Here is a 431351-nt window from a genome sequence, read left to right as displayed (position 1 = left end):
TTATTATATAAATTAAAAAAGTACCAAATCAATAAGAAAAATTGTGAACAATATAAACTAAACTAAACCTAAAAAAATTTTTAAAAAATTTCAAAAAAAACAAACAGCAAAAAAGAAAATCTGGGCTAAAATTTCTCAGTAGAAACAGAGCAATATTATGTCGTCAACTCCGTTCCTCCAAGTTGGAAAGTTATTGAAAGGGGATCTACATCATGTGAAAATATTGAATAACATCTTTGCTTCTCAATCCACAGAAGCTGCTGGATCTGCAGTGTTTCTGTTCATGATTTTGGATTCATAGCTTTTGTTTAAGTTTCTCTGTGTGATTCTGTGCACTCACTGATGTTAGTTCTGTGCAGTGGGTTCCTGAGACAGCATCTCAGCCAAAATACAGCACCTCCAAATATGCAGCTCTCCCTCAGACGTGTATGAGGGTATCACCCTGAATCTGTGTGTTCAAATCTCTCTGGTAAGACTTAAATCTGACTCAGGGATGAACCACAGCTGTTACGAGGCATGCGGATAATACAGAAGCAAACATGTAGCCAGGTACAGAATTAGGAGCTTTGTTCAAAGGAACCATTCCTAATAGGGACAACATTTTATAGGACTGTGAGAAAAAAAGAGTAAGAGTATAGTTAATTGGATAGTTCTGTCAATGACATAGCACAGGCACATTGGACTGAATGGCCTCGTTCAGCGCTATACTTTTCTATGATAAACAATTACTTAAAATTGTCCATGGATCCAAACACATGGTAACTGTGGAAAGATTCAACATTCAGTCTGCTTATGATATGAGTTTTATATGAATTTTGTATCTTGATGAAAACAGTGTTGGGAAAACACAGCAGCAGACACTGTCTTCAAGCCTTTCATCTTCATTCCTGCAATAAATCATGGAATTCATGAAATTAGGACCTCGGCTGATCAAATTGTTTTTCAAAAAATAATTTGTATCTGATGTTCAATGATTGAAGCTGGAAATAGATAAAAGTGAGATAATGAAAAAGTATGGATTATATCACCTTTCACAACGATGTATTGCTACAGCACATTTCAATAGTAAAAGCAATGTTATAAATATATTTTACTGACATGGAACCAGTGCAATTTTATTTTAATGTTTCTCAGATTGGAATAGAGTGTTAGCCATTGCAATTTCTGAATTTGGTAAGTGCTTTGAATCAGTTTAATACCTGTATTTCTGTGTCATGATTTTGTATATGTGATTAATACATGTTTGTTTTTCAAAGGTTCCAGTTAAGAACTCTGCCTATAAATAGCTACAAAGCTTCAAAAATGTAACTAAATGATCATTTATTGATTTTCCAATATTTCCTGCACAGATTTGGAGAAAAATCACAGGGCTCCAGCATAGACAAATGGCCATGATTTATGCAATAAAATTCCATGACATATGATTTGCAATAAAATTCCATGACATATGATTCTAAATAGCACTGCCATATAAGAAGTAAATACCCTGATGCAGTCATATGAAGTTCTACTGTCCTGCTTAATAGCTGCAAATAGGTTCACACCTTTGTCTCTGTAGCTTTTCCTTTCCCAATATCACAGTTCCTGTGATTTGTGTACTGACATCAAGGTGAAAGGAAATGGCCATGAAAGAAGTTGGATTGGTGTAAAAAAGGCAAATGACCAATTAATGTTCTTCTGTAGAACGTCTGATCTCCATATGGCTTCAGTTTCCACACCTGGCTCCCAGTTTATCAACATCTTAATTAAAAAATTGTCATATTTGTTTTCAAGATCCTGCCCCTCCTTGTCTCTGTAACCTCCAGTCCTACAACTTTCCAAGGTCTCTACATTCCTCCTATTTGGATTCCTGCACATTCCCTATTTTAATGATTTCACCGCTGGCAGATCCTTCTTCAGCTCTGGAATTTCCTGCCTAACCCTTTCCACCTCTCTCTCCTCCAATGATCTTTTTGACCAAGTTGTCTTAATATACTCTGACTTTGTTTATTTGGATTTTGTTTGATAAAACTCCTGTCAAATGCCTGGAGATGCAGGTTGTTAGTGGTGCTAGGGAAGATGTGAACTTGGTTATCATAATATTTTGGGTTTTTTTTTTGGGGCTTCCACAGAGACACTGGTTTCAAGAATCCCATTACAAAACTACAGCATCTGTTTCCTTTAGGAGCCTCTGTGATGGCAGTCATCAGATAATAAGAAAAACAAGGAAAGTAACTGGGGATCTCATTCATGGTAGTGTAGCGGTTACCATAATGCTATTACAGTGCCAAGGACCCGGGTTCATTTCCGGCCACTGTCTGTAAGGAGTTTGTACGTTCTCCCTGTGTCTGCATGGGTTTCTTCCAGGTGCTCCGGTTTCCTCCTACATTCCAAAGGGTTAGGAAGTTGTGGGCATGCTATGTTGGCACCAGAAGCATGGCGACACTTGCGGGCTGCCCCCAGAGCACTCTATGCAAAGGATGTACTTCACTGTGAGTTTTGATGCACATGTGACTAATAAAGATATCTTATCCTTTCTCCTTTGCCCCCACCATAAGTAGCAATGGTGATTCAAATTCCCAGTATCATCCACCTAGGCAAATTCAGACATGGAACTATGCAGCCAGAGAACTAATGTTCTAGGCCGCTCTACATTATTCATCTGCTGAACCTTCCCTGGCATTGTAATGAATTGAAATCAGTTCATTTCCAGTCTTGTTGTGACTGTGAGAATCTGGTTTGTCCAATTCAGTTAGTTTGATCTGAATGAAGTAGGTTATCACTGTAGAATGATGACCTTGGCATTTCAAGAATAAATTTGACCGAACTGGGAGTTCTTTGCAGTGTACTCATTCAGAAGCAGACACTATTGTGTACTCACAAATTTTAAAAGTTTCCACTTCCAGCCACATTTAATCCTTCAATTAACATCACCAATAATCGATTATCTGATGATTTATGTCTTGTTGGTTGAGTTTGCCTCATGCACTTTCGCTGCCGTGTTTCCCCTCCTGATCACAGCAGTCTTAATAAGCAATACCACATCTGGCAGGAGGTACATGAAACAGATGTTACGCCCAATCCAGTGGAAAACTAGGGACACCAGTTCTTCAAGTTATTTAATTCTGACAGCTCCTAAACTTAACCAACCCCTAAGGGCTATGGGACATAGGCACCAAAACATGATCCACCCTGAATCCCAAACTCTTGTTTCCTGCTGTACTTTAACAGATATTTATTATTTCTCTCCCTTCTCATTGTTTCCAGTAGTCTCACTAAGTTTTGCTACAATGAAACAACTGTGTTAGCTAAACTTTAGGAAACATTATTGGGTTTTGATATGGTGAGTCTGGTGGCTTTGATCAATTGATCCAAAGACACGAATTCAAATCCCAGCACTGCAGCTGAGCAATTTAATTTCAATTAATTAAATAACTTTGGAATAAAAATCTTATAATAATGATTATGAAACTTAGTAATTATGACTATGAAAGTAGTTTAAAGTCATAATTATGTCATAAAACACATCTAATTTGCTAATATCCTGCAAGGAAGGAAATCAGCCATTATTATTTAGTCTGACCTTTCCATGACTACAGACCCACAAAAAAATAATTGAGTCTTAACTGCTCTTGGAATGGAGAGTAAGACATTGTGTTATATCAAAATCAGTAAGTTCTTCACACAGAATACAACTGTACATGGGGAATGGGCAATAAAAAAAGTTTGGCCTCCCTGTAAATACATTACTAATAAACAATCAGCTGGAGGAACTCAGCTGGTCCAGCAGTATCTGTGGGAAAAAGGAATTGTCAACATTTCAGGTGGAAACCCTGCCTCAGGACATCACCAATATTAAGTTTATACTCCCTTTCATTTACACTTTGCCAACAGAATCAGTCCCAGTCCCTCTCAATTTCTGTCTGACACTTTGAGGAAATGGGTTTGCCAGAAACACCCACATCTGTGAATGAATGAATGAATAAAAAGAAACACTTCACTGGTGATAAAGAACTTTCAGACAATCTGAAGTCATGAAAGGTACTATATAAACCCAAGCCAATTCTCCCTTCATTGCTTTTCACCCTAATGTTTTGTTGTGGAAATTCAACCATACCTGTGTATAATTTAATAGGCTGGAAATTGTGGCACATTTCCCGGCTCCTGCACTGAAATTGCCGGTTTACTATCCTGGAAGGAAATCTGTCAAGGTTTAGCATAAACTTTGCCAAATCTCCCAGTCCAGCAGCAGCAACAGCTCACACTAGTTGGAAATGAGAATAGTCCATAGCACAGTGAGTGCATTAAAGCTGTTCTCCTGTGCCAAGATGCTTTAAGATTTAATATCATGCCAAATCCTTTTAGCCCCAGAGCCTTGGTGCTTTAATCACCTAACTGCAATCCAATTAAATTGTTCAAAATATTCTCTTTCTGCCACTTTGGTTTGCTTCCAGAAGAGGTTTTGAGCACTAACACTTTTCTTCACTCCCACACATACATTAACAGGCAAGCCTATTTTTCTCTGAACAAGCAGCCTTATTTTTTTTAAATCTCCCTTGGAACAGGAAAATCTCATTACCATGGAACATGTATAGGATAACACATAGTGGATTAATCACATTTTCTTTCCCTTCTAAATTGTCTGGCAATCTCCCTTAGCTTAATTAACTGAATTTCAGTCATGATCTCCTTCAATGCTGGAACAGGCTCAAGTGTCTGCATGGTCTCCTGTTCCTATATTCTTATGAAGCCCCCTCCTGTTCTTATGTCTCAAGTGTTGGGGACATTCTCCTGTTGTTATGTCTTGGGACTAGGGACCTCCTCCTGTTCTTATGTCCCAGAACGTAGGACCTCCTCCTGTTCTTAGAAACATAGAAACGTAGAAAAACTACAGCACAATTCAGGCCCTTCAGCCCACAAAGCTGTGCCGAACATGTCCCTACCCTAGAAATTACTAGGCTTACCCAGAGCCCTCTATCTTACTCAGCTCCATATACCTATCTAACAGTCTCTTGAAAGACCCTGTCATATCCACCTCCACCACTGTTTCTGGCAGCCCATTCCACGCACTCACCACTCTCTGAGTAAAAAACTTACCCCTGACATCTCCTTTATATCTACTCCCCAGCACCTTAAACCTATGTCCTCTTGTGGCCACCATTTCAGCCCTGGGGAAAAGCCTCTGACTATCTACCCTATCAATACCGCTCATCATCTTATACACCTCTATCAGGTCCCCCCTCATCCTCTGTCTCTCCAAGGAGAAAAGACCAAGTTCCCTCAACCTGCTTTCATAAGGCATGCTCCACATCCTTGTAAATCTCCTCTGCACCCTCTCTATGGCTTCCACATCTTTCCTGTAGTGAGGCGACCAGAACTGAACACAATACTCCAAGTGGGGTCTGACCACGGACCTATATAGCTGCAACAATACCTCTCGGCTCCTAAATTCAATTCCCTGATTGATGAAGGACAATACACCATATGCCTTCTTAACCACAGAGTCAACCTGGGTGGCTGCTTTGAGTGTCCTATGGACTTGGACCCCAAGATCCCTCTGATCCTCCACACTGCCAAGAGTCCTACCATTAAGACTCTATTCCGCCAACATATTTGACCTACCAAAATGAACCACTTCGCATTTATCTGGGTTGAACTGCATCTGCCACTTCTCAGCCCAACTCTGCATCCTATCTATGTCCCTCTGTAACCTCTGACAGCCCTCCAAACTATACACAACACCCCCAACCTTTGTGTCATCCACAAACTTACTAACCCACCCCTCCACTTCCTCATCCAGGTCGTTTATAAAAATCACAAAGAGTAAGGGTCCCAGTACAGATCCCTGAGGTACACCACTGGTCACTGACCTCCACTCAGAATACAACCTTTCAACAACCACTCTTTGCCTTCTGTGGGCCAGCCAGTTCTGGATCCACACTGCAATGTCCCCTTGGATCCCATGTCTCCTCACCTTCTCCATAAGCCTCGCATGGGGTACCTTATCAAATGCCTTGCTGAAATCCATATACACTACATCTACTGCTCTCCCTTCATTGATGTGCTTAGCCACATCCTCAAAAAATTCAATCAGGCTCGTAAGACAGGACCTGCCCTTGACAAAGCCATGCTGACTATTCCTGATCATATTATACCTCTCCAAATGTTCATAAATCCTGCCTCTCAGGATCTTCTCCATCAGCTTACCAAACACTGAGGTAAGACTCACTGGTCTATAAATTTCCTGGGCTATCCCTACTCCCCTTCTTGAATAAGGGAACAACATCTGCAACCCTCCAATCTTCCGGAACCTCTCCCATCTCCATTGACGACGCAAAGATCATCATCAGAGGCACCACAGTCTCCTCCCTTGCCTCCCACAGCAACCTGGGGTACATCTCATCCGGTCCCAACGACTTATCTAACTTGATGCTTTCCAAAAGTTTCAGCACCACCTCTTTTCTAATATCTACATACTCAAGCTTTTCAGGCCGCTGCATGTCCCCACTACAATCCCCCAGATCTTTCTCCATGGTGAATACTGACATAAAGTATTCATTAAGTACCTCCGCTATTTGTTCCGGATCCATACACACTTTCCCACTGCTGCACTTGATAGGCCCTATCCTTTCGCATCTCACCCTCTTACTCTTCATATACTTGTAGAACACCTTGGGGTTTTCCTTAATCCTGCCCGCCAAGGCCTTCTCATGTCCCCTTCCGGCTCTCCTAATCTCTTTCTTAAGTTCCTTCCTTTTAGCCTCGTACTCATCCAGATCTCTAACATTACCTAGCGCTCTGTACCTTTTGTATGCTTTTCTTTTCCTTTTGACTTATTTGATTTATTGTAGCCTTCGTACACCACAGTTCCTGTATCCTCTTGTGACTCCCCTATCTCATCGGAACATGTCTATGCGGAGCTCCACACAAATACCCCCTGAACATTTGCCACATATCTTCCGTACTTTTCCCAGAGAACATCTGTTCCCAATTTAATCTTCCAATTTCCTGCCTGAGAGCCTCATAATTCCCTTTACTCCAAGTAAACATCTCTCTAGCCTGTCTGTTCCTATCCCTCTCCAGTGCTAACGTAAAGGAGATAGAATTATGATAACTATCACCAAAATGTTCACCCACTGAGAGATCTGACACCTGACCAGGTTCATTTCCCAATATCAAATCAAGCACAGCCTCTCCTCTTGTAGGTCTATCTACATACTGTGTCAAGAACCCTTCCTGAACACACCTAACAAACCCCACCCCATCTAAACTCCTCACTGTCTGGAGATGCCAATTGATGTTTGGGAAATTAAAATCCCCCATCACAACAACTCTGTTATTCTCACACCTTTATAAGATCTGCTTCCCTATCTGCTCCTCAATAACCCTGTCACTATTGGGCGGCCTATAAAAAACACCCAGCACAGTTATTGGCCCCTTCCTGTTCCTAACCTCCACCCACAGAGACTCCGTAGACAATCCCTTCACAAAGTCCACCTTTTCCGCAGCTGTGACACTATCTCTGATGAACAGTGCCACTCCCCCACCTCTCTTGCCTCCCTCCCTGTCCTTCCTGAAACATCTAAAACCCGGCACTTGAATCAACCATTCCAGCCCTGGAGCCATCCAAGTCTCCGTAATGGCCACCACATCATAGCTCCAAGTATCGATCCAAGCTCTAAGCTTATCCACCTTGTTCACAATACTCCTTGCGTTAAAATAGACACATCTCAAGCCTGTCTGAACACTTCCCTTCTCTATCACCTGCCTATGGTACATACTCCTAGCTTCCTCTATTTGAGAACCAAACACCTCTTCCCCAGTCTCTCCAGTACGGATCCCACCCCCCAACAATTCTAGTTTAAACTTTCCCCAATAGCCTTAGCAAACCTCCCCGCCAGTATATTGGTCCCCCTGGGATTCAAGTGCAACCCGTCCTCTTTGAACAGGTCATACCTGCCCCAAAAGAGGCCCCAGAACTTACGTCCCAGAACTTGGGACCTCCTCCTGTTCTTATGTCCCAGAACTTAGGACTTCCTCTTGTTCTTATGTCCCAGAACTTGGGACGTCCTCTTGTTCTTATGTCCCAGAACTTGGGACCTCCTCCTGTTCTTATGGCCCAGGACTAGGGACCTCCTCATGTCCCTACATTATTAGGAGCTGAGGAGTGTTCTACAATTTCTACGTTCATAGGAGCTGAAGGGTTTCCTACTGTTCCTATGGTCCCAGAAGCTAACTCACTTCATACTGTTCCTATAAGCTCTTTCATCTATAACCTGGTCCTCTGGTGGAGTTCCTGCCTGTATTGGTTGTATTCTTCTTCACTGCTCCATGGCCTCAATATTGTACTCAACTCCAAGCTTTACCTACTAACTTATATACTGTATTCAATCCATCTGAATATACTGCAAAGATCTGGAGGTTCCCCAGTATTGTAACTGTCTCACTGTACTCATGGATATAATGGTTCAAATGCCCTCTTTGATTCTATGCTCCCCTCTACAATACAACAGGGACCACAATTCAGAATTCCTTCACTAGCTGTTAGGTCATGAAGGGTATCATAGAAATCTAACCACTATAACAACAACTTGAAAGATATAGCATCTTTAAAGTTGCAAGATACTCCAATGTAATTCCCAGTTATCAAGGATCTAACAATCCAACAATCACACAAAAAAAAATCACAATAACTCTACATGGTAGTGAGTGTTCCCTGGAAGTTAACAATATAACTTTAGGTCTGTTTTACTGGCCAACTAAGTAATATAAAAATAATTAATTTTGTTTTACATATGCACCTCTACATATAGAAATTAGGATTTACATTGAAAACTAGATTACAGATGGGCCAATGGTGTGATACAAGGCACGAAGAGAAGTTCAGAAGCTACAAACACATTGCTTACAATGTTAGTTGAAAATCTTGATGAATTTCATTTAGATTACATTCTTTAATGTAAATTTGCTGAGCGCAAGTCCGGCCAGATATGCAGCATGTATCAGTAAACAACCGATGTAATATTCCACTGAACACAGCAAAAGATATTAATCCTCCCAAGGCCAAGGCTAGTTTTGTCTTCCTTTCGATCTTAATTATTAAAAACATGCACTGTAATGATAATGCATGGAAACCAACACCAATTTGGTGATTTTTTTTGTGTGTGTTAGTGTAAGGCTGCATGTGAATAACTACTGCATAGGGTAGGCTTTCTGAATGTTTGTACAAGTTAGTCATGTGGAACTCTAGGAATGTGTGAAGGTAATTCAAATTTCTTACCTGTAGGGTCATATCACTATCATTGCCAATTTAACCATTTGTACTAATTGTGTTGGCCACTTTCTTATCAGTAAACCATACCTGCCCATACAGGTGACTTTCACCTCTGATAAACATTAATCTGGATTTTCTAAAGAAATAATTTGCAACTGGTACTCCTGCTGGAAGTAGTGAATGAAACATTACAGTCATTGAGTATCCAGCAATTCCCACAAACATTATTTTCATCTGCCTTTCAAAAGGTTGACTGACAGATAAAATTGACCAGGACGCAAGAATAACTTGTGCATCTTTTCTTTGAAATAGTTCCATGGGGTCCTTTACTTCTATTCAGAGAAAAATCTGAGGTTCATTTTAACATTTCAACTAAAAGGCAACATCTGCACTGCACTGCATTGAAAAGTTAACATGGATTTTTGTAGGACAGTGAGATTAACCAACCTAAGCTTCTTGTCATTTTATTTTTGTATGTTGAACAAGAAATATATACTGGTCTTGACACTGGGGAAAACTTTACTCTTCTTGAAAACAATACCATGGAATATTGCTCATGAATCTGAGAGGGCAAACACAATCTCAGATTGGTGTTTAAACTGGCATCATGTCCAAAGTGCCTGTCCCTGTTCTGTACTGTTCTATGTTCTATCCAAAGGACAGATATACCACCAATGCTGCATTCCCTCAGCACTGCACTGAAAATATTCTGTTTGGCTCTTGAGTAGTAGGACCTTCAGACTCAGAGGGATTGCTATGAATTCAGCCATGCCTGAAAATGATATAATTGTGGGCCAATAGGATCATAATGTTGGAAATTTTCTCCAAGCAATTGGAATTGCATGTAATCTCGACTTCACACCATGTCCAGCTGAAGTCGGGGATGGGCTGTAAAGTATTGATAAAGGTGTAAAATCAACAATTCATCCAATCCTGTGAGGTTCCTTTGAATTAAATTAACATCTCCCTGAACACTGGTCCCCTGTTCCTCCCTAGAAAGAAGATCATGCCTCTAACCAATCTTTCCTTCACCACTGCAGGTCACAGCATCTCACAAAGGCTTGGGAATGTAAAACAATCCACACACAGAACTTGAGAAGAGAAGGGAGCATTAAGGGAATGGATGATAGTCTCCTTGGAAAAAGTTCCTCCCTGTGCTGAGAATCTTTTGAGCCACAATTGTAGTTTGGCAAGATCCATGTAAATCTGTCCAGTGCTTTTGAAAATTCATTATTAGTTCTAATTCATCAGCCTTAGTATAACAGAAGATGTGGACCTCATAGGTAACCGAATGCAACTTTTCAGTCGTGCGCAGAAGACTGCATTCTCATGGTGAAGGAAACACATAAACGTGTCAGAATCTTTATTAAAATAAAATCATTATTTTTGCTAGTTAGACATTGAGTTGTCATGTGTTTTTCTGCTAAAGCTTTCTTCATCCCCGCTGATTTTATTGAACTGTGCACAATTTGACGTCTAAAATGTGACCTATTTGAAAATGATTATTTGCTCCCCTGAATGAGAGTCAGGCATTCTGTTGGGACCTGTATTCAATACCTTGGCCTTTCCCCTTGGCCTAGACCTCTGCTGTTTTCTGGATCTGCCAGCCTGTACCAGATGAGTTAGTCATCTTTCAAGCTGTTCCTGTAAATCATTAATCAGAATTTACTACATCTCCAACCTCTCCTCCAGATTTGAGAGTCCTCAGAAAAGAGATCATGAATTTTAAAAGAGTTAGCATATTGCATCAATAAAAAATAATGTACAACCTATGAAAATGACAATTTGAGAACACTTTATTTATATTGTTTTTATAAATATGATAGATGCTATCTGCCTGCCTAATTTTATTAAACAAAATAATCTAAATGTGTGATAAAAAGATTAATTATTGACTCTCCTCATGGCTCAAGCCATAAAATTATTTTTGTTCATCACAGCCTAACCAACTCAAAGTTTCCCCAGAGGCGAAAGAGGTAGAGTCATTAAGCCAGAAGGAGGCCAACAGTTTACGCAAAGCTTATCCTTCTCTCCCATAGTTTCAACTATTTTTTTTGCCAACTCTGTGAATCTTTGCTTCAATTGCAGTAACTATACTGGAACAAACCTTTCTTTACTTTGTGGGGAAATTTAAAATGAACTCCACAGCTGGAGTTGGGAGAGAACATACACTGACAGGCATCCAGGTGTCTGCAGCCAGGCTTCTTGAAGTCTGATGCCAATTAGATTTCCACAGGGTGAAACTTTCATTTGCAGAGTCAATGGTCACTATTGCTGCCATTATAATGAGCAGTTTTAATACCCTGTCAGACATATTCATTCAGTAGTGAGCCCAAGCTGTCAGTTCATATATAGGCTATTCACTACAATAGTTTATGCAGAAGTGAAGTTTACCTATCTGGCATAAATTACTGCACATTGCTGACTGCTTCCCTAAATTTAGTGCCGAACTTTCCGATTGTTTTTCTGGGAAAACTATCAGAGCCCTGTCACAGAGTTATCCAAGCTGAGCAATGCCTTCCTTGTACCTTTGTCAGAATCCATCCATTGTTTGGGATTCTCTATTGTAGTGAGTTGGATGAGAGGATCATCAGGCCCTATTAGATTGTCAGAGAGGTGCACTGCTCCTCTTGTCTGATCTTGTAATGGTAATGCACAGGTAATGTACTCATCATGTACATGGAGTGTGTGCTAATATACAATTAATGCAAAGGTAACATATAGCGTTAGTAATTGCTCAGCAGCACTTTCACCTATGGGTTACCTTGTTTGAGTTTCCAAAAACTTGAGATACATGGGAATATACAAACATGTGAGTTAGCAGCAAGAGTAGCTCACTCTGCCCCTCAAACCTGCTTAGCATTTAATGTCACGTCTGAATCTGATTGTAACTTCAACTCTTCATTCCAATCTACCCATGATGACCTTTCACCTCCTTATCAAGCATTACTCTACTTCTACTGTAAAAATAGTCAAGGACTCTGCTTCCATTGTCTTTTAAGGGAGAGAGTTCCAAAGACTCTCTACCTCTGAGAGAGAAAATTTTCATTTATCTCTGTTTTAAATAGCAGTCCCTAATTCTTAAACAGTAACCCTAGTTCCATAAAAGGAAACAGCCTTTTCCCATGCACCCTGTCAAGATCCCAATCTGAAACATTACAATCAAATCACTTCTCATTCTTTTAAGCTCCTAGGCTGATACTCCAGTGCAAAACTGAAAATATGGCATACTGTGAGAGGAGTTAAACCAAATCCCTTTCAAATAAATGTGAAATATTCTATGGCCTCACTTTGATGAGGAGCTGAGGAGTTCTCCCAGGACAATATTTATCTTGCATGTAAGATATTGAGGAGGGGAAGAGAAACAGGATTTTGGCCCTAAACACATCACTGTTAGCAAGAATTCACAGTGTGTTAATTGGCTGTTTTCCTACATCAAAATCAAATCACAAGCTTTTCATTGGCTTTAAAATGCTGAGTCCAAACTGAGGGGTGATAAAGTGATATATAAATGCATCTACTGATATTCACAAACAATTACTAATTGCCAACACCATTTCAACAAATGAATGGAAGATGAGGTGGGGCATGTCACTCACAGCAAATAGTCAATGGTAGAGCAATCAAACTCAGTTTACTCAGTAATTAAAGAGCAGGGGAATTAAACAACAGTAAACTCTCCCTGTAAAAGCAGAGTAATTTCTTCAGAAATTTGTAGTGAGTTTAAGGTAGTTACATATTAATTCTGTGCATAAAGGCAAGTTCAGTCACTTACAATAAACTTAATTGACAGAGGAGTTAACCAATCATCCTCATACTGTGGCAATGGCATTGTCGCCACATGGAGTTGAACACAAATGGCTTTGCATCTTATTGGAAATTACTTTAAAATGCTGCTGAATTTATGGGACCTTTGCTTAAGGTGAGTGTTAGAGAAAATTTGCCAGTTTTCATGGAATGATTGGGTGTTGGCTAATGCTTGCTAGGTTTTGTCTTCACTGAATTCTTGATTGCTTTTAACCCTTTGGGGGAATGCCAATTAAAGCCAAATACTTAGCTACTACTGAATTGCATCACAAACTGTTTATAGCAAAGGCAGGTGTTTGACCTGCTAAGTTTATATTGGCTCTAGGTAGGAGCAAACTTGCTGGTCCAATGCTCCTATCTTCTTTCCAAAGCCCTGCAAATTCTCTGCTTTCAATAGTTATCTGACTCCTTTAGAATGCTCCAATTGAATCTACCTCCATTACTGTTTCTGGAAGTGTATTCCAGATCCAAACAACTTGCTGTGTTTTATGTTATTAAAAACATTCTTGTGTTACTTCATCTTGCATCCCTCAAAACTGTTGAGTAGTGCAACTAACAGAGCTACAGCTCCTGTAACCAGTGTTCAATTCTGACTTCTAGTACTGTCTGTGTGGAGTTTTCTCTTTCTCCATGTGACTGTGTGGGTTTTCTCAAGTTTCTCCGCATTCCTCCCCAGTCCAAAAGACTTGTGGGCTAGTAGGTTAATTGTCTCAGTGAGTAAGATGTGGGGAGAATAAAATGGTGGCTATCTGATAGTCAGTATGGAATCAGTGGACAGGTGCTCACTGGAACTTGATTATCCACTTCTCTAGTGTGGACAGGAATACTAATGAAACCAAACAAAATCAAAACAGGAAGTAGTTTTTCTTTAAAAGAAAAGCTCGTTTCTACAATGCAAGGTGAGTGGTTTCATGTGATTAAACTGAGATTTGCCTCATTTCTGGATGTTAAACCTGTTTGGACTGAATGGTCTATTTCTATATTATCTCAAGGAATAGGTTCTTAAGAATAAATAAGAAACAAAAGAATTTGCAACTTTTAATCTGTACAATTTGTAGACTATGGACAGTTAAATAAAAATAATGTTTGATTTTAATTGGTATTTGTTGATTTTTACATTTTGATTACCTGATACAAAAGAATGCTGCTTTCCATTTATCTTATTATCAACATGATTAGTTGTCTGAACTACAAGATGTCAACAATGACAGGGTCTTGTGTACATTTTAACAGGCAAAGTGGATGTTGATTTTGTTTCCAGTAACAAATCATAAGTTGCTTATAGCAGCCTTTTGACATACAGTTAAAGCTTATCAAACCAGTTGCTGCTATGATTAAAGTTTAAAGGAATGTGGCCATTTAAGGGCAAAGGGTTCAGGTGAAAATGGCTCAAGTTAACTTTGCAAATTAATTTGACCCTACAGTTCTATTTGTGAAGATGTGATACATTGCTCTGTTAGCATAGATTGGAGCTACAAATTACATTTGACACCCTTGGCAACGTCATTATCACTAGGGAGTTTCTACCTTAACAATAATGCTGAAAATGCCCACTAAGTAGGGCAGCTTGACTTCAGAGTCAACATTTTGGGTTGAATCTTTTTTGAAAATGGTTAAAGATGAAACCAAGACAGAGACATAAGATTCTGGAATCTGGAGCAATACACAGTGCTGGAGGAACTCAGCAGGTCAGGCAGCATCTATGGAGGGAAATTAAACAGTCAACATTTCGGGCCAAGACCCTTTATCAGGACTAGAAAGGAAGAGGACAGAAGCCAGAATAAGAAGGTTCGGGGAGGGAGAGAGCACACACAGGCAGGGGATAGGTGAGTTCAAGATGAAACAAGGTTGTAAAAAGAGATGGAGGGAAGGAATAGGTCAGTGAAAGGGTATTGGGAAGAGATTTAAATGACAAAAAGGATGATAGTACAATATAGGGGTGGTAATGGTAGTAGGTAGAGAAACAAGGCATGGTTCAACAGGAATTGTAAGTGGGTGAAGCAGAGTTAATACCTGAAATCGTTGAACAGACTTGAGTCATGAAGGCCTGTTGCTCCAGTTTAGCTTGATCTTCATTGGAGGAGGCCGAGAACTAAGGGGGAATGGGAACGTCAGTCATTGCCAAGCTTTATCATCTGGGCCTCTGCCTGGAACCTTTTGATATTATTGTTGTTGTTGTACACTGCTGACCACTTTTGTGATCCATCCACAATTATTCAAATTGAAAGGGAGAACTACATATATATAGTGCATTTTGCTTCCATTTCAGGTTATCCCAAGAAGATCGCAATGCTTTTCAAAAGTATTCACTATTGTGGCCAATTTGTGCAAAACATGACTGTGACAGTTATTTCGGTCATTATCACATTCCTGTTCGTTAGAGTTTGTTGTGCACAAGTGGACTGCTCTACTTCCTATGCAACAGCAGTTACCACATCTCAAAAATACTTAATTGACTGTAGATTAGTTTGGGATATCCTGAATGGAATATGAAAGGTGTTGTAGAAGTGAAAGTCTTTTTCTTTCATGTTTGTTCTACTTAGTGACACTGATTCAACTCTTAAGTTACAAATACACCAGGTTTTTTTTTTGCACTATTGTGGTTTAGATCAATTCAGATGGAGCTTTAATTGACATTGTGGTCATGGGATCAATGCTTCCTTGAAATAAAGTTGATAAATTCTGTTGTCAGGATTTAATGAATGTCCTCAAATGTTGTATATCAGTAGTTGTAAACATCCTTTACGATTGTGCTGGTACTTTGTAATCCATCAATCAGGATTAGGAGAACTATACAAAGCACTTATCAAATAAATGAATTTTCAATGGATAACTTCATTAGCTCCATGTTTCTGGTGTAGAATTGTTGGATAAAAGGATCATTAATCATTATCTGACTGTCTATTAAACCTTGTCTGTAACAAAATGAAAGAAGAAAGGAAATTACTTTTATCTTGTAGTTGCCGCCAAATATGAATGACTAAACATACTGAAGGGGTTATCCTCTCTGCTTTAAATGACCAACAAAATAGAGCACTTGGAAACAGAACAAATCACACTTGGACATTAATCAAAATGTCAATGAAACTTTCAAAAATTTTGTCCAACTAGTGAGATGTTTTACCTACTCTTTGGCTTTCATATTTCTTTGCATCTGAGTGGAGTAGCAGCAGAAAACTGTTTTTTAAAAAAATTATTAATCCCACTATCTTTATGAAGAAAAGGTTATTCTAATGCTCTGGTGCAGTGCTGGAAGTGTCACTTTCAAATGTGACATTGTATCAAAGCCCAAACTGTTTTCTACAGAGGGCATAAAACAAGCTGTGTCACTGCTTCTAGAAGGCAATGGGAGTTGTCCCCTGTGATCAAAATTTATCCTTCAGTCTTTTGTCTGTCTCTGTGTCTCTGTCGGTCTCTCTCTCTCTCTCTCTCTCTCAGAAGAAAATGATCTGGAAATTAGTACAATATTTCCTGCATGACACTTTAAAAAGCATAATTAGCTGCAAAACACTTTGGAATATTGAGTTTGTGAAATGTACCATATAAAGCAAGTTTTATTTCTTTGATGTAAGGTTTCGCTCTTTGCTTGATATTTCTCCGTATCTAGTTTTGGTTGGTGCGGTTCATGTAATTGTTTAGTAATCTGGTAAAAATAGAGCAACAAAACAAATCCTTATTATCAAATCTTCAGCATCCATTCTCTCTATTCGAGCATGATTTTAAATCTGGCGACCTACAGAACTGATGTCACCAGGTGGGTGGATCTGACAACCTGAATGAATAACTCATTTTAATAATTTTCCTGTAAATACCAGAAGAGTTAAGGTAGAAGCCAAAAGGTTGTAAACTTTAAGGAACTTCTAAATGTTAATTACTTTCAATTTTTAAAATTATTCTGAGGGTAGGAGACCCCTCGCTTTGAAATAAGCTATTCAGAACTAGAGAGATTACTTGATAGGTCATTAGAAACTCAATTAAATCTCATTCAGTGAGGGTTAAATTTTGTTTCATGTTTTTAACAGTGGGAATTGAAGTTAACATCATGATTCTGTGATGAACACACCTGCTAAAGGTTGCAATAATGCATTGTGGGATGTAGCAGGATATCCCCAGTAGCAATGTCCAGATTTCAATACTTAATTACCCATATGTGGATGCCAAAAGTTATTGTCTGTTTTATGCAGTAAAGACATGAGAATATAAAGGCATGGAGAAGGGCAGCAGGAAGCCAGATGCCACCTCAAAGCTCCCCCCACCCTTCAGTGAGATTGTGACAGATCTCATCATTGACCTTGCCCCCATTTTCCTGGCTAATTTCCATAACATTTGACTTCTCTAATGTCAAAAATGTATCTATCATTAGCATTGATTATATTTAATGACCCAGTATCTGTAGCTTTCTGGGCAGAACATCTTGAAGAATTGCATCCCTCTGAGAGGAGAAATTCCTCTCCCTGTCTGTGTTTAAATTGGTGACCATTTACCCAAGACCACACTCCCTAGTTTGAGATCCCCGTAGCAGGGGAAACATCCACTTAGTATGTACATTAAGTTCACCAGCAGGTCTTAAATGTTTCTGATGGGATTGCCTCTCAGTTCAAACTGTAGAAACTCTGGGCCCAACTTATTCAGTCTTTCCTCGTATGACAACTCCAAAATATCTGCTGAACCTTTTCTGCTCAGCACATAATGGTGAACATTGACAGCTTCTGTCATTGGATCCTCAAATACCAAGCCAATATAAATGAACAAAGTGTGTGAAAGCTTTGTATCAAAAGTTGTTAGAAGGAATTAACCTGTAAACTGATACCCTTTTAAAGTTAAGGAAACAATAATAGAGCTACCATTGGGTCCCTACTGAGACCTGGTGTTTGGACCATTCCTGCCCATGGAACTAACCATGTCGCACCTCTTCGGCCACATTGTGTTTTCAGCAATCAGAGCCAAGAACTGAATCAGTGCAAACTGCCCAAATCGATTAATTATCCAAGAATTATAAATGTCAAGGAAGTCTTGTGCCAGAATAAAAGTCAAAACTGCTTTAATGTACATTACAAATGTCACACCACCAACCTGCATTTATTGAGTCATACATACAGCATGAAGTGTCCTTTTGGCCCACTGTGTTCACACCAACCATCAGCCACCCATTGACACTAATCCTCCATTAATCCTTCTTTTTAAATGTATAATTCCCCACCCCCCCACCCCCCATATTCTCAACAACTCTTCCTTCCTCACCCACCCAGATTCTATCACTTACCTACACTGCAGGGGCAATTTACAGTGGCTAATGAACCTACCAATGTGTGTGTCATTGGAATGTGCAGGGAAACCAGGGCACTTGGAGGAAACCTACACTGTCATCGGGAGAACATGCAAACTCCACACGGAGTGCATCCAATGTTAGGATTGACCTCTAGTTTCTAGCACAATGAAACAGTGGCTCTACCAGCTCTGGCTCTGAGCAGCCCAAAATTGAATGTCTTTAACATAGCAAAACGCTCCAAAGGTTTGCTTTTGGTCAAAATTTTACATCAAACATCATAAATGTTAGAACAAATGGATAAAAGCTTGGTCTGAAATGCAAGTTTTATTACTGTGTGACCTTAAAAAGAAGGTCAAGAGGGAGAGATGGATAGGTTTAGGGAGGGAATTGCATAAAGTCCTTGGCAGATTTTAATTATAGGGATGATCAAGTGGCCAAAATCAGATATCTCAGCTGATTGAAAGGCCAGAGGAGGTTATGGTGATAGGACGTGGAAATATGACTGAGGTTTAAAATCAAAATATTACTTGGTTTTATAAAAGGTAAAATATAAAAGCAAGGAAACTACTGAAAATTCACACTGTCAGCTTTCCCATTATCTATATACCCTACTTATTCAATAAATTAAGTTAGTCAGGTATTACCTTGTCTTTTCCAAATCTTTTGTGCTGAATATTTCAGAGCTGCTGATGACATTTATTTATTGTGTCTCCCATTGAGCCTTCCTTTATAGTTTGCTTCCAATAGTTTGTAAACAACTGATTCTGTCTAGGTGTTGCCAAATCTCGTCAGGTGATCCATGATTTGATTCCCCTGACATCCAAAATAATTCAGTTACCATCCACATCTGTTGAATCCACATCTCAATCTGTTCAGGTTCTGTCATATTTGCTATTTGTAATCAAGTCAGATATTAACTTCCCATGGAGGATAATTCCTCACCAACTCCACTCAATCGTCTTTTTACCTACTTTTGTCACCAAATAATTTTTGGTGATGTGGTCAATGGAGCAAAAAGAGCTGCTGCTTCAAGAGAAGCAAAAATACAAGCTACAACAAACATTCACCAAAGATGTTTTAAGTACTAATAAATCAAATCCCATATGTAAATTTTAATGGTAGGGCCAACTTGCATCTCAATATCATTAATGAGGATGTGCTTGGTTACCTTTCCTCAATGTAATTGATAAGATAAGATTTCTATTAGTCGTATTTACATTGAAACACAGTGAAATGCATCTTTTGCGTAGAGTTTTCTGGGGGCAGCCCTCAAGTGTCGCCACCCACAACTTCCTAACCCGTACGTCTTTGGAATGTGGGAGGAAACCAGAGCACCTGGAGGAAATCCACGCAGTCACGTGGAGAACGTACAAGCTCCTTACAGACAGCGGCCAGAATTGAACCCGGGTTGCTGACGCTGTAATAGTGTTATGCTAACTGCCGCATTACCGTGCCTGCCCTCGCACTACCGTGCCTAGGTATGGAATTTGATTTATTGGTGCTTAAAATGTCTTTGGTGAACGTTTGTTGTAGCTTGTATTTTTGCTTCTCTTGAAGAAGCAGCTCTTTTTGGTCCATTGACCACATCACCAGAATCATCAAAAATTAGTTGGTGACAAAATGCTGGAGGAACTCAGCAGGTCAGGCACTATCTAGGGGGAGAAATGGACAGTCGATGTTATGGGCAGAGACCCTTCATCAGGACTGGAAAGGAAGAGGGCTGAAGCCAGAATAAAAGGGTGGGGGGGGGGAAGGGAGAGGGGCGCGAGCTGGCAGGTGATGGGTGAATCCAGCTGAGGCAGGGAGTGGGACGGGTGGAAAGTGGGAATGATGTGAGAAGCTGGGGGGTGTCGGATGGAAGAGGCAAAGGGGTTAAGAAGATGGAATCTGATAGGAGAGGACAGGATCCTCACTGCAGATACATTGTGTGATTGGCTATGAGAGAAGGAATTGATAACCCTGCAGCCCTTCCTGTGACATATATTAGTGAAGGTGGACTATGGAAATCTACACAGAAAGCTGCATACGTGGTCTTGCCAATGAAACATAAAGGATTGGAAAGTAAAGACTTGCCATTATATTATCCATTTTCATGATGACCGAAAGCATTTTGCACCATTAGCATACTTTTGAAGTATAGCCACTGTTGTAATGAGCAAAGACAGCAATAACTTTGTAAAGGGCACACAAACAACAATATGATAATGTCAGATTTGACAGTTTGATATTGACCAGGAAATTAGGGGCCTTTTCCCTTCAAGAAGACACCATGAGATCTTCTGCATCACTTGTGGGAGGGCATACAGGGCCTTAGTTTAAGGTCTTTTCTGAAGGACCGTATCTCCAAGGGCACTGATCTCCCTTAGTGTTGCATGGACATGTCAGCCTAGATCTTTGTACCCAGCATCTGAGGATTGTCTAATGGCAATCAAAAACCTATATAGTGCACCCATTCCCTGACTAACATTAGTGATACCACTCTGATGTACTCTGAGACAAGTATCACACCCATTCTTCATTTTCAATGGTGAAAATGCTGGAACATGTGTATTGCCTGCACACATCTTGTACTTCCTGTATATTTGTACATTTATCCACATTAAATTCTTTCTGAAACTACGGGACAAATTTTAGATTGCCTTTAATGCTGTAAACCTCCCATATAACATCTTCTCATAATTTGTACTTTTGATAGATGTTGGTTTTCATTTGCTATTTCAATTTCTCCTGTATTCAATGTTCATAATGATTCCACTAATTTAAATAGCTGAGATTGAGTTAATGTTCATTAAAATAGCACTGAAATAATAGATTATATTGAGCAACGCCCATCATTTAATTTAATTATACTGCAGAATAACTACAGTTAGACATTGTTAATCGCATTATGTTGTCATTAAATAGCCATTAAGAACAGACATGGAGCATTACTCATTTAAAGAATTCTTCTAGTGGTAAACAAGTAATTGTTCAGGAATTAATTAACAAATTTTTTCAAGAAATGCGTGGCTGTGGATGTAATGAGATCAATAATCTGGAAGAGCTGGTGCTAAAGCATTTCTCTTTAACGTACCACTATGTTTCTTAAAAAAAAGACAGATGGTATTCTTGCATTATAAATAGAGTCACAGAGAACACAGGAAATTATGCTAAACCTTTATAAATCACAAATCGTGCCTCAGCTTGCTCTTAAACCACAGTTTAAGAAGGGTGCCAAGGCCTTGAAAAGGATGCATGGGGCATTTTGTTTTAACTAGAAAAGAGCCAGGTAAACAGTGCTTCACTTCTGTGGAGACACTGGTGAACCAAAGGTTGTTCTCATAGACAAGGAGGTTAAAAGGAGACAATAGGAGTATTCAAAACTTATAAGGGGCTTTGAGATGATCAATGAGTCAATGGGGAGACTGTGTTTCCATTCACCAAAGTTATTAAGCAAAAGATAGATTTTAAATTAACTGGTGAAGGAGCTGGTTAGGTAGGAAAGTGTGGGGCTGGGGGAGAGAGGGTTGTGAGGAAAAAAATATTACAGAGCAAGTTGTGTTGATCTGGATTTCTAGTGCATGAGTGAATGTTGAAAGAGGATTTGATATTACCTTTCTGAAGGGAAATGAAAAATTAAATTGGAAAGGGAAAAAGATGAAAAACTCTAGGGAAAGAGAATGGGAACCAGAGTAGTTGAATATTTTTTTAAAAGAGCTGATCTAGTCTTAATGACTTCCTCCTATTCCAAAATATCCAGGTGAAAATTCCCACAATAGTAATCATAATGCAGGTGTACTTGTTACTAGTTTGGATAAGTGCTTGCTGAATATTTTAAATATCTTTCCTGTGTAATTAGATATCTTCACTAATTATTATTCATCCAAATTATGCATTGGGGAAACCTGGGGAAAAACATCAACCAAATTAAAATGAGACTTGGTATTTATAACAGCCCAGGGAACTGACTTCTCATCAATGCTTCTATCTCCCACTTGCACCTTCTATCAACGAGTCTAAAGTTAAAACTTTTTCTGAAGCATTTTGACAGACACCTGGACAGGCAGGGAATGAAGGAACATAGTCCATGTGCAGGCAGATGAAATTAGTTTAAATTGGCATTGTAGTTGGCACGGGCATTGTGAACCAAAGGGCTTGTTCCTGTGCTGTAAAGTTCCATGTTTTATATGCTTATGTTTACTTACTCTCAATATCTATTGAGTATTTGCAGTATCTTTTATTTCATATTTCCAGCACCTGTATTATTTGGCCTTTTGTGTCAAATGATTATGTATTCAACCTTGCTAGTGTATGATCATCATTTATTATCATTGCAATCCAGAGACTTGAACATAAAATCCTACACTGATGCTTGCGTACAGTCCTGCACTGTTGGTGAGGTTCCCTTTTACATCAGATACCTGCTCCCAAATGGCGGGGGTGGGGGGGGGTGGTTTAAAGATCCCATCACATTATTTAAATGAATAGCATGGAAGTTATCTTGATCAATCTTTATCAATCAATTAACATCACAAAAGCAGATAATCTGGTCATGCTCTAATTGTTGTGAATTCTTCTTCTGTACAAACTGGCTGCCATGTTTCCTCAGCAGAATAGTGAAGACTTCATTAAAGCATTTAATTGATTATAACGTGTTTTGTGATGTCCAACAGAAATACAAGTCTTTGTTTTTATTGCTTTTGGACAGGAGGGCTAAACTGAGAGCAGCTACTTCATCACTTTCATCTAAATGAACAATAAGTCCAAAACAAAACATGCTGTACATGCTGTATGGGCTGCAAGAAATGGTGGTGGAGGCGGATATGATAGGGTCTTTCAGGAGACTGTTAGACAGGTACATGGAGCTGAGTAAAATAGAGGGCTATGGATAAGCCTAGTAATTTCTAAGGTAGGGACATGTTCGGCACAGCTTTGCGGGCCGAAGGGCCTGAATTGTGCTGTAGTTTTTCTATGTTTCTATGTATTTGTACCTATACTCTCAATACACTGCCATGCTTCTCTGAAGTTTTGTGTACATTTTTATTCAGTGTGGGGATAATTGGTATGATCTCATTTAAATGAGCTGCTGGTGTTTGTAATATGGTGCATTGAACTATCAGTAGTGTTGTTAAACACTATCATTCAGATAAGGAAGCAGGTCTGTAATTAAAGGAATAAGAAACAAAAGAATAAAGCACTGGGTACTGCCCCCTTCGAGCACTCACCTGTGTTATTACTTGCTGTGCTAAGTATAATTATATTCAAGTTCATATACTTCCTGGTGAATTCCCTGCTAATTTACTGTGCAACACAATGTGATTATAGGCTTTCATGTCTCATGTGACAATGCTGGGGCTACAATGTTGAAGGAGATGATTATTACCCTCTGATTCCATCAGTTGCCGTAAATTCTAACTAGTGTCAGTGTAATTAACCAGATGTCAAACTCTGGAAACCATCACGCATTTTCGGTGCAGTGTGTAATAAAACCAAATATTGGTTCAATTTGTTTAATTCATTGATTTTCGTCACCTACCTCTCCTTTAATACTGGAAGTCAAAAAATACTACATTGTTTGTTCACCATATCGATAAAGGAGTGGAGTCCCTCATCATGCCTAGAGCAAAGATTAGGGTATTTGTATAAGCTAATTGGTTGTCCCCATTGTAGCCATAATTGAGCCAATTACCATAATAGGTCTGGAACGTGCTGGTGCCAGAATCACCACTCTCTGGCCTCCAAGGTCCTGGCCTTACTTCCTGTTGCTCTCGGCCTGGCTGTGATTTATAGGCAAGTTAATCCAAGTGATGTAACTTTTCACTGCTCTCTCTAATGGCAATGCAAGTTGTTCATTCCAATGACATTTTCTTTCCTGGAATGAGTCCCTCACAATTTCAAGATCTCTGACCCTGATCACACAATGTCAAATCCTCCACTAATAGCACCTACTAGTGTGACTACTCAACCCTGCATTGCATGAGAGTTTAGGCCGTTAAATGCAGTATAAGTCGCTCACTGATGGGCTTTAGATGATATTAGAGCAGCTGAACCTGGCTTTTCAAAGTGGCTAGTCAGATGTCAGTGGTGTGCCCTTGAATCACATAAGGAACTGCAATGTGCTCGAATGATGCCTGTGATGAACATTGTTTGCTGCGCAAGGCCAATTTCATGATTGCAGAGTATTCACATTAATGGCCACTATCTGTTATGATGGGAACTGACATGGTAATGGATGGCCATTCAATGTGGGTCAGAAGGTTCCTACATGCCCATCAATGATGCTGATGTTCCCAGAGGGTCTTCAGAAATACTTCTTTCTTATCTAGACCTCTCTAAAGAACAATATATTTGCAGATTTTCAGATTTTGAAAGGCAATCACTGATGTGTGACCTACTCAGAGAGGATCTCACATCTAGGTCTCCTCTCTCTTTGAAGATCAAGATCACTTTGATTGTCAATTTCCTTGCAATAGGATCGTTCCAATCTGCTGCACAAGACACTTGACACCTCTCGCTATTTGCTGCTCCCTACAGCGTCAGAGGAATGATACGGGCACTTTACCCTTGTGGAGAGGGAACTTTGCCTACTTCAATTTCAGTGAGAAACGGGTCACATTTCAGGCAAGAGGATTTTCAAGTTCCTGGCTTCCTACAAGAGCAGTAAGCTGATGACTGCACTCACTACCATTAGATCTCCACACAAGAACCCAACCTTTCCATCAATAGATAGAGATTCCACTTTGTTAACATACAGATTGTGGCGGATCATCAGAAGTTGTTCCTCATAGTTATTGCAGTGTTTCCTGGATGCATCCATCTTTGGGGAGGGGACCAAACGGCCTGATATTTTCAGAGGCTGCCGTTGCTTAGAAAGATGAACCCTAGGGGTACAAGAGCTATCTTCTTCTCCTCTAGTTCCACAATGATTGCCTCTCACTGCTGCACAGCATTGTTATGATGAAAGCTACGGGAATACAGAGGCACTGTGGAGAAGGCTGTGGGCATCCTCAAGGTGTGATTCGGGTGTCTCCATCACTCTGGGGTGCCCTCCTGTATGATCCCAGCAAGTGCACAGATTTCATCATAGTCTGCTGCATGGTCTAATGTTACAAGGTAGCAGTGTGTCCCAGAGGAAGAGCCCTGGAGCCTGAAGACCCACTGGGAGAGGAGTTGGAGGAAAAGGTAGGCACAAGAGAAGGAAACCTCGGATAGAGACCTGCTCCATCATCTACCAGCAGTAGAAAGGAAGGAGGCATCGCAGCAGGAGAGAAGGGACTCTCTTCTTGTAATGTCTGCATAGTCTCAAATCCAGACCCTGTGACCCACCACACAAAGCAGCACCTCAACCATTTGTACTTCTCCAGCACATGGCTGGCAACTCGTAGAATATGAATGTTCTCTCTCTTCCTTTTTCCCTGGTGTGCATCCACAGCTTGGTGGACATTGAGGCAGGGATGTACTTCTCTTGTCATGATGGCCTTGTGTTGATTTTGTGTTGGCCACAGAATGGAATCCATTAAATTATAGTTTCCACCAGGTACACTTTTCTTTTACCTCTGTTCCATGCCGAAGGTGTAATCATTGTCTCATCTTTTGAGCCCTTTGAGCTACTGATCAACAGGCGTATCTAGTAAAAGGCAGATTTGCCAGAACAGCTGACAGTTTTGTATCTAACAATAGTGTAATCAGATTGGCATTCACTGGTAATGGAAATCCTTAAAGTGGTTAAAATTTCCAGCCACTGACTTCTCACCGACATAAGAACATGGAGTAGGTGGGGGCCATCTGGTTCTCTGAGCCTGCTCCACCATTCATCAAGTTCATTATTGACCTTCCACCTTGGCTCCATCTCCCTGCACTATCCCCATATCCTTTGTTAGATCTATGGATATTAAGGGAACCAATCCTTCCTGCAGAGTTTCCACAGCCCTCTGAGTTAGAAAATTCCAAAGATTCATTGCACACAGCATCTTGGAATTTCTTATTCCAAGACTGTGACCCTTGGTTCTAGACTGCTCAGCCAGAGGAAACATCCTCATTGCAACCACTCTGTCAAACCCCTTAACATTTTCTAAGTTTAATGTAGATCACCTGTAATTCTTCTAAGATCCAGAGAAAATGGATCCAGACTACTCGATCTCTCTTCACGTGGAAAACCAGCCATCCCTGGAACCAGTCTGGTTAAAATTCCTTGAACTCCCTCCATGGTCTGTAGGCAAAGATAGCAAAACTATACACAATATACCAGATGTGCTCTCGCTACAGCCCTATACAATTGGTCTAAGGTCTCTTGCCTCAACCTATTGTAATAAAGGCCAATGTATCATTTTCCTTCCTAATTGCTCTCAATCAAGAGGAAAGCTGCCATTTGGCTATAAACCAAAGCGAAAAGGCATCTTGGAATGAGGCATAGACTGGAGAACCATTGCATGGCACCCATCCACAGCCAATTGAGGGAGCAGTGTGGGATTGCTGGCCATTGGCATGGACAACTGTGCTGCCTGAGAGGTAGTGACGGGTAACTTTGTGCCCATGTGGAGGGGTGACTATCAGTACCCTGAACCTACATACCAGGTGCCTTGGGGACTGAATAGATCACAGTAGAACTGTCGGTTGTCCAAAAATCCATTCCACTACATCATCAATGTTCAGGTCCTTTGCTGAGCCTGAAGTTAGACCCCAAGCACAGATATTTAGTCCCTCTCCTCTTCACTCTTCTTGGAGACGGCAGCAACTCTGCTCACACTAAAGAGATTTGTGAGTGGATGTTTCTGCTCCTCCATCTGTGATATCTGTTCTCTTGCAGGAAAGGTGATATGCTCACACATGGCTTTCCTTTTGCTCATGCAGCAGAGCAATGTGCTGACCTCCAGCATCTCTCTGTTTGCGCAGAAGCCTGATCTGCTTGTGTGCAACATCCCTTTGCTCTGGGACCTCAGCGAGTTGCTCATGAGTAACATATGACAGGGGGGAAAGTAGCAATCGGTTCTCGAATGGCGTCTCATTGTTCTATGACACAACAATCTACTGACACATTTTCTCTCTCTCTGCCACAAGGACATCAAGCTATTCCTTGTAAAAACAACCCAAGTCTTGTTTCACTGAATATTTCTGGGGAGGGTGGGAAGAATCCTCAAACACTTTTTTTTTAAAAAAAGAGATGTTTTCTGCAAAATTCAAGTTTTTTTTTTGCTGCAAGTATTTATGGGTGTCAGTGCTATATGTAGCACCCATTTAGTAATTTAGTGCATCAAATTGCCTAAAGTTGTGGGCATCATTCTTAAAGGAAGACTTCAAATTTTTCATTAAAAATAAATTCAAGATAGAATGTGAGCGTAGATTAGGAAGAAACAAAAAAGGCCAAGAATAACAAGGACAAATGTGCCTCCCTTACAGACATGGATGGGAAAATTTATAATGAAGAATAAAGAGACGGCAAAGGATTTAAACAAGTGCCTTTTGTCTTTCATGGAATAAGGCACAAAAAAATCCTCCTAGAAATAAGAGAACCAGGTGTCTAGTGAGAATGAACTGAAGGAATAATTACTAGCCAAAGAAACAGGACTGCAGAAAGTTGGTGAGCTTGAAAGCTGATGAATCCCAAGAGGTGGCTGGAGCCTGGTTATCATCTGCCAGGTTTTTATCATTTCTGGAATTCTTCCTGTAGATCAGGGGGTAGCAAATGTGGCCCCACTATTTAAGAAAGGAGGGAAAGAGAAAACTAAGTACTAACACCCTGTTGACCTAATGTCAGTTGTGGGGAAATTCCTGGAATCTATAATGAAGGATATAGTAACAGAACACCTTAAAGGATAGTGGGATTGAGCAGAATCGGCATAGATTTATGAATGGAAAATAGATTTGTGTGCCCAAGGTCATTTTTATTTTTGATTTAATCTGCCGACATCCTGAGAGGATGTGTGCATTAGAATAGATAAGGGGAGACGAATAGATATGATGAATTTGGATTTTCAGAAGGCTTTGCACACAGGTCAACAAGGTTAGAGTGTAGAAAACTGGGACTGATATGGATTGAGAATTGATTATTGAACAGAAAGCAAAAATGGGAATAAAATGATCCTTGTGGGATTATGATTAACAAGGTGCTGTAGGGAACAATGTTTTGGTCCCAGCCATTCACAGTCTAAGTCAGCATTGTGGTAGACGGAACCAAATGCCAATATTTCCAAATTTGTTGACAATACTAGACAGGGTTGTCAGTATGGAGGAGGATATAAAGAGGCTTTGGGGGAGGTGAATGAATGAACAAGAAGACAGCAAATGTGGAATAATGTGGTGGATGGATCACAGGGAAAAATGTGAGGTTATCGACTTTGATGCGCAAGGCATAAAGACAGTGTTTATTTTTAATGGTGGGACATTGGGGTATTTGTATACAGGTCACTGAAAACCAATATGCCAATACAACCGACACTTAGAAAGGCAGATGGTATGTTAGCCTTAATTATGAGAAGATGTAAATCCAGGAATAAGTGAATCTCACTGCAAATGTAGAGGGCCTTGGTGCACCTGGAGAATTGTGTACAGTTTTGGTCTCCCTGCTGAAGAAGTAGTACTTGTAATAGAGGGAGTGCAGCAAAGATACTCTAGTTCAAAGGGTTGCCTTGCAAGGTTTCAAAAAAAAGTAAGAGCATGCGTAGGATACTTGGCACCTCCAAGCCTGCCATCCTATTCAATATGATCATTGATAATGTGCCCAGGCCGCCTAGCTTTTTCTTTGCCAGCCCTCAATTTCCTAAACCTTCAAAATTTATCTGCTACCTCTTTAAATAGCCCCAGTGAGGTAGCCTCCACAATCCCCTTGGGTGGAGAATTCCAGAGATCCTGAACCCTCTGAGGAGGGGGAAAGTTCCCATCACCTCACTTTTAAGAGACTACACCCTGATCTTGTAGACATCTCGCCTCGTTCAAAATTCCACCAGTGGAAACATCTTGACATCTATCCTGCCATGCTCGCTCAGGATCTTAAATTTGAATGCAATCACCCTTCATTCTTTTAAATGGCAAAGAATAAAGATCTGATTTCTTTGGCCTTTTTGTAATAAGAAAATGAGGAGAGATTATATTCTCTAGATTAGACCTTACTGAAACTTGCAACATTATTACAGGGCTTGACAAACCAGTTGCATGGAGGATGTTTCCCCTGGCTGTTAGCAAGGCCTTTGACGAGGGTCCTGCATGGTAGGCTGGTGTGGAAGGTTAGGTCCCATGGAATCCAGGGAGAGCTAGTTAGGTAGATTCAAAATTGGCTCAGAGGTAGGAAGCAGAGGGTGGTGGTTGAAGGTTCTTTCTCAAAATGGAGGTTGGTGACTAGTGGTGTGCCGCAGGGGTCAGTGTTGGGACCCTTGTTATTTATACAAATGATTTGGATGTGAATACACAAGGCTCTATCACTAAGTTTGAGAATTACATGAAATTAGAGGTGTTGATAGTGAAGAAGATTATCGTAGATTACAGGGGGATCTTGATCAGCTGGGGAAGTGGGCTGGGGAGTAGCAAATGGATTGCAATATAGAAATGTGTGGTAATGCATTTTGGAAAGTCAAACCAGCATAGAGTTTATACTATGAATGATAGGGCACTAGGGAGTGTAATGGAACAGAGGGACCTAGGGGTCCAAGTTCATGGTTTGTTGAAAGCAGTGTCACAGGTAGACTGGATGGTGAAAAAGGCATTTAGCACACTGGCCTTCATCAGTCAGGGCATTGGGACATTATGTTGCAGTTGCATAAGTTGTTGGTGAGGCCACACTCTGAGTACTGTGTACAGTTTTGGTCACCCTGTTATAGGAAGGACGTGGTTAAACTGGAAAGGGTGCAGAAAATATTTAGGAGGATATTTCCAGATTAGAGGGCCTGAGTTATTAGGAGAGGTTGGCCAGGCTAGGTCTTTATTCTTTGGAATGTAGGATAATGAGGGGTGACCTTATAGAAGTGTTCAAAATTATGAAGAATAGATAAGATGGATGGTAACAGCCTTTTCCCCAGGGTAGGGGAGTCCAAAACTAGGGGGCATAGATTTAGGGTCAGAGGGGAAAGATTTAAAGGGGACCTGACAGGCAACTTTTTCATGCAGAGCGTAGTTAGTGTATGGAATGAGCTTCCAGAGGAAGTGGTTGAGGTAGGTACAATAGTATCACTTAAGTACTTGGATAGGTGCATGGAGGGAAAGTGTGAGTCTTGGAGGGATATAGGCTGAACACAGGAAGTTGGGACTAGCTGAGTGGGCACCGTGGTCGGCATGAACTTGTTGGGCCAAAGGGCCTGTATACATGCTGTGTTGCTCTATGACTATGGGTGGGGAGTCTAGGAGCGGGGGCACTGTTTGAGTATAAGAGGTAGGCTGTTTAGGACTGAGATAAGGAGAGGTTTCTTCACTGGGTAGTGAATCTTCAGAATTCTCTGCCACAGAAGGCTGTGGAGATTCGGTTTTTGAGTTTACTCAAAACAGATTGGTAGATTTCTGGATATTGGAGCAATCAAGGGATATACATGTAGTGCAGGAAAATGGAACTGTGGAAGAAGGTCAGCCATGATCTTGATGAGTGGTAGAGCAGGATCAAAGGGTCTGCATGGCCAATCCTGCTCCTATTTCCTTCCCTAGTGAATTGCTGATGCACAGTCAGTGAATATATTGAAGTCTGGGATCAATCCAATTTGTAGTCTCTATAGGAGTCAAACGATGTGGAGATTAGACAGGAAAACCATGCAGAATGAGCCATGATACTGGATGATGGAGGAAATGAGGGGTTTTATGGCCTTGTCCCCTCACTTTAATTATTTTCCATCCAAACAGTGCTGCATATTTTAGTAGTCAAAGTTCCATATTCTAATAAAAATAGTTTATACTTTAGGGGAGGGAGAACATTTTAATTTATAATTTTACAATGAGCTTGGGAGAAATGTTTAAACAGTCCAGTGAGGAATCAAAACATTCAGGAAGCCCAGCTGCAGAATGATGGATTACGAAGATCTGAGCAAGTCTGAAAAATGTCCTGTGGTTTAATTGATCTTTGATGTGATCACCCAAAGTGTCATTGCCTTGAAGAAATTCCATTAAACTGAAGAAACAGCTGGTTGACAGCTTGTGCCAAAGCACCAGAAATTCAAATGAATATATTAGTACAGTATGTGGATATTGGAAATTGTTGCAAAATAAAATGTAAATATTTAACTTCTGGTTGCTTCAACTGATTAATTTTCTACTCACTAATAATTTTTGCATTTATATGACACCTTTCATGATCTCAGGAATGTCAAAACAGTTTACAGCCAGTGTTGTGTAATCTCAGTAAAGTTACTTATTATTTATTCATTAATTGGGGATCTGGGCATTTATTGCCCATTTCTAATTTCTCTTGAACTCAGTGGTATTTCTGAAGACATTTAAAAGTCAACCGCGTTGGTGGGTCTGTTGTCATAAATTACAGATTACAGATTACAGATTTCATTGCCTGAAAGATTTCAGAGAACCATATGGGTTTTTGCAACATTTCTAGTTGTTTTGTGGGCATCAATGACCTTTTCTTTTCTGGGGGGGGGGGGGGGGGGAAATAGAAGAATTCCAGATTACTGACTGACTTTAAATTACACTGCTGCTGTAGGGTGATTTGAACTCTGGCTTTAAAGGACCCCACCTCACTATTTTGAAGCAGGGAAATTATCCCTGGTGTCCTGGCCAAAGTTTATCCCTCGATTGATGTCACTAAAACAGATTATCTATTAATGACTATGATATCATTTTTGGGATGCCAAGTGAAATGGTTGAGAGGTGGTTTGTGTCGCTCAAGCCTCCTCAGCAAATAACCTGAGCAAATAACATTCGTTTTAATTCCATGTAAAGAACATTTACAACAGTCAACAAAAAAAGTGGCATTTATCAACATTTCTGTTTTCCAGAGGCAAGGTTTAGCTTTTAAGCGATGCTTGAAGAAATAAAGTATTGATGCAAGTTGGCATTTTCTCAACTAAATTTGTACAGAAGCAAGGCCAGTCAGCTTGCTATGCAGTCTATAAACCATTTCATTCTGTCACCAGATTAATGCCTTGTTATCATTTCTAGGTGTTAGTTATTCTGCACATAAATCATCCAATGTCCTTGATTAGATTACTTCTTCCAATCAACTCCCACATATCCTTCATTGTCTAAATAACCCAGATGAACCATTCAACTAAAAAGATGGCAATGCTCAGTGTGCCTTGTGTAAACCATATGAATAACTTGATTGGATTGCTGCCTTTCAATTATTTCAAGCATTTAGAAATCATTATTCTTTAAGTACTCATAGACAGCCTTTATTCTATATATAAAACACCTGAGCCCTTGCAACACTGTAATTATTTCCAGATATCCATCATTCTTCACACATTAAGCATTACTGAGTAAAATGCACACATTTGTGTTTAGCTAACGGTAAAGAATGCAAATATCTTGTTAAAGGTGTAGAATTTGAATCACATTACACGTTCTTTTAATATGCACTTTGGGACTGGATTGAAAGGCGAAATTGATTGCTAAACTCAATTAGTACTTCCTATGTTTCCATGCTCATGTGACCTACTTGCACACAGACACTGCCAAGCGCACATTGGTAATGTTAATTGTCATTCATTGTTGCTGTAGCAATGTCAAAGGTGTTTTGGAGTTTGAACACGTGCATCAAGCCACTGTGGGTCTCCTTCAGCAAAGAAGTCCCCAACTGTAGATAGAAACTCTACTCAAGGGCCCTTGAAAGGGGCACAGCTCATTTTAACTGTTGTTGGGAGATTCGGTCAGATGAAACAATGGTGGATTCTCTTCCAATGTACCAAATATGTCAGTGTTTTGTAGTTGAAACTTTCTTAGGTGGGAGTGGGAGGACGTGAGAAGGTAGGAAACCAACTGTTTTGATTTCTTTCCCTGGATGTCCATCTTCCCCACAACATTCAATCAAGCATTAGAGAAAATGGATACTTTCTCCCAAGTCCATCCACCAGGCTTGTCATTAGCTGGCCCGGCGACACCCCAGACTCCAGTAGTGGTTTCCATTGACAACCACTTTAAGAGCGCCTAGTATGAAAGCGCACATCAAAGGTGTGTGTCTTTTGCACAACCCATTAAGGTAAACACATTTACAGCACATAGCCATGCTAAAGGCCCAGACGTAATGCTGCTTACATGCATGATATGTGTGCTTGAAAACTGCTTCCCCACAGACTTGGATGAAATTGACATATTTTTATGGATTTCTTTGTGCAATACATTTTTTAGATTCGAGAATTCTTGAATTTTCCACAGGCAAGGAACAAGATCCAAACCTGGAATTACTGATAGAAAAATCTATTTCCACCATTTTTTTCAATTTTATAATTGAACAGTAATGTGATTAATGTTTCATAAATCATAGGGCTAAATTATTCTCATCTCCACATACCAGTAAGACTAAACGAGATAAAAACCTAACCTTGAAATGAAAGCCATGAGTGAAGACCAAGTGTGAACAATATTGCTTAGGCACAGAAGTCAGGAACCTATTTCCTCAAGGGTTCCAATGGGCTTACATGAGGGATTTGAAATTATTGTGTCTTGGGTTGTCAAAGGAGTTTTAAGATTGTGTAATGAGTATGTTCCAGGAAAGGCCATCATGTTAATATAATTTTGCTGACTGTGAGGCCAGTGCTCATTACCCATTCTTAATTGCCCTTGAGAAAGTGAAGGGGAACAAATGTCTTCAACTGTTGCTGTCTGTGGGGTGAAGGTACTCCCACAGTATTCACACAAGAAAGCACAGTGTAAGGCCACCTGCTTAATAATTCATTCAACTTCATTGGAGAAGACAAGACTGAATATTCTGTAAATCTTACGACTTTGAAATTCTCCATAGCAACAAGAATATTAAATCCGCCTTTGGCATTTCAGATAATTGCATAAATGACAATGACTTCTATTTACATAGCACCTTTAACATGACAAAAATATTCAAAGGGGCTTCAGAGGAATTTTAACCAATAGAAATTGTTGCAGAGACTTGTAACACTTTTCATCACATGCCATTGTGCTCTGCAGTTATTTGTAATGTTAAATTTAATGTAAGAAACAGCAGTCAGTTCATACAGAGCAAATTCCCTCAAACAGAACTATGAAGAAGGCCAGATAAACAATTTTAATGATATTAATTGAGAGAGATGTGTTAATTTAGGCAAGAGGAGGAGTTTCCTTGCTCTTCAAAATAACAGTGCAGGATATTATATATCTTAAGACAGTTGTTTATCATTTCATCTGAAAGATAGCACATTTGATAGGACGACATACATTTCATCTAAATTTTTGTGTTTGAGTTTCTGAAGCAGGGCTTGAACCAGCGACCTTATCTTTCATTTGAAAGAATACTAACAATTGAGGCACAGTTAATTCCTGAGAAATGGACTGCAGATGCTGACATCTAGATGAAAAATCAACAAGATTCTGGAGGAACTCAGCAGGACAGGTGGTATCCGTGGAGAAAAGCAGATGGTCAACATTTTGGGTCAGGACCCTTCTTCAGGACTGAAGATAGGAAAAAGGGAAGCCCAATATATAGGGGGAGCTCTGTTTTTCACCCCCCCCCCCCACTATATATTGGGCTTCCCCTTTTCCTGTTTTCAATCCTGAAGAAGGATCCTGACCCAAAACATTGACCGTCTGCTTTTCTCCACAGATGCTGCCTGGCCTGCTGAGTTCCTCCATCATCTTGATAGTTAATTCCTGAAATAGCTCTTCTGGTGAAACATTTACATGACCAGAGAAAGGGCTCACTTCTATATCAGAATTTTCATAAGCAGTGAAAATTCACAGTACTTGTTAACCATACAGTTATTGTGATCGCATATGATTAAAAGAAAAAATAAGCATGCAGAGCCAGAAGGAGAGCAATATCATTGTCAGATACACTTCACATCTGGACTTGGCAATCAGACAATATCATGGCCAGTCACTTGAGCTTCTGATTTGGTACAAGTATGATCCATTTTGTGGAATATTATGGAAGAAAAAGTACTCCAACTGATTCTTTCAGATTAGATGGGCACCGTTATCTGAAGGAATTCCACATTTGAGCCATAGAACCATAGAACAGTACAGCACAATAAGGCCCTTCAGCCCACCATGTTGTGCTGACCTTTAAACCATGCCTAAGACTATCTAACCCCTTCATGAAAAGTAGAGGTCCCAGAACCAATCCTTTACTCTCGTCATCCTTCTGCTCTTCACATAAGTGAAAAAAGCCTTGGGATTTTCCAAGGATAATCTCAGAGACTTTGATTGGAAGAGATGACATTTGTATGTCTTTTGTTGAGCTGAACTGTTCTAGCTGCTGAGAAAATGGTGGCATTATTGTTTAATAAAACTGTTGGATCACAAACACCAAGAAAATGCCTGAGGTCACTCACATTTCTGCTACACATGTCCTAATTCACACCAAGAACTGTTCATCATCAGCCCATGGTTGTTGATTTACATTGGTTCCTTGTCCAACAAAATCATTGATTTTTTTTTTGTTTTAATTTTCATCCTCCTGTTCAAATTTCTCCACAGACTCGCTGCCTTTCTCTGTAATCTAACTCAGAGCCACATGCCCCCAAGAATGTATGGTCCTCCATCGCTGGCCTCTTATGGATCCTGGGTCTCTTTGTGCTGATTTAACAACCATGCCTCCAGCAGTTAAGGCCCAAAACCCTTGAATTCCCTTCTGAAACCTCTCCACCTCTCACCTGATTTAAGATGTTCCTTAAAATCTACAAATAGAAGTATCTGTTCATCTACAATTAGAAATGGGAGTTGGAAATTTGCTATCTGAACTGTCTTGGTTCGCTAGCTTGACACTAACAATAGAGATTGTACGTGTTACTCACCAGGGACCAGCATTTAACCGTGATCTCGGTGATGTTTTGTGTGGAGTTTGCAAATGCCCCCCATTTCCATGTGGGTACACTATATTCTGAATTTTGTTATTGCTTTTCTGCTGTACTTCCTCAATATACTGATTTGATGAAATGATCTGTATGGATGGCATACAAACAATTTTTTTCCCCTGTAACTAGGTACATGTGACAATAATAAACCAATTACCAGTTTTTCCTGTGTCCTCCCATGTTCCAAAGACGTGCTGATTGGTGGGTTAATTGGCTGCTGTAATTACCCCTGATGTACCTGGCTGGTGGGAGAATCAGAGAGAAGTGCAAGGGCATGTGAGAGCGGTTGTGGGGAATGGGACTGATGGGGTTCCTCTGACAGCTGGCATGGGCTTGATGGGTCGAAAAGCCCTTTGTTACGTCATCAGGAAATCCAGGATCAGCCATGATCTTTCAGAATGACAGAGCAGGTTCAAGGGGCCAATTGCCCTCCTGCTACTGTTTTTTGTATTCAGTGAATTAAACTGAAATTAGACAACATTGGGAAACCAGCATTTGCTCTAAATGCAACTGTAAAATTTATTATCTGTTATATTGTCCAAAGAGTCTCTATTTCCATTGGAGTTTTTTTCCAGTGAAGTGAATTTTTTTTATTTTATTTATTTATTAGTCACATGTACATTGAAACACACAGTGAAATACGTCTTTACAAAATTTCATGAATGCATACGTTACTCAGGTTTGTGTTTTTCCTGGTATCCTTTCCTTTCAGTTCTTGTCACTCAAAGAAATCATTAGTCAGGGAGCAGTGTGTGGGGTTAGGCCACAGGCATTCTTCCATGCATAATCAGCACTTCTGGCATTCGACATACATAATTAAACACAAGAATCAGGAATTTGTTGTCTGAACTACTCAAAAGGAGTCGTTTTAGGATTTCTCTCAAGAAGCACACAGAGGCACAGACCATCACCTCTGTGGAAGAGGTTCTGTGGTCAGTCACTTCCAACTGAGAGAACTGTGTGTTGCTAAAGGGCACACAACAAGACCCAGGTTACAAGTTGCTGGGCACACTCAAGTGCAGTGCGACCTATGGAAAGGTCCTTAAACAATTCTAGTTTTGTTCAAACTGCGTATCCGTGTATGTTTATTGGGATATACAGCGGATGTTGGTGTGGCACTGAGGTGGTTAAAATAACCAGAATGTTTTCCTTAGATTAGAGTTTGGGGATCCAAACCTTTGTTTTAATACTTCAGTATTTTGCCTGGATTGTTCCAGTGTAATCTGTGTAGAGTGGTGGGAACCCAGTAGGGACTCCAGTAATCACTGTTATTATGCTCTAACTGAAGAACTCATTACAAAAGGCAAGCAACTAATATGCATTTGTGCATAACAAAGCAATGCCATGTATAGCAATGTCTCATTATTTTCACTTTAGTCATTTTAGACTCCTCAAATTCAATTTGAAAAGAATTGAAAGAAGCATCTGACAATAGATTTTAGAGATGTCTAAGGCTTTCACTGGACTTCTATTGTGCACTTATCTTTGAACTAAATATTTGAACAGCCTATTTAACAAAATAGCTCCCAGTATTTCAGCAAATTTATTAAAATGAGCTTGCAAAATTTGTTCATAAAAGAACACATACTAAGTAAAAAGCTGTTATTGGTAAGGCTATTAAACAGCTAATTATCCAAACATCACATTAACGCTACTGAGCACATTGCTTGTGATTTTTCTGATGCACGCTGTTTGGAATAAGGTTTCCCAGTACTCGTGTCAATTCACAAGCCTACCCAGTCTGACCATGTTGTCTGCAGAAAAGCAGACCTTTATCTGACGGTCAAAGACTCTCTATATGTAATGTATTCAGAAATACATTAAGGCAATGTATATCAAATAGGAAGTGGTTGATTTACAAAGCAGAACACTTTAATCAATATAATATTACATATATAATGTCTTCAAACAGACTGAGTGTATAAATCCATTGTCATAGTTACAAAGCAGGCACACCATATAACTCTCCTGTTGAACAGGATCACTGTATGTCCAGACATATTGATGCACAACACAGTTTGTCCATACATAAAGAAAGACTACACTGTTCCTGTTTTTTGTTAAAAGAAAGTTTAAAAAGTAATGGGAGTCTAGATGAATATAATCGTCAGATACCTTATCAATGTACAAATTTCACATGATAACTGATTTTTTTTTAAAGTGAACAATGACTCTAAATCTAGTCTAGTAACCGATTTCCTGATCTCCTTACAGATTTTGGACTTTGGATTTGAACTCAAGGAGTTCTGTTTCTTTGTCAGACTTGCTGGGATTTGGTTCTTCTCTACTTCTTGTCTGCACTGGATCCAGCTTGGACTCCATTTCCTCGTCAAGTGGTTCAACATCTGGACCTAATTCATCTCCAGCAGAGAACATTTAATCTACATGAACACTATGGATGTTGCCACCATGTCACCTCCACATCTCTTGGTTTTACAGACCTGTAGTTTTCACCTTCCACTTCTGAGCTTGACTTGCTTGAAGAGGTAAGAACGTGACCAGGCTTGTTTTGCTTGAAAGTCTGTTCCTTTTGCTTGGTGCCATAGTTTGGTTGAACTTATTCTCCATTTTCTCTTCATCAAGAGGTCCGTATGCTCCATTGTAGTGTGCAGAGATATTCTGTGCTTCAGCAAGAAATTGGTTAAGCAATATTTCCTGCCGAGTCTTGACTACTCCTGCATCACTTGCTTCTTGACAGCATCCTTAATTATTCAGACTGACCTCTTGGCTGCTTCATTTGGAGTTAAATGATAAGAAGGAACAAGCGTATGTTAAATACCATGTTTGGTCAAAAGACTAGATCATAACCAAGGACCACTGCCAGATGCAAGCTGATCAGGTAAGCAATGATGTGCCCTTATAGACCTTAACCTGTCTACTATATGCTTGGTGGCACTAGGTGAACCTACATATTCTACTTCAATCTATGTGACCGGCTATTGATCGGTATGGGATGAACGTCATGTCCTTTTACACAAAATTTTATGTGTACGTTTTGAAAAGATTTAGTTGCCCATAACAATGACTGTAAAGGAACTTTTACTGGCTTGTTCCTACAGCTTTGGTACATACTGCATCTGTATACCAATGATCCAATGCCACTGTACCATCAACGCTTTTACAAAAAAAAAGCTTCCTGCAATTTCGTTCAAACTGACTAATGCTGTGTGTTCGGTATAGTGTTTGGCCAAAATGTTTTCCTTTAAATTGGTTACCACACTGTAACTGCACTTGATGTACCTCTGCCCACATGACAACTCAAATGTTTTCTTCTAAATTGGTTACCACACTGTAACTGCACTTGATGTACCTCTGCCCACATAACAACTCATTGCATAGTTTGTGGAATAGTTTTCAGTTTCTCATGTGTAGACTGGTTAAAATCTTGTCCTTACTTTCAATGTCATTTTCCAACACAGGGTCTTTCTGGGATTTGTCTGTAATTTTGGTCACAGTTTATGGGAAAGTTCTCATCCATCACATTTAATGTAGATTTTTATGATTACCTTTTGTTCTTGCTAGCTCTACATTCAAATCTTGTGAAATGGGTCAAGGACATTGTTCATCATCTATACCTTGACAAGTATGACTCCATGCATTGCACCATTTTGTCTGCTGCTCTCTGATCAATTTTCTGAAGCACACCATTTTGTTCTAGCCTATTCATTTCCTTAACTTGATTGCTTAGAACACGGCACTGTTTTCAGCTTCCTTTATTCTGGCTTTGCATCTGCTTTGATTATGAAAGGAAGCATTGTATCCTGTTATGCCAGTGAACATATTGGCATATCTTTCAACAATGTGCCAAGATGCAACTTTGGAGTATTGGTGCTGAAAACATTCTCCAGTATCCAGTTTGAGTTCTCGGTCATTCTTGTCTGTGTGTCCTAGTTAACTACAATGATGGGTTGCTTTACTTGATGCCCATGGTGATGCATTATGTGCTCCACTTTCCCTGATGTCTGTAAGACCTCACAGAGGGCTTTCAGTTTGGTGCTTTCCAGCAATGATACCTATTGGAACTTGCCAAAATGAGTGTCATAAAGAGGAGGTGGGGTAGTGCTGTTAATGAAGGATGACATAAATACAGCAATTAGAAAGGATATTGTCTTGGTAGATCATGGTATGCAATTAGAACCAGTTTGGGTAGGGCTAAGAAGCAGCAGGGGATGGAAAACATTGATAGGAGTTTTTTAAAGGTTTCCTAATGGTTATTGTGATATAGGACATGTCAAATTGGGAAACTGGAAGTGTTTGTAACAGGAGAAATATAGGGGACTTTTATCCACCCCACGTGGGGGACTTTTATCCACATCTAGACTGGGCACTTAACTATCACTAATAATATAGAGGATTCATTCCAGGAATGTATACGAGAGAGATTTCTGGATCAGCATGTTGAGAAATGAACAGTTTTTTTTGATATGGTACTTTGCAACAAAAAAGAATCAATCCAGTTATAAAGAGGTCCCTTAGGAAAAAGTTACCATTATATGACCAGATTTCACACTGCATTCTGAAGTAATGTAGTTCAATCTGAAACCAAAATTTTCTACCTAAACAAAGGAAACTATAAGGTACGAGGGCATATTGTCTGTAGTAGACTGGGGAAGCAACACTAAATGGTAAGACAGGGAATAGGTATTTTACATTATCAGCAACCAGGCACAAAACACAACAACAAAATGGTCTAACTATTTATCACAGGAGAAATTAAAGATAATATTAAATCCTAAGGAAAAGGCATTGGAGTTCTTAGAAACAGGAGCATCCTGAGGATTGGCAACATTAAAGTCTGGTCATACTTTGCTAAACTCAGTCTGTACAAAAACGGTCTGTAAGATCTTGTAGAAGTATGTGAAAAGGGAAAAAAACAAGCAATGGCAAATGTGGGCCTCTTACAGACAAAGGTAATAATTGGTGATATGAAATAAGGAAATGGCAGAGGAGCTAAACAGATACCTTCTATTTGTCCCCATGGAAGAAGACACAAAAAAAACCGAGAACCAAGGATTCAGTGCAAGTGTGAAAATGAAAGTAATTCGTCTTAGTGAAAAAAATCACATAGAACATAAAAAACCTACAGCACAATTCAGGCCCTTCGGCCCACAAAGCTGTGCGGAACATGTCCCTACCTTAGAAATTACTAGGCTTACCCATAGCCCTCTATTTTTCTAAGCTCCATGTACCCATCCCAAAGTCTCTTAAAAGACCCTATTGTATCCACTTTCACCACTGTTGCCGGCAGCCCACTCCATGCACTCACCACTCTCTGAGTAAAAAAAACTTACCCCTGACATCTCCTCTATACCTACTCCCCAGCACCTTAAATCTACGTCCTCTTGTGGCAACCATTTCAGCCCTGGGGAAAAGCCTCTGACTATCCACACGATCAATGCCTCTCATGATCTTGTACACCTTTATCAGGTCCCCCCTCATCCTCTGTTGCCCCAAGGAGAAAAGGCTGAGTTCCCTCAACCTTTTTTTATAAGGCATGCTCCCCGATCCAGACAGCATCCTTGTAAATCTCCTCTGCACCCTTTCTATGTCTTCCACATCCAATTCCACATCCAATACAATTGAAGTTGGAGCCTAAAAATCCCAAGAACCTGATGATCCACATGTCAGAGTTTTGAAAAAGATGCCCCTACAGATAATGGATACTCTGGTCATCGTTACTAGAGTTCTATAGATTCTGGAATACTTCCTGCACGTTGGAGGGTTGTAGTTTTAATAAAGGAGGAACAGACCTCTCCACCAACATTGGTAGCTGGAAAAATGCTGAAATTTTTCTATAATGACAGAAAGCCACTTAATATTATTGAGCAGAGTTAACATGGATTTACAAAAAGGGAAAATCATGTTTGATTAATCTATTGAAATTCTTCTGAGGTTTTGTAAATTCATTTTCAGAATCCTTGTGGTCAAGGCCAATATTTATTGCTTATGCCTAATTGTCTTGAGAAGGTGGTAGAGAGCTGCTGCCTTGAACCACTGTAGTCCTACTGGTGAAGGTGCTTCCACAGTGCTACTAGAGAAGAAACTTCATGATCTAGACCCAGTAATGATGAAGGACTGGCAATATTTCTGAGTCAATTTGGCATGAGATTTGGGTAACTGCAGATGGTGGTATTTCGCAGACTCCCCTTGTCCGTCTTGGTATGGAGGTTGCAGGTTTAGGAGATGCTGTCAGAGTAGCCTGGGTTAGTAACTGCAGTGCATTGTGTAGATGGTACACACTGCAGCCACTGTGCGCCAGCTGTGGAGAGACTGAATGTTTCAGGTGATGGATGGGGTGCCAATCAAGTGGACTGCTAGGTTCTGAATGGTGACGAGCTTGAGAGCTGAGGGCACTTCACGTCCAAGCAAGTGAAAACTATTTATGCATTGTAGATGGTGGAAAAGTCAAGGCGAGTCACTCACTGCAGAATACCCAGCCTCAAACCTACTATTGCGACTGGTCCAGTTGCGTTCCTGGGCAATGCTATCCTGAAGGTTTGTGATGGATAGGGCTCAGAGATGGAAATGTCATTGGCTGTCAAGGGTAGGTAGTTAGACTCTCTCTTGTTGCACGTGGTCATTGCCTGACACTTTAAGAATGTATCGGGAAGAGTAAGGAAGGGGAGGGAAATTGGTGGATTTTGAGAAGCCTTTTGATGAAGTCCCACACAGGAGATTGGTGAATAAGATTAGGGCACATAAAATTGGTAAAATGCTAATGTGGATTTGGATTGGTTAACAAATAAAAACAAAAGTTGAATAAATAATACCCTGTGATTAGCAGGGTACCACAGGGATCAGTGTTTGGACTCCACCTATTCACAATTGGCACATGTACTCCAAGATTGTAGGAGTTGAGCAATATAAAAATTTTTTCGGACTGTATAATTACATGTTGTGTGTATTTTGTGCAACAATTCTCATTATCTTGGCTTTTCCTTTCCAAATAAGAGGAAGGGTTTTCATTTGTACTGTTTTGTAGATCTTCAGCGTATTCTAAGTTTACATCGCTATGGTTGAAATGATATTCCACAAAACAAATACCCGGATTTCAAGGATTTAACTTTAATTTAAAGCCCTGTTTATATTGTGTATTGCCAGCTTCAAAGTCTGGAGGGACTTGACTCCTGTCTCCTTCCATTTAATGGAGCAATTGCAGAAAGAAAGCTTCATTTGCGCATTTGTCACAGAGCTACATCCCACTGTATGGAATATTGCACACACAGAATGATACCATTTTTAACACTGACCATTTTTCTTCCATCGATGTACAGGCCATGTTTTAAACAAGATCTGGAATCTAAACCTTTTACAACTTGGTTACAGTTTTGATCAGAACAAGATGATTGTGGTGCCAATCCAAACTAATGAAATACTGTGAGAAAACCTGCTGTTTATCTATGGCTTTCCTGCTAAGCAATGTAATAACAAACCTGGTGGTTGAAATATTTGACATCATTTCATCCATTCGAGGTGTCCTTTACAAACGTGCATTGTCCTTGATATATACTCTCTCTCTGTCTTCATTTCATTCAGTTGATCACAACTGATTGATTGTTGTGCCCTAGAATTGAGGGCCCCACCCCATTATCTCTCCCCATCTCTCTGGGAATGAGTTTGTATCTCCCATTTACCAGCCTCTGTTAACTTCCTTCAACAGAACTATTCTTCGTTTTTATTTCTAAATTGAGATTGTCAGAACAGTCTTCACTTTAAACATTTGCCATCCACTGCTCACTCTTTACATGTCCAGCAGTAAACCAAGATTTAATCAACCATCCAGATACATTATCTGCTTGTGATTATCTCACTTGCTAAATCAATTATTCAATTTGTTTATATGTATGTGGGAAATGAGAAATAGGTAGAGGCAGGCATGAAATGAGAATGGACAAAGGCAGATATAAAGTTGAGATAATGATAAATGGGCTTCAGCTCCAAAGATTTTTTATTTTTCTGGTACCCAGTCTGAATTTTGCAGAAACACAGTTTGTGTTTCCTTTAAAGTACTATATATTGAGAGAAGGTGCATGTGCAGTTGGAGTACTGAGGCTCAGATGTTTGGGGGTGGCACCGATTTGAGAGGATGAGAAATGGTGGTGGTTGCAAGATGTGATAAACCTAAGCTGTTCAAATGGTGTTAGCAGCACCTGAAATTTGTGTTTGCTGCTCTTTTAGAATGGCTTCTCCAGCCAATGCTAACCACATTTTTACCTGCCTTATCACATCACAGTGGATCCAACTTTGTAACGTGCTGTTAATAATTAAAGTCATCCTGTACGTCTTAAAGGGGCAGGAGTGTTCTGGCTGTAGCAGGTCATGGGAGGTATTGCAGGAGTGATTGTGACTTCTTGGGGAAACTCGTGACACAAGACAGGGAAGAGTGGGTGCCATTAATTTTTGAATGCTGCAATGATGGTCATTGTAGAAAGGCGGATAGTGGGAGTGATGTCCTATATTGACAGAGAATAGGAGAGTCTCTAAATTTGTACTGAAAAGGCAGTGGAAAGAGGTCTGCTGTGGAGGTCAGTTACAGGATTTGGACCCTAAAGATTGGGACACAGTGCCATAAGAAGTTCAGTGACCTCACACGAATAAACAAGTGAAAGCATCTTCAAATGCTACATCCTACCAACTCGTGTCTTAAATACTTCTTACTGTACTACATCCCCACCATTCACACATCAACAATCTCTACTATTTGGGACTTGGATCTAACTGCGTGGATGCTTCACATCCATATTTTAGTGTTTCCAAACACTGAACAGAATCCCATGATCAGCACATCATCCAAGCACGGTACACTGCTTGAGTCAACCAACCTTGGCCTGATTTGCTCTTCAGTGTGGACCTTGGATACAACAGAGACAATAAAATTTGCACAATGTAAGTACCAGAGAATAGCAATCTTCAACTAAAGGGAGTCTATCCACAAAATTAATAAATACATAGATTTTCATCTTGAGTATTTTAAGGGATTCCTAACTCAAACTAAACAAAATGTTATTCATGTTCCCATGTCTGTCAAAACACTAATCCCATGATTAAAAGCTGAATCATTATTTGTCAATATTTTGCCTTGTACTTGATGAGGATAGACTGTTAGATGAAGAGGGTAGGGGAGAAAGCTCTTCTGAAGCAGAATTGCCAGTATGGACCAATTGAGCTTAATGGTCTGTTGTGTCGTTTTTCAATTCCCCATCTGTTAATCGCCCAGTGAAGTAACATGCACTGGAGGTCATCCTTTTATGAAATTTGGTTCTAGATCTATTTCATCAACTAAAATTCAGAAAAGGTGTATAATAAAAACCACCACTATATTATGCATTTAGCATCAGCAATTGTGGCTGAGTTTCTACAATTGGTGTGGCGCTACAGGAGAAATAACTTAATAATTGCAGGAACAGGGCTGGAAACATAAGCAGCCTACGCTGTAAATATTCTGGGCACTGATGTTGCATGGGAACCAATGAGATCCATTAACAATAATTCTGAAGCACTTCACTAAAAGGGATTTGGCCACAGCTGATAAAATTGTTTGTAGAGGCAAACTACAATAGTCTGGACTTTCTCTGGGGACCATTTCTGATCCAATGCTGTAATGTCTGTAGATGGTTGGCAGAGATGTTAAGAATAAAACATCTGAAATTGTTGGACATGGGAGTTATATCCAGAAGGCTGTGATGTCCAATCTGTCACACTGTTCTTCAAGTTTGCATTCAGCCTTAGCAGTTCATTCCATCTTGTGACACCAGCCTCATATATTCTGCTGCTGAACTTCTCTCTGTCCTGGTGCTGCAGCCACCACACAATGAATATAGCCATACAGCTGACCACTGCCATTCCAGTGGTGACAGGGATCCTGAAGTCCACTCCAACTGAGTAGCTATCAAAGTCTGGTTTATTGTCATGTGCACAAGTACAGGTGTAGTGAAAAACTTGCTTGCAGCAGCATCACACGCACATAGCATCATGTAAGCAGTATTTGCAAGAACAAGCATAAATTAAACACAATTCTTACGAGAAAGAACATAATTAGAAGAAAAAAACACAATTGGTTTTAGTGCAAAGTGATCAATGTGGTCATAGTGTTACTAAACTGTAGTGATGAGGGTTGTGCCAGTTGCTTCAAGAACTGAATGGTTGAAGGGAAGTAGCTGTTCCTGAACCTGGTGGTGTGGGACTTCAGGCTTCTGTACCTCCTGCCCGATGGTAGCTGCGAGAAGATCACATAGCCCGCATGGTGGAGATCTTTGGATGTTGCCTTCTTGAGGCAGCGCCTCCTGTAGATACTAGTGGTGGGGAGGGATGTGCCAGTGATGTATTGGGTAGAATCCACTATTCTTTGCAGCTTCTTGCATTCGTGAGCATTCAAATTGCCATACCAGACCATGATGAAACCAGTCAGGATACTTTCAACAGTACATCTATAGAAGTTTTAGAGTATTCAGTGACAAGCTTAACCTCCTTAACCTCCCAAGAAAGTAGAGACTCTGGAGTGCTTTCCTTATGACTGCATCTATGTGCTTGGCCCAGGACAGGTCATCCGATATGTTAACACCCAGGAATTTGAAGTTCACTGCCAATTTGCCCCCAGTGTAGACTGGTGCATGTTCGCCCTCCTTCCCCTTCCTGTAGTCAACAATCAGCTCTTTAGTTTTGCTGACTGAGCAAGTTGTTGTTGTTGTTGTTGTGTCACCACTCAACCAGGCATCCTATCTTGCTCCAGTAAGCTGACTCATCGCCACCTGTAATTCGTCCAACAACAGTGGTGTTGTCAGCGAATTTGAAGATGGCTTTGGACCTGTGCTTAGCCACACAGTCATGTGTGTATGGGGAGTAGAGCAGGGGTCTAAGCACACAGCCTTGAGGTGCACCTGTGTTGATGATCAGCAAGGAGGAGATGTTGTTACAGGTCCCCACTGACTGAGGTCTACCAATGAGGAAGTCGAGTATCCAGTCACAGAGGGAGGTACAGAGGCTCAGGTCTTGGAGCTTGATGGTGAGTTTGGATAGGACGATTGGGTTGAATGCTAAGCCTGCAGTTAATGAACAGCAGCCTGACGTATGTGTTCCTATTGTCCAGGTGGTCCAAAGTAGAGTGAAGAGCCAGAGAAACTGCATCTTCTGTTGTCTATCTATAGGTGCTGGCCTACATTGTACCATCTGCTATTTGCCACACTTACCAAAACCATGCCAACCTTTCTGAGAATACCTGTCCCTCCGGCATAAACCCATTATCCAGATGGAAGAAGCGTGAGATGTGTGGGGAAACAAATATTGAAGTCTTTGGCTTTAGCCTTGTGTGAAGTTAGTGGGGAGTCCTGAAAAGAATCCACACAGGCCATGGGCGATGTGGCTACCTTCTCCACAAATGGAAGAGGTCAGATTACCGATGGTAGCGATGAATCCCACACCAGGGCCACATCATAGTAACCTATTCGTTAAAACCTACTGCAGGAGTTACCTCATTTCTCCACTTGACACCTTGGGTGACCATTGAGTGGATTGATTGACAGGACATTTGGAATACTGTACAAAACAGAGGTTGGAGTGGAAAGAAATTAAAGTGAACCTGAAGAATATTCCTGTCAGATATATTGCAGCTGCTTTGACATGGCATATTACCATCCATCACAGAAACCTGAAATCTAAAAGCAGCATATGCGGTAATTGTTCCCAGTGGTGTAATGTGTGTCAAAGGTCAAACGTGTTCTCTACTCTGGTTCCTGGAGAGTTGAGGTGGAAAGGAAATCAAAATGTACAATTCCAATCAGCTCATTGCTGTGAAGCATTCCTCTCTTTCCAGTTCGGCAATTTTACATTACATTAGCTCCACCAGCCTTAAGTATAAAGGTAGTTGCCCTTCCATGTTCCGTAATCTCAAAGATGAAGGTTATACAGCTCAACAATAAATAAACCATCCTCAGGCTGACCCAGATGTTCAATTTCTTTTTCATTTGGCTTTATTCCACCTGGATTTCTGGTAGAAACATGCATCAGGCCAACACCAATAGAAAAGAAAAAAGGGCCTTGCATTCCTATTTCTTTACAGAACACCCCAAGGTGCAGTGCAGACAGTGAAGCTCTGATAAAAATAAAATCTGTGATATAATATGCACTTAAGAAGGGAAGTAGGAGGGCAAAAAGGGGATGTGAGGTATCCCTGGCAGATACGATAAAAGAGAATCTAAGAAGATTCTATACGAAGAGCAAAAGGATAACTAGGGAGAGTGTAGGTCCCCTTCAGTATCAACGTGGTAATATGTGTGTAGCCACAGGAGATGGATGAGGAGTTAAATGAATCCATCTCATCTGTATTTACTGTGGAGGAGGACATGGAAGTTGATGAGTTCAGGGAAGAGAACAGTGATATCCTGAAGCATATCGACGTTATGAAGGAGGAGGTGTTGGCAGTCTTGAAGTACATAAAGTTGGATAAATCCCTGGGGCCTGACCAGGTATATCTTAGGATGTTGTGGGAAGCAAGGAAGAAGATTGCTGGGGCCCTATCAGAGATTTTTGTATATTGCTTAGCCATGAGTGAGGTACCGGAGGATAAGATATGGGTGATAAGATATCTTTATTGGTCACATGTACATTGAAACACACAGTGAAATGCACCTTTTGCATATTGTGTTCTGGGGACAGCCCGCAAGCGTCGCCATGCTTCCGGCGTCAACATAGCATGCCCACAACTTCCTAACCCGTATGTCTTTGGAATGTGGGAGGAAACTGGAGCACCCGGAGGAAACCCACACAGACACGGAGAACGTACAAGCTCCTTACAGACAGCGGCCGGAATTGAACCCGGGTCACTGTAATAGCGTTACACTAACCGCTACACTACTGTGCCTGTTAACGTTGTGCCTTTATTTACGAAAGGCTGTAAGGACAGGCCAGTGAGCCTAACATTAATAGTGGGGAAAGTTAGTGGAAGGGATTCTGAAGGACAGGATTTATTTACATTTGGCATGGCGTGGACTGATTAGGAACAGTCTGCATAGCTTTGTTCATGTCTCACAAATTTGATTGAGGTTTTTTTTTGAGGAGGTGACCAAGAGGATTGATGACAGCAGGGCAGTGGACATTGTCTGCATGGACTTCAGCAAGGCCTTTGACAAGGTCCTGTGTGGTAGGTTGGTCTGGAAGTTTAGATCACATGGGATCCAGTGTGAGTTATCAAATTGGAGACAAAATTGGCAGTGGTAGGAGGTAGAGGGTGGTAGTGGTGGGTTGTTTATCCACATTGGAGGCCTGTGACCAGTGGTATGCAGTGAGAATCAGTACTGGGTCCCTTGTTTTTTTATATATTAATGATTTGGATAAGAACGTAGGTGTCATAATCAGTAAGTTTGTAATTGGCACCAAAATTGGTGGTGTTGTGGACAGTCAAGGAGCTTGGCCACATCACTGTTCTCTTCCCTGAACTCACCAACTTCCATGTCCTTCTCCACAGTAAATACAGATGAGATGTATTCACTTAAGTCCTCGTCCATCTCCTGTGGCATCTTGGTTAGCATCAATGAGTTGGACCGAAGGGTCTGCTTCTGTGCTGTATAACTCTATGAATCTAAGTACAGCAGCTGATTTGCATGCAGCAAACTTCTTCAATGTGTTAATGACCAGATGATCAGTTTTAGTTTTGTTTATTAAGGAATAAATGTTGGCCAGGATACTGGGGATGGGTTCTCCCCTCTTCAAAACAGAGTTTTGGATCTTTCATGCCAATGTTTTAGTATTTCATCCAAGATCCAAACTTCAGTAGTGCTGCACTTCTTCAGTTCAATGTAGATTTTTGTGCTGATGTTCCTGGAGTATATATGGATGGAACTAAATTTTGTCAGCTTTTTGAGGAACATGTGTTCACATTCTTCATGCTTTAGTGTGAAGTTTTAGATAAATATTGAGGAAGGGATTCTTTCCCCTTCTACCTTGTGCCTATGGGACTTGAACCCACAGTGATCTGACTGAGAGATGAGTACAACAACAGCTAAGTCAAAACAAAAAAAAAATCTTTGAAAAAGATATAAGGAAGTCACAAACATAACACTTTAACTTTTTTCACTGTACTGTTACTTAATTCCTCAGGTAGAGTGAATGAATCCTGTTCACTGCAACATTTAAAAGTACAAAGCTTCCATTCAAGGCCTGTTGTGTTTATTTGGGAGCCTTGTTGGCTAATTTCCAATGAGAATCTCAAGCAAAGTGAGCACTTCTTGCCCGCCTCTAACTGCCCCCTGACAAGGTGGTGATCAGCCAACTCTTGAATTGCTACAGTCTTTACAGGAAAGATACTGGCCCACTTGGGTGTGACATCCTGCAATTTGACCAAGCCAAGCATGAGGTAACCGTGATATGTGTCCATGTTGGATAGTGTGTGGCTTCCAGGAAAATCTGAAGATGTTGGTGTTCCCATATGTCTGCTGCCATTGCCACAAGGTAGAGGGGCAGGAGAGGGGCTGTCTTAGAAACATTGCTGAGTTGGTGTTGTGCTTTCTGTGCTTGTTGCCCCTGTACACTAATGGTGTAGGGATCAGATATTTAAGGTAATGATGTCAGACCCAATGATGGGAAAAATTCTGGCAAGGATTTGTTTTTAACATCTTCATTGTCGAATACACAATTATCTTCACTTAAAATTATACAGAGCTCCAAAACATAATTAAAGAGTAATAAATTGAAGTTTTTGTTTTATTTATCCAAAATAACACTAATTGTAAGGGCACTGAAAAATCACTGAAAGTTACATACTATAAATTCTGGAGAAACTACCCTCATTTGTCTGCTGATAAATAGCAACGTTTGTCTTTGTTCACTTCTGAAGTGCAGAAAAGCAATCCTTTAACTAACTGCTTTTTGTAATTTCCTCAAAATATGCATAAATTTTAAAAGTTCAGTCAGGAATCTTTTCAGTAAAGTTTCTCATTATAAAACAACCTGGTCCATTCAAGTTGGGATTAAGTTGCATATAAATTACTTTGCTTCTGTTACTGGGGCACCAGAGTATTAAGTGAATTGATTACTGTGAATGCCGGAAATCCAAAATAGAAAATGCTGTAAAAACTCTGCAGATCAGGCAACACCTATGAAGAGAGAAACAGTTAATGTTTTGGATCTAATAACTTTCATCAGTCCTGAAAACCTTAACTCTGTCTTTCTCTCACGGATGCTGTCTGACTTGCGACCATTCAGTGTTTTTCACTTCTATTACAGCATGAACTGATGTTCCCTAATAGCCGGTGTTGAGGAGGAGATCCCCGACTGCATTAATCATTGGCCAGAATCATTAGTGCTGAGTTACTGCTGAAGATGCCTGTAGTTGCTCCTCGAAGTACAGAAGCTGATCAACTTCAAAGCAGTTGCTTGGTTTGGCACCCAACCTTTCCAGGTTCTCCATGACTTCTGTGTCCTTGGTGTCTTCTCTCCGTGCCTTCTTCAGATAGTCATAAATTCTCTGGAACACATCTGCTTCCAGTTTTTGAATGGCTGCCCTAAGATGCAAATACATATAAAAACACATGAATATATTGCACCTTGGATAAGTGTTTGTAGCATTAATATCATATGGACTGCTGTAAATCTCTAGGGGAAAAGAACTTTACTTTATAAATGTAATAATATCATAGAGTCGTATGGCACAGAATCTTCAGCCAACCGAGTTCATGCCCATTTGTTTTGCCCATTGACATTAATCCCATTTACCCACATTAGGTCTGTATCCTTCTATTGCCTTGCCTGTTCAAGTGCCTTCTAAATGCCTCTTGAACATTGTATTTGATTCCACCACTCCTTCTGCCTGTGCATTCCAGATATCAACCACTCTGTGTGTGGTGGGACTTCACCCTCAGATCCTCTTTGAAACTCCTTCCTCTCACCTTTAAACCCATGCCCTCTCGTTTTTGATATGCCTAACATGGGAAAAAGATTCTGACTTTCTACCTATCTGTGTCTCTTCAATCCAGGGAATGTCCTGGTGAATCTCCTTCACACCGTCTCTGGCACAATAACATCCATCCCATAGTGGGCCAACTAGAACAGCACACACGACTCCAAGTGTGGCTTAACCATGTTTTGTTAACTTGCAATTTAACATCCCAACTTTTATATTCTGTGCCTCGATCTATGAAGGCAAGCATGCCTTATACCACCTTCACCGCCTTATGTACCTGTGTGGCTATTTTCAGAGAACAATGGATTTGTACCCCAAGGTGTCTCTGTTCATCAGCATTCCTTGGCACTCTATCATTCACTGTATATGTCCTACACCTTATTTGAATTCCCAGAATTGATCACCTCACATTATTCCACCTGCCGACTTTTCATCTGATCTACAGCCTGCTGTAGCCTTAGACAACCTTCCTCACTAACCACAAAACCAGCAATTTCTGTGTCATCTGCAAGCTTACTAATCATACCTCCTACATTCCAAAGTTGTTAATATATACCATAAACAACAAAGGCCCAGCACTGATCTTTGGTTGGTTTCTTAACACCTGAATCTATTTTGGAATTTAATTTGGATTAATTAGGAATACTTTAACAGATGGGAATTAGAGAAAATGTAGAACAAATTTTAATCATCCAGATGGTGATGCATTGACTTCAAACAAAATCCAGTTTGAATTCAGTTAAATGTACTATATACTGGATCCAAATTGGCATTTGAATGAGCTGCAACATCAAACCACCCAGAATAAGTTCTACTTGTCTAACTATTTGATTTATTCATCTAATGATCACTGTTGTTACATACACAAGTACAAGATACTAGTGCAGTCCAAAATGAATAACTGCATTTAATATATTGTAACAGGCCATTCAGTCCAATGTACTTGTGCTGGATATGAATTTTTTCCCCATCCTTCCTCATCTAACACTAACTTGTATATCTTATTCCCATCTCTCCCATGTGCTTATCCAGTTTCTCCCCACCCCCACCTTTTGAAGGATTGAGGAAGAACAGGAAAGGCCATTCAGCTCCTCAAGCCTGTTCTGCAGCTCAATAGGATCATGGCTGACCTTTCCTCCCCTTTTCCCAAAATCCTTGATTCCCTTTCTTGATTAAAGTCTATCTACCTCAGCCTTAAATATACCCAAGGACTCTGCCCTCACACCTCTTTGTAGAAAGGAATTCCAAAGAAGAGGAGAAATTCATCTTAAATGGTTGCCCCCATGTTGGGAGATATATCATTGGGTTCTGGGTTCTACCATGAGAGGAACTATCCTCTCGGCAAGTACCCAATCTATCACCCTAAGAATTTTGTATATTTCAATGAGATCACCTCTCATGCTTCTAACCTCCAATAGTAGAGTCCCAACCTGTTTAACCTTTCTTCTTGGGACAATCCTTCCACGCTGGGATCATCGTAGTAAACCTTCTCTTTCCATATCTTCCCTTCAGGGGAACCAAAAATTGTTTACTGTACTTTAAATGTGGTCTCACTTGTGCCTTGTGTAGTTGCAATAAGACCTCCATATTTTTATACTATGACCCCTTGAAATAATGGTCAACATCCCATTATCCTACCCTATTACTTTTACACTTATGTGCTAGCTTTCTGTTTCATGCATAACAGCCTCCAATCCTCTTGTGCTACAGCATATTGCAATTTCTTTCCATTTAAGCAATACATTTGTTCTTCCTTCCAAAATGAACAACTTCACATTTTCCCATATTATACTCCATTTGCCAACTGTTTGCCCACTCACCTAACCTATCAATATCCCTCTCATCTGTGTGCATCCTCCTCACAACCAGCCTTTCTGTCCATTTTTTGTATTACCCAGAACTCTAGCTTCCTCCCTCCAAGTCATTAACATGTATTATAAACAGCTGCAGTCCTAGCATTGATCTCTGTGGTATCCTTCTGGTCACAGGTTGCCTCCCTCAAAATGACCCCCTTATTCCCTATTCAATGCTTCCTGCCTCTATTCATACCAATACAACAGGCTATTATCTTGTGCAGTTGCAATAGGACTTCCATAATTTTATACTAAGACCCCTTGAAATAATGGTCAACATCCCATTATCCTTCCCTATTACCTTTTACACAGGTGTGCTACCTTTTCTGAAACACCCAGATGAACACATTCTGGATGTCCAAATATAATAACCTCCTTATTTCTCCTCTATTCACCCTGATTGAAATTTGCTGAGGAAAAAATGCTCTAATGAATTTGTCAGACACATGCTGACTCTCTTTCAGATTATGATTTTCCAAATGTACTGCCAGTACTTCCTTTGTAGTTCTAACATTTTTCCATCAATAGACCTTAGGCTAATTCGTCTATTGTTGCCCACTTATTTTGTCTCCCTTCCTTTTTAAATAGAGTTGTCACACTGGCAGCTTTCCAATCCTCTGGCATTTCTCCAGAATTTAAGGATTTCCAGAAGATTATAACTAATGTACTATCTTTTCAGCCACTTCCTTCAGGACCTTGAAATGCAAGCTATCCAGGCTAGGGACTTATTAACCTTTAGCCTTGTTAGTTTGCCTAATATTGGTTAGAGAATACCAGTATAATCATTCAGTATTAATGGTCTGCTCAAATTTGCCTCTACTATAAAGACTCCAAAATATCTGTTTCACCTCTCTGCCAATTTCCTTTCATTGTCTACTTCTCCAGCCTCATTCTCTAGGGGAGGGGGAGACATTATTCACTTCTGTTCCTTTTTAAATCTTTAAGAAACCCTTAATGTTTCTTATTCCCTTCTCACTGCTTCCTGCCTCTAGTTACAGGTGATTGTCTTGTGTAGTTACAATAAGATTTCCATATTTTTATACTATGACCCCTTGAAATAATGGTCAACATCCCATTCTCCTTCCCTATTACCTTTACACTTGTGTGTACCTTTTCTGAGACACATAGTTTGTCCTTTATAGTTTATTGTTTTCTCTATATTTTTTCTTCATCTTTTGGATCCTGAATTTAACACAGTGCACCGCTAACTTTCACCTCCTTTGTTTCCTCTTTCAAATTAATGCGCTTCTTAACTTCCTTGGTCGTCCATGATTCTTCATCCCTCACTTGAAATCTTTCCTCCTTACTGGGATACAGTTTTGCTGAGTGTCATGAGTTAGCCCTTTAAATGTCTGCCACTGTTTGCCGACTATCTTTCCTGCTAATCTATTGGCCCTGTCCACTAATAAACACTCAATTCGCATTCCAATATAATTCCCTTTATTTAAGTTAATTGTTTCTCACTAATGCTTCGCCCTCTCAAACTGAATGCAAAATCTTATCATATTACGATCACTACATCTTGAGGAATCCTTTACCCTGATGTCATTTATAAAACCTGCCTTATTACCCATGAACAGATTCAAGACATCCAGTTTTCTGGTTGTCTCCATAATGTGTTACTGCATCCCAAATGTACTATGAATTCATTTTCATAACTACTCTTTCTTCATTATTGCATTTCTCTTTTTAGACACCTCCCCAACCCTTCTCAAAGCACTTCTCTATGCAACTGGAGTAGATCCAACAACTGCACCTTTTACTTCCTCCCCTTCCCAGTGACCCAAACAACCCATCCAGGTGAAATGACAATTCATTCACACTTCCAGTTTAATGTATTGCATTTGGTGCTCACTATGTGGCCTCTGCATTGGAGACTACTTTGCAGAACACTTGGTTTGTCTCCCTGAGTTTCCAGTGACATTCTGACCTCTTGTCTTCAAACCCATCTATTGTTCCAACAAAGCGTGGCAAAACCTGGAGGAACAGCACCTTATCTTCTGACTCGGCATATTGCAGCCCTCTAGCCTTAATGTTTGTCTTAATGATTTCAGGAAATCCCCATTTTTTTTTTCCCACAGATGTGACTGTATTTTCAATGTGTTATCTTTTAAATTGCCTGTCTCATTTTTGTTTCAGCTGTTGTTTCTTTTAAAGTGATTACTACCTTGACAACTTTGGTCTGTGCCCTATCATGCGTATTGCCTCTGTTTTCTCTGCAACATAAAAGACACTTCTCACTTCTGATGAAGAGTCCTTGACCCGAAACATCAACCCTGTTTCTCTCATCAGCAACACTGTCTGACCTGCTTGAGCACTTTCCAGAATTCTGTTTTTGTTTTGAGTTCCCAGTGTCTGCAGCTTTGTTTTACTCCAAGAACTGTGGGAGTAACTCCTCCAGAAGGATTAACGTTATTCAAAAAGGTGGTTCATCACCAAATTCTCAAAGACAATTAGGGAAGGCCAATAAATGCTGGTCTTCATTCTTTGTGATTTTATTTCAGCTACCTTGCTGCAAGCAATTTCCCACTCGAGCTTTTTCTTTCTCCAAACACACACAATGATATGCTAATAGATAATTTGTAGGTTTGCTAAGAAACTATAAATTACTTTGTGACTAAGGTGTTAAAAATTCAAAGATTTTAAAATGCAATTGTGCAACTGGGGAATATAGGCTCCAAGAATAAAATATGAATTGACAATTATATTCAAGCACTTCCTTCCTGCAATTAGGCAAAGTAAGATCATGAAGATAAGATATCTTTATTAGTCACATACACAGTGAAACACACAGTGAAATGCATCTTTTGTGTAAAGTGTTCTGGGGGCAACCTGCAAGTGTCGCCGTGCTTCCGGTGCCAACATAGCATGCCCACAACTTCCTAACCCCTACGTCTTTGGAATATGGCAGGGAAACCCATGCAGTCATGGGGAGACTGTACAAGCTCCATTTGCACTGAGCAGTAACCTTCTCTCCAGAGCATCTTTGCAGAAAGCAATGCTGTGTAGTTCCCCACAATGCAGACGAGTAGTAAAGAGGCTCTAGCATAATATTTTCACAGAGGATTTGCAAAGTGCTTGCTGATCAAGAATCACATGAGGCCAGAATTTTTGTAATTGGAGCTGGAAGCACTCAGCAGGTACAGAAATATCAGCGGGGAGAGAAACTGATGAAACATTTTGGGTCAAAGATCTTTCATCAGAAATGGAAAAGTAAGAAAACAAGCATGTTTTGAGGTGGAGAGGAGGAAGAACATGGGGAGGACAGAGGGAATGTCTGTGATGGCACGCAGATCAATTGTCAAGGTAACAATTATTTTAAAATAAAAACAACAGTAACAGATGGAAAAGATAAGAGAAAATGAAACACAAAAGTACAGCCACATCTGCAGAAAGAGGGGGGAAAATGTTTGGTCTGTATCCCATCAGAAATGTTCCCCCCACCCCTTTCTCTCTTGGCAACTTAACACAATTGTTTTCTAATATTTCCAGTTCTGACAAGATGACCTTGACCCGAAGTATTGACTGTTTCTCTCCCACTGATGCTGCCCAACCTGCCAAACACTTCCAACTTTTATGTCAAAACGGTAACTGTTGAAGTGAAATCTCCAAAGATCTGGACTTGTGAAGATGACCTGCATGATGCAATGGGGCAATTCCTCACAAGCTCAGATTCGGGGAGCTTTATTTTGATTGGAAGTTTTTATCCAGTCCTAAAAACAGAACTAAAAGTTAACAATAGAATGTTAGCTTGAAGTGGGATACAGCAAGTCAATTACCACTTGAGAGAACAAAAGGCTCCTCCTTCTAGTGGGTGAGTGCAAGTCAAATCTAATCCATAATGTAACTTTACACATTGACTTGATTTATATTATCAAAAGAATATTCAATTATAGTTACTAAAGTTTGGTCTCTGTACTTAAACCAATTCCAATATTTCATTATTATTGTCATGTACTGAGGTACAGTGAAAAAAGTGTCTTGCATACCGTTCATACAGATCAATTCATTACACAGTACATTGAGGGAGCACAAGGTAAAACAGTAACAGAATGCAGAGTCACAGCTACAGAGAAGTGTCACAGCTCGCTATGGGACAGTATCAATCCACAAGCTTGACTCCTGAGATAAGGGGGTTGTCTCATGACTTGTTAGAGTTTGGAAGAATGAAAAGTGATCTCACTGAGACATAGAAGCATCTTGGGGGGGGGGGGGGGGGGGGGCGCGGGGTGTGGAATTGACAAAGAGCATGTAGAACAGGTTGTTACTTCTGGTCAGTGTTCTAAAACTAAGGGCCATGGGCTTAGGATAACAGGTTGTTCATTTAAGGGTGAAATAAAGCAATAAGTTCTTCACTCAGAACCTTTTGACTTGGCATCAGAACCTATGAAATAGGAGCAAGAGAAGGCCATTTGGCCCTTCATCCCTGCTACCATTTATCAAGACCATGGCTGATCTTGTACCTCAATGGCATTTTACTGCACTGTCATAATATTCTTTGTTTTCCCTTAATATCCATAAACCTATTGATTTCTGTTTCAAATTAACTTCGTGACTAAACCTCAACAGCTCCCTGAGATAGAGAATTCCAAAGATTCTCGCACTCTGAGGAAATTTCTTCTTGGCCTATCCCTTATGCTCAAACTGTACCCCCCTAGTTCTAATCTCCACAGTCAGAAGAAACATTCTTCCTGTATCCAACCCAGTCAACAATGTTTTAGGAAGTAAGTTTGACTGGGATATCCTCTCATACTTCTAACAACAGAGAGTACAGCCCTCGTCCACTCAATCTGTCCTCGGGTGGCAAACTCACTATCCCTAGAACCTGTCTAATGAACCTTCACTCCACTTTTTCTACAGCAACTATATCCTTTGTTTTATTAAGGAGACCAAAATTGTACATAATACTCCAGGTGTGGTAAATTGCAGTAAGATGTCTGTACCCAAATCCTCTTGTAACAAAGGCCAACATATCAGTTGCATTCCCTGTTGCTTGTTACACCTCCATGTTGGCTTTGAGTGACTTGTATAAAAGGACATCAATTCTATGCAACCTCTTCTCACTTAAAAACTATGCTGCCTTATGCACACCGAACTGGATGACCTCACATCTTTCTGCAATATACAGCATCTGTCATACTCTTGTCCACTCACTCAACTTATCAATACCTTCACCGCACCCCCCCCCCCACCTCCCAAAAGCCTCTTTACATCCTCCTCAGTACACGTAATCCCATCTAATTTCGTTATATTTCTTCTCTACCCCAGAAGCCTATGGGTACTTGGCTGTTGAGTATATTCAAGGCTGCAACTGATTGATTTTCTGACACTGAGTAAATCAAAGGATTTGGGAATCGGCCAGGAAAATGGATTTGAGATACTGGATCAGCAATAATCTTATTGAAGAGCAGGGAAGGCTTAAGATTTACATGGCCTATTCTTGCTTCAATTTTTCATGTAAAGACTTTGAATATCTCTGTAACTGTAGCAATGTACAAGACTGCACAATTAAAACTTAATGATTGTAGCATTAATCAAAACTGGACATATAACAAAAGAAGAAGCTAAAAACATTTCTTTCTAAAGTCACTAATACTTAAAAGAATGGTTTATGAAGAGTCTGAAGACAAATTAAACTGGGCTTAATTTTCCACACATCAGAGTATATTAGATATTAAGAGGAACTTGTAGGGTGGGTTGAGAGAGACTCTTTCTATTGGGGAATCTAGAATAAAGGGACACAGTCTTAAAAATTAGAGCCAAACCTTTTCTGGAGTGAAATTAGGACAATCTCCACACAGAAAAAGTAGCGAGTTTGGAACTTTCTTTTGTATCAGCAATTGATGCTCAGTCAATTGTTAATTTGAAATCTGATATCAATAGACTTGATAACCAAAATATTGAGGGTTTTGGAGAAAAGGTGGATATATGGAATTAAATCAGAGATCAGCTCTCATCTTACTGCTCATGTCTGCTTGGGATGCCCAATCCCCCCTCTTTCATTGTTACAACCCAACAACATTCACTAAGGGTTTCATATCATATCTACCCAAAGAATGCGCATGACTATTCAAGATACTTGGGATGATGGAGAAGAAATATGGTGCAAAAAAGGAAACAATGAGATACCTTGAAGATGAAATGAAATAGTTGTAGCACAGCAAATATATCCAAAAGGTACTTCTCAAGAATGTTAATAAATAAAAGGGGATGTCATGCCAGATTACCCCAGATTAAGCCAACTACCGAGATTTGACACCTGTGGTGCCACCCACCCACACTTGCCTTATCTGGGTGCAGAGGGCCACCTGAACTGACCATCTGCACCCAAGAGGTGTACTGCAGGTAGACCATAGGCAGTGCAATACTTGAGACCCCAGTTGGAGAAAGAGGTAGGTTTTGAAGAGGCAAGAGAGGCAAGTTTCCTGCCATCAAACTTCTTATCTAACACCTCATCTTGTGTAAGATGCAATTTCCTCCAGTTAAGGATGTCTGTAATTAAGCAAGCCCCTATTCTAGAATTCCTTCCTTTAATCTCCCTGCAATCATTCTTAAAGTACACTTCTCAAGTTATCTTCTGTGCTCTGAGTCCATTCTTTAACTGATTACACAATGGAAAATGCTTTAGGACATTTTTGACATTACCAGTAATTTGTTTATGCAGACAGTGGTCTTGATAATTTGATGGATGAATCAGAGTCTTCTATAAAGAATGGGGGAGTGGAAACTGGGAAAATTGAATTCTTGAGTCCCTGTCTAGGAATGCAGTAGTCTCTTCAATAAAGATCAATTTTAAATATTTGAAGATCTGGCACTTTGACCATTTGTGTATGTTTCTTTAAAACATACTTGCTACATAATTAATTTTAATAGAAGGTTGCCAAAGCCTGATTTGTATTCTGCAATTAATCAGGACTCATCTCATCTGAAATGTGTTAACTTTAGAAATGTCAAGAAAAAAATATTGTCTAGTGATTGCTATAGATACTTGCCACATAAGTCATCTCTCCAAACATTGAGCGTAGAAATTTGCCTCATTAAAACATACACAGCAATTGAAGCTTCCTTCCAGTGACTATTGAGTTACTAAATTTAAACAAAAGATCATCAAGAGCCTTACTGCAACTGTAGAGCATAGAAGCAATAGCTTTGTGCTTTCACTGTTTATTGATAGCCCTTTCTCACTGTCAGAAGGCTATGGGATCAAATGCTACTCCAAAGAGTTATGTATATTTTAGTCTAGGACCCCAGTGCAGTACTGAGGGACTGCAGCATTGTTGGAGGTATAGTCATTTGGATGAGACATAAAATCAAGACCTGTCCATTCTTTCAGACAGGTGCAAAAGTTTTATTTTGAAGAGGTGATGGATATTCACTATTCAGGGTCAGGAGGCTTTTTGCTAAACTCAGCTTTTTAGCACAGCAGAAGAAATTGTCTAAGGTTCAAGATGTTTATTGTTAATCTTTAACTAGTACTCTTTACCCATCCTCTTGAGAAACACTGTCCAGGCTCCAGGAACCTATTGTCAACATAACTGAGACTGCAACCTAATCAGAAGAAACAACATTGTCTTTGTTAACTTAAGGTTCCTCCCATCTGACCCGATCAATGCAGTTGTGAAAACATCACATGCAGATGAGGTCATCACTAGATAACTAGCAAAAAACAAAACAGATATAAATATTAGAAGGCAGTAAGGGTGGGGAGGAGTTAGAGATGAAGACAGAGTCCACTCCTCAGCCTCAACCTGAGAAGGATCTCTTTCCAAAGCCACTTTTCTACGATGGACCACTTGTTCACCTGCAGCTCATTGATATGGTTTTCTAGTTTGTAAGAATTGTACTTGTGTTTGGAAATCCTTTGTAGAATTATAATTTCTGTTAGAATTACTCCTCAAAATAAATGTGCTTTAAAATAAAATAACTGTTTAATCTGTTTCGTCAGCTGGAAGCATCTCCTTCTTGGTTGGGAGGACCCACTGCTTGAAATAGTGATTATTGACAGCTAAACCCCTTCAGAAAAGAGACTAAAGTAGTTAAGTAAATTAGTCTTTACATTATAGTTGATAATGTATAATCTCCCTAAAGTGGGGATACTGGTGGACACTGATAAGATGTAAGGTCTTGGCTTAATTTTAGGACTCTAGAACAGGTACACTCAATATTGTCACAAAGAGTAGGGAGATTATCTCCCAATGTCCTGATTAACACGCATCCTTCATTTGGCAACTCAAAAACAACTGGTTATTTTAATGCTGATGCTGTGAGAGCTTGTTAAACCCATATTAGTTGCTATATTTTTTACAACAGTAACCCCACTTCCACAAAGTACTCCATTGGCTGTGAGGAACTATGAGGCTTCTTAAAAGGCACATAAAAGATGTTATATAAATGCAGTTCTGCTCTTGACGTGGAGCTGCAAGTCATGTGTGTGGTTGACACACAAAGGGAAATCTGATATATGTATGAGGGGGGAAGTAATAAAGGGATTTGGGACCAGAAATTTAAGTGGTAGGGAGTGGGAAAAGCATGAGTGTGGTCACACTGCCCTTGGAGTGAATGGCCTGTTTCTGGGCTGTAGATTCTATGTAATGCCAAACAATCCCACTGCAATTTCTGGGATCTTCTGTGTGCACACAGTCTGCCACTTTGTCAAAAGGGCTAAATTGGTGGTGGAGCCAAAGGGCACAAAGGTAATTTTGCCAGTTCTCATTCGGACATGCAAATTAATTGGGGATCAAATTCAATTAATGTCTCATTAATTGGGGGTCAAATCTAATTTGTATCTCTCAAAATGGGATATCTGCAAATTCTCTATCATTTCAAAGAAGATGTAGGGAAATGGGATGGGTAGAAAAGTCCTTTCAATTTTCTCTTCTTTAAGATAAATCTTGTACCTCTGTCAGGGATGGCTCAAACAGTAACACTCCTGCTCTTGAATCACATTTGTGGATTCAAACTCCATTCCAAAGACTTGAGCACATAAATCTGCTGCTGGAGATGTTGTCTTTCAGATGACAAAGGCCAAGAGCAAGCCCATGGAATGGTTTCAACAAATGGATATGAATTTTAATTTTGGTGGCTGTGTGCTACTGTGATCATTCTGAATAAATTGTGTCAATATTTGAAATGAGTAGAATCAAATGGAATAAAACCTCTAATATGATTAAGGCAGGTGGATTATACTGGAGCATCCCTGGCCACACATAACATCCTGAATTTTATTATCATCCTGTTGTATTACTATTTATCCAAATGTAGCACATTTAGTATCACACAGTCACCTTAACAGTGTTGCTCATCCTTTATGAAAAACACTATGATGCTGGAGGAATTCAGCAAGCCAGGCAGCATCCGTGGAGAAAAGCAGGCGGTCAACATTTTGGGTCAGGGCGACATTCTACATATTTAGAGCAATTCCTCATTGATAACACAGCAAAATCACAAAACTCTTCTTTTTTGAGGTCCTACATCCTGTCTTAAAAAGCACTAAGATTTGTGACTATATAGCACATTTTGCATTTTTTTTGGGGACACTTCAAAGCACTTTATAGCAGATGAAAGACTGTTGCGATATAGAAAATACAGTAGCTTCCCAGATCGAAATTTTCTGGGTGTGAGGGCCAGGCAAACTGACCCACTGTACCTGACTGGTGTCCTGTGAGGCAGAGGGACTCCAACCAGTGATTAGGCCTTGGGCAGTCATTGACACAGTGAGTTCTTTAACTGTTTTTAAATGTCTTTGGTAATTTAACAAATTTAAATAAAACTATTTAAATCGATTTAAACAATTAAAAAAAAATAAAATTGAGAACATTAAAAAATATTAAGACATTAACAAATAATTGAAAACAGTAACTGCAATGTTCTGTATCTCATAGTTCCAGCACTGTTTTTTCCTTTCTATACTTACTTTGCTTCCAGGCAGATTGGCTGCAATTAACAAACCTTCGTAAACCTCTGAGCTGCTGCCACCACCTTGTGTATCTTTCAGTCACTTCTCTCCGCCCTCTCACAAACATTGCTTTTATTCTCTCCTCACTCTTCCTTCTAACTTCTACTTGTGAAATGTTTACTTTCTTTCTCTGTTGCATATCCCAGCACTTTCAGTTAATTTATAACGTTGCTGCATGCACTCAAGCCTAGGTTAGTTATGAGAATTGAGAAGTCCACTGGTGCTTTAAACTACAGCCCAGTCTGAAATATATTCATTCATCTATCACCAAGTCCTGCTTCCAGCTTCTGAGAAAATCCTGCATTTATACTATCCCCCTGAACTTCTGGGCTTCCATCTGAAGCAAAAAACAAACTGCTGGAAGAACTCAGCTGGTTGAGCAGCATCTGTAGGGAGGTGAGGAATTGTAAGTGTTTGGGGTCAAGACCCTGCATCAGGACTGAGAGGGAAGATAGCTTGTATAAGGAGGTGCTGCTTCCTTCTCCACTCGTAGTCAAGCAGTTTGTTTTTGCTCCTGATTCCAGGACCTGCAGTCTCCTGGGCTTCTGTCAGAAGTTGTTCTTCCCAGTTTTACCTCTCTAGACAGATGCAACAAGGATCAATGTCTACTTCTATAATCGTTTCATAGCTTTGAGCAACAGCACTGCTTCTTACTGTCTGACAAACTAAAATTTGATGTTTGTTAGTTTACTCATCTAAATCCACATCTAAAATGAATTATCATAACTGCCACTTTATCACCATTCCAATCTGTCAGTAAATTTCCTTAAGTTCTGCTTTTGAAACTTGTTCCACAAGGCAAATAGTTCACATTCTCAAACAATAATAACAATCACAAAGGCAGAAGAGATTACAATAGTCATTCAGGTTTTATGATGCAAGATAAATTAATTTTGTTTCTACTCTTGAAATATAAATTAGACATGATTATGAGTCACAGGTCTAGAGACTGCACAGTGGGAAGCTGTCCCACACACTTCTTAGGAAATAAATGAAGATAATGAGGAAATGTTCTTGAGGCTAAATTTACACATCTCTAATTATGTAATTAGCATTTGATATAAATTTGGTGTTAATCAAAATGGGCTTCAATTTGTGGGGCATTGGTAACAGTCCCAGGGAAAGAGGGAGCTATTCCATTGGGGAAAGTTTCACTTGAACAGAGCTAGAACCAGTCTTTCAGTGAACTTGAATGAGTGGGGCTGTGGAGAGTAGAGCAGAACATGGTGCAGGGTAGAAAAAGGTTATTGAGAGGGATAGGAAGTCGGGTAAAACATAAAATTGATGACACTTTATCTGAATTCATGCAGTAATTTTTTTTACACAAAATAGATGAGTTAATGTTATAAATGGAAATAAATGTGTACAATATCACAATCATTTCAGAATGTTTTGAAAAGTGATTTAAGGCTGGGAATTAAACATGTGAAATATTTAGCTTCAGGAGGTGACAGGCAAAATAGGAAAGAAGAGGGTAACTCTTCTAATAAAGGATGGGATGGATGAAGGCAGTAGAGAGAAAAGATCTTTACTCAGAAAGTCAAGCAGCATCAGTTTGGATACAGCTAAAAAGCAAAGGGGCAGAAAATATTGGTGGGGATCGTCTATAGGCCTCCAAACAGTGTGGTAAACAAGTGTATAGTATAAATCGGGTGCAATGACACCAGGACAATGCACCCATCTACATATAGGCAGGGCAAATCAAATTGGCAGTGATAGTTTGGGAGATGAATTCATGGGGTACGTAAGAGATGGTTTTCTAGATCAGTATATTGAGGAACCAATGAAATAAAAAGCAATTTTAGATCCAGTATTATGCATGAAGAAGGAATTGATTAATTCTCTGATGGTTGAGAGACCTTTAAAGGAAAAGTTATCAATTATCGTATACTTATGACACAAAAGTGGGCCATTTGGCCCATCCAGGCTCCTGGGGGGCAATACCCCCTTCCCTCCTGCATTCCTGTACTCCTGCGACTTTTCCCTCTCACATATGCCCGTTAACTCTCTTTTCGCTCTTGCCATCAACCAACCATAACGGGTAATTTATGAACACATCTTTGGGACATGGGAGGAAAAGGGAATACTGAGAGGAAACTCACATGGTCACAGAGTATGTACAAACTCCAATAAAGCATCCAAGGTCCGGATCGAATCGGAGCCCCTGGAGCTATGAGGCAGAAGCACTAACTGCTGTGCCAGTGTGCTGCCTGTTCTGAAACCATGGTCTTAAATATAAACAATGCAAACTATCAAGGTGTGAGGCATGAGTTGGCTCGAGCAGACTGAGAAACTATATTAAAAGCTTTGACAGTAAACAAACAACAGCCAATGTTTAAATAATCAATACATAGTCCTTTGCAAATATATATCCCCTAAAGGCACAAAAACCAACAGGAAAAGTGGTCCCACAGTATTGACGGGAAATCAGAGGTGGTATTAGATCAAAGAAAAAGAGTTTAACAAGTTACCTGAGAATTCAGAATATTTCAAAATAGAACAAAGGGGGACCAAGAAATGATAAGGGAAGAGAAAGCAGAATATGAGGGTAATCTAGTGAGGAGTATTAACATTTACCGTAGAAGCTTCTACAAATATGTTAATAGGACATCATTAGCAAAGATAAATGTGGGTTTCTTATAGACTGAGCTGAGAGAAAATGTATTGGGAAATAAGGAAATGGCAAAGAAATTAAATATGTCTCTTTTTCTAGAAAGAGACACAGTCGTCCTCCAGAAACATTGGAGAACATTGGGTCTAGAGTGACTGAGAAGTTGTAAGAAAAGTACTGGCGAAAGTAGTGAGATTGAAAGCCATTAAATCCCCAGGCTCTGATGGCCTGTACACCAAGGTTTTGAAAGAGGTCTCTGTGGAGATGGTGGATGTACTGGTTGTCACCTTCCAAAATTCCTAGAATGGTTACCACATTTAGAAGGTAACAAATGTCACCCACCTAGTTAAGAAAATGGGAGAGATAAAATAGAAAATCCACATAGCAGCTGATCTGATATCAGTAGCAGGGAAAATGCTAGAATCTATAATTAAGGAAGTTGTAGTAAGAAATTTAGAAAATGCGAGTAGAACTGGGCAGAGTCAACGTGGATTTATGAAGAGGAAATCAAATTGCCAAATCGGTTTTTGTTTGAGGTTGTACCCAGCAGATTGACAAAGGGGTTTATTCTAGAAGGTGAGATTACTACAGAGTTTAGAAAGATGGGAAGTGATCTCATTAAAACATAACACTTTCATGGGGCTTGAGAGAATAGATGCAGGGATGATGCTTCCCTAGGCTGAGGTGTCCAGAATCAGCAATCACCGTCTCAAAATAAGGAACCAGCCATTCCAGATTGGGAGGAGAAGAAATGCCTTGACTGAAATGGATAGTCAATCATTGGAGCTCTCTACCCAAGAGAGCTGTGGAGACTCTGTCACTGAGTATATTCAAGACAAAGGGTGATAGATTTTTGGATATTAAGGGAATCAGGGATGTAGGTTTAGTGCAGGTTCCCTCCCTTCACTCTCCTTTCTTCTCTTATCCCTCTGCTCCCTCCCCCCTCCCCCTCTGGGTCCATTAGCTGCAGCAGGAGTCATTGGAGGTGGGGATAGATGTCTGGCCATGGGAGTTGGTGGAAGAGATGGGGGTGAGGTGGAGAGCAACTTCCAATGCAGTCTGCTAGGCCCTGCGCAAATTGAGGAAGGTTCTGAATGAGATGTTATTTTGAAAGCATCAGTGCATTTTTCCCATTAGTTTATGATTACAGGTTAAAAGGATGAACACATGTACTTGCAATTACCTTAATGGTCATTAATTGGGAGCCCTTGGTCTTGCAGCATTCCAGTAGTTACACAGTGCCCATCACTGATAATAGATTTATTTAACTAACAGAATTTAAACTCAAGATTCTGGATCATTATTCCAGTCTTCTGGACTACTTGTCCAATAATATAACCACTACGATATCCTACTGTTTCTTCTGAAGAAGAGTTAATCAAAATGTTTAGCCAGTATGGGAGAGTTTCCTAGTTGATAAAACAGACACCTCAAAGTACTTACTCCCTCATGCGGTTTATCTTGGCCCGTGCCATGGCACAGTTGATGGTTGTCGGTCCCTGGTACACAGTTGAAGTCACGGTGCCACTGTCTGTAATCAATGCAGAGACACGTTGTTGATGCCCATCTTTCTCAATTTGGGTTCTGTTTAATTGAAGGGCAGCTTTTCATGTGACGCGGGCTGCTCACCTTTCCGACAAGGTCAATAATTGTAGGCATTACTTAGAGATGAGTTAAGGGCATGGACAGAAGATGTTTCCCCTTGGGTGGGTATCCGAGACTGAGAGTAGAATAAAGGGTCAAGAATGTCGTGAACCTTTGGAATTCTTTTTCCCAAAAAATGGTGGATGCTGAATCTATGAATATGTTCATGGCTGAGATAAATACATTTTTGGTCAACATGGAGCAAAGATTATAGGTGACACATAGGAACATAGAACCAAGGACCAGATCAGCGGCACAGTAGCATAGTGGTTAGCGTAACACTATTACAAGCGCCAGTGACCTGGGTTCAATTCCCGCTGCTGCCTGTAACGAGTTTGTACGTTCTCCCCGCGTGGGTTTTCTCTGGGTGCTCTGGTTTCCTCCCACATTCCAAAGACGTACAGGTTAGGAGCTGTGGGCATGCTATGTTGGCGCCGGAAGAGTGGCGACACTTGCGGGTTGCCCCCAGCACATCCTTAGCAATGCAAAAAGATGTATTTCACTGTGTGTTTCGATGTACATGAGACTAATAAATAAATATCTTATCTTGTATTATTGCATGAACAAAATCTCATTTAGCCTTTCCTGATCCTATTCCTTATGTTCTGATGAACCCATGCAAAATGTGCATTTCATTCTATTATTTCTAGTTACAAGAAAAAACAATTGGAGAATAATTATTTGTAAAATAATTGTCTTCCCAATGTCACACTCAATTATCTAGCCAAGAGGATGATTGGAGCTTGCTCACTGGCCTCTGCCAACACTCATCTATAAATAAAATCTTTGAATAGTCTGTTCCAAGAAGGGCAGGATAAGTAAAATCAACGATTGGATGATTTCATCCGAGGAGCGCAGGCACAATGAAGGATGGTTGATGCAGCATCTATAATGCCCCGATGCTTTTAACAGTCTAGGCAATGAGTTGATGACTTAACAAAGTTATAGAAGTTTTATTGGAATGCCATCGATTAGAATTTGACACCGAGCCACATAAGCCATTGTTATTTCATGTTAAATGGAACGTGGTGCAATAATGTCTTTAAGATTTTCTTTAAAAGATATAAGGTGGGGAGTGTATTTCAAAACTTAGGACTGGGAATTGAGGGCACAGATATTAATGGTGCGGCACAAGAAGCAAGAAGCACACAAGGAAGGAATTGGAAGAATGTAGGGATATTGAGGGCTAGTATGCCTGGACAAAACTCGCTATGGATAGATGTCTGTGATCTCTGAGTTCCTCCAATCCTGGCCTTTTGCTCATCCCTGTATGAATTGCTCTACTATTCGCTGCCTTCCCTTCAGCTGCCAAAACATTAAGCTCTGGAACTAACTCCCAAACTTTTCCAGAACTCTGCCCCCTCTCCTCTAAAATGCTAGTTACAACCTTCCTCACTGGCCAAACTTTCATTCATCTGCCCTAATATCAGCCAATGTGGCTTGGTGTCAAAACTTGTTTGTGAAGTTCCTTGGGAAGGGTCTATTTCATTAAAGGAGCTGTAAATAATTGTTGATTTGTGATTGAAAATGAACCAGGCAACAAAGTCAGCTTTACAACAACAAAGAAAACAACAAAAGGACAGCAAAGTGGTACAAACATTAGTGCTGCTGCCTTGAGTTTCAGGGAGTCAGGGTCAACCGTAATCTTAGGTGCTGCCTGTGTGGTATTTGCAAGTTCTCCCTGTGACAGCATCCATTTCTCCTGAATAATCCAAGAAGAAATGAAGGCTTGATGAGCATGTGAGAGAGAACAAGCTGAAGGGCTACAGGGCAAAGGGAAATGGGACTGATGGGAATGTATGGCTGAGAGCCAGCATTGGTTGAAGAATGTCCCTTGTGCCATCAAATGGGAAGAAAAAAATCTAGCTCTCTTTTACACTGACAGAAGTTATCCCTCAAAGTTCCAAAAGGCATAAAAATGAATGAATCCAGTTGTGAGATTTTCCTCCACCCCAAAGGCTGAAGCCTTCAGCTTTTGAAGCTGCAGAAATAGGATCAATTATTTGTAATGGAGGAAGGCTTCAAATATCAAAAAAAGATCTTAAGGAGGCAGAGCAAAGAAATCTAAAGCAGAGACGTGGCAGTACGTACTAGAGGCCCAGACTCTTTGCAAGTAACTTGAGTTTGAAAATTATGGGGTAGAAGTTAACTTTCAGTTGCCTGTGCTAAATGGTGGATATGTTGCTTCTGAAGTTTGGTTCTCTGAATTCAATGGAACCGAATATCAGAAGCGAAGTACAACACACATGCGCTACTCTACCATGTGTTTAGTGCAAGTGATAAGGAGGAATTTCATCCCAATTAGCTCCTTTTGATTTTTGATGACTGGGAAAGGGTGAAAGCCAAACACAGTATGTTACAAAAGACAAAATATTGCACCTGCAAGAAATCAGAAATATTAACAGAAAACAGCAGGCAACTGTGGAGAGAGGTCTGTGATCTTTCATCAGAGCAGCAACATTGCCACAGAAGGAACAATATTTTAGCAATTACAGAGGCAGGGGAAGGTTGGTGGAGGTGGGTGGTGAGGAAACAGGGTGGAACAGTGAGGAGAAAACAAAGAGGACTGTATGTGATGGGTGAAATGTAGAAATGATTCAATGGACAGTGGGACAATTTCTTACAACATAGAGTAAGGCCATACAGCCCATTGAATCTATTCTGGCTCTCAGAGCAATCCAATTAATCCTATTTCTGGAATTATTTCCCCGTAACCTATTGTCATTCACATGCCCATCAGCTTCCCCCAGTAGCCACATACACTAGGGGTAATTACAGTAGCCAATTAACCTACTAACCTGTACGTCTTTAGGATATGAGAGGAAATAGGAATGTCTAGGGTAAATCCACACAGTCAGAGGGAGAATGTGCGAACTCCACACAGTCAGCACTGAGCTCATCAGAGTTGTGTGGCAGCAGTTCTATCTGCTGCACTATTGTGCTACTGTTGACATGGACTGAGTCTGTGGTAGAAATATTGTTCAAGATTGCTGTGCAGTTTTTGGGCTTATCACCACCATCTCGTGATCACTCTAGCTGAAATTATAGTACAATCTGCTCTGGTCCTGGCTAATGGGAGTGAAGTATTCCTTGGCTACTGCAAGGAACATAAGAAATAGAAGTGGAGCAACAATCTGCTGGAGGAGCTCAATGGGTCAAGCAGCACCTGTGGGAGGAAAGGAATTGTCAATGTTTCAGGTTAAAACCCTGCATCAGGACTGGGAGTGGAGAGGGAAGGTGGCCAGTATAAAGAGAAGGGGAGTGCTGAGAAAGGAGTCGGAGGCGATTGGTGGACTGAGGAGGGGTGTAAGATGACAGGCAGGTAGTGCCAGATAAGGGAGGGGAATAGGGGTGGAGTTGGGAGACGGTGGCAGATAAATGATGGAGGCAGACAATGAGTAAAGTGAGAGGCACGTGGAACAAGGTGTGGGGAGGGGAGTGTGAAGGTTGTAGATGGCTGCTGGAGGGAGATAAGCAGGAACACAAAGGGCTATCAGTGCTGGACTCTAAGGAGGTGATAATGGGAACCATTAGGGGAGAGGTGAACAGTTGGGTGGGGGGTGTGTAGTGGGTGGATAGAACCAGGAGATGGAGGGGGCGAAGATGGGTGTTTGGGTGGGGGGCGGTGTTGCTGAGGGTAAGGGGACAAAAATGGGACTGGATGGAGAGAGGGGGGAAAAGTGGGAGGAAAGGGGAAAACAACCGACCAGAGGAGAAGACCTAAAACTGGAAAACTCAATATTCATGCCATTGGGTTGTAGGCTGCCCAGGCAGAATGAGGTGTTGTTCCTCCAGTCTGCGTTTGGGCCTTGCCCTCCCTGGCAGTAGAGGATACACGTGGATAGGTCAGTGTGGGTACCTGAAGGGGACTTGAATGCAACCGAGAGCTTGGGATGGCCATTGAGGAACGAGCGTAGGTGCTTTGCAAGGTGGTCACCTAGTCTACGACAAATGCAGTAGACGAGATTGCAGGAGGTACAGGTGAATCTTTGCTTCATCTGGAAGCGCTACATCAGGAGCACCTCAACAGCCCTTCCAGGTGAGACAAAGATTCACACGCATCTCCTCCAATCTCGTCTACTGAATCCGGTGCTCCCAGTGTGGCCTCCTCTACGCTGGTGAGACCAAGTGCAGAATGGGCGACTGTTTTGCAGAACACCTCCGGTCATTCCGCAGTGGCCGTCCCAAGCTCCCAGTTGCATGCCATCTCAAGTCCCTTTCACATTCCCGCGCCGACCTGTCCATCATCCACCATCTCTATTGCCAGGGTGAGGCCCAATGTAAACTGGAGGAACAACACCTCCATATTCCCCCTGGGTAGTCCACAACCCAATGACGTGAACTTTTGAGTTTTCCAGTTTTAGGTAACCATCTCCAGTGGTTTGTTTTCCCCTACCTCTTTTCCCCTACCTCACCCCCCCACCTCCCCACCTCTCTTGTCTCCTTCTGGTCCTCCCATTTTTGGCCACTTTCCCTCACTGCCCACTCTGCTCCCCCTCCTGGTTCCACCCACCCACTACACACACAGTTCAGCGCCACCCCCATCCCCCCTTCCCCATCTGGTTCTGGTTCCATCTGCCATTCCCCTCTCTCCTGATGGTTCCCATTATCACCTCTTTTACTTATCAGATTCCAGCACTGGGGGCCCTTTTGTGTTCCTGCCTATCTCCCTCCAGCAGCCATCTCCAACCCTCACACACCCATCCCCCCCCTCCCCCCAACTTGCTCCATCTGCCTCTCAATTTGTCATTCATTCACCTGCCACCATCTTCCAACACTACCCCGACTCCCCTCCCCTACCTGGCACAACCTGCCTGTCATCTTACACCTCTCCTCAGTCCACCAATCACCTCAGACTCCTTTCTCACCACTCCCCTTTTCCTCTCCATACTGGCCATCTCACCTCTCCACTCTCAATCCTGATACAGGGTTTCAACCTGAAATGTCGACTATTCCTTTCCTCCCACAGATGCTACTCGACCCTCTGAGTTCCCCTAGCAGATTGTTGCTCCAGATTCCAGCATCTGCAGTCTCTTGTGTCTCCAGGAATAGAAGTGGGATTAGATTACTTCTCCCTCTTGCCTGCTCTGCCATTCAATGAATATCACAGCCGATCTTTAGCTCAATGCCACTTATCTGCAATAACCCTGGGAGAATCTACTATTCCATCCATCCAGACATAACTCGGTGCACAGAGAGTTTATCTTGCAATCTGTCCAATTACATTGAGACTTTAATATTTAAAGATTAAGTTCATACATTTAAGATTACCAGAAAGTAAAATGAAGGATCCAAACCCCCTTGGAATAAACTTGCTTTTGGTTTCTCTTGGTTATTTTCCCCCCTCCCAAACTATGGTGATCACGCAGTCTTGACAGGATAGAAGCTGAGAAGTTGTTTCCTGGGGATAGGCAGTCTACTACAGGGGACATAGTTGTAAGAAAGTGCGGGCTACCATTTAAGACTGAGAGAGCAAAGGTTTCCCCATGCAGATGGCTGTGAACCCTCTGAAATTCACGAACCCAAGAGGTGGTGGATGCTCAGTCAATGAACACATTCAACTATTAGATTGATAGAGCTTTGGTATTCAGGAGTATGGTGAGAGAATGCAAATGTAGACTTGGGGTATCAGCCCTAATTGTAATAAATAGAAGGGTAGACTTGAGGGTCATCCCACAAAGAGCTTTACAACCAATGTGGTACTTTATTTGAACTGTGGTCATTGTTATTTGTTATAACATGAAAGGAGGCTTTTCAGCCCATTGGCAGCTGAGCAGAGCCTTGCTAATCCCCTCTTTACCTCTCGTTGTCTTGGTGAAGCAGCCAGTGTAATCAAAGACCCCACCCACCCGGGTCATTCTCTCTTCTCTCCTCTCCCATCAGGCAGAAGATACAGGTGCCTGTGGGCACATACCACCAGGTTCAAGGACAGCTTCTATCCCACTGCAATAAGACTATTGAACGGTTCCCTTATGCGATGAGATGGACTCTTGACGTCACAATCTACCTTGTTGTGACCTTGCACCTTATTGTCTACCTGCACTGCACTTCCTCTAGCTGTGATACTTTACTCTGTACTGTTATTGTTTTTACCTATACTACCTCAATGCACTCTGTACTACTTCAATGTAACTGCACTGTGTAATGAATTGGCCTGTATGATCGGTATGCAAGACAAGTTTTTCACTGCACCTTGGTACAAGTGACAATAATAAACCAATACCAGTAAGTAATCCTTACATGCCCTTCAGCTCTCTTTTTATTTGTTATGCCATGTACCTAAAGTAACTGGTAATTTACAGCAGTCAATTAACCTACCAGCATGTCTTTGGGATGTGGAATAAACTAGAGTACCTGAAGTAACTTCGTGCAGTCACTGGGCATGTGCAAACTCCACATGGATGGTGCCTGAAGTCGGGATCGAGCCTGGGTCTTGAGCTGTGAGGCAGCAGTGCTAACGACTGTGCCACCATGCAGCCCCTGCTGCAATATCAGGAACACAGCAGCCTATTTCCAAATAGCCACCCCTACAAACAACAATCCGGATAATCTGTTTATTAGTGGTGATGGGAGAGGTTTTGGCCTGGAAAACATGGTTACCAGACTGTTCTTCTGCAAGAGAGCACCTTTGATCTTGTACCTCAGAGAGCATAGAGGACCTCAGTTAATATTTCTTCTGAAACGTGGCATCACCAGTGGTGCAGCACTCCCCCAGTATTGCACTGAAGCATTCTACTCTGCATTTGGTGGTGAATTTTGAAATGGGATTTCAACCCGCAGCATTCCGACAGAGAAAAGGGTGCTGTCCACAGAACCACAACCTGTTCTTCATTTCATTGGAATTGTCAGTGAGAGAAACTTAATTTAAGACAGTAATATTTTGTGTCAATTTGTTTTAAAAATTACAAATGCTCAACCACTGATATTTACTGTAGGGGAGAAAACACAAACTCCTTTCTTAAATTTGGAAGTCCAGCTAAAAGCCTGAAGCCTGCATTACACACCCAGTGTAAGCCTAAGAACGAGCATGCAAGCAACAAGACAAAGGGTAGTGGTTTTAAGTCAAGCAAGGCTGTGTTTCGTTGAAATGATTTCACAGCCAGCAGCTCTCAATTGAGAGCACTGCTCCCACGAAAGTCTATTCAAGAAATCACTCACCCACAGTGTCCTCTTCCCTCTGAGATCCATATGTCTCAATCAGTGCCCCTTGTAAGTGGCTGATGTGGAATACTTTTAAAAAGCCACAAACTGTAGATTCCAAGGAAGAGTGGTGCCTCAATTTTAAACACTGCATGCCCTGATCCTGTTCTTATTGATTTTTTTTTCCCCAGCCAAGGCCATTAAGGGATGTGGAGATGATAGATGGAATTAGGTACAAATCACTCTTGATTTCACTGACTGGAAAATAAGCTTAAGGGAATGAATACCTAATGCTCCTGTGTTCTTATATATATTTGCTAGATGCTGGAAAGGGTGAGATCCATCCCCAGACTCGCTGGCTGTCTAAACTATTACTGTCACAGATAGCACATAAAAATGGCTCAGCCACCACACTCACTAATCATTTAGTTCTTAATGGTGTGAATTATTATTGGCAAAGAAGTGGTTTCTGTACTTAAAGTGGCTCTTCTGTATCACTGAATTGGATATTTAGTTCTCTATAAATAGATTCGCCCATCATCTGGGTGATGGTGGCAGTAGGGCTGAGTAAAGGGCTCACCTAATGTTCTACTGTCCAGAACATCCTCCATGCACCTTACCAGGGCTTCAACATCAGTGTCCTGTAAGATTGAGAACATAAGAAGATGGAGTTATGCACATTACGACGGACAGATAACAAATGATCCATTGATTACCAGAATGCTCTTAAGTTATTTTGCTTAACAATGGTCTTTTGCCAAAAATCATTAGATTCTCAAAGTTTGGAGACATCTGTTAATCTATGAACTATTGCAAGCCTCAGCATTTTAATATACTGTATATTATCAAAGCAATATGCTGTCTTTTGTTACGTGGAAGATCTGCCCAATGTTTTTGAAAAATGAGCCAAAAAATATCCATCTCATCCACTGTATCTTAGAGAATTGTCACCTAATTATTTTTTCACCTTTTAATAACTTGAAATAATTAAGAATCTGGACATTACTTTATATTTGTCTGCCCATGGGAGAAACCTACGAGCAAAAATCATACCATTCTGTGGGTTTCATTCAGCTGACCTTTGAACAAAATTACATTAAATTTAAGCCTAATATACATGTCCAGTCTTACTGGGAATCCAAATTTGAGTTTTGTTAATAGAATCCCAATGTAATTGCCAATTACCTTGGAACATAATTACAGATTATAATTACCTGTAAAAGATTCAGTAAATAGACAACACAAAGGGATTTTAAAAAGAATAAATCTGTAATGTTTCATTTAAACCTGGTGAATAGGAAATGTAACTCACAAGTAGAGTGGGTATGGACTCTGAATCCATTGGAATAATGTTCTGGGAATCTCGCCCTCTTAATTTCTACTGCTTTTCCAACTAGTTAGATCCCAACCACCAGAACGGTACTTGGACTTTGTGTGTTTCCTCCTTGTAATTTAACAGTTCCCTGGAAATTAGAAGGCTATGGGGTGACTGGCTTTCAAGAAAATAAAGGAAACTGAAATGGTAACTAGAAAGGGACTACTTCAGCTGACTGGGGAGTCTAGCAGCAGAGGGCCTGTTTCTTAAAAAAAAGAGGATTTGCTGGATTTGATACTGACCTGGAGAACTACCTACCTGTTCATAAGTTTTGGAAGTAGTACATTCACTTTCTTCATTAGATTCTTCAGTCTCTAGGTTTTCATCAGAACAAGATTCAAAAGCATCTTCATGATAAAACTCTTCCGCTACTTCTGGATCTTCGGGGATCGCTGAAATGAACAATTATAGCAGTTATTGAGCTTTTGCATATGTATTTCCCAACTCCCACTGAATAAAATGTAAACTTATTAGATAACCCAAAAGTCTGTGATCTCTTCCAGCCATTCTACAGATTTGTGCTCCACCAATCACAACTGCTTCATCTTCCCAATAAACAGAGAGCACAGCATATTCTATCCTTGGGTACAAATAGCTAAGAATGTATTTTAATTAACTTATGGAAAGATTGTGAAGCTGAACTGAGCTGATAGGAATTTAATTGCATCCACTGTTGATCTCAAAGTCTGGAATTCCCTCTCCAAAACTCTCTGCCTCTTCATCTTCCTTTCTTCATTTAAGACACCCCTTGAAACCCACCTCCTTAACTAAGCCAATGAATTGCAGATGCTAGAAATTTGAAATAAAAACAAAATGCTGGAAACACTCAGCAAGTCAAGCAGCATCTGTGGAAAGAGAAAGTTAATGTTGTAGGTCCAGGACCCTTTGTCAGAAAGAAGAGAAGCAAATTAGTTTTGGGTAGCAGAAAAAGTGGGAAGGAATCAGTAGAACAAAGGGAATATCTCTGATAGGGCGAGACCTAGTAGGTTAATGTGACAGAGTAACAGTTAAAATCAGATTAGGCTTCTTTGTTTGGATAATGTATCACTAATAGAAAGCTGTGAGTTGCACACAGTAGGACAAATTGTACAAAGACAAATGAAAAACTGAGCTAAAATGAAGACAGGCAGAAATGGCCAATTCTGACGCAGAACGCCAGAGCGAGTTACCTCATCTGGTCTTAACTGCCACATGAAGTCATCTTGTTCTACTCATCCGTCCATTGCCTTCTCTGCTACTGAAAACTAACTTGCTTTTCTCTTTCCTAGTACTGATGAAGGGTCCTGGGCCTGAAACATTAACTGATTCTCTTCCTACAGATGCTGCCTAACCTGCATTGTCAGCGTTTCTGTTTTTATCTTTAACTAAGCTTTTGGCCATTAGCCCTGAAATTTCCCTAGGACTGTTTTACTCTGTTGTTCATTGAGAGTTGTCTAAAAACATGCAATGTTACCATAGCGATTGTAAGCCTTGATCTAAGAAATCTGATTGATAGACTTTTATTTAGAATTATGTAGCCACATGATTATGTACTCATGATCTAGCTGAAAGGTGGAGTGAATTAAAGGATCTACAGTTCCTATGATAAGCAGCACAACATGTTCTACACTTGCATGTCTAAGAATGTATTTTAATCAACTGAAGGAAAGGTTGTTATGCTAAACTGAACTGGTAGGAATGCTTCCCCACTGTATAAATTCTTAATAATGAATTTTATAGTTAAATTTATTTCAAGAACACTCTATGGAATGTAATTTCTTATTCTAGAAGCTGTTTTTACAAATTACTCTTATCTTCATTAGAAATATCCTGATAGGGAACCCAGCAGGGAAATGATTAAATAGCTGTAAGATGCTTTTTAAAAAAAATAAAGGCACAAAGTTATATTCTGGTTGGAATGTAATGCAATTCTCCTAAGTCTATTCCTTTTTTAATTATTGCCACATATGGTACAATCTGGCTTAATTTACTGGGTGCAAAATTGCATAGCTTCCCTTTGTGCAGTAACAGTGATTTATATATATATATATATATGTAGATGTACATTGTGACAATGCTCTGTAGCCAGGAGATAAACAAGAAATATCCTTGTCAAGCTTAGCAACCACACTTCTGTAAGTGACAGATTGATTTTATTCATATAATTTGTATGTAACTATCCCCCACACACTTGCAGTTTTCTGGCAAAACTGCTCTACTTTTGTTAGGAGAACTTGTTGCGGCTCTTTCAAATGCACTCTGATTTCTAAGTAAATTGACTTTGTTTGGTGTGCAAACAGAAGGATATACGTTGTGATTTGTACAGCTGTATGACATCTTGGGTCAATGACCTTTCATCAGATGAAAGTAAGTTGACTGTGGTCAATCACATCTGATGAAAACTCTCTTTCTCTCTCCACAGAAGCAGCCTGACCCACTGGGTATTTCTATCACCCCCTGTTTTCATTTCAGATATCCATTAGTTGCAATTTTTTTTAATATTTATTTTATGATTTGAATTTTAACAGGCTACTTCTCAACATTCAAGACTGTTGTAACTAGTAAATTTACAGTGAATCAGGAAGAATTTGGTATTGGAATGTTCTCTTCCCTATCTTAGTTGCTGTATATTGTTCTATTTTTAAGGTCCTATTTTCTTTTCTTATCTTCCTGAGCTCTAAAATCATCCCCCACCACCCCATCTCACTAGGCAGATTTCTGAAGTGCTATCAAAGTAACTTGGGCAAGTAACTGCTTTTTGTGGATTGCAGACACTGTAACCTCTGTATGCTTGTGGTACAGGGAATGAATGTTTAGGGTGGTGGATGGGATGACATTCAAGCATGCTGTTTTATTCTTGATGGTGTCTAGTCTTTTGAAGCTTGTCACACTCCCTCAAGTGCTGCCTTAATGTCAAGGGCAGTCACTCTTGCCTCACCTCTGGAATTCAGCTCTTGGTACATGTTTAGACCAAGGCTGTGGTGCGGTTTGGATCCAGACGGTCAAGGTGAAACCCAAACTGCGCATCAGTAATTATTAACAAGGTGGTAGAAGGTGTATTTGACAATACTATTAGTGAGAGGGTGCTGGTTTATAGTACTGTCAACCACACCTTCCACCACCTTGTTGATAATTAAATGTAGGCTGATTTGGCAATAATTAACCTGACAGAATTTCCCAATAATTTGTCCTAACATACCAAGGCAACTTTCCACATTATTAAGTTGATGCCATTGTTCGTATTGGAACAGTTTGACTCAAGGTATAGTTTTGTACAGCATTTTTTTCAGCACTACAGCTGAAATATTGCCTGGTCCTATAGCCTTTGCTGCATACTGTGCTCTCAGCTATTTTGTAATATCACATTGAACTGGTTAAAGTCTGGTGGGGATCTCCACTGGAGTTTGAAATGGGTCATGTACTCAGCACTTCTGGCTGTACATGGTTGTGAATGCTTCAACCTTGGGGATAAGGATGTTCATGAATAAACTAAATGACAATAAAGTTACTTCACTTTCATGCCATTATAAGTTTCTATCAGCAAAGGGAGAAGAATAATTATACCCAGCAAATATGATCTAGTGCATTAGAAATATACCAAAAGAATATGGTGGAGAGGTAGGCTAGATGGGCTGATACTTCTTCTCTTGTCTGTAATTGTTACTACTTATGCTATACTTGAGGAAAAAGTCCTCTCAAATTTATGGGATCATAGAATCGTACAGCATAGAAATGGGCCCTCTCGCCCCATCTCGTCCATGCCGACCATGATGCCTATCAGTGCTAATCCCATTTGTCTACATTAGGCTCGGATCTCTCTCTGCTGTTCTGAACTAAATAGCTGTCAAAATGACTTTTAAACTTTGAAATTGTACCTGCCTGTACAACCTCTTCTGGTAGCTCATTCCAGATAACCACCATCCTCTAAGTGGAAAACTATATCCTTCAGATGTCCTTTAAATTTCTCCCCTCTCACCATAAACCTGTGCCCTCTAGTTCTAGAGTTCTTTGCCCTGGAGAAAAAGACCCTATCAATGCCCCTCATAATTTTACAAACCTGTTTAAGGTCACCCCTCAGCTTACTACATTCCAATGAGAATAAACCAATCCTATCCAATTGTTCCTCTTAACTAAGCCCTCCATTCCAGGCAACATCCTGGTGAATTAAGGAATCCATGTGTGGCGACTACTCACTGCTAAAGAGCTATGCATTACATTCACTTTGCCAGTGGCCTATATGCACTAATGCAAGTGATCCTGATGTACATGCTGGTCTCAGTACAGTTATCCAGTAAAAATTTATCTTCCAAAACAGTCTCATGAAACATAATCTGTGCAGTGATAAATTAACTTGGCTTGTTTGTCAAACTGATCTTTAGCATTTTGTTCCTTTTGTTGGTCAATAAAATGAAAACGATTCTATATGAATGATGGTGTGGCAGTAAATGGGGCATGTCATATGACCGGAACTAAATAACATTAGAACAAGTTATATTCATTTGTTCTTATGATTAATCTTTTAGAAAAAAGCTGTAAAAAGATGCATCCAGATAAAGAATATCATTCAGCCTATCTAATTCATTTCACAGAAAGTGGTGAGATCTCTGGAATCCTCTACCCAGAGGTTCATGGAGGATAGATCACTGGAAGTATTTAAAGTGGAGGAGCATTATGATTTGCTCATTAGTGCAAGAATGATTAGGCCATTCAATTCCCTTGGACTGTTTTACTATCAAGGTTGATATTTACCTGAATTTTATTTCCACATCTTTGCTCCTTATCTCTTGAACTCATACGTACAGACATCTATTGATCAAACTCTTGAAAATGTTCACAGTCTTTCTGGGGACGGAGTTCCAAACTTCCCTTAGCCTTTGTGCAAAAAATGATGAGGGAATTTTGGAACTCTTTTCCTCATAACTAAGCCCTCCATTCCAGGCAACATACTGGTGAATTAAGGAATCCATGCGTGCCGACTACTCACTGCCGACTATTCACTTTGCCAAAAAGGCAAAAATATGTTCTTTGATTTCCTTCCGACATACCCTAGAGGAAATAGTTTCCTGATATATATCTTTATTTGCTTTAGCAAATTAAAGATTCAATTAGATTTCACAAGAAAATAGGAGTAAGCCATGTGACCGCTCAAGCCTGCCTCACCATTCAATATGATCATGGCTGATCTACTCCAAGTCTCAACTCCTCTTCTGTACCAGTTCTGCATCGCCCTCAATTTCAAAAAATTATCTAACTCCAGTGATCCAGCTTCCACAAACCTCCCAGGGTAGATAATTCCAGAGGTCTCACCACAGTATATAAAAAGAAATTCCTACATTCCTTGGTTTTAAATGGCTGCCCCAAATCTTGTAACTATGGCTCCTTGTTTGAGATTCTCCCACCAGTGGAACCATCTCAACAGCTACACCCTTAGGATCTTGTACATTTCAGAAAGGTCGCATCTCATTCTTCTAAATTCCAAAGAGTTCTCAGACCTCTGAACTGAAAGAATATTTACCACATTTCGACAACTGTCTCTTGGCATCTTGCCAGATTGGCACAGTTTGACACTCAAGGTCTCTAAAGCCATAATCTTTTGATTCAGAGGTAATAGTGCTACCCACCAGACCACAGCTGAACTAAATTACCACTGCACTAGTGAAAAGAAATAATAAAAAAGTAAACCCCATTGTTCATTATAGTACACTATCATGAACTTTATAGCACTTCTGTAGTCTATAGATAACCTAATTCATTCTCTATATTAACAGAATGAAATCATTGGATCTATTGGAAAATTTACAAAGTGACATTGCTTTTAAAAGCAAAATCACATAACGTGAATTGAAATTGAATTAGAAGAAATATACTGCATTGATAAACAGGTCGACCGAAAACAGGAACATAGTTTCTCTGTGCTCTGTTATTTTAATGCATAGTGAATTCTCCACTGAATTGGTTCACATTATCAAGCAGCTCACTGTTTCACACTCTGATTCCTTCCCTGCACCTACCCCAGGTTAAGTCCCATGATGTAACTTGTCAAGGCTGTTTTTCAAGGTATAAAGCTTGAAATAAGATAAATGTTAGAAAGGACACAAAGATCCACCTGCTCTTCAAATATTTTGTAAAACACCTATACCATGAGAGATTTATTTCACAGACATGAAAACCAATGATATAAACTGTCTGGGGACACATTACTCCATTCCTTTTAATGTTATATCATTGTTACGACAAATTGTTTATGGCTTTACATTTTAAAGATAAAAGGATTGTTTTTTAAAAAATTCCAGTAAAGGGAACAATTGCTGAAATGGTATTCTAGCCGATAATTATTCCTCAGGAAATATTCTAAAACAAATTATCCAGTTGTTAATGCTTGCTGTGCACAAATTGGTTGCTACTTTTAGGTAAAAGCTTTAAAAATATAAATGCAGAACAGGTACATCATTCAATCAATCTAACTGAATCTTCCAAAGAAATGTGTGATTTGGGGATCCAAAGTGTAGTCACATTACCACAGAGATGATACTTCAAGTCCTGAGTAAAGTGCTTTATGGCACAAAAGGTGCTAGATAAATACATGTATTTTTAAGAAATGGCAGGAAGTACAAGAACCATTTTCTTTTCAGTTCACTGTACATTGGCAGTGTCAAAGAGAAATGGGTTCACCAGTTTGTAGTCAGTCAATGTCAGATCAGAAAATAATTGAATCCTTCTGGAACATTGTTAGATTACATGCAACACAATTAATTAATTGTGTTATCTATAGACTACACAGGTGTTATTAAAGTTCATGATAGTGTACGATAACGGACATTGGTGAACTTCAGCAGTTTAGCCTTTACCAGAAGCACAGCTCCACCTACAGCTGTTTGTACTAAAGAGAGATTTGACATGCAATTATAGGACAGCAGAAAACTTTAATAATGTGCACTACTCAATCTCTCAACAAGTTTCAGCATCTGTTCCTCACTTACTCTGTCATGCACTGTTCTACCTTTGCTTTGCAGTTTATGTTAATAACTGCTCTACCTGATCTTAATACCTTCCTTTTGGTCACAGAGGTTTCATTGCTTTCCCTCATCTTCCCTCTTCTGCAGAATTCATTTCATCTGGTTAAGATTTGCCTCCAGCTTTAGAGACTGAATAGGAATTTGGAGAAAACAGCATTTGCATCAGACAAAGAAATGTATAATCCTAGAATAGGAATCATTTTGGCCAAGAGTACTCGTGTGACTGAGTTGAAATGACCTTGGTTCAAGTCCTACTCTGGGACCTGAACAGCAAAATCTAGGCATCAGTGAAGGGGTGCTGCTGCCTTTTAGATTTGATGTTAAACTGAGACCCTATCTGTTCTCCTGCAAGACATCTGATGGCTCTACTTTGAAGAAAAGAGGGGAGGCGGGTGGGGGGGGGGGGTCGTGGTAGGGGGAGAGTTCTACTGTCCTGATCAATACTTGCCCTCATCCAAAATAAAACTAGCTGTTTTGTTTCCTCTCTTGCAACAGTGACAATTTTAAAAGTACTTCATTAAACCTGAAGAACTTTGGGATGATGCAAAATGACAAAGTAAGTGCAGGTCTTCATCTCCCTTAGACTGCTGTCACCACCCAAATTAAACACAATGCATCTGGGAGGAAACTAAAGCACTTTGAGGGTGAAAATTTGGATATACCACTTTTCAATTAAAATTCAAACACCCAACTGCTTAAATATAGTACATTAGTGCATCATAATGAGTTAATTTGCTTTTTTTGTATAATTGGCAGTTGATATCATGCATTTATGATTGACAGTTTTTGCCCATTTTAAACAAACTGTCACATTGCAACCACAGGTATTAATTTTCTTCCATTACAATCCTTTGCGTATAAACTTGTCATCTAACAGGAATAATTTGACAAAGCACAGCACAATAAGCAATAAGGCCACTAATAATAGCAATGCTGCAATTTTTCACGTACTGTTCTGATTTCATCTAATTAAAAACAATTTAAACTGTTAAATGAACTAAAATAGCTCCAGTAATGAACCAAAATGATTATACATTCATTCCTAAAAGCTTGGTTCCTTTTATTTTAAAATAAAACCTGATATAAACACTGCTGATAAAACCTTACGAAAGGAATAAAAACTGAAAATGCTCTGTAGGTCACACAGCATCCACGGAAAGAGAAACAAGAGTTAACATTTTAGGTCAAGGACCATTCATCAGAACTGGGAAAGTGAAAAAACAAGTAAGTTGCAGAGAGGGTGGGAGGGGGATGAATGGGAGAAAAGGAATGTCTCCTGATCGGCTGAGGGTAGGGGGGGAAGAAAGAGAAACTGAATTAATATTAGAGATGGATAATGTTGGAGCAGAAATGGCCAGTTCTGATACAAACACAAAATGTGAATTACCTGAAATTGTTAACTTTGATTCAAAAAGGTTGCAATGTGAGCCTTTGGGACTTGATGTGGCTAGTTCTGCTGTAAGTAATACAGTTGGTGGCAGTGGTAATCAAGAAGGTGGGTCATAAACATATGATAGAGGCTGAGTCCAGAGCTATCCAGCTCATTGTGTACGACTGGAAATGAATAGCTGATGGTAGCAAGGTTGCACTGTACAGATGCAATCAACAGTAATAATGTCTACATAGTTCAGCATAGTGGCAAACTGAAATAACTCAATATTCTTTTCCCTTTACGGTACTCTATAGGGTCACCTCCTTAAATTAAAACAAATGTTTGACTTCATATTCTGAGCATCTTCTTTGTGAAGATCTTTATTGTGTGACAGAAGACTATAAAAATAACATTGAAGATTTCGACGGTAATTTGCTCAAAGAGGTGTGTGTGTGTATAATGTAATGCCAATGGAGAATGGAAATTAAATGTTCTGTCCCCTCCATCCCACTTTTGGGCAGCCTTTGAAGGGACTTGACAATGATGCAGGATTTTGCATATTCTGCTTCAGATCAGCGATAATCATTAGTATTGTGAGTAATGAGCTAGACTTGATTAGTATTTGACAATGCAGGAGATAATCATCCTCAATCTTGCTGTGCTCTCAGCGGCAAGGTGAACTCGGAGAGTGAATTAGAAATAGGATCTACAGTTCAATGATTTTCTGATTCTCAGTCCTTATGAGCACCAGTCTCCTGGGACCTTGGCAATGAACTTGTCCCATCATTTTAATGTTCCTGGGATCAAAATGAAGAGTTAAGTTACACTATTAGGAAGATTCCCTTTGATTGTATGGAGACAGATTTAAAGTGTTCAGTTTTTCAGACACAGGATCTCTGGAATTCTCTGCCTCTGAGGGTGGTGAAGACCAGGTCACTTGATATAAGGTGGAAATAGATAAATATTTGAAAGATCAAAGAATTGAGGGCTATGGGGGAAGTGGCAAAGAAGAGGCTAGCATGGATCAACCATGATCGTATTGACTGGCCAGGCAGACTTGAGGGTCTGGTGGCCTACTGCTGCTCCTATTTACTTGTGTTCTTATGACAAATAATCTTAAGTACTTCACATGTGAGTGCTGTTACAAAGGGGAGGGAGAAGGAGCAAAAGATAGGAAGACGGGCAAAGAGATTGAAGGAAAGGAAGTGAGTTTGAGGCATCTCAGAGTTATACAGCATGGAAACAGACTCTGGCCCAATTCAACCATGCCAGCCAAGGTGCCTTCCTGAGCTAGTCCCATTTGACTGTGTTTGGCCTCTATCCCTCTAAACCTTTCCCATCCATGTACCTGTCTAAATGTCTTCTAAACATTGTAATTGTATCAGCCTCTACCACTTCCTCTGGCAGCTTGTTCCATATACTCACCACCCTCTGTTTGGAAAAATTTGCCCCTCTAAATCATTCCCCTCTCACCTTCTCACCAATAATGCCCTCTTATTTTAGACTCTCCTACCCTGGGAAAAAGACTATGATCCATCCACCTTATCTGTGTCTCTAATGTTTTTATTACCTTCTATAAGGTTACCCCTCGACTTCCTTTGCTCCAGGGAAAGCAGCCTCAGCCTATCCAGTCCCTCCTTGTAACCCAAGCCCTCCGTTCCAGGCAATGTCTTTTCTGCACCCTCTCTAGCTTACTTGCATCTTTCCTGTAATATGGTAACCAGAACTGAAGGAAGTTTATAAAATTGAGAGGGATAGATGGGGTAGATAGTCAGAGCCTTTTTCCCAGGATAGAAATGTCAAATATTAGAGGACATGCACTTAAGGTGAGAAGGGGAAACATTACCGGAGATGTGTGGGACAACTTTTTTTTATTACAGAGTAGTAGATGCCTGGAAAGGGTTGCCAGGGGCAGTGGTGGAAGCAGATATGATAGTGGTGTTTAAGAGGCTTTTAGACAGACACATGAATATGCAGTGAACGGAAGGATATGGATCATGTGCAGGCAGAACAGATTTAGTTTAATTTGGCATCATGTTCAGCACAGAAATCGTGAGCCAAAGGGCCTGTTCGTGCACTGCACTATGTTCTATGTTCTAGGACTGCAAACAATATTCCAGGTGCATACTCACCAGTGTTTTGTACATGACATCCCAACCCTTGTACTCAATACCCTGTCCTGTCATGTACTGTGTATGTCCTGCCCTGGTTTACTTTCCAAAATACATCATTTGCACTTGCCCAAGTTAAAATCCATCTGCCATTCCTTGGCCCACTTTCCCAGTTGATCTAGATCTTATTGTGACCTTGGACAAATTTCTCCACTGTCCTCCACACCACCAATTTTGCTGTCATCTGTAAATTCACTAATCTTTTCCTTGCCTTGATGCTCCATGTTTGTGACTTTGGGATAAGGAAATCGGTGTGACGACCCAGGATTTAAGCTTCATGTTAAAGACTCAGGAATGTCATCATTATGTAAATGGCATAGTTTTCATGGATTTCAATTTAGTGTCTACCATAGAGGAACATTACCCAGGAATAGTAGACCATATTCTACAATGTTAACCTGTTTCTCTCTCTATGGATATTGCCTGGTTTGCTCTGTCCTTCCAAAATGTTCTGTTTTAATGTTGAAATCCTTGGTATTGCTCGCCAGGTACATCCAATTAGATGATCAGGGATGTCTATCAATCACTTCAGGTCTGTCACACAGCACTTTTAAATTTATGTAGGCCAGGAAAAAGAAATAAGTCTCTTTGCTTCCGTTTTGAGTTTTGATGTATTCGTAATGTGGGTGTGATCCAAAACTGATGCTGCTTGCTAAATATGGAAGATCAGTCATTTACCCACTGGTTGACATCTCTCACCTTGAAGTGTATGAATAAAACATATACATCTTGTTCAAGAGGAACTTCATGGGCATTCAAGATGTGACTGATACAAACTCATCCATTTCCACTGAGATCACAAATAACAGTCTGAAAGACTGCACTGATTCAAATACAAGTCACAAGAAATCCAAAAGAGAATTTAAAAGAAACTTTTCTTGAAGTTCTGAATACAAGAGTAGGGATGTCTTACTCCATCTATACGGGACACTAGTGGGACCACATCTGGATTATTGTTCACAGATCTGATCTCCCTACCCCATAACGGGCACAGTTGTGATTAGGGAATGCAGCAAATATTCATAAGACTTAGAAGACCACTCTCTTTCCCCTCCTGATAACCCCCTCCCCCTCCGCTGCTCATCCCAGAAGCAAGAAGAGAGATCAAGAAGGCTGGGTTGATATTCCCTTGAATTCAGAAGAATGAGGGGTGATTTTGGTGAAATGTACAAAATTCTTAGAGAAGGTTTCTCTGGATTGAAGTGTCTGGAACCACAAGTCACAGTCTCAAAATAAGATGTAAACTATTCAGGACAGGAATTCCTTCATCCAAAGGCTAGTGCATCTTTGTAATTCTCTACCAAAGAGGGCTGTGGAGACTCAATCCCTTGATTATATTTCAGGAAAGGGTTTAATGGAATTTTGAGTATTGACGGAATTGAGAGATTGAGGTTAGTGCAGGAAAGTGGTACTAAGATAAAAGATCAGTCCAGACTTTGTTGAATGATGGAACAGGCATAAAGGACTGAAAGGCCCACTCCTGCTTCCATTATTTTTACTTTCTATGCACTGAGTGTTGATAACATGGAACAGTTGAAGTGACCAATACAGATGCATTTCAGGGGAAGCTGGCTAAAACCAGGAGGAAGAAGGGAATAGAGGGTCATTCTGTTAGAGTTAGGAGGATGAAAGGAGCTTTAAGTGGAGCATAAGTCTGGCATGGAACAGATGAGGTGGATTGCCATATACCGGAGCCATATATTCTCTACTTTTATTCCAGTGCCCAGTTCCATCTGCGGCAACAAGGAGGTTAGAATGGTAGGCAGATCCAAGTGCCTCTCCATCACCGGATTTTACAGGGTACTTGGAAATGAGCATATTATAAAATTAGAACATATTAGAAGGCAGGAAAATGAGAATATGAACATCAGGGGAAATAAAATAAGGTCAGGCTGGCAACGATTTACTTCAGATATGTGAATTTTTCAAATTAACCTTAGTTAAGTGATGTTCAACAGTAATTAGTTCATTGGGGAGTTTGCTTCAGTCCATAAAAATGAGTTGCAGTGTTGATTTAGTACCAGAGAGAGACAATGGTTACAAAGGAAACAGTCTCTAGCGAACATTGCAAAGAGAACACATGGCAGTAAGAACAGCCCAGGGTGTAAAAATTTCTCTTAAAGAGGAAAAGGTAAATGTTTACATTCAACTATAAGAAGGGAGTGGAGGACTTTGAAGAATTCAGGATAGGAAGTTATTATCTCAGAAGTAGAGCCAGGTTGAATGGGAGTGATATCAAAAAACCATTACATTCACATAGTATGGTGGTGATCAGGACCACTATAACTTTGTAAAACATCCTAAGGTGTTTCACAGGAGCAATTAGCAAACAAATTTAACAAACATACTTAACCAGGCAGCCAAAAGTTGGAAAGAAGTAGGCTTTAAGGAGAAGCAAAAAGTAAAAGGATTTGGAGAAAGAATTCCAGAGTGTTGGACCCTGGCAGTTGAAGACATGGCAGCCAACTCTGGAGGAATGGATGTCAGGTATATGCAAGAGCAGAGTTCAAGGATTACAGAATTCTCAGTGGGTTACAGGATTGGAGAAGATTCCAGAGTTTGTGCAGGGAGAAGCCATGGATAAATCTGAAGACAAAATCAGGAGTTGCTAGGCTGGGAGGCACTGCAGGTCAGCAAGCACAGGGAAGCTGAGTGAATCATGCTGAGAGTGAGTTAGGGCAGGTAGCAGAGTTTTGGAAGTGCTGATATTTACAGAGGGAGCCATCAGAGAGTCAGGGGTTGGGGATCAAAGGGGTCTTGGAAAGTTGAAGATACTAAGGAATTGGGGTGTTGGGGGTGATTGGAGAAGGTGGGAGGCTGACAAGTGGAATAGTAGAGTTTAGAGCAAGCCTTGGTGCTGAGTTAAGATGGGTGCAGAGATTACAGCAATTCAAATAGGTATTTCCTGACATGACTGATGTTTACACAATTGATGCTTTCTCCATGCCAGTTATATGTGGGATGGCATCACTGTCCATACAAATCACACTAGGTTGTCCTGTGGGTGTACAATGTTGGGAACACCCTGAACATCTACACTTTACCACCACAGCAACAAATTGGAACCCCTGTAACTCCCCTAGCTTTTATTTTCCTGCTCCCCCTTACCCAAATGGCACTAATCCTGACCCACTAATCTCACCCTTTGACACACCAACCCTCGGATCTAATGATTGTCCTAGCCCAATCACCCAACACTCTGACACTCAAATCACCAGCCCTTTTGAGATCACTCGAACCTTGCAATCCCCTACCCTCTAAGGATGCCTGATGCCCCAATGCCCCTTCTCACCCCCCTGTCCCCAACACTAAGATTTTCTGATGTCCCAATGCCACACCACCCCATCTGCTAACCATTCTTTCATCCAGCTCAGAGATCCCGACGGAAGCCCTAATCTCCAAACCACTTGCCCCTTTACCCTCTCGTGTTTGTTCACTGCCCCTAACTGCAAACCCTGATCCTCATTGAAGATCCCTGTCACACTCCTTGTCCCAATTCCTAATCACTGGTGAATATCCCCCTCTCAGATCATGTCCCTAAGCCCCAAACCTTAGTGGAGGTGCCTCTTTCAGAAGCTAACTCTGTCCACTCCTGAAAACCTATTTCAACCAATTGCCTTCCTTGCTGCTCTAGTCCTGGTGCACCTGCAGACAGCCCTCTCATCCAATGCCCCATTCTGGCCTTGGTCCCAAGGCATCTTCGTCTATAGTAAACTGTAGCACCTAGCTACCGAAATCCACAACATGGTGTGGGGTTGGAAGGAGGGTGGTGGGGCTCACAACTGAAATGATCATTAGCACTCTGCTGCAATGTCAGCTTTGAGCATGCACATGTGTGAATATAATTTCTAGGCCATTCAGTACAGTTGTATTTTCAGATAGTACTTAATATCCACATCAGATACATGAGTACTATTGGTGGAACAAATAATAACAACTTGCCCTCAAAAGATTAATTTAGTTTCAAGGACCACAGGGAGTGAAATAATAACCACAACCACCTCACAGAAAACATGACAAATATCCTGCAGTTGATTTGAGAGTGATGTGCAATTACATTGCCAAGGAATGTGATACTTCCTCCAAACTGCTGAACCTTGTAATGTAGCCAGTATCTTTATGCAGAGATGCAGTCAAAACAAAAGCAAGAAAATAACATTTAACCAAACATGAATTTTGCATGAAAAGGATTAGCTTTCTGAGTGAAATCGGGCAATGCGATAAACACTTAAAAGATAAGTAGTTCATCCAATGTGAGATTAACATTTTGTTGTCTGGCTTACTACAAAAGTCACGAAGACACGTTAGTTGAGGCTGTGCTCCATTGTGCAGACTCTCACTTGATAATGCAGACCAACAGAAGGCAGTCAACCTGATTTGTACTTTTCTGGTGACCTCTGTTAAGAACAGGAAACTGGTAATTCAGCAAAGAAAGGAAAGAAATCTTTGCATTTTGTATTGCCTTTCGCAATCTTGAGATTTAGTTACTTTTGAAGTACATCCATTGTTGTAATACAGAAAATCAGGTGATTTATGTTCTATGCTTAATTCTCTAAACTCTGCCTCTGTTGAGGAAAGCTCCAAATCTGATTCAGAATCCCAGAACTAACACCTCCTTGGTTTTTAGATCCACATGATCCGCTTGGATAAATATCCCAGTTCTGCCTGCTGGTTATCTCAATATCTCCCTCACTGACACTTGATGATACTCAGAATAATCACTAATTTCTTGGGTATTCCCTAGAGGTTGAGGATAGTTTGTTTTCACGCCATATTTGAGGGTTCTGAGGTGGCTGATGAAGCCAATGTGGGACCTGCACACACTGCCACAGAGCAGACATTACTTGGTGAGATGGTTGGATAAGTAGCTAGGGAGATGGTGCAGTCTTCCCATTGATAATATTCAACACCTGTGTGCTCCTGAAATATGGACTCGAGGTTTGCAGTCCCAACCTGAGTGCTCTTCTGTTTTCAGCAGACGTGAACTACAGATACCCAGGAGTCAATGGTGTTGTTGCAATTCTTCAATGGGACCTGACCACCTTCTTGAACCTTTTTTTCTGTCCACCTTTGTCAGGGAGGACAGAGTTCAGAATAGAGTGCCTGTATCAGGAGTCCAGTTCAGACATGCGAATGATGCCTATTGAAACCAACTGAGTGGGATTAGGACTTCAGTGCTGGCAATGTTGGTTTGAGAGGGAACGCTGACATTGCTTTGCTTATCTTGCCATTGAATTTGGAGGATTTTGCAGAAATAGCATTGGAAGTATCTGTCAGTGCTTTGAGGTTGTTAGATTAGGGTCTAAATTGCTATTTAAGTTATTTTTCTTGTAGTTTAACTTTCTTTATGCTTACTTATGTTTGTATAATCACCCATTTGTCTGTAAATGTTTAGTAGATTTTTAAGTTTCTTTGTCTGTAAGCCTGAGAAGTCATGGCAATGTAAGTGAAGACTGTCCTTGTGATTCAAGACTGTTCCTATCAGAGAAGACTCCCATATCTAACCAGCTTAAACTAGTTTGCAGTATAAAGGGAGAACACGAGGTCTCCAGTCTTTTGTTACTTGCTTTACTTGCCTACTTTTACTTCGTGTTACTTGCTGTTTCAAGCTGACACTGCTTGACCTGTACTTTGACGAACATTTAATAAAACAGCTGTAACCATAAGATTTGCGCCTCACTGGACAATATCATCTCCAGATCCAACAAGGTGCTTGCTGTAGGTATTCCAAGTCTCAGAACCATATAGAAAGGCAGAAATCACTGCTTTGTGCCAGGGTTGAGGATTTGATCTCAGTTGGCCAAAAGCTTCACTGGCACACTGGAAGCAATGGTGAATTTCATCACTGATGTCTACCTTCTTCAAGAAGTGACACCTGAGTTCTGGGAAGTAAACCACTTTTTCCAGGTTCTCATTGTGGATCTTTATTGTTGGAGAGAAAGTTGTACAGTAGGGGTTATGTTTCTGTTTGTGGATGTTCAGTGCGAGGACCATCCCCTCGGTGAACAAACTGAAGATAAATTGGAGCTCAGCCACAAGCAAGCATCATCTGCATTCTGCATCTTGATTACTAAGGTTGGGGGTGACCTTCATTCTGGAGTGGAGATGACGTCTTTTGATGTACTCCCATTAGTTATTATGGGAGTCAGTACATTAAACTATCAACAGAGGTACTTTATTCATGAAACAGCTTACATAGCCAGCTTCCTTATAGTGACTTTCTTCCAAACAGCCTCCTCCTGGAACTTTTTTCACCAAATTTTGTTGCAAAATTGGAAGCAGTTAGACCAATAAAATAATCATTAAAGAGATTACAGCATTAAAGGATCAATAGTTAGCCATGGATCAATATCATTTATTACATCCCTCCTTTAATAATGAAGTAAAGGGGGGAAAAAACACAAAATCCAAATAACTGTCAAGTTTCTCTGTGCTTTTACTTTAACACAAGGTTCTTGAGATACTTGAGTAGACAGGCCATTGTTTGCGGTTTTGGTCTGATATAGTTTATGGTTCTCTGGAAGACCGCTGTTGAGCGTAGATGTTTTTGCTCTGCAGAGTGAGTGGTGCACCCTCTGTAAGCTCCATATTGGCTTCAGTCAAAGAAACATCTATGATGTCACCAATTCATCCGATATGTGACACCACCCTCCATTGTGACCTCGTGTGATCTCTGTCGTGCTATGTGCTTGATCACCACATCAGGTGTCAGTCTGCTGTAGGTTTCATCCTCACTGTCTCTGACTATCAGCAGTGGCAGGTCTTTGTAGTGATGTCCTTGGCTTCCTTTGGTCGCCTTCCTGCACCTTGTGGTTCAAGCAGCCTTTTTGTTGTTCGAGTGGATTTCCAGCTCACCTACTTGTAAGCCTCCAGACAGGGCCATTTATCATCCTCGGGTAGGGTCGGGGAAGGTGTGGATGCTCAAAAAAAAGGGCCTGAGACTGTCTTTTTCAGCAGCTCCTCGGCCACCTTCAGCATTCTCTGCCTTTCTATTACACTATGGGAAGGGAGGTGATGCTGATAGGTGACCAAACTGCCAGTCTTTGAGGCCTCTCAAAGTTGTCTGCCCATTACCAGCACCATGGGAATACCATATATGGCAGACTGTCCTTGAAGGTTGTGAATGATCATCAATGAGCAAGTGTTTTCTCGGAGGTTTGTCTCCTACTGATTTGTAAAATAATTATTTGTCAGCAGCTCCAATTTCCCATTAGGACAAAACAGATTGGATCCTTTTTTTTATCTTGTAACTGGTAATGTGCTTCACATCATTGTGTTGTACAGACACATCACAATGTTTGAGAAATAAGAATTTAAAAAATGTAGGTCTGAACTGGTTACAGTGAAAGCTGATAAACCAGAGTAGATGAAAGATATTATTAGTTACAAGGGGAGAGAATTGTACAATTGCATATTGCCCTTGAATGAACCCTTGGAGAATGTATTTGATGTAATCAAATTCATTGCAATCCATCTAGAAATGTAACAATTGTCCAGAATTAGTTCTTTATGTGCAACCAAGAGCAGGATGAATACTCTGATATGTTCTTAACAGATCTGTTAGTGGATAACTGCCCAGCTTCATGTGCCTCTCACTTTAGTTTACCGTCTTACTCCCAACTCTAACTTCTGATTTTGGTCTCTTGCACTATTTCTAACAAAGCCCAATTTCATCTTCAGCCTAAGCATGTTGCAACCTTCAGGACTTGTAACTGAACTCAACAATCTCAGATCATCATCAACTCAGATGTAGCGCTGTCATTGTAGGTCTACTTGTGCTAGGATGCTGGGGGAGGCTTTAGGACAGCAGCAGTGGTCCTCGTCCTCCATCCACCACAGCATTGTAAAGGCAGTTGCATGTGGAACGCAGCCAACCATGCCTCACTACAGCTGCCACGTCCCTGATACCTAGAGTGCCTGACCCAGCAGAAGCTAAACATAAAACCGATGGTAAATTTGAAGCAAGCAGCCTCTTTCTTAAAATAAAAACATAATAGTAGGCCCCACCTCCAGAAGCCTGTTCCCTTCCTGCTAAAAACCTGAAGAGGATGGATTGAAGGTACTTTGTATCTACTCTTCACTCTGCTTCTACGACACAGTGGGTGTCACTCTCACCTCTGTGTCAGATGGTTCAAGGTTCAATTTCTACAGACTAAACTCCACAGTGACTCTCCACTGCAGTAGTGAGGGAGCACTAAAGTATCAAAGGTGCCATTCTTTTCAGCTGAAACACTAAGCAAAGGCCCTGTTTGGCCTCTCAGCTGACTGAAAAACATTTTACTGCATCATTTAAAGAAGAGCAGGGGTTATTCCTGAGTATCCTGGTCAATATATCCTTTAACCCAAAACACTAAAGCAGATTATGTGATATAAAACAAAGTACTGGAAATGCAGGTAGCACATGTGGAGACAGAAACAAAGTCAATGTTTCAGGCCGATGACCTGTCTTCAGAACTGGAAAAAAATAGAAAATCCGCACATATAAACTTTCAGAAATGTGAGAGGGATGGAGAGAACAAAGATAATGCAATATGTTAAATCCATTTCCCAGTCTCCGTGGATGCTGCCTGATATGCAGAGCATTCTATGTTTTTATTTCAGATTTCCACTTAAAGACATAAAGTCATGCAGCATGGAAACGGGCCCTTCAGCCCAACTTGTCCATGCCGGGAAGATGCCCATCTAAGCTGGTCCCACTCGTCCATGTTTGGCCCATATCCATTTACCTTTCCAAATGTCTTTTACATGTTGTTATTGATCCATATACCTGCCACACTCTGCATGAAGAAGTTACCCTTCGGATCCCTTTTCAAATCTTTCCCCTCTCACCTTAAACCTATGCCTTCTAGTTTTTGATTGCCCTTCCCTGGGTAAAAGACTGTGTGTGCATTCACCCTATCTATGCCCCTCATGATTTTATACACCTCCTATAAGGTCACCCCTCAGTCTCCTACGCTCCAATGAATAAAGTCCCAGCCTGCCCAACCTCTCCCTATAACACAAGGCCCTCGAGTCCTGGCAACGTTCCTGTAAATCTTCTTTGCACTCTTTCCAGCTTAATGATGCCTTTCCTATAACAGGATGACCCAAAATGTACATAATTCTCCAGGTGCGACCTCAACAACATCTTGCACATCAGCGACGTAATGTCCCAACTCCTATATTCAATGTCCTGACTGAAGGCCAGTGTGCCACTTTTCTCCAAAAGCAGTTTATGTTTGTCCTTACTACATCATTTTTTTGTGGAATCTTGTTCTGCAAATTGGTCACGGATTACTACATTACAGTAATTGTGATTAAAACTTCCAACCAAAGAATTTAATTTACAGAAGAATTTGGCTACCTTTGTTAACAAACCTTTTACATTGAGGAAAAGAAAATTTGGTATTGAAGTTTTATAGATTGTAAATAGACAACTGAATTTTTAGGGCTGCTATTTTTATATATTAGTATTATGATTGGGAATGAGCCAATATACTTGAAAAGGAAGATCCCCAAACCACAAATTCCTTCTCTGAACAAGAATGAATCCTATATTCCATTCACATTATTGAACAAATGGAAATTTTGACCCTGTCCACCTTGCCTGACATCAGGGTCTGCAGGCCACCGATGTAAATGATGGCACATGAAAACAAATGGAAAATTATTCCTCCCAAAAAGAGCTTTCTGTAACTGCAACAAATTTCAATGTTTCTGGTATGCATTTGCCTAAGTAATGCATCTATTAGCCATATTGGAGTAAGAAAGATTTACATTACTATACATACAGCACCAGAACACAAACTTAACAGACAATTAAATAGTTCTCATGTGTATGAGAACACTACTGTAGTTATAGTTTGCCTGCAAGTTACAAGATGGATGCAATGATTCTCAACCTATTTCTTGCTAAGCAATAAGAATATAAATTCGGGAAAGTCAAGTGTTGTACAGTATGACTGGAGAATCAGTCAGTATTGCTTTGCAAGTCACAAAACCAACACCTGGGAATCAAGACTCGGCCTCTTTAAAGTCAGAGCACACTCTCATGGCAAAAGGCTGTGATTTGTATGCAAGAGTTTTTCTTCTTTTGCATTCGGATCTAATGCACGTACTTTGGCTATTTGTGTATGTGAGGAAAGTCTTCTAATGGCTTCTGATATTGTAATTGGTCATTTTTTAGCAGTTAGCTCCTTGAGGAGTCTGGCGTACCTTCACAGAGGGTTGTGAATAACACTCCTGGGAAGCACCCTGGGACTTGCTACTATGTGAAACCTGCTATATAAATGCATGCTGTTGTAATGTTTACTGAAAGATTTGGTTATTCCTTTGAAGAATTTAATTGGCCTATGCTTTGGCTGATTTGGGAATGATTGATGTTGACGGTGGATTTAAATACTAGTTAATTAAATAGGCTCGGGTAAAGTAGTTGACCATTTAGAACAGAGATAAAAATTGATTTCCTCTCTTTGATGCTGTGGATCTTTAGAATTCTCTACTGTTGAGGGTACTGGATGCTCAGTCATTGAGTAAAATCAAGCCTGAGATTGATGGAATCTTGGATGGTAAGGAGAGCGAGAGACACGGGGGATATGGTGAAGTAAACGTGATACAAAATGATGGAGCAGGTTCAGGAGGCATTTAGCTTGCTCTTGCCTCCATTCCATGTTTTTTGTGCATCCTGCAGACAGTATATTGTCAGTTTTAAATTATAGTTAAAACAAACTGCACTGGTAATGTCTAAACTATCAGTTCCTCATTTTCTCCTCTATTGTCTTGCAACACTCAAAAAAAGCTTTTGGAAAACCACATCATTCAAACTGTATTTGATATCCTCAATGACTGTGAATTAATAGTCCTAATAATATTCTACAGTTAGAACAAACATTCTTTTTATTGTGAATAGCATTATGTCTGCCTCACCATGCTACAGGACACTAAGTATCAATCAAAAGGCCAAGGCAACTAAATATTAATGTGCCTATCATGTGTTTAGACTTGGAGAGATAATTTTGCCTTAACTACCAATTTGCAGAATTCAATAACAAAACATTGGTAAAAATCTCAGAATATCACTTGCTAAAATTGGAGCTATTAAGTCACTGTCACTTAGTGATACTGATGCTATATCCAAAACCAGCAGTTCCCATTAATGTACCACTTTTAGCACAATGAAACACCCCAAGACACTTCTCTAGATGATACGACACTTCTCTGGATGATAATCAGACAAAACTTAACTTTGAGCCACACAAGCATATCAGGGATCACCAAAACGTTGGGTGTGGCAATAGAGCAATAATAGGTAGAAGCCCCAATATCTGGGCTGGGTGTTGATGGAGCCATCGGGGGGGTTTGATGGTGGTGGTCTGGATGGATGCGTTCGATGATTGATGCAGATGGTAGCTGAAAGATGCATCAGGCAGATCAGAAGAATGGTTATGGTTTATTGGGCAGCTTGTTAGCCTTGAAAGAAACTCTCCTGCTCACAAGTAGTGTCAAACCTTTTCCCTGCATCTGGATCTTTCTCTCAAAGAAAACCAGCATCACTTGGTACAAGATATCAACTCTACTATCTGCATTAAAGGCAATATTGATCTTTCACTGGTATATCCATGCAGTTGACCATCCACAGCATCACTCCAATTTTGATGAAAGTTCATTGACCTGACTTTGTTTCTGTATCCGCAGATGCTACCTGATCTGCTGCTTATTTCTAGCTTTTTCTGTTTTTTATTTCAGATTTCCAGCAACTGCACTTTTTTTTGCTTTTAACTTACCTCATTTGGATTGCAAATCCATGTAGTTATCTTATTGCTTATCCTAAAATCTGAGTTAAGGAGTCGAGGCTAGAAATTCACCTTGACTCTCTTGTTACGTACACACAGTGCAGCAGTGGCACAGTCATAGAATCGTAGAGTTACACAGCATGGAAACATGCTTCAGCCCACCAAATCTCCATTGACCATCAATAACCCATTTGCACTAATGCCAGTTATATTTCCCCACATTCCCATCAACTTCCCCTTGATTCTACCACACACCTACAAAGTAGGGACAACTAACTTATCAATCCAGAATTCTTTGAGACATGGGGGCATCGGTTTCCTCCCTCAGAGATCCACGCAGTCTCAGGAAGAATGTATAAACTGCATCCCGGACAGCATCTGAGGTCAGGATTGAACCTGAGCCACTAAAGTCACTGTGCTCCGATTGCAAAAATTGATTCAGTGAAGCTGTTACTATTTTGCATGTTTAGCTATCAAGGATGAATATCTACCCCAGGATACTTGAGTTAATCAAACATTCTGCTGTTGTAGCAGGCTCTGAGTTACCAAAATTTGTATTAAATCATTGATGATGCTTAAGTCTGAAATGCGATAATGGCTGGAAATTAATAATTTACTTCTCCTGACTGCAGCAAATCCTAAACAGCAGGTTACATTAAAGAGACTTTTGCTTTTGACATAAAAAGAGATGCCAGAGTGAATTTGCATAAAAATATTCACCAAAACGGCAGACAGATGGAATATAATAACAAGTAAAACAACAACTTGTATTTATATAGCACTTTTTAATGTGGCCAAATGGCCCCAGGCACTTCATTGAAACATTATCAGAAAAATTTTGAATGAGCTGCATCAGAGGAACTCCGAGCAACTGACAAGGGGTGGATTTTATAGAGAAGTAGGTAAGGTGAAAGGTTTAAGGAGGAAATAGCAAAGTGCATTCTCAAGTTGTGTAGTGATTAAAATCAAGGGTACGTAAGGGGTCAGAGTCAGAGCAGAAATGTTGGACTGATGTGAAGTACAGAAACTGGGAGGGGTAATCCATAGACCATCTGAAGACAAGGACGACAATATTAAAATCAAAAGCACTGGTTAATTGGGAAACTAATGTTAGTGAGCGAGGAAAGGTTGATGGGGAAATGGCAGCTGGTGTCTGAGAAAATCTGGGCAGCAGTATTGTGCAAGCAATTCCCATCATTGGGTCTTTGACCTGGCTTAACTGGTGGTTCTCTTGCCAGAAGTAATTGGCAGTGAATATATGCTTTATGCTTTCAAATAACTTTTTAAATTCTAATGGACTTTGAATCATATTATCAGCATGATTTCAGATCTACCCAACTTCTTTCTCTTTTCTGCTCTTTTACCATAGCTCTCCAAGTCTCCAAGTATTTTGTCCAATTCCCTTCTCAAAGTTATTATTAATCTCTTCCACCACTTTTTCTGGTAGTGAATCTTGTTTGGAATAATAATTTTATCCATTGTTTCCGTTCTTTTTAATCTTAGTATGCTTCAAGATAAAATGGGTTGAATTTATAATGTCTGGCAGTGTTACTGCCTAATGAAGAGATTGTGCAGACAACTTTAAAAAGCTCTAGCAAAGTAACTTAACAAAAGGATATTTGTAATGTGTAACAAACTATTGGACTGCACTCCTTTTCTGATTCATGCTGTTAAACAGCAGATTGTGCACACATACAGCTGTAACAATGGATGATCTGGGCTATATTGAGCCAGCAATGAGAGCTACTATACAGAATTTCACCAAGCTCCAATAACATTTGTACCTTTTTTGATTACTGCATTCCTTACATATTAACAGTAAATCACAGTGAAACCAAAATAAATAGAAGCAGCAGCAAAAAATCAAAGATGAATTCCGTGAAATGTATCAATTCATACTGATCACTTTTAATAATTTGATTGCTATGGTTATTGCATCCTGATCATTTACTGCCTTCATAACTTACAAATTAATATAACAATTGGTTATATTGCCCTTCAAACTTTTCCAACAATTTCCTTGAGGAAATGTATTTGCTTATTTTAACTCCGTGTCTGCTGGTTTCATGGGCCGTCTGTCTCGACTTTGAACTACTTGGGCAAGGTGGGATTTCTTTCCCATCCAGTCATTATTCTCATTCACATTCTAGTACACACAAAGCTCAAAGTTTGCAACAAAGGAGTAAATGTTCCTGCATTTTGTTGCAAATGTGGGGAGAAAAGATAAAGCCCAGAATGTAACTGTTACCTTTGACACCTTGTTACTGGCTTGATAAAGACATTAAGAGCAGATTCTATTTGGGGCATTTTTATTCCATTATGAAGTGGTCAGCAAATACTTTCATGAAAACAAATTAAAAAAAAGTTTCCACAGGCCATTTGAATTTAGCCTCGCGGTAATAGCAACCACAAAGTAAAAAGATAAAAGCCTCCCTTCATCAGTTTCAAAGTATTTCTTAAGACGATTCATACCCTGTTTTTTGATTTGTAATGAGTGACTCATGAATATTAAACATGCATATACAAAATGAGCTATCACCTAGAAAGGCAATGCTTTCTTCATGTAGAACTTCAGCAGAAAAATTATCTTAAAAATGTACATCTAGATAGCATTTAAATCATCTAAATCATCGTCTAGCCAAAACAGTGCTGTCGAACTGCTATAATATTATATACTAATTCCCAGGTAAGGACAGGATTAAACAATGTTAAGTGTTTATCAACAATAGCCGAGTGGAACGTTTGATAAAGTTTCTGTAAATAGAGAGCCACAAATTTTGTGTTGCGAGATAAAATATCAGACAATCATTCTGGAGTGATGAGTACCCTGGAAATATTGACCTAAAAATTGTAAAGCACACCAAAATATAAAACGGGTGCTCCAAAAAACCTTGCAACTGTGGACCTTGAATTAGTTTCTTGTGGGGCTGCAAGAGAACTCTAACTTGTGCATCAAAGGTATCATGTGCATAAATGCGGCAAATACCAGGCCTTAAGCACAGTTGCACAAAATGACTATCATTACTTCAATAGACATGCAGGAACTGTAAACTTAAATATGACATCCTGTAAGTATAGCAGAGTGGTTTGGAGCTGGAAACAGGCGTAGGAACCGCATATCTTAGTCAGAAGGTGGGACATTGTGGACATTGGGTGTCCATTAGAAACTGGAACCCCTAATGGTATGAACATTGAAATTTCCAAGTTCAGGTAACTCTTAACTCTTGTTTCTTTTTTCCCTCACTCACCTTTTCTTGTGATCTAGCCCTGCTCCCTCCATCTACCACCCACACACTGTAGCCACCAAATCCCCTACCTCCAACTGGTTCCATCTGCCCTTCACAAAAAGTGCTGGAGGAACTCAGCAGGTCAGGCAGCATCCATGGAGAGAAATAAACAGTCGACGTTTTGGGCCGAGACCCTTCATCAGAGTCCATCTGCCCTTCTCTCCCTTCCATGGTTCCCATTTATTACCTTCCTGATCAGATTCCAGCACTTGTAGCCTTTGTGTCCCTGCTCATCACTCTCCATCGTCTGTCTCCACCTTCACCTCTCCCCACCTGGCTCCATCTGTCCACCTGTTTCCTGTTTCTTCCCTTGTCTGCTTCCACCTGTCACCCTCCTGCCTCTGTCTTCCAACTACGCCCCTCCCCGTTGCTCCATTTGCCCATCACCCCTCCTCGGTCCACCGATCACCTTCCGGCCCTGTCTCACCACTCCACCTCTCCTCTGTGCCAGCTAACCTTCCTCCTTCGCTCTCCGTCCTGATGCAGTGTCTTGACCCGAAACATTGACAATTCCTTTCCCTCCTGCTGAGTTCCTCAAGCAGTTTGTTTTTGTTTTGTTCCAGATTACAGCATGTGCAGCCTCGTGTCTCCAGGAAACTGCACCTGTCCACTGAACCTCAGTGACTCACCCAGCATGAACATGGACAAAACACTGAGAGATTTCTCCATAACATGCCCTGGGCGACACGGTAGCGTAGCGGTTAGCGCGACGCTATTACAGCGCCAGCGATTGGGGTTCAATTCCCGTCGCTGTCTGTAAGGAGTTTGTACATTCTCCAGTGTCTGCATGGGTTTCCTCCGGGTGCTCCGGTTTCCGCCCACATTCCAAAGATGCATGGGTAGGTTAATTTGGGTTTAAAATGGGCGGCGCAGACTCATTGGGCCAGAAGGGCCTGTTACCACGCTGTAAATAAAATTTTAAAAAATTTAAAATTTAAATTCAGCATTGATGTTTGGTGCAGATGTAAAGGTGACACAATGGAATAGCATGGGATGGAACACTGATGGTGTGGGAGGGAAGGAATGAGCTCGAAGAGGTGTAAGATGATAAGATAAGATCTTTATTAGTCACACGTACATCGAAACACAGTGAAATGCACCTTTTGCATAGTGTTCTGGGGACAACCCGCAAGTGTCGCCACGCTTCCGGCGCCAACATAGCATGCCCACAACTTCCTAACCTGTACGTCTTTTGGAATGTGGGAGGAAACCGGAGCACCCAGAGGAAACCCACGCAGACACGGGAAGAACGTACAAACTCCTTACAGACAGTGGCTGGAATTGAACCTGGGTCGCTGGCGCTGTAAAGCATTATGCTAACCGCAACACTACAGTGCGTAGGTGGGAGGGAGAGAAGAGGTGTGGGAGGCAAGGCATGGATATGGGGTCAGAGGCTGGCAGAGAGAGGGAATGTGGTTGGGGGGGGGTGCTTGAAGGTGGGAGGGTCTGGGATTGGTGCACTTTTTGAAATATAGTTGGGGGCTGACATATCTCAAAGTGCAATAAAAACAGAAAAATCTGTAAATGTTCAGCTGGTCAGGCAGCATCTTTGAATGTGAAGGTTAATTCAGTTTCTCTTTCCACAGATGCAGCCTGACCTGCTGCATGTTTCTGTTTTGATTTCAGATTTCCAGCATCTGTGGTGTTATTTGATTTTCATTTCAAAATGTGAGCTGTTTTATTACGTCTGAATCAGAACGTGTGCGTAACCATCTAAAAATGTCCTTTACAAAAATATATGCACACCTAAATTCTAGTTATTGATTTATTGCGGACAACTCCTTCATAAAATTTTAATTCATCGACAGCATTTAAAATGCACCCAATTGTGCCCTTGCACCTGGAAGAGCCATCTTAAATTTAAAGGCTCCATAAATGAGTGTCAGTTGTGAATCAATGGGGAACACCTTCATCTCTGATTCTGCAGGTTGTGTGTTCAAGTTTCAATCCAGAGACTTGAACTCAATAGTCCAGGCTGATGCTTCTCCTATAGCACTGAGAGGATGGTGCTGTCTATCAGCTGCAAAGCTAATCACAGACCCTGTCTGAATTCTTGTGTAGATATAATAGGTCCCATGGCATTATCTTGAAAAATAGCAGGTGAATTATCCCCAGTGTCCGAACCAATATTTATCTGTCAATCAACATTTTAAAAGAAAAGGTTAAGCTGGCCATTATTATGTTACTGCAGCTGTTGAGAGCTTGTTGGTTGAAAATGATGTGTTTCCTTTACTAAAAACAATGACTACACTGCAAAAGTACAATAAAGCACCATGAGGGATGCTACATAAAAGAAAGTCTCTCTTGCATTTGAATTGCACCCATTTTGAACATAAGGAAATGTTGGTGCTGTCTTAATTTAAATTTTAATTGTTTTATTGTAGCCAGACGCGGCGCGTTTCCAAAGAAAAACTCAGACGAGTAGGTTGAATTCAAAACACACTTTTTTACTCAGACAAAACGCGCGCGCACCAAAGTACCAGAGAGCCTCTCCGGGCCCATGTGGGGCGGACATGACGTAAGGTTCCCGCCAGAAGGCTCGCCCCGTGGTTCGTTCATGACGTGCTCCTGCGCGCCGCCGATGGCAGTTCGAGTCTTGTGTGTACAGGCTGCTACACCCCACACCCCCCCCCCCAGTACCACGGGCCGGGGTTTGCCGGTAGACGTGTCGCACAGGAGCCGAGCCGAGCCGCTGTCGGGCCGACAGGGACGTCCTCCAACTGGAGTCCTGAAACAGCAGTGCGGTAAGCTGGGATCTCGGTGTCCGCCTGTTGCGCCTCCGCCAGCGCCGTGTAGTCGACCCCTGGGGATGAGATGGTCGCTGAGTGAATGTGGGGGCGGGACAGCACATCGGCGACCACGTTGTTCTTCCCTGCGATGTGGCGGACGTCTGTGGTGAACTCCAAAATAAAGGAGAGGTGCCTCTGCTGCCGAGCCAACCATGGGTCTGATACCTTTCCAAGGGTGAAGGTGAGGAGCTTGTGGGCTGTATACACGGTGAAGTCCCTTCCTTCGAGGAAATACGGGATAGTCAGGTAGAGCGCTAACAACTCCCTGTCGAAAGCGCTGTACTTAACCTCTGGCGGTCACAGGTGTCAGCTGAAAAAGGCGAGCAGTCACCACTGGCCCTCGATGAGCTGCTCCAGGACTCCGCCGACCGCCGTGTCAGAAGCATCGACTGTGAACGCCATGGATACATCGACTCTTGGGTGTACCAGGAGGGTCGCCTTCGCCAATGCCTTTTTGGCCCGCTCGAAAGCCTCCATGGACTCTGCGTCCCATGCCACCTCTTTGGCCTTGCCACCCATTAGACCGAACAAGGGCCCCATGATGCGTGCTGCTGCTGGCACGAAACGATGGTAGAAGTTTACCATCCCCACGAATTCCTGCAGGCCCTTGACCGTGCTGGGTTTGGGAAACTGGCAGATGGCCTGGACCTTGTCCATTAGAGGGGCAGCGCCATGCCGATTGACTCTGTGGCCCAATAAGTCGATCTCCGTCCACCCGAACTAGTACTTCGCTGGGTTGACTGCCAGTCCGTGGTTGCTCAGGGATTGGCAGAGTTGGCGCAAATGTGCCACGTGCTCTTGGTGTGACTTACTGGCCACCAGGATATCGGCTAAGTAGATGAAGACGAAATCCCGGCCTCGCCCCACCAAGTCCATGAGCCTCTGGAAAGTCTGGGCGGCATTCTTGAGGCCGAAAGGCATTCTCAGGAATTCGAACAACCCGAAAGGGGTGATGAGGGCTGTCTTGGGCACATCATCTGGGTGCACGGGAATCTGATGGTACCCCCAGACCAGATCGATTTTTGAAAAGATGGTCACCACGTGTAGGTTCGCTGTGAAATCCTGGATGTGAGGCACTGGGTATCGGTCGGCGGTCGTGGCGTCATTGTTACTTCTGTAGTCCCTGCAGGGCCTCCAACCTCCTGCAGACTTGGGCACCATGTGCAGCAGGGATGCCCACGGGCTGTCCGAGCGACGGATAGTCCCCATCTCCTCCATCTTCCTTGGCGAGGTGGAGCTTGTCGGATGGGAGCCTATGGGCTCGGGCGTGCAGCGGTGGTCCTTGTGTGGGAATGTGGTGCTGCAGACCGTGCTTGGGATTGGTTGTGGAGAACTGCAGGGTGATGATGGAGGGGAAATCTGCCAGCACCCTGGTGAACTCATCACCCGAGAGTGTGACGGAGTCCAGGTGGAGGGCCGGTAGCTGGGCTTGCCCGAGCTGGGAGGTCTGGAACGTCTCGGCGTGGACCAAACGCCGGCCCTTCAGGTCGACCAGAAGACGGTTGGCCCGTAGGAAATCCGCCCCCGATACCGCTGCCACCATGAAGGTCCAAGTGAAATGGCTGGGCCCGAAACACAGCGGGATGGTTCGTGAGCCGTATGTTCAGATAGTGGTGCCGTTTCCAGCAGTGAGATCGGGACCTGGGGTGGCGTTATGGGTGTCCATGTTGGAGGGGGAAGAACGCTGATTTCGGCCCCAGTGTCTACCAGGAAACGTCGCCCGGAGTGTCGGTCCCAGAGGAATAGGAGGCTGTCGTGATGGCCAGCTGTTGAAGACACTAGCGACAGCCAGCCCCGGCGTTTCCCGGGAAGACACATGGTGGCAGAAGCGGAGCGCGTTTGAACCCCATCTCTGGTGATAAAAACACCAGTGGTCCGAACCCTCGTCCTTGTCCCCCGTGGGTCTCAGTGGCTTCGGTTCTGGGGTCTTGGCCTTGGGCTGTGCGATCCTGATTTGGCAGATGGAGGCCGCTCCCCGCTGTTTACTCTGCCACAGAATATCCGCCCTGGCCGCGAGCCTGCGTGGGTCGCTGAAATCTTCAGCCACGAGGAGGAGGCGAATGTCCTCTGGCAGTTGCTCGAGGAACAACTGTTCGAATAGAAGTCACGGCTGATGGCTGTCCATGAGTGCCAGCATACCGTCCATGTGCAGGAGCCGCGCGGCTCGCTCGTGGTGGGAGAGTACGAAAGTATGGATGAGGAGTGCCTTGATCTTAGCGTATCTGTCCTCCGTTGGTGGCTGGGGCAGTAAATCGATAATCCGGCCTGCCGTATCCTGGTCGAGCGCGCTGACCACGTAGTAGTACCGCATGGCGTCGGCTGTAATGCCTCTGAGACTGAACTGGGCCTCAGTCTGCTCGACCCAAACTTGGGGCTGAGCGGCCCAGAAAGTCGGGAGCTTGAGTGAGACTGCGTTGTGCAAGTTGTTGGAATGCATGTCGCAGGTTCCAGATGCCGTCTAGAAGCGCGTCTGCCTGCAGCCGATGGCAGTTCGAGTCCCGTGTGTACGGGCCGCTACATTATCAATTTTTTTTGAAAAAGTGCATGAAATGACAGCACCACATTGGGGTAATTCTGCTGCCACTCAAGACTAGTGACAACTGTGAGTGAAGACTTTACACACACAACTTGTACGCAACAAGCCTCTACTCGTTGCATGTTTCTGGAGCTATAACCTGGATTGTAATGGGAGAAGTTACAATACTTCCATTCACAACTTCTATATTCTCTGTTCTTCCTACAGACTGACTTTCTGAGTAAATTGATTTTGTTTGCAGTACAATCAACAGTTTATTGTGCCTCCAACTCGCTGGCTATCACAACCTCATCAATATCAAAAGAAATTCTGTTTTAAAAAATAACAAAGTGCTAGACAGAGCACACAGATAACCATAATCTGCATTATTAATGGAGTGCATTGGGAACAAAACCAAAATAACTTGGTACTGATAACTTTGACCAGAAATGTTAATTTTGCTTCTCTTTCCACAGATGTTGCTTTATTGTTGTAGTTTCCCAGTTGCTATGTTCTTGGAACTGTCTACAAACCTTAACATATGGTACTGAAGTAGGCAGCTCAGCATTATCACTTTCAGGGTAATGAAGGGTGGGAAGTAGATGTCACCGACAGTCAAGGAAAGCATCAATAATAATTTGAACAAACAGGGCAGGACACTCCTCACCATGTAACATAAAGGTACATGTGATCACCCATCCTTACAAAGTACTGTCAAATATGGACATCCAGAAATGCATCTTACCATGATCAGGTGGCTCAGACATGCACAGTCGATCTGAAATCCTCTTTCCTTTGAGCTCTGCATGTTCAAACAACTGGAAGTCATGAGCTGTCACTGGTTGTGTCTGGTTGACATGTGATGTTTTGCACTCATTAGATTCCTAATTTAAAGCAGACAAAAGTACAAATGGAAAATAAGTGTATATTTAAAGTTAGGCATGTACCTTTTAATCTGAGAACTAAAATTCATACATTTTCCCAAAACTAAAATTCAGTATACTTATACAAACTTCCAATACAGAGCAATATCCATTATGATTTTTCATCTCAGAACCTCACATGTCAGCACATCACAACACTTATCAAGACACAATGTCAACATTCCTTTGCCAAAATTTGAAAAATCACTCAAGATTCTATCTGAAACTATCTGTATCTGCTATTTTTCTCTCAGTATGCACACATGGAAGCTCTGTGAAAGGAATCAAATTGATGTTGCTCACACAGATTTTTAGAAAGCATTTGAAGTCCAGCATAAAGAGCAAGTAAGCAAAATTGAGGCTCTTGGAATTAAAGGGTCAGTAGCAGAATGAATTTGAAAGCGACCCACCAGTCAAATGCAGAGAGCAGACTAGAGGATGATCAACAGTGAAATTCCTGCAGTCAGTTTGGCACCACAATATTTGATAAAACATAGTGATCAAGTATATACAACAGGCATGTAGGGTAAAGTTTCCATTTTTTTTCCAGATGACAAAAATCATAAGATCACCACTGAAGGCCACTGTATTCAAGCCAATCAAAAATGGACATTTTGAATTCCAGCTCTTAGCCCATTGCCTGGAAACCTATGGCTCTTAAATTTTTGTTCAGGACTACGAGGAGAGAGGGAGGGAATGGAACTCATTAAATCATTTTGTTAGGCACCAGTACACATTGAATGGCCAGTTCTTCCACTGTATTGACAATGTCTAGCTGGTTCCTTTTCAAAATGATTTGAACAAATATTTTTCTATAAAAGGGTAAAAGTTTAAACATTTATTCAGTAAGATTTACTTACCATGTTGGAAGACACTAAAACATAGAGCATACATTCCAGTCTGTTAGCAGTTCAATCCTGTTCTGCTGTTCACTGCGTGATCCAAGACCTAACTCCATTGCACGCTTTCCTGACTTCTCTAAAATCCATCAACTTCAGACTAACATCCATTGCCATTTGCAGAAGAGCATTTCAAACTTCCACCACCCTCAGTATAGGATTATTCCTCAAATATAACAAACCATAGATGTCTGTTATGTTTCTTTTGATCTTCAGTGCTTGGTACTCGAATGTATGTTCTTTGCCCATCGTGCTAAACATAGCTTCGCCAATAACTACAATCAGGCCCCAGCACTGTCAGAGTTCTAAACCATCTCAAGTGAAGTAAAACTAAATTCTCTCTGCAGTTTTGCTCAATTTATTGCATGCCATTAAACATCTTGGCCTTGAAATTGGATTAAACAAAGTCCACTTGCACTCTTTTTTTTAAATGTACATAACGTTGAGTTTTTCTGCAGTGTTTGCACATTTTCGATTCATCAAAAAGTCAGACCAGGCATGATCCTTCCTAATACCAATGTCTTTCCTGTGTCATATTTTGCATACACTACAATATGATCAACATGCACAACATATTATTTACTCAACAGCAGAAATTGCATCAAGGAATTCAGAAGAGTAAGAGGGAATTTGATTAAATGTACAAAATCCTGAAGAGTCTGAAGAGTGGATGTAGAGAAGATGTTTCCTCTTATTGGTGGAAAATAGAACTAGGTCATCATTTAAAAGTAAAGGGATGAGGGTATTTTTTCCCCCACTCTAAAAGTCTTATCTTTGTAACTCTCTTCCACAAAGTCAGTGGAAGCAGAGTCTTTAAATAATTTTAAAGCAGAAGTAGCTAGGTACTTGATAACCAAGGGGTGAAATGTTACCAGGGTAGACACTGGAAAAGTGTTGAGCTTACAATCAACTATGATCTTATTTAATAGTATAGCAGATTTGAGGGGCTGAGTGGCCTACTCCTGCTCCTAATTCCTGTTCATAATTTACAATCTGAAAAATACACTGTTCAACATGCAGTATGTTATACTGAAAGTACAGAAACCTGCTTGGTTTAAAAGAGTCCTCATTATTTTTATGTTGAAAAGCACCCCTCTTTAATTTTTATTTCTATAAAACTTTGCTGCTAAGCAGTGGTACAGTTTGTGCCTCCTGCAAACTGCTAATTGCAATGAACTAAACCCTCAGGTTATGCCCAATGCCTCTACAGATTACAAGAGTTTACCATCACCTGCAAATTTGGGGTGATTCAATACAGATTGGGGAGGGGAGGCATGGGTGGGATGTGCTCTTCTGAATGATCCATGCACCAGGATTTAGCTTTTGTTCTCTTACTCCCTGCCACTACAACCTCTTTTCATGATCCTACACTCCATCCCTGAATAATATCATCTCCATGGCAGCCTGAATCTGCTATGGAGATCATTTGAACAACGTCGATCCACTTCCAATGGGTCAGTGTGTAAAAGACTTTTTGTTGTTCTCTTAAGGCAAGGGTCTTCAACTTCACTTTTTTTTTAAAATGTATAGATTTTCAATTTGGTATAAGTTCAACTTTCAGAATCAGATTTATTCTAACTGTCTTATATGAGGTGAAATTTGGTGTTTTGCGGCGGCAGTACAGTGCAAAGACAAAATTACTAGAAATTACAAAATAAATAGTGCAAAGAAAGGAATAATGAGCTAGTGTTCATGGACTGTTCAGAAACCTGATGGCAGAGGGAAAGCAGCAGTTTCTGAATCGTTGAGTGTGAGTCTTCAAGCCCCTGTATTTACTCCCTGATGGTAGTAATGAGAAAAGGGCATGTCCCTTTAGACATATTTAGGGCATTGAAAATGGATCCAATCCAATTTCTAGGCACTTGTATCTGACCCTCTCAAATTCCTCTTGTTGCATCTCAGTGGCCAACATGTCTTTATAATAGGTTTTGCTTTTGTGAACTTGGCCCAATGATTGATTGCGCAGTGGGAGGCTTTCTGCGCCACCTCAACTGCCCTTGCCTGCTCTCATCGTGCAAGTTTTGCATTCAATTTTTTAAAACCCTTTTTTCCCAACTTTACCATTAAATACAGTTTCTAAATCCCCTGCTGCCTTTCAACCTCCCATTTATGCTCAAAATTTGCATACAGCTTCATTTTCCAGCCTGCTTGCTGAGTCTTTGTCACTTACATGTGTGCCTCTGGGAACTGCTATGTGCTGATTGCCTTTTATGAGCTTTAATGTTTTAGCATCTCTACACAATCACTCTTGGTCACATTGTATTTTTATTTATAATTTCAATAAGTCTTCAGAACACTCATGCCAACCTCCCACGGTCTCCAAAAGGACCCGAATTCTCCAACGAGCACTAAGTACATGTGTGCCTTCAGCTGCAGGACTCTAAAGTCTAAAATTTATTTCCTAAACCTCATTCTCTCCACATCGCTCTCCTCCTCAAAGCTATTCCCTAAAGCTCATTTGTAGGATCAGTCTTTCTTTTGGTTATTAGCCCTATTACTTCCTACTGCAACTTGGTGTCAATTTTTGTTTGATGACATTCTTGTGACAGGCCTTGGATCTTGAAAAATTAAAGGTGCTATATAAATGGAAGCAGTTGCTACAACACCAGTGTGCATATCACGTCCTACATATGCACACCTGTACATATTCCATCTCACACCTATATGCACACACTTGTGCCTACAAGCACATGCATGAAAACTGCCATTCAGATAATGGACAGACTCGAGGGATTCAATAAAAATCCTAGATTACCAGTCAATGAAAACAATTTGACTTATTTATCCATGGGAAACAATCTGTCCCATTACTTTTTTCATATTTAGACCAAGGAAATGGTTATGACATTTAGCTGTAATAAGAACAGAAAATGCTGGAAAGACTCAGCAGGTCAGGCAACATTGGTGAAAAGGGAAACAGAGTCAATATTTCAGGTCTTTCATCAAAATGACCACCAACCTAAAACATTATTACACTCGCTCTGCTGCCTGACTTGCTGTTTCTCAAATTCCCTGTTTTTACTTCAGATATCTAGCACCTGCAATTTTTTTCTCTTCTGTTTAGTTGTAGTTGTTGTAATGGGCCAAGGTGGCTTGAAGAGCCACCTCTGGAGGAAGGAGGAAGAATAATAATGTTTGCTTCTTTTTAAAAAGAGGTTACAGCACCATCATGTGGAAGAACAGAAGAGGTTACCATTAACTTTGCAATTCTACATCCTTACTCAGGTCCACGCTGCCTAATTTGTATCATGAGGTACCTGCCAATAACAGCAATAATAACAAAACTGGAACTGTGTGAAACACAAACAGAAAGTGCTTGCAAGACTTTGCAGGTCAGGAGGCATCTGTGGAAAGAGAAACAGGCAATATTACAGACCCGAAACGTTGGCTGCTTCTCTTTCCACAGATGCTGCCTGGCCTGTGTTTTTCTACATTTTCTATTTTTTGCTTCAGATATCCAGTATCTGCATTTTTTGGGGATTTTCATTTACTGGTAAGATGTCTCAAGGCACCAAATCATTTAAGTGTACTAAAAAATTAATCCTGTTATTAATGGTTGGAAATGAAATGTACCTGTGTGTCCCTGCACTAAACAAGTTGGCTACATTGAGGTACATTGAGTTACCCACCCAGTAATAGGTGGCAGCAAGCCTGTGTCAATGTTTATTTTTAACATGGCCCTCCTCTCACCATACATCCTCTCATGCTACTGTTATATCCTTCTAGTCCTTTCTCTTTCACCTGCCCCTCCAGCTTCCTATTAAATGCATCCAGGCTTTTCAGCAATCACAATAGATAGCTGTACATATACTAAATGTCCAGGTCTGTAAATGCCATTCCTAAGAACACAAGCAGTAGTAGCAGGAAGAAAACCACACAGCCCCTACATTCTGCTGGCCTCCACTGCTGATTCCTTTAACCTCTCAGTGCCTAAAAACCTACAAATCTTGCCCATAGTACATACAGTGACTGAGGATCCATCTCCCTATGTGGTAAAGAATTCCAATGATTTACAACCAGCTGAATTTCTGTTCACATCAGACTCATGGCAGTTTGCTTCTCACAAGACTTTGACACCCATTTCCAGACTCTCCAAACTTGAGAAATGGCCTTTTGACATCTACCCTGTAAGTTCCTTTTAGAATCTTGCACGGTTCAATGAGATCACTACTTTCTCTTCTCAACTTCAGTGAGTATGGGACCAATCGGAAACCATGGATGAACCGGGAGATCCGCTCCCTACTGAAGTCTAGGACTGAAATATTCAAATCAGGTGACCCTAACCTATACAGGAAATCGAGATACGATGTCTGTAAAACTATCAGAGATGCCAAGAGACAAGACCAGTCCAAAATAGAGTCCCAGACCAGTCATCATTTGTGGCAGGGTTTACATGCTACAACAGGCTGCAAAACAAAGTTGGGCAGCATCACTGACAACAGTGCATCCCTTCCCAATGAGCTTAACACATTCTATGGATGTTTTGAACAGAAGGGGATTGGAATGTCACCACCACCCCAACAGCCTCCAATGCACCTGAACCCACAGTCACCATTGTGGATGTAAGATCAGTCTTCCAGAGAGTGAATCCGCGGAAAGCATCTGGCCCAGACGGTGTCCCTGGACGTGTCCTTAGATCCTGTGTAGATAAGCTGGCGAGGGTACTTGCAGGCATTTTTAACCTCTCCCTGCTTCAATCTGAGGTTCCCACCTGCTTTAAGAAGACCACTATCATCCCGGTACCCAAGAAAAATAAGGCAATGTGTCTCAATGACTATCACCTGGTGGCTCTGACATCCACTGTCATGAAGTGCTTCGAGAGGCCGGTGATGGCACACGTTAACCCCACCCTCCCAGACAAAGAGCTATCTGCAATACCCTTTCCCTGTCGCTGTTACACTTTATTCTGCATTCTGTTACTGTTTTACCTTGTACTACCTCAATGCACTGTGTAATGAGTTGATCTGTATGAACGGTATGCAAGACAAGCTTTTCACTGTACCTTGGTACATGTGACAATAATAAATCAATTCCAACTGTGTTTTTCAATAACATAAGAAATAGAAGGAATACAATCTGACATCTTGTGCCTGCTCCACCATTCAATGAGATCAGGCACAAGATGATCTCGTACCACTTTCCTGAATGAACCCCTTTATTCCTCTAATTTCTAAAATGTATTGATCTTTATCTTGAATATACTGGGTGACTAAATCTCCACAGATCTCTTAGTAGAGAATTCCAAACATTCACAGCACCCTGGTGAAGAAATGTCTTCTCATCTCAGTCTTGAATGGTAACTCTCCTATTTTGAGAGTATGACCTCTAGTTCTAAGTCACTACCCCAGCCTGGGGAAACACCATCCCAGCACCTTGCCTGTCAAGTCCCTTAAGGATTTAGTACACTTCAATTAGATCACCTCTCATTCTTCTAAATTCAAGAGATTTCTGGCCTAGGCTGCTTAGTCACTCCTCATATGACATATCTGCCATTCCAGGGATCAATCTGATGAATCTTCACTGTACTTTCAGCATCACGTGTCTCTTTCTTTAGGTAGGGGGATAAGACCAGTACACAACTTTCCTGACAGTCCTACCAGTGCCCTATATAATTGGGGAAAGGCGTCTCCACTCTTGTACTGAAATCCTCTTGCAATAAAGACAAAGTACAGTTTGCCAGCCTAATTATTTGCTATGCCTGTGTGTTTGCTTTCAGTGTACAAGGATGTACAGGGCTCTCTAAACACCAAATAAAAATTAAAAACTACAGTTGCTGGAAATCTGGAAACCCTCAGTGGGTCATACTGTCTGACTCCCTGAACATCAACACTTGTTGTTAAAAATCTCCTCTATGGTGTGAGAAAGGACCAAGGACAGCAGAGTATACAAGAAATATTATAGTGTTGGGGATATTACAGCACATTCTTGCTTCCATGGTATCAGAGCACATCTGCTGATGAAAGGGGGATGTTTTGAAGTTCAGCTATTTAAGGAAGAGAAGATGAATGATGATATTGAATGAGTATAGAAAAGAAATGGATTTATATATTATGTTTCACAACCTCAGATTATCCCAAAACATTTTACCCAACTAATTAAGTACTCTTGAAGTGCTGTTGTAATTTAGGAAATGCTGGAGCCAAATTGTGCATAGCAAGCTCTCCAAAACACAATTGTAACAATGACCTGATAATCCATTTTGATGATGTTAGTTGAGAAATATAAATCAGGACACAAGTTATAACTTCATTGCTCTCCCTTGTAATTGCATCATGCAGAACAGACAGAGGCTTGGTTTCATCTATATTATAGCATCACAGAGAGGAGCATGAACTCTGTGTGTCAGGCAGATGTTTTGGGCTCAAGGTTCTGGTCCTAATGAAACGGGTAGCAGATTGAAAAGCTATCTTCCTTGTTCTAAAAGGAGAATTCAAACTGGCAAATGCCTTGTCCTAAAAGAACTTTATCCACATTGCTGTTGGCCGGGGTTTGCTATCAGAAAGTAGCTGTCACATTTTGCAGTGAAAGTGATCACTGGCAGGGAGGATGCCACCTGTGGGCATGGTTACAAATACATATCCATCTGCCAAGGTCTATAATTAATGGGAGCCTCAAGTCCAGAGCCAGCAAATATTAAAACATCAGTTGTGGGTCAACAGATAGCTCTCTCCCCTCTTGAGTCTTAATGAGCTCAAGTTCCAGTATGGAACTTTGACCAAAGCAATTCTAGCCGATGTTCTAGGGAAGCACTGGAGAAGTGCTGTACTGTCAAAGGTCCCACTGTTTAAATATATTAGAACAAGAGCCCTATTGCTCTTTCCAGTTGGATATAAGGAACCTCATGAAAATATCTTGAAGCACAGGGGAGCTCTCTTTTCTATTTGCGAGTGCTTGTCATGCACTGATTACCTATTGTATTCTTTGCATTACAACTGTGATTACATTGCAAATATCAATTACCTAGCACCATTCATGGTCTCTGGTCAAATTTCTTTATTTTTTGAAACATGAACACTATCGTGGGAAACATGGCAGCCAATTATTCACAGCAAGCTCTCACTAATTGCAGCAGGTCAGCGACCGCATACCTCATTGGCAATACAGTGCTTTGGGATGACTCGAGATGGAAAAGCTGCTTCATAAATGCAAGACTTTCTTTATCTGTCACATTCAGAAAGACATTGGAGAGTAAATAAATAATTTCAACATTATTTTTCTGAATAATACAGCAAACAGCACTGTCCCTTTCTTGTCCCCCAACGAAGCTGAATAAATTAGCAAGGTTTGAAAAAGTGAAAACAGCATTCCCAAACAGAAAAGGGATGACTGGGTAATTCTCCCATCAATCAAATCTGGTGTCTGAACTGATGTAAGTACTGAGATTGAGTTTATTTGCAGAATTTGTTTTGCTCCTGTATTTTTCTGGAGAAATTGCCTTGCTTTTATTGGGAGAAGTAGTTGCTGTATTTCTGCTTATATTTTTTAAGTAGGTTCTATTTCATGAATAAATTGACTTTTTTGCTGTATAATCAACTGCTTCTTGTGAGCTGAATCAGGCATTCCAGCTCACCTCCAATTCCATGGCTCAAAGTCTTGTCAATGAACACCCAGTGGACATTAGGGTCCTCGAAGGGAGGGAGGTAGGAGATCCTACTGCCTCTTGAAATTCCCAACAGACCAAATGCAAATCTCCTTCTTCCTTTAGAACTAGAGTCAATATAGATTGCTTGCATAATACTTTGAAACATGCATTGCTTTACAATGCTATGAACATTAACTGATTATCTTATTCTACTAACCTGAGAAACTACTGAGGAAGAGAAGAGCACCTACTCGTGAACAAATAAGACAAATTAGCACCAGGCTACCCATCTAATTTTGCTTCAAGCTCAGTAAGTAAACCTTCATGACTATGTTACTGCTTTATTGATAACTCAACTAGTTTTAAAATCTATTTTATTGCAATAGACTCAAGATTTTAAGTGTTCTGCAGAGCACATAATGAACTACACCATTTTTTCCCCCTCACATGAAAACCACAAACTAGCAGACTTATTTACTAGCTTGGCTCACCAGATAAGAAGATCATGGGTCATTCCAGATAGATGAATGCATAATCGTGGTTGATATTCCAGTAAAAGACTGAGGGAGCACCATGCAAGAGAGACTGAGGGAGCACAGCGTTGTTGGAGCTGGTGTTGTTCAGCTGAGACATTAAACTGACCTCTGAGGTGGATATAAAAGACCCATAATGCCATTTTTAAGGAAAGAAACAGAGCTTTGAAAAATTCTATTTGGTACCTTTGTACTCGGCTAACCAGTCCATTGACTAATCACCTCCCACAGCCAAGAATTTTCTTCTTCACCATCAATTTAAATATCATTCATAAACTTCTTAATCTTAAACAATCAATCAAGTCCAAATCATTAATACATACCACGAATAGCAAGAGCCCTACCACTTAGCTCTGCGAAACCCCACTACACACAAGCCTTCAGTTGCTAAACGGTTAACCAATAGCTTTCAGAAAGACTAGGTAGGCTTAAGAAGCTCAAACTATTTATTTATTCCCATTTAAGAGAGAGACATTATACAATATTTATTAAATGTTAACAGTTATTATGAGAATCATCAAGTAGCAGCAAGGAACCAATGAATTGGACATAACCTAATCCCATTTCCATGTTCAAATAATATGGTCAATCTAATCCGAATCCATTATTTGGCCCATGCTGATGTAAAATCAATTGAAGTTACAGCCCTATTGGTCTTAATGCCAAAACCAGCAGAGGTAATCTAATCACTGGTCAGGAACAAGCTTGAACATATTTGTATGAAAATCACTCAATAAGTGGCACTTGCCATGGATTCAGATGGGACTAATATCATTGACTTTGTTTGAGGGTGTGATTGTCCATGCAATAAATCTGATGATGCTATTGAACTCATGAGAAACCCTTTATAAGAAAGATTGATACAAAGCTTAGCACAAGAACAATTCAAAGCATAGCTTCGAAATGGATACGGAACTGAATTAAACTCAGAAGCAGCAGGTACTCGAGAGTTCTGTTGAGCAGGAATGACAGAAGCATTGCCTCACCATCAATGCAGAGAGTATTGCCACTTCTAATCTGATCGATGATGGCCTAAATGTAAACTGATCAAGTTTGCATTATGATTATATTAATAGTAACTTCTATTTACACAGCATCTTTGGTGTAATACAATATAGTAGAATTACTTCTGGAGTGAGGAAGTTTTATTGTAATGGTTTTGTGTGAAGTAGGGGCTGTTCTCCTTTGAACAGAGAAGGCTGAGAGGGGATTTGATAAAGATATTTAAAATCATTAAAAGTCTATACAGGAAACAGTTCCCATTGGCCCAAGGATCAATAACCAGAGGACAGAGAATGAATGTGACTGTCAAAGGAACCATAACTGACTTCAGGAAAAGCTTTTACAGTAAGCATGGAGTTAGGATCTGGAACTTACTGGCAGTAGGTGATGGAGGCAGATTCAATCATGGCAATGAAAAGGGACTGGATAAGTCCTTGAAAGGGTAAAAAAAACTGCAGGAATCTGAGAGAGGGCAGGAGATAGGACCAGCTGGATTGCTCTTGCAAAGAACCAGCATAGATTTGATGGGTTCAATGGCCTCCTTCCATGCTGTAATCATTCTGTGATTCTTATGCAGAAGCCTAATTGTTGAAACAAAATTGGTGCCAAGCCACATAAGGAGATAATAGAAATAAAAACAGACAACGTTGGAAATACTCTGCAGGTCAGGCTGTTCTTTTTGGATGGAAAATCAAAACTAAGACCTTGTGTCAATTAACTTTCATAATTTTCATATTAGAGTTCATAGCCAAAGATTGAATCAAATAGGTAAGTTTTAAGAAGCATCTTAAAGGACAGGGAATCAGTGGGGCTTAGTAAAGAGCTTGGGAATTTTGCCAAAGGAACAAGTAATTAATGACTTTGGTTTGGCAAGGGAGAGGTAGTGAGTGGAGTTGAGGGTAGCAGCCAATGACTTATAGAAGGACCTGGATAAAATGTGCAGATCAACATGACAGAACACACTGCTATGTATTGATCTACACACTCTGTAAATGGAGAGGAATTAACCAAAAGTGGAACAGATCTGCAGATGTTAGTAGACTTGGCATTTAATCTGTATAGTCAGGTGTGGAGCCGGAGTTAAAAAGTATTTAATTATACTTCCAAAGCAATAAAAAAGAAGTAGCCATGCTAAAACTGTAAGGAAATCTAGTAGATGTAAGATCAGTTTCCAGAGGTCTGTTTGTATCAATCCTTTTGAGAGTAGACATTTAAAGATCTGCTTTTAGCAGGCACAGGAGACTGCAAATGTTGTAATCTGCAGCAAAAAACAAACTGTCAGGAGGAACTCAGAGGGTCAGACAGCATCTGTGGAGGCAGAAGGCTGATGCAGGGCCTTGACCTGAAACATCGACCTTCCCTCTGCCTCCACAGATACTGCCTGACCTGCCGAGTTTCTCAGCAGTTTGCTTTTTGAACTATTGGCACAATGAACTCTACACTCAAAATCTGATTTCAATCATGTGCGATCGAAGGTACAGTTCAAGTCACTATGTATCATGTATCAAGTCACTATGGAGCGGCAATTACACAAGCAAATTGAATGCTGTATTTTCCTCTGCTTTTACTGCTGATTATATTATCAAAAGAAACTTTTATTTCCAAAATGCCTTTTAAGTCTCTTACAATAAGACCCAAAGTGCTTCACGCCACATAAGTACTGTTGACATGCAGTCACTATTGTAATTTAAGAAATGCAGCAACCAATTTACATACAACAAACTATCTTGAACAGCAATAAAAAAAAGATAATCTATTTTTATGATTTTAGCTGAAGGTTTCACATTGAACCAGGATACCTTCCCTGCTCTTCAAAATAGTTTCACTGAATCTTTAGCATCCACCAAGAGAGAAGGGTTCTCAGTTTAATATCTCATCTGAACGATGCTGTCTGTAACAGCACATTAACTGTGAACCTGAGCTTTAATGCTCAGTCTCTGGAGTGGGATTTGAACGCACAACCTCTCGGAGATGAGTGGGCTGACATGAAGCCAAATCAATAAATCAATCTATTGCAGCTTTACATGTGAGAAGTCAAGAGTAAGTATTGTATTGAGGGTTTTTCTGGAGGAAGTTCAGAGGAATAATCTAACAGATTCTCTATTGACAACTCTGTTAGCTGATAGATTGGATACAGGCTGAGGGATATGTCTGGGCTCATGGCAAGCTGTCAATTATATAGAACAGTACAGCACAGGAACAGGCTTTATGGCCCACAATGTCTTTGTCAACCATGATGCCAGTTTAAACTAATCCCATCTGCCTGCACATAGTCTATACCCCTCCATTCCCTACCTGTTTCTGTACGAGTCAAAATGTCTCTTAAACGTTGCTTCCACCACTTCCCCGGCAGTGCGTTCCAGGCACCTACTACACTGTGTAAAAAAAACTTGTCTCAAATCTCCTTTAAACTTTCCCCCACTCACCTTAAAGCTATGCCGTCTCGTATTTGACATTTCCACCCTGGGAAAAAGACTTCTGGCCATCAATGCCTCTCATAATATCATAAACTTCTATCAGGTCACCTCTCAACCTCTGACACGCCAAACTGTACAGTTAACAGCATCAGCTTACTCAGAAAACTGCGATAACTCATTCAAATTCTGAAAGCTAGTTCAACCACTTAAACTTCTCAGATCTCAAATGATGCAGACACTGTTCTGGTTCAGGAAATGTGGCAGCAAATTCTGGCAGTTCTCAACAATACCATTTTGATGATGAACAGCTTATCTTTATTGATGTTGACTAAGAGAGATGAATATCGGTCAGAAATTTAAATTATACTAGGAAAGTTGGATAATTAAATGAGGGAGAAGGGAATAAATGTTTATGTTGATTGGATGAGATGAAGTAAGATGGGAGGTGGTTTGGGAAGAGCATTAACACTGGCAACAGATATCAGGCTTGTTCATGTTCTGTGAAATGGTTTGTAATTTTATGATTACTGGTTCAGGATTAACAGGCAAAAATGTGGGTGCAGTATGCAATGTAATGATGCTGATTTGTACTGCAATTACCAGAAATGATGGGTTGCCAATCACAGCAATAATTTCAGGGAAAGGCAGCTGTTTTTCCACATGAAACAAGTAATGGACAAGCTGTTCCATACATTCTGTCCCACAGCCAAATCATGATCAGTATTATTGCCTTGCACTGTGCTGCATGACATGTGGAGGCTTGGAGATTAACGAGGAGCTTTAGCCCTTGCTCACCCTCCGCCTCTTCTGATTACAGTATGACTTTTTAACAATTTATAAAAGAAACTTCTCATTTTCTGGGATATTTTCCAGGAAGTGCAATAGATGTTGAGCAGGAATGAGGTTCCAAATTGACTTCTCACCTTTCTAGCCCAGGAGTGCTCAGAGCATTAAAAACCATCCTAGTGCCCACATCTTCCTTCTCATCTCTACTTTGTGTTGGCTACACTATGAAGGCCAGGGCAGTTAATGAGTTAAAACAGTATATAGATAACCATGCAATTGTTAACTGTGCATTATGTTGGGAAGTCCAAAGTAAATTTATTTCCATGGGGTTATGGGATGTATAAAACAATTAAGAGGTTAACAAGGCAATAAAGATTCAAGGAAGGGCAGTAGTTGTAGTAATAAAGTGAGTAAAAATGATTAGGACGATTGTGGTGAATTTTATTGAGTTTATACTTGTTAAGCTGTTGATATTTCTACATATTTTTGTTTCACAATATTTTACCTTAATATACAGGGAATATAGTGACTAAGAGGGACTTTTGAGGGAGCCTGCTGGACAAGCCACCAACATTCTTCACTGGAACTCAGGACAGTTATCCTGAGTGTCAAGAAACAGTTCTTGCTAACATTGCTTAGTAGAGTGCTCAATAACATCTTTCCTCTGAAGTTCATGCGCCCAAGTGATTGACCATAGAAATGTAAGCATTCTCTGTCCTGATCCATGCTAGTTGTCTCCCACTGACTCTGCCAACTAAAGCACGAGTCTAATGATCAAAGGTAAACAGCCAGGATGGCTATGTAAGCATTTTCAGGCCAACATCATTAGACCTATATGGGCTCAATATCATGCTAATAGGTACATTTGCCAGATGACCATTGGCAAAACCATGAAATCTTTGCATTTTTTTTGTTTTTGCTGTTTTCTGAGGCAGATCCTTGAGGTCCAGGACAACTTGCTTCCATTCTAGTTCTATAAGCCCTGAAGTGACTGATGGGGTCAAAGTGGGAACTGCAAACTTGCTAAAGTGCTTGATAAAGTGGAAGGCTGGGTTGTGCGATCAACCATACACATACAAATATTCAAACTTCCGTTGCCCTTCAGACACAACAAAGCTAGTAACATTAAAGAGGTTCCCATTTCATCCAAGAAGCTTGAGCACAACATTTTAGCTGATATTCCAATCCAACACTGAGGAAGTGATGCACCATCAAGGCTGCCATCTCAGGTGGATGTAAAACATACCATAAACACTATTTTGAAGACCAGTGCCCTCAACCAACATCACTAAAAAAAAATAAACCTTATCAATTCATTGAAATATTGTTGCCTGTGAGAGGTTGCTAATAGTAGAATTGGCTGCTGCAGTTCCCAGTTTTCATAATGGATTGAACATCAAAGCTTTTCATAATGGATTGAACTTCAAAGCTGCTCCATTGACCATAAAACTGTTCAGGACCCTGAGGTTATGGAAGGTAATACATAAACTTTTCAGAAGTTTCATAACTCACATAAAACTTCAGATTGATCCAGTCCACTCAGAATATAACTGAATATGTTAATCTTCCAATTTGTTCTGCAGGGATACCCTACAGTGAATGTAATTTCACTGGTGAAAACAATAATGTACATACAAAAATCAACATTGGAGAAATCTATTTATGTTAAAGAGATTTTAAAGGAATTTAGGCAAATTAAAAGGAACTGAGTAACTCACAGTCACAGCATGTTTTTTTCAATATACATTTCCAAAGTAGCTACTGCAAATTACTTGTAGGGTGCATCCACAAGCCAGGTGTGTGATGGAATATTCTCTACTTGCCTGAAAAAGTGCAGTTCAAATGATGTGAGAGATTTAGCCATCCTAATAACTAAGTTGCAAGAAAGTTTAGATAAATTGAAGTAACAAGCCCTTGTGTATCATATAGGGCACTTAATAAGAATGAGCAATGTTACACTTTTAGATCTAAGAAATATATTTTCCTTAGAACAGAAATCAATAACTATGGGGTATAGATTTAAAGTAATTGATGGAATAATAAGAAAGATGAGGCGGTGGAGGCTAGGAATCACCATTTGAAATGGCGTGGTGGCAAAACCCCTTAAAAATCATGGACTTAATGTGCTATAACCAACAAGGCTATGAACCTAGAGCTGGGACTTGGAATTAGAGCAGATAAACCATTTTGTATAGGAAAAGACAAGATGGGTCATATAGTGACCTTCCATGCCATAAATGCTGATGATTCCATAATCCATAAAAATCTATGAAACTCTCAGACTATATATAAATAATAAAAACATGTCTGGTTAAGGGCAAGGAAGAGTAAAGGTACCCTAGGCTCACATTTGATAAACCATAAAAGACCCACAATCTGGAAATTCAGATGACATTTTAAATCGTACTGGTAGAATAATGGTAATAGTGGCATTTAAATCATGACTTTAATGAAGTAGAGTGCCCCAGAGATTTTAGCGGATTGAAGTCAGTCAAAGCTCAACAGCCAGATATACGAGAAGATATTAGGAAAATCCTATTAAAAGAGGTAGTTTTTAAATAGTGCTTTAAAGAATGCAAGAGGTTGGAAGTCCAAATAAAACCATATCCTAAAGTAGAGTCATAGAGCACTGCAGCACAGAAACATGCCCCTCAGCTTAGCTAGTCCATGGCTGCCTGGTTTTCTGCCTAGTCCCATCTACCTACACCCGGACCATAGCCCTCCATACCTCTCTCATTCATGCACCTATCCAAACCTCTCTTAAATGTTACAATTGAACCTGCATCCACCACTTCCGCTGGCAGCTTGTTGCACACTCGCACCACCCTCTGGTGGAAATAGTTCCCTCTCAGATTCCCCTTAAATATTTCACCCCCTAGTAATGGGAACAATTGTCATCACAAATCATATCACAATTACATGCAACTCATAACAGCTAATCAGTGCCCGCCCCCGACAATGATGCCTGCTCTGGTAGTCCACATTTCCCATCCTTCCTCCATAGGATCAACCCCTTGCTAAATTAGCTGGAAACGAACGCCCCATCTTCACTACTGCAGAAATCCTGACAACATTTGTTGGAACAAACTCACATCTGCAGAATTAGGACAGAGAGACAAAACACAAAATATCCCAGAATGCTGATGGTACATCACAACGTGCAATCAACCTAGAATTCTTGAGTACAGAAATGCTTCACAAAAAAGAGAGCACATTTCTTCTGCAGAATATCTCCATGTGAATACAGAAGTTCTAACACTGCTTCATCAACATACAAATTTAGATACTTTTAAAGTTTAGAACTTTTGCAGCTGAAGAAATGACCAATAATGACAGCAATTGAAATACAAAAGAAAGAACAGTACACCGACTGGTATACAAAAGGTGCATTTGAATTAGACTGCCTAGTTTTGTCTTCATTGCTGCTTGTCAAAATCAGCAGAGGACAAAGAATTGGGAAGGACATTACAATGAGATTTATTTTTCCAGGGTCTTCATTATCAAGAAATTGTGGCTATTTTTTAACTAAAAGATTCTAGGCTTAGAGGAAATTGAGCTTTACAAAATTACAACTACTTTGTGTTCCATCCAATTGGATAGATTGTTGAAAGGGACATAGATATAAAAGACAACAGAAAGCTGAATCAAACATTGGGAAAATCTTTTCAAAGTCTCTGATTTTCTTCGGCAAATGTAAAGTGAAGAATTCCCTAAAGTGCATCACAAGGAAGTTGCACAAATTCCTTGGAGGGAAGAAAGTTTTATCAGTGAAGGGCGAATAATAGAGCAGCAGGAATGGAAGGTTTAATCAATAACTATCTGGAGGTTTTGCTATATTGCCTTAGATGAATGGAAGATAACAGTTCAGCTTTTCTCAACTGACTTCTTGTTTTCTTGCCTTTCCCAAGAGTTTGCTTTGCTTCTTGGATTTGTAGACAGTATATCTAATTCTACCATAACTCAATGGACCAGGTTTGATGGAAGCACAATTTTTTCCTCATTGTTTTGTAGATTTCCAAGAATATTCAAATTTTGGAAACTTTGGAAGTGAAAATAATCGAAGATAATTTGCATGGATCAGCAAGTAAGCTTATTTTTCATGAGCTAAAATATCTTTCTGTAAAATGGAAAAGTAACTAGACTCTGGCAATGCAATATCTGAAGTTGCTTTTGAAACCAAGGCATTTATTACATGTAAGAATAAATTAATTTAAACACAAATACTAAACAGGGGCATCTGAATATATTTTTACTGTGATTTCCTTTATAATATTATAAAACCCTGCATCATTCTGCCCATTTCAAGTCATTTCCACTTCTTAACTCTTGATACAGAACTGAAAAGGCTATAGAACACTGAACCATCTCATACCAATAGGCAATTTCCTACAATAAACATGACTGCTACAATCTCAGACAGTGGGTTCCAAAACCCCACTATCCACTGACTGAAAAACAATTTCCCTTAATTTTCCACCAATCCCTACTACTTATTGCCATTAATCACCAAGTAATTAAATAAATGATCAAATTAACATCTTCTTTCATCATTCAAAATTTGCTAGATTCAGTTAAAACTGAATTAAATTGAGGTAGCATCAGTTTTTCTATTTCTGCCATATTTTTATATGGCTCTTAATCAGACTGCCACAGTTAATTGTTGTTCAGTTAGTTTTAAATACATGTATTGAAATTTTAATGATCACCAAAATATTTTTGATAACGTACCGCCACCCCTGTATTTACAAACCCTATAAGGAGGATGGCAGATATTGTACTAGGTGTGTTACATCCCCACCAATCACAGACTGACTTACATGCAGAACATCCACGCTGACTTGCTGAAAGTTGCGATTCCTCAGTTGTTGCATGCGCTGATGATTTTCCTGATACTTCTCCTCAGCCAGTTGCCTATGGATAAGAAATGGAGAAAGTTAGTTCTTTACACCACACAGTGCAATCAGTGAAAAAGCAACTATATGTGCTAATCAACTGAACCTAGCAATTACAGATATTCTGCTAATAAAATTAATACTTTCTCTGAACAAAATAAAGAACAAAATACAGAAGGAAGAACACCTCAGGCTAGCAGTCCAGAAAGCTGTTGCTCTTATAATTCTCAATACATACATTGAAATATAATGATCAATAAATTTAATCACACTGACAAATTCTTGACTGCAACACCACTTATACTCTACTTACAACCCTCTAAGGAGCAGATTGTGTATACGGTAAATATTCTGGCAATATAACTGATGAAAAAGAAATGATGGATTCATACATTCATGTTATCAGCTTAACAATATACCATAAAAATAATAGTACACCCAAATCAGCTGCCGCAGAGAGGTACTTACAATTGTCCCAGTCGACGGTCACCCTTGGGTTCAAATGACCATGTGATGTTAATTTTGAGGACCAAAATATGTTGCCCAATGGCACGTTTCGATGCCAGGATCAGGGGTAGGGTACTATAGGTCCAATTGGGCCTCTGTGGTCAGGGGTTGGGAGGTGAAACAGTCAATAAGAGCTTTGTAGCGGGGTTTCAACCCGACAATTCCTTTCCTCCCACAGGTGCTGCTCGACCCACTGAATTCCTCCGGCACATTGTTTGTTGCTCCAGATTCCAGCAGCTGCAGTCTCCTGTCTCTCTAATAATAGCTTTGTACTATGGGAAGAGTGGATGGGAAAGGAAACAGAAGCCAGTGTCTCAATGAAAAAAAAATCTCTGGGCATGAGGATGATTCAGGCCTGGAAATATCCAGTAGAATTTCCAGAGTGAAGTAAAACAAGCGGCAATGGTCATTACTGCATTTAATTCCAGAATAATAATAGATTTTCAACTCTATAGCACTACAGAAAAAAAGTGCTATTGAATTTCTACGTAATAATATTTGCTTTTTTTCCATTTAAACCTATTCTAAACAAAATATTTTTTTTAAATGTATGATATAATTTATAAGGAAAACATTCCAACAATTCCCAGTGGCCAGCTGACTGGTTGTGTTGTACAATAATACGTTGGCTAAAAGGATGACAAGGGAACCCTTTTAAAATATTGAGATGTGCCAAGAAGAATGAAAACGTAACTAGAAAGGTGTGGAAAAATTAAATATCTTTAAAGATATATATTTCTAATTTTTAAATAAACAATAACCCAATATTAACTTTCAAGTTATGGGGGGTGAGTGTGGGGGAAACCCTGTACAGTGTCTCTCCAGATTACAAATGACCTGACTACGGAAATCCAACTTTATGCAAATTCTCCTATATATTTTTAAAGCATTTTTCAAGCTAGTAATAATAATAAAACATTTCATGGTATACAGTATATATTCTATTAGTTTAATTATGGGTAATGTTAAAGTTGATATTGAATGAAATGAAATTATAGTAAGTGCATGCTTAGTGATCCACTATGGGTTACGATAGAAAACAGACTTATGGAGAAATCAGCTTATATACAGTTCCCAGGAATGGAATCCTTACATAACCTGAAGACTGCCTGTACTCTACAGTACTTTTCATGACCTTAAGGTGTTCCAAAGACTTCATAACCAATTAAGTGTTTTTTTAAAAGCATAGACACTGTTGCAGTGTCATAACCATGGAAGCCTATTTGGACACAGCAAGCTCCATTAAACAGCAGTGTGTTCATGCACAAGTAATATTTTTAGTGATGTTGATTGAGAAAGAAACATTGGCTCCAGGCCAGAAAATGTGCTCACTTCAAAGGAGCCATAGGATATATTTTTAAACATCCAGTTGTCAGGTTCGAGAAGGTTTCAGCTTAACAACTCATCAGCACAACCTTAGTCCTTTAAAGGAATGTCAGTCTAGACTTTCGAGCTCAACCCTCTTGAGTACACTTCAGTGGAAAACCTTGTGACTCAGGAGAAGAGCATAACCCACTGAACCACAATCATTGCCTAGAAGGCTAAAGAATTTGGATTTATTCTTATTTGAATAAAGTTACCTTTGTAGTGTTTTATCAGAGTTTGCAAACATGGGGCGGGGAGTTGGATAAATTATCAAGGCAAAATCATCTAACCTCAAAGTTAAACACCATGGTATATATTTTTTTAATGGAGTAAACAGAAATTCCAACCTAAATTTCATACATCAGAGAAAAAAAATGAAGCATTCTCATCATGAGTTACTTGAGCAAATCTGGTTAAAAGCTATTATTTTTGATATAATAAGTTTTTTTAAATATAAGAGAAAAAGAACGAACAAGAAATATTTGGAGAACAATCGTTTTCCTGATTCATTTCACATATGATGGTGAAAGCTGGTTATTAGTCATATTTCGTGATGATAGTCAATTGCATGGCAGTGAGCCACTGCAGAAGATAAACCTATGGGGAGAAATATGTTTTCAGTGACACATCCAAGAGCATTGGCTACCAGTTATACTCACATCCCGACATCTTGTTCTTTTGACTTCAAAGAAGCTGAATATGCAGGTGATGAGCATAACTAGTGGCTAACACTTGCCCATGCACTGATGCTAGTGGCCAAAGTTGAATACTCCCCCCTCTGTGGGAAGTTACCATTCAAGCTTTAAGAAATATTGGCTGATCGAATAGTCATATTTGAATGAAATGTAAAGAAGATTCATGTGCTGAGGTCTGTTATTGTTGATCCAGGTCACACTTAACGTTCATTTCCCTTTATGTGGAAAGAATTAACTACGATACATAACAAATAGTTAACATTTCTGAGCACTGAGTGTATCTCCTCCTCACATGAAATGAATGCTGCACTTTTGCACATACTTCAATTTCTTAGCTTTTTCATCTGCACTCTGCAATTTCCGGAGTCTCATCCTCTCTCGTGGAGTCATTTTCTGGACTTCAGACTGCTCACGTAGTGTTTGCAGATGAACTTTCTTCTGACTAAAAGGAAAACATGGAATAAAACAATAAAATTTGCATTTCTATGTACAATTTTACAACTCCAGAAACTCCCAAAGTACTTTACAGTGTAGCCACTTTTGTAATGTAGGAGAAACATTTGCCAATTTGTAAACAGCAAGCTCCCACTGACAATGTGATAATACCAGATAATTTGATATTTGTGGGACATATATTGGCCAAGACACCATGATAACTCCCCTGCTTGTCTTAAAAATAGTGGTGCAATACTTTTTATACCCATTCGAGAGAGCAGACGAAGCCCATGACTCGGATTCAAGAGTTCTACCAACAGAGCCATAGATGGCACCTATGGTAAAATAGCTTGGCCAAACCAAATTCCCAAAGTTCACACACAATAAGTAACAGGGCAGTCCATTTAAAAACAGTGAAACAAGAATAGAACCAAGCTACATTGAATAAGGCAATACAACTATCACTGCTGTAACTGTAGGTTGCTGTGAAATCAACAAAAATGAGATTTAAAAAAAGGAGGAATGGAACAACAAAATCTCAACTACTTTTTGGAACACCTCAATTCAATTTGCGAACAGAACATTGAGTTTCCAGTTGCCTGTCATCTTAATTCCTTGATCTACTCTCACTCTGACATTGACCACTAAACTGTTCCAGTGCCAGTCAAAGCAAACCTGAGGAACAGTACCTAAGCTTTTGACTGGGCTCTTTAGAGACTTACAGACTCAATTTTGAGATCAACGCTTGCAAATAATGTTTCTATTTCTCCCAATTCATCTCCCTAAAACAGTTCTTTTGTTTCTCTACCTGATCCATTACTATTTCCTTTTGCTTTGTACACTTTTGTCATTTACTCTCTCCTGCCTTGCACCTACCATTCTATTCTAAAATCCCCTCTAACTCTTACATAGCTTAAAAATTGCTTTTAAGCATGAACTTTTTCAAGTTCTACTGAAAGTTCAACAACTTCAAATGTTTCTCAGTTTCTCCCTCCACAAATGTTGCCCGACCTATTATTTCCAGCATCCTCAGTATTTTGCCTTTGTGTAAGCAAAATCTTTGAAATGCATCTCCAGGAGTCAGCAAATAAATTAAACAAAATATGTGGTCCTGCTATCCTGAGATGATAATCAGATTGTGTGGTTGCTAAATCTATGTTGCTGAGCCTAACCCTAACTAAGAACAAATATTTCACCATTGCTTCCTGCATTAATCATCTTCTCTATCTCACAACAAACCTACGTTAAGAGTTATGATTACCAATTCCTATATACATGGCTTTTACTTCCGGGAATTTGCTAACCATCAGTTCAAATGTACAAAATCGGACAAGACAACACAGTATTATACATCCTTATAGACCACCATGTACAAAAACGTTGTATAGTTTCATTATTCATGTGTGGGTGTCAGAGATGGACATCTACTAATTTGACTTTTTTGTTGTTTTTGTAGCAGAGTCAGGTTTTAAGTAAAATAAAATTCCCAAAGGATTTTAGTTCAAGAAATGATAATTAAGCTAGAGCAAAATGTGGGACTCAGAAAGAAAAGGATGTGTACTCAAATCTGACAGGGTTAATTGTTCTTTTCTCGTGTCTCTCATTGACAACTAGTTACCTAAAGGGAGTTTACTTCACTTGGAATTAATGAGGTTGTTCTGTTTCAGCTGGCTTTTGCAGACAGAAGACATGTTAATACAGCAGTTCTGTCAACCGTATTGCCAATTAAAAATACATCATTTGCAAGCAATCTTTTGCTTTTATTTCCCCTCCACAAGCAGGGTGAATAAGATGACAGCAGCATGTTCCCAGTAACTCGAGAGGCATTTATGTCTTTATTTTATACAGTCTGTAAATGGTTGTAGTTATGTTGAAATTACTTTTCTTTCCTCAACTACAGAATAAAGGCTGAGAAATAAGGGGATGGAAATTTGTTCTCTACTACATTGTGCAATTAGCACATTCAACAGTGTTCACACATTGAACTCCATTTCCAAAATTTGCTTCAACGGAACTGAACTTCAGAAGCAGAGTATAATGTGCATATTCTACTACATCCCATGTTTAGTGCATGTTACTGGGGAGAATTTCAACCCAACATTCTCTCTAGAAATTATTCAAGCTAATGAAATAATAGTACATGATCAGAACCAATGTCCTAATCTCTTCCCTCATCATTGCAGGGTATGTCCTGCCACACCAGAGATATGGCAAGCGGCACACAGAGAGGAGGGAGTGATTTAAGATTGTGAAGTCTCAAGGCATGAGGACAGACATGGGCAAGGAAAGCTCCTGCTGATCATTAACTGAAAAATCAGCATCAGATTATAAACAGATGAAAGCACAGAACAACTGGGACACAGGAAGTATTGTGGTTGGGGGGACTTCAATGTTCATCTGAAACATGGTTCAGTAATACCAACTTGGACTGGGCTGATGGACTTCATTGCCAGATTAGGTCTACAGCAGATTGTAAGGGAGGCAGCATGAAACATAAACCTAACTGACCTGTTGCAGATGCATCTGTCTATGACAGCAATGGAGAAGTCCTTATAATGACAAAGTGTCATCTTTCACATTGAGAACACTCTCCATTAGGTTGCCTGATCCTTCCATGACAATAGATGGAAAGATTCAGAACAGATCCAGCAGCTTCAAACTTGGTAGCTATGACGTTCTATGAACCATCAGTAACAGCAACAGAACTATATTATTCCCCAATCTGTGGCTTTATGTCCTGGCACATCCTTCACTCTCCCATTAATATCTAGCCAGGGTACCAACCCTGATTCAGTGAATACAGAAAGGCATACTAGGAGCAACAGCATGTATACAGATGCCGACCTAGTGAACTATAAATACAGATTTATATGCTTGGTAAACAATGAAAGCAGCACGCAACAGACGTAGCTAAAAATTGCCCAGTTATGACATGTGCAAAAAAAAGAACTAATATAATCTGAATAATTGCTACCTCACCAATCTGCTCTCAACCATCTTCAAAATGATGGAATGTGTTATCAGTGCTACCCTTGATTCACCAATAATGTAACTTGGGTTCCACCAGTACCACTTGGCTCTAGACCTTGATTGAAACATGTTCAAAAGGGTATGAATGCAGAGGTGAGGGAGAGTGACTATCTTTGAAACCAAAGCAGCATCTGAGTGTGGCTGGCATCAAAGTGAAACTGAAATCAAGGAAACTGAAATCATATCTCAGAAAAAGATTAGTTGTGGTTGACGAAAGCCCTCGACTGGATTACTGGTGCAGTAGCGCGGAGCAGTGAGGACGGCAGAGGATTGTACAGGTTCCCAGCTGAGCACATCTCTCTCTACATACAATGCTAATGTGACCCCTTTCAGTGCTGATTCCATTTGCACTCTCATTCCTGGGAACACCTCATGATTGCCAAGCAAGGTATCAGTGTATCACATGGAGTGAACCGAATTGAGCTGAAGACCAGCTTCAGTGATGACGGGGATCTCGGGAGGAATCATCACTGAGCATGGGAATGCTAGCTGCTTCATTGCCCACCACCATTCACAATTACATATCACAGGACTGGAGAGCTTTGACCCAATCCATTTGATTATAAGATTCTTAGCTCTGTGATTATATTCAAAGATAATCAAATGTCCCAAATTCAAGCAGCATAGAATACAGGAAGAGGTTACTGAGATAGGGAGGGGTGAGACCATGGAGGGATTTGAAAATGAGCATAAGGATTTTAAAAATGAGGTATTATGTATACAGAAGCCTATTTAGGTCAGAAGTCACAGCAGTCTATTATAAAGAAGTCCACTGCTTGTACTGTGCATGGTGTCTAGCACTGAAGCACGAACTTACTGGAATTACTCAGTATTTAGTCTGAGAAAAATGCTTGTGGACCCTTTGCCAGATTTGCAGTCATTTTTATAATTACTTAAAAGTATTTAAGTGAAATCCTTTTTCACCATCTTTAATACTTTTTCAATATTTTTAATAGATTTTACAACGGTTCTGAACAGCACACACAGAAATGCAGGTAGCAGAGCTTGGGCTACATACGGAAAATGCATTTTGCCACCAGTTTTGTGTTCAACTACAAATGCAGTTCTTGATTACAAAATTCTAGAGCGACGCTTCAACGCCAAACTGAGAAGTTAAATTGAGACCTGGCCTCTCTCAGGTAGATGTAAACGATCCGATTACAACATAGAACAGGAGGTCAAATGCTTCACTGAAGTCATCAAGGACCCTCACCAGCCAGGACATGCCTTCTTCACGTTACTACCATCGGGGAAGAGGTACAAGAGCCTGAAGACCCACACTCAATGTTTCAGGAACAGCTTCTTCCCCTCCACCATCAGATTTCTGAATGGTCCATGAACCCATCCCTCTTTCCTTTCCGTTATTCCTTTTTTTGCACTATTTACTTACTTTTGTAACTTACAGTAATGTTTATGTCTTATATCTTGCACTGTACTGCTGTCACAAACAAATTTCATGACATGTCACTGATAATAAACCTGATTCTGATTCATGTAGACAACATCCATTGCCCTACCCTCACCAATCAGCTTCAACACTTCCTCAAAAGAACTCAGGCAAATTTGTGAGACAGGACTTCCCCTGCACAAAGCCTTGCCGACCATCTCTAATAAGTCCATGCTTTTCCAAATTCTGTACCGAAAGAATCTTCTCCAATCATTTCCCTACCACTGGTTTATGATTTCCTGGTTTGTCCCAACAGTTTGAAGAAGAGCAAAGAATCTCTCCCCAGTATAGGCATGGTAGTGTAGCAGTTAACGTAATGCTATTACAGCACCAGCTACCCAGGTTCGATTCATGCCGCCGTCTGTAAGGAGTTTGTACGTTCTCCCCGTGTCTGCGTGGGTTTCCTCTGGGCGCTCTGGTTTCCTCCCACATTCCAAAGACATATGGGTTAGGAAGTTGTGGGCATGCTATGTTGGCGCCGGAAGCGTGGCGACACTTGCGGGCTGCACCCAGAACACTTTACACAAAAGATGCATTTCACTGTGTGTTTCGATGTACATGTAACTAATAAAGATATAACATCAGCATCATCTTGTGTATCTGATCATTATCAGATTACTGATTGTGGAGATTTGCTATCTGCAATTTTTTTGCTGCATTCCCTACAAAGGCAACTACACTTCATAAGTGATTCATCCGCACTTTGGCACATTCCACAGGAGATGCGAAAGCTGCTATAGAAATGTAAATTTTCCTTTCTTTACCAGCAGTAAAAAAAGGCGGGGATTCCCACATTAACAGCAAAGAATGCTTGAATCGCTACTCTAAGACAAATATCCAAGGCACTCAGTTTTTTTAAACCCAATACTCATAGCTCTTTAATCAAAAACAACTGACATTTATCACTCAGTCTATACCCGAGAAAACAATACATTATTTAAGCTTGCTAAACTGTCTTAGATCTGATATTCTACATTAATTTATAACTTCTTTATCCAGCCTCTCATTAGGATGCCGAAAGCTACAGAGGGAATAAATAAACCTTTCAAATTTTTCAACGACAAACCTATATGATAAAAATCACAACCTAACATTTCTTTATTAACTTTATGGTTATGATTACCATCTTTAAAATTTAGGCCCATGAGCAGGCAATTGTTTAGTAGGCATGGTTACAGATGGAACAAATTAAAAGCCAGTTCCATTGCAGAACAATAGGTCACCTATGAACAAACCAAGAAGCCCCATGTACTTGCTGTTGTAATTATCTCTAAAGGTTAAAAACAATCACCATGGCCACATGCAATAAACACGGAAAATATTCTGAAATTCACCTATTATGTCACCCTTCTTTTACTCTCTCTTCCTTTTGGACACTAATTAAAACTTACTTCTTTGATCAAGTTTTTGATCTCTTTCCTAGTGGTGGTGGAAATACAAATATCAGAGCAATAATACAAAATTGGTGGAAATGTATTTTTGCTCTGATATTTCACTACATTCACATACATGTTGTTTTTGGTTTTCTTTGGGGTCTTGGCCCCTAACAGTGCCTGCCCAAATGTTATTTGGCATATTCCACTTCCAGGAATCTGTAATCCAATGATTGAAAGCAAAAAAATAATTATTTTGTTGTACAAAGTGAACCTCTTTAAGGCCATATAGATTGGATTCAGTTAAAAAGGATAGGATTGCTTGGCCAACCATTAAATACAAGAAACACACTTCTCATAATTCACTCATGACTCAGACATTCCCCTCTGATTCACTTTGTAATTTTACTTGGCATATTTTCACACTTGCTGATAAATATTGTATATTCATCATTGGCAGAGGCTGAGGGGAGACCTGATAGAAGTTTATAAGATTATGAGAGGACTAGACAGCTGGCATCTTTCTCCCAGGGTTGAAATGTCTAATACTGCAGGTCATGCATTTAAGGTGAGAGGGGGTAAGTTCAAAGGTGCAGAACATATTCTGGAGGGATATGGACATTGTGTAGGCAGAAAGGGGTTGTTTAGTTAAGCGTTTAATTAGTTAGGCACAACATTGTGGACCAAAGGGCCTGTTCCTGTGCTGTACTGTTCCATGTTCTATTCCAGTTAGAACAACCCCTACACATATACTGATGGCAAAGGCTGTGTCTACTTCATAGGTGTCAATAAACTGATGACAGTGAATTTCTGAGAAATCTCTAGAGCTTTGTTCTCATGGTTTATAAAATATTTGAAAACAACCCAATTAAATTACTGCCAGTCATTTGTGATCTCTTTTTCCAACAATTGAACTCCAATCTTTGTGACTAAGACTCTCTCAATGTTGTGCAGAGCTTTGTGACTTTCCGGATGGCCAGCAGCACAACTTTCTCAAACAGCGCCAAGTTCAGAGGGGAGCAATATAGATGGTGGTGAATTCATATGGTTAAACAGCATTTGAAGTCTAATTCAGGATCTTACTCATCCATGGGAAATGGGCATTGCTGGCAAAAGCATCATTTATTGCCTATTCTTAATTGCTCTTGAATTAATAAGGTGCAGCATAGTTTACAAGTCCAACTTGTTACACCTAATTTGGGGTATTTACGGTATGATGGGCCATTTCAGACAGCAGTTAAAAATCAACACCATTTCTTTCCAAAGAGGCATTAATGAGTGAGATAAGTTTTTCCAAAGATCAATGGTTTCATCAACATGATTACCATTACGAGCTTTTTAATTCCATATTTATGTAATTAATTGAATTTCAACTCCCCAGCTGTCATGGTGCAACTTGAACTCACATCTCTAGATCATTGGTGCAGGATTTTGAAATAGCAGTCCAGTAACAAGGCAACCCTTCCCCCACCCCCTTCCCCTGATTATGCCTGCGTGTTTATGCAGTAAATCAAAGATATTTATCAAAAAAAGGCATGTGATGCGAAAAAGCTAAATAAAACACAGGCTGATAACGGTGAATTGATTGGAACAAAGTGGCAGGGAACAAAGACAAATTAATTTATGCTCGGGAATTCTCAGTTGATCAATGTATATATTTTGGAATATGACTTCAAACCATTTGTAGTCAAGTGTGTGATTTATGTGGTAATTATTTATGCAAATTCAATTCAACAGCTTGTGATTATAATATGCATTCCCTCCAATTAACATGTTGCCAATTCTCCTTCTAATTGCCCAGCCAGATAACACCCACGGTTTGCTACTTATTCCTTCATAATTGTAAATTTCATGAAAATCATATTCCAGTTTGTAATTACTATCTGCTTTCTAAATGTCGACATGTCTTGCTCTGACTACATTTGTTTTAAATTATTTTAATATGATTTATATTTACAGATTCATGACATCATTTTTGCAATATGATGCTTTCACTCCAATTAGCAGCCAAGTGCTGGAATGAAGCTCATACAAAGATTTGGGATGTGACTATTTGTGAATCCTAGGGAGTATTTTATTCCACTTAGATATTACTTATGAGTATTCCCAAAAAGGTTCAGTTCATTTCAAGAGCTTTACTTAATTGGTTTACACATGTACAGATTTAAGGGTCAATGGCTACTCTGTTTAACCAGCAATAAAAATTTGATCAAAAAGCATTTGGCCCACCTGGTCCATGTTTCTGCTCTGCCAGAGCTTCCTCCCTATTAAGCTTGTGCTTACTGCACAGCTATCTATTCTCTGTTACGCGCCTACTTAGCTTCTCCTCAAATGCATCAATGCTAGTCATCTCAGGTGATAGTGATTTCCTCATTCCTACCTATCTCTCAGGGAAGTAATTCCTCATGGAACTCCAATTAGATTTATTGATTTATAATATCTAATTTTGGTCTCTCCAAAGATGGAAGTATCTTAAGGGAGGAGAAATTCTTCTTTGGTTGCAGGTCTAAGCACATGCAAGAATATCAGCCACCGGATGCACTCATTTCCTAACAATCACATGCATTGACGTCCATGGGGCCAAATGTGCAGAAATGAGTACATTCAGCACCATGGTTAGCAATAGCAACCAATGACAACATTCTTACCCTATATAAACCAACCTAATCAAACTCTCAATTTTTGGGTCACCCTTCAGTCTTCTCTTTTCTAAAGCATAGGGTCCAATCTGTACAACTTTCTCTCATAACTATAACCTCTTACTTCTGATCTCATCCACCTACATGTTTTGTTGCACCTCTTTGCCCAGTGCACTAGTTGCTGGTGTTCCAACCAGGCCCATCATTTTCCCTTTACAACCATTATGCAAGTCCAGGTGTTGAATTTATTATTATAACACAGACAGAAGTCCACATTAGCACCTAACAGAGCAATGCCATTCCCTCTCTTCTTATTTCTCTGTAGTCCTACTAGTTATTCTCTCTCTCACATGCCCATCCAGTTTCTTTGGCCAATCACCCAAATTAAGAGGCAACTTCCAGTAGCACATACCACATCCTTGGGATATAGGAGGAAAGCAATGTTGCCAAGGGTGGTACGTGCAAACTCCACACTGACAGTAGTGGTCAGAGGTCAAAATCAAATCTGGATCCCTAGAGACGCGAGACCACTGGGTCACCATGCCACCTGGAACATTGTCAGACTAGTTGATGTGGGCAGGATTGATCATTCTCTGTGCACACAGGGATGGTTTTCAGACCATGTGTTCAGCACTGTCTTCTAATTATTAACAGATCCCTAGAAAACCATACAAATATTCATGTTCCCAATTCAAAAACATCTTAATTTAATCTCCAAACAATTGTATCAGTGACCACCCCCCCTCACCCCAAAGTACTTCCATTAAAATAGAATAGCATAAAGTTAATGACAGAGTACAAACACTGGTGAACCATGGAACTACATATAACACCCCACATACATCTAGGATTTGAATTCACATGAAGTACCTGTGGCATGTATATCACGAATTACTGGACAATGTTCCCCATTGTTCAGAGATACCAAGATCAGTGGAAGGCCTTTTATTGGTCAGATTCTGACACTTCACTGATTTGGCTAAGGGGACCAAATGTAATATTTTCAAGTTTGTTGATGACATGAAACTAAGTGGGAATGTGCGTAGTGATAAAGATATAAAGAAGCTTCAAAGAGATGTAGACAACCTAAGTAAATTGGCAACAATGTGGTAGATGGAAAAAAAACAGAAAATGTTGAGAAATTGGAAAATGTTGATGTTTGACTGGAGCTGGGGTGTCCTTGCACACAAGTCTCTAAGCTAGCATGCAGATGCAACTGGCAATTAGGAAGGCAAAAAGATATGTTGGCATTTATTACAAGGAGGTTTGAATACAAGGGTGAAGATGGCTTAGCATAATTCTACAGGGCCTTAGTGTGACCACACCTTAAGGTACTTTTGTTCACTTTCCCAATTAATGATTTCTCATCTAACTTCTTCTAAGTGTAGCATGTTCTAGAATATATGAATGCTGATTCATTGCCTGCACAACAACAATGGCCATTAGACTGCAACACACTGCACAAGCTTCAAGAGACTAAAACTATGACACTTTAAAGGCTGCATTACAGAATTCTTGAGAATTACATCTTTCCTCACAAGTTGCAATGATTCCGTCAAACAAGAAGTTATTTTTAAGAAGATGCTCCAAATTTATATCTACAATACATTCTTTACTTGTCCATTAGTAAAGGAATAAGACTAAGGAACATCAATTACTTTTGTGCAAAATTCAAACAAACATAATTAAATTAGTAAAGGAGATGATCCATTTACCACACATTCCTCAGAACTGCAGGAAATCAGCTGACCACTACCTTCACCTGCCTCAACCCTTCCAAAGCACTTGACAACCATCGAAGTACTTCTGAAATGTAGTAGCTGAGTGAGGTAGGAAATGCAGCAGCCAATTTGTACACAGCAAATTCCCAGGCACCATAGTAATAATGGCCAGCTTTTATTTTGGTTTAGTGACGTTGAGTGAGGAATGAATATTGGCCAGAATACTAGAGTGAACTTCTTTGAAATTGTGCCATTGGACCTTTTGTATCCCACTGAGAGAGCTGATGTAGTTTGAATTTAACATCCCATCCAAGGACAACACCTTTAACAAAGCAGCACGTCCACACTTTCTGCTCTCCAGTCTCTGGAGTGGGACTTGAATCCACAATCTTCTAATTTGGAAGCAAGAGGGTTACCAAACTAGCCACAGTGAGAAGTAAAGATTATAGTTTTTGTCAAACAGCACCGATTCTATCAGTCACAGTATGTCAGCCCTAGGGTACGAGCCTCTGGCTCAGAGGAACTCTCACTGTTGTAACAATCTTTAGTACCACTCACATGCTGAACGATGGACTGATATTGTAACCTATATTATTTCCCACACATTAACTATAGTAATTAGAAGCAGGCAATTCAGTAAGTCACAAGAATTAGCAGGATAAATTAGAAGTGCTAAAGGATAACAGGTGTAAAGATTGTGTCCGTGAAACATACAGACAAGGAACAACATCAGACAGAGCTTGACTGTTAATCTGCATCAAGATAGCTGAGCTGAACCTTAATCAGTGACTAGCAGCTATGCACTCCCTGACAGCTATTGAAATGCCTGAACCCTTTCTGTAATCACTCCCAGATATTCAATATTCTGTAATGGGGCATTTAAATCTCTCAGTTTAGTTATGGTCATGTTTTACATATAAACACTTTCAAGACCTTGATCATATCTCAGTTTGTAGTTGCTCCCATTTATTTTATCCATTTCAATGTGTCAATTTGATCACTGGCTTATAATTAGAAGGAAATTTTAAACTCTTAGGAACGGTGAGTTTGGATTGAGTCCTGAAACCCAAACCTCAACTGTCCTTTCCAGTTTCAAAGGATGTAAATGAGGTCTGAGAGGTTAATCCACTCCAGCAAGCAGAGTGGTCATTTGAATATTATAATGAAGCTTCAGTTTTATTCTCCACACTAAATCTTGCACTGGCCACTTAAGACTTTGAAAATCTGGAGGCTAAATGGAGATGGATAAAATGCCTTTCTGGTGTCTTTCCTATGATGTCAAATCCAGCTTTCCTGTTTTACTTCACCTTTTCTCACAACAACCACCATAAATTCCCAAACTTCCATCTCCCCCACTCCCATCTTAGGCTTTTCCACCAGCTTCCTTGTATTAGGAGGTCAAATGTAAGATGAAAGTACACAATAAATGGCAGGACCCTTAGAAGCATTGATGTACAGAGGGACCTCGGGGTGCAAGACAATAGCTCCCTGAAAGTGGACAAGTAGATAGGGTAGTAAGGAAGGCGTACAGCATACTTGCCTTCATCGGTCAGGGTCTTGAGTTGGGAAGTCGTGTATAACACTTTAGTTAGACCATATTTAGAACATTGTGTGCAGTTCTGGTTGCCACATTACAGGAAAGATGTGGAGGCTTTGGAAGATGCTCACCTCATTGTTGCCTGGATTAGAGAGTATTAGCTATAAGGAGAGGTTGGACAAATTTGGATTGTTTTCTCTGGTGCATTGGAGGGTGAGGAGCATAGATAGGCGAGTCTTTTTCCCAGGGTGGAAATGTCAAATATTAGAGAGCATAGCTTTAAGGTGCGGGGGGTAAGTTTAAAGAAGATTTGTGAGGCAAGTTTTTTTATTTACAGAGTGGTAGGTGCTTGGAAAGTGGTGCCAGGGGAAGTACTGAAAGCAGATACAATAGCAAAGTTTAAGAGGCATATACGCAGACACATGAATAGGCAGGGAATGGTAGGATGCGGGCCATCTGCAGGCAGATGTGTTTAAATTGGCATCATGGTCGATACAGACATTGTGAGCCAAAGGGCCTGTTCCTGTGCTGTACCGCTCTATGTTCTTTGTTCTACTGCACCCACCCCTCCTCCACCCAAGGTCATAGAGTCGTACAGAATGGAAAAAGGCCATTAGACCCGAGTCCATGCCAATCGCCAAACACTCGTTTATACTAATCCCATTTTATTATCTCCACAGACCCAATAACTACCTCCCACACATCTTCGGGATGTCAGAGGATATGGGAGCATGCAGGGAAAACCCACAAAATAACAGGGAGAAAATGCAAATCCCATATAGACACTACGATTGAACTGCGTTACTGGAACTGTAAGGCAGCAATTCAATGAACTGTGCCAATGTGTCGCCCAATGTATCCAATCTTAGATCTTTACCCTTACACTCCATCTCCTCTGATTCCTCAGTCTCCACCTCCAACAACATTAGGAGGACTTCAAAGTCTACAAGCCCCTGATGCCTCCATCCACCACACCCCAATGGATCCATTGTCCCTCTAAGCTTCCAGTCTATCTGCTGTGATTAGAACATGCTCCCACCCCCTCCATTGTCTTCATTCCCACTTCCATGATGTGCTTCCATTGCCCTAGTGCCTCCAATCCTCCCACCCCATAATGAATCTCCAGGCTTCAGTATTAGATCAATGAAGACTACCATCGAGATCAAATGTATGTGGTCTTACTTACAAGGCTTTCTTTATTTGCAGAGCTTCTTTTTGGGAGCTTGTCGTCTTGTTGTTCATGCTTATGTTCGAGAACTTGCATTTTATATTCTGTAATTTGCAACAGAGCAAAAACAGTGACTAAAACATGGTATGAAAGGTACTTTGAACATTCACACAATGTGAAGGGAAGTGCACCAGAAATCCAACAACAGACTAGGAAATGTCTGTAAATAATCAAAAGCTGGGAATTCAAGAATCTTCAACCTGAAACAATCACACTGTTTCTCTTCCTGCCGATGCTGCCTAACCTGTATGTTTCCAGCATTTTTTCTTCTCATTTCAGATTTCCAGCATCCACAATTTTTTTTGATTTCCAGACAGATTACTAAAATGTTAAACTGTTGAAAAAAGGTTCACCCTTTGAAGCATTCACTCCCTTCATCATGAGTGCACGAGATGCACTGCAGTATCTCACCAAGGCTTCTTCAGCATCATCCCCCAAAGCAGTGACTTCTACCAGTCAAAGGGAAGCAGGCACATAGAATCCCCACAGCCCACAAGATTTCCTCCAAATCTCAACTCATCCCCTGACTTGGAACTACGCCATCATTCCTTCATCATCACCAAGGAAAGGTCAAAACATAGGAACTATCTACCCAAGGCACAAGAGTGAACCACATTAAATGCAGCAGTTCAGCAAGGCAGATCACTGCGCTTATAATGGCAATTAAGTATGGGCAATAAATTCAAGTGTTAACAGCACCAACCACATCCCACAACTCATTAAATAAAAGAAATGTCTATATGAAAAGCTGTTGTTCCCTACTGGCACCTTAAGTATGATGTATGTACTCTCTAACAATGGGTTCCCACTTACAATTGACAGAGTGTACATTATTCTACTGTATTATACAAAAAAATCCAGTGTCACTTTAATACAAATTCTGAGTTCCAATCACCTATCTGTCACAGTCTGCCAAGACAGCTCCTGTCAGTAAATCCCAAGGTCGATGACCCTTCTGTCACCATTTGACATGACAGGTCCTGTCAGTAACGGGAAAAGCTGACAAAACTGAATGCATTTTAAAGATTTGTTTGGCAGTATCAATGACACCAGTCAAGTTTTTATTCTTGTGGTTTCCCAGTCTCTTTAACTGCTAGTAAATGAATGAGCATCTTATAACACTACCCAGCCTATAGATAAAAAGATCCAAAGCTGTCTTTTCACATGGTGTTAATTATAGTGTTCTGCATAATGAGAATGAGAACTACAGAATTGCCAAAAGCAGTTTCATTATTCCCATATTCTGAATTAAATCATAGAACGGCAGCATCTCAGAAATTTATAGCAGAGATCATTTCACCCTGTTAGTCTATGCTGGTCAATAAAGAACTAATGAGACTAATCCCACTCTGCAGCCTTCATCTCTTACCCTTCTGGATAACAGCTTAGAACAAGGACTTTATAAATTTGTTTTGGGATTCAGCTTTCCAGATGGTAAATTCCAGACCTCTCCCACTCTTTGGGTGAAGTTCTAATTCCTCAAAGGCCTCTCTAAATCTTTGAATCAATGACCTGAAATCTCTGTTGCAAGATTGACACCTCTATGAAGGGGATATTGACAGAGGAAGTTAAAAATAAAAACCGTGCAGATAAAAAGCTCTCAATGCCAACAGTGGGATTGTGCGGCAGATACGGGGAATTCACCTCCCAGAGATGGGCAAAGAAGTGGTTGGTAATGCCAGGCCTTTACTTAACCCTGAGCTGCAGACTGGTTGTCTGTTCAGGGAGCAAACATTTTGCTGAGCCACAGGAAGAAAATTGAAAAGGAATGCAGAGGAGACAATCAAACACTATGTCCTTCAATTGACAGGGCCAAAAATCAGAAGGACCACCTTTTAATGGTGTGATTTTAAAATACAACACTTTTGCAAAAGTAGGGGGACTTTGCAGAATTTTGTATGGGATTAGGCCATTCACTCCAACTTGTCCGTACACGTGTTTATGCTCCACTAGAGCCTCCTCCTGCACTTCCTCTTTCACAATAACCTTCTGCCCCCTTCTCCCTCATCGAGCCTCTCCTCAAATGCATCTGTACTATTCACCACAGCACATCCTGTGGGAAGAGGTTCCACATCCTCATTTTTTTCTGCATAAAGAAGTTTCTCCTAAGTTGCCTATTGGATTTATCTGTGGCTATCTCATATTTACAGTTTCCAGTTGGAGCCTCACTGCTATTGGAAACATCTCCACGTGTACCCCATCAATCTGTTTCACAATCTCACCAACTTCTATCAGTCATGCCTCAGTTTTCTCTTTTCTAAAGAGCTGCAGGTTGTTCAATCTTTCCCGATGACGAGAGCTTCTCAGTTCTAGTATTGTTCCAATGAACATCACAAATGCTCCTGATTGTTGCCTCTGTATTTTGGAGCTCTGCTACATACCCAGAGGCCCTCCCCGAAATCATGTCCTTACTGGCTATTTGACAAATCCCTCACTCCTTCACATACTCCTTCAGGTATTTCTCAGATTTGATGAGGATTTCTTTATCCAGCACCTTTTGAGCATCAAGTTACAGACCCCCACTACCATTTGGTTGAACATGTTTCTTTACTTCTCCTCTCATCCTGCTACCAATGAACAAACCTATATTCCCACCACAACAGAGCCTCTCATGATTTTATTCACTTCCTCGGCCTTCACTGCTCCAGCCTAGCCTATGTCTCCTCATATCTTACATTCTCTTTCCTCATCTAATTCCATCACATATCCTTCTATTTCTTATCTACCTATCTCAAGTACCTATCCAGCTACTCCTTAAATACACCCATTGTCTCTGCAATTGCAATTGATAGAAGACCTGGATGGCCAGTATTCTGGGGAGAACTGATGAGTGTTATTTTCAATACCTGGAGCTGTTGGTCGATATATGGAATTTTCAGAATTTCTGCAGCTGTTGGTCGATGTGATGGATTCTTTTGCAACATGCTATAAAACAAAAGGACCATACATTAGCGGAGAATATGCAGTTGCACAGTAAAGCTGACAGGGCACTGGCTTGCATTTTGTTGTTGTAATGAAGGCAAGGCTGTCACTGTTTACCATCATTACTCCATGAAATTGGCAGCAATTTTGGGATGTCCAGCAGTTTAACATGGAAATCCTGAAGTTGCTGGCAGTGATTTCGCCCTCCTCTGCACAGTCTGCCATCAAGGAAAATCAATGAATTGACAAAAACTGCAGGTACTTAACGAACCATGTAAACTTTCCTGAAAATCTTACACATTGTTTCATGAGATATGGGTTTTGAATCAAGTACTAAGTTATAATCACTAGTTATAAAACTCACTAGACCAAAAAAAAAACTAATTTAATGTCTATCATTTAATGTCCCCTTTGAACTGATACTGACACCAAGAGATAGCAAAAAAGGACATCTTGCTGTTTCTTGCCAAAATATTGCAAAATCTTTGAGTTTTAAAGAGATACATCATGCAAACAGGCCCTTTGGCCCACAAAGTCCATGCCAACTATCAATCACCCATTTTTACACTAATCCTACCTGACCCAATTTAATTCCCTCACATTTCCATCAAGTTCCCCCTCTTGCAAACCCCCCCCCCCTCCAGATTCTACCACTCAACTACACACAAGGGGCAAGTGCCCAATTAACCTGCACATTTTTAGGATGTGGGATGAAACCAGAGCACTCAGAGGAAACCCATGTGATCACAGGGAGAATGTGCAAACTTCACGCAGACAGCACCCGAGGTCAGGATTGAACCCTGGTTGCTGGAGCCATGAGACAACAGCTCTACCAGCTGCACCACTGTGCTACCCCAAAGATATCGAGGGAAGCCTTCTTTAATGGTCAAAGGTATCGTCCTGCTGTTATAAGAATCTATAACAGACCTCTTGCATGATAAAGAACTCCTGACCTCATAATCTACTTCATCATGGCCCTTGCAACTTATTTGACTAACTGCATTGCACTTTCTCTGTAACTGTAACACTATATTCTGCACTCTGTTATTATTTTTCCTTTTGTACTGCCTCAATGTACTTATGTATGGAAAGATCTGTCTGGATGGCATGTAAACAAAACTTTAACCTCTCCCTACTTCAATCTGAGGTTCCCACCTGCTTTAAGAAGACATTATCAACCAGATATCTAAGAAAAATAAGGTAATATGCCTTAATGACTACCACATGGGGCTCTGACATCCACCATCATGAAGTACTTCAAGATGCTGGTCATGGCACTCATCAACTCCAGCCTCCCAGACAACCTCGACCCACTGCAATTCACCTACTGCCAAAACAGGTCTACAGCAGACACCATCTCCCTGGCCCTACACTGAGATCTGAAGCATCTGGACAGAAAAGATACCCATGTTAGACTATTGTTTATTGACTAAAGCTCTGCTTTCGATACTGTAATTCTAAGCAAACTCATCTCCAAACTCCTAGACCTGGGACTCAACAGCTCCCTTTGCAACTGGATCCTTGACTTGCTGACCAACAGACTGCAATCAATGAAGATAGGCAGCAACACATCCAGCACGATTATTCTCAACACTGGTGCCCCACAAGGCTGCATCCTCAGCCCTCTATTCTACTCCTATACACTCACGACTCTGTGGCCAGATTCTGCTCTAACTCCAACTACAACTTTGTAGCTGACACCTCCATAATGGGCCAAATCTCAAATAATGATGAGTTGGAGTACAGGAAGGAGACAGAAAGCCTCGTGACATGGTGTCATGAAAACAACCTTTCCCTCAATGTCAGCAAAACAAAACAGCTGGTCAATGACTTCAGGAAGGGGGACGGTGCACATGCTCCTGTTTACATCATCGGTGCTGAGGTCGAGAGGGTTGAGAGCTCCAAGTTCCTAGGAGTGAACATCAGCAATAGCCTGTCCTGGTCCAACCACGTAGACACCATGGCCAAGAAAGTTCACCAGCACCTCTACTTCCTCAGGAGGCTACAGAAATTTGGCATGCCCCCTTTGACCCTCACCAATTTTTAATGATGCACCACAGAATACATCCTACCTGGATGCATCATGGCTTGGTTCGGCAACTGCTCTGCCCGGGACTGCGAGAAACTGCAGAGAGTTGTGGACACAGTTCAGCACATCACAGAAACCAGTCTCCCCTCCATGGACTCTGTCTACACTTCTTGCTGCCTCTGTAAAGCAGCCAACATAGTCAAAGACCCCACCTACCCCAGACATTCTCTCTTCTCCCCCATCCCATTGGGCAGAAGATACAAAACCCTGAAAGCACGTACCACCAGGCTCAAGGACAGCTTCTATCCCGCTCTTATGAGACTACTGAACGGTCCCATAGTACGATAAAATGGACTCTTGACCTCACAATCTACCTCATTATGGCCTTGGACCTTATTGTCTGCCTGTGCTGCACTTGCTCTGTAACTGTAACAATTTTTATTCTGCATACTATCATCGTTTTCTCTTGTACTACCTCAATGCACTGTTGTGATGCAATGATCTGTATGGATGGCATGCAAAACAAAGATGTTCACTCCATCTTGGTACATGTGACAATAATAAACCAATTTACCAATTTTCACTGTATCTCAGTGACAATAATAAACTAGTTACTAGCTGGACACACACTTACCTTGTCATGATTGAATTGAGATTTCTGGAGAAATGATCTGGCAGTGACGGAGTCTCACCTTCCACAATCTTCAAAACAATTGACATGAAGTTATGACCAGTGAATGCGTGATGCAAGCAGCACATTTCATACAAAATGCACCCCAGTGACCTACACGTTTAGAAGAAGAGAAACATGTCTTAATGTCCATATGGTATATCAGAAGGGAGAAACTAAAAGAAAGAATTGCATTTCTATTGGTGTCTTTCACAATCTCAGGTTGTCCCTAAGCACCTTGAAGGCAATGAAGTACCTCCTGAAATGCCATCACTATTTCAACATAGGAAACATGACAGCCAATTCAAACATAGCCACTGCCTACAAACAGCAGTGTATAAATTACTATTGCGTCTGGTTTAGATTTTGGTGGGAGATAAATGTCAGTCAGGACACTATGGATAATTCTCCATCTTTCTTCAAAATGGTGCCAAAGGATTTTTACATCCATCCCAGGGAAAAAACTGGCCCTCAGTTTAACATCTGATCCAAAAAGAAAACATATTCAAATGTATGTCACTCTCTGAACACAGCACAGAAGTGTCTGGCTAGATTTTGTGCTCAGGTTTCCTGAATGGGATCTAAATCCACAATCTCCTGACAATGAGTTCTAAGATTATGATATTCAGTTAAAAATAGCACATTGATGGTTTACCCACACACTCTTCCCCAACCCCTCCCCCCGGGTTCTCCTCTCGACCTCCCTCCCTTTATTCCATGGTCTACTCTCCTCTCCTATCAGATTCCATCTTCTTCAGCCCTTTGTCACTTCCACCTATCACCTCCCAGCTTCTTACATCATTCCCACTCTCCCCCATCTGCCCATCAACCCCCTCACCTGGATCCACCAATCATCTGCCAGCTCTTGCTCCACCCCTCCCCCACCCATATCTCCCCTCTTTCTTTCCAGTCCTGATGAAGGGTCTCTACCCGAAATGTCGACTGTCCATTTCCCTCCATAGATGCTGCCTGACTCACTGAGTTCCTCCAGCTCCTTTGTGTGTTACTGCACATTGATGGTTCAGACTACATTTGGGAATTTTCTCAAAAGGATAAATGATAGAAGACCAGAATAATTTTTCAATTATTCTTCCTTCCATTCGATTTTGTGCTGGAGGAAGTGAAATGTCCTCAGTGGTGGGTTGCACTATTGATGCCACTATCTCCTGTTAAAATATCAGAGAATGCAAACTATCAGCCATTTCCGAAAACAACATATTTTGCATCAAATACAAGAATGTTGCAAAAATGATGCACTTTGACAATTTATCTTGAAGTTAAGTTTGGAAAGAGGTAATTTTGTTTTGTATTAAGTGAACATATATTATGAAAGGGAATAGGTTTGAGGCAGTTGGGGAAGTAGGCATGAGGGTACAACAAATCAGTATAATACCGTTCTATATTTACTCTCCTTCCTGTCAGTCAAACTCTCCCAAATGGGCACTGTTAATGATATTGCGGCAATTATCTCAAGCTCAATAGCAATCTTTCACACAGTAGTGCTTTCCCATTTTGCCATACATGTACATTACAAGGATCTACTGGTGTTCTCCCTCGGCAAGGTCAATGATACAAATAAAAATACATATGCTTAATGTGGGAAGGTTTGTTGGTTTGGTGGAATATTGAGAGCAGTTCTGGGAACAAAGGTTAATAAGGATAGAGTGGAGGGATTGCAATGTAGATTTACTAGTATGATACCAAGACTCCAAGGATAAGAGAAATTACATATACCAAGGCGATAGTCTCTGGAATGTAGAAGAACAAGGAGTGAATTGATCAAAGTTTTCAAGATACTAATGGAAATTAATAATAGATGGGGTGGGACTATTTCTGCTGGTTGTGGCATCTAGGATTAGGCAGCATCGTTTCAAATTTAGAGCCAGCTGCTTCTGGCATGAAGTCAGAAAAAACTTCCACACAGAGAGAAAGGAAGACGTTTCTAAGCCTTTTCTCCAAACAGTAATTGATTGTAGGTCAATTGTTAATTTTAAACATGAGATTAACATATTTATGTTAACCAAAGGTATTGAGGGAAAAATTTGGGGAAAAAGGCATAAACGGAATTAGGTCACAGGTCTATCACAATCTCATTGAAAAGCTGAACAGACTCAAGATGCGAAATAATTTCTACCTGTTCCTACGTAAGGAAGTATCAAGGAGGTGTGGATCAAAACCATAGGACAAATAAGGCCAGAAAACCAAAGTTAATGGCTTTATCTCAAGAGGACTAGACAAATAACAAATCTACACAAAACCTTAGTAAGGCATAACTGGAAATTTTCCAAAATGCTGTCAAGGAAATTAATTGTAAACTTGGGGCAATCTTCTTTAGCACAATGGGATGATTTGATAACTATTTTTGAAACAGATGGAAATTTCAAACAAGCGAGACGTTTTGGACAAGGGGCCACAACATAACGTTAAACAGAAAAGATTCAAAGCAGAAAGTAGTTGGATTGCAGATTGAAATGCAGATTAAAGCAGACACTGTCAATACTTAAGAACAGTTCAGGCAAATGGTTGACAGAAAGAAAAATAACAGGGTAAGAATGAGGGGTTATGGCACTGCTCATGTGGAGAATAAATATCAGCAGAGATCGGTTATGATGAATTGCCTAACACGGTGTTGCAATTTCCATAGAGCCATAATTGTACAACATAGAAAGAGGCCCTTCAGACCACCGAGTCTTCGCCAGCCATCGTGAATATCTGTACTAATACCATTTGCCTGCTTTAACTCCATATGTGTCTAAGCTCTGCTCATTCAAGTACCTGTCCAGATGCCTCTTGAATATTGGCACTGTTCCTGCCTCCACCACCTCCTCTGGCAGCTCATTCCAGATACCCACTGCTCTGTGTGTGAAAGATTTACCTCTCAGATCCCCTTTAAACCTCCTCCCTTCCATCCACGTTGTGCACACATGCATGGTCTAATTTAAAGTTTTCCAATTTTTATAGTTTGAATTGTCAGTCAGAAGGGTATGGGTTCCGAGACCCATCCAGAGACTTGAGAACTATAAGATATAGGTCCTCTACCACCTTGTACCCCACTCACCACGCTGCCTTCCAACAGCAAAAGTTCACCTGGCAAACATGGACACTTCCCACGTCTCAGGATCCAGCCTTCAGCGAAGGCAGATATCAATGATATCATTCACAACTACCTTCAAGGTGCCAGCAAAGCTATTGATTAATCAAGGAATAGTGTATTTGAAGATAAATCACTCATTCACTTCACTGCCCTTCTACATACTTATGAGACTGGGACTGCCTTCAATATACACCTCAAGGCACTGGAAAAATACCAGCAACGTTGCCTCTGCAAAACCCTCCAAATTCACTGAAAGGATATGTGAATCAATGTCAGTGCCATCCCCTATGCCAATATCCCCAGCAATGAGACCTTATAGAACATAGAACATTACAGCACAGCACAGGCCCTTCGGCCCACAATGTTGTGCCAACATTTTATCCCGCTCTAAGATCTATCTAACCCTTCCCTCCCACATAGCACCCCATTTCTCTATCATGGCCTATCTTTAGCATTGCCTGCTCAATGTAGTTGACCGAATTAAATTTGCATACCCATGGCCGGCCTCCCACAACAGACGTTATTCAGAGCTCTGTCACAGGAAGAGATTACAAGGCAGACAGAGGAAAAGGTTCAAACCCTCCTTGGAGAAATGCAACATCCCCACTGATTCCTGGGAACCTCAGGCCCATGACTGTTCAAAATGAAGAAAGAGCATTCAGGATGGTGTAATGGACCACAAGCCTGCAGCACACAGAAGCCCCAGTGTAAACTGTGAAGGAACACACCATCTGACAAACTACCCAATCAGTGACCCATCTCGACAGGCAGTTCCTGCCCCGTCTATGGAAGAGCCTGTGTTCCCATATTGACATCATTAGCCATCCCAGAGCCCGCAGAACAGGGGAGGCAAGTCATCCTCAGTCCTAAGTAGTTTCCAAAGAAGAAGAGAATTTAGCTTTAAATCCAGTGCAAATGCTAAGAGAGCACAGTGCAGTTGGAGGTGCTGCTTTTCAGATGAGATGTTCAACCAAAGTCCTGTCTACTCACTCAGGTGGGTGCACTAAGTCAGAGGAGAGAAGGAGTTATCCATCGGGCCAATATTTATCTCTCAGTCATTATCATTAAAAAAGAGAATGATCTGGTCCATGTCACTTTCTGCTGGTGGGATCAGGCTGTGCATAAACCTGTGGCCATGTTTCACATATTGCAACTATGGGTCCTTGTCACGGTTCATCCCCAGCAGCTGCGTAACAGAGGATTCTCTGATCTACAGGCTGTTCCCGGGGACACACATGGAGACGAACATCAACTGCTGCTGGCAGGTCATCAACTCAGTGAAAGACGCCCTTTGGTCTGCCCGAAACTTGTTGGTCTTCCAGCACTGTGAGATGTCCATAGGGGAATGCTGCTGACTGGCACATTCCAGGCTGCAGGAGTACGTGTTGAGGGACGCACTGAAGCTGGATGCAGCCAACACAAGGGCTCAGTGGGGAAGGACTACAGTTTAGCGTTCTTCTGCCACTGGAGAGGGAGGGGCGGGGTCAGGCAAGGAAGCCCTTTAAACATGGTAAATATGGGATTGATGTAGCACCCCAGGGAGCCACACGAGTGGCATTGGTGCTGTGTTTTGTTTTATAAAAGGGTAACACTAATGATTGATCCGTTCACAAATGTAAAGGTTTGCACTGTTTTATTGTTGTATATAGTTTTTTATGATGAATAAAGTTTATTTTGGAATAATAAAAAAAACTATGACACCACCTGAAAACTACTGCATTGGCTGCAGTGTTTGGGGAAGTCCTGAAGCTGTGAAAGGCAAAAAATGCAAGTCATCTTCTTCTAAATGACATGACCGACTCTCCTGTGACACATCAGGCAGTGCAGGTGCAGTAGCTATTTTTATGCTCAGTATTTTACATATTTCTTAAAACACTAGGACACCCGAGCTCAACAGATCAATGATTGCTAATTAGTTGAGCATGTTTTTACGCAGACGTTAATTCTTTGGTTGTTTTTCTTATGGATTGATATTTATTTGGTGTCTGAGAATGACAGTGCCACCCCCTCATTAAAATTTCAGTGCCACTATCCCAACCACTAGGGCCAGTGACCCTCGAGTTCTCTGAGCTAATTGAACCCAAGGGATCCAGGGCAAACAAATGAGTTCAATCCTTAGACCCACAGCACTAGCAGAACAAACATAATGATGCTAAGTGACAGAAACTTAACTAGACCAGCCACAACTTGTTGCTGACAACTCTTCTATTCTATCCCTCTTGAGATAAAGCCCAACATTTCATTCTCTTTTCCATGGCCTTTGAACCACTCCCCTTCAAATCGTCCCAACAAAATCTTACAGGTGAAGGCTATTTATCCCCTTGAATCTGTTCTGCTTTTCACTAAGATTCAGTGAGAAATGAATTACCTCCCGTGAGCCCAAAGCATTTCCATCGTCCACAACACACAAGTCAGGGGTTTGATGGAACAGACTCCACATGCTTGGATGTGTGCCACTCCATCAACAATCAATGAAGCCGAACACTATCTAGGACAGAGCAGCCTATTTGATTGGCATCCTCAACATTAGAGATACAACAGTGTAGTGGGTAATTTATTGGAAAGAGTTCTGGATCATTGATCCAGAGACGCGAGTCCCGTCATGGCAGCTGGGAATTTAAATTCATGTTTTTAAATAAAGTTGGAAGTTAAAAGAAAAGGCAGTCTCAATAATAGTCACCACGAAGCCACCAGATTGTCATAGCAATCCATCAGGTGCACTATGTCCTTTGGGGGGGGGGGGGGGGCAGGGGATTCCTACCCTGTCTGGCCAACCTGGCATTCCAACCTCTCTAATGTGATTGACTATTAACTGCCTCCTCAGTTCAGAGCCAATTAGAGAATGACAAACAATACTGGCATTGTCAGAGACGTTCACATCCTGTGAATAAATAAATAAAAATGTCTTCTGCATCAGTGCATCATAGCCATTATGTAAACAATCTGAAAAATGTACTGCAGCAACATGCCAAGGTTTCTTCAACAGCACTTCTCAAACACTCAACCACCTTCCACCCAGTTCAAAGGCAGCAGCAGTAATGGAGAAACATCTTCTCCTGGTTCTCATTCAACTCATACACCATCCTGACTTGGAAATATACTGCCAATTCCTCATTGCCACTTGATTAAAATCCTGGAATTCCCAAGCCAACAGGGGCTAGAGTCAGAATCATTCCTAATCGGCATCTCTACCCGGTACAACTGGAGCCCAAGCCCCACCAACCCAGTCCCAGCTTCAATTGCAGTCCTAGTCACAGGGTGGCCTAGCCCAACCAGGGCTCTGGTGGAGATGAAATTACCGAGATTGAGTTATGATAATGCAGGGACGTTGGGAGGAATGAAGGAAAACCTCAGTGAGAGAAGCTACAGGAATGAGGGTTGCAGGCAAGTTAATAGCTACTCTTTTAGTAAGGGATCACAGTACGCAAGCAAGAGCTGCCTACTTGCCGTGTAGAAACCACATTCCTGGAATTACAAAGTTGCTGCGAATTATTAAATTCACACCTGAATACATTGATGTCACACTCTGATAAGACATGCCCTCTCCATCTGCCAGTGCAGGAAGATCACTGCTGACAAGAGCTAACTATGGCCGATTGATCTCATTTGAAAAATGCTGCAAAAGGACTAACACTGCCAGTTCTATGAGTAGCATTTCTGACCAATCCATCTCAAAACAAAGTGCAGTTCAATGAATTCTGGAAGGTGCAAAGAAAGATTGAAGTTGCTGACGAATCACATAACAGAAACAAAAATTGCTGCTTACATGAAAATATATTCAGGGTTGATTGATTAGGCAACTTTTAAGACGCAGTCTGTGAAGCAACAGTTAGTACAGCAAAGTCTTCACGTTCAAACAAAATGCAGGCACTTTACTGCTTTTGGCTATCCCTTATCAAGAAAGAAACATCAGTATAAACCAATCAAAAATATTGGAATCTTCTACCAATTTAATTAGGATGAAAGAGTTTAAGTGTTATCTGTGGTTCAGTGGCTAGGGCTCTCCCTCACCAAATCAGAGAGTTTCAAGGTCAAGTTTCACTTCAGAAACTTGAACACTAAAATCTACACTGTAACACAAGTGCAGCATTGGGAGAGTGCTTTCATCTTTTATTGTCAGATGCGTTGTCGTTTGGAGGAGATGCTAAACTGAAGCCTTATCTAACCTGTCACACTATTAGTTACAATGATTTGAACATAAAGATGCATTGTCAAACAGTATGTCAATATAAATAAACCAGTTTTCAGCCAGTGTCTTTAACCTGAAAACATATTCTCCAACTGTCTCAAAAAAACAATCTGCTGGAGGAATTCACCAGGTCAGGCAGCATCCGTGGAGGAAAAGGAACAGTCGACGTTTTGGGTCGAGACCCTGCATCAGGACAGAGGTAGTCAGGGAAAAGAGGTGAGGAGGAGGGGTGAGGCAGGAGCTGGCAAGTGATAGGTGGATCGAAGTGAGGAAGCAGTGACGGGCAGATGGAGGCTTCCTTATCAACTCAATACACTACAATCAGCATTGACTGCTGCAAGCCAGTCGGTTATAGTGGATAATGCGCACCAAAAATATCTCAAGCACTCTTTCACTGAAACAGGATGAGTTGATCTTAGGACCAATGCAGGAGAAACTCTCCAACCTACGGGAGAGATACACCGTTAGGTTCCCAGTGGAGACGATGGGTCCTTCAAATATAGTACAGGCAACAGGTGAAAATGTTTCTGGGAGAAAATAACATTATCGAGCTCCTGGGGAATGCCAAAGAACAGAGCACAAATTGGCTTGGTAATAGGAGACAGAGGGTGCTGGTGGAGGGTTGCTTTAGTGATCAGAAGTGTGTGACCAGTGGCATAGCACAGGCTTGGTGCTCAAACCATTGCTGTTTATTATGCACATCAGCAACTTAGATGGGAACGTAGAAGGTATGATTAGCAAGTTCGCATATAACACGAAAATCGGTGGTGTTATTGATTGTGAGAAGGATAGTCTTAGAGTACAGAATGAATCGATCAGCTGCCAAGTTGGCAGAAAGAGTTTAATCCTTGTAAGTGTGAGAGGATGGATTTCAAGAGTCTAATAAGTGTAGGACATACACAATGAATGGTAGGGGCCGAGGAAGTACTGAGGAATGAAGGGAACTTGGTGTACAGAGGAACATAGGGTGGTGAAAAAGCCATCCAGGATCCTTGCTTTCATAGGTCAGGGTATAGAATACAAGAGCAGAGAGATCTTGATACAACTTTACAAAATATCACTTAGGCCACTGATGGAATATTGTGTCAAGTTCTAGTCACTGCACTATAGGAATGATGTGAATGCACTGGAGAGGGTACAGAGGAGATTTATCTGGGATAGAATGTTTCAGTTATAAAGAGAGACTGGATCGGCTGGGTTTGTTGGAGCAGAGGAGGCTGAGGGGGAACTCGCAGAAGTAAGTAAAATTATGAGATGTGTAAATAGGGTGAATAGTAAAAAAACTTTTACTCATGGCAGAGGTGTCAAAGACCAGAGGGCAAAAGTTTAGGGTGAAGAGCAAGAAGTTTTGAGGAGATCTGGAAAAGAACTTCTTTCATCCAGAGGGTGGTTGAAATTTGGAACACGCTGCCTGATGTGGTGGTGGAGGCAGGTAGTCTCACCGTATATTAAGCATCTGGGCAAGCACGTGAATCACCAAGGGCCACGGGCCGTGTGTAAGTAAATGGGATTAGTATAGATAGATTCTAGATGGTCAGCATAGAAATTGTGGGCCAAAGGGCCTGTTTCTGTGCTGAATGACTCCACGACAGCTCACAGCTGTGTAACTGCGATCATGAGCATCAATTGGATAGGATCTCTAGAGCTGAGGGACTGTGTGGAAACAGGATTCTGGAGCTCCTCAAGCTGTGGGATTTATACCAATCCTCCCCCATCTCCAAGATCACGATTAGGCAAGCCTCAAGAAATGGAGGACTTACAATAAGTATGTATACACAGAGGATATGCATATACCTTTAAGAACTGTGCGTACCATGTGGTATGACTTCTGATATGTCATTGTATCAGTCACTACTGTTAGTTGCCTGTTGATCACCTTCAATAAAAGATGTTTGTTACTTGCCTTCCTTTACAGCAGTATAGAAGAACCCATGGATGGCTCAGAAACCGCTACTTTTTTCTATTACAGGGAAGTCAGGAATAGTCTTGCAAAATGCCACAAGATCGGAGTTAAAATCTCAACATCACAGGAGGCAAAGGAGAGACTGGGGGCTTCCCAAGGAAAACAAAATCTCAAGATAATCTTGTACACTTCCAATGTACAATATCAGCTAGGACATAAAATTCATTATTCTTTTTAATAGGGGAGTTTGAAGGAACATTTAGTCTGTGTTAATATTATAAAAGGCCTGAAATAGGGTGAACAGGAAAGACACATTTCCCTTAGCAGAGAGAATTAGTAACTGGACAGGCTGATGACACAATGGCTGAATTACCAGACTAGTAAATGTGGATGTGGGTGTACGGCAACTGATAGGTAGCTGAAAAATAAAAGAGGGTGGTTCAGATCTGAAATTTACCACCTGAAAGTGTCGTGAAGGCAGAACTACTTGCCACAATTAAAAAGTGCCTGAATGAGCACATACAAGATAACAGTTCAAGAACTGGAAAGTGAGATTACCCTAAATTGCTCTTTTTTGGTTGACATGGGCACTACGTGCAGTACATTTGGATGATTCATCCTATGGATGAACTCCCTGTAAATCAGGATTAGTCTTTAAACATGTTAGCAAACTAAACAATACCTCCACAGTCAGGTTAATCTTATTGAAATTATTAGCTAAATGAAAGTAGATCTGAAAGAGCTGCAGATGTGAATTTGTCATAAACAGCCAGACTTGGAAATAATTCATCAGGACTTATCGACAACCCACTTACCATATGTCAGACTTGGAATCATATCCATGGTGGCTGAGTACCTCTGGACTCATATAGTAGGGTGTCCCAGTAAATGTAGTTGCCAGGTCACACGAACCCATCAGAAGACGAGATACCCCAAAGTCTCCTTAAAAGAAAGCAAAACTTTTGGTTTAGAACATAGAACAGCGCAGCACAGGAACAGGCCCTTCGGCCCACAATGTTTAAGAAAGCAAACTCTAGATTCAAGATTCCATGGTTGAATGTAAACTTTGTATAACTTAAAGACAAAATTTGCCTTCCATGTTCCTCACAGGTCTTTCAGATGCTGATTTTTTTTTTGCTGGGCTCATGTACCAGATCAGCAAATAATTAGACAGCAAAATGACTTTTGACTTCAGATTTGAGAAGAGGCTGTTTTCCTCTTGCTAGAAAACAGCGATGGAACCAGAGACCAAAAAGGAAACCTAGCCATGGTGCCAGAGGACATGGCTGAGATATTAGAAGAACGCTACACATCAGTCTTCACCGAGGAAGAAGCTGGATTTTCAGCAAAGTTTTAGTCAAGATTCTAAACGGGTCAAAAATTGTTAAAGAGGTATGAGACAGGATAACTGTAATTAAAGTGAAAAAAAAATCACCTGGTCCAGATGGGATACATTCTAGCATTTCTCAACATTAACTTTTAACTGCCACCTGTCCACCCATTCCATCAGTATGTTCATATCTCTTTGAAGTCAGTTTGCTATTCCTCCAAGTTTTACTTCATCTGCATATTTGCAAAGTGAGCCCTGTATACCCAAGTCCAATAATTTGCAGAGATAATAAGAAAATCAATGGTCCTCGCATGAAACCTTGGGAAACTCAGTTGTGCACTTCCTCTGATTTGAAAAAAAATCCTTAAAGGGTGCAATTCTAAAAGGAGTAGAAGAACAGAGAAATCTGGTGATAATGTTGAAAGTAGCATGGCAAGTTAAGAATTTGTTTAGAAAACCATAATGGGATCCTTGGTTTTAAAACAGTGGCAGTAAATATAAGAGTAAGGAAATCATGATGATTCTTCATGAAAGACTGGAGCATTATGTCCAATTCTGGGTGCCACACTTTTGGAAAGATGGAAAAACTTTGGTAAAGGTGCGGAAGAGACGGACCAGTATAATTCCACTGATGAGGGATGTCGGTTGTGCAGCTAGAGTGGAGAAGTTGTTCTTCTCAGTAAAGAGGAGATTGCAAAGAGGGTCGGACAGAGGCATTTTAAATCATGAACAGTATAGACAGAGTAGATAGAGAGAAACTATGGAGTCCTAAGGAAGAGCAGAGGGAGCAAGAACCAGGGTCATCAAATGAAGGCGATTGGCAAAAGAACCAAAAATGTTAAGGAGGAAAGACTTTGTTTTTACATGCATTAGTGATTAGGTCTGAAAAGTTCTACTGGATAGTGGTGGAGGCAGATTCAACTGTAACATTCAAAAGGAAGTTGGATGAGAATCTGAAAGAAGAGTTTGCAGGGCTATGGGGAAAGAGCCAGGAATGGGGCTGACTAGATTGCTCAATGTAGGCTGATTTAAAGAGAAATAACTTTACTTAGATAGTTGTCAATCTGTCCCAATATGTAGGGGATAAGATAAGATACAGTATCTTTATTAGTCAAAACACACAGTGAAATGCATCTTTGCCTAGAGTGTTCTGGGGGCAGCCTGAAAGTGCCTCCACACTTCCAGTGCCAACATAGCATGCCCACAATTTCCTAACCCATACGTCTTTGGAATGTGGGAGGAAACCAGAGCACCTAGAGAAAACCCACGCAGACACGGGGAGAACATACAGACTCCTTACAGACAGCGGCCGGAATTGAACCCGGGTTGCTGGCACTGTCATAGCGATGCAGAATTGAGTATATTCAAGGCTAAGTTTGATAGACTTTTGGAATTAGGGGGCATCAGAAGAGTAGGTCATAGAAAATAAGAGCAGAATAGGACATCTGGCTCCATGAGTGTCCTGACCAGCTGCATCTTTGCCTGTAAGTCTTTGCAGAGAATTGCGAGTACAACTGGAAAGATCATTGGAGTACCTCTTCCCTCCATGGATATCTACAACACACGATGCACACGCAAGGTCTTCAGAATCATAGATGACCCTTCTCATCCCTCCCACAACCTATCTGTCCCACTGCCGTCTGGCAAGTGGTACCGGAGCATCCAGGCCAGAACTACTAGACTGTAAAACAGCTTTCTCCCCCAGGCTGTCAGGCTCCTGAATACCCTGGAGACAGTTTCAGACAAATGCTGTGTCAAAAGCCCTGGTTTGCACAACTGCTTATAAGAACTTTGGCTGCTGCTAAACATGTTTATACAATTAGTGTAACACACTGAGTTTTGTATTTTCTTTGTCTAACTCGGCTCTGCACTAACTCTGCACTAATTGTATTCTGTATATACCATTTTTTGCACTATTTGTACATGCACAATTTGTTTGTTTACATTTATTGTATGTCTTCTGTTTTATGTTTGTCCTCTGTTGTGAGAGTCTGGGGGAAACGACATTTCGTTCCTCCATGTGTTTTTATAGCATATAGGTGAATGACAATAAAGTAACTTGAACCTTGAACTCTGTCATTCAGTCTTCATGGCCAATCCCAGACCTCATCGACTTTCCACTCGATCGCAATATCTCTTGATTCTTGTAAGTGTCAGAGAACTAATCAGGAAGATAGCTGCCCTCTTATCCAGAGACCATGATCACATGTTCAAAACTCTCCAGCAGTGGAAAATCTACCTCTGAACAGTTTCTGGATATCAGTGCAGGTTTACGCAAGTAATCAGAAAGACAACAGTCCATCCAATTATTTGCTATTCTAGTGCAAGAGTCCAGCAGAGGAGCCATCAGCTGAAAGATCTGTCAGAAGCCCAGGAAATTGGTCTGAATTATGCCATTACTTTGATCAAATTCACACAACAGCAATAAAATTAACAAGGTATCTAAAAGCAGACAGTGACAAAGACAAGCACAAATGATTTGACCATCTAGATTATCAACAATCCACCCACATTTGTAATTACCTCTTGAATGGCTCCAGAGGTTTTGCAGAGACAAAAAAAATCACATAAACAAGCAATACTTAGTGGAAATGCAAATCACTGTGGTCACTTTAATGCTGGCTTATCAGCAGAAAATGCTGGAAATACTCAGCAGCTCAAGCAGAAGGAGAATCAGAGCTAATCAATATGAAACTCAATGGACAGCAAAAAGAATGATAAGATAACTGTACTGCCTGGTTATTTCAGTTCCAGCCAGCACTACTCTTGTTGTTGACTGGCCGGATAGATAGCAGAGGATTAATAGCAAGAGCGAGCCACTTAAAGCCAGCATGCTCTGCTTAAATCCAAGTCACATTATTTTTAAAGGGGATGTGGATTGCAGCTGGAGCAGGGGCTGGCAATGGCAAATGGCTCTACAAGTGATTCTGACCTGGAGAGCAATGGAGAATGGTACAGGCTCAATGGTTCTCAGATGCTACGCTGGAGACATCCTTTCTCTGGAGGGGATTTGGAGACCCTCCATACACACTCAGAAGGCAGTGAAAGCAAGTAGTATGGAGGTCAGGGTCAGGAGTGTGGTGCTGCAAGATGTTCAACGACCTCACACACGTGATCAAGGTCAGTGAAAGCATTTTCAAATCCCATCAACTCACCACTATTCTCCTTCATTGCTGATCAATTCACCACACCCTTACCACTCATGATTCAGACCAAACACTTGCAAGCTTCACTTCATCCTCACATACTTACCACTGCATCAAGTCTCACACCCACATCTAACAGCTTGCATTCACTGCCTGCCAGCTATTCTACCATGACAGTTGCATCACCCAAACAGATTGCATGACACTTGCTGATACATTTCCTCTCTCTTGCAGGACAAAGCTGCCTGAAGGCAGAACTATGCAACAAGAAGGAACGTGTGCCTACATGTCTTAACTCTCATGGATGAGTAATACTGGCCGGTTTTGAGACGCCTGATTCTGAGTTCATGGCCAGCACAGGCTAGAATCATAGAAAATAGTGGTACCTTCGTACCTGTTCGTCCTCCACTCATCCCACCACCCTCCCAACCTACACTCTCTGTTGACTTGGAAGCTGTGAAGGTTCTAGCACACATCTCTTACATCCCTATCACCCTGGCCAAACCATCACAATATAAACTTTCAGATACCCCAAAGCTACAACCTGGCCAATAAATGGGGATCATAAACCACATGGTGACTCGATTTCACACTTGCAGACACCGGCAGGTGCTGCAGGTAATTTAGAATTCAGTATGAAGGCAGGTTCAGCACATGGTTAGAAACTGGGCACAAGTGGAGTCCAGCCATGACAAGCAGCAAGGCAAATGCAGGGGGCAAGGTTCATGGCAGTTTTGTTGAACAGGTTACAGATAAGTTCTTTGAGGAGACAGATCACTGAAGAGGACAATCTGCCTGTGTCATATATTTTTTGTATTCTTGTGCGCAGATATCCCAAAGATCACGTGCTCACTGCAGATGTTGTTTTGGAGTTCCAAGGGAAGTGGAAGACCAGCAATATACAGATGTGACCAATCCCAATTTCTCACAGAATTAGAATCAGGTTTATTATCACTGTCTTATATGACGTGAAATTTGCTGTTTTGCGGCAGCAGTACAGTGCAAGGCACAAAATTACTATAAATTACAAAATAAACAAATAGTGCAAAAACAAAGGAATAACAAGGTAGTGTTCTTGGACCGTTCAGAAATCTGATGGCGGAGGGGAAGAAGCTGTTCCTGAATCATTGAGGCTCCTGTACCTCCTCCCTGATGGTAGTAATGAGAAGAGGGCATGTCCCGTGTGGTGAAGGTCCTGTCGCTGGCAGTGTGTTTTTGTGCAAGAGAGTGAGAGAGATCTATATTGGCTTGATTTTATTTGTGTTTAACATAAACAGTAATTTTTTTTCAGTGGAAAAATCATAGCATTTCTCTGTCCTTAACAACAACTTATATTTACTTAGTAATACATCCCAAGGTACTTCAGTGATGCATTAGCAAACAAAACCTCCAACAGTGAACCATGCAAGGAGATATTACATCTGATGAACCAAATCTTAGTCATGGGCTTAGACTTTAAAGAGCATCTTAAGGGAGGAGGTAGAGAAGTTCAGGGAAGAAATTCAGGCAGCTGTAGCCGTCACCGTTGCAGAAATTTAATTTGAGGATGAACAAGAAGCCAGAATTAGATGTGTATAAAAGATATAATTAAAGGATTTAGGAGTGTTGGAGGTAGTCCAAAGGAGGTTCACCAGGTTAATTCCTGGGGTGAGAGGGTTGTTCTATCAAGAGAGGTGAGACAGTTTGGGTCTGTATTCCTTGGAGTTTCAAAGAACGAGGGGTGACCTTATTCAGACATACAAGATCCTTGACAGGGTAGACGTTGAGATGTTTTCACAAGCTGGAGAGTCATGAACAAGGGGACGTAACTATAAAATTAGGGGTCAGTCATTTAAAACTGTGTAGAAATGTCTTCTCTCAGAGGCTAGTGAATCTCTGGAATTCTCTGCCCAGAGGATGGTGGAGGCCAGATCATTAGGTATATCTTAAGTTGAACTAGATAAGTACTTGAAAGATTGAGGAATTTAGTGTTATGGGGAACTGTCACAGAAGAGGAGTTAAGGCCAACACAGGTCAGCCATGATCATATTGAATGGCGGGGCAGGCGGAAGAGGCCTGGTTGCCCACTCCTGGTCCTATTTTTTTCATATTCTTGTGTGCAGATATCCCAAAGATCTCTGTGGCAGGAGGAGATCACAGGGAGTACAGCTGTACCCAGGGGTTTTCTCAGTGTTACACTCATCTCCACACGTGATGTCTTGAATCACTGTGCAGGAGGAATGTGCAGTAGATCCTGTTTGCCCAACACAAGCCCAATGGAATCTGACTATACATGTTGGTTTAAGTTGGCTGGGTTTATTTTCTGATTAAATATTCAGGTTTGCATCAAGTCAGACTGTGCCATGCTGGTCCAGCTCATAGTTGACTGGCATGTGAATAGGTAATTATATTTATGCCAATGGGCAGGTTGAGTCAAGTCAGGTCGGGTCTGGAAAAAGTTGTAGGTACTCAACCTCAGAAAAGTGATGGGCAGGTTGGGATAGGGTTGCGTTTTAATTCCAAACATCACAATTTCTATAAATGTGTGGGAGGAAAGTACAAGCAGCAGAGGGCAAAGGCAAGTTTCTCACCTAATGTATATAAATCATAGAAGTACAAGACTCTCAGCAAAATCCTTGCAGAAAAAAGTAGGACAAGTTGTGTCAGTGATGAAAGGAGTACTACTCCACGGAAGGAGCCCTGGCTGGGAATGAAACAGTTCTCATTTAATTGGCATGTCAAACAAATACATTACCCATTCAAATGCAATGCATCTCTTGCACAAAAGCAGATGCGCTGCGGTCACTCCTTCGGTTATAGGCAGAACAGTCAGTAAATCAATGTCAGAGAAAGTGATAAATGCAACCAGGACAAGGCACGGTAATGGTAATTCTTACCTATTTTTACAATGTTGTTTTTTAAGAAGATGTTGTTGCTTTTTAAATCTCTATGGAGTATTCTTCTGTAAAGGTTAATTTAGAAGAAGAATTAGTTGCATCACAGTTTTAACAGAAAACACATAGTGTTTCTTGTAGCCTAAAGGCAAAGGTGTTCAAAAAATAAAATGGATCTAAGTAAATGCTTCAGCTAAAGCTTCAAGCTGGTTTATTTGATGATTATAACAATGACTGCATAAGCTGCAATGAACAAATGTTCATTTAAATTAAATGTCTTCATCTGCTCATTTGAAACAGCAATCTACAAGCCCTCCAGTAGATATGATAGGATAATTGCTCAAATCAAAGCCACATTCAGCTGCCCCACCAAGAGCTTTTTTTAATCAAAGGAAAGACATTTAGACAGCAGTCCAAAGTAAAGTTTTCATTCTTCTTTCTCTGCCCATGCAGGCAAAATGTTCAGTGGCTGCATGCCATTCTCTCATTGTGTGGCAATATGGTTCTCAGGAGCAATAATCAGGCAGAGATTTTTTTAAAACATAAAGAAAACCAATAATGCTTTATGATATATCCAGTAATGACTTTCTTTGACAGGACCTTCCTTGACTAAAATCTTTTAGAAGTACAAGGACAGCAGACAGATGAAAACACCGCCACCTGCAAGTTCCTTATCAAACCTCACACTATTTAGGCTGAAACATATTTTGTTGTTCCTTCACTGTCGTTGATCTTGCAGAGGTTTATGAAATCATGAGGGGCATAGATAAGGTGAATGGTCACAGTCTTGTTCCCAGAGTAAGGGAGTGTAAAACTGGGGCCTAGGTTTAAGGTGAGGGGGAAGGGAAGATTTTAAAAGGGATCTGAGGGGCAAGTTTTTCACACAGAGGATGGTGGGTATGTGGAACAAACTGCCAGAGGAAGGGTTAGAGGTGGGTATAATTACAACATTTAAAAGACACTTAGGTACATGGATAGGAAAGGTTTAGAGGGATATGGGCCAAACATGGGGAAATGGGACTAACTCAAATAGATGACCTGGTCAGCATGCATAAATTGGGCCAAAGAGCCTGTTTCCATGCTGTATAACTCTATGAGACTAAGACATGATGAATTCCCTACTGTGGGAGTAACTTCACTAGAAGGACTGCGGTGGTTCAAGAAAGCACCTTCCAGCCATCCTCCTAGGGGCCAGTGACTGCCACATCCCATGACAGAAAATGAGTGTGGTTTATTCCACATTAGGCAAACATTGTGACACAATAACACAAATTATATAAAGAATGGAAAAATACAAAAATATTTTCTGTAAAGTACAGCAAAAAGAATCATAAAATTATTTAGCCAGGTTAAGCTGTAATAAGCATGTGTTCTGGAGATGACTCTACATTCCTCACACTAACCAACAAACAGGTCATTTCCATTCTGCTTATTAACTATGAAGAATGGTGTGCAGTTCTGGTTGTCATATTACAGGAAGGATATGATAGCACAGGAGATGTGGTGGGGAGATTCACAATGATGTTGCAAGGACTGGCGAATGTTAGCTATGAGCAGTGACTGGGTGGGCTAATGTTATTTACTTTGGAACAGAGGACACTTAGGGGAGATTGAATTGATGTGTACAAAATCAGGACCAGCCTAAAAGGGTGGATAGGAAGGAGCAGACTGATCATTAAGTTAATTGGAAGCAGGATTGGTAAGGAGATGACAAGAAAAAGTTCACCAGAGATGCTGGGGGTACAGAACTGACTGCTTTAAAGGTTGGTAGAGAGAGAAACCCTTGCAGCATTTAAAAAATATTTGGATGAGCACATGGTGTGCCGTAGCCTACAAGGCTAAGAGCTGAAAAGAGAGACTAGATTGGATAGTTCTTTTACAACCGGCAGAGACATGAATGGGATCAATGGCCTCCTCCTGTGCTGCAAATTTCTACAATTCTATGAAGTGTACAGTTGGACAACATTTTCACTGAAGATAGCACGCAATGGAAATACATTATTTACGATGAAAGTCACATTTTGTTAATAGCTGCACAGTTGCTTCAGATGAAAAACAGATGGAAGTTGTACCTCTCATGCATGTACTGGGCTCCCAGTAGTAACTGTATAAACCATTCGATGATCTGGCTTTCAGGGAACATCAAACCAGCTTGCTTATACTCCTCAATTTTACATTGTAGATCTCTACCCTGAAACCAAAATTTTAAAAAACAAAGAGAATCACACCACAAGCTTGCATAACCAGGTAAATAGTACTAGTGTGCTATTGAAATTGATAATTCCACAATAACTTACAATGTGCCAAAATAGGGCAGTCTTCACAATATGTAAATACAGATCGTCAATGCTATTCTGATATCCAAGTAACTTTAATTATTAAGCTTATATAAGGCATTTAAATCCATTACCATTTATTTACATAAATAATTGCACGAATACATTTTCCAAACTTTTTAGAAATCAAAAATAAGGGTGTCTTGCAGCAAAGTACCATTTTGTGATATTTTTATAGCAGAGTTGTTTATACAGTGGGTGGGAGGAAAGATTAACAGTGCTGTTCTCAATGTGGAGTGTGTGCAGTGTTTTACAGAGCCTGCAATAGGTCTCTGTATGCAAGACCTGTGGGTAACGTGGTCTGGGGTAGGGGAGGGACAGTGGGAGTCACCTGATGCAGAGTCCCATTGGGGATGACAGAAGACAGATATCCATAACATTTCAGTGGAAACCTGACGTGAGGAAGGAGCAACTGGTGCAGTTCAGAAATTGGAGAACTCTCTCAACCATTATGTTTGCTGATGAAGGACATTTCTTTCATTTAACCATTGCCTATGCCCCAACAATAGCATAGTGGCTATTTAAACCTCACTATCAAATCTCCTCTCATATTCACTGCTGTAAAGAAAAACAATCTCAGTCTCCACAATCTTTCTGAATAACTGAAAATCCCTGGAACCATTCTAGTGGAAATCTTCTGAACCAATGCTTCCCATCCCTGCCCGCCCCGCCCCCAATCTAACCCCCTGCAAGCTCACATCTACCCCAAACCCCACCACACAAGCTAGTTTTGTAGCACAGTTCACCCTGGAAAATAGAGAAGTGGTCATCTTTTTGAAGACCTTGAGATTCACACTGAAAATGTACTCATGTATTCAGCTATCCGCCCTAAGCTCTGGAACTTCATCACTGAACCTCCCCAAGTTCTTTTTCCTCTAAAGCAATCCTTAATACCTACATGACAAGTTTTTGGTCATCTGTCCTTGTATCCACCAACGTGGTTTAGTGTCAAATTTTATTTTACAATGTACCAGTAAAGTACCCTGCAAATGGGAGAGGGATTAAGAGCTGCTGCAAAGAGGCCTTCAGTCACACATGGGCTTCTCAGAGGTCCACTTGTACATTCTCCACCTAAATGTGAACAAGTTGGACTATATGGCCTGCTTCCATACTATACGATGCTATGATTCTAAGAGAGCAAGAGCACCATCCCACCATAGAAAGCATCCTATCTGGATGCATCATGGCTTGGTATGGCAAATGCTCTGCCCAGGACCACAAGAAACTGCAGAGAGTTGTGGACACAGCCCAGCACATCACAGAAACCAGCCTCCCCTCCATGGACTCTGTCTATACCTCTCGCTGCCTTGGTGAAGCAGCCAGCATAATCAAAGACCCCACCCACCCAGGTCATTCTCTCTTCTCTCCTCTTCCATCAGGCAGAAGATACAGGAGCCTGAAGGCACATACCACCAGGCTTAAGGACAGCTTCTATCCCACTGTGATAAGACTATTGAACGGTTCCCATATACGACGAGATGGACTCTGACCTCACAATCTACCTTGTTGTGACCTTGTACGTTATTGTCTACCTACACTTTCTCTATAGCTGTGACACTTTACTCTGTACTGTTATTGTTTTACCTGCACTACATCAATGCACTCTGTACTAACTCAATGTAACTGCACTGTGTAATGAATTGACCTGTACGATCGGTAAGCAAGACAAGTTTTTCACTGTACCTCGGTACAAGTGACAATAATAATCCAATACCAATACCATCAAATTAAACTTCCAGCCAATCTCCATGATAATTCCACACTGTCAGTAATAACCTACCTACTTATCACTCAGCTGCCCTCAAGACACTCTTTCCAATTTTTTAACTTAATGGTAAGAAGAATAGTCAGCATCAGTCACCATTTCTCCCTGATCCTACTGCCAGTAAACCAGAAGGGTGCTCTGGTTTCCTTTCATATTTTAAAGACATACGGGTTGGTAGATTAATTGGCCACTGTCAACTGCCCCTAGTGTGTGAGTGAGTGGAACAATCTGGATGGAGCTGATGAGAATAGGGAAGAATAAAACTGGGATTAATGTTGGATAAGTGTAAATGGATGGTTCATGGTCAGCATGGACAGAGGTGAGCTGAAGGGCCTGTTTCTGTGCTGCATCACCCTGTGACTCCAAGCACACACAATGCATGGTACGCTTTGGGTTTAATTCTGCCTTCATATTCATTTATATATTTGATTGTCCCCTTAATGCAATTATAATCCATCATAAAGAAATGTCTCTGGTTAAAATTCTTAATGATCTCAGGATATCTAACTGTGAGAACCATTGACGATAAAACGAATGAGGGATTTTTAATACTAAAAGCAGTTCTCCTGTCAGCCTACAGTAATGTAGAAATGCATTTTGTTGCACCTGTTCTTACAACATTTCTGAACAGATCTTCATGAAATATCAGATGCCACTAACACCCACCACTGTACAAGCTGGACACGGAAAGCAAACAACTAAGTATAGCAGATGGATTTGCAACTAACATGTAACATTTGCAAACAGCCTAACACTGACATTTCTTGTTCAATCACTAGAGGGTAGCAATTTGAATGATGGACTATAAAATGCTTCAGTGCTTTCACGCATTTCACAATGTGCATCCAAAACCATCTCTCTCTATTAGCAACAATATTTACTTTCCCTTTTTGAAGGAGGCTTTATTGAGATCTACTGGTGTACTCAATCACCATTTGATCAAATACACACATAATCGCCATCATGGCATGATGGGCAGGAGAGCCACAGGAGTAAATCTTATTACCTATGGCCTGAAATTCTGAAGGGAACTGCCAGCATTTTGCCCTTTGTATGGAAGCAAGTCCTAAGTTTATGTGAGCTTGTTGTTAGTCCTGAACTTAGAGCAAAAGATCCCAAAGCAAATGATAATCTGTTCAGCGGCTGGACTTCACATGCAATCACCTCTCCAATCCATTGTCAGGTCAGACCAGGCATAGGAGGGTTGACCCCATTCATTCAATGGGGATCCTTGGCCTACAGAATGGGGAAGTAAATTCTTTTATTTAAAATTATTTTATTTTGGTTTAAATGTTTTGAATGATTTCCAAATGAAAAAGAAACAAGAAAAAAAGATGCATCTTTCATTTTTTAAAAAAAGATTTTTTAATGATTTTTATTTATTCAAAAGTTATTCACATCAATCCTGATAGTTTTTAAAATGTGTCTGGATGTCTGAGACATTGAAAAGTGTTCAAAATCCTCACAATGCTCTCTCTCCGGCTCTGCCTCCTTCCAAAGGTTGTCAGGTCATTCCAGCCTGGGCCTCAGTGACAGGAGCTCACTGCCCAAACCCCAGGTGCTGAGGGCCAGCAAGACCAGTCTCAGTGTCCAGGCCAGGTGAGTGTGAGTGTGACTGGGGGGGGGGGGCGGAGTCGCAGGTGGCGAGTCGGATCCAGGAAATTCCAGCTCATAAAGTAAATGAGAGAAGACGTTGCATAATTAAAGCCTTAGCTGGAGACCCTTCTTTGAAGCAGGGAGAGGCTGGTGATTTGAAACACTAAACAGAAACAGACAAACAAGAAGATTCCTGTATCCTATCTTGCAAGGCCCTTTTCACTCTTCAGTCCCGTATTTGCTGAATTACATTATCCTCTGATTAGGCTGCATCTTAATTTTAAGTCCTCATCCTTGATTTCAAATTCTTCCATGGTCTCTGCCTTCACCCTCTCTGCAATGCACATCACCCTATAAAGCCTCAGATTTATGCTTGGCCAGTTCTGGCCTCTTGCTCATTTAAATTTAATCGCTCCATTACTGACAGCCGTGCCATCAACCCCTGCTCTCTGAAAGTCCCTCTCAAACTTACCCATATATCTCTGTCTCCTTCTTTAAGTTGCTCCTCAAAACTTACCATTTTAATTGACATTTTTTGGTTCAGTCACACACACATAGGATTCCTGAGAATGGGTTTAGGAAGTTTTCATTGTCATTTTATTTCATTTAGTGTTGATGATCTTGGCATTGAACTCCCGCCACCTCAAGTGACAAGCCTTAAAGCCATTAGGTAGCATTACAAATGGACACATTGATAATGTGGGCCATGGTTCAAAATTGTCCACAAGAGTATTTTACTGTCATTGCAAAGACCCTGTTGATGTCAGTTTAGAGTTAAGAAACAGTTGAGAAGAGCCCAGTAACAGTTAAAATCCAGGTTTGCTGGCAGTAGGATCAGGGAGATATGGTGATTGATGCCGACCTTTCTTCTTACCGTTAAGTAAAGGATTTGGAAAGAGTGAGCCATACAGGATGCCTTGCAGGCAGCTGAGCTCTTGGTGGGTAGATGGTACTGGCAGTGTGAATTTATCATGGAGATTGGCAAGAAGTTTAATTTAGCAGTTGTCCAGGGAGACTAGGAAGAGAAATGTTACTGCCATTTTAATAGCCATGAGAGTGGATTGGCAGCAATGTGCCTGACTTGATGAAAGCTGTTATACAAATTGTAGTGGCAGCTTCCTGTTGCTATTGGAGTAATGGTCTTGCAGTGCACATAAGTACAATTGAGTTTGATGATTTCACACAGCACATAGTTGTCAAACGAGCTTTGCTCTCTCCAAATTAGTTGTTTGCCTTCCTTGGCTTGACTTGTGGTTGATGAGACATACACAGTATCAGTTCACAGGATTCAAAATTGCAGAAATATTTGGAATGATCATCTCCAGACCAGAATGATGCATCAATAAAGATCAACAATTTGCATTTATATTGTACTCTTAAAGGAGGAAAACTAGGTTGACAAAACTGACCTGGGTACTTTACAGGGAACTTCTTTGTTGTGCAAGTCTTTTGCTGGTCATCTATTGACCTTTCTGCCTCAATCTCCTCTCTTCCACACTTTACATTCCTCTGACTCTAATAGAGCATGGATTGTAGTCTTAATTACATCAAAGAGGTAATATGATCACTGGTGTCAGCCCAGGATTTTGAAAGCTTGTCCAGATACTAACCACCATGCCATCATTCCTACAGTGGAATGATAATAGGACTAGGGAGCACAGTTGGAGTAGAAGGAATAGGACTGTTTAGATAAGGAAATATTTCTTCATGAGGATAATGAACCTTTGCAATTCTCTGAGCCGCAGGGCAAGTCACTGAGTTTATTCAAAGCACATACAGATAGGTAGATTTCTGGATATTAAGGGAATTAAGTGATATGGAGATAGTGCTGGAAAATGGTAATGAGGTAGATCAGCCATAATCTGGATCAATGGCAGAGCAGGCTCAAAGGGTCAGATGGTCTACTCCTCCTAATTCTTATGTTCTGCTGTGGCGACCCACCTTCCACGCAGGTGAACCGGCTCCGAAAACGGCATGCGCGTCAGCAGAGAAGCCGGCCACAAAACAGCGCTGGGCCTTCTTCTCCACCAGCGAGGGGAGAAAGCCCACGCACAGGAAGAGGTTCTGGTGGCACACCTCTGACGTCATCGCCGCCCGGAGAGGGCGGGAACTTAACTGTTTAAAAGCCAGCGCGGCGAGGTTCGTAATAAACCAGTCTCAAGTGCAACCTACCGACTGCGTGTCGTTACTTCTAACTCAGTGCGTAGCCCATCGCTACATTGGTGACCCCGACAGTCCAAATGGGATTTGGACCAAAGATGATCAACTCTTCATCCGTTCACGCAGTTTCGCTAAAACTGCCACCCTTCTGGACACTGCAACCACGCTTGTGGTTTGACCAAGCAGAGGCCCAGTTCCAGATTTGGCAGATATCTTCTGACTCCACGCGTTACTATTACGTGGTGAGCTCCCTTGACCAGGAGACAGCCGCCCAGGTTGAGGATTTCATACAGTTGCCCCCGGAGGAAGGCAAATATGCAGCATTCAAAGCGCTGCTCATAAGGACCTTTGGCCTCTCACAGCAGGACCGAGGTGCCCGCTTGCTGCACCTCAATGGTTTGGGAGACAGGCTGCCATCAGCATTAATGAACGAGATGCTGGCCCTGGCTGGCGGACACAAGACCTGCCTCATGTTCAAGCAGGCGTTCCTAGAGCAACCGCCCGAGGACATACATCTGCTACTGGCCGACGCAGATTTCAGTGACCCCCGGAAGGTGGCGGCCCGGACAGATGTGCTGTGGAAAGCCAAGAAGGAAAGCGGGGCGTCCGTCGGACAGATTACCAAGCCACGTGCCCAACGGCAGGATAGACCAGGCCCGGCAACGGAGCGCACACAACCCAGAGGCAGGAGTGAGGAGGCCAATGCACAGTGGTGTTTCTACCACCAGCGGTGGGGCACAGAAGCCCACCCGTGTCGCCCGTCCTGGGAAACGCCAAGGCCAGCTGCCGCTAATGTCTACGGTGGCTGGCCACCAGGACAGCCTCTTGTACACCTGGGACAAACAGTCGGGACGCCATTTCTTGGTCGACACCGGAGCAGAAATCAGCGTCTTACCCCCAACGGGGTACGACACCTGCAACAGGGAGCCATGACCCACCCTGAAGGCCTCAAACAGTAGCATGATACAAACCTACGGCATCTGCACAGTGCAGTTGCAGTTCAGCGCCAGCCGGTTCACGTGGGACTTCACACTGGCCACCGTGGCCCAACCACTCCTGGGGGCAGACTTCTTGCGAGCTCACAGCCTACTGGTTGACTTGCACAGGAAAAGGCCGGTCCATGCCAAGACTTTCCAGACGTTCTCCTTGGGCGAAGCCAAGTTGCCGGTCCCACACCTGGACTCCATCACGCTGTCGGACAACGAATTCACCAGAATCCTGGCAGACTTCCCATTGGTTCTGGCACCGCAGTTCACGGCAGCCGTCCCCAGACATGGGATACAGCACCACATTCCGACTAAGGGACCACCATTCCATGCCCATGCATGACGGCCTCCCAAGCTCCGCCTGGCAAAGAAGGAGTTCAAGAGGATGGAGGAATTGGGGATCATACAGAGGTCAGACAGCCCATGGGCCTCCCCCCTGCACATGGTGCCCAAAGCAGCCGGGGGCTGGAGACCATGCGGTGACTACCATCGTCTGAACGAGGCTACAACCCCAGACCGCTACCCCGTGCCACACATACACGACTTTGCACGGGGCAAGCGTCTTTTCCAAAGTGGACCTCGTCCGGAGATACCATCAAATTCCGGTACACCCTGAAGACCTCCCCAAGGCAGCACTCATTACCCTGTTCAGCCTGTTCGAGTTCCTCCGAATGCCGTTCGGCCTGAAGAATGCTGCACAGACGTTCCAGCAGCTAATGGATGCGGTGGGACGTGACCTGGACTTTGCGTTCATCTATTTGGACGACATCCTCATAGCCAGCAGAAATCGTCAGGTGCATCCGTCCCACCTCCACCAGCTCTGCTCTCGCCCGAGCGATTTTGGCCTCACGATCAACCCGGCCAAATGCCAGTTCGGACTCGACACCATCGACCTCCTGGGACACAGGATTACCAAAGACGGGGCAACACCCCTGCCCGCTAAGGTAGACGCGATCCGCCACTTCGCCAGGCCCAACAGGGTCAAAGGCTTGCAGGAGTTCGTGGGTATGGTCAACCTCTACCGCTGTTCCCTCCCCTCAGCAGCCCATGTCATGCGCCCTTTGTTCACCCTGATGTCGGGTAAAGGCAAGGACATTACTTGGGACGAAGACGCTGAAGCCACTTTCGTTCAAGCCAAGGAAGCCTTGGCAGACGCTGCGATGCTGGTGCACCCCAGAACGGACATTCCAACCGCCCTTACAGTGGACGCATCAAACACGGCAGTCAGTGGGGTGCTGGAGCAACTCATCGAGGGGCGCTGGCAACCCCTGGCGTTCTTCAGCAGGTACCTGCGGCAACCTGAACTCAAGTACAGCGTCTTCAACTGGGAGCTGTTGGCACTATATCTGGCAATCCGACATTTCAGGTACTTCTTAGAGGGCAGGCCTTTCACCTCGTTCACGGACCACAAACAGTTGACCTTCGCATTCACGAAGGTGTCTGATCCCTGGTTGGCCCGCCAGCAGCGACATCTGTCCTACATCTCTGAGTACACGACAGACATCCAGCATGTCTCGGGAAAGGACAACATCGTAGTGGACACACTCTCCAGGCCAGCTATCCAGGCCCTGTCCCAGGGGTGGACTATGTAGCACTGGCGGAGGCACAGCAGGCAAACGACGAGTTGCCCAGCTATAGGACCGCAGTCTCGGGTTTGCAGCTGCAAGACTTCCTGGTAGGCCCAGGTGGGAGGACCCTCCTGTGCGCTGTGGCTACCAGCCAACCTTGCCCCATCGTCCCGGCAGCCTGGTGGTGGCGAGTTTTCAACTCCATACACGGCTTGGCGCACCCATCTATCAGGACAACCATCTGGATGGTCTCCAGCAGGTTCGTGTGGCATGGCCTTCGCAGACAGGTCAGTGAATGGGCCAAAACGTGCGCGCAGTGTCAAGTGGCCAAGGTGCAGCGGCACACCAAATTCCCGCCGCAGTTGATCCCACCCGCCGGAGGTTCGACCACATTCATGTGGATATCATGGGGCCCCTGCCAGTGTCAAGGGGAGCGCGGTACCTCCTAACCATGGTAGACCGCTTCACGAGATGGCCGGAGGCGACCCCGCTCACTGACACCACTGCCGATTCCTGCGCCCGAGCGCTGATTGCAACCTGGGTAGCACGCTTCGGGGTACCGGCCCACATTATCTCCGACAGGGGCGCCCAGTTCACCTCCAGCCTGTGGTCGGCTGTGGCCAGCCTGTTGGGAGCACGGTTACACCACACAACTGCCTACCACCCACAGTTGAGTGGACTAGTGGAACGTTTCCACCGTCACTTGAAGTTAGCTCTCATGGCCCACCTGAAAGGGCCTGACTGGGTGGACGAGCTTCCCTGGGTCCTGCTTGGAATCCGCACAGCACCCAAAGAGGATCTGCACACCTCGTCGGCCGAGCTGGTGTACGGCGCACCCCTGGTCGTCCCAGGGGAGTTCATACCGGCCCCAAGGGGGCAAGAGGAAGAACCCGCGGCAGTCCTGGACAGACTACGCGAGAGGCTCAGCAACCTGGCCCCCGTACCGACTTCACGGCACGGACAGATCCCGACCTGCGTACCCAAAGACCTGCAGAACTGTAAGTTTGTATTTGTACAGAGGGGCGCACACCGGACACCGCTACAGCGGCCACACGAGGGGCCGTTCAAGGTGCTCAGGAACAACAGGTCCACGTTCGTTCTAGACATTGGGGGGAAAGAGGAGGTTTTCATGGTGGACCGGCTCAAACCTGCCCGTGTGGACTTGGCGCAGCCGGTTCAGGCCCCGCGGCGCAGAGGCAGACCAGTCTGTGGACTTCAGGGGGGTGTATTGTCGGTTTTGGGGGGGGGGGTTATATAGCGACCCACCTTCCACGCAGGCGAACCAGCTCCGAAAATGGCACGCGCATCAGCAGAGAGGCCAGCCACAAAATGGCGCTGGGCTGCCTTCTCCACCAGCGAGGGGAGAAAGCCCACGCACGGGAAGAGGTTCTGGTGGAGCACCTCTGACATCATCACCACCCAGAGAGGGCAGGAACTTAACTGTTTAAAAGCCAGCGCGGTGACGTTCGTAATAAACCAGTCTCGAGTGCAATCTACCGACTGCGAGTCGTTATTTCTAGCTCAGTGCGTAGCCCATGGCTACACTACTCGATTAAAACCTCATTTTGTTCTCTAATGTCCTTTCGGGAAAGAAACCTGCTCTTCTACCCAGTTTGGATTTTAAATAACTGCATATGGTTGACTTTGAATTGCTGTCATTGAAAAAAACTCTTAGCTACCAGTACTATGGCTATTTGACTATTGTAAGGAATCATCAACACACAGCCTGTAGAGGTTCAGTTGACTTCTTTCACCAATGCAAAAGGTTTTACGTTCAAAATATTAGACTTGAAAAATGATCACTTTTTTTCTGGATTTCAAAATGTTCCTACACCAAATACCATTTGAAAAGCAGCAGCAAATTCAGGTCAGAACAGATAAAAGAACACTGTAACTACCAGATTTTGAACACTCTCCATCAAAAGTGTAACATTTTCTTCTCAACAGTACCTACAAATCACTATGGAATAAAAACCATATTTCTTTTAATAAAGATATTTTTACTCCTTATTCATTTCAGTCTAACATATCTGCAAGGTTTGTTTGGTGGAGCATTATCCAGGCAATGGAAGGCAAATCAGGAAGAAACCCTAATGCTGAGGTCCACATTGGTTCGGGAGTGGGTGCTGAGGTGCTGAATGGGGAGACAATAAAATATGGAGAAACTGACTACTCACCAAGAAGCCAACTCAAACCCACCTAGTTCTTAGTTCAGCTGGGGTGGAACAGTGGCCAGGCAGGAGGTTGACATTTCAATTAAGGCACTAAAGCTGGAAGTCTCCAATAATATAATCCACTTTTACAGATTTTACAGTGGGCTTCCCAATTCAAGGGAGCTGTTGGTGCTCAGTGACTGCGTACAATTAAGACAGGAATCAACACATTCCCAGACACTATGGGAATTCATGTTTGCAGGAATTGTAGAGGTTTGGCCACGACTGTATTCAATGGTGTAACAGGCTGGGGGCACTATGGCCTGCTCCCATTTCCTTTGCTCTAATGACGAGGCTTGCAGGATTAATGCACAGTGGCAGGATAACATTCCACTCTAATCTTCATGTTATTGAGCTTCCACCAACAATTATTAACATTTTCTATTTCAAATTGTTGCTTTCATTGTATGCGATGTTTCATAAATGTATCACCCTGCAGTGAAATATTGATGTACTTCTGCTCAAACACTGCAGATGACAGATTCATGAATATTCTTAGTTATACTTTTCTAGTGATGATAATTTTAGTGCCATAAGGCAGCTTGATAAATGTTTCTGCTGCTACTTCAAAGATAAGGGCATAAGATCAAAAGAAATAGGAGCAGAAGGAGACCATCTGGCCCCTCAAACATTCTCCATCATTAAATTAAATCACTCACATACAACAAAACAGAAAGAGGCCACCCGGTCCATTGGGTCCATGCTGGGTCACAGGAGAGTAATCCCACCACGCTCCTTTGTCTGCTACTTATACATGCCCCATCAACTTCCCTTTGATTCTTTCGCCACCAACCTGGAAATTACCATTAATTTTCATTAAGCTGGAAAGAGTGCAGAGGAGATTTACAAGGATGTTGCCGGGACTCGAAGGATTGAGTTATGGAGAGAGGTTGAGCAGGTTGGGACTTTTTTCATTGAAGCTTAGGAGAATGAGGGGTGATCTTATAGAGGGTGTATAAAATTATGAGAGGCATAGATAGGGTGAATGCACACAGTCTTTCTCCCAGAATTGGGGAAATCAAGAAATAGAGGGCATAGGTCTAAGGTGAGCGGAGAGAGATTTAATAGGAACCTGAGGGGCAACTTTTTCCATCCAGGGAGTGGTCAGTATATGGAATGAGCTGTCAGAGGAAGTGGTTGAGGCAGGTACATTAACAACATTTAAACGGTACTTGGACAGGTACGTGGATAAGAAAGGTTTAGTATGGGCCAAACATGGGCAAATGGGACTAGTTTAGATGGGCATCTTGGTTGGCATGGACCAGTTGGGCCGAAGGGCCTGTTTCTGTACTGTACGACTCTGTGACTCTAATCTAAACTAAGGGGCAATTTACTGCCAGTTAACCTAGCAGCACATCATTGGGGCATGGGAGGAAACTAGAGCACCCAGCAGAAACCCATGCAGTCATAGGGAGAATGTGCAAGTTCCACACAGATAGCAGACAAGGTCAGGATCGAACCCAGGTTCTTGACAGACAGCAACACCAACTGTTCGTCCACTGTACTGCTCAGAAATGAAGTTACACATCAACTCCACTTTTTCCACCCTATCTCCATATCCCTTGACATCAGATTTGAACATGCTCAATGACTGATCATTCTCAGCTCCCCTGAAGAAGATTCAAAGCACTCAGAGGGATGAAAGTTCTCCTCAGTTCAATCGGTAATGGCTAACCTTTTATCCCACAACTTCTTGCTCTAGACTGATCAGCTAGGAGAAGTGACCTTCAGTCTCCAATCTGAACAGCAGCCTAAGTTTTGGTGTTATATTTTCCTGGAGTTGAACCCACAATCCTCCGACTTATAAGCACGAGCGCTATCAACTGAGCATGGTTTTAGAATGGGCAGGTCTGTGTTAACTGTGGAAATCCAGAAGTTAGTGTCTGTGATTAATTGCTCCTCCACAAGGTGCAGTTTTGCAGCATCAATGGGGAGAGAAAAACAGAGTTTTGGCTAAAGGACTTTGTTTCTCTGCCCACTGATGCTGCTTCCAGCATTCTGTTATTGTTTTGGATTTCCTGCACCTCCAGTTCTGTGTTCCAAGTGTATTTCTGAAGTCACTGCAGCTAGAAATCATTTTGGAATCACTGAACTGCAGTCAGGATCAAGTTTTTACATGGTATTCTTGCTATAAAAGCTTCAAGTAAGTTAAACCTTGTTGAATGACGTTTAATTGAGATTGTAACAGCATACTAAGACATAAACATTGCTGAACATGTTCTTTGACCTTGAAAATATAAGAGTGGATTTACTGAAAATCCAATTTTGCCAATTCAACTTTTGTGATATTTCAACTCCACCCTAATGCACATGCCCTGATCTTTATTTCACTTTCTCTATAATTATACAAAAGTGAATCATAGAACCTACATTTGCCCGTCAAGATTCTTCAATGTGACCAGTGTGGTGGCTCTGGCTGCTTGATGACATCATTGTTGTTGAAGGTCAGAGATTCCCCACAGCTGACTAAGAATGAAATCAATATCAGGAAAGAGGAAACGTGCACACAGAGAGCACTGGATTATTGTGCGCACTTCAAGGTCATAGAGTCATACAGCATGTGAACAGACCTTTCTGCCCATCTTGTCCATGCTGACCAAGATGCCCTTTTGCCCACATTTGGGCCATATCCTTCTAAACTTTTCCTATCCATCTACCTCTTCAAATGTCTTTTCCCATGTTGTTATTGTACCTGCCTCACCTACTTCCTCTAATCATCACATTGTTCCTGATCTCAACTCCAAGCCAATTTTATCAGACTCTCCTCAGCTGGTAACTTCTTCAAAAATTTGATCAAATTTCCGAAAATTATCAAGGTCCCTTATAGCATATTCTCTGTCTAAATATTTGTAAAGGGAAACTCTAATGGTATTTTCAAGCATCTTTGTGAGAAACAGCTAAGGTTCAGTGCCTTATAGTCAAAAGATTATCAGTTCTAATTCCACTCCAGAAACACAAGCACAAAAAATTAAGCTGATATCTCAGTGTATTGCTGAGAGAAGGATCTCAAGAGTGATGTTCAGTCTTTGCATGTTTGCCAAACCACAACAGCATCAACTTCTCAGAAGTTTGATGACAATTTTGGGATTCAATATGAAATTCATCAATTTCAGGTACCAGCCTTTATGTGTGTGTCAGAACCGGCAGCTTTGAGTGAGCATTTTCTGTCTTTACTTCAGATTTCCAACATTTGATTTTTGACCAGTAGGCTGCAGTTTGGCAGGAGACAGAGTCAAATGCAGGGCTTGACAGCAGGGGTGCTAGGCACCTGCACTACCCTATGGGAGTCGGGCAACAGCCACAACTGGGGTGTCTTCTTGACCCAGCTGATGAGGATGCCCACAGAATTGGTGGGTGCACTGCCAGACCTACTGCAGGAGATGATGAAGAGCAGGAGGAGTCCATCTCTTTACTCTCACAGCAGGGTACGTGGAACCAGGAAGCCGTGAGCATCTCTCTGGGGCCCAGCAGCATTTTCTGGCAAGGGCTTGGAGTCATGCAGTGCTTAACTGAAGCAGGTGTCAGCTGCAACAGAGGACAGACAAAGTCCGAATGCACCCACGCAGTCCTGATCTGACCCAGCTGGGCAAGCGATCTCTGCCACACAAGTGCGTCATCATGCTCTAACCGAACAGCGACAAGGAACAGAGAGATGCCACTTGCCAACAGGTCACTGTTCACATACAGAAATGAGATGTTATTCGAGAGCAGACGGTGGGTTTCACTAGGCAGAGGGGTGTTAGCCGTTAGCAGCCCTTCCATTTTCCAGGAGCAACAGGACACTGCACATGAGCAGTCTGGGGTTCTGCTCAAACTGAGTGATGCTGGGGCTCAGCAGACTGCTCTGCTGCATGGAGAGAGGAAAGCCACGCGTGTGCGGATCTCTCTCTACAGGAGAACAGGTATGACATTTGTGGGATCCTCCTCAGATGCAGAAGTCAACACCACGCACCCTCCACCTCTTTATTGTGAGCAGAATCACCATCTCACTGCACAGAATGGTGGCCTCCAAAAAGAGAAATGAAGATAGCAAGCAGCCGCTCCCCATTTTGGGTGCCTGGATTTAAATTTTGATTTCCAACAATATGTTTGGAGGTGGATGCAGTGGTGGGGTGGTGCAGTAGTTCATTAGTCAGATGATGTTATCTATCCAGTCACCAGAGAGGTCAGTAGGTGCTCATTCAGTTGGCTGTAGGCAGAGATCTGAAGCCAACCCCTCCAGCACAAGAGCTTCTCAAGGAACTGCAAGGCCATCTGTTCACAGACCAATTGATTGGAAACAGCCCTCCAGAGGCCAAATGTGGCCACACATGGGACCCTGTAACATGATGATAAGAACTATAAATCCACGGATAAAAGAAAAGGGGCACTCAGATGTGTTTTATGATAAACACCTATTTTCTTTTTTCAATTCATTGACTTTGTTATAAATTTCTGTTAAAACACAGCCATATACAAACAGCACAGTTTTTTTTTGTTTCATCCGGGTATAACAGACAACGTCAGGACTTGTGCTGGTAGAGTCACACTAGCTGCTGCAACTCAACTAGTAAGTTTGTGAAATGGGTGTGTGCCACATGAAGGCACCAAACTATTCCTCATCTGTATGATGCCTTCCCACTGAGGATTAAAGATGAATGGCAGTGGTTCTCCTCACTGTGAAACTTGTCTACACTTTCTGGTCTGCTAGTGATTGCATCTGACCTCCAAATGACAGGTTATGTCCCTCTTCATGACGTTCCTTCCCTGTTTCTACTGCACTCATTCGCGTTTTCATAGCCACTTCTGGGTCAGGAACTCTCATCAGAAAGTGAGAGGCTGCCAACAGAATCCCAATTTCTTCTTCAAAGTGCCTCTTCTGCTCTGGACTCTGGCCTTGGGGTTGGAGTGGGGAATTGAAAGGACACGTTGAAGTGAGAGAGAAGCAGTGTTAAGTGGTGGAGTGTGCGGGAAGAGGCACAGTACATTCATCAGATAATTTTGCTGTATGAGACAGAGATTCAAGTAGAATCAGCAATTGTACACATTTACTGTGAGGTTATCTATTTATGTTGTATATCAAGGTGACCCTCAACTGGAATGCCATAAAATTGTTATTGAAGGGAGACTTGAGTGGCTGGAAAGGACTAAGAATCTCCATAACCTTCGAATGCCAATCAGATTACATTGTTGTTGCGTACAATGCTCTCAATTATGTTGACCAGCAGTTTAAAGGGATCAAAACTTGAAACCGTGATTTTACCTGCACAGAGAAAGAGACAAGGAGAGCACCTTTGCCTCTGAAAGGCATTACTCTATTTCATAGATTCCAGCTTGTAGTTAACTCACAATCAGCAGGAGACCATCATGACGACGGGTACTACATCCATATCTTGATGTCAACTGAGCAGTGGATGCACACCAGGAAGAAAGTGAGGAGGTGAACGTTCATATTCTAGGAGTTATCAGCTCTGCATTGGACATTGTTTGTGGTACTGCTTTGTGCGGTCTGTTACCTGGTCTGAGAAGGGAGTCCCTCCTCTGCTGCGATGCCTCCTTCCTTTCTACCGCTGGTAGATGATGGAGCAGGTCTCTATCCGAGGATTCCTTCTCCTGTGCCTACTTTTCCTCCAACTCCTCTCCCAGTGGGTCTTCAGGCTCCAGGGCTCTTCCTCTGGAACACGTTGCTACCTTGTAACATTAGACCATGCAGCAGATTATGATGAAATCTGTGCACTTGCTGGGACCATATAGGAGGACACCCCAGAGTGATGGAGACCATCTGAATCACACCTTGAGGATGCCTACAGCCTTCTCCAGTGCCTCCGTACTTGCATGGCTTTCATTGCAACAGTGCTCTGCAGCAGTGAGAGGGAATCACCATGGGGTGATGGAAGGAGAGGGTAATCCTTGTTCTTGTTCCCTCAGTCCATCCCTCCAAGCAGCAGCAACCTCCGAGGTCGGCAGACAGCTTGCATTGCAATGATGGCGAGGAACAGATTCTGATGATACACTACAAACCGTATGTTGATTGGATGGGAGCCCTATCTATTGATGGAAAGGTTGGGTTCTTGTGTGGAGCTCTAATGGTAAAAAGTGTAATCATCAGCTGCCAGATGTTAGGGGAAGACAGGAATTTTTTTTGCAAATCCCACTGCCTGAAATGTGGCCTTTTCCTTGCTGAAAGCAAAGTTAATAACTTCCTTCTCCCCAGGGGTAAAATGCCCATGTGACCTTCCTGATGCAGCAGTGAGCAACAACATGGAGACATGGCAAAGGTCAGCTGCACCCACTTGATATGATGCTGTGACAAGGAAATTGACAGTCAAGGTGACCTTGACATTGATGGAGAAAGCAGTTCGGGCACCAGGTCCTTACTGAGGAGGTCACATTTCCCCATGATAACTTGTTTGAAAACCCAAGCCTGCGAAGATATAGGGTATTGTTTCATGGGCATGGGCACACCTGGGGCAAACACACTGACCCATCTCGTGTGGCCTGTCTTCACCATTTTGATTCCTCCAGTAATAGATAGCACTTACTGGTGTGAATTCTGAAACCCCAACTAATGCATATTTCAACTGATGTACAACAAACATCACTCACTGTGGGTTTCAGCAGGGTCAAGGGCTTTAGATGGTGTTAGAGTAACCTCACCTGATTTCTGAAGTTAATTGATCAATGTGTCTTAAAATAATGAAAGAAGATGTGCTCACAGTTAAACTGTGAATGAATCATTAATTGGGTTTTTGGGGTGCAACTTATGACATGAACAGGGAAAAACATTGATGGCTCATTAGCTGTGCAGTCATGACCAGAAATTATTTTCTGCACAAGGATGAACAGTGCCTGGAATTACTGGGGCTGATTTCATTACAGGTGTACCTTCAAAAGATATTTTACACTATCCTATAAAAGGGCATGAAAGGCATGAATTCATGCATTGTGTGTACATACAAAGAGTGACAATATGATCAATTTCTTGGCATTAGTCTCAATATTTCCAGTTCAATATTTAATTGCCTTCACCCTCAGATCGATAGTGCTAGACATGAAATCTATAACTTCTGCACCTTTCACACTTCTGAAGTTCACCTCAACTAACATCAATTACTTGAGTATTAGGCACAGTCAATGCTATATTGTTTAGCATTACTAATCCAAGGACAAATTCCTTGGCCACTTGTTTCTCATCTAGATTTAAGGCCATTTGCCTTGTCCGTTTAAGTGGTCTAAATTAATTTCTGGCATCATCAGATTCCAGAAATGTGTAAGGTCCGAGGTGACTGGAGTGGTTGTTGGAATGGAGAAAGTATAGCAGAAGAACTACTTGTGTCGTGATGGGGGAAAGGAACTGGAATGTTTTGAACTTAATCTCATGTACTTCACCACCCAATTTAAGATCTATGGCCTGGAAGTATATTTTACTGTATATTGTTGCAATATTTTGGTATTCATAGAATATTGTTCACTAATAATTCAAAGAAATTTGGCATAGCCAGTAGAAATGTAAAACTTTGAGTAATTTGTTTTTAAATAACTTATTCCCATTCAAGAGCATTAAGTTATTCTGTTTCAGAATCCAGCGTATCAACGCTTATGCAAAATTCAAGTTGGTAAGCTTGACTATTAGATTTGCCTTCAACTCAGACAAGTTTTTTTTTAAATCCTTGGTACAGACTCTCACTGTGCAATAGCAGCCACACCGAATACACAATAGATAAGAGATCTTTATTAGTCACATGTACATTGAAACACACAGTTAAATGCATCTTTTGCATAGAGTGTTCTGGGGGGCAGCCCGCAAAGTGTCACCACGCTTCCAGCGCCAACATGTCTTTGGAATGTGGGAGGAAACTGGAGCACTCTGAGGAAACCCACGCAGACACGAGGAAAACGTACAAACTCCTTACAGACAGCGGCTGGAATTGAACCCAGGTCACTGGCGCTGTAATAGCGTTACGCTAACCGCTACACTATCGTGCAGTTTACTGCAGAAATATATTTCAAAGTACAATTAGACTGACAGCATTACACCAACACGTGCTACCAGATGTCTGGATAGTTCAAATGCCAGCCATCTGTATGACTAATAACTGCCTGACTCACATGAATGAGGCACTTCACTGTTATAATTATGAGCTAAAATGAAAGGATAACATGCCAAATAATGGCAGTTTGCTCTGTGAAAGAAACCTCACAGGACACAGAAGCACTTCTGTCTTTACAAGTACTCATAGTCAAATGTGAAAAATGTGTAGTGTAGTTAAAGAAAGAACTGTAAAGATAATGTGGGATGAATTTCATTAAATTTAACTTCTAACCAGGACAGGGTGGTTGTGGAGACAAGAATCACCAATGATCAATGTCTTGTGACCAAGTGGAGGAGCCACTGTGACAGACAGAAGGTGGTAGATAAATAGGCTTCTGAAATGAAGCACATCCACATCATGCATCTTTACCACCAAATAAAAATAGTAACTGATAAACGTTAGCACTTCTGGCATAAATCCTCATCAGAACTGCTGACCGCTCAAAACGCAAGTTCATCTTTTCTCTTTCAGATCTTCACTAACTTATTGGTTTAAGAATCCTTTTCCAGATTCCCAGAATTGAATGATTTCAATCAAACATGTGCTTCACCACAAGTCACAAAGAACAGGGGAGTTCTCCCAGATATCCTGGGACTACTGTCCTTCAAACAAATTTAGTAAAGTAAGATCATTTGGATAACCTCATGCTACTGTTCTTAAGTTTACTGTGTTCAACTTGGCTGCTGTACTTCTAACATTCCAAAAAAGGTAACAAAACAAAAAGATGCGGGAAAAATTCAGCAGGTCAAGCAGCATCTGTGGAAAGGGAAACAGAGTTAATGTTACAGGTCAAAGGCCCTTTGTCAGAACTGGGAAAGAGAAAATAAGTTAGTTTTAAGTTGCCGAGAGGGACAGATATACTAATGAGGATAGTCAGACAGAAAAACAAAAAGGGATGTCAAAAAGCTGTGAAGCGTAGGTCAGAGCAATAGGAAACACCCAGCAGAACAAACAGTGTCAGTGGAGAGAGGCAAACTGAGTTAGTATTACAGATAGATAACCAACAGCAAAACTGGTTAGTTCTGATACAAACAGAGAAAGCAAGTTACTTGCAGTTGTTCAATTTGAAATTAAACCTGGAAGACCAGAGGAAACACATGGTGCTGATCTTTTAAGTTTACTTTGGGTCTCAGAACAGTGTAGGAACCCACAGATAGGTCAGAGTGGGATGAAGAGTTAAAGTGACACCGTGGTTTAGAACAGTAACTACATTTCAAAAAGTGTTTGGCTCTAAAATATTACAGGACATACTGAAATTAAAATCCACGGCTTTCTTTTTTCTCACTTGGAAATCCCATCCCAGTAAATACCAGAGTTTAAATAATTTAACAGATATCTGCTGCACGAAGAGAATCAGCTCATATTCCTGAAATGTAGGTTATTTCTGACTAGTCTGACTGAATTATCTGAAGTGTCCACTAGGCACAAAGCTGACGTCTGACAAGATTTCTCACAAGAGATCAATAGCAAATCTCAGATCGTAGGATTGGAGAGAACCTGTAGCAGGGGTCAGTAACAGGTTGGCAGGGAGGAGATGGGGAGCAGAGGTAATGAGTTCATCTTCAGATTTGCAGAATGTGGCAGATGACATTTCCCCAGCTTCTCACCATACACAGTTGCAGAAACAGAGAATTCAATATCCAGGTCTGCAGATGCCTCTCAGTGTGATGGATGGCTGAAGCTACAAATGAGCACTTAGAAGGCTGTGCGGATTTACAAATATTGTACTTGGACTCCAAGAGTTAAGTTACAAGGAGAGATCTTCCAAAGCACACTCTAAAAATAAGACCCAGCCATTTCAGGATTGTAATATGAAACATTTTCACATGCAGTGGTAGTATATGTTTGAAAATCTCTTCCACAAACAACAATCTAGGTTGCGTCAATTGTTAATTTTAAATTGGAAGTTAATAGACCTTTATGAACCAAAAGGGTATTAATGAGTACAAGAGCAAAAGTGGGTATATCTAGTCACGTTGCAGATATTCCCTGATCTCACTGTTAGTACAATAGGCTCTAGAGGATAAATGCTCTTGTTACCGCACAACATATTGAGTGACAAAACTCTGGCAGGGGAAGCGAGAAAGGCAAGCACGGTAGCGTAGTGGTTAGCATAACACTATTACAGCACCAGCGACCCGGGTTCAATTCCAGCCATCATCTGTAAGGAGTTTGTACATTCTCCGTGTCTGTGTGGGTTTCCTCCGGGTGCTCCAGTTTCCTTCCACATTCCAAAGACATACAGGTTAGGAAGTTGTGGGCGTGCTATGTTGGCGCCGGAAGTGTGGCGACACTTGCGGGCTGCCCCCAGAACACTCTATGCAAAAGATGCATTTCACTGTGTGTTTTGATGTACATGTGACTAATAAAGGTATTTTATCTCATCTTATCACGTAGGAAAGTATGGGAAATACTGATCAGGATATTTCCTAATCAGAATAGCAAGAAACTCAGAACCATACAGGACCAAAGAGATTCAGGGGTTCATGCAAACAAATCACAAAGCTGGTGCACAGGTTTGAAATGTAATCAAAAAAGCAAATGGAAAGTTGTCTGCTATCATAAGGGAGTTGTAATTCAAAAGTAAAAAAGCCATCTTTCAGTTGCATGGAGCCTTAGTCAGAACCCATCTGGAGTACTGATTCAGTTTTGGTGGAGATCTATTCTTCTTGGAAAAGGTAGGAGGAGGGAAACCGGGGAGCAATTTCTCATGGAAGATTGACAGATTTTTGATAATGTAATAAAAAGTTAAAAGTAGTCACCATTCGGCGAAGGTGGGAGCTGACATTCCAATGGGAGCTGTGCAGCTGCCACTGTGGTTATCTTTACATAAAAAGTAGTTTGGATTCGGGGATTAGAAGTTCAAAATCAGAACTTGGATAGGTTATCAAATTGTAGGCATACAGCTGAAAAGTGGAAAACTATGAAGTGCAAAACTTCAAAATATAGGTAAGCATTTCAATACAAGGAATAAGGATGTAATTTTCTCCCTAGAATACAAAAGTTTTGCATAACTTTGTATTTTCATGTGTCAAGGGATTAGGGATTGAATGCAGGCTAACTGATAAAAGCAATTTGCATTTATGGAGCACTTTTCACAGAGGAAAACATTTCAAGGTGTTTCACAAGGTCTCGCAAGATCCAAATGAATGTTGGAAGATGTTCAAGGGATTAAATGAGTACCCTCCTATTCCACTTCTCCAAGGATTAGATAAATAAATAAATGCATTGTTAAGACTGGTTCAGTGGAAACCAATCCTAAATCAGAAAGTTGTGGCTGTACTGCAAAGACCAAAGCACAATTGAAACAGCACTGCACAGTCAGTGATGCTGCCTTTTAGATTAAAAATTGGATCCCATCTGCATTGGAAGTTGGAAGCATTGCTTCAAAGAAGAGATGAGGAATGACAGCCAGTGTTAGTCAATATTTATCCCTCAATCAAAAGGAAATTGACCATCTGGTTTATCATGTTGCAACTGTGGGAGCCTGCTGTGATCAAATTGGTTGGCATGTTTCTTCCATGACAACAGTGACAAAAATAATTGGCTGTAAAGTACCTTGTGCTGCCTTGAACCACTGAAAAGTTCTGCATAAAAGCATTCATTTCTTAAATAATATAAAAAAAATATCAAATTTTGGGTCCTTTTTTTTTGCAGTGTTACATTTCAGGTTCCTTGCCTTAGTTCAAAGAGGTTCAATTCCAATTATCTCCAGTGTTTTTCCAGTGCAGCTTTTATCAAATTAAACAGTCATTATAAAGTGATATGAATATATTAAGCCTATTCACATTAGAATTTCTTCTTCACTGCACAACCTCCACAAAATAGCAAAACCCAATACACAATAGATAATCTTTAACGATGAGTTACACACAATAAATAACAACCTTCACCCATATAAAAAATTCATTTCTATATATAGATTCACCCAGTGAACAACACCTTTAACAGCAAAGCAAATGTTAACACCCCATGAAACCTGGATCTTTCCGATTAACTTCAATGAAAAAGGCCTGAGAAGTTCATTATAAATATTTGGCCTAATGATTATATTATTGGATAATAACCAGGTGACACAAGTTCAAATCCCAAAACAGCAGCTGGTGAGTTTATATTCAGTTAATTAAATAAATCTGGATCATTTTTAATTTATTAGAACATCATTACTGGTGACCATGGAAATGTCATAACACTCGATCTAGTTCATTAATTTTTTTTTAGCAAAAGGAATCTTACACCCCTAACCAGGCTGGCCACACTTCAAGGACAATTCAAAATGGGCAATAAATGCCAAACTTGCCAAGGACATTCATGTCCCACAAAAGGATAGAAATTTGGAAATGAGAAAAGTACAAGATTCAAAGAACTAATTTGAACTGCTGACCCCAACAATAATAGCATTGTTGGTTCCAATACCATAAATAAAGTCCATTTTAAAACAAGTTAAAATGGGATTGACTCAGGGCCATGTGGAGGAGTTGAATCAGACTTCAGCACATCTGGTAGGAATGATAACTGAGTGTGTAGGTGTAAATGACATATGGTTCAGCACGAGAAAAGATGAAAATATATTTCATTGTTGGCATTGAATGACCTGCAGGTCTTCCAATCCCAACTTCACAGCTCCTAATTATTGGCAAATCATTGAAGCCTATTCATAAAAAATATTGTAGCTTCTGACCATCACGGCAACGTGCTACAAGTTTGGCCATAGTCAGAAACTATTAACAGGGACTCTCTACAGTGCCATGATGAGATTCCTGATGGAGATCAATTCTGACATACCAGCAATACTTTTTCATTACATGGTGGGAAAATAGCTTTCCCTGACTCTTTGCATTATTTTCACTTTGAATAAAATAGATACTGCTGCATTCACACTTTCTCCATTTATTTACTATGAGAATTGCGTATTTTTCTGTAGTAATTGAAAACTGCAGAGGTAGTGCAAAAAGCAAAACTATTTTCAATTCAAAAGAAAGTTTACCCTATTGTATAGAAGTACAATAAGTCATAAGAATACAAAGAGAATCAAAGCAGAAAATTCAGCAGATGTTACTCATCCCGAAGCATAACATTTTTGCTGGATGTCCGCAAATGAATTTTAACCTTCTCCAAGAGTATAAGAAATAGAAGCAGGCATGGACCATTCAGCCCTCTGAGCCTGATCCTCAATTCAAAGGATAAAGGCTTATCCTATAACTTAATTCCTGTGCTTTGTCTGTTTTATATCAATTAGGTAAGTATTTCTTGCTTTTCTCCCCCCACAGCTCAATCCTGAATATGTGAGCATTCACAGCTTCTGGGGGTTGAAAATTCCAAGGATTTACAACCTCAAAGAGAAGAAATTGCTTCTCACTTTGAAAAGACTAGTCACTTAACTTGCATCGAAGTAACCAATGTCAGTTAAAAAAAATCTTTATGCCCCCTTGTCAGCACCAGATCAAATCATGGCACTTGTCAAATGAGAACCATTCTTTCCATTAAAAAGTAATTGAATCCAACACTAATATGACTTCTTTTTAAAAAAAAGAATACATATTGGAGTACAATAAAGACCACAATCAATTGCCATTTGTTAAGGTAGGGAAAAAGAACCAAATGTGGTTGGTGCAGATGCAAATTAATTCCTTTTGAATCATATTTTGTTAATAGATTTTTAGAAGAAACTTCTGTCACACATCTTTAGAAGTGTACAAGCCCAAAATGGTCAAATGATTGGGGAGCTAGCAACCACAGACCTGGGAAGTATAAATATAGTGACGGGATCATCTCCAGTAAGGGGCAAACCTTAAAAATTAAGAGCTACGGCCTTAAATCCAACAGGTAAAAATGGTTTCCGAGACAGAGGAGGCATAAATTTCTGTGCAAAAAAACATGCAATGGGCCCTTTACATAATTGCACTTAAACACCTAGAATGACTTAAATGCAAGGAATCAGTTTCCAGTAGTCTGGATCAAACAGTAACCCCTACCCCCGATGCTGCATCATTGTAAAATGCATTTTAAAATAAGAATGACCTTCCACAGTATCATATCCCACAACCAAAGTAGATGTGATACACTGAAATATAAATGAAATATCCAACGTCATTGAGCGGAGAGGGGTAAGACAGCCTCGATTGGTTGCCAAAAATAAACATTTTCTTCCTATATTCTCAACAAATTTCATAAGTTCCTAAATTCTACGTTTTTCTTAGGACTAGGCTAGATGTTCTATGCATTGTACATCAGCTGAACACCAAAGACTATGGTGCATCCATTTACTGGAATCCAAAATATCATAGAAAACTTTAGATCCAGTCCAAACACTGTAATATTTAAGACAACAACATGTAACCACACAAACTAACACTGAAAAAGTGCCACTTTAAATGAACCAGTTTTATTTTTCCCACAACATAAACCTAAATAAATTGGAAACATTGTAATGCTTCTCTCTGCTGGTTCAATAATTGCTCACCTCACAGTATTCTGTAATGATGCAGAAACTAAATTGCTCTACAAAACTGGAGTAGAATTTAACAATCGCTGGATGGTCAAGCTTCGAGAGCAACTGTGCTTCCAAATTAGCCTGTACAGTCTCATTTGGCTCCAGATCTCCAACCGATATCTCCTTTAAGACTTTCCTACAAATAAGGAATGAAAGAGAGGAACACAAATTATTTTTGGCAAAGACAAGTGCTGGTTGAAATAGGTCAACATGAATATGGGGAAATTGATCAACGGTGTTCAGGTATTAAGAGGTTTTTAATGAATTAGCTGGTGCATAAGATGGCAATTTGCCACTGCCAAGCTGTACCCCAAAGTAATGCAACAGCAAAATTGTCAATGAGAAAGTAATCAATGATATACCAGAGCAATTAGAGCATTTTCAGAAAGCTCCAGGGGAGAGGGATTCAACTGCGAGTTAAATGGCCAAGTTATCAGTTTTAGTGATGTTGATTGAGGGCAAAATATTAGGCAGTACACCAGGGATAACTTCTCTGTTCTTTTCAAAATTACACCATGGGATTTTTAACAACCACAGAAGCAGGTAGACAAGGCCTCTTCTAAAGGACAACATCTTCACCAGTGCAGCACTCTCTCAGCTCTGCACCACTTTGACACTCTGTGTTCCATGAGTTCAACTGCAATTCTAACCTGCTGGCTCAGAGGTACATGTGCTACCAACTTGTAAGAGATAGTAGCACTTGTACCTCATAGGGCAAAGATTTCCCCAATCGGCCCCTCAAATTAATCATTTTGTCAATAATTTTCATTTAACTTACACATTTGAAAAGAGCAGAGGATGTATTAGAGCTTAGAATTACGGGACAAAGGGAACTCAGAAAGTTGTCATCCATGATTTCATTGAATATGTTACGGTTAGTGAGGGGAGAGGGGAAGAAGGGATATAAACATGAGGCTAAGAAATTTGAATCAGGACAGTGAGGCCGAGTACCACTGCAGATCAGCAGGAACAGTGATGACTACTGAGCAGGACTTGGCACTGGATAGGATACCAACAATAAAGATTTGGATGAGCTCAGGGTGGGTGAGAATGGGAGGATGGACAGAAGACTATGAGTTAGTGAACCTAGAGGTGACAAAGGCACAGACCAGGGTTCCAGCAATGTTCTGAGGCAGAGCAAAGGATATTCATGGATGTTACAGAGGAAATGTCAGGCACTTCTCCAACAGGGCAAGGAGGTAACCAACAGTCTGCTGGAGGAATTCAGCAGGTCGAGCAGCATCTTTGGGGTGGGAAGGAATTGCTGACATTTTCAAGTTGAAAACCTGCATCAGAACAGAGAACACGGCCATTTAAGCTAATACTGTTCTCCCCCAAAACTATCTAGACTGTACAGGGCACCAAACAATTTCAGTAATTCTATACAGAAGTCATAATAAGAAACACACTGTTGCCCGTTAGTATGAAAAGAAACTGCAAGGGAATTGAGTGACGTGGCGGTCGCGCAAGTAAGTAGTATTGAAGTCAAGGGTTAACCATAATCTCAATGAACTGAGGAGTATCAATCTTATCAGTTTATAAAACAAAATGTATAACCCCTACATGAAAATGAAACCAGCAGCAGATATCAAAGGATGATCTGAAACTGCAATCCACCGTTCAGGTTTAGATAATGGATCTAAATCAATTGCTGTTTACCCTGGTATCTTTGACATAATCAGAACTCACAAATATGTTTTACAATTACTTTCCTTGATCATTAGGACTCTGTATCTACCCCGTGTCTCTTTTTCCAATCGTGAATTTCTTTCAAACTGAAAACAACAGTAATTCATAAGCATCCTAGAAAATTCATCTTCATTATAGTCAAAAAGAAACACTGTTGATCTCAACTATCAGAGGTGTTGGATACAACATGCATGATAACAAATTATTTTCAATAAATCAGTAATATCATAATTTTGGACCTCTAGAGAGCCCTTGAAGAACTGACGTTTCACAACTAATGAGGTATGTAGTGATCTATTTCTTACTTTGCAAGTGTAACCAGGCAAAAAAAAACTTACTTCATTGTCAATAAAGTGCTTTGGGATATCCTGAAAGGCACTCAAAAGCTACTGTGGAAATGGCAGCTTTTCTTGTTCCATATCTAATGAAGGAAAAACTATGTTTTTTATCTAAGAAACAGCAAGAGGCAGAAAACATTGGTGGGAGCTGTCTTTTGGATTCCAATCAGTAGTCATAATGTAGGATGCAGTATAAATCAGGAAATTAGAGCATGTTACAAGGGTGATACAATAATCATGGGAGCTTCAATCTGCATGTAGGCTGGGCAAACCAAATTAGCAAAATAGTGAGAATAACTTCATGAAATGCATAAGAAATGATATTCTAGATCAGGAACGAATGTGGGAAAAAGCTGCTTTAGTTCTAATATTACACAATGAAAAAAGGTCAACTTTGTGGGCCGAAGGGACTGAATTGTGCTGTAGTTTTTCTATGTTCTACTAAGGAGCCTTTAGGGAAGGGACATCATGATTGATAACATTTTGTATAAAGATTAAAATTGGTTTAATTCAAACTGAAACTGGGGTCTTTAATGAGAAATGGCTAACATTTAAAGATTTAATACATAGCTGACAGCAAATAAAGCACAAAAACCTAACCAGTAAAATGATCAAGCTGTGGCTATCAAGTGAAAGAGTCCAGTAGACCAAAGGAAATGGTTTATAGTGTCACCAAACAGATCAACAAGTCTGAGGACTGAGAAAATAACAGAATTCTGCAAAGGAGGACTAGCGTATTGATTAAGGGAAAATAGAATACAAGCGTAATCCAGCAAGCAACATAAAAATAGGCTGTTATAGCTTCTATAGATATGTAAAATGGAAAAAAAATTACCAAAAGTTAATGCTAATGCAAGTCCCTTACAAACGTAACCAGGAGAAATTACACTGAAGAATCACAAAACAGCAGCAAAATTTTGTATCAGTATTCACAGAAGGAAACATGGAAAACCACCTAGAAATAGTGAAGAGCTAAAGGTATGCAGTAAATGAACAGGCAGGGAATGGAGAGATATAGATCATGTGCAGACAGATGGGATTAGTTTAAGTTGGCATCACGGTCAGCACAGACATCATGGGCTGAAGGGCCTGTTCCTGGGCTGTGCTGTTCTGCATTCTGTGAATGTTCTGAGTCAAAAGAAATTAGTATTAATAATAAATAGTATTGGAAAAAGTAATAGGATTGAAAGCCAATAAATCCTTAGGATCTGATAACCTTTTTTGCCAAAACTTGAAAAGAGATGGCAACAGAGATAATACTGGTTGTCATCTTTCAGAACTCCACAGATCCAGAAAGATTCCCACAGTTTGGAAAACAGAAAATGTAAATCACACTATTTAAGAAAGGAAGGAGAGAGAGAACCAGGATCTCTAGACGAGGTAGCCTGATGTCAGTAACAGAGAAATGTTAAAATCTATTATTAAGGAAGTGGTAGCAGGGCACTTATAAAGTAACAATAGGATTGGCTAGATTCCACATAGATTTATGATGTGGAAATCATGTTTGACAATTCTGTTGGAGCTTTTCTAGATTGTAACTGGCAGAAGTGGGGAACATGGAAATGATTTATCAACGGCCTCCTGAAAATTAAAATAAAGTACTGTACAAGTATTATTAAACAAAATTAGAGCACATGAGATTGCAGTTATGCTGGTGAACACTGAGGATTGGTTAATACATAAAACAATATAGTACTGGACAGGCCGGTCAGCTCATGATGTTATGTTGACCTTGATGCCAATTTATACTAAATGTCCTCCTCCTGTGCATCATCTATATCCCTCCATATTATCTTACCTTATATTCATGTGTCCATCTAAAAGCCTCAAACTCCACTAAACTGCCTGCTTCCACCTTTACCCCTGGTAACCTACTCCAGGCACCTACCACTCTGCGTAAAAAAACACCCCTCACGTCACCTTTAAACTCCACCCTCACCCCCCCCCCCCCCCCACCTTAAAAGCAAGTCCTCTGGTGTTTGAGATTTCTACCCTGGGGAAAAGATCCTGACCATCTACCCTATCTATGCTTCTCATAATTTAAAAAACCTCTATCAGGTCTCCCCTCAGCCTCCAACACTCTAGGGGGAAACAACCCAAGTTTGTTCAATGTTTCATTATAGTTCATACCCTCTAATCCAGGCAGCTTCCTGGTAAACCTCTTCTGCACCCTTTCCACACTCTCCACATTCTTCCTATAATGGGGTGACCAGAACTGCACACAATACTCCAAGTGTGGTCTGACTAAAGTTTTATGTAGCTGCAGCATGACTTCCTTACCCTAATACTCAACACCCCTACCAGTGAAGGCAAGCATGCCATACGCCTTCTTTACTACCATATCCACTTTCATTGAACTATGGACCTGGACCCCAAGATCCCTCTGTACCTCAATGCTATTAAGGGGTTTACCATTAACTGTATACTTCCTCCTTTCCTCTGACCTCCGAAAGTGCAACACCTCACACTTGCCCAGATTAAACTCTATCTGCCACTTCTCTGCCCATATCGGTAACTGATCTATATCCTGCTGTGTTTTTTAATAGCCCTTTACACTGTCCACAACTCCACCAACCTTGGTGTGATTTGCAAACTTGCTAATCTACCCATCCACATCACAAACAACAGAGGTCCCAGCACCGATCCTCGTGGAACACCACTGGTCGTGGACCTCCAGCCAGAATAACACTCTTCCACCCCTACTGTCTTCTATGGGCAAGCCTGTTCTGAATCCAAACTTGCAATTCACTCTGGATCTCATACATCTTTATCTTCTGAATCAACCTACCATGAAGGACCTTATCAAATGCCTTACTAAAGTCCATGTCAATAACATTTACTGCTTTACCTTCATCAAGCTCCTTTGTCACCTTCTCAAAAAATTCAGTCAAGTTTGTAAGGCATGACCTGCCCTGCACAAAGTCATGCTGACTGTCCCTAAGCAGGCCATGCCTTTCCAAATGTGTGCAAATCCCATCATTGCAAACAAATCAGAAAGTTAATGTGCAGGTACAGCAAGCAACTAACAAGGCAAAGGGTATGTTGGTCTTTCTTGCAAGGCTACTGAAGTACCAGACTAAAGAAGTCTTACTGAAATTATATAGAACCTAGGTGAGACCAAACCTGGAATATTGCATCTAGGTCCAGTGTCCCAACCTAAAGGAGGATATGTTTGTAATACTGGGAATGCAACAAAAGTCCACCGGATTGATTCCTTGGATGGGAAGAGATTAATCAGGCTGGGTCTACTCTGATGAACATAGAACACTACAGCACAGTACAGGCCCTTCAGCCCACAATGTTGTGCCGACATTTTATCCTACTCTAAGATCTATCTAACCCTTCCCTCCCACATAGCTCCCCATTTCTCTATCATTCATGTGTCTATCTAAGAGTCTCTTAAATGTCCCTAATGCATCTGCCCCCACCACCTCTGCCGGCAGTGCGTTCCACGCACCCACCACTCTGCAAAAAAACTTACCCCTGACATCCCCTTATACCTTCCTCCAATCACCTTAAAATTATGTCCCCTCATGTTAGCCATTGTCGCCCTGTGAGAAAGTCTCTGACTGTCCACTCAATCTATGCCTCTTATCATCTTGTACACCTCTATCAAGTCACCCTTATCACCTCTATCAAGTTGAGTTTAAAAGAACGACAGGTTATCTCACTGAAAAGCTGAAATCCTTATTGGGCTTGACAGAAAAGATCAGTGATGATGTTTCCTAGGCAGGACTGATTAGAACCCAGGATCATAGACTCAAAATAACAGCTCAGCCATACAGGGACAAGATGAAAGCAAAAAGGTTCTTCATCTAGACGTGAGTGAATCTTGTAATTCTCTCACCAAAGAGGGCTGTGGAAGCTCAGTCACTGAGAATATTCATTACAGAGATCAATCTGGGCATCAAGGGATATTGGTTTAGTGCAGGAAAGTGGCAATAAGGTAAAAGATCAGTCAAACGGCATCCAATCCTTCCACTATTTTTTAAGCTTTCCTAATTTAATCACCCCTTTGAAAAGCAAAACAAAATGCAGATGCTGGAAACTAATTATAAAAACAGAAAAAGCTCAAGATTCTTAGCAGATTATACTATACCTGTGGAGAGAGAAACAGAGTTAATATTTCAAGTCAAAGACCTTTAAACCTTTTATGTATTTCTGCTTCAAAAGGTCTTTATATAGTTGCATCAGATGAGACTTTCAGCAATTGTTTTAATTGATTAATCACTGCTGATGCTTATTTTTGTTGGGAAATAGATTGTCTATCCCTCTTTTCACAATCTCCTGATATTATCTCGTGTTAGCAAAGCGAAGGTTAATAGTAATGTTGCTATGGTAACGTGTCCAGCAAGTCATTGACCTGGTTGCATTGAGAAGATTTAGAGACCAAGTCAGAGATGCTAGGCAACACTGTGATTATGAAAGTTTATTCTCTTTATGGCGAGAAGATCTTCCCCCGCCCCAAAGTAAAACATGCATTACAGGAATTGCAATCATGTCAAGAAAGGCTTGTAATTATAGACTTTTTTTTAATACTTGTTTATTCATGGGATATGTGTGCCACTGACAAGACCAACACTTATTCAATATCTGTAAATGCACCATGAATAGAAAGTACACAGCAATAAGATATTTCCCATTTTCTGGGCTAAAAACACTAGGACCAGGCCAAGATAAGAATAGCAGATTTTCCTCTCCAAAGGGAAGGCATCAGTGAACCGAATGGGTTTTTAACAACAACCCAATAGGTTCACATTCACCCACTACTGCCATTTCAGAATTACTTAAATTACTTGAATTTAAATCCCCCAGCAGGATTCAAATTTGTGTCACTGGATTGGTGCACCTGACCTCCAAATTCCAGCCCAGTAATTTTCACCACCTGCTCCATCAAACATGATGCATGGTGCACCACACACAATGAATTACTTAAAGTTTGCTAATTTTTCCCATGCAGATAACATTTTATGTACAAGCAACTATGGGGGGGGGGGGGGGGGGGGGTGGAGGTGTGGAAGGGGCAGGGGATGGAAATCACCAGTTTGTTCTGTGAAGCTAAGAATACCTAGAGTAGAAATGGCTTGCATTGATTGCACATATAGTGGCAATTTGGGAAGCAGAGTATATGTTTTGTACTCTGCTTCTCAAACTGGCTTGCACCAAAGAGAGAATAGCAAATAGCTGCTACTACATTGCAAGCAACTAAAGGCAAATTGCAGTGAGTCCTTGAAGTATACCTGAAGTACTAAAAACAAGCAACCAGGAAGTTTATTAAGTGATAAATGAGGCATAGATTTGGACAGATATCATTGGCTTTAACATTTTTTTACAATGGATGGAAAAGGTGATTAAAAGATGATTTTTTAATTGAATAGTAATTCCCATTAGAACACTATTAATATAGCATTGACAGAGAAACAGAAGATTCATTAGCCTGTAAAATATACAAATCCTGTGACCCCAAGCATACACTTGCTAACTACATGAAGGTACTGTTGGTTTACTACCAATTACCTAGGCTTACAAATCACAGCATGTCCATATATGGCATTGTTTAATGATTCTGACCAAAATGGAACAGTCACATTGTGCACTGGGCTGACAGCTGAGCCGTTCTACTTCAATTCCTATGTGCAATGATAAAACAATTTTGTTTTTGAAAGCCCATAAATCAGAGTTGGAACACATTAATTGGTTGGATTTATATAGCAAGCAGAATGCCCAACAGTAATGTGGGATAAAACTCCCCAAACATGGCAAAATTATATTGCCTAAGAGTGATCTATTTAAAAGGAGCAAATTATTGTTCCAATTGTTAAAAACAAAATCTTCAGCATGCAGTACGTTTTTAAACTAATTCTTCAACTAAAGTGGCTAAATAAATGCTCTTCTCCGTCCCAAGAAGGTCCAAATTTCCAAAACATGATGGAAAAAAAAATTAATCTTTGGTCACTATATTAAGTCATGTGCCAGGATATCTGGCATCAGTTGTTTTCACCTCTGCACATTCAATTCCCTCGATTTCAATGGAACACGTAGTCAGGAGCTAACCACATCTGCTGGGCAATGACTTTGTATTATGGCGGTGAAGCAATAAAATTTGAGAATGATTAAGAGGCCCGAAATGGAAGATGGATGTAGGGCTGGAGGAGATCACAAGCACCTGAATCTGTCATTCAGAAGGGCTAATTATTATAAATCAAAGCTTTGTTGAGTAGTTTTGAATCAATATAGGTTATATTTTCCTTTCAAAACCATCAATGCTGAAGAGAACCAATTAGCAGAGCCACTAGCTTATACAAGAATGTTCTGGACTAATGGCTTTATCTTTTGTAGCAAGAAATAGTTTCCCTTTCTTTTGAAGACATCCTGAAACTTGGCTAATAATTCCTGCTCTATAGATTTGATAACATTTAGATGTCATAAAGCTCAGAAAGTTGTGGTTCCTATTCAAGATATGAACACAAAAGTCTAGGCTGACACTTGAGTTCAGTAATAAGGGAATGTGCTGCTGACAATGGTGCACACTTTGTTAATTTGAGGCCCAATTCTGAGAGATCACAAAAGACAATGAGGTACCCTTCTGAGGAAAAGCAGAAGAGTTATCCCTTCTGTTCTGATCAATACCATACAATTATCATTATCACATTATTGTCTAGAAGAGCGTGCATTAGAACAGTGAGTACTCTGCAAGAGCACATCATTACAAAGTGCTTTGGGGGTGACTTGGAGTGGTGAAAAGTACTGTGGAAAAGCAAGCATCTCCATTACAGCTTACTGTGACTGGTTGCACATCTTGAATCAATCCAATACCTTGCATAGGAACTGATAAAGCTGATTTCAATTTCTTTTTCTAAGAATTGTTATTGGGGCCAACAAGGTTGGTGGAATTTCATCACGTAATATTTTTAAAATATTACACAGGCCTGGATTCCACAAATATAACCTTAAATAAAGGATCTTTTCAAATGAGAGGCAAGAGAGGATAGGCAAGGATAGCGAGTTGCTGGAGAATTAGCAGAAATCAATAGTGCAGAGAGGTAGCAATGTTCACAAAAAAAGATTATAAAGGAGAGGGGAAACAAAGCCATTCTTGGTATTTACATTCAAATTAACATGATCTCTGGGTAGCATTTTGTAATCTTGACTTTACGATGAAATTATTAAATATCTAGATGAACTGTAAATAAATAGAAACAGCTTGTAATGATGTCAGAAGATAAAAGTAATGCTTGAAAGCACTATTTATTTAACGTGATGTATGAAAAACGTGCAGTGGATGTGGGCTGAGTGGACATCCAGAATATCTTGGGTCAAAGTACAACACAGGAAAATACCAGAGCAGATGAAGAGGCATGGAATTAGAATTATGTTAGCAGAATGGATTCAAAATTGGTCAGAAAGATGGAAACAGAGAGAAAGAGTTAAGGAAAGATTTGCAGTGTGATTGGGGGTAGGTAGTGGTGGGTTCTTCAGTGGAAATGCTTCCTATTTTGTGAACTTCAATGATCTGGAGACCAGGTTAGGAATAGTGATATAAAACTTGCAATAAATAGTAAAATAGGAAGCTTAGGACATTAAATTGAGGACTAAAAGGTGGCTATATTGCCAAGGTGCAAGAGCTGGCACACAAAATTCTATGTCAGTAAGCGTAGAGTAGTACATTAAAAAGCTATTAGTTTTCAGTGAGACAAAACTAGGATTTTAGAAATGGGGCACTGGAAAGCTGAGGTGCAGAAGGTACGGAAAGCAACACCTCAAAAGGATAAGGACATAAGTAAAGCTAATGAAATATGGGATATTGTGGAAGGACTTGCAGCTTATAAGAGTCATAATTTAATGGTAAAAGTTGTTACAATCTGTCCAATCCCAACTAGAGAATGGTGTGGTTGGCTATAGGAAATAAGTATTTTGCAATGGACAGGATTCACTATAATGCTGATTGGAATAAGGAACTGGAAATACTGGAAAAATTTAAAATCAAGAAGATTATGAAGGAATTTGGCTGAAGCAATTTGAAACTGGGAAAACATAGGACAAAGTGTTTCCATTGACTGAGGTCTACAACATTGATAGAAATTAAGTGCATCAGGTTTATGACAGGAAGTAAAATAAGCCAATTATTAGGGAGGATTATGAGGCCATGGAATGGACTGCTGGAGTTGGATTGAAGCAACAAATAAATGTATATTTAATAATAGATAAAATGATTGCAATATAGGGAATAAATAGACATGGAAATAATGCAATTACCATGTGAAGGATTATTATCAAGACAAATGGATTATGTCAATCAGCCTGTCTCCCTCCAATTTTAATATATTTTCATATAACAAATTGCTCTTTTCTGCTCAACCTAATGATATGCAGCATTAGATTAGATTACTCTAATAGTCATTTCCAAGTGAAACAGCACCTACCAGGAAACTGGACTGGGCACTTCCCGGTCCTATTCACATTAGCGCTCAACTTTCTCCCCTACTGTCAAAATACACCTATTGACATCACTTTTCATGCAATACTGATTTCTGCCCCTACCAACATAAAATGGAGCTTTCATGTACAAATGATGATCTTTGCTGAACAGACAGTACAATAAGAGGGAAGAGTGGGCGGTTGGACTGAATTCCTCCCCCTTCCTCATGTTTACTGTGAGTTGCTGCTGCTGTCTTGTTGCTCTGGGAAATGTGCTCTTAAGAGCTGAGTGATGTGCATTAAAGTATCAGCAGCCCTGTTCAGTTGAGCCTGGTCCTGTGGAGAACCATGCAGTTCCCACTTTGCCAGCTTTGAGTCTTAACCACATTAACGGTTTCAAATGCATTTTTGGCCAATTTCATGGCATTTCCCCTCCCCTCCTCTCCAACCCTCCCCCCCCCCCCCCCCCCCCCCCCCCCCCCCCCCCCCGGGTATCTGATTGGGCATAAGCACGAAACACCGCATGCTAGAGTGAGATACAAATGTTTTTAAATTATTAATCCTGGGTTTAAGTGAGATAATTTGTCAACAGAGCTCAACATTGTAAAGTTTATTTTCACTGTTTCAAAACATATATTTCACCACTGCTAAGGCCTGCATTTATTGGCCATCCCCAACTATCAAGTTGCCTTGCAGTCCATGGGGCAGAGATATCCCACACTGCTGTTCAACTGGAATTTCCAGGATATAGACCTGGTGATGATCAAAGAATGGCAACACATTTCCAAATCAGGATAGCATGCAACATGGTGGGGAACCTGCAAGTGGCAGTGTCCGAATTTGCCTCCTGTCCTTGCTGTTCTCAGCGAGAGTGGCTACAGGCTTGGGATGGGTTTTCAAATAAATCATAAATGTAAGAAATAAAAGGGGTAGGCCATCGGCAAATTCCAAGTTCCCTCCACACATTGGCTGCAGTACCTTGTAGAAGGTACTGCAGCCAATGTGTGCAGGGAACAGAGGGAGTGTGTATGTACAAGTTGGTGAAGTACCACCAATGGGATGGCATAGCCCTGTATGGTACCTATTACTACTGCAGCACCCATCCAGGCAAAATGGAAATTAAAAAGATTTGACTCCTGATATTGCAATAATTGAGCTTGATATTCTTTTGTATGTTTTCAATCTTTTGGCATTTCAAAAATAAAATGAAATCACCTTAAAATAGCAAGTGAACAAGACAAAAACTAACCAATTACAAATTCTTTTATAGTGTATAGAACTAGTTGTTGCTTTCTGCCTTGACCGCTTCAAGAAATCCTGGTACTTTACAGAGAACCAACATGGCTATTACTTTCAAATAAAAGGCCATAATTACCCTCTGATTTCAAAACTTTGTACTTCATACACCTTTTTTGAATGGATCAAAATGGCAGTGTACTTTTTTTTAATAAGTGGAGAACTTGTCATCCAAAAGCTGCAACCATATAAAATATCAGAATCTCTGTGGACAACACCATGTCAGCCAACAGGCTGAACTCAAAACAGCAGACAGAATTCAACTTACTCAGAAAACAAAGGTTTACTTAAGAAGTCAACAAAACAGAAACTTATCTCAATAGAAGCAGGATCATTGCTCTAAAGAAATTCAGTGAGCGACAGATATGTGCATAAAATTAATCTCAGCCATTTACAGCAAAGTGGTTACAAAGCTTTGGGAATGACCCAAATGTCTCCACTCTAGGAATAGCTGTGTCACTCAATTTAGACATAATTTAAATAAACACATAGAACTAATCCCTATATCTTGATCAATCTGCCTGATTGGCAACAAAAAGCACTTTCCAGTGATGTCAATTCAAAATTAAACTAACAAAGGCAGACTTAATTTTAAATAGCAGTTACAGGACTAAACAAGATCAAGAAATATCTCTAAAGTTTTGCAAGAGCAGAATCAGTCACACAGATGACATTATTTGCATGTTGTGTTTATAGTCACCTTTCAAAATAACGCCCAATGATCTTTCACCATCAGCAATGGACAGTTACTCTAAAAAGACATTTACATCCTTGACTGTGAATCCTTTCCAAGCAGAGCAGTTCAACCTCAATTAATTATTCTGAGCCTTTTTTTTAGTTCTGTTATCACTTCATTTTGGCTCGCACCATCATCCCTTTGCTCATTGAATTTCTCCTGCCTTTCATTCTATCATGCATCATTTTCTTCTTTTCTCCTCTCACCATCTTCTCTGCCTCTCCACTTGCTTAAAACCTTCAATATCTAATATTTCCCAAATTTAGTGACAGACGGCCAGCCTGAAAATTTAACTCTCCATAGACACTGTTCGGTGTCTATTTCCAGTGTTTTTTTTATTTGGATTTCCAAATATTAGCCATTTTGCTTTATTATTGTCTTTCTCTTAGTCCTCTTGCTCACTTCATTCTTCCAAATTTGAGTTCGATCACTTGGAAGCAAAAAAAAAACAGACTTGAATGTAAAAATGTTCACAGCTGAGATGTGTGATTATATTATGTTGCCTTAATACACAAATCTCTTGGCATGTTAGCTCACTGCTAAACTTACAGATTATATCAAATTGAGAGAGATAATCAATACCAAGGGGAACTGCAACAAAGTACATGAGAACACTAATAAACTCATAGAATGAGCAATTAATTGGAAAATCAGGTTCTACACAGATATATGCAGGGCACAAAGAATAGGAAGGTCACTTTTAAATTGGAAAGTGCAAGTCCAGATGGGATAGAGGGACAAGTGTCCACTAAAAGTTGCATCACACGTTACCAAGACCAAGAAAGCAAACCAAATTTATTTTATTCATGGAGTAACAGAATTGTAAAGTAGAAACGATATGCTACACTTGGAGTGCTGAGTGCAGTTCTGGTTGCCACGTTTATAAAACAAAACAGAGCTCAACAGTAAATTTAGAAGGAAGGATGATTCCAAAAGTATAACCACATATAAAAAGGAAAAATAAAGTGGAAAGGATCAACAAATTGGGTCTCTTTTTTCAGCAAACAATCTGCTGGAGGAACTTAGCGGGTCAGGCAGCATCTGTGGGAAGAAAGAAATTCTTGACGTTTCAGGTCAAAACCATGCATCAGGACCAGAAACATCAAAATTCTCTTTCCTCCCACAGATGCTGCTCGACCTGCTGAGTTCCTCCAGCAGATTGTTTGTTGCTCCAGATTCCAGCATCTGCAGTCTCTTGTATCTCCATGGATCTCTTTTTTTTCTTTTTACAATCTGAAGAGATTTTCTTGGAATGAATAAAGAGAGAATGTTTTCACTTGCTGGGTAGAACATAACCAGATGCCATCATCATAAGACAGTCCAAGAAGTTCAATCGGAAATAACTTCTTACCTAAAAAGGTAGCGAGTTCCACATACTCACCATCACAGGCAGTGATTGAAGCAAACAGTATTTAAGAACAGTATTTAAGCATATCAGGAAGTAGGCAATGTACAAGGAAAGGGGAGAAGGCTCAAACAAAGCATAAATGCCAGCATGGAGTGGTTGGGCTGAATCGTCTGCTTCTGTTCCACATGTCCTGTGTAATCATAAATAATCTTCAGGGGGCTGGAATATGAAGGGGATGAGGTTGTGCTTCAATTGCACAAAGAATTTAGAACAAGCTCAAAGCATAAAGCTACTGTAAGGCTATTCAGGGTAAAACCAGGAAGCATTTTATTCACACGAGCAGGAAATGTGGAATTCTCTTTATCCACTTGTGGTGCCAAACTTGATTGCATGGGTTGGAGGAAGGGAGGGGGTTTGATTGTTTTCAGGGAAGACCCAATTAGGAGGGTAGCAGTCCAATAGTAATTAGGGGGAGGATAGTATCTGGGAGGAGTTCGATGGCGGTCAGAAAGGGTGATCCATGGCAGTAGGGGTGAAGGAGTAAATGGCGACGCTATGAGTAGGACCAGTGATGGGATGCAGGGGACAAGATGCTAGTCAGGATGAAGAGACAAATGGCATGGTGGCAGGAAAGATGTGCTTGATCTGGAGGAAGAAATTCTGCTCTTTTTGGCACAGAAGATATTTTAGTTAAGACTCGCCTCATGGATTTATAGGAATACAAGAAAAAGTAGGTCACAGACCCACTTGGGCCTGCTCTACCATTCCACAAGATCGTGGCTAAGCTTCTACCTCAACACAATTTTCTTTGATTCCTCTAACATCCAAAAATCTATTGATCTCTGCTTTTAATGAACTCAGTACTCGAGTCTTCACAGCCTCTGGAAGAGAGGATTCCAAAGATTCTCCATCCTTTGGGTGAAGCAACTTCTCCCCACTTCAGTCCTAAATGACCTCCTTATTTTGAGACTGTGACCACTAATTCCGGATTTCTTAAATCAGGCAAAACATCATCTCTGCATCAACTCTGTCAAGCCCTCTAAGAACTTAGAACATTTAAATGAGATCACATTTCATTCTTCTAAGCTCAAAAGAAATTATGCCTGGCCTATTCAATATCTCCTCATATAGCAGACCTGCCAAACCAAGATTCAAACCTCCTTCCCTTTCTTTAACTGCCAAAAGTGTACTAAGCACTGGAAAAGTCTCATCACAGGAGATGGAAACAAATAAGCTTCCTAACTCCTGAAAATAAGTCTTTCCAGTCCAAGATCAAAGCATCTGTCTGCCTAATGGATTTACAGATAATAACACTGCACTAACACTACACTGATGGTGTGCAGCATTGGAATAAGTTCAAATCATCCTGTGCAAAAAAAAAAATCAGCTGACAACAAGTCAAAGAAGATATTAAGGCTTGGTAGAGTACTTTATCTGAACAATTCCCTGGGTCTGAAGCACCGTATTAACAATTTGGTGATCAATACAAATACAGTACAAATTGAGATGGAGCAGCCGAATGCATTTTTTTGGGACTGAAAATAAGCAAGAACTCTCAGAGTACAAGGCTTATTTTCTGTATCATAACCCTTTGAGACCAGCAATTTGCGTCCACAATGAATGAACATAATGATCCCTGTAAACTGGAACAAGCCATTCAAATCCACTCGCCTGTTGCAACTAATCTGGCCAGCAATCAGCAACTTTGACAAACAGAAAATAAGCAACCATATTGTCAGGTTAATGTGAATGTGTTTCTCCCATTTCCAGTACTTCTTTTCCGTTTTTCTTTTCTTGTCTGAAAGTGAACCGTAAATAGCCCTTTTCATTCCCCACAAACAGGGTGTTTATTTCTTTAAATCACGAGTACATTTTTTTTCCATATTTGTATATAAAAAAATCAATAAAAGTCAATTGCCTAGAAATTGGATTTGACCCATTTTTTGATGCAATGAATGTGTTCAACTTTTAGCTCTAACCCCGCTTCAGAGAGCCACAAAAAAATTGCTACATTGGTAAAAGTTAACTTGAAATCAAGATCACCAAGGCATTTTCACCCACCCTCCACCTATTTTAGACATTGCCCCATTGCTGCTAAGGGTCACGAGAAGCATTTCAGAGACTTAAAAAATACTCTATATGTCAGTCAGGAAGCTATACAAAAGGCAGCAAAAGAGAGAAATAAAACTGCACAGCAGTTACAGGGAGATGGAAGAGTCAGGTGTCTACACAGTGTCCACAGAGTGTCCGGTCACACCCACTGTCCACATCTGTGGTCACACCCCTACACCAATTCCTGTGCTCCAAATGGTGTAAGCCACTCTGAGGCATGATCAATGCGCAGTCACAGATCAGGGCAGTGTTCTCTGCAGAGAAAAGCTACAGCAAGCACAAGGAACTTAACAAACAGATCAGTGATCAGTCAGACAGGCACAATGAGGGAACAGGCCAAGTACCAGGAGGACCACAATGATCCATGCATATTTGGAAACGTTCTCCATGCAAAAAGGAGAAAACACAGGTCATGGGCTGCATATTTTGCAATCATTAACGAAGAAATGATCGGCATGCACATTGATGACATCACCACATACGTGAATGATGCCAGGAGAGTGAGGTGAATCACACCTGGAAGTGCCTGATCCAATTGCCTGATGGGCAAGACTTCAACTGGAAATGGACACATCGCATCAAAACATGCACAAAATGATATTGCACGCACTTTTGGCTCCAAAGACAGGCACAAATTGGTCTGAGACACAGATTATCAAAATTTGGTTCCTGGCAATTTACCTCACATAACCGAACCCTATCAAACAAAAACAAGACAATACAGCTGGTGCAAGGCAGAAGGATGTGGAAATGATAATTGCTTGCAGCAATGCTGCTGACCCACTGGTCTGTGCTATTACTTCAAATAAAAACAGTTTGGAAGGCAAGATTAGTCCTTTAGTTTTCTATTTTTAATCCCCTTCATCAGCCTGATGTCACACCGTATACTGTAGATATACCAGATTCATTACTGGGAAGAGGGACTTGTCCTAATGAGGAGAGAGTAAATAATTTGTCAGCAATTTGTACCTGAAGCCAGGAATCCCCAGGCTCCCCAGTTTACTGCCTGATCTCCAAGGCCATACCCGTAAGGTTCCTGTCCAAAGCCCAGCCTGGGCACCAGAGACTTGCTTGGGAGGAAATTTGTCCAGGTTCCTGACTTATGGAAGTGGAGAACATTTACCCTCCAAAATTAAAGTCCGAACAACTCACATTTTGAAGATTACACTTGGCTTTTATATATTTTTCCCATATGTATTGCCCTCACAGCTCATGGTCAGATTTAAGAAATGGCACCCAACAAATTCTGTACTGTATTTTCTTTTTCTTCTTTCATTTGTTTTATGTAATACTGGCAACACCAACACACACACACACACTCATTCATATGCATACAGGTACCCCCACACACCTGTCAACATATTATTTCACAAAGCATGTCTGTCATCACATTCAGTTATTGAAAGGGGTCACATGCACATGGCTCTTAAGATATTGCATTTACCAAATTTGAAACAATGCCTATTATTTTGTCAACCATAGAATATTTATAAGCAAAAAAAAAATAGACACAACAGCAGCAGTATACCATCTGGCTCTTCGAGTCTGCTCCACAAATCGTCAAGATCATGACTGATCTTTTACCTCAATGCTGTCTTCCAGAACCAACACCATATTCCCTTAATATGCAGAAAACTATCAATCTTGTTTTGAATGAACGCAGCAACTGAGCCTCCACAGACCTCCAGGAAGAGAATTCTGAAAGTTCACCACCATCTGTGTGAAGAATTTTTCTCTTCAGAAACAAGTGGTCCATGCTTTATTCTCAAACTGTGCATGCTGGCCCCAGACCCTTTATTCAGGGGAAACACCCTCCTTGTACCTAGCTTGTTAAACCCTTTAGTAATTTTCTATATTTCAACGTGATCTCCTCTTCTTCCAACCCAATCTCTCTGTAGACAGCAAAACCCACCATCCCTGGAACCAATCTCGTGAACCTTCACTCTACAACAAATACATCCTTTATTAGGCAAGACCACCAATACTGTACACAATAAACCAGGTGCAGTCTCACAAATGCCAATATAATTGCAATAAGGCTTCCCAACTCTTGCAATCAAATGTTCTCATTACAAAGGTTAAAGTAAAATATGCCTTCTTTAATTGCCTGCTACACCTGCATGTTGGCCTTCAATGACTTGTCCTTTCAGATATTAACACTCAACAACTAACAAATACACTACTTTTCTCTAGTGTTCACCAAAGCAAATAGACTTCACTATTTTCAAATTACCAAGTTCTCGTCCACTCACTCAGCTGTCCATAGAACAATACAGCACAATACAGGCCCTTCGGCCCACCGTGTTGTGCCGACCTTTAAACCACCCCTAAGACTAACTAACCCCTTCCTCCCACATACCCCCCTATTTAAAATTCCTTCATATGCTTATCTAACAATCTCTTGAACTTGACCAACGTATCTGCCTCCACCACCACCACCCCAGGCAGCGCATTCCATGCACCAACCACTCTCTGGGTAAAAAACCTCCCTCTGACATCTCCCTTGAACTTCCCACCCATTACTTTAAAGCCATGCCCTCTTGTATTGAGCATTGGTGCCCTGGGAAAGAGGCACTGGCTGTCTACTCTATCTATTCCCCTTAATATTTTGTATACCTCTATCATGTCTCTCTTCATCCTCCTCCTCTCCAAAGAGTAAAGCCCTAGCTCCCTTAGTCTCTCCTCATAATCCATACTCTCCAATCCAAGCAGCATCCTGGTATATCTCCTCTGCACCCTTTCCAACACTTCCACATCCTTCCTATAATGAGGCAACCAGAACTGGACACAGTACTCTAAGTGTGGTCTAACCAGAGTTTTGTAGAGCTGCATCATTAACTCACAGCTCTTAAACTCAATCCCACGACTTATGAAAGCTAAAAACCCTATCCACCTGTGAAGCAACTTTCAGTGATCTGTGGATATGAACCTCCAGATCCCTCTGCTCCTCCACACTACCCAGAATCCTGCCATTAATTTTGTACTCTGCCTTGGAGTTTGTCCTTCCAAAGTGTACCACCTCACACTTCTCTAGATTGAACGCCATCTGCCACTTCTCAGCCCAGCTCTGCATCCTATCAATATCCCTCGGCAAACTTTGACAGTCCTCCACACTATCCACAGCACCACCGACCTTTCTGTCATCTGGAAACTTGCTAGCCCACCCTTCTACCCCCTCATCCAAGTCATTAATAAATATCACGAAAAGTAGAGGTCCCAGAACCGATCCTTGTGGGACACCACTAGTCACAGCCCTCCAATCTGAATGCACTCCCTCCACCACAACCCTCTGCTTTCTACAGGCAAGCCAGTTCTGAATCCACACGGCCCAGCTTCCCTGGATCCCTTGCCCTCCTCCATTCTCACAATCCAAACTGGTTTAGTATCATTACTGGAGTTCAAAGGAATTAGAGGTGATACCATTGAAATATACAGGTTTCTGTGACAGAGAAAGGCTGAGAAGCCATTTCTACTGGCTGGAGAGTCCATAACAAAATGGCTGAGAAGATCAGGAATTTCTACTCTCAGAGTTTTGGATCTGAAATCCCAGCATTAAGTATACCCAAGACAGAGATTGGCAGAATATGGGGAAATCAAGAGATATGGGGTTCAGGCATAAGATTGGGCATCTTGGTAAGTAGCAGAATTGATTTGAGTGGCTGAATGGCTACTCCTGCTTTTATTTCATCTGTTTATTCCAGTTACACCTTCTCTATCCCTGCCATTTGGTGTCTTTGCTTGTAGCACAGCCATACACTTATGCCTTGCACTATCATCCCTTTTCTCTTACCCTCTCTCTAGCCATCTGCCCAAGCACAAACTTTCCTCCTTCCCCTTCCATGCTTTGGATCTTAAAATGTTTTCTCTCTAATCTTATCCAGTTTCGAATGACCTGTCATTAACTCTGTTTCTCTCTCCACTGACATTGCATGACTTGCCTGCCACTTCCAACGTTTTCTGTTTTTATTTTAAATTCTCTGGGCCGAGCTGCTGGTAAGGTTGGTTGAATGCCTAGTTAAGACTTGACCCTCCAATTTTTTTTCCTCAGCCATGCCCCTTCTTCACACCCTTTCTTTCTTCATAATACTACTATATCCCTACCCAGTTCTTTCCCTTCCCACCATTGTTAAAGAACCTAAATGCTGTCTACAACCTTCTCAATTAAGCTAGCTCAAATCAGAGAATATGGAACACAGAAATATAAGCTTCCATTTATCAATTGTAAATGTCTTGCCAAAATATCTAAAAGGGGGAAGCAAAATGAATTACCACGCAAGACAATGATGTAACTGCAAAAAAATGTTAATTAAAATGTTCTGCTGTCAAGCACAGCGGTTCCTACGTGCCGAAAGCATTTAGCTCGGCAAGATTTCTTTAAAAAAATGTTTTATCTGTCAATTACTGTGCAACAAAGCATGAATTTGAATAGCAATGCGAATCCACCATCTGGCATCCCAAATAGCGTAACAGCAAGCCTATTTACTTGTTTAACACTGAAGAGGTGCAATGTTTTCTCTCCCCTTTCACACCATGCATTTACATTATTTCATTTATTTTCAGCCCCCTTTGTGCTACATACAAAAAAAAGACATACATTTATAGAGAGCCTATCTCATGCATTTCAGGACATTGCAAATTTCTTTATAATGAACGATGTAAACTTGAAGTTTTGTCATTGTTGTAGGAAATGGAGCAGCCAAGTTACCCAAATCAATCTCCCTTAAACAACAATGCAATAGTGATCATAAAAATGTTATTTTATTTATTTTTATATAAACACCAGTGTTGCTGGCCGAAGGGAAAGTATTGGCCAGGATATTGGAAGAACTTATCAGATCTTCTGGGAATTAGTGCCGTGTGATATTCTGTGCCTACCTGAGAGGACGGAGGAAGGTTAATGCTTCCCACAAAAGCATTTGGTGCCCATGCCCTATCAATCACCAAGTGCAAGGAGTAATTTACTAAAATTAAATCTCAAGCACGTCTCTTTGTCTCTGAAAAATTATTCACTGATGCTCTAATGCAGGATCTCCAATTTTGACAACTGTCAGCACCAATCATAACACAAAAATCATCCTCAGTACCATCACCGACCAGGATGTGGCAGAGTGACCAAAAAAAACCTTGATCAAAAGTGGACAGTTTCCGCAGAGGAGGTGGAGTGAGTTCAGGATGAAATAATAATTAGTTTTTCATCATCACAAAACAACGTGGTTTTTAAATTCATTCAAAGGTTGTGGCTACCACTGGCAAGACTGGCACATTGCCCGCCTCTAGTTGCCCCTGAAAAAGGGTGGTGATGAGCTACCTTCTTTAACCACAGTGGTCCAGGTGGTGAGGGTGCTTTTGAGGGCAACTTGAACAACCCAGGCATGCACTGTCATTGTCTCCCTACGTGGTGGTGATCACAGGTATGAGAAGTGCTACAGGAGAAGCATAGTTCCTGTAGTAAACATCTGCTAGCTATCACTAAGCAGTTCATCTCTCCTCAAATAACAGCGGAAATTTAATCAGCGTAAAAAACACCCACTTTTTTTTGTATATCAGAGGCTATTTTTTTTGGGAAGATCTGTCCCTTTATGTCCAGACCACCGCGATGACCACATTCTCTAATTTCTTCTGTAGGTAATTTAGTGCTAAAAACACTAAGCAAAACCTACCACAATGAGCATTTTGCTGCTTTCCACCCACACAGATACTAGTTTGTTTACAATTTGGGATTGACTTCATCATCACTTTCATGATTTCCAGTACCTGCAGCTTTTTGTTTCTGAACTTAGTCTTTGATCTCCCAAAGTCCTCCACACCTTTTGAAGTAACTGTTGTGACTTAAAAAACCAAGGCAGTTAATTTGTACACAGGAAAGTCCCAAAAAGAGCAATGTGTTTTTTTTTAAAAACATCTTTGAAGTATTGCCGTGGAATTCTTTACGTTCAGCTGGAAGACACAGAACTTGATTTAATGTCCTCTCTGAAATTCGTACCTCTGACAGTTCAACACTCTTTTAGTACAGCACTAGAGAGTCACTCTCAATCTGCTGATCCAGAGAGAAATTGAGGAAATTGTAAATGCATCAAATTTTATGGAAAAAAAATTAAAATCAAAGTTCTCCCAAAAGTAAAGTATTGGCAATTAAGTTGGTTACCGGTAAGTTAACTTTAAAAAAGCATCATCATTGTACAACATATTTTAATAAGTCGCTGAACAAACACATGCTGTGGTGTACCATAGCTTGACATTTACAGCCTACTGCCTGAATCATGAGCTTTCCTGCAGTCACTGCTGGCGTTCCTTAAGTAGCCATCACCATGGTTACTTATTGGTCCTTTGGTGTCAATGACCAGTTTAGGAAGAATGAGTCCTATTAAAATAATACAATAAGCATCGCAAGCTTTGTGAACCTAGTGCGGTTTATTTTGTGTGGGATGTTTATTCGCAGAACAAGGGGTTTTAAAAATAAAAAATAAATAAAAGTAACAACAGTTCTTCACAGCAGGAGCCTGGTAAGGTGGACAAACAGACAATTGTCAGTACAGAGGCACAGCCCATTGCTGTGTGTATGCTTGTTGATAGGAATCTTGGCCACTCGACAGGTTTGCAATCAATAAATCATGGGTCTGTCACTAGAGGGGAATAAGAGATTATTGTCGTCAACAAAAACCTTTTGGAAAAAAAGTAAAAAATTGGTTCCCAGTCGGGAGCAGGGATCTTGACCAATTTATTTGCCTCCTCTCAAGACAAGGGTTGCTATGGCCATCTGCAGTACACAGTCATTGCTTCAAATCAGTTTTTAATAAAAATAGGAAATGGAGAATTTAGATGTCAATATATAAAATAGCCTGCCGCTTGCTGTCACTTTATTGTTTCATTATTAAGGCTAGTCATAGGTTTGTGGTGGTGTACTAACATCCAAGTCAAAAGATCAAAGCTTCTTGGGAGGTTTTTAAAACTAGAGATTATTGAACAAAATTAGAGCAAATGGGATTAGGGATAATATATTGGAATGAACATTGATTAATAGACAGAAAAAGTAGGAATAAATAGCTCATTTTCTGGTTGGGAGACTATCACTAGTGAGGTGCCACAGTGTTCAGTGCCAGGGCCCTAGCTGTTCCCAATCTATTACATCCCAATCCAGTCCTGCAAATTTGATGATGATACAAAGCTGGGTGACACTGAGAAGTGTGAGGTGCAAGGTGGAATCAGGAGTTTCATGGGGATGTGAATAGACAAGGACACGGCTCAGAATATGTGGAAAAATGTGAAGTCATCCACTTTCACAGAAAAAAAAGAGACAGAAAAGCAGAATAGGTTTTAAAATGGTGAAAGTTTGAAGTGTGTGTGTGTGTGTGTGTGTTCGTGTGTGTGTGTGTGTGTGTGTGTGTGTGTGTGTGTTCGTGTGTGTGTGTGTGTGTGTGTGTGTGTGTGTGTGTGTGTGTGTGTGTGTTCGTGTGTTCAGAGAGATCTGGGTGTCCTTGTATGCAAATCTCTGGAAGTTAATATGCAGTACAGCAAAAACAATTGACATACAGACTATCCTATTCCTCCACTTTAAATAAGACATACCTGAAATTAAGGGAGAGGACCAGAAGTGGACCGCACTCATTCCTGGGCTGGAGGGGCCTGTATGAGAAGCGATTCACTGGAGTTTGGAAGAATGGGAGGTGATCTCATTGAAATATACAAAACCCATGGGGCTTTGCAGAATAGATGTAGGGATGATGGGTTCCCTTTGTCTGGGTGACTTGGACCAGACGACAAGAAGTTAAAGGGGTTGACCATTCAGAACAGAGTTGAGAAGAAATTCCTTCCAGAGTAGGGAATCTTTCCCTAGCCAAGAGGGCTATGGAGCTTCAGTAGTGGAATATATTCATAACATTATATTTTTGAACATTAAGGGAATCAAGATATTTGGGATTAATACAGGAAAGCAACTCAGATAAATGGTCAGCCATGAGCTTATTGAGTGACAGACTGGAACAAGGGACTGAAGAGCCCATCCAAGATTCTACTTCTGATGTGTTTTTGTTCAAGTCCCACTCCAGAGGCTCCAGTATAAACACTGAGGCCACTACTCCACGTAAATACTAAGAGAGTACATGCTGTGCATCAGATGAAGTGCTGTTTGTCATCTCAGGATAGGATAAAAGTCCCATTAGCAAGGTTAGCCCTGGTACCTTGGCCAATATTTATCCCTCAGTCAACATTTCTAAAACAGCTTGTTTGGCACATTATTTCATCATTGTTCCTAGGAGTTTGCTATGCACAAATTAGCTGCCACATTTCCTTTATTACAACAGAGAGTACACTTCAAAATGTGCAGACCATCTAGACTAGAGGCTTCTGCTCAAACAAGGCTTTGCCAGATATTTGGCATTCATGGAGTACAGGATATCAGAAAATGAGTAGAGCGCATGCAGAACAGGACAAGCTGCAGGAAGGGGGAGAGCAGGAGCAGCAAGTAGGAAGGCTCTCAGCATGAGGCCACATTTACTACAATGGTAAGGAGGGAGTTCTCCTACCTGAACCACAGCAAGGAACAAACCAGTACTACCTCAATGCACTCCGTACTAAATCAACGTATCTGCACTGTGTAATGAATTGATCTGTACGAACGGTATGCAAGACATATTTTTCACTGTACCTCGGTAAAAGTGACAATAATAAACCAATACATAGGTACAATTTCAATAAGGCAATCCTCACTGAAGTCTGCCACCTGCTGCAGCCAGACTCCAACATTAAAGCAGGACAAGGACTGCATTGCCAGTGACAGTTCAGCTGGTAGAGGGAGTGAACTTTGATACATCTTGTTTCTTCATTTTCAGCATCTCTCTCAGGTTGTACTATGGTAAGAAAGAATAACGGTAGTGTAGCGGTTAGCGTAATGCTATTACAGCGCCAGTGACCCGGGTTCAATTCCAGCCGCTGTTAGGAGTTTGTACGTTCTCCCTGTGTCTGCGTGGGTTTCCTCCAGGCGCTCTGATTTCCTCCCACATTTCAAAGACATATGGGTTAGGAAGTTGTGGGCATGCTACGTTGGAGCCGGAAGTGTGACGACACTTGCGGGCTGCCCCCAGAACACTCTACATAAAAAGATGCATTTCACTGTGTTTCAATGTACATGTGACTAATAAAGATATTTTAATTAACTGTCTCCAAGAGGAGAAATTGTGGCCTCCCTTAAGTTGTAGTAAAGAATATTGAGATGTCACGGATATCTCCAGCTCCAGCCTGGAAGAAGCCAGATGAATAAAAGTTCACGTAAGAAAAATATTTTGCCCTTGGAAGAAGTACAACATTTACCAAAATAATACCTGCACTTGAAATGGTTAACATACAAGGAAACATTGCACAATTTTTAGATGATATGATGGACAAGATGAGAAAAATTGTAGCTACAAGTTGATGAAGCAAGGACAAGGCTTTAGGACCAGGCTTTTCAGGAGTGAATTTAGGAACTACATGTACATGCAATGATAGCAGAAATCTGGAGCAATCTTGGAAATTGATAGATTTCTTTTCATATAAAAAAGCTAAGGGATATAGGACAATGGAGTTTTATTTGGAGCTAGGTCACAGGTCACCTATGATCTCACCGAATGGCAGAACAGGCAGATTATACAGTATATTGTTACTCACCCAGACTCCTAAATTAAACACAGCCTCACCATTTTGAGAGGTTAACCCTTGCAGTCAGCCATGGAACCCGAGGAGGAGGAGGAAGGGAAAGGAGAATAGACCAAGCAATCTACACAGCTCTTTTCTTATCTTGTAGTTTTTAAAGTCAGTGTATCACCAGTTACCCCAATTCCCCACCTTGCCTTCCTTCTGTCACTGATCATAGCAGTGTCTGCTTCATCATAAAAGCAAAAATAAAAGCCACCACAAAATACATAATGCCCTCTCTATGCAAGAATAATATAAAAATCACATAATGGCCTACCTATGCATGATTACTTTCCAAAAATAATTCCTCCCCCAACACAACTCCAGGCCTTGCAAATATTTAGATAATAGCATCCTGTTGGGCTGATGTCAGACAATAAGATCTTTTCTAAGCTATCACGAGACCATACAGACCAAGTTATTGCCCTCCTAACTTTCTGTCAGCTAGCCAACACTTCCAAATTCAAGGCTCCTACACTCTCTGGAGTTTCGCATCAAAGCACATTACACAAAAACACAAGTTGATGTCAAAGTCCTGGATAATCAACCAGGCACATAGAGTTCTGGAAGCAGAATAACAATGGTGCCGCCACAGTATAAAAGGGGAAAAAAGTCTTTGGCTGCTAACTCTAAATGTGTGCATGCATATTGGCCTGCAATTGGATTCAATGCTCTAGATTCAAATCTCATTCCTTCAATAGATCCAAATATCATCAGACAAGTATAATTGGCAGCCAGTCCACCTCTACATATTTGATACTGGCAGCCAAAGGCAAATATCTCTCTCCAGAGAGTTTTCATTTACCTGATAAAGATGATCAGTGAACAGACATAAAATAACCAAGTGAAATCAGGAGAAACACGATCTAAAATTAAACATGTAATCAAAGAAATTTGACTTCCGGCTCCACAAAAAATCAGGGGACTAACAGGTACAAGAAACATTATTATGAAAATACAGCAAGGTATGCCTGTAATTATTACCTAAAATTATTTAAATCTTCCTTCTTACTATCCTACAATTATGATACAAAGTCTCAAATTCACATATGATCAGCATATGCAAATAAGATATCTTGGACCAAAAGACATCCAATGCTACAATACTCGTCAAGATGTGTTACTAAGTATTGATGACTAGAATGTGGGATGTTATTTGTAAAACAAAACACCATTCACAGTATGTTGCAAGAGGGAAACACAGTGATGATGCCTCCAAGAGCATGGCACTCCTTCAGTGGTGTATAGAGAATGTCAGACTATATTTATATCCTCAAGCCTCTGGAGCAGACCCCATAACATTTGCTGCCAGAGCCAAGTATGATGCCCATTAACCCACAACTGATAAATCTTGTTATAAATCAAAGTGTTAAATATTTTAAAATAAACTAAAATACAGTTGGATTTAGTTTGTAAACCACAGGATTCCTGGTCAATGTAACCATACCAATGTATAAAAAAGGCTCACAAGAAGTTGTTAAATGCTTTGGGCAGGTGTGATATGCCAGAGAAAGAGAAACAGAAGGAGGCCTGATTTACTCCATAATTAACAAACCGCCAACAACATTTAGACAGTGCCAACCTAGAAACCTGGAAGTTGCTAATCATGGACATGGACAGATGTTTACCCATCTTTCATTAAAAAGGGATTCTCACCCCTTGAGATTTTACAGAATTTGAGTGATTTTGCAGATTAAAGCAGTGCATCTCTCACCAGCTCTAGAGAGGAATTTGCAAACTGTGTCTGTTAGCACCATCTACTGTACTGCTGGTGAATGTTTCAAGAACAGTGTACAATTCCATACAGCCATGCTACTGTATGGTTTCCTCACCCCTCAGCAATCCAAGAGGATCGTTTTCTCTGCAACAACCTAGTCCATTCTTCAAACACCAACACCTCAACTTCAATTTATGCAAGCGCAGAAGCAACAAGACCCTCATTTTTCATTCTCCAGAGGCCCAAAGACCTTTTCAAAGTGAAACACTGATCTACTTTGTTCAATTCAGAAGAATGCAATCACTGCTCACAACACAATCTCCACTACAGAGGGAAATAAACACAGATTGCAGACAGTTGTTCAATCCCCAAAAATAACCACAAGCTTCTACAATTTGTCACTTAACTCGATCTCCCAATCCCATTCTGGTGATCCTGCTCCCAAATTTCTATGCAGCTCAAATGAAGTACAAAACAAGCTCAAGAAACTTCTCATCTTTTGACCAAGCACATTAAAGACCTCTGGACCCAATTTGGAGTTCAACAACTTCAGATAAAGATGTTGCTGTTCTCATTTACACAACTGAAACCCATCTCGTGTTCCTTTACTTATTACAGTGTTACCTCCTTTTGTCTTGCATTGCTTTTCTTGTTCAGTCTCCCCTCCACCCACCTTATCACAAATGTTGCCTTTTGTTCTTTCCTCTACCTGCCAACCACCATGTGTGTCCCCAATATCTTAAAATGTACTTCATTGCAAACTTTCGCCAGTTGTGATGATTGGTCATTGACCTTAAACATTACATCTGCTCCCCTCCCCATGATGATGCCTCAATTGCTAAGCACTTTCATGCTTTCATTTTCTGTATGGCATGTTCAAACCATACACACAAAACAACATTAGTCATGTCATAATCATTGCCAATGTGTTATCAACTATCAAGATATGACCTTAAGATCAGTGCCCTAATTGGTACTCATTGAAGCAGTAATATTAAATTCTGTGTTTGCCAAATCAGTTCATCATAAGTATGGCATTAAAGAAAAGGCTTCCCATCATTGTGCTCCTAGTGATCTCAGCTCTGTTTGGATAAATTGCCGCCTTCTTTCTCTGTTCTTTTCCAGCTGAATTCAAATGATAATATTTCAATGCACACTTTTAATGTGCAATTAGCCTTGCAGTTTCCCAGTGACTCGTTGTTTCAGTTTATCAAGATACATTAGCTCCTTTTTTGGTCTAAGAATTTCCCCTCAAAATAAATTGTGAAGTAAAATTATTAAACTTGGCAGGTAGAAAACAATTCTTTATTTCATTTTCCCTTGATAGCAGGAAAATTATCAGCAGCTTATTGCTTTCCCAACTCTTTGACTTTACAGCTGAGCAGCTGGGGGTGGGGAGGGGGGGGGTGGTGAAGGGAGGTACAGAGAGATTGAGAGAGTTAGAAGTCCATAGATAACAAGCTATAGTGAAACAGAGACAGAGAGAATTTTCTATTGGAATATTTGCCTGCTACCTTTGCCAAATGATTTGGTAGATGAACTTCAAGCACTGTATTAAGGTAACTTGATCTGTCAGATCTTTTGTTGGTCCATAACTCTTTCAGATTGGCCAGTGCAAATTGATTATGCCTGGAGTCAGAGGGAATAAACCCCAAAAACAATGCAACAATGACTTCAGATATTTATCAGAGGTAAATGAACCTGTCCTCTGTGAATCTCCGATCTTCTTTTATGACTTGAACCCTCAACAGATCTGCCACACATAACCACATTTCTTATCATCGAAAAAGTTGTTCAGAGGAACAAAGAGAAAGAATTTTTTTTTTAAATAGAGCTTTTCACTAAAGTGGTAACAGTGTGGTCACTGCAATAGTGCAGGGAAAACTGACAGCCAATCTGCACACATTAAATCCCATGCATATAGTTATATGATGACTAAATAGAAATGGATGAGCCCTCATTTTGGGACAATGGCAAGTTGTAGTTTGACATGCAAAAGGAAATCACACCCACCCTTTGAGACCCCTCAAGATTTTGTGTGTTTCAGTCAATTGTTCTACACTTGAAACCCCAGCAGATACAAGTTTAGCTTAAGACACAGTATCCATTCCAGTTATTAATCTAGTAAGCATTCTCTTAATAGCTTCCAATGCAAATGACTGCATAGGGCTCAAATATGGCATCAGTTCTATTCAGAATGTGTTGCAATAACATTGGGATAACTCCTCAGCTCCACCTCAAAATAGCACCATGGGATTGTTATTTTACAAAAATATAACCTCAATCTAACTGTTCATCTGAAAGCTAATAACTATCAGAGTGCAGCACTCCATCAGTAATGCACTAAAGAGTGTTGACCTGGACTTCTGTTCTCAAATCTCTGGAATAGGATAAACCCATAACCTGACTCAGAGGTAAGAATAGTACCCAGTGAGCCACAATTCAGGATTATCCTCTGATTCAGAAGGTTAGGGCCTTATGTCCCTTCTCAAAATACTGAGCACAAAGACCTAGGTTGAGGAAGTCTTTCACTGACAGGTGTTTTGTTTCAAATACACTAAACTGGAATTCTGTCAGCTCTATAAAATCCTGTAATACCATGTTGAGGAAGAGCAGAAGAGCAGTCCCCAGTTTCTTCATTAATACCTATCCCTGACCATAGTCATATTATTGTCTGTGGGAGCTTGCTTTGAGCAACTTACCTGTAGAATTTCTTATCTTACAGCAGTGATTACACTTCCAAAGTATTACACAGGCTATGGGTCAGTTTGTAACATCCTAAAGTGACAAGAAAAGGGATATCAAAAATGTACATCTTCCTTTCTCTTCCAAAAATTCAGTCTGGTTCAGCAGGCATGACCTATCCTTGAAATTGGATAAAGGGTAAATGGTTCGATTCTGGTCCACTTCAGTTCACAATGATGGGGATAAAGGCCAAGACAAAAGTCACATTGAAATCTGCTAACAATAAAAGCTTATAGAAATCTAGAAACACACTGGAGTGTTGATACTAGATTGCATATAGTTTGGAGCCAAGTGATTTCTAGCACTGAGTTGCATTTACCATTACATGGATCTATGAACAACTGTGTCACAAATTCACTAATTGTTAACTGCGTCCGCAAGTTTCCATCACTGAGCAATTACACTTGTGACTCAGAATGAATTACCAAATGCAAGGCTATAATTAAGTAGAACATTCAGTAACTGAAAAAATAATTTCTTATCCAGAGAAGCCATCAACAAACCATTTGGCTTTTGTCCAACTGCACAAACATCACATATATTGCAGGCTAATAAGCTGAAGTACCTTTCTTCACAGTGACTAATCAAATACGGTAATAAATAATTTCAAATAGGCATTAGCATGAACATAGATATTCTTTTGATTCACTGTACAAACACCTGTCTAATGTTGATTCAGAACCGTTTCCATAATGTATATCTATGCATACATAATAAAAAGAAATTGACTGTGGCCTGTCCTTCCTATCCATAAACTTAACTTCCTGTCGTATATAGCAACATTATTATACAAACAAGCTCTCCATATAAACATTTGTAACAGAAGTGTTTATGAAAGCATAATGGGTACTCAAGATCTAAATAGTTCACCATCAAGTTTTGTCAATAACTGAATAATTTAAATTGTTTAGTAAAGATATTTGGCCACAATTTCTTCTCTGTAACTAGAATTTCTGATTTCCAAAATATAACTTTATACAAGAGAGAAAACTGCAAACCAAATTTTATGAGGTCCTGTCCATAGTTTCATGCTGAACTGCCAACAATTCTCAGCACAGGATTCCCACATGAATGCTGTAGGGTCCCGAATTACTGACAGAGCTCCACTGGCCATCTCCCAGCTGTGCTGCACTACTGGATTCCCTGTGAAGCCCATGACACAAAGGGAACTTACTGAGACTGCCTAACATTTACCCAGGAGAATTCACTCTCACATCTTGGTGCAGGATTTGTGATCCATTCACTTCAAAAGGGAATTGGGGAGGTCTGGGGAAAAAAGGGGAAATTTAGTAGTCTTTTAAAGATTTAGGCTATATTTATTGCTTTAAATATTTTAAATGTTTCTAAGTAGTTATAACTTATTTTTAAATTCATGTTACTTATTTCATTTTACTTAATTTTTTTTATATGTTTAGGAACAGAGACATTCAGAAACATTGAAAAATAATAAACACAAAGACAGAAACAGGCCCTTCAAACTACCATGCCTATGTGACCACCAAGGATCTACCGATATTAATCCAATTTATCTGCTCTTGGTTTGTAGCCTTCTATGCTTAAGTGATTCATGTACTCATCCAGATCAAAATTCTTGAGTTTTGACAGTTAGCACAGCTAGAAATGTGTGCATCATTAACAACTTCCTAATGAAAGACAACATAGTCTGGACAACGAAGTCCCTGAGGAGGGATGTGTTTTAAGGGTCTTGTTTAACATGGTGGTTCAGTTTGCTGAGAGCAGGTCTTGCATTATGAGAATGTCATGTGCATGATCATCCAAGATGCTTTTGTAAACGTTAAAATTAGCTGAAAGGTTAGATTACTTCACTAATAATAAGCTATTTGTTTTTTTAGAAAAATATTTTTTGAAAAACTAGAAGGCAAGTCATTCAAGTATAATTTATTCCAAGTTCTTTTAATTAGAAGTGTCTGCTTTTGGTATGTCTGTGTGAGTAACTGACTGACTGAGAACCTCTCCTTAAGCAGTCCCCAAGGATCAAGGATGACTTAGTTCCATTTCAGCATTGTGGATTCCAGGATAATTGATGAAGCAAATGTTGGCACCACAGACTCTTCCACAGATGGGGTGGGTAGTTTGTGAGGTGAGAGGTTCTTTCCCTCACTTACACAGGCCATCTGTGCACTCCAATGCATGGCCCAGGAGGTTCTCAATATCACCCCAAATGCCCCTTCTCCACTATGAGTGGTATGGGCCAGAGACTGCCAGTGTCAGTATGGATATTTGATTTCTCCAAGGAGATTTTCCAAGTACATCCTTGAACATTTTTCTGTGCTCCCTTGACAGTGCTCAGAAGGGGAGCGCCTGTTTCAGGAGTCTGTTATTAGGTCAGGTGAACAATGTGGCCTGCACAGCATACCTGACTGATTGTAACTAGAACCTCAGTACTGGGGACATTGCCCTGGATGATGTTTCCTTATTTGGAAGACTTTTAAGAGTCTTGCCAATGAACCTATTCACTAAGAATGGGTTACTCCTAAACTCCAAGGAGTCCAATATCCTGGCAGGAATATTTAATTTAGCTGTTGGGGAGAGTTTAAACTAATCTGGCAGGAGGATGGAAACCGGGATGTTATGATACAAGATGTTAGGGTAGAGGAGGAGGTTTATAGAAACAGGTCCATGATAGTGTGCAGTGAGGATGGTAAGAAGGACAGGCAGGTGAAAAGTCAGGATAATTTGCTGAACAATAGAAGTACAACAAAATCAGTAGCAGATACCGGCCTAAATATACTATATTTAAATGCACGTAGCATTAGGAATAAAGTGGATGACCTAGTGGCACAACTACAGATTAATAAATACGACATCGTGCAATCACCGAGTCATGGCTTTATGACAGATGTGATTGGGAACTAAATGTCCAGGGGTACACAGTGTATAGGAAGGATAGGTGGGTAGGCAGAGGGGGTGGTGTGGCCCTGATGGTTAGTAATGATATAAAAATCAATAGAAAGGAAGGACATTGGGTCGGAAGAAGTGGAATCCTTATGGGTGGAGCTAAGAAATAGCAAAGCTAAAAGGACAATAATAGCAGTTACGTATAGGCCCCCTAATAGCAGTCAGGATGTGGACTATAAGTTGCAGTTAGAAATAGAAAAAGTGTGCCAGAGTGACAATGCGAAGATAATTATGGGGGATTTTAACATGAAGGTGGATTGGGAAATCCAGCAAGGCAGTAGATCTCAGGAGAGTGAGTTTGTGGAATGTCTACGGGATGGCTTTTTGGAGCAACTTGTTGATGAGCCCACCAGGGGATTGGCTGTTTTGGATTGGGTGCTGTGTAACGAACCGGAGGTAATTAGAGAACTAAAGGTAAAGGAACCATTAGGAACTAGTGATCACAATATGATTGAGTTCAGCTTCAAATTTGAGAAAGAGAAGCTGATAAACTGGTGTATCGATATTTTAGTGGAACAAAGGAAATTACAGTGGCATGAGAGAGGAGCTGGTCCAAATTGATTGGAAGAGTAAGCTAGCTGGAGAGATGGCAGAGCAGAAATGGACAGAATTTTTACAAGAAATAAGGAAAATGCAGGATAGATATATTCCAAGAAAAAAGGTTATGAATGGAAAAAAGGCACAAATGTGGATAACAAGAGAGGTTAAAGCTAAAATAAGAGCAAAAGGGAAGGCATACAAGGAAGCAAGAATTAGTGGGAAAACAGAAGACTGGGAAAATACTAAAAACCTGCAGAAAGAAACTAAGAAGGTCATTAGGAAAGAAAAGATGAATTATGAAAGGAAGTTGGCAGATAACATTCAAAAGGATACTAAGAGTTTTTTTAAATATATGAAGAGTAAAAGAGACACGGGTTGATATAGGACCAATTGATAACTGTGCGGGAGAGATTATAATGGATGAGAAAGAGATGGCAGAGAAACTAAATGAGTATTTTGCATCGGTCTTCACTGTGGAGGACATCAGCAATATACCAGATAGTCAGGGGTCTCAAGGAATGGAACTGAGTTCAGTTAAGATTACTAGAGAGAAGGTGTTAGGAAAGCTAAATAGACTAAAGACAGATAAGTCTCCCAGACCGGATGAGGTGCATCCCCAGGTTCCTAAGGAGCTGGCTTTAGAGATTGCGGAAGCACTAGTGATAATTTTCCAGGAATCGATAGACTCCGGCATGGTTCCGGAGGACTGGAGGGTCGCAAATGTAGTTCTGCTGTATAAGAAAGGTGGGAGGCAGCATAAAGGAAATTACAGACCTATTAGTCTGACATCGGTGGTGGGAAAGTTATTAGAATCGATCCTCAAGGATGAGGTTATAGAATACCGAGAGGTGCAAGGCAAGATAGGTCCAAGCCAGCATGGTTTCGATAAGGGAAGATCCTGCCTGACCAACCTATTGGAGTTTTTTTTGAGGAAATCTCAGGTAGGGTGGATAAGGGAGAGGCGGTAGATGTTGTGTATTTAGACTTTCAAAAGGCCTTCGACAAGGTGCCGCACAAGAGGCTGATTAATAAGATGAGAGGTCATGGAATTACAGGTAGGATAACAGAATGGGTGGAGCATTGGCTGGTTGGCAGGAAGCAAAGGGTGGGAATAAAAGGATCTTGTTCTGGTTGGCTACCGGTTACTAGTGGTGTTCCGCAAGGGTCGGTGTTGGGGCTGCTTCTTTTTACTTTGTACACTAACGATTTGGATAATGGAGTAAATGGTTTTGTGGCTAAGTTTGCAGATGACACCAAGATAGGTGGAGGAGTAGGGAGTATTGAGGAGACAGGATGGTTGCAGAGAGACCTAGATAGTTTAGGAGAATGGGCAAGGAAATGGCAGATGAGATTCAATGTTGAGAAATGTGCCATTGTACACTTTGGAAAAAGAAATAAATGGGCAGATTATTATCTAGAAGGAGAGAAAGTTCAAAGTACAGAAGTACAAAAGGACTTGGGGGTATTCGTGCAGGATACCCTAAAGGTTAACCACCAGGTCGGATCAGCAGTAAGGAAAGCGAATGCTATGTTGGCATTCATTTTGAGAAGTATAGTGTATAAAAGTAGGGAGGTGTTGATGAGGCTCTACGGGGCACTAGTGAGGCCTCATTTGGAATACTGTGCACAGTTTTGGGCCCCCTATCTTAGGAAGGATGTGCTGATGTTGGAGAAGGTTCAGAGGAGATTTACGAGGATGATTCATGGAATGAAAGGGCTTACATATGATGAGTGTTTGTCGGCTCTTGGACTGTACTCACTGGAGTACAGAAGAATGAGAGGGGACCTCAGAAACATTTAAAATGTTGAAAGGACTGGACACAGTAGATGTGGTCAAGCTGTTTCCCTTGGTGGGTGAGTCCAGGACCAGAGGGCACAATCTTAGAATTAGAGGGTATAGGTTTAAAACAGAGATGAGGAGAAATTTCTTTAGCCAGAGGGTAGTGAATTTATGGAATTCTTTGTCACGTACAGCAGTGGAGGCCAGGTCATTGGAGGCATTTAAGGAGGAGATAGATAGTTATCTAATTAGTCAAGGTATCAAGGGATATGGGGATAAGGCCAGAAATTGGGGCTAGAAAGGAATAATTTTTTTCTTTTTTGCTCCTTTAGCTCATGGAGCAGTCTTTTCTCCCCCCCATTTCTTTTTTCCTTTTTCCCTTTCTTTTCCTTGGAGCAGACTTGATGGGCTGAATGGCCTACTTCTGCTCCCTTGTCTCGTGATCTTGTGAACCTTTACTGTAGGAGGACAACATGGTGTAGTGGAGCAGATTGGTAGGGGACCTTTGTCTTGCAGATGTTGAGTACAGGGCCCAACCTCCCATGTGTGTGTAGTGAAAGTGTCAATGATACACCTAAGCATATGCAAATAGAAACATGGTTTGCATGCTGCAGACAGACTACTGGATGTTTGGGTGATCTTAGTTCTGGAGAGCAGTTGCTGTGGGTTAAAACCTTCTCATTAATTCTGAATTTTAGCTCCACTCCCACAGGAAGTTTGTTGGAGGTGGGAGGCAACAAAGTGGCAAAGAAGACAGAAAAGTGTTGGGACAAATAACACAGGCTTGCTTGACATGGTCATTACCGTTGTAGACCTGTTGTTAACATCACATCTTGCATGCTGTCGAGGAACGAATACAAATTTCTGTGTGCCATTGAATTAGAGAGGGGTCCCCCCTCCCCCCCAAAAGAGTCCCTTCCAATTGGAGTCAAAAGATTTTAGCAAGGTCGAAGGCGGCAATCTATAGTTATTTTCGGAGTTGTTGTGAGGCAAAGATCATGTCCATGGCCGGACATGACCTTCACCAGGCAACGATCCAGGAAAAACGCAGGGAGCAGCAGCAGCCATTATTGGTGGCCGTTTTGGGAGCAGTTCAGGAGGACCCTGGCAATGACATTCACTGTGATAAAGCCCTCCGTAGACACTATCATCAGACTCCTTTCTTAAAGATGGTCGCAATTACAGCATCTCCATTTGTGCTTAGAAAATTATTTTATGAAAAGCAAGAAGACAAGTTGTTCAGGCACAATTCATACCCAATTCTTTTAATTAAGTACCTGTGTGTGCATATCTATGTGAGTGCTTGATTGACTGAAAGATTGTAAAAATATTACACAGATTACATGCCGTTATCACTTTCACCAGTTTCAAATTACAATTGTTCTAGAAATTAAACTGACAAAATCCACATTCTATATATCTGGTGCTGGATCCAAAATTTCATCGATGTGAATTGGGATTGTTGGCCTTTGAATTAGGAGAGAAGTTTCAGAGCTTCAAGTTCTAAGGGGTAAATATCACCAACAATTTGCCCTGGTCCAGCAACATGGATGCTATGGCCAAGAAAGTACATCACTGCCCCTACTTCCTCAGAAGGCCATTTGGCATGTCCCCAATGACTTTTACCAATTTTTACAGATGCACCAATAGAAGGCATCCTATCAGGATGCATCACAGCTTGGTATGGTAACTGCTCTGCTCAAGACCTCAGAAATTGCAGAGAGTTGTGAATGCAGCCCAGTCCATCTCACAAACCAGCCTCCCCTCCACTGACTCCGCTTACACTTCCCACTGCTCGGGAAAGCAGCCAACATAATCAAGGATGCCTCCTACCCTGGTTATTCCTTTTTCTCCCCCCTCCCCTTGAGCAGACGATACAAAAGCATGAGAGCACAAACCACCAGGCTCAAGGACAGCTTCTATCCCACCATTATGAGACTCTTGAATGGACCTCATATGCAAAAAGATGAATTGATTTCCCAATCTACCTAATCGTGGCCCCTGCACCTTGTTTGCCTACTTGCACTGCACTCTCTCTGTAACTGTAACACTATGTTTTGCATTCTGTTTTTTTCCTTTTTACTACCTCAATGTACTTATGTATTGGTTTATTATTGTCACTTGTACCAAGGTACAGTGAAAAACTTGTCTCACATATCGTTCGTACAGATCAATTCTATGTATTATGTTATATATTTTATGTATGGAATAATCTGATGGCACGCAAACAAAAGCTTTTCACTATATCTCTGTGCATGTGGCAATAATAAAACAATTTTGAAAGTTAGTGTTTAAAATTGCTTTGGTTTAATAATTTTAATTAATTAGTGTCATGGTTAATGTTTTTAAACATGTCAGAGACATTTAAAAACTACTTAAACTCCTGAACAGCATTTACAGTCTCTAGGATCCAATACAAGAGCAAAGTTAGCTGGTTCTGGCCCTATGTGCTTTTATTTTATTCATTCACAGAGTGTGGGTACCAATCTTCAACTGAATGACTTGGGGTTCAGAGTACATGAAAGAGTTCCATTCTACTAAGAGTCAAATATAAGCCAAACAACATAAAGGCACAGGATTTTCTACCTCAAGGGAGGTTAGAGAATCAAATGAAGTTTTTGTGACAATCCAGTGGCTTCACGGTGGCATTTCTTATACTAGTTTTTACTCTAGAATTAAATGATTTGAATTTACCCAAAAATACTGTGATGGGATTCAAACTCCCCAGATTACAAAGCCCACAGAAATAATTACAACACCATGCCATAATCAGATCAGGCAACATCTGCAGAAAGAAAAACCAGAGTTAATGTTAACACTACACCACCATACTTCCTGGGTTATATAAGTGATGAAGAAAATTGTTATTGTTCATTACTAGCAGGTTAGTTAAAGAACAATCCAGCTGAGATTCCCAAATGTATTCTTTACCTGTTTATTTTGAAGTTGGAGGACAACATTCAGCTCATTGTGCCTGTGCCAGGTCTTTGAAAAGGCTATTCAATCTGTTTCAATCCAACAAAGGCATTTGGCACGCTTGCCTCCATTGGTCAGGGAACTGAGTACAAGAGTTGGAATGTCATGTTACAGCCGTACAAGAGGTTGGTGAGGTCGGACTTGGAACACTGTGTGCGGTTCTGGGTGTAGGAAGGATGTCATTAAGCTAGAAAGGATGCACAAAAGATTTACGAAGATGTTTCCGGAACTGGAGGGCTTGGGTTATAAAGGAGAGACTGGATAGGCTGGGATTTTTGTCCCTGGAGCATATAGGAGGCTGAGGGGTGACCTTATAGAGGTGTATAAAATCATGAGGGGCATAGACAAGATATCTTTATTAGTCACATGTACATCAAAACACACAGTGAAATACATCTCTTGCGTAGTGATCTGGGGGCAGCCCGCAAAGTGTCTCCACGTTTCCGGCGCCAACATAGCATGCCCACAACTTCCTAACCTGTACGTCTTTGGAATGTGGGAAGAAACTGGAGCACCCGGAGGAAACCCACGCAGACACGGGGAGAACGTACAAACTCTTTACAGACAGTGGCCGGAATTGAACCCGGGTCGCTGGTGCTGTAAGGTGTTACGCGAACCGCTACACTACTGTGCCAAGGTGAATGGTCACAGTTTTGTTCCCCATAGAGGAGTCTAGAACTAGAGGGCATTGGTTTAAGGTGTGAGGGCAAGATATAAAAAGGGATCTAAGGAGCAACTTCTTCCACACAGAGGGTGGTGGGTATATGGATCAAACTCCCACAGGAAGTAGTAGAGGTGGGTATAATTACAATGTTTAAAAGACACTCAGACAGGTACATGGATAGGAAAGATTTAGAAGGATATGGAACAAATGTTTGGAAGTGGAACTAGATCAAGTAGACCATTTGTTCAGCATGGACAAGTTGAGCTGAAGGGCCCATTTCTTTGCGGTATAACTCCGTGAATTTTTGGTTTTGAATCAAGATGTACCTTACAGATATTTGATAAATATATCACTCTCTCACCATGGAATACATTGAATGCAAAACTTGCAAAATTGTTAACACCACACTTGTCACTTCTTCAATGGTTTCTTATGTAACTGCAACAACTAATTGATCAAACGCACCAGGAGGTGCCTGGCCTTGAAATTCTTAAGTCAATGCAGTAATAGTTTTAGTTATTGGAAACTACAACTGGTGTTTCTTTGATTTGTTTATACTGCTTCCAACCACAAAAAGTAATTTCTTAAATTATGCCAGTATATTCAAATATATTTATAGAAAAAATGGCTCAAATCATTGCAATTAACATCTTTAACACTATCAACCAAATTGTTCAAACTTTGTGACTATTTTCTGTTAAGTCACAGCAAGAGAGGGCTTTATTAGGATGTTTATTAAAGATGTTGGCAGAGGATTCACCCTGCCACTACAACACACCAAATAACATATCTTGCCTCCTGTGTGTCTTCTCCACCACAGGGAGTTATTAGTACCTGCTGCATATTCAAAGGGGCATACATCCCCACTACGATTGCATTTCCTCTGCTATTATTCTGGTTCAGGGTTACATTAGCCCAGGCACCACAATACTACTGGCAATGACAAGAACAACATTGCAGAGGTAAACCATGAAGCATATTGGAACTAGAGAAATCTCTCCAAAAATAGCACCACAGTAACAATTTCTCAGGTACACAATTAAGTGGCTTGAAGCAAGTCTTCTGTTAGTATCTTCCCACGTAGCTCAGGTACGCAATTTAAGATTAGTTTGGAAATTGAAATTTTATACAACTAGCAAAACAATGAAGCTGCAGAGGAGTCAAAAACTGAAACCATTTCCACAGCAGTTTATTCAGGACGTTTGCTACAATTTAGTGGAAATGGAGAGATTCATTAACTTCACCTGCATGTCCAATCGTTAACATCAATGTGGATATACAAAGGTTCACTTGGGGACACAAGAAATCAGATTGCTTCATCCGTCTAACTCTATTCCCATTCACTACTGCCGCCATTGGAAAATGCAAGGATTTGGTTTACATTCAATCGCTAGGATTTCCCTTTTCCAATCACCAATGTTTCCAACTGTTCGTCTCAGCTTCTCCCTCTCTCGCTACCTCCCTGAAGATATTGAAAAATAAATCAAATATTCAAGAGTAATTTACTAAATAAATTAAAAGATTATGATGAGGGACAGTGTTCTTGCTGTGGCTTTCTTCATAGAGAAAAATTCCCTTATTTGTCCCACATTAAACAATGTTGCATGAACACCAAGAGCAGCACATGATACAATCCTTAAGGGGGTAGGTACTAATACTACATTAGGCACACAAGTTACACTCTTTAAATCAAGATACTAGTTCAAATTTGCCATAACCTAACTTCCATAAAACCATCTCCATTCTATTTTGATTCCAAGTCTGGCAATGCCTTATTTTAAAGTTCTTTCGTTGTTAAATCTCTCCCAGTCTCATGCAGCCTTTCAAGATCTGTAATTCTCCTATTATGGAATCTGGTACATCCCCAACATTTTCGCAGCAATGTCTTCAGCTACCTAGACCACCAGCTCTAGAATTACCCTTCAACTCTGCCAGCTTCTCCTCCCTTGAAGGTTATCTGTTTGGATCACTTGCCCTGGTTAGTACTGTTTGATAGCACTCTGAAACACCATGGGACATTTTATGACATTAGAGCAAGTTGCTGTTTCTTTGGACTTCATGAGTATCTTATAGACAGGTAACTTAAATACATTCTGCAAACAGCAAGAACAATTGGGGAGTGACATACCAGAGAAAATGGCTGAAAATATATCACCCAAAACAATGCAGAGGTTTGAATTTCATTGGATTTGGCTGTTTTCGTGACTTCTATCATGACAGAATTTCACATTCAATATAAGAATGAGAAACTTCGGTCTGAAGCCAACTTAAATAAAGGCAGTTTAGAAAGTATTAAGGCTGAGTTGGCTAAAGTGGACTGGTAAAATATATTAAAAGATAAGATAGCAGATAAGCAGTGGCAGGCAGTCAAGGAGATATTTCATAATTCTCAATAAAAATACAGTGATAAAGACGTTATATAAAAATAAAGCTTCTACAAGATGGATGATCTATCGTGCCTTACTACGGAAGTTAAGGACAGTATCACGTTAAATGAGAAAGCATAAACTGTTGCAGATATTAGTACAAGGCTAAAAGATTGGAAAAATTAAAAGAAACCAAGAAAGGACAATTGAAAAGAAAGAAAAAATGCATCATGAGGGTCAGCATGGCTTTATGAAAGGGAAATCATGTTTGACATACCTATTGGAGTTCTTTGGGGATGGAAGTATCAGGATGGATAAAGGGTAATCAGTCAATGTAGGGCATTTGGAATTCCAGATGGCATTCAGCAAGTTGCCACGTAAAACGTTACTACCCAAGTAAATGCTTGTAGAATGCATAGAGGATTTGCTAAGGAATTTGGGATAATTGGATCATTTTCAAATTAGCAAACTGCAACTAGTGAAGTGTTGCATGGATTGTGCTGGGGCTTCAACAAGCCATAATCTACGTTAATGACTTGGATATAGGGACCAAGTGCATCATAGCTAGAAAAGAGTTGTGAGTAGGACACAATGGGCATGCAGGAGGATAAAAATAGGCTAAGCCTATTGGCAAAATTTGGCAGATGGAGTACAAATGTAACAAAATGAAGAACAGAAAACCAGAATATTGTTTGTATGGAAATTTCTTTATATAATGTTAGAGGCACCATAACACCATATACAGCATCAGACTCCTTACTTAAGGAGAGATCTTTGCTTTGGAGATGGTTCAAAGGAGTTCACATGGTTGATTCCTGGGATGAAATGATTGTCAAATGAGAAAAGGGAGAGCAGGTGATGCCCATCTTCATTGGAAGAATGAGACATGAGTGTGTTTGACAGGATACATGCTCAGAGGACAGAGGACATTTCTCTTTGAGGGAGAAACTAAAACCAGGTGGCATTGAAGATGGAAATGATGAGGAATTATACGTCTCAGAGAGCAGTGAATTCCAAATTCTCTAGCCCAGGTAACTATGTTCTTTGAACATATTCAAGACCTAGACAAACAGTTTTATGGCAAAAGGGGAGTTGAGGTTAATTGGAATCAGGCAGGGTAATGGAATCGAGGTCATGATCTTAATGAGTAATGTAGCAGGCTTGAAGGGCCAAATGGCCAACTTCTTCTGCTCCTCTTTCTTCTGTTCTGATGCTCAGTTTAAGGATCAAGGACAAGGCATTTTGATATGAAAATAGTTTTCAACCCATGATTTGTGCTGTCTACAGAAATACAGACGACTTGAGATTGCTTCATTCCTATGAAATCCTATAGTCTGCCTATTAAAAATCTTCCATGGCAGTCCAGATTTAGTTAAGATCTTAATAAATCCCCAGCTGTAATTACATTGGGGAACACCGTACCCATAATCTACACCATAGACAGTAGCAACTTATAGTTACATAATGATTTTAATGTGGAAAACAATGCAAGGTAATTGAGAAAATTATCTAAATCGGACAAAACAAAACAATGCTTGTCAAAGGGGAATTTCCCAGTGAGGCAATAGTATTCTTAGTTAAGCACATGGATTTTAATGAAGGTCTTAAAGGAAAGTGGGAATTAGAGAGGTGGTGGGTTTCACAGAGGCCATTTCATGGTCATTGTGCCCAGGTGGCTGGGGCCAAGGCTGTGAAGGTCGAGGATATACCAAGGTCAGAACCTAGGCAAAGGAAATTTTTCAGCTGTTTTTGGGACCTAAAAAGGGTAAAGAAATAAGCAGAGACAAATCAGGATGAAATCTGTGGGAAAGAATAAATGTTTAAAATTTCAGGCATTGGAAGTCCAACATAGGTTGGAGAGCAAAGGGCTGTTGGGCAATTGGGACATGGTGGAGTGGGATCCAAGCAGCAGAATCTTGGTCAAGCTATGGAGCTGAAGCTTATTGAGACTTGTGGATGGGGCAGCTTATCATTCGAATATTCAAGAGGTGATGAGAGAACAGGTGAGATGGAAGGCAGCTGATGGACTCAGTCAGGAAGGTGGAGAAGGGCAATGTTATGAAGGTGGAAGTTAGTAATCTTCAGCCTTGGTATTGGTTTATTATTGTCACTTGTACCGAGGTACAGCAAAAAACTTGTCTTGCATACCAATCGTACAGGTCAATTCATTAAACAGTGCAGTGACATTGAGTTAGTACAGAGTCCATTGATGTAGTACAGGTAAAAGCAATAACAGTAAAGTGTCACAGCTACAGAGGAAGTGCAGTGCAATAAGGTGCAAGGTCACAACAAGGAAGATCGTGAGGTCAGAGTCCATCTCATTGTATAAGGGAACCGTTCAATAGTCTTATCACAGTGGGGTAGAAGCTGTCCTTAAGTCTGGTGGTACCTGCCCTCGGGCTCCTGTATCTTCTACTCGATGGAAGAGGAGAGAAGAGACGAATGACCCAGGTGGGAGGGGTCTTTGTATTCTCATCGTTCCCTTGTATAACAAAGTATGCAAAAGGCATCAACAACAAAGGTCAGGCAATGACAAATGCAGCAGGAACATTTGCTTTTTTTTCCCTGCCACCAAGTGACAGCCAATTTTAGCACTCTTTTTGCTACCTAATTGAAATCAAGAATCAAAGCTGGGATCCTGTTGCTCTACGTAGCTCAATTGAACAGCTCCATGCCATTACCTATTAAGATCTTAGGGAGTCAGATTTATTAATACGCTTCTATGGTGTTGGACACCACATGACAGTTTCTTGCACACTCAGAGCTCTCCAAATCTGCCATCCTGTTCTCTGAAATCCTGTTCTTCCCTCCTATGAATAAACATTGGATATGAATAATCCCAAAAGTAAACATGACCTTTAAATTATATTAGCTAATTCAAAGAGTGGTTTAAAGTCCATTACTTGATCTTTGGATTCACACATTTTGTTTTAAATACAAGATATTTTATCATAACTCCATAACACACTTCATGGCTACAGGGAATTCCAAAGCATTTCACTTAAGTACTCTTTGAAGTGCATTCCCCATTGTGAAGAAGGAACAGTAGCAGCAAGCTCTGAGAAACAGCAATGTGATGATGAACTGATAATCTGAAGGATTAATATATACCAGGACACTGCCTGTAACTACTCTGCTCCTCTTTGAAGTACTGCCATTTGCGACCAGCTGAGACAGCAGATGGGGCCTTAGTTTAACATCGCATCAAAAAGACAACACCTCCAACAGTGCAGCATTCCCTAGATTTTTTGAGCTCAAGTCTCTGGAGCAGGAATTGAACACAGCAGCCGACTCACAGAGTGCTATCAAGTTAAACACTGGGAAACGAGCTACTTTATTTGTAGATGACAACCTCTACTAAAATTCCCAATTCTACAGTTTCATTCCCAATGCATTCAAGAAAAACAAAAAAAATATTGTGCATCATCATAAAGCCATGGAAATATTATGACACAGGAGACTATTCTGACCTATTTCTAGGGCAAGAGTGAGTGTAATAGGGAGGAACTTGTTGAGAATAAAGAGAAAATGCTGGAGAAAAAAAAATAAATCAGCACGTTAGCAGCATCTGTGGAAAGAGAAGCAGCTAATGTTTCAGGTCAAAGACCCTTCATCAGAACAGGCAACAAGCATCCACAGCACTCGAGGATCAGTCAGCAAGTCAAGTGCCATCAGATCTGATGCTGCCTCACAGCTTGTGCGAGCTAGGTTCAATTCCTAACCTACAGTGCTGTCAGGGTGAAGTATCATGATCTCTCTAGGATTGGGTAGGTTCCCTCCAGGTACTCCGATTTCCTCCCTCATTGCAAAGATGTGCAGTTTGGTAAGTTAATGGGCCACTGTAAATTACCCCCTGGTATGTAGAAGGTAGGAGAATCAAGGTTGAGTTGTTGAGCATGTGAAAGAGAACAAGTTACAGGGAAACATTGATAGGATTGTTCTGAAAGCCAGCATACACTCAATGGGCTGAATTGCCTTCTCCAAAGTTGGAAGAAAATAATATGGAAACATGAAAAATCAATGACTGACTGAACACTGTCCAAGACATATGAACAACTGCACCCTAAAGTTCCTGCAAACTACAAGCTTTCTTGATCCCAACTATCCATATTTCCTCTTCATCTGTTTCCCTCCATTTTACCAAGCACAACCATCTTTTCTTTTCTGTGGTTTGCCACATCACATTGCCAAAATATGCAGGTTCCTGTTTAAGCATCATAGTCCCAATGGGACAAGTGGCAGTTACTTGGCCCTCTGGGATACAGAATTACAAAGACTTACAATGCTTAGTCAAGAAATTTATCCTGATCTCATCCCTAAATAGCAAATCCCTCATCTTGAGACAACACTGGAACACTAATTTTCAAAATGAAGATTTCGATTGATCCAGCAGCCACACATTTTTGTGGGGGGGGGGGGGGGGTGGTCGTGGGGAAGGAGTGGTGAAAGAGGATTTCACAATCCTCTACCCTCATATTTCTTGCAGAATCTTGCAGTGTACAAACAACAGCATTATACCTTCTGCACAACCTTACAGTTTATTCCTGTTGGTCCCTACACCTGTTCACCATGCTGTCTCCGTCTCTTCGCATTCTGATTGCAGTCAATAGATATAATATCAGAGGTGAATGTACATGTTATGGGCCCGTAAAGCATTCTGGTAAGAAAGTGGCTGCAGAATCAAGTACAAATGGATAAGGAAGGGTATGTCCATGGTCTATAGTTTTATCAGCAAGATATTTACATTACTTTCACCCTATCTAATACTTATTCTGTAAGAGACTAAGGAGGGTCCAGATAGAGGCACATCTAGAAATTCTCCAGACCCAACCCAGCATAACTTATGAAAATTACTGAGTGTCTGGTGACTGTAGAGTAACCTTCAGATCACTGAAAGTCAAAAGGACTGCCCCAGTGACATCTGTGTGACCGACCTGTAACGTCAGGGCTGTTGGAACCTGTGGTCTAAATGGTCTGATGGTCAATTAAGGTTTCTAAGTATGAAAAATTTTGATGGGGTGGATATAGAGAGATGTATCCACTTATGAAAAGAGGCCAAGTCCAGCAGCCATAAGTATAAAATATTCAGGAATCACTCCATGTAGGGAATTCAGGAAAAACTTGCTTACTAGATAATGGGAAGTATATGGAACTCACTGTCACATAGAGTATTTGAGGTAAATGACTTAGATGCATTTCAGGTGAGGTTTGATGAGAGCATGGGTTGGGGCCAGTGAAGAAATGAATAGAAGGATAGGATTGAACAGAAGTGGGGCAAGCCTTGTGCAGAGCAATGTCTGCATGGACCTGCTGGCTGAATCATCTTTTCTGGGTTGCAGACATGACACAAAAGACCCTTAAAAAGGGCCAAAGGGGAGAAGAGAGAAACACAAACATGAAGCAGAGAAAGGCAGCCACTGGACACAAGGCTGTGGATCATAGGATTTGCAAAGTCACACAAGGTGTGAACAAAATATAAACATAGGTGCAATTTAACATCATCCCCCCTTTAAGGGATAAAATGTATGTTTTGAAAAATCTGTTAATCTGTTTAACTTAAATATAGTGTTTAGATCCAACCCAGGATTAGCAAAATGAAAGTGCCAATGAGGATTCATCATCTGAAATGTTAGCTCCACAGATGCTAACTGACCTGGTTATATCTCAGAATTTCAGCTTCTGCATTACTTTGCTTCTGCATGGCAGTACTTCGTTGATGATGTTTCTAAACACTAAGTGAAATTAATTTGCTCCTTTCAAGTCCACTTTCCAGTAAGTGCAGGACCCAGTATGTGAAGAGTCTGTTAATTGCAGCGTCATTTTTATGTTTTTAAAAAAATAAAGCATTCTAAAACAAAATCCCAAGATGCAATTTGACTGAAGTACCACTCATTTCAACACAAGGCGATTTTTGATGCTTCCATAACCAACTGCAAATGATGCAACACAAGTGCCCCCTACTGGTAGAATTCACAAACTACAGAATTACTCACAAAACTGGTCTGAAGGGCGAGAATTTGTCGGAATACGCAGGCAGGATCCAAACTTGCTGTCGGCTCTTCATTAACAATTTCCTGACTCTGCTATGACGTTGAATTCCTCATGCAGTCCAGTGGCAGAGCACAAACCTGTTACATTTCCCGTGCAGGACACCATTAAAAACAAATGCTGGAAACATTCACAGAATGCCATTGATCCTGCACCCTCCGCATCACCTTCCCTTCCCCAACTTCTCTCACTGAAAACTGACTTGTTTTTCTCGCTTCCCCACTTCTAATGAAGGGAAATGTTAACCGTTTCTCCATCCACAAAAGCTGCCGGACGTGCCGAGGATTTCTAGCATTTTAGGTTTTTGTTTCAGATTTCCAGCATCTGCAGTTATTTGGTTTTCTTCTACAACAAGCATTAGCTGGGCTGAATGACATGTAGTGGGGAACCTGGATCGGTCGAGACCTGGCGCAAGACCAACAAATGACCAGATTCATTGAACTGATTTCCTATTTGTAAATGTGTAGCTAAGCCACCATGACAGACTGAAAGTGTTGGGACTTCACAGTTTGGAGAAGTGTAGACTTTGGCACGGCCTGATTGAAAGAAACTTTACCAGATATGTTTTTCTCCCAAAATTGGCCTGGGGTTTGCAAGTGTCATTTCTTGCCTTTTCCCAGGTCACCACGTGGTTTTGGGGTGAAGTAGTGAGGGAATACATGATCATATAAGATAATGCAACTGAGAGGGACTGGCTGGATAGGTTGGAGAGTCAATAACTGTCTGCTCTTACTTATCTTCCTCTCTGATTGTTTAGGAAACCCATTAGAATATTTATTCCTAAGCAGTAGAATATTTCAGACAAAACTATTTTGGAGATCACTTCAGGACGTTCTCAGTGACAAAGAAGAACAATGTTCAAAAGCTAAAACTGAGGTGCATTTTTAAAAAAAAACACAGGAATTAGGCAAAACAAAAGGTTTACACACCACCCAGTGTTATCCTGTGCTGATTTCAATGTAGAGAAAAAAATTACCAGGGTATAAAACCAGCACTGAACTAACGCAATCCATTTCTTAATGGATGTCTTGGGATAAAATTGCCTCAGGGTCCCCATGAACCTTGGTGTGCAAACACGTGCAAGGTATCAGCACCAAATGAGTGGAGGTGAGTGTAACTGGCAACCAGCACACATATATTCAGTGCCAGAGATCAAAAGCAAATTTCTTCCCCAAAATCTTTCAATATTGGCACCAGTTTCTTAAAGCAGGATTCCCACACTTATCTCAATGAGCTACTTGGTTGCATGCACAGATATACCCAAAACACTGAATGAAAGTGCACTTCATTCTAATCTATTAAGCTGCATTATGAACTGATTATTATGTCAAAGATTACCTTAGATTTAACTGACTGGAAAGCCATTCCCAGACACAGCTAAGCATGGTATGTAGTATCATCAGTGCATTGTGCTCCCCCTTTGAAATTGACTTATTGAAGTCAAAATTGAAGAATTTTAAATACAAATTTATTGAGGCTATATTAAAATCTCTTGGCAGCGCAAGTTACTTATGGGCACAGTGGAATAATTAGATTTCAGCTGAGGACTACCAGCAGGGCGTCCTCCAATCAAACTGACGTGCTAATCACCTATAGTCTCTTTCCAACACGACGACTCCATCTCACATTCATCAATTCATTCTTAATGCTTACAGGTTTTAGTGGAGCCCACTGTCAATCAAGAAAGTGATGGTAGATGTGATCAACACTGATATCAAGTGGCACTAGCTTATGGATGCCCAGTTTGGATTTCATTAGAACCACTTGGTTCCAAACCTCATCGTAGTCTTGGTCCAAAAATGGACCAATGAGTTAAATTCCAGAGGTGCAGTGAAGGAGAAAAGTGATTGCCTTTAACATCAAGGTAGCATTTGACTGAGTGTGGCATCAAAGAGCTCTGGTAATACTGAAGCTAATGAGCATCAAGGGAGTCGTGCCTTGCACAAAGGAAGGTAGAAGTGTTTGTTGAATCAACTCTGCCTCGGAATATCATCAGTGACGTTCGTCTACCTTCAATGAGATGCCATCACTAAACACATCTTCCTCTTTCAGTATTCCAATATTATGCAAGTGCTCTTCAAGGCAGTTTCTTAGGCTCAACCATCTTCAGTTGCTTGAACAAAGACTTTCCTTCTAGCACAAGGTCAGAAGCGGAAATGTTTGCTACTGATTGCCCAATGCAATGAAGCATTCGTCTTAGCAAATGAAGCAGCCTAGCCCTGGATGCAACGCGACTGAACCAAATGCAGGCAAGCACGAGTTGATAAATGGCAAACAACATTCACACCATATAATGTTTGATCCAGAGACCAAAACTGTTAATGACCATCTCCAACAGGTGAGGATCTAACCATCTACTTTAGATATTCAATGGCATCACTATCACAAAGTCCCCATCATCAGCGCCCCAGATGTCACCCTTCACCTGAAACTCAACAGGACCACCCAGATAAATATTATTTCTACAAGAGCAAGTCAGATGCTAGTTATACTTCTGCGAGTGAGTCATCTCAACACTGCAAAACTCTTCCAACATTTACAAGGTACAAGCGAGAAGCGTAGTGGACTACTCTCCATCTGCCTGGAAAAATGTGGTTCCAAGGACACTGAAAGTGTTGGAGCAACTCAGCAGGTCAGGCAGCATCCATGGAGGGAAATAAACAGTCGACATTTCGGGCTGAGATCCTCCATCAGGACTGGAAAGGAAGAGGGCAGAAGCCAGAATAAGAAGGTGGGGGGGAGGGGAGGGAGAGGAGCACAAATTTCTGAGTACTGAGGAGATTTCATCCCACAATGTAAGTGAGTCAGTTGATGTGTTGGTCTTAGCTTTCTTATATTCCTTAGATTCAGGGAAGGTTCTATTGGATTAGAAAATGGCAAATGCAACTCCTTTATTCTAAAAGAGAGGGAAATAAAAAGAGACTAAAAGCCAGTAAGCTTAACATCCAACATGCAGAAAATTTTCAAAGTAGGGCATAGTAAAAAAAGAATTCAAGGTAATCAGGTAAAGACTACATGGTTTTGTGAAAGGAAAAAAATGTGTTTCACCAATTTATTGCAGTTCTTTGAAGAGGTAATATGCACCATGGATAAAGGGCAAGGAGCAATTCAGGCTGAGATCCTGAGGTTTGGCAATGCAATGAGACACGACGATCTTGGTCTTCCTAATTTCAAGCTGGAGGAAATTGTCATTCAGTTGAGAAAGTGCCCATACAGTCACACACAAACAAAATGCACCCCCATTTGCCTTCTAACATGCCATGAATTTTAAAAACAATTCTTTGACTAATAACACCACTACACTCATGCAGTCATCACAATATTTGAAGGAGTGAACAGCTGTGGCTCTGCTCTCAGATGGGAATGTGTTGTTGGCAGATATCTGTGACAAACTCAGACAGACCTCCACAGATGTCCGCAACTACCTAGCCCCTTCCCTGCCAACATTATAAACATCTCAGTGCCACTTGGTTCCAAGGTACTGTAGTCCATATGACAGAGGGATTTGATAGCCAATTGATGATATCATACTAACCCAGCAGTTTAAAAACTAGGTGGAATCTATTAGGGAGATGTGCATTAGATTAACATAGCATGAGTGATATGTATTGAAACATCCTAACTTTTTACAATACTGATTAAGATCTGTGTGTAATTGCACATTTTGTATCTAAAATTTTTAATCTTACCTGACAGCAAGGCATGGAAGGCCATGGACCTAGAGCAGGTAAATAGAATTAGGTGGGTCAATGTCAGCATGAACATAGTGAGCCAAAGGGCCTATTTCTGTGCTGTATGACTATACGGCTACGAGGTGCTGTTGTGCCACAGTAGCTGGTAAACATGCACACACCTCTGATTCAGAAGGGGTGGTTTCAAGTTACACTCAAGGCAGCAGAACACAAAAAAAATCTGGGCTGGCAGCACTAACAGGGTGCTCAATTTTGGACAAGGCATTAAAAGATCTGCCTGCTGCTCTCTTGGGTGAATGCAAATAGTCCATGGCACTATTTCACACAAGAGGAGTTATCTCTAGTGTCTGAGCCATTGATTACCTGATCATTATTACTTTATGGTTTGTGGTAGCTCGCTGTGCAAAAAAACCTGGCAGGTTTCATACATTGGCAGTACAACAAAAACTGCCCGTGCTGACTCTTAGTGGAACTATCTGATTAGTCCCACTCTCCTGTGCTTTCACATTAATCCTGAGTAATTTTGTCCAAGTATTTTTCCAATCCCCTCTAAAGAATAATTTAGAATTAGTTTGTTAATAAGTTTTCATAGGTTACAAGCACATTTTACAGGACCACTACTTCTTTCCAAATTGCCTCACCAAGATGTTCTGCTGGAGCATTTCAGAGGGTGGGGGGGGGGGGGGGGGGGGGGCGTCAATCATATTTCTCTAGATCTGGATTCATATGCCAGCCAGATCAAGTAAGAGTGGCAGATTTCCTTCCACTATGAAGGGAGAGGGAAGTTATTGTACCAGATACCAGTCATCACATTAATCACTGAATAAAACTGGAATAAAGAAACAATTAATTGAATTTAAAATTTCCTAGTTAGTGGCAGTTGAGCCAAGTTGTCAGGTCATTTGTTCAGGCCTAGATTACTAGATCAGGACCAGACCATTAGGCTATCATGCTTCTATTTGATTTCATCATCATTTCGTGCAATGCTTTCCAAAACACTGCAGCTTATTTATTTAATCAAATAACAGGAGGTCTTTAAGGTAAAGACATTTCAGCTACGTTTTATACACCTTCTCATGAGGGAGAGGGGTGGGGAAATTAGAGTGCTCCAGGTGACCAAAAAAAGAGAGAGTAAAATGGAGCAAACAAGAAAGAACATATGCCAGATTGACAGATTGTTAACACAAGTGAGAACTAAGCTGATTGCTGAAACTTCAGAGAGAATATCAAAGAATAGGTAAAGGCAGAGTATGAAAAAAATGTTGGCAATAAACACAAAAGAGAATCCAAAAATATTCTATAAGCACTCGAACAGGCAAAGGTTTGTAAGAGGGGAGATGTGGGCCTATCAAAAGACCAAAAATCTACCCACAGAGGAACGTGGTACTAAATGAATAAAAGTCTTTAGCAAAGAAATAGATGCTGCTGGTGGCTCAAGAAAGAAAAGAGAGTGGTTGAGATTCTGTACAGGCTAAAACTTGATACAGAAGAAGTACTAGAAGGGCTAGAAAACTTAAGGTGGTACCGATGAGATCCATCGCAGGTTGCTGAGGGGAAGTAATAGAGAAAAATCAGAGGCCTTGGCCATAGCCTTCTGTAGATTCAGGACTGCTGCCTCAGGGATGGAAACCTGCAAATGTTACTTCTGTTCAGAAAAGGGTGCAAGGATAAAGCCAGTAACTATAAACGAGTCAATTTAATTTTGGTCATGGTGAAGTGTGAGCTGTTACTTGGGCAAGTATGGATTGATTAGAGAAAGCCAGCATGTTAAAAGCAACATTGTGTCTAATTAACATAATATAATTTTTTGAGGAAGTAATAGAGAAGGTTAATGAGAGAAACATGATTAATGTGGTATATGAACATCCAGTTTTGAATAGGCTAATCATCAAGACTGAAGATACAGGAGCCGGAGGGCACGTACCACCAGGCTTAAGGACAGCTTCTATCCCACTGTGATAAGACTATTGAATGGTTCACTTATACACTGACCTCACAATCTACCTCGTTGTGACCTTGCACCTTATTGCACTGCACTTTCTCTGTAGCTGTGACACTCTACTACCTCAATGTAACTGCACTGTGTAATGAATTGACCTGTACGATTGGTATGCAAGACAAATTTTTCACTGTACCTCGGTACAAGTGACAATAATAAACCAATACCAATGAAGCCTATAGGATAAAAGAAGTTGTAACAGCACAGATAAAAAGTTAGCTTAGTAACAGGAAGCAGACTGAAACAGTAGCAAAAGGCTGACTTTAGAGATCCTTCTGGATGGGCAGTGGGACACAGGTTTTCTTAATATTTATCAGACACTTGGATTTGGGTGCACAGAGCAATTTCCAAATTTGCACACAAGAAAAAAACTTGGGAGAGTAGTGACCTGCATGGAAGATAGTCATACACTTTGAGGAGAATCAGATAGGCTGGTAGAACAAACGTAAGTGGCAGATAAAGTGTAATGCTGAGAAATACAACAGCTTCCATTTCAGCAGGGACAATGAGAAGAGACAATATAAGCCAGAGGGCACAATTCTAAAAGTGCTACAAGAACAAAAATATCTGGGAGTATATTTGCATAATTTGTTGAAAGTGGCAAGGTGGAATGAGAAAATACCCCATGTACTCAAGTCCAAGTCATTAATGTGCATTGAGAAAGGGAGTGGTCCTGGCACTGACCCTTGAGAAGCTCCAAAAATCAACATTTCGTTTCCTGTTACTTGACCAATCTTCTAGTCACACTGCTACCGGACCCTGGGCATAATAAGTAGAAGCAGAGTGCATGAGCACAGAAGTAGTGATGACTTTTTAGAAAACACTGGTTCAGCCACAACTGGAGTATCCACAATATACAATAGTCCAAATATCCTCAGTGCAGTTATCCCACCTATTGTCACATCAAACTTGGATACCTTGTACTCTGTCCCCCTCCCTCAAATCATTGATATAGATAGTAAATAATAGAAGGACAAGCATTGATCCTTGGGATAATCCACTACTTACATCCTTCCAATTCGAAAAATACCCACCCATTCTGACCGTCTTCAATAAGGTAAGATATCTTTATTAGTCACATGTACATCGAAACACAGTGAAATGCATCTTTGCGTAGAGTGTTCTGGGGGCAGCCCGCAAGTGTCGCCACGCTTCCAGCACCAACATAGCATGCCCACAACTTCCTAAGCCGTACGTCTTTGGAATGTGGGAGGAAACCCATGCAGACACAGGGAGAACGCACAAACTCCTTACAGACAGTGGCCGGAATTGAACCCGGGGCGCTGACGCTGTAATACTGTTACGCTAATGACTACACTACTGTGCCTGCCCGATGTGATATACATTCCCCAATTCATGTCAACACACCTGGAAATTCAAATACAGTACATCTACAGGTTACCCTCCATCAACTCTGCTCGTTATATCCCTAAAGAACCCCAGCAAATTTGTCAAACATGATTTCCCTTTCACAAAGCCACCATAACTTTAATTAAGCATTTCTAAGTAGCTTAAGCTTTTCTAAATAATTTAACATCTCTTCCCCAGTTACAGACTACAGCATCTTCCCAACAACTAGTGTTAAGCTAACTGGCCTACAGTTTCCTGCTTTTTCGCATTCCTTCCTTCTTGAAGACATCATATTTTAGATTATCCATCCTGCAAATAAAATCCTGGAGTTGTTCAAAGTTTCAAACAATAGCCTACTATCTCAGCAGCCACTTCCTTTAAAACTCTTAGATACAGGCCATTGGCTCCTGGCAACTTATCTGCCTTTTGTCTCATTAATGCTTCCATTGCTTTGTCTCCCATGATAGACAAGTTCTTCTCCCCATTTAAAAATGGGCCTTTTTTTTCATCCTCGAGATGTTTGCAGTTTTCTCCTCATGAACACTTATGCAAAATATTTGTTTCAATTATCTGGCATTTCCTTATTTCCCACTTCTCATCCCCCAGGGATCCCACATTAACTTAAGCTACACTCCTTTTTATCTATCTATAGAAGCTCTTGCTGTTTGTTTAGATTTTCTTATAATTAATTTTCTCCCTCCTTATTAGCTTTTTAAATCCTCCACTGCTGGTTCCTGAAAAATTCCACTCCTCTGGTCTCCTATTAACTTTTGTCACTTTGTATACCCTAATTTTGATTTCATGTTTTTCTTTGACCTCCTTTGTTAACCAAAGATGGTTCATCTTTCATAGGAAAGAATTTACAGGGTTGTGGAGAGAAAGTAGAGGAATGGGACCAAATAAGATATGAACTTGCCAAATGACCTCTTTCTGTGCTGTAATCTTCTGCAATTCTATGAAAAAAGTGCTCACATCATTTTTGGGTTTTCTTGCCAATCATGTTAAATGTTTGTCCTCTTGTTACCAAGCCCATCCACAACTTGGAACAATTTTTCCTTATTCAGTCCACCTGGAATCATAAAAGATGCTCTTTCTTTCCAATGTCAAGGACATACTTGGTAGACTCATCCCAAGAAACAACAATGCCTTGAAAAATCCCCCTCCCCTCATTAGATAAAGTCCAATTCACACTCCTTGCCTCTCGTCAAAATATCATGCCATCCCTATTCTGTTCTCTCATGATACAAAGACTTCTGGTTCTCAGACAGAAGATTGTTCTGTGGGCCTCTAAGTAGCTGACAAAATAAATGCCAAACCTAACTTTAATTATAAAGAGGATGCAAGGAACAATTGATTTAATTGTAATATTAGTGGCTTCCTCCTACTTTCTCCCCTCAAACTATCATCCCACAGAGCCCAATGATGAAAAGCAAACAGAAATTACCTTCCAGAACATTATCACGTTTAGCAAATGTCACCTACTTAACCGAAACAAAGTTAGATCACAAACGCTTGTGAGAAACACATGGCAACAGTACTAACAAAGGAATTAACACATCACAACCAAGGAATCTGAAACTTCCTACTCATTACATCTGTTCAAATCTTGGAAGTACATCAAGCTTTTATATAAAAAAAAACTTACACAAATTTAGCAACTTTCTACTCAAGAGTTTAAAGTATACATTTTTCTTACTTCTTTGTAATATAGTTTGCAGCTCCCTTGGACATGGAGTCCTTAGATCCAACAATACTTCAATTACAACAAGGCATAAGAGGTCAGGCAATAACTCCTCAGTTTTGTGTAAGAATGTTCTCACGCAGGTCAGGTTTCTGGCCTCTGTGTTATAAGAGCAGTTACACTTTACTTCATTTACTGTAAATCACTGCAGACCCTCATGCTCCCTACAGCTTAACAAATTTCTTTTCTCTCCTTCCCAATTCTGACAAAGGATCTTTGACCTGAAACATGAACTCTGCAGTTTCTCCTCCCACAGATGCAGCCTGACCTGATGAGTATTTCCTGCATTTTCTGTTTTTATTGTAGTCATGGAGAGATACAGCACAGAAACAGGCCCCTCAACTCGTCCACAATGACCCAGTTACACTTGTCTCATTTTTATTCTACCCACATTCTCTGCCATCCTCCATTTTCGTTACTTTCTTCCCAAACTCCTTGTACAATCCAACACTCCTCGACAAATATGGCTGAAATTAACCTTCAGAATAGCAATTATTCAGCTTGCTTTGAGGAAGTGTACATAACATCTCAAATACTAAAGGCAATTCTGATGTTACAGTGTTTACTATAAATGCTATAATGGCAATCAACTGTTCCAAAGACAAATAAGTCATCACTGAATCTGTAAGAAATAGAACACCACAGAAGCCCATACAGATGTTTCTCTGTGACCATATATCCAGTACAGAAGAGGAGAACCAGACTGATGTAAGTATTTTCTCAAAGTTGTACTGTTGATGAATATACTTCACCAGTTGGCAAGTTGACATTTGTGAGGGGTGTTAGGGAGGGAAGCAGAATTTCTGCTGTAATCAGAAATGTGATACAATTCATTTATTTATGCAAGTTGGGATATTGGTGGAGTGGGGTGTAGAAAGAGCACTCCTGCTCCTGATGACATATGCTATTGAGAGTGCTTGTGTGAATGTCAGGGAGAACAGGACAGCTTGCACTCTTGTATCTTTACATAGTCAGGCAGCCTGCCAATTTAATGATAATGCATCACAGCATTCTCTGCTTACACATGAACAGGTTCATGAGCAGAAGGGAAGGTAGAAAAATGTTTTTCTTTCAGCTTGCCAGAGATGACTAACTGCAGCATACAAAATCCTAAAGGAATTTGCTTTTTTCCAAATGTAGCACAGGGAAATAAAGAAAATGATGAAAACACCTTTCAACTAATTGCAGCGTCTTGGCTCTGTACTGGCCAAGTTCCAGAACAATTATTTACCATTCTCTATTATTACTTCAAAAGGAACATAATTGTGCTTTTGTAATTTTGGATTACGTTACATCCAGGAATTAAGTTGCAATTGGGATATGGACTTTCTGCAATTTGATTCTCAGAGATAACGTTCAGGTTGATTCAGGAATTCTTTTTCTCAAATTGATTTTTCACACATTAAACATTTCAGAGGCACAAAGGGTTTAAGCTACACAACCACTATTCACTGCAGTAATATTTGATTAGCATACTTCAAAAGAGGATATTTTTTCCCCTTATTCCATGCAATAAATTGGTCAGCTCTGTCCCCTGGCAAGTTCACAGCATCATAACCAAGACAGCTAAGTTTGTATAATATACCTAGAAGTGACACGTTTTTCTACACACAATCTAAATCACCACCATTCTCTTCACTACTGGCAGATAGCGTCTCCGGTGCATATCATTTGCAAAATGTACTGAAGATGCTCACCAAGATTTCTTCAACAGTAAGGGCATTAGGCACATGGCAACACCACCACATGCAATTTCTCCTCCAACTTGCAAAATATGTAGATTGTCACTGTCTAGATCCTGGAATTCCTTACCCAGGACCACTGTGGGAGCACCTTCACTACATGGATAGCTGAGTTTCATTTCATAATATAGCAACAAGCAGGTTCCAGCATATGAAAGGAATGTCATACATGAAATTATGGGATATAGAAAATCAGGTAGCAGCATCCTTTTACCCCTGTTATTCAGCACCCATAACTTATTAGCAATCTTTTTAAGTTGTAGATACAACTAATGATGAAGTGCTGTTACCACGTTAAATTTTAATGCACCAAACTTCAACTTACAGCTCTTCTCCTTTTGGGGATTTCTCATCCAGTACAAGGTAAACCATCCCAAAACTTCCTCTTCCAAGTCTTTAACCAAATATCTTTTGGCAATCCGGGATCCAATAGAGACCATTTTTAAAGTGTTCAGAACAGGTTTTCCAGCTTCTTGGAACTTTGGCATGTTTCTCCTCTTACAAAATATTAGCAGCCTACTTCTAGAATTTGTTCTTCTTAATTTCCTAGATGAAAAGTCTCCCAAATAATAGCAGGGCTGACCAAGCACAGTGGATGCACTTAAAGTAACAAATACTTTAAGTAAACCTGAAAATGAACACAATTGTTAAATTAACAATGGAACAATGCAAATTTGGCTGAGCTAATTATTACAAATTGAGATTAAGAATCCTGTGAGAGAAACCATTTAGTACAAAGAAGTTGTATGTCTATCATTTTATCAGTAAATAACACCAGTTAAATGAGCAGCAGAAGAATGAGTGTGTTACATGGATTTCCTGCCGAAGTTTAACATATTCAATGAATTTCAAATAAGACTTGCAATAATTCACTGTAGATCCTTACAGGATATCCCAAAGTGTTTTACAGCCAATTAAGGATCTTTGAAACATAGTCACTGTTGTAATTAATGTAGGAAACACAGCAGGCAATTTGCACACAAGATATTCCTTTAAACAGCAATATGATAATTGCCACATAATCAGTTTCAGTTAATTGAGGGACAAATATTGTCAAGGACACCAGAGTAAATACTACTCTTTTTTGTAAACGATTATAATGATACCATTACGTCACCCGAGAGAGCAGACAGGGTCATAGTCTGATGTCTTATCTGGAAGTGTAGCGCTCCCTCATGTCACATGGTGCACCAGTCCAGTTGCCTGTACTTTGAAATGGGACTGAAACCCACAAACATCTGGCTGAGAGACAGAAGTGTCACCCAGTGAGTCTCACAAGCCAATATTCCAATAATTGATGCATATATTTAAGATTATTGTGGGAAAAGCATACATTTTGATGCCACTGTTCCATCTCATTGTGGTTTTCTTAGTGGTCAGTCTGCCTACCAACTCCTGTTCTTGAGTTAAACAGATTCAATGTGACATTTTGTTTAGACTAGGATTTCCAGCCTCTTTGAATGTCAGTTTTTGACTTTCTGCCTGTTGATGCAAATTGGAGAAAAATAGTACAAGCCGATGAGTACAACAGAGAAAAACCCTGGCTTAATATGCAAACCCCAACCTACCTCAGTCTCCCTTGCAACCACTACTTGCACTTCTCCATCATCTCCCATGACACCACCCCCACGTTCAGCCCCTTCATAAGATCATATCATTTCTGATAGGTAAATTGTACATTGATGCAAGAATGATTAATATAGGAACAGTTGTGGAAAAAGATGCAATGAATGTGTGCATTAAGCATGAACTGGCGAGTAGGATGCATTGCAATGATTTCTGTAAGGCAATTTAAAAAGCTGTAGATCTTTAAGCTTAGTGAATTACATAAAAGTTTAATAGAAGTGTTTTCAACATATGTATGGCTGTCACACTGCATTAATAACTAGTCTGATACAGATAATTAACAGGAGAGTTCTTATTTTCTGTTGGTAATAAGGTCAAAACATGTTCAGCAGCTAATGTGGTCTGAGTTACTATGGTTATGACTAATCCTTTACTACTCCTCCTCCCCTGTACTGCTCAATCAATTAACAAACTAGGTCCAGTTACAAATCTTAACTCATTTACATATTCTAATCAGAGGAAGCAGTTAAATTATTGCATTATTGTTCACATCCTTAATACATGCAGATTAAACACAAATATATTGCACTTAAAAGAAAATAAAATGCAGTTAAAGGGTAACTTTATAGTTTAGAAAATATCCAAAATCTTTCCTAATAATCCAAATCAGCCATTGAAATTGCATTACAAAACTCCTCCCAGTTACTGCATAATAATCCAACATTTTCATGGTAAATAACAGTTTCATTAGTGTCTTTCCCCCTCATGGTAAATATTTTCACATTGGACACAAATTGCATAAGCATTTGCCTCCATTGAAATCCACTGTTATGAAACTCAACGAGCCTGAAATGCAATCAGTTCTTTATGTTATATTGCAGTCTCATCCCGCCTTAGTTGGAAAAGAAATTGTCTGCGATCAAAATAAATGTATTTTGTCTTTACAATATTTTTATTAAATCCATGAAAAATACAGAGTACGTGCATCAAAAAAGAAAGTAACAATACTACTGAATACATTGCATTAAGTCGTACTTAGGACAACAATACTCTAAATCAATAATCACATATAGTAGTTAGTTAATAAGGAAAGAAAAAACTGAAATATTTTATTACAAAAAAAATCTACCCCCACTACCAAAACCCGAAGCTGTTAGATAGAAGAAACAGCAAGAAAAAACCTTAAAAAAAAACGTAAGTGTCAGCCAATATCTGCATTTTAGTCCCCAAATCAGATGTATTTTAATCTCAATCCATTTTACACCAATGAAAGAAGTTTTGTTATGTGCAAGGGATAAATATGCAATATTTAAAATATAAATTTACTGGAAACCACTTTAGAAAAAAGTGAATTTTCTTACAAGATGCACCTGTATTATGCATTGTTAATAAGCAGTGTTACAATATTTCAATTGTGTAACTTACTTATTGAAATACACCTGCAAATCTAGGCTGCATCACAGTACTTCCCAGAAATAAAATATGCCTCACTGTCTAACTTGCACTTCATCATTCTGCTGAGTAAATGGTAACAAAAATGAGGGGAATACAGCATCTGTAAAAAGAACAGAAGGTGACAATTCACGTATAGACTCTTAACCTGGTGATTCTTGAACCTGCTGGTGTGGGACTCTTAATCAGACCTGGAAGATAGTACAGAAACGCAGCAATGGAAAGCAACTTTTCTATAATGTATTCTTTTCTATTTGTTCTCTACTGTATCATTTCAACCATTCAAAATATTCCAAATGCAGTTGTATCAATAAAACCTCACAGTATTAACTTTTTAAATACATAAAGACTAATTTGCTTTAGTCACTGACATTCAACATTGTTCTAATGGTTTTAATTTCTTGTCAAGAGTTCTTGATTTATTTATTTTTTATACATATTGTCTTTCCACTTAAGTAATGATTCCATTCTAGATATTTGTCTTAATGAAGTATTGCTTACTTCTCTATATTGAATTTAATGTCTGCTGCATTCCCAAGTATTCAAATCCTCCTATATTCTGCCCTTCCAGCTTTGGAGTTTAACACTTTCACATACTTTGCATAATCTGCAAATTGACATTAATTTTACAACGCAAAATCAAATGAACCATATTAAACGAAAGAGATCCCAAAACAGATTCAAGTGTACTCCTTAGGCAGTCAAGGGAAAGTAGCAAATTAACTTGAAAATCGGCTCAGTGGGAGAAAGTGAAGAAAAATCGTCAATGAGCATTTTAGGGACTAGATTACAGAAAAGTTCCACAGTCTCAGCAGGTACCTTGTTTTTTTTTGTAATGTATATTAATGACTTGGATTAAAATGAAGAGGACATGATTTCTGCTGATGATACCAAAATTGACTGTGTGGTTGATCACTGTAGACTGTAGGTTGAACTGGTAAGAAGTCAAGTTTATTTTCATAAGTACATGTACGCACAGGTGCAATGAAAAACTTATTTGCAGCAGCATCACAGGCACATAGCATCATACAAGCAGCATTCACAAGAAAAACATAAATTATACACTTTTTTTATACAAGAAAACAATTAGAACAAAAAAAGTCCATTTTAGTGCAAAGTGGTCATAGTGTTGCTAAACTGTAGTGATTGGTGTATCACCAGTTGGTTCAAGAACGGAATGGTTGAGGGGAGTAGCTGTTCTTGAACCTGGTGGTGTGGGACTTCAGGCTTCTGCACCTCCTGCCCGGGATCTTTGATGATAGATGTTGTCTTCTTGAGGCAGCACTTCCTGTAGGTACTACTAATGGTGGGGAGTAAATGTGCCTGTGATGTATTGGGCAGAGTCCACTGCTCTCTGCAGCTTCATGTTCCTGTGCATTCAAATTGCTGTACTAGACCACGATGCAACCAGTCAGGATACTTCCAACAGTACATCTGTAGAAGTTTGAGTGTTCAATGACAAGCTGAACCTCCTAAGAAAGTAAAGGCACTGGCGCACTTTCCTTATGATTGCATCTGTGTGCTGGGCCCACGACAGGTCATCCGAAATGATAACACCCAGGAATTTAAAGCTGCTGACCCTCTCCACTGCTGGTCCCCAATGTAAACTGGCACATTTGCCCTCCTTCCTCTTTCTGAAGTCAAAGATCAGCTCTTTAGTTTTACTGACATTGAGCAAGAGGTTATTTTTGCAGAACCTCTCAACTAGGTGTCCTATCTCGCTCCGGAAAGCTGACTCTTCGCCACCTGCGATTCGTCCAACAACAGTGGTGTCGTCAGCGAATTTGAAGATGGCATTGGAACTGTGCTTAGCCACACAGTCATGAGTGTATAGGGAGTAGAGCAGGGGGCTAAGCACACAGCCTTGAGGTGCACCTGTGTTGATGATCAGCGAGGAGATGTTGTTACCAATCCTCACTGACTGAGGTTTGCCGATGCGGAAGCCTGGTATCCAGTTGCAGAGGTCTGTACAAAAGTTGCAAATGGAATTCAAACACAGGTGAAGTATTGCATTTGAGGAAACTGAAGGTGGTGAGGGAATACATACTAAATAGGAGGACACTTAGAAGTGTAGCAAACAGATGGATCTTGTCCACAAAACCCTGAAGATCGCAGAGCAGGTGGATAAGTTGGCTAAGAAGGCAAATTGGATACTCAATTTTATCAGCCAAGGCATGAAAAACAAGAGCAAGAAGATGACATGCAAAACACTAATTAAGCTACAGCTAGAAGATTATGTAGAGTTCTGTTTTCCAGAACAAGGAGAACACATCAAGCATTAGGGAAGGAGCAGGAGAGTGTAACAAAGTTTTTGCCATTGCTAAAGAAATGCAAGATTGGTCAGGCTGGTGGTGTATTCTCTGGAAAAAGGAATCTGTGGGGAGATTTATTCAAGGTGTACAAAATTAGGACATGCCAAAAAGGGGGCAGAGTAGAGAACACGGATTCAAATTAATCAATGCAAGAATTAAGAGGGGAGTAAAGGAAAATTTTATCTGCCAAAGAATTGTGGAAATGTGGAATTTACTACTCAAAAGGGTGGTGGATATGGAAACTCTCATAGAGAAATACAGCGTGGAAACAGGCCCTTTGGCCCACTACGTCCACGCCGACCATTAACTACCCATTTACACTAATCCTCCATTAATCTTCAAAGTTGGTCCCCTTTTGGTTCAGTTTCATTTACAGTTCCCCGGGTAATGAATAGGCCCTGCCGCTCGCCTCAAGGTCTGGCTCATTCCCTCTCGGCCTGACCAATGGTAACTTTCTCATCATTCAGGTGCCAGGTACTGGCCATCTCCGAACACCTCAGTCATAGAGCCATACAGCACGGAAACAGGCCCTTCGGCCCGCCATGTCCATGCCGCCCTTGTACTATCTACACTATCCCCATCGTTTCTGCTTCGCCCTGCCGGGTGCGCTCCCTCTCCACTTTGGCCGGTCCGCTTCCAATCCCTGCGGCCGATCACTGTCCCCCCCCCTCCCCTCCCCTCCCTCACTCCCAGCCCACCCTACCCTGTCCGTCCCTGCTCCTGGTTCACCCTACACGGTCCGCTGGGCCGCCGCCCTGCCGGGTCCCTCCCAGGTCCGAGTGAGCTGCACCGTGCCTTTCAGGTCCGCATGTGCTCCGCTCTGCCTTCTCCCTTCCAGGTCTGCGTGGGCTCCATCATTGCCTTCGCCCTTTCGGGTCCGCGCCCAGTTTGCCAGATCCGCTCCGGATCCTCCTGCTGCCTCTGCGGCCTGCACATGGTTCAAAACTAAATACATGTATCTGAATGCACATTTGAAGAGATGCATCTCACAAGTTTGAGAGCTGGGAAGTGGGAGTATTGTAAATAGCTCCGTCTTTGCCAGGCCTAAGAATGATGGGCTGAATGGCTATGATCCTATGGTAACATTCTCAAAAAGGTGATGAAAATCCCTGCAACAATATCTACTGGGTCCTTCCTATCAACCACTGATAAATATTTTCGCTGATTCCCAAATTCTTTATTATCAGCATGTCTTTTGCAAAGACCTGTACTGAAGTCCAAGTAAACCACATCAATTGCCTTAGCAATGAAAATGCTGTGTTGGACTGACATAGGAGATTTCGATTATGAATCCGCATTGCCTGGCCTTTTGAATTTGATCTTAGTCATGCGCTTCTTGACCATTTCCTTCATAAATATTTGCATAACTTTACCCAAAGCCGATGTTAAACTCACTGTTTTGTCTTTCTAAGATACATTTTGCCATAATTGTTAAAATTAGTAGTTGCATTTGCTTTTCTCTAGTTCTCGGGCACCTCTCGGTGATTCTCGGCGATCGTCTGAAAAGTTTGTTCCAATTCTTGTCATTTTTTACTGTAAAGAATAAGCGGACGCATTTTATCCAACTCCTAATATTCGCCTTTAACTTTCAAAGTTGTTTGAATAGTATTGTACCTTACCTCTATAAACTGCCAGGTTTCCTCTTTTCCTGATCAAATAAGTTAATAGTCAGAGGTGTCGCGCAACTTATTTGTAATTTTTCAACTACAGTTGTCAAGCTTTCACCCGTTCCTGCTCCTGACGAAAACATTGACTGCAATGTGATTTTTTTCGCAATATGATTTTTTTGAAAGACCCCAAACACAAAAGCGTGTGTCTGCGTGCATGCACACGTGGATACTATTACTCTGGAACTTCAGTTTCCGTTTTGCAACTGCCAAAACTCGTGTACCTGAAACTCACGATGAAAACTTAATTACACGACAGATTGCTACCAGTATCTCATTCAAGGTTCCACGGATCCCACAACAAAAGACCTAGAGCAGAAATAAATGCGGCTTTTTAAAAATCGAATTGAGGGAGGAGAGGGGATACGATGTACTGTTCTTCACCGAGAGGAACGACTGGCAATCAGACAACAGAAGATTCTTCAGTTAAAAACCAGTTCCTTCATTTCTTATTGCTAAACGCACGGGGAGAACAAAAGATTCTGCCGACTGTGCAAACGTAACCTTATAAAAACAGCCGCCAACACCGTCAAATTTCTGTAAATACTACAAAACTTAGAAATTATATTTCACTTACAAAGTTGTTTTCAAGAGAATTCTACAGCCCAATGAGTCATTACCAACAAAAAAAAAATTGGTATTGGTTTATTATTGTCACTTGTACCCCCCCCCCCCGTAACGCCTCCAAAAGTTAACTGGATTCCACTAACTTGCGCCTGTATTTGCACAAGCCCAGTTTCACACTGCACTTTCCCGGCCAGATAACAGCGTCCAGTAAGAAAAGGAAGCGCTGTTTAAATTAGCAACTGCTGAAAAGTTATTTGATTTAATTATATTTAGAATGCAATAACCCCAAACAATATCTTCGTTGCAATATACCTTATTTGCTTGCCACGCACGTCCACGTCTTGCTTCCCTGTTCACGGATCTCCCCGGGTTTGGCGTCCGGTCGCTCCGCGACGGCGTGATGCATACCGGGAAATTGACAGCTCGCATTGAAAGATAGACCGCTTTCAGAATGACGTCACTGCAATGGCGACTACCACTTCCGACACACGAGGGAAGCACTTCATCTCTTAGACGTGTACTTCATTTCTCTTAACTTTCACTTGTGGATGAACTGTTGTTAAGATTAATACTGAACGCTGAGAATAATATTCATATTTTATTCTAATTCTCATTAAAAGACAGAAGATTCAGAAAATTCTCTGCACATCGAGCAGCATTCGTGGAGAGATTCTAAATCTTTTAATACAGAAAGTCACTTTCAAATTCTAAGCCCTATTTACTAGAATTTTTACTTCGTCTTTTCACACTGTTTCTATTATTAACAACTTTAACAATAACTCCAATCCAAATTAATTTAAATCTTCGAGCCGCGTAGATTGCTTTTGGTCGGAACTGTTGTGATGAGCGTTTGTACTCCGGACTGATATTGACAAGGAGAAGGATGTGCTTCATTCCAGAGGCTGCGCGACTGGTAAGATGTGTTGCTTCTGTAGATGGCGATTGAATAATTTTCGAAACTTATTTCACTGAGAATAAAGATACACCTCGAATAGTACACATTTCCTTCACGTAAATACACTACAGACTTTCCGATTCTCCTTGATCACGTTCATCTCGCCGCCCTACTCTCGCCACTTCTTTGGTTCTATTGTATAAACTGGAAATTCGGGGTTTTACTGCTGATGTGTAATTCTTTAATTTTGTTCTACCCGAAAAACATCCTTCTTTCTGTGACGTTACATCAAACAAGTTAAACCTTTTTTTTATTCCAAATAAACTTTATTCATAATAAAAGACAAACTATACATAATTACAAAACAGTGCAAACCTTTACATTCTTGTGCAGATCATTCATTAGTGTTACCTTTTCATATATATATATATATATAAAAAAAGCAGCACCGATGCCACACGTGTGGCTCCCTGGAAGCTACCCGGTCCCATATTTACAATATTTAGGGGCTTTCTCGCCTGTCCCCGCCCCTCCCTCTCCAGTGACAGAAGAACCCTAAACTGTAGTCCTTCCCCACCAAGCCCTTGCGTTGGCTGCACCCAGCTTCAGTGCGTCCCTCAGCACGTACTCCTGCAGCCTGGAATGTGCCAGTCAGCAGCATTCCCCTACGGACATCCCGCAGTGCTGGAAGACCAACAAGTTTCGGGCAGACCAAAGGGCGTCTTTCACCGACTTGATGACCTTCCAGCAGCAGTTGATGTCCGTCTCTGTGTGTGTCCCCGGGAATAGCCCGTAGATCAGAGAATCCTCTGTTACGCTGCTGCTGGGGATGAACCGTGACAAGGACCCTTGCACCTTTTGCCACACCCTCCTCGCAAACCTACAGCCCGCAAAGAGGTGGGCGACCGTCTCGTCCCCAGCGCAGTCCTCCCGGGGGCAGGGCGCGCTGGGAGTGAGGTTCCAACCATACAGGAAGGATCTGACTGGGAGGGCCCCTCTCGCCGCCAGCCAAGCGAAGTCTTGGTGCTTGTTGGTAAGTTCTGGCGATGAAACATTCTGCCAGATGGTCTGGACAGTCTGGTCAGGGAACCACCCCACAGTATCCAATTGAGTCCTTCTCCTGCAGTGTCTGCAGGATGTTCCATGCTGACCACAGCCTGATGGACTTGTGGTCAAAGGTATTGGTCTGGAAGAACTTTTCCACAAAGGACAGGTAGCGCGGCAGCGTCCATGGACACCATGTGGCCATGGGGCCAGGCCCATCCTTCGCAACAGCAGGGACAGGTAGAACCTCGGTACGTAGTGATACTTGGTGCCCACATATTTGGGTTCCACACACAGCCTGATGCAGCCACAGATGAAGGTGGTAATCAGGAGGAGGTTGACACTGGGGACACCTTTACCCCCATTGTCCAGGGACTTGTGCATGGTGGCCCTTCGGACCCGCTCCATCTTGGATCCCCAGATGAACTGGAAGATGGCGCAGGTGATTCCCAAGCCAGAGGAGCGAGGAACAGGCCACACCTGCGCCAAGTACAGCAGCCCTGAGAGCACCTCACACCTGATGACAAAGTTCTTCCCAGTTATCGATAGGGAGCGCCGTTCCCACAGTCCCAGTTTCTGCTTCACCTTCCCAATCCACTCCCGCCAATTTTTGTTGCACGCCCCAGCCCCTCTGAACCAGATCCCCAGCACCTTCAGGTAGTCAGGCCTGACGGTGAAGGGGACGATGGATCAGTCGGGCCAGTTGCCGAAGAGCATGGCCTCGCTCTTTGCGCGATTGACTCTGGCCCGATGCCAACTCAAACTGGTCGCAGGTGCTGGTCAATCTGCGAAATGACCTTGGGTCCGAGCAGAAGACGGCGACGTCGTCCATGTACAGGGAGGTTTTCACCTGGGTGACCTCACTGCCTGGCAACGTCACCCCTCTGATGCTCTCGTCCTTCCTGATGGCTTTGGCAAAGGGTTCTATACAGCACACGAACAAGACGGGAGAGAGGGCAGCCCTGCCTGACTCCAGACTTGATGGGGAAGCTGTCTGTTTCCCATCCATTGATTTGGACTGTGCTACGGATGTCTGTGTAGAGCAGTTGGATCCAGTTCCTGATTCCCTCCCCAAAGCCCATTTTGGAGAGCATGTCCAGCATGTACGTGTGTGATACCCTATCGAAGGCCTTCTCCTGGTCCAAGCTGACCAGGCAGGTGTTCACCCCTCTGTCCTGCAAGTAGGCAATGGTATCCCTGAGCAGCACGAGGCTGTCAAAGATCTTCCTGCCAGGTACAGCACAGGTTTGGTCCGGGTGGATCACCTGTCCCAGAGCAGACCTGACCCTGTTGGCGATGGTCTTGGACAGGATCTTATAGTCCACATTCAACAGTGAGATGGGTCTCCAATTTCTGATGTCCGCCCTCTCCCCCTTCTGCTTGTAGATGAGGGTAATGGTGCCCTTCCTCATAGACTCTGACATACTGCCAGAACGAAGCATAGCATTGTACACTTCCAGCAGGTCTGGGCCCATCCAGTCCTACAGAGCCGAGTACAACTCCACCGGTAAGCTGTCACTTCCGGGAGTTTTATTCGAATCAAAGGAACGGACGGAGCCAGTCAGCTCCTCCAGATCTGCAGATCCTTAATATGTCCGTCTGCGAGGATGCTACTGAGCCGTCCTCTTCCTTAAGGCTGTGGATCACAGAGCTATCCCTGTGCACCTTTTGGAAGAAGAAACGTGAGCACGTCTCATCCTGCTCCACGGAGCAAACCCTGGATCGGAAGGTAATCTTGGAGGATTCAGAGGCGTGGAGCTGGGCTTGCCGGCTCTTTGCCTCTCAGAGTTCCTCCCTCACATCCACCCCCCTTGACTGCAGAAGGAGGAGTTGCTGCAAATCTGTCTGGAGTTGGCACAGTTCCCTCTGACTCTGTCTTGCTTTCTGGTCCCCCCTGCGGATGAAGAACCTCTTGATGTTCTCCTTTGTCGCTTCCCACCAGTGCACAGGGGAGTCAAAGAGGGGTTTCACGGTTCTCCAACCTGCGTAATCCCTTTTTAGTTCCTCCATGCTCTCTGGGGTCAGCAGCTTGACGTTCAACTTCCACGTCCCCCTGCCTGCCTTCTGGTCCTCCTGTAGGTGACAGGAGGCCCGAAGGAGACGGTGGTCAGAGAAGAACACCAGCGTGACGTCGGTGGATCTGACTGTGATTGGCTCCGATACGAACAGGAAGTCGATCCGGGACCGGGCTGAGCCGTCCGAACTCGACCAGATGTGTTTCGGCTGTGCTCTGCCTGCAGGGGTGCTGAAGGCGTCGCACAACTTGGCATCCTTTACAGTTTCCATCAGGAGTCTGGAGCTGCCATCCAGTCTGCTGTCGGCACTGCCGGATCATCCAGCCGCATCGATGATGCAGTTGAAGTCACCGGCCAGAACAACCGGCCGGGACGTCGCCAGCAGCGCTGGGAGCTGCTGGAGGATGGCCAGCCACTTGCTCCGCACGGGTGAGGCGTACACATTAATTAGCCGGAGCGGAGTGTTCCGATACATCACATCTGCCACGAGGAGCCGCCCCCCCACCATCTCTCTGACCCCGGTGATTGAGAGGTTGCACCCCTGCATCAGAATCCCCAGGCCGGAAGCGCGACAATCATTGCCCCCCGACCATACCGACAGTCCGTGGGACCACCATCGTGACCACCTCCAATAGTTGCGGAGGTGTGGTAGCCTGCTCTCTTGTAAGAAAGTCACATCTGCCTTTACCTTGGCGAGGAACTGCAAGGCGTTAACACATCGCGCAGTGCTCTTCACACTGCACACATTTAGAGATGCCAGTTTTATCTCCATGGCTCTTTTGGAGTTCAGTTCCAGTTACACAGTCCATTTTCATTTGTCCTGGGCCCTCATGCCCACAGCTTTGGTGAACTGCCTCACCGATTCCAGGCTCAGATATTGGGAGTGGTCTCCCTCTGGGTGTGGGGTCCCTTGTGGCGAGGCTGGTCATGCCGCTGAGGGGGGATCCGACTGTGCCCCTGTCCCTTTCACTGGTGGTCCAGAATCTTTCCTCTCCCGCTGCTGGGTTGCATCGGATGCACTGCTGCTCCCAGTCTCCTGGAGCTGGGGGGCGATGGCCTCTCTGCTGCTCCCGGTCTCCCGGTGCTGGGGGGTGACAGCCTCTGCGCTACTCCCGGTCTCCCGGAGCTGGGGGGCGACGGGCAGGGTTGTTCCCTCACTTATTCCTGTCTGTCGGTTCTCTTCCACGTTCTCTCCTCCATTTTGCCGCTTCCTCTGCCTCCGTCGTCGGCTTCTGCTGCTGCCTTCATCCTCCGACGAGGAGAGGTTGCTGGTGTCCATCTGCTGCATTACTCTTTTCTTTCCAGTACCCTTGTTCTCTGTGGCCCGTTGTCCCTTGGGTGGTGTCTTTTGTGCCTTCTTCCTCTTCACAGTCTGCCACTCCCTTTCCTGTCCCTCCCCCACTCCCTCTTCCATTGACTCCTCCTGCAATGCCACCAGGTTATGCTACTTTGGCCGTAGGGTGGACGATGGAGACCTCGGATTGCACTCTAGATGCACACAGTAACATTGTACAGTAATCTAAACTTGACTTGTTTTATTTTGTCGATGGAGCACTTATGTTAATAAGATTTTTGTTTCAAAAGATAAAAGTGGGACCCTTTATTATTACCTTCCCGGGTGCAAACAAAATTAAGAGATCGACTGCTAATTTGTTTAAAATTGTTTAAAAAAGATTTTGGTTGGTGGAGATATTAAATCCAGGGATGAACAGTTCAGAATTGGAGATGAGCAGAGAGCTCACAAAATTATGGAGCTGTGGGATACTAAAGGGATGGAGAGGGACAAGGCTATGCAGGGCTTTGAAAAAGGAGTGAGCATGTGAGGACCAAGCAATTGCAAAAGAATGGGGAGATAGAATATAAGAGTAAACTGTCAAGAAACATAAAATTGGAACTGAGAGACTCTGGTTTATAAAGAGGAAATGACAAGCAAAGGCCCCGCAGAGACAGAAACATGTGAACTGATAATGGGGAACAAGGAAATAGCAGGGTGATCAAACAAATACTTTATATCGGTCGTGATGAAAGAAGTCACAATAAACCTGACAAATGGAAGAGAATCAAAGATCAAGCAAGAATAAGAAACTGAAGGAAATTAGCATTAGTAAAAATAAAGTTGGTGAAACTGAAAGCTGATAAATTCCAAGGACCCTCCCAGTGATTTACATTTTGTAAGAAGCAGCTGCAGAAATAACGAAAACTCTGGTTATCCTCTTCCAGAATGTTCTAGATTCTGGAATGGTTCTTGCAGATTGACGCGTGGCAAATGTAACTACAGTAAGAGAGAAAAATTATAGAACTGATAGCTTGTTAGTTTGACATCAGTAGTCATGAAAATGTTGGAATCTGTAATGAAGAATACAATAACAGAGTGACTAGAAAAAAAACTAATATGAATAAGCAAAGTCAGTATGGTTTTACAAAAGGCAAATCATGTTTGGCGAATCTATTGGAGTTCTTTTAGGATGCATGTAGTAGGATAGATGAGGAGGAACCAGAAGATGTATGTATTTAGACTTTCAGAAAACTGTTAATAAGGTTCCACACAGATTGGTCAACAAGGTTATAGCACTTGAAAGTAGGGGTTATGTTCTGGTATTGATTGAGCACTTGTTAATAACAAGTGGGAATAAATGGGTCTTTCTCAGGTTTGCAGCTTGTGACTAGTGGGGTAATGTTTGGACCCCAGCTATTCACAATTTGTATCAACATTTTCACTGAAAAGACCAAATGTGATGTTTCCAAGTTATCAATGATAATAAAACTAGATGGGATTGCAAGTGGGAAAAATGATATAATGAGGCTTCAAGGGGTTACAGACTAGCTGTGAGTGGGCAAGAACATGACAAATAGTATATCATGTAGTTGAATATGAGGTCATCTTCTTTGATGCACAAAACAAAAAAAAACAAAGTATATTTTAAATGGTGAGAAACTGGGAAATGTTGACATTTAAAAGGACCCAGGTGTCCTTGTGCACAAGTCATTGGAAGCTAATGTGCAGATGCACAATGTGTTTTTAACTTTATTATGAGAGGATTTTAGTTCAGGAATAAAGATGGTCCTGGTGAGGTTGCACCTGCAAGTATCGTGCACACGTTTGCTCTCCATTCTTATAAAAGGATATACTTACCATATAGATGAGTTACCAGACCAGTTCCTGGGATGTGCATTTGCCATATAAGCAGGCCTCTACTCTCTAGAGCTTAGAAAAAAAATCAAAAAGAACACATTGAATAGTACAAACTATCCAGCGGATTGGACGTAGGGAGGATATTTCCCTTAAGATGAGGAGTTTAGAATTGGGGTCACAGACTCAATAAGGTGAAAGCCATTTAGGACAGACGAGAAGAAATGTCTTCACTCAATAAAGTAGTGAATATTGGCATTGGTCTATTATTGTCTTGCTTACCGATCGTACAGGTCAATTCATTACACAGTGCAGTTACATTGAGTTAGTACAAAGTGCATTGATGTAGTACAGGTAAAAATAGTAACAGAAGTTGATGAAATTCTCCACCCACGTGTGTGCGGTGGAGACTCGGTCATCGAGTTCACTCCAAGCAGAGCTTATTAGCTTTGTGGGCAGACACGGTAGTGTAGTGGTTAGCATAACGTTATTACAGCGCCAGCGACTCGGGTTCAATTCCGGCCACTGTCTGTAAGGAGCTTATACGTTCTCCCCGTGTCTGTGTGGGTTTCCTCCGGGTTCCTCCCACATTCCAAAGACGTACAGGTTAGGAAGTTGTGAGCATGCTATGCTGGTGCCAGAAGCGTGGCGACACTTGCAGGCTGCCCCCAGAACGCTCTACGCAAAAGATGCATTTCACTGTGTGTTTCAATGTACATGTGACTATTAATAAAGATATCTTATAAGGGACAGTGCGGGGGCAATGACAGTGAGGTAAGTGGTGGGGCAGAGGGGGGGGACCCTGAGCCACCTTCCCACCCCCCCCCACCCCCGGGGGGCGTCACATAGTCCCGGGGAGGTGCGGGGCAATAACAGTGAAGTCAGAGGCAGGGCAGGGGGACCCTGAGCCTCCATCCCCACGGTGGATGGGGGAACCTTGAAGCACCGCCCCCCGGTCACGTGGTCCCGGGCTATGACAGTGAGGTCAGAGTGTGGGCGGGAGGACCCTGAGCCTCCCCTACTTTCCCCGGGGTCACGTGGTCCCGGGGAGGTGCCGGGCAATGACGGTGAGGGCAGAAGGTGGGCAAGGGGGCCCTGAGCAACCCCCCCCTCCACCCCGGGGTCACGTGGTCCCGGGCAATGACAGTGAGGGCGGAGGGTGGGCAGGGGGACCCTGAGCCACCTCCCCCTGGGATCACGTGGTCCCGGCCCGAGAGATGCTGCGCGCCGCGTTGCGGGCGGTCCGCTGCCTGGTACCCAGGGGCGGCCAGTGCCGAGCGCCGCTCCGGGCCGCCCCGCCGCCCGCGGGAACCCAGCCCCGTGGCCGGCAGGTCTGGGCCGCTGCCCGGAGCGGCCGCCGCCCTTTCTCCGCCGCTACCGCCGCCGGGTGCTGGCGGTGCGGGGCCACCCCCCGAGCGCCGGGCTTCTTCTGCCCGTCCTGCCGGGCCCTGCAGCCCCCGGACCGGCGGCTCGATTACTTCCAGCTGCTGGATCTGCCGCGCCGCTTCCGCCTGGACGCCGAGCGGCTGCAGGAGTCGCAGCGGCGGCTGCAGCGGGCCCTACACCCGGACAACTTCGGCCGGAGCTCCGAGGCTGAGCGCCGCTACTCGGAGCAGCAGTCGGCCCTGGTCAACGAGGCGTACGCCGCCCTGCTCCGGCCCGTGTCCCGGGGCCTCTACCTGCTGCGGCTGGAGCTAGCAGACGACGAGCCGGCGGAGGACGAGGCCGAGGCCGACTCTGCCTTCCTGGGCACCGTGCTGGAGCTGAACGAGCAGCTGGCCGAGGCCGGGAGCCAGGCCGACGTGCGGCGTGTGGCCGCCTCGGTCGAGGAGCGGCTGCGGGAGCTTGAGGAGCGGGTGGCGCGGGCTTTCGAGCAGGGACACCCGCGGGACGCCCGGCCGCTGCTGCGGCAGATGAAGTACTGGAGCAGCATCGGAGACAGGGTGAAGGAGCGGCTGCTGCCCCGCTGAAGTAAAGTGTTGCTCCTCGCCCCAGACAGTCGGATGTCCCCCTGCGCGCCCACCCCACCCCCGAATAGCGTGGCAATCAGTGGAGTGGAAACATGAGTGACTCGTGGTCCTGGGTCAATGCCCAATATGAAATGCATATTCATATTTTATATTGACCTCTTTCCAGGATCTTCTCCCTTCCCTGGTCCCTGTAACTCTCTTTGCCGTTCTACCTTCTCAGGATGATTCACTCCAATTCAGGATTTTTGACTCTGTCCTAAAAATGTGACTTTTTCTCCCCCTCCGCCCCCCCCATCTTTAATGTTAAGTGGCGGCTAGAAGAGCTTCGTAGGATACCATCTTCCCCTTGCAACCTCACTACCATTTCAGGAGATCGGTATCCTAACTCCGTCTACAATGACTGTGCCTCTGTATCTTTAATAGCCTTGGCCAACCAAAGAATTTTTCTGTCTCTGATGCAAAATTAATTGGGAATCACATTGTAGGAACCTTTGACCTAAACTTTGAACAGTGTGTCTTTTCAATGTTCGGGTTTTGATTTTCACATTTGTAGTACAACTGCCCAGTTTTGGTCTTTCTGGCGAGTCTTTCAGATCAGATCAAAATCCCTAAAAACTCAGAAATCCCTCAGCTATCCAAATTTAAAGGATTAAAGCCTTGTTTAACCCTTGGGGCATTCATTATGTTCAAGGAAATATGAGAGCAATGCATTCCATGAGGTCAAATCTCCAGATGTCAAACCACCTCTAAGCAGGCCTTTGCATATCTGGAGCTTTTTGACTAAATTTACCATTAAAATATTGTTGAATTGTAACTAAAACATGAAAATGTCAACATTGATTTAACCCCACTTGCGACTTCCATTTTGGCTTTATCCTTTGTATAATCACATTTCATTTTTGACACTGCCTTTGTGCATTCTTCTGATGAACCCATCCAAAAGGAAGCATCTCTGAACACACCATCACCAGCTATCTTTAGTTTTTGAAATCCAATGCCCTGCAACTTCCTTTAAAAACTTTACCACTTCCATCCCTTTTTAACATTCATATCATACCTTTTACAGACTTGGACCATATCTCAATGAATTTCTTTTGCATGTAATCATTGTAATAAAGTGTTATTCTTTGACATCCATTTTTTTCACCATTCCCCTGTAGTGACATTAGAACCTTTTTTTTGCTAAAAATTCTAAGTCATAACAAAATGTTGGTGGCTTTTTCACATTTAATTTATCAATTATATCCTAACTTCTAGGAATATGAACACTTGAATTGTCACCACATGGTTTACTAAGCAACAGTACATTAATATACTTAAATAGTTGCAACATAAAGTATGATATTTTTGAATGGGATAAGTACTTTCATGCAGCATCTGTCAGGGAAAAAAAACAATTAACCTTTTATTAGTTCTGAGTATTCTGAGCAGCTGTTTGATTTGAGATTTCCAGAATCTACAGAATTTTACTTTCATAACCAATTATTGACTGCTCAGTTTACCAATCAAATGTTATTGTGGGGGGGGGGGGGAAAAATGAACAATTGCAAATGTATAGTAGTGATTGAGACTCCATAGAGACTGGTGAGAATTTTTGAACACAATTAGAATGGTAGTATAGTGGAATGAATGAGCTAATATGGGCATTACAGTCAAACTTACTCAACTCGTCCTTTACCAGAGTAGAGGTGGATAAATGTGGCTGCCCCCATGGGAGAAGTGAAATGGAAATGATAACATTCTCCTAACTTCTGTTTAGTTCCACTAAAGTCATTCAGTATAAAAAGTTGAAAAATATAGATTGATATCGATAATTCAGTGTTTACTTTGCTGCAAATGTCTGTGACTGTTTTTGTAATTCTACAATATTCACGTGATCTAACAATCTTAACTTATTCTGTTTGTTACTTAGAATGAAGCAGATCGCACTGTAACATGGGTATCCATGGATTGATGTCCTACGTTGGAGAAAATAATCATTTTTTTGATAATATAAAATTGCAAAATACTAGAATTGTAGTTGATGGCAATAATTTATTTCACAGACTTTACTTTGACTCTCGTTTGGATCTTAAGTATGGAGGAGAATATGATTTATTTACAGATATCATCTGTAAGTTCTTTGAAGCTCTGGCCCTCTGCAATATTTCACCATATGTGCTTTTTGATGGTGGATGCGACTGTACTGATAAAAAATTTGAAACGATCAAACAACGTGCCAGGGACAAAATCCTAAAAGCACACTCCATTTCAAGAGGTGGAGGAGGGATGGTGTTGCCACTACTTGTCCCAGGAGTTTTTAAACAAGTTTTAGCGCAGTTGCAAGTACCATATGTCCAGTGTCATTCCGAAGCAGACCGTGACATCGTTGCTCTTGCTAATCAATGGAACTGCCCCGTCCTAACACTGGACAGTGACTTCTGTATCTTTGATTTGAAGGCTGGTTATTGTCCCCTCAATTATTTCAAGTGGGAAGACGTAACTAGTCTTAAAGATCATTCAGAGTCCTATATTTCAGCCCGGTGTTTCTCCATTGAAAAATTCTGCAACCATTTTAATCACATGAACAAAGCTCTTCTTCCACTCTTTGCAGTGTTGAATGGTAATGATTATATTAATCTTCCTTTCCTGGAGAACTTTTCCACCAGAATACATTTCCATACAAGGACTTCTTCAGCAGGAAGGAAGAACGAGCGAATTCAAGGGCTTCTGAACTGGCTGTCTGGGTTTTCCGAGCCAAAGGAAGCAATAGAAAACATTCTGAAGTCTCTAAAGCAAAGAGAACGTGAGAAGGTCCAAGAACTTCTGTGTTTTCATATGGATGAATACATTCAGTCAGATGTGGATCTTGCAAAATACTTTCAGAACAAGGATATAAAGCCAAATGCTCCCACTATGTTGGCTAGCAAAGCCCCAGAATGGATGTTAGCTGCTCTATTGAAGGGAGAATTGGCTCCATTTCTTAGTGACTGCTTGACCTTGAGGAGAACATTCCTACAACCTCAGGTAGAAAATATGCGCAGGACCAGCAGTCACAAGTGTTCATTGTCCATTCGCCAGGTTATTTATGGACTGCTAAGTACCGATGAGACTTTTCTTGATTCAACATTGGGTCAATCTGCTAAGATACCAGGAGAGGCCAGCCTTAAAGCTGAAGAATACAGCAAAGTGCATTATGTGCAGGAATATGATAGACATGACCAAACCCTGAAAAAAACTAACATTCAAGCAGTGCTGAAAAGATTCAACTCAAACGAAATACATAGATTGCAAAGGCTACCAGAAGTAAGACAATTTTTTTTTTAATGATTTAATAAGTTTAGGTATGTCTAGAAATTGGATCCCACAGGGCTGAAATTAATTTAACCCTGTGTAAATTTCACTTGGTATAATTTTCTGGTCCAATCACATTAATCATGAAATCAACTGGGCACTTTGTGATGTAACACACCCTTGCAACTGCAAGTTCTGCATCAGGGACACATATGGTATTTTTAAAAATTCACTTTTTGTTTCTGGGTGCTGTTGCCATTGGGTGCCATCTTATTGACCATCCCTAAATACCTTTGGGGGGGGGGGAAGGTGGGTGTTGTGTTTCTGATGAGGATACTCCTGGCTGGGGAGTTCCAGTGTTTAGACCTAGTGACAAAGAATGGTGATATATTTTCAAGTTAGGATGGTGTGTGACTTGGGAACATGAAAGTGGTACTGTTCAAATGTGCCAGTTGCCTTTGCCCCAGCCATGGAGGTTACAGATTTGGGATGTGCTGTCAGAGTAGCTTGGGTGAATCACAGCAGCCGCACTGTGTGGGTGATTGAAGGTGTTAATATTTGGAGCTCTGGAGGAGTTGGCAGACAAGTAGAGAGTATCCCATCTCGATCCTGATTGTGCGTTATAGATACTGCAAAGATTTTGGGGTGTCAGGACCCAAGTCACTCACCACATGATACTCTGACCTACTCTTGTAGCCATTTGAGTTCCTGAATAATGGTATCCCACCACCTCCCCTATTTGATGTTGGGCTTGGCGATGGTAACGTCAAAGATAGTTGGTTAGACTCTTGTTGGCAATTGCTTTGCAATTTTGGGGCATGTATGTTCACTGACACAATCAGTTCTTAAATGCTGCCTAGGCTACAGCATGCAGGCCTGGGCTGCTTCATTTGCTTGTGAATTGCAAATAAAGTTAAACATTTTGCAGTCATCACTGAATATCTCTCTTGGCCTAGAGATCAGGTGGAAGGACATTAATGAAGCAGCTGGAGATAGATGGGTATAGGACACAGCCTTGAGGAATCCCTGCAGTGATGATTGTCCTCCAGCAACCACAACCATCTGGCATTTTCACAAGTTTGACATAACCATGAATGTTTACTTCCTGATACCCATTGACTTCTATTTTACCAGTGCTCCTTAAGGTCATGCTTGTGAAATGCTCCTTTGATGTCAAGGACATCTCACCTCTGGAATTTGCCTTTTTGTACACGTTTGGACCAAGGTTGTGATGAGGCCTGGATTCAGGTTACACTCATAGCATTCAAATTGGCTGACGGTGAATGTGTTATTTTTGAAGAAGTACTGTTTGCTAGTCCTGCCAACACGATCTTCTGCCACTTTTATGATTGAGGATAGACATTGCCTGTTTTGAATTCATCCTGATTTTTTTTATATAAACAGGTCATACCTGGGCAGTACTACACCTTCTGCCTTTTACTGGAACAGCTATACTAAAGGTGCAGTTAGACTGGAGTGCAAGTCTTCTATACCATGGCTGGCTTTTGTTAATTGGCCTTTGGACTGTAGATCTGTTCTATGATGATTGATTTTTGCGAGCGAGTTGAAATGGATCATCCATTTGGCAGTTATGGCTGAATGTGGTTGTGAATGCTTCATCCTTGTCCTCCTGTCATCCTTGAGGCCGTGGATGTCTTTGGAGTCTCTTCCTCCTGTTTAAACTATTTAATTATCCAACACCACCCTAACTAGTTGTGGCAGGACCTTTGTATTGGTTGTGGGATAGCTTAGCTTAGCTTGGCATGGTAAATGAGATAAAGTTGCCAAAGGAGCACCCATTGTCGGGTGCTGAATGTACTTTGGGTGAGGAAATTCAATGTCCATCACCAAGAGTGGATTGGTAGTGTCACCACAGACCAAGCTGGCTGTGTTCTAAAGGACGTAACTGCATGACTAGGTCTGTAGCAGTTAGTGAACAAGCAGGAGAGATAAAGGTACTTCACTTCATCCTCTTCAGTCTACCTGTGGCAGATGCATATGTCAATGAGGGAACATTGGGAGGAGAGATCACTACACGGTCTTGTGGAGATAAAGTTCCAGCTTCATACAGAGGACACTCTCCATTGTGTGATGCAGCACAAGTGTGCTAACTGTGGAGCATCAGTAGTAGCCGAAATGTATACTATCACAAATTAATCTCCTTACTACCATTACCGTCAAGCCAAGGAATCAGCTCTGGTTCAATTAGAAGTGCAGAAGGGTATGCCAAGAGCAGCATCAGGTATATCTAAAGATCAAGGTAAACTAGTGAAACTGCAATAGCTAAGTGATTTCACAACCAGTGGTTGAGAAAATCTCTGCAATCCTAACACATCTGGTTGAGAATACTAATGGACAACTAAACACTTTGTGGAAGGATGAGGCTCGAAGAATATTCTCATTCTCAACATGTGGGGCCCAGTATGTGAGTGGTAACAAAAAGACTTGAGCATTTACAGCCACATTCAGTCAGAGATGCTAAATAGGAGATACATCTAGGCCTTCCTCCTGAGATTCACCACCAAAGAAGCCAGTCTCCAGCCAAACAATTCACTTGACACAATATCAACACATTGCTGAGAGAACTAGTACAGGAAAGGCTAAGGGACCAGACAAAATCCCAACCTGTGGTACTGAAGTCCTGAATTAGCTGTGCCCCTAGCCATGCTGTTCCAGTATAGTTGCAACATTTGGCATCCACCCAGCAATGTCAAAAATTGCCCAGCTTTGTCTCATTTGCAACAGGCAGGTTAATTACTGCTCAATCAGTCCACTCACAATCATCCAAGTGCCGGAAGCTTTCTTCAACAGTGCTCTCAAACTTGGACCAAAGAGTAGAATTTTAGAGCTGAGGTGAGGGTGACTGCCCTTGACATCAAGGCAGCATTGATTGAATATCGCATCAAGGTGAACTCATAAAACTGGTCAATGGGCATCAAGAGGAAAAACAGTCAATGGCTGGAGTCATACCTTGCACAAAGGCAGCTATTATTGTCAGAAGATATTCATCTCAGCCACAGGGTCTCACTGCAGGAGTTCCTCAGGGCATTGTCCTAGGTTTGAACCATCTTCAGCTGCTTCATCAATCTAAGGTCAGAAGTGGGGATGATTGCATAATATTTAATTCCATAGGCAAATCCTCAGCAAATGAAACAGTCCACAAGTGCATGCAGCAAGACTTAGAGAACATTCATGCATGGGCTGGTAAGTGGCAAGTTAACAGCATACCACAAATGTGCCAGGCAATGACCATCCTCAATGAGAAAGAATCTAACCACCTACTTTTGATATTTGGTAACACTACCACCAACAGCGAGGTCTGTAGTTAAGGGAAATTCTTTACAAAATCATTGTGCCCTTCAGTACACTGATACACCTCCACAGCCCAAAACCACTGTTTCCTCCCCCTCCCTGGTGTAGATGGTCTCCTGCCCACTCAGTACCTCTCACACTTTAAAGCTTTGAGCCATCTTTCCACATCGTGCCCTCCTCGATTCCACTGCTGCTGCTGAGAACCAAGGCATTGATACTTCAGTGTGCAAGGTCACTCCCATCCCCAGACTCCCATGGTCAGCCTCAGGAGATGAAGACCAGGTGGTACATTTTTTTTGAGTGTTAAAATGGTCGCAGTTCCATACATTACAAGAATCTAGGCAATAGTCATCTGTAGAGTTTCTTCTCAATTGTAAGCCACTCCTCTACATTGACCTTTTTTTTCCCACTGAAAATTGAGGAATCTTTCCAGACCTGTAAATGATCTGTTATGTATCAAAACTGGGCTTTCTTCACTCCAACAATATTACAACAAAGCCCCATATCCAATAGAATTCTTCGAGTGCTTGACCTCATGGCTAGTAATGGGCAATTTCTTGCTCTTCGTCCACCATTATTTGGTTGAGACTTGGCAGCTGAGTTTCAGTGAAACCTACACATTTTACATACAAGTTAGGAGTAGACCACTTGGCACCATGAGCCTACTCCACGATTTAATAAATCATGTTTGATCTGACTGTAACCTCAACTCCACATTCTTCATCTATTATAGCAGAAATACAATTGGGAACTAGCTTTCAGTTCAAAATGTAGTGATGGAAATGCTTCCTTTTTGACCTTAACTGCTTTAAATTCTTAAGTGCACATGGAAATTTTACTCATTTTCACCAAAAATTGTTTTTGTAACAGTTATAGTTCGCAGCTTTCAATTTGTCTTGCACTTGTAATATTTACATGATATGAGACTATAGCTTTCATCTGAAACTCCTTATGAGAAATATTAGATTCCTGTTTAAACATCAGTTCCCAAGCTCATAACATTTGGCAGGACATCATTCTCTTCATTATAAATCCAAATTGAGTTATGGGATTGGTTTGTTAATGTATATTAATTGTACATGTTATCTTTTTGCAGATTTCTATCCTGGATAGAACCTGTTTTCTTTTAGAGACTCTGAAAGTGAAAACTGATGTGCAGGCTTTGCCAGCCAACTTGCACTTGACAGTTTACATTACCTGCTACTGGGTAGCTCATGCTGAACCAAAAGTGACACCACACCATCTTCAGGCTCTCCTGCTTTGTATTGTAACTGGAGAATTACATAAACTAATTAACAAACCAGGTAATTAGAAGTCACAAAAATAAACTTTTTTTGTATGTAAAAAAGTGGAATGACATCATGTATTTGGCAATGTACACTGTTGTCCTAGAACGGTAATAAATTTGCCTGCATAATTTCGCTGTACTTTCATTATCTGTCAGACTGCTTAAAGGGGGTTATGTTGACCTGTGCTGTAATTGGAATACTTTTGTTGCTGAAGAGTCATTCTTAGATATGGAATGGATTGTCATTTTCAGAATCTCCTGTTAATATCATGGAGGTGAATATTTGTATACCAGCGTAACATTGTACATATTGAGGGTCCTTACAATTTTTTGCAAAATGAGTTGTGTAAATTTAGTTTCATCTTCTGCAAGTAAGCACACCAGCTGATTGGGCAAATTCCTACAAGGACTAAAGAAGTGAATATCACCACCGGCTACCAAGGTTCAGCAAACCCTGAGGCTGGCACCAAAATGTTTGTTTTTGATAATGTATTTTTACGTGTGAAAACCTGACTTGAAGGAGCAAGAAACAGTTTATAAACAAAACACCTCTCCAACTGACAGTGAGGTGCTTATAGGGACAGGTCTATTGTAAACAATGATGTGATTTCTGCAACAACAAACCCAAAAACATTGATTTAAAAGAAAGGTTCTGGGAATTTAAGAATAGAGAGAGGGAGAGAAAAAGTAACAAATTTAAAAGCTGTGAAATGCAGAAGTGTAGGAACTTCGCTAGTGGAGAGAAGGAAACTGAGCCATGATTGCAGATGGATGACCTGCAGCTGAATTGGCCGGTTCTGACACAAAAGGCGAGTTACGTAAAAGTTGCAGAATTTGACGTTTGAATCCAGAAAGTTGCAGCACACTCAGGTGGAAGATGGGGTGCTGTTCTTCAACCTTGTTACAATACTGGAGGAGGATACAGGCAATTAGGCCATCGGGGGAGTGGGATGGAGAATTAAAGTGGCAAACACAGGAAGCTCACGGTTGCTCCTGCAAACTGAATGCAAGTATTCTACAAAGTTTCTGCAATACAGAAGAGCCCACATTATGAGCAGCAAATGCAGTACATTGGGTTGGGAGAAATGCGGGTGAATCACTTGCTTCACTTGGAAAACTGTTTGGGTGTCTGGATGATGGGAAGGTGTTAGCAGGAGTGATTGAGCAGGCTGAGCCAATACTCATGAAAGTCAGAAGAATGAGCGCTAATCTTTCTGAAACAAAATGGTGCTTGTCAGAGGAGATGCCGAGAAGACCTTTTAAGACTGAAATGGGGAGGGATTTCCTCTTTTGTGAACATTTGGAATTCTCTACGCTAGAGGGGTGTAGAGGATAGGTCATTGAACATATCTAAAGCTGAGGGAGATTTTCAGATCAAGAAAATCAAGGGTTATAGATCAGCTAGAAAGTGGAGTTGGGGCTATGTGCCATATTAGTAAATGGCAGTGCAGGCTGAAGGGGCCATGTGGCCTACCTCAGCTCCAAATTACATTCTTAAATGATTCTTGAGATCAAATAAAAGTGAGCATGCTTAACTATGTTTCTCTTTAAACATGTCCAGGTAACAGTAATCCCATGGAGAAAGACATTGGAATGGTGTACGATAGACTTTCCCAGCTGAGACAAAGAGAGCAGCAGATGGGAAATCTGGATATAGATGTAGCTCATGTCTTCTGTCAGTGGCAGAGTTGCCTTTTAATGGGAATCTATTTAAATCAGCTCTTGTGCTGTCCTCTTCCAACACCAGATATTACACGGTAAGAAAATACATGTATTATTGCTGCATGATCACAAAATTATTGTATACCTCTTTTGAAGGGAGGGAATGAAATAAACTTCATGAAGTAATTAAATCAGCTTTCTGGCTGCTTCCTGCTCCCCCAAACTGTTGTGCCAACTGGCAGTGATTGTAACAAGTCTGTATGAGATTGAACATGTTGGTCACCAATGGTGGGGTGAAGGAAACCGGGAATGTACAAGAAGTCAAATTGGAGGAATATAGTGCTGGTTGGTGCTGATAGTTGTCAACAGTTTGAGCAATCTTACCAATTTTCAAATAACCTGAGAACCTTTGTACGATGGTAGATGAGTAATGGATAATACTTGAATAATTAATATAGTTCACAACAAACAGAAACAAACAAATCTGATTCTGATTCCTTTTTAAATGCCAAACAGAAAAGTGGTGTATCTGTAGCTAACAAGGATAGCATTAGCTCAAACTAAAACATTTACTAAAAAGAACAGTACATCTGAGGATTGGAAAAATTCAGAATGCAGCAAGAAAGAAACATGGTAAGGAATAATAAGGGTATCTTGCAAGAAAAGAAAAAAACTGCAAAAGCTATTACAGGCAAAAAGGCAAAGATCAGCAAGTATTAATGTGTACCTTTGTGTACTAGCACAGAAGAAATTAAATCATGGAATAAGGAAAAGATATTTTTGTTTTAGATTGATTATAAGGAGGCACCATTGCATTTGGTGTCCTTGAACTTGCAAAAGGTCCTTGCTAAGTTCCCACAGAAGGTTATTAAACAAATTTAGTACATTATCCTGAATTCCATGTACTCTATTGTGGATTGATGATTGGTTAATGACAAAAAAAACATTTTTAAAAATGGGTAGTTAAATTTGGGAGGCTATAGAGAAATTAAACATACCGTGCTTGGAAGAAGACAAAACAAAACCTGGAACTAGTGGAGAGCCACAGGCCTAGAATGAGGAGCTAAAAATAAATTAGGACTTGTAGAAAAAAAACTGGAGAAGTTAATGTGTTCATGGGACTAAACAATCTGCAAACCAATGTTTTGAAAGCAGTGCCATGGGATGGACTGGTCGTCATTTCCAAAATGGTTCCCGCAAAGTAGAAGGTGGAAAATGTAACCCCTCTAAGTGGCACAAGGGTACTTAGAAAGTAATAATAGGATTAGTTAGAGTAGGCATGGGTTTATGAAAAGCAAATCATGTTTGAAAAATGTGTACTTTTTCAGGTTGTATCTAGTAAAATAAATAAGGTGGAAGTAGTGAATGTGATGTATTTGGAATCAGAGTGCCTTTGAAGCATTTGGGGTTGATATAACAACATAGATTGAGGATTTGTAATGTACAGAAAATGGCAATTTTTGGGTTGGGAGGCTCTTACTGGTGAGGTGCCATAGGGGTTGTTGCTGGGGCCAAAGCTGTTTAGATTCCCTTCAACTCATTGATCTAGATTAAGTATCTAAGGTCACTGATAAGACAAAGCTGGGTGGCAGTGAGAGTTGCGAGAAGGATGCAGCAAAACTTCAAGGAGACAAAGACAATGAATGGGAAGAAAATGGAAAAGCGAAGGTATTTTTAAATGACAAGAGATTGGGAAGTATTGGTATCCAGAAGGATCAAGGTGTCCTGTATATAAGACATTGAAAATTAATTTAAAAGATGTAGCAGGCAATTAGGATGCAAACAGTATATTATCCTTTATTGCAGGAAGGTTTGAGTACACGAGTAAAAACAATTCTTACTGCAATTATATGGTCTTGCTTCTGGAATAGTGTGTGCAAGGACATCTAAAAAAAGATATATTTCTGACAGAGGGAGTGCAACAGAACTTCACTACATTGATTCCTGGAATGGTAGGATTGTCCTTCAAGGAGAGAATAAGCAGAGTGGGTCAAGACTCTCAGGTTTATTAGAATCAGAATTATTATCACTGACTTATATGACGTGAAATTTGTTGCTTTGCAGCAGCCGTACAGTACAAATGGGATGATTTCATTGGAAACCAAAATTCTTGCAGGAATGGAGGCAGGGAGATGGTTCTCATGGCTGGGATGTATAGAACCAGGGGTCACCATGCAGGGAAGAGATGAAGAAATTTCTTCAAAGTGTACTGAATTCTGGGTGGACAATTCCAAAGAGGACACTGGAGGCTCAGTCACTGAACATATCATAATAGGTAGATATTTGGATATCAAGGGCATGGAGGGATATGGACTCAGTATAAGTGGTCCTGGGTCAAAGATCAACCATAATCTTTTTGAATGACAGAGCAGGTACAAGGGGCCAAATATCTTACTCTTATGTTCTGATCAATTTCATTTCTTGAATACACCTTCAAGAAACCACCTCATATCTATCCTGTTTCTATTCTGGACAGACTCTATAGTGGGACTTTAGTTCATCGTTTCTACCAAGAGCTGAAGTCGATGGCTGCCACAGAGGACCTACTGGAAGGTTGCCTGGCTGCAGGGGAGATTTACTCCAAACTCCTAAACGCAGTGACTGCCACGGTACCAGCAGACTTTTTTAAGACGGGGAAAAAATCCAAGTCTCATAGAAGATTGAAGAAAAAACCAAACTGATTCAATTGTACCATCAACAGACGAAGATCATCAAGGGCTCCCTTTGTGTCATAATGTAAATAGTAGATTTGCAGCCTTGTCAAATGAGAATTCTGCCTAAAACCTGTTGATGCCGAACTGCTTTTGTTCATCAGTACCAATTTTGGATCCAACAGACTGAAGAGAGAGCTGCAGTAATTTTACCATTTTCAACACACTGAACAAAGTTTTGTAAGAAGTGATCATCCACAGTTTTAAGGGAAAAATTTGTATATTTGACTATAACATTCATAATGTTAGGCTGCTCACCTGTTAATGCCTGGACAGGGAACGTTAACAAAAGCAGCACACACAGAATGCTGCTGTTATTGCAACAAAGTAGGTTTCCAAATAAATATTTTTAAAAATCCAAACTAAACTCTACATGGAAACAAATCAAACTGTCGAACTACATTTTTGGAAATTAATATAAAACATTTATGTACTGTAACTCTAAAATTTGAAATGGTACTTTAATTGGTAGCAATTAAAGTCTACTTTACAAGATGACCATGGGATGCGCTTTTTGATCCTCCTTTTACTGCTGCTCCCCACCCAAGCAACCCCTAGGTTTTTGGATAAATCTTCATATTTCTCATACCACAGTAGACTTGTCAGCCATTAAGTCTATTTCAGCACTCAGAGCAACCTGTTCCCTCACGTATTTCTCTGCCATCTATTCTATCTCACATGGCCATGAACAACACCGATTCTCCTACCATCCACCAACATTATTGTCAGGCTGCTGCCTGTCATTTTGGTGGTTAAACTCCTTAAATAATCCAAGTATTGTGTAAATTGCTATACAATTTCTCAATCCAAGATACTAGAGGGGGGAGGGTTAAAGAACTGAAGATCCATTTGGGGCTAGCAAAGAACTGGGTTATCGGAGCACCACCACCCTTTCACTTTCCAGTGCTCATCTGACAACTAGTAGTGAGTTTCTTAACCAAAGAGGTCTTCCATTTCACAAATGGAAGAATTTCAACAACTGTTAATATTGCTTTCCATCTGTCAGAATGAAGAACCACAGTGAGTGGTGTAAGTAAATGGAAGGTTTAATATTGTGGTCTTCATTTTTATATGCACAGAAATCAATGAGGTTTGGTAGCTAAGTTCTGAAACTAACAAAGCAACATAATTTTTTTTTGAGTACAGAGTTTTACTTTAAGTGCCAAGTTGTTTCATACTGAATGTCCAGTAAAGTCTGAAAATAAAGTTGTAACTGGTTCTGTTTGGAAATTGAATAAAATCATTTTGTAAGATATTTGCCTCTGTTTGGAATCAAAACAGCAATTAAATGATATACCATGTTGTAATGATAACAAATAAAACAGAATAACTTGGCAAATAAGATAACCATACTAAAAAGTAGATATAAAATCAGTTTTGATTCCATTGCTGAACAACAATAGAACATAATTATTTTTGAATGGTACAACTGAAAATGCATTTTTAATTTCTAATGATTCACTGTCATTTATTTCAAATTATGTAATTGTAAATTCTAATCATGTTCTAATCCCTCATTGGGCTTGCCCCTCCCTATCTACGTAACCTCAGTATAACAGGCGTCAGATCAATGTATTCTTAATACCTGCAGTTCTGACTTCTCACAACCTGTTTCCTTTGCCTCACCAGTGATGACTACATGGGACATTGCTCAATAAATTTTGGATGAAGGGGGAAGGAGTGAGGACCTTGGAGAGGCAGGCCTGGTTTGGCCACCCTCAACCATTTCCAGCTGCTCTGCTTGACTGATTCAGAGTCAGTTTTAGGGCAACACAAAGGACATGATTAAACCCTGGATTGGATCCAGAGTGGAAACCAGTGGCAGGAAAATTGCCCCTTTTGTGGTGCTTCGCCAAATTGGTGTATAGAGAACAGGCAATGAACCAAATCAATCAGTTAATGGAACCAAATCCAGATGTCTGGATCCAGGTGCTTACTGGAAGAAATCATGCCTGCTGCAGAAGAATGGGGACATGGTGCAGTTTCTCTTTCAAACTCATTTGCCCAGTTATGAATAAACCATTGTGCAGCCAAATAATCTGTCATCTCCCTCCTAATGCTGTTGTAGGTCTTTTTAATAAGCACTTTTAAGTATAATGTGTCTGGAAGTAGGGGTATTAACAGGCATGATTAAATAAATCAGAAATTGTGTTAATTTCACTCTTCATCATACCTATCAACTTTAATTAATTGATATCCCTATGCAAAACACATGTAGCATTGGCTATAACTCACTAGAAAATGCTATCTATACAATGCAGAATCTAGTTTTCTGACATCGGACACTTTTAGTTCTGGCAAATCTTCATTTACATTCTTTACAGTCACTGTTTCCAAGTTTCAGAGAAAATGTTCTGTAATACTCAAAATCATCATTTTATCAAAACACAAAAAATCCTGTCTTCTACTACTACTCCTTTTCTTATTCATGTTTATTCCTTTTTTTGTTTCTCCCTCCCTTCACAACAATTCCCTTTCACTCTCCGTTTCTGTTGAGTCAAATGATTGGAAGAGAATACTAACTTATTGAGTGCATTTGGGAAGAGATTGGAGGGAGATTGGCTTTTATCCTACAACATCCCCAGTTGCTGTTGATTGCTTCCTTGCTTCACTTCTTAACCTGAATAATAGAGCACCAGCTTTACTACAACAACTACTTCCCTACTACTCACTCGACTCTTAAATCCCTTTACTTCAACCTTCTGCATTAATCCTGCATCCATATTTCTCACCCTTGCCAAGGCACTACAATTGTAGGCAGTCCCACTTATGATTTTTCCCTTGTCACTTCCTCTGCAGTTTCCCTCACAGGCTGTTTGCTTTGATTTTCTATTTACAAAAATTAAACAGAGGAAGGGAAGCCCTTTTCTCAAACTTATAGGTGTTAAAACTGGTATAAGCTCAAAACGTAGACATGTTTTTTCCCAACCTTTTCCTAAAAATTGAAATGATTGCGTACTAGCCATCTAGGAGTTAAAAATTAAATGTTTTAAACTGAATTTCTCAAAGTATCAATAAACCCCAACTTCAAATGTTAAACCTTTTTGGAAAATTGAGCTGTCACTGCCTTCCCCATTCTCTTATTTCCCGACCCCCCCCCCCCAACCCCCCCCCCCCCCCCCATCCCCCACAACCCCCTCCACCCCAACCCCCCCACCCCAACTGTGCCTCAATCTTTACCTTGCAAATTGATATACTTTCCAAAGTTTCGAGAATACAAAATAAAAGCTGCAACAGATGAACACTCAGAGAAAATATTGTTCTTTTTCATAAGGAAATATTACATTTTATCTCAACTTAAAACTTGCTTCTTGAAAAGCAGGTTAGAAAAAGCAAGAAAACAGAGATAATCCATTGCTACATATGACTAGAGTTCACTCACATTATGGGAAATTAGGCACACTGCAATTATTCAGCTGACAAAATTTAAATTCAGCTTAGCTTTGGTCAAGGACAGGAAATCAAAGCACACATTTTCAAGAGAGGCCTTAATGAAAACATTAAAGAAAATTAACAGGATACTGGAAGAGCTCAGCTGGTCAAGCAACATGTGGAGGCAAAAGGTATAAAGCGATGTTTCAGGTCAACTTACATCTTTTGCCTCCACTGATGCTGCTTGATCCACTGAGCGCTTCCAGTGTCCTGTGTTTTTTTTGTTCCAGATTCCAGTATCTGCCGTCTCTTTTGTCTTCATTAAAGACAATTGGCTTAAATTGTTAGCTTAAATCATGCTGTTGTGAAATCTAATATTTTGCTGAATTAACACCTTAAAATTTTTTTTTCACATTATAAGTTTCACCTACTACGGAAAAATCAAAGCATTCAGAGCACTTTGTGGGAATGGTGGTTAGTTGAGCAAGCACAATAAAAAACACAAAAGATTGCAACTCTGAACAGAGTCAACACTACATCACCAACAGGAAACATGTACTACATATTGAAAAGCCATATCTAAATTTTGTCATCTGGACTTTACGTTAGCATCAATTTTTTAGAAACTTTATTCCTAATATGTTTGTAATACAAATGGTAATAGATGTTACTGTGATACTTTCACAGTTAAAGGAATCACACCATGGCACTCACAGATGGTTAGTAGTAGCTAATAGTCGATCATATGATAAAAAACAATCCATTGCTATCTCTTCTCCAAAGCCTCCACATCCTTCCTGTAACACATCAATCACAATTGCACACAGTACTCCAAATGCAGTCTAAGCAATGTTTTGTACAGCTGCAACTTCACAACTTTTATATTCAACACCCTGCAAGTAAGGCTATTTACCTTCTTTACCACTCTATCTACTTGTGTTGCCACTTTCAGGGAGCAGTGGACTTGCACCCCTAAATCCCTCTGTATATCAACTGTATACTTTCCTCTTAATTATGATCTCCCTAAGTGTAATACTTCACCCTTGTCCAGATTAAACTACATCTGCCATTTTTCTGCCTACATTTCCAACTGGTCTCTATCCTGCTGAAGCCGTTGATAACCTTTCTCACTATCCACAACTCTGTAAAGATTTGTGTCATCTGCAAACTTATTAATCAACCCACCTACATTTTGGTTCAAATCATTTTATTTGCATCACAAACAACAAAAATCTTAGCACTAATCCTTGTGGAACACCACTGGTCCCAGTTCTCCAGTCAGAATAACACCCTACCATTACTCTGTCTCCTATGGCCAAGCCTATTTTGAATCCAATCGACCAAGCCTCCATGGATCCGAAGTGCCTTAATCTTCTGGATCAGCCTACCACAAGGGACCTCATCGAAAGCCTTACTGAAGTCCACGTACACGACATCCACTGACCTACCGTCATCAATTATTTTCATGTTAGTGTGCTGTTAAAGTTGTGGCTGTTGTCGATGGCACAGGAGCAAATAAATCGGTGTTAAGTCAATTTAACAAACACACACATCAGAGAAGAAACTACTGTAATTTAATGTTAGCTGTGTTTCAGTATCCGTTGATGTTAGGCTTTCACTGCTAGGTTATTTTAAAGTATGCCAGGAAAACAAGTCTTACAAAGATCATTTAATTACAAACCATATTTTTCCAATACTGTACATTTCCATCACAGATGTAGCCTTAAAAACGGCATCCTTCACCCAAATACATGAAGAAAAATTCACTACCTACATTTCCCAGCATCATTGCAATTGCCATGTCTTAGAAATAATGATAATTTGTCATCACAGTTCACACAATCAATGCATTCAATTACTAAAAACAGGATACATGGATTTAAAAAAAAACAAAAATGCAGGCCAGTATTATTTTACAGACTGTCATCATTTCTGATCACAGATGCTCAAGCATACGGAAACTTCATTCGACACTGAACTGTACACATTTGCATTTTTTCTGTTAAAATACAATATATACACTTGTGATACAGCCTCTACATTTCAAACCATGGTTTCCATAGTGGTCAAGACCTCCAATGTTTATAAAACACAAACAAACACAAAAGCACATCAGCTAGTTAATTGTCAACATTATTTTATATTAAGAAAATAAAATGGCTGCAGACATTTTACTTCTTGTGGCTTAAATTTTGGAATAAATGGAATGCCAAATGCATATGAACACCTAATTTATGCCACTGAAATCCACACCACCATATAAAATAACATACTATTTATTGATAAATAATATGATTGAAATTAGGAAAAAGGATTTCATTCTATCCAGTGTACTGCAGACTCTACACCACACCTTTGCAGAGAATCTTTCCTATACAGAAAGGAAACTGTTATGTACATTTTAAGCAGCAAATCACACTGCAGGGAAAAATTCTGCAAGTTGTTTGCACTGTGCTATCCCAACAGATGTAGATTGAGAGATACTTCATAGTCCTTATTTTCATCATATTTTTTCAGTCCTTCTAAATTATGAGTGCCATTAAATGTCAATTCAAAGTTCAACCTTCAACACAATCTGATGTCATTAGGTATCTCGTAACCAGCTTGTAAAATTCCATGATACAATGTGCGTCATACATCTAAAAAGGATTTACTTCGTTTTGGATTTTTCTCTTTTCGTCTCTCCAAAGTCTTGATGATCTCAGACACTATGCAAACTGAGGAAGTAAGCCCCACCAGGAAAAGGAGATCTAAAAAGAGAATAGTGGCAGCAAGTTGTGAAATTATGACAAATATTTCAGTTCCAAGGCTAAGTGATGAAATGCTTTACTGTAGAACTTAGAAGTAATAGGATGAAGTCAGCACAGTTTCGTTAAGGCGAGATCTTGCCTGACAAATCTGTTAGAATTCTTTGAGGTAACAAGCAGGTTAGACAAAGTAGAGTCAATGGCCGTTATTTACTTGGATTTTCAAAAGGCCTTTGACAAGGTGCCACATGCGAGGCTGCTAAACAAGGCAAGAGTCCATGGTGTTAGAGGCAAGGTACTAGCATGGATAGAAGATTGACTGACTGGCAGAAGTCAGAGAATGGGGATAAAGGGGTCCTTTTCAGAATGGCTAGTGAAGTTCTGCAGGGGTCAGAGTTGGGACTGCAACTTTTCTCTTTATACATTAATGATCTGGATGAAGGAGCTGATAGCATTGTGGCCAAGTTTGCAGATGATGCTAAGATAGGTGGAGGGACGGGTAGTGTCGCAGAGGCAGGGAGTCTGCAGAAGAACTTGGACAGGTTGAGAGAGTGGGTAAAGAAACGGCAGATGGAATACAGTGTAGGGAAGTGTGGGGTTATGCACTTTGGGAGTAAGAATAAAGGTGTAGACTATTTTCTAAATGGGGAGAGAATTCAGAAATCGGAGGTGCAAAGGGAGTCCTAGTTCAGGATTCCCTCAAGGTTAATTTGCAGGTTGAGTCAGTAGTAAAGAGGGCAAATGCAATATTAGCATTCATTTCAAGAGGACTAGAACATAAAAGCAAGGATGTACTGCTGAGGCTTTATAAAGCAGTCATCAGACCGCACTTTGTGAGCGACTTTGGGCCCTGTATCTAAAGGAAGATGTGCCGACCCTGGAGAGGTCCAGAGGAAGTTCACAAGAATGAACCCAAGAATGAAAGGCTTGACGCATGAGGAGTATTTGAAATCTCTGGGCCTGCACTCAATGGAGTTCAGAAGGATGAGAGGGGGATCTCATTGAAACCTACCAGATACTGAAAGGCCTGGATAGAGTGGATATGGAGGGGATCTTTCCATTAGTAGTAATCAGGGCAGGACTTGCACAGTAAATGGAAGGGCCCTGGAAAGTGTTGTAGAACAGAGAGACCAAGGGGTACAAGTACGTATTTCCCTGAAAGTGGCAAATAGGTAGGCAGGTGGTGAAGAAGGCATTTGGTATGTCTGCTTTCATCTGTTAAAGCATTGAGTACAAGAGTTGGGACATGATTTACAGCTGTACAATACGTTGGTGAGAATGCAGTTCTGGTCACCCAGCTATAGGAAGGATGTCTGGAAAAGGTGCAGAAAAGATTCACAAGGATGTTGCTGGGACCGGACAGCTTGAGCTATAAGGAGAGACGATGGGCTGGAGCTGTTTTTCTTGGAGCATAGGCGGCCGAGGGGTGACTTTTGTAGAGGTATAAATAAGTCTTTTTTCCAGGGTAGGAGAGTCTAAACGAGAGTGCATACGTTTAAGGTGACAGGGAAAGGAAATAAAGGGGACCTGAAGGGCAGGTTTTCCCACACGGATGGCAATGGATATATAGAATGAGTCGCTAGAGGGAGTGATGGTGATGGGTACAACATTAAGACATAACTTGGATTAGAAAGGTTTAGAGGGATATGAGCCAAATGCAGGCAAATGGGACTCACTCAGGTAAGCACCTTGGTCAAAATGGACGAGTTGGGCCGAAGGGTCTTTTTCCATGCTACATAGCTCTATGATTCTATATTTTCACATAGCATTTTACCACGCAGTTTTACAACAAATTAGTGAAAAACTATAAAGAAAACTAAAAGACATTTGGACATGTACATGGATAGGAAAAAGATTAGAGGGATATGGGCCAAACACAGGTAAATGGGACTAGCTTAGGTGGGCACCTTGGTCGGCATGGACGTTGGGCCAAAGGGCCTGTTTCCATGGTGTATTACTCCATGACTCAAAGTTACTTGAACAAAATATAACAAACAAGAATCCATTAAGTCTGATTGGAAAGTACAAACTTGAAGATGACAGTGGCACTTTCAAAAGGATGGTATAAGGATAGGAACCTGAAACCGAGCCTTAACCTTCCCTCATGGTACCAGGGGCTGGAGACTTTGGATACAGTGGAGCAGTTCTTACAACAGGGAAGATCAAGACAAGATTTGATGGAGCTTTTTTTATTAATTATGATTTTCATAAATGAAAGCATCTGTTCAAGTGGCAGAAGGTTTAATAACTAGAGGACACAAATTTAAGACGATATCGGAAAAATCTATCTTAAAAACAGCATGTTGATATGATCTGTGAAACACTTCCTGATATGGGTGCAGAAGCAAATTCAATTAACATTTTCAAAAGAGAATTCAAACAATTAAAAAAATTAAGTTTTACAAAGGTAGGAGGAAAGAGCAACAGCAAGGACAAGGCCTTGCAGCAAATTAGTTAGTTAGTTAATTGAGACACAAGTCTGTGTACCACATTCAGTTCTGGTAAACATACTGCAAAATGGCCAAGACTGCACAAGATTTACACAGATTTTGCCATGATTAGTCGTTTTGGAATAGAAGAGGCTAAGGAGAGATTGAAGTCTATAAAGTTTAAGGGATCTAAATGACGCATATAGGAAGGACTTATTTAACTAGTTAAGAACCAGAAAAGATTTAAAATAATTCATGGAAGAAATAGGGGTTAGTTGAGGATGGTGACAGTTTGAAGCTGGTTTGCAATCTTAGCAGCCCTCCTCACCTCTTGAAATCAATAGACAGACCTTTATGCATATATTAAGTGGCACTAAGACTAATCAATCTTACTAGTCACATGGCGACATATAAATTACACTTCAGCAATTAATGGAGTAACTTAACATGTCAAATAAAAATACATTTGGATGATCAAGCCTACTAAATGCTCGCATGTTTAACTATCAGCACATAAAAACAACAAAAACAAAACAACCTGCTGTAAAGAGGTACGTATATCCAAATCAGAAGCAAAGGTCTCACCTAGTATACTGAGGCTTTCAGTCTGGAAAACCTTCTGCAGTGGAGGGAAGTAAATTACCAGCAGCTGTCCCATGATGGACCCAAGAACAGCATAACAGAACATTCGATTACTGCATAACCCAATCTCAAAGACAGATTTTGTCTGAGGATGGAGAAATGACAAAAAAAAACATTCAGGGCACGAACACTTGAATTAACCATGCAGTAATTTTTCCTCAGTACTCCCCATATAACTATCATCTTTGTTGATAACTTTACCTATTAACAACACCCTGGGAAGATTTCCATCATTTAGAAAGCACAAATGTGGGCAGACTTACTAAGGGAAGAGATTAGTCTTGGCTTTAATAAATAGGAATTTTGCTCTATACTTCACAAGGCTGAATTTGATATACATTATTCATGCCACAGATGTACCAGGCACAGAGTCTAACCAACCTGCCTTGGCCATCAGTGGTATTACCATTGCCAAAATCCCCCAGCATCAAAATCCTGGTGGTGGGGTTAAACATTTACCAGAATATGTGGGGCAATGCCACCTTGTGGCCCCTTGCCAAGACACTTGCAATCCAAATTTAAAAATAAACACCATTTCTTTATCATTCTTGGATCTAAAGTGTGGAACTGCCTTCTGACAGCCTTGTTACAGGACCTTCACCAGAAAAACTGAAGCTGTTCAAGGAAGGTCGTCATCACCTTCAAGCGTAATTAAGGGTGGGTAATAAGTGCTGGTCAGCAATGCCCGTATCCCAAAAAATAAATTAAAACACAGAGGTTAATTACTTAAAATAGGGTTGAGGGCAGTTAAACAATACAAAGAAAAATATTCCTTTGATGCCCAAGAAACTGAAGCGCATAAATACACCTTGATTTCCATTCCAATTCCAAGGTTTTCATACTCTACCTGCGACCTGGAACTCCATGCATTGAACATGTCAAAGAAAACAAAGCAGGTAAAGGTCATTGTTGTGTCTCGAGGAGTTATTACATTATCCTGTAACTGAGGAAATATAGATAATAAATTCAGAACTCAGCACGAGCACACCATTTGATACTTAATTGAAAATTAAAAGTATTGACACAATGGATTGAACTAACAGATACATTATTGTGCACAATTTCAATACTGATTTTTGTTTAAAACAATAATTATAATCACAAATTAGTTTAAACTGAGAGAGCTAATCAAAAAATAATTTTTATGTATTCTGTACATGCTGTAATGAAGACCAGAGATGGTTTAATCTGGAAGAAATCACTGAAGTTGGTAAGCAATTTCTTACCTCTCTCCAGAAAACAAACAATGTCCCAGAGACAATAATCAGCGATGAAACCAGAATTTTAACAATTAGGCTTCTGGTCAGAATGCTGTCCTTTACATTTCTTGGTGGCTGCCTGATGACGTCTTTATCGACAGGTTCTACTCCCAGGCTACCCACAAAGATCAAAAAATTAATTCAGAATACTGCTGTAACAAGTTGGCAATTTGCAAGTTTGAAGAATTTAGAGAATACACTGCTACAAAATCCACCTGTTTAAGACGTAAAAATTGGCCACATAGGCACAAATTGTTTAAATGTAGAGTAGTGAACTGATGAGAACATCTGGATGAACTTTTTGGTTATCTATTAAAATTTTAAATATTATCAACATTACTAGATCTTGACGTTAGTTTCAATAAAACAAAACACTAAATCAATTAGATTTTCCCTTGTGTTTGCTGTTTTCATGTTTAATACATTTTTACTATTTTTTTGTTCCATCTTAGTAAAAGCAAAAAATTCTGGGAACACTCAGCAGGTCGGGTGCATCTGTGGACAGCAAAACCGAGTTTCAGCTTAAAGACTCTTGATCAGAACTGGGAAAGAGAGAATACAAAATTAAGAGGGGTATAGATAGGGTGGATACAGAGAAACTTTACCCCATAATGGAGATATCTAAAACCGGAGGCCACAGGTTTAAAGATAAGGTGCAAGAGGATTAGAGGGGATCCGAGGAAGAAATTTTCCAGCCAGAGGGTATTTGCAATGTGGATGCACTGCCTGAAAAAGTGGAGGAGACTAGTCACCTCACAACATTTAAAAGATATCTGGACAAGAATTTGAATTGCCAGGCATAAAAGATTACAAACCAAGTGGTGGTAAATGGGATTAGTATGGATGGAAAGCCAAAAGGCCTGTTTCAATCTATGAGAAAACAATTTTAGATTGCGGAGACTGGGGGAGGGATGGAAAGAGTGAAAGGAACCCTGAAAGGACAAGGCCAGGGTTGCCACGGGTTTAAGCTCTAGACAGAGTCATTCAGTTGATGAGAGCAATTGGACACAAGAAACACAAAAGCTATGAAATGATGGTAGTTTTAGAGTGAGAACATCAATAATGGAAAGTAAAGCTGTAGGAAATGCCTGGTCCATCAAGCTGTGCTGAATGAGTAAAACCAAGCCAATATTCAGGAGGGATGATCTGCAGCAAAAATGACCAATTCTGATACAAACCCAGAAAGCAAGTGAACTGAAGATGTACGATTCACTTTTGAGTCCATCTAGTGCCCAGACAGAAGGAGCTGTTCCTCAAGTTTACATTAGGCAATGCTACAATAGTGCAGGAAGTCACAGACAGATAGGTTAGAGTGGGAGTGGGTAGAGGTGACTACGGAGCTTTTAGTTTCTCCACTGTAAAGGAGACCTCAGAATGAGTGCCAATTGATTGCACTAGATTGGAAGTGCAAGTGAATCACTGCTTCATCTCAAAGGACTGTTTAAGTCCCTGGATTACCCTGGATGACTGTTTGGTCCTTCCTGGGTTACGAATGCCCAATTTATGGACATATGAAGGAGTGTTTGGGAGACCAGTGAGATGGATGGGGATGGATTTGCCAGCTGCTGCAGGGCTACAGGCATCTTCTGCCATGTGGGAACGGGGCACTTCCACATGCCTTCTCTCCCCACCCCAGCCCCCAAGCCGCAACAACTGGGGGCAAGGTTGACCTGAGCAGAACTGGGAGCGCTGAGCAGACTCATTCGCTCATTCACTGATTGAGTGAGGGAGGCTGGCAGCCATTCTTCTCACACCTGCTTGCTCTTCCGCCTCAGCAGTTTCTGTGATCCTCTCTACACAATGTATTTTTGTTTATCTCTCACATGAACAATTCAGGTTACAAGCAGTCCTCAGGAATGAAACATTGTGGTAAGTTGGAGACTGCCAGTGTGGGAAGGGAAAGGTAAGAGGACAGGTCTTACATCTCCTGTGGTTGCAAAGGAAAATGTTGCAGTAAGAGGTTGGTGGAGATGGAGGAGCAGACCAGGGAATCACAAAGGGAATGCTGACAGGGGAGAAGATGTATCTGATGGTAGAATCTCACTGAAGGTAGCATAAATAATGAAGGATGATTAGTTGAACGTGGAAGTATCATCATCAGATGAAATAATGACACAAACTGAGGAACTGGAAGAATGGAATGGATAGCTTGTTGGAGGCAGAATGGGAGAAAAGGTAATCAAAATAGCTGAGGGAATCTGGGACATGATGGATATTTATCACTAGCCTATCCACTGAGATGGAGACTGAGAACCAGAACGGTACAAATGAATAAAAAAAACTGGGCTGTCAGGCATAACTGAAAAAGAGGGATTTAACACTGCATTAAAAAAAAGTAAAAGGAGGCAACAGCACAAAAGCGAAATGTCTATAAGAGGAATTATGGTAAGGGCAGTGAAGAAATGGAGTGGGCAACATAGAATTGAATATTAGGGCAGATTACAGGTTAGAAAAAGCAATATACACACAAAACTCATGATTAACAAAATATCTTAACTAGCAAAAATAATTGAAAATAAATGAACACAAATTATGGAGTAGGGTGTGAAAGAAGAGATTTGTATAGCACTGTTGCAGGGAATCTGTATGGAGCAGGAGGGACTATTGTTGGCCCATGTCATCAATATCACTTCAACCTGCAACTCATCATGCATGGTGCCATGGGACTTTCACTGCTTGGAATAAGTCAAGCCAGTAGAGTCCCATTTCATCAATAATCCAAACGTTTTACCTCTGTGCTGGTGGTCCATCCATAATTATGTTGATCCATAAAATCTGCATTGCATTCAGTGGATTGGGAAAGTTCATCAATGTGGCAAGAGAAATCAATGTTAGAGCAGCTATACTCCTGGAAAATAAACACATTGGATAAAAATCCTGTGCAATTTTCATCAGACTGGAAGGAATTTCAATTATGACAAAACATACCACAAGTTGAAAAAGAAATTATTTATATACATGTTGCGAATTCAATACAGCACTTGATAAATACACCAATAACTTTGCCCAATAACTGTATTTCTTTATTAATCACAATTAGTTTCAAGCAACTACATAGTTTCAAACAAGTTCAAGGTGCACTACCTGGATTCAAGTATTACCCGCTCCAGATGAACCTGGCCGGGGTTCGATGCAGTGAATTCCCCAAATCAGGGTATTTTTATACAATGGTTAGTCTCTGGAGTTATTGCTGTCAGTTATCCCATATAGCACCTTGTTATATATTTCTGTCTATCTCCCAGACATAGCCTGTCAATTGCATGGCCATAAGTCAACTCCTTTCCATATATTTGTACTTTTTTTTAAACTTCAAATTCCTGCTGGCACCACTCCATAATTACTTTAATCACCATTTCTGTGATTATCAAGGTGACTGTTCAAGCTTCTACAATTTGTCAGACTGTCCGTTACACAATGTCACAGGATGCCCATTCCCACAACATCCTTATCTGCTTGTTCTGTGCTCAGAGTCAGCTCACAGAGCTCTGGCAGCACAACTCTACTTTGTCACATTGATGTTAACTAGTTATCCATCACCTGACTGTGCCTCCCCAGGCTTCCTTTGTTCCACGCTGCTCACCACAGTCTTCCCCTTTGATATAGACAATTAGCAGGATTGATGGATTCATGCAAGTTATCAATGCAGGTAAATATGAATCCAAACATCAGTAATTGGAAAATATCATACATGAAAAAGGAAGAGCATATTTAGTGTGAATATTAGGTTTTTTGAGTAACACAAGTTCCACATGTAGTTGTCGTGTAGTTGTTTTTTTTCGCTGCTCTCCACATACAAACATTCAAAAAGAAAAGTTAGAGTATGCTGGCTCCTTGCCACTGACAAATTATTACACTTAATGACTATGTTCCACTTACGTGCTGAGTTGGAATCTAACAAAGTTTTTGATATTGTTGTAAATCCCTTTACCCTCTTCAATTGCTGACCTGGAATAGAAAGTTTTACGTTTACAAATATGGCTAAATACATCAGGCAGTTTGTAATGACATTTACTGGACATACCAGTTAACCAAAAATGCTTTGTTCTAACAGAAATGCAATCTCTAAAATCTGCATGTTCCTGAAGCGGCCATTTCATCAGCTCAATCCTCATTTCTTACATTATGCTCTCACTAAACTTGTTTTAAAATGGGATCCTAACCTGCACATCAACTTAATACAAGAATGTACAGTGCACAGTCTAGTCGATAGCGGGGAAGATGCATAAATAATGTGGCAATTTTTTTTTGTTGAAAACAAAACTTCTGGAGGAACTCAGCATTTCAGGAAGCATCTGTGGAAGGAAAGGAATGGTTGGTATTTTGGATCGAGAGTCTGCATCAGGACTGAGAGTGTAGAGGGAGGATAGTCAAGTATGAAGGGGAAAGGTAGAGGGGAGTGACAATTATCCCTCTGATAATTTTTTTTTGTTCATTTGTTAGAGTTGTAAACAGTTGTATACTTCTGCACACCCAGTAAAACAATAATACACAAATCTATGGTTCGTAAATCAATGGTTCCCCATCTGGCTCACTTGGTTCTGTTTCCCACACTCCCTTTAAACTCACCTGGTGCTCTGGAAAATTTATTATATCAGTTTAACCTTTAAAAAAAACTTAAAGTAGGTTGGGATATTAAAAGTAACATCCAATAATCCAGAAAATCCAAATTCCGAAGGGTGCAGGATTATCGGAGTTTTACTGTACACACTTAATAATCAAATGATTTACAACTTGAATAAAGATCTTTGTATTTTTGTTTGTAAAGATCATTATTTCTGTAAATAAAACAAATCTTTCCACTTTAACTGACATAGAACTCAAATTAACTAGAAACATGCAGGAAATGTCTTGGTTTACAATAGAAACTTTTAGCACAGACTGCATTAAGATTAGACAGAATGATAGAAAGCACAACTCACATTATTGTCTTAAAGTCGTCATCTACAAGGATCATGTCAGCTGCTTCCTTGCAGACATCAGTTCCTGTCTGCCCCATAGCTACCCCGATATCAGCAGCCTTCAAAGCAACAGCATCATTCACTCCATCCCCAGTCATCGCCACCACTGCACCATTGTTCTGGAGGGACTAGAATTTGAAAAAGAGGAAATAAAAGTGACACTTTCCCACGGAGACACAATCACCTTTCCTACAGTAACTACACTTCAAAAATACTTAATTGGCTGTTAAATGCTTTGGGATAATCCAAGGACACAAATTGCTATAAAATGCCTATCTTTCTCGTTTTTTTGGATGTACATTTACTGCATCCAATGAACCAGTTCTTTTTGTCAAAACTCATTGAAAACATGCAACACGTGTAGGACTTTAAAATATTCTACTTTAAAAATGAATAACATAAAAGGACAACTCTGTTGAAGGGAGGCAGTCTGAATAAAGAAGAAAGTATACAGTGATTCACTTTGAATGATTACTCCGGTACCAAAACAATGAATACTGTGACATAACTCCAAATATCTTGTTTGACTTGTTCACAATTATCCTCTAACTTCAGATCAACTGTGTTTAGGTACACTATTGTACAATATTCAAATTAGGAAAAAAAGTGCTCAAGGCAAAAAAAAGTGATCTTAAACAGCACATGAATTGACTTAGAAAAAAAGTTGGCAATCCACTTTCTTTTAAAAGGTTTAAGGATTCCAACATACGCCCATTCTATATACTGGAATGTTATTGAGAATAGTAACTGCTGGGTTAAATGGACAAATATAAAGACATTTAATGAAACAACCTCCAGTCAGAGTACTTGAGCTATGTTATAAGCCAAGAACAGACAACAAAGAGAAAGCCTCTATCCCAAAGAGGAAGAAAGTAACAACTTTCACAGCTACCATTTTCTGTTCGTGATAGTTACCTTTATAATCTTAAGCTTGTGCCTGGGGCTGGATCTGTAAAATACTGCGACCTGTGAAAATACATATCGAACCGAAAGCATTTAAAAAAATAAAAATGAACTCTGGCACATCCAATATCACATAAGCAAAGAAGACTGTCACTTCCCAAGATACAAGGGCAATTACTTTTTTCTATATCCTTGCTGCAAAACAAAATACTTATGCAAAACTATTTTCCACGTTCCCATAAAATCAATAGTTGGCTAGAATTTTCCACTCACTGAACTTCACCCCTCCAGCACTCCAATCTCCAATTCACCCATATGAATATATATGGAGACACAAGAGACTGCAGGTCTGCTGGAGTAACTCAGCAGGTCAAGCAGCATTTGTTGGGGGGGGGGGGGGGGGAGAGGGCTGGGGGGTTGCAGGGAGGGGAAGGAATTGTCCACATTTCGAGTCAAAATACAGTATCAGGACTGAGAGTGGAGAGGTGAGACAGGGGTCCGAGGTGATTGGTGGACAGAGGAGTGGCGAGGCTCTCATTTGCATGCCATTTCCATTCCCCTTCCCATTGCCACACCAACTTGTCTATCCTCAGTGTTCCCCACTGCCAGGGTGAGGCCCAACACAAACTAAAGGAACACCACCTCATATTCCACCTGGGTAGTCTACAACCCAACGGCATGAACACTGAATTTTCCAATTTCAGCTAACTCACATTTCCGGTGTGTTTTCCCCCTGCTGCTGTCCCCCTCCCAATCCTCCTCTGGTTCTCCCATTTTTGTCCCCTTTTCCATATCCCACCTCCAGCCCCCCATGACCCATTTTCATTCCCCTCCCCCTGCTGGCTCCACCTACCAACTACCCACACACTTCACTCACTGGCTCCCCCTCCCCCATCTGGTTCTGGTTCCAACTGCCCTTCACCTCTCTCCTAATGGTTCCCATCATTATCTTCCTTACTTATCAGATCTTAGCACTGGTAGCCTTTGTGTTCCTGCTTATTGCCCTCCTAGAATGTTTCCATCTTCATCTTCCCCCTCCCCAGCTCCATCTGCCTCCATACGTCATCCACCTGCCTCCTTCTCCCAATTCCACCTCTTCCCCTCCCCTCCCCTATCTGGCTCAAGCTGTCAGTCATCCTTCACCCCTCCTCAGTCCCCTGTCCCACCACTCCACCTCTCCTCTTTATACTGGCTATCTTCTCTTTCCACTCAGTCCTGATGCATGGCTTCAATCCAAAACATCAACAATTCCTCTTCCCACCCCTCTCCCCCACAGATGCTGCTCAACCCACTCAGATCCTCCAGCAGATTGTTTGAATATATGATTTTTTAAAAAATAGATGAAAGGGATTGATCGCCTTTAACTTCTTATTTATCAGCCCTTCAGTGGTACAAGTTAACTGTGTACTAGTTTGGAACTGTGCCGAGATGTTGTTTGAACATGACTGTATTCATTAGCCATACCCAGCTGCCCTGACAAGTGGCAATGGGTTTGCCTACTTGGGTAGTAATCATTTTATAACTGAGTAGCTTAACCAAGCTGCTTTGGAATTAACCACACTGTCTAAGACTAGAGTCAAGGTAGACAAGATCAAGAAAGAGTGTCAGATTTCCTGCCTTAAGTACTTCAGAGAAGCTGTTGGGTTTGTGCAACAATTCTGCAGCTTTAGTGGCCCTATGTCATGGTGCCAGAACACAAATTCAGTATATCAGTTGGTTCCATTTATAATATAATTAAGGTTTGTGAAATAATTTTAAAACTACACAAGTATACTTCTTGTAGTTGAACACAGCAGAGCTTTCTATGATCCAATGTACAAACAGAGCTGTGCTTCGTGGCAATTAACAAAGGCTACATAAGACTACAATTCGGATCATCACAAAATTGTGTTTTACTGTCTAAAAAGACCACATTTTATCATTTCGTCTTGTATTCCATCAAAGCACAAGCAACGACCAGTTACTTCCAAGGTGATTTTGCGTTACTTGCCAAAGTTCAAATATCTCTTGGACAAGTAACTTCAGATCTCAGTCAAATTTTGCCATGCATCAAAGTTCTTTATATGCTGCACCTCAAACAGAAAAATACTGTATAACAGAACCCAAAGTCCTCAGTTCTGACAGTTGCACCCCTTATTTATCGCTGTTGCACACTGTAATGGACTGTTAATGTTTGCTTACTGTATTAGTAATTATTCTGGGTGAACTAAATTAAACATTTTCTTTAGTTACCAAATGATTCAGTAGAGTTACATTAACCCAGTAGGTCATACAGCAGCTGTGAATGCTGTGTTTCACTTTGATGAAAGTTCTGATCTGAATCTTTGATCTGAAATGTTCACTCTTTTATTCTTCACAGACGTTGACAGAGCTACTGAATACTTCCACCACTTTTTACTTTTTAAGTATAACCACTTATTCATACACTGCAAACAACCTAAACACAACAGTTTGAAACTAACAGATCCAGCCTTGGGATGGATTCCACACAAATCTGTAAATGTTCTGAGGCAAGTTATTATGAATCTGAACCACCTACCACACCACTTAGACCTGGTCCTGTTGTGAACCTGTAATTCCACAACAAACGTGTAATTGAATCCTCAGAGAGTCTCATCCCAATGCTCAACCACACTATGTCACGTACCTTTGGCACTATTTGTGAAAGCTGTTGAACATCCAGTGAATCTAGTTCTTCTCCTGAGATTGTTTGGGATCCCTTGGAATATAAACCCAAGCGGGTGGCTGTATACACATAAAAGATCTTTCGTTAAAAGTTTGAGTTTGTAACATTTCCAGTTTAAGCAATGCACAATTAAAAGCACATTTGTCTATGCCCAAAATTATTCCAAATAATTTTGTATTTTATCTCGAGACTAAATAAAGACAGCTAAGCCAACAACATCTTTTCTTTTCATTTAGTATTCAACAAACCAAAAGCTTTTTGGTGTCCATAATAATTTAGAATGAAGCTCTTCTTTGAAAAATAACTTTATAAGATTTCTTTATTAGTCACATGTACGTCGAAACACACAGTGAAATACATCTTTTTGCATAGTGTCCTGAGGGCAGCCCGCAAGTGTCGCCACGCTTCCGGTGCCAACATAGCATGCCCACAACTTCCTAACCCGTATGTCTTTGGAATGTGGGAGGAAACCGGAGCACCTGGAGGAAACCCATGCAGACACGGGGAGAACGTACAAACTCCTTACAGACAGCAGCCGGATTTGAAACCAGGTCGCTGGCGCTGTAAAGCATTACGCTAACCGCTTCAGATTTGTATGTGGACCAGCCATGCATAAAATTGTCAGTCAGTACTTTTTAAACAACTGTTTGAATTAGTATTTTAACTAATTGCCTGTTTTATTAAACTTAATTGGTTCCTTAATTCAAAAAAAAATCAGTTATACACCCTCCTACGTGAATTTCTCCAATCCCAACACTAACCACACTCATTGCTTCCCTGACATCCAAAATTATGTACTACTGGAATGATTACAATACCGCACGTCTTAGCACTTCAAACTTAACTGAAATGGGATTATAACAAGTGTATTCAGTAATTGCATTATGCTGCATTCATATATTTGGTTGCACTCTGTTCTCTTCACGTGGAATACTGATGCCATTATGACAGAGTAAATATCAGAACTCTTCATAGAGAGGGCAAATTATACAGAGAATACAATATAGTGCAATTACTGTACAATAAACTCCATCTTCTGGCCAAACACGTCTTTAGAGTTCCCAGAGAAAACCCAAAAGGTCACAGAAAGAATGTGCAGACTCCACACAGAGAGCATTGGAGGTCAGGATTGAACCCAGGTCACTGGAGTTGAGGCAGCAGTGCTACTAGCTGCACCACTGTGCAACAGAACAAAGGGAAATACAAGACTGAAGTAAAGAGGAAAATAAACAAAGACATAGTGACTGGAAATAAAATGAAAACAATAGTTGGATTGGTACCAACAACTTAATTTAATATATCATGTAGAAAGGATCTGAATGCATTTCACATAATACATGCGAGTACCTAAGTGATTTCTCAAAATATCAATGGGAGGTGGATGAACTGGAACTGGTGATGCTAGAGCTTGCAAACATTTTCCTAAATTGGGTTGTCCTTGAAGATTTCATGATTGCAATGGATGGAGCTGGAATGCTGTTCATTTGTTTAGGGCTTAAATATTTTCCCATGTGTTTCTTTGAATTTGCTATTACTTAAGCAAAAGTAGTATAAACTTTGTCATTAAAAAAAAACACCTTTTGTCAAGAATGTTTCAGCTTTCAGCCTTTACAATGCACAGTAGTAAACAATTTCAATAAAAAAATGAAACCCATTGAAATATTGGAACTTTTGGGATCACATTCTGTGGGTTCACTGTGTGTTTCAATGTACAAGTGACTAATAAATAAATATCTTATCTAAATCCATTCTCTAACAGATTACCAAGTAGAATAAAACTGTAATAATTTGGTACCCTCAAGACCTTGACAGTGCCAGCCTGGCAGATTTTCCAGATTATTGGCTATTACACCTATTAAAATGCTAACACACTTTACATTCACTTTTGTTTTTATATGTCGCACAATAAAATACCAGATAAGTTGAAAGTGACTGCAAGGAAAGGGATCAACACCCCCATCCCGCTGTGAGTTTAGAGGAAAAGCGGGAAACAGAACCCTGGAGAGTTTACTGGGAGTGGATGAAACAGAACTGGCTGAGACTAATGTTGAACTACCAGGATTTCTGAATAAAAGGATAGCAAATTATCAGAGTTCTACTATTAATAGATATAATTCCTGTGCTTATGAAAAAGCCACCGGTAAGAACAATGGAGTTGGATAGCTCTTTAAAATCAGATTGGTGGCCAGCCTTCATCACAATGTTTAACAAGTGGCAGGAGGCCCCAGACGCGAACTCCTCCAAAATCAGGACAAGCGAATTTGAAGTTACAGAGCAGCTTGTAGAAACTTGGCATCTATATCCACATCATCCATATTATTAAAAGTCCTTTTGCAAGTATTATTGCTCAAGAAAGGATATTACAGTATTCCTTCCATTTGGTTCTCACCATCATAGAACGTAAGCAGAAGCTTACGGTTAGCTTACCATATATCGCAAGGCTTTCATTAAGGCTGGATACTTTTACTTCAAATTCCCTATTGAAATCTCTGAAAAATACGATAAAGCTGGTGGCCATAAGGCAGAATTTCCACTGCTGCAGTTCTTTGGCAAAACAATTCAGAGGAATCCATTCATTTGATTTACTGTGGTCTCTGCATCGAAGTGCTACTTTAAATGTTGAAGCTGGAGTTTTTATTTTTAGGTGCAAAGGACCAAAAGGGTGCTCCAAAATCGGAAAAGTTTTCTTTTCCAGAAACTACAGAAAAGGCAACTTTGCAGTATTTACAGACTGGTTCATTTTTTTTTCCTTGAACAAATTCTGTATTTTCCTTCAGGCAATCAAGAACATCATTTACTTCTCACTACACGTCCACATGAACTTTTGTTCTCAGTTTTTTTTCCTCTCCAAGTCAGGTCACTGACCAGCACATCTCTCAAACAGGAAAATGTAATCATTGAGTTAAGGGGCATCTTTTCAAATACAAGTATCAGGTGTAATTTTTATTACTGATACTGAGCCAGTATTTACCTATGGCAACTGCTGTCTCTTGTGAATCTCCAGTGACCATTTTGATGACAACTCCTGCATTAATCAGTGTGGCGACTGCTTCCTTTACACCAGACTTTGGTGGATCAATCATTCCCACCAGCCCCAGGAATGTAAGTTGTCCAAGCTCAGGTCCGGAGGCTAAAGCGAGTACTAGATGGGAAAAGTATTATACATCATTTTGATGTCTACTACGTTTCTGCATTTACATGAAATCATCAATACAGTTTCAAAAAAAATTTATACACTTCCCATGAATACAAATCTCTCACAAATGTACTTGGAGTGCAAGTTCATTTACATCTACATTGATTGCACACAGCTATCTCTGCGAAATATTCTTAAAACTCTGAAGTTAGATGTTCACATAGTATCATAGTTTCAAATAATGTGCAGACTGATTTAAAATATTATACTAGTTCTTAAATAATGACCACACTGCACATGATGGGAGTTCATGTAATTATTAAAAATGTTATTGAAACATTTGCTCCAAGGTACTCTTTTAAAGCTAACCTTCTCTACCTTTTTAATTGCCTTTTCCACATTGTCTTTCTACCTCATCCTCTCAAATTATTACCTGCTAACTACAATTCAGTGACATTTGATTATTTTCTGGTATTTTGCATTGACCAGGTGCACATGCAGGCTAAGTAACTTCAGGGTCAACATCCAATAACCACATGGATACAATTCAAGTAAAAGTTAATAGATAGCAACTGGAGTTGAAAAACCTGACTGCTTTTGCCCTCATTAAATGTCAACGTCAAGACTAACTTTCTTGCTGTTTTAGATGCTATGGCTAAAATCAGCTAACTCAGCTCAGATTAAGAATCCATTTGAAACATTCCTCAACCTATTTTAAGTATTTATTTGGAATATGAACACAAAAACAATAATTGGTGTCCAATTAACAGCAACCTGTTATGTAAGAGGCACAATCATGCAAAAACAAATAAGAAACCCCAAATTGGCCAGTATTGATCTTTGACAAAAATTGCATTTACATAGTTAATTTTGATAAAACACAAGAAAAAGTGTTGATAAAGAGTGCAGATATATTGCAAGAAGGGATCCACTTTTCATAACATTCCTAACTCTCTTACAGTACTTCTATGCCCAAGAGCAAGATGGCTGTCAGGCATCTGGCCACAGGAGTGCAGCTGATGGTGAGCCAGGTACAAGCTTCTGCTCTAGAAGTTTCAGCTGATGATAATATACCAAGAGTGAAGCTGAAGAAAGCTACTGTCCTCTCAAACCAGCATCATTTTGCACATCAGGAACATATTGTTCTTGTATCATCACAGGGTCCTGGTATTTTTACTGGTCAATTCTTATGTTGGCTTTTCAAGCCCTTCCCAGGGGAGCAAATTATCATGAAAAGTTACTTACGAGGCACCCCAAGGTTTGCCTCAACCCATTGTGGCACTTTCCTCTTAATGACCATTGACATCCCATTTACCAAGGATCCATGATGCCACATTTGGTCTCGGAGGCATTCACTCTCATCTTAACTATGCAATTCTTTGGTCCATGTTTGAAGAGTCTAATGTAGAGTAGCCCAGGCAAAACCCAAATTGAGTATTGGTAAACAGATTAAAGAGCATGTGCCACTTGCTGGAATTATCAACAAACCTTCTTTCACTTTATCAATGAGAGTTGCCTATTTGGGTAGCAATTAGCCAGATTGGGTTTGTCATGCCTTGTGATTTGGACATCAATTTTTAACATTGTTCAATAGATGCCATGTTGAAACCATACTGCAACAGCTTGACTAGAGATGCAACTAGTCCTGGTGCACAAGTCTTCAGTGCTATAGCCAGGATCCTATTGCCTTTGCAACAGTGCACTGGAGTGAATCAAGGTGTCTGAAGACCAACTTCTGGAGATCTCAGAATGTAGCCAAATGGAGTTATTACTTGTGGATGAATATAGTTTTTTGTATTCACATTTTAAGCCCCATCATTGTTGAGGGTGGGAATGTTCCTGGAACATTCAACTTCCTATTAGCTGTTTAATTAGCTACCATCGTTCACAACTAGATCTGGCTGGAATGCAGAGCTTTGATTTGATTTGTTGGTTGCGGAATGTTTGTTCCGTGATGTTTTTGTTGTACTCTAATGCAACACTTCATTTTTAGGTGCATCTAGTGATGTGCTGGCATGCCCTCCTCATTAACTCAGAGTTGATCTGCTGGCTTGATTGTAATGACAGAGGAAGAATCTATCAGCCCATGAGGTTACATATTGTGGTGTGTGCCCTGATTATGAAGATGGGACCCTGCACCAACAAGGACTGTGCAGTGATCATGCCTGTCAATGGTGACTTGGATAGCTTACCTGTATCTCCAATAGATAGAATGACAAGGAATAAGTTCAAGTAGGTTTATCCTTCATGTTGGCTCTCTTACTATCTGCAGAAGACCCATTCTGGCAGCTATTTCCTTCAGGATGGAGCCAGCTCAGTCATTGCAACCGAGTCACTTTTGATGATGGATATTGTAGAGTACATTTTGTGCCCTCGCTACACTCGGTGATTGTAAATGAGCAAGGATAGCAGTGATGAACAAACAAAATTTGGTCCAAATAGATCACAGGCTTCACTTTTGGATGAGTTGAAGTTTACACAGCATGGATAATGGGAGGTCAAGAAGTATTTGAATGGCCAAGTCCAGAGTTAACAAATAGATGAATAAGGGTTTCAACCACAAATGGCCTGAGACAGGAGTAGAAGAGGCTGCAAAAGTGGAAGTAGATGATCTCTGTGATGGAAAAGATATAGCACTGAAAACTCACCTCAGAGTCAAATAGGGTGCCAACATTGCAAACAGTGTGTTTCAACCTCAGACAATGGCTGGTTCGGGGATAGAATTAGTGTAAAAGTACACAGTTGATGGTGGAGCTGAAAATGATAGCTTTGGAAACAACTGTAGTTCATTCAAGACTGACTGTCAACAAGCAAATTGAAAACTCAAAAGGCTGTGGATAGCCCAAGTACCACTGGAATACTCAAGTTAGGTGACATTGGCAGACATATGGCTACTGATTGCCAACATTTCAAATGTTAAAGACAAGGATCATGAGCTGTTGGAGAGTAAGGGGAATGACAGCTCAGGAAAGAGGTTCAAGGAGATGTTTAGTATTGTTAAAAGAAATGTGGTTTGTCTATGCTTTTTTAAACAAGGATTTTGAGCCAATAACCAGATTTGATAGTGGACAGTGAAACTTAATAAATATTATAGCCACCTCTTTCATAACAAACAAATGGAGGTTATTGTCCTTTACATTAGAGCTTTGGCAAAAAGAAAAATTGTAAAATGACACCACAGAAAGTCTTAAAAAGACACTCTAGATCATTGAATTGTCCATTTAATCTGCAACTTAAGATGCAAATCATTAGATCTAGACAATGCCATCAATAGTTTTGGAAAACTATTTGTTTCTTAAATCTACTTATTTCTTATATCAGAAAAATTAACTGTATTCTGAGTAGCCCCATATCTAACAAGTTTAACAATTTAATTGTAAAAAGAGGACCTCATAAAATATATTTTAAATTTATCATTTAGTGATTATAAAGATTTTGGTCCAATTTGTCACTTTAAAATCATTCATACTGAATCACAAGCTAAATTGTAAATTTTGATTTCCACACTGAAACTTTGTTAGCAATGCATTTCAAACACACACACTCAAACAAACACACAGTATGATTATTATCACTATCTTTTATGCAAGCTTTGCTGGTGACTGAAGTCATGCCAGATGCTAAGGTATGAATTTCAGTCCCCTGATATTATAAATCTTTTTGGGTACATGGATGGTTTCTGACCTTGGGCAAATGGATCATGCGTCAGAAGATCTCCTGTACTCATCCTATTTCCCCCCCAGCTTATTCAGTGAAACTTACTCTTCTTCAAATTAATTCCTATTGCTTAGAGGAAATTAATTGCAAAGTACCAAAGCTACTTAAAGCAATTTAAGGTGAGAAAAAAAGCAATGCCTGTAACAAATGAATGTAAAAGAGATTTCCACTTGCACATCTATATACATATTCATGTCCATAGATGGTCAGAAAGGAGCAACTTTTCGTACTTCAGGACAAAAAACCTTGCATTACCTCGGAGTCCAGCAGTAGCCATGTAAGTTTCTTCTTGCTGATACAACTCCTTTTGTTGCTGGGTGAGTTGCAGAATTTGCGAGTGGCTACTGTAGCTAGAGCAAAATCGAATTACTTGTTCGTAAGCTCCTTTCATAAAATAAGTCTCTGCTTTATCCTATGGGGAAGGAAACATGAATGAAGAGCTATTATGACATCTGACAAATGACTGCAGCAACCTGCTTTAAGAAATATGTCACTTCTTTTGGCTACTGCCCAAGGGAATCAGCTATCTTTGATATAAATGCGAGCAAAAAACTAAAGTCAAACCAAATATTTATGCACGAATGTAATTGAGTATTTTTGAAGAGGTGACCAAGTGGATGGACAAGGGCAGGGCAGTAGACATTGTCTACACTGACTTTAGCAAGGTATTGCATGATAAACTGTTCTGGAAGGCGAGATCAGATGCGATCCAGGGCGAGCTACCAAGTGGATACAAAATTGGCTTGGTGGAAAGAGTCTGATAGCAATAATGAAGGGTTGTTTTCAGATTGGAGACCTATGATCAGTGGTGTGCCACAGGAATCAGTGCTGGGTCCACTGTTGTTTGTCATATACATTAACAATCTGGATGGGAATGTAGGAGGCATGATTAAAGTTTGCGGATGACACCAAAATTGGTGGTGTGGTGGACAGTGAAGAAGGTTGTCGGACATTACAACAGGATCTAGATCAACTGGGACAGTGGGCAAAGGAATGACATATTAAATTTAACTCAGACAAGTGTGAAGTGATGCGTTTTGGGAAGTTAAACCAGGGCAGGACATACACAATGAATGGCAAGGCCCTGTGGAGTGTTGCAGAATAGAGAGACCTGGGGTACAAGTACATAGTTCCCTGAAAGTGGTGACACAGGTAGACCGGGTGGTGAAGGAGGAATTTGGCATGTTTGCCTTCATTAGGCAGGGCGATGAATACAAGAGTTGGGATGTCACGTTACAGCTGTACAAGGCTTTGGTGAGACCGCACTTGGAGTACTGTGTGCAATTCATGGCTCCATACTGTGGAAAGGATGTGATTAAACCAGATATGGTGCAGAAAAGATTCACAGAGGGTGGTGGGTATATGGAATGTGCTGCTAGAGGAAGTGCTTAAAAGCAAGTAGAATTAAAATGTTTAAAAGACATTTGGACTTGGATAGGAAAGCTTAAGAGGAACCTGGGCCAAACGTAGGCAAATGGGACCAGTTCAGCTTGGTCGGCATGGACGTTGGGCCAAAGGGCCTGTTTCTGTGCTCTACAACCCTATAACTTGAAGCAGCCCCAAGGTGTTTGAAAGTTACATCCATTGCAAATAAAAATATTCCCACTGACAGGTTATTTGGGTCAATGGAACAACCCGCAACATCAGGCACGGTAGTGGGCAGGCACTGTAGTGTAGCAGTTAGCATAACGCTATTACAGCGCCAGTGACCCGGGTTCAATTCCCGCCACTGTCTGTAAGGAGTTTGTACATTCTCCCCTTGCCTGCGTGGGTTTCCTCCGGGTGCTCCAGTTTCCTCCCACATTCCAAAGACGTACAGGTTAGGAAGTTGTGGGCATGCTATGTTGGTGCCGGAAGCGTGGCGACACTTGAGGGCTGCCTCCAGAACACTCTACGCAAAAGATGTATTTCACTGTGTGTTTCGATGTACATGTGACTAATAAAGATATCTTATCTTGATCAATATCGTTTCAATGTACCAGATCTCTAAACCGGACAGATGTTTTGAAATGTAAATGCCACAACATAACCTGCTGGTATTCTTCAGGCCTTACATGTTAGTTTCAAGCAGATTGAAATTATAAGGGTTCAATATTAACTTTGACAGACAAGAACCATTTGACAGAGAGACCATAAAAACTATGAACAATGAGCCCTGTTACTCAATTTTATTGATTTTAGATCAGATCTAAGTTGTAACCAACTTCAAACCCAGTAATGAGAGGAGGAAAGCATTGACAAATACAAGAACTGAAACCTCATCTTTAGCAAAATCTGCAGCCCCAGATTATTTAATCTTAGATTTGTCAACATTTATTTGACTGACAAAATAATTTTCAAATAACACCAAGGACCAGGTTATGAATGACATTCAGCTGCATGAGCAGACACTAACAGAGTAGATCTCCATTGCTTCATTAAAAAAAAAACACACCCTGCTGGATTACCACACAAGAAAGTAATTTGATTCACTGCCCATCTTCCCCCAGTTGGGGAGAAATAGATGATCCTGGTTTGCCATGAAGAAACTGCATTGAATGTAGACACTAAATTATGCCTCTGGAGAACATTTATACCATTTCCATGAAGCACCTCAGAGCCTACAAAACCGGAGAGAAAGTAAGTCATTCTAGATCCTAATGGATTTAAGAAGACAACAGTAACAAAAGCCATTTTGAGACATTAAAGGCCGTAAAAGATGCTATACAAGTGCCAATCCAAGGACATCTGTAGAAAGCAATTGTAAACTGGCATTAATTATCTTTAGTATGAGATCATTACAATTTTGAAGTGCAGCAGCTAATTTTTATGGTGGAGGGAACAAAGGAAGATTGATAGCTACACAAATTATACATGCTAAAATTATGTTATTGATACATAAAGTTAAAACATTAAACATGTAGTAAGGATGTCTCCATAACAATGTTCAGTAGGATGATCCTTTAATCCAAACAACATTCAAATTATTAAACCAGACTATATCTAACCTGCTGAGCTCTGTGCACACACTTGACAGCCATCCACTTCTGCTCCGAGGTAAATGGATATTCAGCTCGTCTTAGGTAATCTCGCTGGAGACCTTCCAGTCCCATCTTGTGGGAAGCGGGTGGAGTAAAAGGGAGAAACATGATTAATCACTTAGAAGCCTTTCTCAAGGTGTATGACAATGCTTTCCCATAAATGCTTGAGAAATTACACTGCATGGATAGACATTTATTTTTAAATGAACAATTTATTAGCATTAACACAATGCCAAGGTGCAATAAAGTATTATTAATCCAATTCACAGCAGAGCAATCAATAACTTTGGCATTAAAACAAACTATATTTCTATGCATTATATTGAGAAGTTTTGTTTATTTGTCTTGTCATAAATTATTTAGTCATGGAGTACAGCAGAGAAAGCAGCAATTCTGTCCATGCTTAAGCTGCTTTTTTGGCAAAATTAACCATTTCCAGTAGTCCAGTTAATTTTTCTGCTTCAGGTATTTATCTAAATTTTTTCTGAATATCACGACTGAATATGATTCCAGCACCCTTTCAATTGATAATGCCAGGCATAAAAGTCTTTTTTTCCCCCAAAATCAGCTGTTTCCTTTGGCAATAACTTAAATCTGTTTCATCACATTCCTGACTATTTTGACACCAGAAAAAAGGTTCTTCTCAGCTGCTCTATGAAAACCAATGAGGATCAAGCTAAGATCTCCACTTGCAACTGCCATTGAGTAATCACTGTAAGTGTGCACTAACGGACAATAGATAAGATTGTGTACTGGTCATTTCCCCAAGCCCCAGAACTGAATAGCCTAACTACTATGGCGACTCACCGTCTAGTCGGGAGAACCGGCTCGGCAGTCGGGTCGCGTGGCGTCGGAGCGACGAGGCCCAAGATGGCGGCAGGCCTTGTCTTTCCGAGCAACGGGGAGAACCCACGCGCGGGAAAGTCCTGATGACGTAGGAGTTAACGTCATTGCCGGTTGTTTTGGGCGGGAACATTCTCCCTTAAAGGGCCCGCGCAAAGCGGGAAAATAAACCAGTTCTGTTTGGCAATCCTCCAAGTAGAGTCTTGTTTTATTCCGCGGTAGCAACCACTACATTGGTGACCCCGACGGTCCAAACGGCTTTTGGACCCGCGAAATGGACGACAGCGCAGCAGCCAACGCAGTGGCCCTCAAGCTGCCCACCTTTTGGACACTTCAGCCCGGCGTCTGGTTTGACCAGGCCGAAGCGCAATTCCACCTTCGGCAGATCACCTCCGACTCCACGAAGTACTACCATGTGGTTAGCTCTCTGGACCAGGAGACAGCCGCCCAGGTTGGACACTTCATCCAGTACCCGGCTTTCAAAGACCTTTTGATCCAGACCTTCGGCCTCTCCCGTCGTGAGCGCGCCGCCCGCCTGCTTCATCTGGACGGCCTGGGGGACAGATCCCCATCCGCCCTAATGAATGACATGCTGGCATTGGTCGAGGGACACAAGCCATGCCTGATGTTCGAACAGGCCTTCCTCGAACAGCTCCCCGATGACATCCACTTGTTGTTAGCTGACGCCGACTTCAGCAACCCCCGTGAGGTGGCCGCCCAGGCAGATGTCCTGTGGAAGGCCAAGCGCGAGAGCGGTTCGTCCGTCAGTCAAATCACCAGGCCGCGAGCCCAACGCCCGCCTCGCCCGGCCCCAGCAACCGAGCAGCCACGCCCCAGGAACGCAGACGACGACACGGGTGACCAGCTGTGCTTCTACCATCAGAGGTGGGGTGCGGAGGCCCGTCGATGCCGCCCACCCTGCAAGTTTCAGGGAAACGCCAGGGCCAGCCGCCGCTGATGGCTACGGCGGCTGGCCGCCGACAGAGCCTCCTATTCGTTCAGGACAAGAAATCTGGATGGCGTTTCCTCGTTGATACTGGAGCAGAGGTCAGTATTTTGCCCCCGACAGGCCGCGACACCCGTGACAGGCCACCAGGTCCTCTACTCAATGCCGCCAACGATACAACGATACGGTCTTTCGGCACCCGTACGCTTCAATTACACTTTGGCGGCAGCCGTTTTACCTGGACCTTTACCCTTGCCACCGTCGCCCGACCACTCCTAGGAGCCGATTTCCTTCGGGCCCACAACCTGTTAGTCGACCTGCGAAGGAAGCGGTTAGTCCACTCTAGCACTCTCCGGACCTATCCCCTGGGAGAAATCAGCCCACCAGCCCCGTGCCTGGACTCCATTTCCCTTTCTGGCGACGATTTCGCCAAGCTCCTAGCCGAATTCCCATCGATTTTGGCACCTTCGTTTACAAATTCTAGGCCCACACACGGGGTACGACACCACATCATTACCACAGGGCCACCCCTTCAAGCCCAAGCACGACGATTACCTCCAGACAAGCTCTGCCTGGCAAAGGAAGAGTTCCGTCACATGGAAGAGCTGGGGATTGTTCGCAGGTCAGACAGCCCCTGGGCCTCCCCCCTGCACATGGTCCCCAAAGCCACCGGAGGGTGGAGGCCCTGCGGCGACTACCGCAGGCTGAATGACGCCACCACCCCGGACCGCTATCCCATCCCTCACATCCAGGACTTCGCAGCGAACTTACACGGGGCCCGCATCTTTTCCAAAGTGGACCTCGTTAGGGGATACCACCAAATCCCAGTCCATCCGGATGACGTCCCCAAAACTGCGATTATCACCCCACTCGGCCTGTTCGAATCCCTTCGGATGCCGTTCGGCCTTAAGAACGTCGCGCAGACCTTCCAGCGGCTGATGGACGCGGTAGGCCGAGACCTGGACTTCATGTTCATTTACTTGGACGACATACTGATCGCCAGCCGTAACCGCCAGGAACACCTTTCCCACCTCCGCCAGCTGTATTCCCGCCTCCGCGATTTCGGCCTCACGATTAACCCGTCCAAGTGCCAATTCGGACTTGACTATCGATTTCCTCGGCCACAAAATCACCAGCGACGGGGCAACACCCCTACCCGCCAAGGTGGATGCTATCCACCATTTTGCCCGCCCCGACACAGTCAAAGGCCTACAGGAATTCCTTGGGATGGTCAACTTTTACCATCGTTTCATCCCTGCAGCAGCCCGTATCATGCGCCCTCTGTTCTCGCTGCTGGCTGGTAAGGGCAAGGACATCACCTGGACTGACGAGGCTGCGGCTGCTTCCGTTCAGGCCAAAGACGCCCTGGCAGACGCCACGATGCTGGTACACCCCGGGACTGACGTCCCGACTGCCCTCACGGTAGACGCGTCCAACACCGCGGTGGGTGGGGTACTGGAACAGCTACTCGAAGGCCACTGGCAACCCTTGGCATTTTTCAGCAAGCACCTTAGACCGCCCAAACTGAAGTACAGCGCTTTTGATCGGGAACTTCTAGCGCTATCTGGCGGTCCGGCATTTCCGATACTTTCTAGAAGGCAGGCCTTTCACCGCTTTCACCGATCATAAGCCTCTGTCCTTTGCCTTCTCCAAAGTCTCCGATCCCTGGTCAGCTCGTCAGCAGAGACATTTATCCTACATTTCCGAGTTCACAACTGACATCCAACATGTCTCCGGAAAGGATAATGTCGTTGCTGATGCACTTTCCAGACCAACCATCCACAACCTATCCTTGGGTGTCGACTACACGGCCCTAGCTGACACACAGCAAGCCGACGACGAACTGCCCAGCTACAGAACCGCAGTCTCGGGTCTGCAGCTCCGAGATTTCTTGGTTGGTCCAGGTCAGCGGACCCGACTTTGCGACGTTGCGACTGGTCAGCCCCGCCCTATAGTCCCTGCAGCCTGGCGGAGACGCATTTTTGACTCGGTACATGAGTTGGCGCACCCGTCCATCAGATCTACTGTCCGACTGGTCGCCAGCAAGTTTGTCTGGCATGGCCCGCGCAAACAGGTCAGTGAGTGGGCCAGGACTTGTCCGCACTGCCAGACGTCAAAAATCCAGTGACACACCAAGGTCCCACCACAGCAGTTCGAGCCTACCCGTAGGAGGTTCGACCACATACACGTCGACCTCGTGGGCCCTCTGCCGGTTTCAAGAGGAGCCCGGTACCTCCTTACCATCGTGGACCGGTTCACGAGGTGGCCTGAGGCAACCCCCCTGACTGACATCACAACTGATTCCTGCGCCCGGGCGCTGCTCACAACTTGGCGTTCCGGCCCACATCACTTCAGACAGAGGCACCCAATTCACTTCCAGTCTCTGGGCTGCATTAGCGAACCTGCTAGGGACGCAGCTGCACACCACCACGGCCTACCATCCTCAATCAAACGGGTTGGTGGAACGTTTTCACCGCCATCTGAAATTGGCCTTGATGGCCCGCCTGAAGGGTCCTAACTGGGTTGACGAGCTGCCTTAGGTCCTGCTCGGCATACGCACTGCCCCCAAAGAAGACCTCCGCACTTCGTCAGCTCAGCTTGTATACAGGGCGCCACTAGTTGTCCCCGGGGATTTCATACCTGCCCTTCAGGACCAAGGGGAACAACCCCCAGCAGTCCTACAAAGACTGCGCGAGAAGCTTGGCGCCTTGGCCCCGATTCCCACCTCACGGCACGGTCAAGCCCCATCCTGCCAGCCCAAGGAACTACGGGACTGTAAATTTGTTTTCGTTCGCAGGGGCACACCTCGGGCGCCATTGCAACGACCATATGAGGGACTGTTCCGAGTCATACGGAATAACGGATCCACTTTTATTTTGGACATTGGAGGCAGGGAACAGGTTTTCACGGCGGACCGCCTCAAACCAGCCCATTTGGATCTGCAACAGCCTGTCGAGGTTGCCACGCCGCGACGCAGAGGCCGCCCCCCTAAGCGGCAGCTGGCACAGCCCACGGACCTTGGGGACTGTCTCGCCGGTTCTGGGGGGGGTTGTGTGGCGACTCACCGTCTAGTCGGGCGAACCGGCTCGGCAGTCGGGTCGTGCGGCGTCGGAGCAACGAGGCCCAAGATGGCGGCGGGCCTCATCTTTCCGAGCGACGGGGAGAACCCGCGCGCGGGAAAGTCCTGATGACGTAGGACTTACGTCATTGCCGGTTGTTTTGGGCGGGAACATTCTCCCTTAAAGGGCCCGCGCAAGGCGGGAAAATAAACCAGTTCTGTTTTGCAATCCTCCGAGTAGAGTCTTGTTTTATTCCGCAGTAGCAACCGCTACACTACACTCATTAAGGCCCACCACGTCAAAGCCAACCTTTATTGCCAATCTACTTTAATCCCATTTTCCCACAACAGGTCTGTATCCTTTTATGACACATCACTGAATTAGTGTATGGCCCTTGTAAAGTTTTTTTTAAATCAAATTCAGTCGGAAATTGGCAAACCACTTTTTGATGTTTTCAGTAAATCAGTCCCTTCCTAGTCCAAATGGCACAACTGCCATCCTCTTATTAACATAGTTTACATAATCTGAAATTCACGCAGTAATAGTGTGCATCTCTGGCCTGGTCATAAAAGTAAATAGAATTTGCTCATTTCCCAGAAACAACACTTGCAGTTAAAAAAAATACTTTAACTGGAATTTTGGTCATTCTGGGACAAAAAGGTTAATCATTTCAGTAATGTTTGCTGGATATTTCATATCTAACCAGACGACAGCAATCTAGGCATACTTTCATCAAAATATGTAAATTAAAGAAATATATTGTTATTCAGTTACAATGTATGAACTTTGTCTACAAATATTGAGTCAGGTGATTTCTCAAATATTCACCTTCATTGCCAGTGCAATCAAAGCTCCCTCAGTAGGTTGCCCCATTAATGCATCATTTCGAATAACAGCATCATTACATACACAGCCAGCCTGGATAAACATAAAAAATGCAGATGTAATCATGCGGTGAGCATTTTCACAATAAAACAAATGAAAATTTAAGTTAAAACTGTCTAATGGTACAAATTATGTAGGTCATTTGTTCCATTTGTTTTACAGATGCATCAACTTCCATACCTCCACAATTTTGCTTATCGGTGACTTGGAGAAGCCATGAACCACCTCACCATTCATCACTACTTCTCCATGCCTATTATAGCCAACACCAGTAACCTGCACAATAAACAAAATAGGATTATTAAATAGGATTATTAAATTTTTTTAAAAAAGGACAATGGACTAAAAGAAATTCAAACAAAATCAAACACACACATTAGGGGGTTAAAGGTGACATGGAGAAGGTGGGAAAATGAAGTTGAATAAATAAGATCAGTCATGATTGAATGGCAGAGCAGAATCGATAGGCCGAATGGCCTAATTCTGCTCCTATATCTTATGGCCTTGTATCAGAAAGTGCAAGCTTAACAAGATCTCATAACAAGCTTCAGAAGAAACAGCCAATGAACAGTGAGAGAGAGCACTGTAAATTAGCTTAAGTATATGTATAGTTTCAGGATCCTGCATCTCAAAGGATTCAATTCAGAGATTCAACTCCAAAAACTGCACCATTCACTTTAAGTGATTGTTGTTCATTAGTGTTTGAATGTTAACCTAACAGTCCTAAAACTAGCATCATATTTTTTTAAATTGCAGCCAAGAATCGCCATGTTCTAATGACATGAAAAAACAAGTCAGTGATATTTATTTGGAATTTTAACAAATCCAAACATATCTGGTGTCACTTTGCATTTTAAAATAAGCTGTACTTGTCACTTAAATTACAACTTGATGCAAAAATGAAATAATTCTTACCTCAGCATGTTGCCCATCTGACGTATAAATGTGAGTCACTGTCATTTCATTCTTTGTTAATGTCCCAGTTTTATCAGAGCATATAACATTACAACAACCTAGAATGGAAATATGACAATTGAAATTCAGCAAATACAATGTTTCAATCACAATTACCTTTTTAGCAAACCAGCCTAGTCATTTTGTTCTGGTGATTTACAGCTAATAAATGGAAATCAATTTTCCACTTGTTGCTGACAATGTGTGCATTCATTGCACATCCCTAAATATCTCTCAACAAGAGGCCGTTTGAGTCAACCACAATGAAATTTGCAATCCACTTGATATTTACATTCAAACTTTAACCTGTAAAATGACGCAATCAAAGTAATTCAATGAGAATGATAACATTTTCTCTGCTCATGTTTAATAGATTTAACTTTTACCCAGAGTTTCCACAATTGGGAGTTTCTTCACAATCGCTCTCTTCTTTACCATTCTCATCACACCAAGAGCCAAGGTTACAGTCACAACTATGGGCAACCCCTCTGGAATAGCAGCAACAGCCAAGCTAAAACAAACAAATTCATATAGTTACAGACAATTAGTCATTTGCTTTGAATACAATATGCACAAAAAGTACACATTAACTTTGCTCTGTGCATCAGCTATATCTAGAATTAAATCTTGCTTAGTTTTATAAGCTTCAAAAATGAAAAATAAAAGGAAAGCTCATTGTTAAAAAATGACAAGTTTTGTATAAAAAGGAATTCTCTAATCTCAAATCTTTCCTAAACATCTGAGAATAGTCTGAGAAATCACAGTGCCCGAAGCAATTACTGGTAAAAGCTTTTTTGAAGAATTGACTGGATGGAAACTGGAAGAACAGGGTTTTCCATCATTTGATTCCCTGCTTCCCTGTTTTTCTCACTGAAAGATAAGTATATAGGTACTCCCTAGGTTGCGAACACTCGTCTTATGGACAGCCAGTACATACAAACGAGAGTTTAGCATACCGGCAGGATGGATAGGGTTGGATTTGCTGGCTGCTGCAGGGCGGGAATAGGGCACTACCATGTGCTGTCTCTCCCCACTCCACACAACTTCCCTGCTGAGCTGCAACAATCAGGGGCTGGGTTGAGCTGAGAAGAGCTGGGAGCACTGAGCAGACTCACTCATTGAGCCAGTGAGGCTGGATGGCAGTCGCTCTTCCCGTGCCTGCTCATTCTCCCACCAGTCGTTTCTGTGAACCTCTCCCACACACTGTTTTCATTCATTTCCGACTTACCAACAGTTTGGGTTATGAAGTTTTTTTTCTAAGATATCTTTATTAGCCACATGTACATCAAAACACAAAGTGAAATACATCTTTTTGCGTAGAGTGTTCTGGGGGCAGCCCGCAAGTGTCACCACACTTCCGGTGCCAACATAGCATGCCCACAACTTCCTAACCTGTACATCTTTGGCATGTGGGAGGAAACCAGAGCACCTGGAGGAAACCCACGCAGACACGGGGAGAACGTACAAACTCCTTATCGACAATAGCTGGAATTGAACCCGGGTCACTGGCGCTGTAATAGCGTTACACTAACCGAATCTGTCGTAACCTGGGGACTGCCTGTAAGATCTTTTTGCATGCTGGCAACACTCCGGCATTTGGCCAACAAGAAACTTGCTGTCGTCTTATACAATGATCGTAAGTTAATGGCAATGCTGAAGAAACTGCTTGCTCAACACAGTCAATGGTTGCATTAGAGAGTGATTCAGAATGTGAACAGTGCATTTTTCCTTATATATTAAGATAAAATGCTGACGTTATCAGCACATGCTAGGTTTGCTGAAATTAGGCAACAATAGCAGAACATCTGGTCAATTCTCAATTACCATATCTGCATTATTCCATACAACTGCATTCAACTCTCATCACAAATTTCCCTTTCACTGTTCCATCCTTCCCTTTATCCCTGCATTCCAAAATCTATCTATACTTTGCCATTTCTTGGTGTGCAAGGACATCGATTTGAAACATTAACCATTTTCCCTCCATGATTCCAGCTGATCTGCTGAATATTTCCTGCATTTTCTGTTATTTCAGATTCGTAGAATTCTCAGTATTATGCCTTGTGTCAGTTTAGATTCTGTGGGAGGCACTCATGTTTTGAAGAAACTGTACACTTCAGGATCACTTCAAGCAGTAAACTAGACTGCCATTTTAACTACAAGTAAGTGATGCACTGTTAAGACATGCTGTTCAGATGAGATGCAAATCTGAAGCCCTAAATATTCTTGCAGACTGCCATAAGTGAGCTGGGGAATTCTCCAGGTGTCCTGACCAGTAAATTATCACTTAACCAAGAGGACTGAAATAACTGATATGATTTTTTTCAAACCTCCTTGCTGTGGGCAAACTGGTCACAACTGTGTATGTAATCTCTTCAAATAAAAGGTAGTTAATTGGTTGCCGATTGCTTTGGGATGTCTCGGGGTCCAACAATTCACTACAAAAATTCAAGTTTGATCTTATAGCCACCTGAATTATACTACATTCACCCCTTTGCTCCTCATTGTTTGCCATTTCAAATATTTATCCCAGCTATTCTTTCAAAATATAGTATTAACTCACCTCACACCGATGGTGAACATATCAAGAATGTGCTTTCCCTGTAGCCAGCCAACCAGCATGATAACACCTGTGGCAACAGAAGTATAATATTTACAGTCAGGCAAAATTGCATGATTTGAAAAACTGGAAATCCTGTCATTCCATCCTTCCTTATCTTTCTTTAGGAGGCTATGCTAGCTCACAGGGCAATACCATTCCCCCTGTAACTTAATATCCCTACAGTCTTACCCACTTACTTAAAGTAGGGGCAATTTACAGTGACCAATTAATCTACAAACCTCTTTACTTTTGGGATGTGGGAGGAAATCAGAGCACCCCAAGAAAACCCAGGCAGTCACAGGGGAGAGTGTGCAAACTCCACACAGACAGCAATGTAAGTCAGAATTGAACCAAGGTCATTGGATCTGCTAAGCAGCAGTTCAACTATATATGCCAAATTCATTAAGACAACATGCAATATAGTGTCACTATTTATGAATATTTGAAAATTTAACACCTGCTGGAAATGACACATAGTTTGCTTAAGAGTTATAATAATCTATACATCAACATATTTCAATAGTTTTTCACGTCAGCAACCAACTTAATGTGCTGTGAACATGAGAAGACAAAATAATGGATGCAGCCAACTTGTTGCCTCAGTAAAGCAGCCAACATAATCAAAAACCCCACCCACCCCAGACATTCTCTCTTCTCCCCCTTCCCATTAGGCAGAAGATACAAAAGCCTGAAAGCACATACCACCAGTCTCTTTCCCACTGTTATAAGACTATTGAATGGTCCCCTAATATGAGAAGATGGACTCGTGACCTCAGAATCTACCTCGTTATGGCCTTGCACCTTATTGTCTACCTGCACTGCACTTTCTCTATAATTGTAGCACTTTATTCTGCATTCTGTTGTTGTTTTCCCTTATACTACCTCAATGCACTTTTGTGATGGTGTATGGATGGCATGCAAAACAAAGAATTTCACTGTACCTTGGTACATGTTACAGTAATAAACCAATTTACTAGTGCAGGAGTGAAGGAAAAATGGAAGTCATTGAGGAAGAAAATTTAAAAAGCCAAAAAACAAAAAAAAACTCTTTTTACCAAAAGAGGCATGGCGTAGAAATGGAGGTTACAAGGGAGAGGAAACTTAGCAGAGCTTTTCTTTCTGAGGACAGAAGAAGTGAATGAACGAGTAACCAAAGGTAGTCAAGGGAGTGTGGATAAGAAGATAATGTTAAGGAAAGAAGGTTATGGGTGGGGGTAACAGACAAGGAAACCTCAAAGCCTTCTTTTTTTTTTGAAAAAAGGACAAAATTTTGAAGAGACAATGAAAGCCATTGGATCTTGGAGAATTTAGGATCAGGTGTGAAGGGTTTCAAGGATGGAATGTGCAAATAGAATCAGATGCAACTTTTTTGCATAATTATAATGGCTAATTACCAAATATTTTTGTCTTTCATTAAGAAGTTTCTCAAAAGACTACCTTGAAAATTCATTGTGTTATTGCTAAATTTGTACAGGTTTGCATGCACTGAATCAAAATAGTAAAACGATATGCACCAAACACACAATTAGGATAATTAATTCCGAGTAGGAGAGGTAACAACTGTTTTCAATGCAAGATTCAAGCCAAGTTCTAGGAAAGTTAACCTCTAGGTATAGCTTAGAAGTTCCAGAAGCTTAATTCCAATAATGTTATCAATCTGATAAATAAGCACAATTCCCATATAAACTGCATCTCACATTCAAAATCCTGTTAATTTTGACAAATCTATCCAATTTCCTCTATTATTCATGCATTTAAACTGATTTAACTTCACATTCTTCACGTCATTTCAATTTCAAGCAACTGAAAAATAAAATCACAATATAACAAAACATAAATCAATTCCATTCTCAAGAGGGTTTAATATCCAAAATTCTTTCTCTTACCAATAATACCAAAGGAATAGAACGAAAGCTGTTTTCCTAAAAGATCCATACTTTTCTGTAATGGTGTTTTTGGTGCCTGAGAAAGATGAAAACAAATTGAAAGAGCAAAGTAAGTAGATACTTTAAACTATGATATATCTATTTGAGATTAATGTAACATCCAATTTAAAATGATCAGCCCTCCCATTTACCTCTTTAAATTCCTACCGTTTATTCCTCCCTAATGTAACCGCAATAATTTACTCCTAACATTTCAGGGACATTATTACCATATTACTCGTTTGTTCCACCTCCGAATGTTCAACTTGAGTTTTTAAGAGAGCTTAAGGTACCAAACTCCCTTGAAATGGCAGCTTTAAGAATAAAACCAACATTATCTAAAAGGTTAAAGCTTCAAAGTACAATACTTTTAATGCACCAAAGTATGACCGAGGGTTAAAAATTTTAACCTCAAGAGCTTCAAACGATTGCATTAGTCTTCAATGTTGAAATGCAAAAGTTCTCAGCAAATAAATCTTGCATATGGAATTGTGGAGGTTGCACTGCAATGAAACTTCCTCGAGAAATGGCAAAATGCAAGAATTTATTAAGTAAAAACATAAATGAATAATGCTGAAATGGTTGTTACAAAAACTTACTTCTTCAGCCTGCATCATTTTAAAAACCTCTCCAAATTCAGAGTTCTCTCCTGTTCCTATAACAATGCCCTGTAAAAACACAAGTATTAGAATGTTACCAACTATTACATGGGGACATGCTACTAGGTGTTTCAGATTAAATTAACTGGGACAGCCTGCATTTGTGCTGTTACACAAGAGGCAAAATGATGTTGCCAGAAAAAATTGGAACCTAGAGCAATGTTCTAAAGGAATCAACACACATAGTGCTAAGTAATTCAGTGGATCAGGCAGCATCTATGGAGGGAAACAGACGGTTGACATTTCCGGCTGAGACCCTTGAGGATTAGGGAGGAGCCAAAAGGGAAGTGGTTGAGGGTCAAGATAAAGGGTCTCCACCCGAAACATCAACTGTCCATTTCCCTCCAATAGATGCTGCCTGACCTGCTGAGTTCGTCTAGTGAGTTGTGTGTTGCTCCAGATATCAGCATCTGCAGTCTTTTTTGTCTCCAAGGTTCTAAACAATTCTTAATTAATTAATATTGCCAAACTGTAGACTTAACTAAACTATATTCATTTGTCTTCATAATTAACTGTGTTCAGCAGTCAAAATTACCTTCGCCCTACCACATCTAACCAATGTGCCCATGAAAGCAATATTATTTCGGGATGTCAGGTCTCCATTAGTAGCTGTTGGCTGCGGAGATGTTGACTTTGAACATGGGGAGGTCTCTCCTGTGAGGCTCGACTCATCAATGGATACATCCACAACCTTAAAACAAAACATTAATTCATTACATCAAAATAAAACTTAAATATCCCCAGAAAAGTTTCTCATACCTTTCGCATACAATCTGCACATTTCTGGCAAATTATTTGAATGGAAGCCACATTACATATGAGCCTGGTTATGCCTTTATTAAAAGTCCTCAAATGCATGCTCCCAGAGTAGATCATACAAATATAAACATTTTACCTCCCTTGTCACTGGTGCATAGTAGCCAGGTGTTGCATGGCCTGCGTAAAGTGGGCAAATTTAAGAGAGGGAAAGAGTGTTTTGAAGTGGGTTTTGGGGAGTGGGGGGTAATAAGTATAGACAGGGACTTGTTATGTATGATTTTACCACAAAGTTTATGAAAATCCTCATTAAACTACTGAAATGTCTTTTTAGAACAGACATGATTTCAACCAGCTAATCTCATTATCCCAGTTCCTAGTATGCCATTAAGCACATAGTGTTTTGGAGCTAATTTTCTACATCCTCTTAAGTTTCCATTTGCATAGATATTCAGTACAGATCCAGAAAAATTAGCAACTACCTGCTGACACAGTTCCATGTATACATAATGAAGGGTAAAACATCAGGCAAAAAAACCAAAAAAAAATTATAGAGTCTAGCTCTGGTGATATGCAAAGGATTGCTACAGGGCAGCACACTGGAGGCCACCACATTCTGAACAGTAAATGTGTTTAACAAAAGGCAAATCTGGTTTCTCTCGGCACTGCAAAATACTCTTGAATAGGAAGATTTCCCTCGTATCAGCAGGAAATCATTAAACAGCTTTTTAAAAATTCAGCATCATTAAGTCAAGACCCATGGAGGCCTCCTGTCTTTCTCCATCTTGATGACAGAGGTTGCAGATTTGGGCAGTGCAGGTAAAGTCTAATGCAATTCATTATGACTTAAAGTTGTTTTTACAGCACAGTGAAAGATTTCTTATTGGAATTGCAGTTAAAGATCCTGATTTAATCTGTGCAAATCCAAAAAACATTAAAAACTAGGTTATCTATCCATTTCTCATAAATGCATAAAATAGAAAATAAGTACAGATTCAGAAGAATGAAATCAGTCTGATGAAATATCATAAAATCACAGTTTAAGAAAAGCATTTACAGCCATATTTGTTTGTAAGGGAGCCCAAAATACTGGACAACCTAGTACTTAGCTTTAACTTTTTTAACATCATACATTCCTTTGTATTAAAGACTTGTTTTATTAACATGGAATAAATAGATTAATAGGTCCTCTAGATTAACTGAAAAGGTGATTACTACATTAAGGAAGTCAGATACCAGAAAAATTAACTGGATTTATGCAAATCACTCAAATTGCATCCATTTTCTTTCAAAGTAGTTGATAAATCGGGGTTTGATTCCCGTCGCTGTCTGTAAGGAGTTTGTACGTTTTCCCAGCGCCAGCGATCAGGGTTCAATTCCCACTGTCTGTAAGGAGTTTGTATGTTCTCCCGTGTCTGCGTGGGTTTCCTCCCACATTGCAAAGACGTACAGGTAGGTTAATTTGGCTTTAAAAAAAAAATGGGTGGCGCGGACTCGTTGGGCCGGAAGGGCCTGTTACCACGCTGTAAATAAAATTTAAAAAATAAAATTAAAAAAAATAACAATTGCTGACCAGGATATTTACAGCCATTAAGTTCTCCTTGACTGATACTACCAATTTTTATTCATTTACTGGATTTGGGCATCACTGCCAAGGGCAGCATTTATTACCCATCAAGAGGTAACAGCCAGTTGTCTTCTTGAACCACTGCAGTTCTACAATGATGTCATGGGGTTGTAGTTCCAGGATTTAAACCCAGTGACAATACATTTCCAAGTCAGGAATGCTGTGTGACATGGAGGGGTACCTGCAGGCAGTGGTACTCCTATATGTGCCTTCTTTCCTTGTCCTTGTTGGTGGCAGAGATCACCAGACTTAGAGGTTGTCAGAGTAGCCTTGGCAAGTAATGACAGTGCTTTTCGGAGATTGTAAAAACTGGAGCCATTATGATCGATTGAATGGGGTAGATTTTGTCCTTATGCAACAGACTGTTTGTTGTGTCTGGATAGTTCAGGTGACAACACTGATCCAAGGATTTCCTTTCGAAATTTCCTAGAGGGTGGGTTGATGAGCCTTGAACAAGCAAAATCATCTTCCAGACATTTATATTAGGGCTTCTTGAATGCTTCCTTGATGTCAAGGCAGTCGCTCTTACCTCACCTCTGCAGTTCGGTTACATATGGAGCCACGTGATCCTGGCAAATCCCATTCAATTTAACAATGAATATTATTTACTAGTTGTCACTGTGCCCAGGGATATGTGCTGGGTTAGCTGCCATTTCATATTTTTTTGGGTGCAAATGCTCATATATTGTGTTAAATTCTATATTTTAAACACAGTTGGAAGAATAAAAAGGGGAGAACCAAAACAGATATAACAACCAGAGACACCCAACAGTTTAAATGGTTGACAATTATTTCAACAAAAACCTTAGATATTCAACAAATAGAACTAGATAAAGGAAAGAGGCTCAAGACAGATCCAATAACAAGAGAACCAGGGAGATTCCATTAATAGTAGTTTGGAATAAAAGAACCTGGTCTCCAAGTTTATTTTACACTCTATTTTCTGCTTTCCAAGTGAATCACTCTCTCCAGGATATCCTTGTTAACATTTCTATGATTTGCACTTGGATATTCTTCCCCAGCATCTACACAAGCAAAACCTGTATACTGACCTCTTCCCACATTTTGCCTGCAGCTCCAAATATTTCCTTGCATTTATCAGGAATTTACAGGCAATTTTTTTTTCCAATTATGAATACATAATTTGCTGGTGGTAGAGATGGATCATTCCACATTGAACAGACCGAATATAGATATGACTACTTTGCTGAATACCTCTTTCTAAATGTCACCTTCACTACTCCCTGGCACACATATAACCTTTCCCCATTCTCAACTTCTCTGTTTCTTATAGTTTTAATTAGGACCAATTGCAAGCTCAGGACTGATATTTCACTTTTCCCTTGGGCATGCTGCACATCTCTGGTCTGAACTTTGATTTTAGGAGCTTCAATTTTATATGGGTTTAATATAAAGGATAGAAGTTAATGATATTCAAAAGAGGCCTTTTGGCTGTTTGGGCATAAACTTTCCTTAAAAATGCTTGCATGGTGCTGGCCTGAATTTGGCCACATTTTGGTACAGGTGGATCTTCACTGCTTTCTTCAGCAACTTGTGTTTATTTAATTAGCTTACTTCTGTATTTTTAATTTTCTATAATTCTTTTCCCCTGGTAGAGTGCATGACCTTTGTTTAATCACACTGCACCAACAGATTGAGTGACTGACTAGTTGAGGCAAATTCACCCATTTGCTATTCGAATTCTCTTGGCTACACAATACTCAGTAAAATTGTTTTCCTAACTAAAATTCAAGATCAAACTGATGTCTCGCATAATTGTGCTACATGGACAAAACTGGGACCAGAGAGGCTGCTAATGAAAATGATTGAGTTTACACCACATACAATAAAGAGTACAGAACATTTCCTCATGCTTGTTATTTCCTCTCTTTACGTACAGCATATCCGGTTTCCTGCATGCTCCTTCTTCAGAAGTGTGCAGAACGAATGGGTTTTGAATCATTGGGCATTGACATAAATACTGGCTTCACTCAAATCAGGCTACACCTAGTGTTCCTGTGAATTAAATAATGAGGACTATTGATAAGGTTTTCAAGTAAATAGTAGGGGGGAAAGAGGGTGCTGGTAAGGGGAAATATAGTAAGTTTAAGCTAAAAGACAAGATGATGGCACAGAATAGCAAAACGAGTAGTGATATTACATGTCAATCAGGAAATGGATCAGACAATACAAACAAAAGCACATGCCCAATTAGATTCAGAGCAGGAAAAAATGGTAATATGGACAAAACTGAAGACTATTTTAATACATGCAGCATCCACAGCAAGATAGATGAATTAATGATACAAATAAATGGTATGATCTAATGGCCATTGCTAAGATGTGGCTGCAAAGAGATCAAGGTTGGAAATTAAATACGAACACAAGTGGGAGCAGGAACAAGCCATTTGACCCTTTATGCTTGCTTCATTTACCTCAAAGCCATTACTCCTGCACCGACCCTATTTTCCTCGATTCCCTTATGACACTGAAATTGACCGATCTCTGTCTGAAAGAACTTGATAACTGAGCTTCCACAGCCCTCCAGGTTAGAGAATCCCAAACGTTCTGAGGTGAGAAGAAATTTCTCCTCACCTCAGTCCCAAGTGGCCTTCACCTTATTCTGAAACCACTGTTTCTGGTTCCAGACTCCTCAACCAACAGAAATAGCATCCCTGCATCCAATCTGTCAAACCCTGCAAAAACTTTGGAAGTTTCCATTGAGGCTGCCCTCTCAGCTGGGAGATGGTGGAGCAGAGATATCCCAGCCTACATTCATCCCTTTGCCAACACTGACAAATTCTGATACAAATGGAGAAAGTGAGATATCCAAGGTGCAGAATTCCATATGGAGTTCACAAGACGGCCACATGCCCAGAGGAAAGAATAGGTGTCATTCCTCAAGTTTGGATTGGGCCTCGTTATAACTGGGAAGGAGGACACAGACAGATAGGTCAGAGCAGGAGTAGGAATGTGAACTGAAGTACAGGCAACAGAAAGCTCAAGGCCACCCCTGTACACTAAACACAGCAAATGTTCCCTCATCTTATCCATAACGCAGTTATCCAATCTACATTTGGTTTCTCTAAAGTCTAGGTTTCATCGAATGCAGGCATAGACTGCTTCATTTGCTGATGATTTGTGAATGGAATTGAACATTAGCAATCAATGATCATCTCCACTTTTGATCTAGTGTTAAGGCAGGCTATTGCTGAAGCAGCTGAATATGGTTGGAACTAAGGCACAACCCCAAGGAATCCCGGCAGTGACAGCTTAGGATTGGGATGACCCATTTTCAATCACAACCTTCTTCCTTGGAATGTTTGCCCCTTAATGTCCATCATTCTCAGTGTTCTTCCATTTTGGGCCGAGAATTCCAAATTACTGGGGATATTACAATTTTTCCAAGGAGGATTTCAGAACATCTTGCATCATTTCCTCTGTTGTCCTGGTAATCGCTTTCCATAACAGAGCTCACAGAGCTTGCTGTCTGGTGTCAGACATGCAAGCAACATGGCCTGCTCAGCACAACTGACTGCAAGGGGCAACACAATGTTGCAGTACCTCAAAGCTCCAGCAGCCCAGGTTTGATCCTGATCACAGTGACTGTCTTTGCACATTCTCCCCGAGACTGCGTGGGTTTCTGCCGGGTGCTCCAGTTTCCTCCCACATCCCAAAAGTGCGCTGGTAGGTTAATTGGCTACTGTAAAGTTACCTCTTAGAGAGGTTAAGTGGCCAAAGAATCAAAGGGGAGTTGATGATCACGTGAGAGAATACATTGGAGGGTTTATGGGGAAATTGGGAGGATGCTGGGAGACATCAATGGCTCAACGGGATGAATGGCCTCTTTTGGTGTTGTAATAAAAAAATCTTGATCTTCAAATACACTTCCTCAGATGGCAAAAGGCTGTGTTGGTGTACTGAAGGTGAGGGTGAATTTCAACACTGTGTCTGCCTTCACCGAGAGGTGAAAAGTAACTCTTCAGCTACTGAGAGGCAGTAGTCGAGGAAAACCCTTGCAATAACGTTCCCTGTGCCAGACCTGTGACTTTCCCTGTGTCTGATTGTGGTAAATGCACCTCTGTAGTTACCACAAGTAGATCCATCCCAGCTTGCAGATGGTTGTGATTATGGTGTCCGAGGTCCCTGACATATGTGGGAGACGAGGCTGTGAATTTGCATTGGAAGTTCCTCTCCAAATTTTAGAACTTCAGAAGGGATACTGCATGTAACAAGAGCTCAGGAAATGATCACCTGTTCTTTGCATTCTTCCTACAGTCAATAAAGCAAGGCGATTTGATTTTCTTGGCTACTATCAAAATTGTTTTTAACCAGCTGCATTAAAAGTATTAGTGCAGCATTGCAAAGCCTTAATATCTGACCACTGCTTGCTCCTTTGAGAAGATACCAATGTCTCCATTTGGTATGAAATTTTTCCCAGACTGTTAAAGGAACAATGGAAGGAAAACATCTTTCAATCCTCCATGCTACAAGAGTGGCACCAGAGGACTGCTAATATTGTACCATTATTTAACAAGGGAAGGAGGGAGAACAGAGTAATTACAGGCTAGCTGGTTGAAGTTCAGTAATGGGAAAATTACTGAAATCAATTCTGAGAGACAGTGTTAGCCTGCATAGAGAAAAACACAGATTAATCCAAGCTAAACAGCAATGATTTTTAAGAGAAAGCCCCAAGGCTCATGTTGCTGACCATTTTAAATTTTACATCTCACTTGCTCTTTGACCTATCCGTCTGTGGTCCTGTGCACTGTTATGACAAGGCCCAATGTAAAACCTGAGAAACTTCACCTCATTCTCTGTCTCAAAACCTGGCAGTTCTGCTGCAAGTCATCATCTGTAATGTAGACTCAGTTTTCCTACAGCTTTGCATTACACAGCTATTGTATTCCTTTGTGTTCTCTAATTTACTTCATTAATCTATCAATTGAATAACCTTATCTTGATCTTATCCCCAAGACAACCTTGGTACTCATCCTATCAGAGATAATCCCTACGTCATATCTCTCTCCCCCACCCTCTCTGTAATTTAAAACAAACTAGTTTTCTTTCTTTCTCTAATTTTGACAAAGGGTCATCAACCAAAATATTTACTCTTTTTCCACAAATACTGCCTGACCTGCTGAATGCTTCCAGCAATTCTGTTTTTATTTACGGCTTCTGTGATAGTAAGAATCTGAGGAGACGCCTGATTAATTATCCGTTCAGTACTTCTGGTTGAACATGGTTGCAAATACTTTAGTACTCATATGGCGGGCCTCACCATTGTTACGGCTGGGGATATTGTTGGAGCCTTTTTCTCCAGTCAGCTGTTTAATTGTCAATCACCACTCAAGATGTGGCAGAACTGCAGAGCCTTTCTGGCAGGATAGTTTAGCTCTATCTATTCCATGCTGTTCTGCAGGCATATAATCCTGTGTTGCAGCTTCACCAGATGAGCATCTCATTAATAATAGTACCCTCCTGCATTACTCATTATTAGCACTACAAACACCAATTCCTCCAAGAGTCCAAAAGCCTCCAAATTTAATTAATCAGTATCAGAATTTTAACCTCAACAGCACTCATCCTTCAAATGTACTAACATGACATTTTCTTTTCAAAAGAATTTATCAGTGAACCGTTGCTTAATAAAGTTGGAATATAACTACAAAAGTCCAGGCTTCCTTAAGAGCCAAGTAGGAAATAAACTAATGGTATCACTGAAGATTCCTAACAGCAAGAGATATGGTCACAGGATTGATAGAGCAATGTTCTGATACAATGCGGTATTTTAAAAGACAATTTCAAACAGCTTGCATGTCAATTTTTTCATAATTTCAAAGAAATTGTGGAATAAAGTGCAAATACAATATTAAAACAAAAACATTACTTTGGTAGACCCATTCATTACCTCAAACAAACGCAGGTCAGCAGGGACTTTATCACCAACAGTCAAGCAAACAGTGTCGCCTGGAACCAGTTCTCGGGCAAGCAAGTGTTCCACCCTTCCTTCCCTTACACTAGGGTAAATAAAGAAAAACTCAAGCCAAAACAGTGAACAAAAAAAAAGAGGCCTAATTCATTACATTACATTGCTACTGTACATATGCAGATCTTGTTCTCATTAAGCAGAGGAAGGGAACATTATCTTTTTACCAATTCAATGTTAGTCTAACCTTATGTATACCAGGATTTAGTTTTAAAGTAATACCTGACCCCAGAATTGTACCCCAGTCGAACCTCAAGAGCACGTCCTGCTGCACTTGTATGATTTTTAAAATATAATTATTTCCCCCAAACTATTCAACCTTTGGATTTAAACCAAATTACGATTCATGCCTTCCAGGAAATGTACTGAGAAAAACCATGGTTAAATCGAAGGAAACTGCTGTATGCTATGTCTCATTTATGCGTGGAAGCCTCTACCACTGCTCAGGACCTCCCCAATAATGATGAGGATGGCTTCAATCATAAAAGGGAGAAAAGGGTGAGGAAGTCAAAGCTCCATGGATGATAAATGAAAGATGAAGAAAGGAAAAAGGGAAGCGTATGCCACACCTCCATGTTTCAACTAATGCATTTAATTTTTTTTTGATGGTTAGAACACATTTTCTCGATCAAGGAAGTTAAAAAAGGGGATGCAGGAGATGATCAAGATGGATTTTAAGGAAGCATTTGAAAAAGTCCTACACGAAAGCCATTGAAATATAGGGTCTCTGGCAGAATGGATAGGAAATTGGCATAAAGCCAGAGTAGTGGTAATAGGCAAGTGATTACTTTTCACAATTGACAATGATTAACAGTATTGCTCCCCAGGATTCAATGCTACCAGCAACGTTTTTGATATCCACAGAATGTGGATCTGCAGAATATAATTTCCAAATCTGCTCTGCAACAAAGCTTGTAAGTGTAGTTACCAGTGAGGAGGATAGTAAAAGACGATACAAATAGGCTGGCTGGAAGGGCAGACACGTGATAGAATAAATGTAAAACAGAAGAAATTACTCCCTTCGCTGAGCACGTGAAACAATAGTTAAATTCTTATGACATAAATGACGCAAAAAAAATAGAATCAATGGCTTGTAAACAGCCTCCTGTGCTCTGTGGTAGTAATAGCGTACAGCTTACTTTTGCTGCTTTTGCACATTAACCATGAAAGAACACTACAGAAGAAAAAAAACTCAGGGTAATAGAGATCATACCAGTGGCATTCTGGGGGAACCAATTTGCTTAGCTCTTCAAGGGATTTTTCCGACCGATATTCCTGTAGGGTATTAGCAAAAATAGTGATGTCTTTGCACAGGGAACATTTGCAACATTTTAAACTCAGCACACAGATGTATGTAACATGGTAATCCTATTAATATAACAACATGATAATCTTATTAATATTACACAGATCATTTCCAGTTTCACCTTAATAAATCTTGAACCACTTCACACTGTCCACTTCTAAAGTCTCACTAGCACCCAAATGAGTTACATATTGCACCTTGTAAAAGATCTCCCTTCTGCCAATTAACTTCCTAGTACTTAATCTACCTTTTGGCAGTACTTGGGAGCAAAAATCTCCTTTGGTGCAGGAACTTTGAAGTATCCTTCTTGAATCCAAGTCAAATGGTTGTGGATTTAAGACTCAATTTATTGATAATATATACCGAGGCCAAAGTTACTACACAAATTAATCTACATTTGCAATGCTTTTTAAGGCTCTCAGCACCGAATAGAGAAGGGAGTTCATGGTCAAGCCCTGAGCAAAGTTTAAAGATTTTCAATCACCATCTGAAGCTTACAACATAATTGCTTGAGAGTATATATTAATTCTGCAAGATGCCTATCATTATTCTTGTTGCATTCATATGAAAGGAAACTGTTGACTTAAGTAATCAGACCTGAAGTGTTAATACTTTCTTTCCATAGATACTGTCTGACCTATGATTTTCACAGCATTTTCTGTTTTTATTTGTGTCTACTGTTACTGTATAGCAGTGCTCACACTGAGGTTTATTTATTGTGTTGTCATGAATACAGATGTAGGAAAACAAAATCATAAGGTTACTGTAAAATTATAAACCAAAGTCTTATTCTTCTAGGATTTGTTGGGATGAACACAAATCAAAATATACAGTGCCTTTTCTTAATTTATGTATCCAGTTTTTTTTTTAAGGATTTTAAAACAGTGTGATCAAAATTGGCAAGCTTCCTATTCCTGTTCTGTTGTTACTGCAGCCTGATGACCAACAGGCAGAAAAGATGAAACCAGATTATTTTTAAATGGCAGAGGGCAGGTAAAAACCCTTAACCTTCTGATAGTCTCCTAGGAGACTGAATTAATTGAGTTGAAGTGCCACCATGCAGAAAATGTATGAATGGCATGTATACATATTTTTAAGCTTGGAAAATGCAATGTAATTTTAAGTTAGTTTACTTATCATATTTCATTATCAGTTCTTCTAGGGAAAATAATTTTTCTTAAGCAATGTCTTTAAAGTCATGCCAATAAGGTTTGAGTGCACATCCATAATCACACATTGCTTTCAGAACCAGCAGAGACCTATAATCATTAGGTCTGTGTCATGCCTTAAGATAGTAAAAAAAAAGGGCCAACACAACTTCATTGTTTTAAAAGAGGTCATACCAAAATCCTTGAAAGGTACATAGTCAAGTTTAACATGTTATAGGAGAAACCTTTGAGATGATTTAATGGGTGAACTTTTGAGGAAAACTGTTCATCATGGAATAAGGAAAACATAGATGTAGAACCAGCAATAATTCAAGCTGAGGTATTCTCATGGGAAAGGCACAGGTTTTAAGTTGTCATAACTGAGTTTTGAAATGACAGAAGGCAAATGCCAAAAATAGATCCAAGCAAGAAAGGACGAGGGAAGCAGTAAGCGTACTGTAACATTTCCGTTTACGTTGGTGAGCTGGATAGATTGAAATTAGCATGGATTCATAAATCAATTTCTTGGCTTTAAGGTGTACACAAATTAGAAAAGATTTGCTTCTCTCAGACTAGTTCATACTCACGTTGAAAATCATATCTGTACAAAATTAGTCATATACCACTATACATGGTTATCAAAAATTGTGCCAATACATCAACGGAAAGGGCGATAAAACAACTTTCTTGGAGTATAACAACATCTTGGAGAAAACTATCAGAGATCTTACCTTGTAATGGCTAGTGTTCAAAGACACTATCAGGAGAAGAAAAAAGTACAACCTTTGCAACATAGACAGAAACTGCAATAATGCCATGCCTTTCATGACATCATGATGTCCCAAGGCACTTGACATCTTTCTGGAATGCTGCAGAGAAATGTAGCAGCTAAATCTACATTGCTGCTTTCAGGTTCCTACACAACGAAACAATGACTAGACAAATGCTTATAACAATGTTGGATAAGATGTAATTGTTGGACAGAGTATTATGTTTCTTTACATACACAAAATGTGTGTGTAGTGTGTGGTCTTTGAATGCTACCACTGAGCCAAACTTGACAATATTGACAAATTGACAACAAGTTTATTAAAGAATGGAAAAAACCTAATAACATCCACTAATTTTGTAAAAAGCTCGGGCTTCCTAAATGTTTCAGGTTTTAAGCTCATTATAATAGTAACAGGAGCAGCAGTTAATGCTGCTGCTCAGCTCCAGAGAACTTGTGTTCAAATCTGACCGAGTGCTATTCCTGCGGAGTTTGCAAGTTTTCCCTGCTGACGGTGTTATTTCCCCTGGGTGCTTCCAGTTTCCACCCTCAACGCAAAGATGTGCTGGTAGGTTAAGTGGCTGCCCCTACTGTAGGAGAGCGGCTGGAGAATTGGGGGAGGGCGGGCAGTGGAGTTGATAGGCACATGACAGAGTACAGGTTACAGGAAAATAAGTGGGGGAATGGGACTGATAGGAATGCTCTGACAGCCAGTGCAGACTCTTTTGGGGACATATGGCCTCCTTCTACGTCTTATGAAAATAAGTGAAAATTAAAGTTATTTACCTACTACCAATAAATGCAATATTACCAAAACATTGGTATTTGACAATATGAAAGCTCAAAGTTGTTGATAACATCAATAGCTTAGCACTACCTGGAAAATTATAAATTTACAATTTGAATGAGTTTTAAAATCAGAATACAGAAAGATACAAACCTGCACAAATGCCACTGTAACCACAATTAGAATAGCCTATTAGAGAGCAAGAGAGAGAGAGAGAGAAAGTGTGATTAATCCATATTATAACCAGCCTTATTTTTCTTTAAGGAAAAAGGAGATTGAATTATTAGTCACTTAGTGTTAAATTAATGTAAAATGCTTTCATGACTGCATAACTGCTTATAAAGATCTTATTTTATATATAATAATTGTATAGTGTCACAGAAGTAAGAAAACAGATCAAGATTTTCCTGAGCAAGGCCATGTCACAACAGCAAAATTAATAAAATTAAGCTTTATATTGTCAAAATTTAAAATTGAAATGCTTGGCGAGCACCAAGAGAATGAGAAAGTTACTATGGACTAAATCTTGTTTTAAAAACAAATCTGGTACACGCAATCTATCAAATGCAGAAGTCCCAGATTCACTGGCAGAATGGACCAAGAAGCCAAATCTGTCAGTTCACTCTGCTTCTGCATTCAATGGAGTCCAGCAGCTGAGACCAGCCTTGCTTATATTCACAAAATAAACTGCCTAGAATTGTGCAATGTTAGTCCTGGTGTAGGTTCAAAGATCCCTTTGAATACAGGCTAGAATGAAGATGTTAAAGGGTGGACAAGTTCCCTTTCTTCAAATAATTATTTTGTTTTAGTGCACTGTTTTCAATTTTTTAAGTCATTTTGGGCATTTGTCTTACTTTTAACCATGTTTTAAAATTACTTGTTTTAATTGTCCTTCTCAAGGGCAACTAGGGAAGGGCAATTAAATGCTGTCCCAGCTTCCAAAGCCCATATCTCTTGAATGACTATTAAAAAAATTGCAATAAATGTTAAATGTCTCCAAAAATCCTGCACCTCTCTATATTGCTGGATTCTGGAATTTATTAGGTCAAAAAGATAGGCCCTCCAGATAAATACAGGTGTAGGAAAGATGCTGGTAATGAATCTGGTCATGGAGAGGTTTGGAGTCATGACATACATTTGTGCACATATTAGCCAGCAAGTTCAGGAAAAGACAAAACAAGTTGAAAGTTACGAATCTCCATAATCAGATCAGATCTTCATAATTTAGCATTCATCACTCACAAATGACAATTTGATGTTAAATCTATCTGTAGTTTAAGGAATTGCTAGATTGGCATATTAATTGCCCATTAAACCACCACAAACAGTTAAGGCCCAAAGTTACCAAGCATAGATTTTTTTTTAAAGGAGATCAATTACTATTCAAGTAAAGTCAACAAAACTCTCCAGTTCTGAAGTAGTACATTTTAAACTGGTCAATCCCATTCTGTGTTGTTCAAAGGATTTAAACATATCAAAAAAAATTTTCTTCCCCCTCTTCTTAACCCCTCTTTCTTACTTAGGCTAATATTTCTTTCCTCCTCTATTTCACTCTCTGTGCCCAATTTGATTTTAATCCCCTTAATTTTCTTCCAATAATTTAATGTTTCTTTCTCAGCCTTTAATTGAATGACAGAGAAAAATAATCTACGTGTGTGCTGCTCCATCAAAATTTTACCTTAAATCTGTCTAAGTACTAATAGGTAAATATGGAAGTTGTTCAACTGCATGATTTGGCTCCTAATTTGAGTACTTGTACCTTTATTCATATATTTAAATGAACATCCATATCTTACCACTGTAATGCTCACTGCATCATCCAGCTGTTGCATTAGGACACTGATAACAGCAGAAGCCAGAAGCAACATAATAAGAGGATTTTTAAACTGCAAAATAATTGTAAGAAAAGTTTAACAACATAATCCTGATGGAATCCATGTAACTACTGTATAATAAAGCAAGAGGCGCAAGATGACAATCTCACTAACAAACATCAATTCTTTTCTACTTCGAGATGGTTGCAAGAAACATAATTCAACATTGTCTGCATTACAAGTTTATGAGCTGTACCTGAAATGTACAATGTACTTTTTGAAAAAAACACAAATTATACTGAAACTAATCTCAGTGTCTTCTACAAAAATATTTTTTCAATCTCATCAAAGGCAGAGTTTAACTGGGTGAGGCAAATCGTAGTGCTCTATTCTACAAGAAGGCAAACAGAGCACAATAATGATGATCAAATTTATTTAATCAATAGAACTTATCAAAATAATATATAACAAATGTAGAATGCTTTGGTGGGCAGTGTTCAAGCAGAATAACCCCTCTTAATAAAAAGGGAATCCGCATTTCCACATCTATCAGAAGGCCCCAAAGGTGTACTTCTGCTATCTAATCATTATTGTATTAGGGAAATGCAGCAGTCAATCTGTGCACAGCAAACTCCCAAAAACAACATTTTGATAAAATAACTTGCTTTTGAATGTTGATTGAGGGATGCATATTGGCCAGAACACTGGCGAATCTCACATTCTTCCATGAAAATAATCCATCTTATATCTGATGAATAGCATTTATTGTCTCACCAGAAGACAGGAACTCTTAAGACTGTAGCTCTCACTCAATATGGCAATGGAATGTCAGTCTAAATTTTTGTCCTTAAACCTCTGGAATGGGTTTTCAATGAAGAACCTTCAGCGGCAATAACGTGACCAACTGACTCAACTTTATTTTGCTCTAGAACACTACAATGCAATCATTTCCTCCTGCTGTTTCCAGTCTATGCAGCATTGCACCTCCAAATATCATTCTGCTTTATTTATCCATAACAAATGTCCATATTATTGACTGTTAACAGTTAGGAAATGGAAAAAAAAGAAAAATCTACACAATAGCCAAGAACAAGCTCATCAGATTTGGAGACAAGCCACCAAATCAGCTTGTGGTTTGGTCCCTGGGAAAAGTTATTGACCAATCAGCATTTAGATAAGATAAGATAAGATGAGATAAGATATCTTTATTAGTCACTATCTTACCCGACTTTAGGTTCACAGCTCCATGAGGATGGAGAGAGAGATGGAGGGAGAGGTGGGGAGATGGTGGGTGGGGGGGTGGGGTGTACAGGAGGTGGTAACAGAGTATCCCAAGAAAGTAAACACTTTAAGATAAAGTTTTAACAGAAGGAGGAAGGAATCCTGAAATACTGCAAGACAATGTAGTCAACTAGTCACAGAAATCAATCCAATAAATTTAAATTTTATTTTCCCTCCTCTCTGACACACAAATTAGTCTAGTATTAGATCCTAATAATCTCAAAAATAACAAAAACTAAAGCCAATCAAGGTAGGTTAAGCATTGCCCTTCAGAAATAAGGATTTTTTTTATTCTAAAGGGTTCCAACTGCATCCCCAATTTTGACAGGGACAATAATGTCGTAAAGAAAATGGGCACATGAGGTAAAAACCAAAGTCAAAGTGCACACTTCTTTAGACATTTCAAGGTGTGTAACCAATACAATCCAAGTAGCTCACAATGGGAATATAGCAATTTTGATTGGTAATAAACCAATTTACAACCTCAATAATAACAAAGGGAAATATGTAATAGCACAGATGAGGAAAGGTAACAAAAATATCCCTTCTGCCCACACTGACCCCAGGATCCAACTACAAGGGTGTTAAGAATCAATCATTTCATTGTGAACAAAGTATGGGGCTTCAATCCCATGTGTATTTCTTTTACTGAGTGTACTAATGTATCACTTGGGCTTGTATGAATTACAGTTTCATGATCATTTTCTGATGCTAAAACCTTTTTTATACAGCAATAGTAATTTCCATTTAGATCATGTGTTTAATTTAGAAAAATCACAAGGTGCTTCCTAAGAGCATTATCAAACAAAATTTAGTTCTGTATTACAAGCAGAGATATTAGCATAAAACAAACTGCTGGAGGAACTCAGCATACTAGGCCTAAGGATTGGTGAAGACGTAGAAATACATCCCGAAGACATACAGGTTAGGAAGTTGTGGGCATGCTATGATGGCGCCACAAGTCATTCTCAGACTGTGTTGGTTGTTAAAGCAAGAAGACGCATTTCACTGTGTGTTTCGATGTACATGTGACTAATAAATAAATATTAAAAATTGCATTTAAAAAAAAACAAGATAGAGAGGTCCAAGACTTAACCAGCTGAAGGTATTGCAATCAGCAAAAGAAAGATTTGAACTCAAACCTTCTGGGTACCTATTCCAATGTTATCTCCACTAGCGAACTGTACTACTTTTGCAACTGAAGACAAAACATCAGTTTCACTGCTCATGCAATTACTATCATCTCACCTCAAGGATTTGGAGGACAGCAAAGGCAGAGTGGAGCATGCTAATGTGCTGGGACATTTTGAGATTAAGGGGGAGGTAGTGTTAGGTCTTCTGAAAAGCATTAAGGTGGATAAGTCCCCAGGGCCCGACGGCATCTATCCCAGAATACTGAAAGAAGAAAGTGAAAAGATTGCTGGGGCTTTGACAAAGATCTTTGTGTCCTCACTAGCAACAAGTGAGGTCCCAGAGGACTGGAGAGTAGCAAATGTTATGCCTTTGTTCAAGGAGGAAAATAGGGATAATCCAGGTAACTATAGGGCAGTGAGCCTCACATCAGTAGTAGGGAAGCTATTGGAGAGCATACTGAGAAATAGGATTTATGCGCATTTGGAAAGGCACGGCCTGCTTAGGTACAGTCAGCATGGTTTTGTGCGGGGCAGGTCATGCCTTACAACCTTGAACGAGTTTTTTGAGGTAGCGACAAAGGGGGTTAATGAGGTTAAGGCAGTGGATGTTATCGACATGGACTTTAGTAAGGCATTTGATGAGGTCCCTCATGGTAAGTTGATTCAGAAGATAAAGGTGCATGGGATCCAGGGTGCATTGCAAGTTTGGATTCAGAACTGGCTTGGCCATAGAAGACAGAGTAGGGGTGGAAGGATGTTATACTGGCTGGAGGTTCTGCAAGGATCGGTGCTGGGACTGCTGTTGTCTGTGATAAACATTAATGTTTTGGTTGAAAGTGCAGATGGATGGATTAGCAAGTTTGCAGATGACACCAAGATTGGTGGAGTTGTGGACAGTGTAAAGGACTATCAAAGAATACAGCAGGATATTGATCAGTTACAGATATGGGCAGAGAAGTGGCAGATGGAGTTTAATCCAAGCAAATGTGAGGTGTTGCACTTTGGGAGGTCAAATGAAAGGAGAAAGTATACAGTTAATGATAGGCCCCTTAAAAGCATTGAGGTACAGAGGGATCTTGGGGTTCAGGTCATAGTTCAATGAAAGTGGATAAGGTGGTAAAGAAGGCTTATGGCACGCTTGCCTTCATCGGTAGGGGTGTTGAGTATAGAGTAAGGAAGTCATGCTGCAACTATACAAAAATTTAGTCAGACCTGCACTTGAAGTATTGCGTGCAGTTCTGGTCGCCCCATTATAGAAAGGATGTGGAGACCATGGAAAGGGTGCAGAAGAGGTTTGGCATAGAGGGTATGAGCTATAAGGAAAGGTTGAACAAACTTGGGTTGTTCTCCCTAGAGTGTCGGAGGCTTAGGGGAGACCTGATAGAAGTTTTGAAAATTATGAGAGGCATAGATAGGGTAAAGAGTCAGAATCTTTTCCCCAGGGTAGAAATGTCAAACACCAGAGGACTTGCTTTTAAGATTTGGGGGGGCGGGGAAGGTGGGAGTTTAAAGGTGACTTGATATGCAAGTTTTTTTTTAAAATGCAGAGAGTGGTAGGTACCTGGAATAGTTTACCGGGGTAGCAGTGGAAGCAGGCAGTTTGATGGAGTTTAAGAGGCTTGTAGATAGACACATGAATATGAAGAGAATGAAGGGATAAGGATGAATCACAGGAGGAGGTCACTTAGTATAAATTGGCATCAAGATTGGCACATTATGGACCAAATGGCCTGCCCAGTGCTAAATTGTTCTATGTTTAACAACCAAAGAACAATCCCATGTTAGTCTATTTCATGGCAGAAAAGGTGTTCTACCCTGCAAAGAACATGCATTTTTTGTCTGATTATGGAACCTGAGCTGCCCTTGATGGAAAGATGTGGCAAATGCTAGTAGCCAACTAGTCACAGAAGAAAACACCTTTTGTTTTTTTAAAATGAACAACTTCAGGAGCAAACTCAAACACCACTTTTAGAAGATTTGCATTCTTAGTCTCTTGAGATTTCAGTATAAATTAAGAAATTAACAGCTTGCCACCATTGCTTTTGCTCCCTACTCAAAACTATCTTGGAAATATAAGATTTCTCTTCCGGAGTTCACTTGTCTCCTTTTAGATACTAGAATAAGTATTTATTAAACAAACCAGACCTCTGTCATCTGAACATTGCTTGGTCATGGTTATAATGCAACTAATGCTGTGTCTAACCTGAGAAATATATTTTTTCCAAAGAGGTTCATCTTCATTGATTTCAAATTCATTCCATCCATGGTATGCCCGCCGGCGAGAAATTTCACTATTCTTTAGCCCATTATGAAGGTCACCCTGTGATGAGAAAAACAGGGTTTTAATAAATGCATCAAAGATCACTGGTATTGGTGTTATACCAGCAGAGGCACATGTAACAGACAATGGGCAACTGCCATCTTGACCATAATGAATGGAAAACAATTGCTTTCTATATAAAAAATATTGGTTGGATTCACGGTGAACTTTGAAAGTTCTCACAATTGATATTTAAAATCATTTATCTCCTCTTTCAAGCCCTTTTGCATCATTAACTAAATGTTGCTTTACAGGATATGGAGGTTACAATCACACTGCCAAAGAACTTGGAATAATCGCAAGGAAGTGCCATATTCAAGACAGAAAATGAGCCATCATTTTTCAACGACAATATTGTAACAGTAGGCTATTCGGCCCCTTGTATCCATTCCACCATTCACTTGGACTGCAAAATCTATTAACCCATTGGTCCATATTACTTGATAGATTGACAGATTTTTACTGGTAAGGCTAACTTTAAAATTTCAACTCGCTCACCAAAGCCCAAAAGGTCATAAGAATTCCAGATTTCTATTACTTCTTCCTGAAATCGCACTTCTTGATTCCACATTTAGGTAGACAGACTATAATCTTAAGATTGATCCTTCCCCCCACGCACCCCGCCCCCCCCCCCCCAAGAGGAAACATTTTTATACCTATGCTATTAATTCATCTTATGATTTATAACACCTATCAGAACACCGCTCAACCTTTTAACAGCTTTGTCGTCATCACGTAATTCTTAAAGTTTTTGGACCATTCCACTGAATTATCATGGTACCCACTCCAACCTCAATAGATCCATCTGGGATATGTGCCCAAACTTAAAAACTCCCCTGCAGATGCAGTCTGTCCAAGCAACCAAAGCAGCATTACTTCCTCACATTTATATTCCAGTACCATGAATCAAGCCACCCCAGAAATCATGGCCAACATTCAATTAGCAGCTTGGATTACTTTTAGAACTGTACACTATGCAGCCAGAAAAATAAAAATATGGAGGTTCCAAAGTTCAATCCCTTGTACTAATTGATGCATTAGTGTGGGTGGATGTGGAAAGGTCATTCAGTTCAAGATCTTGCACCCGATCACAGCAATGTGGATACATGATTTTAATATCAAATCTGTCCAAACTTTAAAGTCCAAAACTGCATAACTTATAAATGCACATTCTCCAGGTTTAAACATAAATAACAACTTCACCAGCTAAAAACTATGAATGAAAATTATTTCTAAACACTTTTGTATCATTTGCTAACATAAAACAACAAATTTCACATCATTTAAGTCAGTGATAATAAATCCAATTCTGATTCATTTTGTATAAACCTCAATAAGTATTCTTTGTTAGGCAATTACATTGAGAAAACCTTCCCCCCTCCCCTTCCACCAAACAAAGCAAAATTTTCCTGCAAAAAGGTGACAAAATGAAGTTTCTCCATATTCAAAATGGATCACATTTCAAAAAGGTCCTTTTTACTAAAATGTACATTATAATTTTTTTTAAAAATGGGCTGAATTTTGATGGGTTTTGCCAGCAGTTACGTAGTTAGTATTTCCCAATTAAGAGTCCCAGTGAGTTCTGGACTCCTCCCCAAATGTGGTAGTCCTGACCTTGGAGCTACATCATCTATTTGAGTCCATCAGTGGTAATGATTGCAGAGATCCCAGCAGTCATGCCAGGAAATCTGGTCTTGGATCCTGCACAAGAATCTCAGACCAGACTCCTCAGCTTGAGTGCCAGGAATCAGTTCAATGCTCATTGCATAGCTGTATGCAAGGAAAGGCAAGAATAACACAAGTTACTCCTATTAAAAAAAACCTTTAATGATATACCTAGTGTTTTAATTAACTAAATTACTTGTATCAGTCTTAATAATTTTAAACATCTCTGAAAGTTATAAAAAGTTATAGCTTTGCTTTGTCTTTTGACAAAGCTTGTCAAGGGTTGGTGGGGATGAGGCTCATTAGTATGCCATCCAAAATAAAGATCTTGCCATCAAACTCCAGGGATGATGATGATCTGAAGTGCACACACAAAATAATTTTGCAGTATCATTTAAAATTTCATGGTTGACACTGTTATGTCCCAACACTCAGGAATCTTGGTCAAAAAGACGTAAACAAACAACAGTACATCAACACAAATATCTGAAAAGAATAAAACAACATGCTATTAACAATTAAACCTTCAATTAGTGTAATAAAAACATACTTTATGAATATTGACCAAACGAAATATACAAGACCCTAAGGCGTCATGACAGGGTAGACACACCTTGTAGGATTGTAGGATAAAGGACCTCTGTCTCAAAATAAGGGCTCAGCCATTTAAGGCAGGTGAGGAAATTTATTCTCTCAGGACGGTCACTAGTCTATGAAACATTTCTCTAGATGTAAAATCTTCTTTACAGCAGAAGCAAAAGGATAAAAGGTTACCATGGGTATACAGAAAAGTGGTGAGCTTGCAGTTAAAGCAGCCATAATCTTATTGAATAGCAGAACAGGGTAGAGTGGCCAAGTGGTCCACTCCTGGTCCTAATTCAAGTGGTCGTAATGGCTTTGCTCGTCAGGGTGGCAGTGGGAAAAGCAAAGAGGAAGTATTGACATTAGTGCCTGGATGACAGTGATGCTGGCAAATCAGAGCTTGACAGAGCTTCTGAAATTTAAGGAGAGGATTCTTCATGTGATTGTTTGAGGTGGCTGATCAATGAGGCTTAAAAAGATGTTGATGGAAATCTGGACAACTTGTTTCTCCTTCATCTGATAAAGCTTCTTACAGCAAGCATAGCATTTTTCATCATGCAGCCACATCAAATGCTGCACCCCATATTGGGATTTCTGCCATTGAAGATGACCATTTCTTTCTTGATATAGCAGAATGGCTCCAAAAGCCTGAACTGCTTCAGTGTTGGTATTATGTTGGTGGCTTCTTTTCCCTCCTGTGTAGCTCAAGCTCTAAAAGATCCTAGTTTACAAGCTCTTCACCATGAAATTCCAATAACTCTTTCACATCATCCCAGTCTACTCCATCAAACCCAGCTTCATTCGTCAGCCTGACCATCTTCTGAGAGAAGTTTCAAATCTGCAAACCTATGCGAGTCATGCAAAATTCCAACCATAGTTTGCTCAGCACAACATTCATTGTTGCCTGGTTTATATCATTGCACGAAACACAAATGTTGTCTTGAATTGAACCTCTTCCAAAGTGACCAAATAGTAAGTTTGCCTTTGCTGCACAATGACATGCTGCAGATTGTAAACCCTGAATGTAGTGTTAGTTCCCTCGTCCATCTGTTGTAACAATGAAGTGAAATGGTACTAGAGATCAAAAACATTACCTAGATATTGTCTGCTATGTCCTTGATGTTAATTGGTTGCTCAGACAATGATCAGGATTTGCAGAATATGGTTTGATGAAGGGAGACACAATCCTGGAAGAATAAATGGCATCATCCAGAATTTTGTGTTCAACAGCCAATTCATGGGAAGATTGGCCTTAGAAAACCCAAGGCCCTATATAGGTATTCACAATGGTAGATTCAGAGAGGCTTAAGTTTACAGTCAACCTCATCATTATCTCCAAGGTTATTAAGCTGGTCTTAACTGCCATCAAGTCCAGAGAGTGTTTTTTCCATCCTTCAAGATGCAAAGAGCATTCTTTCCAAAAGAGCCCACTTGCATCCATGTTCAGCACTTGCTTTGGAGACTAGCTACCTTCCTCAATGATTCATTTCAGCTCCTCTCAGACAGGAAAGCCTTCTGCACAACAGTCCCTACGCTTGTTGCTTCCCCCACAAGACAGACATTACATATATACACTCAATGAAATGTTCAAACCAGCCATGGATGGCCTTTAATGCATTGGCACATTCAGAAATCCATTACCCCATTCCCCCCACCCATAATCTTCCAAATCTTGCCATGAGAATTGCACTTTTTCCTGGATAATCAAACATGGGAACATGCAGTTGACTGTAATCTTCTGATCACAATATTAACCCTTCTTCCATTCTCTCCATTATAACATAACAATGACGTGTTCTTAGGAAAGTCTTCAAACTGAAACATCGACTTAGTCTCTCTTGCCACAGATTCTGCCTTACCTGAGTGTTTCCAGCATTTTCACTTTATATTTTCAGCAATACAAAGGGTCTTTGTTTTTATTTCCATTGTATCTCTGACCTTCATTACACATAATACAATTCTGGGAGTAATACTCTGATACTAAAAATTTCTATTCTATCCGTGTTGTTAGGATTATTTGCACCATGCAAGAACTTCACGAATAACTAATATCCACGAAAAGCTCATCTTCACATACATCCAGCCTAGCATTAATAGTTAAAGTGTAATTATTTCTCTCTAAATTAAACAAAATATCCATACAGAAAAGGAATTACCACAGCACTAAGCAGGTTTGAACATGTCACAATCTAAGGTGTCAGTTCAGTGCCATCCTCAGATCTGCAAACATGAAGCCATCTTGAAGGATGCGCAGAATAAATTCTAATGAATCCTGACAATAAGCAGAGCACTACAATCCCAAAGTCAAAATGGCATAGAAAGAAGTACTGCACGAAACGTATAATGGGTGGAGATTCCAATGTTCCTCATTATATTAAAAACTTTGTAAAACCTAGGGAAAGTACCCTAAAAAGACAATGGCATCGTAGCAAGTATTTGTGAATGGCATGTTCATAAATCAAGCAATACAATTAAATACAGAATTCCTTCAACCCCATTTCCCTCACCCCATAGTCACACACACTTTACCTGCAAAATACTAGCAACTTCATCCACAGGTAGTTCACTTGCCCTCCTTGAAGACAACACTGGAATCATTATTTCATTTTCACTGTGGTACAACTCCTCAGATCCCGGAATCTAAAGTACCAGATAAAAGAAAAAGAGGTTAAAATGTCATGGAAGTAATCTTTAATGCAACTTAAAAATCTTGGACACTTACTTTTATAATATGCAATAATAGTTCATTTTTGCACAGCCTATTCAAGCTTGACCATATGACATTGAGGATTAACTAATATTAGCACAGCTGCACTCTATGCATCCTGAGGCCATTTTAGAAACACAATGAAAATTAACAATACTGATGCTCAATAATTTTAAAGAAGTGTAACTATTTCTCTTTCGATTAAGTATCCACAATACTGAGTTCAGGCTGACCAAGTTAAATAATGCAGGCTTAAACATGTCACAATCTACACTAACATTCAGTGCAGTATGAAGAGAAAGTGCCATCATTCAGATTAAAGACAGGCCTACATATACTGTAGATGCAGCACAATGATGGAGAGCTGCTACCTCACAGCTCCTGCAGTCAGTGCAGAGTTTCCATGTTCTCCCAAAGAAATGCAGGTTGGGAGATTAATTGGCTACTGGAAATTGCTCCTAGTGTGTAGGTGAATGATGGAAATCTGGGGAAGAAATTGATTGGAATGCCGGAGTAGAAAAAGTGATTAATGTAGGATTCAGAGAACAGGGTGCTTAATGGTCAGCACAGACTTAGTTAGCCAAAGGAACCTACCTCCATGCAGTACGACTTTATGATAACATTCAAAAGCACCATACAACCAATGGACTACCCTTTAAAATGTAGTCACTATAATGTAAAAAGTGCAAATATCAATTTGCACACAACAAACTCTCACATACAATATGATACTAAATGCCTCCTCTTGTTTCATAATGCTGAATGAGGGATTGTTTTGGCCAGGACAATGGAGATATTTCTCCTATTCCTCTGCAAAAAAAGTACCATGGGATATTTTATATTCACCTGCAAGAGCAGATTGGGCCTTGGTTGAGAATATCAAATGACACCTTCCACAGTTCAATAATAGTTTGGTACTGCACTGAGATCAGCCTCAATAGTTCCATGGTTCAGGGAGGAGTGTGCAACAGACTCGATCACAGCTGTCAAATGTTAAAACATGCCCATCTGATTGTTCAGTTGGATATAAAAAGGACTCAAAACACTTTATGAAAAGGAGGGAGAGTTTCCAGGCCAATTTTCATCATTCAGGCAACACCACCAAACCTGATTAACTGTTAATTTATCTCACTGCAATTTATGGGCCCTCATGAACATTTGCCTAAATTGTGGCAGATGCCATGCTTAGAAAGTAGTTCATTGGCATGTCCCAAGATTGAGATAGGTACAGTACAGATACAAGTTATTTTATTGGATTTATTTAGTGTAGGCCACCAATTCATGAGGGCCTACATTCCATGGCATAGCAAGGCCTGCAATTATTGATGCAAAAACAACTCGTTTTGCAAGTTCTTTAATCTTTATATGGTTACCAGCAGAAACATCACACAACTGGAAGGAAAATATTAACCTCTGACAGGAGTGCACACGTTTTCACTCACTCAAGTTAATGCTTAAACCAAATTAACCTGACATCCTAAAAACTAGCAAATAAAATGTGACTAAAGAATGCTTAAAAATCTACATAGGAACTTGTCTGTGGGAGCACTAAAGAGAAACTTGATATATATTTTATTAAAAACACAAGGAATGTGGATGTTGGCAAGGCTAGCATTAACTTGAGAAGGTAGCAGTAACAATGCTCTTAGCCTACTGAAGCATGAAGGTACTCCTATAGTGCATTGGGTGGGGAGGTTTAGGATTTTGACCTTTCAATGGTGAAACCATGATAATAATGTTACCAAATTAGAATGGGATGTGTCTTGGTGGGAAAACAAGGTTATCCAGTTTGGCAAGAATTAATGAAATGCAAAAAAAAATTAAAAGACTACAGGATGCTGCAACACAGATAGATGAATCCGCATATGAAACACAAAGTTAACACTGCAGGTTCAGTAAGTAATTTGGAAGGTAAATAGAATGTGAACCTTCACTGGAGGGAGGGTGGAGTGTGTGTATGTATGTATGTATTTATTTATTTATTTAGATGCATATAAAAAATATATATCAAAAGAGTAACCTTGATACAACTATACAGGGTATTGACAAAACCACACCAAAATGTATAACCTCACATTTAAGCCTAAATACAGGAGACATGATAAAATACAAAAATTGGCAGCAACGGGTCTATAGTCACTGGAAAATAGAAAGAGGAGAGATAATTTCATTAAAATACAAGAAATTTTGAGGGACCTTGTAGGATAGGTTCCTTCTGGAGAGGGAATCTAGAACTAGAGAGCATGGCATTAGAATGAGGGATCATCCATTTAACATGAAGGGAAGTGAAAAGGAATCTCTTCCCTTCTAAGTTTGTAAGCTTTGGAGAATAAGACATTGACTATAATCAAGGCTCCGATAAGACTGATTTGGGATCACAGAGAAATTAAGGGTCACATGGAACAAAGGAAAATGGAGCCAAGCCCAAGATCATATCAGCCAATACCTTTTTGGATGATGGACTAGGCTCGAGGGGTTGTCCTTTCTTTTTAAAACTGTTATGAACTTGCAGAGGTGGTGTTCATTTTGTCTGCTGCCCTTGTTCCTTCCGATCATCGAGACTACAGGCTTGTGAAAGCCTGAACAAACCTTGGTGAATAGCTACAATAGAACTACTGGATGATGTAAACTGCAGCTATACTGTAGCACCGGTGAGAGGAGGTAACTGTTCAAAATCATGTGAAGACAGGTGCCAATCATGTATGCAAGACAGCTGCACGAATTAAACTTTAAAAATATTATTTATCTGATGCACACAGCCAAATTTGAAAATACAATTGTCAAACCAATATATTCATGTGCAGATATTTTATATACATCATAAATTACTGGACTAAGGCAGGTTCTGTTTGATGTTCCAGCTGGTCTGACCCATTTCAGTATTTACAGCACTTTGTTTTTAAGTTATAAGTGTCATAATTCTCAAATTATTTCTGCCCTTTCCTTGAGAAATAAAAATTTAAGGTCTCCATTTAATAGAACAGGTCAAAATTACATACGTAGAACTATCTACATGTTACTTTGATGAGTACCACTTTTCAATGGGAAATAAAACAAAAAATACACTTCAAATAGCTCAAGCTTTCGTGAAAGTTTAATGATTCTTTAAAACAGTATTTTACCTATACATTGAAGGCATATGGTCAACTGTACATAACCCAACAGGCAAACTTGACTTTGGAAGTACTTCATAGAAAAATTATGATACCAGGAGCAGACATTTTGTCCAAGCACTCAGCTCATGGGTCTGAATGTAACAGTTCTTCAAATATACCAATACTTTGTAACTAAGAGGATTTCTGTCTCTACCTGCTTTTCAAGCAGAGTTCAAGACCTCTACCACCCTCACCTCCTCCTTATCTTCTACTTTATTATTTTAGCAATTAAACTATTTTAAAATCAATGCCCCAAATTTTTTGTAACTCTCTGCCAAGGGAAATAGGTTCCTCCTACTTACCCTATTTAGATCTGTCATAAATGTATATACCCACATCTCCACTCAGCTTTCTCTGTCCCACAAGAAATCTTCCCTAGCCTCTCCAACCTTTTGTCAAGAGCTAAAATTTTCCAATCCTGACATCTCTTCTGCGCCCTGCTCAGTATAATAAGCTTTCTTGTAAAATGGTGACAAGTACACACAGCATTCAGTCTGTAGCCTCATTAGCATTGAATAGAGCTCCAGCATAACCTTCCTTTTATATTTCAGCTAAAAGAAAACATTGTATGTGCCTTTTTAATCACCTTACTGACCTACCTTTCAGCATCTGTGAACATAAACTCCAAGATCTTTTGTTTCGTCAATACCCTCCTTTGTTTTGTATTCCCTTGCAACGTTACACCTGCCCAAATGCAATGCTCCTCACTTTTCTGTCCAACTGACCAGTAAGATAAGATATCTTTATTAGTTACATGTACATCGAAATACACAGTGAAATGCACCTTTTGCGTAGACTGTTCTGGGGGCAGTCCGCAAGTGTCGCCACACTTCTGGCGCCAACATAGCATGCCCACAACTTCCTAATCCGTACATCTTTGGAATGTGGGAGGGAACCTGGGAACCCGGAGGAAACCCACGCAGACACAGGGAGAACGTACAAACTCCTTACAGACAGCAGCTGGAATTGAACCCGGGTCACTGGCGTTCTAATAGTGTTATGCTAACCTCTATACTACGGTGCCTGCCCACCTTCCTCCAGTCTAAAGCTTTTTTCCACACTGTTAACCACATTGTCAATTTTTGTACCTTTTTTATCATGTCGCCTACATTTAGGCTTAAATCAAAAAGAAAGCTGTCATGTGCCGAGTTCTGGGGAACGCCACTGGTAACAGCCTTCTGTCATAAAAACACTATCAGCCATTGTTCGTTGCTTCCTGCCACTAAGTCTATCTCATATCCAAATTGCCAGTCTAACTTGGATCCCCTGGGCTTTTACTTTTCTGACTAGTCTGTCAAAAGCCTTGTTAAAATCCACGTCGGTGATATCAAATGCATTGCCTTCATCAAATTCAATTAAATTTGATTGTCCCTGAAATAACCTGTGCCATTTTAAGAAGGTTTAAACTGTCTCTTATAAATTATTGGCTCCAAAAACTTGTTCAAAGTTAAACCAAGTGGCTTGCAATTACGGTTTATCCGGGAACATATCCTTGGCCTGGTAACATATCCACTTTAAAAAAAAATGCTAAACCTGTAAGTTATTCTTCTCTTACTGTGTTTATCCCATTCAATACTTCTGCGGGGAGTTAAGTGGCAATGTGGAGAGAGTGAATTAGTGCATACTTGATAGTTGACATGGATTTGATGGACCAAAGAGCCTGCTTCCAGACTGTACGACACATCCTTAACATGGTTTCACTTTGGGGCCAAAAGTTAATCAGAGTTTGAACACTGGCTTGTTAATACATCGTCTCTTTCATTAACACCAAAAAGACAGTACATTCAACAAAGCTATTGTAGTAGCAAGCTTGGAATTGGATAAGAAAACCCTGAGTAAGATTGATTTTGAAAGGGTAAAGGAGTTTATTTTGTTGTTATTCTCTTACCTAGAATTTCAAAGTAGTTATACTAGAAATTAACGGTCCTAAAAAATTCTCAAACACAGCTGAATCTAAATATTCAGGTCCTCCCCAGCTTACAACAGGGATCCATTCCTGTGAACTGTTCATAACCCAAACAGTTCGCAAATTATTAATGTGGCCACGAACTGAGTTCCCACACGGCAGTAGATCCAGCCTGCCAGCCTCCCAAGTGCTCTTTCATATGTACAGGCTGCACGTAGGTCAAGCATTCATAAGCTGCAGATAGCTGACTTTAAACAGTGCTATAAATAACAAACAGGCCATTATAGTGGTAAATAAACATTTCACAACTTAACACTTCCCAAGGATAATTATATGTTGCTCAGGATCAATTCATTAGTACAAATAATTAGTTTTGAGTAGTACAAACATAGAACACAGAACATAGAACAGTACAGCCCACGATGTTGTGCTGACCTATATAAACCTACCCCATGATCAATCTAACCCTTCTCTCCTACACAGTCCATAACCCTCCATTTTTCTTATATCCATGTGCCTATCTAAGAGTCTTCTAAATGTTCCTATTGTATCAGCCTCTACTACCACCACTCCCTGCAGTGTGTTCCAGGCAACCACTGCTCTCTGCATAAAAAACCTACTTCTGACATCTCTCCTAAGCTTTCCTCCACTCACCTTAAATGGATGTCCTCTGATATTGGCCATTGCCACCCTGGGAAAAAGGTGCTGGCTGTCCACTCTATCTCTGACTCTCACAATCTTATACACCTCTATCAAGTCACCTTTCATACACAATAAAGTAAAATCTATAATATTCAAACAGAATAAAGAAAAATCTATAATACAAATTGGTTTTGAAAGTAATCAGCTGAGTACTACAACCATATTGTAACTACAAACTGCATTTCCAAGCAGATTCTATAAACGTACCAAAAGTTAAAAATATAGTTTTAGAAAAAAAAACAGCATTGTCAGATTTGGCCTTGAAACCATGATCTTGTGACTTGTCAGCATTACAAAGTGGACCCATGTCAACGTTAATTGAATACCATTATCCAACTGTGGACAATAGTCACATTTTTTTTTGCTATGACAGTGGAGGGAAAGTATTAAGGCCACTTATAGTTATACAAGTATGGGACATAGTTCCAACATTATGAGTTACCCTAACTGTCCTCCTTTCTTTGCATCATTGTCTCAATTTCTTCATAAACTGAAATATTTTAACTAGATTCTTTATTATTTGGTTTGCAATTCGATGTTTGAATCAAAACATCGATGTTTTGATGTTTGAACAAAAGAAATACAGAGGAATTTGTTAAAGTTTACGAAGATTATCTAGTGAAGGTAAAATATTGCATGGAGGCAAATTAAACAGGGAACAAAGTAAAATTAGGAGCAACCATTTATCAACTTGGGCAACTCTCCCACACATATCACTATAATTGATGCTACCTCTTGATTTTCTCTACTTTTGCCAAATGAACACAACAGATGAAATACAAGAAATCTCATTCCAACATTTTATATTCTCTTTTGACATAGGTGGTGATACAGCTGGTCATCCAAGTTGACTCCCAGAGCAATCCCATTCCCCCACTTATTTCCCTGTACCTATTCTCTCTCACATGCCCACTACTATATTCCAATACTCACCCACTACATCAAAGATGATTTACAGCAGTTAACCTACCACCAGCAAGCATTTTGGATGTTGGAAAAAAATGAGTACCCAAGGAAAAACCATGCCATCACATGGAAAATGTGCAAACTTTACACAGTCAACACAAGAGGTCAGGATCAAACCTGGAGGTCCGAGGCAACAGCACCATCCTCTGTGCCAATTTTCCACCACTAGTACAATAAAACATTCTTGAACGTGCCATAATCCACATTAAGTATGGATTCCTAAATCCCAGGTGCAATACAATTTGAAACCATCCTCTGCAAAAGTATAAGAGAGTGGCAACAAAGGTTCAACAGATTGATTTCTGCAACATCAAGTGGAGGAGGAGAGATGAAAGAAACTCAGCATACTCTCTCTTGAATGTAAAAAATAAAGGGAACTCATTGAAATTACAAAATTCTTACAGGGTTGAGATTCAGTTGCTGAGTATATTCAAAACAGAATGGATAGGTTTTAGACATTAAAGGAGACAGGAGATATGGGGTTGGTGCAGGAAAGTGACAGCAATGTAAAAGATCAGCCACAAACTTATCATATGGTAACACAGGTAGGAGGGTCCAAGTGACATAAACCTGCTTCTATGTTCCACACTCTAAATGCACAATATTCAACCTCATTCACAAATGCTTAAAAATAAAGCAGCCCAAGCCTGCACAAAGAAATAACTGAACAACAGGTAAGCAGAGGTTGAGAAGCAGAACTTAATCATCTATCCTTACATTCAATGCCATTACTATTGTTGAATTCCCACCATCAATATCCTGAGGGTAACAACTGAAACTTAATTCGAATCAGCTACATAAATGAAGTGGCTATAAGGGCAGATCAGAGGTAGGGATATCCATTTGAGGCTGACATGTGGAGAATAAAAAAGGAATAATAAACAAATTGTTGATGATACCAAGTGAACAACAAAATAAGAACATAAGGTTGCAAGTGGTTGTACAAAGATTGTGCAAACGGTCAAAGAGACAAACCTTTATGTAACTAAGTACAGCAGTGTACCTTGGATACAATACTGTCACATTGGAAGTCGAAATAGTATTGGGGTGTTGGAGGAGATCCAGATGAGCAAAAGGGTGTAATTACAATTACATAAGGCATTAAGAACTAGTTTGCAAATGCAAAAACATGACCAGAAAGATTACTGGGATACGGAAGCATCCAGGACAAAGGCAACGTGATTGGCACCCCATCAACCTCCCAAAATATTAACTTCCTCCATCATCAGTGCACAGTAGCTGCAATGCATACTACTTACAAACAGCACTGTCGTTATTTGTCCACTCCAACAGGTCCTCCAAAACATTCAACTTCAACCACAAGGAACAAGGGCAGGAAGTACATGGCAATGCCACGGCCTGCAGGTTCCCTGCCAATCTCAGACCATTCCGATTTGGAAATAGATCATTAGTCCTTCACCATTACTAGGTCCAAATCTACGAACCACCCAACAGCACTGTGGGGTTATCTTCAGCATACAGGCGACTCCTATATTAGGGAAGTTCAGTTAACAAAAATTCACCCTGAATTCACAAATCACTGCCAAAAGTATCTGGAATACGGAATAAAAATTCATTCCCACAAAATTTAAGAAAATAAACAAACAATTTTTATTTTTTTTCCAACTCAGGTTTCTTGATGTATATTCAGATGACGCAGTTTTCAAGAAAAACAAAACACCACACCATCCCCACCCACATAACGCAGGGTTTGCCTGTACTTGTTTTGCTTTCAACTATTTCTCTATTCCCCTTAATAATCTCTTCTGCCCTTGTCCCGATGGGAGCCAGATACTGTTACTGCTCTTCTTGACAATATTATAAACTTCTTAATTTTTTTTTACTAACCTTATTCAGTCACAGATGGATCATTTTTCTTGAGTTTTCTTTTTCACTCTAACATACATTTACTGAAAATTTTGAATTATTTGTTTAATGCCTGTCATTGTTTACTATCAGACCTTTTAGTCTAAATCTCCTAATTTACCTTGTCCATCCTTACCCAGTCTCTGGGACTCCAGAGCTAGAGCAACATGGTTTCCTCTTTACTGCCCTTTGAAATAGCCGAACAAGCCACTTAACCCAAGAACAAAGACAAATACTTCCCTCATCATTACAAGGAAAAAAGGTCTGGAATATAAAAGCATGACCATTACATAAAATAATGAATGTAAGGAAAAGTGAATCAGAATCGGGTTCATTGTCACAGACATATGTTGTGAAATTTGTTGTTTTGCAGCAGCAGCACAGTGCAAGACATAAAAATTATTATAAGTTACAAAAATAAGTAAATAGTGCAAAAGAGAAATAACAAGGTAGTGCTTATGGGTTCTTGGACTGTTCGGAAATCTGATGGCAGAGGGGAGGAAGCTGTTCCTAAAATGTTGAGTGTGGGTCTTCAGACTGCTGTACCTCCCCGCCCCCCCCCCCCCCCCTCCCACCGATGGTAGTAACGCAAAGAGGGCATGTCCCAGATGGTGAGGGTCCTTAATGATGGATACTGAGGCACCATCTCTTGAAGATGTCCTCGATGGCAGGAGGTGTTGTGCCCATGATGGTGCTGGTTGAGTCTACAACCCTTTGCAGCCTCTTGCATTCCTGCGCACTGGAGCCTCCATACCAGATGATGATGCAACCAGTCAGAATGCTCTCCACCAAACATCTATAGAAATTTGCAAGTGTCTTTGGTGACATACCAAATCTCCCGAAGCTCCCAATGAAGTAGAGCCGCTGGCATGTGCCTTCTTCATGATTGCATCAATGTGTTGAGCTCAAGATGTTGACACCTAGGAACTTGAAGCTGCTCACTCTTTCCACCACTGACCCCTCAGTGAGGACTGGTGTGTGTTTTCCTCGACTTCCCGTTCTGAAGTCCATAATCAATTCCTTGGTCTTGCTGACATTGAGTGCAAGGTTGTTGTTGTGACACCTCTCAACCAGCCGATCTATCTCACTTCTGCATGCCTCCTCATCACCTTCTCAGATTCTGCCAACAACAGCATTTTATTTAAAGGCATGACATCTTGCCCAGTACATCAGAAATGCCCAAAAACTTGAATGAGAACTAAAGGTGGTTTGGGAGCCTTTATTATCTTTTTTGCAATTCACTTTGCAATCTTTGGCTGTGTGCCAACTAGATTTCAGCAGCATTGGATTACCCGTTTCAGACCTGGAGAAGCTAAGACCCTATTAATTTGGCCAAAATTCAACTTTGGGCAACAGTTGCTTAAGTGTTCCAAGTTTTCATGCCCCAGAAAGGAGGAAATAGGAAGTTCAAAGGAAAACTCCCTTTTATGGATACAAACGAGGATCTTGCATGGTCTTTGCATGGGACACTTTAAAGCTTTTTTTTGTCTTGAAGACTATTTAGTTTATAGTTTATCTACAATTTGTGTCTTTCCCCACATCCCCACCACACCACAATGAGATTCCTTATAACTTGGGGTCATATTCTGCAGAGAAAAAAATAATTATTGTACTCAAAAGGTTGTGGGACTCTGGAATCGTCTATACAAAAAGTTATGGCAGTCCAGACCATTATCAATTTTTGAGCCATATGGGAATCAACAAATGAAGGGATATGATTGAAAAGAGCAACCAATGCAGCTGTGAGCCAATCTAATTACATGCCAGAGCAGGTTCAAAAGTTTATATGACCTATTCCAGCTCCTTCCTAATTCTTATGCCACATTCCCTCAGTCACTTCACACTGGCCTTTTAGGAAAAGATTGTTGAAGGTATCACTGCAACTGGAAAATAACTCATTGTCTTTAAGCACCATGACGGTGCATACAGCATCATCAAATAAAAAAAGTCAAATCAAATCATGGATTATGTTTCTGTTGTATGCAGAGTAAATTTGTTGCCAGTCTCTGCTTAGGCAGCTATGTTAGAGGAAAAAGAGAGGAATGAAAACAAAGTCCACTGATCTTTCAGCAGCAAAGCAAAACTATTTAATGTACAGAGCTGGACTATCCTCAATCAGGCCTGCCTTCCACATTCACACCACCCACCCGTTCCCTTGGCCACATGGGCTTTTCGCAAATCCACCCACAAAGCAGAGCGATAAATGAACAGCGTCCATGATCCAGGCCATAGATTCTGACGATCAGCGTCATTTCAAGCAGTTGAAATAAATCGAAACATAAATTGTAATAAATTTAAATTTTCTGGCAAACAGATTATTCTCTTGTAAATCTGTTTTAGCAAGTCTCATTTTAGCAACTAATTAAAAACCAATGCAAAGCTTAAGGGCCGGATGTGAACTACAGCAAACCAGCAGTTCTTCGTGAAACCACCAGCTAACAAACAAAAAGATCTGGTGCATTCAGATATTTTCTTTGTATGATGTTGTATAATAAACCATTTCCCTTTTTTATTTCATTAAATCCTTGCAGTACTATGCCTTGAACATTGAAAAGAAACACACACAAATAAACTCCTAGCATAAGGCTATCAACAGTTTGATCTTTAAACTGATTACATGGAAGACTTTATCTACTGCAAGACACCTGCAAAATAAAAGAGCTACTTCAGTAGCCGCAATATCCCAAGATTAAGCTGAAACACAGGACACAAACAACAATTATGTTCACCAACCAAGAGATAGCCATTTTACAGAACTGTTTCTGTACAATATTTTGCTCAATTGCAACTTCATAGAATTGAAATTATGGCACCGAGGACAAATAGTAATTGTAAACCACACTTGGTACAGAGCCAGAGATAGAGTGATAAGATACAGTTATAATTTCCATGGTATACCCTGCAAGGCAGATACAAATAAACATTTGCCCTGTGAAACAAAATTTAAATTAAAGAAGGATTCTGCAGTCTACCTGCAATCTTATTGCCACCAATTAATTGGTTTGTAGTACAAAAGTTCTATACAAAATAAGATATCTTTATTAGTCACATGTACATTGAAACACACAGTGAAATGCATGGCTCAGTAAAAATCACCTAAAGCTAAATATCTACAATAAATATTTAAATAATTTTGCTGAGAAATCTCAAAATTGTTTATATCTTTTCTTTGACTAAATTGTGACAACACTACAAATTTAAATGTCATGAGGAAAATTCATCTTGAAATCTACCTGTCTTATCAGGTGCAAAATTTCTATCATCAAATCTCGCTGCTTGATCTACAGGAGTTTTCAGTCCCAGTTAATGTGAATTACAGACTGAAGCAGCTTATTGGATTCTGCTGCAGTGAAATTCAAATGGCATGGATTTGAGTTAATAAGGTCAGACCTGCTTTTAACTAGGTAAAGCTAGATTGTCCCTTGTGATTACATTCAAGTACAAGGCCTGCATTTTCAAAATCAAATTAATTATGTTTAATATTCATTTTAATTCCCCTTTTCAACACAGAGACATACCAGAACAGGCGTTTCTTTGGCCCAGCTAGTCCATACTGACCAAGGTGCCTTCCTGAATTGGGCACATATCCTTCCAAACCACACTGCCAATTTTGGTGTAATTTGCAAACTTACTAATCATAGCACCTACATTTTCATCCAAATCTTTAATTGATAAACAACAGAGGACACAGCACCAATTCCTACAGCATACCACTAGTCACAGGCCTCCGATTTGAAAAACATCCCTCCACTACTGCCCATGGACTCCACCAAACCAAGCTTGTATTCAATTGGCTTGGATCCCATGTGATCTCACCTTCCAGACCAGTCTACCTTGCGGGTCCTTGCCAAAATCTCATTAACCAATGCAGACAATGTCTACCATTCTACCCCCATCAATCCTCTTGGTCACCTCTTCAAAAAATTCAATCAAATTCGTGAGTCATGATTTCCCATGCACAAAGCCATGCTGACCATCCCTAATCAGTTCTTGCCTTTCCATAAGCAGATAAATCCTGTCTCTCAGAATCCCCTCCAGTAACTTTCCCAACACTGAGGTTAGGCTCACTGGGCCTGCAGTATCTGGACCTCCTGGCTTATGTTTGCAGCCGTTCTTAAATAATATGTCACAAAAATACTCCTGCTAAAAATACATAACATTTACTTCAGGTTATACTGAACCCATAAGAGGTTCAATTTTGATAGAAACAAGCTAGAGTAAATCAAAATTCACATGGGGAGATGAAGAAGAAGGGAAGAGAGAATACCCGTGTTATTGTGTTCTCCAGGAAGTTACCACTTCGCATTTCAGAGCAATATGTTCTCATAGTCCAAATTGTTTGCATGCAGCACAAGGACCAGTTGAATACATCAAAATGAGTGCGAGGGTGGAGCACTGACAGATACTCTGGTCAGCTTCATTAATATCCCTATCATTTGGAACTAGTGAAAATAAAATATCCAAAAGAAAATTACACATCTCTTATGAAGAATGATAAAAAATTCAAATTGAACTTACAAGGCAGGCAACTGTATTCATTCACTTACTATTTAAAGTTTATTCCCAAGATGCCATCTTTGCTGCCAAGGCTAGGTTCTACTGCCCATTACTAAATGCCCTTGGAGGAGCTGATAGTGAGCCAACTTCATAAACTGCTTAAGTACTTGTGGCAAAAGTACTCACACTTTGCTGTTGAGAAGGGATTATGACCCAGGAATAATAATACATCTTCAAATCAGAATAGTGCAAAATTTAGGATGGGAACTTGCGAGCAATGATACTTCCATCAACTTTCTGCCCTTAGCTTTCTTGGAAAGTAGAAGGCCACAAATTTGGGATATACCTTTGAGGAGCCCTAAGCAAGTTTATGAAGTGCAACTTCCGGGTAGTGCTTACTGCAGCAACGTCGATCACTTTGTCTTGAATGACACTGAACGTCTCAAATATTACGACCAGGGAGTGTTCCAATATACTCCTGACTTGCTCATTATAGACAATAGAAAGGCTTTTTTGGACAAAATCCAAGTTGCTCACTTCAAAATATTCAGCCTCTGCTCCACTCCTGTACAGAGTATTTATGGAGAAGACAGTGTCTAGCTTCACCTCAAGTGTGAATTTGTCTATCTTCTCAGTAGATTCAGATTAAAGCAGTTGTAAGATTACAATATCCAATTTATTTAAAACCTTCACTGTCCAGACTCCATGCTTCTTTATCATAATAATAATTATTGCATGGTAAAAATAAAATCTTGATCACAGATGCAGAATATATCTGTACAAGAGACCACTGACAACAAAATTACGACAATAATTGGTAATTGGTTTATTGTTGTTACATGTACCAAGATACAATGAAAAGCTTTTGTTTGCATGCCATCTAGACAGATGATTCCATTCACAAGTACACTGAGGGAGTACAAAAGGAACAAAAAACAATGCAGAATATAGTGCTGCAGTTTAAGAGAAAGTGCAGTGCAGGTAGAAAGATAATGTGTAAGTGTTATGATGAGGTAGACTGCGAGATCAAGCATTCATCTTTATCGTATAAGAGGTCTGTTCAAAAGCCTTATAATAGCAGGATGGAAGCTGTCCTTGAGGCTGGTGGTACATGTTCTCAAGCTTCCGTATCTTCTGCCCAATGGAAGGGGGGAGAAGAGAGAATGACCAGGGTAGGAAGTGTCCTTGAATGTGTTGTCTGCTTTCCCTGAGGCAGCAGCAAGTGTCATCAATGGAAGGGAGATTGGTTTTCATGACAGACCAAGCTGTGTTCACAACTCTTTGCAATTTCTTGTGACCTTGGGCAGAGCAGTTGCCACAACAAGTTGTGATGCATCCAGATTGGATGATTTCTATGGTTCATCTGGAAAAACTGGTGAGGGTCATCGGGGACATGCCAAATTTCCTTAGACTTCTGAAGAAGTAGAGGCACTGGTGTGCATACTTGGCCATTGTGTCTACGTGGCTGACGAGGACAAATTGTTTGGTGATATTTACACATAGGAACTTGAAGCTCTCAACCATCTCCACCTCAGCACAATACAGCAGTCTCAAAATTTGCAACAGACAAAAGAAAGATTTCAACAGCTCTAGTGCCATTAATAAAAGCAACAATTATTCACCTAATTGAACAAAATGGTTAAAATGTAGGAACATACTTACAAAAATAGGAAAGGAAGAAAGTTCTCCTCCCCCACCCATCTGCAAGAACTTCCAAAATAGTCTTGGTTAACTTTAAATTCTTAATCATTCAATTTCTTCACCATTCCACTATCTGCTTAAATTCCCCAGTTTCTAGAGCATTTTGGTTTTCATTGCTAGTAATACGCAATTCAATTGTGGTAAACTATTATGCTCTGTCAATCCTTACATCTTTGTGATCTTCAATGCAGTGAAACATTTTACCTGGCAGACCTTCTACATTGTGGTCCATATCCAGAACACATATGCTACTGACACCAAGTCCACCTATTGACACAAGACCAGTTTGGTTCCTTAAATGGGCTCTCTGTCCATGTCTATAATCATTTGGTCTGTTCTTAATCTATTGTTTTCATTATTCCATGTGTTCCACTCAAAAAAAAATCTGCAAACATATATACTTGTAATGGCTGACTCCATTATCCACTTCAACTCTTAATTCTACAAGAATCAAGTTATCAAACTCCTTGCTTAGGCAAATTCTGGATGATCCAGAGTTTCGGTCACGATGTAAAAATAATTATTTTGATTCTGGCTCATGTCATCTGTATCCGAGCCTCAGCTGTACAGAAGCATGCAGAAGATACCTGCAAAAGTAGATCCATCTCTGAAGCTTCCAAACCCTTCCAAGTAACTCCAAGCAAACCACCAACACAATCTCTGAATAAAAAGGGTGGGTCTGATTTACAAGCTGCTTGAAAACCAAGATGATCCTCAATAGATCTCACTACCGTTGTTACAAATTGAATGACAGTCACATTCCTTTTACACTTTTTTTTAAATGTTGGAATATCATCGCTGTTATAGATTGATTCACATATCAGACAGAAATATACCTTCCCACCCTCCACAAGATAAATTGCAAACAGAAATATGGAAAGAGAACCAACAAACTGCTAATTCAGTGGTCTGGACCAAATCCAGAGAATGCAAGCACAAATCCTTTCATAACAATGGGAGAATTTGTCCTGTGTCACAAGGAAATGAGATAAATCAGATCTACAATCTGACCCTTTGAAACCTGCTCTGCTATTCAGAGGATATAAGTGGCCGATCCTGTAGCTTGTCCACTTTCCTGCCTGATTCCCCCTATCCATTGTCCAAATGTTCAGTCTACTGGCAAAATTTTTAATCTAATTTCTCAAATCACTCAAGCTAATTCACCCTTTTACAACTATGTAATTGGCTTTATTAAAAGTTCATTTTTGATCTTCTCAGTCAGTCCCTCAGGATCCAGGATGATTTAGTCCCACTTCTGTTCTGTGGTTAATGAGACCAATGTGGGACTTGCAGACTCTGCCACAGGTAGAGCAGGTAGTATTAAACAAGGAAGGTGAAGAGGTAGTTTGGGAGCTGGTGTGCTCCCTTCCATATACTCCAGAAGAGACTCCAGACTGTCAGTGCCTTTCCATTTCTTCTCCACTTTGATCAGTTACAGGACAGAGACTCATTGGTTCTGGATCCTCCCACAAAAGAGAATACTCACCACATCTACACTGTCAAGACCCTTCAGGTTCTTAAGTTTCAATCAAGGCCCTTCTCACTCTTCTGATCTCCCACAGATACAAGGCCAGCCTGTTCTCATGAGACAGCCCACCCATTCCACAAATTAGTCTAGTAAATCTTCTATGAACAGCTTCCATTGCATTTATATCCATAAACAAGGAGACAAATACGGTACACAGTACTCCAGATGTGGTCTCATTAATGCCCAAAATAGCTGAAATATAAACTCCCCTACTTTTGCATTCGATTTCCCTTGCACTAAACAGTGACATTCTGTTGACACAAGAGAATGCAGATGGTAGAATCTGGAGCAAAAAAAATACTGTTGGAGGAACTCAATGGGTCGAGCAGCTACTGTGGAGGTAATATAATAGTTGACGTTTCGGGTTGAGACCCTGCATCACAAATGAAAGTGGAGAGTCAAGGCAGCAGTTTAGAGGAGAGCAGGAGGGGTGAAACAGGGGCTGGTGGGCGATAGGTGAACTGAGGAGGGATGAGGAATGATAAGTAGATGGAGACAGGTGGGGGAGATGGAGGGGTCAAGTTGGGAAACAGAGGCAGGAGAGTAATAGGTGGAAGCAGGTAAATAGATATAGAGGAGCGGAGGTGCAGATGACACCAGGTGGGGAAAGGGGAGGGCAAAGGTGGAGAAAGGACCTGGAGGGTGATAAGCAGGGACACAAAGGCTACAAGTGCTGGAATCTGATAAACGAGAGGTGGTAATGGGAATTATTTAAGGGAGAGATGGGCAGATGAAACCAGATTGGGGGGGGGGGGGGGGGGGGGAGGGGACTCAGTGGGTGAAGTATGTGGAACCAGGAGGGGGAGGAGGGCTATGGGAAAGGGAGCAAAAAATGGGAAGACCAGGGGTGAATTAGAAGAAGGGGGAAATAAAACACAGGAGGAGTGGGTTACCCAAAATTAGAAAATTCAATATTCATGTAGACTACCCTGGCAGATAATGAGGTGTTGTTCTTCTAATTTACATTTGACCTCATCCTAGCAGTGAAGGTGGCCAAGGACTCTGTTAATTTTCATAATTATTTGCTATTCCTACATACTAGCCACTTGCAAATGATGCACTCAGACACCACATCTTCTGTATTCGCTCACCACTTAAGTAAGATATTTTATCTTCCTTGCCAAAAATGGGCAATTTCACATTTTCCCACAGTAAATTCCATTGTCAAGTCTTTGTCCACTCATTTAACCTATCTGTATTGCTGATGTCCTCCTCACAATTTACTTCCCTCCATTTAGCAACCATAACTTGAATTTCTTCAGCCAAGTCTTTTATATAAATCTTTGTGGCACACCAGTCATTATATCTTGCCAATTAGAGAAAGACCCATCTGCACCTATTCTATTTCCTGTTAGCCAGCCAACCTTCTATCTGTGCCAATATGTTACCTCCTTCATCTCCTTTACTTTCTGCAATAACTTTTGATTTTGTGCCTTATTCAAAGCCTTCCAGTAAATTATTTCAGGAAAGAATTGCAGAAAATTGATCAAACATAATTTCTCTCAGAATAGAGTGCCCATTTTTGGAGTCTGTTATCGGACATGTAACAAAAAATGTGGCCAGCCCACCTACCTTTTGCATCAGGCAGAATGCATTTAAAGCCTCAAAACTATGAATGTTGACCTGACATTGTTTTGGTTATCCTGCCAATTTTAAGGAGAGAGCATTGGCAGCACTTGTGCAGCAGTCAGAGGTGCCCACAGTACATAGTTCACACCTCAGAAAGGTATAGGAGCATGGGGATTTTTGCTGTTCTGTAGATCACGAACTTCTCACTGGAGTTGGAACTGGCTTGCTAAGAAGTGGCTCCTAAGATATGGAAAATGATCCATATTTTTCAGGGTCTTATCATGAATCTCTATTGTTTGGGCAGTATTTCATAGTGGAGCAGACTGTCAGAGGACCATTGGTTTAGGAGACAAACTCATACAATTCAGAAACAGGCCCTTTAGCCCACCAAATTGGGTACTCATCTTTGTTAGTCCCATCTTCCAGTAGCTGGCCCATGAGCTTCTATTCTTTGACATATCAAATGCTTAAATGTTGAGAGACTGCCTCCACCACCCCCTTTCCAACCACTTTCTAGGTGAAAAAAGTTTTTCCTCAGATTCTTCAAAAGAATTCTTGCTGCTAAACCTGTGGTGGGGGCAGTCTTTCAATATTTAAGTATCCAGATACTAATTTGATTTGCCAAGGCATAGAAAGCTATAGACCAAGTGTGGGAAAAGGGGATTGGTATAGATGGGTACTAGATGGTGGGCTGAAGGGCCTGTATGACTATCTCCTAAAACAATGGTCTTCTATAGGCCTGTCCTAAACCTATGCCCTCTGCTATGGGGAAATGTTTCAATCTGCCCTATCTTTTTCCCCCTCATAATTACATACATCTCAATCAGGTTCCCCTTCAGCCTCTGCTGCTCCAAGGAAAACAAATGAAGGATTGTGCCCATTAAGTGTGCTTGATAAAATGGTATTTGAAGCAGAATAACTGAACTTTTGGACAACAAAATCCATGAGACAGTCAAAAAGTACTAGAAAGTTGTACAGCACTGTTGTACAAAGAAGATATTGACAGGAATGAGGTAGAGACGAATGGGACAAAGCATATATTGGAAGAAGTGTATTTTTGTGGACTAAGACACAGTCTTGATGATAGATTTGATGTCAGATTTCAAGCCTGTGTGGTTGATAATGAGGAAGGTATCTGCAGGTTGTACAGAGACATCAAAGGACTGGCCAGGTGGGCTCTAAAGTAATAAATGGATCCCTGAAGTTAACAGAACACATGAATAAGTTAAGGCAGCAAATTATCCTTTATTAGCCAATCTATATTGCTGGAATTATCCTTTATTAGCTATCAATTATGCTGGAATTGTATGAAACACTAGTTAGGCATATGGTTCTTGTCATCACATTGCAGAAAAAGGGTGCAAGATCAACAGAGTGGGTACACAGGAGATATCCAAAGAGACAGACAAAGTGGACAGGAAGGACTTACTTCTCTTTGAATGGTAACACGAGCAGAGATTTCGGATAATCAGGAAAAGCATTAGTGGCAAACTGAGGAGAATTTTTTAATCCAAAGGATGATTGGAGGGGGTGGAGAAGGATGGTCTGGAATCACACTGTTGTAAAGGAGTGTTTAAAAAATATACTTTAATTTCACTTAAAAAGTATACTTACATTTGCAACAGTAATTGCAATAACCTACTGGACTACAGATCAACAGCTAGGGAAATGGATCAGGCTGGATTGCAATTTTTTTAATAAAAATTTAATATGGACACAATGAGCCAAATGGCCTCAACATGTGAATCTATGTTCAGGTTCTTGGATTTAAAAACTTGCAAATGCACTTCATGGTGGAATAAGATAGGATACACTCCATCCTAGTGTTGTACCACCATGTGACTTATTCTAATTCACACTCCATCCATCTTCGATGAGACCTTATACTTCAATACATAACAAGAGCACCATATATCACTGTACAAATCTGGGAAACTAAACAACCAAAAAAACCCATCTGGAAGGATACCAATAAATACTGCAATTTACAAATTACTTAAATTCCCATTTTCCCCATTTATCTTTTGAAGTTAAAGGTTCCTCTATGTACATAAAATACATATACGAACAGAAAGGCAATAACTTGGAAAATTTAATGAAGATCTTTTGCAGGTTTGCACATGAAGTACAGTCAATGTGAATTACTCCTTTTCCCAAAATCAAAACCGATTCACTCACTCATTGTGACCTCATCTGCGGACTAGAAATGCATCAAATTAAAAAAAATCATATTTTATCCAGGCAGTGCTTTTTATACAAGCATTTTTGCAAAATATTCATCTGCTTTGAGGATAATGAAAACAGATAATAAAAACAATTGGGGATATTGTAAACACATTTCAAATCATCCCATTTTTAATGTAGAAAGAAAGAGATTTTGATTAAGAACATCTTCCAGCACACTGCCTCATGGTCTAAACCATCACAAGTAGTGTTCCAGAGACTTAACTGGTAGGAAATATCTACTCAGTTAGACACCCAATAACATAATATTACATAACACTACACAATAAATTCCTTGCTTATTCAAAAATCACTAAAACAACCACTCATTCATCACCGTGTGGAATTGCACAAGATTGTCCATTTTTTTGAACACACAACAGTAATTCCACAAAGTAACATCATATGGGAAATGTTTTGAGAGGTTTCAAACACAAGGTGCCATATAAAAATACAAAACTCTTCATTCTTTCTTGAGTCTAACATAGAATATCCATTCCCATCAACCCCCATATGTATTTTTACTTGCAAATCTCAAAAATAGAAGCATAATTGAACAAATAAACCATGTATTTAAAAATAACGAACATCAAGATTTAAAAATTTTTCACAACAGTTAACTAAAAAAGATCCAATTTCCAGTAACTGCATCAATGTTCCAACACTTTGCCAACACCCAACCACTGCATCCACCTTCTACCTACATCACCTTCAAAACAGATTAACTGCAATTTGCTAGTCTTCACCACACCCTCTCAGGTACCACTACCACCACCTTTTGTGTTAGTAAAAGGAGTATTTTCCAAAACCATAAAGTTTATTTGCTTAATGCAACAGATGTGGGCCAATTCAATTCAAAAGAAGTTATTATAGCAATTGACACTATTTCCTACTAGTGCAAGAGCAATTATAAATCATCCCCATCACCCTTCTGCTATTCAAGATGATCAATACTGAAATGCTTCTCGTCAGTGAGATAGATGCATTCTGATTATATCAGCCAAAGAGATCGTGATGGACTGTTTCCATTTAGCACACAAGACAGAGATGCATTTTCGACTGTTACCAGATCAGATTCCCCACGCAAATCAAAGAACAGCAAATATTCACTAGTCAGATGCAAAATACTCAGCTAAATTCACTGCTCAGATTCTATAAAGAAATGACACAGGTTGATGATATTGTTGTTAAGTTTTGTGAATTCAATAGGAAGACAGCAGTATCCAGAGGCATGCAGTTCTTGTCAATGTGCTTCAATACAATTTAAGCTTCAGAATATTCCAAGCATGATAAAATTAGATAACAAAAAATTAACCTTCTTGTAAAACATATTTTTAAAATTTGAAAAAACTCCAGCATACGATAAACTAAGTAACTATAACTACTATTCCAAATGTGAGCAAATATTGCACTATAAACACAAATACAAGAAAAAATGGCCAGCAGATCATAATAATCACTGTTGAGCTAGAAGAGGTATCTGTTGCTGCATTTACTCATTTGGCCAAGTTTCATTCTAGGTTTAGCACACATACCATCACAAAATTATGATCTGTAAGGTTCAGTTGCATGACAGCATTTGGACAGTTTCATCTATATTACCAGATTTATACAGTTGATTAAGCAGATTTATAATTTACAATGCAGACACAAGAGAATACAGATGCTAGCATTAGGAGCAAAAAAAATCTACTGGAGGAACTCAGCAGGTCAGGCAACATCTGTGGAGGGAAACGGACAGTCGACATTTCTGGCAGTCCAGATGGTCTCAACCCAAAACATCGACTGACCATTTCCCTCCACAGATGCTGCCTGACCCACTGAGTTCCTCCAGCAGACTGTTTTTTGCTTATAACTTACCACATTACCTACACTTTTTTACTATTTCTTTCATAACCAAATGGCCTGTATTTACCTGTATCAAACGCATTTTGTATATTTTCTCTTATTGATGGAAGATAGAAACCTCACAGAAACTATTACATTACTACTATAACCAGCTTAAATCTACTTATACATATTAAGTTTCACTGACAAAACTGGATGTAAAATCTTTAGAATCTCACTTGCATTACATGTAGGTGGTTATTTCACACATTGTATTAAATAATACAAATCTGGTAATCATCTGTAATTGGTAAATTATTGTCACATGTATGGAGGTACAGTGAAAAACTTTGTTTTGCATGCTATCCATATCATTTCATCATATCAGTGCATCAAGGTAGTACAAGGGAAAAGCAATAACAGAATGCAGAATATGGTATTTCAGTTGGTGTGAAAGTGCAGTGCAGGCAGACAACAAAGTGAAAGGCCATGACGTGTGAGATCAAGAGTCCATCTTATCGTACAAGAGATCCGTTCAATAGTCTTATAACAGAGGGATAGAAGCTGTCCTTGAGCCCGGTGGTACAAGCTTTCAGGCTTTTATATCTTCTGCCCAATGTGAAGGGGGAGAAGAGAGCATCTCTGGGGTGGGAGGGGTCTTTGATTATATTGGCTACTTTATAGGAGACAATGAGAAATGTAGAGTCCATGGAGGGGAGACTGGTTTCCGTGATGTGCTGTGTTCACAACTCTATGCAGTTTCTTGCGATTTTGGGTAGTGCAGTTGCCATACCAAGCCGTGATGCATCCAGATAGAATGCTTTCCATGGTGCATCTTTAAAAATTTGTGAGCGTCAACAGGGGCATGCCTAATTTCTTTAGCCTCCTGAGGAAGTAGAGGCACTGGTGCACTTTCTTGGCCATAATGCCTACTTGGTTGGACCAGGACAGGCTATTGGTGATGTTTACTCCAAGGAACTTGAAACTCTCAACCATCTCCACTTCAGCACCATCAATGTAACAGGAGGATGTGCATCACCCTGCTTCCTGAAGTCAATAACCAGCTCTTTTGTTTCCTTCTATCTCCTTGCTATACTCTGTTTCACCTCACCGTTATTTGAGATTCGGCCCACCACAGTGGTACAATCTGAAAACTTGCAGATGGAGTTGGAGCAGAATCTGGCAGTCATGAGTGTAAAGGGAGTAAAGTATGGGACTGAGGACGCAGACTTGACGGCATAAGTGTTGAGAATAATCGTGGCAGAGGTGTTGCTGCCTATCCTTACATTGCAGTCTGTTGGTCAGGAAGTCAAGGATCCAGTTGCAGAGAGAAGTGTTGAGTCCTAGGTCCAAGAGTTTGGAGATGAGTTTGCTTGGAATTATGGTATTGAAGGCAGAGCTGTAGTCAATAAATAGTAGTCTGAGGTATCTTTATTATCCAGATGCTCCAGAGATGAGAGTAGGGACAGGAAAATAACCCTTACCCTAAGCCTAACCCAAATTTCACATCTGTTATGACTTAACATTAGTCCTCTATATGCAATGTATAAATTGACTTGTAACTAAGTATATCAAGCATACATTAGGTATAGTTTGATTCATATTACCAGCCACACAAAATACAGAAGCGAGCTCAGCTCATCATATTATGAGAGTCAGTGTTAACATAATCAGTCGTATACCCTGTACAGATTAGACATTTAAAAATAGTTCAGATCTAAATAATTAAACCCTTTTTTTTAAAAAGGTTCACTTAATCTTTGGTAAGTTGAGCTGTTTTAAGTTAATGAAATTAAAATAAAGAAAAATAAACGATTTACCTTTTGTTTTCAAATCAAGGTCATCCCCATTCAAATCTTATACCAGCTATTCTGAGGGCTAGACCTAAAGCGCATCCAACCCCACAGCACAGACCATTTTGGAGTTCCTCCTCTGAATCCAGTGCCGAGTTCAACAGCTGAGAGGGAGATTAAATACATCAATGTCTGCCACCAAGAGGCAAGTACCTTTCAGGCCACTCCACACATTATTCAGGTTAGCAGGTGTGCATTACAACATATCCCTACAAACTGTTGAAGCTGCGGATCAACAATTCAAGGCACTGATGGGCTTCAGCTGAAAAGCCAAAAAGTGGGTAGCAAGATGGTTGATACATTAGTCTTAATTTTCCAAAATCCTGTAGATTTATGGAAAGTTCCAGTAGTTTGGAAAATAGCAATGTCTCACTTTTATTCAAAGTGGGGATACAAAGCAGGAAACTACATGCCAGTAGCTAACATTTTTCTGATGACAGCTGTTAAGAAGCTATTATTAACAATATAATTGTGAATCACTGAGAAAAAAAATTCAAATAATCAGGCCAAATCAACAGTGAAAGGAAAATCATATTTGAACAATTTATTGAATAAGTTTTTTTAAAACAAAATATGCACTGAATGAAAAAAGGAATGGTGAGATGTAGTATGTTTAGATTTCCAAAAAAACATTTGATATTTTGAAGCAGTCATAGATAAATTCTTGATAAGCAGTGAAGTGAAAGATAATCACAGATAGACAACAATGCAGGGTAGAGTTAAATCAGATCAGCCATACTCTTATTAAATGGGGGAGTTGGCTCAAGGAGCTAAGTGGCTAACTCTGCACCTGAATTATATGTATGTACGTTCATTTGATGACAAATAGCAACTTCGGTTTACTCACTGCACAGATGTTGCACTACTTACTGACATGGCAGACATATTATTGTACATATCAACCCTGATATACTCACATCAGCATAGTACATTAACGCATTTTCTCACACAAGCTGAGACAAATTACAGTATAGATTAACCCCAGTTAAAATATGATAGCAGTTAAGTGTATGCATTAATTACTATATCGACTACAATTTACGTACAGACATATTACTGTTCATATTAACTATGATTTGCCAAATGCTGTTGACATCACAACATATTTCAACAACAGCTTTAAATCACCAACAGATATGCTTTACATCAGACTTATCTCAGTTTACTCATATCAGGTATAAATTACAGCATATTAACCCTTCTTCAAGTCGGCATATTACAGTGTAGATCAATTTTACTCACACCTACAAACTACTGTAGTTATCAACCCCATTTTCTCATCTCAGACATTTAACTCATCTTCATTTACTCACCTAGGGGGTATAATTTGCAGCATTAACCCCAGTGTACTCAAACATTTAGAGTTAACTAACTGTTTTTTTCAAGCAAGCATGATTGTATATTAATCTCATTAACTACCATGGTTTACTCAAGCTGACATTATACTAAATAGTAAACCTTACATTAACCTCAGTTCATTCACACTGACAGACATATTTTACTTTCCAGGTTAAATCTTGAATTATCCTAGTTCACTCACACCAGATATGAGTGTATTCAAGGATATATTTTAAGCCCTATACACTCATGCCAACAGATATTATAATGGACATTAATCTCATTGATGCATGCCAGGAGAGACATATTACTGGTTATAACAAAGTCCATATCTCCTGCATTATCCTGGCATACACACTTACATGTATTGTCTATGTTACGTTTCCCTGATTCAGTCACACCAGACGTGTACAGTATATAAGTATACATTAGTCTATATTAACCCCTGTATAATCTCAATTCACCGATGCCAGTACTCATTTATTACAACTTATATTCATTCAGTTCACTCAAGCCTGCATTCATTAAAGACCATGAGACAGTCTATATTACTATCTATATTTCTCATATCGCCTTATGATATTGGAGGCCATATTATCCTGATCCACTTACACTAGTAGACATTTATTATAGCATTTTTTTATCCCAGATCATGTTCCATTGAACATTCATTGGAGTCAGAGTTATACAGCATGGAAACAGGTCCTTGGGCCCAACTCGTCCCAACTGAGTTGGCCCATATCCTTCTAAACCTTGCCTGTCCATGTACCCATCTACATGCCTTTTAAATGTTACAATTGTACAGGCCTCTCTCTACAGCTTCCTCTGACTGCTCATTCCATATTCCCACCATAGTCTCTGTGGAAAAACTTACCCCTCAGGTCCCCTTTTAATCTTTCCCCTCTCACCATATACCTCTGTCCTCTAGTTTTAGAATCCTTTACCCTGAGAAAAAGACTGACCATTCACCTTAGCTATACCCCTCATGACTTTATAAACCTCTACAAGGCCACACCTTAGCCTCCAATGCTCCAAGAAGAAAAGTCCCAGCCTATCCATCCTCTCCCTATAACTTGAGCCCCCCAGTCTTGGTATGATCCTTGTGAATCTTTTCTGCACTCTTTCCAGCTTAATGGCATAATTCCAACAGTTGGGTGACCAGAACTGCACACTATACTCCAAGTGTGATCTCACCAACGACTTGTATAGATGAACATGACATCCTAACTCCGGTGGTCTTGACTGCCAGACTTCAGTCAGTTAGAATTAGTCATAACACTTCACCCACCCTGACCCTCAACACTAGTGCTCCCCAGGGTTGTGTTCAATCCCCTGCATACCCGTGGCTGTACGCCCAGATACAGCACCAGCCTGATCTTTAAGTTCACCAATGATACCACTGTTATTGGCCAGATCAACACCAACGATGAGACAGAGTACAGGAAAGAGATTGTGAACCTTGTGTCATGGTATCAGAACAATAACCAAGCCATTAACATCACCAAGATGACAAAAGTTGGTTGTTGACCTAAGGAAGTGGGGAAGGGGCTTCTCCACAAGGATTCTCTCGAATTTCTATAGATGCACTGTAGAAAGTATTCTGATGGGTTGCATCTCAGCCTGGTTTGGCAACTGCTCTGCTCTGGACCGACAGAACCTGCAGAAGGTGGTAAACACTGCCCAGTCGATCACAGGCTCATCACTTCCTTCCGTACAGTCCATCTTCATGGTGCATTGCTTCAGGAAGGCTAATAGTATCGTCAAGGATGCCTGCCATCCTAGCTATTCCCTTCTCTCTTCTACCTTGTTGAAGACACAGGAGCTTGAAAGCCTGGACATCAAATCTCAAGAATAGCTTCTTCCCCACTGCTATCGGACTTCTGAACCAATCATCTCTTTCACACCCCCTTCCCAGTGGTGGTGCCACATTCTGCTACTCTTAATTCTACCTCTCTTGGTTATTTTGTTATCGTCACTTTAGCGTTTCTTTTCAGACCACTCTGCTGTTTTGCGCTCATCATTGTATTTATTGCTGGTATCTATTACTACCATGTACACTGTTTACACTGTGAGCTTCATGCGAACAAGGAATTTTACTGCACTGTAGCATGTAGGATAATAAACTAATCTAATCTAATCAACTCAATGCCCTGACCAAAGAAGGCGGCAAGTGTGCCAAATGCCTTCTTCACCACCCTATCTATCTGTACCTCCATTTTCAAGAAACTATGTACCTGTACCCCTAGGTCTCTCTGTTCTACTACACTTTCCAAGGCCCAACCATTTACTGTGCAAGTGCTGCCCTGGTTTAACTTACCAAAGTGCAACACCTTCCATACATCATTCTTTGACACACTTCCCCAGTTCATCTAGGTCCTGCTGTAATCTTAGATAAACCACTTCACTGTCCACTATACCACTAATTTTGGTGTCATCTGCAAAGTTACTAACCATGCCAACTATATTCTCCCAAATCATTAATATAGTTGACAAACAACAATGGACCCAGCACCGATCACTGCAGCACACCACCAGTCACAGGCCTCCAAACTGAAAAACAACCCTCCACCACCACCTCTGATTCTTCCCGTCCAGCCAATTTTGCATCCAATTAACTAGCTTACCCTGGATCCCATGTGATCTAATGAGCCTACCATGCTGGACTTTGGCAAAGGCCTTGCTAAAGATCATGTAGACAATGCCCACCACTCTGCCCTTGCCAATCCTCATCATCTCTTCAAAAAACTCAATTCAATTTGTGAGACATGATTTCCCATGCACAAAGCCATGCTGAGTGTATTAATGCTGTGTTGTCAACGTTCATGCATGCCAGATTCTTTTTATAGTGCAGACTACAGTCTGCATTGTCCCATTCCACCTGTGCCAAAAGATATTTATTGAACATTTTTTGATTACTTCTTTCAGTATATAAAGACCAGTGTTTAGTGGCCATCCCTAACTGGCTTTGAGAAGATGGTATTGAGCTAACTTCTTGATCATGGGCTGAAGGAACTCGAACTGCTATTAAAAAGCAAGTTCCATAATTCAGAGCGAATAATGAAGAAATAGTGATATACTTCCAAGTCAGATAGTCAGTGACTTGGAACAGAACATTCAGATGGCACTACTACCATGTACCTGAAGCTCTTGTCCTTCACAGTGGTAGAGGTTGTGAATTTGGAAGGTGGTGTTGGAATAACCTAGGTAAGTAACGGCAGTACATTTTGCAAATGGCACATTGCACACCAGTGGTGGCAAGAATGAATGGAGAGCGTGGCTGATGGGGTACCAATCAGACAGTCTGCCTTATCCTGGATGGCTTCAAGCTTTGTGTGGCATTGGAGTTACAGCTATCCAGGGAAGTGGAAAGTTTTCCATCCATCCTCAATTTGTGGCCTCTAGGTGGTGGAAAGGCTTTGAGGTATCAGGAAGCAAATCATTCAGCACCATGATTTGCTCTTGCAGTCACTGTATTTACTTGCTGGTCCAGATGAGTATCTGGCCAATGGCGACCAAAAAGATGTTGAGTATGGGTATTTTCAATCAATATGCCATTGAGCCAACTTCATCAAGGGTTAATGGATAGACTGATAGATTATGCTTCTGCATAAATGGATAGACTCATTGGAGATAGTCTTCGCCTGACTATTGTGTAGCAGGAATGTTACTTGCCACTACCAGCCATACCTGAATGTTATTGTGTGCAGGCTTGTATTTCTTCATTTGCTGGGTTGTTGCAAATGGAATTGAATATTGTGAAAATTGTAACTATAAACATTAGAGTGCTTTGTCTCAACCACACTTCCAAGCTCACTTCCTGTCATTTTGCTGATGGTTGTGCGTCAACTGATTGGGCAGTAAATAGCTATATTAGATGTGTCCTGCTTTTTGTGAACACAACTGGGCAATTTTCCACCTTGTCAGGTTGCATAACTACACTGGAAGAGGCATGGCTGTTCATTATTATTGCCAGTTGTCAGGTCTCATAGCCTCTGTTGTATCTATAGCTCTCAGCTATTTTGTCACATGGAGAGAAATGAATTGGCTAAAGACCAGCTTCTCTGGTGGTAGTGATCTCCAAAGGAAGACAAGATGGATCATCCATCCATTCAGCATTTCTGGTAGAGCATCACTGCAAATGAATCAGCCTAGAGTTCGGGGACAGGGATTGTTGCTGGAGTCACATTAGCAGTTCAGTTTTCCATTACCATTCAAGATGTTGCAGGACTGCAAAGCTTTGATCTGATCCATTGAATGTGTGATCAATTAACTGTCTACAGCATGCTGTTCAACATACATGCAGTCATGTGTCACAGCTTCACATCTCGTTTTAGGCAAGTCTGGTGCTGCTCCTAGCATGGCCTTCCGCACTCCTTGTTGAATCAGGATTGATCCCCTGGCTTGATTGTAAAAGGTAGAGCAAGAGTTTTGCCAAGCCATGAGGATATAGATTGTGATGGCATACATTTCTGCTCAAGTTAATGGTCCACAATGCCCAGTTTTATGCGGCCAAATCTGTTCCATAGAATAGGGGGTGTCCCTGATGTAAAGTCAGGACTTTATTTCCTGAATGACTGCACAGTGTTGACTCCTAGCAATGCTATCATTGATAAATGCTTCTGTCGTAGGTAAATTGGCAAATATGAGGTCAAGTTGATTTTTCCCTTGTGGAGTTTACTCACCATCTCTATCACATACCCATTCTGAAAGGTATGTTCTTCATCAGTGGGACAACTCAGTAAAGATATCATGCTTGGTGAGGAACATAGAAGTTTCCCACCCAGAGTACATTCTGTGCCAGTGCTTCTTTCAAGTGTTGTTCAACACTTCAAATCAAATGATAGCCAGGAGGAAGCTTCCATAGCCATGTATACCAAAAACCATGCGAGTTCATGGGATATGGGATCAATGTGGAGGACTTCAGGGCAAGCTTTCTCACCTATGTACCACTGCACCAATGCCTGTGGGTCTGTCCAGTTGGTGGAAGAGGACACACCCAGAGATTGTGGAGTTGTCTAGCATGTTGCCTGTCAGAATGATTCTATGAAGACATCAAAGCCAGGCTACTGCTTGACTGGTCTGTGGGTCAGCTCTCCCAATTTAGACAAGACCCCACACATTTGTTACGAGGATTTTGCAAAGGTGACTAGACTAGGAGCAAGTTCAGTGTGTCCAAATTCTATGTCTAACTACATTGTAGTATATTTTAACCCAGTTTACTTGCACCTGCAGACATTCAGTTCATATTTCAGCATATGTTGTAACATATATTATGCTAGTTTATTCATGCTAACAGGCATTTATAACAATCTACATCATCAAGTATATTATCTAAATTCATTCACACTAACAGACATTAATTGATCCATAGTACAGTATCTTTTAACAAGGTTCTCTATGCTTGCAAATATATATTAGTCTATATTATCCTGCTCCACTCAAGCCAAACATTTCTTAGTCTTATTATTCTATACCAGTCTACATTATTGTATACATGAACCCAGTCCACTCATACAAGCAAACATTTGTTACAGTCTCAATTACAGACCGTATTATTCCCACAGACAGTTCTTAGTTTATATCATAATCTACGTTACTGTATTTATTAACCTGGCTCTCACAACAACAAACGTTTAGTACAATCTATATTACACCCAGTATTAGAAAGATCCACTCAAACCAGCAAACATAGCATACCGCAACCCTATTCACATGCCAGACATTTATTACAGTCTTCATTAGCAGCTATATTGTTGAATATATCTCAGTTCACCAGCAGGTTTTATGATCCAGTCTATATTATTCAACATTGCAGCCTTTATTTTCCCAGTTGACTGACACCAGCAAATATTTATACAGTCTATACATTATCTCATGCTATCGCAGTTGACTGTGATAGAAACAAAGAATATAAGATGTGATGTGGGTCATTCAGTCCTTTGAGTTTGCTTCATCGTTCAATATAATCATTGCTGATTCATCAATTTCAGTACCCTGTTGCCACTTTATCTCCATATCCCTTGATACCTTTAGCATGAAGAAATATATCTACTTCCTTCTTGAATAAATTTACTGACTTGGTCTCCACTACCTTCTGTGGTAAAGAATTCCATAGATTCAGCATCATCTGAATGAAGAAATTTCTCCTGCTCTGTTCCTAATGTTCCTTATCCCATCAACTTGATCCCTGGTTCTGGACTCCCAGACATCGGGAACATCCTCCTCACATCCATCTAATCCTGTTATAGGTTTCTATGAGATGCCTCTCGTTCTTCAAAACTTCTGTGAATGTAGGCCTAATCTCTCTCAATACACCTATCCTACCATCCCAGGAATCAGTCTGGTAGATCTTTATTACATTCCTATCAGGTTAAGAAAATCCTTCGTCAGATAAGCAGATGAAAACTGCACAAAAAGCTCTGGAATGGGAGCTTAACAATGCCCTGCATAACTGCAGCAAGCAGTTGTCGGCCAATATATCATTTATCTTTCCAACTCCTTGCTGCACCCAAATGCTGGATTTCAGCAACTGGTGTACAGGGACATACAGGTCTCATTGCACCTCTCCTTTTTCCAATCTATAACTATTCCAAAAATATTCTTTCTGCTTTTAAAAAGTGAATACCCTCACAATGCTCTGCATCCACCACACATTTGCCCACTCAACCAACTTATCTAAATCACATCGGAGCCTCTTTGCATCCTCTTCACACCTCGCATTCACCCACCCGACACCTACCACCTCCACTGTCTAAAAAGCTTGTAAATGTTACATTCCTTCATCCTTCAGCCAAATTACTGATTGAGCTTGAAAATAACTGGGGCCAAAACACTGATCCCTGAAGCACCCAACTAGTCACACTGCCTTCCACCCAGATAAAGACCCCCTATTTCTACTCTGTATCCTGCCTGTCAACTAATTCTCAACCCATGGTAGTATTTATCACTAATACATACAACCCTCAGTGCTTTTATAGTCCGTGTAACCCCTTCCCCCCAAATAGAAACTACCCATACATTTATTGTTCCAGTTGACATTGATTACAATCTACATTAAACTAGTTGACACCCACCTGCATACATTTATTACAGTCTACACTGCATTATCCCAGTCAATTCATCTCAGCAAACATTTGTGGCAATCTACTATCCCCTGCGTTATCCCGGTTGACTCACACCACCAATCACTGAATACACTCTGTATTTTCCCTTGTACTTTTCGGGTGAACGCAACTCAACCTGCACCCATTCCAGTTCATATTACAGCCTCCACAATCTCCACAACTCAACCTGCACCCATTCCAGTTCATATTACAGCCTCCACAACTCAACCTGCACCCATTCCAGTTCATATTACAGCCTCCACAACTCAACCTGCACCCATTCCAGTTCATATTACAGCCTCCACAATCTCCACAACTCAACCTGCACCCATTCCAGTTCATATTACAGCCTCTCCAGTCGTCTGTGCTGCCCGGGTTAACCTACGCCGACTGATAGTGACTACCGCCCGCGCTGTGCCCGGTGCGATGCGGGTGGACTCACGCCAGCCGACCGCAGCATCGTTGCCGGCCGCGCCTCGCGTTCCCATCCGATTCAAACGGCGGATCCGCTGGCGACTCACAAACATTCGAGAGCGGACAACTGACAGGAAGCTGCCGCCGGCCCCGCCGCCCCACGTCCGGCACCGACGACGCATGCGCCAACCCCCGCGGGATGCGGGCAGGGTCCGACTAGCGCGCATGCGTCCCCTCTCAACAATCGCGGAGACGAAAGCAACTGTCGTCGTCGTCGTTGATGTTGTTGTTGTTGTTGTTGTTGTTGTTTGGGTCGGTGAACGGGATGTAACTGTGGTGATAAAAAGCCTCGCCCCTTCCTCAGTTTGTCAGATTTTATCTTTGGGGGTGTGTTGCCATTAACTGAACCAGGTGAGTATATTTAACACACTGACGGATTAATACCCACATTTTGCATAGTGTAGTAAGGAGTGGTCCCACGCATGCGCTGTGATGTTGAGTCCTGGTCAATAGTCCGGTCAGTATGTAGTCAAGGAGGGAGTGATCAAAGTTTCCGCAAGTAAAAGCCCAGATGTTACAAATGTGATCGGACAGTAATGATTAAAGGTGAATGATATTTAACCCAATCCTGAGGGTCTTTTTAAAAAAAACGTGGTTTCACACAGCACTTTTCACCAACTCAGTACATTGCAGAGGTTATAGCCAAAAGATAAACTTTGAAGTGTAGTCACAGGTTTAATATCAGAAGCATTCCACAGCTAGGTTTGACAAAGAACAATTTAATGAATAGATAATGTGATAATCTGAATTCGAGGCACAGCAGAAGCTTTCATAACAATTTTTGGCCAGAAGACAGAGCATGTGATCAATCTCAGCATCCTCCTGAGATCCTCTCCATCCAAAGCAGCATTTCATCAGACAATTCAATTGACTCCATATTATATCAAGAAATGGCTGAGAGTGCTAAAACAATAAAGTCTGATGGCTGCAGTAGAGTCGTAGAGTAATGCAGCATGGAAACAGTCCCTTCGACCCAACTTGTCCATGCCAACCAAAATGGCCATCAAAGCTAGTCCCATTTATCCACTTTTGGCCCATATCCCTCTAAGTCTTTCCTAATCACGTACCTACCCAAATGTCTTTTAAATCTTGGTATTGTACCTGCCTCAACCACTTTCTCTGGCAGCTCGTTCCAATATATGCACCACCCTCTGCTTGAAGAAATTGTCCGTCAGGTCACTTTTAAATCTTTCCCCTCTCACCTTAAACCTTTGCCCTCTAGGTTTTGATTCCCTTTCCCTGGGAAAAAGATGTTTGCATTCACCTTATCTGTGCCCTTAAGATTTTATACATCTCTATAAGGTCACCCCTCAGTCTCCTATACTCCAAGGAATAAAGTCCTAGCCTGCCCAACCTCTACCTTTAACTCAGGCCCTCGAGTCCTGGCAACACGCTCGTAAATTTTTGCACTCTTTCCACCTTAGTGACATCTTTTCTATCACAGGGTGACCAAAACTGTATGCAATACTCCAGGAGTGGTCTAACTCACATCTTGTATAACTGCAACACAACATCCCAACTCCTATACTCAGTGCCCTGACTGATGAAGGCCAGTATGCCACATGCCTTCTTCACGATCCTATCTACCCGTGACACCACTTACAGGGAACTAAGTACTTGTACTCCTAGATCCCTCTGTTCTACATGCAATAGTAGACCACAGGATCACATTGCTAAATTTAACCAACACACATCCAAGTGAAACACAGTACATTGATACTAGAGTAGATGGTGTACTTAAATAAAGCAGATTTTCAGCACCAGTCTCCAAGCCCTAATACCAGCTCAAGTAAAATGTAGTTAACTTATGACAAAGCAAATCTCACACGTCTTGTGAAAGCTGCTTCTGTACAGCTGAAAGTTTGCACTGCAGAACCAGCTTCAGATGTAGCTGACATCAGCCCACTAATGTGAAAAATGTGACATACATACAAGGTGTCAGAAGTTGATGCCAACAGTGCTGTCAAGCAACATTACCCACTTTTTGATGCCCAGTCTGGGTTTGATCATGGCCATTCAGCTCCAGACCTCATCACAGCTTGGTTCAAGTATGGATTACAGAACTGATTTCCAGAGGTGATTTGAATCCTTGACATCTGGACATCCTTGACATTTGATCAGATGTGCAGTCATGGAGCACTGGTAATGCCAAAGTCAGTGGACTTCATAAGGGAACACTCCAATGGTTGAAGTCATATCTTTAAGGAAGGTGTTTGCGGTTGTTGGAGGTGAATTATCCCAGTGCAGTATATTACTGCAGGAGTCCTCCGGGACACTGTCCTAAGCCCAATTATCTTCTCTATTCATCACCTTTTCATTATCAGGTCAGTAGTGAGAATGGGGGATAATTACACAATGTTCAATCCCATTTACAACTCCTCAGAAAATGAAGCAGTCAATACCTACATGCAATAAGACCTGGACAACATTTAGTCATAGCTGATGGATGGCAGAAATGTTCCTTGAGTCCAGCGATGACGTTCTTCGGTAGAAAGAATCCAACCACTTTACCTTTCACAGTCAATGGTGCAACCATTAGTTCCTCACCCTTAATATCCTGAGGATTACTCATGCAGCCAAAGCGTACAAATGTAAACAGAGTGCTGTTGAAGTTAACTAAGTTTCCTCCTCTGTAGACCAGATTTACAAGTCAGCATATAAGTAACCACCTGGTTCCATCAAGTCTGGATTTGTAAATTCAGACTTTTCCCCATTAAAACATTTAGAAAAAAGTGACATTTCTTTAATGACAATGAACAGTTCACTAAGTTGACAAATTCATGGACTTAAAATAAATGGGATAAAAATAGTTGTGTGCAGAAAGAAATGCAAAGTCTCCTGAGTTATTTTTCTCACATGGAGTACATGTGGATTATACTGAGACAAGTGTGAAACTGACATAAGATAAAACACGATAGCTTCAGTTCTTGAGTGCACAAGGCTAGGTGTTCTGAAGACATGACATACAAGATTTTCAGCCTGTGAGTGAAGTCATATAAACTTTAGATGGAGGGCAAGAGGACAGCTTATACTGGCCACTGGGTTTGGCCTTTAAAGACCAGCATCTCAGCGACAAAGGCACAGAAGATGGAAAGGAATAATCTGGTCAGTCACCTGAAGATATCAGAGGATTAAGCACTAACCAAGACTAGAGTTGGGAAGGGATGACCTGGTCAGTCACCACAACCATCTCCAGATCATTGAATGATTCACCATGAAGATGGCCAGGAGTACATGGGGTTAAGCTTGTACAAACCTGAAAGGTAGTAAGGTAGAGCCACTTGTCCCTCAAATCTTGTCCACTACATGACACCTAGGTTGAAAATGACAAAAAGGGGCATGTGTCTTTGGACCTGCAAGTGGTAAAATATACTGATATACCACCAGTAAATTATCCATCAATGGATGCAGGATCCATATGTAAGCCTTCGTGGGGAAAACTAGTGTGGCTATTGACATAGCAATGCAACAAAGGTACATACGTGGAGTTATGGGAAAGAAATTGAGTGAATGCAATGTGGTGGTAACCAGACTCATGAAGTAGTTAGAGGAGGAGCATGAATCGAGGAGGACTGGAGGAAGTGCATAAGAATGACCCTGAAAAGTGGGCCAGCCAGAGACAAGCTCTGAATCAGTATCAATGCAAGAACAATGAAAGTGCGTAAGATGTAAACAGGAAGAAACTGAACAGAAAATTTGTAGGTAGGTAGCTGTACAAACAATAGAAAATGCAAAGGCTGGTTACTGCAGCACCAGATCAGGGAAGAAAGGAGCTGCCAAGCAGGCCTCCTGGAGTGCAGGTGTCAATCAGCAGGATGAATAGGAAATGCAAAGTGAAATAACACACAAAGGAGCTGGAGGAACCCAGCGGGTCAGGCAGAGTGATGTATGTGTTTTAGGGCCAACACAGGGTCAGTGATGTGGCCTCGATAATGGAAGAGGGTAGAGGGCAGAAAGAGTAGGAGAGGGATAGGCTTTCTGGAGCTGGATTTGGCACCTATTTTCATTTCAACCATGTGGCAGCAGCAGTTTTATCCACCAAGTCACACCTGTCAGAGCTCTGGGTCCATCATATTGTGACTTGTGCTTCCACACCACACAGTTGAATTAAGACAGAATGCAGCAGCTCTGCTGAAGTTAGTGACAGAGCTAGATCCTACCAGATGTGTGGGATGAAGGTGTAAGCTGTGAAGTGGCAACAGAAAGGAAAATTCTTGGCTAGAGCCAATAGCCCTAGTACAAGTGTCATGAGCCAGGTTGCTACTTGGTGAATGTCCCTTTAAGGCACCTGGACAGTAGTGTAGTAGTGTGTGTGGTGCTATCTGACGACTGCAAGACTATATTTGGAGCGTACTGACTGTTGCACAGAGAGACGGAGAGACAGACAGACAGACACTGCCGGTCTCTGTATCTATGGATGAAGAACAATAGCTGTGACTGTCACTATACAATCCACGTATGGATTTTTGGAGCAATCTGTGGAGTCCACTTTGTTGTTAACCTGTAATGGAAAGCAAGTATATCTGTGGGCAGCCACGAATCGAGTGCCCTTGGTGTGGCAGATACTTCAGAACAAAGCAGTGGAGATCATCAGTGACTGAGGTGTCGTATGGGTTCCATCATGGAATTTGTGGATTTCATAAATTTCCTCTCTATATTCTCTCTACAATCTACTGTGGTTTTCAGAAGCCTTTGCTCATTGTTCTACCTTATGACTTGCTGAACTGAACTTTGAGAACTATTCTCAGACTTGGGGTTTGGGAATTTGCCACACACACACACTTCAAGTTTATTTTTGGGGTCAATGGTTAATATCTAACGTTTTTATTTCTCTTATTGTTACAAGTAGTTATTAATAAATAGATTCTAACACTTATACATGGCTTGTTGTGTTTCTATTGTTGCTGGTACGTAACATAAGGGAATGTTATAATTGCAGCCAGAGAGGCCACTTTAAGTGAGAGTGCAAACAGCCTCACAAAGGGAAGCAGAACTGACCCTGTGCCAGTGTACCAAATACTGAGGACCTGACTGAAGCAACGACAAAGTGGATCCAGGAACTCCAGTTCTCCTTTGGAAAGTCCATGCAGCACATGGGAATGAGCAAGAAGAGTCTGAAATTAAGGGGACCTCTGCTGGAGGGTATTTTAATTGTGGCAAAACTGGACACAATATAATCTGAGTACTTTTTAATAGATCAGATATTAAGATGTGAGAAGGCTTGTAGGCAGCTGGAGTTCCAGTATACTAGGGGATATTTTAAAATATGTGTTTGTATGATAGGTAACTTCCAGCATTCCTTTGTTTCAAAGCCTTAAAGTTTATAACTCTACTTGAAGTGTATATGATTGCATTTCATATAGTCCTGCCTGCTTAACCCTTGAGAGTAAGTCATATTTTGTTTGAACTGGTTTAAATTGTGTGAATGCTCTATGATTTAAGATGTTGCCTGAGCTTTGACGATCTTTGAGATCCTTTTGATTGATACATGGGGGAAGAGAGGGAGAATGTGTGAGTGAGTGAGAGAATGAATGAGAAAATGAAAAAAGCTACACTTAGTCCCCGTTTTCTCAGGGTCCATGTACTTGAGGTCAGCTGATTATTACATTATGCGGTCTTCCAAAGCACTCTTCTGTGGTGTCCAAGTATTCGGGCGACTGCAGAATGAGCCTTCCAGGAAGCAAGCCCATGTATCCATCCTGTCCCAAATAAGGACAGAACCTAATTACATGGAATGGGAGTAGGGTGGAGCTCTAAGTGAGATGTGCAACACTTAAAAATCCTCCCAGTCTTGCCAGCTTCAAACAAAGCAACGACTCAGCTCCAAATGTAATAAAGCAGAAGCAATTTGTTGCTGGGACAAGCTGGGCTTATGGGATTTGAGAGCTGTCTTGATTTAGAGATCATTAGGTTGAAGGTTCCTGTGGGGACAAGCAAGAATTTTAGCGAGGCACCTCCTTTCCAGCACCACGAACAAACTGTGTTTAAAACTTCCAGACCTGTGATGCAGGAACAGGTGGACCATGCATGTTAATGTTTGTACAGAGAAAGCCTTATTGGTATCTGTGGTTTTGCTATCTGCAGGAAGTCTGTTCCTGTACCCCTCACAGGTAATAAAGACTGAACATATTCAGTATCTGTTAATCCTGTGCTGAGAGGAAATTTGAATTAATCCTAGATTCTGCTTAAACTAATTATATACCAGGAAATAGGATGGGACTAGGGAAAATTACTGCTGTTTCATATGAATTAAAGTTGCACAACCACTTCTATTTTAAGGGATATTTCTTTCAGAAACTGCATGAGTGCAAGAGTTGTGTGAGGCCTACCTACATTGTCTCCATTCCTTTGTCCTTATGAGTGTTAAACTTTAATTTTATTGTGGAAGTTAATGTTTTATTTAGAGTTTGATGGTTATTTGCAAAGATTCCCAATAAAAACACCAAAACCCTGAATTTTGGAGGCTTCACCCTCACACTCCTTTTCTGAGAATATGTTGTTTTGTTTTCTTTTTCCTATTTATAAGACAGTTATGAACTGCTTTTGTTTCAAGGAATGCAAATCAAAATGTGTAGTTCTGGTTAGTAACCATTGGTGGAACACTTACTAAAACACAGTGCAAGCTGGTTATTGACTTTTTATTGAGCAAAGGAAATCAGTATGCAGACTGGCTGGTGGCAAAAAGTATTCAAGTTATGTTGCAATGAAATAAAATAAGGATGAACACAGGGAGCTCAGATAGAATTGTTAGCTTGCTGAGAGTGACCATTTGTAAGATTAGCTGAACACAAACCTTGAACCTCAGTTGGAAGAATCAAACATAAAATTGGCGGTCAGAAGGAGGCACAGGTTTAAAAAAGGTTGTCCAACCCTTGGGTCTACCTCACAGGGTCTAAGGAAATAAGGAGACGGGTGATAGGACTATTGTGACTGCTTTCCCAGGGCTTGATATGGACCATTTGGGCCAAATGGCCTCCTCATGTGTCTTTTTAAGTTAAGATCAACTTTACCTACATTAATGAGGTCAGTAAGCTCTATGGTAAATGCTATACAGTGGCCTTCACACTGTAAAATTAAGCTCATTTTATGTCCCAGCATCCCATGAAGAACTAAAGGGAAAATAGGCTATGCACTGAAGGAAATGCAATGGGGTTAGCTAGTCGTACAAACACAAACAGATTGGAATTGGATTTTAACTATTTGTTTCCCTTGCTAAGCCCCAGTGGTCTGACTGTGAACAAGATTTACGAGTCAACGTGTAAATAAGAACAGTGGTACACCAAGAATAGATAACGTAAACTCAAAATTTTCCTCATCAAAATATTTATACAAAGTAACGTCCTGAATTGAAGTGGACTGGTTCACTGAGTGAACAGAACTTAAAAGAAAAACAGGATAAGGATGGTTGCATGCAGAAAAAAATTGCAAACTCACCAAATGTATGTTTCTCATGTGGAGATATAACTGAATTGTGGATCTGTAATCTATTGAAATTGTACTAAGTGAAATATGAGGTTGAATCAAGATAACACTGTTGGTGCTGAATTATTGTGTACTCAAGACTAGATGTTCTAGAGACTTGACAAGTAACACAGTTGATGCTGAATTCTTATGTACTCATGGGTAGGTGTTCTGAAGACTTGACAAATAAGATTTGCAGCCTATGGATAAGGTCATGTGAAACTTTATCTGCAGAACAATTTGATAATGGCCAACAATCCATGAACATGGCTCACCACATAGGGAATGGGCAATAATTACTGGACTTGCCAACAACACCCACATCAACTAAATGAATGAAAAAAAATGGTTCACTATTGCTTAAATTTGAATGGTAGATTGTGTTCATAATAGAAGTGATCACCTAGTGTTCTTCAAGGTACTGGTGCTCAAGTCCAATTCAATACAGCCTACAAGTGACATCACTCTCATGTCATGATGTTAACTGCCAAACCATATATTTCCTTCCACGTGCTCTTGATTGATCACCACCACATCAGTGCAAAATCAGTGGATCCCTTAAAAATACACATTAGTGGAATTAATGCAAAGATTATGCCTGTTGATCAAGAGAAGCCCTCAATCAGCGTCTTCAAGACAGCTCAGGATGAGCCCAACACTATCTGGACAGTGTTGCCCAAATGCTAAAAACAAATACAAAAAATGTTATTTTTCCAGAACAGGTGATGATATAATTAATGTCCTCTGCAGTAACTAGTATGCAAGAGTCCAGGGTGACCTTGCAACTCCATCCCATCCAAACTTATCATCAAGCTTCAAGATTGGGGCCTCTCTGCCTCCCTCTGTAACTGGATTCTCGACTTTCTCACCAGTGAGGATTGGTAACAACATCTCCTCCTTGCTGACCATCAATACAGGTGCACCTCAAGGCTGCATGTTTAGCCCCCTGCTCTGCTCCTTATACACACGACCTTGTTGCTAAGCACAGCTCCAATGCCATTTTCAAATTCACTGACGACCCACTGTTGTTAGACAAATCACAGCTGGTGATGAGTCAGACTACATGAGCAAGATAGGACACACCTGGTTGAGAGGTGCCACAACAACAACCTCTTGCTCAACCTCAGTAAAACTAAAGAGCTGATTGTTGATTTCAGGAAGGGGAAGGAGGGTGAACATTCACCAGTCTACATTGGTGGATTGGCAGTGGAGAGGATCAGCAGCTTTAAATTCCTGAGTGTTAACATATCAGATGACCTGTCCTCGCCCAGCAGATAGATGCAATAGCAAGGAAGCCGCAGCATCTTTCCTTTCTTAGAAGATTAAGGCATGTCACTGAACCCTCAAACAAACTTCTACAGATGTACTGTTGAATGTACCCTGACTAGTTGCACCATGGTCTGGTATGGCAATTCAAATTCACAGGAATGTAAGAAGCTCCAGAGAGTAGTGGACTCTGCCCAATACATCATTGGCACATCCCTCCCCACCATTGGTAGTATCTACATGAGGCACTACCACAAGAAGGGAATATCTATCATCAAAGATCTAACCACCTAGGCCATGCCATCGGCCAGGAGGTGCAGAAGCCTGAAGTTCCACACCACCAAGTTCAAGAACAGCTACTTCCTTTCAACCATTTGGTTCTTGAACCAACCTGAACAATCCTAATCACTACCTTAGTATAGCAACATAATGACCACTTTGCATTCTGATTTTTTTTTTGTTCTAATTATGTTCTTTCTTGTTTAATTTATATTTTTCTTTTGTATGTTGTGTATCTGATGCCACATACCTGTGATGCTGCTGCAAGCAAGTTTTTTTTCATTGCAGCTGTGCGTATATCTACTTGTGCAGATGACAATAAACTCAACATTGACTTTGAGATGAGCTATTAAATTAATGCCCCTTCAGTGCTTATAGATTGATATAAAATTGCTCCATAGCAGAGTTTTGAACTGAGATAAAGGAGACATGTCTGATGTGCTGGTCCCTTAACCAATCATATAAGCAAGTTTTTTAGTCATCAGCAGACAACTTCGGGAGCTTACTGCGCACAACTTTCTGCTGCATTCCTGACCAAACTTCAAAAGTACTTTATTTGGCAGCAAAGTATTTTCAGATATCTTTCAGTACTAACCAGTTCTTTAAACAGCCATCTTGCTCTTAATATGTTGAAAGAATTTAATATTTTTGTGTTGAACTTCTTTGCTCAATTCCCATTCTATTTTTGATTCTTTTGGAATTAGCTTTCTTCCAGCATCTTTCTTCATGTCATTGTCTATACTTTAAGAATTACCTCATTAGCTAAAAAAAAATGCTGCACAATATCCTTGTGTATGTTTAAGATGATTAGTTCCTTTTGGATACTCTGTGTTATTTGTTTTGCTCAATTCCCCGTGTATTTTCATTTAAAAAAAAGGTGAAACTTTGTGTAAATTGCAGTCCCCTGCCCTTGATACGTATTGTTATTCTGCATGCAAAGTAGTATGTCCTTTACAGGACCGTAAGTATCCTCACCTGGTGCTTCTTTTGATATGCAATCTAATGTCACATTTATACTTTCTCCTGGCATGGAAAAACGTTACAACTGGGTCATAGTATATTTTGCATTGATTTACATGAAAATGAGACCATAGTGTATTATGATTTATGTAGTTAACAACAGGCTAAATTTCCAGTACCAGTATTAGAAACAGATGCAAATTCATAATTTTTGCCAACTTCATTTCATAAAATTGCAGAACACTGTGGATGCTGGAAATTTGAAATAAAGGAGCTGGCTTTGTCAAACATCGAGAAAATATACAGTTTTACTAAACAAATGCTACAGCACTCATGGAATCAGTATATACCGCAGATGAGGAGCCACAATTTCACAAGAGAATGACCCTCAATCACTTAATAAGAAAATACACAGTGACGTAAGGAAGGGAACCAATCCACATGCTGAAATGATACAAAGTACTTGTATTTGGATAATGCCTTTGACATTATCAGGATGGTCCGTGGCATTTCACAGTTAAGTATTTTTTGAAGCATAGTCACAATTGTAGTGTTGTAAATGAGGAGAAAGAATATGAAAACAATTTGAGTATAAAAGTAACTTCCAGAACTGTCAAAGAATAAACTAATTAGAATTGAACATGAAGTTTAAGTACAATATCTACTTTTCTGCCTGAAACCCTTGAATTTACTTAACAGGATGATACACAGGAGAAGGACATTTTGTATAAATTGACATCAAGATTGGCACAACATCGTGGGCCAAATGGCCTGTCCAGTGCTGTACTGTTCTATGTTCTTAACGACTTGAGTACCTTGCACTTCTTCAGCTACAGAATTCCAAAGGTGTATAGCCTTCTCCTCATCTCAGAAATGATGAACCCCTAATTTTCACACTATGCAGCATAATCCTAGACTCCTCAACTAAAGGCAACAACCTCTCTTCGTATACCATGACAAATCCTCCAAAAATTTTATCAATTCAGCAAGATCACCTCTCTTTTTTCTAAACTCCAATATGCCAAACCTACTCAATCTCATGTCATCAGAGGACAGATCTCTTAGTTCGAATGTACACACCAGCTCCCAAACTAACAACTGCCCTGCCAAGCACCTCCTGCACTACGTGTCAGAGTGCACTTGTCCCACATCGTCCTCATTGTTCACCTCAAACCCACAGAACCAGAGTGTAAGCAGGTCATCCTTGATCCTGAGGAACTGAGGGGAGAGAAGTACACATTATGCAATGAGAAAAGGAGAGCTAACTCTTTGGGACTAAACCGTTCATCAGAGCAGATTTGATATGCACTTCCAAAGTTAATTCTTTTTATTTCCCTAACAATTTTCCAAAAAGATTTTCCAACAAGTGCACCTGTTTCTCTGTCCCAAAAAAAGTCTGAACACTTTTGATTAACAAGATTCTGCAGTTGTAGGATTCACTCCCCAAAGGACTTTAAGTGAGAGGGACCAGCTGTTTACCAACTTGAAGTTCAGCATCTTGTGTACATGGAACAAATTCTGTATTTTCTGGGGAACAAGGTGTGTCCCTTGATACAAAAGGAAAACACTCATTAGATCAGACAGCTTCTGAGAAGATTGAAACTATGGTAACATTTTAGGCCATTGACTTCCCAGAACCAAGGAAATGTAATCAACCTGATTCATTGGCTCTGTTTCTCTCCTGACAAACACTGCCTGATCTTCTCCAAATTTTGTGTATTTTCTATTTGTATAACTTCAATAAAATCCTTTTGAGCATAAACCAGATGTTCTCTGTGATAAAAATTCACTTCTATTATTAACAGCCTCTCACTCCTTTGCCCTCATCTGTTAACTCAAAACCAACAGCCAGCTTGATCAGCCTTCCTTAGATGTTAGAATTAATATTTGCCCAGATTTTGAGATTGTAATAACTGTGAAATTGGCCTCGGCACCCACCTCAGAACCCACAGAGTCATACAGCACAGAAACCGGCCGACCAAGATATCTTTCTGAGGTAGTCCCATTTGTCCGCATTTGGCCCATATCCCTCGAGGCCTTTTCTATTCATGTACTTGTCCAAATGTCTTTTAAACATTGTAATTGTACCCTCCTCTACAGCTTCCTCTGGTAATTCATTCCATATACCAACCGCCCTCCACGTGAAAAAGTTGCCTCTTGGGTCCCTTTTAAATCTTTCACCTCTCATCTCTAGTTTTAGACTCCCCTGTTCTGGGAAGAAGACTGTGACAATCCACGTTATCTAAGCCCCTTATTATATGCCTCAATAAGCTTACCCCTCAACCTCCTACACTCCAGCAAAAAAAAGTCCCAGCCTATCCAGCCTCTCCTTATAACTCAAGCCCTCCAGTCATGGTAACATCCTCATGAATCTTTTCTGCACCATTTCTAGCTTAATGACATCCTTTCTCTAGCTGGGCAACCAGAACTGCACATAATGCTCCAAGTGTGGTCTCACTAACAACTTGTACAGTTGTAACATGACATCCCAACTTCTGTACTCAGTGCCCCGACTGATGAAAGCAAGTGTGCCAAACACCTTCTTCACCATCCTGTCTACCTGTGTTGCTACTTTCAGGAAACTGTGTACTTGTACCCCTTGGGCTCTATATTCTACAAAACTCTCCAGGGCCTTACTGTGTAAGTCCTGCCCTGGTTTAACTGACCAAAGTGCAACACTTGGCACTTGTCCAAGTTAGGTACCATCTGCTGTTCCTTGGTCCACTTCCCCAATTTATCTAGACCTTGTTGTAATCTTAGATAACCTCCTTCACTGTCCACTACACCACCAATTTTGGTGTCATCTTCAAACTTACTAACCACGTTAACAACATTGTCATCCAAATCATTGATATAGATGACAAACAGTAGTGGACCCAGCACCAATCCCTGTGGTACACCATTGGTCACAGGCCTCCAGTCTACTTTCATGAAACAGACAGCAACCTTGGAATTTCTTCACATTATCCCAGTAATTCACTGCTTTCCACAGTCTATGCAGTTTTATAGTGGCAATCGTGTGCGGATTAACGGGTGGGGGGTGGTATTTGCAGCATTTTTAACCTCTTCCTACTTCAATCTGAGGTTCCCACCCACATTAAGACCACCACTATCATCCCTGTACCTAAGAAAAACAAGGTAACGTGCCTTAATGACTACTACCTGGTGGCTCTGACATCCACCATCATGAAGTGATTTAAGAGGCTGGTCATGGCACATATTAACTCCAGCTTCCCAGACAACCTCGACCCACTGCAATTCACCTACTGCTGAAACAGGTCTACGGCGAATGCCATCTCCCTGGCCCTACACTCATCTTTAGAGCATCTGGACAGTAAAGACACCAACATTAGACGATTGTTTATTGACTACGAATCTGCCTTCAATACTACAATTCCAAGCAAACTCATCTCCAAACTCCAAGACATGAGATTCAACACCTTCCTTTGCAACTGGATCCTTGACTTCCTGACCAACAGACTGCAATCAGTAAGGATAGGCAGCGACATCTCCACCACCACCATCCTCAGCACTGGTGCCCCACAGGCTGCATCCTCAGCCCCCTACTCCACTCCCTATATACACGACTGCATGGACAGATTCTGCTCGAACTCCATATACAAGTTTGCAGATGATATCACCATAGTGGGCAAATCTCAAATAATGATGAGTCAGAGTACACAAAGGAGATAGAGAGCCTAGTGATCTGGTGTCTTGACAACAACCTTTCCCTCAATGTCTTCAAAACAAAAGAACTGGTCATTGACTTCAGGAAGGGGGCTGTGCATGCTCCTGTTTATATCAACGGTGCTGAGGTTGAGAGGGTTGAAAGCTTCAAGTTCCTAGGAGTGAACATCACCAATAGCCTGTCCTGGTCCAACCACGTAGACACCACAGCCAAGAAAGCTCACCAGCGCCTCTACTTCCTCAGAAGGCTAAAGAAATTTGGCATGTCCCCTTTGACACTCATCAACTTTTATCAATACACCACAGAAAGCATCCTATCTGGATGGTAACTACAGGGAGTTGTGGACACAGGTCAGCACATCACAGAAAGCAGCCTCCCCTCCATGGACTCTGTCTATATTTCTCGCTGCCTCGGTAAAGCAGCCAGCATAATGAAGACTGCACCCACCCTGGACATTCTCTGTTCTCCCCCCTCCCATCAGACAGAAGATACAAAAGTCTGAAAGCACATACCACCAGGCTCAAGGACAGCTTCTATCCTGCTGTTATAAGACTACCGAACAGTCCCCTAGTGTGATAAGATGAACTTTTGACTTCACAATCTACCTCATTATGGCCGTGCACCTTATTGTCCACCTGCACTGCACTTTCTCTGTAACTGTAACATTTTATTCTGTATTCTGTTATTGTTTTCCCTTGTACTACCTCAGTGCACTGTTGTAATTATCTGTATGAATGACATGCAAAACAAAGCTTTTCACTGTACCTTGGTACATGTGACAATAATAAACCAATTTACCAATTTTGTAGCATCTTCCACTACAATTAAGAGAATAAAGAAGATTACAGGTAGTTATAAACCATTCTTTATGTAATATACAGAAAAGTGTTATAGTTTGTTCTTGGCTTGAATTATTAATGGACCCCTATACTCATCAAGCAAAATCTCTGACCTTAAAATCGGATGTGAATTTTTGTTCCATCAGAAAAATATTTCAAAATATAATAGATATTAAAATAAAATGTTGTGTTTTATAAATTTATATTTCAGCTTCAACCTTAATCTTCTATGTAGATTCCAATCTTAATGTAACACTTTAACATTTTTAAAATATTAATTGAAAATTGTATCTTTTCCATCCTGGTCAGCCATGGGAGAATTATTTAATGTGATTAGCTGCTTATTCCAGTTGATGAGTTCACAGCTATTGGATGCAGTGATCCCCATTGTACTGATGCCTGACAACAACTATATCTGGAAAGGTGAACTCCATCCTGCAGAGGTAACGTAATCTTAGTGGTCAGCTTTCTTCAAGGTTAGTGGCAAACACTTACTGCTTAGAAATTAGTTCTGCATTGTATATAGTTTAGAAATATTGAGAGATCTCACGGGAACTTACAGAGCTTGATAGGATGCAAGGACGATGTTTCCCCTGGCTGAGCAGTCTAGAACCAGGAGTCTCAGAACATTTAGAACTGTGATTTCTTCATGCAGATCGTGGCAAATCTTCAGAATTCTCCACCCTTGAGTGTTGTGGAGGCTCAGTAATTGAATTCATTCAAAACAGAGATTGATACATTTCTGGATATTAAGAATGTGCAGGAAAATAACGTTAGAGCAGAGTCATGACCTCAAAGGATGGTGGAGCAGGCTTAAGGGCAATGGCCTACTCCTGCTTCTACGTTCTCATACAGAAGGATGAGTGACTTGAAACATTAACTGTTTCTCTCTCCACAGATGCTGCCTGACTGAATATTTCCAGCACTTCCTATTTTCATTTCAGATTTTCAGTATATATATATATGCTGTGTGTGTGTGTGTGTGTGTGTGTGTGTGTGTGTGTGTGTGTGTGTGTGTGTGTGTGTGTGTAATTTATTTTATATACAGTGTGTGTATATAGTTTTCTTGGATTGCTGATTTGTAAACTATATGCCACAATTTAAAACAAGAGAAACAAAGGACTGCAGATGCTGGAATCTAGACGAAAAACACGATGATGCTGGAGGAACTCAGCAGGTCAGACAGCATCCATGGAGAAAAGCAGGCAAACAATGTTTCGGGTCAGGATCCTTCTTCAGAACAATTTACAAACAAAGTGTATCATCATCTCTTAGTCAGTAACAAGCTGACTGAGGGCTGAGATCAGGAATGATTTCTGCACAACCAGATTTCAGAGTAGGTTTATCTACAAACCTTGTGCACTCCATTCTGCAGTCATGCAAGTAGGGTGTAACTAGCTTCCAGTCTTAGCAACAGTGAGTCTCTATACAAATGCTCCTGGTGCAATGCCTGTAAAACAAAGAGGATTAGCAACAGGATTCATCTCTGGTTTTCCCCACAAAGTTCATAATTGTGTACACTTCAGCAAACACACAAACACTTCCTGGGCAATCAATTCCACGTGGTTAACAGGTCCATGTTGGTCAACTAAATTTTTAAAGGAGACACGAGACTGCAGGCGCTGCAATCGGGAGCAACAACGGCTGGAGGAACTCAACAGGTCGAGCAGCATCTGTGGGAGGAAAGGAATTGTTGAAACCCTGCATCAGGACTAAGAGTGGAGAGGAGAGGTGGCCGGTTTAAAGAGGAGAAGAGGAGTGGTGAGAATGGAGTCTGAGGTGGACTGAGGAGGGGTGTAAGATGATAGGCAGGTTGCACCAGATTTTGGGGGGGGGGGGCGCGGTTGCGGTGTGGAAGCATGGGTGGAGTTGGGAGACCATGGCAGGTGAATGATAAATGGAGGCAGACAGAGAGAGAGAGAGAGAGAACATATATATATTTATACATATACACCAAGAGGCAGATGGAGCAAGGTGGGGGGGGGGCGGGGGGGGGGGTGGAGTATGAAGGTTGGAGACAGCAGCTGGAGGGAGATGAGCATGAACACAAAGGGATACCAGTGCTGGACTCTGATGAGTAAAGATGATAATAGGAACCCTAAGGGGACAGCTGGATGACAGATGGAACCAGACCACTTTACAGCGAGTGAGGTGATTTCTTTTTAAAGAGTTGTCACAGCATAGGAAGATCAGAAAACAATTAACACACAGCAAGCTCCTGAAACAGCAATAAATACATAAAAGGTTGGAAATACTAGGGAGGCCAGACAGCATCTGTGAAAAACGAAACAGTTAATCTTTCATATCTGGGACCCTTCATCTGAACTGGGAAAGAGAGGAAAACAAGTTAGTTTTCAATTAGAGACAAGACAGAGGATGGAGTTGGTGTTGGTATCGGTTTATTATTGTCACTTGTACCGAGGTACCGTGAAAACGTGTCTTGCATACCAATCGTACAAGTCAATTCATTACACAGTGCAGTTACATTTAGTACAGAGTGCATTGATGTAGTACAGGTAAAAACAATAACAGTACTAGAGTAAAATGTCACAGCTACAGAAAAAGTGCAGTGCAATAAGGTGCAAGGTCACAACAAGGTAGATCGTGAGGTCAGAGTCCATCTCATCGTATAAGGGAACCATTCAATAGTCTTATCATAGTGGGATAGAAGCTGTCCTTAAGCCTGTTGGTATGTGCCCTCAGGCTCCTGTATCTTCTACCTGATGGAAGAGGAGAGAAGAGAGAATGGCCCAGGTGGGTGGGGTCTTTGATTATGCCGGCTGCTTCACCAAGGCAGCGAGAGGTAAAGACAGACTCCAGGGAGGGGAGGCTGGTGTCCGTGATGCACTGGGCTGTGTCCACAACTCTCTGCAGTTTCTTGCGGTCCTGGGCAGAGCAGTTGCCGTACCAAGCTGTGATGCATCCAGATAGGGATGCTTTCTGTGGTGCATCGATAAAAGTTGGTGAGTTTCAAAGGGGACAAACCAAATTTCTTTAGCCTCCTGAGGAAGTAGAGGCGCTGGTGAGCTTTCTTGGCCGTGGCATCTACGTGATTTGACCAGGACAGGCTGCTAGTGATGTTCACTCCCAAGAACCTGAAGCTCTCAACCCTCTCGACCTCAGCACCATTGATGTAGACAGGTGCATGTACACCGCCCCCTTTCCTGAAGTCAATGACCAGCTCTTTTGTTTCTGTTGACATTGAGGGAAAGGTTGTTGTCATGACACCATTCCACTAAGCTCTCTATCTCCTTCCTGTACTCCGACTCATCGCTGTTTGAGATACGGCCTACAACGGTGGTGTCATCTGCAAACTTGGAGAGTTACTGTTTTATTTATGTTAAGCAAGGAATGAAGATTGTCCAGGATGCTGGGGTTAACAATTCTGTTTGCAAAAAACAGGTAGGGGCCTCATAAAATTCTATTTATGTGGTATCATTTATTTACTCAGGATGACCTGAAGTGGTTTACAGTCAGTAAAGTATTCTGAAATACACATTACCGGATTGTCTTACATTTGGCCAATACATACAAGAATATCTCATGGTCATGTAAGATAAGATTTATTAGTCACACGTACATCGAAACACACAGTGAAATGCATCTTTTGCATAGACTTCTGGGGGGCAGCCCACAAGTGTCGCCACACTTCTGGCGCCAACATAGCATGCCCACAACTTCCTACCCTGTATGTCTTTGGAATGAGAGAGGAAACCGGAGCACCTTTACAAATGATTTCTCTTCAGCAGTTCCTGCTGTGAGCCAGTGCCCCAGCCTCTTCAGACAGTGGTGCTTATTCATGCAGCTCTGCTATTAATTTAAAAACTGATAACTGCTTGTAGTTTACAGTTTGAAACAGTTCATGCAGACTGGTTCTCGTGTTTATTAATGATTACTATATGTTAAACCTTATACTTTGTCTGTGACTGCTTCACCCTAACAAATAAATGCACCCTGTAATCAACAGGCCTCGAGGAAGGGGAGTGGTGGTCATCACTTCTTTGTCTCTCAGGTTCAAGCATTTGCTTGTCGCTAAACTTTTAATATCTTTTTGCAGACATAATGATGTCTTGCTGCAACTATTCTGTTCAACTCACAAGGTCCTCACTTTTAAACCTTTTTTTCTCAAACTGGATTTGTACCTGTGAGCCCCATAATCATTACTGCTAACTAACATTTTAACTTATTAAAATTTTTCCTTGCCAGCTATCCCTAATGAGCAGTTGTCACAAACCAGCAACAAAAGAAACACACTGAGCATGATTTAGTGTTAAAAACTATTTTATTAATCACTACTTATGATAATACGTAAAATAAAAGTAAAAATGTTAGTATGTTAGAATTCAAGAATGTTAAACCTCAAACGTTAACCCCAAAACTAAACTCTTCGTGTGTGTGTGTGACAAAGTCCAAAACTCCCAGTTCCGGAATGGTTCTTAAAGTTCAGTTCCGCAAGCCATAAGGTGAAACATGAGCAAGGGCTTCTTCAACAACCACCGTTGCCTGAAGATAAGATGTAGATGTAGAAAAACAGAGAGAGAGTACATATGAAATCCAAATGTTCCACGATGGAACCCAAATGACACTGCAGTGTTTACTCGGTAGTGACTTCCTCACCCCGAAAAGCATCCGAACCGTGGTTGTCCACACACAAATACCTGTTTCCTTCTACAGGTCAGCAACAAAGTGAACTCGACCGGATTACTTCCAACTTCCATACATGGATTTCAGTGGCAAACACAGTTATTGTTTCTCATCCATCGATAGAGAAAACAAGCAGGCTGGTGTCTCTCTCCCTTCCCTCTCTCTCTCTTTTTTTTCTTCTTCTGACTTCTTCAACAACGTCATTACGTCCTTTATCTTCTATTGACGTAAGCACGCCCCACACACACATACACACACACTCTCTATCTTAAAGGGACTTTCACTGAGTCCGTAACACAGTGCAGCAATGCATAAAGCAGGTGACTCATGAATTGTTTACCAGAGCAAACAGTCATATAATTTTCCCCATGGGTAAGGAAGACCAATAGGAAGAACCAGCATTTTTCCAGAAAGGCATCCCAAAAGTCTAACATGGTATTAATAGAATGGCATGGAGGCAAAAGCTACCACTGAGCCAAGGATCAGCTTTGCCTCGGTGGAGAGCACTCTTTTCTCTGTTAGAAGATCATGAGATCAGGTCCCACTCCAGAGACTCGAAACAGAACCTGCAGATATCCAGAGCACTGCTCCAGTCCAGCACTGAGGAGAACACAACAGGAAGTGCTGCCTTTTTAATGAGATGTTAAGCCAAGACTCAGGTCACCATCTCATGCAGATGGAAAAGGTCCCATGATGTCATTTGATAAAGAATTACCATGAGAAATAGATACACATTCCTAAGTAGTGTCCTAAACAGATTGAAAAGAAAAGCTCAAGACCAAAGAGACTGCAGATGCTGAGATCTGGGGCAAAAAACAAACTGCTGGAGGAACTTTCAGGACTGGACCCAAAACATCAAGGATCCCTTTGCCTCCACAGATGCTGCCTGACCCGCTGAGTTCCTCCAGCAGTCTGTTTCTTTGAAAAGGAAAACTGTTTGTGAAATATTTGTCATATGTCGGACAGCTTTTTGTGAACTGTTGCTCCATGTAAATTTACTGTTGTAGCTACCTACAACATTCAAGTCAGTTCAAAGTTTTTCATTGACTCTAAATCACTTTAGGACATAAATGGCACAAAAGCAAGACAACTAATTTTCTTTCTTGTGCAGCCCTAGAAACATTTTAAAAATTATGATACAGATGGAGGCCATTTGGCAACTACCCAGCCTGTTTACCTGGATTCTCATGAGGGCAGCCTAACCACCTCCTGAAAACCTGGAGCTTGAGGTCCTCCAGCTGACAACAATTCTTGTACCTGTGCTTGTCAGGGACAAAGAAAGCATCCTGGATTTTTCATGAGGCACAGAAAGTGCATTCCACAATCTGAGATACCCAGTCATGTTTCCGTTTATTGGATTAACTGAGCAAAAACCGCATACACCTTTTCCTCCCCCCACTCATCAAAACCCTGAGTTTCACATTCTATGGGAGCAGTACTCCACAGCACTGGGCTCTGTGGCACTTATGTCTCTGGGTTATTCTAAACAGAAGCCTGTTATTTTAACAATCATAGGATCTTCTCATCCATCCATGTTGAGCTTCTGCATTGGATAATGGACATAGATATCCCTATACCAGTACACAATGTTTTTATTTTGCTGAGTTCATGATTTTCCATTATTTCTCCAGCTAAGTTGGCTCACATCAGAGTCCAGATCCCTTGCTACGTAACTGACTCCTAATCGGCCTCAATAATGTCCCATCAAGGTAATCAGTTCAAAGTCTATGGGGGATGGCTATTAAATGCTCAATGCTGCTGGCGTAGCCATCAGTGACCATATCTTGTGAACAATTGGGAAAAAAAACCCTGGACCATTGATCCAGAGAAAACTTGTTCAAAGCAGCTTGTGACAGTTTGAGGCAATGAAGTGGGCAGACTGCCATTTCACAAAGTCCCCTCAGGGAGAGGTTCTGCTGCTATGATCAATATTTGATTTCTATTCCCTTAATTTGCACAACCTATTTGCAGCGTATACCTATGTATTCACAGCGACTTCACCTTGTACATGACAACTTTGTTTGAGAAGACCTTTGGAATCTCCTGAGCATAGCATTTGTGCACTGTATAAGTCGGAGTTTTCCTGACCTTTGTCCAGCCCTGGGAACAGTCGGGCCCTGTCAGTTTTCTGTCAGTGATGAAGTAGCAGAATGGTATGGATACCTCAGCAGGAAAAATAATGACTTGTGTTTGTACTTTTGCACCCCAGACCAAAATTACGTCTTTCCTTGAAGATAAAGTGTAGTCACATCATAATGTAGGAAACACAGCAGACTATTGCACACAGCGAGCTCCAACAAGCAGCATTGTGATAATGATCAAGTCGTGCTCAAAGGAAAGAAAAAGAAAACTTGCCCAACTTTAGTTCAACAATCAACGAGGCACAGGAAAGTTCAAAGGCCAAGGCTACAATTCAGAGACTATGCCAAAGGAATTGGCAAGGCAGGCACAAAAAAATTCAGATCCACTTTGGAAGAGACAACCCTGTACCTTCGCTGGACTTAAAGAGACATTAGTCGCAGTAAAAAGATAGTAATCCTGAAAGCAGAAGATGGCACCATCTTGACTGACAGAAATAACTTGATCAATACTCTAATTAAAGAATAGTTGTGCAAGAAGGAGACTAAATATAAAAGCAGATAGAATTGGTGGTATCCTTCTGATATGTGTTAGTACATGGAAGGGAGATAGGAGGCAGAGAAGGAATAAAGGGAACATTTCTGACTCATGGATGTGCCAAGTGCATTCCCCAAGGATCTATACTGTAACCTTAGTTGAACTAATGGGTCTCAAAAACATCTTTGAGACTAGATGTTCATCTTTAAGACCAGGAGTCCAGATGAAGGGTCTCGACCTGAAACAGCAACTGTTCGTTTCCCTCCAACAGATGCTGCCTGACCCGCTGAGTTCTTCCAGCTCTTTTGTGTGTTGTTTGTGATGTCCACATCCAAAGAATTAAGGATGGCAATAAATAGTACCCTTGCCAGTGCACATCTACATATGAATTAAAAAGCACAAATTCAACCGTTAAGGGTTTCGATGACTTGCCTTTCAAAATTAAAGTTTTGTTTCTTGAACAGTTTTGAATACTTAGATCAACATATGGGCAGGGGATCGAAAGTGATGTACAGATCTACTCAGGTGCAAAGAAATGCCTTATTAAAAAAGTAATCAGTCACAGAAATTGAGTGAATTCCTAAAATTTACCACATATAGAAAGCAAGCTTTTGTAATAACATTGTGAATTGAAGCCTTTCACATTGATCAAATCAGACACATTAACATCAGCTGGGATTCAGTGGTAGCGTTCCAGCTTCGAGGTCAGTAGGTTCTGAGTACAGTAATCTAAGCTGACACTCCAGTGCAGTTCTGAGAACACACAGAAGTGCTTTCAGTGGATGCATTAAACCTAGGCCTTGTCTGCCTCCTCAATTTAGATCTAGAGGAGCCTACGGCGCTATTTTGAAGAAGAGCAAGAACATTATCCCTGGTGTCCTGGACAATTTTTTTTTGGCCAACATTACTAAAACAGATGACCTGGTCATTATTAAAGCTGTTTGTGGCTTTTTACAAAATGCTTGGCATGCTTCTTATACTTCAAAAATGCTTCATTGGCTAAAATGATTTTATCAATGCAAATCTCTTTTTAAATCTTTTTTCAGGTTTTAATCCAGAGGTATTAGAAAGATTACTTTGTTCATTACAAGAAAAATTTGGATCACCCTTAAGAACACAATAAATGGAAGCAGGAGTAGGCCATTCTTCCCTTCTAACTTCTCTGCATCCATCAAAATCTCCTACCTTAATGCTATAATCCTGACATTACTGCTTCTGAAGTGCTGCTTTTTAATCTTTCTACTAGCTTCTCAAAAACCTGCTAGCAGGACCCCAATTCATTTTCTCCCTAGGTCACTGGTATCAATGTAGACCACAACTTCTTTACCCTCTCCTTTCTAGATGCTTTACAGTCATTCAGTGACATCCTTGAATCTGGCACCAGGGAGGCTACATATCATCCACAGCCTCAAGAACACCCCCAGCTATTGAATCCCCTTATCCCTGTTGCTCTCTCACTCTTCTTCCTCCCTTCCTGCGCAGCTGAGCCACTCATACTGCCACACTCCTGGCTCTGGCTGCACTCCCCAAGGAACCATCACTCCCCTACAGTATCCAAAAGGGAAAACCTTTCAGTGATTGAGATTGACTCAGGGGAATCTTGCACCACCTGCCTCCTCCTTTTTGTCTACCGAGTCACTCATATTCCCTCTCTGTGTGATGTAGCCACCTCCCTATCCACAAAGTTTGTGGCTTCATGGATGTACCACAGTGACTTCAGCCACTGCCCCAGCTCTGAAACCTGGAGCTCACACAGCTGCAGCTGGAGACACTTACTGCTTATGTAGGACACCAGAAGCATCCACATGATATGGGATGCCAATTCGACTTGGCTGAGCTTTCCTGCCATGCCTCCCTTCACTACCAACTAACAATGTTGTGTGGGGGACCATTCTTGACTGCCAAAGCTAACCACCAAAATCCCAAAGCAAGCCCATGAATTTATTGAAGCTGCAGTAACACAGAATGGGTGAGGAATGAAGAACTTTTAGTAATGTGTTCCAAACTAGGATAGACAATGATAGTCAATTTTGGATAGACAAGGGCTCTTTAGGGATAGTCAGCATGGCTTTGTGCGTGGAAAAGTGTCTCTCACAAATCTGTTAGTCTTTTGAAGAGCAAACCAAGAGGATTGACGACAGCTGGGCGATGCATGTTGTCTATATTGTCTTTAGCAAGGCCTATGACAAGGTCCCGCACGGGGCTAGTCTGGAAGGTTCGATTGCATGGGATCCAGGGAGAGCTGGCTAAGTGGATACATAATTGGCTTGATGGTAGGAAGCAGAGGGTGATGGTAGAAGGTTGTTTTTCGGACTGGAGGCCCGTGACTAGTGGTGTGTCACAGGGATCAGTGCTGGGCCCATTATTGTTTGTCATTTACATAAACGATTTGGAGGAGAACGTACAAGGCATGGTTAGTAAGTTTGCAGGATGGCGCTAAAATAGGTGGTAATGCAGATAGTGAAGAAAGTTATCAAGAATTACCAGGGGATATTGATCAGCTGGGTCAGTGGGCTGAGGAGTGGCAAATGGTGTTCAATCCAGATAAGTGCGAGGTGTTCCATTTTGGGAAGTCAAAGCAGGGTAGGTCTTTCACAGTGAACCATAGGGCCCTGGGGAGTGTTATCGAACAGAGGGACCAAGGAGCATAAGTACATATTTCCTTGTTCCTTGAAAGTGCTGTCACAAGTAGACAGGGTGGTGAAGAAGGCATTTGAAAAAGTGTCTGCTATTTTATTTCATTTGACTTACTATCACATAAAGTCAGCGTTTTGATCTACAGCCAGAATGGCAATTAGATGTATACATTTGATAGCAGCTCAGTAGTGTCCAAACTCATGGCAATAGAAATGTAATATCCAATTTATTAAAATTAATTGCAAAAGAAATCCATTAGCTTCTTTACAATTGACTGTAAAAGGACATTATTGGCCTTTTTGCCACTTTGTGGCATCCTGAGATCATGAAAAGTGCTATTTAAGTGGAAATCTTTCTCCTCTCTCTAAAAGAAAGTCTTCAGCACATGTTTGACAGATTTCAATGCATCATCCTTTTATTAAAATGTATTATTTGCAGCCTAATATTTACAGACGGCTTCCTGAATTCTAATTGATTTCAGCTGCAATTACATAAACTCTACCTAGATAGTAGTACCTAAGCATTGTTCAGGCTGTTGATTAATTTACTGTAGCCTTATTTCAGTCCCAATATTATTGTGACATGGCAATGCAGAGGGTTGGGGTGGGCAGTCGTTTAGTAAGACTCTGTTCTAGACAGAAGATATAAACCCAACAAAGGTTTTCCATGTGTTGTGTTCTTTTGCCAAAGGTGAGGAAGGAAAATTCAATCCACCCAGCCCAAATGTTAAGTCTACAGCGCCTTCTCCTCCCAGTCCTCATGCTGTCCATGAGGTGAATATTGCCACCATGTTCCAGATCCTGGGCAGCCTTTGAGCGATGACACAGATCCTGCCAAAATCACCAAAAATCCCCTCAAAAGATATCAGTTAGAACACAATATGAACAAGCCTATACAAAAGCCTATGCAAAACACAAGCCTATACAAAACACAACATGAACAAGCCTATACAAAAGCCTATACAAAACACAACATGAACAAGACTATACAAAAGTTAGTGGCCCAGAATTTGCAATCAGTGGCAAAGTGATGACACCACTGACATCAGTAATTGCTCCCCTCAAAGATTTAGCAATCTCCAATAGTGAGAATTCCCCTATTCCGATGTCTGCTGCTGTCTTGTATCATTAAATGGGATCTGTAGTGTCCAAATGATGTCATCAAGCTAGCTGAAAAGCCACTCATGTTAAAGAATTCTCATCAACAGGAAAGCAGAGGAAAAACAATCAGAATTTTTAATTAACTTCTTAAACATTATGTAGAGTGTTAAATAACAACCTGAAGATCCACATCCATAGGATCTGAAACAGCATAAATAAACTGCAATTAAAAATCTGACATATTCAATATTTTGCATTATTCATTTCAGGAAATCAAAAAGCACTTGCACAAAATTATTTTCTTCAAAGGCCTGCGAGTTTGCTAATTGCTATTTATGGCTTAGTGTTCAATTAAAATTTACCTTAGAGCCATGTAACTCTGTGTGATCCTTCAGGATATTTTACATTGGGGTTACTTTAAAATACCTGAAATTCATTTCAGATCAAATCTCTCTTGATTCCTTTGGAGAAGACTACACACAGTGCGGTTTGTGGTACTGGGCTGGTTCACTGGCAGTGATTTCACTATTTCTAAAATAAATAAATCCCAAAACTGTCGTCTGTCTCATGAAGTAATGATGGTAAGCATATCATTGCTATCACAAAATCAGTGCGACAAATGTGCTACAAATCAGATTTTGTAGATTCCATTAAGCCCTCAATATCATCCAACTACTGGCTCAAATATCTATCTTGCCCTCCACTCTTCAGAAACATGTTATAGCTTCCTTCAATGGCCTCCACTGTTTATAGGTTTAAGAAATTCATTACCTTTTAGACAATGAGCTGTCCAGTTAGTTCACCTCTTTACTCCAACTGTTTGGCACAATAATAGTTTTCCTGCTTCATGCTTTTACATAAACTTGAAAATGTCAATTAGACCTCTGAAAGAAAAGTCAAGGTCGACCTCTTCACCTCTCAAGTACTAGAATTATTCTCATTGTACGAATTTGGACCTTTTCACTGGCAGTAATATTCCTCGCATGATTAGATCTCTAGAAGCATGCAGAGTACTCCAGATGGAGTGTAATCCAAATGTTATGCAGGAACAATACAACTTGTTTTGATTTTTATGGTCTTGTAGTTCACATATAGAACATTGTGTTCTTCTTATGACCAATGCATCAACTTTAGTATGCAACATCATTAATTTGTACCGAACTGGACCGTATTAATGTCTAATGGCAAAAATGTTTAATGGAAGCAATATTTTTGATTAACAGGATAATAGAAACCAAAAAAAATCATTCAATTACTCACCATCTTCTATAAGACTTCCTGTGATTTCATTTGCTGATCAAATTTGTCTCAAGGAAAATACACATGAAGGAGCCGCACAGGTTGTGGATCTGATCTGAGTAATTCGATTAAGCTTTTCTGGTTCATTGAAATAAAGGCTGTGTTCAACAATGTGTCTGTACACTAACAACAACTTGCATTTACACAGAATCTTTAATGTAGCAAAGTGGCCCAAGAGGATTTGTAAGATTCTTATCAAAATTTGACACCAAGTTAGATGAACAAATGACAAAAAGCTTCGTCAAAGAGGAGTCTTAAGGTATACCTCAAGGTAAAAAGAGATGGAGAAACCAAAAAGTATGGGAAGGAAAATCTGGAACAAAGGGCCTTGGCAGCAAATGGCGGTGATGAAGACTGAGTGATTTGTGTTGCTAATATGAACAAGGTTTTATCACAAGCAAAGAGGTGCGAAATGAATCATTCAATAAAAAGAAGTTTTGCATACTTGGATATTGTCTGAATTTATCTGTGAGGAACAGATTTTCCTGCAATATTATAAAAAGTAATCCTTGGCCTAATGATTATCCAATGGCCTGGATTTTGCTTTAGGGACCACTGTGATGAAATCAGCACTCACTATCATTAAGGAGTAAATCTGGCAGTAACTTCTGATACCCCTGGCTGTGCAGTACAACATGGAAATTAAGACTGCACCATTACTTACATTGCTCTTCCACTGGCTTTGGTCTAACAATAACTCAGTGAGAGACTTGTCATTCATAGTTCACCAATAATTAACCACAAGGGATTAAATTTTACTTTTATAAATGTGAGTCACTCTCCTTCAAATTTTAGTTATTAATGAAAATTTTTAAAATGTAAGATATTAAAGAAAACTCACCAGCTCAGGCAGCACCTATAGAGGGAGAAACAGGGTGAATGTTTCAGCAATGGTAATTCTTCAGAACTACTGACAACCTGAAAGATTAACTTTGTTTCTTTCTCCACCAAACCTGTTGAGTATTTACAGCAAATGTTGCTTATATTTCCAGCATCTGTAGTATTTTAGCTTTTTTCCTCTTATCCCTCTCCTTTCCCTGTCTTTATTTCACATATGTGACATATTTGATATTAAATTTAATACTCTTACGCTTCCTGGTTGAGACTCTGCATTTAAATAATGGTCCTTCAATTTGTTTGTTGCTTGGCCCACTCTCGCCATTCCCAGATTCCTTTTGAGGGGCTGCATAAAAGCCAACAGAAATACTCTTGCCAAATATATGTGTAATGGATGGTAGGTTTCCAATGATGCCAAATTCCAGGTCAGAAAGTATATCCATGTATTACCACTCCACGAGAGAGCAATATGCTGAAGGGGAAGACTCACCATATCAAAAGGGAAAATTGCATTTACATGACATCTTTTACAACAAGTTTAAGATTCCCCTAAAGACATCACATCTGCTTTTGAAGTATAATTACTGTCACAATGTAGAAAGATAGCAATCAATTTATACACAGTGAGCTCCCCACAAACAGTACAGTGATGTGAAATCAACCAAATAATCTACTTTTATGATGCTGTTTGAGGGTTTATTATTAACACAGGAGGATATCACCACACCTTCTTTGAATTAGTGCCACAGTATTTTTTATGTCCACTTGTTCCTTTCAATGTCTCAGCCAGCAGTGAACACTCCCTTAGCGTTAGTCACTGGAGTCTCAGCCTAGATTTTTGGCGCCAAAAGAGCCTCCAGAGTGGGATGCAAGACTCATAGCATTCCTATTCAGAGGTAAGGGACTATACTCTGAGACCAGACTGACCACTTGTCCTACTTATTAATTGGGATAATTAATAACTCGTGTGTGTTACAAACAATTATTATCTGGTTACTTGCACTGATTAAAGAACTTTGTATAATTGCCAAGGTCACCATCTTCATATGGGCTGCACATAAAGATGGATGCAATCATGGACTTCGATCCTAACATACCAGCACAACTTCCAGAACACCATGTAATAAAATGAAATTCAATTATTCAGTGACTGTAAATCATCAATACTTGTAATGTACTAGTATGGATTTTGCAGTCAATGAGGAGACAACAGTGCTAACTTGGCATACTTATGTTTGTCCACTGACTCAGACTGTGTGTGAACTTTTACATTTCTAACAAACACCACAATCAGTGAGGATAGGCAACAATACCTCCGGCATGATTATTCTCAACACTGGTGCCCCACAAGGCTACATCCTCAGCCCTCTATTCTACTCCCTATACACCCATGACTGTGTGGCCAGATTCTGCTCTAACTCCATCTACAAGTTTGCAGATGATACCACCGTTGTAGGCCATATCTCAAACAGCAATGAGTTGGAGTACAGGAAGGAGAGAGCACTTAGTGGAATGGTGTCATGACAATAACCTTTCCCTCAATGTCAACAGAAACAAAAGAGCTGGTCATTGACTTCAGGAAAGGGGGTGGTGTACACGCACCTGTCTGCATCAATGGTGCTGAGGTCGAGAGGGTTGAGACCTTCAAGTTCCTGGGAGTGAACATCACCAACAGCCTGTCCTGGTCAAATCACGTAGAAGCCACGGCCAAGAAAGCTCACCAGCACCTCTACTTCCTCAGGAGGCTAAAGAAATTTGGTTTGTCCCCTTTGACTCTCACTAACTTTTACCGATGCACCATAGAAAGCATCCTATCTGGATGTATCACGGCTTGGTATGGCACCTGCTCTGCCCAGGGCCGCAAGAAACTGCAGAGAGTTGTGGACACAGCCCAGCGCATTATGGACACCAGCCTCCCCTCTTTGGAGTCTGTCTTTACCTCTTGCTGTCTTGGTGAAGCAGCCAGCATAATCAAAGACCCCACCCACCTGGGTCATTCTCTCTTCTCTCCTCTTCCATTGGGTAGAAGATACAGGAGCCTGAAGGCATGTACCACCAGTCTTAAGGACAGCTTCTATCCCACTATGATAAGACTTTTGAACAGTTCCCTTATACAATGAGATGGACTATGACCTCACGATCTACCTTGTTGTGACCTTGCACCTTATTGCACTGCATTTTCCCTGTAGCTGTGAAACTTTACTCTGTACTGTTATTGTTTTTACCTGTACTACATCAATGCACTCTATACTGACTCAATGTAACTGCACTGTGTAATGAATTGACCTGTACGATCGGTTTGAAAGACAAGCTTTTCACTGTACCTCGGTACAAGTGACAATAATAAACCAATACGTCAACTTAGAATAATTAGGCAGCCAAAACAGCATGACATCCCACACAGCAGACCAGGCCTGCAGTGATGTGAGTCTTCTATCAATCAGATTGAAGAATCCTTATAAGGACACCCAGGTGTCAAATCAGAAAGTGTAAGTTAAAATATTTAATTCATGACTAAATCATTTTAAAAAGTGAAATAAAATGAGGGAATGATGGGATTAAGAGAAGTGTAGAGAAATGGATGAATGTGTGTGTGTCTCGAAGAACATTTTTCATTCTTTATATAAAATTTAAAGGAATCAGATGCACTGTAATTTTCTTGAAAACAAGGAATGAAACAAGGAACAATGGATTTTATTTTGTTCTAATTGTGTTCTTTCTTGTAAAAATTGTGTATAATTTATGTTTCATTTATGTTTTTCTTGTGAATGCTGCTTATATCATACTAGGTGCCTGTGATGCTGCTGCAAGTAAGTTTCTCTATGCACCTGTGCATACATGTACTTGTAAACTCAACTTTGAATCTTAAAATAGTAATTTGATGATCTAAATATTTTTTTTAAATCTAACTATTTAAGTAGGACCTTTTATGATCTCAGAACATCACTAAATGTTTTGAAATCAATGAAGTACATTTGGATTGCAGTAACTGTTGCAATACAGAAAACAAAGCAGCCAATTTATGCACTGCATGTTTCTACAAACAACAGAATAATATCCAGTCTGTTTAGATGAAGCAACAACAGATATAACTTCACTTATCTTCAGATTAGTGTAATGGGATAGTCTGTGTCCACCTAAGAGAGTGAAAAAGCCTTGATTTAAAGTTGCATTAAGGAGACAGCACCTCCAACAGTGCGATATTTCCTCATACTGCACTAGAGCGCTGCCTTTCAACTTTACACTCGAGCTGCCAAACCCACAATGTTCTGAGTCAAAGGTCAACGATCTCATTGAAAGATTGTTCAGGCTCCAGAGGATTGGGAAAAGAGAGTACAATTTCATTGAGCCAGCTAACCTTTTACTTGAGGAAAGGTCTGTTTCAGAGAGGGAAGTAAAGATGATTAAACCAATTCCATCTGATCTATGTAGCTCAAGGAAGCACTGTTAGAAGATAACTAGAAAAATTGTCAGTTAGTAGGTTTTAAGGATGAACCTAAAGGGGGAGGATGTGGAAGGCAGAGAGATCAGAGGAAGAAATTCTCAACTTGGGGTCTAAGTGCTTTAAGGCACGTTCCCCATTGGTGGGATTGCACGAGATGAATGTCAGTGGAGGAGAATGTTCTGAGAGGTTTATACAGCTGGAATACACTACAAGGATTGTGAGCCACAAAGCTGTACAGCCCAGAAATGGGACCTTCAGTCCACCATGCCCATGTCGACCTTTTATCCCATCCACACTAATCGTATATGCCCACATTAAGTCCATATCTTTCTAGGCCTCCTATATTTAAGTGCTTGTCTAAATGCCTCTGAAACATAATGATTGTATCTGATTCCACCACCTTCTCTGGCAGCAAGTTCCAGATATCCACCACTCGCTGTGGAAAAATTAACTTTCCCCTTCAATCCTCTTTAAAGCTCCTTCCTCTCACCTGAAAGCTATGCTCTCTTGTTTTTGATACCCTCACCACTGGAAATATATTCTAACCATCTACCTATCTATTTCCTCTTTTAATTTTATACACATCAATCAGCTCATTCCTCAGCCCTTGACCAGAAATATTAATTCGGTCTCTCTCATCCCATAGATGTGGCCCGACCTTCTAAGTATCTCCGACAGTTTCAGTTTCTATTTTACACCCTTCAGTTTCTTTCGCTCCAGGGAAAACAAGTCCAGCCCACCCAATCTCTTCCCATTACTAAGGTACTAAATCCAGGCAACATACTGGTGAATCTCCTCTGCACTCTCTCCAGTGCATCCACATCTGTCCTATAATGTGGTGACCAGAGCTGCACACTACCAGGGACTGGAGATTTTAATATGTACTTCAAAATTGAGGATCTGGTGGGAATAATGACTTAATTATCAAATGCAGGGGTGTTGTATAATTGAGACCACGTGTAGGGTCGGATAAGGGCAGCAGCATTTTGGATGGGTTGAAGTTAGAGAAATAGATGAGAGGAGAGAAAAACATGGGTGAAGATTCCTTCAACTGATAAACTGAAGGAGGACAATAAAAAGGCAATGTTACAGAGGCAGAAGCAGGTGATCATTGTGATGTAGTCAGAAACCAACTGCAGTCTAACAAGATGCCCAGATTGTGAGCAATATGTTTAAGGCAGAGGTACTTGAATAAGCAAGGGAGAGAAAAATAGTTACCACGGGTAGCAGGAATTCAGAGCTGAGGTTACAATCAGGTCAACCATAATCTTATTAAATGGCAGAGCAGGCCTGAGGCACTAGGTGGCCGACTTCTGCTCCTAACTTTTCTGTTCATTTGTAACCAGTGGCCGGAGGTCAGTGTAACTGTGTTCTCCCGTGTTAGCCAGACCTGAGCTTCGAACACCGTTTTCCACACACAACTTCTCCTCACATTCAACAACATCAAAGTGACATTTTTCTGCAAAGAAATTCATCCTCTGTGGTTAGCACTAAATATGACATAAAGCAGTGACAGCAGTTTCTAATCAACCCTTCAGGTCTGATCTACAATGGAAAGTATTTCAGGAGGCAGAGAACAGCACACTGTCACTACTATAAAGCACGTTTAGCATGACCATGGAGGAGGAATCTTTTTCATAATTCTACAATTCTTATTGCTGTGCAGAACAATAGCAAATTATGTGTAGTTTTATGAGTAACCACTGGGCAATAGATAGACTTCACAAAGAAAACCTTGGAATTTTACAGCTGAAAATAACAGATGTAGATAAACTTTAAGTCAAATGTGAACCTATAATCTCACACATTATGCTGCTTTACAATGATATTGCCTGCTTCAATCAATTAAAATTCAGTAGAATCAATTGACAATGACGACTACCGTGAAAGAAACAATTTTCAGTGCTTCATTTGACTTATTTTTTGAAGAGTTTGGCATTCATGTGAAATACCTTTCTGCCTGGAATGAATGTTTGCGTATTATCATTATGTATCATGGACTGTCCCTCTCTGATAAAGGAAAGGTATTGCCACTAGTGAAAATATATTTTAGCCATTCAAGAATAAGTTATAAACTTTTAATTAATATAGCTATTGCTGTAGATTCATTTACAATGATATAGTTAGCTTTTAGGTAGAGGATTATGCTACTTAGTCCCTCCAGGCAAAAAATGATTATTCTGCCAAACAACCTGAATATCAGGGAATGAAGTTAAACCACCTTTTAATGACATCATGGCTGATCTGTGAACTAAGACATTATCTCACCTTTCGCCCCATTTCCATTATACCCCTGGTTAATACAATCTCTATCAAGCACATACTTGGTATTTGCAGAAGATAGTTCCTGATTTCTACCACCCTCTGCATTTAGAATTGTTTTCTAACTTTATTCTCAAAAGGCCTGGCACTCATTTTTAGACAATTTGTCCTGACTGTAAATTCCTCAGCCAATGGAAACAGTTTCTCTCTCCCCACTTTAATAAAAACAGAAATGGTAGAAACACTCAGCAGGTTCAGCAACCATCTTTCCAGCATTTTCTGTTTCCATTTCAGATTCCCAGAAACCACGGGTTTTTGATTTTCATTTCACTTTCGTTTGCTTAAAACTTCAATTTAATCTCTTCTTAACTGTTTAAATTCCAGAGAATACAGTCCTAGAATGCATAATCTCACCTCTTCTGGAATAGAGTTGATGAAAGGAAGGGGATATTTTGAATCAGCAAAAGTTCCACCTTATAAAAAATAAAATTACATTAAGTTTTGATAAGCACAAGTTATTTCTCCTTTATTCATGTCCACACTGGTACATCAACAAATGAAGGTGGTAAAAGGAAAGTAGTAATATTTTGCTTTCTTTCTACATATGGCTGAAACAACACTTATAAATTGAATTCAATGCAAGTAAACCACTGTACAGCCTTTTCAGAATATGAGGTTTGTTTCAAAGATAAATTCTCTCAAATTTGTATTGAGGGCATGACATGAAGATATGGTCTATTATCTGAGCAATGGTGTTTTACAAGGAATAGATTTCTGCTCCAGGTAATGTGCATTGCAGTATTTTCCAGCTGTCTCCATGTGGCCTGTACCCTGAAGACCCCAAGTTCTAATTGTTGCAGACAAACAGTTATAATGAGCAGCTCCTTCTGGGATATGATCCCAGGAGAGGACATTTTTTTCCCATCTTGCTCATCTATGTACATCATGTGAATCTTTTTGGGATCATACGTGGCTAAGAGTTTTCCCTTTGGGTGTAATTGCTAATCCAGTCACTAATTGCAGCACCAACAAAAACTTGCATTTATCTGGCATCTTTAATGTAACACAAAATCCCAAGGAATTTAACAGGAACGGTATCCACAAAAGGTTGACAGAAATTGATTCAGAGATATCAGGACAGGGGAACAAAAGCTTGCTCAAAGGAGCAGCTTAAGGAAGGAGGAGTGGCAGAGAGGAGGAGAGAATTAGGGAGGTAATTCTAGAGCCCAGGACTTCAGCAGCCACTACTGATTAAAACAAGAGGCCAGAAATGAAAGATCAAAGAGATGTACCAGGTTTGTAACACTGGCGGAAGATGCAGCAATAAAGGAGTGGTGAGATCTTGGAGGGCTTTGAATTCTTGTTTAGGACTGTAGAATCGGAGCATTGTTAAAAGTTGGAGCCAATGTAGATTTGCAAATTTGGGCACGTCAAATGAATAAATCCTGGAGTGGGTTAAAATATACAGCTCAAATTTATGTTTATTTGCAGAATTGTACATTTTGTCCAGTTTTCTTCTGAAACTCATTTGCAAATGAACAAATATCAAATCTTCCACCAACTCGCTCAGCGTTTCAGAATGTGATTTATTCTGTAATGTTAAAAGTGTTCCGTAATATATTTATGGCTGGTGACCTGGTGTAGTTTAAATAATTCAACGTAAAATGGGTCTCTCATGAAAAAATTATAAATCAGACAGTCTTATCTATTGCCTGTGTGCAACCCAACAATAAATAATTGAAGCAAAAGCTCTGCACTAAAAGAGTTTCTGAGTGAATGTTAATTTTTTAAAATAATTATAATATTTTAAGAGTGCAGATTTATCACTTACTTAAAATAATTATAGGAGGAGCATTAATTGCCCACAGTCATAGAGTCACATGGTCATTCAGCCCACTGAGTCTGTGTTGGCCATCAAGCACCCATTTACACTAGTCCCATTTTATTGTCCCCACATCCTTTGAACTCTTCACGGATTCTACCACTCACCTACACACTTCAGAAATTTATACTAGCCAATTAACTTACCAACCAGCACATCTTTGGGAAGCAAGAGGAACCCGGAGCACACGGAGGAAACCCATACGGTGACAGGGAGAACGTGCAAACTCCACATACCGCATCAGAGACTAGGATTGAACCTGTGAGTCAGCAGCTCTACTAGGCTGCAACACGGTGCTGCCAAGCACAATTAACAAAAATTCTTAAAGGTGATAAATTCAGTCTGAGGATTGTGGCCAAATTTATGGGTTTTCATCCCAACAGTTTCTAAATTAGTGGGAAAGATCATAGATAAAGCAAACTTTCCAGCTTGCCTGAGCACTAAGCTGGATAAATACATCATCTGATGTGTGCCACCTGGTGTTGGTTTAATCTGTTTGGGTTCATTCAGGTTTAATGAAAATGATTCTCCAACCCAAAAAACCCCCTTGAGATGTCTGCAGTTCTCTAATTCCGACCTCTTAATCATCCCTGAATTTAATTGCACAATTTTAGGCTGTGCCAGCAGTGATTAAATTACTAAACTCTTGGATTCAATCTCTAAATCTCTCCTTCTCCCCATTCTTTGTTTAAGATGCTCCATAAAATCTCTCTCTTTGATCAAGCACTTGATTACTTACCTCTGTGGCTCAACATCAATTTTTCGTAAGATCGCTGTGAACATTTTGCTACATTAAAGGTACTAATATAAATGATTAGCTTATACAATTATGTGAAACAAGAAATAAATAGATACAAAATACAAATTAGGAGCAGGAGTAGGCCATTTGTCCCCTTGAGACTGCTTCACGTATAGTTAAATCATGACTGACCTAACTGTAACCTCAATTCCACATCCCATCTATTCACAGTAATAATTCAACACCTTGCTTTTCAAGAATCTACCTACTTCTACCTTAAAAATATTCAAATACTGCTTCCACCACCCTTTGTGGAAGAGAATTCCAAAAAAAATCACTGAGAGGAAATAATTCACCTCCTCTCTCTTGAAATGGACTATCCTATATTTTTAGTAACACCTAGTTCTAGATTCTCCCACAAGAGGAAACGTCTTCTCCCTATCCACTCCTCAGGATATTGTGTCTTTCAGTTCCCATCTCCTTAATAAACTCCAGCAAGTCTAGCCTGTCCAACCAAGTTATTGAGTTTCTACATTAGATTACACTCCTGGAAAATGTGTATCCACTTGCTACTGGGTGAAGATGACATTATAGTTGGCCAAATTCAATTCAATTGTCAACATGGTGCAGTCTCACTCAAGAACGGTCTCTTGAGGAGACCAGGAGCTGCCACTGTCTGTGGAAATACAACAACAAGACTATGGGCAGAAGTCATCTTTTATTCTGTTATTGTTTTACCTTGTACTACCTCAATGCACTGTTGTAATGAATTGATCTGTGTGAACATATGCAAGACAAGTTTTTCACTGTAACTCAGTACATGTGACAATAATAAACCAATTCCAATTGATCAGTTACTCCCACTGCCAGCAAGGGAAGATCAAGAACAGCAATCAGCACCCTGCAGCATGCTATTTATGGAGTGGTTGTGACAAATGGCAGCATGGGCACTCCCTCAGCCCCACTCTTGACAATCTGCACAGATTTAGTGCTCAAGTCTCTGGAGTGGGATTTGAATCCACCAACTTCTGACTCAGAGATGAGAGTGCTGCTCACTTTTAAAGGATGGAAAGACCAAAGGTAGGTAGAATTAATTTTGGACTTTTCCAACAAAGTGTTAGCACAGGCATCATGTCATTATTCTATGCTGTAAATCTCTATAACTCATAGCTCCAGTCCTATGCTCCAAGCAAATATTAGCCTGGATCTTGTTGATACACATTAGCAGTTTCAAACAGAGAAGTCCCCAGAAGTCAACACACAGGATTTAGTTGTTTGTGGATTTTTTTAAATTTCAAAAAATGTTTACTTGCCTTTAATTTTTAAAATTCATTATTCAATTTTAATAATTTGAAATGCTTCTGAATGTCAAAAGTACATAAACAATTAAAAATCAATTCTAATGTTTCCAGTTGGCAATGCTCCACCTCCACCCTTGTTGTCAATGACTGTGCAGTGGGGTGGTTTGGGGGAGGGAGGGCCTCCTCATTTGTACCACCAGAGGCCCCGTCACCACTCCGACTACACTGCTGGGGAAAGGCCAGTGAGATTGGACCTCCATATCTAGATGGGTTTAGTGTGGACATGAGGCGCTGGCCACAGATGGCGATTCCAGGCCAGAAGATTGGGTCAGCAAGATGTGGGCAAATAAACATAACTTTTAATTTTCTCTGCACACACATAATAGTTACTCACTTCTTCCTTTAGGTTAACTTTTTTAATGATTGGCTAGAAGTTGCAAAATATGGACAGCAGAGAAACAGGCCACTCAGTCCAACAGTTCTATGTTCCATTTTAGTCTCCTCCTATCCTCAACAAATCCTTCTGTTCCTTCATTGTGTTTATCAAGCTTCCCTTTACATGCATCGCCACAATTCACCTCACCCACTCACTGTGGTTTGAGATCCTTATTCTCACCACTCTCCGGGTAAAGAAGTTTCTCCTGAATTCTCGCCTGAGCAACTCGATTAAATAAACGGCCCCCAGATCCAACCTTACTCTTCAGTAACGTTTCATGGTACAGATGACCCTGGCGCTACGGCCGTTTGGGTTATGGTACTTTGCCCTTAGAGAATTCACAAATCACTGGCCTAAAATTTGAGATATGGAATAAAACGATGTGTGTGATATGTGGGGGAAAAAAGTAAATAAACCAACTCGCATTTTTTTCCAACTTGCATTTCTTGATGCACGTAGAGATGATACAGTTTTGTTTCACAGAAAATCATGATACAGCCCCAGTTCTAGGAATGCAAATCTGCCCCCACCTCCCCACCTCCTTAGTGCAGGAGTTACTTGTATCACAGAAGATGATGCCTTATCACACAGTCAATGCTGGCCAAAACAAGCTACCCAGACAAATCCTATTTTCCAACCAAGTGGGTATGCAGGTACTTTTAAATGCATTAAGGGTTTCTGCCTCTACCACCGTTTAGGCTGTTCACCCTCAAACTCACTCCTCTCCACACTCTTTATATCTACCCTATTGAATTGTTCTATAATCTTCAAGATATTCATCCAGTAATCCCAAATTTAATCTTTCCTGATAGGCGTAACGTCCTTATTCAGAAAATATGCCAGAACTAAAAGCCATTTTTGCTGCGTGGAGACCAGAACTATGAATCATACTGCGAGTGTGGTCTGTGAGAGTTCCACACAATTATGGTACATCTTCTCTGCTTCTCCATTCTGTTCCCCTCAAACGTAATCCAGAGCCACCTTCTTGTTAATGAATCCTTTCTTGGAGTAACAAGAATAAATTGATGTAAAATTCAAGCAACACACAAAATGCTGGAGGAACTCAGCAGGTTCTTGCTCAACTCAGCGAGGAACACTTGTGTCTCCAGATTAAAACTCAAAACCCTTTTAAAATTGGAAGAAAAATGATTTTCATCTCTGAAAATGCTGGAAAAACTCAGCTGTGGAAACATAGACATTCAATGTTTCGGTCTGCAGGTTCTGTCAGAACTGGGAAAGAGAGAGGTACGTTAGCTTTCAGTAGGAGAGGTAGGGAAGAAATGTGTAGAAGGGAATGTTGAAATGACTGAATGGAGACAGGTACCAGCACGTTAAGCTTCTTTGTCTGTGCAGGATGTTAATGGTAAGGTTGTGGGACCTACCCAGCAGGTCAGACTTACATATGGGTACGACATGAAAACCTGCACTAGATTTTTCTTTTTCATTTCTTTCACATCCTTTCCAAAACAAACTGCCTAAAATTGCATTCAGTGTTCCAGCCGGAGTCTACTAATCTAATAGTAACTGTAGAAGCAAAAGAAGTGTTTCTTTATATTTAGGTTATTTCCCTTTTTCTTAAATACAGCAATATATATTTTCTGCTCAACCCTCCAGTTAATAACAATGTAGTTTTTTTTGTTTCAATTAATCAAATACATAATCCTGAAATGAAATAAGTTCCTCTGAAGTTGAACATTTCCGGGTAAAGTTTGATTTGCTCTATTTTTATTTTATGACAGGAATTATTTCAATTATAGATTAAGTTCATCAAAATACTTGTAATTTAATATTCATCTTTGCCAACTACCATTGTCTCTCCTATTTTTCCATTATTACTGCAGCCTTTGGAGGGATTGACTGAGTGTTTCTTATAATTTCTCTGAAAATTCGGCCCTGTTTTCTGTTGCTAGCACTAAATGGCTTGGCGCTCAATATTCAAATCTGGAGCCCTGGGTGAGCAACACCATGGACAACCAATGCTGTACTGCCTGCTTAGCACCAGCAACCAAATACAAATTTCTGTCACACTGCATTTTAAATGCCTTTTTTAAAATCATGCAAACAATACCGTTTCAACCCACTAGGTGGTAGTTAGTCCCACAAGATGACAACAGCATACAGATACAACAAAAACTTGTTTCTTTCTAAAATGGCCTTACACTCACAATTAAAGACACTAACTTAATTCAGTGACGAACAAGAAGCCAGGATTGAAGGAGTGCAGATATATTGAAGGTTATAGGGGTGGAAGAGGTTACAGATCCAAGGAGGAACAAAGTTAAGGAGACCTTTGAAAAGCAATATGAGAATCTTTAAAAGTGAGATGCTGCTTAACCAGAAGGCTGTGAAAATTAACAAATGCAGGGACAGTGGGTAAATGGGGCTTGGTGGAAGTTAAGAAGCAGATAGCAGAATTTTGGATGACCTCAAATTTGCTGAGAGGAGGACAAGGGAGGTCAGTCAGGAGTGCTTTGGAACAGTCAAATCCAGAACAGACATAACCTTCAGCAACTGAGAGAGTTGGGCAAGGTCTGGGAATTAGAAGGAGATGATCTTAGTGACAGCATTGATATGTGACCCAAAGCTCACCTCGGGGTAAAATTTGACACAAGGAACAGCCTGGTTCTATTTCAGGTAGTTCCTGAGGTGAGAGAAGAAGTTGGTGATTAGGGAATGGACTTTGTGAAAAGGGCCAAACAGAATGGCTCAATTTTTCCCAGTTGTCACGGAGGATATTTCTGTTCAGCCAAGGTTGTATGTCAGATAGTAAGCCAACAGACAGATAGCAATTTACTTAGAGTGTCGCGTGACAGGCTACATTGAAACAGATGCTAATCTTACATTCTGCTCAATTTCTGTCATTGGGTCAGGTTGATGTACACAGGTTAATACCATTCTTTCAAAACAAAGACACAAAGCACCTGCATACAGTTGTGAATCCCAATATCAAGGCAAAAATGTCCAAAACACTAATTATCACTTCTATAATTTATTCATTTATAATTTATCCACTAGTTTACTAGAGGGGCAATAATGGCAGTCAGTGGAACGGTATGCTCATCCTGTGAGATGTAGGAGATCAGGGAGAGTTCAAGTGTCCCTGATGACTATGTCTGCAGGAAGTGTGTCCAACTGCACCTCCTCTCAGACCATGTGGATCAGTTGGATTCACTGAGGAGCATACAGAGGCAGAGAGTGTTAAAGACCAAAGGTTCAGTCAGCTGGATGGGTGGGAAGGGCAGGCAGACAGTGCAGGATTCTCCTGTGGCTGTTCCCCTCTGAAATAAGTATCCCCTTTTGAATACTGTTTGGTGAGGGGAATGGCCTCTCAGAAGAAAATGACAGTAGCAGCAAGATCAACGGCATCAAGACAGGCTTTGTTGTATAGCAGATGAGGTCAAGGACTAGGTGAGTGGGGGACTCTTTAGTCTGGGGCACAGATAGGCATTTCTGCGGCCGTGAACGAGACTCCAGGATGGTGTGTTGCCTCCCTGGTGCCAGGGTCAAGGCTGTCTCTGATCAGACACAGAATATGCTGAAAGGGGAGGGTGGGCAGCCGGAGGTCATGGTCCATATCGGTATTAACAACATGGAAAGGAAGGGAGATCTGCAAAGAGAACTTCAGGAGTTAGGCAGTAAGTTAAAATGCAGGGTTATAATTTCAAGGTTATTTCCTGTGCCATGTATCAGCAAGGCAAGAAATAGGAAGATACTGCAGTTAAATAAGTAACTAAGGAGCAGGAGGGAGAGCTTCAGGTGCACGGATCATTTGACTCTCTTCCAGGGTAAGTTAAAGTTTGGTCACATTCAAACCTAATAAGAATGACATGTGTTAGCTCTTTTCTTAAAATTAATGATATAAGTAGTATTTCTGAATTTAAATGAATCCTTGATGTAAGGTAGTGAAAATATCATTTAGATAAAAGTGCAATTACTTCATCTACTAAATTAAAATCATGCATTGCTAATGAAGTTAAGGCACAGTATTAATTGGTTTTTAAAGACACAGTAATAATGAATTGGTTTTTATGATATGGTTATAATGAATTGCTTTAATTTCAGAATTATTGTGATAAATTTCCTAATTTTTTCGACAATTATTCAATCACAATTGGACACAATTAACAGTACCAGTACAATCCACTTAACGCTTAGTAACAGCTTAATAGGATCCATATATTATGATTACGTCTACAGAATTCTTAAACATTGCCTGACTTCATTTTCCCCCTTAAAATTTGGTAATTTATAATTATTTTAAATTCATCTCCATGCACTGACCTGTTAAGAATGCAAGTAATAGAAGGTCATGTGGTTCTTTGAGATGGTTCTGCCATTCAATAAGGTCCTTCCTGATCCTGTGTCTCAATTCAACTTTCCCACCTGACAGTCATATCCTTATCTCCAAGTCCAAAAACCTTAAATCCAGTCTTGAAACTATTCAAAGAAATGATAATCCACAACCCTCCTAGGCAGTGAATCCTAATAATTTATAGCCTTCGAACTGAACAAATCTCTTCGCCTTAAACAGCCAACCATCTAGCACTAGCCAACAATTAAGATTTCCTACATCTGCAGTTTTTAGATTTTCAAAGGCTTGGAGTTGTTGGCCTCATGCACAGAGCAGTTTCCATCAGTTTCTCAGCAGTGAACTGCAAGAAATAATCTTCCTGCATTAATCTTTTGAACGTGGAACAGTACAGCACAGCACAGGAACAGGCTCTTTGGCCCATAATGTTGTGCCAAACTAATTAAACTAGTACTTAAATGTCGAACTAAACTAATCCCTTCTGCCTTCACAATGTCTATATCCCTCCATTCTCTGCACAGATGATGGTCATGTGAATGGACAAGGTTGGAGTCAAGAAATTCAGCCTAATCAACGGCACTACAAATGGTCAAGTCACATCAGTGCTTTGTATTATGCCTCTCTAATTCATTCTCGGCACTCCGACAGGGCTGAATTTTAGGGGCAGAGTGTAACACACTCATTAGGCATTTTATATCTCTTTAATGTCTGAGTTTATAACATAGAACAGTACAGGCCCTTCAGCCCATGATGTTGTGCTGAACTATATAAACCTACTTTATGATCAATTTAACCCTTTGCTCCTATACAGCCCATAACCCTCCATTTTTTTTTACATCCATGTGCCAGAGTCTCTTAAATGTCTCTATTGTATCAGCCTCTACCACCACCCCCACCAGTGCATTCCAGGCACTCACCACTCTTCTGAGGTTTTGTTTCTACAAGTAGAGCAAAAGCCAAGTACTGCTGGTGCTTAAAATCTTTTAAAAATAGAAAATGCTCAGGCAACATCTGTGGCATGAGAAACAGAATCAGCATTTTATGTCAGTGACTACTTATCAGAAAAGGGGATAAAACAGGTTTTAAGATGCAGAGGTGACAGGAGTGGAAGGGGAGGAAAGAAACAAAAGGGGCACCTGTGATTGGGTGGCAGGCAGGAGAGATTGTGACAAAGGAATGGTGGTACAAAGCAAGAAGCCAATTTCCTTTTATTTTACACATCCAAGAACAGCTCCCTTATCTTCACAATCTCATACCTGCAACAACAACAGCATTATTATTAAGGTTTGCTTGAATGCCTGCAATCTGCTATCAGCATCCATTGCTGATTTCCACATTGAATGGAACCACATGTGCTTCACAGGCAGCAGTAAAATAATCATTTTGTGTTTGATAAGAAGTCAATTTTCTCATGGAATGGAAGGAAGAATTATTTTAATCAGGAAAGCTGGAGATAAAATCATTGTGAAATTAGAGGTGAAAATGTCAACATGAAAATTCAAGCATTACTTGCACTGAAGAGTTATACAATCTTAGAATTATGCAGTACAGAATAAGGCCATTCAGCCCACTGTACTTGTGACAGTTTTTCTGACAGCATGATCCAATTATTCCTTATCCCTGCTCTTCCGCCCAGCCTGTAAACTTTACTCCAATTGAATCTACTTCTAGTTAGCACACTCCTGAATTTAATCCTGGAGGTGTAACATCTGACCCTTAAGAACTACAAAGTTCTAAGACAGGACTTTGGCAAAACTATCAGTGTTCATTTTAGTTATGCAATGAAACTGACAGCAACCTATGGAGCAATGCATAAGCACAGTTAAACTCAGAAATCCAGAAGTTGTTGTCAGTGATTTGCTGCTCTGCCAAAGGTGTACCTATTGTAACTTTTCCAACATACTCTTGAGCCTTGAGTTAATAAGAGCTCCAAATATTCACCAACTATTCCAGAGTAAAATACCTTGAATAAGTTGTGCTTTGCTACATGAGGTTTAAGTTACTTTTTATTGACTATTAAGCTATTATTACCGCTGAGCAACTTGTTCAGCTGCAAAATAAGTAACTTTATATGCGTGGAATTCAATCCTATGAGAAGAAGTTAAAATAATCAATCTTAAAATTTAAAAAAGTCTTTATTTAAAAAAAAGATTTGTTTGGCTTCTACCTTAATCTCACACATGCTTCAGTCTTTATTTTGCACTATGTAAAACATTAAAAACATCAACTCTAAGTTGTGCTTCCTCTTCTCAGTTTGCTGAGAACTCTTCAATGTGATCATTCCAGCCAGCTCAATAACATCACTATTGTTGGGTGCCCGGGATCCCCTTAAACAAATGTTTACTAAAAAACAAATTCAGAAAGGGGGAATTCTTCACCACAGAAATTGTTAGGTCTTTGTGAGCAACTTTCTTCATGGTCAGTGAAGAATGGTATTGCATAGCCACTGACCAGAAAATTCAAGCCTTAATTTTAGATCCTTTCACTGTGGAAACCAACTATATACACTGAGGGGTGGGTGGGGAAGTTCCATAATTGCTGGGTTAACAATAATAAGATTCACCTTCAAATTGACAAAGGGTCAAAGTAGTGGTTGGTGCAGGGGTGGAAGAGGTCATTTCTAAACTGAAGCTCACGGAAGTCGGCTGATATGGTAAAAATGGGTTGCCCTGACTAGCAGCTTCTGCCACGTCATATTCACATAAATTGACGAGAAAATCTACCAAGCTGCAGAATCAGTTTGTTGTGTTAAGTGCTATGTTACTGAGTGTGACTGAATAATCAGGCATGTGCTGGATCATGAATTCAAATTGTTGATTGTAAAGTCAAAATGGTGTGCTGATAGATTAAATAAAATGACTGCCCTAAGGAGCATGGATCAGTAAAAAGACAGACTCAGCATTAATGCCCCAAAGTCTTTTAAGACTATAATGTATTTTGATTGTCATCATAACAATGTTAGAAATACAGCAGTCTATTTGCACCGAAGCTCCCACAAGCAACAGTACAATGACAATCAGATTATCTGATTTTCTGGTGTTTGCCAAGAGATAAAATTTGGCAGAATTTCAGGCATACTTCCCTGACTCTTCTTCAACAGTGCCATAAAATCTTCTCCATTTTCGTGAGAGAGTGGACAGGACTTTCATTTTTCGCTTCTTTTAAAAGGCAGCCCCTCTAACAGTGCAGCACTCTGTCAGTACTACAGTGGAGCATCAGTCCAGATTTTGTGCTCAAAATTCCAGAGAGGGACTTGAACTCACAACATTCTGACTCCAGCAAGAGCATTATCAAGTGAGCTTCAACTGACACCAAATGAATTAAATAGTAACTTTCAAGAGGGATTTTAAAAAAAGTGCTTAGAAAGAGAAAAAAGATGGAAGGATATGGGGAACTCAGAAGGGGCACTGAGTTGACTGGATTACTCATCAAACAGCTGGTAGAACTTTAATGAAATAACTTCCTTCCTACAGTACTAATGTACGACTAAAGCATAATGATTAGCAACAATGATATTCTGAGCAGTTAACTGGTTTACATTGACATGCAGCTAGTGAAAATTGTGAATTTGCAATCTGTGCAGAATTGAATGCCTATAACAGGAAATTTACAGTCTGCTGCTCAGGCCCAGGGTAAGAGAATATCTGACACCATTAATGGCTGTGGTATTATTTATTGGTTTCATGCAACTCAGACCTATTTATTGTGCCAGGTCACCAACATGTAATGTTTGGCAGTCTCCCATGGCATCTTCACCACAGAAAAATCATAAATAAATGTCTTTATTGGGCCCACAAAGTTATGCCAGATGTTACACCACAAAATTGAAAACCACATAGTTCCCTCAGGAATTGTTTGTTCAGTCAGGAAAAAACATTTAAGAGTTGAGAATTCTTCTACTGCAGTTTAACTGGCCATTTCTGAAGTTATTGAGAGCATTGACTCTGCATCTTTGAAATAAATAATGAAAGAAAAGTAAACAATTATCTACCTCAGAATATCCCAAAGTACAGCTAATGAATCAGTTTTGAAGTGTTGGAAATGCTGCACAGCAAACTCCCTTAAATAGCAAAGCAATGTAAACCAGTTCACCTGTTTATGAGAGAAGTAAATATGTCAATATTTTCTTGATAACTCTTCTCTCCTTTGAAATTGTGTCATGTGTTCTTTTACAGCTACCTGATAGAGCATCTGGGAGTTTAGTTTAACATCTCACCTGAACAATGGTAATTCTGACAGTGCAGCCCTTCCTAAGTCCTGCAATGGTCACTCTAGATTTTTATGCTTAAATCTCTGGAGTAGGACATGAATCCACAAATATTTCAGAGGGAAGAATGCCACAAACTGAGACACAATAGTGGATTTGAAGTAGCCAGTAGTGGCAGTCAAATAAGACTAATATAAGAAAACTCTTCTACACACAATAATCATATAGTACAGACTTACAGACAGCATGGTTGAAGTGAAAACCCTGGAATTATTTAAGAAACTTTTTCCTTAAATTTGAGAGAAGTGGAGGTGGACATTAACACCTTGGCGTAGAAGATTTCAGGTGAGATGAAATGTCAAATGTGTCTTATTACTTTATCATTTTTATTCATAGGTAATCTGCTGAAATGATTTTTGCACCCTGCTGCAACATTTTCTTCAAAACACAATTGAATGCATACATGCATGTGCACAGGCTCAAAGACACACAGACCCTCACACAGACTTGCTTGCATGCACAATTGCACTTGCATATGCACAAACAAATGCGAGCACAAGTACTGAAGGGTTTACACACACACAAACAGGTGCACGTGTACACGGATGCATATACACATGAACATGCACACATATAATTGCATGAATAAACACAAACATGTATTAGCATACTTATGCACATATTATAGTCAGATAGTCAAGGCAGGCACGGTAGTGTAGCAGTTAGCTTAACGCTTTAACAGCGCCAGCAACCCGGGTTCAAATCCAGCCGCTGTAAGGAGTCCATACATTCTTCCCATGTCTGTGTGGGTTTCCTCCCACATTCCAAAGACGTACAGGTTAGGAAGTTGTGGGCATGCTATGTTGGCGCTGGAAGTGTGGTGACACTTGCGGGCTGCCACCAGTACACTCGACGCAAAAGATGCGTTTCACTGTGTTTCGATGTACATGTGACTAATAAAGATATCTTATCTTACTTATCTTATTATACAATTGTGAAAAATATGCATATTAGAGACTTACAGCACAGTCAAGGTCCTTTGGGTCCACATGTCTGTGATGACCTTTTTGCCCATCTACAGTAATTGTGTAAGCAGAGTGATGAGGCATTGACTCAAATAGCCATCTCTTACCAGCTTCTGGCCTTATATTTCCCCCCACAGTTTAACAATTTGGTGACAAATTCAGTTTCAAGAAAATAGCAATTAAACAGCAGTCATCAAAATCTCCACCAGTTCCCTTAATTGTTTAGAACAAAGAACTCCTGGTTCTGTCACTAACCTGTGCTGTGATGGTTTCCAAAAGACTTACAATTGTCTTCAACTTCTGTGGCGTTTTCCCCTGGGTTCCCATTCTTGATCACTGTCCATTGCCCTCTGCTGGATTGCTTGTGGATGTCAATCAGAAGCAAGAACCTAGACGGATTCCAAGGCCCTCATATTCTAGCTGTCAGAGCTTAAACAATGGACGCTCACTAGGGTAAGGAACCAAAAGATAACTTACAGTCCTGGAACTGGAACCCGATAAGAAGCCTAGTGCGTTTAAGGTAGGAGGGAAAGAGAATTATTGACATAGAAAAACAAAATACACTGGCTGGAAATTTTTGCTAAAAAGCCACAAGTTTCATGTGGAACCACCAGCTTTTTCTTCTGTGGCAGTATCCTGAACTTGGGCACAGCTGATAGCCGTTACCATCGTGACTACACTCTGATGTCAGGAAGTTCAGAAATGTCACTGATAAAGTTGGTATATTTTTCTATCCTTCACTGTCCTCAACATTTGTCATTTCAAACCCACAGAGGCCAGACTATAATGACAACACATTTCTTTTCCTTATGAGCATCTTTAGCAATCATGTAGTTTCATGGTCACCATTAATGATTTTATTTCATTTTGTTTTACTTGAAGATAAATTCCTCAGCTTCCATGAGCTGGAGTGCTTCTGATTCAGAGGCAATAGTCTTATTCATTGAACCAAATGATACTGACAAAAATATAAAACCCAAATACTGCAGATGTTGGAAACCTGGAATTGAAATAAAAAATATGGAAATGTTCGCCTGTGGAGACGTAAACAAGAGTTAATGGCTCAGATGGGTAACCTTTCATCAGATCAGTTTTGAAAATGCTCATTTAGTTAAAGTTGAAATCAGTGCATGGACCAGATAGTTGTCTATGTACAAGATGGTATACGGTTGCTGATGCTTTGGTTGACTTAAGGACGCTACTGAGGATAAGGCAGAAGTATGAGTAGGATATTGGGAAGAGAAATTAAAGAGGGCAGCCTCGGGTAAATCAGGTGACAGTTACAGACAAAAATGGAGGTACTGCTAAATCAACCATCTAACATGTTTAGTTTCTCCTATGTCCAAGTGTCTGCACTGGAGAAATGAGCAGAAATGGGCATGGGAAGTGATACATTTGGAGCAGTGGACCACCGTGTGGGAGGCGGTGAATGGAAGGGTGATGAAAACGTTAATACTAACGTTACAGAAAGAACAGCTTCTGAGAACAGAGTAAAAAGATGGCTGTGGGATCATGTCAGATGTTAAAAGACACTGACTGCACTTCAATCCACAATGAGGGAGTACAGTGTTACAAGGGATGCCCTGAGACATTAAACTTAGGCCCCATCTGCTCTCCCAGATGGATGCAAAAGTTTCCAAAGCAGCATTTCAAAGAGGAGGATTAGTGTTATCTGCATTATCCTGGCCAACAGTTATCTCTCAATTAAAAGTGAAATAAGTCATCTGGTCATTATCACGTTATTGTTTGTGCAGAAATTGGCTGCTCTGTTCCTTTGTTACAGTAGTACTTCATTGACTGTAAAGCTTTTTAGAATGACCAGAGGCTGTGAAATGCACTATGTAAAATGTCTCCTCCTCTCCATTTAATTTTCTACTTAAACTTGTGACAGAAGTAGTTTAAAGGAAGTCCAGTCACATCAGTGGTTTTGTCTTGGCATTTAGGAATACAATAGGTGATACCAGTCCTCAAATGTGTTCAGCCACAGCTGAGCAAAAGAAATCTGTATCTTGTCCTTGAAAAACCATTGAGAGTTTTACTTATGGCCATGTGTGTGCAATCACTTCTGTCACATACAAGGAAAAAATAGAGAGGTGGGAGCATTTTACATTGTGCATTTTACAGCCTCAGTCATCCAAAAGCACCTTGCAGTCAATAAAGTATTGTTGTAATGTAGGAACTGAGCAGTCTGTTTCTGCACCTGATTGCTACTCAAGTTACTGAAATTCCAAGGCAACTTATATTTTGCAGGCTTGGACGTTTAACATTTGAGGTCATGGGCAGTGAATGAATGTCAGCTTTGATCAGCTTTCATCTTCTCCCTCAATATTCAGAGTGGTGCATAAAGTAGTGATATTTGGGGAGAACATTCCCTGACACTGGGGAGGAAGAGGTGAGAATACAGCACGATTCAAGAACTGGTGCTTTTCTCCCCTCTTCTCATGAGGTAATGAAGAACATGCTGCAGCTTTACAAAAGTGTCAGTTGTGCCTTAGTGGTAGGTCTCTGGCCTCTAAGTCAGAAAGTTGTAAACAAGAAGTCCCACACCACAGATGACCACAAGAATTTAAGTTAATACTTCAGGGCAGGACAAAGACTGCAGGTGGCTTTCTCCAGATGAAATGTCAAGCCAAGACCCTGTTTTCTCTCTCTGGAAATAACGATAGTTTATTTCAAAGAAGCCAGGGGCAGTGTAGGGGATGGGGTGGTTAACCTCAGTGTCCTGGCCAATATTTATCCCTCAATAAACATTGCTAGAACAGATCTGGTCATTATTAACATTGGATGCAATTGAACTGCTGATGGCTGGTAGCTCTGAAGAGAACCACTGTGGCTCAAGTAAGCAAGTCCCAGATTTTCAAAGACCCACAAGCCTTGGACCTGCTAAGCGATAGCTGCCTCTGCTCGGTCACTCGATATAGATCCAAGGGTGGAACCCAATCATGCTGGGATCCTCCCACGTTGGGCTGGGGCATCAGTATGGTGTAGGATGAGTCCCAATTTGAATGAGTATTCCCAGCCCTGTAGAACTAATGAGAACTGATCAGTTAGCTCAGCTATTTAATATTTTAACTATTTTATTTTAGCACAGAACATAAAAAAGCACAGTACTGGAACTGGCCCTTTCGCCCACGATTTCTGTGCCAACCATGATGCCAGTTTAAACTAATCCCATCTGTCTGTATATGGTCTATATCCATCCATTCCCTGCATGTTCATTTAAATTTGCATCATGGTGGGCACAGACATTGTGCGCCGAAGGGCCTGTTCCTGTGCTGCACTGTTTTATATTCTGTATGTTGTATTATAAATGTGGGGTTCTGGGGACAATGCTGGGCAATTTCCAAAGAAACTACCGACGGGTCATATTAATCTGTACTGACAGAACCAACCAATTCATTTGATGATTGGGATAAGAATTTGGGAATTGAAGTTGTAAAATCAGACACAATGGCTGCAGCTGCATGGTTTATTATATCTTGTTGCATTTCCCTATCATATAATTCTATATTATGATTTTTTGTAGTTTCTTGTAATATTGTTTGTGGTATTTTACATTATATTAAGAGTTGCAAGGAGTACTGCTCCGAGTGGCTGGGACAGATTCAGGCAACCTCCGTGTTACAAGTGGGTGAAAGAGGTGGAATTGCGTTCTTAGGAAACAGGCCACATTGTGATTTTCCATAACGTAAAGCCACATCATCTGTGCATGCATCAAGAAATGCAAGTTGAAAAAAAATTATGTTAATTAATTTTATTTCCACACAAAGTCCATGAAAGCTAATTTTACTCAGTACTTCAAATTTTTGGGTCTGTGGCGACTCACCGTCTAGTCGGGCGAACCGGCTCGGCAGTCGGGTCGCGCGGCGTCGGAGCGACGAGGCCCAAGATGGCGGCGGGTCTCGTCTTTCCGAGCGACGGGGAGAACCCGCGCGCGGGAAAGTCCTGATGACGTAGGACTTACGTCATTGCCGGTTTTTTTGGGCGGGAGTTTTTCTCCCTTAAAGGGCCCGCACAAGGCGGGAAAATAAACCAGTTCTGTTTGGCAATCCTCCGAGTAGAGTCTTGTTTTATTCCGCGGTAGCAACCGCTACATTGGTGACCCCGACGGTCCAAACGGCTTTTGGACCCGCGAAATGGACGACAGCGCAGCAGCCAACGCAGTGGCCCTCAAGCTGCCCACCTTTTGGACACTTCGGCCCAGCGTCTGGTTTGACCAGGCCGAAGCGCAATTCCACCTTCGGCAGATCACCTCCGACTCCACGAAGTACTACCATGTGGTTAGCTCTCTGGACCAGGAGACAGCCGCCCAGGTTGGAGACTTCATCCAGTCGCCTCCGGAGGAAGATAAGTACCCGGCTTTCAAAGATCTTTTGATCCGGACCTTCGGCCTCTCCCGTCGTGAGCGCGCCGCCCGCCTGCTTCATCTGGATGGCCTGGGGGACAGATCCCCATCCGCCCTAATGAATGAGATGCTGGCATTGGCCGAGGGACACAAGCCATGCCTGATGTTCGAACAGGCCTTCCTCGAACAGCTCCCCGATGACATCCACTTGTTGTTAGCTGATGCCGACTTCAGCAACCCCCGTGAGGTGGCCGCCCGGGCAGATGTCCTGTGGAGGGCCAAGCGCGAGAGCGGTTCGTCCGTCAGTCAAATCACCAGGCCGCGAGCCCAACGCCTGCCTCGCCCGGCCCCAGCAACCGAGCAGCCACGCCCCAGGAACGCAGACGACGACACGGGTGACCAGCTGTGCTTCTACCATCAGAGGTGGGGTGCGGAGGCCCGTCGATGCCGCCCACCCTGCAAGTTTCAGGGAAACGCCAGGGCCAGCCGCCGCTGATGGCTACGGCGGCTGGCCGCCGACAGAGCCTCCTCTTCGTTCAGGACAAGAAATCTGGACGGCATTTCCTCGTTGATACTGGAGTGGAGGTCAGTATTTTGCCCCCGACAGGCCGCGACACTCGTGACGGGCCACCAGGTCCTCTACTCAATGCCGCCAACGGTACAACGATACGGTCTTTCGGCACCCGTACGCTTCAATTACACTTTGGCGGCAGCCGTTTTACCTGGACCTTTACCCTTGCCACCATCGCCCGACCACTCCTAGGCGCCGATTTCCTTCGGGCCCACAACCTGTTAGTCGACCTGCGAAGGAAGCGGTTAGTCCACTCTAGCACTCTCCGGACCTATCCCCTGGGAGAAATCAGCCCACCAGCCCCGCGCCTGGACTCCATTACCCTTTCTGGCGACGATTTCGCCAAGCTCCTAGCCGAATTCCCATCGATTTTGGCACCTTCGTTTACAAATTCTCGGCCCGCACATGGGGTACGACACCACATCATTACCACAGGGCCACCCCTTCATGCCCGAGCACGACGATTACCTCCAGACAAGCTCCGCCTGGCAAAGGAAGAGTTCCATCACATGGAGGAGCTGGGGATTGTTCGCAGGTCAGACAGCCCCTGGGCCTGCCCCCTGCACATGGTCCCCAAAGCCACCGGAGGGTGGAGGCCCTGCGGCGACTACCGCAGGCTGAATGACGCCACCACCCCGGACCGCTATCCCATCCCTCACATCCAGGACTTCGCAGCGAACTGACACGGGGCCCGCATCTTTTCCAAAGTGGACCTCGTTAGGGGATACCACCAAATCCCGGTCCATCCGGATGACGTCCCCAAAACTGCGATTATCACCCCATTCGGCCTGTTCGAATCCCTTCGGATGCCGTTCGGCCTTAAGAACGCCGCGCAGACCTTCCAGCGGCTGATGGACGCGGTAGGCCGAGACCTGGACTTCGTGTTCATTTACTTGGACGACATACTGATCGCCAGCCGTAACCGCCAGGAACACCTTTCCCACCTCCGCCAGCTGTATTCCCGCCTCCGCGATTTCGGCCTCACGATTAACCCGTCCAAGTGCCAATTCGGACTTGACTATCGATTTCCTCGGCCACAAAATCACCAGCGACGGGGCAACACCCCTACCCGCCAAGGTGGATGCTATCCGCCATTTTGCCCGCCCCGACACAGTCAAAGGCCTACAGGAATTCCTTGGGATGGTCAACTTTTACCATCGTTTCATCCCTGCAGCAGCCCGTATCATGCGCCCTCTGTTCTCGCTGCTGGCTGGTAAGGGCAAGGACATCACCTGGACTGACGAGGCTGCGGCTGCTTTCGTTAAGGCCAAAGACGCCCTGGCAGACGCCACGATGCTGGTACACCCCAGGACTGACGTCCCGACTGCCCTCACGGTAGACGCGTCCAACACCGCGGTGGGTGGGGTACTGGAACAGCTACTCGAAGGCCACTGGCAACCCTTGGCATTTTTCAGCAAGCACCTTAGACCGCCCAAACTGAAGTACAGCGCTTTTGATCGGGAACTTCTAGCGCTATCTGGCGGTCCGGCATTTCCGATACTTTCTAGAAGGCAGGCCTTTCACCGCTTTCACCGATCATAAGCCTCTGTCCTTTGCCTTCTCCAAAGTCTCCGATCCCTGGTCAGCTTGTCAGCAGAGACATTTATCCTACATTTCCGAGTTCACAACTGACATCCAACATGTCTCCGGAAAGGATAATGTCGTTGCTGATGCACTTTCCAGACCAACCATCCACAACCTATCCTTGGGTGTCGACTACACGGCCCTGGCTGACGCACAGCAAGCCGACGACGAACTGCCCAGCTACAGAACCGCAGTCTCGGGTCTGCAGCTCCGAGATTTCTTGGTTGGTCCAGGTCAGCGGACCCTACTTTGCGACGTTGCGACTGGTCAGCCCCGCCCTATTGTCCCTGCAGCCTGGCGGAGACGCGTTTTTGACTCGGTACATGGGTTGGCGCACCCATCCATCAGATCTACTGTCCGACTGGTCGCCAGCAAGTTTGTCTGGCATGGCCTGCGCAAACAGGTCAGTGAGTGGGCCAGGACTTGTCCGCACTGCCAGACGTCAAAAATCCAGCGACACACCAAGGTCCCACCACAGCAGTTCGAGCCTACTCGTAGGAGGTTCGACCACATACACGTCGACCTCGTGGGCCCTCTGCTGGTTTCAAGAGGAGCCCGGTACCTCCTTACCATCGTGGACCGGTTCACGAGGTGGCCTGAGGCAACCCCCCTGACTGACATCACAACTGATTCCTGCGCCCGAGCGCTGCTCACAACTTGGGTCTCACGTTTTGGCGTTCCGGCCCACATCACTTCAGACAGAGGCACCCAATTCACTTCCAGTCTCTGGGCTGCATTAGCGAACCTGCTAGGGACGCAGCTGCACACCACCACGGCCTACCATCCTCAATCAAACGGGTTGGTGGAACGTTTTCACCGCCATCTAAAATCGGCCTTGATGGCCCGCCTGAAGGGTCCTAACTGGGTTGACGAGCTGCCTTGGGTCCTGCTCGGCATACGCACTGCCCCCAAAGAAGACCTCCGCACTTCGTCAGCTGAGCTTGTATACGGGGCGCCACTAGTTGTCCCCGGGGATTTCATACCTGCCCTTCAGGACCAAGGGGAACAACCCCCAGCAGTTCTACAAAGACTGCGCGAGAAGCTCGGCGCCTTGGCCCCGATTCCCACCTCATGGCACGGTCAAGCCCCATCCTGCCAGCCCACGGAACTACGGGACTGTAAGTTTGTTTTCGTTCGCAGGGGCACACCTCGGGCGCCATTGCAACGACCATATGAGGGACCGTTCCGAGTCATACGGAATAACGGATCCACTTTTATTTTGGACATTGGAGGCAGGGAACAGGTTTTCACGGCGGACCGCCTCAAACCGGCCCATTTGGATCTGCAACAGCCTGTCGAGGTTGCCACGCCACGACGCAGAGGCCGCCCCCCTAAGCGGCAGCTGGCACAGCCCACGGACCTTGGGGACTGTCTCGCCGGTTCTGGGGGGGTTGTGTGGCGACTCACCGTCTAGTCGGGCGAACCGGCTCGGCAGTCGGGTCGCGCGGCGTCGGAGCGACGAGGCCCAAGATGGCGGCGGGCCTCGTCTTTCCGAGCGACGGGGAGAACCCGCGCGCGGGAAAGTCCTGATGACGTAGGACTTACGTCATTGCC

The 431351-nt window shown here is 40.9% G+C and overlaps 4 protein-coding genes across 6 annotated transcripts; 2 read left to right on the top strand and 2 right to left on the bottom strand.

The window, feature by feature from the left end:
- Window positions 1-50916: 50916 nt before the first annotated feature.
- Window positions 50917-257807, bottom strand: nek11 (NIMA-related kinase 11). Of its 2 annotated transcripts, none has more exons than XM_052016234.1 (16): window positions 257744-257807; window positions 250193-250495; window positions 191953-192118; window positions 166866-166984; window positions 164797-164861; window positions 158260-158386; window positions 148223-148372; window positions 145484-145562; window positions 142596-142681; window positions 129550-129669; window positions 126586-126679; window positions 108372-108510; window positions 76985-77118; window positions 75932-75992; window positions 68011-68098; window positions 50917-51750 (listed from the first exon to the last, which is right to left on the bottom strand). In XM_052016234.1, the coding sequence occupies exons 2-16, from the start codon at window positions 250237-250239 to the stop codon at window positions 51546-51548; spliced, it is 1680 nt and encodes a 559-aa protein (XP_051872194.1). In that variant the 5' UTR covers window positions 250240-250495; window positions 257744-257807; the 3' UTR covers window positions 50917-51545. The 2 variants fall into 2 exon arrangements, with proteins under 2 accessions (XP_051872194.1, XP_051872195.1); XM_052016235.1 differs by lacking the exon at window positions 257744-257807 and adding an exon at window positions 256817-256931.
- Window positions 257808-265571: 7764 nt separating this feature from the next.
- Window positions 265572-268537, top strand: hscb (HscB mitochondrial iron-sulfur cluster cochaperone). The gene is made up of 2 exons (XM_052015498.1): window positions 265572-266458; window positions 268398-268537. Exons 1-2 carry the CDS (start codon window positions 265733-265735, stop codon window positions 268437-268439), a joined length of 768 nt encoding a protein of 255 aa, XP_051871458.1. The 5' UTR covers window positions 265572-265732; the 3' UTR covers window positions 268440-268537.
- Window positions 268421-279986, top strand: aste1b (asteroid homolog 1b). The gene is made up of 4 exons (XM_052015496.1): window positions 268421-269770; window positions 274167-274374; window positions 275920-276115; window positions 278497-279986. The coding sequence occupies exons 1-4, from the start codon at window positions 268421-268423 to the stop codon at window positions 278699-278701; spliced, it is 1959 nt and encodes a 652-aa protein (XP_051871456.1). The 3' UTR covers window positions 278702-279986.
- Window positions 279987-283697: 3711 nt separating this feature from the next.
- Window positions 283698-376356, bottom strand: atp2c1 (ATPase secretory pathway Ca2+ transporting 1). 2 transcript variants are annotated; one of them, XM_052015494.1, is made up of 27 exons: window positions 376113-376314; window positions 343180-343290; window positions 338287-338403; window positions 333652-333741; window positions 332009-332044; window positions 329059-329120; window positions 327768-327876; window positions 320009-320164; window positions 319414-319482; window positions 318776-318851; window positions 316851-316917; window positions 314674-314798; window positions 314249-314346; window positions 313514-313609; window positions 313277-313366; window positions 307568-307672; window positions 304836-304992; window positions 300699-300869; window positions 297689-297786; window positions 295054-295104; window positions 294100-294266; window positions 293057-293125; window positions 291912-292028; window positions 289148-289295; window positions 288769-288864; window positions 287865-288006; window positions 283698-284853 (listed from the first exon to the last, which is right to left on the bottom strand). In XM_052015494.1, the coding sequence occupies exons 1-27, from the start codon at window positions 376230-376232 to the stop codon at window positions 284735-284737; spliced, it is 2862 nt and encodes a 953-aa protein (XP_051871454.1). In that variant the 5' UTR covers window positions 376233-376314; the 3' UTR covers window positions 283698-284734. The 2 variants fall into 2 exon arrangements, with proteins under 2 accessions (XP_051871454.1, XP_051871455.1); XM_052015495.1 differs by having other exon boundaries at window positions 283699-284853; window positions 376034-376356.
- Window positions 376357-431351: the final 54995 nt, after the last annotated feature.

The sequence above is a fragment of the Pristis pectinata genome, chromosome 5 (assembly GCF_009764475.1).
Source record: "Pristis pectinata isolate sPriPec2 chromosome 5, sPriPec2.1.pri, whole genome shotgun sequence".
NCBI lineage: Eukaryota > Metazoa > Chordata > Chondrichthyes > Rhinopristiformes > Pristidae > Pristis > Pristis pectinata.
The sequence above is the reverse complement of the archived record's forward strand: the minus strand, read 5'-3'. Positions and strand labels throughout refer to the sequence as shown.

Excerpts from the sequence above, each read along its gene's own strand:
- atp2c1 (XM_052015494.1), bottom strand. The coding sequence starts at position 376,232 with ATGCGCGCTAGTCGGACCCTGCCCGCATCCCGCGGGGGTTGGCGCATG. Across the intron at positions 314,799-316,850 it reads ATGTTCACCATCGGTGTGAG|CTTGGCTGTTGCTGCTATTC; the intron begins GTGAGTTAATAC and ends TGTTTGTTTTAG. Across the intron at positions 289,296-291,911 it reads GATGGACCACCAGCACAGAG|CCTGGGAGTAGAACCTGTCG; the intron begins GTAAAACGTTTG and ends CTTTGTGGGTAG.
- hscb (XM_052015498.1), top strand. The coding sequence starts at position 265,733 with ATGCTGCGCGCCGCGTTGCGGGCGGTCCGCTGCCTGGTACCCAGGGGC. Across the intron at positions 266,459-268,397 it reads GGAGCAGCATCGGAGACAGG|AATGAAGCAGATCGCACTGT; the intron begins GTGAAGGAGCGG and ends TTTGTTACTTAG.
- aste1b (XM_052015496.1), top strand. The coding sequence starts at position 268,421 with ATGGGTATCCATGGATTGATGTCCTACGTTGGAGAAAATAATCATTTT. Across the intron at positions 269,771-274,166 it reads GATTGCAAAGGCTACCAGAA|ATTTCTATCCTGGATAGAAC; the intron begins GTAAGACAATTT and ends ATCTTTTTGCAG. Across the intron at positions 276,116-278,496 it reads CCAACACCAGATATTACACG|ACTCTATAGTGGGACTTTAG; the intron begins GTAAGAAAATAC and ends TATTCTGGACAG.
- nek11 (XM_052016234.1), bottom strand. The coding sequence starts at position 250,239 with ATGGTTTACCTTGTACTGGATGAGAAATCCCCAAAAGGAGAAGAGCT. Across the intron at positions 158,387-164,796 it reads AAACAACATTGTAAAAATAG|GAGACTTTGGGGTATCTCGT; the intron begins GTAAGAATTACC and ends CTTTCTTTTAAG. Across the intron at positions 142,682-145,483 it reads ATATCGACCAACAGCTCCAG|AATATAAAATGCAAGTTCTC; the intron begins GTATTGAAAATA and ends TGCAAATTACAG.